Below are 576,716 nucleotides of genomic sequence, written 5' to 3' on the forward strand. Positions count from 1 at the left end.
GATGATCTAGTAACATCAAATCCCAAAACAGAGTTGAACTGTGGGTGCAAATCTGACCATGTGCACCTATAACTTTTCCAGCTTGGGTGGAACTCACATCTTTAGCAGTTGTGCAATTGTAGGCTGGAGTCCATGATGTGTTTTGTTACTAGGAAAAGTCCAGAGTTCAGAAGTGGGACCTGAACCCAACCTTTCCTAAAGTTCACTGTGAGTTCAGCTTTAAGGAGCTGCTTTGGGGTTATTACAGTGTTAGTTTTAACGACAAAGTTCATTCAGATCAGGATCTAAATCTGAAAAACGGCCGATACTGGGAGGGGGAAGGAGTTGGATCAAGAGGGATTCAGGCCCATGTCTCATTGGTACTATGTTACAATCAACAAGAGGTACCTGCCTAAAGCAACTAAAGATGATTCATTCTTCACAACAGGAAACTGGAACCGTCATTTCTCAGAGAACAAACTGTCCAGAGGCAAAGTAATCTTGAGTGACCAAGACAAACCTGAAGGAGGGATGCACAAACTGAAAAAATAAAGTAATAAAAATGCAAACTATATAGGAATTATAAATTCTATCCCCTAAAGTCAAGGTCATAGGTTTCCTGGGCAGAACAGATTATTGTGCCATATGTGGACAAGTAATAGCACTTTTTTCAGGGAGCTTAAGCAAGAAAATGAATATGATTTTGCTTTCCAGGTAAGCTAGCCATGGAACCATGTCCTCTTTGTTTTAACTGATATTTTATGGCATTTTCAATGCTTCCAGAAGGTATAGCAGAGGAACATCCTACAAATCCAGTATTCGGAACACAAGACTAAGGGCATGGCTACACTTGCAAGATGTAGAGCGCTGTGAGTTAAACCCGCCTTCGGAGAGTGCACTAGGGAAAGTGCTGCAGTCTGTCCACACTGACAGCTGCTTGTGCACTGGCGTGGCCATATTTGCAGCACTTGCAGCAGCATTGGGAGCAGTGCATTATGGGCAGCTATCCCAGCATGCAAGTGACTGCAATGTGCTTTTCAAATGGGGGTGGGGTGGAGTGTGACAGGGAGTGTGTTGTGTGTATGTGGAGGGAGAGAGAGTGGGTTTTGGGGGGGCTGAGAGCATGTCAGCATGCTGTCTTGTAAGTTCAGACAGCAGAAGACACCTCCCCACCCCGCCTCTTTCTCTCACACACAGCATTCCATACTAATCTGTCTCGGAGCACACTTATCTGTCTCAGAGCAGATAAGCAGCCAGCTGTCAAACGGCATATCCACATTCCTACAGAGAGTTCAAAACAATGAGAAGAGTGGCCACTTGACTTAAGGGGATTATGGGACGTTTCCGGAGGCTGATCAGAGCACAGTAATGCAAAACCTCATCCACACTGGCGCCGTGGTGCTCCAGCAGGGGCACAGCAAATGTTATTCCTCTCACTGAGGTGGAGTACCAACCGCGCTGTAGCCACGGAGTCAGAGTGCTCTACATGCCTTGCCAGTGTGTTTGGGTAGTGAGCTAATGTAACCAGGGCTCCTTTATTGCGCTATAACTCGCAAGTGTAAGCAAGCTGTAAGAAGAGAGAGACCTTCCAGGCCATGAGAAAAAGACACTGTCTGCCCTGAAAGACCAGACAAACCTGCCAATGTAGAAATGCCACACGAACACCTCTCCCTGAATAATATAAGGTCACAGCACAAACACATATCCAACCCAGAACCTCAAACTCTGTCATGAAATTCAGGCAAAAAAAAGAGACTCTTCCAGAGGAGAAGGGGTGGAGAAAAAGAGAAGCATGCTAAAGAGGAGACGATTCCCTTAGTTTGAGAAATGTCTCCCATAGAATTTGGTTTGTCTCTGCCACATGGAGGTACCCAGAGTAGAGCTGGGTTAATAACTGATTTTTTTTCAGTTGGATGCCAGTTCTGAAAAGTAAAATAATACTAATTTGGAAAAATAAAATAATTTGGTTCAGGTTGAACCGAATCTGCCATTTTTTGGAATATTCAGTGCATTGAAAAAAAATTCTGTTTGGGATCTCTTCCAGAGTGGGGAATTGACCTACTCCCCTACATCCTAGGTGAGTGCCCTCACCACTGGGCTAATAGGTCATGGAGATGCAGCACTGGCACCAGCACCACCTCTACCTCCTCCAGCCATTTTGTGACTGGCCAAAATGTCAAAGTGACAAATAGTTTTGATTCGACTGTAACTGCATTTTCATTGAATAAATGATTCATCCAAAAAAATTTGCTTCGCTCTACTGAAAATTGGTAGGACTAAGCACCAATCCTCCTTGGGGAGCGGGAGTTACTGCCTTGGAACAAATGCTAAATTTAACAGTAAAGTTGAGCAGGGGCCAGCCCTTGGGGATTCTCAGGGATGAGTGAAAGGAAGGGACTCCCATGAGGTGGTGACACATACACCCTTCACAGCAATAATACCCAGTCCTCACAGCTATGAGCAAATGCTCTCTAACCTGACTAAGAGTCAAAGCAGCCCCCAGTGGCTGAGTCCCAGACAAAGGTCTTGTCCTGTCCCAACCCCTCTGCTGCTGGAGTGATGAGTCCTTGTTCCTGCCGTGTGCATGGGCTCTGATCCCTATGGCTGCTGGGCTAACCTGGACATCCCAGCTGTATCCAGGCTGCCCCCTGGGTCAGCATCTCAGCTGTGGACCCCAGCTGTGCTGCCACTCCAGCCACACACCCACAGAGCCAAGCGCTCTGCTTTGCAGCCTTGCCCCTGTGCAGGTCCTTGGCCCATAGCCAACCAGCCAATCCTCTCTCTCTATTCTAGAGTGACATTCTGCCCCACCAATGGAAATCAGGTGGGCAGCCCCCAATCTCTTATTCTGGTTTGAAGAGATTCTCCTCCCAGTATTGGAGGTCAGGTGATCTGCAGCCCATCTGCTGCTGCCATATCCCCCCAATGGCAGATGAGCTAGAGGGAAACCAGGAGGGACCTGCCCCAGTCAATCAGAGTGTTTCTGTGGAGGGGAGGGCTCTGTACAGCATCACACCTCATGGCCCTACCTTGGCTCTTGCATTGAAAGAATTATGCCTGGGGGTATTTGCCCCACACAGGTCATGAAAGGGTTAATATGAGCAAAGCATGAAAGAGGTCAAGTAAGGAGGTGGTAGAGAAGTCTGGCAGGAGGCCAGGAGATGGACCAGACTCCAGGGGTGAGGACTGGAGCCCAGATAGAAAGGTCAAGCCCGAGGAGAGCAGATGTTGATGAAAGTTTATAATTTTGATTTGGGATTTGTGTGAGCCCTGCGTGTCCCAGCCCTGAAAAAAGGGTTAATTTAGGGAGGCTGTGGGAGAGGCCTGCTGACAGGCTATGGTAGGAAGAAGGCCAAGAAAACAGCCGTAAGGATCAGAGCAGCTGGTTATAGGATCCCTGGACTTGGAACTGCAGTAAGAGGGCCTGTGTTCCCCTACTGGCTGCTGGGGGAGGTTGCATGAGAAGGGGATAAGGATGACTGAAAGCCCTGAGCGAAGGTTCTGAAGACCACAGGGTGAAGATGAAGACCTGATGTAAGGACATTAGACTTCAGTCGTGTTGGACTGTCAGTTACCCTGGAAGGAAGGGGTGGAACTAAAATGTGATCTGTCTGGAGGGCCAAGCCACAGGGAGAGGCAAACCACCATGGGATTGGAGCAACCCTCAGTGGGTGCTCTCATGAGGAAAGAGCTGCTATGCCATGTCCAGCCACAAGATGGCACACCAGCCGTGAGTTGACTCATCTACAGAGAACCACATTGGAAACATCAGAATACTACCCTACCCACTAATGGTACTTGCACACCTGAATAAGCTGTACAGTTCTGGTCGCCTCCATCTAAAAAAGGCTATATCAGAATCAAAAGAGGTCCCAAGGAGGGCAATAAAAATGATTTGAGACCTACAAAGAATCCATAAGTAGTAAGATTAAGAAGGTTAAGACTATATAGTTTAGAAAGTTGGTGAATAAGAGGGGAGATGATAGAAGAATATAAAACAGTGAACAGTGCAGTAAATGTCAATCAATTGTTCCTATTAATCTTCTCATAACACAAGAATGAGGGGACACACAATAAAATTGAAAGGCAGCACAATTAAAGCTGAAGAGAGGAAACAGTTTTTCTACACAATGACTAATACACCTGGGGGACTCACTGCCACATGACTGTATTGGGGCAAAGGCTTTAAGGGTTTTTTAAAAAGGATTTGTGTGTGTGTTTGTAACCAGGGAGATTCCTGTGCCCTCGTCACTGTTAAGATACTGAATGAGATAGACCATGTGTCTGACCAGTGCGTCAGTTCCAGCTTTTGAACTCACAATGTGGCCAGTAGTTAAAAGAAACCGATGTTCAGAGAATTGGTTCCAGACTCGAAATGGGTTTGGGATGTGTCTGCACATGCACCCTGCTAATGCTTTAGGTTTGCCAACATGTAAGGATCACTGCACTTGTCTTATGTTGTGTGCCCTCATCATTTTGAGGTAGCAGCCTAGCAGCAAATTAGAGGAGAAACAAGTGGGTATTTTGAAGTGTGTGTGACAGGTTAGCCCCCCGGGGTGCCACTTGGAACTGGGGTACCATTCAGCCCGCCTGACCCATCAGCCTGGGCTCCCTTTACACTGTACTGCTGAGGCAAGCCTGCCAAGCCCTTTCCCAGGTTCCAGACTGCACATTACCAGCACACATATGTACATACACCCAGCTGCAGCTACATACACAAATTGGTTATAAGTAGAAAATTCTCACTCTAAATGTTGTTTTAGGCAGTTTGCAGAGATTCTTGAGGGCAAGCTACACTTGCTTGCAGCTTAAAACTCCAGTTATTCCTTCCGCAGGCTAGAAAACCCTCTAGCCTAGGTTCAGCCTTTCTCCCCTAGTTCAGTCTTTTGTTTCTCAGGTGTTTTCCAGCCATCTTCTTGGGCAGGGAGTTGTGAAGAATGAACCACGCTGATGTCACTCCCCTGCCTTAAATAGCTTTAGCATGTGTTGGGAACCCTTTGTCTCCCAGTTTGAGTCCCACACCTGGTCAGTGGAAAAACACTAGTATTATGATGGAGTCTGGTACTAGATGACTTGGTCACATGTCCCTATAGGACCACCACAGCCAGGCCCCAGAGGCTGTTTGCAGCATCCCCAGGAAGGCTCCCCAGTGGGAGATTAGCATCGTCTAAGACCTACTGTTCTCCCTAATGGCCCTTCCCAGCCGGCCATCTAGACTGATTGCATTCTGTCTCATGATCGTTCCCCAGATGTAAACAAATATGTAATAGCTGCATAGACAATATTCCTAACTTCAGATACTAAAATGATACATGCATACAAGTAGGGTAATCAGTAAATCATAACCTTTCCAATGATATCTCACATACCTTATCTTTCACAAAATACATAATTATGCCATACTCATATAATAATATTACTATGAAAAATATAGGGCAAAATGCCACAGTGTGCATTTCCACTGGCCTCCTGCCCACATTCCCAGTCAATGTCCATGAAGGGACAGATGGCAGGGTACCAAGATGGAGATTTCCATTACTGGGGGGAGAAAGGGGAGATGGGGAGAGTTCCAACTCACATGTGCAAATTGGTAATTCAGAGATGGTTTTATTTCGTTGTTAAGTGCCAGGTATCCTAAATAAATAAGGAAGGGTGCTCCTGAGGAGCGGTAGGAAATTGATTCTGCTCCTTCAACAATGTATGCTCTTTCCCCTTGACTGACGCAAACCTTTGGTTAGTGGTTGTCATGGCAATACCATTTCTGTGCTCGGAAAAACTATTAGATGATGTTGATTTTGCAGCATCCCTCTAAACAGAATAATAATAATAATAATAACCCATGGTATTGTTTTTCTGTTTACAAAGTGTATCCAAAAATGATTGGCGCGCTGCACTTTCAGAATGCCTGCGCTGTGCATTGACTTTAATGTATACACTCTAAAAGACATTTTCGCCAACAAAATCATTTTCTTTCCAGACATGTAGCCTGATATTACTATACTCAGGTAAGTATTGGTCTGGAAGAGTGTCAGTTTCCCCCTAATGTCTATCATTAGATCAATCTGTCATTCTGCCTGGAATAAAACCAGCCACACATACACAGCTGGGAGAGCTTGAAATGCACCATGGGTGGTGGTCTATCTCCCAAGCTAAGCTAAGGTTGGGCCTGGTAAATGGAAGACTCCTAAGGAAGGCTCAGTATGCTACAGGAAGAGGTGCTGGTCATTCTGGAGGGCCATTTGTTCACAGAATTGATGTTGAATCTGGGATCTAGTGAGGTTCTGGAGGGGTTGGGTTTTAGATACATCAGTACACACCAGATAAATCAGGCAGAAAATAAGGCTGAGATGCGAAAAGGGTCAGTGCAAGGAGTCCTTGCTTATATAAGGGTGAGGAGATGGTGGTGGGTCAGCAAACACTCAACAGAGACCCAGTAAAAGAGCCAGGACTGTGTTAATGCCTTTGATAGTTACATACAATTCCCCAGAGCAGCAAAACTTCGGAGTTATTCACTAGAATCTCATAAAGGCCCCTCTTAGCCCTCTTCAGTGCAGAGTGGCTACAGGGCACCAGTGAATCAGTCCCAAAGACACCTCGACACCTTAAGAAACTAATTTGGACATTCAAGTGTTGTTCATTGATTCCTGTTGGTCCTTTTTCAAGTGCTGGACTCTATGTATAGTCACTGTGGGTGTGCATGTGCTCCATGCATTTGGAAAGGGAAGATTTTTCAATAGCAGTGTCCATTGGTCTGTGCCAGCACTCTTCCCCTCCTCGTGTTGTGAACCAAGGGGATAAAGGGTGACATGGACCAGCCACCTCTCCAGGTCCTTTCTACCACTCACGGTCTGGGACAGAACCCTTCTGTGTCTGTAGCCTTTCCAGGGTTCCCGCTCGATCTTCAGCTATGTAAATAATTTGAAAATAGTTATTTTTAGAGAGCTGATTTGGGGTGTTGTCCCCCCCAGGCCTCACACTGTTCAGGGCACCTAGCATGGCCAAAGTTCCAGACTTCGAGACCTGTCTGGCCTGCCCCTGGGTCTTCCCAGTGACTGACCCTCATAAGAGCTGCCTTTGCTCCCTCAGAGAAGTGCACATCCCTTTGTGGTGTGACATCTTCTGCTCCTTTCCCCCACTTACCAGACAGTCTCAGGAGTTCAGACTCTGTCGACACTTAATGGAGCTCTCCAGGAGGCCCCATTTGGGCCCTGGGCCCTCCCACTCCCCATCTACTCGGTCTGAGCCTCCAGGTAGTGCCCCTTCAGCCCCCTCTCCCAGATCACTCTCCCCATCTCTCTTCCAGGACCTTCTCATGAGAGGATTCTCATAAAAGAGTTGGACTCCCTACTCCACCTTGGGGCAATAGAGCATGTAACCCCTCTGTATTTGGGCTTTTACTCCAAATATTTCCTCATCTCCAAGAAGAAGGTGGGCTAGAGAGCTATCCTGGACCTTACACAGCTAAATGTCTTTATATGTCATTCAAGATTCAAGTTGACCACCCCGGTCTCAGTAATCCCCTCCCTGAATGAAAATGACTGGTTCGCACCCCTCAATTTGAAGGTTGCTTATTTCCATATAGTCATTCACCCAGTACACATGAGATTTCTGTACTTCACGGTGGGCCCAGAGCACTTTCAATAGAACATGCTCCCCTTTGGCCTCTCAATGCCCCATCACAAAGGTACAGTACTGTCAGTGGTAGCAGTGTATCTCCACAGGGAGGGGAGCCCCATAGTTCCCTGCCTAGACATCTGGCTGCTCATAGGACAGTCATTTCAGGAAGTACAAGCAGCAGTCACCTCCTTACTTGACCTCTTTCATGCTTTGGGTCTTAGGTAAATTCAGAAGAATCCACTTTAAGAAGTTATAGAATTTATTGGCATGAATCTGAGTTTGATCAAGGCAAGAGCCTACTTACCTCAGGACAGATTCCTTGCCATGACGGACCTTCTCACCCAGCTTCAACTCAGCCCTCAGATGACAGTCCAGTACTGCTTGGTCCTACTTGGTCATAGGGCCGTGTTCACCTACGTAACCCCCTTCACAATGCTTCATCTTTGGTGCCTCCAAGACTGGCTGCGGACAGTCTGTGCCCCTAGCAGGGACTCCCTGGTTAAATGAGTCTTGCTTCCCAGAATGTCCTGACATAGTTCACCTGGTGGGAGACCAGAGAGAAAGTCTGTGGGGGGGTTCCCTTTGTTCCCACCCCACCTACGAAGTCAGTCATTACTGATGTCTCCTTGCTGGGACAGGGAGCGCACCTAGATGACCAGACTGCTCAGGGTTCTTGGTCCCCGCAGAAGTCCAAGCTGCATATCAATCTTCTTGACCTTCAGGTAGTCCACAAAGCATGCAAGATGTTCCTATCCCTTATTTTGTCCATGTATGTCCAGGTCAGATGGGAATATGATTACTGTCTATTACATAAACAAATGGGAGAGTAAGATCCACGCCACTCTTCAGGGAAGCAATCCAGCTCTGGAACCAGTGCACCCAGCATCAGATTACCCTCTTGTCAGTATATATTCCAGGAGTAATGAACTCCCGAGTGGACAGCATGCATTTCCACCCGGATCATGAGTGGGAGCTCCATTCTTCAGTACTGCAGTACATCTCTCATCAATGGGGCTTCCCATCCTGGGACTGCTCCACAACCCAGGGAAACAAGAACTGACCTATTGGTCTTGAGCAACCCAGGGCCTCAACTCCAAGGAACACCGTCCTAGTGCAATGGTCGGACCCGCTGACATACATCTTTCCTCCCATTCCTCTGCTACCTCATATCCTCAGGAAAATCAATCTGCACAGGGTCACAGTGATCCTGATAGCTTCATAGTGGCCAAAACAAATTTGATTCGCCACTATCCCATCCATTCACCCAAAACCGTTTGCGGAAAAATGTCTCAGAACAGGGACAGGATCAACCACCCCAACCCAGCATCCCTACATGTGGTGTGAATTTTTTGGGTGGACAATGAGCTGAGAGAGATCATGCTCAGAGTATGGCCAAACCATCCTGAACAGTAGCAGGAGACCCTCTACAAGGAAGTGGAATTGAATCTCTATGTGGGGTCAGCAGTGCCAGTTACTTCCCATGCAGTCTGCAACCCCTTTTCTCCTGGACTATCTTTTCTCCTTGAAGATATTGCATTCATCCCTCAGTCCTGTATGGGTACATTTGCCAGCTATCAATGCCTTTCATCTCCCCATGGAGAACTGCTCAGTTTTCACTCATTCCACCACTGTGATGTTCTTAAAAGGCATTATCAAGACATTCCCTCTGGTATCTAAACCTGCTCCTACCTGGTATCTGAACCTTGTCCTTTGGACACTTATGAACCCACCATTCAAGCCCTGGGCTTCCTGCTCCCTCTTGACCCTATCTATGAAGGTGGCCTTCCTGACAGCTATCACCTCCACTAGGAGAGTTGGTGAACTCGGACCCTTATGGAGGAGTCACATGGTTTTTCAGTGAGATGCCCAAAGCCTCACTATAACAGAGAGAACAGAAAGCTCCACTCATTGGATATACAAAGGGCTCTAGCCCATTCAATTTGCACAGGACAATACTCTTTTGGAAGTCTCCAAGGTTAGTCATCTCTATCTCTGAAAGGATGAATGAGGAAGCAATCTCTTCCCAAAGACTCTTTAAATGGATTTCCAGCTGCATCCTCCTTTGTTACAGACTATGGAAGCCCCTCCTCCTCAGACGGTCAGGGCTCATTCAACCAGAGCTCAAGCAGCCTCAGTGGCTTCTCTACAAAAAATTCCCCTCTTGGAGATTTGTAGGGCAGCATCTTGGAGTTCCATTCACACTCCCACTGGGCATTATGCCCTAATTCAGGCTTCTGTTGGGTTTGCTTCCTTCAGTTCAGAGATCCTGCTCAGATCACCTCTTGATTTGCAATAGAGCAGGAACTGGAGAGGCGGTTGGTCCACCCCACTCCTTATACCCTGAAGTCAGAGCCTCAGGAGGAGGCAGGTTGGGTCGCAGGCCAACGGGCACAGCTATTGAGAAATCTTCCAGCCCGGACACATGGAGTGACTGCACACCCTCAGTGAATGCCCATAGGGACCACACAGCTCAAAGAACTCCATGGTAAGTAATCTTTGCCAGTGATGTTGTCCAAAAGGGGAAGATTCAGATTCAGACCAGATTCAGATTCAGATTGTAAGGGGAGGCCTGAGCCCCAGACCAGAAGAAGAAGAGAAGCAGACAGCCCTGGTTCTCCAGGCAGCTGCCACTTACCTCCTGCCAATGCCCAGCACCTGGAAACACTAAATACAAGCAGCACAGCTCACACTCTCTCACCTCATTAAGCACAGAATCCAGCTAGAGCAAACATCTAAATGTTTCCCTTGAACATCCAGCTAAGTCTTCTTTGGTGAGCAGCCTGCAAAGCTGTAATTCAAACCCCTGCAGTTTGCAAGAGAAAAGGTAACTCACCAAGCTGAGCCCTTCTACTGGAAGAGGCAACAGCTAGAATAACTGACCAGTAAGGTTAGTAGGGCACTGCACAACCTTTGACTAGCACAGTCAGTCTGTTAACCCCCTAGCTGACAACGCCTCTGTTTGAATGAATCTGTGCCATCACCCATAGCCAGCAGCCTGGTAGAGATTTCAATATGAAGTGTGAGCTGCCTTTGTGCATTGTGGTATGATGTGATTTGACCTTCAAATTTATTGCTGTTCAGTGAGCAGGAATAAAAATACAGTCTCATGTGCTGTGTGGGTGGAGTCCAGAGTCCTCTGCCTGGGCTTAGCACCACAAATTCTAATCAATGTGGACTTTCCTTTAGACAAGCTGCTCTGGATCCTACTTTTCAAAAGGTTAGCAAAGGCTTTGTTTAGCTTGATTTTTCAAGAGACCTCCAGCCCTTAAAATCCACATGTTAGTGTTATTGTGCCCATTTTACTGATGAAGGAACTTAAACAGCGAGGTTGTGAATTCCTCAAAGTCACACAGGAAATCGGTAGAAGAGATGAGAATAGAATGCAGCTCTCCTGATCCCAGGGCCTGTTCTTTAGGCATAAGACCATCCTAGCTCTTCCTAGGTAACCAGTATCTGTGACAGATCCCTTAACAACCCTCCTGGATAAAACAGTCACTAGCTAACACCCTGTGTGCCATACATAATTAAATAATGAAAGCAGGTCCTGTGAAGTTTTAAGTGTCTGCAGTGGTTGTGAGGATTTTACCATGTTCCTTGGGAGATTACTGTTTACTTGAATAAATCTAATTGTTAAGATTTTTCCTTAATACTCCTCTTAAATGTTCATTAACTCCATTTCAGTTATTAATTTTCTCCATACTCAAAATGCAAACATTTTTTCAGTCAGAACAACCGTTATTTTTTACCACAAGGAAAACAGAACAAAAGTAAGGTCTCCAGGAAACAGCATAGTGGGATCTCCCTTCAGTCTGCATCAACTCTGAGTGCAGGATGGCTGCTGAACTTTGGACAAGTCTCTTAGAAATAGACACAGAAAACAAAAGACAATGGTGTGTGATAGCGACATACACCACAGTCCCATTTCCCTGAGTGGCACCCCTTTGTACCATTACCAGAGACAGCGAAGCTCTGTGAACAGCCCAATTCCTGATGTAACTACATTAAATTCTGTGAAGTTACTCCAAGGGTAAATTGGCCCAATGGCTCCAAATTGCTCTCTGTAGAATAGATTTTAAAAATGTATTAAAGTTAATGTTTAAAATTAAATATACACAAGTTAAGAGGGAAGGTACTGTTCATCTGGGGTCCGGCTTGAGTTATGGGGGATTACAGGTATCAGTTACAAGGATCATGCGCTACATACATAGCACATAACCAGCATAGATCGAGATTGGGGTGCGGGGTTTTTTAAAGCATCAGTGGATAAGTGGGCTCAGGTACGCCACCCATGGAACGTATAAAGAGTCCAAGTCAGTATCAGCATCACAAACAAGTACATGGGTTGGGTGCGTCCCTTGGTTCGTCAGGGAAGGAAGTGGGTACGCTTGATCTTAGCCAAAAGGCTGAGAAGTGAATGTTATCTACAGCCATCAGCGTGAGTTGGTTTTTCATGCTTCTGCATGTCAGGCTTTAAGGTCTACAAAGAGAAACCCAAAGACAAGATGGCGTTTGAGAAGTGAATACACCGGACATGGCCCTTGAGAGGGTGTTAGTCCTGCCAGCCTGTCGAGCCTCCATGACTCATAGCAGCAGTGGAAATCTTATTTCATGATTAATAGGACCCTTCATTTTCTTATAAATAAATGTCAAATTTCCCCCCTCCCTTCCTTTTCCCCATGACTGGAGAGGTGCTAATCGGCCACTTCACCTTGAATGGTCCCTTGATATATGTGTTAACTACACCTCTACCTCGATATAACACTGTCCTCGGGAGCCAAAAAATCTTACCGAGTTATAGGTGAAACCACGTTATATTGAACTTGCTTTGAACGAAATGTGCAGCCCACCCACCCCCCAGAGCACTGCTTTACCATGTTATATCCGAATCTGTGTTATATCGGGTCGTGTTATATCGGGATAGAGGTGTATTTATCAGAGGGCTAGCCCTGTTAGTCTGTAACCACAAAAACAATGTGGAGTTCGGTGGCACCCTAAAGACTAACAAATTTATCTGGGCATAAGCTTTCGTGGGTAAAAAACCCACTTCTTCAGATGCGTGGAGTGAAAATTACAGATGCAGGCATAAATATACTGACACACACACCTCCTCATCAATTATTGGGAGTGGACCACATCCACCCTGATTGAATTAGCCCTGTCAACACTGGTTCTCCACTTGTAAGGTAACTCCCTTCTCTTCATGTGTCTCTATATTTATGCCTGAATCTGTAATTTTCACTCCATGCATCTGAAGAAGTGGGTTTTTTACCCACCAAAGCTTATGCCCAAATAAATCTGTTAGTCTTTAAGGTGCCACCGGAGTCCTTGTTGTTAACTATTTCTGTTAAACAAACTGTCCCACCCTGTATTTAGCTGTGACATTCTGAGTATGCTTCCCAGACCTGAAGAAGAGCTCTGAGTGGCACGAAAGCTTGTCTCCCTCACAAATAGAAGTTGGCCCAATAAAAGATATTACCTCACCCACCTTGTCTTTCAGATTTCCAGGAAGTCCTGCAATATGGATTTGCAGAAAAAAAAAGTTACTGTTGAATCAATACAAGAAGTAATTTAGAAACAGATGGTGTATTTTTTTGTGGTCAGAAGGATGTCTGCACAAGGAAAAATATGATTACTGTAATTTGGCTTCCCATTACAGTCTGACTGCCATTACGCTTTAGGTTTTATTTCAGTAAAAGATGGAACCACTCCCAATTCAGAGAAGATTTCCTATTCATCTTTGAGACCACAAACTGTACATGTTCACAGGCACAGGGTAGATGTACATGCACTAGCTGGGTTCAAGCTACCATGCTTCAAATAGCAGCGTGTGCATGGCGGTGTGGCAGTTTGGGCAAGCCACCAAGCACAATCCTGGCCGAGACCCTCAGGCAGCTAGGCCAAGCCATCACCTGTGTCGCCATGGCCACACCGCTAGTTTTAGCTTGAGCAGAACTAGGCATGTGCACTGCTATCTGAGCTGGGAATCACAAGTCCCAGCTGCAGTGTAGACATAGCCTAGGTGGCGGAGGCTTCCTGACATGAACCTACGAAAGTGAATGAAGGCTCAATCAGAGATTCCAGGCCAGGGGAAAGACAGGTCAGTTTTGTGGAGAGCGGATATTTGCTTCTTTGGTATCACATGTAGGATGATTTTATTTTATTTTATTTTATTCTTTTCCCTTTGCATCTTCTCATTTTATTTTAAGGGTGTCTTTTACAAATGTTAGTTTTGACGCTTTGGATACGATTTACAGCCGCCATCCTTGCTCCGACATCCAGTGTTTTATAGGGTGCTCTGTGCAGAAGTGCATCTTGAAAGGGCGCTGTAAATTGGACTGTCACATCGGCCTCTTCTTATTTCTTTAAAACATCAGAGAGTTTCTAGGCCCTTCGTTGTGTTAATTAACTTGCATGGAAATGGAAGCTATGAAGGACGGACATCCACCAGCGCCTGCCCTTTGCAGGCAGCCCCCTTCCCCACATCCAACCCCAACCTTGCACAGGGGAACTGCCCTAGTCCTGCCCCACCAGGAGCAATCTCTGCATTTGCCACTACTTGAATTGCCCAAGGTCTGACAGTAACTCTTTAGCAGAGGCAGCAATAGAATTCAGATCTCCTGACTCCCAGTCCTGTGCCTTAACAATCCATCCCCACACTGGCATGAATGGCCCTGCCCCCTTGGGCTGGCTAACAGCCCGTCTGTGTAAAGTGCTTGGAGCGCTATGGCTCAAAAGCTAAGTGCTTATGATTAGCATTATCGATGTGTTTATACATGTGAGGAACTCCACTGAGGAAGCAATAGGAACTGTAACTATTATTTTAATGGGGTTAAATCACAAACTTCATGTTGAATTAACTCTTTAAGAGACTGGAAACACCAGTGATCTGAGGGTGACTGTCCGTCTTGTACTAAGTCTATGCTGGTATTTCTCTGTAGCAGACGGACAACACACTGATGCTTTATTTAGCACTGCTGGAGCAATGTTCTCATGGTTAATGTGTTAGCTAGCTCCAGGGGTGAAAGTAACTTACAGGACTTACCGGTACTGCCGGAGTCCTGAGAGGGGCGTGGCCTCATCCGGAAGAGGCGTGGTCTCTCAAGATTTAAAGGCCCTGGGGAACCAGCTGTGGCTGGGAGACCCAGAGCCTTTAAATCAACCAAGGGCTCCCAGCTGCAGAGGTGCCTGGGAGCCCCCCGGGGCTCAAGGGCAAATTAAAGGGCCCGGGGCTCTGGCCGCCTGGGGGAACCCCGAGCTTTGGGGGGCTGGGGCAGGGATTTAAAGGGCCCAGAGCTCCTGCCACTGAGAGAAGCCCAGAGCCCTTTAAATCCTGGCCCCAGCCTGGCCGCCAGAGCCGTGGCCGGGATTCAAAGGGCTCTGGGCTGCCCGCAGCTGCGGGGAGCTTTGAGCCCTTTAAATCCCCACCCCAGTCCAGCTGCCGGAGCTGCGGCCGGGATTCAAAGGGCTCAGGGCTGCCCGCAGCCATGGGGAGTTCTGAGCACTTTAAATCTTAGCCGCGGCCAGGATTTAAAGGGCTCAGGGCTGCCCGCAGCCACAGGCAGCCCAGAGCCCTTTCAATCCCCACAGTGGAAGTTGATGCGGTCCAGCACGGCGTACTGGCTCTTGCCGGTACGCCGTACCGTACCGTACCGGCTTACTTTCACCTCTGACTGTATGTATGTGTATGTGTATGAATGTGTCACAAACAATGCAGCTGCAGCCTGCCACCGACCAGCAGCGACCCCAGCAACCGGCCCCTGTGGGCTGCTGCCTGCAGAGAGCCAGCAAGTGCTGCTGGGCTGGGTCTGCCAAGGAGTAAGTAACCAAGGCAAAAACCACAGCCAGCCAGCCAGGAAGGGAGCCGGGGGGGGGCGGGGGGCGGGAGGGGAAGTCAGGGGGGAATGAAGGACAACTGGAATAGCCTTCATGAAATATACAAGATATTTAGAGAAAGTTTTGTCGATTTCAGCCTCTGCACTCTGCAGGCGGGACAAAACAAAAAGAGATCTGAGATTGCACCCGATGTCCTAAGGACAGGTGTTTAAATCAATATATAAAGAGGGTGGATTGGAATGAAAACTACTATTTCTTTCAAAGGAGGCACAATAATTTCCCTGAATATTCAGTTTTCCCCTCCAATCCCTTTGTAGTTTTGTCTATGGAGGCTATTTGCTTTCCCTGTGAATCTTTAGTTGCCTTAGCAAAATTGCTTTGCCCAAAATAAACCCTAATCATCATGACACATCTTTCTACCATGTTCTCCATGGTTTTTGTGTTTTTTTTAAACAGTAACATTTCAAAGAGGATCTCTAAGCAGGTTGGACATCCCAACCATGATCCTCTGCTGGGGGAGGAAATGGGATAGATTTGAACTTGGAAATGGTTCCCGATTTTGATTGTGTTTAGGAGATCCCCTCATCTCGGGGGCAGAAAAGAACTGCCCCTGCCATAGTCACACACACCCAACAACAACTGGGAGTGAAATTAACAAGGATGCCAAAAATGGCTCCTAACTCTGGGCACTGAACTGCACAGGGAACAGCTGAGTTTAAACTGTTCTTTTGCAGGCAGCAGCAGCAGGCATCTCAGCCAGTCTCCCTACTGCAAGCTAGAGCCTAGAGGAAAACCTCTGCTGGGGGTCGGGGGAGGAAATGGCGAGGAATGCAGAGCCTTGTCTGCAGCCTGGCTGGAGGAGGGGGAGGGAGGAGATGAGAAACCAATGTGACAGTGAGTTTTCCCCTTCCACCTGCTTTTATTAGCTCTGGATTTAAGCTGTGCAGCCAAATGCTTGTATTTGTTGTGTATATTAGTATTGGAGAGATCCCCTCATCCCCGGGGGGCAGAAAAGGACTGCCCCTGCCATGGTCAAACACACCCTCCCCTCGACCCCCTCCCGCCAGCTTCTGTGAGTGAAATTAACAAGGATGCCAGAAACCTAGCCCTGGGGGCTGAACCATCAGGGAACAGCTGAGTTTAAACTATTCTTATGCAGGGAGCAGGCTTCTCTCTCCCTCCCTCAGTCAGTCTCCTTTTCTTACTGGTCCTCCGTACTGGCCCGTACCAGCTTACTTTCACCTCTGGCTAGCTCCTGCTTTGGCTACCTGCTGCTGGATTGTGCGCAAACCTTGTGATGACAGTATGCATTGCCTCACGTTAGCCAGGCTGGCACCGTTGGGTGTGCCAGAGCAGGATAGTTTCCTGAGGCCTATTTGTGTGCAAAGATCTGCGGCTGCCCATTCCCTTTATTCTCACCTGCTCAACCAGAATGGGCAGGACTTTAGCACAGAGACTGAACACATGCCCTGGTCTGTTTCCATTGCCTGAGGTTCCCTCAGTTCTCTTCGAGCACCACTCACACTTTACTGGCTGAATTAACCCATTGGGTTTGCTTTCTAAATGAAATAATCCCCCCCGCTCCCTGTAATGCACTGGCTGGTGGAGACACTACCAGCAGAGGGCTCACAGCCAGAACCTGACAGCACCTGTGCCACCCGCTAATTTCTGACTCATCTCCCCACAGGTGGACCCTCAGTCATCACTGCAAGAGCAATGGTAGCATAACACACCACCCGGGCTAGCCCTGGGATGCTGCACAGAGAGATTGGCAGGTTTCTTACGGAAACAAGCAGCAGTAGCAAATTGAATGGACAACGGAGCTTGGAATACAGCAAGTGCAGCCTCTGCTTGACCTTCTCCACCCCTTTGGCTTGAGCTGGCTGGCTTTTCTGAGACTGGGGCAATAATATGAATGGAAAATGGGCAGCAGGTTTAAAACAAATAAAAGGAAGTTCTTCTTCACACAGTGCACAGTCAACCTGTGGAACTCCTTGCCTGAGGAGGTTGTGAAGGCTAGGACTATAACAGGGTTTAAAAGAGAACTAGATAAATTCATGGAGGTTAAGTCCATTAATGGCTACTAGCCAGGATGGGTAAGGAATGGTGTCCCTAGCCTCTGTTTGTGAGAGGGTGAAGACGGATGGCAGGAGAGAGATCACTTGATCATTACCTGTTAGGTTCACTCCCTCTGGGGCACTTGGCATTGGCCACTGTTGGTAGACAGGATACTGGGCTGGATGGACCTTTGGTCTGACCCTGTATGGCCGTTCTTACATTCTTATGTAAAAGAATGAAAAGTACTTTAAAGAAATGATAACATTAGTTGGTAATTCCAACTGTCCTGGGAAATATGGCAGCTTTGCCTGTGATATATCGAGAGCCTGAAATAATGCTAATTTTTAAAAGCAGGCAGATTTATTCTTTTAACCCGTTACATGGGATTTTCTTCCATGTTAGTTCCTCAACAACAGCTGCATGGATTGCTGCCGTTCAATGGCGGGATTTCCTCATGCAGTGGCTATGCCTCTGAGTGAGTCGTAGGGCTTGTCTATACAGTGAGTTCCGCACAGACAGCCAGGGTGTGAATCTACAGCACGCTCTGGCTTGCAGTGCGGTAATTTGCCGTGTCGACAAGCCCTGAGTGCACATAACAGCCCATGCTGTGCTGGCTTTTGGATACAGTCCCTGGATTTGGCTGTTAGGCCTTGTCTGCATGGGTACGTTTTACCAGTTATACCAGTTATACCAGTATAGTTATAAAGGGGTAGCCCCTGCTGTGAGCATTCTTATTCCACCATAAGCATGACTTTTTTCAGGTTAGCTTAAACACCTTCCTAAGTGACATCAGTTAAAAATGCACTTTTCTACTGGAATAAGAGTGCCCATACAGGGGTTTTATACTGGTACGATGATATCAGTTTAAATGCACATCTTAGCTTATCCTAGAAACACTTTCCTGTGCAGACAAGGCCTTAGAATGCAGCTACGTTTGAGAGTTTAACTTTTCTTATTTCCAGGAACCTCACTGAAATTGTTTTTTTTGACCCCAGCCTGAGTTCCATGTTGTAACAAAACCCAATGAGTTCTGTGTGCTGTCGTCCATGTCCATTAGAAAAGTTCCAACCACGTGACAATGGGAACACATCACAGAGTTGGTTTCTTCTAACATTGAACAAGGAACTTCATTGGAAACAAGGGAAACTGTTATTCCTAAAGCAGTTCTGTCTCTGGCCCTGCTTCGTAGCACAGCTTCTTCTGCCTCAAACCTTCCTTTGCCCCTTTCCTGTTCACTTCAGCTACAATTAAAAAACAAAACAAAACAGTGCACATATCCTCATACTCTTCAAAGGGGGTAATTGTTCAATTATTTCTTATCCTACAGAGAGATCACATATGGTCTCAGGTGTAAACTGAGCTCATGGTGATTCTTTCAATATGAAGGTTGTGTTGGGTTAGGACTTTTTCAGGATAGCACTTATCTTTCTGGACAGTATCTTAATCTCAACAACACCCTGTTAATGTATCATTCAAAAATCTTTAGAGCTTCCAGATTTTGTTCCTGTACTGTGGGATTTTCATCAAACATCTTGAAATGTTTCTGGGGCAGCCTAGGCCAGACCTTTCTATCACTAATGCTCTGATCTTTACCTGCAGCTGGAAATCAGCTCTGAGCTTACATAGAATCATAGAATAGAATCATAGAATATCAGGGTTGGAAGGGACCTCAGGAGGTCATCTAGTCCAACCCCCTGCTCAAAGCAGGACCAATCCCCAGCTAAATCATCCCAGCCAGGGCTTTGTCAAGCCAGGCCTTAAAAATCTCTAAGGAAGGAGATTCCACCACCTCCTTAGGGAACCCATTCCAGTGCTTCACCACCCTTCTAGTGAAAAACTTTTTCCTAATATCCACCCTAAACCTCCCCCACTTCAACTTGAGACCATTACTCCTTGTTCTGTCATCTGCTACCTCTGAGAACAGTCTAGCTCCATCCTTGTTGGAACCCCCTTTCAGGTAGTTGAAAGCAGCTAGCAAATCCCCCCTCATTCTTCTCTTCTGCAGACTAAACAATCCCAGTTCCCTCAGCCTCTCCTCATAAGTCATGTGCTCCAGCCCCTTAATCATTTTTGTTACCCTCCGCTGGACTCTTTCCAATTTTTCCACATCCTTCTTGTAGTGTGGGGCCCAAAACTGGACATAGTACTCCAGATGAGGCCTCACCAATGTCAAATAGAGGGGAATGATCACATCCCTCGATCTGCTGGCAATGCCCCTACTTATACAGCCCAAAATGCTGTTACCCTTCTTGGCAACAAGGGTGCACTGTTGACTCATATCCAGCTTCTCGTCCACTGTAACCCCTAGGTCCTTTTCTGCAGCACTGCTGCCTAGCCATTTGATCCCTAGTCTGTAGCAGTGCATGGGATTCTTCCGTCCTAAATGCAGAATTCTGCACTTGTCCTTGTTGAACCTCATCAGGTTTCTTTTGGCCCAATCCTCTAATTTGTCTAGGTCCCTCTGTATGCTATCCCTACCCTCCAGCGTATCTACCACTCCTCCCAGTTTAGTGTCATCTGCAAACTTGCTGAGAGCGCCGTCAACACCATCCTCCAGATCATTAATGAAGGTATCCTCTTCTGCAGATGTCATCAGCTTCCAACAGCTCAAATACTCTCCCTTCTCCTTTCACGTGGGCAGGAATCAGGCGGTGCATCCAGCACAATCCATGGCAGGCTTTCCAGAGAACTACACTCAGCAGTTTTGACAGCTTAGTCCATTTCCTCCTTTCCAAAGAACAGACCCTTTTTAGAGCCTGCAGGTGCCCTGAAATGACATCACATAGTTGGATGCATGAATTGGCCACAGCTGTGTGATGGCACCAGTACAGCGTAACCTCTGGAAATGGTTATAATCCCATTTAGTGACTTCACAGTGCAGCTGTTTGGGAGGCAGGTAGGAATACTTGCTCACTGGGGCCACTTTTATGGCACTAGTCATAATTTTTTTAAAAGCAACTTTAAAATAAATATGACCAACTTGGCTTGTATAACTGCAATAGTGGTAATGGGCTCTGAATCAAAAACAGGTTTCCTAAATCAAGTCCATTCAGTGCAACTGTAATTTTATTTGGCCACAGTGAATAGCAAGCTCAGGTAAAATGGATTTTACAGGCTGTGTGAGGAGGAATGTTAGCAGATGGGAGGGAAAGAGAATAAGGACCAGATCTTGCAATGTATGCAGATCCCCATAGGAACTCAGCAATATCAGGTCCTAGTGGTGACTTAAATGGAGGACCTGCCAAGCTTCCACCCAAATACTTAATAATGACCCAAGTTGTGTGTATACAGAGACTTCTGTACAGGATGGCGAATAGCTCAGACGCAGTACCAGCTACCTGTGCTCTCCCTCCTGCACTGGTAGAACTGGATTGAGGGAAAGTCACCAAAACTCAAACCCTGGGGCTCTGCCCTTGAATTTTGTTTCTCTTCAGATATGTGATTGGAACTGACACACAGAATTGGTGGGTTGAGTGTGAGGAGGCCTAGGTCCTGAGCGGCTGCTAATTGATATCTACTGTGATAAGAATGAGAGCAGGGCAGGGAACCAACTGGTACTAGAGAGGGCCCCAGGCTGCAGAGTCCAGATCTGGGGCTACACTTTGCCAAAGCCCGGAGGTGCTGAGATCCAGAGTGGAGGGATGGACGGATAGCTGCACAGTTAGCATCCAGATGGTGACCACGACTGAGCCAATTCCCCCAAGGTGAAAGTCTCCGAGGAGTGGATCCAGCCTCTCTCACAGACCTTGACTTGGCGCTAAGGATTGTTAAATGCTAGTTGTGTGCTTGGTGCTGGGCGTGACACAGAGAGAAACGTGGTTCCTGCCTCGAGGAGCTTCCAATCTAAACACACCCAAAGGGTGCAGTTCCCATCTGTGTAGAGAGCCAGCACAAACCCATGTGTTGCTGAAGCCCACAGGTTTCTCCTGGGTCTGGCACAGGGTGAATGTTACCCCAAATGCACAGGGAGACCAAAGGAAGATTTGACCTTAAGGCATCTTTCATTATGTCTGTAACCCAGTGACTACTCCCTCAGCTTACCTAGAGCCATGGCCTTGTAGAGGGCCTGGACAGCGTCCCATTGGCTGCCGTGGGCTTTGGCTCAGCCTCCAGTGCTGGCTGCTCACTGACCCTGCTTATAATTGTGCCATCATGGCTGAGAGTGAGTTTATTCATGCGGCTCCTGCCAGACGGAGAAACGGCCTATACCTCTTTGCCTTGTTCACTCTCCAGCTACAGATGAGTGAAAAGCTGCCCTCCCTCTCTCCCTTCCTTCCTCGGCTGTCCTTCCACCATTTCACCAGAGTCATGTCACTGGTTTGAGTGCTGGAGTTATAGCAGTGTTTCTCAAACTGGGGTCACCGCTTGTGTAGGGAAAGCTCCTGGCGGGCCGGGCTGGTGTGTTTACCTGCCCCGTCCGCAGGTCTGGCCGATTGTGGCTCCCACTGGCCGCGGTTTGCCGCTGCAGGCCTATGGGGGCTGCTGGAACTGGCGGCCAGTAAGTCCCTCGGGCCACGCTGCTTCCAGCAGCTCCCATTGGCCCAGAGCAGCGAACTGTGGCCAGTGGGAGCCACGATCGGCCGGACCTGCAGACAGGGCAGGTAAACAAACTGTCCCGGCTCGCCAGGGGCTTTCCCTACACAAGCAGCAATCCCAGTTTGAGAAACAATGAGTTATAGAGAGATGTTTATGAAAGACCGTGATTTGGAGACGGTCCCTCAAAAAGGACTGTGTTGTGAGTGTGGGAATTTGGAGACCTGCCTGGAGGCGAGGTTTGGGAACACCGCATGCCTGTGTGCAACGGTACCCCAGAGACCACTCCTGTTTGTTTTATTAAAGTTTTATTCCCTTCTCATTCCCTGCTTTACATAATGAACCCCAAGATCATTACAAGAGCATGCTTTGGATGACAGACGTTATGCAAAATAAGAGCCCAATCCGCCAAATACTTCCTGCCACTGTTGTGTTTACTCCCATGAATAACCCTATTGACGCCAACAGAAAGCCTTCCAGTATTGAACGCTGTGTTGAGGAGCAAGTGCTCATAGGACTGGGCCCTACAGGTATTAATAATGTTATTTCACATTTATATTGCAGCAGATTGGCCCCCATTTTTCGAGTATAAATTATTAATATCATTATTATTACCACAGCACCTAGGAGCCCTAATCACGCACCAGGGCTTCACTGTGCAAGGCACTGTGCCCACACTGAACAAATGTTCAGTCTTTAGGTATGTTAGCAACAGGAAGAAAGTCAAGGAAAGTGTGGGCCCCTTGCTGAATGAGGGAGGGAACCTAGTGACAGAGGATGTGGAGAAAGCTAGTGTACTCAATGCTTTTTTTGCCTCTGTCTTCACAGACAAGGTCAGCTCCCAGACAGCTGCACTCTGCAGCACGGTATGGGGAGGAGGTGACCAGCTCTCTGTGGAGAAAGAAGTAGTTCGGGGCTATTTAGGAAAGCTGGACGAGCACAAGTCCATGGTGCCGGATGCGCTGCATCCGAGGGTGCTAAAGGAGTTGGCCGATGAGATTGCAGAGCCATTGGCCATTATCTTTGAAAAATCATGGTGATCGGGGGAGGTCCCAGATGACTGGAAAAAAGCTAATGTAGTGCCCATCTTTAAAAAAGGGAAGAAGGAAGATCCAGGGAACTACAGGCCAGTCAGTCTCACCTCAGTCCCTGGAAAAATCATGGAACAGGTCCTCAAGGAATCAATCCTGAACCACTTAAAGGAAGGGAAAGTGATCAGGAACAGTCAGCATGGATTCACCAAGGGCAAGTCATGCCTGACTAACCTAATTGCCTTCTATGATGAGATAACCGGCTCTGTGGATGAGGGGAAAGCAGTGGATGTACTATTTCTGGACTTTAGCAAAGCTTTTGATACAGTCTCCCACAGTATTTTTGCCAGCAAGTTAAAGAAGTATGGGCTGGATGAATGGACAGTAAGGTGGATAGAAAACTGGCTAGATGGTCGGGCTCAACGGGTAGTGATCAATGGTTCCATGTCTAGTTGACAGCCGGTATCAAGTGGAGTGCCCCAAGGGTCGGTGCTGGGGCCGGTTTTATTCAATATCTTCATTAACGATCTGGAGGATGGTGTGGACTGCACCCTTAGCAAGTTTGCAGATGACACTAAACTGGGAGGAGTGGTTGATACGCTGGAGGGTAGGGCTAGGATACAGAGGGACCTAGACAAATTAGAGGATTGGGCCAAAAGAAATATGATGAGGTTCAACAAGGACAAGTGCAGAGTCCTGCACTTAGGACGGAAGAATCCCATGCACTGCTACAGACTAGGGACCGAATGGCTGGGCAGCAGTTCTGCAGAAAAGGACCTAGGGGTTACAGTGGACGAAAAGCTGAATATGAGTCAACAGTGTGCCCTTGTTGCCAAGAAGGCTAATGGCATTTTGGGTTGTATAAGTAGGGGCATTTCCAGCAGATCGAGGGATGTGATCATTCCCCTCTACTCAGCACTGGTGAGGCCTCATTTGGAGTACTGTGTCCAGTTTTGGGCCCCACACTACAAGAAGGATGTGGATAAATTGGAGAGAGTCCAGCGGAGGGCAACAAAAATGATTAGGGGGCTGAAGCACATGACTTATGAGGAGAGGCTGAGGGAACTGGGATTGTTTAGTCTGCAGAAGAGAAGAATGAGGGGGGATTTGATAGCTGCTTTCAACTACCTGAAAGGGGGTTCCAAAGAGGATGGATCTAGACTGTTCTCAGTGGTAGAAGATGACAGAACAAGGAGTAATGGTCTCAAGTTGCAGAGGGGGAGGTTTAGGCTGGATATTAGGAAAAACTTTTTCACTAGTAGGGTGGTGAAGAACTGGAATGGGTTACCTAGGGAGGTAGTGGAATCTCCTTCCTTAGAGGTTTTTAAGGTCAGGCTTGACAAAGCCCTGGCTGGGATGATTTAGTTGGGTTTGGTCCTGCTTTGAGCAGGGGGTTGGACTAGATGACCTCCTGAGGTCCCTTCCAACCCTGAGATTCTATGATTCTATGAAATGGGGTTCCTGCCCCATAGAGCTTACCTTATGGCTGTAATGGCTGCCACCAAGGCTTATGAGTGCATGTTGAGCCTGGGTCCATCGTCACCAGAAGCACAGGCCACTCCCATCTCTTGAGCTAAAGGAGCATCTCTGTTAGCTGGTAGCAGTAGCCAGTGGTGGTGTTAGGCACCTGAAATCTATGCAATTACAGGGGGCCCTGAAGGGGCCCCCGAAAGCCAGATCTGTCCTGAAGGATCTTCTGTTCAGCCCACTGGATGGCATCATCTCTGTCCTACTCCCTGCTGGGGCTCTGCTGCAAGAACGGCCCCACTCCCCATTTCCAGCTTCATCCTGGGCTCCCAGAGGCTTCATCACCTGTGCTCCCCTGCCCAGTGCTGACTGCAGTATTTCCACACTGACCCATGAGCAGCACCTTATTGCCGGCTCAGCAGATGCTGTGTGGCCATGAGGGAAAGGGGGGACGCCTGGCAGTCAGAGAGCACAAGGGCTGGAGCGGCCAGGATCCTGGGGCCAGCTGGAGCCGGGTAGCGGGGCCGCCTTTACAGTGAAGGCCCCAGTTGGGAGCAGGAGGGAACAGCTGATGCTTGGCAGGACAAATGGAAGGATCTCACCAGTAGTCTCGGGCCCATGTGCTCACCTGTCTGGTGGCCTTTTTCCTTCCCCTATAAAGCATCCTCTGAGCCAGCAGGTGCTGGTGCTGGCCCCAGGTGGGGGTGCTCAGAGGCAGGTCAGCACAGGGATGCTGCAGCCCAGGTCTGTGCAGGGGAGCTCAGGGGCCGCAGCTTCTGGGAACCCAGATGGGGATGAAGCCAGGACTGAGTAGTGGGGCTGGACAATGAAGCCCTTACGTGGGAGCAGGAGCCAGGCATGGGCAAGGGGAGGCAGGAACAAGCAGGGGCGGGGGGGGGGACGACAAGTGGGGCAATTTGCCCCAGGCCCTGGGCACCACATGGGCCCCCACGAGAATATAGTGTTCTATAGTATTGCAACTTTTTTTTTATGGAAGGGGCTCCAAAAATTGCTTTGCCCCAGGCCCCCTGAATCCTCTGGGTGGCCCTGGGGACAGGATGGACTCTGGATGGATTCATTCCCTGCTTCACTGGGCCTCTCCCAGCTCCTCCACTGCACCCATCTTCCTCCCAGTCCCAGCTCCGCCCACTCCAGCTGTATACGTAGGGGCCCTGGAACTGAGCTTTGCAGTCCTTGCTCCTCCAGGACAAACAGTGCCACTGGCAATAGCAGGCTCCTATCCTCTGTGTGGTATAGACACTAGCTAGGGACAGCACACTTAGCTAGTGTGTGTCACCACCTCCTACTCTGAAGAGCTGCATCCGTGCAGCTGGCTGCCAGGCCCCAGTGAAGCCAGCCTGTGGCAAACGAAGAGGTGGTTCCCAGAGCTGGTAGTGGGGAGCAGTGGGACTGAGAGGGGCTAATCACTCTCAAGGCCTTATCACTGCTATGACAGCTGGTGCTGCAGCAGCAAAGCCATGTGCTGGGAACCGCCTCTTGCAGTGACTTTGATGAGGTTTTTTGCACATAGCTGTACAGCGTTAAATCCAAACAAAGTGTTTGGGCTGTGGATATCCCAGGTGCAGCTGCAAAGATTCAGGGACCAGCCCCCAGTTCTGGATATTTAGTGGTTTATTTAGTGATCTATCAAGTGTCAGTTTCCAGTTGCAATGTTGCTGTGTTCCACCCCACAAAATTATGACCAGAGAGGGCATAAAAACAGCCATCCCTTCAAAATATGGCGACCCTGCAAATAGCCCCAAATGAACGAACCAGTGAATAAAAGAGGATCAGAAATGAAGAGAGAGAGAGAGAGAGAGACAATGAAAAGACTGATAACATTGTCCCAAGCTGTTTGCTTACTCATTGGCAGAATGGTATTTCCCTAGCAATATCACTTGTACTTTTCATTAGTCATTTGTGACCTTTTACTTCCATAATCAAACAAGACAACCTAACACTTAAATCTGAGCATTTAGGTTTGACATTTACAATTGGTTCTCAAGTTAGAGAGACCAAATGAAAATTTCCTAGCAGACAGCATGCTGCGGGGAAGGGCGAATCAAATAATTCATTTGCTGAATAACACGCGTGTCAGCCCTATTCAGCCATCGGGATCTGACTGAATAATATCAGCTGGTATTTGTACTATAGTGGTTGTCATTAAAAAGTCAATATTCATCTGGAGTTACTACTGCACAGAGGTATCTGAGATCCCAGAGACATTTCCTATTTTGTGTACAGGGAAACTGTATTTGGCATTTGATTAAAGTGAAGCACAGCTGATATTATCAGGGAGATAGCATTGTGTCAGTGACTAGAGAAAAAGTTTTGTTAAACACAAAAGGCTTGATTTAGCAGCAGTGACGTTCTTTCTGATTCAGTATAGAGTGAGTTCGAACCCCAACACATTGATAGCTCAGGTAGCTATATTATTAATATGTAATCATTAACATATTTATCCTCACACTGTATCAGTTTCAGTTGCAAGCCTATGCAAATTACTTGCATTCATCCTGCCAAGTGGGGAGGTGCTATTATCCTTATTTCACAGATGAGAAACTGAGGCACAGGGAGACCGGGGCCAGATTTTAAAGGTATTTCGGTACCTGAAGATGCAGATAGGTGCCTAGTGGGGTTTCATTTAGGCACCTAACAACTCCCATTGATTCCAAGGAGAGTTAGTTCCCTAGATGCTTTTGAAAATCCCACTGGATGCCTAGCTGTATCTTTAGATACCTAAACAGTTTTACAAGCCTGCCCTGTGTGACTTGTCCAAAGTCACACAAGATGGCTATGGCAGAGAAGCACTTGAACCCTGGTTTCCAGAGGCCAGGTACCCAACCCTAACCAGTAGGCTGTTGAGCACAGGACTACTGGAAATGTCAGCCTTTACATAGAGCATATCATAAAATTGCTCCAGTCTGCTCATGGACACTAATGATACCATCAAAGTTTTGAAAAGAATAGGTGTGTTTATGCTGGTTTCTCGGGAGCTGCTCAGATGCATGGTGATGGGCATAACAGAAGGTCATAGTCAGAATAAAATATTGCATAGAAATTCCAAGCCAGTAATCACATTCTGCGTCTACTGATTCCATCAGCATTTCAATTGGATACATGAGTCTGCTTCACTTCCTGTCCTAAAATGTTGCATTGTGTTGCTGTGCATAGTTGAGGTTCAGCCAAAACTCTCTCACCCCAGAGGCGGCTGCATTTCAATAGCAGAAAAAAAGGCACCTGTGTGCTAAACTTGAAATTCCCATGCACAAACTTTGTTAATTTAAAGCTGCAAAGAACAAGTCAAAACAAGTTACCCCTTGCCATTACATATAGCATATTACCACATTGCACACAGTAAAGTTAAAAAAGAAAAAATCAATTGAAAGCTGAGATTACATTCAGTTCTAACAACATCTGTAACACCCATTTCACACAATGAGCTTTTAACAGCAACATTTTCACTGATCACCCTCTGTGTAATCTTTACTCTGCCTACTCAGCCTTCGTAATGTTAAATTTGGAGAAATGAGTACATTTCTATATTTAAAACCTGGGGAATAGAAAATGTGACTTTTGGCAGCAGTTATATCCATATTTGCTCTGTATTACTACTAAGTGTGATGGTCAGTTACAGCACTAACTATTGCTGTTCTAATGTAAGGGACATAATTTTACGATCTTGCATACGCATTAGGATTAGCGTTTGTTCATGCAGCAGTTTTGTGTCTAGCAGCATTCTCCTAAGTAGAGGTACATGGAATTATTTTGCTCAGAGGGATAAAATTGCTGTCTAAATAATATTCCTATAGTCTTGAATTGGTGTGGTTGCATTGCTTTTTAGGATTGTTTATGGCATTACAAAGGGCCAGACTTTATACAAATATTAGTATGAAGAAGACTAAAACATTAAAATGTGTATGTACAGCTATGAAACAGGGTTGTGCCACGGCTTTACAGTTTGCAGTAATGTTCCCACAAAGTTTGAACCTACAAAAGGGGTCGGGGTGCACATGTGGGTACAGCTCTCCCAGCGGAGTGTCTTTAGGTGCAAACAGGTAGTTAAAAGGGCAAGTTTTCATATTTTGCACTCACAGTCCAATTACTGGTATAAATTGCACCCAAAAAAGGGAGAGCTCCCACATGAAACTAGACTTATCATTATAGGAACATCTGCAAACCCAAGCTCACTCTAGAATTGACTACCCCTGCCTGGAATTGTTTGCAACACTAAGGGAAAGCTGCATAAAACAAAATCCAACACAAACTGGGTGCCATTGAAAAACATCCCCACAGCGCAATATATGGAGTATTTCCAATACTGAGAGTACAAAATGCCTCAGTTATTGCAGTGAACTTAGCTACTACAGCCAATTAATTAATTTTTTGATTGTCACTTGCCTACATTTTCCTCCTCCTTCCTCTGTTTATGACAAATATCTGTTTCCTTTCTTTTGCCTTCCCCTTATTGGGCCTGTCTGCTGATGTATTAGACTTCTAGCTTCCATCTCATATGTGTGACATCTCCATGGCAACAGATTGTGATGTGAAATTGCATGGGTAACACAAGAAATGAGTCATGAATAACCCTTTTCTCCCCTCTATATTAAAGGCAAATCAAATTTTTGGTGAAATATGTTTTAATGTGTGACATTGTCAAGGAGATTGTGATGAGACAGTCTAGCACCGTGAAAATAATAGAGACTTCCTGGCAAATCAGCTGCTGGAGGTGCGCCTTTTATTTGGAATGGAAATAAAACCATTTTTCATATTGGAGGGAGTAGGGTCTAGTGGTCAGAGTCGGGGACTGGGAATCAGGATTTCTGGGTTTTACTCCTGGCTCTTTCACTGACTGATTGTGCCTCAGTTTCCTCCTCTGTCCCTGGAGGACGTAGTGTTGGCACGCCTCACAGCGCTGCTGGCTGAGAAGATGAATGAGTTGTTTGTTAAGCACCGTACAGTTCTGTTCCCATTGTGAGTGGAGAATGTCTCCAGACTTTGGTGTGTTATCCCTCTCTCTATAACAAGTTGAACTTAAATCCTGGATCTGAGCAGCCTTGAACTTTAGGGGGAAAGGCAGAGCTGTAGCTAACTCTAATGGTTCAGGCCCATTTCTAATTATGCAGATTCCAGCAAGGTAGTCAGGCCCTTCTCCTGACCCCATCCCTCCAGAAGCCTTCCGCAGTAGAGCAAACCCACCTAGGGAGGTGTGGAGCATGCAGCATTTGTTCCCAAAGGTTTGGATGAATATTCTGAACTTCCCTAATATACTCACAGTTTTTAGGAAAATACTTGAGGCTCACTGTTTTTGGGGAGCCGTATTAGCTCTGCTGAGCCTCCTGGAGCCTCAATCCTGCAAGAAGTGGAGGCATTTATGCCACATGTCTGGCACCCCAGAACCTTCTTCCTTTGGTTCCCAGGGAGACAGAAGGAAGATCCTCTTCCCCTGGCCTCCAGAATGTGGGGTGAGGAGATCACAGCTGATCATCCTCTGGGAAGAGGGTAAGCTCCCCTGCAGTCCCTTCTTTTGGCCTCCACTGGGTGGGGAGGAAGAAGATTTTTGTGTGTCAGCCCCCTACTTCAGACCTCTGGGGAGAAGGTCCCAGTTCTGGTGTCCTGCTCTCTGCACTGTGTAAAGAGGGGGAAGGAAGAGAGAGAGAGCAGCCTCCTGGTGTACAGGGGTGACATGTGGAGTAGTCTGAGTGTTCACACTGCTACTCAAAAGCCTCATCGAGAGGGAGGCTACCCCACTGGTTAGGACGTGAGCCTAGGATTTAGGAGCACCAGGTTTGATTCCTTGCTGTACCACAGACATCCTGTGTGATCATGGGGCCTCAGTTCCCATTCGTAAATGGTAATAATAGCACTGCCCCCTCCTCCGGGGGGCATTATGAGGATAAACACATTCAGGATTGTGCAGCAGTTTGAGATCTGCTGCTTTAAAAGTGCTATGTAAGAGGCAGCTATTATTATTATGGGCTTGAGGCAGCTCCTTCGGGTGACCTATTTCCCATTCATAGTCAAGGAATGGGTGATGCCCTCACACTGTCCAAAGGTTCCCCACAGGTTCCTTGACCCTTGATTTCCCCCCATGGAGCACAAACCTTGAGAAATAGCTTTTACCATCCATCCTGCACTAATTGGGATGTCCTGGAAACCCAGAGGTATATTTATGGCAGCTGGAAGGGCAACAGTGACACTGAATTATGAAAAAAGAACAGGAGTACTTGTGGCACCTTAAAGACTAACACATTTATTTTAGCATGAGCTTTCGTGAGCTGCAGATTATGAAGTGATCTCTTCTGCATATGCAACCCCCTGGTGAGTGTGTGTCACCGGTCCCTTTCAGGGCCTTATCCACAGTGGGTATGAGTCTGTTGCGATGTTAGCTAGGCAGCCTTAGCTTTTCAGCTCAGCTGTAGCTGTTCATGCTTATACCCTTGCAGGTCCCTGGTTTAATGGCCATAGTGGTGGCCATAGGCACCAACTCCATGGGTGCTCCGGGGCCGGCCAAGCTCCCCACCCCACCTCACCTCCTCCTCCGCCTCCTCCCCTGAGTGCGCCACAACCCCACTCCTCTGCCTACCTCCCAGCGCTTGCCGCCAAACAGCTGTAGCAAGTTCCAGGAGGGAGCGGGAATGTGGCATGCTTAGGGGAGGAGGCAGGGAAGAGACAGGGCCATGGCGGGGACTTTGCGGAAGGGAGCAGAATAGGGGCAGGGAGAGGGCGGAGTTGGGGCGGGGACTTTGGGGAAGGGTTGGAATGGGCGTGGGAGGGGGCAGGGCAGGGGTGGAGTCAGGGCAGGGCCAAGGGGAGAGAGGGGTTGAGCACCCACCGGTGCGAGAAGAAGTTGGTGCCTATGGTAGTGGCCGTCACACATACAAGGGCTGGACTTACTGTTCACTGTCTTCTCACCACCCCTGGACACAGGGGTATGAGACTGGTGTCAGTGGGAGCCTGCAGGAAACTCAATGCAGTAGCAGTTGTGAAATTCAGGAGGGTATCTTCCCGGGAAACCAGTGGGGAGGCAATTCAAGGACACTGAGAATGCAATGGTGCATATGTGGAATTTCCTCAGTTGCTCCTGTGGCCAAGCTACCAAGAGCGCCTTCGCAATCCCACACTGCATTGTTCCTCTTCTTTCTGAGAAGCAATGGTCCTAATCTCTGGGAGGGTTAAAGTGCTGAAAGTCTTAAAGGGAGAGACATTATAGTCTGGCATACTGTCTCTGAAAATATAGCACAAACATTTGTCCATTCTGTGTCTTTCAGGTTCCTTAGCCTCACGTGATCATATATGGGTTCCACAGAGATTAAGACCCTGATGCAGCAAAGCTCTTAAACACATGCTTATGTGTAAGGATGTGAATAATCCCATTGAAATCAGTGGGACTACTCAAATGCTTAGATTTATGCATGTGTTCAAGTGGCCTTGCTTCATCAGAGCCTATAACACTTTGGAAAATTACATCCTGCCTTGTAATGCAATATCAGATTTTTACACAAAATACGAGTTTTACATATGTAACGCCAAGTTTGCTTTCTATGTTTTCATAAATTCATAGATTCCAAGGCCAGAAAGTACCACTGTGATCATCTAGTCTGACCTCCTGTAGAACACAGGCCAGAGAACTCCCCCAAAATAATTCCTAGATCTTTTAGAAAAATAGCCAATATTGATTTAAAAATTGCCAGTGCTGGAGAACCCATCATGACCTTTGGTAAATATTTCCAATAGTTAATTACCGAGATTCCAACGTATAGAGTAGCACCATTGGAAAGGAAGGAGTGGGCAAGACCAATTCCAGTGGCATCCTTCTACTCAGCAAATGCCAGAGGATGACCTTGTAATCACAAACACAGTCTTCAGACAAAGCAACAAGTACAAAACAACTTGGCAACACCCCCGTTCAAAACAAAGGCACCTCCTAGACTGTCATTGTAAGAACACAGACTCTAAGAGATGTCCAAATCATCCATGTCATGAGAGGAGCCGACGATTGCTAGACAGATCACCCCGGTGAGGTCGGTCATGTCCATCAGGATTGCAATGAAACATAGAAAGCAATCCAAATCACATAGATGGTAATACAACATGCAAAGACTTCAATCCTCAGTGCACCAAGAGAACTTCCAAGCACTCCTCAGTGAAAAACTGTCCGTATGCACACCTGGAAATGACAATATAAGTGTCGAAGAAGACTGGGAAGCCCTAGAACAGACCATCCATGAGGCTTGTGAGGAAACCATTTGCTTTGCTATCCACTGCCATCAGGACTGGTTTGACATCAACAACACTGAGATTACAGCCCTTTTGGATCAGAAGAGAAAGGCTTTCTGCGACTGGCAAAACCATCTATCATCCAGTCAGAAGCAGAGCTCTTTCCATCAGCTCAAAGATGAGGTTCAAAGGAGGATCCGAGAATTCAAAAACAAATGGTGGGAGGACAAAGCAAAAGAAATCCAAGCATTCACTGACAGACGTGATATGCAGAGCTTTTTATTGTGAGACAAAGACCCTGTACGGACCAAGCTCATGTGGCCTCACACCTAGGGTGACCAGATGTCCCGATTTTATAGGGACAGTCTCGATTTTTGGGTCTTTTTCTTATATAGGCTCCTATTACCCCCCCCCCCCCCGTCCTGATTTTTCACATTTGCTGTCTGGTCACCCTACTCACACCTCTGAGATCCAAACACGGTAGTACCCTTCTTAGAGATAACGAATCCATCAAAGAGCACTGGAAGGAACACAACCAAAAGCTTCTAAATCAAGAATCGACTGTGACTGATGACACCATCGACTCCATCCCTCAGCACCCAATCTGGGAAACTCTTGCCAACCCACCAACACCTGAGGAGGTTCACAAAGCAATTAAACAAATGAAGAACAATAAAGCACCACTTCCTGGTGACATACCAGCCAAAGTATGGAAAGTGGGGGAGAGAAACACTGATTAACAAGCTTCATTTGCTGCTCCTCAAAATCTGGTGCACCAAAGAAATCCCTGCTGACTTACGTAATGCTATTATTGTTACCATTTTCAAAAAAGGAGACAGGGCTGACTGTGGCAACTATCGAGACATTTCCCTCCTTTCCATTGCTGGGAAGATTCTTGCTAGAATCTTACTGAATTGCCTACTCCTTCTTGCAGAGGAAGTACTTCCAGAGTCCCACTGCAGCTTCAGACCATGACATGACACCACTAACATGATTTTTGCAGATCCAGGAAAAATGTCAATAACAACACCAGGAGCTGTATAGGGCCTTTATCAATCTGACCAAAGCCTTTGACTCTGTCAACTGTGAGGCTCTGTGGAAAATCATGTCAAAGTTTGGCTGCCCAAGCAAATTTATCATCAATGTCAGACTCCTCCATGACCAGATGACTGTGTCCATCCTAAGCAGTGGCTCTACCTCTGAGCCCTCTGTCATCCGAACTGGCATAAAACAAGGCTGTGTAATGGCACCCACCCTCTTCTGCATTTTCTTAGCAGCTATGAAAACATTAACCCAAGCCCATCTACCACAGGGCATTGGCATCCAATATTGGACTGATGGCAATATCTTCAACCTTTCTCGTCTCCGTGCCAGATCTAAAGTAATATCAGCAACAATAACCAAACGCTAGTAAGCAGATGACTGCGCTGTAGTTGCACACTGAAAGGAGGATCTACAAACAACTCTTAATTGCTTATCTGAAGCTTACAAAAGTCTACGACTAACTCGGAATATCAGCAAAACAAAAGTTCTCCACCAGCCAGCTCCCGGTCAATCATCAGATCCAGCATGGAAGATCTACACTGACAGAGAAGACCTGGAAAATGTAGAACACTTTGCCTACCTTGGCAGCTATCTCTCACAGAGGGCAGACATAGATGTAGAGATTCAACACAGAATTGGCTGTGCCAGCCTTGCGTTTGGCAGACTATCTCGCCGGGTGTTCAATAATCACGAACATACACTAGACTTTTAGTTTATAAAGCAGTGGTAATCCCAACTCTCCTCTATGGCTGTGAGACTTGGGTGACCTATAGAAAACTCCTGAAAAACCTGGAATGCCAGCACCAGCACTTTCTTCAGAAAATCCTCAACATAAAGTGGGAGGATCATTGCACTAATGTCAGCATCCTCACGGAGGCCAACATTTTCAGTGTTGAGGCCCTGATTATCCAGCACTAGCTGAGGTAGAGCGAGCATTGTGTGCACATGCCTGATGTACGCTTACCAAAACAACTGCTGTATGCTCAACTCACCAAAGGAAAAAGGAAATGGGAAGGCCAAAAGAAACACTTTAAAGACATCCTCAAGAAAAATATCATGATGTGGCATCGACACCACACTCTGGGAGACAGCAGCCCAGGACAGGGATAACTGGTGAAGACTTGTCAGAGAAAGAGGAAAATTGCCTTGCCCTGGTCACAGAAAAATGGCAGAAAAGAAAGGACAGATGACAGTCATGTAGTAATCGTGGCCCAGCCCTGACTTCCAACACCAACTGCAATGTCTGCCAACGAGCCTGCAGCTCAAGGATTGGACTCCTCAGTCACCAAAGTGTTATATCCTTGGGGCAGCCGATGTAGGAAGCAATCACTTGAGGCCAGAGAGCAGGCAGCTAACCAAAACCTCCATTTTATTTACATATCTACAGAGAGCTCCTCAGCCGGTTGAAACCGGTTGAGCTAACCCATAATAATCTAACTCAGTTGCCATAGCAACAAAACCATGACAACCAAATACACAACATATTCCTCCCCCCCAATAAGAATGTCCCCTAAATAAAACACACACTAGACTAGAGAAGGAGGGTAGACTGCCTCCATTCCCGGCTAAACCCTGGGGATTATTTTGCCCCATAACCGTGGGTTCGCCCTAGCTAAAGATCCAGCCGATGAGGAGGCCTTCGGTCTCTAGGTGGATTACGGCGAACTACTGGTGTTATTGCACCCGAAAGCACTAGGGGCTCAGGGTCCGCAGCACGAACAGGTGAGGAGGTGGTATCAGCTCGTGCTGGGCAAAGGGGTATCTCAGCCGCCGGCAGTAATGGAGGAGAACAGTCAGAAACAGGTGACTCGTGATTCGATCCCTCACCAGAAGAGGTGAAGTCAGACCCCTCAACTGCAGATGGGTCCTGAGGACTGGCATGACCTGGCAACAGCTGATCTACATGTCGCCGCCAGGTAAGATTCTCTGCAGTCCGGACTGTGTAGGAAACAGGTCCTGTTTGAGTGATGACTGTGGCCGGAACCCATTTAGCTCTGGAAGTATAATTCCGAGCCAAAACTGGCTTACATTTCGAGGTGGAGGAGCCTCCACAATAGCTTTAACTTTTGCAGGGGCCTTATGAAGACCTGCAGAATCAATGATGTGTCCCAAATATTCAACAGAGGGCTTGAAGAATTCACACTTGTCTTTGCGAACTCGTAGGCCATACTCTTCCAGTCTTTGTAGGGTAGCCTCTAAATTCTTTAAGTGATCCTCTTCATTTCTTCCAGTGACCAGGATATCATCCAGATAGCACTGAACTCCTGACAAGCCACACAAGATCTGGTCCATAGCCCTCTGGAACAGGGCGGGAGCAGATGTTATTCCGAAGGGTAGACGACAGTATCGATAAAGCCCCTTATGAGTCACAATAGTCAACAGCTCTTGGGACTTTTCATCGACGTGCATCTGTAAATATGCTTGACTCAGATCAATCTTACTGAACTTTTGTCCCCCAGCCAGGCCTGCGAAGAGGTCATCGATGCGGGGAAGCGGGTATTGCTCTGCACACAACACTGGGTTGACAGTGACTTTAAAATCACCGCAAATCCGGAGAGAGCCATCTTTCTTCACGATTGGAACGATAGGAGTGGCCCATGAGCTATGGGTAACTGGTATTAGGACTCCATTGGCGACCAGGCGCTCCAGGTCTGCTTCAACTTTTGGCCTGATGGCATATGGCACAGTTCGGGCTTTCAGATATTTTGGTGGACTGCCAGGTTTAATGTTCAATGTCACAGTGATTCCCTTCATACTTCCCAAATCATCTCCAAAAACAGCAGCATGTTTCCTTAGTATAGGGGTTAGACTGGTTTCTTCTTTAGTCATCCGGTGCACTTCTGCCCAGTTCAGTTGAATCTTCCCAAGCCAAGACCTACCCATTAAGGCTGGGTAGTTACCTCTCACCACAAACAGTGGCAATTTAGCCACCTGTCCATTGAGCTCCACCTTAACATCAATAGTGCCCAGCATAGGCACAGCTTCTCCCGTATACGTCTTCAGAACAGTTTTTGTTGCCTTAAGCGGAAGATGCTGTAGCTTTTCTTTATACACAGTCTCGGAGATCAGTGAGACGGCTGCACCGGTGTCCAGTTCCATGCGTATACGTTTGCCATCCAATAACGGGGTTACCCAGTATTCATGTGAGCCCATTGCCAAAGACAAAACATGCAGTGGCACTTCCTCTTGCGATGAGGTGTCACCTTGATCATCCTGGGTCTGCTCTAGGGTATGCAGGGTTCCTCTTTTTGTCGGCCAGACCACAGGCCTCTTTTTCTTTTGTTTACAGGCACACTCAATGTGTCCCTTTTTGCCACAGTGTCGACACACCAGGTCCTTACACCAGCATTCTGATGCCTGGTGACCCGGCTTACCACAGCGGTAACATTCTTGACTCTGCACAGTTTTGTGGGTCGGTTCTTGTGACACTTTTTGCACCCTAGGGGGTGCACCGATGTATTGTGCCTCCCTTGTAGCCAGTTCCATGGAGACAGCAATATCAACAGCCTTCTGTAAGGTAAGCTGAGCCTCTGTCAGTAGGCGCTTCCGTATAGCTTCACTGTACAGGCCACACACTAACCTGTCACGCAGGGCATCATGTAACATTTCTTTAAATTCACAGTGTTCTGCTAGCTTTTTTAAAATGGCTACAAATTGTACAACTGTTTCATCTTCCTTTTGGTCTCTTTTGTGGAACCTATATCTTTCAGCAGTTACCAGTGGTTTTGGGAAGAAATGAGACCCCAGGATTTCCACAATGTCACTGTAAGATTTAGTCTCAGGCTTAACAGGGTGTAGTAAGCTGCGTAGCAGAGAGTAGGTTTTAGCCCCTACAACAGTTAAGAATATTGGCACCTTCTTCGCTTCTGTAATGTCATTTGCAATACCAAAAAGCTCAAAACGCTCAGTATACACATGCCACTGCTCTGTATTCTCATCAAAAGGCTCCAGGGGCCTGGTCAGAGTAGCCATGATTTTTAGTTTCACTTTCACAGTCAGTGCAAACAAGCAGCTTTTTTGTTTGTTTGTTCTTTACCTTAACTTCTACTTCCTTCTGTTACTGGAGCAGCACCGAGTCTCACCCTCGTCGCCAGTGTTATATCCTTGGGGCAGCCGATGTAGGAAGCAATCACTTGAGGCCAGAGAGCAGGCAGCTAACCAAAACCTCCATTTTATTTACATATCTACAGAGAGCTCCTCAGCCGGTTGAAACCGGTTGAGCTAACCCATAATAATCTAACTCAGTTGCCATAGCAACAAAACCATGACAACCAAATACACAACACAAAGGACTCATACAAAATAAAACCCATGAAATAGATTATCCTCGACCTTGAGGGATTGTCGACGACTCTCACTGTTAAAAATGTCCACTTTATTTCCGGTCTGAATTTGTCTAGCTTCAGCATCTAGCCACTGCACTGTGTTAGACCTTTCTCTGCTAGACTGAAGAGCCCATTATTAAATATTTGTTCCCCATGTAGGTGCTTACACAAGTCACCCATTAACCTTCTCTTTGTTAAACTGAATCGAAGTTTAAATTGTCTAACCATGGACTTCTGCTGGAGAGAATGCAGTATAACTGGAGATTTTGGCCCAGATCCCCAGAGGTATTTCAAATTTAGGTGTCTAAATACCTTTGAGGATCTGGGCCTTTGACCATACGTACTGCTTTTGTTCCACAGTGAAAAGGTACAATTCCAATTCAATCTAACGCCAGGATTGGGTTTTCTGAAGTAATGAAAACACTCTTTCCCACCTTTTACAACATGTATTATTTGATACCAGAGTGATTTTAGATCCTGAGTGGAAATCTACCAGCAACATCACTATTAATAAATGGTTTAATAAATCATTGTATCTCCTCTCCACTGACTATCTTAAATGGATACCAGTTTTCATTACATACACAGCTTTTATATAAGCCATTAAATCACTCAATTTTGCACCTCACCAGTATAATTGCATACTGTTCTCTTTTTTCATTTTTTTTCATTGTTGGTCATTTTTTCTTTAATGTGGGTATTGTATATTTGTATCTTCTGTGTTCTTTGGAATATTTTGAGACCGTTCTGTCTTATTCCACTTTGATTTCATACCTGCACCTATTTCCAATTAAAAAACAAGCAAACCAATGGAAGAAATACCCATCTAAAGAATATGGCAAGTAATAAGCCAGACTGTCTGACCCAGACTGGACTCTATGGAAATGAACATAAGAACATAAGAATGGCCATACTGGGTCAGACCAAAGGTCCATTCAGCCCAGTATCCTGTCTACCGACAGTGGCCAATGCCAGGTGCCCCAGAGGGAGTGAACCTAACAGGTAATGATCAAGTGATCTCTCTCCTGCCATCCATCTCTACCCTCTGACAAACAGAGGCTAGGGACACCATTCCTTATCCATCCATGGACTTAACCTCCATGAATTTATCTAGTTGTCTTTTAAACCCTGTTATAGTCCTAGCTTTCACAACCTCCTCAGGCAAGGAGTTCCATGGGTTCACTGTGCGCTGTGTGAAGAAGAACTTCCTGTTATTTGTTTTAAACCTGCTGCACATTAATTTCATTTGGTGGCCCCTAGTTCTTATATTATGGGAACAAGTAAATAACTTTTCCTTATTCACTTTCTCCACACCATTCATGATTTTATATACTTCTATCATATCCCCCCTTAGTCTCCTCTTTTCCAAACTGAAAAGTCCTAGCCTCTTTAATCTCTCCTCATATGGGACCCCTAATCATTTTAGTTGCCCTTCTATGGACCTTTTCTAAAGCCAGTATATATTTTTTGAGATGAGGAGACCACATCTGTACGCAGTATTCAAGATGTGGGCGTACCATGGATTTATATAAGGGAAATAAGATATTCTCCATCTTATTCTCTATCCCTTTCTTAATAATTCCTAACATCCTGTTTGCTTTTTTGACTGCCGCTGCACACTGCGTGGATGTCTTCAGAGAGCTATCCACGATGACTCCGAGATCTCTTTCCTGATTAGTTGTAGCTAAATTAGCTCCCATCATATTGGGGTTATTTTTTCCAATGTGCATTACTTTATATTTATCCACATTGAATTTCATTTGCCATTTTGTTGCCCAATCACTTAGTTTTGTGATCTTTTTTAAATTCTTCACAGTCTGCTTTGGTTTTAACTATCTTGAGCAGTTTAGTATCATCTGCAAACTTTGCCACCTCACTGTTTACCCCTTTCTCTAGATCATTTATGAATAAGTTGAATAGGATTGGTCCTAGGACTGATCTTTGGGAAACACCACTAGTTACCCTTCTCAATTCTGAACATTTACCATTTATTCCTACCCTTTGTTCCCTGTCTTTTAACCAGTTCTCAGTCCATGAAAGGATCTTCCCTCTTATCCCATGACAACTTAAATTATGTAAGAGCTTTTGGTGAGGGACCTTGTCAAAGGCTTTCTGGAAATCTAAGTACACTATGTCCACTGGATCCCCCTTGTCCATATATTTGCTGACCCCTTCAAAGAACTCTAATAGATTAGTAAGACATGATTTCTCTTTACAGAAACCATGTTGACTTTTGCCCAACAATTTATGTTCTTCTATGTGTCTGACAATTTTATTCTTTACTATTGTTTCAACTAATTTGCCCAGTACTGAGGTTAGACTTACCAGGCTGTAATTGCCAGGATCACCTCTAGAGCCCTTTTTAAATATTGGCATTACATTAGCTAACTTCCAGTCATTGGGTACAGAAGCTGATTTAAAGGACAGGTTACAAACCATAGTTAATAGTTCTGCAATTTCCCATTTGAGTTGTTTCAGAACTCTTGGGTGAATGCTATCTGGTCCCGGTGACTTGTTACTGTTAAATTTATCAATTAATTCCAAAACCTCCTCTAGTGACACTTCAATCTGTGACAATTCGTCAGATTTGTCACCTACAAAGGATGGCTCAGGTTTGGGAATCTCCCTAACATCCTCAGCTGTGAAGACTGAAGCAAAGAATTCATTTAGTTTCTCCGCAGTGACTTTATCATCTTTAAGTGCTCCTTTTGTATCTTGATCGTCACTGGTTGTTTAGCAGGCTTCCTGCTTCTGATGTACTTAAAAAACATTTTGTTATTACCTTTTGAGTTTTTGGCTAGCTGTTCTTCAAACTCCATTACCAGAGGATAAAGACTATCCCATCTTACTTGACAGAAAATAAAGAAGCAACTGATATGGACATAACTAAAAATAGCTCTAAGAAAGACTGCAGTTCATTAAAAACCCAGCAATCAGTAAATTCAGACAAAAGCTGGGAGATGTGGCATCTGTGGTGTACTGAGAATGGTGTTAAAATTATAGGCGATCACTTTATCCTTGTAGACTAGGGGGCTCTGTAGAGAAGCACATGATTTGGGTCTCTGGCAATCAGTCTAAAAACAGCCATCTTAGAATGAGGTGGGGTGAGTTGTGTCTCTTTGCCTTAGGGAGCAGCCTGTTTTGTCTCTATCTGCTCTGGGGTTCTCAAGTGTGTTATCATTCTGAATTCTAAGAGATAAAGTAGTGTTACATTGCAACCTCCCAGCAAGAGTATTTTAGATTTTTATCTAACTTCTTGGCATGTATGCCCTGAACATAACTGTATCACTCTTCCAGAAACAAGGTCTTACATATGGGAAAGTCTAAAGAAATTATAGCAGTAAAACTGCATTGTAAAAATGTTCAAAGCATGTCATATGCATGGGTATCCCCTTTCCTTAGTCGAGGGACACAGAAATAATGGCATGCAACTGTGCTACAGTCATACTGGTGGCAGAGGTCATTCCACTGGATTAGGCACTAGCAGAATGGTCAGTGCACATGTTATCAGACAGTCCCTGTTTGTGCTCAGCAGCTGCTGGTATAACAGGGACAGACTCACTGCTGGTAGGACGTATTACATTTCTTCTCACGCTGCACAAGGAAGATGCTGACAGTGGACAAACAGACTCTAGGGTCATCTTAACAAAATTAACCCCACAAAAAAGAGACAGTGGACTAGACCAACATCCTGGTGAATGACACTTTATGCTCAAATCACAAGAAAAGGAATTCAGCTTCTAATGGAGAAATCAGAGTCTGAAGTCTCCAGGTGAGTGGAAGGAAACCTGATCCTTTGCAGATATAATGTTGTCATGAACTAGAGAGCTGTGTCCTTGCTTTTGGTGTCTCAGTTCCCAGGATGCTTTTCTTTGCAGGGAACTCACGTGATCCAAGGAGGTGCTGGGCAAGCTTGGAAAAAAGCTACAGTGGCCCAAATAAAACTCCGGGCCACTGGCCATTACTTCAGTGGGGCCATGGGGTCCTATTATTTCTCTGTAGTAATGCACCTTCCTCCTAAGCACCTGTGGCTGCTCTTCCCATGGAAGCGGCCTTCCAGACAGGACTGCCTCCAAGTGTCCCCTGCAGACTCTGTCATTAACCTCACTTACTGACAGGCCCATTCACATCTCAGGTGCGTTAGCAACTATGAATGCTAGCAATATACAGATGCTGGCCAGCCCCGCACCGTCTTCACGAGCAAGGCCACTTTATCAGTTGCCATGATGAGCTAGCCAGCCAGCAGACGCTGAGAGGAGCAGCATCTCTGGTGGATAAAGTGTCAGGCTGGCAACAAGAGCCTCAGTCATGCCTCTCGACCTGCATGGAAAATCCTCACATGGGTTTCTGGTTCCTAATTGGCAGCTCCCAGGTTCCTCCAGAGGGGCGCAATGCACAGACTCCCCAGCTCCTTGCCCGGGGGGGCACAGGGTGATCCATTGCTTGACTCTCTGCAGCTCCTGCTTGGAATAAGTGGACCCAGAGGCGGAGAGGTCCAACCAGGCCCCATCACTGGAGTGCAGAGAGAAGCCATGTAAAGGCGTCTCCCTCACCAACATTACTGGGGCAAAAATCCACCCAGTATTCAGCATTGCAAAGTTCCCCAACTCCCTGCTAATTCCCCATGCCCCTCCTGCTCTATTTACTGTCTCCTTTGCCTTGGCAGAGATCCAGGCCACCTAGAGGCACCTTTCAGATTAGTGCTCCTCCACAGAACAGGCGCATGTCAGTTCAAACAGAACACACATTCTTTCCCCAGGGCTGTCCTTGATGTTAACCCAAGTCTCCTGTGGTTCAGAATATAGCTGGCCATTCGAGGCACTGTGCAGGTTGTTGTGAGCACATAGCCACTATACTGCACTTTGTTTCTGGGTGCTGGTGTGAAGCTTTAAGCCCTCAAATGAGATGTAACCAGAAAAACACCTCTCGCTCTACACCTGCCATGGCAATGACAAGCAGTTGGGATGTCTGTCACTGTGGTTAAACCCTCTGGCTGAGATTTCTAGGGGATTTGGATGTCCGGATCCCATTCATTTTAGTGGGAAGTGAATGTCTAAAACTCTTAGCTGGCTTGAAAAATCTCAGCCTGCCTGGGCTGCCTCAGTTGTCTGAAGCCCACATTAGGAGTAGGCTCATCATAGGCATCCTCTAGATGCTTAGTCTAGCAAGCTGCTTATCACGATGTAAGTGGTTTTCATTTAATTAAGGCTGTCTGATTTTTATTATGTGTTTGTTGTTATTTCTGGCACTAGGGTGGTGTTTTCTTGTTAAAACCATCCATGGTGCAGTGGATAAAGTGCTAGACAGAGAGTTGAGAAACCTGGCCTCTATGCCAAGTTCTGCCACTCACTAACTGGGTGACCTTGGGCAAGTCCCTTCCTCACTCTGTGCCTCAGTTTCCCCATCTATAAAATGGGCATAATGCTACTGAACTTACTTTACAATGTTCTTTTGGGCTACGAATTCTGGTGCTGCATAAGTGAAACATATTATTATAGCTATTTTAATTTATTATTTTGGATAACTTTCTGTCGTGTATTGTGTATGCGTATGTGTGTTTTACATGTGTAAATTAACACCTTGTTGCTACAGAAGAAGGTGCTGTAGAAATGCTAACATAAATAAATACAATGAAATAAATATATCCATTTAATTTCTCTCTGTGTGGTTTAAAAGAGATTTGGTTTAAAGAGGCTCTGGAACGGAGGACAGCTGAATTGACAACCAGAAGAGAGAGAGGTTTACTCTACAGTAAGAGTATGCAAACCACATAAAATTGGGATTTGTTTTATAACACTCATTGAAAAGTTCTGAAACCCAGAGATGAAATTTGATGTATAATATGGAGAGATACAGATGAGACCCCTTTCACACTTTCTGTGTTTTTGTTAGACTGTATATTACCAGTGCTGCATGGCTGACTTCTTCTAAAAACTCCTTCTAAAAGCAACAGGATATTGCTGTAGTGATGTGTCCGTGTACAATATAATAAATGACTTGTTTCCAATGATGATAACACAAATAAATACCAAATTTAAAAGAAAAACAACCCCACAGATCACGAAAAATAGCAGAATTTAAAACATCCAGAAAGCTCTTGCTCCAGCAAAGGGCACGTAACCATGGCGACAGGTGGCCTCACTGTCACGATAATAAAAAAATATATTATTCGAGGGGAGCTCTTAAAAGGGAAATATACATTTGGCTGAGGTGTTTGATCAAATATAGGCAGCGGGCTAGAGAATGCTAGGGAGGGGGCAGGAAAGCAAGCCCAGCCATCCTTCAAACTGGAACAGGTGCAGAGGGGAAATTTGTTGCTTCAGAGGCTGCTGGGGATATTTAAAATGGAATCAAGCATGGCCACATCAGTGGAGATGATGAGGATGGGCCAGCAGCTAAAACCCAGAGACCAGTCTCGTTTAACCCCTTGTTGTCCCGTACTTGGACCAGACTGTGCTTGGCCCACAAAGAGTGTGAAAGAATGGGGAGAGGGCCGGGCAAATCACTGCCAGGATTGCTCCAGGTAGGCACTGCTGGAGGCAGCAGCAACAACCACCCAACATGGGTGGGGTGGTGAGACCTGACCTCAAGCCCTGCAGCTGAGCTGGATTTGGGGAACACCACATGCTGTAGAAGAGGGACAGGGCTGCCAATGCTGAGTCCTCCTAAGGATCTGAAGGTTGCATATGCCCCCTGCAGTCCCATGTAATTTATCACAGGGCTTGGCATAAAGCCGGACTCTGTCCTTATGCAGCTCCTGCCACTACTGGTAGAAATGGACCATGATGGAGATATGTAAGCCGGGAGCTGAGTGCTTATTGCCATGGCTGTGGAGGAGATAGAAAAGCCTTTTACTTTAGGAAAAATGTCCTTGCAACCAAGCTGACATTTTTAGTGCGAAATCCTGGGAGCAGTGATTCTGAAAAAGGTTTTGGGGTTGTGGTGGAACAAAGGCTCCCTGTGTGATGCTGAGGCCAAAGGGCTGTAATGGGGATAGAGAACAGCTCTGCTTTGCATGATTAATAACTGTTAATCTCTCCTGGCCCTCAAAAATATTATAAAAGTGCTCCACCTCCGTTTATCCCAAAACAGATCCAACTAGGAAGTAAAGACAATAAGAAAAGGGTTTGTATCACATGAGACACATTGTCTAAAGACCAACAGATCACCCAAGGTTAGGAGTTCGTCTCCACAATAGAAATTATAATGACTAAATGAGATTATTGTTAATCACCTAGGCAAGAATCGCTTATAATTTGCATATGTATAAATCCCCTTTCTCTGTCCCAAAATAGCTAAAAAGAGCTCAGAAAAATTACCAAGTAAGGGTAATGCTCTGCTTTCCTAAGCAAAGTGGCCCATTGCACATTGTGAGTGGATCAAGAGACAGGGTGGGGAACCTGCAAGTCTATCAAACTAGAAATAACTTGCTGTGAGACTGAAAATCAATTAGGGTGAACTGCCCATTACCTCAAGAAATCCAAACCACATGTATTCACCCTAACTTAGAAACTATACATTAGCTTGTCTTGAAAAATCAAATATATCATTGATAATCTGTTTTGCCCCCAGCAATATGTCTTCCACCAAAAATTGGAAGCTGCACGATTGCTTGCTTTGTGACTCAAATCTACATCTCTCTATATATGGCTAGTGTCTCTTGTTCTGTTGCAAACCCCAAATAACATGAAATGCCTATGTACAATGAAAGAATATCTGAAGTATGTACATCAAATTTAGAAGATTATAAGAGATTTTGTTGGTTTTCATTGTAAATAATTGTGGCATTCTAAATGTACTAAGAATTGTATAGTACATGGAAGAAAGCATCTTGAAAGATATAAACAAGGATGTAGCTTTGGATTATTAAAATAAATTGCTTAAAAGGGGGAAATTACAATGAATAATTTGGGCTAATATTGAAATACAGTCCTTGAAATGAATCAAACATAAAAAGCCTCCGACAAGAAAAAGGATTGAAAATGTTTGTATCAGAGGGGTAGCCGTGTTAGTCTGGATCTGTAAAAGCAGCAAAGAATCCTGTGGCACCTTATAGACTAACAGACGTATTGCAGCATGAGCTTTCGTGGGTGAATACCCACTTCGTCGGTTTGTATACACCATCGCAACAGATTTCATCTGAAAGGTTGCATTTCCCTGTCTTTCTTTTAACATAAGAGACTGGTTAAGTCTCCACTCACTAGTCATACAGAAAGTAACCATATTTTAGATCTTAACCAAATGAATACATTAATGTATAGGTCCAAGAAAACTGGCCTAAGAGAGATTTAAAATAATAACATTAAGCAATTGCTTTCGACATTGTAAACTTGTCCCTTTTGAACTAATCCATTCCAATGCAGGGATCATCCTCTTAAAAGTGCTTTAAAGACAAGTGCATGCTTGGAAGTGTGATCAGTGTGTTGGGTACTAAAAATTAGTTACATGGTGTCATAATAAATGTAATAAGAAATCTTGGTGATTTGCAATGTTCTTCATATAGCTTGGTGCAGTCTGTGACAACTGCTTGCAAGTCTGTATTGTGTGTTCAGTCATGCCTAGTACTATGTTTGTGTCTTACACTAGATTAAAGTACAGTTGATTGTATACTGATGGGCTTCTGGGTGAATCAATACTTTGTTTATTAGGTAAGACTCACCAAGTGTCCTGATTTGAGAAATACTGCTCAAGTTAACAGTTGACCTGAAAAGAATGTAGCGATAAAATTAGTAAACTAACACACCCTGGATTCAATCAAAAGGGATTATTTTATTAGATTCCATTCTAATATTGGCTAACACTTATCCAATTGGCAAATCTAGTTTGTTATATTTCAGTTTTATAATCTAACTGGGATGTGACCCCCTTTCACCTTTACAGGGCTCATGTTATCCTTGGATGCATAAACAGGGGAATCTTGAGTAGGAGTGGAGAGATTATTTAACCTTCATATTTAGCACTGGTCCAATCCTTGCTCGAAAGCTGTGTCGGGTTCTGGTGTCCACAATTTAAGAATATTAATAAATTGGTGAGAGTTCAGAGACGTGCCATGAGACCAGTTTAGAAAAGATTCTTTATAGTGATAGCCTCAAGATGCTCAATCTATTTATCTTAACAAAAAGGTTGGGGGGGGGGGTGACTTGATCACAGTCTGTAAGTACCTACTTGGGGAACAACTATTTGCTAATGGACTTAAGTCTAGCAGAAAAAGGTATAAAATGCTCCTCTGGCTGGAAGTTGAAGCTAGACTGGAAATACAGACTGGAAACAAGGCAGACATTTTTAACAGTGTGGGTAATTAACCACTGGAACTATGTAGCAAGGGTTGTGGTAGATTCTCCATCATGGACTATTTTAAAATCAAGATTGGATGGTTCTTCTAAAAGATCTGCTCTGGGAATGATTTTGGGGCAGTTCTCTGACTTGTGTAGAAGGTCAGACTAGATGAACACAATAGTCCCTTCTGGGCTTGGAGTCTATGGCTCTATGTAATCTGTGAATACAATAAGAATGTACACTGTGCATTTATTGCCAGTGTCTCTCTCTGCCCGCCTTGTGACCAGCCATTCAACTCCAGTAAAGCCAGGAGCTGGCTGGAGAGTGATAAAGGCAGCATATAATCTGAGAAGTTTAGCAATAGTTTCCCATAAATAAATGTGCAGCTGACATGCCCAATGGCTCTGTTATGCTAGGAGTGCTCACTCTTTCTGGGGATTATGGGACTTTCTGAGGGTGAGGCTATATTTGGTGCATGCAGTAGCTGACCCTCAGCTTGTGGTTGGTTTGCTTTGTTAATGTTCTATTCTGTGTAGGTTTTCATACCACACTCATCACCATTGTATCTGAGCCCTTCCCAGTCATGCACTGAATGACGTGACTAACATCTGTCACGTGTTGTTTGTTCTCTCATCCTCTACTCATGGGGAGAAGCATGCGTAGTGGAGTGTCTACTGTTGTTGGGTTTTTAAAAATATATCCATGCTGTGATGTATTTGTCTTAGAAAATGTAGGTCAATGAAATGTGCTTTGCACTTGGAGTGGAAGCAGGTGAGATTTGTGATGGTCCTTAGTCCTGGGTGGTGGTGTTTCCCCTTCCCACTTTTTCCTAGCAAGAAGTGGTGGTCACCCTGGAGTGCAATTCAAAAGGGTTCAGACTGTGGGGTCAGTGTGTGCCTGCTGTCCCCTGCTCAGTGGAGAACATGTAGCTGAGTATAGGTCAGGGTATTGGCTGTAGTAATATATACTATGCCTCTTGCAGGAGAAAATCTCGAGTGATTTTCCTGGCCCAGAAGCAGTTTGTGATTCACTGGTTCAGGAGGGTTCTGGGTCAAAATTTTGCTCCAGTTTTCTCCTGCCCCTAAAGTTGTTTTTCCCAGTCCCCATCCCCCTCCCCTTCATTTGTCATGTGACCCTGAACTCTGGTCTCTCCCCCTGTGGGTAGGTGGGTTCTGCCAGTAGGATGACCCACCTGGGCCATAAGAGCCCAAGCATGAGGCTCATCTGATGCCAGGTTTATGTGGTTTTTAAATAACCCTGAGCAGCCCTTGAATCTGGTTCTGAAGCACCATATAGATGGGATGGATTATACAGTGTTTGCCACCATGGAGGGTATGGAATCATTCTTGGGTGTTGAGCTGGGTCACCTGAAGGGATCTTGCCCATGCACTGCTGAATCAGAGGACCCTGGTAAGAATACAGGGCCAGAGGATAGAGGGAATGGGGCTGGGACATCATGGGACCAGTAGCAGATAGTATCCATGTCTGAACTGCTGGGATCTGTGTCCCCCCACCTCGCCCTAGCTGCGCTTCTGTTGTTCAAGGGTCAGCCCCTTCAGAGCACCCCTCTGTTGTGACCCCATCACCTGTGATTGGACAGAAGCAAGTCCTGGTCCTCCTTGTGGAGCAGGTGGAGACAGATGCTGGAGCTGGATCTACTCGGGACTGTTCTTAAAAGGTCCAAGATGCTGGAGGCCCCTGAGCTGCCAACTGTGACTGAGGCTGGAGACACACAGGGCTCTGAAGAACAGGATTGTACCATGCCAGACGGTGGCACCATGCTTGGGGCTTCCAGTGGTGCCCTGTTTCCCCCAGGGGTAGTGACACCGAGTCTCAGCCCAAGGCTGCCCTGCCCCTGGCTCCTGAGAGGTCAGTGGGGATCAATGTGCTGGATGCTTGCCCAACGGTCACCCTCAGAAGGAATAGGGATGCTGCAGCAGGAGTTCGATGTTCTCCTGAGCTGGTAGAGTCTGAGCGGGGTGTAGGAGAGGACGACGACCTCTTTGAGAGCGAGCTGGGCAACATATTTCAGGAGAATGGTTTATTTGCTGAAAAGTGTCACTTCAGTTGGCCCCAAAGTATTTGTGAATTTGAGCTGATGAGTTTCAGCCAGCTCCAGAAAACCACATATGGCTGGTCTAGCTCACTGGTCACAACAATCGCCAGAGAGGTGGGAAGACCAACATTTGAAATTCCACTCTAGAGCAGGGACTTGAGCTCAGATTCCACTCTGCTTTCCCAGGTAAGTGTCATAGCCACCCAGCCATCGGCAGGAAAGGGGGGTGCTCTTAATTGCTCCTCTTGAAGCTGTTCCACTTTATGTAAATACTTAACTAGTCATTGGGTCAAAGAGAGGGAAGTAGGAGACATGAAGTCACATCCCTCCTCGGAATCAGGTAGGGAGAAAATTTGACTCCATCTCTCCTACTTTTCAGGTGAATGCCTGAATCACCAAGCTACAGAGGCCTCCTCACACTATCCAGTCTATTTTTGATAACTGGTTTTTAATTCATGTTGGTTTTTACAGCCAGCAAACTTTTAAATCTGGGTGTGGGGTTCATTTAAAGAGAACCAGGAGAAAATCTTTGGTAGGGGTGACTATGCCTATCTGTTTACAATGTTAGAAACTTTTTGGGATTGAGCCAGTGTTTAGTTCCTGGGTGAACTTGGTGATGGAGATGCCTTTCTGATCCAGATATAATGCTTGCTTGGGGTGGGTTTCTCTTTATTTACTCCTTTCTGTAGGAACATTATAAGGAATAATATTTAATTTTGTTTACAATGCTTTGTTGGTGTGTTTTATATGTAATTTATGGTGAATGAAAAGTTATTTTTCACATCACATCTCACTCTCTAGCTCTCTTTCTCCACTTCACTGCTTTTAGCACAACCGATCTTCTAGCAAAAAAACAAGAGATTGGCAAGAAAACAGGAGTTTACCCAAAATTTTAAGCATGTTGAGCTGAATCCTGCCTTCATACATACAAAATTAAAATCAGTGAGGCTCAGGCAGGCGATTTGGACCCTTTTCTGAAATCTTGAGTCCTGATTGATTATGATACCATCATATCTAATTGGGCCCCTGGAATTTAGATTTTCCTCAGAGACACATCCTGGGTTTGCAGTCGCTGTCTCTCTCTTTCGCATTAGTTATTATTATTAAATATTAACATTATTGAATATTTGTATTACAATATGACTAGAAGCCTCCAATCACTGTGCTAGGCACTGGATAAACACATAGTATTTAGGCACCTATGACCAGGGTCCCAGGGGGGCTGTGCTGAGATTGCTCCGCTAGGGCAAACTGCAAAGAATGGGGCAGCCAATCCCCAAAACTGGTGTTTATTCCAATACGTAGATTCACCAAGCCAGCAACAAAACAGCTTCCACAATGCCTTACTGGTTACCCAGAGGCCAAGAACACAGTTCCCTTAAAGCAATCCAGCCTTGGGCTCCCTCCCAGACAGCCAAGTCAAATATGGTGAGGATTACTGAAAATTTTATTCATCATATAAAAAGTTCTACTAATCCCAAAGGATCGGACACATTACCTCCCCGTTCGATGAATATTTCAGATCTTACCCAAATACACACTTATAGCCAATTCTTATTAACTAAACTAAAATTTATTTTAAAAAAAGAGAAAAGAGAGAGAGCATATTGGTTAAAAGAGCATTATACATACAGACATGGATAGAGTTCTTAGGTCAGTTTCATTGCAGAGATGGTGAGCTTTAGAGTTGCAAACAGTCCTTTCAGAATTAGTCCACAGGTTCAGCTAAATGTCCAATATCAGGGTGATCCAGAATGGAGCTGGAGACCTCTATCTTGTGGCTCAAGCTTCCCCCAATGAAGCATGAACAGATTTGAGATGAAAGGATCAGGTCCCAAGAGTTTTTTATAGAGATTACAGGCAGGATATGATAGCTTCTTGACAGCATGCAGTCCTTGGGTCAACAATAGGCAATTATCCTAGCACTGAAGTAAACCTATGTCCTAAGCATCATTGGATAAGTAACTACATGGATTAACATAAGGTATTTGCCTATCTCCCACTATTTGCAGGTGATGTACCACAAACTTCTAAGAGAAGTTAAGACAGTGATATCACTACCTTTGCAGCTCATTTAAATGTTAACATCTTCTTTTGATCTCTGAATTAACAGATAGATGGATACTGCTTAGTTACATTGCCAACCTCTAACAATATATATGTAAACACACAAAAACGACAACTATTATCTACTAATTTGTCTCTAAAGGTTGAATCTGGGTCAGTTAACCTGTTAGTTGTGTAACCTGTTCTGGCCCTGTGTCACAGCACCTAATCCCCATTGATTTCAATAGAAGTTAGGTACCTAAATACTTTTGAGGATCTGGGCCAAAGTAGGAGACAGCCTCTCTCTGCCTCCCACACATTCTCTTCTCTCTCCCTCCCCGCGTTCCACCCATCTCTCTTTTGAATGTGCAGTTTTTAACTGTTACACTCTGAAAGCTAGAATTCAACATTCCCAAAGATGGCACTGGACCCCTCCCACACTGTGTTCACAGAGCTCTTCAGATGTGCTGAGGCCAATCCAGAAACCCCATCAGCACTCCCATCCCACAAAAGGCAGGAGCTAGTTTGCTGGAATGTCAGCACCACAGGCCCCTTTGTGAGCCCTACAACAATCCTGGCCTGCAACATTTAACCCTGTGGGGTTATATGGTGAAATTAGAGGGATCACGCAACAGGGGAACTGGGACGTAGATGCTCCACTTATTCCCTGGAGTGTCCCCATTATTTCCCCAGCCCTCTCATTAACACCACCCCCACAGAACTGCCTTTGAAAATTCTCCACTGTCCCTCAGGAGCAGTGGGTGTCGGGAGGGGCACATTTACTCCCCACACAGCGATAGCGAGTGCTGCTTCAGGAGCACTCTCAGAGCACAGACCCAGAGGGACAGGCCGCTGGAAACTGAACACAGCAGCTCAAACTGCTGCCACCAAGTGCCCCATCCAGAACTCCCCACTGAGGAGCCTGCCTGTGCCCTGGTGTTTGAAAATCACTCGCACTGAAAGACACAAGAAAACAATAGTAGCTTTAGCTTTAAGCTACAGAGCAGCGTGTGGGTAGGAAGTAGGGAGGGGATGGCCTGGTGCTTTAAGACCAGATTTGAAAGCTAGCTTTCCTGCAAACCAGAGTCCAGTCCTAGCAGTGGCAAACTTGTAATTTCTCTAGGCACTTTTAGCATATGGCATCCTCCCCGTGTAGGTATATTGGGCACATGAAGGTTGCGTGGGGAAGGTCTGTCTAAGTGAGGATCCATTCCTGCCACTGAAGATCCTAGGGCGCCTGGTGTGCACTATGCTGCTGGCCTGGTGCAGCAAGGACAGAGCAGCACTCCCTTGTATTACAGGGGTGCTGAAGGGCCCAGCGTGCTGGGCAGACAGAGGTAGACATGTCCCTATCCTGAAGCAATTACAATCTAAGGAGTCCCTGCCTTGTAACTCTGCCCTGCGCACCTGTTTAAGGTTTCAGCAGGATGTTAACTTCCTTCCTTCTTAATGGCGAAGAAGCCAGGCCTATCCCACTTCGTTCTCACCCAAGTATGTTTTTAACTTCCATTGAGCCAACCAGCCACATTAGTGTAATGAATTGACAGAGATAAAATGATATAATAGCAAGTGTGGGGGGGGGGGGAGGGGAGAGGATATACAATGTTGAGGGATCCTTGTGTGCACTGTAGCAGGTATAAAACACTCAGCCCAGTTCCTCAAATGTGTTCCGGCACCTTAATGCGCACTGAAATAAATTTAAATCAATAGGAGTTAGGAACCTAAATACCTGTGAGGGTCTGGGTCTCAGGCCCCATAGTGGATGGACAAACATCCGCATACACACACATATCCATACACATCTACCCATCCCCATGCCCCCCTCCCCACACACAAAGATAGATCTGAAAAGAAACAAAAGGGATGGTTTCTAATATTGAAAGTGATCTGAATAAAAAATTACAACTCTATGAGGAAAACCCTGCACCGCTCCTTGAAGGCGCTTTACTGGAGTTTGATTCAGTAGGCTACCATATAACAATTTAAAGCACACACAAGAAAGCTGGGTTGGTTTTGTAAAACCAGCAGGGCCTCAGGAAGTAACCAGAGCTCCCCTGCAACACTGCAAAATGTTCCAACATGTCACCCCAGCATCTGTTTGCAGTTAGTGCCTGAGCGGGACGAATGCTCCCTGAAGGTTTGGAGATGCCATTAGGACACTGTGCCGTTAGGTACCTCACTTGTGAGGGACAGCAGGGACAGCTTGCAAGTCTATTTTGGATGTGGTGTAGGAGCAAGAGTAGGCTGGGGACCCTCTGGGTGGGTGGGTAGGTACAGTAAGTGCTAGTAGAGTCCACAATATGACTAGAAATAGAAAGACCCAAAAGACCCCTCTGTAGTAAAGGCTACTCACTGATAAGGAAGGCTCTGAGGCTGCTGAAGGCCTGTGACACTGTAGCTGGACACCGGTATGTGCCTGGGGCCTGCTCGCCTGTTGTTTTACCTCTGTGAACTTGTAACCCTCAGGCGCCTTCAGTTTAAATGCCTGATTTTCCACTGTTAAAAAGCTTCTTCTCTGCACTTGCTGGGTATGTCACTGTGTTAGAGTGTTAGTGATAGACTCTAAGGGGAGAGGAATAGCTCAGTGGTTTGAGCATTGGTCTGCTAAACCCAGGCTTGTGAGTTCAATCCTTGAGGGGGCCATTTAGGGAACTTGGGTAAAAATCTGTCTGGGGATTGGTCCTGCTTTGAGCAGGGGGTTGGACTAGATGATCTCCTGAGGTTCCTTCCAACCCTGAGATTCTATGACTCACAGCTCTGTGTCTGTCCCTGGGGAATGTGCTAAGGATGGGGACTCATGTACAGAACTATTGTGTTTGCCAAAGGTGACTGCAGACCCTAATGCACTAAAGGGTTTTCCCCCCCATTGCTCATATAGGCCATGATTCATTGAGAACTTCAGCACCTAACCTGAGAAGAAAGGCTGGTCTAATCGGTAGAGCACTGACTGGGGCTTTAGGAGACCCAAGTTCAATTCCTGACTGAGCCACAGACTTTACAAAAGTCCCATTAACTTGGGTGCATTCGAAAATATTACCCTTAATCTGCTTTGTGCCTCTGTTCCCATCTGTAAAATAGGGATAATACTTCCTGACCTCACAGTGGTGCTGTGAGTATCAATCCATTAACCATTGTGAGCTGGAAGATGTGATGACACCAAGGGGCCATATGTGTACTTAGGTCGGTGACTAAAGTTAGCAAGTCGCTCTCCCTTCCCAAGAGTTTGGTACAACCCCAAACCATGGATGCCATGGTGAGCTGTCCAGCTGAGGGGGAGGGGCTTGCTTGAGAAATTCCTGGAGCAAGTCAGATCTGAAATATCTGGCATGTCTGATCTTAGCTAGAATCAAGGAGGAAAGAAGCAGCAGAAATGAAATAAAATGAAATGGGGAATAAGGTTGATCCCAAACCATTCAGTGAAAAACTGGGAATGTATCTGACCCTTGGATACCTGTTGCTAATGCTGCACCATTGTGGGCACCTGCCACATAGCAGGATTTGCTGCTCCTGTGACATCCTGAAGCCTTGTTGAATAATTCCCTTGTTTGGCGGAGTCTGGAAGAGTAATAAACACAAGGAGACCATGCAGCTAGCACATTGCTGCCCGCTGTTCATTCCCTTTCACAGACAGATTAGAGCCTCAGGATGCTAATGACTGCCGTGGCTTCACACAAATCCTGCTGCTTGAAACGTCTGGTAGGAAAAAGCTCTTTTCACAAGTCAACTTCTCCCACCTACATGTGCTCCAAATGGCCAGAGGGTACGAGGGCAGAGACTGGGGAAGCCACAAGAGTGTCACCAGGTTGACTGGAGGCAGAAAAGCTGGAAAGCTACAATGTTTATCTTATGTTGGTCTGTTCACAACAAGTATATATGTGTATGTGTCTGTGCATGTATGGTTGTATGTGTGTGTGTGTGAGACAGAGATGTCCATTTCCTGTAATTGCCTTCATAAATGGCATTGAATTCAGTTTGTCTCTCTTTGGAGGTCATGGGATTAACTGCAGAGGTGAGCCTGGGAAGTGTTATGAGTTTCAGAGGACTATATTGAACAATGGGCCAGACAGGAATGGACTTTTGGATCAACTGTGTCAAGTGGTTTGCCTGGAGCTCTCTAGCGGGAGGTGAATGGAGATGGGTACTATTGTCTGCTCATTACCTGTTCCTTCAATCTGAAGATCAAAGGCGCGAGCTGCATCCTGAAGAGACTGATCTATGCATGGGGGCATAGTGGGGTCTCAGCTAGAGCTGTTATGAGCTTGTAACCACAGACAGGAGCGACTCCTGCCAGAGCCCCTGCTGGAGTCGGGGATGATCTCCAGTGAGCGCATTGGCATGTGTGTAGGTTCTTTTTTCTTTTTAATACATTTTTCTCTGCATTGCTTTCACCTCAAAAATATATGTGCTTGACTAGAAAGAGCTGTGAGGTACCTTATCACTGGTGCAGGTATGTCGTTTCTAGCCTCTGAAGAGAGAAAGCAAAGCACAGATGCTGGCCTGGTTAGGCCATCTGGCTTGCTGGGAATATCATGGTGTAAACAGGGAACTGTGCAGCCTGGAAAAAAAACCCAGTCATGATGGAGAGAGACGTGGGTCTTTGCCTAAGAGAGGTAGCTGGGTGCCTAGATTGGGTGTCCTTGGTGGAGATCCTTTGCCCCTGCTCTACAGACTGGAATGGCTTGTTGGATGTGAGTAATCTTAGATCCCTGGCTCAGGATCCTTTGGGCCAGGGGTGGCCAACCTGAGCCTGAGAAGGAGCCAGAATGTACCAATGTACATTGCCAAAGAGCCACAGTAATATGTCAGCAGCCCCCCAGCAGCTCCCCCCAGCCCAGCTCCTAGCACCTCCCGCCCACCAGCAACCCCGCTGATCAGCGCCTCCTCCTCCCTCCTGCATCTCCCAATCATGGCAGGCTCAGGGGAAGGGGCGGGAAGGGGTGTGGGGGCAGGGCCTGTGGCAGAGCCAGGGGTTGAGCAGTGAGCACCCCCCAGCACATTGGAAAGTTGGCGCCTGTAGCTCCAGCCCCGGAGTTGGTACCTATACAGGGAGCCGCATAATAACTTCTGAAGAGCCGCATGTGGCTCCGGAGCGATAGGTTGGCCACCCCTGCTTTGGGCGAATCCCCTGGACCACAGTCAGGGATTCTGACTCCTGAGACAAGTTGCAAATTTCGCACACACCCCCTTCAGCTAGTTCCCCTTCCCTTCCGTCACCCTGGTGTTTCCCATCATCTTTCCTGCCCTCCCCCTCCCACCTCGGGGCCAGCTCATTCACTGGCGGTTTGGTTCACTGGCTTTCAGTCCAACTGTACATTACTAGAGTCCGTAACTAGCAGCATCTCCTCAGAGAGCTCCAGGAGAGGTGACAGAGGCAGCAGCTGCCAGGCCATTGACTGGCGCCTCGAGGTCTCTCGTGATAGCTGGCAATGCACTCTCTGGTGAAAATGGTGCCCCCTCCTCTAACCAGCCCCCCCGGTCCCCACATCACTCACTCACCATGCACCCTTCTCTCCCCAGCCTCAGTGACTCGTCCCTCCCTCTCCCAGCCACACACACATTGCCGCTCTCTCCCTCCGGCCTCCCAGTCTCCTGTCCCACAGAAACACCACCCTCGTTCTCTTCCCTTTATCCTGGCATGCTTCCCCCGCTCTGCCTCTTGAACTCCCCCTCACACATTCAGTCTCTGGGCAATCCTCTCCTGCTGGGCTGGCAGCACTGGAAAGCAATGGCCTCTGTACCCTGAATGGGGACAGCAGTGCAAGCATCCCCAGTGTGTCTCAGCTCTGCCCAGGAGGAAGCTGTGACATTGCACCCCATAATTCTTTATGGAAATATGCTTATGAGTGTATATATGACATAACTGGAATATGGTTTATGCTACATATGCCATGTAACATATCTCTGTAAAGGTTCTGATCTACTGAATACATTCATCCGATTTATATGCATGTCATTTTTATATTCGAAGTTATGAATATTGTCTGTGTACTTGTTTGAGTTTAAGTAGCCTTAGTAAAGCATTCTATGATTTGGTCAGCTTCTTGAGAAAGGTATGTGCAAATTAAGTGCCCAACACTTAACTGACAATGGATCTTGGAAGACTCCAATCCACATAAGAAGTCTTCCTGGAGACATTCAAGATAGCCTGTAGGCAATGGCTGCTGCCTGTAAAAACTGAGTCATGCATGGACATGTGACTTGCCCATGTGACTCCAAAACTCCATCTTGGAGCTGGACTTTGCATAGGAGAGAGGATGGGGTCTGCACCCACAAGAGAAAGTCTATTTAAGCCCTTGGGAGACCCCTCCATTTTGTCTTCAGCCGGCTCAAGAGAGAGCCTCTCCACCCCCAAAGATACCTGAAAGAAACTGGAACAAAGGACAGTAACCACGGGGGTGTGAGTGATTGCTGGACCCAGACTAGAAGGAAGAACGTCTCGGAGGGTGAGATTTCATCTGTAATCACTTTCTTACTGTATTAGGTTTAACTTGCATGTTTTATTTTATTTTGCTTGTTAATTCACTTTGTTCTGTCTGTTATTACTTGGAAACACTTAAATCCTACTTTTTGTATTTAATAAAATCACTTTTTACTTATTAATTAACCCAGAATAGGCATTAATACCTGCGGGGGGAGCGGGGGGACTGCTGTGCATATCTCCCTATCAGTATTATAGAGGCTGAACAATTTATGAGTTTACCCTGTATAAGCTTTATACAGGGTAAAATGGATTTATTTAGGGTTTGGACCCCATTGGGAGATGGGTACCTGAGTGTTGGAGACAGGAACACTTCTTAAGCTGTTTTCGGTTAAACTTGCAGCTTTTAGGGGACGTGGTTCAGACCTGGGTCTGGGTTTGCAGCAGGCTAGCGTGTCTGGCTCAAACCAGGCAGGGCACTGAAGTCCCAAGCTGCCAGGGAAAACAGGCTCAGGGATAGTCTCAGCACATCAGTTGGCAGTTCCCAAGGGGTTTTCTGTAACCCATCTCGTCACAGAAGCGTGTTTTGTCTGGGGGTTGTGGGGGTTCAGTCTCCAGGCCCCATCAGATCCTTGGTCTGTCAGCTGAGCCTGCAATAAATTGCACCCGTGTTGGCAAGAGTGACGGTATCTGTGCTGTGCACACCTCGTCATTAGGAAAGAGACTGAGTCTCCCAGTAGAAACACTTAGGTAAGGGTGTGCGTGTGTCTGTGTGACCATGCGTGCGCATGCCCGACATGGGGACCTGGTGGGAAAGGTGCTTTGGCAGCAGTAGAATAAAGATATCTGACTGCCCTGCAGTTTGTATGTATGACCAGCTTGCCCTGTACTGTTCCCATTCAGGCTGATTCAATGGGCAGGGCTGGCTTCCCCGGCTCTTTCCTAAGCTATGCTTTGCTCTACATTGATTGCATCCAAATAAAACTACTCAGCCAGCAATAATGCTCAATACTCTATAATGCAGGAGCACGAGGGATGTGAGTTCTGGGAACTGGCTGAGTCTACTGCTTTCTTATTGCAATAACTTAGCTCTCAGAGCACTTTGCTGGGAGCGGGGGTGATAATGCCCCACACTTGTACTGAAAGGAGCATGAGGCATGTAAAGGCAGGTTTGGTAGTTGTAATTCCCAGCACTGGAGCATCTCAGAGGAGATTCTATGGTATAGGGCACTAAGTTGATCCAGATTCATTCTAGTTAATTGATTTAAGGGCTGCAGTACTGCATTAGTGAGGCTAACCTGACGAGCAAACCCTCAGATCTTGGCTTTCTAGTCTCCTCAGGTTCTTATAGACTAGAGCCATCATCACCATAGTATCGTAGATGCAGCTCATCGAGCTCATTTCATGCCTAATTGTTTTATCACCTCAAGAAGCTTCCACAAATCAATACAAATGGCAGGTTTAACAAATACAACTGCAGCCCTCATGGGCTTCTTAGCCAGCCTGTTCTGAGCCTTCTCCAGGAGACTCACCGAAAGGAGACTCACAAAGGGACATTCTCTGATGCTTGGAGCTACTCACCAAAGACTGAAATATCGATAGGACGCACCGGATCGCACAGGCATGGGAGTGAGGGTGGGTTGAAGGTGCTCAATAACCTGCAAGATCAGGCCCCTTTTAACAAAATTGAGTACAGCCACTAAAGCAAAAGCCCCATTGGTCTGTGAATCCCGCTGACTCCTTTTACCAGGAAGCGAAACACTTGGTGTGATGTTTCTATATTACAGAATTAAGAATCAATTAACAAGCTGCTGGAGTTTCCCAAGCTTAAAGAAAAAAGCATGTGAATATGGATTAAAAAATTAAAGTGGGAAAACATTCCAATAAATCCTTTCTTTCCACCTAAACTATTTGCCCACTTGGCTAGTTAGCCTTAGCTATCTGCTGGTTTCCGTCACAAAAATGTCCACCGGCGTTATCCGTGTTCTCTGTCACTCAGCTCTACAGAGTGTAAAAAGAAAGTGCGAGTGAACAGACTCAAATCGCTCCTGAGATGGAGAAAACCACTGAAATGTTAAAAACCCAGCTAAACAATGAAAAGTGATGGACGTCTATGAATTCTGGAATCCTAAAATCCCCCCGGGCCAGACTTGCAGAAAAGCTCAGCTCATCAGGGACATGCTGGTGCTGACTGAGCTTTTTCAAAAATCAGCCCAGAAGTGTCACAATGGTGGACTGCGGCTGGGATCTGTGCAGGACTGAACATCTGAACCCCAACTGTGGGTGCTGCGCAACTGGCAATCTGGCCCTGAGCTCTTTTGCAGCCCTGTGTATGAATGTCCCATTGACTGCTGTGGGGCATCAGCTGATGAACAGGAGGCTTGCAAGACTCAGTGTTGAATAATCTAAGACGGGGTTCTCAAATTGTGGGTCGGGGCCGCTTAATGGGGTCACCAAGGCTGGTCTTAGTCTTGCTGGGGCCCAGGGCTGAAACTGACGCATGAGCTCCACCGCCCGGGGCCAAAGTGAAGCCCGAGGGCTTCAGCCCTGAGCAGGGGGTTAAGGTTACATGCCCCCCACCCAGTGAAGAAGCCCTAGGGCAGCTTTGCCCCCCCAGGCCCGGGGCAGCGGGGTTTGGGCTTCGGTCCCCCTCCTGGGGTAGTAATTTTTGTTGTCAGAAGGGAGTCACGGTGCAATGAAGTTTGAGAACCGCTGATCTAAGATGATCTTAGTGAAACAAGTTAGAAACTTACAACAAATGGGGCTAAATACAGCTCTCAGTTATGCCCATGTAACCCCACTGACTACAGTGGGGTCACTTGAGAGCAGAATTTAACTTATTCTGGGCCAGCTGCTCGTGCTAAGCTTTTGGTAACAGGTTTTGGTTAGAGAGATTAGTATATTTTGTTTTAAATGTTTCCTTGTATAAAAAAAGGACATTTACATTGGTAATGCAGAAAGATGAGCTGTCTGCAAATACTCTTGCAGAGTCCCTGCGCAGATGTTTACACCTTTCACACACTGATCTAGTAGCGAGAGCCTTATGCTACATACTTATTTGCACAACTTTCTCCACTCTGTCAAGTCATGTAGCACCAGCACCGAGTGTCTTCTAAACAAAGGATTTCCTCTCTCACAGCTGCATTTTTTCTCAAACCGTACTACTTAGATGTGACATAGCTCTAGTCACTCACAGATCCTGCAGCACTATACAAAGGGAGGTATCACTGTCTCCATACAGAGGGAGAAACTGAGGCTGAGAGATGCTAAGTGAGCTGCCTAAGGTTACACGACAAACCAGGGCAGAGCCCCTGAGACACATCCTACATGCTCGGGTTGTGCATTAGCTACATCTCAGGGGTGTTGTCAGGCTGAAGTGCATTGAAATCTTTGGATGCAAGTATCACAGTGAGAGCAAATACTGTTAACTATCCAGGGGAAAAGCCACCAGGACCCATCAGAGTTCATTCACTGTCAGGTCAAACCGGGCACCTCAAATCCTGTCATACCTCAACAAACAAACTCCACCCTAAACAGGAGGTTAGTGCTGAGAGACTAACCATTGGACTAAGCCAGCCATAGTGCAGGCAAATGCCACACAAACATCTCTGCCAATGCACCTCCGTCCCACCCTCAGCCCCTCGCATGGCTCTGCTAATGCACCTCAAACATGCCATGCCCTGGTATTCCATTCCTGAGTGCAGGGCTGGCGCTTCCATTAGGCAACCCTAGGCGGTCGCCTAGGGTGCCAGGATTCAGGAGGCAGCATTTTGTGCGCTCTCCACGGGGTGCATGGGAGCTTCCGGTTCCGCTCCTGTCGCTCTGCCGAAGAAGCACCCTCTGCCGACATGCAGCGGAAAACAGCGGCAGGCAATTGAGCAGCTCAATGACTGCCGCTGTCGCCTGCGGCATTTCGGCGGAGGGTCCTTCTTCGGCAGCGCGATGGGAGTGGAACCGGAAGCTCCCGTGCGCCCCGTGGGGAGTGTACAAAATACCGCCCCCCCCCAAATTCTGCCTAGAGCGCCAGAAACTGGTGCCGCTCCTGCCTGAGTGCAGATGGCCAGTCATCCCAAAGCCGGAGAGGTTTTATGAGGTGCACAAATGGGGACAAAGGACAAGACCCCTTAAGCATGGTGCACTTGGGATCTCAATAAGAAATTGCAGCCAATCTCTAAGAGAGAAAAATCCAGGTCCCGTCACCGAGCAGAATTCCAACCTGCCCTTGAGCTCGGCTCATCATTAGACTTCATCTGTTCAGAACGAGCACAATATTCTGCATTTGCAAATGCATTTCTCTGTCAAAACTATATATCCACCTATGCCCCGCTCCCAACACCCGTCACAGTGCACTCGTCTTCTTTGCCTCTAAGGGCTTCAGGGCAAGGGCTGTTTCCTCATCTACATTTGTACATCAGGCCTCTGGATGTTATTGCAATACAAATAATAATTGATAACAGTCATTGAGAATAACACAGGCACAGCTAGGGATATGCTAAATATTCAGCAACGGCTGAGAACAAAAGCCGATCACCTAGGTGTCAGAAAAGATAGTAGGCCGTAATTATCCCCAGTGTAACTTCACTGACTGCAGAGATTCAGGCAGAATTTTGAGTTTGCTTTAATTACTACTTCTCCCTCCTCTTCCTCCTACTGCCTTTCACTAAATGTGGTGAAACATGAGCCTTCCCTTTCATTTCCACACCCACGTAGAGTTGCTGCAGAGTATTTATACTGGGAAATCTCACCTGGGAAAACACACAGAAACGTTTCTGAATCCCCATCAACAAAGTGAGCAAGAAAACTCCTCTGAGACGGGGTTTCTTGTACTTCGCTCCCCTTTTGCTGAGGAAGCGGAACAAAACAGACTTCTCCATCCCAACAGTGTATCCCCTTTAACTAGCGTTGCCAGGCGCAGGGTCATCCCTAGCCATTTGGGTGCCCTACACAGCACCTGATCCCCCACACCCCGCCAGGGTCTGGGCTGCACTTAAGGCCTGCAGGGCACGGGAGGCAGGAGCTGGGGGGGGCACTTTGGGGGGCCCCACAGGCCCAGAGTGGCCCAGGAGATTAGCAGGGGGTCGGGAGCAGCCTGCTCCACTTCCCTCATCCTGGCCCCAGCCGTGTCGCTCAGGGGAGGGGTTTGCGGAAGGGGGTCCCCCCCCTACTCACCGGCAGCAGCGGGAAGAGGAGCAACCCAGCTCCAGCCCACTCTACTCCACCAGTTCCCAGCTGCGGTGCTCCGCTTCCCGCTGCCAGTGAGTGCGGGGGTTGGTCCTTTCCCCACCCTACCCCCCACCCGAGTGACATGGCTGGGGCCAGGGCAAGGGAAGTGGAGTGGGCTGAGGCCGCATCGCTCCGCTTCCCGCCGCCAGTGAGTGCAGGGTTGCTGGGGGAAGAGGTGGAATGGGGGCAGGCTGCGGGCAGAGCAGGGGGGAAAGGTAAGAGGTAGGGCAGAGGGAATTGTCTGGGGCCCCACACACCCCTAGGGATGGCCCTGCCCCTTGCAGTGGGTGCAGCCTGCGTGGGGGGGGGGCGGCTGAGGGATAGGGCTGGTTGCTGGAGCTGGTGCTGCCGTGTATGCAGCACGCAGCTGCCTAGGGCACCATGAGATTTGGGGCAATTTGGTGCTCCAAATTTCATGGTGCCCTGTGCAGCTGCATATTCTGCATATCCCTAGGGACGGTCCTGGCCAGGCATCTGGTTTTCGACTGGGACACATGGTCTAAAAGTGACCCTGGTGGCTTCGGTCAGCATTGCTGATCAGGCTGCTAAAAGTCCAGTTGGTGGCGCAGTGGGGCTAAGGCAAGTGGGGCTAAGGCTCCTAGGTGCAGGGGTGGCCAGGGGGGCTCCACACATTGTCCCTACCCCGAGCGCCGGCTCTGCAGCTCCCATTGGCCAGGAACCACAGCCAATGGGAGCTGCAGGGGTGGCGCCTGCAGTGGGGGCAGCATGCGGAGCCTCCTGGCCCTCCTCCTAGGAGCCAGATATGATGGCTGCTTCTGGCAGCTGCCTAAAGGTAAGCACCATCCAGCCAGATCCCATACCCCCAGCCCCCTACTGCACCCCCAACCGCCTACTCCAGCCCTGAGCCCCCTCCAGTGCCGAAACTCCCTCCCAGAGCCAGCACCCTGCACTCCAACCCCAGCCCTGAGCCCCCTCCTGCACCCCAACTCCCTCCCAGAGCCCGCACCCCACACACCACCCCCTGCCCCAGTCCAGAGCCCCCTCCCGCACTCTGAATCCCTCAGTCTCAGCCCTGCCCCAAAGCCCAACCCCCCAGCCGGTGCCCGCAACCCCTCCCATGCCCCAGCCCCCTGCCCCAGCCCTGAGCTCCTTCCCGCACTCGAAGCCCCTTGACCCCAGCCAGAGCCCTCACCCCATCCTGCACCCCAAACCCCTGCCCCAGCCCAGTGAAAGTGAGTGAGGGTGGGGAAGAGCACGCGACGGAGGGAGGGGGGATGGAGTGAGCGGGGGGCGGGGCCTCGGAGAAGGGACAGGGCAGGGAGTGGGGTAAAGGTGTTCAATTTTGTAAGAGGAAGTTGCCAACCCTACCTTTAACTGAGTTTTAATAAGCACATCAGCCATGAGACCCAGCGAATCTGTTGACCAGACAAAACTCTCACCTGGTGTCCTTGTACTAAAGAGAAGTCATCTGTATAGAGATCTCTAAGCAAGAGCATGCTCTTGAGAATCCATAAATAAATGCAACAGTAGCAGGATTATAGCATTCTATTTTAGCGCCATGATCCAATAACACTTCATAATCCCAAGGACATTATCTTAACTCAGGAGACTGAAATATGAGTGAATGGTAATTCTAATAACCTTCATGTCTAGCAGGGAAGCAAGAGCAGCAAAGATTCCCTGATAGGCCTGTGGCAGAGCTACTCCATTCGAATCCATCTGAGAACCAGTATAGTATCTCCTGCATTTATCACAGGGGACAGGAAACCCCACAAGGCTGCACTCATGCTGTTGTCTTGCCAGCCTTTGCATATGCTGTCACACACACATATCAGGGGTCCTGGCCCCTCAAACCAACAGACTCAAGATGGTCCTGGGCTACGCCCAGATGTCCTGTGCATCTTCGTTGGGTACTATGTCCAGTTCCCCGATTCCTGGGGCTGCATGGCCATTGAATCTGCAGATCTGTGCAGGGTTGAATGCATTTTCTTCCCAGTGCTTTTGGCTGTGATGTGAGAAATAGTTGAGGTCAAATTTCCAAATGTGAGCTTCGCAGTTTGTTTGTTAAATATGCATGTGCACCCCTGAACCCCACTTGGTGACTTGCAGTAACTCTCCCCCACCCCCGTGCATAAATCCTCACTTGTGTGAGCAGATCTGGGATTTGTATTCTGCTTCTCTAACGCTTTTCCTCTGGAGTTTGCTGTAATGATTCAAAGCTCAGAATAGCTTCTAACAAACAAACTGCCAGCAAACTAGTTCCTCCTTTTCCTCCAGGTGCTGAATGTACCTCCCAAATTACCCTGGGCTGATGGCCAGCATGGGTAATATTCATTCTTGGACCAGGCACGGGTTTAAGGCCTAGTATTCAGTGGCGTTGGAACAATTAGTATAGTGGGGGGTGCTGAGAGCCATTGAACAAAAGTGTAAACCGCATACATGATGGAAACCACTTCAAGGCAGGGGGTGCGGCAGCCAGGGGCAGCTCTAGCCATTTTGCCGCCCCAAGCACGGCAGCACGCCGCGGGGGGCGCTCTGTCGGTTGCCGGTCCCGCGGCTCCGGTGGACCTCCCGCAGGCGTGCCTGCGGATGCTCCACCAAACCCGTGGGACCAGCGGACCCTCCGCAGGGACGCCTGCGGGAGGTCCACCGGAGCCGCCTGCTGCCCTCCCGGTGACCGGCAGAGTGCCCCCCACGGCATGCCGCCCCAAGCACACACTTGGCATGCTGGGGCCTGGAGTCGCCCCCGGCGGCAGCACCCCTAGGACTCCTAGTACCAGCACCCATGCTAGTATTTCAAAACCCGTATGAGGAGAGATTAGAACCCGTCTGAGGAGAGATTAAAAAGACTGGGACTTTTCAGCTTGGAAAAGAGACGACTAAGGGGGGATATGATAGAGGTCTATAAAATCATAAACGGTGGGGAAAAAGTAAATAAGGAAGTGTTATTTACTCCTCATAAAACAAGAACTAGGGATCGCCAAATGAAATTAATAGGCAGCAGGTTTAAAATAGGGCTATCAAGTGGTTAATAAAATTAATCATGATTAATCGTGCAATTAATCGCACTGTTAATAACAGAATATCATTTATTTAAATATTTTTGGCTTTTTCTACATTTTCAAATATATAGATTTCAATTACAACACAGAATACAGTGTACAGTGCTCACTTTATATTTATTTTTATTACAAATATTTGCATTGTAAAAAACAAAAGAAATAGTATTTTTCAATTTGCCTAATACGAGTACTGTAGTGGAATCTCTTTATCATGAAAGTTGAACTTACAAACATAAGATTATGTACCAAAAAAAAAAAGCATTCAAAACCAAAACAGTGTAAAATTTTAGAGCCTACAAGTGCACTCAGTCCTACTTCTTGTTCAGCCAATCGCTCAGACAAACAAGTTTGTTTACATTTGCAGGAGATAATGTTGCCCGCTTCTTATTTACAATGTCACCTGAAAGTGAGAACAGGCGTTCTCATGGCATTGTTGTGGCCAGTGTTGCAAGATATTTACTTGCCAGATGCGCTAACGATTCATATGTCCCTTCATGCTTCAACCACCATTCCAGAGGACATGCGTCCATGCTGATGACGGGTTCTGCTCGATAACAGTCCAAAGCAGTGCGGACTGACACATGTTCATTTTCATCATCTGAGTCAGATGCCACCAGCAGAAGGTTGCTTTTCTTTTTTAGTGGTTCAGATTCTGTAGTTTTGACATCAGAGTGTTACTCTTTTAAGACTTCTGACAGCATGTGCCACACCTCGTCCCTCTCAGATTTAGGAAGGCACTTCAGATTCTTAAACCTTGGGTTGAGTGCTGTCGCTATTTTAGAAATCTCACATTGGTACTGTGACATTCTGTACCTTGGGGGAGCACCCTGTGACCCCCTGTATTCCTCATCTTTATATAATTGTGATATTACGTATAAAGTATACCTTGTAAGGTACCAGGGGAAAGGTTATGATCTGCTGAAAGTCATTTCTCTATTCATATATGTATATCATTAATGCATATGAAGTTATGAGAATTGTGTTGTATGGTTGTCACTAAAACATACTGTAAGTTGGGGAATCAGCCCTCAGAGGCAACAGCAAAGAAAGTAACCAACACCCAGGCGGGGTGTCGATCAACCCATCAACAACCATTGTCCAGCTACAATGCAATGACTCACCTGCATGAGGCCACACCAGGGGAATTGCTCCACCTTGTCTGGAGACTCAGCAATGCCTGGACTTGTGTTTTCCAAACACATGGACTGAGGGTATAAAACCGAACACAGAGGGCCCATGTGGGGCCTTTCTCTGTCACCCACCTATGCTGCAAGCAACAAGGACACTTTGAAGACTCCAACTGAGGGGACTGGCCCAGATTTCAAGAGTGAAATCCGTGTACTATGGATTGCAGTATCCAGTGGGGTGACAAAAACCGCCTAGTCTAGTTGTTGCTCAGTCTAATAGAATCATAGAATCATAGAACTTAAGATCAGAAGGGACCATTATGATCATCTAGTCTGACCTCCCGCAAGATGCAGGCCACAAAAGCTGACCCACCCACTCCTGAAATAATTCTCTCCCTTGACTCAGCTGTTGAAGTCCCCAAATCCTGATTTAAAGACTTCAAGTAGCAGATAATCCTCCAGCAAGCGACCCCTGCCCCATGCTGCGGAGGAAGGCGAAAAACCTCCAGGGCCACTGCCAATCTACCCTGGAGGAAAATTACTTCCCGACCCCAAATATGGCGATCAGCTGAACCCCGAGCATGCGGGCAAGACTCTCCAGCCAGACACTCAGGAAAAAGACTTTCAATATCCCAACATTGACCCTCGGTACTAATTACCAGTGGTCGCACGTTATTGACCTATTGACTAAATCACGTTATCCTATCAAACCATTCCCTCCATAAATTTATCAAGCTTAATCTTAAAGCCAGAGAGGTCCTTCGCCCCCACTGTTTCCCTCGGTAGGCTGTTCCAGAATTTCACTCCCCTGATGGTTAGAAACCTTCGTCTAATTTCAAGCCTAAACTTCCCGACTGCCAATTTATATCCATTTGTTCTCGTGTCCACATTAGTACTGAGCTGAAATAATTCCTCTCCCTCCCTGGTATTTATCCCTCTGATATATTTAAAGAGAGCAATCATATCTCCTCTCAGCCTTCTTTTGGTTAAGGAAAACAAACCGAGCTCCTCAAGTCTCCTTTCATACGACAGGCTTTCCATTCCTCGGATCATTCTAGTGGCCCTTCTTTGTACCCGTTCCAGTTTGAATTCATCCTTCTTAAACATGGGAGACCAAAACTGCACACAGTACTTCAAATGAGGTCTCACCAATGCCTTGTATAACGGGACTAGCACCTCCTTATCTCTACTAGAAATACCTCGCCTAATGCATCCCAAGACCGCATTAGCTTTTTTAACGGCCACATCACATTGTCGACTCATAGTCATCCTGTGATCAACCAGGACTCCGAGGTCCTTCTCCTCTTCCGTTACTTCCAATTGGTGCGTCCCCAGCTTATAACTAAAATTCCTGTTAGTCATCCCTAAATGCATAACCTTACACTTCTCACTATTGAATTTCATCCTATTACTAATACTCCAGTTTACAAGGTCATCCAAATCTCCCTGGAGGATATCCCGATCCTTCTCTGAATTGGCAATACCTCCGAACTTCGTGTCATCTGCAAACTTTATCAGCCCACTCCTACTTTTGGTTCCAAGGTCAGTGATAAATAGATTGAATAAGATCGGACGCAAAACCGAACCTTGAGGAACTCCACTGGTAACCTCCCTCCAACCCGACAGATCACCTTTCAATACGACCTGCTGCAGTCTCCCCTTTAGGAGGGTTTGAGAGTTTAGACTGTGTGCTTATATTTTATTTCTTTTGGTAACTAACTCTGACTTTTTGCCTATCACTTAAAATCTATCTTTTGTAATCAATACATTTGTTTTAACTGTTTATCTTTATCGATGAGTTTGTATGAAGTGTGTGGCAAATCTGCTCAGGTTTTGCAAAGGCTGGTGTATGTCTACTTTCCATTGATGAAGTGGTGAACCAATTTATTAATTTGCACTGCCCATCCTGAGCAATGCAAAATGGTATATTCCTGGGGTACAGTGCTGGGAGATGGGGGGATTTGGCTCTGGTGCCTTTCTCTGTGTGATTCATGAGTGGCTCTGGGAGCATTCATGCAATCTAGGGTATGTGGGGCTCCACATGCTGTTGTGCTGAGTGATCACAGCACCTGGAGGGGCTTGCTGCTTGTTACTAGCAAAGCATTGGAGGGACAGCCCAGGCTGGAGAGAGTTCAGCGGGGCATAGCAGTCCCATAGTCCCAAGATGCACCCCAGGGATCCCATCACAGGTACCTTCTTTGTGTTTTGTCAAATCTAATGTGAAAGTTTCTTAAAATGAACAACATGTGCTGGGTCATCATCCAAGACTGCTAAATATATGGCAGAATGCATGTAAAACAGAACAGGAGACATACAATTCTCCCCTCAAGGAGTTCAGTCACAAATTTAATTAGTGCATCATTTTTTTAATGAGCTTCACTAGCATGAAAGCATGTCCTCTGGAATGGTGGCCAAAGCATGAAGGGCCATACGAATGTTTAGCATATCTGGAGCGTAAATACCTTGCAATGCTGGCTACAAAAGTGCCATGCAAACTCCTGTTCTCACTTTCAGGTGACATTGTAAATAAGAAGCGGACAGCATTATCTCCGGTAAATGTAAACAAACATGTTTCTCTTAGCGATTGGCTGAACAAGAAATAGGACCGAGCGGATTTGTAGGTTCTAAAGTTTTACATTGTTTTGTTTTTGAGTGCAGTTATGTAACAAAAAAAATCTACATTTGTAAGTTGTACTTTCATGTACTTTTATGTTCTTATATATGTTCTCATGATAAAGGGATCACACTACAGTATTTGTATGTGGTGAATTGAAAATACTATTTATTTTGATTATTTTACAGTGCAAATATTTATTAAAAAATAATGAAGTGACCACTGTACACTTTCTATTCTGTGTTGTAATTGAAATCAATATATTTGAAAATGTAAAAAAAATCCAAAAATATTTAATAAATTTCAATTGGTATTCTATTGTTTAATAGTGCAATTAAGACCATGAGTAATCGCGATGATTTTTTTAAAATCACAATTAATATTTTTGAGTTAATCGTGTGAGTTACCTGCGATTAATTGACAGCCCTAGTTTAAAACAAACAAAAGGGAATATTTCTTCACACAACGCACAATCAACCTGTGGAACTCTTTGCCAGAGGATGTTGTGAAGGCCAAGACTATAACAGGGTTCAAAATAGAACTAGATAAGTTCATGGAGGACAGGTCCATCAATGGCTATTAGCCAGGAATAGTATCCCTAGCCTCAGTTTTGACAGAAGCTGGGAATGGGGATCACTTGATGATCACTTGTTCTGCTCATTCCCTTTGGGGCACCTGGCATTGGCCACTGTAGGAAGACAGGATACTGGGCTAAATGGACCTTTGGTCTGACCCAGTATGGCCCTTCTTAGGTTCTTATGTAACCCTAGCGAATTGACGGATATTGGACCTTAAAGTCGGACTATTGTTACTGTATATATAAAAATGCTGGTTTCAGGGGTTCTAAAAATATCTGTTTTTCTTCTTTCCTTCTGACACCTGAAAAATTGGCCTTATGGAAACAAGGGTTTATAGGCAGCGGAAATAACACCAATCCATTTTTTTTAAAGCTTTCTGAAATATTTCTAAAAATATTTTTTTCAATAAAACATGGAGCATGGCAAGAGAACATGGTGCTATGGTGTGGTGTGAGGGTTTTATTGGCATGGGTTGGGCTGACCAGCACACTCCTGCCAATAGAACTCTTTATATTTTCCCAAACCATCCTATCCTACAGACACAATTCCAAGCCAAATGCTCTGAAACCAATGGGAGTTTTGCCTGAGGAAGGAATTGGAGATTTGGCCCAGCTGTATTATGTTTATAAAATACTGGAAGGTTCTGTACAATGTAGAAAAGGTTTTAAAAAAAAAGCTGAAGTTTGGGTCTGAGAGATGGTGAGGGGGATCAGATAGATGGTTAGATAGAATAAGGCCTTGTGTACACACAAATCTGCACTGGCTTAATTAAACTGATTTAACCTGTGCAAACCCCTAGGTGGACACTATTATTTCAGTTAAGAGTGACCTACTTTGGTTTCTCTTAAACCCGCTTCCAAGCAACTTGAACTAAACTGAAGTAAGCCTGGTTTAAAGCAAAAGAAGAGTGATCACACAATATTTTGAATTGGTTCAACTAAACTGGTTTAAACTCACACTTTGAATTACATCAGCACATCTCTGCATGTAGACAAGCCCAAAGTAACTCAAAATGATATTCTGGCCTGCAAGCTGTTCCAACTGAGGATACTGCAGTTCCCTCTTAGGCAGTTTTCCCTCTGTGCTGTAGGGGGAGCTGTTGTGTTTTCAAAACAGTGTCACAAATTATCAGCAAATATTCTGCTAATTTGATTTTTTCAGAGTAGTCTTTGCAAATGATTCAAAGTTTCATATCTTGCAGTTTGCTCCCAAACTAACTTAAAAGAAATTGAAGATGATCATATCTTTCTCCTAATGACTCTCTGCTGCAATTTGGGACAGTTAGTTGATGAAGTAAATTATAAATGACAGCTGACAAAGAACATTTGTTTGTACCTCACAATCATATTCATACACACACACACTTCCCCCCCCCCCCTCCCCAGCCAATGCACTCAAGATGGCTTTGGCTAGGCATTGCACTCTGAAAATACAGCAAGAGAGCGAGCTTAGGCAGCAGGGAGGATCCAAACTCTGGCTCAGCAATCCCTCACTCTGCAGAAGCTTGCACACTCACTGATTATGAAAAGCATGCAGGAGACTTTCACGGTTTCTGTTTGAAGGGTGAAAAATTTTATCTGACACCAGTCAGAAAGAAAGACAGACTTTGGACACATTCTGCTCCCATTGTCACTTGTGTAAACCTGAAACCCTGGCTTTTGACTAAATTGACACCAGTGTCACTGAATGCAGCATTGAGCCCTTTTATCATGTTTTTCTAATGCTCCTGAAATAGTCCGGTCCTAAACCCCCAACATGCGGTTTGTACCCATTACTCACTCCCTCCTCAGGCACAAGGGGAGCCGGCCTGAGCAAAGAGCATTGTAAGTTGAAGAGGGCTTGTGTGAGCAGCTCAGTGATCCTGCCGGCCTTTGGCTCCACGAAGGGGAATCTAATGAGTCATTTTTTTAAAAAGTGGGGGAATTTTCTAGCCCTTGCAGGAAGCCTGGAGAATGTTCAGATGTAAACTGGAGCTAACTGGCTGTTCTAACAGAAAGGAACAGGCCATATCTGCAGCAGAAGGCTGGGAGGTTCTACAGATAAGCACACACACATTTCTCTATGAACACCTGTGTACAACCACAATGTGCCCATAGGCATATGCACACAAACACTCACAGGCACACACATACTCACAAAACTGCACATGCACAATTGACATTGATGGGATTTTTTAAGCAATGGGATTCGCTGCTGTCTCCAAAAGGGCTGTGTTCCTATTTGGGACCCAAGTGCAGGTCCAGAATGAAATGATACACCAGTGACACAAGACTACTTTCATTTGGTTCTGTGTATTACAAACCAGAAACAATCTTTGTCTTTGATTTTATTTTAGTGTTGTGCAAAGACTTACTGAAGCGGCTAAGCCAGAGCTCCTAGCAGAACCCTGCACGCCACCGACTCTGTGTTTGAGGGGTCAGGGTTACATGTCATTTTGTACCAAAATGATTTTCAAGTTTAGACTTCAATATTGCACGGATTGTTCTAACATTTCATCTAGATTTACTGCTGCTAATACATGTGCAGCACCGAATGGAGAAATTCCAGGAAACATACAAATGCGCTGAGAAAGTCACTGCTGTTTGAGAAAATCACTTCTGTGGGTAGATTTCCCACCACTACCTGAAACCACATTTGCTTTGGCTCATGTGTGTGTGTTTTCATTTCTACTGACACATAAATTCATATTTTTCTGTGTAACTTAAGGATGAAAACGCACCACTTACCTAAAGCAGCTAGGAAAAATCAGACTTGACCCTTGTTTTTTTGGAAAGTTTTCATTTTTTGCAACCTTTACTTCCTTTGATGGAACAAGAATATTCCCATGATGGAATTCCAGACTTTGCCCTGGATGACTACAAATAGAGCATAAGTGACAGAATATGTTCATGGGGAATCTCTTTCCGGTCACAGTATCAGTTCAAACACTTATAAAGCCAACAACAGAAAAGCAAGCAAACAACTGAACAAGGAGGTTAAATAGCATTGTAAAGACTAAATTATGCACATTACACTGCTTGCACTAAAGATCAGGTAAAAAGGAATTAAGGAATTATTAGTTAATTATTAGTTAATAAAGAGCCATTTATATTAGTCCTTTATCCCATGTACGTGTCAATTTCACATTTTCAAATATATGTATGAAAATGGCACCCACTTGAGTTAAATGTAAAGGACTAATAAAAAGGACTCTGCAGGACAATTTAACGAGAGAGAGAGAGAGTGTAATAGACTCAGGTCAGTTGGGAATAGCAGAGTAGGAGAAGGGAGATGTACTGGCCACTGGAGAAGTAGGTGTCTGTTCCCTGAGTGACCAGAGCAGGGGCTGCTCCAGGCTAATGAGAACACCTGACTCCAGTTAACCTGCTAAGAGTCAGGTGAGGCTGTTAAGCACCTGACTCTAATTAAGGCCCCTCTGATGCTATAAAAGGGCTCACACCAGTCAGACCAAAGGGAGCCAGAGGAGTGAAAGCATATGTGAGGAACTGGGAACAAGGGGCGTGCAAGAAGCTGAGAGTGAGTAGGCATACTGCTGGAGGACTGAGGAGTACAAGCATTATCAGATATCAGGAGGAAGGTCTGGTGGTGAGGACAAAGAAGGTGTTGGGAGGAGGCCATGGGGCAGTAGCCCAGGGAGTTGTAGCTGTCATGCAACTGTACCAGGAGGCACTATAGACAGCTGCGATCCACAGGGCCCTGGGCTGGAACCCAGAGTAGAAGGTGGGCCCAGGTTCCCCCAGACCTCCCAACTCCTGATCAAACACAGGAGGAATTGACCTGGACTGTGGCTTCTACCAGAGGGGAAGGTCTCTGGGCTGTTTCCTGACCCACAGGGTGAATCTGTGAGGCGAGCAAATCCGCCAATAAGTGCAGGACCCACCAAGGTAGAGGAGGAACTTTGTCACGATAGATAGATAGATGAAAATGTATGTAATTGTTAAAGGAGACAGTGCCAAGATAAAATCATATATGCAAAAAAAACCTTACATAATCAAAACGGATGGATTTTTTTAAAAGGTCCCATTTGTGTCTTACTACAGCTGGTCAGGAAAAGTTTCCTGCCATCTCCACAGAAAATGTTGACTTTGCATCAAAAAACCAAAATACCAGAGATCAAAAGTTTTCCAACAAAAAGTCAAACATTACCATGGAAGGCAAACACTTTCCATGAACATTTCTTGTTTTGTCAAAAACAAAATTTTATACCGAAAAACAGTTTTGATTAATAATTTCTGCCAATCGTTGCCACTGGTGCTCTGATTATTTTATTTATTTATTTTTGACACTTTGCTCATCTCGGGCAGTAAAAACCGACTGTGGCTCTTCCCCTTTGTTTGGAGTCACTTTCTAATCAGTTTCTCTTCCTGTTTCTCAGATACTAGCACAGGAGCCCTGTGTTTTGGCCAGGAAGTGTATAAACCATGCCAGAAACTGGCTTTAGTGAATTTTGGTTTCAGAGAAATTTCTAATCACATGAGGTTTTATAACCTCCTCTCCCCTCCCCCTACTACTTTTGCAGGTGGAAGGAATGGCCATAAAACCACTTGGCAGCTTTCTTTCCATTTGGAAATCTAGATCTAAAATCCCTGGGCGGTTTCTCTGCCTTTGGCTGCCTATGCCATGCTAGCTTTCTTACCCTTGCCCCTAAAGAGAAGATAGCGGCACAGCACCAATTGCAGGTTAATGCTGCTTCTGCTGACAATCCAGATGAAATACTACAACTTAAGATATGCCTATACTATAGTCCCAGGGTGTGATTGCTGCTCGGGTAGACATTCCTGAGCTAGCTTTAATCTAGCGAGCTGGACTGAACAGTGAAGCCCGGGCAGCACAGGCTAGCTCTGCGAGTAATTACCAGGGTTCCTGGTGGCCTTGTTCAGCCGGCGCGGTAGGGTGTGCTGCCACAGCTTCCCTGCTCTGGTAGCCAAGGTGCCTAGATTAAAGGTCTCTTGGGTATATCTACCTGAGTTTCATCACCACCCCCTGAATACAGTGTATAAACGTACCCTAAGGCGCAGACATATGCCATGCAGAATAACTGCTCCATGGCCTAATTAGACACAACTCCTCTGAGCCACAGAATTCTGACCATTTGGGACTGCTGCAGAGGGTCATGTCTTGAGGGACCACTTGCCCGGGCTATAACAATTACAGACCTGGCTCTGGGATGCTGGGCTACCTTCTCTGTGCCGTAGTGAACTACTCTAATTCAGGCTCTCCATCCTTTTCTAAGGCTCCCATCACCATAGTAACAACAACACTCTGTTTATCGATCTCTCAAATGGGTGTAATCAACTCACCTACCCCCAGACGTAGTTTGAGGCAATTAATTCCCCCAAAGTGCTTTGAGGAGCTCAGGTGAAAGGTGCTGTATATATGTAAAAAGTTTGATCACTTTTTGTTCTGTGTTATGCCTCCCATGTGAAACCTTCTCAAATGTACCATTGACATTTGTGTGCATCTATTTCTGTTTGTTTGTCTCCTCTCTTTAGATTTTTAAACTCTTTGGGGCAGGGTCTGTGTTGCACTGTACGTATGCACAGCACCTAGCAAAATAGGTCCCTGATCTGGATCAGGGTCTTTGGGCACTACTGCAATGTAAATATTAAAATATAAATTCCTTATTTTGTGTCAGCACAACTGCCACCATGTCACTGGCTCAGGGATTTCCTGGAGCAGCTTCTTTAATTCACACGCCAGTCGTAATGGGATGATATTTGAAAAAAATACCAAAGGAAAAGCAAAGCCTTGAAGTAGCAATGTTTAGATCCTCTCCGGAGAGGACAGTGGCTTCTCAAATTCAGTTTAATTGCAGTCAGAACATTAGTTGTTTTTCAATTTTGTTTCCTTTCCTACGAGTGACCCCAGCTTTATATTTCCCTTAAGCTGATTGAAATAAAGTATTTGCACAAATGTCACCTGCATTCAGAAATCTCCTGTTTACTCTCTCTTGCTTTCATTCTGTCCATCTTCTGCAGTGCCTGCTCTTAAGGCTTTGAGTGCTGCCTGTCTAAATTAATGCATCTTGTAGCCAGGATACTGTACAAATTCATTAATTTTTGTACATTGGAAATATGCCTTTATTAACCCTCTAGTCTTGTTCCTCCAATTGTTGAACAGTCAAGCTTCTTTGTGAGCCATCAGCAGAGAGCTCAGGACTCCTTGAGATCCATTAGGTGCAGACCTCTGGGAAAACATTATTCATCCAACAAATATTTATATTCATTATAGAAAATAGGCCCACTACCTCCCAGAAAATGCCCCGTGTTCACCAAACTCCATTCCAAACCTCCGGTGAGGCTGATCGCTTTAAAATGTGAATCACTGAGAAACAGGTGGGCAACTTGCCCTGGGTTTCTATCTACCTAATGTCTACAATCTTCAATGTATTTAGCCTCATCACCCCTGTAGGTAGGAGAATACAAGTATCCGCATTTTACAGATGGGGCAGCAGGAGACTAGTGACTTACTCAATGTCAGACAGGAAACCTGTGTCAGATCAGGGAATCAACCCTGCATTTCTGAAGTCCCAGGCTAACATTGTAACAACTGAACTGCCCTTCCTCTCTGTGAGACGTTGATCAGTGCAGTGAGAGAGACCTGCACTTAGATGGACTGATTCTGCTCTCAGCAGAGCGACTCCTGATTGACACCAGTGTGGATGAGATCAGGCCCAGCCCCAAGGAGCAAAACAGCTTGTTTCTTTGAGCAGTTATTAAGCTCAATCGCAAGAACTCTGCTGGCCTTCTCTTTGAGCCACGAAAGGAGTCTACTTATGGGAGACTAGCGCAATGACCCTCTCCCTTCTCAGAGGTGATGGTAGTATTCAGGGGATCTCCATGGAGAGTGTTTCCCATCAAGAGACAGGAGTGAATTTTGTCTCTGTTTCCACCAAAAGGAGAACAAAGGGCTTTTAAAATTTCCAGTGACTGTTTTACTTATCCTGTGCCATAAGCAAAACATGCTGATGCTCAGAATAAAAATTCGGTACTACACCAGCCGTCACATTCACACTTTGAAACAGGGAACTTGTGCTGTTTGCACTGATCTGCTCCTGGAGCCCTGGTCACTTGTAGGGGGGGTGAACTCATTCAAGGAAAATGCAAACCCACCTGAGTTTCATAGATTCATAGGTTTTAAGGCCAGTGGGGCTCATTAGGATCATCTAACCCAGGGGTGGCCAACCTGTGGTTTCGGAGCCACATGCGACTCTTCAGAAGTTAATATGCAGCTCCTTGTATAGGCACTGACTCCGGGGCTGGAGCTACAAGCGCCAACTTTCCAGTGTGCTGGGGGGTGCTCACTGCTCAACCCCTGGCTCTGCCATAGGCCCAGCCCCCACTCCACCTCTTCCCGCCCCCTCCCCTGAGCCTGCTGTGCCCTCACTCTTCCCCCTCCCCGTCCAAGCCTCCTGCATGCCACGAAACAGCTGATTGGGAGGTGGGGAGGAAGAAGGAGGCGCTGATCGGCGGGGCTGTCGGTGGGTGGGAGGCGCTGGGAGCGGGGCGGGGTGGGGGGAGCTGATGTGGGGCTGCTGACATATTACTGTGGCTCTTTGGCAATGTACATTGGTGAATTCTGGCTCCTTCTCAGGCTCAGGTTTGCCACCCCTGATCTAGCCCGATCTCCTGCATAACAGAGGTGAGAGAACTTCCTCTGGGAAGTTCTGCCTCAAGCCCATAATGTCTGCTTGAGCTACAGCATCTCTTTTAAAAAGAGATCCAGTTGTCGTTTGCACAAAGAGTGAAATGAACCAGAATCTATGGTGAGCTTCAAAAATGGTGTGTTCATTTTTTAATGAACTTTTTTTGATATTGGTTTTTAATTTTGCCCTGCCACTGCAGTTCCTAATCCAGCCAGGATGGAAAGCACCACACACAATACTGCAAGAAAGGCTGGCTGCCCCATGGAGCACCTCTGCCCCACACAGCAGGCTGAAGCCCTTCTTGCTTGGTGTGGGAAAGGGCCCCCATCTCTAGGCAAAGACAGCAAGGACAAGGCGACTGTGGTCTCTATCTCCTGCCCCTGATTGGGAATCGTGTGTGTGGAGCTCCACTTGCTGTTTGCATGCATGAGTGAGAGCAGCAGACTTGTCCAGGGCTCCTCCCAGTCTGGTATGCCATGACGGTGGGGGCGTGAAATAGAAATCAATAGTAGTTTCCCCTGCACCTGCTGCCAAGGCTTCTAGCCTCCAAGGGGTGGCTTTTGAAAACCCATCTGGGTTCAGTGATGGCCACTGCCATACTTTATCTACTGCCAAAAAGTTGGCAGATCCAAGAGGAACTTGTTTGGTCTAATTTCAAACCCACTCTAAAATTCTGGGATCTGCAATTTCACACAGACTTGCACATTACTGAGCCGATGTGCTGCTTGGGGGAGACAGGGAAAGAACAGAGAGGGAGAGAGAAAATTACAACTGAGAGAGTAATGAAATCTAGATAGCACAGAGCAGCCACTTGTGCCGGCTGAGCTCCAGGGCGTGGGGGAGTGTGTCACTTGTCCCTAATTCAGAGTGCAGTTTCCCTATAGTTAAGAAAACATGTGGGTCCACATCTCCAACTGTGTTGCCAAGTTTATGCTCATGATTCTACTCCACTGATTCTGGGTTGGCCAGGGCTAAAATGGTTCCCACCATAATTTAGGGAAAACATAAGGGCTGCTCTAAGGTACGCTGCCTGCAGCAGTCCAGAGGGTCTGCTGCTCTGGCCAAGCATCCACCCCAGCATGTCCACTCCCTGACATTCCCCTTCTTTGCATTGTGTAACAAGTCTTGAGAGCAGCTTGGCTAATACTTCTGCCCACCACTGATTGATTTAGTGTTTGTTTACAGCATCAAAGGGAATGTAGGATTATTTTTAAAGTTTCTCCCAGGCATGCTACCAACCGCCTGCTATCTCACAGCCATGTACCACACGAGGAGTCTCTGGCTCAGTGCAAAGCCTCAGCTGCCCCATGAGGGCTGGGAATCTAGCTCCTTGTTTTAAAATTAGCCAAACTTAAACCTGGGGCACCTGACAATACACTCAAAGTTGTTTGCAAACCCTCCAACTCTAGGAGATTCCCATGTGTGTGCAGGCAGGACGGCCTCAGGGTCAGACAGCTTAGACCCCAACCTTTGGAAGTCCACCTTTTTAGTCTTTGTTAACTCAGAAGTGCCTGCTAAACGTACAGCTGCACGTAATATTTCTGCCTGTGGTTTCAGTTTAATAGGTTAGCTCTTGGTATGAGTCAGATGAGTGTGTTTGTTTCATTTGCAGAAGCAAACGCTCCCAGGGAGCGAAGATAAGCACCCAGAGTTCTCCAGCCCTTGCACGGTGCTGAGTGCTCTCGACTCCAGCGGGCTTTAGCAGACATTGAGGGTACCCTGCACCTTGTAGGATTGGCCTGTGACTGAACAGATTAACGGGGAGGCAGCATCTGGAACTCCCTCAGACATAGAATTAGAGGTGTTCAGTCCCTGCCGAAAGCACTTTGGAGCCTGTCCCTGCCATCCGCTGTGCTGGGTCAACATTTCTACAGAGGGCTGGGGTTCCAGAGGCTGTCTCTTCATCAGAGCGGGGGGAAGGCTGCACCTGCTGGAAGCCTTTAGAAATAAATACAAAATCACTACAGGAGCTGGAGGACGGAACTAGCTGATGTGACTCATCCCCTACGGCCAGACACAGGGTGTTACAGGAGCATCAATGTTATAAAGCAATCTCCAGCTCATAGCCCTGGAAAAGCTAACAAAATATTTCTCTGCACTGAATGCCCTGGGTAAATAGAATTTGCCATGGGTGATAAACCAGTGGTGGCATAAGCCCCATGGCTTGGGGCATTTAAAAGTGGACTGGCCAAAGCAGTCAGAAATGGCCTACATCAGTGGCTCCCAAACTTTAACAACCTGTGAACCCCTTTCACTAAAATGTCAAGTCTCACGAGCCCCCTCCTAAAAATGAATATTTCCAGGGATTTTCTCCTTTACCTGAGTATAAATTATAAAAGCAGTGATCTTGGAAATATAAAATTTGTTTTTATGACTTGCTTATTACACACTATTTATTATTAATTATTATTTATCATTACAATATTTTATTACATTATGAAAACGGCAACACTCTTCCAAGATCTCAGTTTCGTAGCCTGTATCACTTTGAATAAGCCTGTCATAAGACAAGGCTCCTATGTTTCATCAAGGAGTATCAGATGTGAAACAGCAGGAAGGTATTTAAGAAGCCAACTCAAAGAGTTCCTCCTACACAAACATTCAGGTCTTGAGCAGTCCAGGCAAACAACGCACATTACAACAAAGCTTAAACTTGTTTTTCTTAATAATTTTAAAAACAAAACTAGCTGCCTATTTAATTTTAAAAACAGCAAAAAATATCCACCTCCCTTTCCGTTTCTTATAAGGAGTCGAAGTTTGATAGATCTGCTTGCTTTGATCTGCTTAGCTCTGGGAAGTCCAGGCGCTCTGGGCTGCTGGCCCCGTGCTGCTCTGTCCGCCATTAGGGAATTTTTTCCTGAGAACCCCCTGTGACATTTCACGAACCCCAGTTTGGGAACCACTGGCTACAGGGAACAATCCTGCACTGGTCTCAGGCTGACAGGGTGCATGGGACCTAGTAGGTCTCCTCCGTTCTAATTTGCGTTATTCAGATTAGGTGGGGATAAGCGCAGTCATCTCTTGAAGAAGCACCGATCCCACCTCAGGCTAAGCTCCTCATGAGAAGCAGCATCAGTTCTCTGAGCCCAGCATATCAGCCATGCGAGCTGCCGGCAAAGCGAGAAGTGAAGTGGTTCCTTTTCAGTGTCTGTGGAACCTGTAGCAGGGAATCCTCCTGTCTGATGGCAGGAAGGGACTTACACAGACAATCCAAGATGCTTCCAAATGACCCAATGAAATTTAAATCTTTGGGGCCAGATCTGGCAGCTGAGGGGGTGGGGGACCCTCTGCTACAGCTCAACTCATTTGGGTTTTGTCCGTGCGGGAAGCAGACCCCATCCTTCTTGCCCTCTCTTCAGACAGGCTTCAAACAGGCCTTCAGAGAAGCAGGCCCCTCCTTCCCAGTCTCGCTCAGTGTAGGCTTCAGAGAGGCCTTTGATACCTGCTGGTGTTTATCAAAGGACCTGTTGGATATTTGTGAGGGCTAGACACAGCTCCCAAGAACAAAACCCCCAAAGAAGGCACAAAAGAGCCCCAGAGCATGATGACTCCATCTCGAACATCCAGAAAGGATCATGGGGCCTCGTGCCCTTTGCAGCAGCATTTTCCTCCCTCTCCCAGAGGTTTGAATAAACCCTGTAGGTGAATGCAGATCCCTGTCCATCACCGCTCTGCAGCAAAGGTATTTTCTGTTCCCGGCCCTATGGCAGGTAGCTCCAATGGAGCTGGTAATTGAGCAAAGACGTCATTAGAATGATGTCAAAGATTAATCATTTCATTTTCTTCCATGGATGAAAGGGAGCACGTTTTGTTCATAATGCAAGAGAACATTCTGTGGATAGAAGGGTCCTTGTGCTTCCAGATCGTTCACGTGCAGCACAGCTCAGGAGGCAGAAACCAGGACTGTACAAACATCAGGTTTACAAAACCAGAGCAGAGACTGGGGTCGGGATGGTTTGATTTCCTTTGTGTGGTGGAAAAGAGGGGGCTTGTTTGTTCCTTTCATCCAGCAAAACTCACAGGGCCACATTCTGCTTTCATTTACCTCCAGTGAAGATGAATGCTGTCAAGACAGGACAGTGCCTTGGGGATAAGGCACTGGATCAGGACTCAGGAAATCCAGGGTCAATTCCTGGCTGTGCTACAGACCTTGGGCAAATCACGTGATCTCTCTGTGCCCTAGCTGTGAAAAGGGGGTAATGATACTCCTCTACCCCACAGAAGTGCTCTGAGGATGAATTCCTCCAAGTTTACGAGGTGCTGAGGTGCTGCAGTGACAGAGGGCATTCCTAGGGAGAAAGAATTTGGCGCACAGTTGCTCAGCAGGGAATTAGACATACCCCTGTTATTTACGGTGACACCATCAAATTCTAACTGGGCAGCACCTTCCTGAGGGCTGGACTTGGAAGACGACCCTGTGGCAGGAATAAGGGAGGGTAGTCACATCACCTGGAATGCAGAGCTGTTGATAAGGTCTGGTTCCCCTGATTCATGGTCTGAGGATGCTCTTCGTGACTCCTCCTCTTTTTATGAAACATTTTTCTGATGAGTGTATCTCTGTGCACAGGGCAACACGAGGAAGTGTTTCTATGAACATGCGGTTGGCAGTCACGTCGCTTGTCTGATGTGATTTCGTTCCCTGCCTCTACTCACTTTCTTCATACATTGTGGGCTGATGATTCTGACTATTGTGCTACCAGCCTGGGTGAAATTCTCCCTGGGGAGATGACCAGAACAAGGTTTAGGTACCATGTAATCCCCAGTGAGACTTCAGTCTTTCCGCACGGATGAATTTTGTCCATGTATCTCAGGGTATGGATTGAAATTAGGATCTAAATTTAGATGTTATTGTCTGCAGCAGATTCCTCTAATAAACAGAAATGGGCTAAGGGGATGGTTAGATCTGGATGAGGTTTGAGGGAGGATGGATTCTCCATTGCTTGAAGTCTTTTAACCATGATTTGAGGACTTCAGTAACTCAGCCAGAGGTTAGGGGCTTATTGCAAGAGGGGGTGAGTGAGGATCAGTGGCCTGCGATGTGCGGAGGTCAGACTAGATCAGGGGTGGAGAACCCTTTTTCTATCAGGGGCCATTGACCCACAGAAAAAATCAATTGCGGGCCACACAGAGTCCCGCGGGGGAGAGGGTGGAGGGTTGGGGCTTCCCCTAGGATCCAGGGTAGGGCCAGAAATGAGGGGTTAAGGGTGCAGGAGGGTGCTTAGGGCAGGGTCACGGGGGTGGAGTGCGAGTGGGGGTCCGGGATCTGGGAGGGAGTTAGGGTGCATTTTCTGGGTCTGCTGCCCGGGAGCAGAGGTGCATTCCCTGTTCCCTGTAAGGCCCCAGAACCAGTGCCACATTCAGTAGTTCTAGGGCTGTGAGCAGGGTCTAAGAGTTGTATTTGTGTTTTTTTTACCAGTTCACATGGGCTTTTCCATTGCTGCTGGAAGGGAAGCAGGCATGTACTCCAGAGCAATGCAATAAAAGCAGTTCAATGCCTGTCTGAGCGTAGTTGTTGCACAGAGAAGGGAATAAATTAAAAAATAATTTTAAAATGACATTTTTGATTGTAATAACTGCCAGTTTGATGATCCCCTGCAAAATCCCTGCTGCTGGTGGAACTGCAGCCAAGAATGTAAATTGGCAACACAAATAAAGTTACAGTCTATAGCCTGGTCTGGATGGAAACAAGTTCCTCCATTAATGCAGGCTTCAGACAGGCCTTATGAGGTCTGATTGTTCAAAGACGTTGTCAACTGTACTAAAGACACAGTCACTCTACGCACTACCATGGACCTTGGAAGCCACTGCTAATAGGCAGAAGATGGTGGGTGCAGTCACTTGGCTCAAGGTAACATTCTGGCACCAGAGTCCAAGCACCAGCACTGGGTGATCACAGAGTTTATTGCCATCATCCCTACTGAACTGTTCAGTTATTATTTCTATTAGGTGGCATTTATACTACAATGGCTCCAGCCAGGATGGCGGTTCCATGGCACATGCACATTTTCCCAAACATCATACAATCAAATTCCAGTTCAGCTGAAGTTTTCCAACTGCTACATTAGGGAGAACTGTTACTTCCACCGGCTCCTCCCATCTAGCCCTCAGGCTCAGCATAGCTCCTCCTATCAAGCTGGTATGACTCGTAGGGGCAAAGAGTGAAAGCTGCTCACTCTTAGGTGATATGAACAGTTAGTTGGTCTTAATGGGTAGGATTTTCAACAACACCTGAGTTAGGAGCACAACTCCCCTTGGATATGTCTGCACTGCAGCTGGGGATGACATTTTGGGCTCGGGTAGATGTAGCTGCACTAGCTGTGATCGAGCTAGCATGCTAAAAATGACAGTGTCACCACAGCTAGCTGCCTGAGTACATACCCAGGTGGTCAGGCAGGGTTGCACTCGGGTGGCTAGCCCAAGCCACTGCCTATTTTTAGCGCAATCAGAGCTAGTATGGGCTTGTCTATCCCAGACAGAAATTCTCCCCCCAGCTGCAGTGTAGACGGATGTAGCCACTGAAAGTCAAGGATCACTGACTGGTGCTCCGAACTCACGCAGGTGGTGTTGAAAAGCCCACCCTATAGTTCTACAGAGTTTCTTTGCATGAAACCGTAGTTGACACTTTGCACCCCCGAAGCTCTGCTGGGGGAATTGTAAGAATAATGAATAAGAGGGAGGTGCTTCAAAAACTGCCTTAGGGTGAACACAAAGGGAAGCAGACTTGACATATCTGAGTGCCTCCTGCTGGACTGTTTTATTAACTGGTATTCAGAACGGAAAGCCATGTAGCAATGGCTAGGAAGGACACCGGACGAGCCACCTATGAAAATGCTCTTATCCAAGGTACGAAGACCAGTCAGGGCTGGTGGCCCCTTCTCCAGTCTAACAACCTTGTTCAGTGCTCCTTCAGATCACACCCGAGCGCATCAGTGGTGCAAACAGCGCTTGGCAGGTCAGATGAGACATGTGGGAAGCCTGGCACAAAGGCCTTCTAGGAGACAGAGCCTGCCGAGGACTGTCCACTAGCAGTTGCTGCCTACAAAAGAAGGTGGCGGGGCAAAGCATTGCCACCAAGAAGAGCAGCTACCAATGAGATCAGAGAGGAGCCAGCAGACACCACTGCTAAGGCAGAGAACAGTGGGACAGCGCAAGGAACTGCCGCCAGGGAGGAGAGCCAGGATCGGCATGAACGAGAGAAAGAGGAGCAGAAGCCAGAGCAGCATGGGAGGTGGAAGGAAGACATAGGGCAGCATGCAATGGGGACCAGGGAAGACAGGATGAGAACAGGAGAAGGTGTAGATGGCTGGAAGGCTGGGAAAGGAAGTGGTCATGGTGGGCTGGCAGGGCAAACACCAGAAGTGTTGTCTCTGTCTCCCTCCAGGCAGCATTTATTTAGCTGAGCGCAAAGATTCTCTCCCAAGAGGTAGGATTCACTCCATCCAATGTGAGCGCTCTCCCTGACCACCCCAGTCTCTCCTTTGCTCCTTCTGCCCCACAGACAACTGGAACCACTCCGCTAAAAGCAGGGATCACACCCCACAGAGTCTCTACTGCGTCATTGCAAAGCTCATTGCTTCTTTTCACCCAACCACAAAACCAGCCATCAGCTTGCTGGGGATCGTTTTCTCAGCAGAGTGAGTCTCTGCAGCAAAAGGGAAACTCCCACTTGATCATTATGAGAAACACCAAGTGCCCAGTTTCTGCTTATTAGTGTGTTTATTTTCAGAACTTGTGGCTGTTTTGAGCTCTGCTGCCTGGCATCAGAGGGCACAGGGACAGCCTCCCTTATCTTCCCAGCACACCTGGGCTCAGCAGTATATTACGCACCATTCAGGCTGATGTTCACTTGTTTTATGGCCCTTTTCAACCAATGAAAAGTTGAGTGACCAGCAGACAAAATAGCCCTGACAGCCTGACTATGGAATTCAAGCTGAGCTCAGGGCAGAGATGGAGATACTGCAATGGGTGAAGTTCCCAAGGGCCAATAGCCAAACGTTTCCCCAGAACTTGGCTGAACTGTTTGAGCCTGCTTTTCCTGTCACTTCCATCAGTTTCATAGTGGTGTAATTCCATGAACTTTAATGCAGTTACTCCTGATTTACACCAGTGTAAGCGAGAGGAGAATCAGGGCCCTTGGAGTCGCAAGTTTTGCTGGGAATCTTACAAGAACAGGCTCTTCCATGAGATTTCTGGCCCTGGTTTTTGCTCAGGCTGGAGATAATCAGCCTTTCATGGGGTATTTCTGGATTTCCACGGATGATGCCAATGGGAATTCTGAAGCAGAAAGGAGAATTACCAACCCCAATCATTCAAAAAGCATGACTCAGCCCCAGCCCCCAAATCATGAGACTGGCTTTAAAATCATGAATTTTTAAAAATAATAAAGCTAGGTTCTTTCTATTAACCTTCTAGTTTTTGAACCTTTAGCATTCACGTTTTCAAGCTTTTCTCTGAAACCAAAAGGGCTACTAGATACTCATGGGATAGTTAATGAAAGTTGGATTCGCATGAAATCACATGACTCCTGGAGCAGGGGCTTTAGGAACAACACCGAATATTGCAAGACTCATGATAGAATCATAAGAGCTGGCAACAGCAAATGTAGCGATTTTAAGATAGCCAAACTTTTTCAAACCTCAAAAGAGCAACACTCCAGGTTCTGTCTGTGTGGTAGGAATAAGTCTGGCTGGGTTCATAGTTCCTTGGAGCCCTTACTGGGGAGGAGTTTCTATGTTGCGAGTAGGACCATGGCCCACATGAAACAGACACATATGGAATGAAAGAAAAACGGGGGAAAGAAAAGCAGGGATGGGTCAAGAGTGCGGCAAACCTGCTGATACCTCATCTCCAGGGCCCTGTAAATACTGGCCACTATCATTTGCTGAAGGATTGCACTGTGTGCTGAGGAGCTCATCCTGTTGCATAGAGGGCTGAGCACTTCCAGATCCTCAAAAGTATATAGTGGCCTAACATGCAAGAGCCTGGGCTCCTTCAACTCCTATGGACTCCAATGGGAGAAGAAGGACCAGTTATTGTGCAAAAACTCAGTGAAAATTAACCCCCCATGTAGACAAAGTCTAACTCCTTTTCAGCACATATTCTGTTCCGCTGGGCACGATGGAATAGAACAGGGAAGGCAACCAGCAGAAGAACATCAAAAGACAGCACCAGTGCATGGAGAACATAAATGCTATCATTCCAATTGTCATTAGGCAGAAGGTCCTCACAGAAGTGGCCCCATTCATTTCAGTGGGATTGCATGTGTGAGGAACAGACCGCCAGTGGGAGAAAGAGAGACACAATCTAGACCCATGAAAATAGAAAGAAAATAGCATCACAGTGTGTTCAGGTACAGAGTCACACTGCCAAGCAACAGGAATAGCCAGATTTCAGAACATTGTTCTCCTTGACTGGAAATGTTCTGTTTCCTAGATTGGCTGGCTCTCTCAGGCCTAGGCAACAATCAGCCATTTTAATGGCTTTAGCCAGTTGCCAGTTGTGTGGAGTGAATTTGTATTTGCTCAGTAAACTCTCCCCCACCCTAGAGGCTAAAGTGGAGTGAGAAGGAAGAATTTCCCTGCGGTGAGAGCACAGCATGGGAAGTTAGGAGGAGCTGTGAGTTCTCTTCATAGTTCTAGCTCGCACAGGCTGACTTGGAGATGCTGCACAAGTCACTTCACCTGTCCATGCCTTAGCTTCCTCAGCTTCCTAATCCAAATGAGGCCACATCACTGGGAAGCTGTGAGGATCAATTAAAGGGGTATTGTCTACTTAAAAATCACACTGACATTTGACATTTCCCCCCTGTTGGTACAAGTGACTCCTGCAAATCCTGCAACTGAAAACTATGATAGGAAACGTTCTCTGTTCTTCCGTAGTCGTTCCTGTGTGCATTCAACAGCACTTTGCATACAGGCAGCTGCATGTATCCCCTGTATAGGGTTCTATTGCAACCATTTTGCTACTGGTTCTGCATTGTGCAAGTCAGACTAGATGATCATAATGGTCCCTTCTGAGTCTGACCTTAAAGTCTATGAGAAACAGAGAAAACACATTTAAAAGCTATGAAAAACATCACTTGAAACCACCTCTTATCTAGCAGACTCAGGGTCATGGGCACAATTTGAAACTACTTTTAACTGTTTTTCCAATTGAGTAGCTTTCATGTTGATACTCAGGGTATGTCTACACTAAAGCCAGAAGGGGTAAATTCCAGCTCGAGGCAACATATTAGCAGTAATTGAGCTAGTGTGATAAACATAGCAATGTGGCCACAGTGCTGGGAGGGGGCAGCTGCCCCGAGTACAGGCCCATCCATGACCTTACCTATACAGGAGAACTTGTGGCACCTTAGAGACTAACAAATTTATTGAGCATAAGCTTTCGTGGGCTACAGCTCACTTCATCAGACGCATAGAATGGAACATATAGTGAGGAGATATAGATAAAAACAGAGAACAAAAATAGTTCACAGACAGACAGACAGGTTGCTGGGCAGGACTTCATTAACTGGGTCACTTTGATCACATGCTGGCCACACATCAACCCACAGAAGTCTTGTTGGTTGGGGTCCCACCCTTGGCACACAGCTCACTGCAATGGCTAGAGAAGGATGTCTTGTATTGGATAGAAATTCTGCTGGCTGCACAGTTCACCTTTGTTTGCAAGGTAACAAAAGCAGAGCTGGACAAACACTGCACTGTGTGTAATATGAATATTCATCTGAATTGTTATATGAATTTGCTTCAACTTTGTTTGCATCCCCATTGTCTACTTTCCAGGAATATTTTCTTGAATGAGCTCCCGGGGAAGGAGTTCCTGGGACAGTCATGAATTTCAAATGGCTCTGGAGAATATTCATTGAAAGTGAATCTGAAGCTAGTACGTGTGAATATTTTCACTGGAAACTTGAGTTTAAGATAGGTTTCAGAGTAGCAGCCATGTTAGTCTGTATCCGCAAAAAGAACAGGAGTACTTGTGGCACCTTAGAAACTAACAAATGTATTTGAGCATAAGCTTTCGTGGGCTAAAACTCACTTCATCGGATGCATGCAGTGGAAAATACAGCAGGAAGATATATATATACACACAGAGAACATGAAACAATGGGTGTTACCATACACACTATAACGAGAGTGATCAGTTAAGATGTTTATAATATGTCTATAATATATAACTAAACTATTGTTGGATGTAAAGTAAATAAAGTTTTTAAAATGTTTAAGAAGCTTCATTTAAAATTAAATTAAAATGCAGAGCCTCCCGGACCGGTGGCCAGGACCTGGGCAGTGTGAGTGCCACTGAAAATCAGCTCATGTGCTGCCTTTACTGTAACCCTTGCCTACTCCTGGTGTAACCCTTCTGCGCGGTGGAGCCGGCAACAACCAGGGACCATGTTCAATATCTAGGGGTTCCTCTTCAACAATACAACACAGAATGCGCTCGAGCCCCCACCCAGAAATCTGGGAAAATTACACACCACCCCGGGAGCCTCTGAGAGGCAAAACTTCCCCACTCACAAGCACAGAGTCTGAGTGTAGAAAAGAAACTTTTAATGAAAGGAGGGAAGTCACCCGACATTAATTAGGGAAAATGCCACAAGCAGGATTCATTATAATAAAACCGTGAGCAGGATGCCCACCCCAGAGTGTGTGGGGCAGTGCCTTCCGCCTCATGTTCTTGAGTTCTACAACCAAGAGGTGCATCTGTGTGAGTTCACCTTTCACCTGGGGAAGAAGGCACCTTGCTTGCTCTGCCCTCTGAGCTCTTGCACTGGCTTGCCATCCCGCCAGCCACAGTTCCTCTCCGCTGGCCAGCCCGCGGGCCATGGTTCCTCTCCGCCGTCGGACCCACCCGCTGTGGTTCCTCACTGTCTCACCAGCTGCTCGTTCACCAACCAACTGTCAGTCACCTTCTGCTGCCACCTGCCTCTCTGCTGTGACCTCTGCACATCAGTCTATTAGTGATTCTCAGCTCTTTGCAGGCTGGGCAGAAACACTATACCACAAGTGATTTCAGCTCTCATTCAAGCACTTTAACATAACAAAAGGCTCCTAATGAAGCCTATTTAGCTCTATCTTTGAACAGTGGAGAGGAACAGGTTAAACCAGACTGGGGACCCTGAGAGAGGGACCACATCTCCTGGCTGGGATACCTGTCCCCACTTACTTTCCCAGGAGTCTGGCATTCGAGCCCCTGGCTTAGCGAGTTCCTATCAGCTGAGGGTGAGCCCTCAATCTGGAAAAGCTCAGCACAGTTCTGCTCCCCTTTAGTCATACAATGAAGATAACATTTCACTACCCCTGCATTCCATTCCAGGGTGATTTGTAACCCAACACCAGCCAAAGCTGATCACTTGGAGCTACACAGCTCCTGTCTGCTAGATACCTACACAGAGTAGGCGTGTTCATGTAAATACAGTTTGCTCCTGAAGTCTCTCCCCAACCCCAGGTAGCTGTCAGGGGAGAGTTCCTTCAGACCCTGCTTACAATGGCATGTGCAAATATTACTGCATGTAATATTAACGTGTCTTACTATGCGACATGTTGGTGTAACAGACCATGAGATGTAGCACTGGACAGGTAAATATTTGACCAGTGCCAGTGGCTACCTTTACATAGACTCACCTTTACATGGGTAAGAGGTAGAGATTCTACTGATCATCCAGTAGGGCCAGATTTTCAAAGGTATTTTGGCATTTAAAAATGCAGATAGGCAAGGAGTAGGATCCAGGTCACTAACGCCCATTGATCTCATCACAGCATAATATGAGTGGCTCCTCTGGAACAGTCTGCACTGAACTGAAAAAGGCAGCCAGTCTGCAAACAGAGATGTAAAGGCCCAGTCCCATTTACATAGCTCTGTACATCACACTCAGCCTTATCCGTGGACCTTCTAGGTTGAGGTTCAGCCATACTGGGCAGTGGTATGAAGGAAGCGTGCGTTACTGCTCTCTCAGCTCTCCTAGTTCTGTGGATAAACAGGAGACTTCAGCCTTTTGAGCTGGCAGTTGCAGTGGGTGTTGTGTGGGGTTCTTCACTTGGTGCGCTCCTCTGGGTCCCTTGTTCTGACCTGGTGACATGTACCCCCAGCTACGGTTTTCATTTTTCTCCCCCACCATCACTGAAACTCAGGTTGGTGGCCCCTCCCTCACCTGAGTGGATGGGCCTTTCACTGGTGGGCTGCCCCCAGAAGCCAGCATCTTTCCGCAGCAGAGCACATTCACTTTACTCTGTGTCTGCCTGTATCCACAGACTCTTGATATTAATGCAGGCTACTAATAGTACCAATAAGTCTAGCACACAAACATTTATGTCTGTGATGAATTCATTCTCTATTGTGCCTTTCTTTATGGAGTTTACACTTGCTCTTTAAGGAGGCGAGCTAATTTAGTTCTGTCCTTTCATAAAAGCCATTGTGTGACGGATGAAATGTCAGCAGTAATTAAGCAAAATCACTGATGTATCCCCCGAAAGAAGAGATGCAGACTGTGCTGGAGAAATGCTGCATGCGATTTGGGTAAGGTCAGCCTGCATCCGTCGCGAGGCTTGTCTGTCTCTCTTCAGCGAGATTGTGACCATGTTTATGCTTATATTCTGGTTTTGGTTTGACTGCAGGTGGGATACCTTTGACAAACCCACACTCAGGTTTTCCAAGGGAAATGGAGGACTATGGGAGCTGCCATAACCAATCAGAGCCCTGGACCCTCTAATCTGCCGCCTCATTGGAAGAGATCAACTCTTTTTTTTTTCTGTGCAGCTCCTTTTGGGGATCTGTGAACCATCCTCACACTGATTTTCTGGGAATGGATTTGTTATTCACCAGCACTCACCGAACAGTTGGGAGGAACAATTGTCATCCTCTGGCTCTTCTGTGAACTGATCACTTCGATTACTGGCTGTTTGCGGTGTGTGATGGGTCACCTAAATCACATGGTACTGTTTCTGCTGATTGATTGGAGAACCTGAACTTTTAAAACAGGTGAACCACTAGTAGCAAATAAAACACCCCCATTTTCAGAATAGAATTTCTGAGGGACCACCATTTCCATGAAATGTTCAGGTTGCAATGAATACTTTTGCCAATGCTCAGCCGTGGATCAGCCCCACTGCATGTCAGGCCCTCCCTGGGTTTTATGAGTGGACAGGAGTTGACCCAGCTAGAGTGCATGAAAAATGCTGATTCCTGAATTTCTCTTTACATTAGTTCTAAACAGGCCAGAGAAAAGGACAGCAGAAAGTGGTCCCTAGAAACGAGTGAATGGCTCATAAAGTGCCCCCCCCACCCCGCCAAATATATTCCCTGCACATATTGAAGCTGATGTAGAGCTGGACAGAGGCATAGGCACTATAGGACCGTTCCTACGGCCCAGGAGGAGTCATATGATTAAATCAGAATCTCAGTTTTCATTAATTAAAAAGTGCAAGTTTCTGACCATCGCAGTTCGCAAGAAAAGCTTGAAAATTAAACCTTAGTTTAGTTGCTTGCCTGAGTCTGCAGACAGCCTGAAACAAGCCCTGGGAGGTGTGATCTGCCCTATTCACCTCAAGGGGGTGCTAGCTACAAGACACACCTTCTTGCTAACACCAGTTCAACAGAGGAATCTGTGGATGTGTCTAGACTGGAGTTCTTGCTTCTGTTGAGCTAAGCGACTGCCCATTAACTTGAGTTAACTAACACCTTTGCAAATGTTAATTGTGTATTGCCTACCCAAATGTTCAAAAATCTTGGGCCAAGCCCCACAAATCATGAGATTGGCTTAAAAAGGAAGATTTTTTTAAACAAATGCATTTTGGGTTCTTTTTATTTGCCTTCTGGGTTTTGAGCCTTTAGGGGGTACTTGGGTTCATGTTTCAAGATTTTTTTTCTGCACCCATGAGGGCTAGAAAATAAATAAATAAAATACAAATAAAAGCGGAGATTCTCACCTAATCACATGCCTCCAGGAGCTGGGACTTCAAGGCAAACAGTAAATAACATGGGGCCCACAATAAACTCCTGAGAGTTAGTGACATTGCTAATCCAGGCACTCAGTAGGTGTTTGTTCCAGGACAAAAGTGTAAGTAGCTTACTCCAGGCTGAGACCCAGGCTGGACCACAAGCCCTAGTCCAGAAGTGCCCTGTGTGGGGCAGAAGGGGCCTGGCCCCACTCAGATACATGTTAGTGGCTAAGGAAACACTGGACAGCTCTTCTGTTATCACCATGGGGATAAGGGACCATTTCTGCTTCTGACGGGAGAGGGTTCCATGCTGCCCTTCCGGGGCTCCATGATGCCCCGGCTCAGCATCTCTGGAAGATGAGGCAGGCCCCCTAGCCTCTCCCACCACAAATGGAGGTCAGGGCCATGGAGCAGAGGCAGGGAGCCATATCCTATGTCATGGTGTGCCTGGATTGCCTTACTCTGGCCCTGGGCCGATGGACACCTCTCCCTTGCCCTTCTGACCTTGGGCAGCATTACAGAGCCTAATGTTTATACACAGAAGTGACTTGCTCATGACCTCTCCCATGAATGGGACACAAATGAGCTTCCCCTCATCATCTGGCCGTGCGAAGATCCCGTCTGCCGCTCTTTGCACAGACACGAGGAAGGAGGAGGAGGAAGAGCCAATGCACTGTGCACTGCCTGGCAGCTGGCTCAGGAGCGGACGGACGGCCCAGGGCTGAGGGTGCTAGCCTACAACTGGGGAACGCTGGGTTTAATTACCTGCCTAGTCATCAACTTCCTCCATGGCCTTGGGCAAGCCCCTTAGCCTCTCTGTGCTGTAGTTTCCCAGCTGTAAAATGGGATGAGACTTTCCTGTCTCACAGGGATGTTGCATTAAAGACTGTGAAGTGCTTTAAGACTGGTGAAAAGTGCCACTAGTCCAGGGAAAATGTGTTAATTAATAATTGTCCATATCTGATGCCCTTGGTAGATCTGGTTAGCATTTCAACAACAACAAAATTGGCTTTTCAACCAAAATGAATATTTTGAACCACAAAAGCAACACTTTTTTAGTTAAAAGTTTGGGGGTTTGGTTTGGTTTTCTGTAAAAATGTTCAGTTGTTGAAACCTGACTTTTTTTTAAAATGAATTTTTTTTACTTTTTAACCTAAAATGTTTTTTCAAAACAAAACCAGGCATATAAACCAAAATCCCTCTAATGTTTCCCATGAAAAACAATTGGGATTTTTGGCGCAGCTCTAATTCTCAGCACTGGCCGCTGCTGCATCCGTCAGTGAGGTCCTGATTATGTGCAGAGAGAATACCATGATGCAGCGTACACGGTCACTGAGCCATGCAAACGCTCCGGAGAGCCCAAAGCTACACAAACATATTGCAGAATACAGCTACAACAGAGGGGCCACAGGGAAAAAAAAAAGCCACGATCCAGATGAATATGTCAGGCATCCCCCAGGGAGTAGAAGGAGAATTGGGGGCTGGGGGGAGGGTGGGGGGCAGGGGTTGGATCCAGGATTTTGTTTTGGTACATTATAAAGATAGGGGCATTTATGTAATGAGGATCCAGACCCAGCTTTGGATCTTAAATACTTTCAAACTTCTTAAATAATATTACTAGGTCACTGCATAGAGCAATTAACACAAAGGGACATTTTATTTAGTGGCAGTTAAAGTTGCGTCAGGACATGCCTCACCCACTCAGCCCTTCAAAGCACAAAGATAAGAGAAAAGTCACTTGCATTCTTTGTCACTTTCACATTGACTACACTGCTGATAACACACTGCAACCCGATCTCCACCCAAGCGACAGGCAAAATTCAAAGGATTGCATGCCTGCTCATTTCTGTGTTTTGTTTATTGTCATTGTCACCATGACACTTCTGTTAAGATGAAAACTTTGGTGCATCTTTAAGCTGGAGATAGCCTTTTTCAGCTGAAGATTTCAATGTTTTTCAAAAAAGTGTTATTATTCCAGGGCAAAGTGAGGAGCAGAGAAGATATGCAATACAGCTAAGGCAACACTGCATGCTTGGGAAAAAGATGGGTCTAGAACCAAGGTCTCCTGGCTGCTAACGTTTTGCTCACTGGACTACCTTGCTTGTAAATAGATGTGCAGAACCATGGTATTGGAATGGAGCCATCTCTGACATCTACCATTGTGTAAATTAACCAGGTAGTATTCATGGAGTCTAGGAGCATTCTACAGGCTGCTCCTAGTATGATCACGAACAGAATATTAAAATAACAGAGAAAATGGAACCTTCTTGGCAATTATTTCAGAACTGAGCTGGCAAGTCTGCTGGTTTTGTTCAAGTTCATTTGAAAGCCTTTGACACATCAGTGCTGTATGTTTCTTTTATGAATATGCAAATCAAAGCAGTGAAATTACAGATAATGATATGTAGTCAAAACTTTTCAGAAGTTAATGCATATTCCTTATTTTGCAGATTTCTATCACATTTGTATTTGCAAAATAGATGAGATAACGCAGCTCAAGAGAACAGTTTTCCTGTCACAGAAACAACGATATACCTTTCAAATCCAGCAATGGAGAAGTGCCAACTTCCTTCACATTGACAGGGGTTCCTTTCAGGGGAGGGGGCAGGGGAGTGAGGTTGTTAAGCCAACTCTCATTCTGACTACATTGGGGGTTACTGAAGAAAAATTGCCCTGAAACCACATAACTGGCTCAAGCAAATAGATAATTGCACACGGAGGCCACAGTTGTGCAGTTACCTGCTTTTTGTGCACCATTTGGATGTCTATTTAGCCAACCTCATGTGGGCTGCTAGTGAACCCAGGTCCTTCAGAGCCAAAAACCTAAACTCAGCCAAAGCATCAAGGTGTGATGTGTGAGCAGTAGCACACACATAAACTTCTTATGCAGACCCGCCACCAGAGCCTCTTCTTAGTGTGGGTTACACACGTACAGTGACTTGTTTTGCTCACAGAGTTACTATCAAGGAAGGATTTGCCCTTCTAAGAGGGTACAGAGATTAACAACGGACACAAGGAAGCTGCAAGATTGAACATGGCTTAGTCTGGATCAGGGGTCGGCAACCTTTCAGAAGTGCTGTGCCGAGTCTTCATTTATTCACTCTGATTTAAGGTTTCGCGTGCCAGTAATACATTTTAATGTTTTTAGACGGTCTCTTTCAATGTCTATAATATATAACTAAACTATTGTTGTATGTAAAGTAAATGAGGTTTTTAAAATGCTTAAGAAGCTTAATTTAAAATTAAATTAAAATGCAGCGCCCCCCAGAGCGGTGGCCAGGACCTGGGCAGTGTGAGTGCCACTGAAAATCAGCTCATGTGCTGCCTTCGGCACGCATGCCATAGGTTGCCTTCCCCTGGTCTGGATGGTTGCTGTTGTATTATGTTTGTGTTCTAACCATTGATGAGCGTGTGGGGCTGCTACCATGTGGCTGGCATCGGGCAGAGTGCCCACATGTCCTATTTAACACCACCAAATTTAACACCATTAGCTTAGGACTAAACAAAGACTGTGAATGGCTTGCCAATTACAGAACCAGTTTCTCCTCCCTTGGTTTTCACACCTCAGCTGCTGGAACCTCATCCTCCCTGATTGATCTAACCTTGTTATCTCTAGCTTGCTTCTTGCTTGCTTATATATACACACCTGCCCCTGGAAATTTCCACTGCTTGCATCCGAAGAAGTGGGTATTCACCCACGAAAGCTCATGCTGCAATACGTCTGTTAGTCTATAAGGTGCCACAGGATTCTTTGCTGCTTCTACAGAACCAGACTAACACGGCTACCCCTCTGATACTTGACACATGTCCTATGTTAACACCCCCACCTGCTACCCACAGCTCTGCCATTTTACTAGTACTGATTCACACCCCTTCCTCTCTGCTACTTTAGCTCTGGGGTTTCAGAGATAGTTACCATAATATGTGCGGTATAAATATGGGGTCGTATCCATCACTGTGTTACTCCACTTTTACTCCTGATTGAGTGCATTTACACTGGCCTATGGCTGGACTGATTTTGTGGTGCATCAGGGTCATTGGTATTTGCAAGTGTGCTAATAATATTAGTGGATAACACAAAGTTGGGAGGTATTGCCAATACAGAGGAGGATCAGAATATCATACAAGAAGATCTGGAGGACCTTGAAAACTGGAATAATGGAAATGGGGTGAAATTTAATAGTGCAAAGTTCAAGGTCATGTACTTAGGGGCTAACAACAAGAATTTTTACTATAAGCTGGGGATGTATCAGTTGGAAGCGACAGAGAGGAGAAAGACCTGGGTGTATTGGCTGGTCATAGGATGCAACCATGAAAAATGTTAATGCATCAGGCGAAGTATTTCCAGGAGAGACAGGGAAGTGTTATTTCCATTATACAAGGCATTGGCGAGACCTCATCTGGAATACTGTGTGCAGTTCTGATCTCCCATGTTTAAGAAAGATGAATTCAAACTGGAACATGTGCAGAGAAAGGCAAATAGGATGATCAGAGAAATGGAAAACCTACCTTCTGAGAGGAGACTCAAAGAGTTTGGCTTGTTTAGCCTAACCAAACAAAGACTGAGTGAATGAATATGATTGCTCTCTATAAATACATTGGGGGATAAATACCAGGGAGGGAGATGAGTTATTTAAATTTAGCACCAACAAAGACACAAGAACATATGGATACAAACTGGTCATCAACTAGTTTAGCCTTGAAATTAGACAAAGGTATCTGACCATCAAAGAAGTGAAGTTCTGGAACAGCCTTCCAAGGGGAGCAGTGGGGAGCAAAAGACTGTTTCAAGACTGAGCTTGATACGTTTATGGATGGGATGGTCTGATGAGACTGCCTACAATGGCATGTAGCCGATCTGCAACAGCTAGCAGCAAATATCCGTAACAGTCAGAGATAGAACACTAGATGGGGAGGGCACTGAGTTACTACAGTTAATTCTTTCTCAGGTGTCCGGCTGGTGGGTCTTGCCCACATGCTGAGGGTTCAACTGATCACCATATTTAGGGTCAGGAAGAAATTTTCCCTCAGGCCAGATTGGCTGAGACCCTGGGGTTTTTTCGCTTCCTCGCATCATGGGACACAGGTTACTTGCTGGCTTAAACTAGTGTAAATGGGGGATTCTTTGTAACTTGAAGTCTTTAAATCATGATGTGAGGACGTCAGTGACTCAGCCAGAGGTCAGGGGTCTCTTACAGGAGTGGGTGGGTGAGGTTCGGTGGCCTACGATGTGCAGGAGGTCAGACTAGATGAGCACAATGGTCCCTTCTGGCCTTAAAGTCTATGAGACTATGAAGAATGCAATTAATATCTCAGTTGTATGAAAAGCTGAAGCGCACATCACACAAAAAATACATCAGCCCGCAACCATTCATTTTACTCCTCTGTGCTCTAATTGAAGTTAAAATTAACAAACTCTGCAAACATTTTATCTGCTCCCAGGTAGTTCTGTGCTTGTTCTATCATTCAGCAAGCAAATCAGAAACCTCGGTGAGGTGTTTTCTCTCAGTATTAACCTCTGAATGCCACATTGCTGACTTGGTGGTTTCTAAAAGACAGACAACATTTAAGAATAAAGAAATGAGGTCTGAAGGCAGAGAGAAATATTGTAGCTCAATGTGATTCATGAAGGTCATTGTCTAGAGAGAATATCTCCTGTGGAGATTCAAGAAAAATCTCATCTCGCTGGTAAGACAAAAATGCCATCTGAAAAGCAAAACCAAATCTGAGAAGCGCATTGATTTGAAAAATCCACTGTGCTTGCACACCATCTGAATGCACATGTCTGGGACTGAGGGAGGGCAGAGGTATCAGACTAGAAGAGTTATGGAAGGAAGGGGCATTTGTCTTTCTCTGAAGCATATGGTCCTGTTCACTGCTTGAGAGACCTTTCCAGACTGGACCAATGGATTGGTTTAGTGTGGAGAATTCCTTGATCTTAGGCATCAAAGTGGGGAACTCAGCTCCCAGCAAGAGAGTGGAGCAGAGAACTTTGCTTCATCTTCTTCTGAGCGGCTGCTACTCCAAACTGACTTGTAATGAGCATCCCCCAAATCAAATCTCTGCTGTGGTTAGAAGCAGTGATGACGGATAAAGAGAAAGCAGAGCCACGAGAGAGAAACATGAGGAACTCTTTGTATTCATTTAAAGGCACACTAATGGAAAAGAGGACTATGCCTTGTGAACTGAAGACAAAGGCTAGCTCTACACTTGGGGCGGTGGGTGGGGGGTGTTGACCTAAGATACGCAACTTCAGCTACACAAATAGCATAGCTGAAGTCGGCGTATCTTAGGTCGATTTACCTGGCCATGAGGATGGCGGCAAGTCGACCGCTGCCGCTCCCCCGTCGACTCCACTTCTGCCTCTTGCCACGGTGGAATTCTGGAGTCGATGGCAGAGCGATCAGGGATCCATTTTATCACGTCTACACTAGACGTGATAAATCAATCCCCGATAGATCAATCGCTATCCACCGGGTAGTGTAGACATACCCTAAGAAACTGCATCCTCTGACAGAACAAGGAGCCGGGTTTATATGGCTCTCCCAAGCAGCTATTCCACCCAACACCCCTTGTGTAGCCATCTCTCACTCTTGTCTTTGTGCCTGTTTCCATGCACCCCCTGAATGTGGCAAAGTATAGGCTGATTTTCAGATCTCTCCTTCACACATTCCTCTCCTGTCAGACTTCACAACAATGACCCATGAGAGAAATGAAGTACGCACTCAGGATATCCCTGGGGTCACCTTGTGATCAGATCTTCATCTGCATCTGATAGAATGTCAGTTCCTTGACCCAGAGGCCCTGTCTCCTGCCATGTTTCCCACTGAGCTGAGCCCTCTGGCAGTGTCCCAGTAAGAAGACTGTGACAATTTAATAGCAGGACACAATAATAATAGAAAAAAATAGTGTGAACTGGCCACAGCTGCTCAATAATGCAGCCATGCTGTAACTAATGAAAGCCTCCTATTCCAGAGGCAGCGGAAGGCTGAGCTGGTCTCTCAGTTTGCATGGGATGTGGAAGCTGGAACTGTGCTGCAGTGACTGCTCTTCTCAGACTCCAGGCTAGTCTGAATGTCATGCTTTGCACAGGAGCTGAGAGCAAATTCCTTCCCGACCCCTGGGAGCACCTTAGGTCCTGAAGCAGGGCGTTTGGTTGCCCTCATGTTACCATGCGTAACCACAATTGTTATTGAACATCTAGTTATCCCTGTAACAGCAACAGGTGCAGCTTGTAACCAGTCCTCTGGCTCTTCCGGTTGAAGACAAGAGCCCTTCCACTGAACAGGAGCTGGATTGGGCTGTATGGGAGAAAATGGTGTTAAGGGCTTAGCTCTGCCCCTTCTCCCTCTCACTGAGCAGTGAGTCCCTCACAAGCATTGCTTTACCCCTCCCAAGCCTCCCTGATGGGAACTTGACCCCTGCTGTGCCATTCACCCCAAGGTTTATTTCATCAGCCTTTGTAACAATGAGTGAATGACTATGTCTACTTCTCACTGTGTCCTTTCACCTTCCTGCATGTGAGAAAACACACAGAGACCTTTTCAGCTGCACAAGGGCCCTCTCCCCCACCTCTTTCTTCTTGCATACACCTACATCCTTCCTGTATTGTTTCAAACCACAAGAGAATAAATTAACTGACAAGTAAGCTTCAGCAGCCCCCCATCAAATGGCAAGTGGAAAGGTCTGTGGCTATGGAGCTGGGTGCGGTTCGAGGTGGACCTTTGCACCTCGCATGCTCCCCCTCCTTGTGCAAATATCACCGGAAACCTGTGGCCTGCTTATTACATAACCACAGCCTGGGTCAACGGAGAAGTTTACAATAACTTGGTGGGGCTCGGGACGTGACTTTAATGAGTTCCGGCCTTTTAAGGTCATTTCTCCCCTCTTCTGCAGCCTGCCCTGGCTGCACGGCAGTTTCGTGCTAGCAGCTGGGGTCTCACCGGCCCTGCGCCCTGGGGCTGGTTTCCTGGGTTCCTCACAGCGTTCTCACTGGCTGCTATTTTAAGCAACAGGTTTGTGAACTCTTCGATAATCCTTCCTTTCCACAACACAGCCTGAAAGGGCTGATTTCTCACTGGCAATAGCAGGCCTTGAGAAGGCAATGACCCCCACCCCCAGGCGTTGCTGAAAGGGTGGGCAGCGGTTCACTGAGTCAGAAATATTCACTGCCTGGATCAGAACCGGGATCCATTTTTACACAGATCACTTCAGTGCCATGCCGCACGCCACTCATCCAGTGAAACTCCCTCCCCTTGGGGCAAGGGAGAGAGATTCTCAGGGGCTGGGTATTTCTTTTAAACCTTTGTAAGGTGCCCATACACTATGGTGCTGGGCCTGGTGTCAGAGGCATATTTCAGTCATCTCCTTTGTCCCAGGCTCCCATCTTAACTGAGGCCTTGTTTAGACCTGGTGAAGGAGTCATAGACCCATAGACTGTAAGGACAGAAGTGACATCTAGTCCAGTGGCTCTCAACCTTTCTAAACCACTGTACCCTGTTCAGGAGTCTGATTTGTCCTGCGTACCCCAAGTTTCACCTCACATAAAAACTACTTGCTTACATAAAAATACAAGTGTCCCAGCACACTGTTACTGAAAAAATGGCTCACTTTCTCATTTATACCATGTAATTATAAAATAAATCAATTGGAATATAAATATTGTACTTCCATTTCAGTGTATAGTATAGAGAGTAGTATAAACAAGTCATTGTATGAAATTTTAGTTTGTACTGACTTGGCTAGTGCTTTTTATGTAGCCTGTTGTAAAACTAGGCAAATATCTAGATGAGTTGATGTACCCCCTGGAAGACCACTGTGTACACCCTGGGGTACACATATCTCTGGTTGAGAACCACTGATCTAGTCTGACCTCGTGCACATCACAGGCAACAAAACCTCACCTACCCACTCCTGTAATAGACCCATAACCTCTGGCTGAGTTACGGAAGTTCTCAAATCATGATTTAAAGACTTTACATTACAGAGAATGCATCATTTACATTAGTTTAAACCTGCAAGTGACCCGTGCCCCATGCAGCAGAAGATGTCGAAACCGCCTGCCCATCCCCACCCCCACCCCTAGGGTCTTTGCCCATCTGACCTAACAGAAGTCCCATGGCCTGGTGAAGGAGCAGCAATTGGAGGAGGAGAACTAGGCACATTGGCATGAGCTGCATTCACCATGCTGTATATTATCCTTTTAATTCTTTACCAAGGTTTTTCATTTTTGTCTCCTGAACACCCTGATGGTTTGATAGTCTGGCTTCCACAGCAAGACTCCTGGGCCCAAAGCTCCCTGTGTGGAAGCCTGTTGGCATCCAGAGAGATACACCAAGAAGGAATTTGGCATCTGCTCCCCATTTTTAAAAATGAGCAGGCAGCAGTCCTGGGACAATCCCCGGTTGCTAGGTTGGGGCTTCACAACCATAAGGCAAACAGACAGCAGGCTGACTCCATGTCACCATTATGGAAAATGGAAACAAACACCAAGATTTCAAGGGGGAGCAATGTCGAGTGAAAAGGCTTTAGAAAGGAGTGGGGTGCAGGCAGGGGAAGGTGGGGACTGAGGCCTGGTGCTCTCCATTCTCACAAAGACAATCCCAGTTGCCACATTCCAGCCGCTTTTCCAGGCTATGCTTGGGTTCTCTCGGAAGTGAGGAGATTTCTTCATGCGGCCTGTAGGTGGCAGCATTGCAAACTGATACTCGGCCGCAGGGCTTGGTACACGGAGGAAGAATAGTTCACCAGCCTTTGCAGAGACCTTGGGCTGTGCTGCTGGCTCTCTGGGGAACATCCACCACGACTTCACTATGAGACTTTATTAGTATTTTTTTGAAGCCCGTAAGTATCTAACATTAATGAGTGGCAGGATCTCAGGCAGGAGCAGGAAAGCACAGAGGACACGGATGATGACAAAGTTCTGTCCACACCTATGCTGGGGTGAATCTGGAGTAAGAACTCCATCATCATTAATTGACTCCAGAACTTGCTCCATCCTCTATACAATGACTGGTCTGTGTGGGAAAGCTCAGAGCACAGGGTCTGTGTGTGTGTCATGGGGGGCAGTGCTGATGAAAGGGCCTTAAAGAAAATAAGGTTGGAGACAGTCACATTGGGTCAAACCCTGAAGTTCTGGCTCAAGCTCTACCTGGCCTGTTCTCAGGCAAAACTCCCTGGGACTTGGCGAGGAATTTTTCAGAGTAAGAACTGATTAAAGGAGCTGTAGCGAGAAATGTGCTTATCAATTAAAACATTTCCAATATACAGAGAAACTGGGGGGCATTGATCCTGGCCGTGTCAGTCTCCACTGACCATAATGGATATTACATTAAATTCCTTCCATCCCCCTCAACTGAAAGTATCCCCAATGTAACATGGATCAGATACTATATTTGGGGTTGTGGAGGCCAGTGGTCAATTAAAGCTAACTGTGGTCCATATACTGTGAAAGAGGGTGGTGTGTCCTGCATGGAAACCTAGTTCGGTCAGACCAGGATCCAGGGAGCGTCACTGAACCTAGCTCTAGTAAATACACAGCAGGATCAGCTGAACAATCCACCTATTTAGTGAGCAAAACAACAGGAGGGTCAGCATTCCGTTTGCCCGCATGCCTCTCTGCTTCCCATCCCTGCTCAAGCAGAGCCCTGCATGATTTCACTAGCATGTCACCGATAGATTATATGGCACTTCAGCTTTAAACCCCAGAGCATATTTCATGACTAAAACATCATAATTAGGAAGACTAGGGAGAGGAGGCACGAACAAAAGGCTCCCATGAATCTCCATAACTCTGCCAGCTGAGCACAGGGAGTTCGGAGAGATAGTATATTATCCTAGCGTGGAGGAGAGCCTTGACTCAGGCTTGCTCGTCACACTCGTCCACCAAGCATCTGTCTCTCAGGAGTCAGGATGCATTCCCAAGGCAAACGCACCTGGCAAATCCAGGCAAATTCCAAGCCAGGCAGCTTTTCATTTTTTTATTTTTGAGCAACTTTGCGACTGTCAAGGGGCAAATCTTTAGGTCCAGATTGTGGCCCATCCAGTGAGCCCAGGCAGGCTCCCTCTTACTGCCCTGCATCAGCTCTCCATGTTGCAGGTGGCAACACAGGACACAGATTGGTATATTGCAAGGTCTGAAGGGGTCATTGTACACATCTAGTCTGCCCTCCTGTATAACACAGGCCAGAGACCTTCCCCAAAATAGCGCCTGTTTGAACGAGAGCAGATCTTTTAGAAAAACAGCCAGACTGGATTTCAGAATTCCCAGTGCTGGAGAACCCACGACCACCCTGGGTAAATTGTTCCAAGAGTTAGAAAGTGTTAATATTCGCACCTTATTTCCAGTCTGGATTTGTCTAGGTTCAGCTCCCGGCCCTTGGATGATGCAGGCTCTGTAGAACTGCTACTCCTCCTCCCATGCAGATGAGCAGAGAGCAGGTGGAGCCTGGAGTTCCACTCCCACAATCAAGACCAGCTCCAGGCACGAGCCAAGCAAGCTTGTGCTTGGGGCGGCAGATTCTAAGGGGCGGCATTCTGCCCAATCCTAGGGTGGCACGGTCACCCTTTTTTTTTTCTGTAGGCGGCGGCGCGGAGGAGGGTCCGTCTGCCCCAGCCAGTGCCAGTTCTGCAGCAAGCCCGGCAGTCCGCGTCCTTCCCTCCCTGCTGACTGGAGCGGCATGGAGACCTCCCGGCAGGCGTCGTGGCGGGAGGGGCCAAGTGGTGAGCGCCCTGGCTGAAGGAAGCCCTGGCTGCCCCCCTTCTCTCTCTCCTCCCCGCTCCCTCCCCCTCCCCCCTGCTAGCCGGGGTGCGCACTCCACTGCCTGGAGGCATGTCTGCAGCGCAGGGAGTCCCGCTAGCTGAAAGTTTGCACCCTGGCTCCAGCCGCCCCACAGGTTTTTTTTTTGTTTTGTTTTTTTTGCTTCGCTGCTCCAGCCGCCCCGTACGTTTTTTGTTTTATTTTGCTTGGGGCGGCAAAAAAGCTAGAGCCGGCCCTGCCCACAATGCATCAGGCAGCAGAGGGAAGTCAGAAAGCAGGTTTTGACTCTAAGTCACAGTCTGCCTCCCAGGCTGCAGCATAACAATGTGCTCCCCCAAAATGGGGCCAGTGGCAAAGCAACAATACAGCCTGTACAAGGGACTCCAATTTCACACCCATAATTAAGTGATTTGCTCTAAATCTGTCACTGCTTATCAGTAGCATGCTGTCTGTGTGCACCAGGCATGCATTGCATGCCCCAGGACCCGCTGTGCCTACGGGATGGTTCCATCCAGCCCAAATGCACATGGAGGATGCCATTTTATAGAACAAGATGGCATCGCCAAATAGTGCACACACCATATGTGTGAGGTCACGCCACATGGAGGATGCTATTTTGCATGCCTGACTAAAGTGTCACGGCACACCACTGCTACTTATGCAAAACAGAATGAAAAACGTTTGAAATTCCAGTTCTGCTTACTCCCCACCTTTTGTATGTCCTGGATCTAGCGTTTTTTGCCATATTTGGCTTACATTGCATACGGGGATGAGTAAATCCTGAGCAGTAAAATGCCTCTCTGTACTGTGTATCTATATAACAAGATTCCAGGAACGTCACTGTGTGTGTCACTCCGAAGCCTGGAATGTCTGAGTCAGTGTGAAGTGATGGAAGCAGCTACCAGCATGGCTGAGAGCAATTTCTGTTCAGAATATCACTGGGTTCTGTCATCGCTGGGTTTCGTGGTCTGTTACTGTCCATGTTTTAAGTTCTCAGCCATATTAACTTTACTAATTATGCCCATGCTGTGTACAGCTACAATAAGGCACGTACCTATGCCATGCTAACAGTTCCAGATGATTGTAATATCCTCGGTAACTCAACCAATCACCACTCTCACTCTCCACTAATTTGCATGCAATAATTTCATTGGTTGTATGATGGAGACTGCAGAACAGGTGTATTACTTGACTCAGCTGCCACACCTGTGCACCCAACTGCTACTTACACAATTCAGTGGATAGCTCCCAGCACAACCCCCACAGATGCAAATCAATACAACCAGCTTCTCAGCAACATGGCCAGCACACACAAGAACCTCAAGCATCATTTGGAATGTCTGTTGAGTCAGGGTGGAGCAATGGAAAGCTGCACGTATGGTTAAGGGCTCTTTTTGTTTAGAATATCACCAGGTTCAGTCATTGCTGGGATTCATGGTCTGTTGCCATTCAGTTTTTAAGTTCAGTCATTTTTGGCTTTTATACACACATGGCTTTCTGAATTACCCCCATCCTACTGCATGGGCCTTCAGCTATTAGTAACACCATAAGCTGGCCGGGCCTCAGCAGCACTTGGAAATCAAATCCCATGACAGCTTTACCATAGATTTTCATAACAAAGTCCACTTTCACTCATTTATAGCTATGCATCCTAAATGCCTCTTGAATCTGTAGGAGTCTGGGTGTGCAAAAAAATCAGCATCAGGACCTAAAAGATGGTCTTTAGTTCTACCACTGCCTGTACCACTTTGCACTTGTGCAATGTTTGTACAACTACAGCTACATTTTTCATGTGTGGTTTTTCTGAAGGGTGTTGTTTAAAACCCAGGGTGATGTGTGAGGCACACCCACCGCAAGAGCTTTTCTTTTCCTTTCCTTTCTTATTTTCTATCTGCAAAATCTCCAGGGAATGGAATGCAAAAACCTATATCAATGCAACGGCATAGCTGCGAGTCTGTACACAAAGGGCGTGCTTTCCAGCCCCATGGGAGCATGGTTTTTGTGTGAGTGCTGTGCCTATAACATTACACACTGTGGACATGCAAAGGAGTTGGATGTCAGCAGTCCCATATGATGGGCCAGAATCAGTCTGGGTGTGAGTAATTTCAACTCCATTGGCTTCAATATGCCAAAAACTACAAGCAAACTCAGCTCAGCTGATTTCAACAGGATTGCACTTGTTTGTGCCAGGGCTGAGTCCTAGGAACTCACTGTTCACTGCAGAATCCAGTGGACTGTTAGGGAGCAGGCGCTCACTGAAACAAAACGAAGCTTTAGTACCTACACAGACACGGAGAAGAGAGAAGAGGAAAAATCAGTGGATTCGAATTGTGAATCTGATACATTGATGAGTTTGCCCCCATAGCAAGATCTGTTCATTGCCTCAGGTAGTCATGCAGGTGGGTTCCTCCGCAACAGCCTCGTGCACTAGCTTAGAACAAGAGCAGCAGTGAAAGACCAACTCTGTGGAAAACAGCTCCGTGCAGACGTCACTATGACGACAGTCAGGCCTCAGGCAGCCATCCTGAATGCTGAGGTCTGATGGCAAGGTGCGCAGTGTTCTCTAAGAAAGATGCTTTATACTTAATTAATTATTATTACTATTACAGTAGCATCTAGGAGCCCCAGGCTGGACCAGGCCCCCACTGTGCCAAGCGCTATACGAACACAGAGCAAAAAGATGACCCCACAGAGCTTACTTCATGTAACATCTGGAGATGGTCTAGAGGGCAGTGGACTGGGAGCCAAAAGAGCTGAGTTCCAATCCCAGCTCTGCCACTGACTTGCTGTGTGAAATTTGGCAAGTTCCTGCACCTCTCTGCCTCAGTTTCCCCTCCCAACCTTTGTCTATCTCATCTGTTTGGAAGGTAATTTCTTCAGGGCATGGGCCGTATCTCTGGATGTGTTTGTACAGCAATCACCACAAAGGGGCCTGGATCTTAGCTGAAGCCTCTAGAGGAGAGTGTAATAAAACAATATTAATAAGGGCCTGATCCAAAGCCCACGGAAATAAGTGGAGAGACTTCTGCTGACTTCAGTGGGCTTTGGACTAGGCTCAGGCTGATGAAGCAGCTTTGGTAGCTGTATTTCTGTGCCTTCACTCATACTGAGTAGTGCTGGTACCACCTGCCTCTGCGAGCAGTTCCACTGATACCTGAGGGACTAACTGTAGAGTAGGAAGGCGCTACGTGGTGTAAGAAAGGGTCACAGAGTCCAGGCCTTTCTGAGCAGCACCTATTACTTCCCCCCACCCGTGCTAAGCCTGCTTAGAGAATTATGGGCCAGATCAGCCCCAAGGGAATACACCATATACACTGGCTAAGCATTTGGCCCATATATAGAGAATCTAATCCATTGTCGATATTTATATGGTCCCAATCACTGGAGTATTGAGCCCCCGTTGTTCCTGCTTGAAGAACCAATATATGTCCTAATAGCACTTGTCTAGATGAATCACCTGCACGGCCCTTTCAGTGCTTGCCAGCTGCACGGCCGGATTTAGGCACATTACTGTTCTCCTGCACTGGGCTCCACAGTCACAGAACAGGCTGTACATACCAGAGAGAAAACTGTCGTTCGACTCCCACTCAGAGCACAGGAAGGTTACTTCCACCCTTCAAAGCTAGTGTTAGACAATTTGCTGCAATGCTGTAATAGCTTCCCCCAGTAATATGTAGGTATAGGCGATCAAATATGGCAGGCAACCAGCTTGGCTTCACAGAGAAATCTTCGATGAGCTTAAACACAAAAAGGAAGCTTACAAGAAGTGGAAACTTGGACAGATTACTAGGAAGGAAGGAGAATGAAAATATTGCTTGAGCATGCAGGAGTATAATCAGGAAAGCCAAAGCACAATTGGAGTTGCAGCTAGCAAGGGATGTGAAGGGTAACAAGAAGGGTTTCTACAGGTATGTTAGCAACAAGAAGAAGATCAGGGGAAGTGTGGAACTCTTACTGAATGGGGGAGGCGACCTAGTGACAGATGATGTGGAAAAAGTTGAAGTACTCAATGCTTTTTTTGCCTTGGTCATCACAGACAAGGTCAGCTCCCAGACTGCTGCACTGGGCAGCACAGTATGAGGAGGAGGTGAACAGCCCTCAGTGGTGAAAGAACAGGTTAAGTTCTATTTAGAAAAGCTGGACATGCACAAGTCCATGGGGCCGGATGCAATGCATCCGAGGGTGCTGAGGGTGTTGGCTGGTGTGATTCCAGAGCCATTGGCCTTTATCTTTGAAAACTTGTAGCAGTCGGGGGAGGTCCCGGATGATTGGAAAAAGGCAAATATGGTGCCCATCTTTTAAAAAGGGAAGAAAGAGAATCTGGGGAACTACAGACCAGTCAGCCTCACCTCAGTCCCTGGAAAAATCATGGAGCAGGTCCTCAAGGAATCCATGTTGAAGCACTTGGAGGAGAGAAAGGTGATCGGGAACAGTCAACATGGATTCACCAAGGGCAAGGCATGCCTGACCAACCTGATTGCCTTCTATGATGAGATAATTGGCTCTGTGGATATGGGGAAAGTGGTGGATATGATATATCTTGAGTTTTGCAAAGCTTTTGGTACAGTCTCCCACAGTATTCTTGCCAGCAAGTTAAAGAAGTATGGATTGGATGAATAGACTATAAGGTGGATAGGAAGCTGGCTAGATCATCGGGCTCAACGGGTAGTGATCAACGGCTCGATGTCTAGTTGGCAGCCAGTGTCAAGTGGAGTGCCCCAAGGGTCGGTCCTGGGGCCGGTTTTGTTCAACATGTTCATTAATGATCTGGATGATGGGATGGATTGCACCCTCAGCAAATTCGCGGATGACACTAAGCTGGGGGAAAGGTAGATACGCTGGAGGGTGGGGATAAGGTTCAGAGTGACCTAGACCTAGACAAATTGGATGATTGGGCCAAAAAAATTCTGATGAGGGTCAACAAGGACAAGTGCAGAGTCCTGCACTTAGGACATAAGAATCCCATTTACTGCTACAGGGACCCCTATAGGGACCGACGGGCTAAGTTCTCCAGAAAAGGACCCAGGGATTACAGTGGACGAGAAGCTGGATATGTGTCAAGAGTGCGCCCTTGTTGCCAAGAAGGCTAAGGGCATATTGGGCTGCATTAATAGGAGCATTGCTAGCAGATCAAGGAAAGTGATTATTCCCCTCTATTCAGCACTGGTGAGGCCACATCTGGAGTATTGCATCCAGTTTTGCATCCACTATAGAAAGGATGTGGACAAATTGGGGATAGTCCAGTGGAGGGCAATGAAAATGCTTAGGGGGCTGGTGACTTATGAGGAGAGGCTGGGGGAACTGGATTTATTTAGTCTGCAGGAGAGAGGAGTGAGGGGGGATTTGATAGCAACCTTCAACTACCTGAAGGGGGGGTTCCAAAGAGGATGGAGCCAGGCTGTTCTCAGTGGTGGCAGATGACAGAACAAGGATAGTCTCAAGTTGCAGTGCGGGAGGTCTAGGTTGGATATTAGGAAAAACTATGTCACTAGGAGGGTGGTGAAGCACTGGAATGGGTTACCTAGGGAGATGGTGGAATCTCCATCCTTAGTTGTTTTTAAGGCCTGGGTTGACAAAGCCCTGGCTGGAATGATTTAGTTGGGGTTGGTCCTGCTTTGTGCAGGGGGCTGGACTAGATGACCTCCTGAGGTCTCTTCCAACCCTAATCTTCTATGATTCTGACAGAGGAAATACACATGTTTAAAAGGGCCCAGCAACAACTGAACCTATTAATTATTATTATGACTATTATTATTTATTTACTTGTGGTGCCATAACATCTAGCAGTCGTAGCCATGGAGTTGGACCTCACTGTGCTGGGTGCTTTCAAAATGCAGAACAAAATATAGCCCATACCCCTAAAATCTAAGTGCTATTTAAGCGCAGTCCTCTCATGACTAGGCTTAGACAGAAGGGACTTTGAGAGTCAAAATGTTCAGAACCAGAGCTAGTCAAAAGTTTTTGAATGAAAAATTTTCCCACTGAGAAATTGGGGTCTGCTTTAATTAAATGGGTCATTGGGCAAATGTAATTGTTATCAGCTATTTTTATATGCAAATTTCTAAATGAAATGAAAGTAAAATTTTTATTTTGAATTTCATTTTTCCATCTTGGTTTTTGGAAACCATTCCCCCCTTCCCAAATTTGGATTTTTCTCCCCTTTCTTTTCTGTTTTCCTTTTTTTGGCACCAAATGAATGTCGGCCAGGGGTGTGAAGGAAGTTATTTTCCTTTTTGTTTCTGTTTTCCTTTTTTCCACTCCGCAACTTTAAACAAGGACGTCAGCTGTGGAAACATGTCAGGCACAACAAGAAAACTGGAATGCTGTAACTCTGCCACAGTTCAAAAGTTGGAGAACATTTGAAAAAAGACCAGAAACAAAGAAAACAAAAAGGAAGACAAAATTGATCTCTGGACACTATCACTTGAATGCACTTTGTGGCAAAAAGCTGGGAAGGAGGAAAATGGAAATTTTGAAACTTTTCAAAAAAAATTCATAAATATTAAAAAATAAACAAAAAAAGTTCCATTTCTAACCCTGCAAAATGGAAACACCTGTGAAATTTTAATGCAAAATTGTTTTTCCATTTTTCAGGCCACTCTATTCAGAATAAAATGCCAACTCATGCTCTTGGTGGTTGATTTCCTTCAGAACCCAAACCCTGAATGAGGTTTTTTTTGAAGGTTCACAAAAATTTTAAGTGGAGCAGTTGTTTTCCAGGCAAACCCCTCCGCGTTTATGGCTCGACCCACGTGAGTTTTGACTCAAAACAAAATGAATCTTTGAGGTTTCAGTTGAATGTTGCTTTTAATTTTGGGACAAACAGTGCAAAATTCAGAAGGTGCGCAGGCCAATAGGATTCAGGCTCTCTCCCCGAAATGTTGTCAAAAGCTATGGGAACTGAAACTGCTTTGTTTCACACTGTTCTAGGAAACAGCCCAGAGCAGACAGCTATGAGTATGTAGGCCTTTTGTTGTGAACTCTGGCTGCCTGAGATCACAGTAAGTGTGAGTTGTATCATATGCAGAGAACAATGCAGCTTCTTCTCACGGGTCTCCTGTCAGTAGAGGAGACAGCAAAGCCGCCTTGCATCTCTGCTCCTTGGAAATCAATGTCCAAGGATGCTCATTCAGCAACCAGAGTGAGCAGGGAACATGGTGCAAGGAGCTCCCCTTGGATGCTCTTTGAGGTTGGAGAAGACTTTAAATATGTTATTCCATCATGTCTCTCCTTTTCTCTCTGATGCTTTTAGCAACAAGAAGTGCCTTGCACAGTGTTATTCTTCAGTACACTCAGTAGAGGCGAGTGAATGTTCATGTCCTTTCTATCATAGTTTTCTGAGACTGATTAACCCAGCAAGTCACAGGGCTGCCCAAACCCCTTAACAGAGTCCTGCCACAGAGGTGAGTAAGGAAACCAGACAAGGATCTGATCTCACCCTTTGCAAAAAGTCTGGTATGCACCTATAGCAATATTTGGTATAAATGCACTGAGAGAAAATTCAGTGTAAACCTTGACCCAGGCCAATAGACGTTACAGTATTCTAAAGTCACCAGAAACAAAGCTTTGGATCAGGCTTGTGTGATCAATAAAAGAAAAGGGTTAATATGTTCTACAACACCTTAACCCTGGCTCCCTCTCCCCAGGCCATTCCCACTCTCTGAGGAATTCCAAACCCCAGTGGCTTCTCCCAGCCCTTCTCCATATTCTAAGAGTTATGATCATCCAATCAGGAAACTGAAATGATATCACATGACAGATCAAAACTATCTGAGACAGGTAAACTTTAGACTATCGAGCATCAGCGCTCCCTAGAGTAGGAAGAAATTAAAAAAAGCTAGTTTGGCCAGCGAATGAGTGAGATCCCCAATTACTCTCAGGCCTTACCCCTCTCACCCACTGCAGGAAGGATCAAGTGAGGCCGCCCGCTCACAGTAAGCAGATTTTGTCTTCTTTCTTTGTGTAATTGCCTATTGTGTCTATATTTTGCTTGTTTTGGGGGCTTTTTTGAGGGTGTGGTTTCTGCTTCATTTTTTGTTTATTTTTTGTTTGGTCTTTTAATTTCCTGCCAGAGAGCATGATTGACTCTCAGTTACTCAATCTGTCTTCTCTGTGCATGAGCACACTGCTAAAAAAAGAAGAAGCTTAAAACGCTGTTTTTGGTGACAACCTGGCTCTGGATGAATATGAACACATGCAGAGGAAATTGCAATTTGTTTCCAGAAATTCCACCAGGAGAAAACAAAAGGAATTGATTTGCTGTAGATTGTTTACTCATCTCAAGTAGTCAGTAAGTGCACGTGTTCCCCAGCCTAGACCTGAGCATGAATCACAGACAGGCATGCATAAAAGCAGAGCTCCATTATGACACAGGTGTGGTGCTCTGCATTGGTGGCCCTCCATTGCTCCCCTACTGAGTATCTCTTGGCTCTAAAGTGACTCCGCTAGCTAAAGGGACAAGAATCCTGAGCAGGGAATTTCCAAGAAGAGCCAAATGTTCTTGTTGTTTTCTGGTTCCTGTAATAGAATGGGGGATGGGACTTGTTTTCCTGGATCCATTTAGAAACTGGCATCCTGTGCATTTTTATCATGATCTGCTGAGGACCTGACAGAAAGAACACAACAGGGAAGCCTTATTATCCCACAGCCATTACATTAAATTGCTTAGAGAAGATGACATTTTATGAAAATTGTCCCAACAAGCACCCTGTCCCGGCCCCCACTGCCGCTGTGCAGCTGCGACGGCAGTAGGGCTGCATGTGTAGGTTGTGCGGGAAAGTGTTGTTACACATTGTGCTGAATGGGGGGAAATAACCCAATAAAAACCCTTGATGGCAGATACTCTGTGCCTTCTGCTCTTGCTATTCATGCCCTTTCCCCCCAAACAAAGCAATCATGAGTTGCTTGAATGAAGTCATTTCCCTCACACAGAGAATGAGCTTTGAGTGGCACCATAAAGAACCACCTAGAGATGAGGATTGCTCTTAGTTATACTCACCAGCCAAACCATTTTGGACAAACTCTGCCACCTTCACTCCTGCTGACTTGTAACATACTCCTTGGGTGCTCCCATTCATTTCACTGAGGGCTCTCGAGCACTAAGGTCCAAATCCTCAAAGGTATTTAGGTCTTTAACTCCCGCTGAAACCAGTGGGAATTAGGCACCTACATACCTTTAAGTATCTGGGCCTAAGATACTCAGAGGGAATAAAGAGGGCAGATTCTGACCCTTTAGTTGTACATAATTCATAGACTCCAAGGCCAGAAGGGACCATAGTAAACATCTACTCTGACCTCCAGTATAACACAGGCCAGAGAACTGCCTCAAAATCATTTCTAGAGCAGATCTTTTAGAAAAACATCCCATCTTGATTCAAAAATTGTCACTGATGGAGAACCCACCACGACCCTTGGTAAGTTCTTCTGATGATTAATTACTCTCACTTTGTACACTTTAGTTAAATTATATACATATATAATTTATATAAATTACACATCTACAGCACTTCTATTAACTATGTTATTTTATTGCTATTAAAAATGTAACCCTTCTGCCAGGCCGAAACGATAGCAGCAAGGGCCGGGTTCAATACATAGGGGTCCCTTCCCCTCAACATAATGCAAAACCAGCTCGAGCCCCCACCCAGTGACCTGGGTAAATCTTACACACACCCCTGGGCGCCTCAAGGAGGCAATACTTCCCCTCTCGCAAGCACAGAGTCTTGGTGTAGCAGAAAAGGTTTAATTACATGATAAACAACAAGCATTAAATTGGGAAAATACCTCAGCTAGAGTTCATAGGTCAAACCGTGAGCAAAGACCCACCCCAGCAAATTGGGCCGTGTCCTTCTCTCTGGGCCCTTGAGTCCAGCAACCCCCAAATCACCCACAGTCCCAAAAGTCCCACAATCCCAAGTCTCTGTCCCCGGGTCAGTGCAGCCCCAGAGTTCAAGAGTCTCTCTGCAGAGGTCCCCCTCCCCAGCCTGGGTAGAAAGGGGCACCTTACGTGGTTTCGGGGCCAACTGCCCTGCCTCTTCGTGGGTTTCTGCTTCCACTAGTCGTCCCCGCAAACAGCTCAGCTCCGCTTGCTCTGTGGGCTGCTCCGCTCTGCCAGCTGCTCTGGTCCACCAGCTGTCCTGTGATCCACTCCAGCCATCCTCGCGAGCTGCTTGGCTCCACTCACCCAGTGGCTGCACCAACTGCTCCACTCCGTATTGCTTCAGGCTCCCCCACTCATTAGCACAGTACTCAGTGCTCTCAGCTCAGCAAGTCCAGCTCTTCAGCGATTTCAGCTCTTAGTGATTCCAGCTCATAGTAGGGGAGCCCCAGTGCCAGTGAGTTCAGCTCAGTAACCTGTCTCTAGATTCTTAAGGGAATCAAAAATTAACTCTGACATTCCACAGTGGAGAGAGGCATAGGTAGAACTGGTGCTTCTGGCTCACACAAGGAGCCTGCACCACCAAGGACAGCTATCTGTCCCCAGCCTCTCTCTCCTGACTGGATTTTGGAACCCATGTCCCTTGTCTAGCAAGTGCTATTTAGTTGATAATGAAACCCTCTATCATAAGACAGTTTAGTAGTTCCTCATTTACTTAATTGGGGTGACATTTTATTGCTCCTGCCCCAATAACAACGAAATTGGGGCTCCCATAGCTGTGAAAATAACCATCCCAGGCTGCTGTGTGGTATGCTAAGTGGGGTGGGAGTGCCAATGCAAATAACTGAAATGCTAATGCGAATACTTGAAACTTCTTTCTGCACTCCCCATAATCTACCACCAGATTTCAGGGTAGAGCTCATCCTTACTCTGCTTACAATAATAATAATGATTAATTAAAGTAGATCCCAAAGGTCCCAGACAGATTGGAGCCCCATTGTGCTGGGAACTGTACAAAGACATAGCAGGAGGCAGTCCCCACCCTGAAGAGCTTATAGTAATAGAATCATAAAACCACAGTGTTAGAAGGTGCCGCAAGGCCATCTAGTCTAACCCTCTGCCAAAATGCAGGATTTGTTGTGTTGTGAGTTCAATCCTTGAGGGGGCCATTTAGGGGTTTAGGGATTGGTCCTGCTTTGAGCAGGGGGTTGGACTAGACAACCTTCTGAGGTCCCTTCCAACCCTGATATTCTATGATTCTAAGACAGATGCTCTCCAGCCTCTTTTGAGACCCTCCAGTGAAGGAGCTTCCACAACCTCCCTAGGCCGTCTGTTCCCTTGTCCTACTGCTCTTACAGGTAGGAAATTTTCCCTAAAATTTTAATCTAAATCTGCTATGCTGTAGTGTGAACCCATTGCCTTTGCCGCAATATTCAAACTACAGCATAGCAAAGAGAACAACTTTTCTCTAGGTAGTATTTGAAGACCACTATCATCTTCCCACTTAATCCCCTCTTTTCCAAATTAAACAGACCTAGTTCCTTCAGCCTTTGCTCATATGGCTTTTCATCAAAATACCTTGAAATGCTTCTGGAAAAGGGAATGAACTGAACCACTCACCCTCCTGAGTTAGAGAAATAGGGTTTGTGATCCTCGTTTCACGGATGGGAAACTGAGACACTATGGGTAAAATTCTCAAAAGCGTTTATGAGCAGGTCTACACTGACAGCAGCAGTGCCTGGAGCGTAGACTCTGTACACGAGCTAGCAGGGGTATAAATAGCAGTGTAGAGACTGCTTAGGTGGGTAGAATAGAGTGCCTTACACACCTGAACCCCAGGGTATGTACCCTACATGACTCTCTGCATGCCCAAGCCAGGCCTCCCCCATCTACACTGCCATTTATAGCAGCATAGTGTCCCACTGCTTCCGTCCTTTCCTGCTGCAGTGAAAAACTCTGGCAAGGGAGAAAGGTGGCAGTTCCCCATTGCTGGAGCCTCTCCCCACTGCCTGTCCCCACCTGAGCCTTTCACTGCCGCATGTGAGTGTGGACACTACCTGCCTTTCACGGCAGTGTGTAGCTGTACATACCCTAGATGCCGCTGCAAGTGTAGACAAGATCTACGTGACTTAGAAGCCTGAAAGTCACCAGGACTTAGGCTCCTAAGTCACTTAGATGCTTTTGAGACTTTTACCCAGAGAGGGTAAATGATTCACCCACGGTCATACTAAGGCAGTAGCAGAGACAGGAGCAGAATGTAGCTGTTCTGACTCTAGGGCTAGGATTTACAAATGGGGGCTCATGTGCTGCTCACCTCTCATGAGCGCCCCCTGGCCAGGTGCGCACGTGCCTCCCTCAGCTTGTGCTGCTTGCGCTGTTGGTTGTTCTGGTCTTCTCAGGCAGCTGCTCTGTGACTCAGCCCTGCAGAGTCACACACGATTCTTCCGGGATACATGTCCAGCAGGGCCTTTCTCAATGTCTTTGTCTGCAGCCCCATCCCTGGGCTCAGGCCTCAATTAGTCCAATAGGGCCCACTGTCGGACTCTCAGTTACTAATGTCTACAGCCCCGTCCTGGGCTTTCAATTGTCTCTCAACCCTGGTATGGGGCCATGCCTCCAGGGCTTCCTCCCTGGAGTCTTTTCGCCCTTGGCAGTCAGTCTCTGATCCCAGCTCTCCAGCTGAGTCCCTCACTGGTCCCCTTCTGGGGGTGTATCAGAGTCCACAAATGCTCACCCTCTTCGGTGTCTTCAGCCCCTTTCTCTGGGCCTGTTAAATTCCCCTATTTGGGGTTAGGCCACTTGGCCTGTGGCCAGGGCCACCCAGAGGATTCAGGGGGCCTGGGGCAAAGCGGGGGAGCTGTGGCGCTTGTACTCTCCCAGCGGCGGTCTGGGTCTTCGGTGGCATTTCGGCGATGGGGGGCCCTTCAGTCGCTCCGCATCTTCGGCAGCACTGAAAGGCCCCCCGCTGCCGAAATGCCGGCCAAAGACCCAGATCGCCGCCGGGCCAGGGCTCGCGGGGCCCCTGCGGGGCCCGGGGCAAATTGCCCCACTTGCCCCCCCCTTTAGGCAGCCCTGCCTGTGGCCAGTGTGGGGCTCCGGGCCCACCTACTACTCCAGGCTCTCTCACTACTCCAGGCCCCAACCCAGAGACCCTATAAATAGCAGTCACCCATTGCGTCCCTCTAAATCTGCTTTGACTGCTACTGCTCCCTGGGCCACTTCCCACATGGCCCCTTCACCTTCACCCTTCGCTCACGGTTCTTCCAGCTTAAGTCCCAGCAGCCAGCCAGGAGCTCCTTCCCGCTTCCCCAGCCCCTGCCAGCAACTAGTCTGTTCCTGGTGCTGCAGCTTCTTCAGGCAGCCAGGAGCACCTTCCTTGGTCCTCTAGCTCCAGGCAGCAACCCTTGCTCAGGCCCTGCAGTTCCTTTTAACTGGGCCTGCACCACTCTGATTTGCCGATCCCTGTAGCCTCTCCCTGATTGGCTGTTTTCCCCCACAGCCTCTCTGTGCAGCCTGAACACTCAACTCTATTGCTCTTTCTGTGGTGGGGTGTGCTAGAACTATGAGGCTTCCAGCAAGGGCCCCAGGGCCCGGTACACTCTTTCACCGGTGCCTAAAAGAATGAGGTGCCCAGATCAATGGGCCTAATTCCCTTAGCACCTCTGAAACCCACAGTCTAGCTCACACTCAGCCCCTGTGACTGAGAACTAAGGAACAGGGCTTTTATTATGAAATCTGGATCTTCTTGTTCTCTGAGCCACTTCTGAGACTCTTCCCTGCACCTTGGGTCTTTTTACTGAGTTCTCAATTTTCCTGAGATCCTTCTGGCACGATGAACAATTCTCCCACCCCCTCAATCCCCATTACAGATCTACAGACAAAAGCTAATCTGTAGCATCAGCATAGTCTGCTAAGGGGCAGGAGACTCTGGGAGGCATTACAAGCCAGTGTGATTTCCACATTGGGGAATATATAATTGCCAATCTAAGCCTTGAAGTGTTCATTGCATAAATGCCTCAGCCTAGCAGATCCACCCATATTTAGGACGTGTGTTTTCTGGAAGTTTTGCTGAGCTTGGAATCTGCAGTGTTCACTTATGCTTCCAAGCTAAACTTTTCGGGTTTACTGCATTTTATAAGCACATTTCTGGGGGCACATAGTATCTGACCATGGCAGGCCCAATTTCGGGGGGCGTTAGACCACTGTGAAGCTTCTAAGATAAGAAGGGGTGTCTACAGTAATCTGAGTCCAATTACTGAAGGTCTCTGAAGGCCAAATTTTCAGAAAGATCTCAACGTTTCACCTGCAATTGCCCATCTATATGCACAAAATTTTTCATGCCCAATATTGTTTGCAAGAGAATGTGCACACATGGCTATATGTATAAACATGGGGGCATGCAAAATCATACGCACACAGAGTTGAGCAATCAGACCAGAATTCAATTTCAGAAGCCACTTTTGGAGATTTGACTCCCAAGGATGCAGAAAAAAACTATTTTCTGAAGCCATAAGACTAGGCTTAGAAGCAGTCTTTAGAAGCAGCTATTCCTCTCCCAGAAATGGTTACAGCCTTCTCTGACCATGACGGCCTTGGGTCACCTCACCATGTCCCTTAACCATTCAGCACCATGGCCAGAGCATGAGAAGAGCAATACAGAAACACTCAAGTACAAAGGTGAAAATAGACAGCAAGAAAAAAGATCTCCACTATGCTACTGATGCCTCTCCCCTCCTCCCCCAGTCATTTCTCTTACCCAGTCCATGTTCCGTGAAAAGAGCAGGTATTTTATTTAAAGGCATTTTGAACATTTTCATTTGTGCTCTTTTCTTTGTGACACCCTCTCAGATGTTCGGTGGTTGCAGCTAAGTAACCAGACTGAAGGTGTCTCTAACAGGTGGGCTGACTGCATGCAAGTTCTCTGGGCTAATTCTGTTGCATGGTCCCAACTTCAGGCTGTTTATTAGCTCATCTGTGTTATTACCCAGTGAGTGGAGTCTCCGCTTTGTATCCAAAGGGCTGCATTGTCCTGCTCCATTCCCTTCCGATGAAGCCAGCATGAGTAATGCTGATTACACGGTAAGTACGGGGGAGGACTCTGTCAGCTTTGTAGAAGAGTGTGACCTATACTCTTTACCCCATCAAAACTAACTGTCATTTTACAGCAATAACTATCTCCCATGACAAAAATTCATCTGGAAAGCAATGAAATGTACATTAATTACACATTGAAAAGCAGTAAAAGTTTTCCTCTCTCCCATCAACTCGCAGTGTAAGAGGCTTCATTCATAATAAAGGTTTAATGTGATTACATTCTGAGGAATTGTATTATAGCAACGGAACTAACTGCAGTAAGTGGCATAAAACGGGGGTGGAGGGGAGAGAGGGCAGAGCTGGCTGCCCTTAAAGTCAAGGCTGTGTGCTGGGACAGGCCTGGAGCACTATCCCTGCAGCTGCTCAGTGGCAACGCCTGGACCAGCTGCAAGTGTTGGGAGACAGAGAGCAGGACAGAGAAGCCAAGTGGTTGTGCTGGCATCCCAAGGGGCAGTGATAGGACACTGACCCCATCCGATGGCCTGCCTGTGGGGCGTGTTCATTTATTAGAAATCCTTCGCTGGATTTCTGTTTGCAGAGTTGCTGCCTGGGTGCTCAGCAGAGCCACAACACAACGGACCTGTTATTAAGTAATTTGACAGGTAGAAATGTTCAGGCCAGTCCCCTGCTCCAAAATGAATCGGGAGCAGTTTGGGGTAGAGGATGGCTTTGTTTTTTGGCTAATGATAAAAGCTAAGTTCTGCTGAAACAACTGTCAATGGGAGCTGTAAGACCTCCGCCCTAGAGCACGGTTGGGGCTTTACAACACTGATATATGTGTTTGCACTAGAGCTAGTTGAAAAATGGTAACCATTTTTCATTAAGAATTTCTAAAACATTTTCATGCTCCCAACTTGGAAGCACAATGAGTTTTTGTTTATTTGTCTTTTTTTTTTTTTTTTGGCAAAAATGTTTTTCAAAAATGTTTATTTGAAAATTTTTTTATTCCTGCCATCCCCCTCCCTTTTTCCTTGTTGCCTTTGGAAAAGGGGGTGAATGCAAAGGAAAAACAAAACTGTAAAAATAAACCCAAAATGTTTTTGTTTTCAGGTTTTGTTGAAAAATCAGAACATTTTAAAAAACTGAAGTTTTTTTCCATGACGCTGTGTTTTTTTTTTAAAAAAAGCCATTTTCCAATTAGAGCTGGTAAAAAAATTTTAACCAACCTTTTTTTTCCCCTAGCAAAAAACTTGCAGATTTGGTGACAAACATTTTGCAAATTTATGTCAATTTCAATTAATTGTTTTGCTTTAAAAGGGGGGTTCTAAAAAAAGCCACCCCACAAACATTTCATTTCAACATTTTTAAAACAAAACATTTTGACTTTTTGATTCAAAATAATTTTTGCTTCAAATTTCCTTTAATTTTATTTTTAAAAAAATGTTAAAAATGTTCAAAAGCTAAATTTTTTTTTTACATTTTGTGTGTCTAACATTTTTGAAAAAAAAATTAGTTCAATCCAAATGTATTTTTTCCACATTTTTTCAGATTTACCAACAAACCACAAAATCCATTATTTCCACAGCTCTACTTTCAGTTAAAGCATATTTCATTTGAAAAATTGTGATGAGCCTCTTGATGTATTTTAAATGTGGTGTATATAGTAGAATGTCCCATCAAAAGGAAAAACTACATTTCCTTGTAGCTTCCAAACATCCCCCGTCACTCCGAGAGCAGAACGTGCTAACTGTTCCAGCATTTTGGGGGGCGTGGAAAGTAACTGCTAATCAAAGAGGGACCCCTTTTGCTAAATGCGAATGAGCAGCATTGTTTTATTTTCGACTGGAAAAATGGTCCAGGTCCTTCACCAATAAATTCATCAAAAGGGCCAACAAAACAGATGGACTTCTCCTAAGATCCATCTGATGGGTGTCAGGAAGGGCACATCAGACCCAGTAGCCTGGAGAAAGGGTCAGTGTTACCCTAAAACTAATGTGATTTAAAAAGAATGTAAAAACTGAAAGTATTTCCTACTGAACTATTTCCCTTGTTGTTATTACACTGTGTTCTATGGAGATGGAGCCAGTTGCTGGGTGGCTTATCCCTAAGCATAGCATTGCATGCTGGGACCTGTAGTCGCCACAGACCACACCTCCCTATTATTAAAGATGAGAGGAGCTGAAAACTGTTCAGTTGCTTTGTCAGCTAGGTTCCTGGCATCTTGCCCCTGCAGCCCTTGACTGGGTGGCCTCTCTTCCTAAAATGTGGTACTTCTGTGTGGACTGCTGAGGAGGCTGATGGAAAAGACAGAGGCTAGCCAGCGTTCACCTTGCTCAGAGGGAGTATTTAAGGGTATTTTTGACAAGCTTGTTTCACTTGAGGGGTGAGTAGCTCAAACTGAAATGCAAATGGATGCCATGGAAACTACTATTACTGCAGTGAAAGTGAGAGCCAAGGCGCAGAATGAACCTTTCTAATCCCTGGTCAGAGGCAATGCTGCAGCAGAATGAAGGACTGGAGTTTTGGCATCTCAACTGTGGGCTACAAATGAGAGGATGCTGGACATTCCTTCTGGTGGGGGATCTCCAGAGCTGCTTCCATTCAGGGATGACCATTTTAATAATGCTGAGCATCATCTAGATTCCATATGGCAATTTCCACCCAGAGAACTCACTGATGGGGGGAAAGTAGCATCATCCCTATTTTACAGAAGGGGAAAACAAGCTGCAGAGGGGTTAAGAAACTTACCCAATGAGCCACTGGCGGAGTCAGGAAGAGAATCCAACTTCTCTTGACTGGTGACCAATCCCTTGACTTGCCTGCCTCCTTTAGAAAGGCTGCAGTGAGGCTCAGTTACCCTTAGAGGGCACTTATGGCTGTTTGTTGAAATTACTAAGGCGATGTCCTGCATTCGCTGAATAGTTTATGCAAATAAAGGTTACCCTATGGGATGCTCCCAAATTGTTCACTTTGATTAGTTGCTAATTGTTATCTATGCTTTTTGATTAGCCCGCTATGTCACATGATATTGTTCCTGTTGTCTTATTGGTTGCCTGAAACTTTTCAAACAGGAGAATAATGCATTTCAACTAAATGCACTTCATAAGAACATAAAAATGGTCATACTGGGTCAGACCAAAGGTCCATCTAGCCCAGGATCCTGTCTTCTGACAGTGGCCAATGCCAGGTGCCCCAGAGGGAGTGAACAGAACAGGCAATCTTCAAGTGATCCATCCCCTGTCGCCCATTCCCAGCTTCTGGCAAACAGAGGCCAGGGACACCATCCTGCCCATCCTGGCTAGTAGCCATTGATGGACCTATCCTCCATGAATTTATCTAGTTCTTTTTTGAACCCTCTTATGCTGGCCTTCACAACATCCTCTGTCAAGGAGTTCCCTGGGTTAACTGCATTGTGTGAAAAAATACTTCCTTTTTGTTTGTTTTAAACCTGCTGCCTACTAATTTCATTAGGTGACCCCCTAGTGTTACGAGAAGGAGTAAATAACACTTTCTTATTTACTTTCTCCAAACCAGTCATGATTTTATAGACCTCAATCATATCCCACCTTAGTCATCTCTTTTCCAAGCTGAAAAGTCCCAGTCTTATTAATCTCTCCTCATAAAGCAACCATTGCATACCCCCTAATCATTTTTGTTGCCCTTTGTAAACCTTTTCTAATTCCAATATATCTTTTTTGAGATGGGGCTACCACATCTGCACACAGTATTCAAGATGTGGGCATACCATGGATTTACAGAGAGGCAATATGATATTTTCTGTCTTTTTATCTATCCCTTTCTTAATTATTCCAATATGAAATTATAGAAACTTTGGGGATTCCTAACAGCTCTCTCAAAGAGGCTTTGGCTAGCTGGCTAGAAGGGTGACCCATTGGTTAGGACACTGGCCTAAAACTTGGACAGGCGGTCAATCCTCTGCTCTGCCACAGACTGTGTGACCTTGGGCAAGTCACTTAGCCTGTTTGAGCCTCAGTGCCCAATGTACAATGGGAATAATAGCCCTGCCTTGCGGGGGTGGGGGGGGGAGGGCTGTGAGGCTAAATATGTTACAGCTTGGGAGGTAATCAGATATTATGGTGGCGGAGGCCAGATAAGTATGATGGATAGTTTGAATACTCATAAGCAACAAATCTCCTGACATTGCAGATAACAGAGAATGGAGCAGGACAGTTATATCTGCAAAAATATTTACCCAACATTTTTTTGCATTCTTTGAGCTGCTTTACCCACAACTAATAATGGTAGAGTAACAAAAATCTCCTCTCTAATGTGCTTGCAGTGTAATAAACTAACCCCACTCGGAATAAAACCTAACGCAATTACTGTGCCAGGTATTATGCTGATTTATCAAATCGCAGTTGAAAGTCAAGAAGAGTTGAGGATACAGTGATAAAACGTCTGATCTAAAATCGGACTTTAAATTACCCTTCTGCCCGGTGTGATATTTCACCCAGAAGAATTGTTATTCTTCTGATCTCTCCTCTTCAAAAATCAGAGTGCAAACTGCTCGTTTTGCATCCTCGCCCATTGGAGTAAGTGCTTTCCATGCACTCAGTGCTTTATAATTAGCTGTTAAAGGGGCACTGGGCATTTTGAAGCACTGGGCCCACATAACACAAACAGCGTTCGGGGGTGGAGGTGGGGATCAAACAGAAAATGGAAGCAAAGCAAATGTGTTTTGGAGCTGCCAGCCCAGGACAAAGAGCCTGTTATAGGACCTTTTTTATATTGAAAGGAAGAGAGAGATTAAAGGCCAGATTCTGTCCGTGGTGCCAGTGAGCAGCTTCCAGTGACATGACTGGCTACACACACATCCAGGGGCAGAAACTGGCTGGATGGGGTTTGAGTCAGTCCATGCTTGTGGGTAGCAATATCACTTCTGAACTAGAAGGGCACCCACCCAACCTGCCTGCCCCTGGGTGAACAGCAGCACTCGATTGGGGTTGCTCTGCTGTTCATGGATCTGTCCTTCAGGTGAAGCGGGGAGAAGGCTCTCTCCTGAGGTGGTCCAGATGAACACAAAACTTCTGATCAGTGGCTAGTCTGTGCTTCTCTCTGCTACCCACGAGCCTAGGATGCCCTTCATAAAAGATTAGTCCAACACCCAGTTTAACATTCATCTTCCACTTTGCAGAGCACCCCTGAAGGATTTGTGATCCCAGGCGAGACCATGTGCACACGATGGAGTGTACTGGGGTTGGTGCCCCTGGAGCAGTTTCTGGAATGCTGTGTAGTGGGGCGGTTGCCCCCCTCCTGGGATAAAAGGAGTGAGAGCAGCTGAGGGAGGCTGGCTGGGGAGCTGTCCCTGAGAAGAGGGCTGGGAGTAAGGAGCAGTGCGAGTCTCACTCCAGCCTTGGGGTGGGAAGGACCTACCTGCCTGGGAGAGACAGGGCACCTTCGACAGAGCAGTGCTGGGGAAGGTGCAGGCAGAGCTGGAGAGCTCAGGCCTGGTGACCTCCCAGGCTGAGGCCCAACAGGAAGGCCTAGACAGGTAGTGGAGCTGCAGGAAGACAGCTGGCCTAGAAAGGCAGCAGGTCCAACCCCCTTGCCAATGATGAGTGGCCATTACAGACTGCAGTTTGCCCCAGAGAAAGGGGGCTAGATGATGACTGGCAGTAGCCACTGAGGAAAGGTGAGCATAGGGGGAGGGGATTCCCCTGGGAGGGGAGACCCAGAGTGTGGGGGCACTGCTGTGGGGCAGTACCCCAGGGTAAGGGGTACTGGGGTTCAGGAGGGACATGGGCCAGAGGTGGTGGAGACGAGGAAGCAGGTACCGGTAGGGAGAAACTAGCCAACAGGAGGCGCTCTGAGGCTGGAAAGAGCTAATTTCCGGATGCCCAGCAGGAGGCACCACAGCGGTGAGTAACCACTGACCTGCTACAGCTGGCACTCTTTGGAGTAGGTCCTACTGAGCTTGGCAGCAGCATGGAGTTTGGGGGTTATCAGTGACTTCTGAAGCAATCACATTCAGCTGTGCCTAGCCAAGCTCCAGTTACCTGGGGCTGGGGCTGGCCCAGGCCCAGGCCCAGAGACTGTATTCTAATGTGCCTGGCTGTGTAGATCTCCTAGGACTGATTCCCTTGGGCCCTTACCACATGCTGTCACTTAAACCTGTGTAAAATGCTCCCAAAGCAGAATGTTAGGTCTGACACCCAATCTCCAAGGTGTGAGAAGCTACCCAAGGTGCAAGGCATGGGTAGTCAGGTCTTCACCGGGGCGGAGCTGTTCTCTCTACTGTGAAAGCGAAATGTGTCAGTGAAATGCGCTTGTTTTCCCATCAGATCTGGTCTGTCCGGTAGCAGTTAGGTGGTTTCTGTTATTCATCATTGCGATGGAAACAGTGGAGGCTGGTGACTTCTGAGAGTGAGCCGGGGGGAAACGAAGCAGAAAGGGGTACTCAGAAACATTTCCCACTGGTGACGACACTGGTGACGACACCTCTGGCTTCAGACAGAACAGAAAACACACACTCTAGGCAGAACTGCTGTCTTCGTAAGCTGCAGATCATGTGATCTTGTCTGCTGGAGGCCCTGGAATTTTTCAGATTAAGTTCTTTGCTTTGATCCTTCTTGCATAACATTTTCAATATTACTTGTCAACACTGTTTTTACTTCCATTCCATCATCTTAATAACAATAACAGAAATGTAACAAAGACAAAGTATCCCTCCGTCAGCTCACAGACGCACCATCGGAGCTCACCCAACTCCACGCTCTCTGCTGGGAGGATTGGTTGCAGGTACCTAATGCGAAAGGACACAAAAGATGGGCATTTCAAGGGGGAAAACACCAGAGGGAGGAGAATGGCTCAGGAAGGTCCAAGGAGGTATAGCCAGGAGCAATGAGGTGAAGTTAAATGGAAGAGTATTCAGGCTAAACTTTCTGTCCCTAGGCTGTTAAGGGGATAGTGGCAACTCAGTCTCTTGAATTATTTAAAACTTTATTGGAACAAGTATTGTAGAGGACAATTTTGCACCAGCATTGGGACAGATAAGAAGATCAAATAGGTCTTTGCTCTCTCTAACTCCCATGATCCTGCTTATCAATAAAGGAGGAGACCTGAGAAGCAAATTGAGATCTTTACATTCCCACATGTCCTGTAGGTAGGGAGGATTTTTTGCAGGAAGTCAGTGCTATTCAGGGGAATTCATCCTGGAGGGCAGGTGCAATTTTAAATCTCCAGGACCGCTGCAAACAGCAAGAGCTGGTAGAGATGCTGTAACAGTACATTATGATTTCCTAAGGAGTCCTGGGGAGACAGCCTGGAGGAAAGCTACACTTTGGCACACAAGGTGGGAGGACAGTAAGGAGACAGGAAAGGAGCAGCCTGGTCAGATTCAGCAGGAAGCAGTTCATGATGTGTCCGTCCATGATCTCTTCCCTGTGGCTGATTTTAAAGGCCAAGGGAGAACCAGCAGTCCAACTCAGGAAAAATACTGACCCAAGAAAGAGAACATGGCACAGAAAAACGTCTGCCTGTGGGAGGCTGAATTGACCAGAAGGAATGTGATAGCCTTAGCCAAGGAAGATGATGGGATACATGCAGGTACCAGGAGTGGGCGAGGGAAGCAGTAAGGGAAAGGAAGAAAGCAGCAGAAGAGACTTGGTGTGGATATAATTCGGTGACTTGGCCCTTAGCTGTACCACTACAGACTGGTCATGGCAGGTCTCCAAAGATGTGCAGGGGCTGGGTTGACCGGTGCTTGGATGGGACAGGAGAGGGTCTGCCACAGAATGGATGGCCATCTCTGTGCACCACAGGATGTAGGGGGCCCAGGGAAAGGGCAAGACGAATGCAGATGTTAATGTTCTTGGCACCAGAGCATGGTGAGCTGGTGGAATCAGAAGTCAGTAGCAATTCCACAAATATGGCGTCTGCCTCCAAAAAGAGAGGCTGGGTGCTACTGAGCATACCCTCTTCCTGCCTCTTCTAGTCCTAGATCTTTGGCATGGCCAGGATCAGCCCGCTCCACCCCAGTGAGAGAGCAGGGGTGTTCACACCCATTTAGGTTCAGGGAGGGGGAAGCCCAACAGCCCAATTCCTCAGGCATTAGAAGGGTTAATAACACGGAAGAATTCAGTGATGAGAGTTGTTAAATTCTCCATGACATTTACCCTAGTTCTACAATATCTTTAATTACCTCTTCATAAAACAAACTCAATTAATGATCTCTATCTGCCTCTGCCTCTTAATTTCTGTCTCTGTTATTAGCCTGATGACTGAAAGCTCTAATTTTCCGCACTTGTTTTCTCTCATTTCATATTGTGTGTTGTACTCTGCCCTGGAAGACTGAAAGCTGTACATTGTTCTGGGAACTGAGCAGGGCCAGCCTGAGGGAAAATGGCCCCCTGGGCGAACTTGTATTTTGGCACCCCTGGACCCCCTGAGCGCCCCCCATCGCCCCTGGACCCCACAGCCCTGCCCCATCACCTCCAGGCCCTCTATCTCCCTCCAGTGCTTAATTTGTATTGAAAGAGGGGCCGGGGCCCCAGCATAAATTAAGCACTGGCAGGCCGGCCTGATACCGGGCGCCTAGCTCTGAAGGCAACGCCACTGCCAGCAGCAGCGCAGAAGAAAGCACGGCATGGCAGATAGTGTATTGCCACCCTTACTTCTGCGCTGCTGTTGTGGCTTGTGGTATCTGGTGCTTGGCTTGCGGCTTAAGGCAGGCTTCGTGCTGTCACACGAGGGCTGCATCTTGTCAGAGCCCATGGTCCTCCCACAGCCCTCTGGCCACTCCTGGCTCACAGGGGCACCATTTCAGACTGGGAGGGTGGGGTGGTGCAACATTAGCCATGATTCCAGGGGCTACTTAGGCACCTGAAAACTATGGGTTTTTTTGGGGTTTTTTTGCAAATAACTTAGACATTAGCTGACAGAAGCACTGTATCAAATTTCTATAGAAAGAGAGGGAATATATATATATATATATATATATACACAAACACCAATTAAAGCCATACTTTAAGTTTATATGTAAGTTTAGAACAATCAGGAGATAGTGTGTTATCTTTAGTAGAGATAAATAAAAATAAAATCTGCTTACTTTCTCTAACAGACACACTCTGTGTAACTGCCATTATCTACTCTATTTTAGTCAATTGTTTTTTCACTCCACTAAAATGTATTTACTTAATTTTAACATATGCAATTAAGGGTTTTTTCCTCTTTTATCAAGAAGAAGGAATTTTAATTATTTTGGCATTTATGTTTACCAATTGCAATCATGTACGTGACTCACTAACATTTGACTCCATTATTACTATTAGTATCAGAATTGGAACCACATTTATTTTTGTCCAAATTTTAAGTTATTTTACAAATCTAACTAAAAATACAATTTGAAAATAAGCAACCTTCATCTGCCCAGTGTCTAAAGTTATATGTTTAGCTAATTTTTTTAAAACTGGCACTGCTACGGTTTCTACAAGCCCAATTTACATTCTAGAAGGATACTATTAGTTGATGGTACCATTTTAAATAATGAATGACAAAGCACAATATGGTAATAAAAATAATAATGAAAATTACTCCAGCCAGGACAGGTTAGGCATTTTAGAACTCACTACTCAAATAATTAAATTTAAGCATAAGAGAGAAATAAAATTATGAAATGCACAGACCAGTCAAAAAACTAAAATAGCAGCACTGTAATCCTTAATGAGCTTTGAAATAATAAAATTACAGATAATATATGTGCACTGTGCATTTTGCAAGAAAATACCAAGAAGTAACAACAACAACAACACGTGTGTGTGTGTGTGTGTGTGTGTGTGTGTGTGTGTGTGAGAGAGAGAGAGAGAGAGTGTGTGTGTTGCGGGAGTGTGAGAGAGTAGGGGTGTGTGTGTTCGGGAGTGTGTGTGTGTTCGGGAGTGTGTGTGTGTGGTGCCTGAGTGAGTGTATGAGCACACTGTCTCTTTAAGAAAGCACTCCGGATCAGGAGCCTGAAGGCTTGTTCAGACAAGGGCAGCTCCCATTCCAGACCCAAAGAGGCAGCAGCACAGACAGGTTCCCCCGGTGCCACCACCCCAGCTCTGTGGAGACCGGGTATGCGGGCTGGAGAGGACACCCCAACATCAGCCTCCCTCTCGGTCTGCACAGCAGACAGGATGCTCCCAGTCTGGAGCAGTGTAGCCAGGGCCAGCTCTGGGGAAGAATGGAGGGGGCGAGGAACAGGAACAGCAGCGGATGCACATGGCAGTGGAGCATGGGGGAGAAAGGTCATCCCTGCTCTGAAGGAATCACTTGGCTGGTCATCCAACTGCCCTGCTGTAGCTCAGGTCCCTCCACCCTCTCCAGATGCTGCTGCTCGCCTGCCTGCCTGTCAGCCCAGGTGGCTTTTGGTGGTCACATGGGACTTAGGTACCAAACTGTGAGCAGGCTGCCCTGGGCTGCCGACGCCCAGCCGCCCACGCCTAATGTTGGCCCTGGAACTAAGGTTCCATCAAAGATGTTGTTATACACTAGTCTCAGTGGAAGGATGGCCCAGAGCCAAGGACACTAGCCTAAGTCTCTGTGACCCTATGCAAACTCTGTGGCTCACTACTTCATCTATAAAATGGGGATAAAGCTGTGCCTCACAGGGGTGTTATGAGGGTAACTAGATTGAAGAGGCCATGGTGCTCAGAGGCTGTGGTGATGAGGGCTATAGAAGTACCTCAGATAGACAGAATGATGCTCTACCATGCAACAATGTGGCCTTCCTATAGGCAAGCATAGGAATTTGAAGCCCCCACAGAAGTGATTCCGAAGTCAGCCATGATGGAACTCCATTGACTGGCCCAAAGTCACACACAAAGTCTGTGGCAGAGCTAGGAACTGAACCAAGATTTTCTGTATTTTACCCATGCCATACCCAACAGTACTATTGCTGCATGTCGTTACCCAGCGTGCTCCCCCACCCTGCGCACACAGGCTGTGCTCGCCTCTTGGGAGTGGTTACAGAAGGGTTATTTGGTGCTGCTTTCCCTTTGCCAGAGGTGCAGCACAGACGTATTTTGACTCTTTTCTTTGTTGGGTATCGTGTGGACGTAAATGTATTCTGAGACACCCTTTGTATGGACAAATGGAAAGTGGTGCTTCCAGCTGGAATGCTGGGGTGACTCCAACTCATGACACTTGGCTAGCAGCTGGAATGCAGGTTAGGCAATGCTGCCTTTGTGAAAATGTAAGAATTATGAAGGATTTAACTGGGCTGGCATGTTGCACAATCTCATCCTAATTCCTTGTTCAAATAATAGCCAACTGACCTGGATCTGCGCACAGGGCTTCGCCACTGTCCTTGTCTGAGTGACGTCACTGTGCCCAAAACCATGCCAGGTGGCTGCAGCAGTGGTCCTGTTGTCATTGTCTAACCGCAGAGAGGAGCAACAGGGAAGGAGCGGGTCGGAACAGCCCAGTCTTGTAATGTGGCTGGATAGTAATTGAAAGATTTAATGTTGTTTTTCACTGGAACCAGTTAATCCGGAGTCTAAATCTGCAGAGGCAAAACACTTACCATCCCCCACCCAGAGATTATTAACCCCTTTTGTTCTCTCCCCACCAACAACCACCTTCCATCCCCTTGCACAGATGTCTAATGCCAACGCTTTCTAGACCGATGCTGGTACCTGGGAGGCTCCTCTAGAATCACACCCCGCCCTGAGCAGGGTGAGGCACAGCAGCTGGGAGGAGATGTGCAAAAGTCCCTTTATTTCCAGTGGGAGAGGGAAGGACAGAGAAGGTGCCGGAGACCCTGGTGCCTGGAACCAGGGCCACCAAGACCGGGTTCGGGCCCTGGTGAAAATTTTTTTTCAGGCCCCCCCAGCAAGGGTGGACCGGCTAAACAGGGCCAACGAAGCTGGGCCCCAGGCCCCCTTCTGGACCACCGGGCCCCGGTAATTTGTACCGGCTTCCCCCCCACTCTTGTCAGCCCTGCCTGGAACCTCTTCAGAAGCGTCCATGGCAATAAAATACCTGTTGTTGGTTTACCCTGAACTGTGTCGGTTGCCTCAGAGGAAGTAGCATCCAGCGACAGTACAGCTGTGGCACACACAGAGCTGCGGGTGGAGATGGGGCAGTGACGTGGCAATAGGATGTAGCTCAGGGTTATGATAGCTTTCCCACCTGTCACATGATGGGTCAATATGCACTGACCCTAGTGGCTGTTGTTACACACATGAAACAGGAATCCAGCTGGGAGGAGTTTTCACTAACCCGCAGGGAAACGGGATGCTTCAGGAACAAGAAGCATTGATACAAAGGAAGCTGCATGGATCCAACTGCTCTGCTGGCCCCCATTTGCAATCTCTCTGTGACCCTCCTTTGGAGAAGCTAAACAATTTGGAGGCATATTTGGCCCTGCTTCTTCACAGGGGGCCAGACTTGATGACCTCCTGAGGTCCCTTGCAGCCCTTTACCCAGTAGTTCTGGGCTTTACTCTCCCAGCCCTCACTGCTCCTTCCCTGGACTGCTTCCTGCCACTCCTGGTTCCCCTCCTTGCTCTGGGTTTATCAGCTCCCAACCCTCTTCCCAGGGAGTGACAGCCCTTTCCCAGCAGTCACCTCTGCTGCCAGCCTCCTGGCCTTTGTAGACACCCCACCTGCCTCTCACAGGTGAGCTTCTCTCTAATAAGCTGCCTCCAGCCTAAAGCTCCCCATCCCTCCCCCTTTGCAGGCTAATTAGCTGATTGGGCCCACCTGGCCTAATTCAGCTCTGGCAGGGCCAGTATGGGAAGCACACCTCATCACATGCACATAGGCAGCTGATTGATAAAGATAGATGTCCTGTAAATCAAAAACGGAGTCAATGTTCTCCTCCTGCCTTTGCTCTTTCCATGTTTGTGCAAAGCGCTGGATGGAGAGGGAAAACCTCTGGCTCTCAACGAAAAGGTTGCAATATGGGCCATAGCCGTGTAAACTCCCCCACAGTGCTCACAACTGTGCATTGCCCTGCGGAGGGAAACCGTCCCCAGGAGGTCATCAGTCTTTGTGCATCTCACCTAGTGCCAGTTTGGGGAGTGGTTTGTTTGATGGAGACATCATGTGGCTATATCTACACTGCTCACCACTTTTGGCAATGTGTAGGGTATGCATAGCTACCCGCTGCAGCGAAAAGCAAGCTGTGTCCACTCTGCAGTTGTAGCTACACGTCTCTACTCAGTCAAAAGCTCTGCAACAATGAGCTTTTTCCCACTGCCTTCCCCATGAGAGCCATTCTCTGTGGCAGGGAATGGCGCCGCAGCAGGACTCTACAAAGCTAAAAATAGCAGTGCAGACGGGAAGCATGGCTTGGGTGAGGAAAGAGCCATGTAGGCGAGGTACTCGGGTACATACCCACACCCTTCAGGTGTGTCTTTACTCGTCTAATTTGTACCTGCCTGTCTACACTGCTTTATACCCATGCTAGGGGGGCTACCCCATATGGACTCTATGCTCTGCCAAAAGAAGCGTGCAGTGTAGATGTAGCCAAAGATTCAGAGCTTCTAAGACCAGACAGGACCATTATGATCATCTAGTCTGACCTCCTGCACAACACAGGGCAGAGAATTTCACCCTGTAATTCCTAGAACATGCCCAATTTGTCTTCTCAGAGCTGAGCTGAGCCCTACCGACACATTTCACACAGGTCCCTGGACACACACTAAATGGGAATGACTTTTTTTTGCTGTAGGCATGGGTGGGCCTCAAACCAGTGACCTGGGGTAAAATCTACCCTTGCTGAAGTCAATTAAAGTCTTGCCATTAGTGGGTTCAGCATTTCTTCTCTGGAGCAGAAGGCTTCATGTCCCATTTCCCATCCCCTGAACTAGTTTGCCTATAGCTACCAAATTAGCAGGCCCACACTTCCCTGTTACATAAAATAATATTAACATTCAAGAAAAGCCCCCTGGAAGAAGTCCTATCTTCTTGCTGTGAGAATTCCAGCTAGGTCTTCAGGTTAGTGTTCTAGTTTCATACTTGCATATTTTGAGGAAATCTCCTCACTTTGATACTGGGAAGTAATTAAACACTTGACACAAGATCCCCGGCCTTGTTGAGATGTCATTATTTTCAGCAATGTTATCACTCTCCCAGGTTCTATTTTAAAATGGATCAAGATCACTAGCCATACAAAGGCTGATGCACAGCAGCGGGGTTACCTGGAACATCAGCATGGAAGAGTTTTACTTTTGTTGTCTTACTCAACAGCTCAATTTCTTATTGTTTAGCCAGACTGCTGCAGTCATAGTGCAAACAGTGTCCCTTAGGCTTGCTGAGGGAACTATGCTGGTTTCACAGGGAGCTGGCAGTCCTTTGCATTTCTCTCCACTGCTCCCTGCTCACAATTATTCTGGAATCAGGAATAAAATACATGGGCCTTGTGTTTCATGGGAACAGGTGTAGGCCCTAACAGCTTCTTACATGGGCCTTTATTTTTCCATGACTGAGGGGGGAAATGGTCTGAAGGGGATCAGGAATGGTTGGTAAATTGGCCAATTAATGTGGGGCTCTCTTCACACAGAGAATAAATGTTTTCTGTGGGGAGGGCTGCCACAGAGTGGCCTAGCAATAATATCTTGCTGATATTTGAAACTGATGAGAACAAGGGTTTTATGTCAGGCTGACAGCAGGATTCATTTATTACCTGAATGCATTTCATAAAACATCCAAGGCTTCCCTAGAGCTGAAGACATGACCCACCACGTCCCATTGGAGACTGTCTATTGGCCTAGGCATCTAGGAATTTATCTTGATGACAGTTGCGGCGTAGAGGGCAGCCGAGGATTGTGATTGCACCAGAGTACACGACTACAGTCAATCACGGATCAAATGGGAGGGTTCAAGAAGGAAGTATCAAAGCTCCCAGCATCCTACCCAGCAGGCCTATCATGCTGCCCAAGATTGTCTCATTGTTTCCTTGTACTCCCCCATCTGTCTGTCCATCTGTCTTATACTTGGATTGTCAGCTCCTTGGGGCAGGACTTTCTTTTTGTTCTGTGTGTGTGGAGCACCTAGCGCAATGCGGTGCTGGTCAAGGACTGTAGCTCCTAGGTACTACAGCAATACTCATAATAAATAATAATAAAGGGCTGCCAAAGTTTCATCAAAATAGACTAATAAGCTGCCCATGGCTCATGCAAAACCACAGATTTATTGATAGTAGTGACCAAAGATAAAGGGTCACGAGCGATCTTCTTCATTTGTCAATGCAATATAGATTGGCTTGTGCTGAAAGGAAGTGAGAAACAAAGTATGAAAGACAAACAAAATTGAGATATACGGTATATTTTCCTCTGTTTTTAAGGGGTCTTATAATTAGGAAATAGAAATTGGTAAATTTCAGGTAAGAATGTGTTCCTGTAATGGGTGCTTATTCTATGGGATACCAGCTGTGTTAGCATTTGTGCCCGGAGAACTGTATGTAGAACCATATAGGTTAAAGGTTTAATTCAAATGAACATTTAAGACCCCCATATGGAAAGGATGGACTCACCTCTGGCACATCCCCTCCTGGCTGGGCATGGCATAGCAGCTCTTCTCATCTAGCGCCCGCTGCCAACAGCCACTCCAGCCCTGCACTGGTTTGCCTTTTCTTGTGACACAGTCCTCTGGCTAGGTCACTTTAAATTCCCTCCCCTTCTGGAATAACAGAAGTTCAATTTAAGGTCCAAAGATGTCCCAACACAAAAGCTCCTTCTGCTACTCTTCAACCCCATGCTGGGCTCAATAGTCCTTTAAGCGATCTGTAAGCCCCTTCCTCGGGCTGGCCAGAGGGCCCAGCCCATACCCTGCTCTGGGTTCTGGCCCAGGGATCCCGTCTGAAGCAGCCAGGTCTGCTCCTTCAGACACACTTCTGTTCCCTAGGCCACTTAGAATCATGGAGCCAGAAGGTTAGAAGGGACCACAAAGGTCATCTAGCCCAATCCCCTGCCAAAATGTAGGATTTGTTGGGTTTATACCACCCACAACAGATGCTCTCCAGCCTCCTGTTGAGAACCTCCAGCGAAAGAGCTTCCATGACCTCCCCAGGCATCTGTTCCATTGTCCTAGTGTTCTTACTGTTATGAAGTTTTCCCTGAGATTTAATCTCAATCTGCTATGCTGTGGTTTGAGCCCATTGCCTCTTGTCCTGCCCTCTGTGGCAAGAGAGAACAACTTTTCTCCATCTTTTTTTATGGCAGCCTTTCAAGTATTTGGAGACTGCTGTCATGTCCCCCCTTAATCTCCTCTTTTCCAAAGTAAACAGAACCAGATCCTTCAGCCTTTGCTCCTATGGCCTGCATTCCATCCCTTTCATCACTTCCCACCTCCGAGCGCCTTGTGCTGCTTCCCTGCAGCCTGCACTTAACACAGCCCCTTCTCTGGTCCCCAGGCCTCTGGCTTCTCCCTAGCGCCTCCATTCTCTGCTGGAATGCAGCTCCCTCAGGACTGCCTCTCTGTGCCCCATTTCCAGGCCCACCTCAGGGGCTAATTCCATCCCAGGGCCCTCTTCCGTCCACCTTCCCCAGGCCCTTCACAGAGAGCTGGACTCCTTACCTCCTCCTCTCTCCTGTAACTTTCTCTCAGGTGCACTCCTGGCTCCTTCACTCCGATGCCCTCAACCACAGGCCCGTCCTGGGGCACTTCCTCCTGAAACTCCTCTTCAGGTGAATGTCTTGCTGGGTTTCTTCCCTGGAGGCCCAGGTCCTGCCCTACTGCTGGGGCTCACCCCTGGAGCACACTCCATCCTGATAGCTTCCCCGTATCTCTCCAGATTCCACTCTGCTACTCAAAGGGCTGACAAGTTCCTTCCATCTCCTGCAACCCCCTTCTACTCGGTGCGTCCCTTTTTATAGAAACCACCCAGCTGTGCTTCATCACCCATGATGCCCAACACCCAGTGGCCTAACTGGACTCAGGCTTCTATTAAGCCATGTTAACCAGTATGGGATTTATACACTCTATCACACTCCAAACAACCTTAACTCTGCTCTGCTGTGATGCCGGGTGAAATATGAAAAAACCTAATCTACCTCTAAAGGTCAGTTAAAATTAATCTGAGACCACAAACACTAAAATGGCTCAAAATCATCTCTGTTAAAAATGGGCTCCTTTAAAAAATGTAGGATATGGTATCAGACCTTGTTCCCCTCCGCCCCCAATGATGTTAATAATGGAATATCAGAATCTTCACATTTTCCATATAGTTAAAACTCTTTAAAATTTACATTTAAAGAAATGAGGCTGTAATTAAGATAAGCTCTTAATGTTCGTAGTATCTAATAGCTATGATTATTATGGAAGTGTTGGTTGTGACTCTAAATTTAAGGTTCTGTTCTAACATGGGCTTAAAATGCTACGTTAATTCCTGTGTGTCTGTACCAGCAGGTGGCCTTTTGGTGTAATACTTAACATTGTGTTAGGTTTTATGCCACTCGAATTTTCTATCCTAGCTGTTTTTTTGTTTCTTTTCATGAATATTTAATAGGAAAGGTTTGAAATTGGTCTCTTGTTGACATTTGTCTATGGCCATCACATTTCTGGTGACTCATATCCTTATAAAAACATCACCTGTCTGAACAAAAGTTGGCAGAGAGAGGAATCAGTAGATCTGGCACAGTGGGTAGTTTTTGAAAAGCAATATTTAGGAGTAGAGGCTGCTTTTTGTAAAGGAAACTTTATCTTTAAGAGAGGCTAGTAAACAAAATCTTCAGAGAAACTGATGAGGAATTGCCCTCTTTCAAAATGGCTCTATCTTCCACCCCCCTCCCTCCTGCCACTGTTCTCAATAGAAATGAAGCCACAGCCTGCCCTTAGTGAAGATGTCACTGCCTCGGCACAATGGAACGCTCAACTCTGAAAGTAAAGTTGGTCTGCGTGGGAGACAGAACTTTCTGGACAGCTGGTCCGAGACCGTGGAATAAACTCCGCCAGGCGCGTTGCTTTGACCTTGCCTTCTTGAATGTAAACACAGAGCAACAGGTTTATTTATATTAAAAAAAAGACACACCCTACCAAAACAAGCCACGCCATTGCACATGCTTCTCCCTCTAGGGAGAGGCTGAGAGAACAAACATGACAGATGTTGGTCACGTTGCTTAATGCTTGACTGGAGGGTGCTCAGATCTACACTGATGAGCGTGGTATGAGAACCTATATAGAATGGAATATCAGCCGTTAATTCACAGCCTCACAGTGACTCCTTCGTACCAGATGCTGCACTTCAAGAAATAATAGTTAGTGAAGTTGTTAAAAAAATTGGAGGAGGCCCAAGTGCAAGCTATTCTGACCTGGGTCAGAGGAGAGGGGCTGTTTCCCGAGTGCATCCCAGGCCAGTTGGCATTTGCAGGACATGCAGAGGTAAAGGCCATTGGAAACGGAATTGCCCAAGCGGGGGGAAGCCACGGCAGGGAAATTAGCACCTGTTGATGCAGTAGGGCCACTATCAGCAACTATTGAATGGCCCATGTGAAATGCTGCCCAGACACACATTACTATATGTCTGGAGACATCAATGGCTGGAAAACCACAATGCTGCTCAACTCAGGAGCTGAAATAAGTCTGATTCAGGGAGGACACACGCTGCTAAAAGGGGGAAAAATTACTGCAGGAGTCAAATTGGTGATTATAGATCATCAGCCACTGCAGGCAACAGAAGAAATCCAGCTCTCACTGAACTTGGGGTCTCTGCATACTAAATGGACTCTGTGGTCATCAGTATTTCTAGTTTCAGAGTAGCAGCCGTGTTAGTCTGTATCCGCAAAAAAAACAGGAGTACTTGTGGCACCTTAAAGACTAACAAATTTATTGTAGCATGAGCTTTCGTGAGCTAAAGCTCACTTCTAGTGCTGTTGTACTGGGACTGGATTGGATCTGAAGGCATCGCGAGAACTTCTGGGGTGTTAATAGAACACACTTGTCCATGAACAGCATTCAGGTCTCCCTGCTGGGTGTGGGTAGGAAGAAACGTGGACCCTGGGGTGCTAGTCCTGGCGCCTTAGAAGAACCTCTACCATGGCTACAGGGTGATGGAGAAGAACTGCTCCCTGGGGTGGCACTGAATAAAGTGGTGGTGGTGCCAGGTCATCCTGCAATAATACCCCTAGGATAAAGGACAGCCGCAGAGAGCCTGTGGGAGTGTTTGGTACTACCAAGATCCAGTCAGGATTGCGGGGTAGCAGAACTCTGTGCAGAGCTGGACCAAACTGGGGAGTTCTGGGTAAGAGTCATTCATGTGACTGGGCATGCAGTGCAGCTAGTGAGACATCAGTGTCACCAGTGTCTCAAAGCCTCTCACAAGAGCAGAAATCAACAGATGTGAAGCAGTCGAGTGGGTAAAAAAAAGCTGGGAGTTGATCTGACAGAAGCATCCCTGGAAGGCAACGGAAGGAAGTGACTAGAAGAGTCACTCTTGCTACTGTTTTTTCCAGGAATAAGGAAGAGTTGGGGGAGATGATCAGGTGCAACGCTGGATTGTGTTTAGGCCAGGGAATGTTTCTCTGAGGCAGCCCCCACATCAGATTCCCTTGGCATATCCGATCTTAGTGAATGAGAAGCTAAATCACAAGCTGAAGGATGGTCTGAAGCAATGGGCATCACCGTGGTCATCCCCAACTGTAATTGTAAAAACGCCTAATGGAGATTTGAGCATATGTGTTGGCTATAGGAGACATAATTCCCAGGAAGTTCAAGATGGCTGCCCACTTCCAAACATAGCATACACCATGGATAAAATATCAAGAGCAAAATATTTTAGTAACTTTGATTTGGTATCTGGAGCCATCAGATTAAAGCGGGACCGAGGACTGAGAAAATAATGCTTTTGTTCAGTTCTGCAGAATGCCTTTTGGACTCATGAATGTACCAGGGATGTTTCAGAGGGGAGTAAGTGATCTCATCCAAGTTTTGACTCTAGAGAACCTCATGCACTTAGATGACTTTGTTTCCATAAAACACAGAGGGAACAAACTGGCAGGACTGGAAAAGATGCTAAAGCTTTCTAAGGGGTCAGGGTTTAAACTTGCAGGAAACAAATAGTTTGTGAGGAGTCACAACCTTCCTATGAGATATAGTCATTGAGGACAGGTTGGAATCCCAACCCCAGAAACCAAACATTTTAAAGACTGGAAGTTTCCTACAAACCTGAAGGAGGTGCAGTGGTTTGTAGGCCTCTGCATATTTTACAGGAAATTTGTACGAAGTTTAACACAGTAGGCAGTGCCATTATATTAGCTAAGAGTGACTGTGTCTACACAGAGGACCACCAAAAAGTGTTTTAGTCACTAAAGGATAGACTTCTAAACCATTTAAATTGAAAATGGTAGACTGCAAAACAGGAGCCTGGGGTGGGGAAAAACGTAGTCCCTGAGGACTACTGTCTCTGTGCTTTAAGGGTTCCCCTGGCAGTGTTGCTTTGGTGAGCAGCGAAGCTGAGGCTGCAGGGCTTCAGGAGCCTCTCTCACGCACTGATTGCTCACTACACAAGGCCTGGGCACCCCACTCCAGAGCTCCGCAAAGCCCCAGAGTATGCTGGTGAGTCTGGCCCTCAGAGTTTAAAAAAAGAAGAAAAATGTTTTGCACGGAAGTAGGGACTCAACCTTTGTTATGGAATGAAGAATTCAGTGTATCCTCCCCAAATCTGCAGTGCTTACTGTGTAGCACAGGATGAATTTTCTGAGAATTTATAAGTCAATCTGTTAAACTGACTTATAAATTTACATTGTGAGGCAAAATTAATTAAAAATTGGTCCTTTAAGCTATTTAGCACCTCGTATCACACTTTTTTTTTGTTTGTTTGAATGATCTTGATGGAATAACACAGACTCTTCAAACTTTCCAGAGAATTAAAACTCACTGAAATCTTGTCCACAGGTTCCATATTAAAAAATTATGTCATAATGAAACAAAGTTATTAACAGTTAGTTTTATACATAGCATTCATTTCTGGATTTCTTAGTTTAATGTTCATATATGACCTGTTAATAATTAAAAAGGCCAAGGAAATTCCCAGACAATAAACCATGTTAAGGTCTAATAAGGTTGAGAGTAGATATCAGAAATTTAAGGGTAAAAAACCATTGCATATATAGGCCCAGATGCTGTGAACACATATGCACATGTTTCTCTTTACACGGGGTGAATAATTCCATCTAAGTCAGGGAGAATGTGTGTAAAATTAAGCATGTGCATAAGTCTTTGCCGGATTGGGGCCACAGTCAATGAGGGGTGGTTCGTTTGTATGCATTACCTCTGGGTGCTGCCCACAAAATAAGAAAAGAGTCTTGTTCATTTCTACTTTTCATATGTTTTATTATAAAGAAAGGTAAGATAAGCATTGTGAACTGAATGTGCTGGGTGCTGAGAAAACAGCACCATCAAAAAAAATTAAAAAACCCCAAAAAATGCACCTTATGATAAATTGTAATTCTGCTTTCTAATTCTTCATAAATAGACAAAAATCATTGTCAGCAATTTTAAATAGATGGACATATGGCTGAAAAAAATATAATAATGCCATACAACATGGATATAAATTGTCCATTTCTTGCTGTACAAATAATAGAAACAAGTTTGGCAGGCTTTTTTTTGTTTTTGTTTTTTTATACACATCTCCCTTCTATGTATAACTAAAAAATGTGCTACAATTAATATAAAATGCTTTTACTATAAAGTAAACTACTAATTTTTTTCCACAAAAAAATCTTAAAGATGTCTTTAGCACAGTTCTAAAACACTTAGTAAACTACTTACAACTATCCAACAAATTATATTTTTTCATGATCTTTTTCACATTTTTTCCTTTCATATTTTGCCAGCTGCTCTTTCCACCCACCCATCTAGGAACAGTTTTTACTTTTTTTTTTCTTGCCAGACATCCAAGGCCTTTGCATGTACAATATTCACACAAACTTCACATTTTCCTGCACAAAGTTTAGTGCTGTTAGCAAGTCAAAGAGTGCATCCTCCTACTGAGCCGGCCTAATGCGGTAGGACACCAGACCTGTGCCTACGCTGCGTCTAAAAGCAGTTCACTAGGAAAACAGTCCATAGCTAAGCTGATGGCAAGCAGATAAACCGTGTTCTTATTTTTTTTGTTTTTTTTTTTTTTTTTTGTTTTTTTCTTTTTTTGTTCTTCATGATTTATGAGGTTTGGGCTTCCACGAAAAGTAGACTTTAGAGTTCAAAATAATAAAAGAAAACTGCTCTTAGAGCCTGGAAATGAAGCCAGCAACGAGACGTGTTAGCTCAGCTCTCTTGTCTGTATGACTTGCGTGATGCCCCTCTGGGTGGTCTGTATTATAGACCCTCTCAAGTGTCCTTCCTTTGAGCCTTATTGGAGAGAGATGGCGGGTTTAGGTGAGGTAGAGTGACTTGTCCCTTGGCAGCATGCTGTAAGGGAAACGAAAGACAGAGAGCGGTGAGACAGGCAGCACAGCAACTGTAAAATCAACAACACTCAGGGAAGGTGCGTTGGAGGGGAGGGCACAGAGATGAGCCGTCCCACAAATCGCGACTGTATCTTTTGAGCTGGTTTATGGTTTTTACGGTGTTACGAGGCAGATTTGAATAGATGTAACTGCACTGGCCTGCCTGGGGGTGCGTGTGAGAGGAGCATCATCAATGCCTGATGTGACAAACAGGCAATTAAAACAGCAACAAATTGGGCACTTTTAAATTCTTAATGAACTTCAATAAACCTAACGAGCCTCCAGCACTACACCAGCTCCTGGCCTGCCCCAACATCTGCATTTTACAGGGAGGCCAAACATTTGCTTTCAGTTTTTATTCTCCTCACACACTTTCCATACTAGGCTCCCCACCAAGCAAATACTTTAATGTGATCAGTTTTTAACAAATATCTGTCATGTCTATTAGGCACTGGCATATATGAGGGAGGGATGGAGAGAGCAAGCGCTCCAGAGGCCCAGTCCTGTCCAGACCTCCTTTCCCCGTCCTCGCCCCGCTGCACAGGAGAGCACCCAGCTGCTTCATCTGTTCATGGAGCACAGCACCCCTCCCGCTGCATGCTGGTGGCAGAGTCACAGTCCTGACTCTTGCTGGCCCTTTTGGGGGTTGGGAGCCCTGGGGGCACACATAAAGAGCAGCCCCATGGGGTACAGGGACTGCTGTTCTGAGAAGCCCTTCTGCCAGGTGTCAGGAGGGCAGGGAGGACAACTTGCCTGCTCCCCCAACCTATCTGCCTGTTTAGGTGCTTACCAGAATCCAGACCTAACAAAGGGACCCGTCTTCAAAATCAATGGAAGTTGGGAGCCTAAATATCTTTGAGGACCTGGGGCTTAGTACCAGTCCTAGTGCTTGGTGTTGTGAGCAATCCCAGGAAAAGCACACCCTACCCCTGGTAGTAAGCGCTTGCAGAACTGGGCTCTGCATGGGCCCTGCTCTGCCAAGACTTAGGGAAATCTTGGTCCCATTTGAAGTGGACGGGATTTTTGCCATTGACTTCCAGGGCCAGGATTAGACCCTAAATAAATGGGGTTAACTTTACACCTGTGATCAGCCTCCAAATCTCCTGTCCAACAGTGGTTGTCTCCTTAGGCCTCAAAACAACAACTTCTGAGTATTTTATGGCCACCTATGCCAGAGAGACTCTGTTATGCAAGAGTCCTTTGCTCTGTACGGGTATGTCTACATTGCACACTAAGCCTGGGTCTGTGGGAGTCAGTGGACTCAGAGGTTTTCACACTACACTGTAAACCTCGGTTTACAATTGCTAGACCTGGTCTTGCAGCCATGCTACACTACGCAGACCCTCTGACTCAGTCTGCAGCTTGAGCTGTGTCCACACTGCAATGTGACAAGGCTTGGACTTGAGTCACAGGAGGACTTGGGCTCTGACCCCCTCTGCCCCTTTGCAAAGTGCTAGGACCTAGGTTCTGAGTACTTGCTGGCCCAAGTCAGACTGATTTGTGTTTGGACGGAAGGGGGACTTGGGCTCAAACCTGAGTCAGAGCCCGGGCTTAGTGTGCAGTGTAGACGTGCACTATGAATCTGGCACTCCCACCAAGATCAGTGGGCTTACCAGATCAGGTTCCTTGTTGCTCTCCCAATGGTAACAATTCCCAAGAGGAATTCACAACATAATACCACGCAGTTTCCCAGCATGGAACCCACAGAACAGCCGCAGCCCAATCGCTTTTCGGCCAAAATGAGCCATCTGCAATTTCTTATGGTAATTGAATTTTTAAGCTGCCATTAGCAGTGGACTGCAGGTGACCCTAGCTGGTCCCATTGGGAACGTATTAGCCACAAGCAATGGAATGGAGCCAGCCAAACAAGAGGCATTCCCAGGTCTAGAGGGTTATGTCATGCAAGTAAAGTACTTAGGGTTGCCAAAAGCGAAGGCATGAACTCTGGAAGGCTCTTTTATGGCTTTTATAATATAAACAAATCTGCTCCAACAAATTTAGCCCCATAAAAAAGTCTGGCTTTAAAAGGTGATGAGAAAAATGATACAACTTTGGGAGATTCTTGTGTGTGTGATTATTAACTAGAGTAATAAAGAAAAAGGAATGTGGGCAATGAAGTACTGAAGGCCTGGTTGATGCAGCTGTTGATAAAACAAGAGCAATGGAACGCAGTCTGGCCCACACTTCACTAATCTGCATGTTTTATAATTTGCACTTAAAATGCACAGTCTTTCCCCACTGCACTAGCAAAGATTTAATACCAACGAGCAGTAGTGAGGTCTTCTAGTACCAAAACTTCATTAATTTTACAATATGCACTACAGAACATTTCCTAGTCTATTACAATGCATTACCATAAATAACTGAATTCAAACTAAGTCTATTTGTGATGTTTTATCTTTGCTTTTTTATGGAGCTTATTCACTCAGTTGCTGATTTGGAAAATTCAGCCATCTGGAATGGCTCTCCCAGTCATTAGTATGAATTAGTGAGCGTCTCCTCGTTTGGACAAACTGAGCATACACAAGTCTGCAGGCCTGGTTGATATGCATCCCAAAGTAAATTATTCAGCTTTGGTAAGGTGCCCAGAGGATGGTGGGGAAATGGGGCCAAAGAACAGCAAATCATAATAAGTAGTTATGAGGGTTATAAGGACTGGACAACTGACCATATCTTTGAGAAACTATGAGCCAGGCAGATACCACATAACTGGAAAAGAACACACATGGTAGCATCTTTACAAGGGAAAGCCCATCCGTGTCGGTAATACCCCTCCGGTAACATCAGTCCCTACTAATATCATGGTGCAAATACTAAAAAGCCTGAGCACCAGTACTCATCATGTGGCTCTAGAGTTTTATACGGAATGTAGGGGTGACACAAGTGACAGGATCTGATCAGAGCCTCTTGCTGTGCATGAGACCAAGCTGAGCTGATTCCAGAAGTGCTTCTCCCACCAGTGAGGCTGTGGGGAGCGTGCAGAGGGCTCCAGAAAGGGAGTGCAAGTGGGGAATCTTTCCCAGGTACAGAGGGATAAAGAGGAGACCATCCCTCACTCTCTCCTTGTAACCAAGGTGGAGTGCGGGGAGGGGAGAAAATTTGCTGAATGGAGTTACAGAGTCACAAAGACAATCAGCCCATGGAGATGAGACGTTGTCTTGCAATGTTTGCACCAGGACATGATGCTGATGAGTCATGGCAGTGCGTTGTCACGACGTGAACATCACAACCACAGAACTGAGATGGTTTTTACATCTCTCTGCAATTCCATTTGATGACCTATTAGTTCTTCAGCTTTTCAAGATCAATCACCGCTGACCTGGAGGACACCAGCTACTACAAGCAATCGCCAGCATGGGTTTATAATGAAAACACCATGCCAGAGCTACTGGGATACGTTTTTTCTTTTTACCAAATCACCTAATTATCAGATGCAGACAACGCAATAGAGGGCCTCAATTTGGATTTTAGTACAGCATTTACTACAGTGCCTTGTGTAATCTTATTGAAAATATTAACTCTTGTAAATGACTGTCAGATTGGAAAAGTGGTTATAGGCCTGGGGAATTATAATGCCTTAAATCGTAAGGAGGTGTTCAGTGAAGTGCTACCTAAAAAGATCTAGATGGGGGAGCTAAACATAAATGAAATCTGCAGATGATGCTACACTGGGAAGAACTGCAACTGCCAATGAGGGCAGAGGAAACATGCAAAGGGACCTGGAGAGATTAGAAAGATTGGCAGGTAATCACAAAATGAGCTTCAAGCTGAAATACTTGAAGGAAAGCGATCCAAACCCCAGGTATTCAGTAGGGACTTGAGAAACAGTGATGGTGAAAGAGGCCAAGGGGTGACAGAGAAGAGACAACTCGAGTCAGTAGCTTGTGATATATCTGGGAAAATGAAAGCCACACAATTTCACGGTTCTAGATTGCAACAAATCAGAGAAATGATAGCCACTCTTTAGGCAGCAATAGAGAGATAATAGCTGTATTATTACTTCCAGTTCTGGACAACTCAGGACCAGAAAGATATTGAAAAATTGGGTGGAGTTTTGTAAAATCAACATGATAATGAAGGGTTAGGAGGGACTGATTGATGAAGAAATATTTAAAACACTAAATATGCATAGCTGGGCTGAGTGATAACTGAAGGAATATGTGACCATGATATATCAGTATTTGAAGGGTATAAATGCAACAGCATAATCATTTAGTGGGATATAATTAGCAGTAATTGGATTAAACCGAGCTAAGCAAAATTTCAGCTGAATTATCAGGAAATATTTCCTAACACCAAGGAGTTAGTAAATGCGGAATAGTCTCCTGAGGGAAGCACAATCTTGTTACTCATTTAAAAGTTGTCTGGACAACAGACTCAGGAGAACAATGCAACATTGGCCAAGAGAATGGCCAAGATGACTACAAATATATAGAAACAAAGCAAATGTATGGATCAGACAAGCAGCATAGAAAATACTAATCTGGAAAGCAAGATGGTATTGCCTGTTGCTTTAGGGAGGTTGGTACAACCCTAGCTAATGGGAACCTGAGACTTTGTGAGTTGCATCACCATGGAAAACATTCAGATTCTCACCAGCCCATTGCTGATTTCTCTCCCCAGATTGTTGCTTTAATTACAGTTCTATTGAGCACAATTTTGAGGTTGAAGTGGGAATTACCCGATCTAGAGATTATCTGATAATACTGAAAACTGCGCCAATCAATCAAACCCAATGAGATATGAATTTCCTTTATGACAGAGCATGCATTGCCTAAACTTTGTTGATACAAAGTCAGTTTATTCATGTGGTCAACAATCCACAGCCAAGAGTAGAAATGATGGGAGAAGAGCAGTCCAGTTTAACATTTAATGTGATCTGCAAATTATCGTGAAGTTTGTTGGAGATGCTATGGAGACATTCAGCTTTCACATACAAGTACTTACATAGACAGATGGAGTTATAGTCTCATTGAGACCCTGCAAACCATGCATCTTGGCAGCAAATACCAAGTTTTAGTAAGTGCAAGAGGTGCAAATTCATTATTGTGGGTACAATCACTGACAAACTGTGCTTACAATGAAATAAGAATTTGACTCTGAAATTCAATAATGCAGCTTTGGAAACTGGGCTTCCAACAGAATGTCTCTCTGTAGTACAGTGGTTCTCAAACTGTGGGTTGGGACTCTAAAGTGGGTCACGACCCCGTTTTAATGGGGTTGCCAGGGCTGGTGTTTAGACTTGCTGGGGCCCGGGGCCGAAGCCGAAGCCTGAGCCGTGCCACACGGGGCCAAAGTCTTCAGCCCTGGGGAGTGTGGCTCGGGCTTTGGCTTCAACCCTGGGCAGCAGGGTTCAGGTTACAGGCCCCCCGCTTGGGGCTGAAGGGCTTGGGCTTTGCCCCCCGTCTGCATGGGGCGGCGGGGCTCTGGCAGGCTCAGGCTTCAGACCCCAGGAAGGGGGACATGTAGTAATTTTTGTCAGAAGGGGGTCGTGGTGCAATGAAGTTTGAGAACCCCTGTTCTAGTTCTAAGAGCCTTAGGAACTGTGTTTCTTCAGTACTGAGCCCTGTCTGTACAAGTGGAAAGAACTCAGTTCAGTTCATTGTTATAATTTGCTATCATTATTTTCTGGCGTTCTCTGCGTAATCAGCGTGGTTTTAATATGATTCTTCCAGGAATCTGAGATAAACCCGTGAAATTTGATATTTTCTCTGTGACAAAGGCATGAAATGCATGAACTTTGATCATGACTCACATGGGGCCCTGTGCATACAATACAGCTTTTTGTCAGGCTATTAAAGAGCTTGTTTTAGCAACACACATCTCACACTGGCCAATTACATTGGTGCTTCATGCGGCTACCGTGGTACCCCAAGCGTTCTGTATAATACACTTTTTATCTAACTACCTCTATCAGGATGCCTGGAGGGGCGCACTATGGGGAACTTCTCTCCCCACCCAATCCCCAGAGAGCTCCCTCCATGGAGTCTGGAGGAAGGGTGTGTGCGACTTATCCCTAGGCCTGAAAATCCAGCACCTTTCACCAGAGATAAATGCATGTAATATTTATAAAACAAACTCACTGATGAAACATTAAGTGCTTGAAAGAGGCTGCTGAGGATAGCCCTGAATGCTGATGTTCACACTGAGTATCACTTATTTTTCTCCCAAGGTATCATAAATAGCATGAGAAGACCACCTCACTTTCCTCTGACTTCCCCAGAGAACAAGGGCTACTCCCTCAGAGCTACCTGCTCCTGAGATGCCCAAAGGACCAGCAGGGAGAGCCAGCTGATCTCAGAATGCTGCCCTGACTGTTCCTGCCGGCAAAGCTGTGGAAACTCTTCCTGCCCTGACCGGAATCACCATCTCAAGCTCTGGAGTGTAAATGTTCATTTGCTGCTGCTGGATCTAAAGAGGGTTTTGTTTTTCCTGATACGTTTGCTATCCAGTGCTGCTCCTTCAGGCCAAAATGTTCAGACGTCTTTTAGGTGCCTAGGGCCACATTTTCAAAACTGGCCACTGATCCTGCGTGTCTTGAATTCTGGTGCCCAAACGGAGATGCTTTGTGCTTTCATAACTGGTGAGGACCTACAATGGCAGCTAGCGCCAAAAGGATTGTCAGGTGCTCAGCACCTCCGGAAAGGATGTCCTCAGGCCACTGTTATTTCGATGGTAAGCTTTCTTGGGCAGGATGGCCTTTCTGGGCTGTGTTTGTACGACGTCTACCGCACACGGGGGCTCTGGGCCAGGATTCCGGCATACCACTGACATACCGATACGTAACAATAAACATTGTCAGAAATAATGAGCGAGTCTGGGTACCTCAATTGTTGAGGCCCAACTTCAGTCACCTCGAAGGGGCCGGCACAAGATGCTCTGAGCATTTGGGCATCTCAAATTTGAGTGCCCCAACTTCAGAGACCTTGGCTAAGATTTTCCAAGATGGCGAATCATTAGTCAGGACTGAGGTGCCCAAAATTTGAAGCCCCTTTTGAAAATGTGGACCTACACGGCTGCAATGGGAGTTGTGGGTGCTCAGCACCTCTAAAAATCAGGACCCTCTTAGATGTACGTGCCTGATTTTAGGCACTCAGGTCTTAACATTTGGCTTTAATACCCAAAAGTACCTTCCCAAGGTCTGGGAGGCAGTTCACTTAGTTCAGACTGTCTATACAGATTGTACGGATTCCCCGCAAAGGTTTCCCTGAAAAGTCTGCAATAATCCATGTAGCTGAACTGTTTCAAGTAGACAGAAGTTCAAAGCATCCTACAACAGGCTCAGCAGATTATTTACTTACCCCAAACAAATACAATGTATGTGCTATCTGGCCTGAATCAAGAGATCATAATTGCACTGCTGGCACAGAGGAGTGTTGTATTTCCAAAATACCTGTAAGCTTGCTATTATCTATAGTGAAAGCACTATGTTCCAGTACAGCACTATACGTCAGGCAAGTCGAACAAGCACTCAGAAAACAATCATGCTTCCCCTTCCATACTTTCAGAATGGGCAGCATCCACATCTCACAGGGTAAACAGAATGACTCCCAACTCCTTATCACTGCACTTTTGTGCCACGAGGAGTGGATACAGCAGAGGCTGGAGTGCTTTTAATACACCAACCCCCCTCTCAACTTCAAGAACTAAGATGCTTCCAGAGTTTTAGTTTATTCTTCCCTTGGAGTTTGAATGTCATTGCACTGAACTTTCCATTGACATCCTTAATATCGTAATTCTCATCCTGGCATAACGGGAAAGAGCTCTCTTCAGCCCTGCAGAATTTACAGGCCTCGTCCTGAGACATGTGGAGGCCTGCTGTAAAATACTTTGTGTGTATTAGGGAGTGAGGCATGCTGTCCTCTAATGCTCAGCCCTACAGAAAAGATAATGGACCTACTACTAGTGTTAGCCAGGTGAGTTCTTTAGCTTAAGTGGTAGAGGCCAATATTTTGGAAGCTGAAAGACAAGTCTATTGTCTGCAGACATAGTACTGCAATACCACAGCTCCCACTGAAGTCAACCATCTTTCAGGATTAGGCCCTGCATTCCCCCCGCATGAAACAGAAGCTGTCCCAGTCAAGAGAACAAATCTCGTTTTCTCAAGTTCGGGGGCAGCAAATCAACCTCTCTCTGGTTACAAGAAGCTGCTCCTCTTGATTAACCAGCACATGCCGGGGGGAGGCCATCCTTGCTAATACTTGAAAAGGTCTTTCACATTTTCAAAACTTAAAAAGTCAACACTAGTCAAGCTGGATTTTTCACTTCAGTGAATGAGAACCATATTGGTCGGAATGAGAAAAGAACTGTCCAATGCACATAACAGCAGTGGGTCAGGCTGGCCTGTTCTGCTCAGCGTAAATGTGCCTTTACTGTGCATTTACTTACACAAGAAAATCGCAAGATTCAGTCATTTTCTTTCCTTTGAATATAAACATATTTTTTTAAAATGTATATGTAATTTTCAAACGGCCTGCTCGTGTAGCATGTTTTAGATTAGCCTGGGCAGAAGGGACAATTGAACAGCTTCATTTACCTTCATTAGCAGAACAATTTGCTGGACATTTTGGGGCAGATCTTCACGTGGTGTAAGCTGGCAGAGCTCTACCAATTTACACAGCTGTGGATGTGTACCACCTCCCCTCCACCCTTTTTTTTTGGGTCAAAAAGTGCTGATTAAAACTTTGCTCAGCGGCATTTTGAAACACTGCAGAAACTGCTTCCACAACTCAGGAATGAAAGTGAGCCGAAGCTAATTGGAGTTTTCACTGAGTTATCCTTTTATCATTTTAGTCCTCAGGTTCAAGCAATTGTTTTGGGGACAGGACAGCTCACTTTCCCAGGAACCCAGGTTACTAAATAAAAGGAACACTGTAACGTTAAAATAATGCATGTTTTTGGAACAGGGCATTTTGATTTCTTTTACATTTTCCTTTCTTGAAGTTATAAACTATCATGTGTCTGATCATAAGAAAACAGTGCAGACAGCTCTCCAAGCATATTAGTAGTATATTGTTTTGTCTACTGGCCTGCAGTGGTTAATTCCACACTCTCTGCTGGAGTAATCATTGTCCCAGTCGGTATTTCCTGGGGGGTTTGATGCACCAGGTGACCGGGGTCCAACACTGTTTTGAAACTCAGATGAAATATGTGAAAAGTCCTGTGTGGGGAGACAATAAAAGAAGGGAAGAAAAAGTTACACCCATACAAACAGGCAGATAAGCAGAAGTTCTAGTTAATGTTTGCCTATGCATGTCCAAATATGCTGCCCAGAAAGCATGGGCAAACCGAGCTAAAACGAGCATTTAAACATGTGCATAATCTCACTGAAATCAAAAGGACTTGAGCATGTGCTTAAGAACTGAATGGGAGAGTGAAACCATTTCACAATGATCCCTGATACAAGGACAACATTTACTTCACCTCACTGTTTCTCTTCCATGTTTTTAAGGGCCTCTCTCCTAGGGAGAGCTTTGGTAAACAGCTGCAGAATATGCAGCGTGATAAAAGCCTTTGTCTGCATCAGCATTCTGGTAATGAAAGCCATTTTCCCATCTCAAGTGCGGTTCTCTTCGCAATAACACATTAGCCTGTCCTAATGTACAGTAACAAGGCAAAGAAAATCCACACAAGCAACATTCTCTCCATCAACTGTCATGGCTGGCAGTTTAACAGGGACGGTGGGAGTTCATATTATCTGAAAACCTATCATGATACTCAAGTATCAGAGGGGTAGCCGTGTTAGTCTGGTTCTGTAAAAGCAGCAAAGAATCCTATGGCACCTTATAGACTAACAGACATTTTGCAGCATGAGCTTTCGTGGGTGAATACCCACTTCTTCGGATGCAAGATACTGTTTGTGCATGGGCGACCTGATTATCAAATGTTAGGGAACAGATATTAACAATGGAACCAAGGCAGCTACTTGACCGAGAACATGGCTTCTCCCGAAACATTCACTTTTGGTATTTAAGTTGCTAACAAAATATGTGGAATTAAGCTTTAAAAAAATCTGTGTCCAACCTTGCCTGACACCCCGCTTTAAACGATCGCCGTATGATTGTCACTTATCTCCACTCTATACAGTGGCCACCTTTGCTTACACGGGACCACACCATGCCAATACTGAAGTTATTGCTCTGTAAAGACATCTGGACTATGCAGGATATTGCGCTCTTGGATATGTCATCTTTTAATAGCCTGAGGGAGAATTTTGTTACCAAGGCCCATTTCATATTATACTTTTCTCCACTACTCTATATGCCAAAGTTATCAAATGATCTTTTCTCAAAGTTGGTCCTGAATAGGATGGGCAGAATCATGGAAAAACCCTGTTCATTAATTATATTATTTGATGAATTTTGTGAAACATATTTAATTAATAAATGATAAAACAAATTATTCAGTTAGGTTCTCTGGCTGGGAGAATAATGGGGTAAAAGATTCATCAGATTAGTTATCTGCCAGCTGTGAAATTCATAGAGTAAGCCCTCCACTCGGAATAGTTCACCCAGCTCTAGTTACATGGGAGAATCAGAGACTCCTAGAAATTAGAGATGGAAAAGATCTCTTAGGTCATCCCGTTCATCCCTAGCCAATGCCAGAGTGTTCCCTTTAGGAGTGTACTTTGCACCATTGCCCATTCATCCAAAAGCTCTCTCTCTTCCTGGTTTATTTTCTTCATATCAGAAACCCATGACTGGCCCCTCTAAATGTGGGCTCACAGGCTGAGTATGGACATTGCAAAGAATGGTTTGTTCATCTTAAGGTAGGCAGCCTGCATATGAGCACACACTACAGGAACTACTTTGCTGCCAGGCAATTCAAGTTAAGCCCGTTTTTTATCCTTCTACTCTTCTATCAAGCAAGTGAATTGGGTAATTTTCCCCACTGCTGAGAAGTCATTGGAAAATCAATCATATTCCATGAAACGTTTGATTTTTCCCTCTGCATTTTTAAGTTATTTTCTCTTCCCACATGCTAACCTCTGAAAAAAAAATCCTACATTCACCTCTGTTGTTATCCCAGGAGCTTTCATCCTTTATTTCAGTGCTGTCACACATGCTTTCTTTGCCTGATTATCCAGGGCACTGTGTCAGGTGAAAAGAAAGCTCGACTCCACCCTCCTAAATTCACCTGAAGCCCAATAGACAACTAGGGGACCGCTTGTCTTACAAGAACTTCTACCTGGTACATTCTTGACTGCTATGGGAGTCTAAAGGCACGTCTACATTGCAGCCGGGGGTGTGAATGGCAGATCATGGAGACATACAATGAAAGTCAACAGGATTTATGCTCCTAAGCCACTTACTCCCTTTTCAAATTCCTACCCTAAAATATCAGACAAACAACAGAGCTGGGAGGTAACAGATCCAGCGGCCATCTTCAGGAGAGTCTCAGGGCTAGGGAAGTTGACAATACTCTCTTAGAGTGATATCTTTGTCCAAAGTGCCACATTAGTACTGTCATGACCTGGAAAATCATTGTTAGTAATAGGCTCCACCGATAACACGAGAAACTTAAGCTGAGAGTACAGTCTCTGATGCACAGCAGATCTTGCATTAAAAATGTGTTCCCTTTTAGACTGGTATTCAGGATCCAGGCCACTCACCTGCTGCCCTGGAGGTGAAGCGTTCATTGGGGGCTGTACCTGTAGTGCCATGGAAGGAGACAAGATGGATTGCTGTGGGACCTGCTGCATGCTGAGTGACTGGTTGAGGAGGGAGCTCTGTGGGTGATGCAAAGACAGCTGCTGATGGAGAGGAGGGCTGATTTGAAAAGAAGGAGGTGGCGAGGCACTGATGCTGGGCAACATGGGTTTGGAACTGAGGGTTCGGGAGAGGCTGGGGTGAGGGTGTCCCCGGTAACTCTGCAGATCTGATGGGGACAGGAATGAGCCTAAGCCAGGATAAGGCGAAGAGGCCTGTGGTGGCATCGTATACATGGGCTGTTTTGGTGGTATCATTTTGGAAGGTTGGTTGGGTTGGGCGCTTTTTGTCTCACCCTGATCAACAGAGCTCTGCAAGAAAACAGAACAGGGGTCAAGTGAAAAAGGAGTTCTTTAAATGAAGAAAATATCATCATCCACCTTTGCCTGTTCCCTCACAGGCACTCTGCCTCCATCACTCCCACACTGAGGATAGTGCTCATGATTGTTCTGTATTTGTACAGCGCCTGGCGCAATGGGTCCAGGTTCATGACTAGGGTGCCTAGCTGCCACAGTAGTACAAATAATTCATAATAAGGTAATAACAACAAGCTCAGACACAGTTTTAAACACTATATAAACACACAGTTACCACGTGGCTCACACTGACTCCATTGTGCTCCCCACAGTTTTGTTCACTAACATCGTGCAGCAAAAGTCATTTTAGTTTCCCTGATTCTCTTCCCCACCTTATACCCCCAGCCCTCTCAGACTGGCACCATCACCCACTGCTCTCAGTCACTGAATCCTTCCTGTTAAAATCCCTCCATGCTGATTCTTGTCTCCTCTGCAGGCTCCACAATACAAAGGTGCACAGGTAACACCTTCCTTTCCTTTTGTTTCTTCTCCCATCCACCCAATTCAAGCCAGCAGGCCTGTAAAACCAGACTGGCAGCAATATCCATAGCCAGCAAAATCAAGCCCAGTACTCAGCAGTGGACTCCAAAGCGACTGGAGCACAAGGAAGGCAAACTCCTCAGAACTGGTGCCTGCCTGCAGTTCACTTTTAGACCCAAAGAGATGGGTGATAGAATCACTTTCTTTTCCAGTTAAAAAAACTGTAACATGCTGACTTCTTAATCGTGTGAATTCCTGCAATCCTGACAGGGCTTCATAAAGTACAATGCAGGAATGGCCTAATTTTGGAACAAAAAGGAATTAATGGGATATTTTTTGGCTTGGGCAAGCAGGGTTTTTCATGAGGGCTTTATAATGTAACTAACAGTTTCTTCCTGCCAGAGAAAGAGGGAGCACTGCCTAATCTGACTTTCACTCAACACAGGGTTGCCCTTCTGCAGACAGGTGACCTTTGGATTAATTGAAATTAAGAAAATCTCGCCTCCCCCCATTAACTGCCCACACCCATCTCTCTGTAAACAGCAGCATATTATAGCAATAACTTCAGTACATTTTGTTCCTTGGGAAAGACTGTTATTCTGTCCCAGCAAATGTGGGTTCTCACCACTTCTCAGGACTGAGCCCAACAGCTGCTGCTGCTGCTGCAGTAACACAAACAGCACTAACATCTCACACCTCAGGCACACTCCCAGTACTTCTGCCATAACCTCAAGCCTCTCCCACCCCACCCCACCCCAACCCCACCCCCACCCACTGCTGCACATAAACGGTTCACAAGCCCTGCTAGTGCTCCACTGCCCTCAGTTGCTAAGTTCACTGCCTTATGTCACTGCATGTTGTCGGCTCAGGGAAAGATCCTGTGAGTTGCTCTAGGCAGACTTAGCGAGAGGCTGTTAGGCCAGGCAGAACTTGAAATCTATTAGAGTCAAAACTGCCCCTCACAGTCACTTTTCAGCTGCTCTGAGCCTGACAGTTCCGAATGCTGCAGTGTGTGTGTTTGTACAATGGCTTTGTTCTCTTGCTGCCCATTGCATCCTCTTCTTTGATCCTGCAGATCAATCAGGATGCTGGATTTGGGACATCACATTATCTTCCATGGTAACTGACTGTGATGCAATCAACTAAGGCTTAATGCTTCCGTGCAGGACCAAGGAGGAGAAACTGGGCTGGGAGGGAAAAGGCCCTAATATTCTCACAGACACACAGAGACACAGGCATAGGATCCTGCACCGCTGACTGGAGTTTTGTAATTGACTTCAAATGGTGAAGGATCAAACCCATAAACACACACAAAAGTTGGACATGTCCACACCCTCAGTAACTGCAGAAGTCCAGTTGTGGTTCTTAAAGGCATGGGAATCTTACATAAGATAAACAATCTCGTCTCAGTATCTGCTTGTAACAGGACTGCACTGGCTAGGGCCCTGTATGGTAGTGCTAGAGCCTTGCATAAAGAGTTAGATGCATTACTGCCATCTCCCACTGTCAGATGGATCTTGTTAGCTCCAATCAGGATAGAAATGGGGTTGGAGGGGATCTATGGGGCAGAGGGAACTAGGCTAGGAAAGATGAGTTCCTGCAGGGAAACTCTAGCAGCAGCTGTGCTCAAAGAGAAAGCTAGGCTGAAATCTACATTTTCTTAATAATATAGTAACACTAGCATCAGCTCTTAGCCAGCACTTTTCATCAGTAGATCTTACAGCACTTTACAAAGGAGGGCAGTATTATTATCCCCATTTTACAGATGGGGAAACAGATGCACAGGGAGGTGAAATGATTTGCCCAAGGTCACCCAGCAAGCCAGTGGCAGAGCAAGGACTAGAACCCAAGTCTCCTGAGCACAGTCCAGAGCTCTATTCACTAGGCAACACTGCCTTGTGATTTGACTTACCGATAAAACTAAGCCCTAGCAGGAAGGTCAGCTGGGACAATGCAGCGTGTGTAGACGCTATCTGGAGCAGGATTGGGCCCCACCTGCAATAGCCCCTTGTACCTCCCTATGCTTACTTGCATACAGCAAATACTAAGTTTATCTAACTGCAAATACTTATTTACTTCTCTGAAGCAACAGGCAAGTTTCTAAGGCACATACAGACACAGGAAATATTTTTGCCTCTAAATGATCTCATCTCCACATTTATTTAAATATGAAACTCACCCTTTAAAACTCCTGCTCTCTCTAACCCCTCCCCCACACAACAGTGATTATTGCTTTCTTGCTGTATGCCCCGAGATGCAGCTCCACTGTATTAAAGGCAGCACAAACAGAATTCCAATATCAAAATAGCCAGGCAAGGCTGGTATTAAAAACATTCAGAGCGGTTATGAATCTTTTTAAACACTTAAACCAATGAAAGGGACTTAGATTATTTCCTTTTTGACCTTTTTGCCACAGCTCTTAACCTTCAAGTGTGGCTCAGTTAACTCTGAGGCAAGGTGCCTCAGCGCTCGCTGCACAGCATGACATGTGTAGTTACTCCGCTTGTAATTAAATTCCAGTTTAAGCCATGTGGGTTTATTTTTAATATTAAGTATAATTGTGCACAATATTAACGACAGGCTGACATCACTAAGCTCTCAGTCTGACACATTTTCACTCCGGGGGCTGTCGGCCCATGCAACTTTAACAGTTTTCCACGCCAGGCACCCCCAATTCTTAAAGGAAAACGTATATTTGGTCCCCTCCCACCACCCCTTCAGCAGGGGCAGAAGCTTAGGCCTGGTCTACACTGGGGGGGGAGGGTCGAACTAAGGTACGCAAGTTCAGCTACACGAATAGCGTAGCTGAACTCGAAGTACCTTAGTTCGAAGTACTTACCCGTCCTCACGGCGCGGGATCGAAGTCCGCGGCTCCCCCGTTGACTCCGCCACCGCCATTTGCGGTGGTGGAGTTCCGGAGTCGACGGGAGCGCGTTCGGAGTTCAATATATCGCGTCTAGACGAGATGCGATATATCGAACTCCGAGAAGTCGATCGCTACCCGCCGACCCGGGCGGGTAGTATGGACGTACCGTTAGTTTGGTCCTTCACTGAGATGGCGCCCTCTGCAGGAAAGGGCCAACAGCTACACCTAGTTCCAATGCCATACAGTGGATATTCACATACTACTGCAACTGGGAGAGAGGAGGAGAGAAGTCAGTCTGATGTCCTATATTTAAGATTCTCCCTCTGTGGTTTCACAAGTGGGTTGGCCCTCTCCCTGGCTGACTGTCGCTTGTCAAGGAAAGACATTTATTGGTGATTTGTCTCTACGCCTCCCATTTTCTACAGGAGGTTGATGAGGATGTTCTGTTTCCATGGACCTTGTCGGCTGAAGCCATGTGCAGCATTTGAGTCCCACATTGATGGGCCACATAGCTGAGCCGTGGCTCCTTCAGAATTCTGGCTGGCTGAGCTGAGCGATGTGCGTGTGTGATGTCAGCCTGCGTGGGCCATGGACAGCACAGAAATCTGCCTCTGCTTCTTCTAGAGTGCTAGCCAAAGTAGAGATGCACTACCATGGTCCAGGAGGAGAGACAGCACTGATAACAGCCACTGAGGGCAGGCAGTCCCCTGCCAGCAAGGAACTAGCAATGGAAGACACTTAAAAGGCAGCATTCAGAGTATGGGATTTGGATGTTTAGCCAAACCACTGAGATCTTTCCCATCAATCCATCCCCATTTCTTGTTTCTCCCACCCAGGTCTCCTCCCCTTCCCATGTCAACCTGATTCCTGTCCTGCTACTATCCTTCTTCAGCGTGGGGACACTTGCCTCTAGCTAGTCTCAGCCTCCCTAACCCTTGGTTAGGCCCTGCTCATTGGGTCCCTCTTGTCCCTCACACGCCCAGTGGCTACTTTCCCCCAGTTCTGTCCTTCCCCACACCCTTTGCTAACGTTCCCCAAACACCACGAGTCTCCGCAGTCTGTCTCCCTGAGTCCAGGCTGTGCACAGCGTCGCTCAATCTGATACCCTCCTTCTGACCTGGGACACCTCAGAGCCCATGTGACTCAATGACAGCCGACCTGAGACCCAACCCCGCAGAGATGGCCAGAGCTGCTGAGAACCCACACTGGCTTCGTGTCAGAAAGTGCACGGGGATGTAAAGGGGTACAGCGAAGAGAATGAAATTTACCATATAAAACCATGAAGGTAAAAAGGAGGCATGAGGAACACCCAAGCAGCAGCAGGAGATGAGCCAAGATCTCAGGAGTGTGATACTAATGTCCTGGGGCCAGTGCTTAATTTATAACAAAAATGAGTCCTGGGCTCAAGCAATTTTTTTACTTTCATAACTGAAGCAGCAAGGCCAAAGGGGCCGGGTCTCTGAACTGCCAAGCCCAGAAGTGCCAGGTCTCTGAACTGCCAAGCCGAGAGGTGCCAGGGCTCAGCCCCTGGCATAAATTAAGCACCGCCTGGGACCTCACTGTGAGTGACATTCATACACTTCCAGAATTGAAAGTGGTGGATCCATTCTCTCTCCATCCTTTTTCCTCTGAACTGGATTAATCCTCTATAGCAGAGGAGGTTGTTTTTATTTTTTACTATTGCTGTTGCCATGTGTTATTTACCCAGCTCACAGCTGTTATGGCACTAATTAGCTATTTATTTCTTCACTGGTTGGGATGGTACACTTTCCCGTTTTCTAGGAATTCATTCACATTTGCTTTTAACCTTTCTCCTAACCTGGCATGGGGAAACAGCACCCTTCTCCCCTTCTTAAATGCACTGCAGACTTCTGTTTCCATTTAGAAGGTCTGTCTGAACTGCAGACCTATCCATTAGATTACACCAAAGTAAACTCTCCCTACCACTGTGCTGTGTACAAACTCAAATGGTAGAGAAGAGTAAGCACAGAGGAGCGGGAAGGAGAGATTAGCACAATTCCAATGACAAAGTACAGGCACTTTCCCCTGTATTGATGGTCTAAAGAATCTGCTGCCTGCATATAACTCCCTTCCTCCCAGATCCAGCCCTGTTCAATGGGGCAAGATGAGCTGCAGGACAAAGAGAATCTATGTTGTTTCTATGGAACCTACCGCTGTGGTATCTGAGCTCCTATCATGTCCCATATTGTGCACTGACCTGTTAAGTCACAACCCAGAAGTAACGCTACCTGGCAGGAGGGTGGATCCTCTGCCCCCGCCCTGCACTTCCACTGATGTTGCCTCTAACGCCACTCAACTAGCATCTGGAACTGCACCCCGAGTCTACTACAGTACCCAGGCCACATCAAGAGAGAGGAGGGGAGGCACTGGGTGCTTCCGGGCATCAAGGCCAACAGGTGCTACTTGAGGCCTAAGCTGGATAGACCAAGGGGCACCGTGAGGGGAGTTCTGGTGCAGGAAAAAGCCAACTGCTCTCCACACTGTGGGAGACCACCCAAGATCAGGAGCTGTAGAGGGAGCGAGATGGGCAGAAGGCAACCTCCCCACCCGAGTGATGCAGAGAGAGAAATGGGGAAGACAGGCTGGGAGGAAAGGAAAGAAAGACAGGGCTGGCTGAGGTGGGGAAGAGAAATGGGAATTAAGGGGGACCTGGAGGGTGGTCTGGAGAGGACAGACTCAGGGGAGGGGAAACTAAAACCTTCTCTGCCCAGGGAGCCAATATAAACAACCACCTCAGAACCCTGTAACACTATCACACTGGAGGCTCTGCTCTGCTGTGCTGCTCCTTCAGGGCTCTCCCCACGACAGTGTGAACCTGTGCCCTCCAGAAGGAGCTGCTCTTTACACTGCACAGGGCACTCGACTTGCAGCCGGAGCCACCAGCAGGGCTGAACCCACAGCTCAGTGATTATGGCTCCTGTCTGGCTACTGAGCCCAGCCCCAGAACAGCTATGGGTTTGCCTTACCACCCCAGCCCTTTCCAGATGTCATGAGCATCATTCTCTGCAGTGCTCGCGGCCCCTCTTTATTCAGGGGGCAGGAGAAGGAGTCTGGGATATAAGAAGGCAGCCACTGGGAGGCAGACAAAGTCAACAGACATGTTCCCTCCTCTCCATGGGCAGAGATGCCCATTGACTGCCGTGGCACCTGCCGATAAGGACACAGATGGTAAACAGCAAGCAGATCAGTGATGAGCCAAGAGTGGAAACTGGGGAATACACACACATCCGCAGGTCGTGTCTAGGAACCTTACGGATCAGTTCCTTTCTCCTCTCAGGAATTAAATCCAGCAGAAGGTTCTTCCTTCCTCTTACTTTGGAAGGCAAACAGTGTCCTGACCAATGGACACGGGCGCTCAGACAGATGTGCCGAGGAGGGTGTACGGCTCACACTACCATTCCAGGAGACACTGGCAAGTGAAGGGGGCACTGGGCTTGGGCGTTACTTCTTTTCTGCACACTCCCATGTAAGGCCATAAATTAATGTACTGAGAGTCCCCTAAGCTGACTTTCCTGAAATGGGTAAGAAAGTCTCCTGTTGTGGGCATGGAAGGGACAAAACTTCCAAAGAGTTATAAAACCACTGGAGCAGATCCTCAGCTGGTGTAAATTCATGGACATCGCTGCCCCAATTTATACCAGCTGAGGATCTGGCCCATTGTCTTTAGTGCCTTTTGCAAAATGCCTGTATATTGCAAATCCTTTTGCTCGTCAGCCTATCACCTGGATGCCAATTCCAAGAGTGGTGTAAAGAGTCCAAGCACCATGCTTTGGAATGGTGTAAGTGAGCAACAGAACCGGGTAATGGAATTCAAATAACATCTCACCTCTGAGTGATGGTAACATAGTGCAGACAATTCAGCCCCCCTCTGATGGGGGCGAGGGGGGGGGGGAAACAAGACAAAACGGAAACCTATCTAAAGCTGCAAATCAGTTATTACTCAGTGTGGTTACAAAGCAATCCAACTGCAGTGAGGGATCATGGAAGCTCTGCCTTCAAACACTGCAATGTGCCATAATAAATGAGATCTTATTTTGGTGTGTTAAGGAAAAAAAATTGGCACCCACACTGCATTGTGTACGCTCAAGTCGTGCTGCAGAGCATTTCATTTAGCTCTTCCAGAAGGTATTTAACACTGATATTAGTTTTGATAGCACGGTTACAGTGTATTTCTTCTAAACTTGCTCCTCCCCAGAGATTTCCATGAGTTCCAGCTAATTCATCATTGCCACATCCATAGAGACTCATGTATGAAACACATTGTCTGTTACCTTGGAAACCAAGCTGGCCCTGTAGGCTGCCAGAGCCTTTAGATACTCCTTCTTCGCGGCTTCTGTTTTCCTCTTATATGCCTGAAAGAACCAAACAATGAATAATAATTAATAAAGCAAAACAGGGTGCTGTCTGGCATTGCTACATCTCACCCTCTGCAGATCGCCCATGTCTCCACTGAGCTGTGTTGCTTTGTTACAAGGAACGGGGACGGGGCCTTAAAATACAGTGTGCAGGAAAAGCAGGTTTCTCACTGAGGTGCTGCTGCCAAGGAGGGGGTGGGGGAGGAGAGAAATTTGCCCCAAACAAACCCGTAGATCTGAACACCCTCAAATGTTGGGGAAGTTGGGGGGGGGGAGGAGAAGGGGGATGGATCTGAACCTTGCTAGATATTTGTACGTGCTCATTGCCACGGTGTCTGAGAGAGTGGGTTAGGGGTAGTAAAGATAGCCTCTCTCTCATGGTTCAGAGAGGTCTGTGTTCCTGGTGCATGCCAAAGCAGGACAGCCCTATCAATGGAGCAAATCTACTACAAAAAACAGAATCCCAACAGGGTTCTATGCTGTCCATCTGCCCTAGCCAGAGACCTGTTTCAGAGAGGTGCCTTTTCAATCACCCTTTGATTCACGGCCATCAGGGCTGTCAAGCTGTGGCAATCTGAATGAGTGAGATTTTATCTATTTCATTGAAATACATGGGGAAAGTCTTCATGGTAAGAGTGAATGTCTTGGAGTCAGGGGGAGGTCGTCTGCTCTGGATGACACTAGTGTGAAATCAATGGAGTCATTCCAAACTGTTACACCGTGTGTGAATGAAAACAGAATCTGGTCCAGGTACTTGAAAAATTAATTCAATATAAGGAAGCCTCCCAACACTGCAAATTCCAAATGTTAAAAAGTCATGAGTCAGCCCCCCCAAAATCATGAGATTGGTTTAAAAATCACAATTTCAGAAATCCTACATTTTGGGTTCTTTTTCTTTGCCTTCTACTTTTGAGTCTTTAAGGCTCATGTTTTCAAGCTTTTCTCTGCAACCTTGAGGGCTAGAAACTTAATTTTCCTTTTCAAATGAATGCTGAGATTCTCCATGAATTGGGGCTTTGAGAAAAAACACTATGTATTGTGAGACTCAGCATCACTAAATGGAGCTTGGCAGACTTTAACAACTGTAGATAATTAGTCTCTCTCTACCATGAGAATAATTGTTTTACTCTAGCTGTATTGTGCTGGGCTAATTTTCAGCTCAGAATGACACTCATGAAACCTTAGTACAGTGGTTCTCAAACGTTTGTACTGGTGACCCCTTTTGCATGGCAAGTCTCAGAGTGTGACCCCCCTTATAAATTAAAAATACTTTTAATATATTTAACACCATTATAAATTCTAGAGGCAAAGCGGGGTTTGGGGTGGAGGCTGACAGCTCGTGACCCCCCCATGTAGTAACCTTGAGACCCCCTGAGGGGTCCTGACCCCCTGTCTTAGTATGAAGTCAATAGGTTGCAAGGAGCATAAGTGAGTAGAATCTGGTGTGCTGTTTGTAGAACTGACACAGAAATACAGCCCTATCTCATGCAGGCCAATTCCCCAGTTGCCCCCAAGGACCAAACTGAAACCAGTTAAAATTATCAAGTGAGAAAAATATTTTCAAATGAAAGAAAAATTTGGGCAAGGGAGGAAAGTACTGAAATAAAATATCTACTAACCTCCTGCGTGAAACCCAAATCCCGCATCAAACAAGTCAAAGTTAATTTCAGTTAGAACAGATTTGAATGCATTTAACTCTGCTTTCAAAACAATAACTTTACAACAGTAAATAATCTGATGTCCAGAGGGGATTTTCAGTTGTTTTTCGCCATGTGTTTCCATTGTGGCATCATGTATTATAGTCAAGTAATGTAAATGACCAAGGACTCACTTGTGAGCCCAGCCGCATGCCTGCCAGGGGGCAAGGAGCCCCCTTTCTTCCCTTTGTGGGCTATGTGCACCCGAAGATCTGTGCAAAGGGATGAGCAGCCCCTGCTGGGCTGCTGTGCCCTTCCCGGCTCAGAAGGACAGGGATTCGGCAGAGCTCCACCCCCATGCTCCCAATAAGTTGGCCAGTGCAGCTGGGTCAGCCTGGAAGGGAAATGAAGCTGTTCACGCTCCAGTCACAAGCTGGTTCCTGCACTGCCCCTTACTCCGGCTGGATTGGAAGATAACCATCCAGTTACAAATGAGTATTTTATTACAGTCAAATGCAAAAGAGTAAATAACGTTTTTACCATTGAGTTCATACACATTTCTGCACACCCTGAAGGCAGCTGCCTGGCATGTCCCATTGTGTCATGTCTGTCCACTCCCTGATCTTTTTTATCTTACTATGTCTGGTCTCTCAGCCTTGATAGCTGTTGCAGTCCCTCAGTATTACCACACTGGGCAGTGAGAGCTCAAATAACTGTACCCCCAGTAGTACCAGAAAGGCAAAAAAGAGGTTTTGTATCATGCTTTTTCTTGCCTTGGGATTGTAATTTACAAACCATGCTTGCTCTAGGTTGAATGCACAGTCAAAGAATGGGATCATTTCTCTTTACACTTCTGAAAAGGATCAGTCTGGGACACATTGGGCCTGGTCCTGAAGTCCTTGCACACGCAAAACTTCCAGCAAAGTGAATAGAATTGAGAAAGTGTTCCAGCCCACAGACATTCATGTACACTGAGCATATTCAGCAGGCCCACAGATCTAAAGACCACATAGGAGTCAATATGGTTTCCCAGGATGAAATTTCTGGCTTTTCACTTAAAAATATGAAATATGATATAAAAATTATGCTAAAAGACCATTCAAATGGCAAAGTCAAGCCCTCTAAAGTGAGAAATGGAGAATCAAGGTTGCCCGTGCAATCCTAATTTCCCCCTTGTAAGGATGTATTATGATACAATCTTTAGTTACACGATCACATTTGTTCTACATGGTCCCTGCCTCATTCAGTTCATTGAGTGGATGGTGCAAGAACAGAATTAGAAAGGATGCTTTTTTGTGGTTAAGGCACTGATGGAACCCAGGAGAGCTGGGGACTCTTCACAGACTTCCTGTGTGATGTCTGGCATACATCTATAGGAACCCAATTAAGAATACAGAGGCATAGTTAATTCTGACATTTCCTAATTTCTGAGTGCTAGAGTTTGCAGTCTTTATTTGCTTTTGTTGTGTAATATACATCATATACACTGCCTTTATGCTATATAGTATCAGGCAACCTTAATAGTAGGTGGTGCTACCAGCCCCACCTATATATGCATGTACATATGTACATTGTACACATACTGATGTGTGTATGTTTGGGTGTGCACGCATGTGTCTAAAACTGTCAAGAAAGACGGTCCAAGTTGGAACACATTTTTTATTCATGCTGCAGTCACATATTGCTTCAACTCAGATTCACTAACAAAGGATCTGAGTGCAAGATTGGAAGGCAGACATTTTAAAGATCATCTCGCGTGTAAAAGCTGAAAATTGGATGAAAGCTAATCAGAAGTGATTTCCGTGCTGAAATTGTTTCGTCCAAAATGTGCAGAAAAACGTTCATCTGGTCCCAGTGCATGAAGGATGCCCTCCTCTTCATAGGGGCTTTTCAATCCCATGTCCTCTTCATTGGTTTGTATAAAGAAATATGTAATACTGAGGAATTTGCTTTTAACGGATGCTCTCAAATGCAATATCAGATGCCGGTATAACAATGAAATATCCATTACCATCTCTCAAGTCAGTACATAACAGCGACCATATCTGATGATGATTAATCAAAAACATATTTATTTTCTTCTTATGCTGCTGTAAAATACCTAGGACGGGATTTTCTTGTTTTTGGTAGCACATAAACTAAAAGTGCTCGACTCAAACGCTGCATGGAAGCGCATTCAATGACAGCGGATACTATTGTCATGGTACACACGGAGAAGCAGCAATTCAGTGCTTAGGGGAGTGGGGAAGGGAGGGGAATTTAGAGTTTTTAACTTAGCAAACAAAAAGAAATAAATCACTAATAAGCCACGTGCTTATCACCCCAGTCACTTTGCTTGTGTGTTATAGCCCTTTCCCACCCCCTTCATCTGCCTTTGTCTTTTTAGATTGTAAGCAATTTGAGACAGGAACTGCGTCTTCGCTTGTATTTGGAAAGTGCTAGTAACTTGTGGTTGCTACAGCAATCTATTACATGATAATTGAACAAAGAGACCTCATATTAAGAAGCAGTAATAACAGAAGGGAACTTTGTCACAGGATAATGGTCTCCTGCTGCTGAACTAGATTTACGACCCTACTCTACGCTGATGTTGCAATGTAATACTGGGGCATGTAGTATGTGGTGCACTATTTAAGCGTCTGTCAACAAGGTTGTGGTTCCTAAATGGAAAAACTACTTTATGGTTAAGCGTGGAACCAACCCGACATCAAACTATTCCTCCTCAGTCCTGCAGAAGCCCCTCAAGAGATTTTTTTTGTTTTAAAAATAAACGGGCAATTTCTCCTTTTGACACATTTACCGTGCTGATACTTGAAATGGTCATTTCCAGGGAGAAGTTGCACTTCTGAGCTACTCATCCTCTTCCTGAAGGTGGCACGTTAGAGGGGAGCCCCACCGACATTTTGTCTCCTTAATCGATGCTGAAGTGCGCTGAACTCTTAAGGAAACACGAGGCATCCGGAAGCTCAGCGCTGCGAGATTGCAGCAAGTCGCAGATTAATATATTCTGAGAGCCTTCCCGGGGTCTGCGCTCTTTCTGAAGCATCCTCCTCCAAGTCCTTCTCACACAGCAGCCATGTGGCTTGCCCTTCACATAGGGGAGGTGGGGAGACTTCTTGGCATGTGCTACTTGGGAAGTTGTTGCCAAGGCCTGGAATCTGAGATCTGTTAGATCCACTAGGGGTGAGTAACACTAGGGGAAGGTGACTCTGGAAACACTCAGCAGGAAACTATCTGAAGTAGCTTTCAAAGGCCTGTATGTATGTGTATGTGTGTGTGGGTTTAGCCACGTGATCCTCAAAACAAAATGTCACCAGGTCCGAACACGCTGACCAACAATTGCCTTGACACACTCAGCTGCTCTACACTGACCGTTGAACCATATTCAGCATGACGTTAACACAACTGGTGGCAACATTGTTTAGGTCACAGCCAGACCTGGCTTTCTGTGGTGAAATCCTGGCTTCACTGAAGTCAATGGCAAAACTCCCATTCAGTGGGGCCGGGAATTTACCCATTGAGCCATGGGAGTCTTGTGGCTAAAAACACTGCATGACACTTTGAAAATGTAGGCCTTAAGTGTAAACAGCAGATCCCAGTGGAGCTGTTTAAAACCCCTCTGTGTTAAAGGAGCTTTAAAGCAGTGTTTATGACCTTTTAAAGTTTTCATTTAAATATTGACAGAAGCATGCTACTTTCTAATTAAATCACATTTTCTCCCAGGGATTTTAATTTCAAAGTCATTTATCAGATTTAAAGATGCTCCAAATATTTTACATGTGTTCCTTGATAATCTGCCATGCCTGCTGATTTATTTTGCTTATTCGTAAGCAGAATTCATTAGTCATTAAGGGAGGGGGTGGAGGATGGCGGGGGGGGGGGAGCAAATACAGTTAGTGATTATGAAAAAAAATATCAGAGCTGTAAGAAGCATATGTTGGAGTCATAATCCTGACACCTCTGTGTCTCAGCAAAGCAGCTAGTAATTGTACCATAATGAAATGTTCTTGTTTGATAACCAGTTAATTAGAGAAGACAATTATTCCAAACCCTGCTGACGCCCGTGGAACTGCTCTGTGTTGCACACGCACAGAATGACAGGAGTAGCAGTATCAATAAGCTTTCCATTCCAGCCCTGTTGTTTGAAAAAAAACCTGTTTTGTAAAATGGGGTGGGCGGTGAAAAGGAACCCAGAACTACCACAGAAACATTCTCCTCATCCATCCAGGAGCTGGGACTGATTTTACAATGACAATTACCACCCAACTGACTGATTCTTTGCCCAGAAAGTCTAGTTTTTTGATGAAATCTGGAGGGTTTTTCTTTGTTTTAAATACCAAATATGTATCAGTTACTTTCCAACAAGGTGCAGTTTGGCATTACTATTATTTCTGACTGCAAATTTGGTGCACTTCATAATGAAGAGGATCAAACTGCTTTCCCTTTGCACCCCCACCACATAACTCTATATGACCCATCCTGCCCCAGGCCATATGACCCAATAATGACCAGCCTTCCCCCATCACCTCCCCACTCTGAATGTGACTGTATCGCTATATAAAGCCATAGAGACCATTACCAGCATTGCCACCAACCCAGACTGACCATGGTCCTCATTGGGAAGTATAACTCCATATGAACTATCCTACCACACTATAACCATATACAGCCTGCAGCTGTGCATCCTGCCTGGGCAATATCCTCCATATGGCCCTACCATCCTCACTGCCCAGTGGCAGTTCCATATTACACCTGCACTGGTCCTCTCTGCCCTGTACTCCTGATGGCTCTCTCCCCACTCATGTCTTCGCCACCGTCAACCCCAAGGTCTCCCAAGTGGACAACTCCTCCGACTTCCTGGGCAACGTCCCCCACAGCCCTAGGAGCAATGTATTCTAATAATAATGCCATGAGTAGTAGATAAGGAGTACATGCCATACAAAGTAGAAGCAGCCTTAAGTGACATGGAGCAAGAAAACTTGCTGTTTTGTATCAACACAGAAAAGCACTGCAGCCCATACGGTGCGGAAGAAATTTGTTTTTTCTCCCCAGATACTGTTGCAAGACAATGCCAGGTCTGGAAGCCCCAGCCTTGTTCTGTTGTTTGCCTCTGGGGGGCACTTACATGTGCAGGTGTAATATCTTGCAGACAGAACTGCTGGCCTGAGGGTTCACTGTGGGAGAGCAGCCTCCAAATTACATAGTACGATAGAGATACTGCAGTGTTAATAAAATAAAAAGTGCCCATGCTGGTGATAACAAGTACTGTGGGGTGGCTGAAGATGGCACTCCTGGTATGAACCCAGGGAATGTTATTTTCATTGGCCTGTGCTCTGTTTCATGCCTAAATCTCTGGTGGTGACAAATCAAAAGATTTTTATATTTTGGAGCAGTTTATCACGATGTAATTAAAATAAACGCCAAGGTGAAATCACAGCTAGGAGGCTTTAAAGACAGAGCAAGCTTATAATGTGGGTCTGGCGCTGTCCTCCATAGGAGGTGAGCGTGCAGCCCCTGCCTCGTTCTTTGAGCCTAGTGTTAATGGTGGTTCAAACGATTAGAACTACTGTGGACTTGGGAATACGTTGCTGAGTAGAGACCTTAAAAGCAGAAAGCACGGGAAAATGGGGATATGATGCCAATGAAATGTAAGCTAATGGAGGAAAGACAAAGAACAGTGGTGCAACGTAAGCCTGGCTTGACATGAATAATTGGACATGGATGATGTAGACACTGTGTGTGCGACTGCAGTCATTCACTGGGAAAATACCCACTCCATGGCCTGGAGGAATGGCGTATCCCAGTGCAGTGAGGATGGGTCCACAGGCTAGGGAGGCTGGTGACCAGAACACATGGTGCCAGCTAAGGAACTTGCACACAGGGTGGAGCGGGAAAAACGGTTCTCATGGGCCTGTCCTCTCTTTCCCCTCCTCCCTCAGCTGAGGAGGAAGCAGCTGTTTTGAGTAAGGAGTGGGAGGAAGACAGCACCCAACCTAAGGTATCCTGGGAGAATAACAAGGATGTAACAAACACCCACTAGATTTCTGTCTTGGCTCTCTGAGGAGAAGAGCTCAGACTCTTGGGGCTATGCTAAAGGAAGCTCAAGCCTTCCTTCTTTCACCATACAGCACTGCTAGATCACTTGACCTCTCCAGGGAACTTCACTCATTCTGTTCTCAGGGAGAAACATTCAGCTTCCCCCAGCCCGTATTCCCCTTAGGACATGAAGGACTGTGCAAAAGCCTTGGATGGCACTCACAAGGCCTTGCTGTCTGCTGCCAGTTAGTGGTACCAGTCTGGCATCACCCCATCGCTAGCAATAGCCAGTTCATTTCACTGTCGCCTATTACCTCCCCACTGAATTACCACGGTTCATCATTGCCAGCTCTCTGTATAAACACTATTACTGGTCACTATTATGCCAGGTTGCCTGACAACACCATGCTGTATATTGTCCCCAACAAGTCTAGGCTTCACTGTGGCTGAAATGTAATATAACTTTACAACAGGCCTCAGACTCTCTTATATCTTGTAGGTGATATATGCAGTACCCTGTCAGTAAGTGATGTATCTGGTCCAATGAGCAGATGTCTCTGATTAGATGGGTGATCTATTATTTTCTGCTGAGCAAGTAATTTTTTCCTTGGGTGATTTATCCATTTAGTATAAACTCTGTTCCACTCCTCATGCAGTATATTTATATGGGAATGTCGCACATGAATTTTGCCATGGGTACTGTATATCGTTTCAAGCTCTCAGATGGACCTCCAAGAGAAGACTGATAGAGTAGGTATAGCAGCAAGGTGCGTGGGACTTAATATCCACGCCGGTAAGAGCAAAACAATGAAAATAAAAACAGCCAGCTCGACGACGATAGTAGTATGTGACATAGAATTGGAGGAGGTGAACGATTTTAAATATCTTGGTAGTTACATATCGGCTGATGGTAATATTCAGAAGGAGATATCTACCAGAATCGGTCTTGCAGCAACTGCATTCTATAGACTTCAGAACATTTGGAGGTCGGCCATCTTGCAAATGAAAACCAAGGTAGAGATCTACAGGTCGAACGTCCGCTCTGTGTTGCTTTATGCGGCGGAAACATGGCGGACCAACAAGAAGATAGAAAGTCGGCTTCGGGGTTTTGAAGGAAGGTGTCTTAGGCGAATTCTCAACATACACTGGCCGCAGCGTATCACCAATGTTGAAGTGAGCCGATTAACGGGCATTAACAACATAGTGGATGAAGCCAAACAACGAAGATGGAGATGGTTGGGGCATGTGTTGAGAATGGGTGCTGATAGACACCCTCATATTGCCCTACGATGGACACCACAAGGAAGAAGGAGGAGAGGTAGACCATTGGGGACGTGGCGAAGGACCATTGAAGAGGAAACGAAAGGCATGGGAATGAAGTGGGATGAAATTTGCTGCCTCGCTCAAGAACGAAATGAATGGAGGAGAATGGTTGACGCCTTATGCTCCACTGGGAGTAAATAAGAGGAAGAAGAAGAAGAAGAAGACGACGACGACTGTATATCGTTACTTAGCATACTGCATGTGTCCATTTCTGAGTGTAATGTAGCCACAACAAGCTATATTCTGCTCTCAGATTCATTTAATCCCACTGAATCCCAAGCCTCAAAAATGCAGTCAAAACTGCTGGTGAGTTTAACCTGATTTTGATGAAATCTCTGTGAAATGGTGAATTTCACCTGTTTTATGATGTAAAGCCCATGGTCACTTGAAAGCATTGTTCATGACTCTTGTGCCGATCCTGGTCTGAGTTTCAAGTTTTTAATGAAACCCCAAACCAGCAACTTTCATATGTTCAATGGTTTCATAATGCAACTTTCATAAGCCTCCAGTATTTATCCACATGAAAATGTAACTGTGATGCTTGCAGACCAAGTGCCAGCTCTTGCCAAGCCTCCTGGGCCTCACTGAATACTGACAAATGCATAGCTGGAAACCAGTCTGGATCACCTGTGTGTTCATATTGTTAAAATAGATATTAGAGTTACAAGAATGCGTTTAGACTTTATGTAATGATTGTAGGATGCTGCATGCATTAATCTTACTTATAATATCTGTATCCCATCTTATAAGGTAATGTTTCAAAGTGTTTGCTCTGTATCTATTCACGTTTGCTAAGACTGTAAATCCCCACAGTTGGGAAGAAGCATTACCAAGTGTGAAATGCTAGTTTACCACAAGAGATATTATCTCCTCCCCAACAAAAGGCCTGGACAGACCAGACAAGCCATTGTGAAACACCAATGGATAAAATACTTTGTTGGCTGCTTCTGCCTGTCTGCAGAGGGGTGGGGGGGGGGGAAGAGGAGAAGAGAGGGTCCATATAATTATGTTGCTCAGGGGTGTGGAGTGTAGACCTTGCCAAAGACTCCTATTGACTTCAATGGGAATTAGATCAAGCACCTTGAGAAATTACTCTAAAAACCTATAGCAGAGATATAATTTTCTATTAGATTCTATAGGATGACGCAAAACGCCTATGGAAAAGTGACTGTGACCTTTAAAAGTTTTAACTTGAGTAAAATATTACTCTTTTTTAACTTAGGTCCATTTTACTCTATGTAAAACTGAGAAAAGCTAACCAAAGGGAAAGATGATTGCTTCTACATTAAGATAAATACAGGTTTCAGATTAGCAGCCGTGTTAGTCTGTATCTGCAAAAAGAACAGGAGTACTTGTGGCACCTTAGAGACTAACACATTTATTTCAGCATAAGCTTTCGTGGGCTACAGCTCACTTCTTCGGATGCATAGTTCCATTCTATGCATCCGAAGAAGTGAGCTGTAGCCCACGAAAGCTTATGCTGAAATAAATGTGTTAGTCTCCAAGGTGCCACAAGATATATACAGTATTTTTATATTAAGACAATGTTTATGTAACTCTAAAACCAGGGAGACATGATTCATAGTTACATGAAAGTGCTTGGTTCTGTTTATTCAAGAATTTGTTTTATGCTAATGCTCCTTTTTAAGTGGTAGCTGATATACACGGCAAATAATTAATTGAAAATTAAAAAAAATAAAGGTGATTAAATAATGAATGTAAACTGTATTTGTGATGTCAAGTACCCTGTAATTTAACTACCACTAACAATCGGTAAATCCAGAAGTTAGACCTAGATATATTATTAAGCCCCTTGTCTTTTCAAATACAGAAGTCAAACTACGCCCTCATCCCATCACAGTTTGAACACTGGGGGGAAGGGAACAAAAATCCCTGTTAAGGAGAAATTGTATCCCTATTCTGCCTGAACTCTGAGGGGTGAAGTTTTGAAGCATAAGCAAGGGGTCCCCAGCTGTTTAGCATGGGTTAGCCCTAAAAGACATATAAAGCTGGCATGTTATAGCAGCTACTCTCATCTTTTGGAATTTAAGACTAACTCGTGTGTGTTTACCTGCTTTAACCTTGTAAATAACTCTTTCATTTCTTTTTCTTAGTTAATAAACCTTTGTTTATTATAGGATTGCTTACAAGTGTTCACTTTGGTGAGAGATCTAGGATGCACTTAACCTGGAGTAAGTGACTGGTTCTTAGGGACTGGGAGTAACCTGAATATTGTTGTGATTTTTGGTGTAAGGGACCATCTATCACCAAGGCAAGCCTGCCTGGGTAGCAAGATAGACCGAAGTGCCCAAGGGGACTGTCTGTGGCTCCATGCTGAGGCTGTTGTGGTGCTTGATTTGTTCACACTTGTATACTTGGATTTCATCAACCAAGTATCAACACACAACCAGTTTGGGGTTTGTGCCCTGTTTCTTGAGGTGGGCATTCAGAGCCATGGGCCACTCCAGAGACCTTGATAGCAACGACCAAGGAAATCTGTGGTTTTCTGTTCTATGCAGGTGTCTAGGCGCTCCCATCAACATGTTAGCTAAGAGCCTTTTGGGTCTTTCCCCTGAGGTAGGATAGGGCTTTGGGGAGTGAGACACGGGGAATATGAACAGGGAATTGAGGATGGGAGGCAAGGGAACGGGGGCGGGGGGAAGAGGAGGCCACATCATTCATGTATCTTTTCAATATGCAGCAGAACCTCTTCTGGACATCTCAGCCGAACAAAATCTCCCAGCCCTTGGCGATTCAGCCACTGTCACCCGGAGTCAGGCATGGGCTGCTTATGTACAAGTGACAAGCAGGAGGTAATGATGATACCCTGGGGTCTTCGCCCTGGTTCCTCCTGCTGGAGATGAATAGAGTAGCACTGAACTAAGGCTAACTCCTGTCTTGATTTATACCTGTGCTATCCACTGACTTCAGGGAGGTTGCACTGGTCAGGGCAGAGTTTACCAACAGTGCTGAACATGAAATTTTTCTAATGGGGAAAACCTGGTCTCTGTTTCAGGTTAATGTAGTTCTCTCTCACTGTCGGGGCAATGACAGGGGTCTCTGGCTTGGAAAACCAAAGGCAGCACATAGGGAATGAGGTAGGGTCCTGGGGCGCTCATGGTAAAGAGATGGAACAGGGCAAGAACCACTGAAACCAGGAAGAGATTAAACCAGGCGACAAGCTCAGAGAGGCCGAGCGCACGGAAGAGGAGAAAAATTATATAAGCAGGATGGTTCAGTCAATCAATACAGCTAACTACAGCTGAGCTGTCAGAGGAAGGGCGCGAGGGCAGGGCATGCATGTCACTAATAGAAGGAATTAAAAGGAACCAAAACATCAAACATGCATCACATTGAATATAAAGGCTGGGTAGGGCCCCGGAGCAGAGGCAGTGCCAGCTAAGTCTCTGCATTTCACTCAGTGGGGTGGCTGGCAAGGTGATGGCAGTGCCCACCTTGCACCAAGCAAATGAAACTGAGGCAAACCAGCTCCTTCCCTTGATACTGTGATAGCGATGGGTGCTCTTGGAGGGCTGGCTGGCAGGCAGACAGAGATGGCTCAGGGCCAGTGTCTGCTCTCTTGCTCTGTGGAAGTGAGGAGCTCAGTTGCATGACATGAGCGAGATGCATGGACAGCAGGGAGAAAGGAGTCACAATGATCAGAGCCTCCAACCCCCATTTTCCCTATCTGTACATCCTCCCCCTCAATCTCCTGGCTGAGGAAAGAAGGACAGGATCCCTTTAGAACCTACTTGTTGCCCTATCTATGAGGAAAGATTGAAAAAACTGGCTTAGTTTAGTTGGAGAAGAGAAGAGTGGGGGGGGATGGGACAGGATAACAGTGTTCAAGTATGTAAAAGGTTATTATAAAGAGGAGGGTGATAAATTGTTCTCCTTATCCACTGAGGATGAGACAAGAAGCAATGGGCTTACATTGTAGCAAGGGAGATTCAGGTTAAGCATTAGGAAACACTTCCTAACTGCAGGGTGGTTAAGAAATTACCTAGGGAGGTTGTGGAATCTCATAATGGGAGGTTGGACAAGGGATGGTCTTGTTTACTTGGTCCTGCCTGAATGCCAGAGCTTGGATTAGGTGACCTATCAAGGTCCCATCCAGTCCTACACTTCTATGATTCTCCTTAATCAGCCATTGGGGTCACCATTCTGCATCTTTCCCCCTCAACTCCCTCAAGGGGTGAGCAACTGCCCCTGCTGGCCTTAGGCACAATCCTGTGAGGTGCTGAGCATTCCCCATTCCCATTAGTGCCAACTGGAAGGAGCTGAGTTCTCTCTCTGCCTCAGAGGATCAGGGCCCTATCCAGCAGGAGATACGGAACCGAAGATAGCTCTCTTTCTTGATGCGCTGCCGGTCTAACCTATGAAGACAGGAGGGTACTCTTGGATCCCCGATTATTCCCAAATGATTCAGCAAGCCTCTGGGACTCATCTCAGCAACACGCTTCCTCTAGCACAGGCCCAAAATGGCTTGCAGGAGGGAAAGAGAGACCCTTTTTGGGGGTTCCGTCTGTTCAAAAAACTGTGCCAGAATGCGAACGCGCTGACTGAGAGGGACAGCACAGGATGGCGTCTGGGGTCCTCTGTGCACAAACACTGAGAGGCCAGGGAACCTGTGTTTCCCCCTAATTTGCCTATTGACCTGGTTCAGACTTATAGCATAGGCTGGATCTGGGTATGAAACAGGGTTATCTGCACCACAGATTTGAGCTACATTTGTAGCCAGGCTAGGGGACAACCAAATTGTTCGGATCCCTGACACAGCTGTATGAGTATCATGGACAGGGCCTTTTGTTGCGACACCTACAGAGGCAGATGGGCCCGGTCACAGAGCTCCTCAGCGAGGGCTTTCATCATCAAGAACTCACCCCCTGTAATGACAGCAGTCCCGTAGGACCCGTGCTATTAGCGCCAATTCCAGTGCTAGGACCGTGCCTCCCTCAAACGGGAGCAAGGGTCCACTCCCCTCTCCTGCCTCCCATTTTTTAAGGGACAGAGGAGTAAAGGCTTTGACTGCCTTCTTCATTCTAGCACGACCTTTTTGCCCACATGTTTAAATACATGCCACACCCTCCAGGTGCAACAACTAGCCCTACTGGAGACCAGTGCACTTTGCACCTCATCCCTGGGAACCCCATGCAACAGCCTCCGGCCGACTTACGTTCAGGCTCTTCCCAAATCCAAGCCCTTGCTCCTGCAGAGCGTGCAGCCTGCCACAGCATGGCCAGCTCGACTGAGGGCAGCATTTGCCATTCATTCAATATAATGGGACAGCATGGCATTTAAAGAAGCAGTTTGAAACTAAAACCGAGTCAGTCCAGTGAGGTAGTGTCTGAATGGTACCTATCTGGATAACCTAAGCTCTTCTACATGGTGCTAACGTTAAATAGATTCCAGCATCTTGACTGAATTTCGACAGGTTGCCTAAACTCCATGCTTATTCCAGGACAGAATCTTCACTGCAGAATTAGAAGAGTTCCTTTCAATCCAATCCTCAAAATCCGCTAGTTAGTGTCAAATCAGCCTGCTCCTTTAAACCTCTCTCTAATATTGTGATTGTAGCTGTTTAATGAAAAAAAAAATAACATTGTGGCAAGGAATTATACAGGGAGCTGGGAGTTGAAGGAGGATTACTAGAGACAGGTACCCCATCTGATGATAATAGCTGAATTAGCATTTCACTTTTGAGTAAAGTATAAGCTATCTCTACAGGAACAGCTGCTAAACTATTTGCAAAGTTCAAAGAATGTGTATTATTATTATTTTTTTTGGTGTCACATTCTTTAGATTCTGGCGTAAGCCTCTTAGGAAAGGCCATGCCAGCTGTTGAAGAATGAAGATTATAATGTACTGCAAAAGTAGTGGTTAAGGTATTTAAAATTATTATTATTTATTATATTTATTATTATTTGCACATGGCAAGTTCAATGCCCGAAAGGGTTAAGGAGGGGAAGGAAATGGTGCAAGTTGCTGAACAGGTGTCCTTGAGCAGTACCCAAGGACAGGGAGATTGCTAATCCTGTATTCCACAGCATGATCAAATCACCAGGCAACAGATATAAATAAAAAAAAAGGCAGGAAATGAGGAATTTAGATACAAGTGTGTCAGAGGGAAAATGAAGATTCATTGTGAAGAGGCTGGGAAGAGAAGAAGAAGGAACAATATGACAAAAGGCACAAGTGATAAACCAGAAGAAAAAAAAAGGCTAAGAAATACACGTCCGTGACAGCAGCCTTCTAATCAAAGATGTTCCTAGATTATAGGTTTTCTTGCATAATATGCATTCTGTTTCCCAGTCTGTGTTTGTCTTTCAGTTAGTGGAGGAGAAAGAAAAAACATATTTGAAATGGGACGGAAGCAACCTTTATTTTGCTTATTTCATCAGGAGAAAAAAGCAAATTTGCTTTGTGGGAGCAGCAGCACCTGTTCAATAGCAAATAAAAGGCTACAGCTTTGCTATTGCAGTGCATATAATCATTAGCAACCCAAAGGAGAGAGAGAATTAACCCTCTGCTTGCTGTCAGAGGTATGTGGCAAACAGTAGTGTCTCGCTTCAATTTGTAGAGAAGCCATACGCAGTGTCGCTCAAATTAACACACACTGCCAATCAGCCAGCTGTGGTAGGGTATTGGATTCTGCCTGCCAGGAGGACTGGCACTGGGCCACCCTCTCTAACTGGAGGGATTGGATACACTGTGTAGCAGGGGTGGGCAAACTTTTCGGCCTGAGGGCTACATCTGGGAATAGAAATTGTATGGCAGGCCATGAATGCTCACAAAATTGGGGTGGGGGTGAGTGTTCTGGTTGGAAGTGCGGGCTCCGGGGTGGGGCCAGAAATGAGGAGCTCAGGGTGCAGGAGGGGGGCTCTGGGCTGGGGTGCGGGCTGCGGCTGGGGGTGTGGGCTCTTGGGTGGGGCTGGGGATGAGGAGTTTGGGGTGTAGGAGGGTGCTCCGGGCTGCAATCGAGGGGTTTGGTGGGTGGGAGGGGGCTCAGGGCTGGGACAGGGGGTTGGGGCATAGGGAGAGGCTCAGGGGTGTAGGCTCTGCGTGGTGCTTACCTCAAGTGGCTCCTGGAAGCAGCGGCATGTCCCTTCTCCGGCTCCTGTGCAGAGGCACGGTCAGGCGGCTCTGCACGCTGCCCCGGGTGGGAACAACATGCAGAGTGGAGCCCCACGGCTGCCTCTATGTGTAGGAGCCAGAGGGGGGCCATGCCGCTGCTTCCCGGAGCCGTGTGGAGCAGCCCCTGACCCTACTCCCTGGCTGGAGCTCATGGGCCAGATCCAGCCCACGAGCTGTAGTTTGCCCACCCCTGCTCTGTAGTGATCCTGGCCAAGGTACTGCCACAGGCAAGGAATTTATGGACTATCCTTCACCAGCACAGAGATGGTGGCTGGGTTCACTCAATGCCATATAACTTTTAAATGTAGCATAATGGGACATACAGCTCAATGTATTTGTGATACTTAATGGGCATGTGCTGTGAAATGGTCAGCATGTATCAGAAAGGTGTGACTCGATAATGCAATGGCTCCGGTCAGCTATGAATAGATTCATCAGACAACCAAATTCAAACCCCTGCCCTTGGTCCTCCCCTCTTGCCTCATCCTGGACATTCTCTTGAAGAGCTGGCACCAAAACTCACCTGCAGGGAGAGCTTTGAGACCATCTGAAAACAAGAAATGATAAGGTTTGCAATCTTTGTCCAAGCAAAATAGAGCCCTCAAGTCCAAGAGGCTCTGGGAGGAGTTCACGTCCAGTTATCCTCTTATAAAAAGTGGAAAGCTCAATGAGGCAAATGATGCATACAAATATTGTCTGAATATGACTAATGTGCTGGGAGCACTTTTGCCTCCTTTAAAATCATAGAATCAGACAAATGTAGGACTGGAAGGAACCTTGAGAGGCCACCAAGTCGAGTCCCCTGTGCTGAGACAGGACCAAGTAAACCTAAGCCATCCCTGACACATTTGTTCAACCTTTCTTCTGAAAAACCTCCAATGATGGTGACTCCACAACCTCCCTTGGAAGACTGTTCCTGAGTTTAACTACTTTTAGAGTTGGAAAGTTTTTCCTAATATCTAACCTACATCTCCCTTGCTGCAGATTAAGCCCATTACTTCTTGTTCTACCCTCCCGAGTACACGAGAGCAACTGATCACAGTACTATTTATAATATCCCTTTACATATTTGAAGACTGTTACCAGGTCCCCATCTCAGTATTCTTTTCTCGGGACTAAACATGCCCCATTTTATAACTTTTCCTCACAGGTTTTCTCTACCTTTTGTCCTTTTTGCATGTCTCCTCTGGACTCTCTTTAATTTGTCCACATCTTGTCTCAGAACTGGACACAGAACTCCACCTGAGGCCTCACCAGTGCTAAGCAGAATGGGACAATTACCGGCAGTGTCTTACATATGACACTCCTGTTAATACATCCCAGAATGATATTAGCCTTTTTCAAAACTGCATCACATTGTTGAGTCATTAAATGTGCAATTCACTATAACTGTAACTCCCAGATCCTTTCCAGCAGTACTACCACCCAGCCAATTATTACTCATTTTGTAGTTGTACACTTGATTTTTCCTTCCTAAGTGAAGTACTTTGCACTTGTCTTTATTGAATCTCATCTTGTTGAATTCAGATCAATTCTCCAATTTGTTAAGGTCATTTTTAATCCCAATCCTGTGCTCCAAACCCTTCCCACCTTGGGGTCTGTGATGTTATTGATATAATCTGGGACCATATAGAACATGGTTGCAACCAAGGTCCTGTAGTGGCACCAAATCTTATGTAAAGGGGGTCATATAAGGTGTCTAAGACCAGGTTATGGGTTGCTGGTTATGATTATGCTGTCTGCATGCATGTGTCGTTTTGTAGTTGAAGTTCTGAATACTGGCTCTATACTGTCTGTACTTCAAACTTATGCTGTGCTTCTGGGAAACATCCCAGACAAGTTGGTGTTAGCCCTGCCTAGCCTGCTTGATGGCCCATTAAGGACCATCAGCTATACAACTGACCCATTAAGAGAAGGCAGATACGCCTTGTAACTCAGCAAAGTATGCAGGAACTTGCCCATGTGATTCCGGACTCCATTTTGCTGTAATTTTCCACAGTAAGGACAAAGAGGTTCTTACACCTGGAAAAGACTATAAAAGGCTGATGCCTCATCGTCATCTTGTCTTCAATCCTGCTTCTTACCTCTGGAGGGACTTGGATACAAACTGAAGCTCTGAACAAAGGACTGAATGACCCATCTCAGCTGTGGATGTACTCCAGAGACTTGATTTGAACCTGCAGTTTATTCTATCGCTGCTACAAGCCTGAACTAAAAACTTTGCCATTACTGTATGTAACTGATTCCATTTAACCAATTCTAGCTCTCATCTCTATCTTTTTCCTTTTATGAATAAACCTTTAGATTTTAGATTCTAAAGGATTGGCAACAGCGTGATTTGTGGGTAAGATCTGATGTGTATATTGACCTGGGTCTGGGGCTTGATTCTTTGGGATTGGAAGAACCTTTTTCTTTTATTGGGGTGTTGGTTTTCATAACCATTCATCTCCAGGATGAGTGGCACTGGTGGTGATACTGGGAAACTGGAGTGTCTAAGGGAATTGCTTGTGTGACTTGTGGTTAGCCAGTGAGGTGAGACCAAAGTCCTCTTTGTCTGGCTGATTTGGTTTGCCTTAGAGGTGGAAAAACCCCAGCCTAGGGCTGTAACTGCCCTGTTTAAGCAATTTATCCTGAATTGGCACTCTCAGTTGAGTCCCACCAGAACAGCATCGTCACAGGGTCATTTGCAAATTTTAGAAGCATATGCTCCACTACATTATCCAAGTCATTAATGAAAATACTGAAGAGCAGTGGACCGAGGGTGACCATTGTGAGACCCTACTAGATAAATCCTCCCAGTCTGACAGAGATCCATTCACAACTACACTTTGAGTATGGTCTTTCAACCACCTTCTAGTCATTTCATCTACACTACATTTCCCTAGTTTGCTTTTGAGAACATCAGCTATCTACAGTCTTGATTCGCCATACCTTGCAGATCCCAAACTTCTGATGACATCAATGGGAGTTGTGTGTGTGCAAGGAATGCAAGGTTGGGTTCTCTATGTTATACCAGCTACACCATAACATTTTGGGGACATATCCCTAAATCCACAGTTTTTATGCAGGAAAACCCTTGGTGAAGTCAATGGGAGTTTTGTCTGAGCAAGAACTCAGTAAAAATTGAGTAAGACCTTCAGGATTTGGCTCATCGTTTGTCTGGTTTTAATTGTTGTAAGGAATCCTTTATTATGGGGCTAACGGTATATCTTTCTGAACACTGGGTTGTGTGGCAGACTGCAATTCATACTTTGCATGGACCTTACTGAGAGATTATCTCCATGTGCAAAACAATGTAAATTAAATTTCTTTCAGATACTTTATAAACATTTAAAAAAACATCCGTGTCTCTAGAGCTAGGCATGTACTAGAACCAGTAATGAACTCTGAAGAGTCTTTTCAGAGGATCTAGTGAATTGTAGCCTAGTAAAGAGAGTGCTGAGAGTCAGGATTGCTGGTTTTTATTTCTATTTCGGCCAAGGATTCAACAAAGTGACTATTCTAGCCACTCACCTTCTCCCCCCCTCACTTTGCCCATCTGTTAAATAGGGATAATGATGCTTACCTACCTATTTACAAAGGAATGTTTGAGTTAATATATTAATTGTAGAAATGTAAGCCTGGAAGGGACTTTGATAGTCAAGCCCCTTGCACTGAGGCAGGACTAGGTGTTATCTAGACCATCCCTGACAGGTGTTTGTCTAACCTGCTCTTAAAAATCTCCAATGACAGAGATTCCACAACTTCCCTAAATAATTTGTTCCAGTGCTTAGCTACCTTTACAGTTAGGAGGATTGTATCATGCTTTGAGACGCTTAGAAGAAACGCCCGATATACTGTATGTTCTGAGCACCAGTCAGTGTTTTCATATATCAAAGAAATTGTGTTCATTTAACCTGTCTTTTTTTCCTTAGCATTTGCTTAGGAATGTAAATGAAGGAGACTGGAAATACTGGCAGCTTGGCCAAGAGAAAGCAAATAGGGACTAAACAAACCATAATCCAGCCAAACTGTTCAAGAGCAAACGTGCCCCATCTCACAAACCACCAGTGCAGCCCCAGAGTCAAAGATAAATAGTGTCCTCTCTGCCAGGGCCTCAGGCGGATGGGGTAATTGTAGCAAGAGAAATGTATACAGATGGAGACAAAACCAGGAAGTTAATATTTAAGCATTCAGACAAGGAACAAATGACTTAATTAAATCAATTAGAAAGTGAGAGAAATCGAGCCACTTATAAAGCATGTGTAAAGAAATGGAGAGTGCCATTGCTCTCTTGTAAAAGAAAATAAGAGAGAATTAGCAGGCAAGAAAAATGGGCTGGTTTAATTCCTTCTGTTAATTAGAGCTGAGTGTTCGCACCTTGCTCAGTCAGGGGTCGCACCAGTGTTTCCATTATGTAAACCCAATTTTCAGCTGGGCTGGGCTGAAATTGGGTCTCCCATCCACAGAGACATCTTTAACATATTAAGAAAGGAAGATGCAGTTAGGGCTGAAATTAAGTGGCAGGAATAAAGGCAGAGAAAGCTGCTGTCTCAGAAGCCTCGGCTGGGTTTCTTCTGTGCATCTATAACTCAGATATGCCATGGCTCTGTACATAGGAGGGGACAGAAACCTAGGGGCAAATCCAACCCCTGCTCTGCGGAGGGTCTCTTGGCAGCAGAACTGATGCAGCTCAGCTGTGTAAGGGGGAGGTGGAAGGACTACAGGACATGGACTCTGGTATGGCAGCTCACAAGGGTGTGAGGGGGGCATGCATGGGCTGCATGAATCCTCCTGTCCTCCTCTTCCACCGGATGCTGCAGAAGGGAGGGCCCTTGGGGTCTACTCCAGCTGTTGAGCCAGAAGGGCCTTTGTGCAGCTGCTCCATAGTCTGGGAGGCAGAGTCCTCTCCCGTGGCTCTCTGGAGTTAATGGGGTTATATCAGGGGTAAATTTAGCCCATTACATTCCTGGAGGGTCCTAATTCATATGGTGTCATAGGACGATTTACTGTGAGAGTCAACCATAAGCTACAGGGGAAGGTAGGTTTTAAGCAGAGTATTAACGACTAGAAGTGAAAGTGGCTCCATGGCATAGAGATGGGGGCAGGGGGGAAGGAAGGGCCGATTTCCAGATGAAGGGTGCAGCCCATGCAAAAGGCACCAACAGCTGTGGACAGCATGGAAGAGGGGACAGAAAGACGTCCCAGAATGGAGAAGTGGAGTCCGTGGGCTTGTTTTTTGTCTTGGTTACATTGACCAGGATTACTTCTGCACTACACCAATGCAACTGAGATCAGAGCAGAAGCCAGGGAGCAGATGGGTATGAGGTCAGAGATGTGGAGGTGGAATAAGGCCCTGGAGAGATCTGAAATGTAGGAGCGTCATTCTGAATTGGTTGAACAGCTATATAAGGGGGAGCTAGAGTGAAGGTGACAGTGAGGATAAGACTGGTATGATTCCCAGACCTGGAAAGAAAGAACATTCATAGGGACCATGGGAATTGCCAGACCAGACCAGACCAGACTCGGGGTCCATCTAGTTCAGTATCCTGTCCCTAACAGTGACCAGTGAAAGATACGTCAGAAGCAGGTGCAGGAAGCCCTGCAACAGACAGTTCCGGGATAGCCTGCTGCCAAGCGATATTTCTTTCTGACCCCATTAGTGGTTGTTGTCTTATGCCCTGAAGCAGAAGGGTTTATATCCCTCCTAGAACAACTCTGTTTATTTAAAAAAAACCTTAATATCATATCTCTAGGTATTCTCATTTTCCATATAAATGTTCAACTATTACTGGAATTCTGCTAAGTTCCTGGCCTCAATGACATCATGTGGCAATGAGTTCCACAGGCCAACCTTCTGGATGTGCTGAAGTACAGAGAGTAATTATTTAGGAAGACTAGTAGATAAGGATTTCAGGATTAAGAATTTCAATAGAGGCCTGGTCAAAGCCAGGATGAATCCCAGCAAGAGGATGGTGCTGGACACCTTCCAGAGAGAAGAGGACAGAGAAGGTGTGAGGCCAAGAGGAATTCCAGGAGGTCTGGCTGTAGGAGCAAAGCAGAGGTGAGTTTGTTAAGTGAGAGCAGGGTCAGAGAAAGGGAACAGAGTACTTTTTATCTAGGGGGAGAACTTTGGGGCTATTTAGTAATAAGAAGTTATGGTGTATTCAGGAGACAAGACACAGCAGCAGAGAGATGGGAGAGGATTGGATCAGCAAACAATCAAAAGGGTCATTGCCATAGAAAGGGATGTCCAAGACTTTACACACCATGCCCTAGCTGTTAAAGTCCATTGGGTGAATAATAACCAGAATATGGGCTCGATTGTGCAACCACTGATCACAGTGCTAGTAATCTCATTGAAGTCAGTGGGACTCTGCCTGAATAAACACTCATTGATGTGAGTGACTAGTGACTGAGGGTTGCAGCACTGCATCGTGTGAAAAAGGTCTATGCACATTCTGACAGCACCCACCAGAACTAGTCTGACCATCTGGTTTATCATGTAAAGGACAGGAAGCATGAAAAATCCTTTTTAGTCACAATTTAGAAGTCATCTGAATATTCATTTTCTCAACTGATTCTGGGTTTCGGATGCAGGGGTGGTGGAAGCTTTCTAACAGTGGGGGAGCCACCAGTGCCCGAACCGTGGCCCCGCCCCATCTCTGAGACCCCTCCCCACTCCTCCCTCCGTGGCACCACTCTCACACTACCCCTTCCCCGAGGCCCCAACCCTGTGCTGCCCCTTTCCCCTGAGGCCCCACCCCTGTGCTGCTCCTTCCCCCGAGGCCTCTCTCCTGCTTCCCATCTCTCGGCTTTATGGCAGATAAAAAGGGGGGGGGCATGGCCCCCAGACCTCCCTGTTCTGATGTCATTTGCAGTCTCTCAGGGTGAATGATGTACTTCTCTCAATTGGCATTTTTATATTTATACAGGTTAGAGATTTCTTTAGAACGTAAGAAAATAACATACATCAAGGAATAACCAATACGAATGGTATTGAAGACAGTACGGAGGCCTCATGCAGCCTGGCAAACAACACTAGTGTGGAGAGTCATGAATCTTTGCAGTGAAATAAAATGCCTTTTACCCCACTGGAGTGAAAAACATCTATGTTGTTTGTGTTTGAACCAAAGCAACAGGGGCTATTTTCCCAGCATAGACAGAACCAATTGAAACGAAAGCTATCTGCTGCTCCTGTCTTAAGGGTAGCCACCTGGAATCCTGGCAGTGGGAGCACTGGGAACTCAGAGACAGAGGGCACAGGTCCCAAGTTGTCAGCAAGTCTTTAAAGTGAGGGCTCTGTGCTTTAGGAGAGAATGGTGAATTTCCGAACGGTTGGATTCAGAGACCAGTTGCAGAAAATGTCAGATCTCTCCCCCTCTGATAAAAAGACACACTTGCTACCAAAAAAGGGTGCCCTGGGGTCTTTGCAATAGGCAATTACAGGGCTTTTGTAACTGACTCAACATCAACAAGAATAGCTAAACTGAGCCTAGAAATCTCTGCGTGAAACAGACTGTGGGCTGTGTGATGGCTACAGAGCAGGGATGTTCCCTGTGTGATGTTACACTGAAGATCTGCTTCCTGGGCTTTTTTGAAGTCTTAACACTGGAGTTGAGGCTGCCAATGTGGCGAGAAGCTATTGTAGTTTATAGGCAAGCCCCAAATCAGTGAATCAGCACATACAAAACTGTCTCCTGTCTAGGCATATTTTACATGACTAGCTGTAATAACAAGCCCTGAGAATTTCCCAGCTTTTGCATGCATACGAGGGATTTCTATTGTCTTAAATAATGTTTATTATTATTCAAATGAAATTACTTCCCAAAGGAAAGTCCCTCCTCTCCTTCCCAATGGCATGAAAGGTCTCTTTGCAAAGGACAAAGAACATAAGAACGGTCATACTGGGTCAGACCAAAGGTCCATCTAACCCAGGATCCTGTCTTCCGACAGTGGCCAATGCCAAGTGCCCCAGAGGGAATGAACAGAACAGGTAATCATCAAGTGATCCATCCCCTGTCACCCATTCGCAGCTTCTGGCAAACAGATGCTAGGGACACCATCCTGCCCATCCTGGCTAATAGCCATTGATGGACCTATCCTCCATGAATTTATCTAGTTCTTTTTTGAACCCTCTTATGTTGGCCTTCACAACATCCTCTGTCAAGGAGTTCCACAGGTTAACTGTACACTGGGTGAAAAAAATACTTCCTTTTGTTTTAAACCTTCTGCCTATTAATTTCATTTGATGGCCCCTAGTTCTTGTGTTATGAGAAGGAGTAAATAACACGTCCTTATTTACTTTCTCCACACCAGTCATTATTTTATAGACTCTATCATATTCCCCCCTTAGGGCAGGTCCATAATCACCGCGCGGGTCGACGCGGTGAGTTTGACTTCTCGGAGTTCGAACTATCGCGTCTGATCTAGACGCGATAATTCGAACTCCGGAAGCGCCGCGGTCGACTCCGGTACTCCACCACTGCAAACGGCGGTGGTGGAGTCGACGGGGGAGCCGCGGAGTTCGACCCCGCCGCGTCTGGACGGGTGAGTGGTTCGAATTAGGGTACTTCGAATTCAGCTACGCTATTCCCGTACCCTAATTCGAACCCCCTTTTTAGTGTGGACCAGGCCTTAGTCATCTCTTTTCCAAGCTGAAAAGTCTCAGTCTTATTAATCTCTCCTAATATGGCAACCGTTCCATACCCCTAATCATTTTTGTTGCCCTTTTCTGAATCTTTTCTAATTCCAATATATCTTTTTTGAGATGGGGCAACCACATCTGCATGGAGTATTCCAGATGTGGGTGTACCATGGATTTATATAGAGGCAATATGATATTTTGTCTTATTATCTATCCCTTTCTTAATGATTCCCAACATTCTGTTTGCTTTTTTGACTGCCGCTGCACACTGAGTGGATGATTTCAGAGAACTATCCACCATGACTCCAAGAACTTTCTTGAGTGGTAACAGCTAATTTAGACCCCCATCATTTTATATGTATAGTTGGGATTATGTTTTCCAATGTGCAAAGCAGAATGCACATTGCATAAGCAGCTCAGCGCTAAAGCTCAAGTTATCTTCCCTTAGACACTACAATGGTATGTATCTGATCATATCCCCTGACCTGCACAGGTGGGAGACATTGTGTGTGGTTCTATCCTTTCCCAGTGGTAGGAGCCTGAGCTACCTCCATGAACGTGTCTACCTCTCCGCAGTCTGCAGGGAGTGCCCAGGAGCCAGGGGATCCATGCAGGGAGAGAGGGAGGCTGGGGCACATCACCCCCCCCCCAGCTCTATGGAGGTCAGAGCAATAATACAGCCTTAGACCTAATCTGACCTGACACCATCATTCTAACTCACCCCAGTAGAGTAACTGCCATTAAAATCCACAGAGTTCTACTCCGTGCCCTAGTTAATATTACTGCAGCAATCAGTGTGTTCCCTACGTACTCATTTAGGGACTATCACAAATACTGTCAGCAAGGCTAATTACTTGTGAACTGCAACAGTAAAGATGTGACTAGCGGATGCACTGTGTTAACAGCTGATCACCTAACGGGTCTCCAACATGTCAAGGAAGCTGCAATTCCGACATGCAGTGTGGTGGGATGGGAGTTGTAATGTTAGCTTTGATAGGTCAGGCTCTGAATACAAAACTTTAAAAAAATCTGTTGCATGCAGGAACTCCATCTGTGTGTATGCTCACTGGAGGATGCGATAAGGACAGCAGCACTCAGAACATATTCACTAGTGGCTTCCGAATCACAGCTCTATCAAATGGCATGCAGCAGGTTGTGAGCATTCCAGGCCAAGTCCATAAAAAACTATCTTTGATTCATTGTAGCTGCACTGCGTTATGATATAGCTGCTCTTGAGATTTGTGTGTGGAGAGAACTTACCTCCACTGGAATTATCCAGGGGCCAGGTCACAAATTACTATACAGAATTAGGAGCTCGAAATGGTGCATGCAAACCCTAAAGCCTTGCTTTTAGTGTCAAAGGGCACTTCAACAATATTCCTGAAAATAGCCTCTTTTTTGTGCATACACCTTTGGTTGCCTAAGCTCCAAACTGTGCTTCTAACATGCTGGGCCAGATTCTAACTCACTAGATGTAGCAAAACAAAACCAATTTAACAGCTGTAACAAACCAGATCAGAAACTCACCTGCTTTTGTTCTTCTCCCAAACTATCCCACATTGATGCAACAATTTTTGAAACATCTCCGAATGTAGCATTTGGGTTTTGCCCTTTGATAGCTGCTTGCGTGTCTCTGAAAAACAGGGCATAAGCTGACACAGGCTTCTGGGGCTCATTGGGGTCCTTCTTTTTCTTCTTCTTTTGGCTTTTGGGTTTCTTGCCCAGGTCTGTTGATGGTCTCTTCTCTCCAGAAACCTGTAAAACCAAAAGGGACCCAGTAATGACCAACTCTCTCTGGTTGGAGTTGAAGATTCTGGTGGTATTGGGAAAATGATGAGACAGGAAGCCAATGAAGGAAGAGCACTCATGACAGGCACAGGATGGCACCTGGCACCAGAACCTGACTCTCTCCCCAATATCATGCCTTTCACTTGTACAAATAACTTGTGAACTTTAGTGTTCAACCAAGTGAGGAACTAATAACCCTGGCTAGGGGCAGTCCTAATGCAGGCAGCTGCTGGGTTTTCCACAGCTACTCCGCCCTGCCCTCCAACACAGGTATCTCATTACTGCCATCCTGAACCACTTGAGCACTTTGCTGGTTATTCCCGCCTCGAGGTTCCTGATGTACTTGCTGTGTATCGTATGAACAAGATGGGGCCAGCACACTCTGTTTTTCAACTCCCTCCCACCTGATCTCTCACCAGTACCACTCTCTGATCTCGGTGACCAGCCAGCTCCTTACGCCCCTGAGGATTTCACCACTGATACTACATTGTTAATCTAGTGTAGATCAGTTTTTTAAGCAGCAGTGTATTGAAGGCCTTCGCAAATTCCGATTAATGCGTCTATTTCACCCCATGCTGCTCCTATTGTCACTTCCCCAAAGACATCAGTCAGGTTAGTTAAGCAGGCCCTCCCTTGGTGTAGCCTGTGGAATAACTCCACGGAAGTTCCACCTGGCCTCCGACTGCCTGCTTGAACAGTCATTCAGGAATCTTTCCCAGTCCGTATGTTAGATGCATTGGGCTCAGTTTGCCACAGCTCTTCCACTGATCCCTTTTTAATATGGGGGAGGGGGGTCATTTTAGCTTCTCTCTCATTTTGCACTCTGCTCCCCTCCAGCTGTGCCCAGGCATTCGTATTTTCTATTCACCGCCTCTTTCTGCATTGTGGGGTGCTGGGTGTACAGCTCTGGAACTGTCACTGCAATTCTCTCTCTGACTTGTGCTTGCGTCATGTCGTTTCATGAGCTTCTCACTCCTTGTCCCCCAGTACATTCCTCTCTGTGCGGCATGTTTCCCTCCTTCTCTTTTGTGAGCACCAAGACTAAAATGACAGCCTGATGTACCCCCACATTCCTTATGCTCTCTCCTAGGGACACAACCTCCCGCAAGGCTTCCACTAAACAGCTCCCCAGATACTTTCACTTGCTCTTGCTTATTTCCCCTAACCACCCCCTGGAGGCTCATATACTCCCTCCCTGTGCCCTGCCCATTTCCTCTGCCCGTGACCTCCCCATTCATTTTGCTTTCCAGATGGTTTCATTCAGCAGCGCACACATTTTTCCAAAATCCACTTTCATGTTTTTGCTTTCCCCTTTCTCAGACTCGTCCCTGTCCTGATTTCACCCGAGTGAAGTCATGGCCCATCTTTACTAGCCATTCCCCAACTTTCCTCATTCTGACTGTGTATGCTGTGTTCCTTTGCACCAGGTCCGCCTTGCCCCCGGGGCAGTCCTGGGCAGGGGCCACAAGCACTACCGGCACTACAGAAACAACACCAACACTGGAGCACTGTGCCCTTTCGGGGACATCTATACTTTGAAAGGCAGCTTGCTTCCCCCACTACTAGTGCAGAGCCCGTATGCATGCATGCACAGACACACACACACATGCACACTCCACAACAACAGGGCAAGTAGCACCTCTGGGGGAATTCACAAGTAAACTGTAGTATATTGTTATGAAAACACTTGATACACAGCGCTTGTCCTTAGAGACCTGCCAGTTTTGTGTTAAACAAGTAGACTCCTTTATCTGAATGCATTCAGCATTTCATGAACTTTGAGAGCACTGAGAAGACTGAGGTAACGTTGATTATTTAGTTATCTGCAGCATCTGGCAAGGTGTTAAGGGAGAACAGGCCCTCTCCTGAATTCCTTGCTTACCTAAACATTGACCAAAGCCAAGGGGAGTTTTAAGTGCAGAAGGCTACGGGATCAGGGCTACATTTTGTTACCTGTGATTACCATGTCTCATCAGATCACTGTGCTGGGCAGGCCATTTAGTCCACTCCCTGTACCCTAACAGAACTGAATTCATTCTCCCTGAGTTCTTCTTGAAGAGAATCTAAGACTCAGCCTCCAGTGAGGCAGAATCCACAGCTTCCCTTTTTAGTTAGTGTCACCGCCAAACTTCTGCTTCTTATAGGGTATGATCTTTGGCCTTGGGCACTTCCTTTTGCACTGCTCCATAGGCCACACTGCTGAAACTTAACCACTTTCTTTGCAGGCTGCTGTTCCAGGCTGGCATGCCCAGGTATTCCAGGGTGCTAATATAGCACATGTGACAGCTGGTAACCAGAACACACAGTCACAGGGCTAAGAAATAACATACGGAACTTGAAAACAGAAAGTAAATTTCCAGGTGGAGGGCATTAGCTAAAGAAGATGGTAAGATGCAGTATGGGTAAGTATATCAGGCATAGGCAAAAGAAAATCCATGAATATTGAAGCGTACGTGTTCATCTTCAGAGGAAAGAGATACTTTTAAACCACTTTGAACTCATAAACTGAGGACCTCTACGTTCGTGAGTTAAGCCACACAACACCCCTGTGAGGCAGGGAAGTATTATTAAACACATTTTAGAGGAGGGAAATCTAAGACACAAAGAGGTTTGTTGACATGTCCCATGTCAACAGCAGAGCCAGGAACAGAACCCAGAACCAAAGGCTGCCAGTCCTGTATTCTAACCACTAGAAACACTTCCTCAAAGGCAGAAAGTCAACTAGCATCTCTGCTTATCAAATGCTGACAGTGTCGAGACACTTCTCAGACTGCTCAGCAGTTACATTAGTTAAAGAGTTACCCACTTTATCAGGAAGATGATTTTAAAAGAGGAAGTTACTTTCATAATTGGAAGTTATTTGAGATGTGTTGCCCTATCTGTATTCCCCTGTGGGTATGCATGTGCTCCAGGCCCCTGAAGCCAGAGAATTTTGAAAACAGTGTCTGTTGGTCTGTGCCTGCATCTTCACTCTCCTTAGGACTCCAACTGAGGAGATAAAGGGCCGGGCGGACTGACCATGTCTGCAACTCCTGCTCTACTGTGAATCAAAAGATGATCCAAAACAGAGGGGAAGGAGGGCGAGTAGTGAAATACAGACTGGGACCATACATCTTGAAGAACCTCCAGTAAGTAACTTCCTCTTCTTTGAGTGCTGGTCCTTGGGTGGATTCCACTGTGGGTGACTGACAAGCAGTACTCGGGTAAGAGGAGGGTGTGAGGATGCAGATGACAGAGCCGACTGAAGGGCCACCATTCCAAAGGATGCACTAGTGGGGGCGTCCTATACTGAAGCATAATGCCTGGCAGTGTGACTGAAACTCCATGTAGTTGCTTTGTAAATATCAAGTAGAGGTATTTCTAGAAGTGATGCCACAGATGTCATTTGTGCTCTCATAGAATGAGCCCTCACCCCATGAGGGGGATGGAGATTAGACAGCAGATAGCAGAGCAAAATATAGACATATATTTTACAGATAAATGGATAAAGACAACAAAGCTCTGGACTCTGGCGGTTCCGACCTGGTAGTGAGAAGGAACTGGGGAGGCGGCTGGTCTGACTCACCTTTTATTTCCTTGGTTGGAGGCATGGGAAGAGCGAGGGTGCATATGCAGATCAATGGATTCTGCTTTCAAAATTGTCTAGCTCCAGGCGCGTGGAGCACATGCATACCTACACATAGGGACCAGCACTTGAAGAAAAACATCATTTTATGATAGAAACTAGGCTGAATACCAAGCCCTTAAGCATAAAATGTAACTAGACATGGCTGTCTGTCTAAAGAAGGCCTCTGTCATAATGGCTTTGCTGATTTGATTGCAAGCACCAGAAGTGCTCGGAAACCACAGAGTTTAAGAGGACTCATTTTAGCTGGCACAGTTCTAATGTTCTCTGTTCATCAGCTCTTGACCGGCCATTAAGCTCGGTCTCAGTGCAGTGGCATTTGTCAAATGGACAGTTGCCCATTAGCGAATAAGCAAAAAACAAACAAACCCAGAATGAGACAGAAAAAAGCATTTAATGTAAAACTGCCAATTGGGTTGGAATGGGATTCCTGGGGGTGAAAGGCCACCTTATTAGGAGGAAAAAATTCATAACAAGGTTTCACTCTGTGGGTGAGTTGGATGGCATTTTATCTCATTTTAATCTCAGTTCATCTACTTTTGTATGGATGGGAAAGAAAACAAACCCTCCAGCAGTTACTGGCCAAGGTGCAGCATTCAGTGGAGGAGCCAAGAACAAGAACCAGCAACTCTCAGTAACTATTAGGACTTCATGATCATTCTTATTTATACAGAGTCCTAAGTGTGCGTGGCACTCTACAGACACATGACAGACCATGTCCTGGCCCCACAGAGGATTTAGGCTCCTAACTTCTGTTGAAATGCCTTTGTGGATTTGGCTCTTACAGTCTTTAGCAGTGCGGATTGTGCAGCTTTCATGCCCCCTGTGCTAAGCAGTGAGCAGAGCTACACCACTGTTTAGAGTTCATTTTCTGCCGGAGTATGAATCTGGTACAGCGTAGTATGACATAGTCCTGGCTAGAGGGAGGGGTCTTGCAGGCGGGTATTATGTAGGTGTAAACAACTTGATCATTATTACTGGCACCCTAAACCAAACCTGAACCAAGGCCCAGGTCACAGAATCACATTGTGTGGAGATGGAAAGATCTGTGAGATTATGTAAAGCCCCCACCCCCATCATGCCAACCAATGTACAGAGGGATTATTCTCTACAGTGGGATAAATTGTTCTGGGCCATTATGTCTCTTCCACCCTCCCGTCTCCTCCACCTTCACACTTTGCGTAAGTGCCAGAGACAATCATGGAAGCACAAGGCCTCCTCCCTGCAAGCACCGTAGGAGTGCACCCCACCCCATAGAGGGGCACAGTCATGACCTCACCCCTTTGCCTGTGGAGCTGGCTGGGTATGCTGCTGGGGGAACAGGCTGCAACCTTTAAAGAGTTGGTGCACTGAGCATGCCCCCCGCCCCCCACCCCCCGGCACAGGGAGCTCGGGGAGGGATTGTATGTTCTGAGGTCCTCTGGGCCAGGATGGCTCTACACAGCGCCCAAAGGGAGTCAGTGTCTTCCTAGCACAATCTGGCTCTCGGTCTCCTCCCAGGGGTTCAGGAGCCTAGTGCCCACAGCAATGGGAACTGCCCCAAGGACTGAATGCCTTTTGCCACGGGTCACCAATAATGCAAGGGGCTGCTCAGAATGGCCTGGGTTTGCTGTTGTGAATGTTATTTTAACATGTGACAGCGCTGTGATGTGTATCCAGCTATAAATGCCCCGAGAGAACACACTTTACTCCATTGGAGAGGCCGGTGTGCAGAACACTAGCTGTAACACAAAGAGTAAGCTGGGATGATTCACAGGTTAGGGTATCACATTATAAACAAGCTGCTTTAGTGTCATCTAGACTATTCTCAAAGAGGCAGGGGCTTCATTGGTCACATCTGGACTTTATAAAACCCGCAGGGAGCTTTCTAAAGCAAGGGTAATTGGGACTATACCCACTCCCCCGGCTGGGCGAGTAGGAGTTGGATGCTCAACCCTGGGAACAACTAAGCCCGGAAAGACACTAAACCCTTAGGCTGTGGTATTCAAAGGGAGTTTAGCCCCCAAATGCCATTGAAATTTCCATTGGTCTTTCCTTTGAAAACCCCAGTCTTACTGATTTAATGGATGTGAATTCAAATGACTAGTCTGTGCAGACAGAGCAGGGACACAAGAACGTTTAGCTTTCCAGACATCTCTAGTGAAAACAAAACAGCCTAGTTTCTGCCTTAGTGCAATGACAAAAACCACTTTTCAGCCATGAAGCGCCGGAAGTGAAGTCACTTAGCGCAAAATGTTAGTGTGCTCCTTTGCCCTATATCTAAATTATCTACCGGTATATTGCTTGGGTTCCCCCCACTGACCTCTCAAGGCCTTGAAAATTCTCCAGTGAAGGGATCTTTCATGATACCTCTTGCAGTGGGACACTACTCTTCCAATAAGAGTTACAATTTAGTTCAGCATTTGGTCTCTATCCAGTTTTCACAAATTACTGGCTTTTGTGGGAGTAGAAAAACCACCTCCTGGCATCAGGACCATTTCTTATGTGTTAATATGATTTTCTTGGTAGATATTTTAATTCCTGTTCGTTAGAAACTCTTTTTATGACCTGTTGTACAAAGGTCGTTAATGGTCATAAAATAAATGATGGATTGATCCCTTTAAATATTTCCAACAGCTGTGTATATAGAGAAAGCAAACAAAAACGCAAAAGCCACCCTGACTCCAGTGCTCTCTTTACACTGTGGTTTCTCTTCTCTAGGAAACATACCACTTGATTATTGCTTCGCCTAACTTGCTATGTGTATACAGGATAGGCAAAGTATATATTTATGGCCAGAAAAAAAATACAGGGCTTTGTAAATTGCCTTAGCTATCTTGCTCCAAGAATCGGACATATCCCCAAATTCTGTCTCCCTCGCATTCAGTACCGACTCGCTGGACCTATAAGAAATGAATCAGCAAAAAATCAGTGACCTAACAGGTAACTCCAGTGTTATCATATTGTCAGGCTGAAACCTTGAAGGTGATTGGTAAAGGTACAATGAAAAAAGCTGCTGCTGCTGCTGAGTGTAGCTAGTCTAAAACTCACACTGCACTCACACTGCAAGAAAGGTTTTAGCTGCAAAGCAAATGCCATTTGCTGTCTGTGACCCGCGAGTTGTCGGTGATGCAGTCTCTTCTAGCCAGCAGATCACCGAATTCCTCTAGCTGCATAGGGCTGTGCCAAATACACACAACCAAATTCTAAAACTGCAAAATCTGAGGATTTCATAAAAATACTTCTATTTTCAAGCAAAAATGTATTTTTATTTTTGCAAGTTAGTTCTAATGAAGATCAGATTTGCATTTACACACGCTTTTTGAAATGTCATGTTTTGAGATGAACATTTCCATTTTATGAAAAGTGAAATGAAAACTAAGAATAATTTTTCCTGAAGTTTCATGAGAAAGCATTTGCTAGTTTGCTCAGCCCTAGTACTAGAGCTAAGCACTTGTTACTGCGGGTAACATACACACAGCTTGTAACAATTGGATCTTCAGGAGGTTTTTCTTCTGGGAATGAGGATACATTGCCAGCAAGCCAGTGATTCTGGTAATACAGCGTCTTCCTTAGAAGTACATCTTTCAGAAACAGTCCTTCCATGAAGGCTTAACAAATGGGTCAGCATCATCCCAGAAAGTTACAAGTCTAAACATCAAAGTACCCAATGATCGGTGAATGCCCATGTATCAAGTACACAAGTCATTATGGCTGTACAATAATCATCTCTGCAATCTGCCCACATGTAAGGAGAGTCAAGGAAGACATGTGGACAACAGTGCAAAGAGTTTGCTCTGCTAGTGCATTCTCTGAGACTGACGCAGGATGCCTATGGTGACTTAGAAATCTTAGCCCAAGCTGTCCTTCAACGCTTCCGCCACACCAGTCCTAACGAGGCAGGTGATTTTTATTTTATAATCTTCCCTACATTTTACCTCTTTGTTTCTCAGTTCTCTTCATCCACTCAAGACAACTGGCATCCTAAAGGCTTCTGACCACTAGCCAGCCAAGAATGGCAAGCAACTTTCACTATATCCTGTGTCACCATCACTTTATTTAACTGTCCTAGGTAATAATTGGCTGCTAAAAAATGAATTAAAAGACGGAGGATGCTTTCTTTGTTATTTGACACGGGTGCTGATGTAGTTAACTAATACATACCACTTCTTAAGGACTCTGCTAAATCACACGCTGGATTTTTGCTTCTCTCTTCCAACACAAAAAGTCTAGTTTTACAGATACAGTCTTTGAAACTGGAAAAAAATTGAGCACTGAAGCATGTATTTATTGTCAAAATCCTAATTTGAAAGAACAATGTAGCATGATGTATCTGGCAACTGCAGCAGGAAAGAAAAGACTTAGGGGAGGAAACTTCTCTCAGAATTAGAGACTTTCATTCCTTTAGTTGTTATATGCACCAATATAGCACAGCAATGTTTGATAAGATTTGCAAATCTGCCATGCTTTCGCGCGTCCTAGCCCAGAAACATTCTCTGTAAACAATCGCCTGTTACAGAGAAAGTCTCTCTCTATCTCTATGCAAAGGAAAAACAAAAGGCCTGTTCTCTTATTAGAGAGAATTATTTCTATCACTGTAAATACTGTCTGTCATTCTCTTACTGTATGTCTGTCAAAACAGGCATGGCTGCACGTACCTTATAATGTGATTCTGTCTCCTCTTCCTGAGTAGAACTGGAGGGAGATGGTGTAGCAGATTTACTTCCTGGGGGTGATGGGGAACCATGGGTAACACCGCTCCTCATACCCATCTGAGAAATCAGCTGTGACTGGCTGAGGGCACTCATGTGACCGGCTAACATCCCTGGTCGATTGATCAGGGGGACTTGACGGTTGGAATCATAGGAAGTGGCGTCTGAGTGGACCATCTCCTGGATCTGAGTTAGGAGAATATTACTTTTTAATTAAAAATGTATTTTATTTATTGTCTTATAAAATTACTTTATGATGAACTATTATTGACTGATTTAGAAATTATATTACAGAACTGGTAGAGAAAAATCATCTTCCCTGCCCCTTTCCAAAACAAAAGAGAGCGAGTTGGGCAACGTGTGCTTGGGATTTCTCCTTTCCATAATTTCCCTGTGGGAAAACAAGGGTTACGTCTACACTGCAGCTAGGAGGTATAAGTACCAGCTCAGGTAGCTGCAGGCACGCTATGTCTGCTTGAGCTAGCATGCTAAAAATAGCATAGCAGTATGATTGTGGCGGCACGGCTAGCTGCCTGTGTACATCCTTAGGATCTCAGGTGGGGTTGTGCCTGGGCAGATAGCCCAAACTGCTGCCTTGGCTGCTGGGACCACCCCGTGATGCTATTTTTAGTGCATTAGCTCAAGCAGAGCTAGCATGTGTATGTTGACCTGAGCTGGAAATTACATCTCCCAGCTGCAGTGTAGACATACCCTAAGGGATTACAACATAAGGGCTTAAATTGTGCCAGTAAAATGTGTGTGAGCATGTACCAGCAGAGAAATGCTTCAGGCTGTATTAGTGGGAAGAAACTTCCCCCAGGGGCAGGCTACAGCCAAATTGTCCAAAGTGTCTGAAGCACCTGGTCCTGGCCACGGGATGTCAAACTAGCTAGGCCAACCAACTGAACACACACATGTTGTGCGGACACATCGTAGGCCCTTGTGTTTGAAAGTTCAGCCCTGCTCTGCTCAGGGATGTAGCTGCAGAGAGTTGCGATTCCTCATGTGCTGCACATGACCAAATACAATGTGTTATTGCTTAGAAAACTGAGAGGCTCAAAAAATTAACTTCTTCACATTTAACAAGTTACCACAACTTCTCGGTTCCCCTGCTCTCTGGCTTAAACAGAAAAGTACAAGTAGTAATAAATAAATACATCATATACTCTGGAGCAGAACAAGCAGAAGTCCCCGCCTTTCCCAGACAGGCCTGGGTTTGGCTTTAGGTCAGATAGCAGAACGTAAGTAGGTTTTGTTGCACAAGTTTGTTATTTGACCGCACTGTGAAAACACAAATTCCAACGTAACCAGCTGAGGATCTGGCCCCATGCTGAGCTGTCATTAGGGAAGTGACTTCAGCACAGTAAAACCAAGAAGATTCCAAGACTCAGAAGCGACTGTGTCCTAGAAACGGGGGTGGGGTGTGTGTGGTCATCTCACACTCAGTTTGCTCCCATGTGCTGTACAGACTGGCCCAGGCACACAATGGGGCGTGTTAAGAATGATGCCTGAGCCTTACTGCCAAGAGCCTTACCTGACACTGCTCTGACTGCAGCATCCCTTTCACAGAGGTTCTACCTTTTAATTTTTTCAATAACAGTAAAACAATAGGTGCAAACCCTCCCTTTGTCATAAAGCTCCGTGTTTACAAAGAGGGGTGCCATTCTGGCAAGTCTGAGCCCCTGGACTGGCAGAGAAGTCAAGAACTTTCTGTATTTATATACTTAAAACATGCCACCCAATGCTCCAGACACTGGAACTAATGGCACGAAACAACAAACACTCGGACCAATATCCTGCTCCCCACACACCAAATACTGCCACAGATACCGCCCCCCCCCAAAGATCTGACCCTGCTCAATCATACATCCTGTCCCCCAGAAACATGGGCCTTGTCCCATCTCCTGAAGGCCAGCAGATTCGGGTTCTGGCAGACTGAGGCAACAAGCAAATTCCATAGCCAAGAGGGCCAAGGATTTCAGAAGTGACTATTGATTTTGGGTGCCTGACTTGGGATACCTTAAAGGCCCCAAATTTACAGAGCGCAGAGACTCAGCACTTTTCAATGGAGGCAGCCAAAACCATGAGTCACTTTGGACAACCTTACCCTAGAACCCCTCACTGGGACTGTTCTGCTTCCAGCCCCCGGCAAACAAACAGGATGTGTTCAGAGGCACCCAGCACTGTGCGTGACCAGACTCACGCCACCCCAGCAGGATGCCCAGATCTTGTTGGCAGTGTGGCATGTAAATGTGGTTCTGTGGGCTAAGTGTCCCCCTGAGCTCCCTCAGGATCCCCTCTTAATGTGACCACACTTGAAAATCGGATCTTCATCCCATTAGACTGCAACCACCACGGTCAGACTGGATCCATGAACACAGAAAACAAACCACACACGACAGACAGAGCAAGACAGATCCAGCGTGACCCTCTAACTCCCCAACAGAATGGTGACAGCCTACTCTTGCCAAAGGACAGCTTACAATGTAAACCTCCGTACTGTGAGCAAACTCCACTTCAGTCCATGGCTGCAAGGGAGCAGCATCACACTCACACATTCAGGGCCACGTTCTCCTCCTACTGAACTCAATGGCAAAGCTCACATTTGTTTCTATGGGAGCAGGATTATGAGGAACAGGCAGCAGGATCGAACCCATAACAAGGGAACAGGCTTGTTTTGCACACTTCAGGAGCTCAGCCCTTTCCCAGATTCAGAAGATCGCACGTGCTGGGGCCTTAACCAACGCTGCAAGCACATCAGACACAACCTGCAAAAATTCACCTTTGCACCTGTCTGGAAAGTAATGTAAAACAACAGACAGAGCCTGCTGGAAGGGCTGAAATTATAATTGCTTGAGGGCCAACTGCGTGAAAAGGTGAAAAAAATGAATACTATTATTCAGAGAATACATACAGAGAATCTGTATGTCTGGTTCATATGGCAGATTGTACAGACGTCAGGTTTAAACTGCAAACACCACCGATGAAAGGTGCTACACAGATAATTAAAACGCAGAAGGAAAAGGAGTAAAATGCCAACAGATGCTTAAATACTCCCAAGCTATGCTAGGGAGAGAAGCTACGGTGAGGAGCGTTACTGCACAAAGAGCTAAAACGCCTTGTTCACCAACAAAAGAAATGTTCATTGTCTAGCCATTTCCAGCCTTACCATTCTGCCATCCACCTCTGAACAAGCCTCAGAATATACAACCAGCCCAGTCTCAAACTGAAGGCCCTTTGGACATGGATGATCTTCCAGGCTGCTGTTCATATTGTGGGGTACCATGGTGCCAGGCAGAGTGTGGGAACCTATATACTGAAGGGAGACAAGATAGATAAAATAGAGATATAAGGCCAGATGCTCAGCTGGTGTAAATCATTGTAGCTCAACCAAAGTCAATGGAGCTAGGTTGATTTACACCATCTGAGAACCTGGCTCATAATCTGTCTATCAAAGGTACTTCTAGACCACCCCATCACCCAGTAACGAGCACTGACTTACGGTAATCAGCCTCAGGAATATAGTGCGTTCATGAAGAAGAAATCCTGGAGAGGACTGCTGCATCTGCTCAGATCATGCCCATGATAACAAGCCCTTCCCACTGAGAATGAGCTGTACTGTGAGAAACATCTAGCAAACTTCAAACATGATGTAAGCGGCTGCAGCTCCACTGAAGTCAAATGGGTTGCATCTGCTTACATCTGGGCTGAATTTTGTCCAACGTTTCTAATTCCAATTGGCTTTTCACATCTTCCTTCAGGCTCTGGGAATTGCAGTAAAGAAATGGCTGTAATCTACAACCATAAGGAACCCAATGTAAGAGAGTGCAAACCAGTTCCCAACTTGCTTTATCGCTCTCTTAAAAGTTCCTTTTTGTGGACTTTAATGTTTGAAGTTATATATTTTGGATCAAACTTCCGAAGGGCAGAGGACCATATATATACAGACACCAAAAATACACAACCTTATTTATGCGTGCAAATTCTAGGGTTGTGTGCATAAATTTGGCAATGCATTGACCCAATTTGCACCTGCAGTAGCATGCACAAATAGAGGACAGAGTTGCCTTTCTATAAATGCAGCATTATTTAGTGGATGAAGCACAGTTCTCTAAATGAGGACCTCCTGCATTCTACCCCTGACTTTTTGCATGCCCTTGTACTTTTCATAGAGATGACTTTCCTGGTATCTGATTATCCAATATACACAGATAAATCTGAGACACGTAGTAATCACACAAACAGACCAGTGAGGGGTTACTGAAGTTCCAGACTCGATGTAATAACAGAATAACAACATTACTATGACGTGCTACTTGTTTGGATACAAGGTTGTAGAAAATTAGAGCCTTCTTCAGGGCATTGACCAAAGACACTGAACACTTTATGACATGCATCATTTGTCTGATCTAGCAGGGAAATTCCCATGCTCCTCTCCTCCATCACAAAACCTACCCTCCTGTGTCTATGGGAGGACTGTGTGTAGTCCTCACTGTACTGCCTGTTACTCAGTGAAGCTGGCAAATCTGGAAAAAAAGAAAACTACTTTGTATACCTCTCGCTCAATTAATCCACTATCTCCCCCACATTCTCATCTGGGCATGCTAGGGCCCTGATCTTGGAAGGACTTAGGCACACACTGAACATTACAGACATGAGTAGTTTTCATATTCAATGCAATTATTCGTATTTGTAAAGTTAAGACGTCTCTAAATTTTTGCAGAATCGGGACCTAAGCCCTGATATCACTGCAGGCCCAATCCTACAAATACTTACTCATACAAGGGATCCTTACACATACAAACAGTCCCAATTAATCCAATATGACTATTCACATGAATGAAGACTACTCGTGTCAGGAATGCTTATCAGATCAGAACCTAGAACAGAATTTACTCTTGGGGACTAGTCAAATAACAGTAGCCTCAGAAGTCCTCGGAAAAGACTACACAACCGAAATCTGTGCTGCCTTTCCCAGAGAAAACCCTACCAGGATTCACATTAGGCTATTTATCACCTCCCCCTCCCACATACAGATCAAACAATTACCCCCCACCCTATAAACGAGGTCTATCAACATGTCAATGTCATCAGCAGTGTGACAGAGTTCTCTTATTAATTTCAGAGACAGGGCTAAGCCAGCTACTTACGTACAATCTGATTCAGCCACAGAAGAAGTCAGCAGGAGGGAAATCAAACACAGTCTTAAATATCTTCCAGAATTTTTACTTTTTATATTAATCTGATTAATGTTAACATGAGTTTAAAGACCCAGGGCTTTATTTATTAACAATCTTCGTTTCCGATAAGCCCACTGAGGTGCAATCTCTCATTAACAGGGGAGTCCTGCCAACCCCATGAGCAGCACATAAAGTAAGAAATGGAGGGAAGAGCTGCTAGGGCTCAGCAGGCTTCAGTGGAAATAAATCCAAACGCAGAAGCGGATTTACTGCTGCAGGTCAGGAATTGAGAGCTCTTCCACAACACCAGACAGCACACTCTGCTATGCATTCAGATCATACACGTGGGGGGAGAACAGATTTTGACAAGAGCAACCCCTTTCTGTGTTAATTACTTAGTGCTGGGATTTAACTTTCAAACAGCAAATATGTCCCGCATAGAAATAACACCAAGAATTTGACTTAGGCTGACTACGTTTCCTGCCCTTTAGGGTCAGGCTGCATCACTGTCCTCAGCTCACATCACTGTGAAAAGATACAAATAAATATATGAAGAACCCACAGAAATGTGAGTTAATGACAGCAGTGGCCTGTGCTATAAATCGGCAAGAAATTTCCAATGTGGGGGAGAGAACGGGGACTGTCCAGCTAAGACATTCCCAAACTATGGGGCTTGCTGGACAGCTGACTGGTCACAGGGCACTGGCCCCACCTCCTCATTTCCAAATGCTAAATTGCACTGAGACAACTACAACCACCTCAAATACTTGCCTCCTAAAACTTTTCCATCTAAGCAATTGTTGTAGTGGCGGCAGGGATGGCGAATGATCATGAATGGGAAAGGAGGGGCCAATGAGACAGTTTCTGTATGAAAGATGTGGTCCAGGTTATGAAAATGTTTGTGCACAGCAGGTTTTGCATGTTGCTTCCGGGAGTCCTATGCTCAACAGCTATCTCAGGATACAAGCACAAAAAAGATGGGTGGGACTGATTCAAGCCCCTACCTGTGTATTTAGTAAAATGAAATACTGTACGACAGCCACTCTCTGTTCACCAGAGGCCTAAGACTAGGGCCTTGACTCAGCAAGGGATTTAAGCACGTGCCTAACTGTAACCCCTGGAGTTTAGTCCCACTGACTTTAGGGGGACCACTCGTGCTTACAATTAGGCACACATTTAAGCACCCTGTAGAACTGGGGCCCAAGTCATGGGGCTTTTGGAAACGGCGTCTGCCTGTCTACAATATTTCATTCTACAGTTGTCTTTTTAACAGTGAGGGTGATTAACCATTGGAACAAACTACTAAAGGAAGTGGTGGATTCTCCATCTTTTGAAGTCTTCAAATGAAGACTTGATGCCTTTCTAGAAGATGCTTTAGCCAAAACAAGTTATTGGGCACAATACAGGAGTAACCGACGAAATTCCATGGCCTCCGTTTTACAGGGGGTTAGACTAGATGATCTAATGGTCCCTTCAGGTATGAAGATATATTAATCTTTTAATCTAAATGAGGAGGGTTCTGCAGGTGCATTGATTGAGAGGGCTAGTCATCCCAGAAATGGCACAGTAAGGAAATTGAGTGTATTTGCACTAGGCAGAATATTCTTGGGGGCCAGGAGAGAACTGTAATATCAAGGGGGTGAGACAAGCAGGACTGAGGTGAGGGGCAGAGCTGGGTGTGGGGAAGCTAGTATGGAACCTGTCTGGCTCACACACAGTGAGTTCAATTGCAAATTTCAAAGGAGAAAATGGTAAATTTGTCTTGGATTTTGTCAATTTAATCCAGACCTTTCATGTTCAAGATGATCTGCCAGCTCCCAAGGAAAAGCATAATTTATTGTCCTTATTTTAAATTTAAATGAAGAAAAGTTTATAAAATGTGTGTTTTATAAATGGGGAAGGCTTTAAAATGTGGTTTAAAAAATCCTAAAAGCTAAAATAGCTCATTCTCATTTGCAACCATTCCAGTCTCTTGGGTAAATACTGTATTAAGACAATTTTAAAAACTCTTATTATGTGGGCAATAGACCACAACAGCTCCATTTATCCATTAAATATGTAATCATACATTTTTTCTTTAAAGTGCATATTATTTATGCAGCAGAGCAGAACAAGTCCAGGAGTGTAATTATGGATAATGGACATGTGCTACAAATTCTTATGAAAAATTGTGGGAATGAGTTAGGGCCTGAGCCAATGCCCATTGAAGACAATGGAAACACTCCTACTGACCATAATGGTCTTTGGACAGGTCCCCAGAAAGTTTATCCAGCAGGAAGGATAGAAATTTCAGCAGCTCTGCTTTTTGTTGTCTTTCAAAGACCCGCATATGATTTTCTTCACCAAGCCCCATGGGACTCTGGGAGAAACTGGGACTCCAGAAATACCAAAAAATTGCAAACCTCCATAACAAAGGGTTGGCAAAATCCCTTCACAACAGGAACTGGCACATTCCCTGCCACACTCTCAGAATGCTCCTTAATAGGTCAGGATCGGCTCTGCCTTGTTTAGATTCAATTTCAGTCAAGCTCACTCCCATCCGGTTCCCGGCCTCAGCCAAGCACTGAAAAACTGAGACCCTGCACCACCTGCATTCAAAGAAAAGGGGACAGTGCTGTGTATCACCAGCCTACTAGTAGCACTGCCGCACAAACCACAGCACAACTGCCACCTGCAGCCTCAGATACACATTGAACAGATGGGCTGACAACACTGATTGCCACGGAACCACCAAGGTCTCAAAGTGCTTTGCAGACACTGATCACCTCTCACAACTTCCTAGAGACAGTATCCTCATTCTTGTTTTAAGGATGTGAAAACTGAGGCAGGGAAGTGACTGACCCAAGGCCACCCAGTGAGTCAATGGCAGAGATGGTAACAGCTCCACAATGTTCTAATCCATAGACATTTATTCTAACCTCTGCATGTGCCTCCTCCTTAAAACAAGGGAGACCAGTATTATTGGTTAGTAGTGACGGAAGACCAGCAAATTAAGCAAGGCATCCTCACTCAGAGCTATTGCCTGCAGACCACTCACGGGGTCACATTTGGAAGGCTACCTGAGCAACCTGAAAAATATATTTTGAAATAATCCTGATGCACGATATGGGGGAGCAGGTTCCAAAGGTGGGAAGGAAGGGCAGGTGGGCTTCCAACTGGGTCTGCCTTGCTACTGAACTCAGAAAGCTGAGCTCCAGTCATCATTAGCTGATACACCTGGGCAGCCTCTTATTTAAGTGTCTCTCAGCCCTTGCAGAATATAAAGATTGTCACTAGCACCTGGAGCCAGACAGGCAGCCAGAGAAACACCTGGAGGACAGGGACATGTTCGAAGAGAAGCATTTCAGCAATCCAAGTGTGACAGAGGCACCAGGAACTGGGTGGATGGCAGAATGGTCTCTTCTCATCATTGAGATCATCACATCTTAGTCCACAGATCTCCTCCAAGGAAGGGTATCTGCATCTTCTCTCTCCCGAGACGTCCCTGTTTCCACTTACCCTTTTTCCTCTTTGCTGCTTATTCTTGGTTTCTCTCTCCTCTCCTTCATGCAATCCTACAACTCAGCCTTCAAGCACCCACTCAAGTAACTCTCCGAATCATGATAATGAACGCAGAGAGTCAATGACACGGTCCGCGCTCCGTAATCTCCTTGCTTACTGCATTAATAGCTGTTATTTTTAATTCATGACCAGGGCATTTTTACTCAGTGAATGATGGGAGTCTGCACTCAATTGCCCCAACCATGCCAACCCTTCCTCAGAGCAGTCCGACTGAGGCCAGTGAGCTACTGACGTCGGCAGCAGCTGGCCCAGCCTTTGTCACTCACTAAGCTCATATTCTTTTTCTGAAGCGCATTTTTCAAACAGACAAGGCTGCAGCCATCCCCTGCACGCCCACTCCCTTCATTCTGCATGGCTTATTTTTATACCCCTTTACCACAATCACTGATTTTTTAACATAGGCTGTAATGGGCAGTATTCAGTGTGAAGACCCAGGAGATATAGTCCTCTGTATTCCAGCCTCTCCTTTTTGGAGACCTACATTCAAATTCTGCTCATTTCAGAAATACTAGTAATTTTGATGATCTCCACTCAGCTTCTAACCAATCACTGTGAATAGTTTTGGAAAAGAAGGAGCCTTTATTCAGAAAAGGTCAGGGAGAAAAATTCCAAGTCTCCATTTCTTCCGTCTCTCCCAAAATGGCCCACCTGCTGGCACCAGCCTAATTAGCTAAATAAACAAAGCAACAACAACTGTCCCTAACCAGAACAAGGGCACTAGTATGATGTGTTCCCCTTACAAAAGCAAGCCCCCCTTCACCTTCCCAGGCATAAGCACCCCATCCCCGATGTCATCTATCTCTGCTTCCAGTCATGCTGAATATAATCTATGATGTAGGCTCACTGGCGCAGGCTCTGTGTATTTGTTCTCCATAAAGCTCCATATGCCCTGATGGAGCCATATGCAAATACATTCATAATTAAATCATCATCATGAGCATACCGTTAAAAAGGCAAAGAAGAGAGGACGGCCTAGTGAATACAGCACAGGTGTGGGTCATAAGGAACCCAGATTCCATTCCCGGATCTTCCACAAACACCCTGGGCAAGTCATTTCCTTTCCCTGTGCCTCAATTCCCCCAACTGTGAAGTGGAAACAATGATCTGAATTCTGCTCTCCTATGTGTGTCTGCGGCTCCCACAGAAAGAGAAGCTGCATGTGAGTATCTGAGGGGGAATGTGGTCCTGTTTATTAAGTGCACTGGCATCCTCGCTACATGGCACTACGGAAATGCAAACTTTGAGTCTCCAAAGGACACGTTTGCTGCCTCGGTTTATAAGATGTTATGCATCTCAGAGGAACATGAATAAAATGTGATGTAGTAGTTACTAAAGTAATTAAATGCATCTTACTTAAAATATTCCCAAAGGCTGCTCTAATTCAAAGCCAGACTCTTTTTTTTTAACAATATTTTAGGTTTTTTTTAAATGAATATGCATATCAGGCATATAAACACTCCAGCTAATCCTCCAAAAAGGAAAGAAAAATAGGTTGACAAACTGCACATGCTCTGAGCTCCTTGTTTATGAGGAAAACAGTAATCTACACTTTTGCAGCATGAGTAACAAAACATCATTAAAAACAGGCTAAAGATTCTGATTTGGGAATTGGACACTCTGGCAGCAAAGATAATGTTTTAAAATATATCAAGTGCAGTTTTATGTTAACTCCCAGAAAATTCATGGGCAAAAGGCAGCTCTTTCCAGCAGTAAGTAGCACAGCATTAGCCAATTTATTTGAGCAGACAATATGCTGTCATTCCAAGCAGCATCGCGCTTTGGACAATGTAGTCATGAATGAATTGTTTCAAGATAGGAAGTAGAACACAGGTATTGACTACTTTTGGCCATTCAAAAGTCTGTGGTCCCTTTTTGCAAGGTGAGATTTTAATCCCAGTGCCCCGGCTGAATTCCATCCTAGATAATTCTGCCTATCTAAAATTCCCTGTTTCTTTCATTCTGTAAGGTATTCTTCCTCTCTTCCACCTCCTACCCCTACACTGTTGTGCATATGGCTGCTAATACTTTTGCTGTCATGTTGCACCTCGGATGTAGTTGTGTTTGGCAGTAGAAGACTAGATCCTTATATATAGCATATAGATGGTAAAATTCTGCTCTGAAACCATTATCTCTCCTTGCTGATCTCCACTGCATATTTTGCCCTTGTTCTATATGTGGAACTGCTACTCATGTTGATGAAAGCTCCTCATGCAAAATAGGCTACAGTGAAAACAGAAGAGAAGTTTGCCCACAGTTTCTATTTCTACAAAGCACTGCGGGTTTGTCTAGACTAGGAAAGGTGACTGAGGTGAGCTTGGGGACAGCTAACACATTGTAGGAGGAAACTCAGGAAGGACCTACAGTAGCTACATCCATGTAGAACAGTGGTCTCCAACCTTTTTACATACAAGATCACTTTTTGAATTTAAGTACAATCCAGAAGTTACCCCACCCCTTCCCCGAAGCCCCGCCCTGCTCACTCCATCCCCCTCCCTCAATCACTCGCTCTCCCCCACCTTCACTCGCTTTCACCAGGGTGGAGCAGGCAGTTGGGATACAGAAAGGGATGCAGCCTCTGGACTGGGGCTGAGGGGTTTGGAGTGTGGGAGAGGGCTCCAGGCTGAGCCTGGGGCAGGAGGTTGGGGTGCAGGACGGGATGCAGGGTGCAGTTTTGGGAGTTTGGGTGCAGGAGGAGGCTCTGGGCTGGGGCAGAGTATTGGGCTGCAGGAGGAGATACAGGGTGCTGGCTCCAGGGTGAAGCAGGGGGTTTGGGGTGAAGGAGGGGGCTCAGGGCTGGGGTTTGGGAGGGCTGCGGGCTCCCACAGGGTGGCACTTACCTTGGGCGGCTCCCGGGCAGCAGGGCAGCGGGGCTAAGGCAGATTCCCTGCCTGTCCCGCTCCCGGAAGCGACCATCACACCCCTGCGGCCCCTGCGGGGGCGGCACATGGCTCAGCGCACTGCCCCTCTCTGCAGGCACCGCCCCTGCAGCTCCCATTGGCCGCAGTTACCCATTCTCGGCCAATGGGAGCTGCGGGGGCGATGCTTGCAGGCAGGAGCAGTGCGCAGAGACCCCTGTGCTCCCTCCCCCTACCCCCTGGGGCCTCAGGGGTGTGCTGTCTGCTTCTGGGAGTGGCGCAGGGCCAGAGCAGGCAGGGAGCCTGCCTTAGCCCCACTGCACTGCTGTACTTTTAGCGGCTGGAGATCATGATCGACTGGTAGAGGCTCCACAATGGACCAGTCAATTGCGATCAACAGGCTGGTGACCACTGATGTAGAAGGTGTTTTCCCTTGGGAAAAAAGAGGTTAGGCCAGGGCTTGCTAAAACATGTTCGCTAACCCTGACCTGACCACTTTTTCTAGTCTAAACAAGTCCTATGAGCCTGGTAAAAAAGGTTCAGTAGTTCAGGACAATGGACAATGACATTGGCCATGCATATCAAAACCAGACTACAAGATCACATCCCAACTCCACACACAATAAGGCCCGGGGAGGCTCCATTTACCAAAGATCTTCAGGGCTACCAAACACTCTTGAGTGACTTTGGTCCATCTCCCAGGATTAGCTCCTACAGCATGTCTCAGACAAGAGCTACTTGTCCTTTCAAACTTCATCTATCATATTATATTCCTGAATCTTTGGCAAATCAAAACCTACAACCTGCTGATATCACCCCAATAGAGGAGCACCTATTTCAATGGCAGATTATTTGGGGGATCCTCTGGCAACCTCTATCTCTGACATAGATTATCTCTCCTTAGGATTGTTCCTAAAGAACAAGCCATTACAATTATAATCAACCTGGGAGGGAAATTATCTGCTGAACAGCTTTGAAGCTAAGTTTTCCCAGTAGGCTTTTTCTGTACTGAAGTTTAAATGTAAACGCATCACCATAGTTGAAACGTGCAAAGATGATTTACTTTAAAGAGAGAGAGAGAGAGAGGCTGATAAGAAAATATATCCCCAATTACCAACCCTCCTCTTCTCGATTTGTAACTGCTCCTAATAAACTTTCATGGTCTATAGAAAATGCTCTAGCGCAGTGACAAATTTCTGCTGGAATTTGAGATGTCTTGTTCAGAGTAATAGCTATCTCACACAGGTGCCCAGCTGCTATTGTAAAATCAGTAAGCATTTAATTGAAACAAATGACTATAATAATAGTACATTATCCCTGCAGGCTCATAGCCATAACAGTTTTAATTATTGAGTTAAGAGTCAAACTAATTTATCCTTTAAAGTAACAGCCACATCTTTGGTTCCACCGATCATCCTATTATGAATATGAGGGGAACAGTAGGGAAGGATTTAAAAAGGAAGTGATTTATTTTGGTAGGGGCTGCATTTATCATGTGGTAGAGGCCTTCTAGTGCAGTGGTTCCCAACTACTGGTCCGTATGCCAGTTTTGCTACCTCACAGAACAAGCTTCCTCTCCCTGTCATAGGGACCAATTCTGCCAGGTGCTGAGTGTCTCTGGTGAGTGGTTGAGTGCCCTCAATCCTTGTTGATTTCAGGGGAAGCTGAGGGCGCTCTGCACCTAACAGAACCAGGCTCTGAGAAATTGGCCTTGTTGAGGGGCCACAGGGAACTGCCACTACGATCTCTCAATCACTGGTACATGTTCTATACCTTAATAGAGTTTGTGCTGCTCCAAAGCTTAGTCTGGTACATACAAGTCCAGGGCTTGACAGTGGACAGGTTCCTTGGCAGCTTAGAACATGGAAAGCAATGGACAACAGCTTGTGCAGCAGTATCTGATTGGTTAAAGTCTTCCCCTGCTACACTGCTATCAGCATTGCCAGTGATATTTGGTGTTTCAAAGTCCCAGCACCTGCAGGCATGTGATTGAACACATCTCAGCCTTCCTTAAAAAAGAAAACATTTCTTGCCCTCATGGTTCAGGAGAAAAGGCTGGAAACCAGAAGGCAAAGAAAAAGATCGCCATATTTGGGGGCAGGAAGGAATTTTCTTCCAGGGAAGATTGGCAGAGGCCCTGGAGGTTTTTCACCTTCCTTTGCAGCATGGGGCATGGGTCACTTGCCGGAGGATTCTCTTCACCTTGAGATCTTTAAACCACGATTTGAGGACTTCAATAACTCAGACATAGGTTAGAGGTTTGTTACAGGCGTGGGTGGGTGAGATTCTGTGGCCTGCATTGTGCAGGAGGTCAGACTAGATGACCATCATGGTCCCTTCTGACCTTAAGTCTATGAATCTATAAGAACCCAACATTCACTATTTCAAAAAAAATCTTGATTTTAAAACCAAACTCGTGTTTTGGCAGCTTGACTGGTGACATAAAGGCTGAGACCCACTGTCCTGATATAATTAGAGTACGATGCAGGCAGATGGAAGCAACAGGACATCGCAGACATTTTACCACCAACTTTGGGAACTAGGAGGGCAGCAGGCAGTGATGGAGGCTGTAGGAGCAGTGCCCACTGCCAAAACAAAAAACAAAACAAAAACAAACAAACAAAAAACCCCACACATAGTCAAGCAGATTTTAGCACTGACATGAGGTTTGAAAAAAATCTGGGTTTAGACCAAGATCATGAAAGATAGATTAGATAGATAATGTTTGATAAGGGGAGGTTTTTAAAGTTTGCCTTAAAGGTCAGTTACCTTAAACCCTGCTCATTTTAATTAACTCAGGTTTTGCAAACACAATGTTTCATTTTCTTGGCCACAGAACTGACCCGGGACATTATCAGCTGAAATCTCTCAGAGATTCTTCGAGCTAAGATGCATTTATTTCTGCATCTTCACCTGTAATGTTTCTGTTCTGCTTGTTTTTTTACCTTGGGAATATCAAGAATCTCTACTCTGGCCTCCCTTGGCTTAGCTCCAGGACTCGGTAGGGGTTCTAAGAGGATGTTTATTGTCATTCTCATGCCTTAATTGAAGATGTGACAATTGGAGGTTTTAATGGAAGTTTCCTTTCTCTAAAATATTAATTAGTCATTGCCGTTAATAGGTGTTAAGAAAACAAGAGTTTTTTGCTTGGCTCTCTCTCTCTTAGCATTTAGGGTGCCATCATTTCACTAGTTTCCCAACTGTCATACAGCCTTTCAGGACAGGTAGGACCTGATTTTCTAATGTAAAAAGAACAAGAAGAAAAACAAAGAAATCAGACTTGAAACAAAGAACCTTGAAGTCTTTTAAGTATTATGTATCCATTGCAAAGAAGCAAAAGAGGTACAAGCACATTTTTCTCCCTTTTGTAGGTCACCTTTAAAACATGATATGGAAAAGCATAACATCCTGTAAGCAATATTTTGCAACAGTACCCTTATAACAGACCTCAGGGCTTGATTCTGCAAAACACTTAAACAGAAGCCTGAGTTTACTCATACAAATAGCCCTACTGTCTGGAGAGGGATAACTCACATGCATAAGCGTTTGCAGGAGTTAGCCCTTAATTCACTTATGATAGGAATAAATAAACTGAGACATGTTCTGGTCTCATGTACACTGGTGAAAGGAGAGTAACTTCATTAGCTTCCATGGAGTTACCTCGCTTTACAGTAGAATATTTCAGCTCAGAACAGAATGCTGCTGAGTAAGACAGGATGGTAAGAGGGTTAGCAGGGACAAGGAGGCATATATAAAACGTGTGTATTTCTGCTAGAGAGACAAGGTGGGTGAGGTAATATCTTTTATTGGACCAATATCTGCTGGGGAGAGAGTCACCAGAACTCTTATTCAGGTACCTTTCCCACACCCAAAGGAGAGCTGAGTGTGGCTCGAAAGCTTGTCCCACATCAGTAGAAGTTGGTCAAATAAAAAATATTACCTCATCCACTTTGTCTCTAATATCCTGGGACTGACACAGCTACAACTACAGTGCATAAATGTATATCTGATAAAAAGAATCACAACATTTAAAACAAATATGAAAAGTACCCAAAAAATCTTTCCAACATGCAAAGTTCTCCCTAGAGTCTATAGGCTTTGTGCAATTATGGAGCTGGGAATAGGAATTACATTTAAAAAATCTAAAGACGTACATGAGAGATTAAATAATCATTTCTGTATTAAATCTTTATACCATCAGCCAGCACATTTTAATGGTCTTCATTAGAAACCTCAGCGGGAGTTTTGTTAGAGTAAGGACTGGAAAATTGGGCCCTAGATAGCACAGGTGTCATCAGCATCTCAAATGGTTGCTAAGTTAATAATTAAGGTAAATGGGTAACTGTACATTTTTGATCAAAACAGATGTTATCACCAGTTTCCTCATCCATTGTCATGTCACAGATAAAGGGAACCCGGTATTGTTTTTGGAACATACCTGCACGACAATCTGAATTCAGCATTTTGACAGGGTTCTGATCTAATGTTATGATATCCTATTATTAGTAGGAAAAGAATAATCCAAACACAATTAACACTTCATTATGAAGATAAATCACTCTGACTTCTGTGCAAGGAAAGCGGCAGAAAACAGGATGGAGACAGCATTTAACAAATGAGGGATGTCTCTTGTTAATATTCCTAGCTCTCTCTCACTGTAAGAGCATGACCAAAAGGGATATCCCAGGGTTCTGGAGTGGTTCCTAAACCTTGTTATTTTCCTATTATAAAAACATGCCATCATGCACATTTCCAATGATGAATGTAACTGTGGGACTAATGTAGCAGAATATCCACAGTGAACCCAAATCCAATAACTCTCAAAACCCAGGAAGGTGTTAGTCTCTTTTTAACAGAGAGATTCCTTGTCTCTGGGACAGCAGAATGATTACACCGATTGTAACATTTTATCTTTGTTTAAAAATCCTGCTAGCTCTTCACAAGAAATAAAAATGGCTAGTGCAAAGCAACGGATTCAGCTGTGACATTGCCTGCTGGTTAACAAACCACGGATGGAGCTTTATCCAGCAAAAAAGTAGCATTTTTTTTGTTTGTTTACTTTCTGTTGAACAAACAATTTTGAAACCTTTTATTAAGGCAAAGTTACAATAAAATGTTAACATGCAGCCCTGTACATGACTTGTCACTTATGGAGGATCAGGCTAAAGATTCCGGCTTGCTGGCTGGGGAGCCCTCCTCCTCCGAATACGCTAAACAAGGTCACCAAATTTCTAAATATCTGTCTCCTTTTTGGCACTTGTGTACATACTTGGTGGGAACATTTTTCCATTGCAAAAACACTCAATATTTTACTATACTACAATTCACAGGAGGAGAAGTCACATATTTCCAATAATGTGGTATTACAAGATCCTGAACCAAATGGTATCATCAGTAACACCCATAATTTCCCCCACTGACTTTAATTTCCCCTAACACTGAGGCAGTCTGATATAGTATACTGGACACTGACTGGGAATCAGCAGACCAGGCGTCTGTTCCCACTGACCTGCTGTGTCACTTCACCTCTCCAGGCGTGTTCACCCTCCCACCCCTTTGTCTGTCTTGTCTATTTAGACTGTGAGAACATAGGAACATAAGAATGGCCAGACTGGGTCAGACCAAAGGTCCATTCAGCCCAGTATCCTGTCTACCGACAGAGACCAATGCCAGGTGCTCTAGAGGGAATGTACCTAACAGATAATGATCAAGTGATCTCTCTCCTGCCATCCATCTCCACCCTCTGACAAACAGAGGCTAAGGACACCATTCCTTACCCATCCTGGCTAATAGTCATTAATGGACTTAACCTCCATGAATTTATCTAGTTCTCTTTTAAACTCTGTATAGTCCTAGCCTTCACAACCTCCTCAGGCAAGGAGTTCCACAGGTTGACTGTGCGCTGTGTGAAGAACTTCCTTTTATTTGTTTTAAACCTGATGCCCATTAATTTCATTTGATGGCCTCTAGTTCTTATGTTATGGGATGAGTAAATAACACTTCCTTATTCACTTTCTCCACATCACTCATGATTTTATATACCGCTATCATATCCTCTCTTAGTTTCTTCTTCCCATGCTGAAAAGTCCTAGCCTCTTTAATCTCTCCTCATATGGGACCCGTTCCAAACCCCTAATCATTTTAGTTGCCCTTCTCGGAACCTGAGATTACTATTGAAAAGTGAAGTGTTTGCAGCTGACACTGAGGGTTTGGGTATACGAAGGAGCCTGGGGTCTCCTGTGCTCACTAATCATTTCAAATACATTCAGCTGAATAAAATAAAATAAAATTAGAACAATGCTTAGGATCACATTCAACTCTCAATGGAACCTGGCACGCGTGTGCTCCAGAATTTGGAACTTATGTTTTCCTGGACGTCTTGATCCAGGAAACTTGAGATCTCTGACAGGTTCTAGTGAATGTGTTACCCCATCGCAGCATGGGCTGGAGCCTTGGAGAGCCAGCCTGCTTCCTTCCCCAAGCTCATTCGTTCACATGGGGAAGGGTGGGTTTCTATAGACATACATTTATGTACTTAAATCTCATTAAAGGTCCAGGAATTTACTATACAGTATATTGCACAAGACTGTCTGGGCACAGAAAGTGTTGTGAGATTTATTAGGAGCCCTGCTGAGAGTGGGTTTTAAATAAAACATCTGGAATGTCGTGAAGAAAGGAAAGCTGATAGCACTGGACAGAGCTGGGGACTAGAGAGAGATTTTGAATGCTGGTTTGAGTCAGAGGCTCAGGTAAGAGAGGAATGCACAGCATCCCCTCCTCTGCTAAAAAACCCCCGCAGACCCCCGCCTCCTCTTCCTGACTTGGGATAGCTTCATTCCACTTTAATCATTGGCTTGACTCTCTTGTCTACGTTCACTTGGGAAAGGTCAAGTGACTGAACTGCCTAGTTCTGAATGATCATTCTGTAGTTTGGTCACTGAACCTGCCTTGCCCCAAATTTGATTCATGTTGCAAGTGGGGTGTCTTGAGCTAAACTCAGAACAGCTGGCATCTTTTCCATGCACCAACCTGCGTTAGGAATGTATTAGGAGATGTGAGTGAGTGCCTAGGGGCTAGGAGAAGGGAATAGAGCTAGGACAGCAAGGGTCTGATTTCTCTCCCAGCCTGCACCTTGCAACGCCACACCTGAGCAAAGTACAAGTCAGTATGGCCATATTTTATCCTTAGTCGGTCCAGCTGTAAAGGACTCCACAGGTTGCAAGGGAGGGCAGAACCATGCTGCTAGAGGCTACTGTTCTGTTCTCTACTCTGCCTCCAACTTACGGTAAGACCATGAGAAGGATATTCAACCTCTGAGTGTTTCATTTGATCCAGCTTTATAACAGGCACAAGCAGCACAGACAGACTTAAGGCATGTCTACACTGCCCTGCAATATGGACTAAGGGGGTGTGAATAACTGTGTGCCCCAAAGTGCTGTGCTGTAATTCCCCTGTGTGGGCACTGCAGGTGTGAACATAAAGGTACCGAGTTTGCACTGAGTGCACCTATGTACATGACTAAATCACCCCTGCACGTTCACCAATATTGGCAGATAAGGCAAAACTCTGCTGGTAAAGTAAAAGAATCAGCCGTGGTCTCCCTCAGTTCACCCTTCATGGAATTACTGGGCAAACTGATAAACCTTGATACTTGCACAGAAGGTCACTGAGTTTAGTCCTGTGGGGCAGAAAGTGGGGGAGTGAATTTCAGAGTCAAAGACCCTCTGTGAGGAAGGCCCTGCCCTCAGTCGGCTGACATGAAAATCAAGGCACTGTCAGCGCATATGTCCAGGCTAATCTCAGATGTCAGCGTATGGTAAGAAGAAGGAGCTGGTAGCCAAGATGCCAAAGATTCCGTCATAAAGGGCTTTGGTAGAGAAAAACCTTTAACTGACCCGGACATGACTGGAAGACAGTGCTCTCCCTGGAGCACAGGTGTAAAACATGCTCCTGCTGAGGAAGCCCATGAAAGCAGACAGGCTACTGCATTCTACAGCAGCTGAAGGCCAAGTGTTGTTGCAAGTGTTGCCCAGAGCAGAGAGGACTGCGGTAATCATGTCTGGATTGACAAAGTTAATCCTGATCATTCAGGGTTGCCCCATTTTCAAGAAAGAGGAATGCAAACTACAACTGGTGCAGACAAGAGCCTCTAGGATGATCAGGGCAATTGAGGGCCTATCTTACGAGAGGAGACTGGAAGAGTGTGGCTTGTTTAGTCTAGCACAAAGAAGGCTGAGAGGGGATATGATTGCTCTCTATACACACATCGGGGAGATAAACACCAGGGAGGGTGAAGAACTATTTAAGCAACAGGACAATGTTGGCACAAAACCATATAGGTATAAACTGGCTATAAACAAATTCAGTCTGGAAACTAGAAGAAGGTTTCTAGCCATCGGAGGGGTGAGGTTCTGGAACAACCTCCCAACAGGAGTTGTGGGGGCAAACAACTAATTTGTTTTTAGAGAGCTGGAGAAATTTGAGTGCAGTTGTATGACAGGGTTGCTTGTGATGAATTGGGCATGGCTCAGAACCTCATGCTTCAGGTGTCAGGAAGGGATTTTTTCTCCCCAATGTATTCTGGGTTGGTTTTGTTTTTTGTCTCATTCCTCTGAACCATCAGTGATGGCCACAGCTGGAGATGGAGCACTGTAGGGCCAGGGCTCTAAAGTGGTACCAACCATTCTCTCTCTCTCAGGTGCGTGGCTGGCTGGTCTTGCTCACACGGTCAGTGTCTAATAAATCACCACATGTAGGGTCGGGAAGGAATTTCCCCCAAGTCAGATTGAACGTGGGTTTTTTTCACCTTCTTCTGCAGTGTGCGGGTCACTTGCAGGGATTATCTGGGTATATCCTGACACAGCAGGAGTCTCAGGCACTGGTACACCTTAATCCCTCCTATTCTAGTCCACTATGGGCTGTGATACTTTGGTTTAATGTCAATTGTTGGTTTAGTCTGTAGTGCTGGTGGCCTGTCTTAGGGCTTGTCTTCACTACGGGGGTAGGTTGACCTAAGTTATACTACTCCAGCTATATGAATACCAGCTATGTGAATAACGTAACTGAAATCAATGTACTTAGGCTGATTTACCACGGTGTCTTCACAGCACTGAGTCAACGGGAGATGCTCTCCAGTCGACTTCCCTTTCTCTTCTTGGAGAGCTGGAATACCATGGTCGACCTGTAAACACTCTGCCATCGATTTAATGGGTCTTCACTAGACCTGCTAAATCGATCCCTGATGCATGGATCTCCCGATAGTGGAGACTAGCCCTTATACAGGAGGTCAGTCTAGATGGTCTGGTTGTCCTTTCTGGCCTTAAACTTTATGACTTTGTGACCACTGAAGCCAGAGGGAGTTTTGCCATTGACTTCAACAGAAGCAGGATCAAGACCCAAAGCAAGTCAATGTGTATACTGTGACAATCATTTCTGGTTACAACCATAAGTGAGCTAGAGTTCCATCTAGCTGCAGAAACTGTGATCATGTTTCTCTCTTCAAACTTAGATTCCAAAGAGTAGATGGTGATCTTAGTGGTGCAGGAAAAAATAAAGTACTGTATTGTTCCTCTCGCTGGAGGTGAATCAGTTTTCATGTTGCACACTGCAAGTAATCAAGATGTATGTGCCAACCAGTGTGCATAGCTCTAGATCCCAGCCGGAGAAAGTCAAATAATATTCTTCAACTAATATATTCAGTGAGCTTTATGATATTAAAAAAATATATTCATATTAGTTCGTTAATTGCTATCCAGCGACAAAACGAGGCTGATAATTCAATGAACATATTTTCAAATAATCTATTAAATTAAGTCTCATGACATTTTGTGCATAAATTATTTGACAATCTTTTTAAAATAGCTGGAGAATGAACACAATAGAAACTCAACCAGCCATCGCATCATTGTTTCCCACCAATTGTGAGACAGGATTTTTCTTATGGGCATGTAACAGGAATTACCTCCTGCTACTGTAAAGGATGGTTGGGAGGTTAATTAATTAGGGCCAAATCCTGAGCCTGTTGCTTGGGCACAGAAAGACCTAAAAACAGCAAAATGGTCAGTTTCCCTGTGTGTGCATTAGGAGGGGTGGAAAGGGAGGTTCTTGGTTGCAGGGGTGGGGTTCAGGGGATATTTGCAGGATATAAATGGCAGTAAGTTTTCCTCAAACATGTACACCTCTACCCTGATATAACGTGGGGGGGGGTGGGGGGGACCTGCACACTCCAGCGGATCAAAGCAAGTTCAATATAACGCGGTTTCACCTATAACACGGTAAGATTTTTTGGTTCCCGAGGACAGCGTTATATCGAGGTAGAGGTGTATATAAAGAATTATCTCTACTCACTGGAGAAGTGCATTCAGTTTAGGATTCACTCATTCAAAAAGAAATGGGAAAGAAGAGATTTAAGAGGAGAAGAACAAACACGATCAAAGCTTTGCAAATAAGATCTATGAGAGAAGCTTGTGCAAATCAGGCATATATGTTGCAGAGAAAAGTTTACGAAGAGACATGTCTGCAGATATGTACAGAAACAAGGTAAAGAGGGCGGGGATCATCATTTAGACTGCAACAGGAAATACTGCACTTAAATATTGGGAGAAATGCAAAGAAGAATGTAATAAACTGCTCAGGGAGGAGGTATCATCTCAGTCACTGAGTCAGGAGGCCAGACGCCATGCCTTAATGATAACAGACTCCATCCTGACACAAATGCAGGAAAGAGAAATTATTAATCAGACGGCCCAGCAGAGACACCACATCCAAACCAACTCTCCCTATGTGTTCTGGACACAGACGAGGTGAGGCCAGATGCCTCCAAAGAAGCTGTTGAAATGTATCTATAGAGGACAGAGTCAAACTTCCACTGACCTTCTGATAATAAATAATAATATTTTAAAATCTCAAGTGCCTTTCATCACAGGGTCTCAAAGAGCTGTACCGGCCAGACTTTCACTGCACTACTGTGAGTGGGGAAAGTAAACTTAGGGCCACTGAGTCTTCTTTGCACAGCCCAAGTGATGCAAAGTGGATGTCAACTGGGAAGAAATGACCAGCAGAGTTCTTCTGCACAGGGGACGTTATATCTGCTGGCAGAAGCAGTGGAGTTGACTCTTGTGCTAGCCAGCACCACAAACTCCCTGGCACACCCAATCCTCCACTGACAGAGGTTATCTGAAGGACTATATGCCAGTGGCATAAGCTAGAGCCCCTCCTCTAACCACTGAGGATCACTCCAGCCACCAAAAAAGTGCTTCTCCTCTGACATGGAAGGCAGCAATTGCTTAAATGAGCACAACAGCACGCTGCAACCATTACATTCACCAAGGCTCAGAAAGTGGTGCTTATGCATCATGCTGGCTCTTTGCACAGAGGCGATTTTCACCCAAAATGAACATGACTATACATGTCCATCTGAAACGTCAGGGAGGATTTAGGGAGGCAGAATATAATTAACCATCTTTAATTACCACCAGAAACAGAAACAGATTCCTGATGAACAAAGAGCTTGTTTTCATGCATATAACTAAAAGAATAAAAAACAAAAGCAGAAAAATACGAGACAGAGAACGTCTTCCATTCAGTATCTCCAGCTGTAGGAGACTCTCTTGGAGGAGGTTGCTTTGTTTGGTGGGTTTGCCAATCCTTGACATTATTATAATGTGTTTTATAGCTTGAATTATGGTTCACTCTTCTCTTTGCAAAGTTTTGCACTATTAAAATGGATCAAAGTCCCTTTTTCTTCCCCTAGGGCTTGCTCCTGCAAACAATTATGCACACACTTAACTTGAAGTATGTACCCACCTCCGTTAACGTCAATGAGACTACTCAGGCACATGTGTAAGTGTTGGCAGCTTCAAGGTTGTAGTGATAGCTGAACTCCATGTGGAGATAGTAAGAGAATTTTGGGAACACAGGGCCTGAGTGCTTGACTTTTCAACCTTAACATTGTTTTAATGTAGGATTTTTCGTATTAATTATATAGATAAAGAAGGGACTAAGACCCAAATCCTGAAAAGACTTACGCACATGCTTAACTTCATGCACTGTAAGTAGTTCCACTAATGTCAATGTGATTACTCACTGTGCATAAAGCTAAGCACATGCCTAAGTCTTTGCTGAATCAGGACCTAGGTTATGTTATTTTCAAGTGCCACACATACCTTATACTTACATGATGCAGAATTACGTTGCTGAAGAACAAACCAAAAACAAGCTGAATCCATCATATACCTTGCATGGAAATAACAGGGGACAATGTGCTGGCTACTGTCATAGGCATGAGAATACTGGACTATATGGACCACTGGTAATTCCTGTACACCTATGAAAACCTTTCTAATGACTCTCTGAATTGGACCAATTTCTTCCATGGAAAAGCTCACAGGAGGGAGAAACGCATGCGGAACATGCCAAAGGCTGATGGAGGGGGTAAGAGTTCTGAACCTGGGATAGTGGCAGAGATCTCCATCTGCCCTCCAACACTAGAGATCTCGCTGAGCTCAGGGAGCCTGTCCAGCGTGCTGTCCTCTCTGTGGAGCTGCATAAGGAGAAGGCTTCAGCGCAAGGCTGCATAAGGCTTCAGCACATGGCAGGATCAGGACAGCAGATGCTAACACTGACGGCGTCAGCTATAATTCCCATGGGAATTTCCAAAGGAAATTATATAGGTCATCTGGAAGAAGACTCTATGGAGCGCCCCTGTCCATGCACAGCCACAGAGTCATATACTGTCCTAGCCCACGGTACGCCGCTGGCATGGAAGTATGTGGTTGTGGGGCCAGGAAATGATGCTAAGTTGGCTCCCGTCTGCTCCCTCCATGTTTATGGGGCCCTTGTTACAAGACTTTTGCTACTTCCATCCCTTCCACACTGTACAGAAGAGAGGGTGACGTGACAGCAACTATGATGTTTATTTAGCACTAATACCCCTCAGTGTGAACATTTGCCTTTTATTGAACCCTTTCTGCACAGTACCATCCACCTTGTTTTATGTCTCTCCTGGCCTTCTCAGACATTTTAGATATTGCATTCCCATAAAGCAAGAGGCTGAAAAGTAATGACAGGCCTCTAAGTTTTATTGCAAGGAGTAAAAAAAAAGAAAAAAAAAAGAAAAAGAAAAACGGTGTGATTTCAGAACAGGAAAAATGGGAGGACTATGGAAAAAATCACCCCCTTGGGATTGTGCTCCGTGAATTCATTTTAAAAGCATGCTTTTTCATTGCAAAGTTTAACAGCTCACTTTTCAAATATCATTAAAAACCCATTCAGTTATATAACAATGAAGTCTAAATATGTACCCCAACATTTACACTGTACCTTCAAAGAGACAGCTAACAAGAGCGGGCACCCTAACATACACTGGGAAAAACTCTGTCCCCAGTTATTTCCCAGACTACTTCAACAAACTCAATGGAATTTCACAGGGTATCAATCATGACAGAATTTAGCCCTCTATGTTTTGATCTGATCTAGCTGGAAATGCTGTAAGTTGCATTTGAATTAGGGAGATTTGCATTTCAGTGAAGACTGTCGGGGGTTGTTGGTTTGCAGCATGTTTTTATGACACTGTGAGAGTTCCCAGAAACACCAGGATACAGGGACAGACGATGGTTTTAAGGCTAAGGCACTGGCCCAGGACCTGAGAGACATGGCTGTAAATCCCCGCTCCAACAGAGGTCACAACCTCTGTACCTCAATTCCCCATCTGTGAAATGGAGATAATGATATGTGCCTACCTCATATGGTAAATGAATTAATACCTCTGAGGTGCTCAAATACTACTCTGAGTGGGGTCATATATGTAGATAGCAGAATAGATCAATAATTCCTCTAATCTAGTACCTTGTCTCTGGCAATGGCCAATGCTGGATACCTCTAACACAGGTGTAAAACTCCCACAATGCACCTGTATATACCATACTTACCCCAGGAGTGGAGGGAAAAGGGATGCATGAGAACTACCTTCTTACCCCAGCTGCTGACCACTTCAGTTTCTGCTCTGAATTATGAGAACTGATAAACATTTTTAATTTTTATCCGAGCTAGGGTAACTGCAGACACAAATGATGGTAAATGCAAAAAGCTACATTAACGTAACATTAAGGTTTCACAGTTAAAGTCATAAAACATCAAGAAATGTCATATTTAAAGGTCCAACTGCCTTGTTAACAGGGCCCATTGTGCCTCCTGTATATGTTACAGTATATATTTCATGACATTAACAGTAATAGTAATATATTAAAGGTGACCTGCAAAGGATTGTTAAAAAAACTGGGCTTGTGCCCCTCTTGCTTCTTTATGATGGATAAAGAACACCTGAACTTCCTTCTTTCTTTCCCTTATAAAATCAAGAAAGCCAGAGTCTGCTTTTCATGGGATTTGAAATGCACTGGATCTAAGGATGCCTAGCTCTGTCCTAGACCTTCGTTACAAAAACAAAAACTGTGCTTTAAGCAGATCTTTAACCACAGTGACCATATGGGACTCACGTAATCAAAAACACTTGCTCCCAAATCATACTCCTCCAAATATTTAATCCCAATGGGAAAACTAAGACCAACACGTGACCTATTACAGGTTTGATTTTCCCAGTTGGGATTAAATTTTTGGAAGGAGGATCTTGATCGATAAGTGTCAGCTACAATGTATTGCATTATGGTTACATTATAGTTTTATCATGTTAAATAATCCCAAGCATCCAAAACAGAGGTGTACTAAGCCACTAGTTAAAGCCTCAGTCATTCCAATAACAGTGAAGTCTCTCTATTTAAGTATTTATAATGTGCCAAAATACATCAGTATCTGGGGTAGTGCACAGTTAATATTTTGGAACCAGAGTGGCCAAACTCATCAGGAATTACTATAAGCATGAAAGGACAGAATAACTATTTTTCAGTGCACCAGGGAGAGGAGAACAATAGGAAATTTTCCATCTTGGTATCATCCACATTAGACATGTCAGAGGGCCATGTTAATAGATATGGTAAAACTCAAAGGTGGTAAACATTTCAGTTAGGGTCTTTCGAAAAGTTACCCCCGTTTGTCTGCACATTGTGTCACCAAAATATTTCAGAAAGATTGGCACACAACACCACACCTGCATTTCCATCCAATCAGATATTAAGGACACATGCCAAATCTATGTTTACATTCAGATCAAATCATACATCACATAGATCTTAAAAACCTGGAATTAAACAATAGCACCTGGAAGGTAAGCGCTTTCATTCACTATAAACCAAAAGGCACATGCATGTCATGTCATGTCAGGCCCTGTATATGTTTTGCCTTATGTTGGCCTAAGGATCTTGATTCTCTGGAATATCTCCCAGTCCACAGAACTTCAATTTGTGCTTTCAAAATGGATACAGCCCTAAGAAGATACAACAGTCTCCATATATATAAACAGTAGGGCTTTATGACTGGAAAGAGCATAACCAGAAAGAATGAGGTAATATGGGTGGGTGGCGGGGAGGAACAGCAGTAGTATCAGCCTATTTGATTGTGGGAGCATGTCTGCCATTAGTTTTGGGGGTTTGCAATGCTGGGGTGATTTGAGACCCCTAGTTTCCAAACATATTACCGTAGTAGCCCAGTCAGCTTTTTACCATCTGTCCGTGAGTAGGAGGTTTTGCCCTTCCCTTTTGAATGCAGACATTGCCGGTGTTGTCCACGTTTCTTACCTCAAGATCAGACTACTGCAATGTGCTCTGCGTGGGGCTGCACCTTAAAACTTTTCTGAGACTGAAGCCAGTGCAGAACCACCAGCTCACTTACTGAGTGGGGCATCTCTCTGGGAGCGTGACACCACTGCTCCAGATCTGCACTGATTGCCCATTGGTCTCTGGGTGGAGTTTAAGGTGTTGATCATGACATACTAAGCCCTAAATGGCCTGGGATCAGCCCACCTTAGAGACCGCCTCTCTTCCTGGGCCATACTGCCACAGCTGCCGTCGGCAGGGGTGCCTGAGCTGGATCCCCCTCATTACAGAAGAGAAGGGCGGTTGGCAGGGCATGCTCTGTGATGGCTCAGAGTCTCTGGAACTTGCTCCTCACACCCTGGTCCAAACTAGCCCAAATGTGGTGATTTTCTGAGCAGGCTGCAAGAAACACCACCTGTTTGAAAGGTCTTTTGTAGAGGGCTGAGGGTGAGCTCCCCATAACAATGAGGCGCTGGGAAGGAGCTTCTGTGGATGTCTGTTTGAGTTCTTGTGAAATTATCACTGGAATGCTGCTGGAATTTCGCTGCATTAATGATGTGCTAGGGCACTCAGGGCCTTGGACATGCATCTTTTCATTATATAAAATCTTAATAAATCAAATTAAATACATGCCTCCAATTTAACCAAATAATAACAAAACAAGTACACTCCCTATACTGCCAAGCAGTGTAAGACAGTGTACACTTGCCTGCTGTCTCACCCACTCCCTCTGTTTCTATCCTGATTGACAGGAGCAGCTCATGCTTGGGTAATCCACAGAGAGCCCTGGAGGCTGACACTTTTTACATCTCTTCCCTTTGATCTCTGTATTTGTATACTGAATTTGATCATGACATCTGTGCCTTCCCACTGCCGTCCTCTGCCTGGATGAAGAAAACGGGGATTCTGGGAACTTGCAAAACTTCTTGACTTTTTTAGTAAATTCAGTTAAAGGGAATTCTCACATACAGCGTTGGGTTCTCTTCCTCTACTAGAACAGTCACAACATCCTGAACAGTAAAGGCCCACTCCTGGGCATTGCTCAGTGCCCTCAACTGCCATCACTGTCACAGTTAGCAGAAAGCGCTTAGTACTGCCCAGGAAAAACTGAGCACCTTGCTGAATGCAACCCTCTGATGAAAACTTAATCCCAATAGAAGAAGGGAGGAATAATTCCAAGGCCCAGCATGTTGGGCATATAACTTTGCTACAGGCTTTAAACCCCCTCTCCTAAGATGTCCGCCCTCCAGTAAGGCCAATTCTCACATGGACTGAGCTTTGAGGTGAGCAGCATCCATGACAGTGTTAATGGAACATCTTAATGAGTCAAAACAGCAAGGCAGTCCCTTCTGTGATACTGGCAAATATCCCACAATAAACACTTCATTAACATGCCACAACAGCGATAAACCACCCACCACAGGGCCAGGTTTCACAACTCCATTGTGCCAAGCCTCAAGTTCTCTTCTTCTATGGCCTGCAGCTCAACAAGCCAACTGCATGCAAAGAGCGGAGCAGCAGGCGTGAGTCCTTTCAGAAAGTAGATAGGCCCTCCTCAAACCAAGACTTGAAAATGACAGGCGGGAGGAGAGGAGGAAAAGAAAATCTACTAAACAAATCTCAAACCAATCTCTATTTCAGATATCACAACAACAGATGGATAGTTACATTGAATCTAGAGCCGCTGACAATTTTTCTTTCCATTATTTAAAATTACTGTATTATTAAAATGACTTTTTTTGGTCTGTTTTCAAATACATTTCAGGTTTTCTTCAAAAAACCAATAAGAGAATTATGTTTCAGTTTTCAGCACCAAAAAACTGAACAATTTTGGCAGAAAAAAATTGGTTTGGGGGTTTTGTTTTTTTGGCAACTGAAATTTTTCGCAGGATAATAAAATATTTCTCAATCAGCAATAATTGTACCAAAGAACCAGCATAGCCAAGTGGATATAACGCGGGCCTGGGAATGGATAAAGCAGGGCTTCTGGTATCTATTTACATCTCTCCTACTGACTGGCGGTAAAACCTTAGGCAAGTGACTTAATCTCAAACTGTTACTCAGTTTCCCCAAGCGGTAAAAAGAAATAATTATGCTTACTCCTCTTCTTTGAGAAGGCTGGAGGAGAAGCACTGTGTAAGTGCCAGTTATTATGTTTGTAAAAGACCTGCAATTACTGCAGCCATTCTGCAGATGGAACTTGTTGAATTTGAGAAGCAGATTGTCCAAAATTATTAGGAAATTAAAGGAGAGAAAAATATTACCTGGGAGAAATGGGTTACTTTTCAGTCAAAAATTAATGCACTGCATTCCAAATTAACATGTGGGATAATTAAAACCATCTTTCCAATGAATTTATTATAGGATATACAAAGCTAATTATAAATTCTCTGTTGCTAATCCCTTGCAGTTTGCTAATGCAGCGTTGAAATCTCTTTGGCCACACTTGTTTAAATTATTCATTAGACACAGCAACAGTTGTGAACTGTAATTTAAATTGGCATCTCATGAATATTCAATTAAAACAATAAATATTGGAATGTTTTACTGCACACTGCTCAATATTTTGTGCTCTATCCTATGTTTACACATTTTTATTAACTCTTTATAAAGGTGTTACCTATTTATGTCACTGATTACAATGAGAATAAAAAGTCAAACTCATAAATATTTGTGTCGTTGCCTTAAGAGAGGCAAGGTAATTAGGCAAAGCTTCAAAAGTCATAATTAACATTGTGCAGATATTACTCTCCTGTTTTGCTTTGAACATGTGGACTGGCACCATTTCAAACACTGTCACATTTACATACAATGCAGCTCCAGCGCTGCAGCTTTCCCAAGCAGCCAGGGCCATATCTACTAATCCCCATACCCTCACTGCAGAAGGACCTCAATGGAGCACAGCTATATAGGGAGGTCACTATCAGGAGCTCCATACCCCCTCCATGCTGTGGAGGATGCTCTGTGCCAGCTCCCTAGGCCACTGTGCAGAGAAGACCTAGCACGTGCATGCATGGGTGGCAGGCATGTCCTGTGTGTCCACAGCCCCAAATCCAACACAGTAGCTGTGGGCAGTAGTAATGGCTGCAGAGTGTCTGAGCTGGAGCTCTGCTCCTTGGGCAAAGGTTCTATCTATCACCACATGCCCAGTAGCGATCCCCCGCCCAAAGCATCTTTACTTGGGCTTTGTGCCTGTGCCTGGCATTTGGCTCTGAATGGACCCAGAAATCTAGTGCATTGGTTTAGGATTCGATCCTGCATGGTACAGAGCACTGCAGTCCCGATCCAACATAGCATATAAGTACATAAATAGGCCCACTGACTTCACTCGGACTTGTTATGTGTTTAGCAAGTAAGCACCTTGCTGGATCACGTCCTTAGTGCTCAGTGTCTTGCAGGATCCAGTGCATAATGATTGGGACCATAAGATTTGATGCAACAGGACTTGCTGGTTGGGCAGCCTGCATCTGTGTACACACGCAAATGGTGAATTTCTGGGACCTGATTTTCTGAAGTGCTGAGCACGTGCAGCTCCTTCTGTCCTTAACTGAAGCTGTGGGTGCTCAGCACTTCTGAACAGACTCTTGCCAGGAACTGATTTTCCTGGTAGGAAGGAGTCATTTGTTCTGGTAGGCAGCATACAAGGGCAATAGGTGTTGTTTGCCTTTCACCACAGAGTGCCAGCCACCATGAAGATAACAAGGAAGGTCTTGCCTTCAGTTGAGAAGAATCCCAAAGATCCTGGCAAACTGACTGGCAAGGCACTGGCATACCCAGGAACCGGCAGTTCCTAGTCGCTCGCTTTGGTGGGGGGTGACACTGCAAGTGAGTAGCTCAGACATCAGCAGTAGCGATTTCACTGTACATATTTACTCTCCACTCTGTAAACCTGGACCAGTCAGAATAAGTAAATAAAATCAGCTGGAAATAAAATCCGGATGTGTAGGAGCACAGCAGCATTCTGCAGCCTTTCAGAGGGCATTTTTAGCAGCAGCACTAAAAAATAATGATCAAGTACTGTATAACTCTGGGTGCTTTTATTTTTTTAATTTAGACTATTTGTATTTAACATTTGGTTCTACTGTGAAAAGTGACTAAAAATGACATCATGGGGCTCCATGTTTATTGCTTCTCAGCGGCACCATATAACAGTTGCTCAGTTTATAAATCAAATGATGTTTTCACCCTAACTGCAACCCCTGTAAACTTGGCATGGGAACTGAGAATCAAACAGGATTCTTTCAGACCCAGTTATCCTCACCGGTGGAATAGGCTCTGCAATCAGTACTAAGGACATGATTCAGCAAAGCAATTCAGCACACAATTAAGATCCACTCCTGTTCGGCAAAGCAATGAGATGTAAGCACGTGCTTAGCATTTGGCTGAATCAGGGCCTTAGCTAACAATTCTGTTGATGCTGCACTGCACATCCCAATTCACTCTCCTTTAGGTCTATGGCCTCTGAAGGGCAAATGGGAGAAAAAAGTCACTGAAAGTTACTTTGGCAACAAAGAAGGCAGCTGAATATACACAGGATGAAACGTAGCCCTCTGCAAAGGGCCAGCACAAAGCCTGCATACCACTGAGATCTCACTCAAGCTGTCCGGTGCTGGTCATCTAGGTCCCGCCATAGGCCTTGTGCTGTTCTTTGTAGAGAGATGAATGATTCTCAGAGGGGGCAGAACTGCTGAGTAAGAAAATGCTGTTTTTACATAGTCATTTTCAGACCATAGTTTCACTTCAAACGGTTCATTCCCAGAGAAATAAGGAGATTTTACAGCAAACTCTCCATCTGTGCATTCCCAAGTATATTAGACAACTGATTTGTTTGTTTAAGTGGTCATATTGTTGACCCTCTGTTTTATGGGGTAATCTGATTAGCAAGTGGATAAATCAGGAGATCAAAGGCCAAGCAGTTTATCATAACAATGGAATATGTTGATTGCGGAGGGAAACAGAGAAGCTATGATATTCCTGCCATTTAAGGTGAGTGTAAGAAACACAACAAAACATCTAGACTGGAATCTACCACCACTTGACCCTGGGCAAAAATCAGGTACATATCTGCACCTCATTCCCCCATCTGTAAAGTAGCCATAATAATTACTTTCCTCTCTCATGGGGCTTCTGTGAGGAAAAGCTACTGAATATTTGTGAGGCACTTAGATGTTATGGCGATGGGCCATATACTTAGACAGTTACCACACCTTCCCTTTTTAAAGATGTTTGCCAAATTCCTTGACTCAACAAAATAAAATACAGTGATTAAAACAAAAAAGTAATAACATTAATGATATTCATCAACAGGTTTCAATTAATCTTTTTGGCCACTTTAACAGTCTTCTGGAACTACTGTAAAGCAAAGCAACTTTTAGGCATTTTCATGCCTTTAACGGTCTATTCAGTCTCTTTCACATAGTCCTGAATAGTGTTCCCAAGTACCATTAGCCTACATTTACAATTCCTTTGTAAAATGTTTCCACTTTCGGTTATTAATAAATATGAGGTACTATTATTTTACTCCATAAATTGGTCTGGCGAGCAATTATCTTGCCAAAATCTAACAGAATCTTTGTTTTTTAACTGTGGTAAAAGTCCCTGTGTTATATTTTTGTATCTCTCTGGAGTTGTCTAATCTCTTTGCCTAGACCACATTTGTCTCCTCTCTTCTATCTTGTAATCAAGCAAATATACGTCTGTTACACTGAAGTTGTGATGGTGATTTTTCGTACTGAAGCAATGTTCCTTTGTAGAGTGTTGCTAAATGTAGATTTTTTTCCCCCTCACCATCACTTGCTTTTCTGAGCAAGTTCTTCACCGTAGGACTCCATATTCTGCTGTGCTGTTTACTTGTGGGCATCTAGGACTAGATGTCTCATGATGAAATTCTTAAGTTTTAGCAATGCCCAGAAATGATCTGATTTCAAACTATGATCCATTATCTGTCATTACAGTCCTTGGAATTCTATGACATACAAAGATGGAATTAACAAATTGGATTATAAGTGGACCTTTGTGATCTTCATGTGTCACTATTAGTGATAACAGTCTGCTATGATAAGATGGTCAAGTAGTGAACAAATCAATTCCCACTCTGTCCCACTGGACTGAAGGCTTTTCAAACTGTATCACAGGTTCTTACTGCTCTCACTCTTTGTACCACAGGCAGGTTCTAAACTTCCTCACCATTTCCTCAATATCACTGCTCATTTCTGACCAGAATACAGCATCTGCAGCTCTTCTGTTTGACTAGGTCATTCCTAGGTGTCTTTCATTTACTCTTTTCAATATTTTTTTTTCTGGCCACTGTAGGAATTACTGTATTTTCCATGAGTACTTCCATGAGAAATTAATAAAGATTAATTTTTATATTGGGAATAAGTCAGTGGGAAACACTGATGCTTCTATTAATTACTGTGTTTATTCTCTGGCTCTCTGCAGTTCAACCCTTATTTCTAGTGATACAGCACATGATGATTTTATCATGCTTTTATGTACTGACACTACTTGTTCCAGATCATCTGGTTGTGGGTCAGCGGTGGAGCATATATTCTTGATAGCACTGCTGCAATTAAGAGGTGATGTCCTGGCTTGAACTGTAGTGATCTCCCAAAAATAATCACTGTATCCTTGCTGGTGCTTCTTCAAGCCCTTTCTTATGCACTGCAATCAGTGACTTATGGCCAGTTTCAGTTTTGCAGCTTCAACCATAGAGAAAATTACAGAGTTTTGTACTGACATGTGCAGCTCATTTTTGATCTGTGCATAATTTTGTCTACCATTGTCATAGTTCTCCTAACTTATAGCCATCTGGTCCCATATCTCTGTACTAATATAGCTCTAACAATGAGTCAAAGAATTGAAGCACTGGTGGTGGTGTCAGTACATGCTTCAAATACTTTAACTCTTTTTCATGCTCTGGCATCCATGCCCATTCTGTGTCTCAGAGAGACCTGCATAGCTGGATATGAACTTATTGTATAATTCAGCATGGCCTGTGGTCTTTGAATTCCCATTTTATCTTTTGATCTCTATGTGCTCAGTAAAACTCACACCTTAGACTAGAGTCTTCAGGCATTATTCCCTTTGTGGTCACTTTCTTTGCTAAGCAGGTGATTTCAGTCATTTGAAATTGACACACTGGCCTTATTCAACTTAAGGTTTCCTCTTCCTGCATTTTCAAGTACTCTCTTTGGTTGTGGCTGGTGTCCAACAGCTGTGTTGCCCCAGACTGTTGTCAGCAGTGTACCCTTTTGCTCCTGCAAGACCTTCTATCATCAGCAATATTATGCGACAAAACACTTCCGATGCCTACTATATTCCAAAGGCAATCTGCAGAAGCAGTGTCTGACAAATTACATATTGAAAGTAATGTTGACAGATGTTGACACTGCCCAAACCTTGCCAATGTATTTTAATTTACAAAAGAATTTGGCTCCTGCCATCACAGCAAACATTTTGTACCTAGTGGTATGTACAAATGCTCCTTTTCAAAGTTCTTATTTCCTCCACATTTACTCAGGCCATTTCTACAATTACCGGCTGCAATCAATGCAGCGGTATCGATTTAGCGGGTCTAGCGAAGACTCACTAAATCGATCTCAGAGCACTTTCTGTTCGACTCCGGTACTCCAGCTCCCTGGGAAGTCAGCATGAGAGCGTCTCCCAGTGACACAGCACAGTGTAGATGCCGCAGGAAGTCAACCTAAGCTACCTCGACTTCAGTTATGTTATTCACATGACTGGAGTAGCGTAACATAGGTCGACTTACCGCGGGAGTATAGACAAGGCCGAAGGAGAGAACCCAAGTCTACTAAGGAGTGGCTCTTATACCAGTGATGACATCTGCTGTGATGTTTTGCAACTCCTCCTCAAGGTTCTTTTACAAAGCTTGTGGGACCTGGTAGCTGCTGTGTATAATGGGTTCAGCATTCTCCCGTAACCAGATCTCACATGTCACCTGAAGACAGCCTTTTCCTTTGAATGTATCTTCCAAACATATGATTAGCTCAATAATGCCTGAGCTGCATTTCTTACTAGAGTTATGGCATACACCTTGCTAACTAGGCCAAGCACTTCATATGTGTATAAGCCCAAGAGTGGTCACTTTCCTTGATGTACAACCACAAGCTCTTGTTCTAAGGCTTTGCCTTTATACTACAGCAACAGTTCTCACACATCCAGGTCTAGAATTTGTTGCTCTCTCTAGACGCTCACCTTTGACTTTTCCAACTTTATTCTCTCTTTGAGCCACTCTAGGTCAGTTTGTTACATTCATGTGGACTCTTGTGTTTATTCTGTATGTTACATACGGAGCAGTTGTGCATCATTTTATTGACTATTTTTAAAAAAACATGCAGCTTCTTTGATCACTGTGTTTATGAAGAGTTCGTCCCATTCCACAGAGGAATCCTTGCATTACTGACCTGGGCACTCCCCTGCTGTAGTACAATTTTACAAAGTGGTTGAGCTTGGTGCAGTTTGCCCAAATGCTGGCATCTCTCTACTCATGCCTGACATTTCCCTTTACTTGGCCATTTGATTCTTGGTCTTATCTGAGAAATCTATCCTTCATAAATAAAATGTTGTCCTAGGGACTCAGTGATCCTCGCATCTTTTCTTGCCTTCTTCACAGCTTTTTCCCTTCCTCCTCGGCCTCCCCAGTATGGAAGGTATTGTATATATTTAGCACTAGTGATATACGTGTGTGTGTGTGTGTGTGCGCGTGCTTTTTTGCTAATTGTCCATTTTTCTAGTCACTATGGCTTTCATATACTATTCAAATTGCTGTCTGTATCACTACCAGGTCTCCTTAGCATTCCCTATGGCATGTGTGTAGCAGGCGGGGAGGAGGGGAGGGAAGGGGGGAGAAGGGAAGAGATTTACATGTTGCAGTAGCACAAGCTTTGCCATAGTCATATTTAGTTTACTAGTATCAGAGTGGTAGCCGTGTTAGTCTGGTTCTGTAGAAGTAGCAAAGAATCCTGTGGCACCTTATAGACTAACAGACGTTTTGCAGCATGAGCTTTCGTGGGTGAATACCCACTTCTTCGGATGCAAGCCTTGCATCCGAAGAAGTGGGTATTCACCCACGAAAGCTCATGCTGCAAAACGTCTGTTAGTCTATAAGGTGCCACAGGATTCTTTGCTACTTCATTTAGTTTACTGTTATCCTTGCAGAAATTAGAATTGCTGTCCACAGACATGAGAAATGTAGTTGATCTTTTCCTAGATTCACTGGCACTTTGGGCCTTCGTCTCCTAGTGCCATGTGGTATTTCTTTAGAGGCTGAGGCAGTGTTTTCGGTAATTCATTTGCTTAGCTAACAACAAGGAATAATTTGTATACTAAACAGTACTGATGCTGCTGTAATCTAGCCTGGCCACATCCTCTGTCTCCAGCTGCAACTGGTTCTCTGTGTGAGTGAGTCCATGAGACTCGAGGAATCCTGGCACTGAACAGGGTCCTGCAGGATCAATTTTACACTTCCTGCTGAAACACGGCCCTGTAAAAGCACACTCACTCAGAGCTCCCCATGCATATGAAGAGCTTGGGTGGATACGGTTTGCTACACGTAATTGGACAGAGAGTTCTAAGAGCAAAAGACACTCACAGCACATGGCTGTACAGATCACAACACAATGGTGAGAGGCCAGAAAGCACATCTCATCTTAACACCAACTTGGGAGTGCTTCCTGTAAATATGGTAACACAGTACGCTCAGTTAATGATCTCTGAGTCCAAAAGCCTGAGTTTACTAACAGAATGCAGTTGAAACCTCATAAACAGGAAACGCACGAGTTACCATCTAAGTAATTTCGTCACTGACCATCATTATTTTTACCTTGAATTGTGACTGGCTGAGCAGCCTAATATACATGTGTTATATAATTAAATACACAACAATTGATAAATATAGGGAATAAATGTGTTAGGCAAACGCTTTCAAGTTAAACAGTAGACCTGATTCTCACTTACATAATGCCATTTTCCGTCACTCTAGCTGTGTAAAGAGGCCTTAAAATGAGATTAAATGATAGTTATACTCATACTACCCTTTAGATTGCCAGAGCAGTGTAAAGCAGCTAGCATAAAGAAGAATCAGGCCCAGATACGTACTTATTTTAATGATCCACTATTTTTACATTTCAATAGGTTATATATTACAAAGGAACCTGCTTGCTCTGACATAATTGTACTCACCTAATTTTTCCCTGATGATCCATAGTATCTAAGTATAGTCAAAGTTCAGTTATTAATATTAATTATTTTCATACTCCTAAAGCGTGCCAGGTAAATGAGTGTAATGTCATTACTGCGTGAACACCTTTTCTACAACAGATCAAACACTCTATTTCTTCTAACCATATTGCAATATTCCCATGCAATATGATCCATTAGAAAAGGTAAAGATGCCATGAAATTATTAAAAATGAAATGCAAAAATTCTGCTCTTGGATCTGCTCAGTGGATCTCAGGCTGGATATTCTGCTCTGCTTACATATACAAATCTCCAAGACAGAGCTGAACATCGGAGTCCAGCTTCACCTTGAGGATGTGAGAGCAGAAATCTTGCTGTAATAACTAAAACCTTTTGACCATTCATGGGCAACAGGCAAAGATCAACATGAAAACCAGATGGGCACTACCACTTCCATGTATTTCTCCTCTCCAAATGGTTTGAAATCATAAACTTTAAGGTCAGCATGGCTGGGTTGTTGGCTGACTGAACTAAATTCATTCTACTGTATATGACATTCCTACTTCAGTGAGAAAGCAAAACAAAATGAATGAGGAAAACTATCACTCAAAAAAAAATCCAGTTTCAATCAACCATAATAGATCTTGAGATCCAAATTTTTCAGAGAGGCCTCAACACGGTCTCTGATTTTGAAAGCATATGATCCAAAGCATGAAATCACCTGTTTGTGCAAAGGACAGGATTTACATGGACAAATATTTTGCCTGTGCAAATTCTATAATTTGCACACAGAAGTTGCATTGTGTGTGCAATCATTCCTTAGAGCCTATGTTTTCAAAATGTGGCTCTGTGTCACCAAGCTGGATTCCTTCCTACTTTCATAGAAATTAAAGATAGAAAAGATCTGTTAGAGCTCATCTAGTCAATTCTCTGAAAGCCCCAGGGGCCAATACAGAAGTACTCTTGGTTATCCATGTTTTTTGCCCTGCTTAGTTTTAAATATCCCAATTGCTGGAGCTTCCATCACTTTCTATGAGAGACCGTTCAACAGGTTGTCTAACAATAAATATCATCACTTCTAAACAAATATTCACTAGACTGACTAGTAAAGGAAATGTTTACAGGGCACCTGTACAGCTCAGTGATACGCGCATACATATCATATGTAACACAAAAGCAGTAACAGCAGTCATGTGATCTTCTCACTTGGTATTAATGCAGTTCCCTAGGACATATTGCTTGGTATTCGGCTTTGGATTTCACCCACTCAGGAACTGGATCACTTCTTCATAAAGCAGTGTGCCAGAACCATAACTGCCTAATTAAAAGACAAGTGGATGTTGAATACGCTCGAAAGCAGCAATGTCCTGCATAGGAGAGGAACCTGTGGAAAACTGCATTTGCACACTTCCTGCAACTCCATACATAGTCTCTTGACGCAGGTAAGGCACCAAAAGCATAGTATTTGCTTCAAGGGAGGGTCTAAAAGTCCTTCAAAAGTCCATTTTCTCCCTGCCCAGACCTCCACCATTCTGATTTTGTTTCTAGGGCAAACCTGAGTCCCATCTCTGCAGCTGCATACTGCCCACTGGCCATGGGACTGCTGGGAGTCTGCTGTGCAAAGGGGAAACAGGACCTGTGGAAGCCATGAGGAGTGATGAATCCATGAAAAACACAAGGCCGAGCTCTGCACATTCTCCTTGTACTGCAGTGCATGAGGGGAAGAGAAGGTAGGGGAGAAGGGGGTTGGGGGCAGCTGAGCAGATCTTCCCATCCTTCACCCTGTGGCATGGGTAGACACAGGGTGCAAAGTGTTGCTTCTGCCAACTAGCTAAGAAACCCCAACAGAATGGCTCCAAAGCCACTTTTCTGCCCATAGGGAGGATGCTCTGCTCTATCTGCTCAGTGTCCATGCAGAGCTGCTCAGACAAGGCCCGTTGCTGAAGCTTTGGATCATAATGTTCTGAACGCTTAGACTGCTGGGTTCCTTGGCAAGGTCAGTTACTGCTCTCAGTTTTTGTTGTTCTAAAAATAAATGCAAATGTTATGATAATGATACAGAGGTAACCATGCCAGGGAAGAGGAGAGCTTCAAACAGAAAGCACCTTGTATGCCACCGTCAGGGCAATCAGGAGTGGCAGGGGATTTCGTTACTCCAAGTCCAGTGAAAGTGGGGAATCTTGGAAAGTAACAGAGTTCCCAAAAGTGAAGGCTCAGCATTTGTGTTAAGTAGATAGTGCCAGCCACACCCTAGAGACCGAGCTGTGACCCTTCCCAGCTATGCTCGCTATGGGAAGTCCCAAGCTTTTTCCTTCTCACGCATTTGCTCAAGGAGCAGAATCACAGAAATTGGGTAGGGCTCACACCTGATTCTCAGCCACCTTGTAACACCCCCTGAATTGTGCTGGGTTGCGCTGATTATATAGGGGCAGAGTTTGTTCTGGTAAGTCACCTTTCGCCTATTCCCACTTCCATCCAATACCGTTCTCTAGCCCTTTGCTCAGCCTAACCTGTACTCAACTCAGTTCAACATTACTGCAAACACAACCAAGACTCTTCTTGAAAAGGAAAGCCGGTTTAAAATTGGCAGGTCATCAGCATCCTACCCTAAATTAATGCTCACTGGACGGCCAAGGGTCTGTAGACTGTAGTTACTGACTACTAAGTAAGCCCAGCAAATCTGCAGATATCCATTTTATATCTGCAGATATCTGCATCCGTAGATGCAGTTGTATTGTTTATCATCTTTGTGGATTGGACAGGGATCCACATATTTGTATTTGCGCAGGGCTCTAACAGTGAGATAGGGTGCTGGGGCAGGTGCATATAAAAGGTCGAGTGTGGATCCGATACAAGTTAATTATCGTGGATGCACATCGGATGCAGAGCCAAATGTTTGTATCCACACGGGGCCCTACAACTAAAACATACACGGCTAAAGTGATCAGAGAAAGACTCAAGGCCAGCCACAGAAAACCAAGACAGGGTTGGAGAAATGCCATGGAAACTCAGATAGATAATACCTAAGAGCTGCAAACAGGACAGTTTCCAACTCTGAGCAGAAGCATTCTGCAATTAAGCAGGTGGGCTGGCAAAGGTAAATGTGGTTGTTCTCCACGAACAGAAAATGAAACCTGCATCGGATTAGCAATACAAGCTCAGCTCTTCAGGAGACCAGCTTTGTGCAACAGGAAAGAAGAATCAAAGGAGCTAGGACTTGGATGGAAGGGAAAAATTACAGAGACAACTTTGGTTAGTGTAACTATGTAGAAAATTACAGCATAGCCAGTACTGATGCAGTCACCTTGCCTAACAAGGATCTAGGGCAAATTAATAGGATCAAAGCATTATCTAATGGCCTAAATGAGATATGGATTGATACAGACCATGTAGAGTGGCTTTATGTATACTATCCTTTGTTTTGCTAAAAGTCATTATTAAGTACAAACATGGGAATTGCCAGATTGAATCAGTCTTGCACACAGTGTACCACAGATTTATAATATCAAATACAATATAACATTTCTGTATTATTCATCGTCCTATTCCTTATGTATCCTAACATCCTGTTTGCTTTTCTGACTGCTGCTGCACACTGAGCAGAGGTCTCCACTGAGCTGGCCACAGCTGTGTCATGGTCTCTTTCTAGAGCTGCTACAATTAATTTAGAACCGTGTAAGGTGTATGTGTAGGTTACAATTTTCCATCTAATGTGCACTACTATGTATTTATCAGCACTGAACACCATTTGCCTTTGTGTTGCCCATTCACCTAACTTTGCTTCGTCTCTCTGAAGTTCTTCACAGTCCTCTCTGTTCCTGAGTAATTTAAATAACTCTGTGTCACTTGCAGTGTCCTCACTACTCCCTAAAATTCACAGGACCTAGTATAGAACCTTGAGGCACCTGCTGTTAACCTTCTGGCATGATGAAAACTCACCACTTAATTCTACTATTTGTGTTCTGTGTCCTGACCCTTTTTTTGATTCGAGACAATACTTTGCCTCTCATCCTATGACGACTTCATTTCTTCAGTGACTTCTTGAGTGTGACCTTGTTGAAGACTTTTGGATGTCTAAATAAATCATGCCAACTTCTTCTCCTTTAGCTCACTGCTTTATCGACACATTAGAAGAATTCTAAGAGATCAGAGAGACATGATTTCCCTCTGCTCCCCGCCCTCCATGCTGGGCTTGGTGGCCCTCTCAGTCTCTGAATTTCAAAGGGGAGGGGCAGTAGCTCTTGTCACTTCCCCAGAATCCTGGGGGCAGGAGAGTGATCAGGCAAGGGTTGCTGCCTCTCCTGAATATGTGGGGAAATGAAGTGCTCAAACACAGAGGAGAGCAGGAGCCAGGAAACAGGAGGGCCCAGGTCCTGCTGCCAGTGGAAGGCAGGCCTCCATTTACCTGCAAAGCTAGTTAGCCAGGATACCTCCTGGGGTTGCAAAGCAGCTGCACACCATGAGAGTCTCCACAGCCTCGAGAGTACATTCAGGATTATGCTAGGTGGGAGTTGGGAAGCTCATGTTCTGCAGAACCCAAGTCTCCTTGACAACCACCAGAGTGTGACCTAATGTCCAATCCCTGTGAAAGAAACTTGGTTTGTGGAGCCTTGCAGGGTTCACATAAGCAGAGGTGAGGCTCACAAGAAGGGTGGGGAGGGGAGAACTGGTCCATACTGCGCCTGCTCTAAGAGAAGACTTCACTTGCCAGAGCTTTCAGTAAAAATAAAGCTTTTATTAATATTCATATACTACAGTGACTATTGCATTTCAGTCTGTGTTGTGGTGTCAACCTGCGTTTTTGTGTGGGAAAGAGAAGACAAATTGCCGGGAATCCAAAGATGCACCCCTCCTGACCATGCCTTGCTGCTACAGAAAGCCATTCTAACTTGAGTCTGAGTCTCCAGATCTCTTGCTTATGGGTATGGCTGCAACATACTTCTTGAAGGCAAGTGCTTTCCTTTAGGCCCCATCACCAATGACACTGCATGGGTTGGCTGGCAGGAGATGCTGTGAAGGGCAGCCCTCCTGCCTTCTAAACCCCAACTATGCGGCATCTACAATTGGCTTCAGCAACACCTGAAGGCTGAGGGACAGGGATTCAACAATACTACTTCCTCTTTGTCCCCATCCGGAGTTTGGGCGTTGCATCACTGGCTGCAATGGAGGACCGGAAGAGAAGATTGTGACTCTCCTGCAAAGGTGTTTAAGAGCTGACTAGTGCATCTCACTTTATAATGAGAAATGCCCACAGCAGCGAGAGATCAGTGAGAAGTACGACACTGGGAATTTTTATGGATGTTGAAGAACTGCAGCAATACAATCCCACATTCTCCACAAGCCAGTTCTGAGAAACCAAACAATTTCCATGGTATAAACGGAAGGATAGTAATGGGATTCTGTAGAGCTGAGACACAAATATAATAGCCAGATACAGCATTATGGTACGCTTTATAACCCACAGAGTCAGAGTGAAACATTCGGATTCGTAACATTACCAGCTGGCTTCCTGCCACGTATCAGATGGTATGGAAACATATCTCTCTCTGGATGACGAGCTGTTATCTGTAGCAATCATCGTAATTTCTCTTGACACTGCATGCCACTTTTTTTTTTTTTTTTTTTTTTTTTTTTTAAACAGTGACAGGACTCAAACAGGATTCTTTATTTAAAAGGTAGCTTTGATTTTTCTGATCCACATAGATTTAAACCATTTTGATCTGTGCCACTGATGCACGAAGTAGGATATTCAGGAACTGTGTACTCTGGGAAGGTTGAGTGCTGGCCTCCCATTTGGGGCCTGAACATTTTCCATCTGCAGATAGATGGTTGTCTACAGCTGAAAATACTCAGTTTTGCACGCACAATTTAACTGTAGATGCAAAATGCAGGCACAGCTTTGAGGGACTCATACTGCTTCCACAAAAGGAGAAATCTGACTTTAGATTAATATTTTCCAAGGGCCAGATCCTGAAGTTCTTATTTGCTTTTTACTCTTTACACCGTGAGAATAAGCCCCCACTGAGGCCATGGACAGGGTAAAAATGGAGTAAGGAGGTTAGGATTTAGCCCTTTATATTTACCAGCTAAGAAAAGTCTTACCTACAAATTAGAACCTATTTCTCAGTTCACCAAGAGCATTTGCAGAGTGGTTGATGTAGCTCTCTGATATACTCATTGCATAACAAAGCATTTTACAGCCTATTATTTTTATTGTAAGCACTTTCTGTTATTTGCCTCTAAAAATGGTTCACATTTAAATAAAAAAAGATGTATTCAATGTGCATACACCTACATCACTGTACAGTCATCCTAACCCCTATGTCTGACACAAAAGCCATGGAATTTTCCATTCCTTTGTGTTCTTTAGCCTACAGTATATCTTAGCAGCCATTCAACTGTAGGGATGGCATGCAGGCTGTGATTCCATATTCTGTATAAACAAACTACTGCAAGAACATTTGTTCATTACCGATGAAACCTGCATAAAGAAGGTTGGAAGAAAACAATTTAACACAACGTATATTTTGATTGGAAACAAGTCTAAAAGTAGTTTTTAGCCTTGCTTTTTGGCATGTAAACTTAGATCATCTTCAGGAATGATGAGTAAATATTGTGAACAGTCCAACTTGATAAGATGCTAAGAGGAGGCAATTGTGAGCAAAGAGATAAATAATTTTCAGATGAAATAATTAAAGATCAACTGTAACACATTTGCAGAGCAGATTTTCAAGAGTATTACGGGTGTCATCAAAGACTACCCCCAGTTACACTGTGTGGTTATTTACAAAAACACAGCTCTTCCTGGGTCTGTGAGATCATGCTGTTTGAAGTTAACAATTATTTTACTCCAACTGCCCACTGCAGTTAAAATAGATTTTATGTTGAGTTACAATAGTGTGCACAAATACATATGGGGAGATAAAGAACTATCTTTATCCCATATATGAGGTCATGACACAAATTAAAACCATTACTTATATTGACTTTATATGATATTTGTGCTTGCCACAGAGCTCCACCCATAAAATAACATAATTTCCATGGTATCTAATGTACGTCAAAGGGGAGAGAGTGGCATAAAAGTTAAATGACAACAAACAAACAAAATATGTGGCACAGACTGTGGGTTGGCGTGGCAGCGCCACGCATTCGGGAAAGCCAGCTGCCCCAGACATGTGGCAATAGCAACTTTATTCCACACTGCACAATTGTACCAATACCCTTCACCTCTCTACACAAATGGCATACAGTCAGTGGAAGTAGGGTACAGTATAATGCTCAGACTCGCAGCTTGTGGGGTTATCATCATCTAGAAATTACTAGTGAAGCCAAAGGGATCCCCCATTAGAAACAAACAAAATACCCCGTCTATAGATATTAAACATCTTTTGGCCTCATATATACTGAAGCTTGCAGTTAACTTCTGATGAGACTCCCCTTTTAGTCCCTGCCTTTGAAAAACTGCAAATTGCTGCCACCGTTATTTATTGTTCTCAAAAAGGTTATAGTCAAAGTATAGAGTATGCAAATTCCAGAACCTGAAACTCTTAGACATCAGTATGACACTGTCATCTTTGACGGAGGAAATTATGATACAGTCTTTAATTACAAATGGTATGTGTTCATGTAATTAAAGACTGAATGCACTATGATGCATATGCACAAGGGGGCTGAATTAAGATTACATGGATACCTTAAAAGATGGCAATTTCTAACTTTTGAGTACTTGACTTTGCAACCTTATCATTCTTTTAATGTAGGTTTTTTGGATGTAATTTCCTAGGTTTGAAAAAAAAATAGAAATTCCATGTGGAACTGTATTGACCCCCATATGGTTTCTCAGCAGGGTTAGGGCACTTAGATCCACAGCACACACCTCTGCTACTTCTGTTACCAGAGTAACTGGTGGCAGTAGTAGGTTGTCATCCTACCTGTGGGCCAGCCATTAGAGGGAACAGAGCCACAGATTTTGCCAGCGCGTCTCACAGGTATTTGCTGATGGCAGAGGAATGATGAGACTCAGGGATCCTTAGTTCTACTCCAGGTTCTGAAGGGAGTGTACTTAGTGGTCAGAGTCCCCCCCCACATACGATACCTTCTGCCTTTGGCCCCTCCAGTCTGTCCTCATGCCAGTCTCAGTTCCCTAACTCCACTCAGCCCCTTGTCTTAGCCCACCCTCACTATCTTACAGCTCTGTGTCCCAGTCACACCCCTCGCCACCCCAGCTCCTCACTCCTCAGTACTCCAGTCAGACTGATTCCTCCTTCTCTTCCTTGCTACCTATGCTCCAGCAGGGGGACACTGAGAGCACAGGAGAGACAATCTCCCTGCTTTCAGCTCCAGTGCCTGGTACCTCCACAACCCTTGGCAGCTGGGTGGAACAACTGCAGGAAAAGTCCTGCTCAGCCTATGCAGCTCCTGCTGGATGGAGCATGCTCAGCTGGTGTGTGGCGATGGCATGGTGCGTGCGCAGCCCAGTCGGAACATAGGAGCTGTGAGGGGATGGAGCATGCTCAGTAGAAGCAGACTCTTCAGAGAATTTAGCTACCAAACTCCACAGATTCTCTTCTAAGCAGGTGTGAACTGCGATTTCCAGAAGCTCATAAATTGAGATGGCAAAAGGCCTGTCCCTGATGCCAGGGCAACTCCCCTTCTGAATTTCAAGCCCCTGTTTCAAAGCATGGAGGCATTAAAGCTATTCAACGAAAAATAGAAAATTTCAGCCTAAAATGTTTACGTTTAGCAAAGTTATAAGCATTAATATATGTAAGTATATACATGCATACTCATATATATCATATACATGGATTTTAAATTCATTAGTGGACTAGAAATGGCACCCATACACCCTAAACGTATTTACTGTGCATATTCCCAGCCACTTTATATTGTTCCTGAAAATCTCCTTCCTGCTGTATTATCTTCTCTGCTACAGTAATTCACAGATTTTATTTTCCACAACATTTTTAATTTATATCATGTTTTATTTATGCTACCGTCTTTTGTGAAATCCCAAATTTCAAGCCAGACACAAACAGCACACACATAAAGTAGACTTCTCATTATCAACCTGACATAGGAAACACAATTGACTGAAATAAATCTTGGGTTTTATGTCAGTGAGGCGTTTACAGAGTACGTGACATTTCGCAGCAATACAAATTGTACATTAAAAGATAATTTTCCAAACATGATACCAAATATGCACTTGGAGTGTTGAACCTTTTTGTAGAGTAATACTGAAACTGTGCTTTAACAAACGCTGTTGTTATTTTGGACTAGTTCAGTTTCAAGATTGCATCAGGCCTTGTGAGTAGGTTTAGGAGTGATTAAGTTTACTGTGCACAAAAGCCAGCTATTTGGCAAACTGTCAACACAGCGTAATTGATATTTTAATTACACTACTAATACATACATGCTGCTGCTCACAATGAGCCTCCTCATTGGTGTTAGACAAACAGCTTATTTACGGCTCTGATTATTGTTCCAAAGAAGTTTGCATTTAAATTGGTAATATTCTAAATTGCTATAAAAATGAACCGAATTGTTTTTGCAAATTCCTAATGGCAAGAAATGCACAGAACAATGCAAACAGAAATGATCATCCCGCTTGGCATATGTTCTGTGGGATGCAACGGGGCATAGGAAATTTACAGCTGAATGTCCAGGAAAATCTCGTAAGGGTGACACCTACAATTAGGTGGTGGAATAGTCTCTCTCAAGTCGTAGAAGCTCATCCATTGAGACATAATGGGTGGCAGAGAACTGCAGAATATATAAATACATATATAACTGTGGACAAGAATTCTGCATTGGCTAATGGAAGAACTGGAAGAATTCAAAGACCTAAAAGGTCTTTTCTACCTCTAGCCTCTACGATCCTGGGAAAACACCATGTATTGCCCATGTAACATGGACTTCTGGGCCTCCCTTTACACATGCTTATTGAAAGGGAAATCAGAGCTGCCATCCGTTGGCCAGACCCTGCAGCCTAGTACTTCGGAGGTTGTGGTTAAACCCCTTCTCTTAGATCTGAGCGGACAGGATGATACTGTATGAAGGGGGAGATTTTTAAAGGCACTAATAGGAGCCATGTCTCCAAAGGCAATTGTGCACCTAGTTGACCTCTGCTTTTGAAAATCTCCCATGCAGTGTGTTTAAAATTGCTAGGGGCATCTGGGACCTCCTCTCTTCTCTTCTCACATCTTCCCTCCCATTTCTGCCATGCCAGCCACACCAGCCTTGACATCCCATTTAGATCCTACTCCCACTTCTCTCTCCTTGCTATTTCCTGCAGTTCCCAAGGCATGGAATGACCTCCCAGTCCCAGCGCTTCAGGCCCCTTGCCTCTCATCATTGCAGACCCTCCTCAAAACCCTCTTTTCTGTGAGGCCAGTAGGGAGTGAACTAATTACTGATTAGGGATGGAGGACAAGGAAAAACCTGAATTGTTCCCCTCTCTGGGTCCCACAGATAGAGATCTATCTTTCAGATGAACTCTACAGAGGAGTGGCTCTCTATTTTGATGTATTAAGCGTACTGAGTGCATTGTTGGCACTGAACAATAAGGTTGGGATTTTCAAAGGGATTTTGAAAGATCAATAGGAGTTGTGCTCTTAACTCCCTCCCTCCAGCAAATATGAAAATCCCAGCATGAACAATTATTCATCCATCCACATCCTGTGCTCTTCACTGGAGGATCTGAGCATCTGTAATAACAATAATGCCACAGCAGTGTCTCCTATGGAGCTGAGGTACAATATGATACAGATATCTGTACAAACAGGCTAGGGACAAGTAACCCAGTGTGCAGATGCAATTGCTGAATTTCACATATTAGCATCTCGACCATTTAATTAGCATGGTTGAAGTGGGAAGCCCTGGAAAGGTCCACACCAGGAGTTGATCTATACTCATGCACATTCAACGCTCCCATGGACATAGGGCCTGGTTATGGGAACTGGTGAGCATCTGCAATTGCTAATGAAGTCAATGGACGTGGTCCTACTCCCACTAAAGCCAAGAGGAGCTTTGCCCCTGATTCTCACGAGAGCCCAAAGGAAGTTGTCACCTCTCTGCATCTCCCAGAACCGGATGGAGAGGGCTGAACTTTCAGAAGACAGCACGTGCTATAGGAGTGTGACAGCAGGGGATTTTGAAATGCACTGCTGGGTAGGGTCATGGCATGACCTTGGAATAGGCATACTCAGCCTCTTTCAGAGCTGCTCAGGGGCCACCTAGGGCAACGCAGCACAGGCAAACGAGACACAGTGCAGGCCAGTGCAAGCCAAGAGGTGCAGCAGTTAAGGGAAGCTGCAAATAAGACTCAGAAAGAGGATTTTAAGCAAATGGAAACAGCAGGTCAATTTACTGCAAAGTAAAAGCTATGCCTCAGGCACCATTACTCCCCGGTGGGCCTGGCCTGTTGGCAACAGCAACTGGGGTGGGACCAGGACATCTAGCACACAGACTCATAGACTTTAAGGCCAGAAGGGACTATTGTGATCATCTAAAAGCTTATCTTGGATTGCATCTTCCTCCTGAAGCCACCAGGACAGTGAATTGCTCTGCAAGCCACTCCTCCAGCTCAGGGATAGGGTCCCAAAACAACCTCTGTCACACTGCCGCTGACTCAGCCTCTCCACAGACCCAGGATCTCAGTGGGCAGCATGATCGTGAAATGATCCAGCCGCAAGTCTCTGGGCACCCAGGGCTCAGTGTGCTGCAGAGCAGGTGGAGGAGTGCACATTCAGCACCACGAGGACTAATGCCAACTGCCTGCTCACACCACGTGTTTCCTGGTTTGTCTGGAATGAGACATAACCTAGGGAGGTAAGGGTCCTGCCTTGTCCTCATCCCTATCCTTAGTATCTGCAGCAAAGCTTACTACAACGGCCAGATAACATATTTACCACATTTCCACAAGCTCTCCCAAGCCATGGCCACACTATGGTGTTGTCTAGTTGAGAAATTAGGTCTCATCCACTGGTACCCCTATGGATTCATGGAATAAAGATATTGTAAAGACAGTGGCCTAGACAGCCGTGCTCCTGCACAGTCCAGAACCTGCAATATTTGTCCATTGCCTGAGGATCCACTCAGTGAAGACCTGATATTGATGTTGCTTCCACTTGTGCCTGGCTGGTGAGCTGCCAAGACCATACCAATGTGCCCTACAGCAGCTACTGGCCAAGATGGTGAGGTGTAACTCTGAGCTCCAGCTGCCCCTGTGGAGCAGCTGTTGGGGGGAGAATTGCTGGATGGCACTGGGAAGGCTCTTTACACAATTCCAGTGCTGAATCCATGTCCATGCCCAGACCTTGACTGCACAGTTCTGCCTGCCTGGGCATATCAGTCTTTGAATATAGACACCATCCCATGTACCTATAAACCCCACTGCACACAAGCTGCCTTGAAAGTGTGACCACTAACCACAGCACTGCTGCTCAACCACCCCAAAAGGCACAGAAACTCCCAAACCTGAGTGCAAAGCAAAGAATTCAGACAGCAACTTTTTACAAACGCCCGTTCCTGTGATCTAGAAAGAGCAACATGGTTTTGGTTTATTATTTTTTTAAATACATATAAAAGTAATTTCCTCCTAGACTTGTCTTCTAGGTTCCAACCTGGAGTGACATTTTATAACCTAGTGATAAACCCCGGAAAAAAAGGGGGGACTTTCAAATGAAAATGCCAACAGAATCTTAACAGGAGCATGCGTGGGTGCTGCTAAACTAAGCTCTCAAGGAGGTGGGGCAAATGCCTTAAAAGAGTTAGTGAAGGCAAAATAATGTTCATTAAAAATAGAAAAACAACTGAAAAAATATCCTTTGTATTCAACTTCGCACTCGTACATCATAATGTTCCAGTAAAAGCCCATTTTCCCTTGAGATAATAAAAGAATTGAATTTTTCCTTATCGGTCATCTATTTTTCTAGCTAAAGCTATTACTCCCTCTCTGCGGTTGCTAGGCAACAAGAAATATTAATAGCAGCTTTTATTAGCTTAGCTTTAGCAGCAGAGTACCAGAATGAGAAAATGGAAAACATAAATGTGTTACATAAATCTTTCAACCTTTCAGGGTTTGTGTTAGTCTCTGTTTTCATAATGATTTATTGAAGTGATGGTTCATTTATGAGAAAAAGGAGTGTGAAATAAGAAAACGGAACATTACCCTGAAGGACTGTTTGAAAATAAATAATTATAGGAGGTGAAGAAAAGCTGTTTAAAACCATTTTTCTGAGTTTTATAAAATTTAAAAAGACATATTTCTTTCATTTATTGCCTCTGAGAAAAACACTAGCAGGAGATTGCAAACAGGGCTCCGTTTAATACAAAGAAACCTTCACATATGATTGTATTATTATTTTCCACCCAGGCCTTATCTTAGGCAGTTTAGTTTTTAAACGGTGAACCACTAATGAGCAGAATTACAAATTAGTTAAAACCCAAGATGTAAAGAATTAGTACAACTCTAGAGAGGCACAAACCATCTTGGGTCAAAATCCGTAAGGTTTCACTCTTTGGACACCGTCAGTCCCTGTGTTGACAAAGCCTGTCCCTACATTAAACTGCACCAATATTACTGCTGTTCATTGTGTTGTAAAGCCTGCTAATTTGGAATTTAATTTGGTTTGCAGCTTGATTTGTGTGGCGTCATGCTCTGTTTTATTGCAGCTGTCCTAAGCAATAGGTCTGGTAACTGGAGCACTGTATTTAAGTTTATTTATTTCTGATTGCGCATCACAGGTGTTTCTAAATACTGTAACTCAGGAAAGTAGGTCCTCTCAGCTACCACGTGGAAAAGTAAGACATACGGTCCTGGTACCTTATCATTCCATCTCTCCTGCAAAGGATTTTTGCCTACCTGGGTGAGTTCCATTGAGTTCTTGTTTTAAAAAAAATAAATACATTAGGCAAAATCCTGGCTCCATGGACTTATGGCTAAACAGGTGGAATTTTAAGGCACGGGGAGGATATCTCCTCAAAATGAACTCTCCGGTTATGAAAGCAACCCCTCTCCCCCCAACCCCCAGAACTAAATCACAATAATATAGCCCCTGGTCACACAGACATTTACAATGCTGGTAGGAGTGCAGACATAACTTTCCTCTGAGTGTTGCCTTCCCATGTCCCGCCTGCACACCTCAGCCCACGAGGGCCTTCCACAGCATCCAGCACAGAGAGTATGCCATGCCACAGAGGCTATGACCTCCCTTCTTCCACGTCTGGAAAGACAGAGATCATGTCTTGGGCCGGGGTCCACCAGCTACAATCTGACCCATAATTCTGAGGGGAAGGAGGAGGAGTGGGACAGAATCACAGCCCGATTATGAACAATGCAGCCAATCATTCTACAGGATTTTCTTCATTTTAAGGCCATGATAAGAGCAAATTTGCTGCCAGATTTAAGATCCCCCCCAATCCTAAAACACATGGAAATGTTGTTTTAAATGATAAAGAAACAAAATTCCAATGGGAACAGGTTTTCTAAAAATCAGTAAAATAAGCATCCCCTCCCCCATGCAGGAAAACAGGAAAGTGAAACTGACTAAGGTGCAATTCCATGATATTTAAACATTGTGGGATCAGGGCCTAACTTACATATAGAAGCAAAGCTGACTTCCAGCCTGTTCTCGTGCTGAAGTAAAACAAAAAAAAGGAGATGAATACCAGAGCTAGAGGGAACGCAATTCAATTTCCTTTTTAATTGTTCAGCTCTAATAATCTAAGCCATTGGGTTTGATTCAGTGCTAGGCCAAGGGATGCTATGGTGATATATGCAGTATGAACGTGGGGGATGGGATTTGGACGTACAAAACACTATGCATTAATTTCATATTTGAAATAAGTCTCACTGAAATAATTTTTTTGTTTGTTTCCCCCTCTGTTCGGTGACTACCTGGACCATTTAGACTGTGAGCTCTTTTGGGCCGGGGCTGTCTCTCACTGTGTGTTTGTAAAGCACTTAACACAATGGAACCCTGGTCTCAGCAGAGACCTCTGGATTCTACCATAACAATAGCAATATCCTGTTCATGACACTGTTCCTTTAAATCCTCTTATAAAGGAATAGTGCTAGATTACAAAGAATACTTTTAATACATTTTTATTTAAAATATTTAACTTTTATTTACAATAGGTAGGAATTTGAGATATATTTATTTATTTAAATAGTTACGTATTTAAATATTTATAAACAATAAAGAAATTATACCATCTGCCAAGCTAAAAACCACATTTAACAATTTCCATACCTCGGAGAAACAGCAAATGGCTAACACTTGTTTTTCTAGTAAATTTCTAATTGGTTTCCTTTGGGGGCTGTTTCCTGTGTTAGAAAATGATCCACAGGGGCGGCTCCAGGCCCCAGCACGCCAAGCGCGTGCTTGGGGCGGCAAGCCGCGGGGGGCGCTCTGCCGGCGCCGCGAGAGCGGCAGGCAGGCTGCCTTCTGTGGCTTGCCTGCGGAGGGTCCGCTGGTCCCGCGGCTTCGGCGGACCTCCTGCAGGCGCCGAAGCCACGGGACCAGCAGCAGGCAAACCGCTAGAGGCAGCCTGCCTGCCCGTGCCCTAGAGCCGCCCCTGATGATCCAAAACTAATTGTAATCAATTATTATCTTTAGAGTGTAAGCTCCTTAGGGCAGAGACCCTCTTTTTGCTCTGTATCTGTACGGTGCCTCGGTCCATGCCTGGGGCTCTGAGGCAGTATCACAATACAAATAACTAACAATAAATTATTAAGACTTGCACTGACTTCAGTGAGATTTGGATCTGGCCCTAAGGGAGCACACAGTTATGTAAGGGCTCATCAGCACAGCAGGTCTGACTCAGGAGAAAGAGTGGATTCAAGTATGTGAGCAGTCTGAGGAAAGAGAACAGAGATGACCAAGGGTTTGATCCCGGGAAAAGTTACGCCTGCTAGGTCCCGCTGACAATGTGCAGGAATAACGATACTAGGGGGGCACAGCTGTTTGCAGGATTGGACGCCGAGAGAGAAATTGCTGGGGTGGGGGAAGCTGTTGGAAATGTCATGAAGAGAGAACTAAGGGGGTGGGAACTGGGGCACTTGGGGAAAAGGAATAAGGCCTGAGAAATGTGGAGAAGCAACAACAAGAGAGAGATGGAGGGAGACACATGGAGCAAAGACACATTCAGCGACAGAAGAAAAGGTAGTGAATCAGAAGAGAAAATGCAGCAACACAAGGATGGTTCCATTTGACATTTCAAATGTCTGATTTAATATTGCTGTTTATTATTTATTATTCAGATTGTGTTCGGGGCCCGCACTGCGTGAAGCATTTTCTAAACACAAAGGACCCTACCCTGAACAGTTCACAATCTATAGTCTTCGAACATTTGCATGTTTAATGACTCTAGGCTTTGATCAGGGAGAGGGGAGGCTTCATCTCCCCCATTACGCAGACATACCTACACATCCCAGCTCCAGCCAAAGGAAGTGGCTATTTTTAGTTTCCATTTCTCATTGAGAGATAGGCAGATTGTTTACAGGTGGATTTTAAATAAATATTTGGCTTCTATTTATATTTCATTCAAAACTGCCACAAAGTTAAAAGTAAGTTATTTAGGTTGCAAAATCAAGCAGTCGGTTGTTAGGAAGTTCCAGATTTACAGACGCCCTTGCAATCTTAACTCTGCTTCGTGTATGTATCCTGTGCATTAAATAAGACAGGGGTTACGTGGAAAAAACAGCATATGCTATAATTAAAGACTGTATCATGATGCATATATACCAGGGGCTGAATTAAGGTTACATTGGCAACTGTAAAACTGGCATAGTCTAACTTCTGAGTTCTTGCAACCTTAATTTTCTTTTAACTCAGAGCTTATCTATCTGTATAGCACTGCAGCTGCGCTACTGTAGCACTTAGCGAAGACACTACCTATGTTGACGGGAGAGCTTCTCCCGTCGGCATAGGTCAGGGTTTCTCAAACAGTGGTCGCCGCTTGTGTAGGGAAAGCCTCTGGCGGGCCGGGCCGGTGTGTTTACCTGCCCCATCTGCAGATCCCAGCTGATCGCGGCTCCCACTGGTCGCGGAGCTGCTGGAAGGGACTTACTGGCCGCCACTCCCAGGAGCTCCCATTGGCCCGGAGCAGCGGTGAACTGGAGAAACCCTGGCATAGCTACTCCACCTTCCCAAGAGGCAGTCAGAGAAGCCCTCCCATCAATATAGTGCTACCTACACTGGGAGTTAGGGCAGTATAACCATGTTACTCAGCGGGGTGAATTTTCCACACCCAAGCAATGCAATTATACTGACATAAGCCTGTAGTATAGGCCAAGCCTTAATGTGTGTGTGGACAGAATATACAATTTTCAATTTTTTTGTAATTGTAACAACTCCCCCCATGCACTGGATTTGAACCTTGAACTTCTAGCCCTGGTGCTCAAACTGCTACAGCTTGACCTACAGGACTAACTACACTAGCTAGTAGGAGGAGAAATCTGTTATCCCACCTGAGTCCAGTTATGGGGAGCCCAGGCTGGCTCTCTTTCCCACAGTGATCTAGGAGAACTTCTGCCCCACATGGTGCCCCTAGAAGTAAATATGGGACACTGGAGGTTGTAGTCTGGTGTGGGGGAGCTCAGCCTGGCCCAACTCTTCCTAATCCTCCAATATAGCTGCTCTGGCAGCTCCCAGGCACTCTCAGCACAGTGATTGCTGCTGCTGCTAATTTGGTGGCAGTGTAGGCCCAACCTTAGAATGTTCATGTTCAGTTATTACTTCGGTGGGCTGCCAACATTTTCCTAAGACATAGCAGAGACAGAAGTGAAATAAAAGTTGACTTTCAACAGTTTACAGCTCAGAAAAACTCAATGGAATTTTGTTGAACAAAGAAAAGGCACTCATACATTTCAAAGGCCTATTGCTAACCATGGACGTTTTTGAACTTCTCAAATACAGTCACAAGAATGTTTTATGATGGAAAGTGTTAGGCAGATTAGATACAGGGGTTGCTACCAGTTTCCCCTATAATACAGTGATCACCGCTAAAAGGTCAGCACTTGCTAATAATTACCATTGCATGGTATCTAAGACACTGAAGCTTCCACACACACAACAGTGTATGAAACAATAATGTCCTAGGTTCTGCCCCTATCTTGGTGGAACCTGTAGGAGAGGAGCACGGGGACAGAACTCTCGGCAATGATACCTTCAGCATCTCAAACCCCCTCCCTGAACCAGTCACACACAATGCCCAAGCCCAAGGGAGGAATGCCCCAATCATTTTGCATTTCCAGTGCTCTAATATCCTTTCATTGCCATTGTGCCAGGCTAGGACCATGGAAAAACAAAGCTATGTTTCTGGAGTTGGTGTTTGTTCACGTGGAGTTTTGTGATACTCATCTCCTAGGAGCAGGTTTGAAACAACGTGACCCCAAGTGACCCCAAGTGTTTGAGTCAATGGTAAGTTACAATGGCAGGCGCAGTTCCAAACTGGGCCAGTGTTAGAGCTGTCAATGGGCTCCCATCTGGCCGACCAGCAGCGCTGCTATTAGGTGTAGAGGCTGGGCCCTCAATAGACTCAGGGGACTTCTCCCCTTTACGGGATGAACCCCTGCACAGCCAGGGAAGCCCAGTCCAAAATGGTTGAGGGCAGAGCTGTGTGCAGAGAGGGTAGCCTGGCCCAGGGCAGCACAGGAGGGCCCAGCAGGAGTCACTGCGAGTGCCGTTTCCTGTCACAGTGCAGTAAAGTTCCATCTCTGGGCCAGGATACTCCCCCAACTCCTCCTCCTCTGCTTGGAGTGTGGCACAGGAGCCACCCCCCGGTAGGGGAGCTTTCAGAGCTGACAGGCTCCATTCAGGAGTCTCACACGATGAGGGACGCAGACATTCTGAGACCCCTATCTAATATTTATGGAAATATGTTTGCACTGCATTGGAAATTCTTCAGCTCTGACCTTGATCACCCTTTGTTTCTGTCAAACATGTTCTTCCAAATCCCTTCTGAAAACTCATTTATTCACAACAGCTTTTTAACCCAACATGCTCCCATTCTCCCTGCTACCACTGCCAATTTAACCTCAGCTTTTTCAAAGGCTGGGGCTGGGCTGCCTCCGGTCACTTTCATCCAAGCTGCTCTGGCTGCACCACTCTCTTCAATGTTCTGTCCTCAGTAATCACCCCAACTCAGACGGCACCCTCGCCCACAGTGCCAAGGCCCAGGACATGCTCTGCTGCCCGCCCCATCACCACAGACACTCCTGATGGACACAGACAGGTAGCAACAACTGCTGGCTCCAGGCAAAAATCCTTGTGTTCACTGAAGCTGGTCAAAATTTTTCTTTCAAAACTCTCTTTTTCTGACAGAAAACACCATTTTTCTATATTATTGGTTTTTGGAAGGGGGAGGGAAATTTTCATTTTGTTCGAAAACATTTTCTGTTTTTCTTTCCCCCCCACTCACTCACTGTCCCTTTTTTCTCTCCCTCTCCACTCCCGTTTTTATTTCCCTCTTATTTTTTGGAGGCAAAAAACAGAGAGAAAGTGGGGAAAAAACCTGACAATTTGGGGGGGTTGGGTTTTGTCAAAAAATTTCCCATCAAAAAGCAACCTTTTCTGACCAGCCCCCACACTTTTCCCTGCCTCCGACTATCCTTGTGTTCCTCCCATCTCTCCACCCCTTGCCTATCCCCAGCCCAGGACACCTTCCTTCTCTCCTCCATCCTTTCTAGCTCTCCCATTCTCTTGTCCTCTGCCATCTCGCTCCCTGCCCCTCATATTTCCCACCACCTTCTTTCCTCTCATCACCTTCACCTATTTCCCCAACCTGTGAAAAGTCACCATTTGTATTAACAGTGACACAGGCAAGAGAAGAAAACCTCGCCACTACATTACAGAACCATCTACATTACCAAGATGAGCACATAATGTAAGAGAGTGAACACAAGGGGTCAAATCCTAATCTCACTTAAACTTATGGCAAAACTCCCAAAGACTTCAATGCCCTTCTCCACCAGCCCTTCTTTCCTATTGTTTATTTAATTCACTCATGCATCTTGTAGGTCATAGGCTCATTGGAGCAGGGATCGTGTCCTGTATGTTTGCACAGCACTCAACACAACAGGCCGCTGATTCTGACTGAGGTATTAGGTGTGGTTAACTAATAGTATCTGTAATTATGCACCTGAGTCCAAGGTGGCACAAAAACCATCTCCATTTATTCTCACTGTGTTTGTAATGATATTCCTTAAAATTCAGGCCTGAGGAAGATACCTACGGTTGCATCTCAGCTTTTTGCTTTGCTATTTCACGTTATGATTTTTATTTGTGCAGGAAATTTTGCACAATAAATGCTTCCTTACTAGTGACACAGCAGCATGCTTTCCGCGTATCAATGGAGAGAATATCAGCTAGCTTTCTGCATGATTCAGGTGCTGAGGAAAAGGACCGAGGGCCAGAGAGGAGAACAGAACAAAACCATCCACAGGGCTACCCACCCTCAGCCAGAGGAGCAGGCACAGGATAGAACAGAGATCCTGAGAACACAGCAGAGTGGCTCAACATTGTTCAGTTGAAAAACTTCTCCATCAAAAAATGCAGCCTCATTGAAATAAAAATGTTTCACAAAAGCACTGCTATTTCAAGGAGATTTTTCCACAAAAACATTTGAAATGAAACAAAAATGTTAATTCTGTTTTGTTTCAAATCACAATTTTCATTTTGTTTGTGATTTTGGACTTTAGATTCCCCCTGTCTTTTCCCCCCTTTTTTACATTCCCTCCTCCTTTGCCCCCGTTTTGTCCCCACTGGGAAAGGATGGGAAAAACAGATTTGGAGGATTCCCTTTCCTGCCCACCCTCATTTATCAGTAGGGCCCTACCAAATTCATGGTCCATTTTGGTCAATTTCACAGTCATAGGATTTTTTAAATGGTAAATTTCATGATTTCAGCTATTTAAATCTGAAATTTCACGGTGTTGTAATTGTAGGGGTCCTGACCCAAAAAGGAGTTGTGTAGGAGTCACAAGGTTGGGGGGAGGAGTGGAATTGCAGTACTGCTACTCTTACTTCTGTGCTGCTGCTGGCAACGGCACTGCCTTCAGAGCTAAGCAGCTGGCGAGTGGCGGCTGCTGGCCGGGAGCCCAGCTCTGAAGGCAGAGCCACTGCCAGCAGCAGCGCAGAAGTAAGGGTAGCATGGTATAGTATGCTGCCCAGCTCTGAAGGCAGTGCAGAAGTAAGGGTGGCAATACTGTGACCCCCTAAAATAACCTTGTGATCCCCCTGCAACTCCCTTTTGGGTCAGGACCCACAATTTGAGAAACGCTGGTCTCCCCGCCCCCGTGAAATCTGTATAGTATAGGGTAAAATCACACAAAAGACCAGATTTCACAGGGGGAGACCAGATTTCATGGTCCATGATGCGTTTTTCATGGCCATGAATTTGGTAGGGCCCTATTTATGAGTTAAAAAAAAGGAGGGGAGTAAAAAAGGAAGAGGGTAAGGGACAATAACCCAAAATGTGAAATCTTTTTGATTTATGAAAACTGAAACAATACAAAAAATTGTGATTCAAAATGTAGTGCAAAAATGTCATTTTGTTTACAATTTCATATAGAAAGATCTGAGATTTTCTTCAGAACATTTTGAACAAAACATTTTGATTTGAAATTTTTCAGGGGGGAAACACTTGAATTTTTGGCCCGTGTCTGGTACATTTAATTTGTTTATTAATGACAAGAAATATCCATCTATGTAGTTTTCTCTCCCCAACCTCCCCATGTTGAGGTTTCTCTCTCATAAGAGCGCACACACACATACACACACACATTCAGTGACCCCTCTCTCTCTCACTGTCCATCCTGCAGCGCTGGAATCCCAGTGGTATCTATTCAATTATTATTATTTATATTATCATATCGCCTCTGAGCCACAGTCATGGACCAGGACCCCATGGTCCAAGGTGCTGCACAAACATAGAACAAAAAGACAGTCCCTCACCCCAAAGAGCTGGCAATCTAAGTATAAGACAAGTGACCACAAAGGGACAGACAGATGAGGGTACAAGGAAACTACATCAGTCAACATGGGAAGCTATGATCACAGCACACCAGCAGCCTAACCACTGTCAAGTTTTCTGTAGGCCTCTTTCTTCTCCTTCAAAGTTCTGCTCTTCCACAGAGGCAGCCTGTACAGGAAGTTTGGAATGTCCCGTGTGCCACACAAATGTGCTGAACCTCACATCTTCAACAAAGGAAGAGGTTTGAAGATGAACACCCAATTCAAGCCAGCCAGGACATATCAAACACTCAGATAGAAAGAAGAGGAATAAAATCAGCAGCTTTTTGATCCCCTTGCAAATCAATCCAGAACAAGGGACGTTGCTAGGGAATCTGGGATGGTTGGCAATGCTATCTAATTGTGTCCCAAGGAAACATGAGTCTGCAAGAGGGAGACCTGACACTAGATCTCATGGAGCAGTCTGAAATGCCCGAGGAGCAACTAGCGCAGAGGAGGTGCCGAGGAAGGGAGACTGTTGATAGCAAATATGAAGGTGACCTTAATTTTGCAAAACCTCCTTGGTCAGGTTACTGTTCTGGAGATGTAATACAAGGTCCCATTTTATCAATACCCTACATTCCAGGAGCAGGGAATGCTATACAGGAGCTCAGATTAGATGATCACAGTGGTCCCTTCTGGGCTTACAAAATCTGAATCAGATAAAAGATTCCCGTTTTGGCCCATTTTTGAAACATGACCACACAGCCCAGGGAGCCAGGACACTGGGGTTCTATTGTTAGCTCTTTAATGACTCAATGTGGGACTTTTAACAAACTATTTCACCTTGCAGTGCTACTTTCTGTACAATGGGGATAGCAATTTCCTACCTCCTTGGGGTATTGTGAAGCTTCATGAAATGGTTGGAAAGTGTTAGTTATCAGATTCTTGGATAGGAGACACTACAGGATTGCAAAGCATCCCTTATTCCCAATTGCTTTTTGAGCAGTAGAGTAAATGTCATTTCCCATTGCTCTCAATAATGCCTAGATCACGTCATTTTAATAGTCCTAGACTTTTCATTAGCGCACATGAAAAAATCCTAGCTACTGGACATAAATTCTTAACAACATTTAAAATTTGTATCCCAAACTTCTTGCAATTATAATTTTTCCCCTTCATTAAAAATATTTTTACTCCAGAAATAAAATAAATAGCAGCAAAGGTAGGAAACATCTGTGTATGCAAAAAAATGTACAAACCATTGCAAGCCAAAGCACATAGGAGGCGTGTTAATACCCTTAACATTTGCATTAGTCATTTAGGTCTTGAAACAAAGACCAAATCTCATCAGGCTTCCTGCTGAACTCTCAAACAAGAGTCACCTTCCTAACTGGCTGATGCCCCCATTACTACACACAGTGAAACAATTACTGCTTTGTTATTGTCAAGTCAGTAAACATGTTCCTCCTCAGAATGAATTTTTCCTGTTGCAAATATCTACCTTAAATATGGGTAACTTTCAGGGAGGACCACAGCACTTCAGACGCCCTGCAATGTCACCCAAGAAATGCCTGAAGCACAGTCTACTTCATTAGACCATTACCAAGTGGGTTATGACTTGATGGGCATGCGGGCAGAAGGTATTAATGATACAAATTTAAAAATCTGCTCCATCTCTGGGATTTTATTGTTCCCTCATGTGCGTGCACAGCTCCCATTAATGCTAATCAGTCTTACACATGCACATTGGGACAAACGCTGTACTGCCATGTGCACACACTGGAGTCAATGGGATCCCTGTCCGTGCATCCAAAGGCAGAATTTGGCCAATTTGTAAGGGAAAAGGGGGGTCAGCCTGTAACAAAAAGTTGATAGAGGAAAAGTGTTTGACAGGCGGGTAAGAAAGGATTTCATTTGGGCCTAAAATTACTACACAATTCATTGACTGATCTGCCTCGTTACCGCTGGGACCTATGGAGATATCTTTCCCAATGGCTTTGCTTTAAAACCAAACACTTCCAATTCACTATCAGCTGGAAAATGCAGGGTTCCCTGGATTTTTAATTTTAATGGTAAGGGGGAAACAACTCAATCTCTCTATTCTGTTTTCAGCATACTAAGCCCCCTTCTTATCTTCCCTAGCTCAGTCCTGATTTATTGTCAAGATGCTGCATTTGTAAAACAGAACCATAAAATAAGAAAGAGAACATTTCCCAAGGACTACTCTAAAATAAATTATTTCAGACATTCAGAAGCTGCTTAATAAATCCCACTATTCTTGTTTCTTTGGGTATTTTAGAAACTGATTTATCAATGCAATATCACCTCGCAAAAATGAGACAATCAACACAGGGTAAAAATATTGTGGTATGAAAATAGGGGTCAGAAGTAGGGGCTGTGCTTTAAATTAAACTAGGGAAAACATCTTTCATACAAAATTGACTCTTTTTGTCTCAGAAATGAATAATTTAATGAACTAAGAACCTAAAAGCTAAAGAGGAGCCCAATGTAATATTTAATTTCACAGAAAGAGATCTGTTTTCAATATCACGCTCAATCGTTTTTAAACACACAAACTTTATCAAGGCGGAAAAAAAGTGCAGACACACCAAGGATTTTGGGAGCTTTGGTGCATTCCTAGAGAAAGTGATAATAGCTCCTGTGAACACTACTACCTTCCAGACCCTTATCTACTGAGGCAAGGAAAAGCAAATACTCTTTAGCTAGGATGGTTGTGGAGATGCAGGCATGTTAATTAAACAAAATTAGCTCTGTTTGATATTGATGCATTCCAGTGACACCCATGGAAATCAATGATCTTAGAAGCAACTAATATAGAAAACCTACCATGTAGTTAAATCTGCTAAAAGGGAAAATATTATTAAATGACTTCATCATAAATTCAATACAGCTGATGAAATCAAGACAAAAGCTTACACAACATGGCTGGTTCTGTGCTGAACTGATCTCTATACTGGGTTAAATAAGCTTTTTTTTCCCCTCAGACCTCCATTTTTAATTCAGTATCCCTATGCTAGTCCTTTCTGCAATAGGTTAACATGAAACTTCTGAAGATATCGCCTTGTTCCAAAGTAACCCAAAAGGCATTTTAGGACTGCCATCTCTAACCTATGCAGGACGGGGGACTGATCATGCTCCCCTCAAAGTCATGAACAAAGCTCCCACTGACTTTGAGAGGACATGGGGTAGGCTCAGTTCTTTCACTAAATGGGCTTTTAAGCCATAGAATGAGGTAGTCCATGCCACACCTTAACCTTTTTACTAGGCCAGTGAGCAGACTACTCCCATTTTACAGTACTTGTAACGAACGTAGTGGTATATTTATTATTCAAAAGATCATCAATATTGAAGTGCCCTGGGATCTTTTTTGGATGCTTTGTTTTAACGTAAGAACATAAGAATGGCCACACTGGGTCAGACCAAAGGTCCATCCACCCCAGTATCCTGTCTACTGACAGTGACCAATGCCAGGTGTCCCAGAGGGAGCGAACCTAACAGGTAATGATCAAGTGATCTCTCTCCTGCCATCCATTTCTACCCTCTGACAAACAGAGGCTAAGGACACCATTCCTTACCTATCCTGGCTAGTAGCCATTAATGGACTTAACCTCCATGAATTTATCTAGTTCTCTTTTAAACCTAGTTATAGTCCTAGCCTTCACAACCTCCTCAGGCAAGGAGTTCCACAGGTTGACTGTGCGCTGTGTGAAGAACTTCCTTTTATTTGTTTTAAACCTGATGCCCATTAATTTCATTTGGTGGCCCCTAGTTCTTGTATTATGGGAACAAGTAAATAACTTTTCCTTATTCACTTTCTCCACACCACTCATGATTTTATATACCTCTAACATATTCCCCCCTTTAGTCTCCTCTTTTCCAAGCTGAAAAGTCCTAGCCTCTTTAATATCTCCTCATAAGGGACCCGTTCCAAACACCTAATCATTTTTGTTGCCCTTCTCTGAACGTTTTCTAATGCCACTATATCTTTTTTGAGACGAGGAGACCACATCTGTACACAGTATTCAAGATGTGGGCGTACCATGGATTTATATAACAGCAATAAGATATTCTCCATCTTATTCTCTATCCCTTTTTTTAATGATTCCTAACATCCTGTTTGCTTTTTTGACTGCTGCTGCACACTGCGTGGACGTCTTCAGAGAACTATCCACGATGACTCCAAGATCTCTTTCCTGATTAGTTGTAGCTAAATTAGCCCCCATCATACTGTATGTATAGTTGGGGTTATTTTTTCCAATGTGTTTTGGATGACCCAACCAAAGTATGCAGGAAAAATAAAGCATGCATACTTCACTCCCTAAAGGCAAGAATCAATGTGTATGACATTATGTACCAAGAGCGAAATACAAAACCACTCCTTGAATACAATTAGGTTATTAACAGGGTCCAAAAAGGCACAGAATTTAAAATACAAAATTACGATGAAAAGCACCATGACCATGGCCATGCAAATGACTTCTACAGAAACAATCAAACCAGCCCCATCTTTGAGATATGCTCCCTGTCCAACTGAAGGCAGCTCGGTGCTCATTGCCTTTATTCAATCCTTAGTTGGAAATGTTTTTTCCAGAAATATCCTTCTAAATTCAAACGACTCATAATGACACAAAGTGGATTGTATCAGGTCAAACAGAACATGATAAAACAGAAAACTTTACTCACCGTAGGTAGTTGGCTGGAGAGAAGATGCCCATCCTGACTCAACATATTAGACACCATGATGGCTGGAAGGTCCATGTTCTGATAGGAATATGCTGGTATCAGGCTATTTGGAGGGAGGCCGTGACACAGTGAATGATACCCGGTTTCATGATCCACCAAGTGAAGAAGCGAGGGCTCCGGGAGGTTAGGAGGAGTTATAGGAGGGATTTCATAGTCTTCATTATTCTCATTCTGACCATTATACGTCTGAAATAATAAAAGGACATTTTTACAATGTGTCACTTCCTTGTTGCTTCAGCAAAAGAAATGTTTTGTGATGCAAAAATAAATAAATAAATAAAGATTAACCACAACCAGATAACAAAATAATTCCTAAATGACAATTCCCAGTCATGTTCATAAGCAGGTCCCAAAGCAACATCAGACTGTCACAGCATGCTGTAGTTAATATCAAGATCATCCCAAATCAAACAGAAGGGCATGTCTCATGGCCTGAGCTTCAATTTCTATCACTCAGGTACCATGTCCTGCCTCCATCTGCTTTTTAGAACTGTCATCCACCTCAGCAGAAAATTCCGTGCATGGATCAATGTCAAGATATGACCAAAAGAACTAAATTTTCAAAAAGGGCTCTAAGCTTGCTTCTTGAAAGGGTATTTGCATGCATAAATCTGGTAGTAATACATACAACAGCTGCATTTGAGAGTACAAATGCTTCTATGGACACACAAATGAGTGTAATATTTATGACTGGGATTTTCAAAGGGGCTTAAGGGAAGTAAGCACTCCACTCCCATGGAAAGTCAGTGGTACTTGAGCACCAAATTCCTTTAGGCTCCTTGGAAAAACCCAGTATTTATCTATCAGTTGAGAGACCTATTCAGAAATGGGGCTGTAGCATCTTTTTAAAAAAAAAAAAAAAAAGAGTCTCATTTGACTGTTCCAGGCATGGAAACCTGCCCATACTTACTTTATTGTGCAAAGATATTTAAGAATAAAAATACCTTTAACTAGCTCTTTTCCTGATGACACTACCTTGAAGAAGAACACAAATGTGCAGATAGTTTTATCATGATCATTTCCAGTTCGGTGGGATTTATTAAAACATTTCCCTGACCTGTGTTAAAAATTAATCTGAAATTGCGCTCATGTAATTCTCCTGAGACAAAATATATTAGATCTACAGTAAATTTAAAATAAATGTGAATCTTACAATAAGATTGTTAATTGTAGTATGGAAGAACATAATAATAGGTTATATTTTAAAGAGAAAGCTTGTTTTAAAGATATCCTACATCATATATGACTATACTATATGAAATTCTGATTATCCCTAGTGTTATACACATGGATTTTAAGATCAGTTTCCAAGATCACCTAGTTTCATGACTGGATTTTGATTTTAATACTTGACTTAAGACCAGAAAAATGTGTGTAAAAATGGTTAAACACTGTAGACTATTAAGCCATTGCCCCAAAACTCTCACACAAATCCTCACCTTCCATCACTCCAGATTAAAATAATAATAAAATAAAAGATTTATGTAACTTGAATTAAAAAGTCTTCAAGAAACGCAGCAGAGAGCAAGTGAAGAAAAGGCTGTCTGGAATCTCGTTATGAAGCACCAGTCGGAGAGTGCATGAGCTTGAGTGTTCTGGCACTTTCTTTGGAGAGAAACATTGACTGCAATGGCACCATCCCTTCGTCACTCTTCACAAAGGTGCAGAGTTTAACATTTTCATTATCCTTAGCTAAGGTGATTCCCCGCCCTTTTTTGTCTCCCCTATGTTATTCACATGATACCATTGCAATAAAGATAGTAATCGGAGAACTGATTGTGGGGCCAATCCTGTGATTTATATGCCCTCAAAATTCCCATTGACTTCACGCTGTGTACACAAGAAATGGGGGTTCAAGGTCTATACTACTATACATTAGCATCAACACACAGTTATCAAGTGGAGATTCCAGTTCAGTTATTCTTCCAGCCAGCTTGTCTGGCTCAGATATTACATTGGAAAGGGCGGGGATGACAGGCTGCACATAAAAGAGTATAGGGCCGATGGATTCCATTTAATAAGTCTGGTAGTTAGTTTTCATTTGGGTTACACAGTTTGAAGTGCACTGATTCTTTCCCAGATATTGAAGAGGATTTTGTTCCACGGTATACAGAGAGGGATTTGAATAAATCATTGCACAGCAAACTTCTTCCAACTGGTTTATTTTGGTATCAGGTATACAGGCAAGTGGCTTTGCTGTACTTAGTTAAATTATGTAAAATCCATTCCAAGTTTCCTAAAGCGCTCTTCAAAAATACAAGTTTCTTGTGTTTCTGCTGAGCAGCTTGCTAAAAGGCTTTGAGGAGGTTTTGTTAGGAGTATGGAAAACCTGTCATCCCTGCTCACACCCCCTGCGCATTTCTGTCTCCTCACTCTATTCAGCTCAGAAAACAAGAACTGTCTAAATCACAAAGCTTTCCGAGTCACTACAGTATTATGCAGTCATATCAAAATAAGGATCAAAGCAGTACACAATCAGAATCAGATTAGACAATATCCAATCAACATAATCAGACTTCACGCCTGCAACCATTCACACCATATCAGCTAAGAACAATTTTCCAAGCCTATATTTACTCTATACGTGTTTTAAAAAGACAGCTAGAAAGATAAGGCAGATATTCAGTAGATAGATACTGTATATAGGTGGAATCCATGATGATAATGTATTGTAATAGACGCTGTTTATTTTCACATTTGGGATGACTGAATCCATACTCACAAGTGGTGGTTTAAAGTTACCACTGAAGAAATGCTGCCCTCTAAAACCCTTGTCTCAGTAACAACCAACTACCATTTCCTCATCAAGTGTGTTACACAACATATTTTGCATTTTAATGTTATTTTAGATTAAATTATGAAGTAGATTATGCATTATAATATACACTACAGATTAAATTATAGATTATGTTAAATTTTAATTATTTACTAACACAAACTCCCCCCCCCCCCCATTTATGTTCAAACCCATTCATCCCACCAGGGACTGAAAGATGTCACCACAGTGACGCTCAACTTCCTTAAAAGACGGTTTCCTCTATTATACTACAAATGCGGAAGAGGTAGGATTTTCCACTTTCAAATATACTGAGCTCAGCTGAAATGAGGAGCCTGAATCTGCACAACTCCCATCGACTTCTAGGGGGGAGGGAAGAGTTGGGTGCAAAGTCACAGCTTTATTCTGCGGTAATAGGCACATGTTAAAATTAAGGTTGCCACCCATCCAGTTTCTACCCGGACAGTCCAGTTTCTGGCTTCTGTGCCAGATTTTCAGGATCCTGGCAACCCTAAATGGCACCTGAACCAAAGGCCCAATTACTGTGGGGCAGAGGGAGGCACCAGGGCATTAACACCTGCTCAGCTGGGGCCACCTCCTACCTGCAGGCAGGCTCCTTGAGATTCTCAGTTAGCGACAGGGGGTGGTGGAGTAGAGTGAGCAGTGGGGACGGGGCCTCGGGGGAAGAGGTGGAGCAGGGCCGGGGCCTCAAGGGAAGAGGCAGGATGGGGCAGGACCTTGGGGGCGGGGTCTAATGACCAGGAATTAGAAAGGTGGCAACCCTAGTTAAAATGGAGTGATGATGCCAAGGATCTATGTATCTTTCCACCTTTGCAATATCTCTGCCCAGGGGCAGCTCCAGACCCCAGCACGCCAAGCGCGTGCTTGGAGCGGCATGCCGTGGGGGGTGCTCTGCCGGTCACCGGGAGGGCGGCAGGCGGCTCCGGTGGACCTCCCGCAGGCACGTCTGCGGAGGGTCCGCTGGTCCTGCGGCTTTGGTGGAGCATCCGCAGACGTGCCTGCGGGAGGTCCAGCGGAGCCGCGGGACCAGTGGACCCTCTGCAGGCACGTCTGCAGGAGGTCCACCGGAGCCGCGGGACCAGCGACCGGCAGAGCGCCCCCCCGCGGCGTGCCGCTGTGCTTGGGGCGGCGAAATTGCTAGAGCCGCCCCTGTCTCTGCCATATGGCAAAAATGGCTGCATCCCCCTTCTCCCCCAGCTTCTTTCTTCATTGTATTCAGACCTTTTCATGTCTTTATGTGATGCTGATAATGGAGCTAGAGTTCAAGGACCATGTCCAGCTCTTATCATAGAATCATAGAATCTCAGGGTTGGAAGGGACTTCAGGAGGTCATCTAGTCCAATCCCCTGCTCAAAGCAGGACCAAACCCAACTAAATCATCCCAGCCAGGGCTTTGTCAAGCCTGACCTTAAAAACCTCTAAGGAAGGAGATTCCAGTACCTCCCTAGGTAACCCATTCCAGTTCTTCACCACCCTATTAGTGAAAAAGTTTTTCCTAATATCCAGCCTAAACCTCCCCCTCTGCAACTTGAGACCATTACTCCTTGTTCTGTCATCAGGTACCACTGAGAAAAGTCTAGATCCATCCTCTTTGGAACCCCCTTTCAGGTAGTTGAAAGCAGCTATCAAATCCCCCCTCATTCTTCTCTTCTGCAGACTAAACAATCCCAGTTCCCTCAGCCTCTCCTGGAACTAGCTAATCCTTGTGTAGATTGTATCTCTGCAGAGACTCATTTCTATGGTCTTTGTGGGAGGGGACCCACGAGGGGGTACTGTGGGAGATGCAAATAAATATTTTTACATCTTTTTTTAATTGCAATTAAATATAAACTTGTTTCAAAGTTAAAATGTGAATGTATTACTCCGAATCTCGAAGACTCAGCTTACCGCAGAGCCTGGCTAGTTTGTGATTTTAAAGCTAGAGTCCATCAGGATGCAGAGGGGCTATGATACAAGGGTAGCTATTGAAAGGATTCTGGCTGACTCAGACAGAATTCAAGCTGCAGCAGCCTCTCTGCCACCCTTTCAGCAGGTACCACATGCCTTCCCCTCCACAGGACACCAGGGCAGCCATGATTCCACCCCCAATTTATCATGTCCATTCCACTTTTGCATAGGTAACTCTGCATGTGCCTCTGATCCCTAGTGACATCACACCCCTCTCCCATAGAGCATAGAAATGTCAGGCTGGAAGGGACCTCGAGGCATCAAGTCCAACTCTTGGGCTGAGGCAGGGCCAAGTAAACCTAGACCATCCTGGACAGGTGTTTGTCCCACCTGCTCTTAAAAACCTCCAACGATGGGGATTCTACAACCTCTCTTAGAAGCTTGTTCCAGAGCTTAACTACCCTCAGAGTTAGAAAGTTTTTTCTAATATCTCACCTCAATCACCCTTGCTGCAGATTAAGCCCATTACTTCTTGCCCTACTGTCAGTGGACCTGGAGAACAATTGATCACTGTCCTCATTATAACAGCCCTTAACATGCTGGAAGACAATCAGCCCCCTCTGTCTCCGAGTCTTCTTTTCTCAACACTAAACATGTCCAGTGTTTTTTTAATCTTTCCGCCGAGCTCAGGTATTCAAAATGTTTGATCAGTTCTGTTGCTCTCCTCTGGACTCTCCAACGTGTCGACATCTTTCCTAAAATCTAGTATCCAGAACTGGACACAGTACTCCAGCTGAGGCCTCACCAGTTCCAAGTACAGTGGGACAAATACTTGCTGTGACGTACATACAAAACTCCTGTTAATACACCCAAGAATGATATTCACCTTTTTTCCAACTGTATCACATTGCTGACTCGTATTCAATTGTGATCCATTATAATCCCCAGATGCCTTTCAGCAGTACTACCACCCAGCCAGTTATTTCTCCATGGTGAGTAATGGGAGCAGAATCTGTTCCACATCCTGTACAACACTACAGCCTATTCTATTGAACAGTATAAATAAAAGCGCACGATAAAATGGGCAGTGGTAATGTCTGAATCCTACATCTGTCACCTTAATTTTGGCAGCCTGAACAGACACTGACAAGTCAGTGGATCTACCAGCCGTGTTAGAAGAGGATTTTCTCCTGCAGCCTGATTGTTGCTGGCTGATCAAGGAGCCTACTTCCTGTTTCCTTTGCACCCAAGCACAGTATCAGTAAAGCCTGGGGCAGTTCCAGCCCGTGTAGTATCTTTCATGCAAACTACAACCCCAAACACTTTATTGAGTGGGTTCACTAACAGCTGAGGGAGACACAAATGAAGAGGAAGGAGATTTTCAAAGGCACAAATAGCAACTAGGCACTTAATTCCCAGTCACTTTCATGGGGAAAAAGAGATGCATGAAGCTGAGCGTGGTAAGGAGAGCTGAGGAGGTGCAGAGATGCAGGGGGCTGCGCCTGACCGCACACACCAATGGCCTGACTGGGGATGAGCAGAGTGGAGGCCAGAGCTGGAAGAGGGTGGGGAGCAAGGAGGGCAGTCATCTGGAGCAAGTGCACAAAGTCCGTCGGGAGAGGGAAAGGGAGAAGAGAGACCCAATGCAGGCTCTGTTAGGATGGCTACAGAAAGTCCACGGAAGGTTGTTTATAAACAGAGGGAGATTGTGAATTGCACAGAGGGCAAGTGGGGTTGTTTCAGGATGGTGGCTGAGAATTCATGTTTCTTTCATGTATATTCAAGCAGCAACATTACATGCAGTACATGCTACAGCCTGGGAAACAGGGACATAGGGAAGTCTTAGGGCAGGGAACTGCAATTGCCAAGATAAAGGAAGATAAACTCTTCTTCTAAGCTTTCAACAGGGGGAGCGGCGTGCCCAGGTGGTGCTACAGAGTCAGTGATAAGCATATTTTGCAGATGGAAGAGAAGAAGGGTTCATGGTCAAGGATGACACGAAAGCTGAAGACAGTGAGGGTTACTGGAGAGAGGTCTGAATTGCAAGGAGCAACAGAGAACGGGGAGTTGTCCTCAACTCCCAATCGCCTTTGTAAATGAGAATTAATTGGTCCCATAGAAAAACGGCTCCCTGTAAAATGTCAGAGGAAGCGATTGCTGACAAAATCAGGTTCATCTCAGGATTCAGGTGGCTAGAGAGCAACTTCTACCAGCTCATTGGTTCAAAGGGGGTAGGCAATACACAGAAGAGCCCAGAGTGCCTTCACTGACTGAGGGGGAGGCATCATTCAGAGGGCCAAAAGGGGAGGCTGGGGAGGTGGAGGAACTTATTCTGGAGATGGGGGAAATGCTGAGGACAAGAGAGATCCTGAGGAGCTCAGTGAATAATGAGGATGTCCTCAGTACCCCAGGAGTTAAGAGCCTGAGTTTCTTCTAAGGCTTAACCACTTTCCCTTTTTGTGCTCACCATTTAGGTCACTTAGACATCAAAGCGCCTGAAGTGTCAGTACACTCACGTGTTTGGACATTACTACAGATACCTTAAACCGCATCTGCAAATTACTGGGGGAGCAAGGGCAGAAGCCAGGATTTTCCTTTAAGATAAATTGGGCCCAAAGACTAGTGAGTTTGCAGCAGCACTGAGCCTTTTCAATGCAAACATCTAACACTGTTGTAACACAACGTAAGCGTATGTGACAAAGGAACATGCTGCTTCTGCTGCTTCCATGCTGGAGAGAAACAATTGCAGTTCTCAAAGTAGCAGCCGTGTTAGTCTGTATCCGCAAAAAGAACAGGAGTATTTGTGGCACCTTAGAGACTAACAACTTTATTTGAGCCTCAGGCTTTCGTGGGCTACAGCTCACTTCTTCGGATGCATGTTTGCAGTTCTGTTCTGCTCTTACCAGTGCGCTGCACAAGGCAGCTTTGCGGAGAGGTTAGGTAGGCGAGATGCTGGAATCAGATCTCCCCTTCAGCAGTGAGACTGGACATTCAGCTGCTGCAAAATCATTGCACGTGGGAATGTTGTGGGTACGGACTGCAAGAAAAGTGGGAGGAACTTGTGCCAATAAGCAACTGCCCAGTCTTGTCTCCTGCAAGCACAGAACTTGCTGGGCCACATAGCTCTAGAGTGTCAGGCAAGTTTTCCACATGTGTTAACCCCGGATCTGCCTGTTTCTGCCTTCTTGCCAATTACAGGCATCATCACACATATGGCTTACAGAGCATGTTGTTGGACAGGTCCCAGGAAAAGGGAAGTCCCCACCTCCCTCTTAATAAATTAACCTGAAGCACCATGCCATCCATTCTACTTCTCTTCCCTGGGTGGGTACAAGGAGCCAGCAGACATCTGCCCTGAGGTATGGAAAGACCATTTCTGTGGAATTACTCTCCTCTTTCATGACACTATAGAAGCCCCCACCAGCAAGGGCCCTGTGTGATGCATGATCTAGGTTTGAGGTGTGAATGGCCTCTGGGGAATGTTTTTGTTAGTGACATAGCTGCCTGCATCCCCAGCTACACAGGAATGGGGTGGGTATGTGAAAGATGGCTCAGGTACTTTTCTCCTCCATGCTGTGGCACCTACTGCCCTTTCTGGGAGGGGCTCCAGGTCCAGCAACCTGTGGGGAAGTCCATCTTACCATCATAAAAAGAGATGGGCTGCTAAGAGGCTGGTGTGGCCACTGTGGATTGCCTGAGATGTACATGGTTCTTCAAGGATCTGCTCTGTTGGGGGCCTGAACCCCCAGCTGCTTCCTCCGTCCATGTGCCAGAGCGAGGGAAGCAAAGCTCTCTCCTGACAGATAGGAATGGGTAGGAAGCACGGAGAAGAGAACCTTGGAGTTTCCCATCCACTGTCCATTAGCAGACCACATGGGGACAGTCTGGGCCACAATGACCAGATATAGAAAACCGCAGCATGAATGCATTATAGATTATATTTAATTGCTCCAAAGTCAGTTGTTCTTTAGTGGAGCTGGTTAGAATATGGGGGAAAAAAATTGGTCAAAAAATTTCTAAGAAAACTAGAAGTTTTTTGTTTGTTTGTTTGTTTGTTTGTTTTTTGGGGTTTTTTGGGGGGGGGGGGAATGGTTGAAAATTTTTCGTTGTATTTTTTGAACTTGGGTTTCTCTCACCCTCCAGCTTCCCACCAGTGCAGAATAGAATGTGTGTTCCTGTGAGCTGATCATAGGCTTGAGAGACAGGAGCCCTGGGCTTCGTTCCCAGCGCCACCCATTTCTTTCATGCTGCTGCAGTCTAACAAGGTTGCCATGTGTGACAAGCACCCAAAACAAGAAAAAATTATTCACACAAGAAACTCAGAATGCCGTGGGAGTCCTTCCTTCAGCACAAATGGCTCTAACACACTGCTTCTCAAACTTTTGTGCTGGTGACTCCTTTCACATAGCAAGCCTCTGAGTGCAGCCCACATCATAAATTAAAAAACACGTTTTTGTATATTTAACACCATTAAAAATGCTGGATGCAAAACAGGGCTTGGGGTGGAGGCTGACAGCTTGCGACCCCCCATATAATAACCATGCGACCCCCTGAGGGGGCCCGACCCCCAGTTTGAGAACCCCTGCCTTAACATCTCAGCTGCATGATTCTTAACTGCTGCCGTAAACCATTTTCAGCAATAAACCCGTGAAAGGTATGGAGCTTTGAGAGTAAAATGAGTTTCATTCCTTGACATGACAGAGAGCTGAGGGGTATGGTTCCATTGCTAACTCACGGCATGACCTGTGGGACAGTTCTGGGGCTGTCTGTCGGCATTCAGTTTCTGTGAATCCATGTTGCAGTTCAGCCTCCATTTTGGCGGTGTCCTTGCCTGTACACTGTAACCCTCAGCTGGATTGTATCATCGCTCTGTGGTTAACAGGCCTAGTGCCTAGATATCTGACTCTGCATGACAGCCAACAAGGGGGCACCAACTTCGAACAACCCTCCACAATGGAAACAATGGATTTGCCAAAAAGGAAACCAGGCTAAAGGAAGTTGGTTCTCCCAGTTTGTCTCCAGGGAGGCTGGGACTTTAAGCACCTGACCAGGGCTTTGAAGCTGGTCAGTGACAGAGTAGTCTGAAACTTTGTTTAATGGCAGAATGTGACCTCTTTCCCCAGCAGAACATTGCCAGGAAGCAGGAAGTCGAAGGCAGGAGGGGACTACCTACCTCACATATGGACCAGTCCCAGGGACTCACAGAAGGAGTGAGCATAGACACAAGGTGGAGCATGTAGGTGTTAATTTTGCATAGATCTGCATAGTTCCAGTACTGCTAAGAGTAAAGTGAGTGTGTGTGTGTAAAAAATTCCTGTGCAAAGCCCGTGAGTTCCTTGCTTTATCTGCTATGTGTCCCCAAAGAGTTAAGTGACACACCCAACTGCCAATGAGGATGGAGCTCTGGGAGATTGTAACTTTCAGCACTGGTCTCTGGCATGCCTAGTGGGCTGGGAATAACGGGGATCCACAGGTTGGATCCAATACAGCAGACCTGAGACTGTCCACAAGGGGGATCTCAGCAAGGGCTGTAACAGCTGGATTTTCAGAGATGCTAAGTTCTCACAGCTTACATGGACCTTATGGGAGTTGTGGGTGCTTAGAACCTCTGAAAATTAGACCCTTAAACCTTCCTGTGCCTCAATTTCTCCCCATATGGAAAATGGGGACAGTAATGCCCTTCTTTAAAAAGCATTTTAAGATCTACAGCTAGCCAGACTCATCTCAGCATGTTATTGGTCACAGAAAAGATGACCTGACCGTGAACCTGGGAATCAATTCTCCTTTGAAACACGCCGAATATCCAGTGACCTCAATTCTCCACTGAGTCATGTTCTCTGTGATTATCTGCTAGGATCCAGAAGTTTCAGCCAATCTCAGAGAATATTATTCACAGTTAGAAGGGGAGATTTTCAGCATTATTGCAGGTAAATATTTGCCCTGTGAAATAATGTTCACAGGCAAACTTGAGTCCGAGCGAGAAAACGGCAGAGAATTTATTTTCAGTGAACTGCAAGGAACCATGGAGAATGGTGTGATCCACCTCACCCTAACAGCAGAGACAATGCAAAATGTGATAGACTGTGTGTTCAGAAAACCATAGAATCGTAGGACAGGAAGGGACCTCGAGAGGTCTTCTAGTCTAGTCCCCTGCACTGAGGCAGGACTAAGTATTATCTAGACCATCCCTGACAGGTGTTTGTCTAACCTGCTCTTAAAAATCTCCTTTTATTTCCTAACAGGGGCTGCTTTTAAGTTACAAGAAAGCAGCCCCAACACACACTCCTCTATACAACTCTTTACTAGCACAATCTCTCTACTCATTTCCCATGTGATGTGTTCTTCCCTTGATTTTAAAAACTAATCAGGTGGAGTCAAGGCAGCAGATCCTCAGGTCCACTCCAACTGCACTTAGAGCACGACCTAACAAATGGGGGAAAAGAGTCTCAAAGTATCCTATTCCTCACCCCCCGATCCTGGAGCCAGGTCAGCCCCCACCATAATTTAGAGCAGCCTGTGGCCTTCTCTTAATTACAAGGCTGTAACAGCCCCCTGGGACCATTCCACTGCTCCCAGATTGTGGGAGCGCAGGGTTGTTCTGCCTGCAGCCCCTCCTGCCTCCAGCCCACCTGCAACATGATCCTTATGCCGGGGGAGCTGGGAACAGGCAGCAGAGAGCTGACTCCCCATGGCGACAAGGCATAGACCCAGAGGGCTCCCTCTGAGCCAAAGGGCAGGTTCTCTTTCACCAGGAACATCTAACTTTGGGAGTGGACTGGAGAAGTGATTTCAGGAGAACAATCAGGAAAGCGGTGGGTCTGAAGTTTCCTTTCTTCTCTTCCTTCCCTATATTTCATCCTCAGAGGTCAGAAGGCTTGCTGACTGAAGTGCAGAGACAGTCCAAAAGAGGAGAAGCCAGAGAACCACACAGCTAGCTAACGCATGGGAATTACACTTTCTTTCTTTCCAACAACAAATCTAACAACAAATATATAACGTCACTACAATATTGCCTTAGTAGCTATGGGAGAATAAATATCTAAGACCATCTATACAATGAACTATTTACTGCTGGGGTATAGGTGAAGTTTACCATAAACTGTTTGTGGCAGCTATTCCAAAAAATCATACCATGAAACTTCAAATCCACATACAATCCTCAGCACGTACTAAATAGTCAGCAGATGGGTGTGGGTGTGTCTGGGGGTGGGGAGAGGTGTTGGCAGGGACTTGGTTAAGAGAGAGGCTTGGCAAACATGGGCCAAATGCGGAGAAAAGGGGGTTGAACCATCATGATCAAGTGAAAGGCCCAAATTCACGACTGAATGACATCTTTTCCCATCCTCCTAAAGTCTGATTTCCATGTCCATCTTTGATTTATCCAGAGTCTAAGGCAATGAGATTTCACTAACCCTGGCAGATTTACAAGGGTAGCATTTTGGCAACAGTGCATTGTTCCTAAACAGTGACGCTAACATAGTAAACACAAACTTTCAATATCAGACAGATAGTGTCTAATGTGTGTCTTATTCAAATATGTTTACTGTAAGCAATGCCTAGGAAATTCTATGCATCACCTTGTCATTTATAATGGAAACTCCCTTGTCTATATCTTGTTTATGGGACTGCACAGTAAACTGTCATGCAAAGAAAACTGTGAGATGAGAGTGAGCATCTACTTCCCTGCTTCTTCACCTCCCTCCAGCCCCAGCTGACCTCACCACTTTCCATTAACCTTGTCCTCTGCAGCTCTTTCCTTCCCTTTTCAGAGGTACCCTTGAATTCAATGCACAGCTAGATGAAGCACTGCAGTGCTTGGAGTGATATGGTGCTGTGGACCAAGTACACCAGACAGAGAGAAATACTGGTAATAATGGTGGCAGGTGGACGTTATAGAGTGAAGAGAAATGAGAGGAGTAAAAGAAGGCAGTGTAATCGCTATGAATGTCAGGGGAAGGACACACTGCTGGTAGAGGAGCAGTGGGCAGGGGCACATGCCCTTTCATGTCCCTTTGGCATGATGTCTCTGGATAGTACTGATGGTGAAGGGGATCTTCTTTAACATCTGGGATTTCAAAACCTCAGTGCCAAAGAACTGCAGTAACACTGATTTTCTGCATCAGCAGTTCTGTGCGTTGGGAATGGAAATTGATTTGCTTCATCTTAGCGTGTGGAGATCTAGCATGTTCTCCATTGATGTATATGGAACAAGAAAATAGGATACCTTCTGCTATATTTAGAATACACTCTGAAATATGCATAGATCCACGACCCTTCCTATCGTCACATATGTGAATTGCAGGGTTTACAAAATACATTGAGTAAAGTTGGCCAAATACTCTAAAGAGGTATTTGTGAATAGTCACTCATATACAAAATGCTAATTGTCTTTGACAGTATTCACTGCTCCTTTCCCTCAGTGGCTGTAAATGTTCATGTGCACAAATTTTTGTTCAAGAGAATGCTGGTGGAAGAGGAAAAGGACACAAATACTTGTGAAGAAGTACATTTCCACTGGAAGTGTTTGCACAGTTCCAAACTATGACCCTCTTTCTGAGGGTTTTAAAGGGAAGGCTAATATCAAGCTTATAATGGAAGGCAAGGATCAACCTTAACTATGGCTCCTCTGAATAATACCAACTGTCAATGGGACCTAAAAGCCCAATGACTGGGTATAAATAATATGTGGTTTGTAACCATGCACGAGTTATTTATGGGTTTTTTAAAGGATAAATTCAAATAGAATAAAAGCCAGAAAATGTGTTGTCAAAACTGTCTCCAATCTGAACGTCCATATCTGTACTTCATTTACACTGATGTGAATAAGGAGGAAGAGAGATGATGATGACGAATTATCTGTATTACAGACACACTCAGAGACTTGATCAGGGCCTCCTTGTGCTAGGTGCTGTACAGACATGATACAGAAGGAAGTCCCAGCCCCAAAATATTACAGGCTAAGACCCTGATCCTGCAAAGACTTATGCTGACTTCTGGACTACTCAATGTGCAAAGAGTTTGGCACATGAAAATCTCTGGAGAATCAGAACCTACCTAAAACCTTACAATATAAATAAGCACTTACACTGAACGTTGACTTTGATTTCCAAGCTCCAGCTGACTTTCATCACAACCTCAAATGGAAAGTTTAAAAAAAATTTTTTGCTATGTACAATTTGTAGCAAAATAAACCAATCCTATTATAGGCTTAAACAGTCTCTCTACCCCTTCCCTTTTTTTAAACAGTATCTTATCCAGAACTGAAATCCTGTCAGATAGAGTGGATAGCAGAGAACTATAACTTCTTATTATGTGTATAGTGATTTTATGAATTCAGTGGGGAATGAAATGCAATTTTGTCAGACTTGTCTGTGTTCATAATGACCAAGTCAAATTAATCATCGTGGATAATACTCTTGTGTCAGCCATTCAAGAGATTTTTTAATAGAATTTTTCTGATTCATGTCTTGCAGTACATCAGATCTGTAGTACTGCAGCACTTCTAAAAATCAGTGCAATTATGGCTTCTTGTTGGCCTGTCATTTTCCTGGAATAAAAATGTCTCTGCAAAAGTCACATACTGTATATAAACCAAAATGAAAAACAAAAATATAGTTACAATTAGACCTGATTTTTTTTTCTTTTTAAGATGTAATGTCTTTTGGAGGCCATTACTTACAGGCAATATATAAAGGTACAGTGTGTGATGCTGAAGATGGGCTGTTTTATCACAACACATCCAATTTTGTGCTGGTTGCCATTCTTCCTTTTATTGCTCTATGAATTAGTGTTTTTGTGGGCATGAAAATGATTATCCCATAGAATAAACATAGAATAGGTAATGGGTTTACAGTCAAATTATTGTGTTTATTAAAAATGTATCCAGGAAAGTCTATACAGGTCCCAGAGGGCTCTTGTTCAGGAAAGTCTCTGGTTCAAGAAAAGGTTACAGTTACCATAAACGCAGATAATACATGCATGAAAGCAGCAATGCAGCATGCAATGGTATATAAAGGATTAGTAATGCTACTTTTATCCTCTTGTGTGAGGATAGAGACCTAGAATTCCCCAGTGACAAAGCCAGAAATGAGTTTTGGAAGTAGTTACCCTCAGGAATAAAGAGGAAAAAATTGTAATCCATCACAGTTCCCAACCTTTCCTGCTTTTATTATTAGGCTTTTTGAAGTACAGCAATTGCTTTGTAAAGGAGTACCCAGGAGGAGTCCAGAAGCGCTGCAGAATGTTCCCAATTACAAATCTACACAAAGATTTGGGGACAACTTCTCCCTCCAGATACATGCTCTCAAGCTCCATTGACTTCATCTAGGAGGAGAACGAACCCTTTGATAGAAACAGCATTTAAAAAAAATAGAGGAAAGAATGGAAACTACACACATTTATTACAGGAACAACTGGCATACTGGATCAGACCAACAGGCCATCAAGACAAGTATCCTGCCTCTGAATGTGACCAGACTAGATGCTTCTGAGAAAGGTACAATAAATCCATAATGAACCGTTACAGAATAATCTGCTCCTATGGCAAATTTCTTCTTACTAGAACTTGTCAGCTAGCAGTTGGCTTATGCCCAGCAGCATGAGGGTTTAGCCTTCCCATATTATATATAATTTAACTATAGATGTTCTCATCATCCATAGAAATGTCTAATTCTTTCAAAATTTCTATTAAGCTCTTGGCCTCAATATTTAGTGACAGTGAGTTCCACAGAATAATTATACAGTGTGTAAAAAGTATTTCCTTTGGCAAGTTTTAAGTTTGTTGTCCTTGGCTTTTCACTGAAATATCTACTTAGAAGATAGGGTAAACATGAGTGCCTGCAATATTTTGGTTCATTAGCAAGTCCTAGAGTTTTAATATTCCCATGTCCTGCAGGGTGAATTCTGTTGAGTAACCTCGAGTTCCTGTGAGAAAGACTCTTCTCCCACTGAGCAGACCAGAAAAGGGCCATGGGGCTGTTGGTGAGATTTTTGAACGTGCTCATTTTGTTGGCTTATACAAAGTTAGGGCAACATTGAGCATGTCTGAGAAATCCCACTCTCTGTCTTCGTAGTCAGATTTGGAGAGGTCTCATCAGATTCATGTTAGATCCTTGGCTGCTCTTGAATTGTTAGGTAGCATCTGTGACCAAGAATGCTTTTCTCCACTTGTGCTTGATGAGAAGGGAGTGACCATTTCTTTCAGATAAGTAAAATTGTTGCTTTTCTTGGCTATTCATGCGATCGTCTTAAGAGCATTTGCTTACATCATGCAACTGACGGGTTCTGTCTACAGCTTACTTTGAACTCCACTGGCTGACATCACTAGGTGCACAATGCTCACTGTTACTTAGGCATGACTTTTGTTACATGCTGTATATTTTGTTGAGCTCAGTGGGATTATCAGCCATCTTAATATTACTGTTATTGCTTGCATGATCTTAAAAAATATTAGGGATGAATTACACAGCCAGTGCCAGCATCTTAGGTGGTGTCAATTGGTGGAGCTCCATTCCACCAATCTACACTAGCAAAGGGTCCATCGAATACTGGTGTCTGCAAACAGTGATGAGGCCAGACTCTCTCACTTAGTTTCCTAGTATCTTGGGCTGTGCTGGACAAAAGAAATATTAAAATATAATATTCAAGAATATCATGCACCCATGCATTTGACAAGCACAGATTTTATATTTTTTTTCATTCATAATATACTGCATAGTATTGCATAGAGATGCATTGTTGGATCATACCAATTTCGTATTTTGTGTTAAGCAAATGCTGCAGTACATAATTATATATAATACAGTACATGCAGGTCAAAAGATAAGGCTCCTTGAAAACATTAATGGAATTCATGCAGGAAAGAATAAGTAACAAGCACTCTAAGAAATTAATGCAACCTGGCTCCAGTGGAGCAGGAAAATAAAGTACCCAAAGCAGGAACAATACTACGCTGCACTATGCATATTCTCTTTCCCTTTCCATCTTACATAATATTTCCCTAGTGTACAGAATTTAAATGGTTCTAAAGAAGTTGTGCCAGTTTTAATGGATACTTTGGAGTAGGTTTTCAGCAGGCTTACATCCAAGCACATGCTGCCTATATTCCACTGTGCAGGGCCAATATGCACTGCACAGGGCTGTAGTACTGTGTTACAAACGGATTTCAGTAAACATTACTTTATTTAAGGCTCCGTGGAATTAAAATGATCAAATATTGCTACAATGAGAGGGCTACATACTAACTCGATTCACCCATGGTTTCTGCTGAAACGTCTCATGTTTCTTCTTAATTTGTCAATGAAGATTCAAGACATAAGGGGCCAAGTGTTCAAAAGGAGGCATGACTATTCACCCCCAAATCCTGCGCGCACACTCACCAGCCACAAAACCTGACATCTGTATGCACAAAAATGGGTTTATGTGCATAAACTACTGTGTGACTAAGGGGCCATTCACAGGACCATGTGACTTTTTGAAGGCGTATAAGAGATGCCCTCCTCAGAAAATAAGATACAGTGTTTCCAACATCAGATCCTTAGTGAATATCTTGGACGTTCCCACTAAATGACCCACTAGTATATAACTGGTGTGCCTTGGTGTGTGTGTGTGTGTGTGTGTGTGTCTCACACACACACACACACACCACTCTCATGTACAGACTGATATGCTGAACTCCTTGATGTATTTTTATTATAGATGCAAAATCTCATGGAGTTTAGAATATCAAAATGAAGATTTAGAATGGCCATATTACGCACAATACCAAGACAACTCTGGGGGGATGGAACATGGCAGCTGTTTAACAGCCTACAGCAACAGTTCTTGAGATTTTTATGTAGGGAGTGAAGAATAATGCAGCCAACTGAAATCAAAGGGAGAGTTTTAGGTGGAAATTTGAGCCACAAAGCTGGAATTAACCACATTACACTTGCAGAAAGTACCAATAGATATTTAATAACCATACATAGTCAGGCCTTCGATTTTTACCTCCCATCCAAGATATGCATATGTGTTACATGTTCTCATTTAAACAAGGCCTAGACCAATGAAACAGCTGCTGAATACCATGACAAGATGAACGGTGCAGCATGTTTTGGCAGTTGCCATTTATTTCTGTAAAAACACTGAAGTAACCTTTGCTATTCCTCAGGCATTAACCATAAAATAGATGGAACCCACGAGTGTAGACAAACCACTCTCCATATGGCCTGTCAGCTTATAAGCATCAATTCGGTGAAGTTCTGAGGGCTAAGGAATACAGGGCCAAGCCTGGTCCTACTTAAGTGATTGCCAGATCTCCCACTGGCTTCGTTGTGGCCAGGGTTTGGCTTATACTGAGAAAGATGCTGAAATAAATCTGAAACATAATCAAAATGTGATGAGCTAAACTCCGTATTAGCATAAACAGGAGCAGCTCCATGGATGTCGGTGTTCTAAAGTAGGCACTAGCAGCGGCTGTAGGACAGCAATGCTGTTACTCTGGATATCTCAACACAGCAATAAAAGACCTGTGGCTGGCCCAGGCCAGCTGACTTGGTTAGGATCGTAGAGCCCGGGCTCCAGCCTGAGCCCAAATGTTTCTACACTGCAATTTTATAGCCCCACAGCCTGACCCTGAGTTAGTTGACTAGGCTCTAAGACTTGGTGCTGCAGGTTTTTGATTGCAGTGTAGACCAACCCTCTACATCTGAGGAGAGGGATTCCTTCCCCCTGCCCCATAACCCAGCTGAACTCCTCAGCACACAGCTCATGTGCTGGGGCTGTGCAAACAGAACGGAGTTAGCCCTGGTACTATTCCAAGCACCCCCCAAGAGGGGCTAAATAACTGAATGCAATTTAGGCAAGCATTTGCCAAGGGTTCTAAAGGAGTTAGGTTCCCACCTCCCACTGACCATCACTGGCAGCAGAGTGTCCATTGTTATTATTTATTGTCTGTATTACCATAATGGACCAAGACCCCATTGTGCTAAGTCCCGTACAAATACAGAGCAAAATGATGGGCTCTGCCTAACTCTGGAAAGTCCCTTTGCAGCCCTCAGCCTAAATCACTATGGAATATGATTGGGCCTAACCCACTTACTTCAAAAGTTAGCTTTGGGCCCTACAAAGTGAGCTGACAGTGTTTCAAATGGAAGGGGCGAGGGGAGAGAAAAGAGCATGGAAAGAAGAACCCAACAAAATACAATAGAAGCAATGCCCTCCTCCTCCATCCCCAGATTTGACGTGTCTGATTAGCACAAGTAACACAGACAATCTCGGGGAAAGCTTGCATAATGTGGTGCAATCTAGCACCTCCCCCAGGGTGCCCAGCTGCTGCAGAAGCAATTTCACAGCTCATCATCCATTATGAGATTAAAATATTTTTTTTCCTCCCGTGAAGTATTAATAAATTGTGCAGGCAGCCCAGAGTCGGTGCCGTTTACACAAATGGTAGTGAATCACCTACCTAGTTATTTCTTAATGGATGGAGTCTCTGCAGTTCTCCTTATCCTGTCATTTGAGAAACCGAACACACGAACCTGTATACGTTGCTGTTTGTTTGCATCATCATACCCTGTATGCCACGAGGCTCATGCTGTAGCGATAGGATGATGAGAACCGGGAGGCTGGGAGGGGGGGAGATGTTCTAGTGGATTCCCATGGTAAGTGTATAAATCCACAGTACTTACTACAGAACGACACCAAAGCATCCATGTCGATCAATACAAAGAGGAAATGCACTTAAAAAAAAAAAAGTCCAAGTCCGTGTTCAAATCCCTTCTAGAATTCACTTACATTCCCCTGTGGGGGCAAAGTCACTGAAGCAGCACTGATACAAAACAGGCTCCCTGGAACATACAGTGAAAATGTAAAGCTGTAGTCAGAGCACCACTAATGGGTCTTTGAATACCTCTGCTTTATTACAGCATCAGACAAAGCAGGCATGTTTAATGTTTAAACTCCCACCAACTAATGCCTTCAGCAAATATGTATTTTATCCAGTGCTTTTTGAAGCACCTGTCGCCTGGGCAGCTAGATGCTGCTTTTACACACACATACACACAAAATTAAAAACAAATAATACATATACTGTCCCCCTGAGCACCTCCAATCAACAGTAGCCTAAAAGTCCTTGCCAATCCATCCGTTTTCAGATTGTCCAGAAGTTGTTAGGAGGGGAAAACGAAATTAACCACATCACTAACACAATAAATCCACCTTAAATGCTGCCCTGAAGACCATCAAATTCAGGATCTGGCACCACAGAAACAAGAAGGGGTGCTGAAGACCTGGCCCCTTTCTGCCAGTCTGGGACAGCTGAATTGTAGGAACTGACAGCTGGAACATCCTCTCTGTCTTAACTGCAGTGAGCAGGTTTGGATGAGAGGCATTCTGCAGTAATGGGCGATCTGGGTTTCATTTTAATCAAGCACACACTCTCCTGTTGAAGCTGTTCTACTGTGGATATATAATTAAAAGATTCACTGGAGAATGGACCCTGGATCTCACACCTCTTAGGTGGCTGCCCTAACCACTGGACAACAGACTCATTTTCTGTCTCTGTTGTCCAATGACTGTTCCACTGTGGATAAATAATTGAATACACAGTATTCATTGGTCCAGAGTGAGACAGAATGTGTGAGAATAAGTCTGCAGTCCAGTGGTTGGGGCACTGACATGGGAGACCTCAGGTCCATTCCTCTGCTCCAATCACTCCTCCATTATTTATCCACAGTGGAACAGCTTCAAAAGGAGAGACTGAGGGAGACTCACACCAAAATATCCCACAGCCCAGTAGTTAGAGCACTCACCTGAGAGGACTTGATCGGGGTCTCCCACCACGCTCACCCTCTGGCACAGGGGAGGAATCGAATCTGGGTCTCCCATATCCCAGGTGAGTACTTTAACCACTGGGATAAAAGTTATAAGGTGAGCACCACCATTGCTGCCACCTCCTCATGGGTGGCAGATATAATAGGCCAGGAAAGGGCACAATAGGCCAGGGTATAATAGGCTTTGCCTTCCCTGGCACTGCCGCTGACCCGCCACCAGACAACTGAGCCGTGGTGTCCCCCCACTTCCCCGAGACCCCCACCGCCTCCTCCACCCCACACCCGACTCCCAGAACGTCCCCGCTGCTCAGGCTGGCGGCTCAGTGGGGGGAGGGGCAGGGGCCTTCAGAGGTGGGAGGAGCTGGCGCTCATGGAGGCTGCCTGCTTGGCCCCGTGCTTGCAGGAGGGGGGCTTGGCCTGGCCCAACTCTGGCGGCGCTGGGGCCGTCCCAGTGTTGAGGGGGGCTGGTGGCTGGAGCCAACCCAGCGCCCGGGGCGGGGGGGTGGGGGCAAGTGATGGGTCAGGAAGGCCAGGGCTCCTTCGGTGGGGGGAGGCCCTTAGGGCTTTTCTTTTTAGGGGGGAGATTCGGGGCTCTGGTGTGTGGGGGGAGCGCAGGGGGCTAGCCTCCCCAAAGCGAGGGTTCACCCGCTGCCCATGCACCTCCTCCTCCAGCCAGCCTCTTGCAAAATAGCAAAGGTACCTCCCTGCAGTCCAGACTTAGGTACCTATCTCTGAGAGAGGGGCAGGGCTTAGCACACACCCCTCGTCAGCATCTCCCACTGGTTAGCTTAGGCAGGGAGCCACATAACGTGCTGGCTTTTGTGAACTGCTTCCCTCTCTCCATTCATTGCATAGGGAGTCTAGACACCTAACAGGCTTTTGGGATCATAGCATGTTCCTGTGATTTTTCTAAGCTCCTAAAAGTTAGGTGCTGTGTCACAATGCCTAACTTTTTATGGCATTCCACCCTAAGTGGCCTGGAACTGTATAAGCATATAGTGCAGATGTCATCATTTCAAAAAGAGAAAGGTAGAAATGAAGGAAACCAAAAAAACCCCATCCAATTAATGAGAAAAGGTAGGCAGAAAGTACTAGACATGGTCGAGAACAGGAACCAAGAAACTGAAGAGCGTTTGGTTCCAATGTACCATGTATGCCATGGGAAAAAAATACATTTTCCAAAGATATAGTGCATAGTTAAAGCCAGGGATCTCAAACTCAAATCACCATGAGAGCTACATGAGGACTAGTACATTGGCCTGAGGGCTGCATCACTGACACCTTTTCATACAAAGATAAAAAAGCCCCCCCGCTCTTTCCCCAACCCCGCCCCCACTCCACCTCTTCCATGAGGCCCTGCCCCGCCTCTTTCCATCCCTTCCTCGCCCCCATTCCAACCCTTTCCCCAAAATCCCTGCCCCTATTCCAACTCCTTCCCCAAATCCCTGCCCCGGCCCCAGGGCCGCCCAGAGGATTATGGGGACCTGGGGCAAAGCAATTTCGGGGGCCCCTTCCATAAAAAAAAGTTGCAAAACTATAGAATATCATATTCTCGTGGGGGCCCCTGCAGGGCCCGGGGCAAATTGCCCCATTTGCCCCCCCTCTGGGTGGCCCTGCCCGGCCCCACCTCTTCTCCGCCTCCTCCCCTGAATGTGCCGCGTCTCTGCCCCTCTCCCCTCCCTCCTGAAAAGTCCTAAGCACAGCGGGAAGCGCTGGGAGGTAGGTGGAGGAGCGGGGACGCAGCACACTCAGGGAAGGGAGGGGGGCAGAGAGCTATGGCAGGCCGCAGGAAATAACTCCGCAGGCCACATGCGGCCCACAGTCCACATGTTTGAGACCCCTGGTGAAAGCCAAGAGCATCTGTGTGTTTGGAGATTAGCAAGGCCATGAACAGCAAATGGCTTCAGACAGGCAAATGCTAATGGCAGAGTATTCTTCAAGTTACAGACTGGAACACAATGCAATGTTATTCCCACCGAAATGTGCAGCAATGTAGCTATGGAAAAGGTATATAAAACTAAAGCAAAGTTTGGTTCAGAGTTAGGAAATATAATACCATAGAATCATAGAATCTCAGGGTTGGAAGGGACTTCAGGAGGTCATCTAGTCCAACCCCCTGCTCAAAGCAGGATCAAACCCAACTAAATCATCCCAGCCAGGGCTTTGTCAAGCCTGACCTTAAAAACCTCTAAGGAAGGAGGTTCCACCACCTCCCTAGGTAACCCATTACAGTGCTTCACCACCCTACTAGTGAAAAAGTTTTTCCTAATGTCCAACCTAAACCTCCCCCTCTGCAACTTGAGACCATTACTCCTTGTTCTGTCATCTTCTACCACTGAGAACAGTCTAGATCCATCCTCTTTGGAACCCCCTTTCAGGTAGTTGAAAGCAGCTATCAAATCCCCCTTCATTCTTCTCTTCTGCAGGCTAAACAATCTTAGTTCTCTCAGCCTCTCCTCATAAGTCATGTGCTCCAGCCCCCTAATCATTTTTGTTGCCCTCCGCTGGACTCTCTCCAATTTATCCACATCCTTCTTGTAGTGTGGGGCCCAAAACTGGACACAGTACTCCAAATGAGGCCTCACCAGTGCTGAATAGAGGGGAATGATCACATCCCTCGATCTGCTGGAAATGCCCCTACTTATACAACCAGTACCAAGGCAATTAACTGCTACAAACTTCTTTTTAAAAATCAGTATTATTTACTGTGAGAGGAACAGAGGAACTTCTGACAAGTCATTTTGAAGTGTTTTTTAGGCAGCTTTTGTATTTATCATGACGTAAAATACATCACATGAATCTGAAGCTGCAAAGATAAGGAGCTAACGCCTCCGTGGGACTCTATGGGAGGGTGAAGAGTCTTCTAAACCACATTTCTACTCTATCCTGGAACCCGTAAAGTCAAAATGGCGTCCCCATAACTGAAAGCAGCCTAGGAGCCACTCTCTGTTATGCCAATCTGAGCAATGTCTTAAGAACTGCTCTTCCAGCTGAGGATTGGCCAGATGATTGGGTACTGAGACCCTACCCCAATATGCCCCAAACATGCCCCTATGCAGAGAGGGTGGGAACAGGTAGCATAGAAGAATGAGAAGACTGACAAGGACGTTACTTCCCATGAGAGTTCAGGGGCTCAAACATTTACAAATACCAGATTTCTAAACTGGATTGGAAGAAAGGTAATGGCAGCCTGGCAACCTGTGAACCTGGGAACAGATAACAGCAGCTAGTAGCCTGCCACAGTTATTAGCTACGATCACATATTGTGGAAATGGACAGTCACAGGTACTATGACAGCCAAGATTTACTTACGATTCCTGAGATATTCCAGATACTCGTGGATACAGGGGGAAAGGTCAAAGCTCAATTCCTCAGGGAACAGACGAGAGTACGAGAGGATTTAAATCAAACCAGTATTGCCTGAGTCACCAAGTACAAGCAGAACCTGGCTGAAGCCATGAGCTAATCATCCTGGAGTGAGATGTGTTAGCAACTGGATCCTAAGAAAACCTGCCAGACATTTAGGGGCTGAAACCTTATAAAAATGACTCACTCATTAAGTGACTTGGGAGGCTTTTCAAATGTCTTCACTGGTAATAAAGAATGTTACTGTAAAGTTAAACTGGTATCCTTAGAGAACATAAAGCAGCCAAAGAGGGGGAAGGGGATTGTAAGGGGAGGCAGCAAGTTACAAGTAAAAGAGGGACTAAAGAAAGTGGGAGGATACAGTTAGTCATGAAGTCAAAATGCTAATCCCCGTGTTAAGCCCCTGGATTTGCCCAATGCACGCTAGAGTTTTAGCTGACACTTCTTCAAAATGTTAGGCTATTCAAGGCCTAGATGTTTCCATAAGCCTGAGCAGACGCAGTCGGAGCTGAGTGCTCATGCTGTTCATAAAACCACTCCAACCAAACTGGCCTCCTGGGATACTTACTAAACTTTACCAAAAGCAGATTTATTTCACTCCTCAGGCCCAGCCCCAAATCTGTTCGGAGTGGGACAGAGTTCTTTCCAAGTGTCAATTTCTTTGATAATTGCATTTGAGCCAAATTATTGTGTCTTTCACCCAGTTCTCCCCAACACAAAACCTTTTCCTCTTTTCTTCCATGATAGCCAAAGCAATAAAGGAAGAATATTGGTAATCAGTGTCACTAGGGAAAAAAACTGGTGGAAAAGAGAAGAAGGTGTTGCTTTTTCTTTTAACTTGTACATTTCTCCATATCCTTGACACTGAAATTCTAAATAAAAGGGCAAAAAGAAGTATTATGCAGTATATTGAAATCCCACTCTTTGGCATTCAGAAATTAAACACCATAGCATGATCTGCTTGAAGAACTCTGGAGAGCTTTCTGCATGTTACATAGCTGCTTTCTTTTTTTGATCCACGGCATCTCTATTCATTCCCTATGTTGCACTCAAATGCATGATAATTTTTTTCCTTTATATACAGTTTCTCATTTGACATTTTATAGGCCAGTTTTCCCAGAGAAACTTATCGAATTGCACTTGCAGTGGTTTGCCTACTGCTTGTCATTAGTATATGCCAAAAAATGCATTTACTTTGAAAGCCCATGCAGATTGGCCATTTTTGCACATGGACAGATTAAACATCCCTCTTGCACATGGAACTCCTGTTAACTGCACATACAAAATAGGCATGCAAAATATGCTGCTTTAGGGCTCAACTTGCTAACACTCAGGCACTGAATACACAAGCACTCTACTGATTTTGTAATATCAGCCTTCTCTGACTTTGCTGCTGAATTAGAGAAGGAGAATTTGGCTTTCCTTGTTAATATCAATTGAGGTTTTTTTTAATTTCCTCAGGTGTGGCAAATCTGGAGCAAAATCCTGCACTCGGATGCATGGGTGGGTTAGCAGGTAAGAGAAAACAGTGGACATCTTCCTTCCCTTCCAGCAGCAGGGCAGGATTTCAAATGCAGAGCACACAGGGAGTAAGAGCCATCAGGTTGGGAGCATAGTCAGTCCCCTGGCTCTCACCTGCTTGCTGCAGTCAGCCTCACACATTAAAAGGGATGCACACTACTGCTTTTCAGAGCAGGAGAATGATGTGCTCCAGCGGGCCATGCCCTGCCCTGGCAATATGGCTCTAGATCCATCACATTTGTGGCTCTTCTCTGCTGCCCACTTCGCATGTCCATGAACAGCTAGGGCAAGGTTTTGCCCATAGTGTACATGAAAGAGAGTGGCCAGTGACCCAGGCAGTCTACCAGTTTCTTTAGCATAGCTCTGCCGAAGCACCAGAAGCAGCCCTGAGCTCCTTTTGAACAGAGACAGGAGACCGAGTCCAAGTATGCTAGATGGCATAGTGGATGGAGACAAATGTCCACTAAGGACTAGAAGAAGTGGCTCCCAACATCTCTCTCACTTGCTACCTTCAGAGCCCAAAGGTGAACAGCTAGTGCCCTACAGCAGGAGCAGCCCATGGCCTGTAAGGTACACTACAAACTAAGCCTCGGAATACAATAAGAAGTGGTAGCTCTAGGCAAAAACAGTTATGTTGGAGTTTGTAACGTCCCTTGGCTGTACAAATCCCCAGAGTCTCTGCTGGCTGCCAGGATGTTCTGTGGCATGTATGTGCCCCCCTGAAATCCTACTGCAGTTGCTTTGGAGCCCCCTACTGAACTGTTCATGCAGCACCAGGGACACAGCTGCCCCATACAGACCTGTCAAGTGGAAGAGCCTTCTTATTAAATTAACTGCTGTGAATGAATGGTGGAGAGAATTGGGATGAAGGGAAATTTGTTCTACTGTGATTTCATTTTCTTATTTTTCTGAGTGATACTGCATCCTCATTGCTGAGCCACTTCCATCTGGGAGAGAACAATGAACGATACTGCTTTCTTTTCTAGAAGAGATGTGGGTTATCAGCATTATAGCTGCGAAAGTAAATGTAAATCTGCTTTGCTCCCAATGGCAAGCCAAGAGCTTTACATTATGTGAAAGGAAACACCTCACCCTACATTCAATGAGCATTTACAAAATCAAGATCAACACAGCAGAGTGTTCTTATACTTTGTATTACACAAATAACAGATGGAGAAAAGCGCCTTGTAATGAGGTCGACAGCCTGGAAGAACATACAGCACCCCATTGCCATACTTCCCAAGCAGAGCTCCGGGGTAAAATGTTCGAACTTTAGCAGCCACATTTGGATCTGTTTTGTTTATAAGTCATCTGGAGTTCTTTAAATAAATTTGCTAAATTGTCTTCCAGAGATGAATGGCTTCTCCCCCCCACCGCTTAATAAACTTTCAGGGATATCTTTATTGTTATGTCTAATTTTAGAGAAAACTAACATTTCCTGAGATTCAATTTCTCTCATAATTGTTGGAAGGAAACTAAATTGTCTGCTGTAAACATTCACTGTATTGTGTCAAAAGAATCTTTATTACAGTCCACTGAGAATACTAATAAAATTCCCAATCCAAGCCCTTGCTTGCCTTCTTTTCAGTTAGCTCTTTTCTCTTATGTGTTCATTAATGTCAGTTCAAACAGTCTGCAGCCTAGATATGAGAACTTAAAATATATTATTTAACAATCAAAGATAGAATAAAGACTTGCGCACAGTAAGATCCTTTTTTGCTTTTTCCTTTGCTGCCTTCTATTACAGAAAGTGAGAATGGCTATTCCATTTGTCTGTGTGCGTGCTTAGAGTTGATGAAAAAAATCTCATTAGTTTAGTCTGACATATACTCAATACAGTCTATGTACATATTTTTTTTCATTTTATTCTACAGCTGCAAAATGATACTAAATTTCATCAGATTGGAACGAAAACTATGGTCTTGGAACATTTCCCTTTAAGGGTCTTATATTTATTCAGAATTCATGAATCATTTTCCAGTAATACAACTATAATTATTCTTAAAGTGTTATGTTTGAAGGTTTAATATATGAAATACTTGCAAAAAGCTCTTTTTCACTTTGATAGTTTATAATCTTCATGGTAATCAGATCAGTTAGCTCCTTCACACAGCAGCCAGGAAAATACTTTTTAATATGAATCTCATACTCTTCACTCATGTTTTAATTAAAGTAATAAAAGCCAAGTCATATTTTGCCCTTTACAATGTACACAGACATACAGACCTAGCGTCAGTCAGACATTTTTGATTACTGCTGACGGATTTCTTTGTTTATGATTAATCCAACAGAGAATTTTTCAAAGAATCCCAATCATGAAAAAAGGTGCTACTGATTAACAAGGCCATACACTTAATTGGGGATAGCTCAAGTGCACCTCCTGGCCACACTGGATATTTAGGCAATACAGCAATGCATCCTGCAGTGACAATGGGCCAAATTCAGACCTGATGTGAGTGGGCTCCACTGCCATTTACTTCAAATGGAGTAGCATCCACTTACACCAAAGCTGGATGTGGTTCTACACATCCCAGCTCTTCATCTCGATTCCAAAGGCCAACCTGCATCTGAATATGGAAGATTAGGGCAGCTCAACTTACTGCCAAGTTTTGCTCCCATCTTCTTTAACATTAATAAATAATATAATGCCATACCATAGGTGGACCTGGTGATTGCATAGCGAGCGAAGAGACCGCACCATACGGCTCCATTTGCCACCAACACTCACTACCCAGCACAGGGATTGCTACCATGAGTAATCCTATTGACTTCAGCAGGATTACTCAGGAGAGTAAACAGCATGCTTAGCAGCAAGTATTTGCAGGATTGGGGCCTTAACGGAGTGTGAGGAAGACAGAAAGTAGCGGAAAGGCAGGGGTGGAAAGAGTGCATACACAGGATGTTGGGATTGCCAAGGTGACTTGGTCTGTATCATGTCAGGTCTGAGAGCATCTTCAAGAATTGAAGGCTAAGGGGACCTGTTAGATAACTACTAGAGTAGAGCTTTAAATGCTAATGCAGCTAAGAATGATGTACGTAGGTTCCAATCAACATCAAAGTGGCATATTCCATGTTAGTTCTGGTTTTTATTTAGGTTTTATGCATTACTTAAGGCTGCAGGAAAATGCATCTCTTGGCTGGGCAAAGTCTGGGTATACCAAGACGATACATTACACAGATGAAAGACTGAACAAAGGAAAGAAAGTGACCCTAGTTTAAGACCTAATGGCCATGCTCAGGAAGAAAGGTCGTAAGTCTATTAATGAGATGAGCACTGCAGAATAAATGAAAGGTAGACTGGACACACTCTTCATGCAGCTTCTAGTAGAAGTTACAGAAGTCAGGTCTCATCAATGCTCAACCAATCACCACAAGGGAACACAGTGATACCTGTGCAACTGCACTGAAGCTGCTATCTGCCATAACACATGCAATAGTAAATCTTCAATCAGCTTCTCTAATGGTGAGGGATCCATCATCCCTGGCAGAGAAACAACAAGCGCTCTCACTGAAGGCCAGGGCATGAGAACACTCCTGTTATTCCCTTTCTGCTCAACCTAGCCCTTTTAGAGGTCAACCCTGATCTCACTGAGTTAAATGGAAGCAGGCCCAGGCCCTTTGCAGTAATCAGAAAGAAGATTTTCAGGCTTAGGCAGTTAATAGGGCTTCTACATGCTGGGAAAATAATGAAGAACCCATAGCAATGGGTGAGCTGGGGCCTGAGCCAAAGCCTAGTAAGTGAAGAAGATTATTTCTACAGATTTGAATGGGCTTTGGATCAGGCCCTTTGGTGAGCTGGAGTGGAGTCTGAATCCTCACATGAAGTAGAAAGTTGTCATGGAACATAAATGTTGAAGGCAGGTTTGGATTGTGGAGTCTCCTTCCTGTTTGCACAGGCCTCCATCCAAATACTGAAGTGGAAAATAATGCCTTCCTGCTTGAAGTAACTGGTTCCCAAGTAACCTTCTGACAGTTAATCACCCTGTTATGACGGAAGGCCCAAACACAAGACTGGTCCTGGTGCTCAGATATGAGAAGTAATCAATCAGTTTGAAAGGAAACGTCACTCAGCTGCTCAGTCATTTTTGGATTCTCACACTGCCTATGATGCAAAAAATAAATAAATAAATAAATAATCACCCTCCCCTGTGTAAGGATACACATACACACAGACACACACACACCTCACAATAGGCCAAAGTAGAAAATCTTACTTATCACAAATAATCACAGTTATCAGTGCTCGGAATCAATCATTAATATGTAAAGTCCTGACTTCTAACCAAACTTTATCACAGTGGGTAGTTGTGGAGACAAGCAGTGAAGAATTAACACAGTGGAAGGATTAGGAAAATCTGAAGACAGAAACAGCTCATGCACAAAAGTTTGAATTGTTTTTGTCTGAAGTGACAGTTACTGTTAAAGAAAAATACAGCATGGTCCGGGAAGCAGCAATAGCTGACTGTAGAGGTGCAGTGAGTGGGCTTAAAAGCAGAGAATAGTCTTTTACGTATTATAAATATTACACCTATGTTTCTAAGGTGATCTGCTTCCTTGGAGGGCGCATTTTCCCAAGGCTTGCGGAACTTTTCCTGCTTTCAGTCCAGCACATCCCCTGTAGCCTATTGACCACCAAATATTTCGGCTGTGCTGGAGGGGCATGCAGAGGTTTCAAAGTTTTCAGAACTACTAGAGATGCTGTATGTTATGGGATACCATTGGTGAGTTGATCTTCACTTATTCAGCTTTACTGTATGTTATCTTCATCAGTCTTTAGAGTTTCTAGATCATCAGCACTGCAGGACAGACACACATTCTAGCTCTGATCCATGCTAGGAGTTCTTCAACACCAAAAGATCCCTAATTATGGCATTTACTCTTGTATGTTCAGCCAAATCCCAGTTGCATTTCCTAGCACTCTAAAACAGTGTATTATTGCCCCTCGTTCTCTTTCTAACTTGCACAGTGAATGTACAATTTTGGAACCTTATAAGCTTTTCTTATCTAAGTGTTAGATCTGCAAACATCTGTATATTTTCAGGCTGAGAAAGGTTTGGTTATTGTAGCATATTATATACCTTGCAACTGAGTCTTTTCCTTTTGGGTTCCAATTCTTCCATAATAAATTCCTTGGATTTAAGGTCCAGCCAGTGAAGCTGTATTAAGCAGGATTTCTCTCAGCTTTTGCTAGTTGTACATCTTTGGAGCATTTATCTCAACTTTCTCATGGCTCCTGCCTTTTGTTTACATTTACTAATCATTCATCTCTGTATCTTTTCAGAACATGGGGGCAGATTCTCCGCTGGTGTAAATCAGTGCAGCTCCACTGAAGTCAATGGATCAGATCCCCAGCTGGCATAAAACAGTGTACCTCCACCACTGCAGTCAAAGGAACAATGCCAATTCACAGCAACAGAAGACCAGGGCTTTTGTCTTAAATCCACTCTCTCCCCCTGTCCCTGCTGATCAACAGTCATTTCCTGGAGTTGCAAAATATTGATTGAAGCCTGTATGCCCATTCTCAGCCATATTTGAATCAGACCTCTACTCCAGAGTTTGCCTTACAGGTTGTCCTTACTCTTGCATCCGTACTAATGTTCTCAGTCTATTTTCCATCTCTGATCTTATTGGGCCAAAATCACCACTGTTTTATGAGACTGCAATTCCAGTCAAGCCAAAGAAAATGCACTCATTCACACCGGTGGTGAATTTGTCACACTGTTTCTAGGAATGTCTAAACATTCTTCCTTTCCCAATTTTCCTCTTACGTATACTGGTTTTACACTGGTGCAACTTCATGAACTACATGGGAGCTACTCTTGATTTACACAGCTGTGTTAAGAGAAACAAGTTCCCAGTTTTCTCTAATGCCCCTACCTATTGGAGCTTACTCTCAGAGAAAGTCTTTTACCTCTCTGCCATTAAGACGACTTTTGTTTTTCAGTTTTGTTGGCTCTTTCCGAGTCACCTCTTCCCAAAGTTTTACCTGATAGTTGGGGATCTCCACAAACCATAGATTCTCTTGACACCTGACACACTTAATCACTGTGAAGACTCCAGTTATTGTTTCCTGATGGTTCTTCAAGAATAAACAGTATGAAGAATTGTGACCTCATGTCAAGAGCAATCACATTTCTTTAATTTTAAACATCCTCACATGATTTGATTCTATCCCCCAACCCAGTGGAATTACACAAGATCAACAGTTTGGAGTTATTTCACAAGATTCATGGAAATTATGCACTGCTTGGTATGTTTTCCTCCCTGCAGATTTGGTAATCTTTGTCCGTCCCTCTGTCATGTTGCAAAGAATTCTGAATTTCTTGTGTGGATAGTAGGTAAACTACTTTTCTAATGGTTTGAAATCGGTGTCCAACTCCTTCAGCACCTGAACCCACCATCTCCAATCCCAGAATGCATCTTCATAACAGGTCATTCTTCATTCTTCGGAGGAAGATTTGCTTCAATTCTGGCTTTATCTCTTGAACTCGCTTCATTCTATTTAGTCCCCGAGATATTTTTGATGCACAACTTTATTACACTAATAGCCCACACCTCCCACAGAATTCACTGATGAGCATATACAACCTTGTTTTTGGCTCTGTCACATGGTACTCATGCTACTTAGATTTGGGTCAAAAAATTCAAATTAGAGATTTTTGGCAAGTTCTTGGGGGGAAAAACCTATTCTTTTGAGCAAGGGAGTTTCTTGGGTATATATATAGACAGATACTGCTGTGGTCTTGGTCAGGTCTCAAATTCAAGGCCATTAACAGTTTGTGGCGGTTATTTACTTTCAGGTCCCCAGAGTTTCACTCTTCCCGTTGTAGTTGTTCCTGATCCAGCTGGTGTCACATGGGAACCTAGGTTGATTGGTGAAATGTATGTGTCCACCTGTCCACAGATGAAATTCAGCCACAGTATATTGCTCTTCATAGCCTTCTGTCCCTACAAGGCACTCTTTGTACCATCTGACGACTTCTCAGATATCTACAATTGTATTTGATGCTATTTTTCCACAGAGTAACTGCAGTAGAAACAGAGACTATTCCTTTTGGCTCCAGGAGCTGTTCAGTTACATTATCTTTTCATCCTGTGAGGCGTTTTGGCTGTTCTTTCAAACACAGCCCTATTGTTAACAATGCAGGAGTTCTTGGAGACCTAGGAGTTGAAGATGATGTTTATTCTACTGTAATACCAAGGTAATTTTTTCCCCATTTAAACAATATAGCCAATCTTACACCCAGATATGGATGCTTCTACTTCCAAAACTTTCAGGCTAACCTACTGTAATTCCTTCCTGGCTGTACCCTCAAAAACATTTAATTAGCAGATAGAAGCTCATACAAAATTCAGGAACTTAGATCTTCATTTGTTCTTGCATACAACTCAATATTACTCTAGTTTGGAAGGATCTACATTATCTGCTTATTCCACTAACCTCAATATAACATTATGTTGCTAATTTTTAAAATACAGTACATAATATTGTTGCTGCATAATCTGCTGAGGAGGGCATTTCATATATACTGGTGGGTCCCCTGTAGTCCGCTGATAAAGCTCCTCTGTTTTTGATCCTCCAACACGGCATATAAAATTATACAGTAGTATTTGAAAAATAGCATATGAACCGTGAAGAGTGTACCTTTAATGCACGCACACAAGTGGGCAGAGGTAAGGCTCCCTGTTCAAACTTTACTTTTGCATTTGTTGACTTCTGCTTGATATTGTATTTATTAACCATGTAACTAACTTTGTGTTAACATTTTGTTAGTCATGGAATTCTAAATGTATTCCGCCCCCCCACCCAATCTAAATGAAATTAAATTTTCACTCTTTCAATTAGGAACTTTGCATATTAGTTCTTTTTATTATAACAATAATGGTTGACAATTTTATTGTCATGACTTTTATTTGTAAGATGCATTATAGACGAATTGTTCACCATGAACCTCATATATACAAAACTTGTGAAGGGTAAAAGCAAAGGAGAACAGGTCGCTCATCTCATTCATGCATTTCAATGAAGCAAGACAGTCAAGCCAAGGAAGCTCACAGAATATTGGCTTACATTTAGAATCACCAAGAAATCAACAAGCCAGTAGGACAAAATGCCTACTCTTCAAAGCCTACTATGATAACATCAGTGGGTTTTTTTACCAATCTGGTTGATGTTCCTCTGACACATGTCTTCCTTAAGTAGCCAAGATCAATGGATTACAAAGAGTATGAAAGACTGCCTCTTTCCCCGGAAGTTTAAACAAACCCAGGTCTCTGAGACTCATTAAATGTCACGGGAGGCTGAAAATTCACCAGGAGCCTTGAATGGAAATCATGCCAAGAAGCATGGACCATTTTGCTTTTCCTGTGTTTATCTACTGTTCACTCTTTAATATAGCAAGATTCAAAATAAGGGTCACCTCTAGCTGTCACCCATACATGGAGAGTGTCTCTTGGTTTCTTACAACAATGCTATCAAATGAGCAGTGTCATCTGTAGACAGCCTAACACTGAAAGAACTGGAGGAAACTCCTGCTCTGAATCAGCACTGAAGTCTTAGCAAGGATACCGAATTCACCTTACTTGCACCTAGTAATACCTACGAATCAGCAGTAAATGGACTGTTGGTATTTATTGAGTGCAGTGGAGTTCTAGCTGTGTCAGTCATGGTCTAAGAAAAGGTATTACCTCACTCACCTTGTCTCTCTGGTATTTATTGGGGACATACATGTGTCCTGGCATGCATATAAGGATTTGAATTTGTATGTGTGTGTCTGGCCCTGAGATTTAGTCATGTTTGGAAACAGAAGGATATTTAAAATAGCCCAAGGATCTGTGACAATAAGGAAGGAGGGTAAGAGCGCAGCATATAAAATTATACACGGGAGTTGGGAAGTCTCTGCTGCTTGCAGGTGACCTGGACTGGCATAGCCATTCCCATCTCATTGTCTAGCTGTGGCATTGCTGTGTATATCTGGCTGCTCAGCAGACCTGTTCCCACACGGAACAAAACCCGTATATTGATACTCCATTGTCACAGAAAGAGAGAAACTGTCAGAGAAATATTTGACCGTGGATTGCTTTTGGGGTGGAGCAGTCCTACGCTCATTAGAGGGAAGTCATTAGAGTGTCATCTGTAGACAGCCTAACACTGAAAGAACTGGAGGAAACTCCTGCTCTAATGAGCGTAGGACTGCACCACCCCAAAAGCAATCCACGGTCAAATATTTCTCTGACAGTTTCTCTCTTTCTGTGACAATGGAGTATCCCGAACCCTAGCCCACTGGACTAAACATTGCTACAGCTCTGCTCCTCCTTCAGCACATGTTGGCTCAGAATTTCTTTCCCTCCCCTTCCCAGAAGCTACCCATGTAGTAATGCTCACAGCATCCAAAGCTGATGTCATGTTAACGGGAGTGAAAGCCAATGCCCTCTCCCCTTCTACCCTCTCCCCCACCATTACCCTCTAGTCCAGGGGTTGGCAACCATTCAGAAGTGGTGTGCCGAGTCTTCATTTATTCACTTTAATTTAAGGTTTCACAGGCCAGTAATACATTTTAACGTTTTTAGAAGGTCTCTTTCTATAAGTCTATAATATATAACTAAACTATTGTTGTATGTAAAGTAAATAAGGTTTTTAAAATGTTTAAGAAGCTTCATTTAAAATTAAATTAAAATGCAGAGCCCCCCGGACCGGTGGCCAAGACCCAGGCAGTGTGAGTGCCACTGAAAATCAGCTCGCATGCCATAGGTTGTCTACCCCTGCTCTAGTCTCTGCATACATGACTCTCTCCTCCCACACACTCAGAGTTGAAGTAACAGCTAATCCATGCCCTGCCTCTGATTGCCTATCTGCAGTCGCTATACCAGTCCTATCCATGACAGGGGAGTCTGTTTAACTAACTAATCAGCCCATTTCCAATGTTCTTAGGCTAAGGAACAATGTTCACGCAAATGCTTCTCAAATGCCCGTGACTTTCAGGTTCTGAAAGGGAGCAGTGATAAACACACTACCCCTGGTGCTGGCTATTCGTACAGATCCCTAACTTTGACACACACCATGCACCCCAAGCACTGGAAGCAACACTGAACAACTAATCAGTGCAGGTAAGAGAGGCCGGGCAGCACTTATGGCCAAAGAAACTGCCTGGGTGACAGCTGCCAGATGGGGAGGCCAAACAATCACACTGCGGAAGAACTGCCTTGCCAGAGGAGCGGCTGCGTAACGGCAGGTCTTTGGCAAACCATGGCGATGGGGAACAACTCTGATCCCAAAGGGAAGCATTCTGCAGACCCGGTGACATGCTGGCTGTGGCTGGCCTGGGCAGTAGGGCAGCAAGCTACAGGTGCATAAATCTGGGCCCAGCTTCTGCTATGTACAGGAAGGAAAAGAGAAAGAGGGCAAAGAGCAGGGAAGACATGGAGGAAGAAACACTGGTCTGTGGAGATGAAGGAGAGATCTGTAAAGGGAGAGCAGGCTCAGAGTTTAACTCTTCCTCTTGTTCTCACTTTTCTCCCCCCTCCTCATATTACTTTCCTCTTCTTTCTCACCCTCCATCATTTCTCATGGTAGTGAACGGAGACTCCTCCCCATTCTTCATTTGGCATGAGTCAGTCACAGGTGCAGTTCATCAATTAAGCTCTCCTGACTGAAACGCCTCTGCTCCTTTGTGCTGCCTAGACCCTTGTTTGACAAGCTTCCTTTTTTTGGGGGGGGGGGGAGGGAGGAGGAAAGAAGAGTATGTGTGTGTGGGTAACTATATTCCTTCCTCTTTATTAGGAACATGCATGTGGAATCACTCCTGGGTTTCCTCCTGTTGTGCTCCTTTACCTTTTCTCTCACAGTGTTACTGCCATGCTATGATGCTGGGGGCAGTTCTGAATGCATTCAGGGTCTGTGTTGTTGGCTGACTCATGCTGCCGACACCATGCTGCAGTGCGGACTATTGCGGGGAGAATTGTCGCGCACACTGAAGTGTTGCACTGGAACTGCCTCGCGTAGACCCTGCTAGCCTGACCTAACGGGTACTTAGTTTGCAATAGCAGGGTCTATACAGGGCAGTTACAGCACAACACGTTAGAGTGTGCTGCAACGCTCATCCTCATAGTCCGCACTGTGGGACCCTGTAAACAAGCCCTAAGTCTCTCGTGTGGGGTGGACTCACTGTATATATCTGCCCACAGTCCAGTTTTACTTTATATACGACTCTTCTGTTGACATTCTGTTACACTTCAGTTGAGACTGGATCTTTAGGGGGAGCGAGCATAGTGCATCACTATTATCACAAAGTTTTACAGCACATTTTATAGCCTCGGGTTGCCAAAGCTATCTTCATCTAGTCTGTAATACCAGCAATATATGAGGAAGTTCCTGGTATCCTCACTAGTCTCTAATTATGCTATTATTTACTTTTACATTATTGCTTGTTTACCAAACTCAGTTTTACTGTAATGGCCAATTCTTCATAACTAGCAAAATTATTGTTATGTTAAAATGAGTGTTCCAAATGTTATTTATTATTTGACAAAAGCTGCGTAACCCTGAATGAGGACATTAAATGGCAAGAACACTGCTTCAAATTCCCATTTTAAATAAGTCACCACGACAGCTGTGCCTTTATAAAACACATTACAGCGGCACTCAGACCCGTATGGCTCAGGGATATATACAAATTATACAGTTTCTGTCATTCAATCAAATAAGAGGGACGTTTTGACCCCAGAAATGAGTCAAATACAAGCTGTAATTCAACACCCAACAGAGGCCATGATGGTAATGCATCTTGACATCTAATCAAACAACCCTGACCATTTGCCCCTCCAAGATCAGTGAGATGCTGCATCTGTTATGACTAATACAGACCAAAGTTTAAAGATTATGAAAATAGATACAGTAGAGAGAAGCTGATTTATACGCACACACATATACACACCCCAATTTTATTTATATGCATGTGCGTGCGTGCGTACACACACACACGCGCGCACACACACACACACACACACAAAATATCTATCTATCTATATCATATGCTTGATTCTATTCTCACCTATGCCAGGTCTCCATTAGTGTAACTCCACTGACTGTATTTACTCCCGATTTACACTAAGTGAGATGAAATTCTGGCCTTTATTTTATATACAATCTTACCATCTCCAGTAGGATGCTTGAAGAGCCCCTTTCCATTGATCTACATTGTAACACAGTGTATCTCACTACAAATTAGACTGTGCTGCTCTGACTAACACGAATAAGGTGGGAGAAATTGCATAAGTAGGTAGGCCAAGGTCTGATTCGATTCACAGTTCTGCCACTGCTTCACTACAGGTGATCTCTGGCAAGTTACTCTCTGTGCTGTTTACTCATCTATTATACGGAGGCAATAACACCTACTTAAAGGGTACTGTGAGCTTTAGTTAGCTAACATCTGTAAAGCGCTTTTAAATTTTCACTATAAGTGGAAAAGACCATTAATACCAAACAAACCAACCTTATACACATATCAAATTGCATTCCAAATTTCTCAACCTTTGCCAGGCTAGTCTCTCCATTCATTTTTTAAGCATAGTCCCACTTCTGTCTTATTTTGCACAGTACACTGGATGGTTGGTAACCTGTACATTCCTCAGGATTTTACATTATTTAGCTACTCCTCTTTTTTTTTTAAACAAAGGAAACTGACAAGGGTGAAGAATGACACCCTGCCAACTTTATCAGACACAATAGATACTTCACTCATCTCAGGGGTCAAATGTCCATGGTCGTTTGATCAGATGTCAAGTGGCATTAATACCCTGGCCCCTGTTGGGGGTTGAATTACATTTCGCATTTGACTCATTTCTGGGGTCATATGTCCCTCTTGTTTGATTGAACGACAGGAATTATTCTCATGGAGAAGTTTCTGCCACTGTAGCTAAGGGTCTGTCAGCATTTCCATTATGCTATAGGCCTGCATGTTCATGGGTTTAGTTCTCCACTGAGACAGCCTCTTTCTGGCATGAAAACATGACATATAATGAATAGCCTGGGAGCAAATCTTTCAAACATAAGATTCAGGGAAACAGTGGATCGGTTAGCTTTAAGATGTACATTGCTGTTGTGTATATAAAATAGCAGCTCTGGAACATGCTACTGCTCACAAGGAAAGAAGTGTACACACAGTTAGAATAGGGAATTGGGTTCTGAGCCTCACTTTACCGCTATGAGACCTTAGAAAAGTACTCAAGACACAATTCTGCAAGGTGCTGAGTCACGTGAGCTGAAGATGTGCAACCCCTTACAGGCGCTGCTTATCACAGGATCAGGCTCCTTAATCTCTCTGTGTCAGTGTCCCTATTTGTCTCAATACCCCCAGCTGTATCTACCTGATGGGAAAGGAAGAGGTTGAGAGGCTTAATTAATTGTTGGCAAAGCACTTTGAAATTCCTGGATAGAAAGTGCTAAAAGAGAGCAAAGTTTTATCATCATCAAATTGCAGTTATAAATACTACACATGGAGGCCATTTAAATCCAAAAGGCTAAAAGCCATTACGTTCAATAGAAAAATGATCAAATCGTAAATCTAATCCCCAGTTGGTATTTTGGAACAAAAGTGCAGGAAAGCACAACACTGCATTTTAAAAATAAGCTGCAGCATGTAAGCAAAAAAGAGAGTTAGTTCTTAACTACTATAGATGTATAGGGCCAGATTCTCCACTGCATCACACTAGCCTAATCTTGGACTGGAGTAACCCCATTGATTTCAATGGGTTTCACAAAGTGACCCCAGCATGAAACTGGTGTAACACTTCAAAAATCTAGCCCATATTTTAAAGCAAAGTCTTCCTGCCCAAAATTAGCTCTTATATAAAATGGATAATCCATTAACTTTAACTTAGAATTTCTCAGATGTCACTGATGAATTTGGTCCGAACAATATACTCTGACCATCACTGACGTGCAGTCACCTCTGGGGTGGAACGGAGCATCTACTGTAAGAACATAAGAGCTTCCATGTGGGTCAGATTGTGGTCCATCTTGCCCAGCAGAATGTCTCAGACAGTGGCTCATACCAGAACTTCAGGGGGAGTGTACAGAACAGGGCAATTATGGAATGATCTACCCACCTTCTACTCCTGGCATCCAGTAGTCAGAGGTCTGGCATCGCATCCCTGAGCATCTTGGCTAATAGCCATTGGTGGACATATCCTTCATTAACTTATCCAGGTCTTTTTTGAACCCAGTTATACTTTTGGCCATCACAAATTCCCATAGCAATGAGTTCCACAGGTTAGTTGTATATGTGAAAAGATATAATTTTTTATTTATATTAAACCTGCTGCCTAGTAACTTCATTGGGTGATCCCTGGTTCTTGTGTTTTGGGAAGGGGTAAATAACACTTCCTTATTCACTTTCTCCACACCAGTCATGATTTTATAGACGTCTATCGTATCCCCCGGTAGTTGTCTCTTTTCTAAGCTGAACAGACCTGATCTTTTTAGTCTCTCCTCATATGGAAGCCGTACCTAACAGTACACAGTGGCACTACGTAAAAGTTCAGGACAGGAAATGAAGAAAAAGCCAGATCCATTGGTTATAATGTAATGGATGCTACAATTAGTAACGATGGTTTCTATTTATCCCCAAGGAACGTGTGTTCTGAATGGTGTTCCAATGCATGCTATAAAGCTGTACCTGTGGTGGTTACTTACCTGGCTCTCAAATGAGATTCTGGAGCTGTGCTCCTGAACGTAATGTGCTTGGCAAACACTAAATAACATCTGGAGTGCTCCCTGTAACAAAACCCTTGTGTTGTTAGTAATGAAGTCATGACCAGGGTAATAAAACGCTCTTAGGTAAACAAGCAATCATGAGAAAATAAACAATGGCAGGGCTAACGACTAATGAGGGTGGAAGCTGGGAATACCGAATGACTGCTGCCATTAGACAGCAAGTAAAGCTCCTTTTGGCAATGCTGGAATGTGCTATGAAACCTCATGGTAACATTGGGATGCTTTCAGGGCCTGGGCCAAATTTCTTCTCCTTCCGTCCTGCTTCTATCCCTGATCCCTGCTCTCTTCCCCCTGCCGCCACCTGGCAAAGGTTAGTAATGGGCTCAGGAACAGGGCAGTGAGGAGAGACTCAGCGCTTTGACTGCATGAGCACCCACACCACTGGGCATGCTTGGAGGCTTAACACCAGCATTGGCAGGATAATGTCCGTACCAGTAACCTGATACTTTGCCTTGTGCTCTTCGCTCCTTCCTTCTTCCAGGTCCACTACTCTTCCCTGTCAATCAGTCCAAAGGCATGGTGCTAGAAGGTGTCAGCTAACATGCCCCAGAAGTCTGGTGTAGAGGAGACACCCCCTACCTTTCATATGTGTTAAGCAGCCAAGTTGAAACCTTGTAAGGCAAGTAGGGCCTTGTCTAGACTAGGATTTAAAGGCATGTCACCAGATGAAGTTACCTAGCTTCATCTATCAATGCACTTTAAAGGCCAATCAAGACAAACCTTTTGCCTCCTCTCAACTTTGCTCACATTGCCTCCCCCCCAGCTCCAAACATCCTTCCTCCCACTTCCCATATTGCAAATGCCCCCACTCTCCTCCCAAAGCCTTGCCTTCTCTTGGGAATCGTAGAATGTCAGGGTTGGAAGGGACCTCAGGAGGTCATCTAGTCCAACCCCCTGCTCAAAGCAGGACTAATCCCCAGACAAATTTTTGCCCCAGATCCCTAAATGGCCCCCTCAAGGATTGAACTCACAACCCTGGGTTTAGCAGGCCAATACTCAAGCCACTGAGCTATCCCTCCCCCCATCCATCAAGTGTGAGGTCAGTCTAATGAGACAATTCACTTAACAGCAGGATACGTTGGCCAAACCGGACAGTCTCTATGCAAAAGAATAAATGGATACAAATCTGACATCAGGAATCATAACATTCAAAAACCAGTAGGAGAACACTTCAATCTCTCTGGTCACTCAATAACAGACCTAAAAGTGGCAATTCTTCAACAACAAAAACTTCAGAAATAGACTCCAAAGTGAAACTGCTGAACTGGAATTAATTTGCAAACCGGACATCATCAGATTAGGCCTGAATAAAGACTGGGAGTGGCTGAGTCATTACAAAACCTAAACTTATTTTCCCCAATACTAATTTCCCCCTACTGTTACTCACACCTTCTTGTCAACTGTCTGAAATGGACCCTCTCAATATTACTTCAGAAGTTATCTTTCCTCCCTTAGTATCCTGCTGTTAAGTGAATTGTCTCGTTAGACTGACCTCACACTTGGTAGGGCAACTCCCATCCTTTCATGTATTTATACCTGCTCCTCTATTTTCCACTTCATGCATCTGATGAAGTGGGTTCTAGCCCACAAAAGCTTATGCCAAATAAATTTGTTAGTCTCTAAGGTGCCACAAGGACTCCTCATTGTTTTTGCTGATACAGACTAACACGGCTACCACTCTGAAACCTGCTACCAGTGCATGTCCACTTCACAAACTGCTTGTGAAGTCTTCACATCTTGCTGTCTGTCTGAAAGTGCCTCCCCACCTCCTATGACGCCTCTCTTGGTTTTCCCACTGGCCCCCTTTGCCTCTTGGCTTCCTCCTTTCCCCTCTTGTCTCTCTCACTCCTTTCTCCTGTTGCCTCTTCCCATACTTGCCCTCCTCTGTTACCCCACCTATGTCCCGCACAGCCCTCTCTAGTCCTTATGCCACAGTGCAAGGGAACCGAGCAGCCCAGGAGGAACAAGCATGGTGCCACAGAGCAAGGGTGGGCTTTGCAGGCAGGGGGAATGTGCTTCTCTCTAGAGGCATCAGAATGGGAGCCCAAAATCATTCTGCAGATTAATTCAGGGAAGACACTAAATGTGCTCTCCTCCTTCCCATGCAGATTGACTGGGAAAACATCAATGTATAGGGCTACAATAAAAAAGAGCAAAGAGAAGAGGCAATAACTGGAAAGCAAATAAGAGCCACAAAGCTGTCCCAGCAGGTGTGCCAGGGAGGGCAGCTGACAGGGGTCCTGCTAGCAAAGACAGGAGCAAAGGACACCACTACCCCTGAGCTTTCTTACAGCTCAGCTAACAAGCTGGAGGGCCCCAGAGAGAAAAAATTCTCCCTAGCAGGAAAGAAAAGGTGGAAAAGGCAGCTGAGCTATCATGCAAGTCAGGCTACGAGGCCCCAGACTGGATTGACAGAATGCCATACAGAACGCTAACAGACACATACAGCGCTGCACACAGGAACTGTTCAGTACCCCTCTGCCTCCTTAACCGTGCTGCCACTGACCTCCCTTCCCGGATGGCAGCATGTCCCTTCATGCTGGTCTCTCCAAACCAAACCCCATCATGCTGGCTCCGCCGATGTCCTCCCTCATATCTAGCATGTGCCTCTCCTCAGCATTGAAAGGGCTTGGAAAGATACCCCACCCGTCACAAACTGCCTTTCGTGTAGCCAGCCAGTAGGCTGAGTGGTGTTACTCTTAGCTGATCCTATGCCCAGCCACAGTTAATTCCTCCCTTCTTAATTTTTTTAAATTTATTTTGTGTTTTAAAACATGGCTTGAATTTCCATTTGAATTAACTATTTACTAGATTTAAGGGTTTAATTTTTTTTTCTAACCTTCTCCTATTTTAAATCTGCACACTTATTCCCAAGTGCATGACAATGTGTCTTTCCTTATTAGAAAGTCATCTCCTCTGCCTAGGAGGAGGAATTTACTCATCTTCTCTTAACAGAGCTTCTTATTCTGGTTTCCCTCAAGTTACCCACATAATAAGGAAGCAAGATATCACAAGGTCTGAGAGATAAATGTTATCACTTTACAATAGGAAATACAAATGGTTCCTTTTGGCTGCAGTTCAAGTCCCAGTACAGTCCACTCTCCCACACTATATTACTGATTTCATATTCAAAATGGCCAGGTGAGTCATGCTGCACATTGGACTGGGAACTTCTGACCTTTCTTGATGAGTATGTAAAGTTATTGCTCCTTGAGTTTTTTCTAGCACAAGGACTCCCAGCCCTTCTTATGAGTCATACTCCGTTAATACACTTTGGTCTCCATCCTGAAAGATGCTAAACACCTGCAATCCCAGTGGCTTCAGTTCAGACATTTGAGAATCATTTGTTCTTTTGCATCTGATCCTGATAAGCAACAGACAATTCCCTTGCTGTTTCAGCCCCACTGTTCAAGCGTGGTGGGTGCATAGCGCTTTGCTGGGGCCCTTTTACAATTCCTGGACAAGTCAAATGAGAACAAGCACTGATTATCAAAAGGGGCATCTCCTTCCTGTCCTGCCATGCACAAGCTGCACGGTACTCTCAGAAATATGTCACCTATCAAGAACTGACACTGGGCTCCCAGCCTGCAAGGCACTGTGTGCTCTGGCTCTGAGGTCAGTAGGACTATGCACATGCTTAAAATTAAACACGCCTTAAATGCTTTGCTGCATTGGGGCCAGAATGCTCAGAGCCTCGTGGGATCAAGCTCTTTGAGATCAGACAACACAGGAAAATCCGAGCTCGTCAGCAGCACTATCCAGTTCCCAATGAAAGAAGGGTTAACTCAAGCTCAGCTTCCCCCTTTTCTTGCCCAGGTGCTCAGGAAGTAGGTGCTTGGAAATCTGAGGTGGAAGACTGTCTTTGGGGAGGTCAGACTGCACACCCAGGGCTTAGCAGACAGGGTGAACCATAGACTGCAGGTTTTGGTCGCTTGTTAGGTTTCTCTGGCATATTTATTTTATTGTATCCTTGTTCTCAAAACACAAGGCACTGTTCTTGCTATGTATTTGTTTCCACGAGTCATTTTAACACCAGATGATTGCAACATACAAGCCTTTTCCACCCTCAGAAATGTCTTGAGCAAGAGCAGCCCCTCTCCTTTGGAGCTGGTGCAACAGAACCACTCCATGCCATCTCTGAAAGCCTATGGCAGAGTGTCTGTCTCTCTCTGCATGGATCTGAGAAGCTCATGTATGCTACTTCTCAAGAAGGCAAACAATTTTTCTTCTTGTCTTCAGTTTAACATTTGTTTTACATCGTTTTCAATATCTGATGTAGATGTGAACAAATGATTCACTAGCCTCAAAATGTATAGCCTTGACGAGGTACGTGAGAAGCCTGAACAACAGGAATATACTGTAACCTTGTCCCAGACAGCAGATAATCAGCTTCCAGGGAACTAGGAAGCTGGTAATATTTTGTGCCTGGATAGAAATCCTCACACGGACTTATTACGAAATCTGTGATGCAATAACTTAACACAACTTTACTTGGCATAGTTTACAATCGACACTGCTATGGGAGCTAAGCCTAGAAATAGATATACTTTAACCTGGAACCCATTTTAAAGCCCTTACCTTACATTTCAGAAATTCTCATGACAGACTTGTATTTTTGTTCAACAGGTAGCAAGACCTGATGAGATACGCCAACATAGCATCAGGCACCTCTCCAACTGGGAGGCACTGCCGCGTTTTCCCATTACACCATATCATTAAGGTCTGACTCCCAGGTCGAGTAGATGTACATGTGCTAGCTCTCATTGAGCATGCATGCTAAAAATAGCCATGTGGCCATGGTAGCACAGGCAGTGGTTCAGGCTAGATGCCGAAGGACAATCCTGTCTGATATCCTAGGTATGTATCCAGGCAGCTGGCCTGGCCAATATGGCCACATTGCTGTTTTTAGTGCACTAGCTTTTTTGTTACACTCATGACCGCTCATTGGCACTGGCAGTGTGGCATGGATGGAAATGAAAGCAGAATTTGTCTCTCTAGGTTGAACTTTTCAAAGCAGTCACATGACTTAGGAGAACAAGTCCACAAAGTCAACAGAACTTCTGCTCCTGCATCACTCAGGCACTTTGAAAATGCCACCCTCTGTGTCTTCCCAGCCCACATAAGCAAAGTGATCCTTACCTGATTCGCTGATAGGAACTCCTGATTATTGTCATTCATTCCCATATACATGTTCTCCCCGTCAAACTGGAAAGACAAAAGGAAGTGACAGTTAGTGAAATGCAGAACATGTTACCTCCCTCTGTCCTCGATGGGCTTTTTGGATCCCATGCATTTTCCACCCCCTCAACATGGAGAGTTAAGATCTGAGGAACAAAATAGTTAGTTGTTTTAAATAACTGTTTACTCAACTTCTTGCCTAGGGTTTTTGGGCCCAGGTTATAACCTCAGCCACGTGAGAGTCTGAAACAGACCCACAGTACACACTCAAAGAGGAACTATCCAAACAGACCTAAAATACTGAAAGGCACTAAAGCCTACTGAGAATAACTGACTTTCCAAATCCTCCCATCTCTCAGACACCTTGCTCAGTTACCCCCAGCCCTCTCACAAACAAAGCCCCTCCACGGAAGGCCCTTCGGGAAAATGCTAGGCAGATGGTTTGGTTTTGTCAGAGGGAAAGTAGGGAGATAAAAATTTTACTTGCAGCATGATGAAAAGCTAGCTATACTCTTAGCGTGGTGCTGCAGCACAGCTCTGGATCATATATACATATAATAAAGGAAGACGTGAACATTGAATAGAATGCCAAAGCATTGCTGTGTTAATATTTAGAAAAATCATGAATTAACCATTTTAATCATAACCATACAAATCAAAACCATAGACATAGTTGGGGCAAAGGTTAATCAGCCTAAGAACTTACTAAAAATCACACTAAACTTTCAAATCTTTTATTCCTTATTTCTTTTCCCGCCACTGCTAATGACCAAGATGTATAAGTAACAGCTATACTTTTTCCCATTCAGCCTTCTACAAAGTCCTGTGCCAGCAAAACTGCAACAATATATGATACAAAGATCATGCATTGAATGTGCAAGATTATCTTTAGCTAGGCATGATTCCTACATGCTCCTGGAATAACTGATCCTAGGTTTATGAGGCCACACACAGAGACCCCATCAAAATCAGGATTTGCAGCACCAAAATTACAAGCCTCTGCCACTTGAGCTAAAAGTACACTGCTCTAGCTATGTGTAAGTAGTAGGCTGTTAAAGTGGCCAGGGCCAGCTACCCAGGAGAGACAGGGTCTCACACACTAAACCACTGTTACATGTGCATTATGCATGTATGAGACTGGCACTTTTTGATCTGCTTGAGTCAGTCAATGACATCATTACTCCTGATACCACACTTGCCTCCCTGGTTGCAAACCAGGATATCGCGAGCACTGAGGCCTGGTCTACACTAGGACTTTAATTCGAATTTAGCAGCGTTAATTCGAATTAACCGTGCACCCGTCCACACCAGGAAGCCATTTAGTTCGACCTAGAAGGCTCTTTAGTTCGAATTCGGTACTCCACCCCGACGAGGGGAGTAGCGCTAAATTCGACATGGCTATGTCGAATTAGGCTAGGTGTGGATGCAAATCGAACTTACTAGCTCCGGGAGCTATCCCACAGTGCACCACTCTGTTGACGCTCTGGACAGCAGTCCAAGCTTGGATTCTCTGACCAGCCACACAGGAAACGACCCGGGAAAATTTGAATTCCTTTTCCTGTCTGGGCACTTTGAATCTCATGTCCTGGTTGGACATCGGGGCGAGCTCAGCAGCACCTGCAACGATGCAGAGCTCTCCAGCAGAGGAGTCCATGCAATCCCAGAATAGAAAGAGGTCCCCAGCATGGACAGACCGTGAAGTCCTGGATCTGATCGCTGTGTGGGGCGATGAGTCTGTGCTTTCGGAGCTGCGCTCCAACAAACGGAATGCAAAGACCTACGAGAAGGTCTCCAAAGCCATGGCACTCAGAGGATACAGCCGGGATACAACGCAGTGCCGCGTGAAAATCAAGGACCTGAGACAAGGCTACCAAAAAGTCAGAGCGGCAAACGGACGCTCCGGAGCACAGCCCCAGACCTGCCGCTTCTACGAGGCACTGCATGCCATTATAGGTGGGTCTGCCACCACTGCCCCACCAGTGACCGTGGACTCTGAGTATGGGATAGTGTCGAGGGGCAGTTCCTCGGCGATGTTTGCCGATGGGGAAGATGAGGAAGGGTTTGTGGAGGACAACGCAGGCGACAGCGCTTACAATACCGCTTTCCCCGACAGCCAGGATCTCTTCATCACCCTCACAGAGATCCCCTACCAACCCTCCCCGGCCGTTAACCCGGACTGCGAATCAGGGGAAGGATCAGTCCGTAAGTGCTATAAACATGGAAACATTTATTTTTTAAAAAACAGGAATAAAAAATATGTAAAAACTATATAAAACCTTTTGCTTAAAAAACTATATAAAGAGAAGGTCCACACAGATAGGGATGGAACAGAAATCCTCCTGGGACAGTTCCACGAAGCTCTCGGAGAGCAGCTCGAAAAGTCTCCGCAGGAGGTTCCTGGGGAGAGGTGCCTTATTTGGTGCTCCGTGGAAGCACACTCTTCCGCGCCAGGCCATCCTAATGTACAGCGGAATCATTGCCTCCACCAGCATTGCAGCGTACGGTCCTGGTCTGTGCAGGGATTCGAGCAGCATCCGCTCTCTCTCTCTCCGAGTGACCCGCCTCAGGCTAATCTCATTCGGCGACTGCTGCATCTAATTAGGGCAATTAGTGTACTGTTACTATTGTGAATGCTTGACTTTTACTTTGCATAGCAATGACCTTCGCTTAACAGCCACGTGTTGGAGGCCACAGAGGAAAAGCATACAGTGATCTTTCCCGGGCACAGCCGCGAGGGGCTGGAACAGGGTCAGACTTTATGCTTTACAGATTGCCTTCAGCGGGAGGGCACAGCTATCCATTAACTGTTAAGCAGCCTATAGTGTAGTGCTTACCAGGCCTGGCTGCTACACAGATTCAGCTGTACCGCCTCGCTTGTCCGATCTCCTGTGCAAGACCGCAGCCAATGAAACCGTATTCCGAAATCTCGAACTTGTCCTGAGAGCTCGTGAGACTAGGTGCCCTGTATGGTCTTGTTCACAGAAACTGACTAGACTGTGTTCAGTGTTCGCAAACATGTATCTTTTCAAGGAAATCACTTCCTTTTTTCCATCACACAGCTGCGGCTCTTTCACGAACTGCCCCGGCATCCCCCTCACAGAGGCTGGCGCAGATTAGGCGGCGAAAGAAAAAGACTAGGGACGACATGTTCTCAGAACTGATGGCTTGCTCCAGAGCCGAGGCGGCCGAGCAGAGACAGTGGAGGGAGACCCCATGTCAGCACCAGCGCTCACACAGCGAACGGGAGGACAGGTGGCGGCAGGAAGACCAGCAGGCGACTCAAACGCTGCTTGGGCTAATGAGGGAGCAAACGGACACGCTCCGGCGCCTTGTAGATGTTCTGCAGGACCGCAGGCAGGAGCAGAGAGCCCCCCTGAACTATATCTGCAACCGCCTTCCCCCGCCACAAAGTCCTGTCCCCCCCTCACCCAAAATCACAAGAAGGAGGGGCGCTAGGGGCCGTGAAAACTGTCACTCCACCCCAGCAGAGCGCTCATGTACCAAACAGCTCTCATTCCCTAAAGTGTGAGAAGTGCTTCCCTTCCTGGATCACCCAGTCCCAAATCTAAGTTTCATCCCCCCACTGTGTAGTTGAGTATTAAAAGTAGTTTGTTGTTATTCACTGTTTCCGTCACGTTTTCCTTGTCAGAAGACTTTGTGTGAAGGGGGGGAGGGGTTTTTTAATTGCATAGGACAGCCTCCATTACCAGGGTACAGACTTGGGGGCAGGATCAACAGCAGGACACACACAGACTGCAGTCACTAGGCACTAGGGTCATTCTGGGAGGTGAATGCTGCCCCGGGTCAGTCTGTGAGGTATATGCTGCCCCAGGGTCCTAGCGCCTGACATCCACAAATGGCAAGGCAGGCTGCCCTTACCATGCCCTTCCCCCCTAGCCACGAGCCTCTCCGATGCCCTGAGCCCCAGCAAGAGCCCTCATCCACGGACACATACTCACCCTTCCCACACACACCTCACCCCTTCCTACACCCCAACCCCCAGTCCAGAGCCTGCATCCAAACTCCGTCCCAAAGACAGCACCCCTCACCCCTTCCTGCAAACCCACTCCTTCCTGCACACCCACCTGCAACCGTCCTCCCCCCAGAGACCGCTGTAGGAGCAGGAGCCTGTCATTCCTCTAGTATAGAAGTGGTCTGAACATCAGTGCACACCGTACCCACCACAGTCCGCGTCCATGTTTCAACCCTTGAACAGGAATTCATAATTAAAGAAAACTTTATTAATAATCAGTGTTCCATTAAAGTTATTTTAAAACGTGTGTTGGAAGGGGGGAAACCTGGAGAACGGGGTATGTAACCGCAGATCGAAGTCAACAGTCACTGAAACAGGCTCAGGTTCAGCTTCTCTGTAAATCAACTGGAGAGTCATAGATTACCCTGCTCTCCGAGGAACCTATCTTTCAAAGCCTCCCGGATGCACAGCGCTTCCCGCTGGGATCTTCTATCGGCACGGCTGTCTGGCTGAGCGTAATCAGCAGCCAGGCGATTGGCCTCAACCTCCCATCCAGCCATAAAGGTCTCGCCCTTGCTCTCACAGAGATTGTGGAGCACACAGCAAGCAGCAATAACAACGGGGGTATTTTTTTCGCTGAGGTCTGAGCGAGTCAGTAAGCTCCGCCATCTCCCCTTGAGACGTCCGAAAGCACACTCCACCACCATTCTGCACTTGCTCAGCCGGTAGTTGAAGAGTTCCTTCTCACTGTCCAAGGCGCCTGTATAGGGCTTCATGAGCCATGGCATTAGCGGGTAGGCTGGGTCCCCGAGGATCACTGTAGGCATCTGCACATCCCCAACCGTTATTTTGTGGTCCGGGAAGAAACTACCTGCCTGGAGGCGTTTAAACAGACCAGAGTTCCTGAACACACGCGCGTCATGAACCTTGCCTGGCCACCTGACGTAGATGTTGGTAAAACGTCCCCTATGGTCCAGCAGTGCTTGCAGCACCATAGAAAAGTAGCCCTTTCGGTTAATGTACTCGCTGGCCTGGTGGGCCGGTCCCAGGATAGGGATGTGAGTCCCATCTATAGCCCCACCGCAGTTTGGGAATCCCATCATGCCGAAGCCATCTATGACGACCTGGACGTTTCCCAGGGTCACTACCTTTGAGAACAGTTGCTCAACGATTGTGTGGGCTACTTTAATCACAGCAAGCCCTATGGTAGATTTGCCCACGCCAAAGTGGTTCGCTACTGACCGGTAGCTGTCTGGCGTTGCAAGTTTCCAGAGGGCTATGGCCACTCGCTTCTGCATAGTCAGGGCTGCTCGCATCCGGGTGTCCTGGCGCTTCAGGGCAGGGGACAGCAAGTCACATAGTTCAAGGAAAGTGCCCTTACGCATCCTGAAGTTCCGCAGCCACTGTGATTCATCCCAGACCTGCAGCACTATGCGGTCCCACCAGTCCGTGCTTGTTTCCCGGGCCCAGAATTGCCGTTCCACACCATAAACTTGACCCATTGCCACCATGATCTCCACTGCGCGGCGTACCCTGCTTTGTGAGAGGTCTGCGCCACTCTGTGACTTCCTGTCCTCACCGCGCTGACGGAGCCTCCTCGCCCGATTTCTCAGCAGTTCTGCTCCAGAGTAAGACTGTGGGAAATCAGACCCCATGCCTGCAGGGAACTTTCTTTCTCTATACCAGCTGGAAACTCGGCAAGAAGCCATTCCCTGTTCACTCCGGCCTCTGACTGCAGCAGGTCTCCTCCCTGTGGCTGGTCAAAGATGAGTCCATTCCAGAGGCAGACTGAGAATGACCTGGCTAGGCTTGTATGATCAGCTCAATCAGAACTTACACGCTCCCCTGGCATTCAGCACCAGACAACTAATCCAGTTACTAGACTCTAGAACCTTGGAGCTGCAAAACTCTTGCTGTTAATCAGCTAGAACAGCTCTCTCAGAATCAGAACCAAAAAAGCCCTCCAGAACGGTCTCTGGCTCAAGGCATTGCTGAGACAATTCCTGAGGCTCAGTTCACAAATGAATTATGGCAATACAATGGGATATGCCTTAAATCATTTCTGAGTTAGAGTCGGTGGTATTGGCTCTAAATCACACAATAGTCTTAGCAAGAGGGAGAGAGTCCTGTTGCCCTTACAAGCCAGAGGATGAAATGGAGATGCTTGGACACACTGTGCTTCTTTGGCTCCTGGCTATAAAACAGATACCAGCTGTGCATTAACTGACTGGTAAATGAATCATAGAATACCAGGGTTGGAAGGGACCTCAGGAAGTCATCTAGTCCAACCCCCTGATCAAAGCAGGACCAATCCCCAGACAGATTTTTGCCCTAGGTCCCTAAATGGCCCCCTCAAGGATTGAACACACCACCCTGAGTTTAGCAGGCCAATGCTCAAACCACTGAGCTATCCCTCCCCCCAAATTGCTAGTGAATACCTAATGAATTGCTCACATAATAACAATAAAAGAACATAAACACAGACAGATGAAGATTATCAGTCTCACTATAGACTATTAATTATACTTCAATTTCTCAGAGTTGCAAGAGTCCATGGAGTTTAGAAAGCCCATGAGAGCAGCACAGCTATATCGCCACACAGCTGTGTGTCGGGGGAGACACACCTTCTCATGGCCAGATTATCCTCTGGAATCAGAGAACAACCAAATTAAAAGACACCACATTACACAAGATGATGTGACAACCATTAACTAGTACTGATGGTGTAGCACTGCAGCAGCTTCATCAGGGTTAAAAGGTGAGCCCATTCAAATGTGGGACAGCTTCCCTTACAGCTAATGGTGGAGAGGAAATTTCATGAGATCAGTCATAAGAGATGATGAGCAGCTCCAGATCCTGGTGACTTCCCTAGGAGTTCTGGGCTGATCTCTCAGAAGCTGACCTTGTGTTATTACATATAAAAATACTAATTAAAAGTATTTGTAAAATATCCATCTCCATAGCTGGATACTTTTAATCCAGTTCATATGTAAAGCCATTATGTTTCTCCAAGTGTTGTTTCCCAAGCAGCCATGTCGCCCAAATACTCGACTGTCTCCTTGCCTCACCATGCCTTTAAAGGCAGAGCATGCAGAGGCTGCAGGATGGCTGGCACAGAATGCGAGACAGCCTGGTGGAGACTGTTCAGACACTGGAAAGGAGTGGTGGGGCTGTTTGAGAGGGAGAAGCTTATAGGACTGGCCATTATCGATATTTATGAGAAACTAACAGTATAGAGTAGGTAGGAAGGGCACTGGACTGGGAGTCAGGAGGCCTGGGTTCTATTCCCACCGCTGCCACTGGCCAGCTGGGAACCTTGAGTAAGTCACTTCCTCTCTCTGCACCCCACTTTCCTTGTTTATAAAATGGGGATGATGATAATTATCCACCTTTCATAAAGCAAGATCTGCAGACAAAAAGCATGAGATAGTTGCTAAGTATTCATCACTGGGGTATGCTGCAGTATGCTCTCATCTACATCGTATTTGTACCAGTGTTTTGTCTGGTTTACACCAGTGTAAGATCAGAAGCAGGGCCACAGGCTGCTGACTGCCTCTGGTCCTGTGCAGGGGACCAGGGAATAGGCAACACTGGAGATTAAATCTCATTTTGTGGATTTAAGTGGAGCACAGTCTTGTGCTGACCTTTGTCGAAGGGTGAATTTCACCCTTTCTAGCCAGTTTATAAACTCCTGGAAGTCACTAAATCCAAGTAATTCCAGTGTACCAGGCCTGCAATAATTTTCTAAACTAGCATGGGCACATGCTCCCTAAGGGGGAACAAATGGTGTGTGGGAGGGTATGGCCAGGCATTTTAATTGTTCTCCAGATTCTTGACTTTAATTTAAAATATAAATTTAGTCTCTAGCCATTATAGTCGCTAAGAAAACCTTGAAAATATGACCTAAATGGAACATATGCAGATTCTATCTGAGTTTGCAGAGAGCCTGAAACAATAGCTTAGAGATGTGAACTGTACCATTTGTCTCCATGGTTGCTAACTTGGATGCCACTGATGACACTTTAAATGTTAGCCTTGTTAATTATTTCAGTCCTCAAATCATGTAAGAAAGAAGAAGGAAGATCAACATGATCTTTGCTGAGTGCCTTGCTCATTCTGATAGGCCTTTAACACCACATGGTGGGACAGTAGCAGGAGTACAATCAGTTTTCAACAGACTGGGAAACACTGCTATAGAGCATGGTGCTGCTTTCATTGCTATTCCCAGTATAACCATGGTCTGGAGAGAGCTTGCTGAAGTGAATAAAAATAGGTCTTTGTTCATATAAGGTATGATGGGGTGTTCGTCCCACACCAGAAAGGAAGGTGTTAAAAGCAGCCCAGAGAGGCTGCACAGTGAGTAACTTATTGGAGGGAGGCTGCACAGAACAGCCAATCAGGCCCAGTGGGCTCACATAAAAGGAGCTGCAGGGCCAGAATGAATCTGTTGCTGTAGGGAGCCCAAGAAGAGAGGATTGTGTTTCTAGCGGGTTGCAGGAAAGTAGTACCTTGGACAGAGCAGTTGCTGGCAGGGACCAGAGGGAGCAAAAAAGAGCTCCTGGCTGGCTGCTGGGACATGCTGGCTGGAGGCTCTCAGAAGAGGGTGAAGAAGGTGCTGGAGTCACAGGGAAGTGGCCCAGGGAATTGAAGCAGCACTGCCAGAAAAGTTAGAGAGTTGCAGCAAGAGGCTGCTATCCACATGGTATCTGGGCTGGGACCCAGGTTTCCCCCACTCACCACTGGGGAAGTGTCTGGTCTATAGAACTGGGAGATACTCCTCTTTCCCAGATGGTGACACGGCCGTAGGTTCCAAGTCATGAAGAGGACGCTGCGATTCCTAACTTAGGTGGGTCTGCAGGCAGAGAAGATGGTGGGAGAGACACCATCTGGAGTGGGTGCGCCAGCCGAGAGACCTAATCCCCGAGACGGCCAGCAGGGGGTGCTCTGGTGAGTGAACTCCATCACATGGGGAAAATAAAGCATAGTGGAAAGGCGAAGGATTTCTCTAGATTTTACCTACTGGAGATATTGTCACCACTAGGTCATCATTTCCTCTGCACTCTACACACACTGGCAAAGCCACACTGCTAACAGCCTGTAGAGTGGACTGAGTACAAGTGCTAAGACCACATCCTGAATTTAGACCTGATGCAAGCAACTTAAGTAAAACGCAACGGCGCAGACTCCAACCTCCATCCCATCAGTGTAAATATGGAGGCGTTCCACTGGTTTACACTAATGTAACTGAGATCAGGATCTCGGTCTGGTGGAGCTGAACTCTGACAGCAGGGCCTTCAGAATGCAGAAGATGAAGTCTGCTCTTGTTTACACCAGTGCAGAGTGGGTATAAAATGCTACCACATCAGAATAGTACCTGTTTCACACCCACTTTGTGCAGGTGTTAATGACTACACAGGGACTCAGCCCCATAGAGACATACTGCCTTCTAGAAGACATACTGCCTTCTTGTTCAACCTGTTTGGCATTCGCAGAATTCAGAGACCAAGGGCCTGGTTCTGAGCTGATTTAGGACCAATTCCAGCAATGGGATCAGCTAGCTCAGACCCTTATATCTGCACAGAAACCCATTGACACAATGGTGGGCCAAAAAGGCCCTCTCTAGCTGATTCCATTGCAGGATCGAAGCCTTGCACTGGTGTAAATCAACAGCACACATATTTTTGACAACACTCCAGACATTTGAAAGCTGGTGTGCATATTCGGATGCTGAAGGCGAATCACATGACAAAGCACTTTGACAAGCAGCTCCATGTATATATATAATTTTTTTCTGCTGGGGAAATAATTGTTTCTACCACTGAAACAAATCAGTTATTTGCACTGTAGAAATTCTCAGCAGTAGAAAAACTAAAACTCTTTCTAAAGTGACAGTATCCCTACCGTCCTATAAACTGTACAGATCCATCTGCAGTATCTTTTCTCACACACGCTCGCTTTTCCACCCCTTTAAGGCCAAATGTTTTGCAGACTCAGGAAAAGAGCTATTTGCAGCACCTCTTTATAGGAAACCTATAGAAAATAGACCTCATTTGGAAGTTGATATTATATACAAGTCTTTCTCTGGAGCAAATTCAAAATAGGAAAAGCTCTCTCTACATCATTCTATTTGGCAGAACAAATTTGTTTTATTGCTTTATACCATTTCCTCCCATCCCCCAGTCCTTCATAATAACTATAATGAATCCTGTCCCAAAAATTACTGTGCCACTGCTTGCCAACCTGAGCAGTGAGGCTGAAAATCAAGACTCAAAATGCAGTGGAAACTTCAGAACTTCCCCATTGCTGATTAGATTTTTTTTCCCCTCCAGGCTATAAGGGTGCAAACAAATTTATTAGAAATTCTCAAGTCAGGATATTTTTTCAATTAGATGTTTGCCACTTATGCACTAGCCAGGTAGAGCAGATGAATAACGTGCTCTCTTGCTCGCTCGCATCATCATCATCTTGCCACAAAATGCATTTGAAAATAAGCAGTCCCATCATTCCACACTGATTTACTGCAGAAAACAAACATTTTAATATTTGCCTTTTGTTGCCGTTGTTTCCTCCCATTTCACTTTGGAGTAACTCCTCATGCATGTCAGTGTTCGAATCCATTTCCAGATCTGAGCGCATACATCCATCATACTCCATCTCTGATAAAAATTGATCTGGTTCATTTTTGAACAATTTAGGCATGCTGAGAGCTGAATATAAAACTTTCTACTAGTCCTTAATTTGAAAGAAATGTAGTCTTGTGCTATTGTCTTAACCATTCTTCTGCTCTTTTGTAATTATTTAATAATGGCCACAATTTGGTAAAAACTATATTAAATAAATCAATGGGTGGGGCTAATTCTCACCTTCGTTAGTTATTTACACCCATGTAAAGTGAATGCAAAGTAGATGCAAATTGTGATCATAATGATTTGATAGCATTGTACACCCAAGATGATAATGATAATGTCAGGCAGTGAATGCAGTCCTGTGTATCTAAACTTGGAAAAGAGGGGTTTCTTTTTATGTACCCTGGATCTGATTCTTATCTCACTTACACTGGTGCAAATTAATAGTAACTCAATTAAAGTCAATGGAGTGATTCTGGTGTAAGTGAGATCAGAACCAAGGCCCCTATTTTTAAGAGAACCCATTTCTACACAAGCCCAACTGAGGGTACGTCTACACTACGGGACTATTCCGAATTTGCATAAACCGGTTTTGTAAAACAGATTTTATAAAATCGAGTGCGCGCGGCCACACTAAACACATTAAATCGGTGGTGTGCATCCACGGTTCGAGGCTAGTGTCGATTTCTGGAGCGTTGCACTGTGGGTAGCTATTCCGTAGCTATCCCATAGTTCCCGCAGCCTCCCCCGCCCCTTGGAACTTCCGGGTTGAGATCCCAGTGCCTGATGGGGCAAAAATCATTGTCGCGGGTGGTTCTGGGTAAATGTTGTCAGTCACTCCTTCCTCTGGGAAAGCAACGGCAGACAAGCATTTCGCGGCTTTTTTCCCTGGATTGCCCTGGCAGATGCCATATCATGGCAATCATTGAGCCTGTTTTGCCTTTTGTGACTGTCACCGTATGTGTAATAGATGCCGCTCACAGAGGCGATTCAGCAGCGCTACACAGAAGCATGCTTTTGCTTTTGTATGATAGCAGAGATGGTTACTAGCCATACTGCACCATCTACCATACCATAAATTGGTAATAAGATGGTCATGGTTACCAGTCCTTTTGCACTGTGCCATTTGCCTGGCCGATCAGCCAGGGGCACAAAAGCCAAAATTGGGAATGACTCCCTGAGTCAATTCCTCCTTTTTGGTATCTAAAAATAGAATCAGTCCTGCCTAGAATATGGGCAAGTGTACTAGAGAACCACTGTATCATAGAGCCAGAGAGCACAGCTGCTCTGTGTCAGATCCCACAGAAATTATGAGCTGTATGCTATTCACAGGGGGTGCTCCTGCAACAACCCCACCTGTTGATTCCGTTCTTCCCCCAGCCTTCCTGGGCTACCATAGCATTGCACCCCCACTTGTGTGATGAATTAATAAAGAATGCACGAATAAGACACAGTGACTTGTTAGTGAGAAATGAGTGGAAGGCAGCTTCCAGCTGCTATGATAGTCCAGACAGGACAGTAAGGAGTGTGGAGAAGAGGAGCCCAGCATCCCTCTGCTAGTCCAGGGGCAATTGAATCTTTTCTTTACACATGAAGGTTGGGGGCTGATGGAGCTCAGCCCCCTGTTGCTATTATGAGGATGGTTACCAGCCATACTGCACCATCTACAAGGAAAAATTAGGGCCAGGCGCCCTTGATTGACCTCACTGATGCTAGTCGGCATGGTTACCAGCCCTTTTGCACTGCCCCATGTGCCAATAGACTGATGACGAGGACAGGTATCAGTCGTATTGCACCATCAGCCACCCATGGCGGGCGGGGGGGGAGTGAGGATGTTAGCGTTGACGGCTGCAGCATCGCATCTATCTGCAGCATTCAGTAAAGATAGGGTGACATGTAAAAGAGTCAAGAGAGGATTCCCTTTCACTTCTGGGGGTGGGTGGGGGGTGCGTAAATTGCTGAGCTATGCCCTGACCCACCGCGGACACAGTGTTTGACCCTAGAAGCATTTGGAGCTCAGCCAAGAATGCAAATGCTTTTCGGAGACTGCAGGAACTGTGGGATAGCTTGAGTCCTCCAGTCCATGAGCGTCCATTTGATTCTTTGGCTTTCCGTTACGCTTGTCACGCAGCAGTGCGCTGAGCCCCTGCTATGGCGTCTGTCTGGAGATTTTAAAAAAATGATTTTGAATTTCGTCTTCTGTAACGGAGCGCTGATAGAACAGATTTGCCTGCCCTTACAGCGATCACGTCCGCATGGTCCATGCGGGAGCTCTTTCTTTATTTTGATTTTTAACTGCATCGCCACATGTGCTGATCAGAGCTCCATGCTGGGCAAACAGGAAATATTCAAAAGTTCGCGGGGCTTTTCCTGTCTACCTGGCCACTGCATCCGAGTTCAGATTGCTGTCCAGAGCGGTCAGTGGTGCACTGTGGGATACCGCCCGGAGGCCAATACCGTCGATCAGCGGCCACACTAACCCTAATCCGATATGGTAATACCGATACTAGCGCTACTCCTCTCGTTAGGGAGGAGTACAGAAACCGGTTTAAAGAGCCATTAAAATCGATATAAGGTGCCTCCCAGTGTGGACGGTTGTGGCGTTACATCGGTTTTACGCTCCTAAAACCGATTTAAACGCCTAGTGTAGACCAGGCTTGAGATTTGCCTTACAAAATCAACACGAGATGTAAACAGCTAGATTTATCCATCCCAAAAATTTAAGAAGAGAAAAAGCCAAAATACCCTGGAACTCTGACGTGTAAAACATATAAACAAAGAACATCTAATAGATGTTTCAGCTGTACTGGCCACACTTACTCCCACTGTTTTGCTTTTGGAGTCAATGTATATTAAAAGCAGCAAAGAATCCTGTGGCACTAACATACGTTTTGCAGCATGAGCTTTCGTGGGTGAATACCCACTTCTTCGGATGCAAGTGTATATTAAATATGAGGCACACCCACCGCACAGAAGAGGTTATAATCCTACTGACTTGTTGAAGACTTCCAGAATTGAACTCACGGGGCCTGATTTTCTATGGCTTTGCAACATGTGTGGCCATTTCCACCTTTGCAGCATGGCTGTAAAATGCTACCACCAGTGGGACTGAGTAGAGAATTCTGATTTATTAGCACAAAGGGTGCAAATGATGACAAGATGTAAAGCAGTGGAGAATTGGGACCACTATCAAAATGGGACAGTGGGCTTGATTCTGCAAGCCTTACTCAAATGAGCAGCCCCACTGAAATCAGCTGGGCTATTAGCACAAGGGCTATATGCCCGGGTAAGTGTGGAAGCATCACAAATGTTGTCAAATACGTTAGGTCCATAACTCAACCTATATGAAGACTGTTCTAGTCTATTAGGAAATGTTCTCCAAATGCTAGGTAGCTTGCCTTTTTTTTTTTTTTCCTTTTTAGTCCAGTTTGTCATGGAGAATGTACAAAAATGTCCATTCTCTTAATTTAGCTCTTGCCAAGGAAAAAATTTGCACAGCAGCAGCAACAGCTGAGGGAGCACCCTATACCGGGAACAGAATTGGCATTTGTAAAGGGGCTTTTTTAATTCTACTTTGGGCTGGCTTTTGTCTAGTTGTTGTTTTTGCAGAATGATGGGTGTTTTAACTTATAAATGTGCCCACAAGTCACTATGGGTGCATGTTAGTAGGATGAAAATGAATAAAAATAATAAAAAATGAAGATGAAGCAGAAACTAAACCAAAGCAGTTCTGGGTAAACAAGTATAAATGTTTGCCATTCGGAATGGACAAAATGGTAAGACATATTACTTACTTCTAAACTTCTGAGAGGAGTTACCAACTCTCACAGATCACATGATATTTGGTGATTTTCTTAAAGCTTCCGCTTCTGGAGTCATGGGTTGACATGAGACTCTCAGCTTTCAATTAAAAAAAAAAAAAAGAAATTTCCAGTTCTCAAGTTTGCAGAGAAAAAACTTGAAAATGTGAACCCTAAAGACTCAAAAGCCAAAAGGCATACATCTGGGTTTTTTTTTAATCTTATGATTTTTAGGCCAGTCTTATGGAGCCTGATTTATGATGGTTCAATGCTTGGAATTTGCCACACTGTGACAATTTAAAAATAACTAACTACAGATACAGAGTCTTTAACAAGCGAATCATGACCAGGACAGCCCAGGATAGCAGTGCCCAGAAGTCATCATCATCAGGTAGCTGTTGCATGCCCCGTGAGGAATGAACTGGATATCTCAGTTGGTTTCTAGCATCCAGGTATCCACATCACAAGAACCTTCATCAGTTTGCCTCGGCAGAGAAGCCAGGGAACAGTTGAGTCTGCAGAATGAACTCCCCTCACCTTTCTAGAGGCCATCTGATACTTGGTTGCTGGCAGAACCTTGCACTCTAGACAACCTGTGCCTGTGTTTCAGTCTCCAAGAAGGTCAATCTAGTATCTCTGGCAGCCATAAAATCATTGAGGTTAATGGATAAAAATAATACTGTCCAGTGAATTCCTTTAAACTGCTAGTACTAAGCAAAGAGATCCAAAATCCCAAATACAGAATAGTCCACGTTATATTTTTTTTAAAAAGTTACTTATAAAAATTTCATCAGATCATATCGGCATAAACGTTATTGAGATTTAAGGGGACGCATCTGATCAGGTCACGCCCAGTATGCTGGCAAATGTAACTTGTCTTTGCCAAAGGATTACAAATGTTTTTTCCATCATGAATTATTAGCAAACAAGAACTATTTCAAAACCAAAACTTTTTATGAAGTGCAAAATTTATCCCTCCTCAAATGCATTTCTGCCATAATATTTATAGGCCCATGTCTGCGGAACGCCTCATATTGCAGGGTGTTGGAGTGAAACCAAGATGCCAGCTGAACAGGCTAAGCTTTATGGATGTGCTGGAATGTTAACACTAGAAGAAACATCTCCAAACACTGTCAAGAGTCTATTTTGTCAACACACATTTCTGTCAAGTCATAAGGATGTGAAATATTTGCTTCTGCCCTGCCCCCATCATACTCTGCTACCCGCAGGGCCGCAAGTGTGATTTCCTATAGGAGTAATTTAACATCAAACTCCTTCAAGGAATACACAACTGAGGTTAGTCTAATCTCTTTAACTGCAGTTTCCCCATTAAGGTCTCTAGACAACCTCTGGCCCAAAGTGATCTATTTAACATTATTTATTTGTCCACTGAAATGCTTGGATTTCCCCTCACTTGGTCCTGTCAGATGGGGTCAAAAGTTCAAAAATAGATTTACTTAAACCTCCAGAATGCTACTGCAAGGACAGCACTGACATTTCTATTTCTATCTAGAGCACATCCATCCGGGCTTATCGCTTACTATAGTTTGCCTTTCAGAGGAATACGTTGAAACGGCTCTATAACAGCCCAGCATGCATTAATAGTACTATGTGCCTCGCACGGCTATGCAAGCCTTGGTGCTACAAAAGTAATCTGGCTTTTATTTATGAAGGATTTTACACACGGTTGTTAAATATTATTATGTACGAAGTTAGAGCAATCGTTGAACTCTATAGACCATAAGCAAGCAAATTACTGAGCATCCTTATAAAAGATCAAAACTCTAAAGACAGTTTAAAAAGCGCTTATCAGACATATGGACTTATTGTGGGTCTATCATGGTCCAATTGTCAAACTAGCCTCTTGCCTTTAAACCAAGATTTAAGGTTGGTTGTTTTTCATATCAGAAAAAACAAATAGTAGTGGGTGATAAAAACAGAGGAGCATTTAATTTTCAAAACAAAATAAAGTCATAACATAGTATTTTAAAACACAGTAATAGTAATTACCTTGAGAAATTATGAGAAATCAATGTCCATTAGTTTTTAAATATTTTAAATTATTTTATATTTAACAAATAATTTAAAATCATTTAAATCAGGGTTTCTCAAACAGAGGACGCCGCTTGTGTAGGGAAAGCCTCTCACGGGCCGGGCCAGTGTGTTTACCTGCCCCGTCCGCAGGTCCTGCCGATCACGGCTCCCACTAGCCACGGTTCACTGCTCCGGGCCAATGGGAGCTGCTGGAAGTGGCGGCCAGTAAGTCTCTCGGCCCGCGCCGCATCCAGCAGCTCCCATTGGCCCGGAGCCGCGATCAGCCAGACCTGTGGACAGAGCAGGTAAACACACTGTCCCGCCCCGTCAGGGGTTTTCCCTACACAAGCGGCAACCCCTGTTTGAGAAACCCTGATTTAAACCCTTTGTCACTGGCCAGATTTTATGAGCCCAGCTCAGCATGGTGACTAACTTTAAGTATATGAGTAGTTACACTGAAATAAGTCACATGCTTAAATTTAGGCACATGCCTAAGTACCCTGCTGAATCTGGGTGTCACAGCATGGCCACGGATCAGGTGATAGCTTGAAGATCATCTGGGTCTCGTAAAAGCCTGCAAGAGCTCAGCCGCAGGGAGTAGGAAGGCTCCAGGAGGAGCCCGCATGCACATCAGAGAAGAAAACCCAGTTTATATGCGACTCAGACAAATGGTCTGCAAAGTGTAATCCTGCAGGGAGCAGGCTAGGAAGGAAAAAGGAGCAAAGAGGTTAATCTTGACTCCTTGGTGGATGGCTTATGGAGTGTAAACCTGTATGGAGTAGACAGGCTTCCATAGAAGACCCCAGATCAGGGAGGCAGGAAGATGACTGATATGATGAACTTGTGTTTTTAAAAGGAAAAAGGGACTGAAATCTTATGGCTAGAGAGAGTTATTTGGTGCACAGGCCACCGAGTTAGCCCTCTGGCTTACACTGAACTGTAGAGATAAATCTATATACTTTCATGGAGGAGTCTTACTCAGCAGCAGTTGGTGGGACTGCAAAGAGCACAGTTTGTTTTGTTTTGTTTTGTATTAAATTGGGAGGAACACCACCCTAAATCATGGTTTTTATCATTGATGCTCTGGCTTTAGTGACCATACTGCCTTGCCTAGAGCATCTGGTATTTATATCCATTATGGCATCTACTGCTTAAGAGTAGCAGATCAAGATCAGGCCAAATCCTGGTAAAAAAAGTTACATTGGTATAAGTCTGGAGCAGTCTCATTGCTATTCCAGATGAACTCCCCTGAAAGCACTGGGTAACTGAGAGCAAAATCTGGCCCTGGGTTCTATTCATGGCTCTACTACTGTCCCATCACTGTATGATCTTCATTTAGCTATGCAATTTGTGCAGAGCCCTGGAGAGAATGCAGTAAGGACTGCGCCATCCCAGGAGGTGCATTGGGCGAGAACATGCCTCTTGGGGCTGCTCGGTGGTACAGGTGGGGTGCCCATGTGCAGCTACAAGAGTGTGTGTGTGTGGGGGGGTACATAGTCCCGTCTCCGCCCTGGTCCTTGCTGGGTGACTGGTTCCCCATGAGGGAGGAGGGCTGTTCAGTCTCTGCTCACAGACACTGCCACTGGGATAGAAATGATGCTGATGGTGGAGCCATGAAGCAGCCATTTTGAGAGGTTGGGTGAGAGGTTACTACAGGGGCAGGGTGAGATCCAAACAGTGAGCAATGCTAGAAGAACAGGGGTTTGTGCCCAGAGACACTTGTCATTTCAGCGACACCTGCTGGTGACATTTCTGCAGGGCTAGGGTGACCAAATGTCCCGATTTTATAGGGACAGTCCCGATTTTTGGGTCTTTTTTTTTTTTTAATATAGGCTCCTATTACCCTTCACCCCCGTCCCGATTTTTCACATTTGCTGTTTGGTCACCCTATGCAGGGCTATAGCAAAAATCAAAGCTGCCTCCATCTTAGCAGATCTCCAGCACCCCAGCCTGTCAGAGCCCTATGCACAGTACCGCCCTCACCTTTAAACTTCCCAATTTTATCTTAGATAAATGGATCCAGGGCCAGATTCGATGCCAGTGGAGTTACACCATCAGAGAAGTGGGCCCAGTGTCCACAATCCTCCCTCATAATTTTCTACACTCCCTGTAGAAAAGATCTTGAGTGCTGCAAGTACTCACGTAATGTTATCTAATTATCTAAGGGAACATGCAAGTTTTTGATGGCAATTGCAGTACACCAAGTGCCAAATATTATTGTTGTTATTTTGTTATTTGGCAGGAGTAAGGACCTAAAATAATTTAAGTAGATCTTTCAGATCCTGCAAAAGAGTGAAAATTCTTCACAAATAAAAACCCATCCACTCAAAGCTACGGGCATCAGGAGAATTTAGTCTTAAGACTGACATGGAAATAGATTAATTTTTTCCCCATTTCATATTCTAATTACAATCCTTTTATTCCCCCCCCTACCATTTTCTGTTCTCATTACAGTCTTAAAATTGCTCTGAGAAATTCTGTACCTTATTCTGCTCTTCCTGCAATCTTTGTCATGGAAATGAGAAACAGAATGTATAAGCATGAAAATACTGGAGAGATCAAAATTCTGGGCTAACCCTTTCACGCCTGACTGCAAGGAGAAGAGAAAACAGCATAAACAGAGCGCTGAATCAAACCTCACTCCATCTTGACTGGCCCAATGCTCAGTCTGCATTTCCTACTCACAGACCAAATGAGAAATGGAAGGACTCCACAGAAATGCAACCCTAAATAGGCCACGTACTGCTCTCAGTTACAACTGGGCTACATCTTGTTTTTTGGAGTTGGAGGGCTGCCACTGAGGCCAAAATGTGGCCTAATATATTCAAATATCATTCAAATCAAGTTTGTCTGCTATTTTTCAGCCCACCTGGCACTCCAGTGTCTTGTATAAAACTGTCCAATATAAACTCTTACAAATCATACTTCACTTTGCAAAGCATGGGCTTGATGCTGCTCTTTCTTAAGCTGGTATAAATGAGTAGGAGTTTTACTGAAGTCAAACTGGGGTGAGCAAGATCAGAATCAGGCCCCATGGCTCTTTGCTCACCCCAGACTCTGGCTGATTTTCCTAGGAGTTTGGGAATGGGCAAAGAAAACCATACAGGACCCCAGACCTGTCCAGGAAACACTTCACCCACCAGTGCAATGCAACCTCCTCTATGGCAGTGGCTGGGTGACAACACAGCTTTAGCACCTCAGAATGACTGTTCAGGAAAGGAAGTGAAGGAAGATTATTTATCAAACTGAAACTACAGACAAATGTCAAGGGGCAGAATATAATTAACCAACTAGAATTTGACTAAGACACTAAGGTTTTAACTCTCCAACCATTAAATGTCGTGCCAGGGGATCCTAGAACATATGAACGGCCATACTGGGTCAGACCTATGGTCCATCTAGCCTAGTATACTGTCTTCTGACAGTGGCCAATGCCAGGTGCTTCAGAGGGAATGAACAGAACAGGGCAATTATCGAGCGTCCCATACCTTGCCATCCACTGCCAGGTTCTGGCAGTTAGAGGCTTAGGACATCCAGAGCATGGCATTGCATTGCTGATCATGTTGGCTACTAGCAATCGATGAACTGATCTAATTATTTTTTAAACCCAGTTATGGTTTTGGCCTCCACAACATTTCCTGGCAACGAGTTCCACATGTTACGTTGTGTGAAGTAGTACTTCCTTTTGTTTATTTTAATCTGTTGCCTATTAGTTTCATTTCGTGACCCCGGTTCTTGTGTTTTGTGAAGTGGTAAATAACACTTCCTTACTCACTTTCTCCACAGCAGTCATGATTTCATAAACTTCTATCGTATCCCCCCTTTAGTTATCTTTTTTTCCAAGCTGAAATGTCCCAGTCTTTTAATCTCTCCTCATATGGAAGCTGTTCCATCCCCCTAATCATTTTTGTTGCCCTTGTACTTTTTCCAATTCTAATGCATATTTTTTTAGATAGGGTGACCAGAACTGCACACAGTATTCAAGGTTTGGGTATATCATGGATTTATTTATTGGCATTATGATATTTTCTGTATCATCTATTCCTTTCCTAATGGTTCCTAACATTCTGTTAGGTTTTATGACGGCCCACTGAGCGGATGTTTTCAGGGAACTATCCACTATGACCCCAAGCTCTCTTTCTTGAGTGGTAACAGCTAATTTTGACTCCATTTTTTATGTATAGTTGGGATTATGGTTTCCAAGGTGCATTACTTTGCATTTATCAACATGAAATTTCATCTGTCATGTTGTTGCCCAGTCATCCACTTTTGTAAGATCCCATTGTAACTCTTCACAGACTTAACTATCTTGAATAATTTTGTATTGTCTGCATATTTGGCCACCTCACTCTTTACCCCTTTCTCAAGATCATGATGAATATGCTGAACAGCATTGGTCCCGGAACAGACCGTTGGGGGACCCCACTATTTACTTCTCTCTATTATGAAAACTGACCATTTATTCTTACCCATTTTTTCCTGTCTTTTAACCAGTTACTGATCCATGAGAAGGCTTTCCCTCTTATCCCATGACAGCTTACTTGCTTAAAAGCCTTTTGGTGTGGGACCTTGACAAAGGCTTTCCGAAATTCCAAGTATACAATATACATTGGATCACCCTTGTTCACGTTTGTTGACCCCCTCAAAAAATTCTAATAGCTTGGTGAGGCATGATTTCCCCTTACAAAAGCCATGCTGACTCTTCCCCAACCAATCATTTCCTCTAGGTGTCCAATAAGTCTGTTCTTTACTAGTTCTTCAAAGTCCACAAGGGAGCCAAATGTCTGTTTTACATCTCCTCTGAAAGTCAGCGCTTTAAGTGGCACAGTGCAAATAAAACCCATGCTGAGTTATTGGCTCAGCACTGACTTAGAGGGGAAGAATGTCTCTATTGAAAATACCCACATGCCTTCCAAAGATATCCTGGGTTTTCTTTGGGGACCTCCAATCCAATCATTGACCATGCCCAAAGCTGTTTCGTTTGCAAGATACGATCACTGGCCAAACTGACATGACTGTAAGTCTTACGTGCACTGCTTCCTTCTCGATACTGAGCAACCACCACATCCTGCATTGCTTATCACACTCAAATAGGTGCTACAGGAGTTTATCTGCAAAAAGCGGGCACCTAGTATATTGCTCCTTCTCCCACCAGGGGTTGCAGATGGAAGCCAAATAATCATGAGGTTAATAGACCAGAGCTTGCATGGAAAATATCTCATGCCACATGCCTTGTTTAGGGAAGAAAGAGGGTAAATTAATGCAGCATGTTTACTGGCACTAGGTTAGCACATACACAATCTGAAACAAATGGAGTAAGTGACAATGAGACTGTGTATTCTACTCAGCCAGTAACACTTTTTGTATTTCACAGGAAACTCAGAGAGGCAGCAAATGTACAAAGTTCTAAAAGAACCCACAGAGCATGTAAGAAAGGAAGTATATGAGAGTCAAAGGCATCTAAAAACATTGTTTTTTGAAAGATAAAACCTGGAGTCTGAAATAAAAATAGAGACTGTATCTACCTGATTCTGAACCTGATACAAGTGTGGTTTTACTGTGGAAGTCTTTCAAGGAGATGCTGGTTTTGATACAAAAACAACAGCTCTCACTGCAATCAAAGGTAACATACAATAAATGCCATATGAAAGCCAGAACACTGAGACTGAGCATCAGTGCGACAGGAAAAAAAGGTACCCTTGAGTCTCAGAGGTTCTCTTGCCTTATTATTTGGGGGAAGTTCTTAGATTTCATAGATTCCAAGGCCAGAAGGGATCATTGTGATCACCTAGCCTGATCTCCTGTATAACACAGACCAGGGAATTTCCCTCAAATAATTCCTAGAGCAGATCTTTTGGAAAAACATCAAATCTTGATTTAAAAATTGCCAGCGATGGAGAATCCACCGCCACCCTTGGTAAATTGTTCCAATGGCTAATTATTCTCACCATTAAAAATGTACACCTTATTTCCAGTCTGAATTTGCCTTAATTCAATGGCTGGAATTTGAAGCATGTTATACTTTTCTATGCAAGATTGAAAAGCCCATTATTTACTCCTGGGGGGATTCTGTGTTACTGTGCGTGTGCATAATTAATGAGCCATGCATATTTTTATTTTTTTGCGCAGAAAAAAACTTCTGCCTCAATGTTCCTGCAGTTCCGACTTTTGCCCAGCAGAGGGAGCTGTGGCAACAGAACATAGCAGCATCTCCCAGCCAGGGAGGGAAGAGAAAGAGGCCTGCCTTCTTTGCAGCAGGCCAGATCAGGAAACAGGGGCTATGAGGAGACAGACAGTGTGGGGTTGCTGGGGGGTTAGACAGGGGCTCATAAGGGCTAGTTGAGGAAGACAGAGTGGGGCATGGGCTGAATGGGAGTGGAGGAACAGGGTCACAGGGGAGAGGGAGATGCATGGCCACATGGTGATGGGGGTGGGGTGAAGAGCTACATAGGGACCGGGGAGTGGGTGGGTGGGGGCACAGAAACGTGGGGATGGGGAGGGGTACAGGGAGACACAGGGACAGGGTAGTGTCTGGGTGCTGGCACAGAGACACATGGGGACGATGGAGGGGTGCAGGACCACACGAGGATAGGGGGAGTAGGTGTCTGAGTGGGGGTGGAGGGACACATGGTGGTGCAGGAACACATGGGGACAGGGGCAGATGTGTCTGACTGAATGGGAGAGGGTAGAGAACAGCCAGAGTCTGCATGGGGGAAGTTCCCGAACAATCCCTCTCCGCCTCCCCCCCAACCTGTTCCATACTTTTCCCACCCATACCCAACAACCCTCCAAGTTCACACTCAGACTCCTTTCCAGCAATTTAGTTCCCTCTCCCTCAGCTCCTCTTTCAACCCTGCCTCCCCCAAGCCTTTGCACTGCTTCTGAGGGGTGCAGGAAATATGGTTCTGTATTGTAATTTAAATGAATTATTACTCAGAGTTCTGTATTAATATGCCTCGTAAGGAATCTATTTGTCAAAAAACATTTCCTGAATCTTTTTTGTTGTCTGTATTGTTACAGACATACTTGCTGACAGGTATTTTGAAATAATGATTAAAAGAATTGAAACTGATGTGATTATATTGTGTTATTTTGACAAATACAATATGTAGAATTTTGCAGAATTTTAAAATAGTGTGCAGAATTTTCATTTTTTGTTGCAGAGTTCCCCCATGAGTAATTATTAAATATCTGTTCCTCATGTAGATACTCATAGTAATCAAATCACCCCCTTAACCTTTTCTTTGTTAAGCTAAATAGATTGAGCTCTTTGAGTCTATCACTATAAAACACATTTTCTAATCCTTTAATCAGTCTCATGGCTCTTCTCTGAACCCTCTCCAATCTATCAACATCCTTTCCGAACTGTGGCCACCAGAACTGGATACAGTATTCCAGGAGAGTTCGGGCACGTGCCAAATATAGAAGTCAAATAACCTCTCTACTTCTATTCGAGATTCCTCTGTTTATGTATCCCAGGATCACATTAGCTCTTTTGGCCACAGCATCACATTGGGAGCTCATGTTAAGCTGATTCTCCACCACAAATCCCAAATCTTTTTCAAAGTCCCTGTTTTCCATGATAGAATCCCCCATCCTGTAAGTACGGCCTACATTTTTTGTTCTAGATGCATACATTTACGTTTAGCTACGTTAAAATGCACCTTGTTTGCATCCACCCACTTTTCCAAGAGATCCAGATCGCTCTAAATCAGTCACTTATTCTCTTCATTATTTACCACTCCCCTGATATTTGCCATTTGCAAACTTCATCAGTGATGATTTTATACTTTCTTCCACTGATAAAAACATTAAATAGCATTGGGCCCAGAACCGATCCTTACAGGACACTCCCTGAAAACACACCCGCTCAATGACAATTCCCTATTTACAATTACATTTTGAGACCAATTAGTTAGCCACTTTTTAATCCATTTAATGTTACATCATGTTACATCCATGTTAATTTTACATCAATCTTGTTTTTTAATCAAGATGTTATGCAGTGCCAAGACAAATGCCTTACAGAAGTCTGGTCTATTACATCAACACCATTACCTTTATTAACCAAACTTGTAATCTCAACCAAAAAAGATATCAAGTTAGTTAGACAGGATCTGTTTCCCATAAACCCATGTTGACTTGCGTCAGTCACATGACCCTCCTTTAATTCTTTACTAATTGAGTCCCGTATCAGCTGCTCCATTACCTTGCCCAGGATCAATGTCAGGCTGACAGGCCTATAATTATCCAGGTCATCCCATTTACTCTTTTTAAATATTGGCACTTCTTCCAGTGTTCAAGAACTTCCCCAGTTCTCGAAGACTTAATGTTGATTTTCAATAACGGTCCACCAAGCTCCTCAGCCAGCTCTTTTAAAATTCTCGGTTGCAAGTTATCTAGACCAGTTGATTTTAAAATGTCTAACTTTAGTAGTTTCTGTTTAACATCCTCCAGAGAGACTACAGGAATGGAATGAGTGTTATCACCATATGATGAGACTTCATAATCTGTTTTCTCCCCAAACACAGAATAGAAATATTCATTGAACACTTTTGCTTTTTCTGCATTATTATCGATAATTCTTCCATTTCCATCTAGTAACTGACCAATACCATTGTCAGGATTCTTTTTGTTCCTAATATATTTTTAAAACTTCTTGTTGTTGTCTTAACTCTGTTTGCCATAGATTTTGTCTTGTGTTCCTTGGCTTCCCTTACCAATTTTCTACAGTTCTTGATTTATATTAATTACTGTCAACTTCCCCTTTCTTCCATTTGTTTTATACTTTACACCTATCTCCACTTCCCCACTAAATCACGTTGGTTTTTAACCAATACATCCTTCTTCCTTGACTGTGGCTTTTGGGGCATCTAGTAAGATGTTTTTAAATGATTCCCAATTATCTCTCACATTTTTCTGATTAAATTCTTCCTCCAAGCTGATTAGACTCATAATTGTTTTCAGCTTTATGAAATTAGCCATACTAAATCACCAAGTACATGCATTACTGGTCTGGACTTTATTTTGCTTGCACATTATAAATGTGATCAAGTCATGATCATGTCCGTGTCCACTGAAGGTAGGAAAAGAAGTAATTGTCTTAATCTGCAGCATGGGAGATTTAGGTAGATATTAGGAAAAACTATTAGGATAGTTAAGTATTGGAACAGGTCACCAAGGGAAGTTGTGGAATCCCTGTCATTGGAGGTTGTTAACAACAGGTTAGACAAACACTTGTCAGGGATGGGCTAGGAATACTTGGTACTGCCTCAGGGCAGGAGGCTGGACTAGATGACCTCTTGAGAGATGACCTCTTCCCGCCCTAAATTTCTATGATTCTATGAACTGCAGGGGCAAAAAAATCTCAGAAGTTTACAAAGAGACAACCATTCATTTTACAGACTGAAGTTTCAGTGAGGTCTCAGAACAGTAGCCTCTATTTCACAGATGAACAAGTTTGCACACACAAATCAATTGAATGCACATTTTTTGTATATGCACACAGAAATGGTTGAATGCACAAATGAAAAATATACCTGCTCTTGATTTGCACTCAATTTTGCATGCAAATGAGTTTTGCAGAGGTACATACTATGATTTTCAAAAATGCACTTATGCAACTACTAGCTATTTTGAAACTTTTACCCTAAAAGTTTTGAAGCATAGATTTACAAAAGGTGACATTTTGGGGGGTGAGGGGAGGGAAAAAGAAAAAGTGGAAGATTATTTCACCATGTGATGGGAAAATGCTATTTTATTTAAAAGTAAAAAATCAAGGGCTACGATAGGATTATTTCCTAACTGCTACCCGTGATCTGGAAATCTGGGTGTGTCCCCATCTCCACTTTGGTCTCAAACAGCAAACCAAAAAGGAGCAATGTGTTCATTAAGGAAGTTCACCTCTCTCACTTCTCCCTATTTACACTGTAAGCAAATGGGGCAGGGACGGTCTCTTACTAGGTATTTGCATTGTGCCCAGCAAAATGGTGCCCTTATCTTGGTTGGAGTTTTTTTTATGCTACATATAAATTAATAATGGAGATTACTGAAATGTATCTTCACACACACACCCCCGCAAGAATCTGATTGTATTTCATCAGCACTTAGGCTCCATTGGTCAGGGATGAGTTGCTTGATTCTCTCTAAACACCAGCAACGCTCAACTCAATGACAAGGTGAAGACTGTCCACAGTGCCAATGTATGTTTTAAAATAAAAATGACACCAGTGATAAATTCTGGGTTTGTGTTTCAAAACACACGATAACTTTCCCCAGGAGAAGAGGGACACGGGAGCTGGGAACAACACACCCTGTCAGAAAGCAGAGGTGAAGTTATAATATTGCCCTTGCTCTTTCTGAGGAAGTTCTCTCATAGAACTCATCATCCAAGGAAATATCCAGAACTCGGTTTATAATTACAGATCCCAGGGTGTTCCATTCACAAAGCCTCACCATGGTTCTGTGTCTGTGGCTTCTTCTTTTACAGAAGATGATGTTTACCACCTCAGGCAGAAAGGACAACAAACTAGCACCTCCTCCATCCTGAGCTCTTTATAGAGGTTCCTACACAATTTTTGTCTGTGTGTAGAATGAACAGCTGCCCAAGCTTGATTTAAAACCTCTAAGCACTGCCTCCCTCTATGCCCACAGCATCTATCTAGCTATCAAAGCTGAGCAACCAGAAAGGAGGTACTCACATTTAGAGCCACTTTTGAAAAAGGGTCTCACCTTAGGTCATACAGCAAAAACTGTGGCAAAGTCAGAAACGAGATTTCCTAGCTTCTTCTACATAACATCCTGGTGCCTCCCTAGCAGTAAGAGCTGCTCTGCACAGCTTGAGGGGGTGAGGTGCAAAGTTGCCCTTTATGTCATCTTGATCCTCAGCTGACTCAATGCAGGGCTGGCCCCGCGCACAGACTAGAGCAGCCTCTGAACTGCACCTTAAGTCGACAACCCTAAGAGCCCATTTCAGCTGCTGCTGTTCACTGGGCCACAGGAAACCCCCACCAAGCCAATCTTCACCAGCAATGTCTCCTGCACCAGGAGTAGTGGGTGAGAACCAGGGTGCAATAGGAGTTACTATAGCAGCTCTTCACCTATGCAGAGGAGTCCTCCAGAGGCCAGACAGGCTGGCTGTAGAGTAGCATCATGCCGTTGGAGTAGCACAGTTAAGGATATGGCTGTAGCTGTGTTAAGAAACAGCAATTACACGTAAATCCTTAGAAATTTCTCTGGGAATATATAGTCATAGTGATCATCATATATTTATTGTGATCATCTAGTCTGACCTCCTGTACAACACAGGCCAGATAACTTCCCCTCAAATAATTCCTAAAGCACGTACTTTAGAAAAACATCCCAGCTTGATTTAAAAATTGCCAGTGATGGAGAATCCACCATGACCCTGGGTAAATTGTCCCAATGGCTAACTACTCTGACTGTTAAAAATGTATGCCTTATTTCCAGCAAGCTGGTGCTTGGGGCAGCCCATGGAAGGGGGCGGCACGTCCGGCTCTTCGGAGGCAGGTCCCTTGGTCCCTCTCGGAGGGAAGGACCGGCAACCAAATTGCCGCCAAAGAATGAAGCAGCGCGGTAGAGCTGCCATCGAAGTGCCACCAATCAAGTCCCCCCCGTCCCCGTTTACCGCTTGGGGCAGCAAAAAAGCTGGAGCCAGCCCTGCTTATTTCCAATTTGATTTGTCTAGCTTCAACTTCCAGCCATGTTATATTTTTCTGTGATAGCCTGAAGAAACCATTATTAAATATTTGTTCCTCATGTAGATGTTCAGACTGTAATCAAATCACCCCTTAACCTTCTCTTCATTAAGCTAAATTAATCAAGTTCCTTGAGTCCATCGCTATAAGGTATTTTTTCTAATCCTTTAATGAGTCTCATGACTCTTCTTTGAACCCCCTTCAATTTATCAACATCTTTTCTGAACTATAGCCACCAGAACTGGACACCGTATTCCAGCAATGGTTGCACAAGTGCCAAATACAGAGGTAAAATAACCTCTCTAGTCCTACTTGAGATTCCGTTTATGCATCACAAGATCACATTAGCAGCACATGTTCAGCTGATCATCCACCACAAACCCCCAAATCTTTTCCAGAACCACTGCTTCCAGGATACTGTCCCCATCCTGCAAGTATAGCCTACAATCTTTGTTCCTGGATGTACACATTTACATTAAGCCATATTAAAATGCATATTGTTTGTTTGCACTGAGCTCATATATATCTTCTTTGAAGTTCGTTTGAAAGCTACATAGAATCATAGAATATCAGGGTTGGAAGGAACCTCAGCAGGTCATCTAGTCCAACCCCCTGCTCAAAGCAGGACCAATTCCCAACTAAATCATCCCAGCCAGGGCTTTGTCAAGCCTGACCTTAAAAACCTCTAAGGAAGGAGATTCCACCACCTCCCTAGGTAACCCATTCCAGTGCTTCACCACTCTCTGAGTGAAAAAGTTTTTCCTAATATCCAACCTAAACCTCCCACACTGCAACTTGAGACCATTACTCCTTGTTCTGTCATCTGCTACCACTGAGAACAGTCTAGATCCATCCTCTTTGGAACCCCCTTTCAGGTAGTTGAAAGCAGCTATCAGATCCCCCCTCATTCTTCTCTTCTGCAGACTAAACAATCCCAGTTCCCTCAGCCTCTCCTCATAAGTCATGTGCTCCAGCCCCCTAATCATTTTTGTTGCCCTCCGCTGGACTCTTTCCAATTTTTCCACATCCTTCTTGTAGTGTGGGGCCCAAAACTGGACACAGTACTCCAGATGAGGCCTCACCAATGTCGAATAGAGGGGAATGATCACATCCCTCGATCTGCTGGAAATGCCCCTACTTATACAGCCCAAAATGCTGTTAGCCTTCTTGGCAACAAGAGCACACTGTTGACTCATATCCAGCTTCTCGTCCACCGTAACCCCTAGGTCCTTTTCTGCAGAACTGCTGCCTAGCCACTCGGTCCCTAGTCTGTAACAGTGAATGGGATTCTTCCGTCCTAAGTGCAGGACTCTGCACTTGTCCTTGTTGAACCTCATCAGGTTTCTTTTGGCCCAGTCCTCTAATTTGTCTAGGTCTCTCTGTATCCTATCCCTACCCTCCAGCGTATCTACCACTCCTCCCAGTTTAGTGTCATCTGCAAACTTGCTGAGAGTGCAGTTCACGCCATCCTCCAGATCATTAATGAAGATATTGAACAAAACCGGCCCCAGGACCGACCCTTGGGGCACTCCACTTGAAACCGGCTGCCAACTAGACATGGAGCCATTGACCACTACCCGCTGAGCCCGACAATCTAGCCAGCTTTCTATCCATCTTATAGTCCAATCATCCAGGCCATACTTCTTTAACTTCCTGGCAAGAATACTGTGGGAGACCGTATTCCCCTCATCCACAGACCCAGTTATCTCCTCATAGAAGGCAATTAGGTTAGTCAGGCATGACTTGCCCTTGGTGAATCCTACATGCTGAAGGATACGGTATCCCTCCACAATGCAACTGGAACTGACTGAACGGGACACACAGGAAGAGGAGGTTTGGTGTCGATAACACATAACTATGACAGAGGGTGCATTTTAGAGTGAGTCAGCAGTGGTGTAGTATACACGACTTTCCACAAACTGCTCAAATTGGCCCGAGTCTAGCAACTGTCACTACTAGAAAACCAAAAGCAGATAAATAGTTTTACCTGCAGGGGAAATATTCCTTAAGGACAAAATCCACCCCAAGCAGAGAGCCAGCACAAGACCTAGGCACTGCTTTGAGTATCAATCACTGGAGCCATTTATGCCTTAACCTTCACACCAACCTTATTGCAGCTCCACTGCAGACGCTAGCCCAGTGTGTTTATTTAAATGAGGGATCCCACATACATGAGAACACTGAAACCATGTTAATCCCACACTGCACTTTTGTTTCAATATGCAGCCACTCACTGACTCTTGTGTGTATATTTACAGCACATGAAAACAAGGAGCCAAATTCTGCTCACTATGGAGCTGCATGGGGGCATATTACAGCAAAACTTTGCAGATGACATTAAATGCAAAAAGTAGTTAATACAGCATCAAGGTTGAGATGTCAAATGCACAAGATTCAGAAAATGCAACGGTATGGTTCCTACAGACTTTAACTTAGCCACATTTCACATATAACTTACAATCTGATTTTACTGTGTGTCCATATGCAGTAATACAAAATTTTACAGATGAGCCTGCACTAAGAGGCTGGGTTAAATTTGCTAATCAAAACCACCATTCTACATTTCCAGATTTTTGGGCTGTAAAATCTCAACCATAACATTTAATTAAATTAGATTTGTGCAGTCATTATCCAGCACATTTTACCCAAGTAGGGTGCAGTTTTACTCCTTAACCTCAGCACATTTTAGCAAAACATTTTTCCCTTGGATCACTTCTAAACTGAGTAATTTCTTTTGGATACGTAATTGTGTGTTCATCTTCCTTCAAGTCACTGTTAATCTTCCTGATGGATTTTGCTGCTACTTAACTTTATCTCTGTGGCAAAAATATAGAATATTCTAACTCCTTTGATCAGGAAAATTCAAAACAAAACTTAAATCTTTTTTTATTTAAAAAATGTACATCAACATTAAAGAGATCCTAAATTAGCAGAAAGGTAGCTGAAAGAGGAAAGTTAACAAAAGAAACAAATTTAATCAGAAATACTGACCCTGATATTCCAATTCATCATTAGAAATAAGTACTGTACTTTCTACATAATGTGGCTTTGCAGTGTAGTATTATGGAATTGACCAACCTCCATCAGTAGCACTGGAAAGTTTACAGGAAATTTTGAGTATCTTAAGGTGAGATTTTCAAATGAGCCTATTGGTGTTAGGTACCCAAATCCCATTGAGTTTAATGAGAGTTGGAAGCCTAATGACTTTAGACTCTGAAAATCTCAGCCTAGTCAATCTGGGCTTTGATCTACATGTGAAATGTGACGCATAAAGAATAAGAAAAGAGGTTAATGATGTGACTTGAACCATGGCACGCAGCATCAATTGCTAACCCATAAAATCTTAAATACCCTCAACCTAGAACCTGTTCTGCTTCTCATTTCTTAACTTTACTGTAAAAGCCTCGTTTGATATAATGACAGCAGATATATTATTATTATTACTACCTCCACCAAGAAACTTAAAGCATGTTAATGAGACAGTGGAAAACCAACTTTGTCCAGCAAATTAATGTCTTAAAGAGGAAAAAAAACCGAATCCTCACTGATTTCAGAGAAGACCTGCCTTTTTCTAAATAGTTAGAAGTTGAACGGACAGCTTTAAAGATAGGCATGTGGACAGATAAGATAAACGTGCAGAGTACAAAGTAGTCCAGTTACAGTCTCTCTGCACCACTTCCAGTCCATTAAATTACAGTATTACTATAGATTTACAGCAAAATTATCTTTTATCTCAGCTTCTTTTAAAGCTATTTGACATTTGCTAGTATTTTCTATTATAAATCTAATTGCAGATTCCAAACAGACAAGGGCTCATTAAGCCTTAATTATGCACATGTTGTTTTCAACAAACATTTTCATTTGGACTGCTGTGAGCTGTAATTGTTCAGAAGGCACCACCACTTCAGATTACATACTTTGCTGGGATGGCAGAAGCTTTGAAGTAGGTCATGGTTCGGATGAATAAACAATTTGGAACCTGTGGAGTTTTGGTTAAGCCATTTCTCCAGTGATCCAGGCAAGCTAATGTCACCTTGCCAGGAAGAGCTGGCAAAGGCAAATTGCTCTTAAGTGGAGGCACAGGGGCAGGGGAGGGGTGCTAGGAGCAAGTGCAGGGAGTGATCCCGCCATACCCCCCTGCGGGCTCAGGGTGCCTGAAAAGCGGCAGAGAGGAGATAGGGTTATGGTTCCACTCCTTGGAGCCAGCCCACAGAGCAGAGCCAGCCCAGCAGGAGGTACAAACTTCACTCTGTACAGGCAGGAGTAGTGCACATGTTCCCACTATGCGCCAGGGTACAAAGGGAAAAAATTGGTCTCTGGGAGGCAGAATTCCTTCCCCATCTTCCCCAACGGTGGGGTGCCCCCAACAAGGGCTTGTGCCTAACCTGAGACCGCCGCTCATGGTGCAACACACCCTACACCAAGGTCCAGTTGTGATCAAACAGTTGGTAGGGTGACCAGATAGCAAGTGTGGAAAATCAGGATGGGGGGAGGAGGAAGAGGGGAAAAATAGGCATCTATGTAAGACAAAGTCCCAAATATTGGGACTGTCCCTATAAAATCGGGACATCTGGCCACCCTAAGCTCAGGTCGTGTAGCCATGACCATCGCCTAGGGTGACCAGATGTCCTGATTTTATAGGGACAGTCCCGATTTTTGGGTCTTTTTCTTATATAGGCTCCTATTACCCCCCACCCCCGTCCCAATTTTTCACACTTGCTGTCTGGTCACCCTACCATCACCTGACAGCTGTTTGGTGGCCCCAGCCCATTTCCTTGAGTTCATATTACAGCGGCCCCTCCTGCACTGGCACAACCTGGCAACAGGAATGGGTCAATTCCTTTGCCTATTTTCAGACCACCGTAGGTTTGGAAGTTCAGTGCTACATTGAAGAGGACTGTGTTTGTGTTCTACAAAGGAGCAGAGAGGGGTATACAGAAAAATACTAATGAAAAATAGACACAGTGTCTACAGCCATCACGAACTATCCACTGGAGACAGCCAAGCTTTTAACCCCAGCATAGAGTACTTGCTTCCCTTTATAGCTGGAAAATCACATATGGATAACTTGCATCAGCGCTAGCAGAACAGGTTTAAACTGCATGAGGACACGGTCTGTGTCCTGTTTGGGGAACCCAGAAGCAACATACAAAGTTTGCAAACTCCTGGGCCTAAATCTGACTTACCCTCAGGATTTGCACCCACTTGAAGGCAGAGGCCTTAGCATACATTAGATTAAAGCCCTCCAACTTCATCGGCCACAGCCATTGCTATCTGGCTGCCTTGATGGGCCGGGGTGAATGGGACATGGACCTGGCCGATGCCCTCACTTCTGGAGATGATCCTTCCAAGGCACAGATGAGGAATAGTGATGGTGTAGTTGTAGAGGGACTTACAGGGCTACTGTCCATGCTGTATCAAAGCTCTCAAATCTGGCCCTGACTTTAGCTATGGGAGTAGGGCCAGCGAAGTCAATGGATCTACTTAAACCACATACTTGAGTGCTTGCTCAATTATGAGGATGTATTTACTGAAAGGCATTTCTACGGAATTCCTCAGTGCTGAGTATTTGAGGCCCTTCATGTTAAGGAATTTCGGTTTCCAGGGCTGTGTACTTGGCACTTTTCACTCGCACTGTATTTATTTTAAAATGTCAACTGTGATCTCCACTCAGCGAAGGGCAGGAGGCCCGTGACTGATTTTTAAAGCGACATTGTTCTTTAAGTCTTCCTGCCAAGCAGGATAGATAACACTGTAACCAACTCCCTCCATGGTCTTAGCCTGGCCTACTGAAAAGTCTGCAGGAGCTGGCCACTCCAGCTAGGTTGGGTTGGCAGGTTGTCATGAGGAGAGTCAGCAGCCCAGAGAAGAGGGGGTGATTTGTTTCTTGTAACAGAGGTAATGGATATCAGTGTTCTACTGAACACAGTTGAGTTATGAACTGTGCATGTAAAGCTCATCTAGCCTTTTCTGGACCTTCCTTGGCATTGAGTTTTTACTGGAGATAACTAATGTAAGGCTAGGTTTTCAAAAGCAGCAGCCTGAAGTTTAAGCTCCTAAATCCACATTTAGGCACATGCCTGATTTTCAAAAGTGATGCACCTCCAACAGCTCCCACGTCAGCAGGGTCTATTCAGTGGTCAACACTCTTGGAAATCAGGCCTATATGTGAACTTGGCTTTCAAAATCTTGGCCTAAGAGTCTAATGTATAGTACACCTAATAAATGCAGGGAGCAGCACAGCACAGGACAGTTACATTAAGAAATGAATATCTCCTGTTCTTCACATTTGTTTTCCTCCAAGTGTATGATACAAGAAGTTCTCAGTAAAGACCTATACTGCACTATTGGAAGAAAATGCATCAGAGGAAGCATGAAACTGTATGGCCGTGCATTGCGGGTGGGGGCTTTTAAAGCTATAGTTTGACCTAGAAAGTTTTTCTAGGTCATTTGCACTTGGCATCTATGCGCCTGACCTACTAAATCTAACACAATAAAATTATAGAGTTCATTTCTGCCGGTCAGTGTCAGATCATTCATAAATTCAGATGCAATATTTACAAAACCACTATTCATATATTCATAAAAAAGGTCTTATTAGGGTCCTTCTGGAGGGGAGTTATTTGCCCTGTTCTGCACTGATTCATGCTGACAAAGAGAAGTTTAAAAGCTGCTTTGTCAAGTTAAAGTCCAACCTTTAAATTTTCTCACAGATTCCTTATTCCCAAATCACACAGAATTTATGATTGTGCTACCACTGAAAACTGCATTGTCAACATTCTCCATAATAGTCCTTTTGCCAAATACAAAGGGGAAATGGGAAACACATCTAGGACTAGCTCCTCTTGCTGACATCAGTGCAATCTACTGAAGTCAATGTGGTTATACTGGTGAAGTGAGAGAGAAGGTGATCTGTAGTTGACTGTATAAACTAGGCCGGCATAAACATTTCTATTGCAAAAATACACACACAAAAATCTTATAATTTCCCATATGTTTTATTCTTTAAGTGCCACCACAGCCCATCTACGGGATTCAGACGTGGACTTGCTTAGAGGAAGGAAATCTAAGGCCTTATCTACATTAAAGGGGAAAGTCGATCTAAGCTACGGAATTTGAGTTATGTGAATAGTGTAACTCAAATTGACGTAGTTTAGATCTATTTACCATGGGATCCACACTATGCAACGTCGACGGGCGACCGCTCTCCCGTCGACTCCCCTTACTCTTTTCGATCAGGTGGAGGACAGGAGTCGCCAGGAGAGTGATCGACAGTCAATTTAGCAGGACTTCACTAGTCCCACTAAATCGATCGCTGATGCATCGATCGCTGCAGTGTCGATCCTCCTGTAAGCGTAGACAAGCCCTGAAAAGAGGCATTGACTCAGAGAACATACATGTTGCCCCTATCATTCAGTTTGTTCCCACACCATTGACGTGTCCAGTGGAAAAGACAACAAATGTAACTTGACCACTCTGTTACAGAACACTGCAGTGGTGAGATCTAATACTGACAGGGAGGGAGGCTGCATTTTCTGACTGTAGGTCTGACTTCAGGCTTGGAAAGATTAGATTTTTACTGGTAAATGTCACTATGTGTCAGTTTCACCATACACACACAAACCCATGAAAAAATATTTCCACTGACAACAGAAATTTACAGACAGAACGTCAGAAAAAATGCTGCTTTGGAACTTATAGAGTTTGATTTAAGAAAATTTACTTTGTATATTTTGACATGTGCTGTTGACAATTTGTCTTTAGCTTTTTGATTCTCACTGTCTACAGTCATTAAATAATTATCATCTGACACCCTCTCATAATTACCCACAACTCTAAAAATTTAAAATACATAAAAATTGGATAAAATGTTTAAAAATAAACATTGATATTATTTGTCACAATTACAAAATAAAAATGGAATTTCTGCCAAGTCTATTCATGTTTTATGCATCTGCCTGTTCTATCAGGACGTTCCAATTCCTGACACCAAAGAGTTTTCTTAAATCAAAATCAATATTTATTAAGTTTATCTACCCTTGTTTATTAAAGGAATGCTCATGAAAGGTGTTATTTGGCATATCTATCTAGGTATTCATATGGCCTGCATCACCATAGTTGCTGAGCTTCTTACACTCACTAATGGCTTTTATCTTCACAGCACCCCTGAGAAGTATTATCCCAATTTTACAGATGGGGAAGTGCAGTATAAAGATTACGTGACCTACCCGTGGTCACGCAGGAAGCACATGGTTGAGCTGGTAATTAAACCCAAATCTCCTGAATCCTGGTTCAGTGTGTTACCACTAAAGCATCCTTCCTCTGCAGCCTAGAGTTGGCTGTAAATATCATTCAACAGATGGGTGTGCTGACCCACAACCATCTTCAACAAGGCTACATCAAGTACACATTTTCAAGTGACTTAAAGGCTGAAGTGCCTAAATCCCATTGACTTTCAGTGAGGCTTAAGCTCTGAAGTGTCTAAGTCCCTTTTGAAATGGGATTTAGGCACTTTGGAATATTTTATGCTACATGATTTGCTCGATGTCACACACAAGTCAGTGACAGAGTTGGGAGGAGAATCCAGGAGTACCGATGCCCCATCCACTCTCCTTCCACAGGTTAATTTATTGGAGCTGGTTGAAAAACAGAGAGCATGTTTTGTGAAAAGTTTTCAATTTTTTCATAATTTTTTTTGTAGACACTTAGAATTAAAAAAAAATGATCAGCTCTATAGTTGCATACAAAATTGAGGCTTTAAAAAGAAAAAAATAAACCGCAAGAGAAACCAAAAAATTAACCAAGTTCCCCCCAAAATGTTAAAGCCCAAAAATAAATAAATTTAGAAAATTCCCAATACAGGACATCAACATATCCAGGGGAAAAAATGCAAAATTTTCTACAGCTTTAAAATGCATCAACATTCACCCATGAACCTTCTCATATTTCCATCCTTCTACTCACTACTTTTGCTAATTAACTATCGTTCTTAATTATGCTGGTGGATCTCGTCCAGCCAACCCTCTGCTTCAACTTGATGTCCTATGGGGAGGGAGGAGAGGGGGGGAAAAATGAGCGGGGCAAATTGATAGCAGCCTCGTTAGCTCCAGAGCAATGAACTGGGAGGCCACCGGCAGGTGTTTTGCTTTCACTAAGGCCCAAGGAGGCGTATCAGGGTCATGAGACAGACAGTAGAGGAAGTGTGTATTCATCCACAGAGATTACCCTCAATTAGCAGCACAGGAACTAGGAAAAGTCACTGTGGTGGGGGGAAGCAGCTATGCAAAAGGTCCCCCTACCTTTGCACTAATCCCAAGCTCTCTTTTCCTTTCCCCTCCCAGGAGCTGCAGCGCACACAGCAAGGTAACAATTCAACTCCAAGGACTTGCTTGCCAGGGAGCGAATCCAGCCCCTCCTCCAGAGCTATGGAGGGTGCACAATGGGGAGCTGGAGGTAGGGTGGTGCACAGAGGGCTTGCATCCTGTTTGTGGTACAGAGTCCTCATCTGTGCAGCAGCAGACAAGGCACAGCCAGGAGGGGCCAGGCCACAAGTGTAGCCTATGTGTGGATCCTTCCATTTCCGCCTCCAGTGGAGGGAACAAGCATGCACCTCCTCTGAACAGGTAGAGAGGATTGCTCCTTCCCTGCTATCCTGCACATCTCCCCCAGCACCTGACCCAGCCACTCAAGACAGGCACCAAGGGCAGGACTTGAACCCATGTACATGAACCATTCGGTGGACAGAGATAGGAAAGGCATAGAGCCAATGTATTGGTGCCATAGCACAGGGGCCCGGGAGATGTGCGAGGGAGGGAAGGGGGAAAATGGACAGGATTCCTTCCCCCTCCCAGCCGGTAACCACACTTGACTGCAATTGCACGTGTATAACAGTGTAACTAGGAATCGCACCAGTAGGAGAACACTGGCAAAGCTATAGCAAGTCCTGCTGCTCACTCGCCACATTCCTTGCAGTCCCTCCAGAAGTGCGATGCCTGGCCAGGGCACAATGCCGCTCCCTACTATCACTCAGGGGCTGAGCTTATTACTCCTGCACCCCACAAATGCAGCTCCCATGCCAAAGAAGTTTAACTGAGCTACTATATTGGGCCATCACAAAACAGGCAAACCGCATGTTGCAGTTGAAGGCTCTATGGCTAAAATGGATGCAGAAATCAAACTTTGGAAATCAGGAATTGCGCAGACAGCACTCTTTGAGCTCAGCTTTAGTGTGGGAATAAATAGGGTATTTCCCAATCCATCACAGCAATTTCAAATCCTAGAGTGGCACCTTATCCTGTATGCTACCACAGCAGGACAGCAAGGTCCCCTGGACCAGAGAGCATTCTAGAGGCAGGGTCTATTTGTTAGGCTCCTCAGGAAGTCTAAATCAAACTCCTTAACAATCAGATTTACCAGTAAATAAGATTATTCCCCCTCTTGGGTCCTAAAGTGTTCCTGGGCAAAAGTGATTTCCACTGAATTCTACTCATCCTAGCTTTGGGATTCACTCTAGGCTCCCAGCCCTTCTAGCCTGCATGTTTTACTTAGATTTCAATTATGCCTATTCAAAAAGCTTTTTCTCTTCCAAATTTGTTCATAAGTGTTGAAGATGGAGAATCCTCCTCAGTCTGAATCTACAGAGAGCAGCAGAAATTATTCTGGCTGTGTGTGCTGGATGGTACAACAGGCTTAGACTCTGTTTCAGCTGAACTCCAGTACACAGATGAAGGATTTGCTGATTTGAATTTGTATTATAAAGATCCAAGTGTCCTAGAGAAGTAATGCTGCTTAATTTTTATTGCTTGACTGCTCTCTCTTGTTCTGAACAGAGTACTCTACCTGTTTCCCTTGACAAATGTCCCCATGCAATCCTCTAAAGCTATGCAGACAGCACCCTCCCTCCACTGCTAATTACAGGCTTCATTGTGCTAGATAATTCAGCACAAGTGAGGCTGAAGGGGCAGTAATGTATTGCCAGACCGTGTTTCGCTGTTGCCTACAATACAGAGAAATTAATCATCATCTTTGTTTCTCTGCATGGGGATGGACACTTCAGTGTTCATGTGAAAGCAAAGCAGATTTGGAGCCTCAAAATGAAACACAATGAAGCTCAGAAGCAACAGAAACCTTGCAGCACCTGTTTATGTATATATAGTCCTTGTGAACTGTACTGCGGGAAGGGCAGCCAGCACATCCCTCGGCCCATGCCGCTTCCCGCAGGCCTCATTGGCCTGGAGCAGCGAACCACGGCCAGTGGGAGCCGCAATCGGCCGAACATGCAGACGCGGCAGGTAAACAAACCGGTTTGGATCGCCAGGGGCTTTTCCTGAACAAGCGGCGGCCCGACTTTGAGAAGCACTGCTTTAGAGCGCTGAAGCTTTGTCTATATTCAGAGTTGTCCCTGGTTAACTAATGTGAGATTCTTAAATTCATTTAGTTAAATTGTTGCAAACCAGAGCGTGAATCCTCTTAATCCAATTTAAACTTTTATAATGATATAGTTTAAATTTGTTAATGAATACATTTAAGCTTAATCAACATAAACCTGGTTTAAACAGAATTATGATTTTCCATACTGTGTTTTGCACTGGCTTAACTAAATCAGTTTTTGAAACAATTTAAAGTTAGAACAGTGCCTTGAATATAGACAAGCCTAAAGCAGTCACGGGGAAAGACGTAAAGTTTACTAATTAGAAACTGACCAAGAGACAGAACACAGTGTAGGAACAAATAGTCAATTGGCAAGATGGAGGGAGCTTAACTGTGGGGTGCCCTCAGGCACTCTACTAAATCCAGTGTTGTTACTGCATTTAGAAACAGGGGTAAGCAGTGCGGTGGCAAATTTGCAGAGGATACAACAACATTATTTAGGTTAGTCAAGTCCAAAGAAGAATCAGAAACTTCAGAAAGCTCTGACCAAGCTGATGAGTGGGAAACACAATGGCAAAGGAAATTCAATGTTGACAAACCACCTTGCATCTTTTTTGATGAGATTACAGGATTGGTTGATCAAGAGAACAGTGTTGATGTAATATACTTAGACTTCCATAAGGCACTTGACTTGGTGCGGCATGACATTTTGATTAAAAAACTAGAATGATATAAAATTAACTTGCACCCATTAAATAGATTAGAAGTTGGCTGGCTGGTCTGAAAAAGTAATTGTAAACAGGGAATTGTCATCAAACAAGTGTGTTCCTAATGAGGTGCCATGAGGGGCCCTGTGCAATTTAACATTTTTATGAATGACCTGGAAGAAAACATAAAATCATCACTGGTAAGGTTTGCAGATGACATAAAAATTGGGGGAATGATAAACAATGAAGGGGACAGATCACTGACACAGAGAGACCAAGATTGCTTGGTAAGCTGGGCATAGGCAAACAATATGCATTTTAATACAGCTAAATGTAAATGTATACATCGAGGAACAAAAAATATAGGCCTTACTTACACAATGGGGGACTCTATCCTGTGGCCCTGAAAAATATTTGGATGTTCAGCTTTACATGAGCTCCCAGTGAGATACTGTGGCCAAAAGTGCCAATGCGATCCTTGGCTGCATAAACAGGGGAATCTCAAATTAGGAGTAGAAAGATTATTTTACCTCTATATTCAGCACTCGTGCAACTGCTGCTGGAATACTATGTCCAGTTCTGTGCCCACAATTCAAGAAGAACATTGACAAACTAGAGAGGGTTCAGAGAATTGCCACAAGAATAATTAAAGGATTACAAATACCTGCCTTATACTGATTGAGCTCCTTGAGTCCATCTATTTAGCTTAACAAAGAGAAGGTTAAGAGGTGACTCGATTAAAGTCTTAAGTATCTACATGGGGAACAAATACTTGATAATGGGTTCTTCAATCTGACAAAGAAAGGTATAACACCATCTAATGGCTGGATGTTGAAACTAGAGAAATTCAGACTGGAAATATGGTGCACATTTTTAACAGTAAGAGTAACTGATCATTGTGACAATTTACGAAGCGTCGCGGCAGATTCTCTGTCGCTGACAATTTTTAAACCATGATTGGATGTTTTCCTAAAAGATCTGATCTAGGAATGATTTTGGGGCAATTCTGTGGCCTGCATTTTATAGGAGGTCAGACTAGATAATCGCAATGGTCCCTTCTGGCCTCTGAGTTTATGAAATCTATGAAAACTAATGCACTTTGGAAGAAATCATTTGAACTACTTATACTCCTTACTAAATTAACTGTCAACACTGAAAGAAAAGACCAGTGTGTCACTGTCAACCACTCCATGAAAACCTCCACTCAGAGTATACCAACAGCCAAAAACGAACAAAATCTATAAAGAATGGAATAGGAAATAATACTAGAAATATTATAATGCCATTATCCAAATCAATGGCACACCCTCACCTGGAACACTATGTTCAGTTCTGGTAACCCTGTCTGAAAAAAAGAAACAACAGAAATGTGCATGGGGTGAGATTCCGAGAACTGAAAGGACTGGGGCTGCTTAGTTAAGAAAGGAGATGAGTAAGAACGGCCATCATAGAGGTATATAAACTAATGTATGGTATAAGAGAAAGTGAATTTAATGTTCTTAGTCACCATCCCATCACAATTTCAGAAGTGGAGAACATCTAATAAAATTAAAAGGGAACCAATCTAAAAGTGATAAAAAGGAAAAACACAGTATAATTAGCATATGGAACTCACCACCACAAGTCATCACTGAGACTAAGATCTTAGTAAGATTCAAACAATCATTAGAAATTTACATGGATATGAGAATATTTATTGTTATATTAAAGAGGATAAAAAACCACAAGGGATACAACTTCTCATGCTTCATGGCACTAACCACCCACGAACATATGGGGATTCAGAAGGACTTGCCCTAATGTCTCATCCTTCACCTTAGTCCTAAAGCATCCATTACTGGCTGCTGCTGAACAAAGACTCCTTCCAATGTTTAATAAGATGTAAATCGCCATTTCCATGCAGATTTGCATCTCTGCCTCCCTTGAATCCAAAGAATGTTTCCCTTGGCTCCTATGTGTCACAGCCACACACGCAGACATTTGGCTAGAACCCCACCTAAATATTGGGATGCACCCAGCTGTTTTAGCCCAGAGTGATAACGAACACAACGCAGACTATGAGTCCAGCATTTGGATGGGAAACTATTCTGTGGCATTCAAAATCTGAGCTCTATTACCACATATACTATGGAATCCCTGTGTGCCCCAGAAAAGTCACTTCTTTTCCTCGGTGTCTGTTTCCCCCAGCTGTAAAAGGGAGACAATACATACCTACCTGTATTAAAGATTTTGAGATTCTCTGGTGAGGCTATGAGGTTTTACTTACAATCTGCAAACAAAATTGTAACCTATGAAGTCCTACAATTTCTATTTCACACCTCCAAAAAATCGGTTTTGTAATATTGATGCATTTCTCACACAGGGCTGGGTCAGAACTGCCCTGAGTCATAGTGAAACAAATCAGGGCTCAGATTACAGAAAGCAGAATTACACACCATGATAAAAACCAGTAGGAAAATAAAGGAGGGTAAATTCATCCCTGGCATACCTGACTTTAATGCAGTTACACCAGGGATGAATTTGGCTCATAATAGTCTTCCCAAAGGAAGGCAGTGTCTTCAGGAAGGCACATTACAGTGAATTGAAAGGACAAGGAACCAAGACATGGAGAAGTGCAAACTAGTGTCAGTGAGGCCCTATTCAGCTCCAGTTCATGGGGCCTATATGGTACTGTGGCTTCTCTACCCCTGAAGTTTGGGGAAATGGAGAGCCTCCTTTGTAGCATGCAAAGCTTGGGGAAATGGAGAGCCTCCTTTGTAGCATGCGGTATGTAGGCCTCAAAAAACAAAATGTGCCGCGTCTGACAGCTTTTCATTGGCCTGTGTAAAATGCATTTGTGAATCTGGATAGAGCTGTGCTCACATCACAAAACCACCCTAGCACTTTAGTGGTAACTGGCCCATTAGTTTGCAGCCCCAGCCGAGGTACTAAGGACTGAACGGATCATGGAATCTGAGATCCGCAGTCCTGCAAAGCCAGGACTGGGGCGCACTGGTGGGCTTGGTACGGAAGATGTTCACCCTCCTGTTATGTCAAGCTGTTCCTGTTCGGTGGTGACACAGAGGAATCCAGTCTCAGGCACTTTATATTTTCAGTTTATTTCTCTGTTTTTACACAAAGCAATGTGAGAGGGCAGTGGGAGGTGGTTGGCGGGAGAGGGGAGAAAGCGGGAATCTGTGTCCCCAAAGCGGGTAAAGACAACAAGGGAAAGCAGTAGCCTGCCCCAACTGGACAAGTACAAAGTATAAAATGTATCCCACACTCCTAAATATCCTCAAAAAATGGGCTGCATAAGAGAGGAACTCCAGTCACCTCTAACTCACATGGCCAGAGCTTAGCAGCGGGTTATCAGAGGTCTCCAAGAGTTGAGCTTTGGGGCTCAGATTTTGTAGTTTGAGCTATCTTTTAAAAACATTCCCCGATATTTTATGCAGCAAGAGGCTCTTCTCCGTTATCAAGAAGGCAGGTCATATCTTTCACCAGCAAACAAACGGAACGGCTATGAAAGCAATTACACTTCCATTTCTTACAGCATCATAGGATATGGTGACACTTCAAGAAAACGTGTGTTAACGTGGGTTAGCTAACCCGCATGAGCTAACTTGGGTTCAAATAGCAGCGAAGACATGGCAGCTTATTTTAACTCGTGATAGCAGCTCAAGTTCAAGCCTATAGGGCAGCCTGAGGTCAAACTCATGCTGCTAAACCAGGTTAAAATAAATTCCTGTGTCCTGGCTGCTATTTTAACCTGAGCTGGCTAATGCAGGTTAGCTAAACCGAGTTACACACAGCGTTTTTTTTTTGCCCTGTAGACACTTACTCAGAGAGGTGGGTGGCCTGTAATCATGTCTTAGAGAGACGTTCCCTTTAAATGTCTGTCCTGATAATGCAGCTGGGAAGGTTCCCAGATTTTATTGCACTTCCTCACTGTGTAGGTTTGCTTGTTTGTTTCTTCCATCCAACTTGCTGTGTATTATTATTTGTATTTCAGTGGCAACTCTAGAGGCCCCAGCTGAGATCAGGAACTCACTGTGCTAGGGACTATGCAAACAAACAGCCCAAGATGTTCCCTACTGCAAAGAGTTTACAATCCAATCCCCCGGGGGGGGGGGGGGGGGGGGGAAAAAGGACACACAACACACAAGCAGAAAGAGCACATTTCAGTTCCTATATTTTCTAGGGAAATTAATTCAGAACAGGAGTGATAATGAGGTGAGAGTTCCAGAGGATAAGGGCCCAGCATGCTTTACACTCAAAAAAGCAGCTCCAACCCCACTGATCTCAAGTGCTTGGGCTGGAAGGAAGGGAAGCAGGGCAGCAAGCAATTTCTCAGTATCAGAGAGTGGCCTAATATTATTAAGGCCTTATAGACATTTTAAGGTGCAAGCACTGGACAACATGCAGCTGGTGTAGACTTTATGTAAGATCCTGAGTATCGCATGATTTTGTGGCTTTGGTCACAAGCGTGATCCACCGCCGGTGCAGAACTGTGATGCACAATATCAGTTTCATTTTGAAATGTATGTCGCTGGCCATTATGGCTGCAAAGGGTAACCTTCAAAATACAAATTAAATGTAAACTGCAATGCTATGTGAGCCTGCAGTTAGCCTGGAGTAAGAGCGCATAGAAGGGCGAACTGTTTTCACTCAAAGCAATGGGGTATTAACACAGAGTCTAATGACAACTGGAGTGGCCACATTGTTAACCCTTCTGCTGCTGGTAACTTTCCAGGCCCATTCAGCTCCTGTGCTTTATCAACGTTGCTGGATGCATCAAAGAACATTGGAGTGGGAGAGGCAGTGGGGCAGCCAATCATTAGCTGGGGTAAGGAGCAAAGACTTTCTAGCCCTATCGCCAAGCAAAACATCTAGTTACCTTGCTTAACGGGTAAGGGGAAAAAGAGAAGCATCTACACCCTACTGACAAAAGGCAAAACCTCCTGAGAGACAAAACCCCAACCGCTCCCCATCTTCCTGGGTACCAACACCCCAACTGGCCCCTCTGTGGCTACCGCAATCTCGAGCTTCCATTTCAGCACTTCATACAACGCAATGATGAGCTTTAATTACAAAAGTCTTAACACTCTAGAAAAATGAAAATTGGGGAGCAACAGGAAATTAATTGAAGTGGATATCAGAATCAATACCAAGAGATGCCTTAGTGATGGTGTTACTAACGGCCATATCAAATCCAGGAAAAGCCTCCAGTTTTGAATACACTGAGACCTGCTGCAGAATTCCCAGCCTGCCACCAAATATAGCTCCAGCTTTCTGTAAAGGCCTTAATTTAAGCAGTTTCTTGAGTTTTTGAATAGGTAGTTCCATTTGAATCTGAATGTTAAAAAAAAAAAATTGTTTTGAATGAAAAGCCCCAAGTTAAGACCCCATCCAACCCTGCAGCAGGTGAAAACAAAGCCCCGCCAAGCACCTTTCCAAAGAGACTGCCACTCATATGTTATTTAAGAGTGACTGAAAATACCAACTGATAAACTCCCCTGCAGGATTCAAAGAACAATATATTCCATACCGCAGTGCTGTGGCCAAGAATATATTTGCAGTGCAGGAACACTGCAGCAGCAGCAGCAACAGAAACCCTTGCAAGACTAAATGAGGTTATTTTGGCAGCAGAGCGGATGTAGCAAACAAGCCACTTTAACTGAATATGGTAAACAGAGATGGAGTGATTATAGCAAGAGTGAATGTAATACGGTTCTGAGTTACTTTGTATTGCCTCAACTGACCACAATATCTGATAAAACCAATGGAAAAAGTTCTGGTTTCCTCTCACATATAATTGATTATCTTAATGCAATCTACAGTTTTCACACACACAAAAAAACCTGAAGTTCAGTTAGTGGGTGATGCTGACAGAAATAACACACAGCAATGGCGTTTATTTTTGTTTTGGTTCGTGGGCTCACAACTGAGGGATGGACAGCTATCACCTGAAATAACCAACTTGGAAGGTATGTGGGTTTTTTGGTGTTTTGTTTTTTATTTTAAAACATGTATTGGTGATGATCCATACATGACCAGCACAGATCATGGCTTTTTAAAAGACATCGAGGGTGTTTTCCCCTGGGCGAACACCGTATGTTGCTCTCCATTCATCAGATCTACCTCCAGGCTGTGTTCCTTGACAAAGAAAGCCTGTCTGATTTGCAAAGATGATGTTAATATGCCAGCGGAATGTGACCAGCCTGCCAGACCTGGGAGACAAAATTATGCCCCTTTCATGCCCCTGCCCCGAAGGTAATGGATCCACCACTGTCCCGCTGTGCAGGGAGTTGGGCAAAACATGGAGGGCACACCTCACCCTCACCACCAGAGTAGGGCTTTTGGGAACAGAATGGGCCCAAAGAGAACAGAGCCACAGATCCAGGACCCTGCCTATCCTACATTCAACTCCCCCTATAGGGGCACATGTGGCTGCCACAGAGCGACCCCCTTGTGCTCCCCAGCCTAAGAGGGGATTTCAAAGCACTGACTACCGCAGAAACCCACTGCATTAAGTTTGTACTTAGATTTTCAGAAAGCCTTTGACAAGGTCCCTCACCAAAGGCTCTTAAGCAAAATCAGCTGTCATGGGATAAGAGGGAAGGTCCTCTCATGGGTTAGTATCTGGCTAAAAGATACAAAACAAAGGATAGGAATAAATGGTCAGTTTTCAGAATGGAGAGAGGTAAATAGTAGTGTCCCCCAGGGGTCTGTACTGGGCCCAGTCCTAGTCAACATATTCATAAATGATCTGGAAAAAGGGATAAACAATGAGGTGGCAAAATTTGCAGAGGATACAAAACTACTCAAGATAGTTAAGTACCAAGCAGATTGCAAAGAGCTACAAAAGGATCTCACAAAACTGGGTGACTGGGCAACAAAATGACAGATGAAATTCAATGTTGATAAATGCAAAGTTATGCACCTTGGAAAACATAATCTCAAGTATACATATAAAATGATGGGGTCTAAATTAGCTGTTACCACTCAAGAAAGATCTTGGAGTCATTGTGGATAGTTCTCTGAAATCATCCACTCAATGTGGAACGGCAGTAAAAAAAAGTGAACATAATGTTGGGAATCATTATGAAAGGGATAGGTAATAAGACAGAAAATATCATATTGGCTCTATATAAATCCATGGTAGGCTATAACAGGGTTAAAAAAATAATTAAATATGTTGAGGATAGGTCCATGAATGGCTATTAGTGAGGATGGGCAGGGATGGCATCCATAGCCTCTGTTTGCCAGAATCTGGGAATGGCCGACAGGGAATGGATCACTTGATGATTACCTGTTCTGTTCATTCCCCCATTGGCCACTGTTGGAAGACAGGATACTGGGTTAGATGGACCTTTGGTCTGACCCAGTATGACCGTTCTTATGTTTGCACAGAAGAGATAATCTGGCCCTGAAATGAAATCCACCCGTGGTTGCAAACATACAGGCTGTCATTGGGGAGAGCTATTGACCTTTGGTATCAAAAGCACAAGCCCCCAAAGCCTGGGATAGAGAAAAACAGTAAGTAGTAGGCTCTCATTCTCTCTGCGGAGCAGCTGCCAGAGGAAAACATAATCATGCTCACTCGGCCAGCATATTAGACATGAACACATGATTCTAGATGGGCTTGCCTCACGTTTCTAACATATATGCACAAACATTCTGACATGACCTGCACTTGAGAGAGCTAGAATGAAATATTACAGGTGTCTCCTGTCTCCACAGCACCCAGCTTGGTTTTCAGGAGTTTGTTAAGAAACAGCACGCACACACACCTCTCTCAGGATACGGAGCAGCACACACACACACCTCTCTCAGGATACTGCATTTCCGGATGGACCTTTCAAACTCAAGCTGAAATTCAGAGACTCATTTGCTGGCTCAATTCATAACCCAGGGAAATGGGAGAAAGTGGATTTCATGACTAGAAATTAATGAACAAAATTACAGTGGTTCACGCCATCAGAAAGAGAAACCAACAAGAAGAATAGTCTGCACTTGAAATGTCTGAGTAATTACTCTGAATATAAATGCATGGACTGTGAATTGGACACACTCCACCTGCGCTGGTAGGCAGATGAGCGTCAGCAAGGCTCTGTTCTCACTGGCATTGTTCATCCAATGTGCCTTCTAGAATAGAACAAGGATAGCAGGAGTGCAGGAGAGAAGCTGGGTGCCCAGATACTGGCCAAGGAATGTAGTCTACACGTTTAAACCCAGACATGCAGCCACTGGGATCCTATGCACAGACCCCACCCCAATCCCACAAACTATTCCTGTTCTCAGGAGGACCAATTTGGTTGAAGGGATTGTTCACAAGACTAGTATCAGCCATGTTGTGGGCACACCTTTACACCGACTGGGCAGGTTACTGGAGCTCCCATTTGTCATAACGGGGCACTGTGTCTATTCCCAGGTCCCTGCCACAGCATGGCCCAAATGCTCTCCATTTTTGGACCCATGATTTCTGCTTGTAGCCTCTACTTATGCACCCAAAATAATATGCAGTGGGCCAGCTTGTGGACTGACGCCCAGGCCATAAAATCCGCTGATTTCATCACAGTGCAGAATTTACCACCCTGTCTATGAATCTCATTATACCATATCGGGGTATAATCTTCCCTCAGTTCAAACACATGCTCCACCCCTGACATCTCTCCCTCCTTACTAGGCATTATGGTCTTGTATTCACAGAAGAATTTTGCACAGACAAGAGTGAAAGAAGAAAACTGATCCACTGATCTAAGTGCTGGGATACAATAACTCTAATCCCAACTCTAACACTGGCTTCTCCTCTGAACTTGGTCAATTCATTTAGCCGCTCTGCCTCAGAGTGCCCACTGAGAAAACAGGAGACAATAATCCTCCCCTCCCTCACAGCATGGGTTACATGGGCAACTGGTCACAGTTAGCGTTCTCCGTGATGGAGAGTGCTACATGACAGCAAGTATCAGCCTGTAGCAGTAGGTGAGTCTGAGCAACTGTGGCTGATGGAGAATCAGGAAGCACCACTCATATCACACTGTGTTCCATTGCCAAATAATTCTCAGCTGCACATCCATAACCACCAACATCTGAGTCAATAGAGAACTCTTCAGACTGCACAGAATGGGTATGCTCCTGGATACAGAAGACTCCACAATGCCTTGGCCTACCTGGGACGTATAAAGGAGAAATGGGGCTGGAAGAGGAAAGGAAAGCTAGGAGTGTGAAGAAAGAGCAGGATGGCAGTAGAAAAGGAGACAAAGGTGCCCCAGAGAGGATATGGGAACCCCAGTACATTCACTAATGTCCCACACCTGGAACCAGCTCTGGAGGACTGTCACTGTGCTGATAGGGTAAGTGGAGCTGTAGTGTACGCGTGTCACCTCTCCAAGGAAGGAACCTGCAAATGAAGAGTTTAGCTTCTGTATCTGGAGTCACACACACTGCTCACTACAGACAGAAGGAACTGCACTGTAACCAAAATAAACCGGGGCCAAATGCACTGTGTGGGTGTTAAATTGCACCAAAGATGGGTTTGGCTCAGGGATGCCAGAAAAATCTTTGTGATGTAAGACTGGAACTATAAAACAACAACAGAGATTCTTGTTTGAAATTCATTTACTTACAGACAGCACATAGCAGAACCTGTGATTAATATTTTCCTCCTGGTGCACACAACATGACAAAACAATAATTAATGAAATATTAAACTGAATCAGAATTACCACAAGTGTAAAAATATTGTTTCCTTCCGCCCCTGTTCCCATTATTCCTCAGAGAGGTGAGAGGTGGGTAACAATGTGTTTGAAGACTGTTGAATTTCCCTTAACTAGCTGCCTTCAACACTCTTCATAATTGCATTAATTAATCGATATGAACATGTGTCAGGATTCTAGCTCAAGCTTCTGTTTTACCAGGCACATTTCTGAAACAGGGAAACAAATGGCAGGTACAGGAATGGGATGATACTAGAAGGAAACAACACTTTCACAGCTGTGTGAATGACCTTGACAACACGGCAAACTCTGATTTGCATGAACTAAACATTATATTGGAAAAGATTTATAATGGCTGGCAGTGCTGCCTGAAACCTACACCCTACTGGCACACATGAAGTGGTTCCTGCTGACTCCCTGGTGTATGTGGGTTGTCACTCAACACAGGCATATGGGAGGTGAAAGGCTTTCTAGAAAGAGGGGTTCTAGAGCAGGGTTTGTCAAACTGGGGTCGCTGCTTGTGTAGGGAAAGCCCTTGGCGGGCCAGGCCTTCGTGTTTACCTTCCCCGTCTGCAGGTCCAGTCAATCGCGGCTCCCACTGGCCGTAGATCGCTGCTCCGGGTCAATGGGAGCTGCTGGAAACGGTGCGGGCCGAGGGACATACTGAGTGCCACTTCCAGCAGCTCCCATTGGCCCGGAGCAGCGATCCGCGGCCAGTGGGAGCCGCGATCAGCCGGACCTGCGGATGGAGCAGGTAAACAAACCAGCCCAGCCCACCAGGGGCTTTCCCTACACAAGCGGCGACCCCAGTTTGAGAAACCCTGATCCAGAGTGTAGGCTGAGCACGCTGGACAGAGGAGGTGAAGTGCAGCTAAGCCTGAGGAGAAGACTTAAGCTGAACTTTATGTTGTTTTTTACTGCTGTTTCCTGTGTTAATAAGCCAAAGGTCCAAAGTGGGTGAGTCTGAACTCTACTCCCATCTTCTCCTATTTCAGAAAGGGCCACACTTCCTAATGTCATATCCTCTAATGCTCTGCACTTCAGTGTAATTTTCCTTCTTTCCCTCCCTCCAATGCTTTGGGAGAAAACCAACTGTCCATTTTTCACTTTACTTCTCACACCAAAGGCACAAATAATTAGTCAAAGGACCCTGTTTTAAGTAATCACTCAAAGGGGCAGCAAAAGCCAGCCAACTAACAGAAGCAGTTCTTTAAATAATGGCTAGGAAAAATTACTTAGAGATACATCAGTTAAGACAGGGAGCTGACTCTTGAGGGTGGGGTCCTTAGTGCAGGTTTCACTGCACACAGTAGCAGAGACACACACAAATAATTCCCAAGGTCCAACAGTAAAATCCCTGCAGTGTGCTGAGGGCCAGCCAGTCATCTGTCTAACGAGGATCATGGGGCAGGCATGTCAGCCACCCCTCCCCAACAAACACATCTGTCCAAACTGAAGATACACCCACTGAGTTTATTAGTAACTCCTCTGCACCTAGCATTTTACGTGCAGGAGCTGGCTTCAATAGGAAATGCATTAAAATTAGTCAGTTTCCTTTTGCAGTTAGCCTCCACTGCTGGGGCTGTGCGGTGGCCAAGGATTTAGGCAGCTATACAGCTCTCCAAAGGCCCCATGAAATGAACAGGAGACATTCCACTGAACTGACAAAGGATTGGCCCTCGGTGAGAGAAGCGCTTCGCGGAATGGAACATGCTAGGCCTGCGAGCCACCTGTGCATGGCTTCTGTAAAGTGTGTATTAAACTATAGCAGCCCGCAAGATGTTTCCAAATTATACATCAGAGTAGCAACTGTTGCTTGTGCTCAGAAGGAGATGTCACTGAACAAGAAAAAGATGAAATAACGTTGCTTTGACCTAGAAATAAGGCTCTTTTTAAAAACAAAAACATACAATTTAGGTTTTACAAAGAAAAGTTTAACAGAAACTAATATTCTGTGTTTGAATGATATTTCTTACATTTCATTTTTCTCTGTAGCTCTCCAGCACAACCACATCGCGCTAGCGCAATGAAACCAGAAAGTGAAACTGTCCCCACACACACATAAACTCAATCGTGTCAGATTCCAAGACACTTTAGAGTCCTATTCCCTTCTCTTTATGAACACACAGCTTCCACTGAAGTTAAATGGAATCCCATAGACATAGAGACAGACCCTGCAATTGAGTCATCTGCACAGGCAGAGCCCTGCACCGAGGCAGAGTCCACTGAAGTCAATGAGGCTTGGTGCAGGCAAAGGCATCCATCTGCTTGGATCCAGTAGCAGGATTTGGCCAAGAAGTGAGAACAGACACTCCCCATGTCAGAAGCAACCTATGGAAACTAGGCCGAGGTCAGTGGCTGAAGTTTCAGAAATGTGCCAAAAAAAGTAACAGAAATTACCCTTTGAGGAACGTCAGCACCTTGAGATTCAAATGGTGATATGATAAGTAAGAATACCTGTGATGGATTTCAGGACTGAATTGCCAGGGTATCTTCACTGTATAACACAATCAGATGTGCAACAGACTTGATCCATTAATATAAATGGTGCCATGTGACAGTACAGCAGCTACTGCACCTGCCCAGCTGTACACTAAATTCACTTAATTTATTTAGATTTATACACACAGAGAGAGAGAGTGAGAGAGAGAAATGTGTATCTATCCATATGCTCTAGGCACCTTTGGTATACCTAAAAATACAACAAAATTATATCTAAAGTACACCAGTACAATTCACTACCAAGACCACCAGCAAAGAGACCACTCAAAAACTCCCCACTGCCTCTCTCTTTGACACCAATCATAGCATGTTGCTACCCAGTATCCTATGTCAATTTAAGGTTTGTCCACTAGAACACTAAAAATGTTTATTTCCTGTAAGTGTATTTTCCAGCTCCTCACTTTAAGTCCATAATAAATATAAGGAGGGGGGAAGCTTAACTCGGTCCTCTGCACCCCATGTAAATAGAAATAGCTCCTGAATAATACTCTGATCAGTGCATTTCAGTGTAACAGTTTGTATTTTTGCTAATGGCTGAAAAATTAATAGTATGATAGATCAAGAACAAAACTGTCTAATTTGTAGATGTGAAAATTAAGTAAACATTCCCAACAACATTCACGGTCCAATAAGTGCATAACTTTGATTCCAGTCCTACGCCAAGTTAATCAAATATGCCACCACACTCTACATTCCATGACCCCTTTAAAATCCAGCTCTGGTCCGAGATGCCTCACAAGGTGTGTTTTTACTTATTAAGCAAGTAAAGTTTCTGGTATATTTCCTCTGCTGGAAGAGTGCTTTGCTTCCACTGATTAGCGGCCAACTGCTCAGAGAGTATCCAATACAAGAACAAAGGAAAATTGGAGGAAGAGAAAGGATTTTATAAAAACATATTAATTAAGACTACAAAAATGCATCAGCGTTCTAGTAGCTGAAGGACTAACCTACTAGCCAGAAATGGATACAAAAGATGAGATGACAACAGAACAAGAAACAAAGCCCCAGCGAAAAGACCACCATTCCTACACGCCTGTCCTTAAAGGATTTCAAGCAGGGTGTTGTGCTTTGATCAGAGGCTCCAGCTCTCTTAGCAACCCTACCTATTCAGTGTCTATTGAACATGAAACCCCTTCTAGATGCTAGAAGGTAAGAAGGAACTTTCACCCTTTCCCCACACCACTCCAGAGTCTCCTGACTGTCAGGGTATTGATCTCTGCTACACTCCTCCACTATCCTCCTGGCAGGTACCAAGGTCGGGGAGTATGAATAGCTATTACTCCGTACCTCTCCAACCTTCTAGGGTTTTCTTGGGTCTTGTTGCTCAGTGAATAGCTCCAATATCTGACTCTGCTGTTTCTCAGAGCTTTGGCTAGAAGCAGAAGAATGAAATTAACCTGAATCTTGTAGCTCTGCTCTGGGCAAAGAGCTCTGAAATTAACCAGGGCACTGGAATCCTCTGTGTGAAGACTCAGGAAGAGAACACGCTCAGCACTTTAGAAGGTAGCTTTCACATCTCTCGATTTTTCAAGCCCAGCAATTAAAACACTTAGAAGACAGTTTCCTCTATCTTCAGAGCCTCAAGATTTACTGTATCTGTTACTTGAATTCAATGTATGACTTGTCCTACCAGACATTATGTAATGAGGTTTTTGTGGTCCACAGCACTATTCTTTACTGATCCTCTTGTTGATACAGTCATCAGCAAGGATCAAGATGCAAATGTGTTTAGAAGAGTTTTGGATAATTTTCTTCATGTACTATGAAAACTGACAAGCTACTAAAAATCCCTACATTAGTATGCAAGAATAATAATGATCTTACATCCTTAAGGACCCTACATTCTATGAATTGTGCTGTAGGAACTGATACACCCACCAGTGAAGTACAGTACCTTTAAGAGGGTGTGCAGTGACTGTTTAAAACCACACAATGGCACTACTCAACGGGGTAGGAGGCAGAAGGAGAGAAACAAGGGATCAGTTTAGAGAGAAACAGACTGCATTTCCCCAAAGGGAATCTGGGCAAGACACCAAGGCTAACCCTCCTACAAATGTACCATGGCATCTTTAATCACCACAAGGGGCCAGGACTTCTGTTTTACATACAAACTGAAAGACACCACTTCCAGCTGCACAGTGCCCCATAATGCATGAGCATGTTTTCAGTACCAACTCAAAGGAAAGAGTAGTAAATCACCGCTTTTGAGCAGCAGCTGGGTTTTCCCTGAAGGCATCCCACCTCTGTCTCAAACCCACTCTTCCTTCTGAGCTGATCACAAATCAAGGTCATATGGCTACAGAAAAACACAGGGCAACGTTTTCAAAATGTGGGTGCCCAAATAGGCACCTAAAGCTATACTAAAGCACTGAACTAAATTTGATCAGATTTTCACAAGTGCTAAAAACATGCAACTGCCATCACCTTGCAGGTGGAGCTTAGCACCTTTGGAAACCAGATCAAACTTACATAGATGCCTGAACATTGAGTTAGATGCCTAAAAGCCAACGTTTTTAATTTGAATGCTAGTTTGAAATTCACTAGCAGCTTTACTGTCTGAATGACCACAGATCTACAAGGGCCAAATTTTACTTAAATTACAATATTCTACCCATGTAAGGCTGGGCATTCTGGCCAGTTGCAAATGATATGGGGCCTGATTTTCAGAAGAACTGAACATCCAAAACTCCAACTGAAGTCAATAGAAGCTGTCAGGGCTAAATATCTCTGGGAATCAGGCCGAAGTTGAACAGTAGCTGATGGGGACTTTTAGGACCTAGCTTAGTGATTGGTTTCCACCACCCTTTTTTGCGCCTGTAAATTTTTGAAGTTAATTTTGTGCCTGCAATGGTTTCCAGGCCTGATTAATATAATTTAGTCATGCTAGAAACTGACTGTCAGTGCAAATCCACTGATATTCATTGTGGCCATAAATAACCAGGGGTACAAAACTGTGGGTCAGTTTTTAAAAATGTTGCCTTCAGTATTACATAATGCACAATGTTGTAATAAAATCTTGCACTGGTATACAGTAATACCTTTCTGTTGATAATTCCAAAGCACTTTATAAACATAAAAATTAATTAAGCCACTCAGCTTCACTATTGAGTAGGTAACTGATCTTTGTGTTGAGTTAATTATTATTGGACCCATTTTACAGGGAACTGAGGCACTGATGGTTGAAGCAAATGGGCCCAGGGTGCCCAGCTGGTCAGAGGCAGAGCTGAAAAGAGTGCAGAAGTCTTAGCCCCCAGTCCCAGTCACTAGCCCAGACTCGTTCCCCTTAAGATGGGAAGAATAACAATCATAGTTATTTTCCACTCTTTGAAAACAAAATCATGCTAATACTTTTTAGCTGCAGGAAGTAACTGAGCCAATAGTTATTTGATTAAAACAAGAAACACAACAACATACTCTGCAATCCTTGGACATGATTGCTCGAACCAATGTGGTTAGTGTCAGGTGATAAATCATATGCCCTTTAACTTGTGTATCACAGCTGCATGCACTGCACTACTGAAGGTAATAGCTATAACCAAGATTTCTACTGACAGATGATAAATCAGGTGCCCTTTAACTTGTGTGTATCAATTGCAAATTTAGTTAATTAGAAATTCATGCTCACTTCTTTTTATGTATTATTTCCCAGTTGATTTACATGAGCTGTCATATTTGACTACTTCCCACAATTAAGGTTCTCAGAAGCTGAACAAGCATATACGTATGATGCACAGAACTTCACTGGAGAGCTCGGAGTCCTCTGGTGTTTTACAAGCTAGGGAAGTCATCAGCTCTGCAGAGAAAGGATCAGTAGTTATCTTGCAGTCAGACAATAGTGACTAAAATGTTCCATACAACAGGGGAAGTTGCTCTCCTGTAAGCGAGCCATGAATGCCAGAGAATAATACAGCTATGGAGCATAGGCACTAGCCTCAGTGTTACCAGTAGAAACTGAAGTTTCTTTAAAATCAATGCGCTTACTGATGCCTGGAGGAACACAGAATGGATAACACCAGGAGCTTGGCCCCTGAAATTTCCACTGCTTGCATCCGAAGAAGTGGGTATTCACCCACGAAAGCTCATGCTGCAAAACGTCTGTTAGTCTATAAGGTGCCACAGGATTCTTTGCTGCTTCTACAGAACCAGACTAACACGGCTACCCCTCTGATACTTGACACCAGGAGCTTGATGCTCCAGAGGAAAGTAACAAAAATAAATGATAATGTACCTCATCAATTTTGCAATGCTGAACAAAGAGGCAGTGATCAATTTGCACCCTATAGTATGAATGTGGACCACGCGCTTTTTAGTATGTGTCATACCCAACAATTATTGTACATAAAAAAGTTACACCGATCTTTCAAAGACACAGCCACAACATTTAAGTCAATGACCCTACTGCAGCAGGGAGTTCTACAGGCTGCATAAATGCTATGGGTGAAAGTCACACCTCCAGCACTAAACCTGAAATGGAATTCACTTATTCAACCCACAGGCTGGGGTCATGGGGTTGTCACGACTTCCCTGAGGCCACTACCCCAAGCAGAGGCTGGAATAGCAGCCATACCACTCCATACCTCTTCACAGGGCGATAGGGCTGCTGGATCTGGTAACTGTGTAACAAGTTAACTGCTCCCAGCCTGTCCCTGAACCTATGCATGCCTGCTGCCTGCAGCCAGGTCAGAGGCCCCCTGAGAAGTTGTCCTACCCACAAACCACACCCCCCCCCCAAAAAAAACCAACCTCACCATAGACCTATTCCCCTTTCTTTCAGGTGAATTTCCCCCAGGGTAAGAGCACATTTCTGGTTAACAGTTCTAATTTTACCAGCCTATGAATCAAATTCAGCCCTGAAACAGCAGACAGAGATTAAAGCATTGCCTATTTGGGCCAATGAAACCAACAGGTGACTCACAGAGTAAGATACTACATAAATTGAGCAAGTGTGGCAAACTCCAATCCTTTGTGAATATATCCGTACCTGCCTGCTGGCATCCCAGACAGAGCACTGTGCACCACAATTCAGAAGCAAACCACATGCTTGACACAAACTCAGAAGTTCTTAGTCCTCCAGGCTAAGACATGAGGGTTTACTTTTTTCTGTGTTTGGACTGAAGACAAAACTTGGTAACTATTTCAACTGGTCTCTCAAAAACATACACAGCAGAGACAATGCCATGGAACAAAGACTGCCATGGCATTCTGCATGCTCAGCAAAACCCTCCCCTCCTGGCCACACACAGCCTGATCCAGTTGAGCTCTCGCATTCCCCAACCACCTACGGTCATTTCCACAACCACCACCTCCAAAAGAATTTCTCTTTGTAACTAACTGACTTGCCCAGTAATTTTTCCATGTGGTGGAATGTCACACTGCATCATATTAGCACCTAGAGGCTCCAGCTGAGATCAGAGCCCTGCTGTGCCACACCCTTCAGTCCTCTTTCCTTCTCTGCCATGGGAGATTTGCTTCTGTAGAAACTGCAGGATTTGGCTTGTTGGGCCTGACCCAAAAGCCCAGTGAAATTAATAGAAAGCAGTCATTGACTTCAATGAGCTTTGGATCTACTGTGAACAATGGGATCTGACTTCTAACGAGTACAGGGTAAGACCAGTACCTGCTCTCACGCTGTACTACAGTAGAGCCAGAAGCATCATGCTTTATTTACCTTATGACAAGGGGCACTGTGTAGTTACTGATCCAATCACAGAAATTCAAGGAATTTAAAAAAACAAAACAAAACAGGACATTCTTTTTAAAGGATCTTTTAACGAAAACTGGGATTTTTCATACTATACTATAGCTGTACACCTCATGGGTACAATCTGTTAAATCAAAATGGCCGAGAACTTAAAATCTGGGCAGTAAGAAACTGAGGAACCCAATGATGATTCATCCTGGTCATATTCTGAACAAAAAGAGCCTCCACCCATGCTAACTTCCATGGCTCAGTTTCCCCATCAGCGAAGAGGAATCGCACTATTTATCTACCACATGGGAAGGTTACAAGGATCAGTTAATGGTTATCAACACATTGTGACAGTAAGTGATATACAGGCCTGATTCAAAGACCACTGGAGTCAACTGGACTTTTTCCATCATAATGTAAAAAAATGAAAGTATTCACTGATGAATAGAACAGACATGTTTAAAAGTAGAAAACTTTGCATGAAGGCAAGAGAAATGTAGAAAGTACAGAAGGGGAAAATGCTCAATCTCTTGTCCTGATGTAGGGAATTCATGGACATACATGACAGGTAGATGGAAGAGAATGATCCATGAGCTACCTATTTCACAATGCAATGCCAAAAGGGTTTCCAGTGAAATGTCTCAGGTGTCTATGTTTTTATTCCTACTTTTAAAAAGAAGTAATAAGCCTTCCATTTTCAGCATGGCTAAAGGTCAACAGAAAGGTGCTGCAAAGTTCCCTACTAGAACTGGTGCTGTTTAATTTATTTATTGAGGAGGGAAGCAGTGAGGTGGAAATATTTACAGATGACACAATTATTTAGATTAGTCAGCACTAGAAATGACTAGAAAGGACCAGAGGGCCCTAAAAAAAGTGAACTGAATGAGCAACACTTTAGCAGATGAAATTTAGTGGTGACAGATGCAAAGTAATGCACACTGAAAGAGATACTTTGCATTATACTCACACTTGATGGGTTTAAAATTAACTGTAAATACTGAGGAAAAAGAGCCGGGCATCACTGTGGACAGCTCAGTGAAAACCTCTGCTCAGTGTGCAGCAGCAAACAGAATCTTAATATGCATAAAAACAGAATAGATAATAATACTGTAATGCCATTTATCTAACTTAGCGGGAGCACTGTGTTGCATTCTGGTCATCCTACCTTAAGGATATACTAGGAATCTTTATTTTCAGGAGTTGACAGATAATATTGATTTTCCTTTCTAAGTATTTTTGCAGTATTTTTCCAATTTACATTTTTGCACTACCAAGATTATTTTTTACCTCTAATACTAATGGATATTTGTTTTAAAATGTCATGACTGCAGGAAATTCATAACAAATTCACAAATGCACTATAATCATAATAATTTCATAGTGCTCGTCTGCCAGACAGAATTATCAGCAAAAGCGGGCACCAGTTATCTGCTAGAAAGGCATATGATATGTTCTTCATTTTCTCTCTCTGTAAACTATAGTTATTAATGATGGTTCCCCTCCCCACTCCATCCCATCTTTCTTCCCCCTCCCTCTGCTTGGAGAGAGAAATCAGCAATTACCACCATTTGCTGATTTAAATCTAATCCTCCAAGTCTACATGTAAACAAGCCTTTGCAGGACTATATGCATTGATATAGCCGAGAAAGGTTATGCTCTATAACTTAATCTGATGCCAAACCATGATGTGTGTCTCTAAAAAATCTGTGCTGTAAATCTCAGTGCTATAAATATGTCACCAGAATTAACTGAAACCACTAATAGGTCATTCAATGAGCTTCAGAGTGCATGGAGGGCATAAGTAGGCTGCTATCCAGGCGCTCATGATTGATGACACCAAAAATTAGCAAATACATGGGATTATGAGGCAGGCTGGCAAGCAGAGATTCTCTGAAACACTTCTTTTCTCTGAGCAGGGAGATTCCTGCTCTAGCCCATGTGGGATCTGGAATATTTAACACATTTTATAATTTGAAAGAGAGAGAATCATACTACTACTGTAAAACAATTTTGACCTCTTCCTGCTGGACACAGGGGTGACAAGTTTCATCCCAAATCAGCTGATTAAGAACTGAGTAAAGACTTCAGGAAGTTGAACAGATCAGTAACATCTAGTGCAGGATTGTTCTGTACATAGTCTTCTCTGGTGTTTTCTTCAGTTCAATTTCAAATGACCCAGGCATTGGGGATAAAGTTATGCAATTAAGACATTATTCTTAATTACATCCCCTCCCTTTTGACCAAATTCCTCTTTCTCCTCCGTTTATACACCGTTTAAGTCCTTGTACACGGTTATCGAATCCCTTCACCTCAGCCAAGCAACACACGTTTGTGTCTTCTTATAAGTCAGCTCCTTCAGCCGCTTAATCATTTGTGTTGCTCCTTTCTGAGTTCGCTCCATCCCATCTATCACTAGAGCTGTCCAGGGTATCCTAGGGGCAATCACAGAAGGGAGCTGCAGTACAGTCCTGCACAGTTGCAGCACTCTCTCCTCCTAAGCCTGGGCATGGGCACGGGCACAGTTTAGTTGCTCAGATTGCATCTCAGTCTGCTAGTTGACATGTTTTGATGGAACGTGAGTGCCTCCACAGAGTAGGAAACGGCTTATGTAACATGAGTAGCAGCTGCACAGAAGCAGAGCATGGCTAGTTTCTATTTAACTTTTTCCTGGTCATTCACCGAGCTGAAGAAGAAAATGCCCCAAGTATGCAGAAAACCCTCAGAAGAGCTGCAGCCACCCACCCGCTCATTAGGAATAACTGGCCTATGCTCTTCATTTAATCTCCGTTTGTCAAGGACCCTCAGCCTGACCCCTTGAAACAACATCTGTCTTCCAACATCTAGGAAATAGCTGTGAACATGCATGGCTTCCTGAAGCACACAAGCACATGTCTGAATTTGTTTCCACTTTGGTGACATTCAATCAGACAATGTTCCTTTTGATACATGGCAGAAGCATACGCCTTGATCTGGTTTTGATTGAGTAAACTCCAACCTCTCCTGCAGCAGTGAAAACAAAAACCTCCAGGGAGGCCATTTGAAACAATGTAAATTCTCTCCTCACTTTTCAGGCTGAAGAACAACAAGAATAGGAATGTCCCAGTTACCTTCAGGGCAAACCTGCCCTGCCTCTTGCAGAGTTTGCCGATGGCAATGCAGCCCAAGTAAGTGTCCAGAAGCTGACGTCAGAAATCTCTGGCAAACGTAAAATTTGTGATAGTGCTGCACGAGTGAATTCTCCTTGTGTGCAGGCTCCCAATGAAATGCTATTTTCCTTGAACAGACTCACAATAAAGCAAAGGAAGAGCATCCCACTTCAATTTTGAATAAAATCCATCCTGTACAAGCAGATTAGGCTGTAATCTTTTCCATGCCCAGTAACAGCCATACAGCATCTTCTGCCTGAAGGCACAATTTTCATATCTGCCTAAGAGGAAATCAAGACAAATCCTCATCCTTCCATAAGCCAAAGTAGCAGCATCAGCACTTAGGGCAGCTGCAAGATTTGACCCAGATAACAGAAATAAGATGCATGCAGAAATGCCGCACCCTGATATGCAAGAACAGGGATGCACTCAGACTATGTAGAACACAGACCAGGAAATTCTGTGGAGCCCTTGCTTCTGCCTTTCACCGAACTCTTCAATGTACAAGTTTGTCTTCAGAGCCATAGTTTAACTACAATCACATGGACATTGCAGCAGAGGCCTTCCCCACACCCCAACTTTCCAGAAAGGGTTAAATACCTTAGTCTGCTTTAGGAAGAGCAATACACTCAGAGCTGCCTCTGAGTCAAAGTTTGGTTTGTGGATGCACTAGTTAATCTTCTAGAGTCTCATGGAGCTAGGGAAGGTTCTCTCACACATACTCAGCATCTGTACTGTCCTCTACAGCAGCCCTCACCACATTTCACTCCAAAATCCACGGCTGCTCTTTTCTGAGACTTATTTAAAACTACTCTTGTTCTGGAGATGGCTTTTTATCTGCTTCCAAGTGATGGCAGACTCCTGTGTCCTGCAAGTAGGCATTTAAATCCATCTCTGATATCTCCCCTATGACTGGAGCCACCCAAAATGTCCCATGCAAATTCCAGGATAATACACTCCAAACACAAATCTGGCTCTTCCAGCTCTTCTCAATTAACCGGATTCTTCCCTCGTCTTATTTGTATGATTATTTATTATTTGTGTCAGGTGCTGTATAAAACACAGGTATCAAGCCCCGAAGGGGATGGAATCTAAAAGATTTACAGAAAGGCACTACATGCTCCTTTATCAAATCAGCAAGCAGGAATCCTACTACAAAGTCCTGATTCAAAAAACACTTGAAACCCAAAATTTACTCAAATGTAAAAACCCAGGGCAACCCCACCAAGGTAATTGGGTTCGAATGAAATGCAAACCAGAGCAAAGTTTGATTTTCAGTTCACCGAACCTAGCCCCTCAAATAGCACTCAAACATAAAATAATCTCTCTTTAATCCATCATCCTTAAAGTCAAAAATGTGGGTTATCCTCAGAGCAGCCATTATAACATGCTGTAATTACTGTGGTTGGGAGGCAGGTGTATAATAATCTCAGACCATGGAGAATAGTATAACTCTTAGCACTGTAATAAGAGCAAGTGATTTTGAGAGGTAGGCTAGATTAACAGGCTCACCTTAAACAGAGAAGCAGGCAGCATTTTCAAGAAGAAACAGGATTTCTCCTGTTTCTTTACCTATAGAACGTGCTGTGTGGTATTTCCAAAAATCTACAGCTGCCTTTTTGTCAACTTCCAGCACGTTAAGGATTATGTTTCTTTTAAAGATCCCATTTCCCCAATTCCAGGGTGTCGTGGTTAATTTTGTTTTGTGGGCTTCTTTTACCCATATTTTCCTGTGGCTTTTCTCTAGGCCATTATAATTATTGTCTATTGTAACTTGTATAGCACTCAGTTGCACTGTGATCGGGGCTATCTAAGTAAGTAAGCGAATGCCCTTTACATTCTTTGGTTGCTAGGTCTGGGCTCTGCTCATGGAACCCTAATTATTACTGGGCATTGTCTACACACCCATCCAGCCAATGACTGAGTGCAGGCTTTTGAGCCCTAGTAAGGGACAACTCCCAGCAACAACTATGCCAGATGCCACAATGTGAGGCACCTTACGGCTTATCTGCACCGTTTTTGCATCACTTTAGAAACTGATATACTACTTTAACAATAACCCTGAGCGTTGACACAGTTATAATGGAATAATGTTGCTTATAACGGTATAGCCAAGTCCCCACTCAAGGGACTATTTATTTAACTACATTGATATAAAAATCACAACTGAAACTGAAATAGTTAAATCAGCATAAAAACTATGTGTAGGACATGTCTTCCATCAGATATCTGACTGAGAGCCACCCAAGTGGAGCAAAACCCCATCTCCCATAAAAGGAGGAAATTCCAAATCCACATACCCCATATGGCAGCGTGGGTGCGCTATCTTCACAATAAAAGGGCAGCTCAGAATGGAAATGCACAGCCCTTTATTGCCAGATTTTGAGTTTTTCTTATAGTGCCCAGTGGAACTAATCTGTGGGGACATCCATCAGCAATGGAAGAAGGAGCTGTGACAGTCATGGAATTGCTATGTAATGTAAGAATACTGAGATGTAATAATTCTATAAACATTGTGTGTGACCTGGCTAGGTGAGGTGAAGTGAAATTATTATATGTTGGGTTATAAGTGTACATTCGCGTATGAACGTATTGTTCTAGCTTAGTGGGGACCTGTGGGAAGAACAAACAAGAAGGCAATTACAGGACAATGACATACTTCCAGGCCCCTAGCTGAAGTCACACAACTGAGACCTAACAGATCAAAAGGCTATAAACCAGTTAAAAAATGACTGGGTCTCAGGGGAAAGGGTGGGAGGAGAGAGACACACAAAGGGACTAAGCAGCTTTTAAAGGACTCTCCCCTTTAGGCTGGGAAATAGTTTGAGAGTTAAGGGGACAGACTATGCCCTCCAGACCTTAGAGGTCTCAGGGGGTCTACAGGAAGCTGAGACCAATCAGGATCGCCATGTGGAAGATGGCTAGCCACCTGGTAAGATAGACATACGTACCGTGTGTTTTATTGTTTTAAGAGGTGTTTTCCTCTGAAATGCTTTAGCTCTAATAAATAATATTTTGCTTAAAAAGCCGAGAAAACTGCAAATACTGCACATGTCAGACACAGTTGATACACAGGGGCCTGCAACCCATGGCCCTGCCTGAGAGTGGGAGAATGGTGTGATTTCATCCCAAGAAAGGTGATGGCCTGAGGTGGGGGGGGGGTGCTCAAAGCGACCAGGAGGGGTCAGAGGTGAGGTGAGACCAGTAACTGTGAGGGGCATACATCTTAAGAGACTGTCAAAGAAGGGCTTTAATGAGTTACTGGCTCTTTCCCTCATTCCTGGAAGTGATTTAATTTTTTACCTAACCTAGTGGGGTCTAGTGCTGGTTGAGTGCAACAGAACAGGGTTCGTGAATATTCACTCAAGCTCTCTTCATGCCCCTTATCATTTGCAAATGTTCAGGCGAACAGTCACTCAATTATACATCTGAGCATCAATCACACTGCAAATAGCAAATAACTAAAGTGAACAGTGTGCAAACAGACAAATTCATTCACATAATAAACTGCTCCTCAAACAATTACCCAAAGCGCACAGATTCAGTAAAAATATCAATGTTTGTAAGCAATTCATGAACAGAAAAAAGGACTAAATTCAAAAGAGAATATCATGCACAATGGACAACGTGACCAGCCCTATTACAAGTGTATAATTAATCCATCAACTCCGCACAACTGTTTGTGTCCTCTGATTTATATTGGCTGTAGGCCTGACTCAAAATAACTTTTGGTTTTGCTTTAAGTGAGAAGGGCAGTTGGAAATCTGCAAGAATGAGGCACTTTCACAGGGGTCTCAGAACTGGAGAGAATCTCATGTGAGGATGTTACGTTTATACTCTTAGAAAACGTCTATTTGTCTGATAACATGAAGATAATTTTCTTTGAAGCTAGATGCCATTTATAGCTCAACCGCCATTCTCTTCCGAATGGAAATGAACTGAGCGAGCAAAGGCTCAGAGTTACATAACTATCTGGCTTTCACACTGTTAGCAGGATTGAAAGGTGACACGTAGACACAGAATACTTTAACTGCACAGTTGGAATAACTTGGCCATGCTGTCCTCTGACACAAATACATGATAATGAAAAGGCAGAAAGGATTATGTCCAGTACATACGACAAATCACTAGGGGCTTCATTCTGGTCATAGTCCAATGTAAATCAGGAGTCAACTGAAGTAAATGGACCTTCACCGGTGTAAAACCAATTTGAGATCAAAATCAGGCCATAGGTCGGCATTTAGATGGGTTAAATTAGGATTCTGTTTTCCATTGGTGGGGGCAATGCTGGAAGCAGCGGGGCAGACAGGACTCAGCCATCGTACTGATGTTTCATTAGAATTGTAACATTTTATACCCTCTTTGCCCAGGTTTAAATGACTACACCGGTGCAGGGCAGCAGAGAATCAGGTCTTCTCTTTAGAGAGGTACTCCCACCTGAGGTCATGAGCCACCTGCCTTCATGAGTCAGCAGAACCTATTTAAAATTTCCCCAGCAAGTTCAACACTTGCTGACGAGGTGCTGTGGTTCAGGTAAACACTGCCAGCCCCGGTACACCATTTTGATAGTGGAATGTAAATGTGGGCAAACATATTACAGATTGTCTTTTTCTCATGTGCTAAAGACGCTTGTTCTTCAGCTTCATCTCCTGATACACCCTAGGGATGTATATGCTGTTTACTTGTGCCTATGTTTGTCATGTAGTCAAGTAATTCTAGTTTCAGGTAATCTTGAACACAGTATTTGTCAGATCAGACCAATTAGCCCAGTATCCTCCCACTGGAAATGGCCAATATCTGATGCCTCACTGAAAAGTGAACACAAACCTATAAGCATGCATAAGCCAAAATGTCTGAGTTTTGCATGGACTATTCATGTGTGCTACTGGAACTGTAAGCTGCCAAACAACGTCAGATGATCAGCCCTGACAATGCCAATTGCTGTATACTATTGACCCTTAGCAGCACAAAACACAAACAATTGTGAAAGTGACCCAAAAACGCAATGGTAAATGGAAAAGCAAAAACAGTATGTAGCAAAATGCATTATGTAGCTCAAACAGTAACCATGGAAAGTCAGGACTCTAGTTTCCCCTTGAGTTTTATACATGCATCTCTCCCACTGCTATCAGTGATGGTTGCTAAGATGGCTCAAAAGGACCATATTATTGAACCCTCAGTGGATATGGTGCCTCCATCCATCAATCTCAAAGCATTTTTCACACACTAAGCTGCACAGCACCCTGGGAGGCAGATACATATTGTTGCCTTTGTACATATGGGTAAACTGAAGCCCTAAGAGATTAAGGCTGAGATTTTCAAAGGTGCCTAATGGACTTAGGTACCCAACTTCCACTTAACTCAAGGGAGACTGGGCACCTAACTCCTTTAAGCACCTCTTGAAATCTCAGCCCAAGTGATTTGGCAAGGTCACACTGTGAGTTCAGCTATGTATAGAAACCAAGAATCCTGACAGCTGGTCTCCTGCTCTCTCCATCACTCAACATTTCCCAACTCCCTGCAATAAAACATTGACATTTTCGTATGCATTAAAATAAGAAGCCTTTTAACAATTCAGCATTTACACTCCAGGTCAAATTCAGACCTGGCATATGTGGATTCAGGTTCCAGTGAATTCAGTGGAGCTGCGCTTACTTACACAAAGTCTAAGTGTGGCTACTAATGTCATTAGCTGGTGAACAGTATAATTTTAGAATGTGCAGAAATGGTTCCTTTTAAAAACTCATGTGAATCTGTATTGTGCAACTGACTGCATGCCTACCAATCACGGCATGTCCACTATGAAATGGAAAGTCAGCTTCAGTTTTACTGCTGCTCCCCAGATCATGGCTGGGCATTCAGACATCCCAGCCTGAGGACAGGGAAGGAATCCTGCTTGCCAGGACAGCCACAGTTCTGATGAAAGCCTGGCTGGCACCGCATGGGCATACAGTAGGTTCCTCAGGGTGCAAATTCTCCAAGTGGCCCAGCTGGAGTCATTTAGTACACATGTGGGAGGCGGATTCAAGCCGTTCTCATTGCCACATTGTAAGCAGAGAGCAGCATGTCAACAATCTCATTTATTCACTCATGGGCACTGTCATGGGCAGAGCCCCGCTTTGCAGCACCCACTATCAGTTACTAGTAGCTCTGCGGCATCTCTCCTGGGACACGTCAACACACCAGGGAGGCCAGGGTGAGGCAACAAAACCCCATTCTCAGGGCTGGTGTATTCACACACCACAAATCAAAGCACAAATCCCACCTCCCAGGGGCACCAAGCTCAGTCTCCCCCAGTCTCTCCAGCTGGACAAAGGTGGTTCTTCTCCCCTGAGGTCTTTTTAGGTTGTTCAACACTGAACATAAACTCCAGTCTCCTCAGCTATTTCCTCAGCCCTCTCCTCTCTAGAGGGGCGAGGGAATCTCAGAATCCTTCTTCTGGACGACAGTCTCACACAGCTCCAGGTTTCCCCTTTAGGGCTTGCCAGCCTGCTCCTTCCTAGAGCTCAGCCAGATTTTAAACTCACTGAACATAAACTCCAGCCTCCTTGGCTACTTCGTTGTCCTCTTCACTTCAGGGCAGCAGGAGCTTCCCAGGACCCTTCTCCTGGGCTATAGTCCTGCGCGATTCCAGGCCGACCCGCAGAGTCCTTGTTCCGGAGCTCAGGCTCTGTCCTGTTGGCCCTTCACTGACGCTGACTGCATCGGTCAGCAGCACCTTTATCCTTCCACCCTGCTTGTAAGTCCTTAGCTCCCCTTATTTCTCTTCCTGCTTCCTTCCTCACAGCTAGGGTTAATTACTACAAATCAAGCCCCTTTCTAGGAGGCTCTCAAGCTTTTATGAAAGTCAGGTGCCCTTCTTTTAAAGTTAATGAGGTGGCCCAAACTGGGGGTGCGCTGATGCAGCACAGAAGCACTGGCCCTAACTCACTCTTAAGGGCCGGTCACCCTGCGACCAGCATAATGGAAAGAACACAGCCAGACAGGAGGCCCAGCAGCTAAAGATCAGCAAGCAGCCATGGACACAAGAAAGAATATTCCAAATGTGCATGCATGTGTCAGAATCGCTTTTTGTTTTTTCTTAACGTTCGATAACACTAATAAGGCAAAGTGATAGTGAAAGTTTAGGATATTACAAGGCACATCAGCATTTACCTTGTAGCACAGCAACAGATACAAATAACATGTCAGTCTGTGGATGCAGAGACAGACCCTGCATGTTAAAGCAACACCATCTGGGCCCCTGGATACACACACCACAGGCCCTACTCTGCTGCCAAGTAATCAAATGGAAAGGGGAGGGTGTAAAATACAGAATAATCCAGGGATCAATGGAGCTATGCTGATTTACACCAGCAGAGAATCTGGACGCAAAGGCTCCATGTCTGTGAAATATTCCATTTGAAATCCAGGGATTTCATTTTATGGAGTTTTTAAAAAATCCCTCTGTTCCCTTAGAAAAATGAGCTTTGTTGTTCACATGCAATGCTTAAGTACACAAAGGAGCTGTTTAGGGTGGCAAGGGGGAAAACTAGCAGTAATGAGATGAAACTGAGCAAAAGTCAATTTTAAGAAATTATCAGGAAGTATTTCCTCATGATGAGAGCTATTAGACTGCAGAATTGTCTCCCAAATGAAGGTCCCTTGCCTGGAACATTTACAGCCAGACAGAACTCTGAAAACTCTCTAAAGAAATATAGCCAGAGCCCAGCATTGGGAATGGTGAGGAGCTGCACCACTCCAAAGAGAACTCCAGGGGGCATCAGGACAAACTCCTCTGCTGTAGCTACATTACTTTTAATGCAGGAACTAAGTCAACTCCCTGTAACCCCAGACACACAGGATCAAGGAAATGCATTATGGTTGGGGAACATATCCAGAAAAACAGCTTGAAGCTGCAGTCAGACCCCCCGACTGCAGTGTAGACAGATCCTAACACATGCAGTTTTACCAGAGGATCCTGCTATTTAGTGCATCCTTCCCTGGTTTCTCCCTCCACACTTAATACAGCTTTTAGGCCCTACAGACCTGACTCTGACCCACTGACACAGTCAGACATTAGAACCCAGATGGTGCCTCCCCCGGCACCATGTGGGTTTGGGATTACCCTGCAGAGAGGAGTCAGCCACAGACTCTACCCAGTAGGAGCAGAAGTAACCAAGGCAGGGGCCTTGGGCCTTTGTAGAACTTCCTGTGGTTCTGACTTGGCTTTCTCTGCCCTGTGCTGATTGACTGTTTGCTCCGATCCTCTTGCACCCCCTTCCTCACAGTCTCTTCATCTCAACTTCACTCCACACCTCTCCCTCTTACCTTCCTCTCACTTGCCCTTCCCCACTCATGCTTCCTTTTCTTTCCAGTCAGCTATACCCCTCCTACCAAAACGCATGCCCTCCCAAAAGAATAATTCTGGTGCTAACATGCCGTTTGCTGCCATCACACCATTCACAGTGCATAGAACCGTACCAAATCCATGGCTGTGAAAAATGCATCACAGACAGTGAAATCTGGTCTTTTGTGGACTTTTACTGTATAGTATACTATAGGATAAAGGTATATACAAAAGTACACAGCATTTCTCAAACTGGGGGTCCCAAACCAAAAGGGGAATTGCAAGCCTAGTGTGGGGGGGAGGGGTCACAGTATTGCCACCCTTACTTCTGCGCTGCCTTCAGACCTGGGCAGTTGGAGAGCGGCGGCTGCTGGCCAGGTGCCCAGCTTTGAAGGCAGCGCCGCCGCCAGCAGCAGCACAGCAGTAAGGGTGGCATGATATGCGGGGGAGTTGTCATTACCTGGGGGGTTTGTCACAACTTGAAATATTTTCAAAGGGGGTCCCAGCAAAAAAAGTTTGAGAATCCCCGATTTAGCAGACTCCATTATCCAGGGTGACTTTTAAATGAACAATACAGTACTTATTGTATATATACACTGTATGAACACATCCACGAAATTTGCTATTTATGCCATGACCAACCCATGAAAAATGTGTGATTTCTCTGCAATTTAAGTAGACCCCTAACTATGCAGGCATTACTCTTCCCCTTCCCTCACCCTGGTCTGTCTTGGGTATTTACGCTGTAAGCATGGTCTCTCTGCCACTCTGTGTTTGTGCAGTGCCTGATACAATGGGGCCCCCCCCTTGGCTGACCCGTAAGCACCACCATAGAATCATAAAAATGTGGAGCTGGAAGGGTCCTCGAAAGGTCATCTAATGTGCACCCACCTGTGCTGAAGCAGGGCCAAGCATACCCAAACCATCCCTGAAAAGGTCTTTGCCTAACCCATACATAGTGAATGCCATTAACACAATTAAAAATAGTGTAACTGCAGTGATTTCAGTGAGTTATCCAGTGCTCCAATGCACACCAATAATTTCTCAAAATTTTGTTATGCCACTAATGCTTGGAAAAATTCAGATTCTCTACATTCTCCTAAACCCACATCTTGACCTTGGTAAATGCTGAATCAAACTGTGGTTTCTGCCAAACTAAAAATGACTAAAGAAAAACAAATCTTTTGGATTGCAAAGAGAAAAGAAAAAGGAAAATGGCTTTTCCTCCTCCCCTTCAATATTTTATCATATGCTTAGCAAACACCTGCCATGCAAACAGCCCAGGGAGAAACAGAAGGTGCAGGGACTCACTCGACAGCAACTCAGACACGACAGGAAACAAAACAACAACTGGTAAGAACATCAGAATGATACTCTGCAATAAACCACACAGAGCAAACCTCATGCACCTTAATGGCAAGACACAAAGACAAATTCTGCTTCTAGTTACACCAGTGTGAAGCTGCAGTATCCTCACTAATGTTAATGATTCGGTCTCAGTATACACTATAACCAGAGTGAGAAACCCAGCCAATGGTGCCAAATCCATGCCAGCTAACCTGAGCTGCTGGGCTTTTTGTATAAATGCACATTTAGAACCCTTTTCATTGCAATAAACCAGTCGCTAGGCTTCTGAGTTTGCCACTTGTAACTGTCCTAAAAAAAAAACCCACAAGTAATTCATGGCGCTACTGCTGAGGAGGAGGGAAATCACAGAAAAGTAAATAATGAAAATACTAGGCAATTTCCACTGGAGGACTTGAATTCACTTTACAAGAATTAATTAATTCTCACTAACCCCAGGCAGGGAAGTATTCTCCTCTCCTTTTCACAGTTGGGTGAACGGAGGCAGAGAGATGGTAACAGACATGCACAAGGTCATACAGAGTGGGGAACAGAACCTCGGTCTCCTGCTTCCCAGCCCTGTATTTAAATCACAAGATAAATCTCTGCTGGCTCAAGAGCTCCCCGTAGCTCAGTTAATTTTGTTATGAGGCTACCTCAAATGACACAAATGAAGTGTCTGTTTTATGATAAACACACAGGGATCAGAAATATTGTGGGATTTATTTATTTATTTATTAAGTTATCTGATTTCAGACTGTGCCAAACCTGTTTAAGTCTGGAATAGCTCCCCAGACCAAAAATTTACATCAGCTGTGACTGAGAGCAGAATTTGGCAGGTAAGGATAATCATATTATCCACATGTTGTTTTATTATAAGGTCAAATACAGTAATGACTTATTTCAACATTAAAACCAGAGGTCTGGAAGCCTGAGGAACTGAAAGTATTGACTTTGGCAAGGGCTGCCCCCTCTTACACCAGTGAGAGATTTGGTCCCATAGATCTATTACTCAAACTATCAACTGCTAAAGAAAAATGTACATTACTTACGTCCTAAAACCAAAATAAAATAAAATAAAGTCCCTAAGCACCTCTTGGGGGCTCATTTTTCATCTACGTTACTGGGTAATAAACATGAAGTTCTGTTGTTGTTCAAAGTTTAATTTATCTGGGTTGTTGGCACAATAACAATACACAGTGCTGCCTCTTGGGATGGCCTCACTGGAGAGTAGAGCAGAAATCTCAACCCTCCACCAGGCTTGCTACAGAGACGATGCGTTATGGGAAGGATGCCAGATGTCTCACTTTTTCAGCATCCCCACTGGCTGATCAACAGAGCAATGCTGGTGTCACTTCTAGGAACTGGGAACCATCATGAAACCTAATGCAAAGGGAGATGCCTGAGTGACAGGGAAGAGAAGTGGCTTCCATTCCAGAGGCAATTTGTCCTCACATCACCAAGTGCAAATCAGACTCCTGCAATGCTGAAAAATTAACCATGAAAGACAGAGTGCGCTATTCCAGAGCTATAAATCATGACAGCATCAACTACACAAAAACGACTCCATTGGACAAAATGTCCAAAAAGGCATTTGGACCAATCATTTCACATTATGCTCTGTAGATATTTTTTCCTGTCACATAATATAAATTGTATAAGTCCAGTCACAGGTGGGACTCTCTGTAGTGCCTTATTTACAGACATATTGATAGATGTTTTCTTCACCAAAGTAACATTTGAGAGATCTAATCTCAACAATTTTGCTTTCTGAAAATTTGGCTAACCATGTGAAAAGGTTGTGCACAAAACTCTGCATGTGTACATGCAAAGTGAGACTTTTGGATCTAGTTCCTTACCTGGTGTGTAGGGTGCATAAAAGCCCATTAGAACCTCAAAATATGGACTTTTGTGCATGCAAATAACACATGGGTTTGCAGAATAAGGAGTGCAAAGTCCTCTGGTGTTATTTGGCTCAGTAACTGCCATCCCTGCGTTTTCTGAGTACTTCAATTTTAAATCTCACAGGACACTTATGTGCTGCGACTAGCAGCCATTTTGTTTTCAGTTCAGTGGACACTGTTACCAAGGATTCCCATACACCATGAACTCTCCGATGGAGACTTTACTCATGTTCTTTCTTGGGTTTACTCTTGATATACAGTAAAGCTCATTCTTACTGCAAGTATGTTTGTTCTTCGTGTATGCAGAAACATAACATGACTTTTAAAGTTTTGGTTGTCAATATTGCTTCACACATCCTCAGTACACATTTCAATCATAGCCTATGAAGTCTACCCCTTCACTTTATGCAACTGACCCTTTGGGCTGTGCGATTGTTTTTCCCCAGGGTGTGGCTAGAGCTAAATAATACAACAGAGATAATATTGAGAAATCTAGTCTTCTTAACAAAGAGGCCCTTCCCAAACATGAAAACCACATACTGATGATTGATGCAATGGCCACATTTTCAAACTGTTAAATTACTCAGACTGCCCTGCAAGCCAAAACAGAGCCTCTAAATGAGCACGTACAGCTGTCTACAGAGAAAAGGGTTAACAATCTTATCTTAGGCCACCAGAAGAAATTCCAAGTAAAACCCACAGCACACAGGTTTCCTGCTTTCTAACCCAATGCCCTATTTATACACCTCTTTCTTCACAATGCCAGTGACAGCTTTTTCCTCGTTACAGGCATGTTTCCTGCTTTTTGAGTTACTTTTCATTTGTAGCTCATTTCCACAAACTCAACAATATATTTTCAATATATCATGTTAAATGTATTGATAAGCTGTTTTGCAACCTTATTTAATGCTACTGGGAGTGTGGGAGCAATTTAATCAGTAATAGAAAATCATATATTTCAAGCCTTTTAACAGAATGCAGCAAAGTTTATCTCTGACTGATAAGGTAATGCCTTGTTACTACTGTGGCAAATAAAGCACATTTTCAAAACACAAAGTTCCTAATATAACAACAACAAACTTGTCTGTTCACAGTGACCTTCAAAGTCTTGAACCTTAATCAAACAATACAACAACTAACATTTTGTAATCAAGTCTGGGCAGCTATCAAGTATGACACCAAAACAGCCCTGATTTCCAATTCTCCGTGTTAATTTTTCAATCCTTTAATCTGATTAGCCTGCACTCTGAAGAGATTAACAATGCACTTTTCTGTCTGTAACTTGCACACAAACCAGTAAAGGAGTCTGGTTCTGCCATTGCTCCATGAGCACACCTCAGATTTTATTTCCCTATAGTAAAATGTATAGAGACAGGAAAAAACCTGATGGGCTAGATGAGACCTATCTCCTGGCTGGTGCGGGAATGGTCCCTGCAGAATATCAAATGAGAGTGCTGTGTTAAAAAATAGCAGGCAAGGGTGACTGATTTATAAGGAAAGACTAAGGGTATGTCTACACTGCAATTAGACACCCGCAGCTGTCTCATGTTCACTGACTCGGGCTAGGGGGTTGCTTAACTGCAGTGTAGACCTTCCCGGACAGATCTCTGGGATCTTCCCACCTCACAGGATCCTAGAGTCCAGGCTACAGCCTGAGCCCGATCACCTACACTGCAATTAAACAGCCCCTGAGCCCGAGCCCTGCGAGTCTGAGTCAGCCACAGGTTTTTAATTGCAGTGTAGACATACACTAAAGGACTCATTCAGCGCTGATTTATGCTTTGTGCTATTTCACTGACTTCAGTGGGGTTGCAAATGATTCAAGTCAAACAGAATGTGGCTGTTAAAGAGCTACGGGTACGTATAGCAGGTCAAAATGACAGGTAAAGGGAGAGAGGAGGATGACGAGAAAGATACTGAGAATCTCAGTGTGTTTATTTTAGAATTGACAAGGTGCTCAGATACCATAGTCATGAGTGCAGTATAAATGGGGCAGGAGAAAGAGAGATATTAACTACTTTTTACAAACATTTGAATGGTGTAAATACCTTGGATAGAGAGGAATTATGTATGTACCAGGGCCCAGCTGGAAGTAATAGGATGAAATTAAGTACAGGAAAATGTAAACTAAATAGCAGGAAAAACATCTGGATAGTAAACTATCAGAACATGTAATAGCCTCTCAGGGAAAGTGATAGAAACCCCATTGATTGAGAGACATTTAAAACTAATAAATTCTAGAAAACGTCTTTTAAGGCCTGCATTGGCCCCAAAGGGAGGGACTGAAAGATCTAACAGGGCATTTTCATCTCCTACTCCTACAACTCCATGTTAGACCCTACCCATCTGAAATTACTCGGAGGCAACCGAATATTGGCAACAAAACCTACCCCCATCTCAAGGGCTTTGAACAGTGTCCATGCAAAGTGCAGGACTGGCAGCACCTCCTACAGAGAAAGGCAGGAAGCCCACAAAGAGGGGTTCGAACTGCTGCAGTGAGAAAGCAGCACACTCATTCCCTTCTTCAAAAGCTGACTGAGGTTACCAACAAACACACATTTGTTAAAGCTTCATATGTCACTGTTACAGGTCCCGATTCCTCTTGGCCCCTCATCAGACTGCAGTGAGGGAACCCAGCCACTGGGTCCCCAGGCGTTTTAAGGCTTTTGTCCTAAACAGAGTCCAGCCACTGCCCCAGTCTTGGGGTTCCTAGACACATTCTCGGGGTGCAAACCCTGTGTCTAGCATTCCTTTCTGAGAGCTGGAACCCACCATCCACGTGCCTAACCGCCCTTCAGACTCCCTCACAGTTTAACCACAACCTCTCCCAGACCTCCACCCAAAAGTGTGAGACTTCTTGGTTACCGTTTAACCCTCTGAGGAGTCTTGTGGCAGTTGTGAAGCAAATAATGATCCTTCTTTGAATCCTGTTAGACTCCTTGACTTCCATATTATCCTGTGGCACCAAGTTCCATGGGTTAATCAGATATGGGAGAAAAAGAGTATTTAAGCAGCCATGCTGGCTGGTAATTTCTATGATGTGCTCAGAGCCATCATTTCACTTCCCATAATGATTTAAAACATTTTCCCTGCTGTTTTCTTTTTTCTACCTCTGGCATGAAAAGCCTCGCCAACTACTTAAAGGGCAATGCACGTCCAAAAAAAAAAAAAAAAAGCAAAGAAAAAATAAAATTCAGTCACAGCTCTTTACTCTGAAAATAGTAAAGCCTTGGGAGCACAAGAAATGGTGCTTTCTAAGGGATGCTAAGCATTCTAAAGATTAGAGTGCAGTGTGCAATTAAATGTGTTCATAAACCTTTTTCAGAACACCTAAAATCTTACTTCCGTATGAACTTAAGGTCCTCCCACTGGGAGCTTACTAAGTGGTTTACTTTAAACCTGTATTTCAAATATTCCATACCTTTCACTTTTATAATACTTCAACATATGTTAACAGTAGCAGAGTTAATAGTAACTGACTAATTTTAAACCTATGATTACTGGGGCTGATTTATATAGTAGCTTCACTTCACAATACTGTGAATCATGCATGTGGTAATTGCCAAGTTCAATTTTAGCTCTGTCATACTGAAGCATTAGTTTTTATGCCTCAGCTGTTGCCTCCTCCATGCTAGAGAGGTAAGTTGATAATGCAGTAGTTTTCACTGTTAAATATCATAATATTATGATACCCTATGTCAGATCCTTACAAGCTTTGTGAGCTGTACGTCATCTATTAACTAAATACTTTATAAAGATAAATGATTGAAAAGGATTTTATTATTCTAACTTGCTCAGCCTGTACCCTGCACACTGAAACATTTAATTTAACCATTTAATTCATCATCAAAACTGATGTGCTCCAACAGCAGCATATGCCACTTACATTCATCATGATATTGTGACAAAAGTGGCAAAGGGATCAAATCAACAGTTTCATTAGAACAAATATCTGAGGTGAGATTTCCTGCAGCAGAGTTAAGCATAAGCAAATCCAGAAAGCACAGACAATTCAGGACCAGATCCTCCAGTGACTTCAATGGAGCTGCACTAGTTGAAGATACAGCCCTAGGAGTTTACGGCACTTGAATACAGAGAATTGTTACTGTATTATCTCACACATTATTAAAAAAAAAAAATGCAACAATGCCTTTCAAGTACAATAGGTTCAAATGTCTCTTCTTGGTCAGGCCAGGTAACCCCCCAGATGACCCCGGGCCCCCTTTCCCTCCCTCCCCACAGGGGGCCCACCATGACCATGGGCCCCTTCCCCCGCAGAGAGCTCACACTGTGACCACTGGCAGCAGAGATGAACCAGAGCTTGCAAAAGTGGGAAGTGTTACGAAAAAGGTCTAAAATATCCCAGGCCAGAGAGACTTGGCCTTGGGACCCTCCCACCTTGCAGGGTTGTGGAGCCCAGGCTCCAGCCCAAGCCCGGAAGTCTACATAGCAATGAAACAGCCCTGCAGCCCAAGCCCTGCAAGCCCGAGTTGGCTGGCATGGGCCAGCTGCAGGTGCTAGTTGCTGCATAAACAGACTCTAAGAGGGATGAGAGGGTGGCACAGGATGCAGAAATACCAGTTCTGTGCATGCTGTGGGCTCCGCCACTGAAGGGGAATTCTCAGATGGCCAGATCTGGTGGCTTTCCAGACCCTTTGCAACGACAGAGTGGAATCTCCGAGAGAATCCGACATTCTGTCTCTTTCAGTGACCCTCAGGCATTTTGTGTACCAAAGAAGTGTGTTCAGAAAATTGCATCAGTCATGAATATCGCAGTCATGTGCTGGCATTTTGTCATCTCCATTGACCGTTGCAGAGATTGGCACAGGCCTTCCACTCAGAACTGAGCTTTCTGAGTATTCTGTTCTCTCCTTCTGCTCTAGTCATTAGAAAGATAACAGTGGGGAGGATCATTACAAAGACAGTGCATGTAATTAACTTACAGTATTTGCTCCAGGACAGTTAACTTTATCACCTTTTTTCATTGTATTTGGTGGTGACGAAAGGTGTCAGACCAGCCACACTAGCAAATGAAGTCTTCTCTTAACCCACAGAACACAAACAGCACAGGCAGAAGCACTGCAAGGTTTCCCCACTGCCTACTCCACCACAGATCCAGATTTAAATCACACCCGTAAAAGTTGTATTGTTCTCTAATGATTTCTTTAACATTGTGCAAACTCTCCATTCAAGAGGAGGAGGAGTTCCTGCACAGCAGCTCTCACTCTAATAGGAGGATAGTCTTTCCACAGCAATTAACAACAGCTCATGTCAAACACCAGCATCACTGAGTGCATAGGGAATGCAGGATCATGCTACATTCTTAGAGAATCCTAAAGGCTCTCTTATCTGTAAAGTGCCTTGCACAATGGTTCCCAATGGGGCCTCTAGGCACTACTGGATTACAAATAATGAATAAATTGTAATAATATTCCTAGGCCTCGATCCTGCAACAGCATGCATACTGGTAGAGCCTTGCACTCATAAAACTCCAGTGAAGTCAATGGGGCTTCACCCACACATATGCTGTTGCAGAACTGGGACTCTAGTGTATGAGACACACACAACTGCATGCAGGGAAATCAACTGGGGAATTTGCATACTAAAAATAGATATCTACCATAATAACAATGCTAAGCACTTATACAGTATTTTTCCTCTTCAGAACACTTCACAGTCATATTTTAATGGCTCCACACAACACCACCATAAGGCATGGAAGTATGATCTCCATTTTACAGATGGAAAAAGTAAGGCAGACGGTGAGCTGCCACAGTACACAAAGATAGTCTGTGTCATTTATAGGACTCCAATCCAGGAGCTCCAAATGCCCAGTCCTGTGCTCAGACTACCTCACTAGACCAACCTGACTTTTACATAAACTATATACTAATGAGTACACAGAAATCCTTATGGAAAGTAGCTGCTATCCATGATCAGGAGCTAATTTTCTCATGGAAATATCTTGGTCATTCCTATACATTTTAAGAATATCAAAGGCTATTAACTAACGTCAACATTAAACTTAAAATAAAATCTAGGTGCCTCTTTTCAAAAAGAGCACTTGAAATTTCTTTTCTTGTTAATGTTTTTAAAACTGTTTTAAATCCTGCCTATTGCTAGCCAAAAACAAAGTTTTTCTTGACCATAATCATTTTTGGTAAAAGAAAAAAAGAGAGGTAGGTGAATAAGGTTGGGTGAGTCTCATATCACATTGTTATGTTATTAACCTGAAGATTTATACAGGTCTGAAAACCTGCTTGCAATGGAAGTGTAGACAGTGCTACAAGATGTTGTTTCCCTAATATTTGTTACATTATATCATGTGTTGCTTTAAAATAGCCTCTGCCAAATTTTCAGGAGGGCCGCAGCTCACCCTCTATTTGTGCATCTGGACTTTTGGTGCATTGTCATTTGGACACCATTGGAACTGTATGCAAAAACCTTTTGAACTCCATTTTGTGCATACAAATGGGTTTTTGTACACGTAACATTGCTTGCATAACTGAGTGCTCAAAGTTTTCTGGGCAATCACTTGCACATACAACATAAAAATAGCCCACATTTTGAATGTTTGTATTGTACCACTTATTTTTATATTAAGATATAGTTAAGGAAAAACCCAAATTGCAGGAGTAAACTCTCTCTAGATCAGAAATAATTAATACTTCACCAAAGGTATCATAGAGATATACTGAAATATGGAAAGGTTACATCTTAAAAAGCAGCAGTAACTTGGTTTCTTCCTCAGGAACTTGGCTCCTTCCTCTTCCAATGAATGTTGCTTACACAAATGGTCAACAAACAAGTCATGCAACACTACAGGCTTCCTCGCAACAATGCCCAGTTAATTCCAGTTTTGAATGCAAGTGTTTTAACCAATTTCATCACTAAAGCGAAAGGGGAGGACGGAAAGAAAGAATTACATCAAGGACCGCATTCTCCACCCTGCCCCCAGAGATCTGTCTGTGATGTACATCCCAACGTCAAACTGTCAGCTCCCAGCATTCAGTCTCGTGGGGGTTTATTTGCTCCAGAGAATGAATTCACTATGCACTCAACTAATGTAACTCATGAGCTGTAAAATAATATTCCCTGATAGACAGATCGCCACATCCACAATTTTTCCTGTTTGGGATTAATATTAAAAAGATAAGTATAATGGTTACTCTTTTAAAACAAACAAACAAAAATGGATATTGACTATCTGCCCCCAAGTGATTTCAGTTTTTCTTCCCTCTTTCATTGAAATATCACATGTATCACAGTTTTGCCAAATGCATTCTATATAAGATGCTGTACATTAAAAATATGATGGTATAAAGTCCTTTGTCTTCACGACACATGGAAAGACTTCTTTTAAGACACATGCTTCATTCCAAGCTCTCCTTTCCCTTATTTTCTGGAAAAGCAGAATTCTAATAGCCTTCTAAAAATAGCATCCTTTCTAAATTATACAACATGATGTACTTGACAGTGTATTTGTACTTGGCATTGAATTACTGCTAGACGTTCATTTCTCTCACCCATCCCATCATAGTCTAAAATTATCCGGACCAGATTCTTTTCAGTTATACCAGTATAAATGCAGAGTAACTCAATGGAAGTGAACAGAGTTACTCCAATTGTACACTGGTGTAACAGATTGGTAACTGGCCCTTTAAGTGAGTCCTCTGTCATCCTAGAAGTTGAAGCAAACAGAGAGTTAAGTCCTATTTTACAGCTCTTGTAATTTCACATTACATTCAGGATAACTGCACCTGGCTCTAGCTAGCACTAACAGCTCTCTCTTTCATGAGCAATAGAAATCATCAAATTATAGAAAGCAAGACGCACAGCAGCACTAGCCAACTTTTGCTGGATCCCTTAGCAGCTGCACTATAACCAGCTTTGAAGTGAATCGACACATCAGACACCCACAAGCTGTCTCATGCACCTACAGAGTTATTGTGAAATTTATTGAGAGAGTTGCTATGAGTTTTCATGTTCAGTCCATTTTGTTCCATAGTATTTAATGGTTACAGGACAGCTTTTGCCTAAGTTCATGGTAGCCTTGTCTTTACCTTGGATCTTTTTTGTCTTTGGTCCAAAAGATCTCTCTTTTCATAATCAACTGGGCAGGAAAGGGTCACATGTGAGTGATTTTTTAAGTGTTAGTTTTACTAACAGGTAGGGAAATATCTGCTGCTTTGAAATACACCTTCACCACATAGCTCACCATGTACACTACAATAGTGACTATTTCCTTCTTGAGAAGCTCAAGTAGTTGGGCTGGGCATGGAAGAGATGGCTCTGCAGACACTCTATGGACATTACTGCAGCCCTCCACTTCTCTTGTGCACCCCAGCCATAACAGAGGTGAATATGGTGAATTCCATAGCTCCACCATCACCCTCCTGTGACGCACACGGATTGCCCAGAGAGAAGGACTCAACATTGTGCAGGGAGTGAGCTCGTGCTATACAGAGCTCCCCTAAAGCCTGATCTGCCCAATTTCCACTGGGAAGGAATGTGCAGGGCAGGAGGGTAGGGTTCCCCCACAGTGCATTCGCAATATCTACTGTAGAACATGTACCACATATTCCTCCCACCACTACACCCTGTTCCCATTGCCTGAGGACTAAGGGCACCTCTCTGCTTGAAAGTGTTCCTCCTCCTCCTTTTTTCTATTTGATTTACACCACTATATACAGTAGCAAGGCAGACTACTCCACACACTGCAACTGCATCTCCTTAGTGCTACAGCCGGGAGCTGGAGGGACCAGCTCTGCAGTTAACACTTATTCAAGCCTTGACCTCTCTGCTGAGACCAATATCAAGAGACTCAATTAAATGCCTCCCAAACTGGCACTACCTCCCTACATTACACCGGTGCCGGGCACTACATTAGGGAGTTGGCTGAAGTATCACAAGTTACACCACTGAGAATCCCTAGTCTATACAAGCATTTAGCAGGTTAATGCATTCCTTGGATATTCCCCCCCTAGTAAATCTTTTGTTCCTCAAGAACTTAATTTGATTATAGACAGTACAGAGAAGGAAAAATAAAGAAGATGAGAACTCAGCAGAAAAAATTAGTTCTGTAACTAAATCCAATGCTGAGCATTATGTTAGAACAAAAAAGGATATGATTAATTCACTTCTGCTGCACTGTATGTGGGACACAGCATTATTTTTATGAGTCACACCAGCAGTTCTCAAAATGAGGTGCTCACACCACTGGTGGTACATGGCTTGGTTAAATGTATAGCATGTGAGTAGAATCCATGATAGCTACAGTGAACCGAATTACAAAAATTAGATGTGGCACGCTAGGCCTTAAAGACTGAACTACAGAGCTATCAAGTAACTACCATCTCGCATGTACACAACTCTTCTATCAAAGCAGTGGGCCATATCCTCACCTAGTGTAAAAGAGCAGCTCTACGTAGAGTCAATGGAGCTATGCTGATTTTTACCAGCTGAGGAGCTGTCCCATTATTTCTTTTACTTTGTGGCACTGTGGATTGACTGGAAACCAAGATGGGAATTATCAACCTGCTAAAGACTAATGCAATAGCCTCTCCGCTCCCGAGACAAATTCTGCCTTCACTAACACCCATACAGCTCCATTGATTTTTGTGAAGTTTCATGAGTGTAACTGAGCATTTCCAATGGGTTCACATCTTGTCTTAAGTCAGAAAAGAAATGGTTTTATCCTAGTCCCTTACAGAAGTTCAACAGCACCACCAGGCCAGTTCAATAGGGTTCATTTCTCTCTAACCCAGTGGTATCTAAACTGTGGTGCATGGAGCACAGAGAAGTGGCTGGTTACTCAGCACTGCTGGCTTTCCTACTTTTTTCCCCTTCTAGCAGCCAAATCCCATTAAGAGACATTTACATTACAAATTCTACTAATACCACTTTTCGTGTAAGCAATTGCTGTAGTTTGCCACAGAGATGTTATTCAAGCACGACTGGGAGGGGAGAAGACCTATCCAATCATGCATGGCAGAGGTGGTGCCCAGCAAACAATTTATTTATTAAAATGTGGTGCCTGACATGAAAATAGCTGAGAGCCCCTGCACCAGTCTAATGGAGAGGCCCACATGGAAAGGTCATGGTAAGTCTCAGTTCAGAGTTGTGGTAACTCACAGTCAGAGCTGTGTTTTTTGCTTCAGTCTAAACTGCATGGTCCTTCGTGAGAGTCAGCTAAAGAACTTGTACCAGTATTGTGGCATGAACTCCCCCAGATCTCAAGCAGGAGACACGGAGCATCTTGTTCTAATGCCAAAAATTAGTTTTAATGTGCAATGACTGTGTTCTAGAAGCAATTTAAATTCCAGCCTACAGTCACTTATGGTGCTCGTTCATAGCTCAAGCTGAAGCTACCTGAGATAATAGAACTACTTATTCAGATTCCTCTGAATGACATTACTGATATCTGTTTCCTCCCATTAGCTGCTGACTCAAATTCACCCACGGTGCAATTCTACTGAAATCAGTGGAGTTAGTGCAGGGGTGAATTTGACCCAGTGTGCTTAGCAGTGTCTGCTGTGAAAGTGTTAGGTTGTGATTCGAGGCTTACATAACACCATCAAATGCTTAAGTGGTGCTAGCAAGGAGGAACCAAACATCGGAACTGGCAGACACAGCAAGTAGACACGTGCCACACCAGCCCCAAAGCAGGAAATATGTGTATAAGACGCAATGCTCAGATAAAAGAGGGAAAAAAGGAAAACTGGACAAAAGAGAGAAAAATGGTACGTCTTTAGCAAGTCATCTCCCTGCTCAGTCAGTTCTCTGAACTCAGTGGTCTCTATTAACCAAGGCCTGGTCATTGTCAAACTGTGCTCTGAAATGTAACAAAGCAGAATTTTCTTCTCACCTAGGGCTCGATGCTGCACTGAGTAAGTTGTGAGAGATGATAAGCAGGTTCAGCAACCAGAGAAGTCAATCGGAATGGAGGGTGCTCACCAGAGTCATGTGACTCATACAGGTCCACCAGTAACTTTGTCTAACACTGCACTAAAAGGTTACACCATTTAGTTTCATTGCCATAATTATCAGAGATCCATGAGGCTTAGATAAGCTTACTAGGGGGAAAAATAACAGCAGTGTTAACAGTGTTAAATGTTTAATTACACAAGCTCACCTTCACTTTATTGTTTTTAAGCAAATTTAGTGTGGGTGCGAGGTACTGGACTGATAGAACTGGAGACCCTGTTTATCCACAGAGCAAACACAACAAAAGCAGAAGCAGCACAAGCTTCCCCACATTGCCTCAGCACTGTGCCCCAGCTCTGACCCACAAGGGCCACCATAGGGATAAGGGCAGCTGACTCCCAATGGTCTATTTAATCCTTGTCCTTTCTACTGAAACTGATCACGGAATGGCCCATTAATACCACAGTGCATGGAACTTATCTGTGGTGCGGATACCTCTTCACACAGAATTACATTGAGATGCACCAGCGCTGTTTCACATAGCTGCCTGACCAGCTTCCAATGATGATAATATTTGGTTACTGCTAACCTGAGCCCAGTTTGAACCAAGAACCTAGTGCTGGAAGGCTCTGTAGTGGTTCTTAAATCGCCAGAGCCATCCAGCTTTCACTATAATGTTGACATTTAGTGAGAAGCTCTCAGAATCACCCCTTTCTAAAACAGAACATGCTTTCCAAGCTGACACATGGCACTATGACATTTTACATCTAGTTGAGGATCTGACCCCATGACCCGAAGAGAAGGATGTTGAACTCCAAGCTGTCACATGTAACTAAGGCAACTTGGAGCACTGCTTTGCAGCTAATGGGCACCAGTTCTCTCATTTTAAATAATGTTATACAAGAGGTTTCTAACACTAAAGGAATCTAAATGAATCAGAACACTTCAGGTTAACCCAAAAGACAGACATGGAAGTTTCCCTGAAAAACTGGATTTGTCCCTCCTGAGATTTCCTGTTGGCAGCACCAACTAGCTCAGCTGCCTGCTTGCACCCTTCATATACTTTCAGAAAATCAAGATTCACAACTTGCTTAAGAACCTTGCATTACTGAAAATATAACCTAACATTCTTCAATTTGAACATAGTACAGAAGAAGTGTGTACCCTGGATTTTGGGAACATAAGAATGGCTATACTGGGTCAGACCAAAGGTCCATCTAGCCCAGGATCCTGTCTTCCAACAGTGGCCAATGCCAGGTGCCCCAGTGGGAATGAACAGAACAGGTAATCGTCAAGTGATCCATCCCGTTGCCCATTCCCAGCTTCTGGCAAACAGAGGCCAGGGACACCATCCCTGCCCATCCTGGCTAATAGCCATTGATGGACCTATCCTCCATGAACATATTTAATTCTTTTTTGAACCCTGTTATAGCCTACCATGGATTCCAAGAGCAGCAATACAATATTTTCTTATTATCTATCCCTTTCTTAATGATTCCCAACATTCTGTTCACCTTTTTGACTGCCACAGCCTATTGAGTGGATGTTTTCAGAGAACTATCCACAATGACACCAAGATCTCTTTCTTGAGTGGTAACAGCTAATTTAGACTCCATCATTTTATATGTATAGTAGGGATTATGTTTTCCAAGGTGCATTACTTTGCATTTATCAACATTGAATTTCATCTGTCATTTTGTTGCCCAGTCACCCAGTTTTGTGAGATCCTTTTGTAGCTCTTCGCAATCTGCCTGAGACTTAACTATCTTGAGTAGTTTTGTATCATCAACAAATTTTGCCACCTCACTGTTTACCCCTTTTTCCAGATCATTTATGAATATGTTGACTAGGACTGGACCCAATACAGACCCCTGGGGGACACCACTATTTACCTCTCTCCATTCTGAAAACTGACCATTTATTCCTACCCTTTGTTTCCTATCTTTTAGCTAGTTACCAATCCATGAGAGGACCTTCCCTCTTATCCCATGACAGCTTACTTTGCTTAAGAGCCTTTGGTGAGGGACCTTGTCAAAGGCTTTCTGAAAATCTAAGTACACTATATCCACTGGATCCCCTTTGTCCACATGCCTGTTGACCCCCTCAAAGAATTCTAGTAGATTGGTGAGGCATGATTTCCCTTTACAAAAACCATGTTGACTCTTCCTCAACAAATTATGTTCATCTATGTGTCTGACAATTTTGTTCTTTACTACAGTTTCAACCAGTTTGCCCGGTAGTGAAGTCGGGCTTACTGGCCTCTAACTGCCGGGATCACCTCTGGAGCCCTTTTTAAAAATTGGTGTTACATTAGCTATTCTCCAGTCATTTGGTACAGAAGCTGATTTAAATGATAGATTACAGAGTACAGTTAGTAATTCTGCAATTTCATCTTTGAGTTCCTTTAGAACTCCTGGGTGAATACCATCTGGTCCTAGTGACTTATTACTGTTTATCAATTTGTTCCATAACCTCCTCTAATGACACCTCAATCTGGGACATTTCTTCAGATGTCACCTAAAAAGAATGGCTCAGGTTGGGAATCTCTCTCACATCCTCAGCCATGAAGATAGATACAAAGAATTCATTTAGTTTCTCCGCAATGGCCTTATCGTCCTTGAGTGTTCCTTTAGCATCTCGATCGTCCAGTAGCCCCACTGGTTGTTTAGCAGGCTTCCTGCTTCTTATTTACTTTAAAAAAAAATGTTGCTATTACTTTCTGATAGCTGTTCCTCAAATTCTTTTTTGGTCTTCCTAATTATATTTGTACATTTTATTTACCAGAGTTTATGCTCCCTTCTGTTTTCTTCACTAGGATTTAACTTCCACTTTTTAAAGGAGGCCTTTTTGCCTCTCACTTTTTCTTTTACTTTGTTGTTTAGCCGCGGTGGCACTTTTGTGGTTCTCTTACTATGTTTTTTAATTTGGACTATATATTTAGGTTGAGCCTCTATTATGGTGTTTTAAAAAAGATTCCATGCAGCTTTCAGGGATTTCACTTTTTGCACTGTACTTTTTAATTTCTGTTTAATTAACCTCCTCATTTTTGTGTAGTCTCCCTTTCTGAAATTAAATGCTACAGTGTTGGGCTGCTGTGGTGTTTTCCCCGCCACAGGGATGTTAAATTTAATTATATTATGGTCACTATTACCAAGCGTTCCAGCTATAGTCACCTCTTGGACCAGATCCTGTGCTCCACTTAGGACTAAATCAAGAATTGCGTCTCCTCTTGTGGGTTCCAGGACTAGTTGCTCCAAGAAGCAGTCATGGGAGTTCATGGGAACTCATGGAAGTTCATTTTTACTCTCCACTGGTGAAAATACAGGACTCAGGCATTCAACTAATCCTAACATATATGCATAATTTTAAAGGCAAATTGGTACGTCTCCAGTTTGGACTAGTTTAACAGGAAAGTCATGCGAGTGATATTCTGCTGCCTTGGAAAAGGCAGGAGGGCTGCAAGGCTTGGAGAAACTGATCATTTTTTTCTAAAATTAAATTGGAAATAAAGCAATTTTTTAACAATGAGGGTAATTAACCATTGGAACAACCTATCAGGGGAAACAGCTGATATTCTCTCTCTCAATGTCTTCAAATCAAGACTGGATGTCTTTCTGGAAGATGTTCCAGCCAAACACAAGTTATTGGGCTCAAAACGGGTAACAGAGTCACACTAAATCATCTAACAGCCCCTTCTGGCTTTAAAATCTAGGGCCCTCATTTTCACTTCTGTACTCACTTCCTCTCAGACTATCTATGCCCATGACCTTTGCAAAGAAACAAAACTATAACATGGAAAGTCAAATACGGTGGGAGCGCGCCCCTCCTGTGCCAGATCAGGAGCTTGCAATATGCAAGTATTTGTACAGGAAAAAGCTATTCAAATCTGAATCAATTCTGGCACGTTTTCCAAGGAATTAGATGTTTCGCCTTTTATTAGTATGGACTAATGCCCTTTTTATTATTAAGTTCCTATTTACCATCTGATTGAAGCCATCACCACCAACACTTGTAGTGTATAGAATTACAAATCCAACACACACACACACACACAGTTTAATGACATTTTCCTTCCTGCATCTCATACCTAGGAAGTGCCAACAGACCCATTTTAAAGCAATCTTTGGTGTATCCAGACCAAGCTGCAATAAGACTACCTCTCATGTGTAAGGCCCAGCTCCTGCATCTGGCTCCAAAGGCAGACCCTGCGCCCACCAGAAAGCCCACTGAAGTCAATGGTGAGGAGGCATCTGTCCATGCTGGGCCAGTTGCAGGACTGGGGCCTAAGTCTGTCGATAAACTGCATAAGAGATTTCAGTTCCATCAGATGTAGGACTGGCCAATATAGCCCAGTGAAGACTGAGTTCAAATGAGCAGAACATCTATTTAGTTTGCACCCACATGCACACAAGTTAACTATTTGTTACTGTACTTTCACAAATAATTAAAATTTAAGAGAAAACTCCAGCTGTGTTATTCATGTTAGACTTATAGCAGGCTACTCTGCCAGGGAAGAGAAGGCCAAGTTACAGCCATTCTAACAAAGAGTCTAGGATGTGGTAGGCTTAAGCAGCTATAAAGATTATAAATTTTTCACTCTTCAAAACCCATTACTAAAGTGAAACGGTGACTGAAAATAATTTTCAAAGGCCAATGTTTCAATCTGATTTAAATCAAATCCCAAAAAGCCTCTATGCGCTCTCTGGCCAGGTAGTGGCTGAACTGCCCAATTTTAGTCAAATGGCCTCCCACAATTAATTTGCTACCTTGAAGTAAAACCAGAGGTTGTCAATTAGTTAATAAATAACAAATGTGCTGTTAGTCTTCAGCTTACTTTATGACCACACTGTCTTTTCTTCGGTGCAGGCTCTTTATCTTAAAATTTTTTTACCACTTAATAATGAAAACATTGCTTTGGTTTTCTTGGCATACGGTAAATGTTTCCTTGGTTTTAAGATTTGTCAGGTTCAAAAACAACATGTCACCACTGTCCGTCTGGCTTAGAGGAGACCAGACCATAATTCCAGTGCAGGTTCCTAAATATACACAGACTGAAGCTTGGGTGACCTCACTGTCTGGCTACAGGGTTCACTCCATGGCTCTTGTTGGAAGGGTTTTCTTTTGCTGTTTGATCTTCAATCAACAATGCTTATCACTGGTAAGGTCTGCCAGCCATTTTTGAAAGCTTGATATTTTTAACACTACATTCTTCTTCATTTAATGTCCACTATTTACAGACAAGATAATACACCGGGGGGTGGAGGGGAGCGGAGGAAGAATTACCTTCCTGATTTTAACATGAAACCACTGGCAAGCAGAGATCAGAAGTAATGGAAGTGACTATTAGTTCCTAGTGGTGATGACAAGCCACATTTTTCTGTGGTCAAAGTGCCCATTTTTCAATTTTTAAAGTATTTCTACTTCCCCCCCCTCCAATTACATCCAAATGCTTTCCCCACCCACCCCAAGTGTAGAGACGAGCCAAGATAATTCAATTAAACTCTATTCCAGCTCTTGACAAAGAGCTTTCTTAAAAGTTTTCATAAAATTATAATCACTTCCACATTGACGAAGTCTCTTTCCTGCCGATTAAAGAATCTTGGGTACCCTGCCCCCTTTAGACAATAGGGTTACAAATCCAGCTCCCCATGGGATCCTCTAGAAAACTTCTATTATGAGATCACTCTTTTACTCCAGACTAGTGCGGTTAAAATGGCTCACCTTATAAAAATGCAATGTTAAGATAAACCTCTGTAGAAGATTAGAACCATTTCATATTCTCCATTGTTTTGTGTTTCTTTGACAGAGAAAATGTTTATCTGTAAATTAGGGAGCAGTGATGGCATGTAAAGGAAAAAATGAAGTCAATTAATACAGTGCTGGCAACTAGTGCCAGATAGACATCCCTTGAGCCTGAGCACATGTCTCCAGAGAACAGATGCAGATGCACAGGCACTGGCAGTGCAAGCCCCACACACACTATTCCTTACCATTGCACCTCATCCCTCATTTATTTATGCTGATGTAGTGCCTAGAGGCCCAGTCAAAGACCATGACCCAGAGAGCTCACAATCTAGGATTAGTCAAGACCCAAGAGGCGGGGGGGGGGGCGGCTAGGGGGGTCCAAAGCAAAATAAAGAGGAGTAAATCCCTATGCTAGAGAAACCATCTTTAGGGGTGAGAGGGTAGTCCAGTCTATGTGACCCATTCAGTCACTAGCCTTTCTATTGAGACTGCCAACATAACAGCAAATGTAATAGTGTAGACACCTGTCTACGACCTGGACAAAGGCCCACTAACTCTTTTCACACAGCCCAGGGAGCAGCTATTCAATGGGAACAGATTTCAATCAGTACCAACCTGAACTGGCTTTGAACTGAGGACCTGGAAGCAAAAGGTTCCAGAACATACTTTCAATCCTGTTACTCACCCACCCATTTCCCTTATTTAAATTGATTCTGAAATCAAAAAATATTTAAATGGCTTAGAATCTTCTTAAAAGTATTATACATAGCCTAGGCAGTACCGCCACCTCTCTCTGGATTAGTGCTAATGGGAATGAAAATTATTTGTGCGGTCAATGTTGGTGTTGCTGTCAAGTTGGTACTGAAGCCAGGAAGTGGTAGGTGAGTTCTGCAGAAAGAGAGAAGGCAGAAGAGAGAAGCATAGAGGAGACAGGGGTCGGAGACTTTGAAGCAAAGAGCCAGGAGACCGAATTTTAGAAGATGAGTGAAGGATGAGTAAGAGTGAGACGGTCAAAAAGAGAAAGAATGGAAATCAAGTTGATATAGAGGGGAATCCCGAACAGATGGAAAAATGAGGCACTAAAGTCGACATAGTAATAACATTTGCTGTTTTCTAGAAGCTCTTAAGGGCTTTCCAAACACTAAGCTTCAACACTACTGTGACAAAGGGAAAAATTATTCTCTTCATTTTATACATAGAAAAGCAGAGGCTCAAAACACCTAAATTTTTCAGAAGTGACCAATGATTTGGGAGGCCTCCATTTCTGGATGCTCAACTTGAACCACCTTCAAAAGCTCCAGTTTGCTGAGAGCAGATGCTTAGCACTTTCTGATAATCAGGCCCCTCTACGGTATCTCAGACAGGGCACCACAAAAAATGGAGCTGAAAATCACTAGTTACTTCTGAAAATGAAGGCCTAAGAGACATGCTCAGATCAAACAGCAAGTCAGTGACACGGCCAGGAATAAAATCCATATCTCCCAACTCTGACACCATGGGGACCAGAAGCCAAAAGGAGAAAGAGAAAGATCATGACTTCCTCTAGAGGGGAGAGAAAGAGAAGAATGGAGCTATGTGAGTAAAGCAAGAGACAGGCCAGGAGAGAAAAAAGACAAAGCCTGCCCAAGGAATCCAAACAGGAATGGAAACTGTGAGTCAGACATTTTTTGGTATATCATGTGGGAAGAAAAACTATGTTAATGTAATCTGTTTAATCCAATAAAAAAGTGCTTATCACCTTCTAAAAGAGCTCCCATAAAAACAATGAATGCTATTCTGCCATCAGACACTGGCATGGGTCAAATCCAGAGTGAGTGGTGGAATGACATTAGAGCAGGGCTGACTTTGACCCAGTGGGAGCCGTGCATGCATAGCCAAGGCAACAAGTGTTCCCAATATTGTTTTCATTTTGGAACAGAGTATCTCTGTTTCCATAAAAACTCTGACGTACCGGGGCTATATACTTTGCAACATCCAGTGCCATGGTCCTTTGTGTCAGGGTAATGTCTAGCAGAGTGGAAGTGATACAAGTACATTAGCCAGTCTTAAGGATCTTTTATAGAAGTTGATGGGACTGTATCTGCACCAGCAGTAAGTCAGCATTGCTCCATTGGCTTAGAGGAATTACTCACACTGAGGATCAGGCCAGATATTTCCACTTTAATTTCCTTGCTCTTGTGAGGTTAGCCGACCCTTATGAACACAGAATAATCATATCACAAAGAGTGAGAGGGTGAGTTTTTAAGGCAATACAGAAAATCTACATTTTACATTAAGCACTCATGCAATCCAGCCTTCTTGTGACCATGCTATAATTAGAGGTCAAGAAATTGCCTCAGACTAAAAGTCACCTGATTTCCTCAGACAAGGCTTCTCAGAAATAGCTCACACTACCCAGTAGAAACTGATTTTCAAATAATCGTACCACAATAACAATTACTGATATAGGGCCCTAATTTAACACTTACCTAACAGATACATACAGCACGGAGCTGAAATGAAACCATACAGTAGCCAGGAAGAGATTTAATTATATCTACAGAGGTCAACCAATCTATGCAAAAGATTATAATGGAGGATGGATATTCTGTGGCATAATGCAAAGATTCAGCCTGCAGGCTACGCAGCAGACAGTTCCATTTTTCAAAGAAGAAATGGCATCCATCAGAACAAAACACCAGAAAGGAACAATAAAAGAAGGGAGGATGCACATGACTAAAATATTTAAACCTACTTATATAAGTGAGTCAGACAGATGATTTAACACCATTCTCAACCACATCTTTATAACAGTTTTGATTATTGCTCATTTCAGAGTACGTTGCATTGTAGGTTACTCCCTCCCTACAGAAAATGAATCCCAAAATATAAGCCTTAATTATAAAAAAGGTGTATGGAAAAATCACAGAAGTGGAACATTAAAACTCAAATCTCCCATTAGGAGTTAATGGTAGCAAAACTGGAATCATGGCACCACTTCACCCGTACTTTAGCAATGCAAAATAAAACAGAAAGAAGCCAGAGAAGATGATGTACGCAACAGCTAAAAACAGAAGCCTGATAGTGACTAGATAGAAAATTGTCTAGGAAAACACATTAGCAGCATAATAACTTATTTTTAATGTAGAGCTGTTAGGAAAACACAATTATATGCTTCATTTATACTGAAAGATATAATCTAACTTATGGTAAAAGCATTTAGAGCGCTATTCATAAAAAGGATGAACACAAAGGTAACTGGAAAAAAATTCATTCCACATCTAGGGGGATGACACATTCCCCCCTCTCCTCCACCCGCCTCCCTGATTCACAACAAAATGCTGCTGGCTTGAATAATCTGCATATGGATACAGAGGGGTCCATGCCTCTTCTGCAGATTAATATAGACACACAAGGAAAGCAATGGTGGAACATACAGAAATACCCTAAAACGAAAACAATCCTACTTTACCTGTAGTGAATAAAAACAAATAGCAAAGTAGGACACTAAAAGAACAGGGATAAAGAGCATAGCGTGGGTCACAGGTGTCCTCTATATTAACAATCATCCCTGAAGCTAGCAGGAATAATGTGTGGGGTACACTTTCATAAACCACTATAGAACTGCTCCTTTTTATGAATACAAAGTGAACTACAGTTTGTCACCAGTAATGCTTTTTAGACTGTTCATGCACGGAGAAAGATTCTGATCTCTGTTAAACCACTGTCAGTACGCAGTAACTCTACTGACATCAATACTTAGTCCAGATTTATGGCTGCATAACACAAATCAGACTCTGGCCCAGTGATTTTAAGGAAAATGTTCACAGTCAATTTGAAGAATCATGAATAAGTAAAAGAAACTAAGATTTTGATCCATGATCTTCAGTGTGCCAACTCCCTCCTCACCACATGTGCATAAAACTTTTGTGGATCAGGCCTTTAAGGGATTTAATCAGAACTGACCTTTACAACCATATTGTTATATAAACCAGAGTAGTCTTCAAGATATCTCTATTATTCCAAAAGCAACTAGAATAAAGCCTTCTCTCTGCACATATAGCTAGAACAACAATTTCTATGAATGGATGGGCATTCATTATTTAGCTCTGAATTTCTGATTTAATAAAGCCCACGGCAAAATAGAGCTTCAAACACTTTCTACTATGCAGATAGAATGCATAAACCATCAAAGAATATGCTGTAGGAAGCTGGGATGGCCCACTGAGTGACTCATAATTCACAAGATTTTAGGTCCTTGCCCATCTTCAGGGAATTATTCAACATTTGCTATCAAGAGGAGTTCCCTGCACAAAGTGAGAATAAAATGGACCCCAAATTAAAAATTTACTGGACATTTTATTCCCTATCCAATATTCCCTCTTGAAAGAAAAAAAGATTTATGTTTCTTCAAAACAGAACTGGCTTAGAAAGTAAAAAGGAACAGAAAATATTTTAATCTTCCAGCATGGCAAAGTAATAAAACATTGAAAAAGGCCAGTGTTTATCACTGCAATTTACAGTGTACAGTAAAAGTCAAAACAAAACAGAATGTTCCATAAAAATATATTCATTAGATTGACCCTGTTTTATACCAGTAGGGCAGATTCAATTTCTAATGAGTGTTTGTTTGTTTTTTAAGAAGAAAATGTTGGTACAAATTAATACTTATCTCATGGCTTGAGGGTTTTAATTATCTATAATTTATGACAGTATATTAACAAAATAGTTTTTTTATCAATTTAAGAACTGAGAAGGCAAAATACAGGGAAGTTATGGTATATCTGAAGCAGCAAAGTAACTAATAGTTTTATTAGAAAGGCTTAGGTCAGTGGTTCTCAACCAGCGGTCCAGGGCCCCCAAGCAGGTTTCAGGGGGGCCTTCAAGCAAGGCCAGCATTAGACTCGCTAGGGACCAGGGCAGAAAGCTGAAGCCCCACCACATGGGGCTGAAGCCCTGGTCCCTAAGACCCACCACCTGTGGCCCCAGGCAATTACCCTGCTTGCTAACCCCTAATGCCGGCCCTGGCTTTTATATGCAGAAAACCAGTTATTGTGGCACAGGTGGGCCGTGGAGTTTTTATAGCATGTTGGGGAGGGGGGGCTCTAAAAGAAAAAGGCTGAGAACCTCTGTCTTAGGGCACAGGTTTTGATTATGCTATTGACTTCTAAAGATGTTAGACATGTTAAGGCATCTACAGCTTTCCACTGATGTGCATGCATAACTCCCATTAATAATAATGGGAGGTACACTGAGCAGAGCATGTATTCCTAGTGTTAAGAAGAGCTATGCTCTCTACACCAGGGACTGAAATATACCATGAATTAGACAACATAAACTATGTTCAGTAATTATGATTATCAGGTTGTTTGCAAATTTAATATCAAGAACTTTTTAATATGCACAGTTATAATTAAGAGGGATCTATATTTAAATTTCTTTATGTAGGAAAATATACAGAAACATACTCATTCACTGTCAAAAGTTCCTTCTAAAGATAAGAGACCAGGGCATTGTCAGCCCAATAACACATCCAGTACATTACAACATAACACTGCATCCTACAGCCCATAAGACAAAGAACAGTCCTGATCCTGCATTCCTCACGCAGGCAAGATCCCCACTATCTTACTCTTCTTCAGTAGCAGTTTCACCTGAATAAGGATTGCAAAACTGGGCCTCTGAATATTACTTATTTTAATTAATGTACCTGAATTATTCATTACATACATATCAACAATTCAGCTAATACAATGTAGATGCTCACTAAGGGCTCTGGGAGCAGGATGGGGCCCTAGGACAATAAAACTGCAATTTACCATGAACCCTTTATACATAATTTACTTACCATGAATTTCAAACACTGTTTCAAAGCAAAGGGCCCATATAAATATTTATTTGAACCAAAGTGGGCACGAACCCAAGATTTTCATGGAGCAGGCAGCGGTGTGTAAAAACCATCACATGACGGAGTGTCAATCATCTTACATGCCATAGATGTGTGCTGCCTTGGTCATGTACATAATATATTCACAATAAAAAAATAACACACCTTGAAAAATAAGCGGCTTCTTAGAGTCTGAGGAAAATGCATGATAATACACCTAAGCACGTAAAAAACGTTAGCCTGCTGGGGAGATCTGCCCCTCTCCCCAGTAGGCGGCAGCACTAAATGTAAAAGAACTGGGGTGCATGCAGGCAGGGGAGTTGCCAATTCCAGGCACCCATGCCCCAGAACGGAAGGTTGGAATGGGACTGGAGTAGGTGGGCACTCAGAGGCTACAGTAATGAGTGTAAACAGGAGTGCCTGGGCTGGAGGACAGGTGTGGATCCACTAACCATTCCCCTTCCCCAGAGGGAAGGGGGGGGAAGAAGAGCCACATAGTGAGGCCAGAATTTGCCCTACATGAGCCACCAGTCAGCATCACACACAGCTAACGCAGGGCCCCACTCCCATGAAGCCCATTGGGAGAGCTTTAGATGCACAGGCAGTCCCTTGCATGTGGTGCTGAACGTATCCCCCATTTCATTTTATCTTTAAAAGCTCCTGTCTTTTTTAAAATGGAAATCCTGATGCATAATAGGCACCTCAATAGTTGTAAAAAGGAATTGTGGCTCACTGCAGCACACAGATGAGATCGGAAATCTCATGATAACAATATCATGTTCAGTAAGTGCACAAAACAATTACATTAACATTTCAGGATGCTTTGGGCTAAAGAGTGTTTCCTCAGTGAGCTTGCTGGTTGTACTGAAAGTGCCTATTGGCTCAGCCATAGCACCGGCAGAGCTATTGTTATGCTCTCAGCTAGAGCTATTTATACACTGAGACACTGCGCACTCCTTTCAATCTTCGTCTTTCTCCACCTACTCAGGGGAGAGGGGGGGGAGAAAGGGCCCACCTAAAACTAAAAGCCCCTTAGTCCGAGAGCTTGAAACTTACTTCTAAGCTCCTCCTTATTCACATTATATATTTGCTGAGGTTCTCGATGCAGATGGAGACTTCGAGCACAAGAACCAGCCCATGGAAAAGGAAGTACAAGCCAGGCCCAAGAGTCCTTCCCACCTCAATCTGCTTCAGCCCAGACTCTCATCTAATAATAGAGAAGAGGGATCATGCTGAGGAGCTGCCGCTCACCCACAGGTCTGAATTAAGGGTTAGAGGAGCAGCAGGTGGAATTACTGCCCTCTCCTTATTCACAGCGAGCCCAAAAACTCATTCCATTTGTAATGGCCATGAGTAATGATAAACTCTTTTAAGATGTGTATTCTTTACACCACATCTGCCTTCTCTGTGTCGGTATCTGTGTGTGTTGTTCAATGATGAGCACACTGTCAGCACTAAACACACAGTGCATATCATGGATGGGTGGAGGGGAATCTGTATATGAAGACCAAGAGTCTCATGAAAAGGAAAGATCTCACAGGCGGAAACAACCTTCTGTTTCAGAGGAAATGAGCACACACAAAGAGTATCTCTCTGTGGAATGCCTGGGAAGGTGGATCTACAAAGAAGAGTGGACCACCAGTAACTACACAACAACTTGAGCCTGCAGTGTGCAGAACAGGATAGGAATTCAGACACACAGTAGCCCAGTCTGTCCCCACAAACATACCCTGGAGTAGAACCAGATGATGCACACCACCTCCTGTTCATCTTGCTCAATTTTTAATATTAAAATTAGTCACACTTGCATCTCTCTGCATTTGGTCCATAAAACAAAGTGGGCCAAATTCAACCCAGTGGGCTCTCACCTAAGGTAAAGTTGGCCCACTGTGCATAAGCAAATGGCATTTGATAGCTCAGAAAAAAAAATTCTAAACATCAGGGAAAGGGTTAGTATTTTCCCTTCTTCCTCTGCCTGTCTTAAGATCTTCAGTAGTAGTGACAACAGCAGCACCTGGTGGCATGGTCAGTACCCTGTATGTTCCTCTGCAACATCCCGTTCAGCTTGTCAGCGCAAAGGCTAGAAATTTACTTACTTATTTTACTCTATTAGAGAAAAGTAGCTCCATCTGTGCTCTCAGAGCATTGCACTCACAGCAATTCTATCACTGGATGTATTAACAAATAGCTCCAAACTGATCACGACAGTCTAACCTGCCAATTCCACTGTTGATTCCATAAAAATGGGCCCCACAGAATTTTCTCCATCACTCAAGTCAAAGTTTTTGGAAGCACATATTAACTTTTACATTGTGACTTTCCACTACAAGGCACTCTGTTCTCAAACTGCCACAGGGAGAGCATGCCACAGGGAGAGCATGGACAAATGAGCACTGCCCCAATTAGAGCTTTGGATGAATAACCCATGCAGCATCTTCTACAAAAAAAAAAACTGGAGAACAAGCTAATTTCTACAATCTTTTTAATAATAATAATAATAATACAGCATTATTATTAATAATATTATTAAAACAAGCAGTGTTTTAGAGTTGTAGCTCTCAGAGTCTTCTGCTTATATACTCCTGGACACCCAAGCTCTCATGTGCTTTTGCAATTGATATTTCTGTACTAATGAAAATGTATCTTCCTTCCCGTATAGCTGTTTGCCCAATTTTTAGTATTTTCAGAGGAATCCTGTTGTTTAAAAAACAAGCACAACTAGCAAAAATTGGGTAGAAGGAATAATTTCCTATTAAAATTGTTCAGCTTTGGGGGAAATTTCTGGGCATTTTTAAGAAATGATAGTATGTTAGTAAGTCTAATTCAAGTTAAACAAGATATTTAAATGATCCAAACAGCAGAGAATGTTTAATACATACAGTTTACAAATGAAAATTCATTTACTAAGTCTTTAGAAACCATATTGCTTTTTTCTTCACTTCGATTCTAAGTGTTACTGTTGAAAAACTAATGGGCATTCTAACTGCACCTCTGAAACCTCTGAAACATTACAACTTTCGCTACTTTCATTAACTTTTTTAATATGAGCACCAGAATTTGACAATATGAAACCCAGACCCAGCTACGCATTCAAGTTTATCCATATAAATAATCCTCCAAAGGTTTTACTCCAAACTGTTTTGTTACTAAAATGTTCAATTGTTTTCCTCAAACCCGTGGAGCAGGGTGGCACTTGCAGAGAACTATTTGTCCCTTGAGTGCTGAATCCATCTATCACTGCTTTATCCTCTTGCTGCTCTTGGATGAAGGATTATTTCCTAAAATACCTCTGGCACTCTCCAATACTCCACACCAAATTCCTAGCTAGTTACAAAAAAGGGTGTTTTTCCGTGCAGCAGCAAGTGGAAAAATCTAGGTTAGAAAGATTGCTATGCTGCACTATAACTCTTATGAAATACACATAACTCAGGTCTGTCTGCTGTGTTTAACAGAAGTAGCTGTGCTGGGCGGATGAGAAGACGAGCGAGATACTGACAAGTGAGGGGGCAAGAACCCGGAGTGCAAAGCCAGAGTTCCGAAAAATGCAAACAAATGTCCCAAGAGCCGCGGCCCAGCAGCTATCCACGCCGGGGAAGCCAGGTTTGCAAAATACAGGGGAAACCTGCCGAGATCCCTTTGGGCAAAGCATCCCCGTGGAGAAGTGGGGAATAAATACACCCAGCAGCACACCACGCTCCCACACTCACCCGAAAGCGCTTCTCTCCTAGCCCGTACATGCTCCAGCCCGAACCATCACCCAGCGCACCAGAGCCACACTTCCAAAGCGAGCCGCCGCCGCCGCCGCCCGGCCGCACGCAACTCCCCTGCCCGTCCCCACTCACACACACACACACACCCCAGCGTGCGCGCTGCTGTCGGTGTCTTTGCTTTGTTTTCCCCTCCAGCCGCAGGGGTGCTCGCAGGCAGCAGCCCCGCGGGCGCCAGGGGGGCAGAGGCGGCCCCGCCGCTGCCTGCCCCCGGCCCCCAGGGGTTCGCTCCCGGCGCGGGCGCTGCTCTCGGAACTAGTTTTGAAATTCCCTCCCGCCGGGCGCTGGGGCTCGGCCGCCAGCGGCACTGGGCTCCCCGCCGGGGGAGTTCGGCCCGTCCGGGGCGGCGAGCACCCGGGCTTGGCCCGCGCCCGCCCGCGGTGACAGGTCCCGCCCGGCAAGTTTGCCGGCCGGGCTGGGCGCACGGCCCAGAGCCCCCCGCCCGCGGTACCTTGTTGCAGTGGTAATAGTCCAGGGGGCCCAGGCAGCCGGGCTCGGCCCCGGGCAGCGAGGCCACCGCGCTGGGCGCCGAGGGGTAGAAGCGAACGTCCATGGCGGGGCGAGCGGGGGCGGCGGCGGCACGAGGAGGCTCCAGCGGGCATGGAACCGGCTCCTCCGGCGGCGGCGGCTCTGCCTCTGGCTGGGCGTGCGGCAGGCAGGGGCGGGGCGGGGAGCGGGGGGCAGAGCCGGCTCCTCTCCTCGCTCGCTCGCTATTGTTCCAGGCGCCGAGCCGCGGAGCGGGGCTGGGACGGCCCCCTGCCCGCCAGGGAGAGGGGCTGCACCCCCATCTCCCCACAACTGAAGAGGGACTGGGACCCCCACCCAAACTCCCCCACGGGAGAGGGGCTGGGACCACCCCAGCTCCCCACGGGAGAGGGGCTGCCCCCGAAGCTCCCCCCACAGGAGAGGGGCTGGGACCCCCGACCCAAACTCTCCCCCCCACACACAGGAGAGGGGCTGGCAGCCCCTACCTCAACTCCCCTCATGGGAGATGGACTTGGACCCCCACAGTTCCCCCCACAGGACAGGGGCTGGGACCTCCCAAAAGGAGAGGGGTTGAGACCCCTCCAACCTCCACCAACCCCCCCCCCCAACTCCACCACACAAAGGAGCTGTGACTCACCCCCCAAATCTCCCTCCCACAGGAGAGGGACTGGGCTCCCCCACCCAAACTCCTACAGACAGGAGAAGGACTGGGATCCCCCCCCCCCAGTGGCTGGGACTCTTCCTTACCCTCCCTAACTCACCCCTCCCAAAGCAGCAGAGAAACTGGCCGTTCCCCCTCCCACCCCAGCCCCCCAACAAGAGAGGGAATGCAACCTCCTCCTCAGCACCCTCCAGCAAGGGGCTAAGATTTGTACACACACACACAAAAAAGTAAATGTTTTGGGACTCCTCCTCCTTCCCCCCCAGGAAAGGAGTTGGGACCTATGATCCCCACCCCTAGTGGTGCTGGCACTCCTGCCTCTCTCTCTCCCCTGAGAAGGTCCAGTTTTATGCTCTACACTCCAGTCCTCCAAAATCCTTAGGTATCCACCTACCCCCAATCTCTAGAGAGGGTCCGAGTCTCTTCTGCCCTCTCCCTACAAAGGTCTGAGCTGCTGTTTGCACCTGCACTCCTGAAAGGGGCATATTTTCTTTCTGCCGTATCATAAAGAGGTTGAGCCTCCTTATCTCCTCCTCCCTCCAGGAAAAGGAGCAGGCCCTTCCTCCCTGCCCATCCCCCAGGAACATGCCTCAAGTCCAAAACTTCTGAAGTGGCTTCTCATTCTGGGTGCCCCAAGTTAGGCTCTACCACTGACATTTTCAAACACCAGGGCCTAAAATCAAGCACTTTCAGTCACAATTAGTGACCCACTACGTGGCCTGATTTCTAGAGATGCTGAGCACCCACAGCATTCAGTGACTTCAGTGGGAGCTGTGTGTGCTCACTTCTGAAAATCAGGGCCCCACAGGCGTCTAAAGTTAGCACCCAACATTTAGAGGCTACTTTTGAAAGGGGGGAAAGGTCCAAAACTCTCCTTCCTCTCTGTGCATCCCAAGGACAGGTGCTGATCTTGATCCATTTCATCTGAGTCACCTGCCCCACTCACCAAGGAATGGGAGTGACTGTCCCACCTCCTGCCTGCTCCACCACAAACACATACATTGGCTCCTGAACATTCCTGTCTCTGTAACTGACTCTGCCTTTCACAAGGGTAAAGCTACCATGCAGTTTCCTTCTAAGTACCACATGCTCACCTATAGTTCCCCTGAGCAGCATGTGCAGAAGGAATGTCCATCTCTCCCTTAGTATACCAGAGGGATGAACCATTCATGAGAAGGAGCTGGGCAATGTATTAAGGGGCAAGACCCAGCAGGTATAGGCCATATAGATCAGATGCTAGACCATGTACAGTAGAACCTCGGAGTTATGAACACATTGTGAATGGAGGTTGTTCATAACTCTGAATAAAACATGGTTGTTTTTTCAAAAGTTTACAACCGAACATTGACTTAATTCAGCTTTGAAACTTCACTATGCACAAGAAAAATGCTACTTTGAACCATCTTAATTTAAATGAAACAAGCACAGACCGTTTCCTTACCTTGTCAAATCTGTTTTTTAAAACTTTCCCTTTATTTTTTCCGTAGTTTATGTTTAACACAGTATTGTGCTGTACAGTATTTCCTTTTGTGTGTGTGTCTGTGGCCTGATTGCATACTTTTGGTTCCAAAGGAGGTGTGTGGTTGCCTGGTCAGTTTGTAACTCTGGTGTTCATAACTCTGAGGTTCTGCTGTATATGGCGAGGGTTTGGACTGTGCATAATAGGCTAGTCCCTCTGAGGACAGGTTGGGCATGGCCATGGGCTGAGGTAGTTTTGTTGGATTGTCACATGGGCACCCTCTCGCTGTCACCTCACGTTAGGTTCTGGCACCTCTCTCCATTTTGCGGTCCATTTTCTCTCTTTTCACCTTTTCCATTCCTTTTCTTATTTGCCTTGTTGGGTTTTTTTATTTTTCTTTGTAGATTTTCTTGTTCTCTTATTTTTTAACTCTGTTCTTCCCTGTTTAATTCCTCCCTGAATGGGCTGAATCCCACCCCTATACTCCCCCACTCAATGGAAAGCTATGTACTGGAGAGGGCATCTATTAGTGTCATCCACGGCTGGCTGGGCTGAGCACCAGGGGTGCAAGGAGAGTAGCTTGGGCCTGGCAAGCTTTTGCCTTAGGCCTGATCTAAATTAGGTGAACATAGCTACAGCGCACAGGGGTGTGAAAAATTCACACCCCTGAGCACTGCAGCAATTCCAACCTAACCCTTGGAAATTCTTTCGTCAACCTAATTACTGCTGCTTGAAGTACAGCAATGGCAAAACCCCTTCTGTTTCTGTAGCAAGCGTCTATGCTACAGTGTTGCAGCACCGTAGCTGTGTTGTTGTAGCACCTGTAATGTAGACATGGCCTGAGCCTGCAGACAGGCATAAGGGAGCTGCTCCTGCAGCTAGTTCCATAATAGGAGCTGCAGGATAGGCCTGGCAAGTACTCAACAATACATATAGGATCATATGCTGCTCTCATTTACACCACTGCAAATCCATGGATTTCTGTGGAATTACTCTGGATTGACATTAGCATAAATGAGCAGAATTTGGCTCAGGGAGAGGCTAAGGTATGCACCAGGGGCACACCCTGTGGGAATGCGCCAAACACAAGGGGAAAGTGGGTGAGAGGTTGGATCCAGACATATGCCATGAACACCTGGCATACAACTTTTTAATGTCCTGGGATCAGTGTTTCTGGTGATGATTGGTAGGTTTTGATGTTCCTCACCAGAAAAGGGGTATAGGCCTTACAGTATCTTGGAAGGTGAGGAGGACTACACAGCACTCTTGTTGGTACAAGGGGATGGGGGGACTGTAACAAGCAGCTGAGGGAAAGAGGAAAAGAGGGTGGTCATCAGAAGAGGCTGAGCTGAGCAAAAGCTCATAGGGCTGCTACATGGGGGAGATGAGCACTGGAAAATGTAGGGTGCTACTGTGGGGGGGGGGCGTTGAGCCATGGGTCTGAGAAAAAAGGAAGATGAGTTCTGCCTTAGGTAAGGGCTGGGATGTACGAGAACCAAGAGGTTTGTTGCAGGAGGAAGAGTTACTGGGCAGGTCAGAGAAAGGCCTGGCTGGCGGAAACAGAGATTTGGCTGTGGGGAGGAAGCAGAGGGAGCTGCTATGGGAAGATGCTCAGCTTGGCCAGGGGCTAGCTGAAGCAAGCTGTCGGCAAGGAGGACTCATCATTCCATCATGTGCCAGTTCTCAGTTATTAATTACTTATTAAAAACAAAAGCTTAGTTTTGGGTGACTCCTGTGGAGAAGGCAAAGGGAGTGCCTCAGGCCACAATGGTTGTGGGAAAGTTAACATTAGAACCCAGTGGAGATTTGGGGAATCTTTGATAACCTGTTTTAACTCTAAATTGGGTTCTAATCTGTTCCAGTAACCCAGACTGATGAGGAGAAGGGGTGGGGGGGTTGTTCAAAATTTCCATGATTACTTGGGTCCATGTCAACTATTAGGTCTTCGCCACGAATTACAATTAATATTGATATTTAATACTTGGCACCAACAACCTTATAAAGGAAATGAGGTGGGATGAAAATCAGAGACAGTGAGTTCACAGCTCCCTACCCTCCACAGGATTATATGAGCACTATCTGCTGTCCTAATCTTAGGTACTTGGTCTAAATCATTAGATCAAAATATGCCTCTGTTCTGCGCAAACCTGCTGTTATTTTAAAATTTTTAATGCCAATTATTGACAATAGAAGTGACAATTCCCTAAGCTGGCCTCTGAGAATTGTTCTGTATGGTAGCATGTGACATAGAGCATTTGGAAAGAGCCAGTAAACAGAACTGGGGCCTGGAGAACTACAGCTTGCACCAGGCAAGGTGGAGAAATAGCAATTCCATAGTTAAGGAAGGCATGAAATGGATCTTCCATTTTAACCCCTTATTTTCAGTCACTTTGAACTTTTTAATTAACTTTTCTTTTGCAGCTGAAATTTCTCCTGCCTTGTAATTATTAAAGAAATAACAATAAGAAACTCTCTCTTTGTCATCTGGTAGGAGTAAGCTTGTGTAGTCCATAGAATTTTTCAGCGCATGTGTGTGTGTGTGTGTGTGTGTAAAGAAATTATTAAGGGAAAGGCAGGTCCAAGTAATTAATCTTGTATTTAGTTCTGAAGGCAGCCATGGAGCAAGTTCCATAGCATCAGGCCACCTCTTGTGAAGGACTGGTCTTCCACATTCATGAGCCTCCCCTGACTGATCAATAATTTCATTGTTCTGGTGGAACATGGCTGTCATGGGCGCTGAAGGAAGAGGCAATATCTCAGGTGGCTAAAATAGCCGGGGAACAGAGCACTGGGTTGATACGTTTGCAGTGCACTGTGTTGCTAAGCAGGTGGATTCCTGCATTTTGTACCAGCTGGAGTATTTGCAGGATGTGTGGTTCCATTCCTAGATATGAATGGCAGTAATCAAGCTTTGAGACCACCATTGTGTGGATCATCATGACCAGGTCTGCGTCTATGTTGTCTGGCAAGTAACTGATAGAAATGGCCTATTTATTTATTTATTTAGCTGCACAGCTATTTGCACATCCAGTTGCAATGAGGAGGCCTAGAGGATCTCAGTGCTGCAAAACCATCTGTGGATGGAGGTCTCTAATTTATGGGGAGTTCTTCCTACCAGCTGTGACAGTGTTGCAAACTCTCACAATATTTGGTGTTTTTCTTCAAATCCTAACTCCTGGAGTCAAGTGATTACAAGAGAATCTCAGCTTTCACTGATATTAAAATTAAGTTTCTAGCCCTCATGACTGTGGCAAAAAGCTTGAAAATGTGACTTGAGTGCAGTCTAAAGGCTTAAAAGCCAGAAGGGAAATAAACTCTAATGATTTGGGGTGGGGAGGGTTGATCTATGATTTTTGAATGCTCAGGGTTAGCAATATTCTGTTTAATAACCACCTCTACTTTGCTTTCAGACATTCTCTATTGTTTTTGTAAAGTGCTTTGAGATCCCTCGATGGAAGGCACTATGGAAGTGTATAATATTTTACAGTACAAATTCCCTGAACTGCAGTTTGCTAATCTGCACATTTAGTAAGTCACACACACCCAAAAATGGTGCTGTCTCCCCACTTCTCAGCAGATGCTGTAGTGAAGTGTCATATTACAAAGGCTTCATTATTTTTGTAAAATCTACCCCAGTACATAGACTTGTACATTATGAAGTATAAATAATTAAACCTAAACGAGAGTTGTAAAAATAACTGAACAAAGTGCATTTTCTGATGCATTATTTTGGCTTGTTTAGTCACAAAATTCAGTAATTAGTGAGGAGCCTCTCAGACGTTAGTGTGAATTAGCAAGGTTTTACTGTGTTATTATCTTTATTAATTATTATCATTATTATATTTCATATATCATGGAGACATTGCTTGCAGCTCCACAGTTAAGGCTGCGTTGACTTTTCCACTTCAAGGAAAATCCCTGTATTGCCCATGAAAATGAACACATTTCATCACCAAACACACAGCATTTCCTCAGCAGATACAAACTGATTTTTTAAACAATTATTATATTAAATTAGTCCCATTCTAAACATGTTAAAATCACTCTCTTTGAAAATATAGCAATGTTTTCCTAATGTCTTCTCCAATCCCTAGAGCATAAGTCTCACAACACTCAGAGATGTCAAATGTTGTCCATTCATCTCTCTTCACTAGACGTCCTACACAGACTGACTTGAAAAATCAGTCATCACAAAAGAAAAGGGCTATTCCTACCCATATCCCTAACTGTTTTCACATACACCAGGGGAAGCTGGCAGAAAAAGACCTCTTCATCAAAGAAATGGCCTCGTAGCTCATGTCCATTAAATCATTCAGTGCTTTTGCTGGCAGAACTTTCAGAAAGGATCATCTCCCAGCTCTTGTCTCCTGGACCTCCTAGGCCACAGGAAGTTCACAGTGGGGTGATGCTCTCCTTTGGACTTCCAAAGATCCACAGAAGAACTCCCTGCTTATGCACTTTCTAAAGTGTGCAGGATGGAAGCACCTGTCCTGGGCCTCTGCACCCCTTGTGAAACCTCCTCGGCCACTACCCCTGTGTACAGTGCCCACTCTGGTCCAACTCCCCAAATCCCCACTGCACCACCCTTCACGGCTTTGTCCAGTTTGTTCTTGTAAAGGCCCTAATCCTGCAAACACCTACTCATGAGTTTAATGTATTGCAGCCAATGGGATTACTGGCAAGGGGAAATTTAAGCATATGCATTTTTCCAGCACTGGTACCTAAGTGCTTAGTTTCTACACATATACAGATATACTTATAAAATGTCTCTATATAAAAACTAAGTGCTTATAGTTTCTAAGAAGATATGTAGGGGTGTGGATAAGAGAGTAGTGGACAGGGAACAGAAAATGCCTGTTTAGAACTTAAACAGGGACGGAGACTAATTGAGCATCTGGAGAGCAGAGCTAGAGAAGCTGGGGAACAGAGCTAGAGAAGCTGGGAAGGCACTTAAACAGTTATCTGCTCTGCTTAAAACTTTATGGGAGATATTCAAAGGTGCATTTGGGAATTACTATCCATTATGCCTTTGAAAATCTGCCCTGTACACACCTGGCAAAGAAAGCTTTACGTTTTTAATACTTGGAACCTAAAATTAGTTTCCTAGGTCTATATTTAGGCACCTGCTCAACGATGAGTATCTACTACTTCCTACTGCCTTCAGTGGTAGCTGTTGGGTGCTCAGTACTTTTGAAATTTGGGCAGGTGCCTAAATATGGACTTAGCAGCCTAACTTTAGGTGGTTAGTTTTGAAAAACTTGGCCCATAATTCCTGTGTCTCTGCCCTGTACCATAACCACTAGACCGTGACTCTTACAATTGCACGCTAGTACTACAATTGGGAAAACAAACATTTTCCCCAGTGCAATTCTGTGTATGCCACATGCTAGAGAATAAAGTGCTAAGCTGTGTGTGTGGCAAGAAGTAAACCAGTCTCAGTACATCTGAAACAGAGTCAGAATATTAGGGAGTTTTTGAAAATTATAGCTCATTATTGGTTAGTTACAGTCGGAAAAGTGGCCATAAAAATGTGAAGTTCCATGTTTGTTTTCTCTCAGTGATGCCCAGATCAAAGTGACCTCACCAGCTAGCCCTGAAAACTCAGCTCACCTCACCTCACACATCACCAGGAATAAGGAGTCTGCAACCAGAATGTAGTGGGAAATGTTGCTGATGATGCACAAAGCAAAGGGAAAATCAGCTTCCCCCTCCTTTTGCCATTTTAGCCTGTAGAACTAACAAGAATAAACACAGTCAGCTCTTAAGGTCCTTACTCAAGACCAAGTTACTGCATGGAAGTTGTGTGAGGGGAAAGGGGAAAGTTTCCAAGATTCTCCCAATTTTCCCCAAATTGTTCTGCCATGGGGGTAGGGGTGTTTCCCCCATCCCCCAATCCACTCCCACCAGTGGAACAGGCTGCTGGGCTGGCTCATGAACTCCAGAAGACCAGGGAAAGGCCAGGGCTATCTGCATGGAGGTTCTTACACCCTAGCAGTACACCTAAACTCTCTGACAGTGTGGCTCCAATGAAGCTGGTGAGTGCCCCAGGGTTTCCTGAAGACGGGGATCCCTGTCACAGTGAGACAGGGAATTAGTACAGCCTGGACTCTATTAACATTACTGGGGAGTCTCTATGGGCCTGCTGAGAAGAGAAGGCACATCTCCTCACCTTACCCTGGCTAGTCTATGCCTACCCTTGGCCTGCTTACTCCTTGCCCCCTACTTGCTTGCAGATTCACCAGACCTACAGAGGGCCCTCTGCAGGGCCTGTGGCAAAAGGTGGGGATGTTGCCATGTATGTGACTGACAATCCTTTTCACCTGGTAGCGGGGTGTTCCTCATTCAGAAGGGAGGTTTGATCAGCCCCTCGGTTTTCACTCAGCCATTACTTAAACAAAACTCCCATTGAAATCCTTGAATACAGATTCAGCAAAAACAGAGCAAAGACCTCAGGAGTTGGCCAAATATCAAAACAGTAAATGAACACATCTCAAATACACAAAAAGCCAAATTCAGCTCAGCACAAGTAAGCACAATTCCAGGGAGATCAATGGGGTTGCATTATTTACACCAGGACAGAATTTAGCCCCAGAGAGCAGACACACCAAGTCAGAAGGTGCAATTTTTTCCATGGTCATTTTTAGATCTGAGTGAATCCTGCAAAAAATAGAATGTTTTCATTCTCCTTAGCCATGCTCATGCCTGGAAAGGAAATTGCAGGGCTGCATGCACAAGTATTCACAAAGACTGAATTTTAAATGTACACATTCAAGCATTCAATCAAAGAACAAAATACCATGCGACTTTTCTGTCCAATCATATTTAGGTAACACAGCTAGAATTTCAATTATCGAATACTTGCAGAGAACAATCTGTGATCAAACTAAAGTTAATTTTTTTAAAATAATAGAATAAATCTGAATAACAAATAATTTCGAGAGAATCCTGATGGCAGGTGGATATTTTAGGAGCAGAAAAATAGGCTAAATTTGTCAGATAAATTATTTATTTTGAAATATTCACCCAGCTCCAACTGCACTTTAACTTTAAAAATGTATATTATTTTTCAGCATATCCTTTAAAATGCCTGTTTAGATTGATTTTAAACATAATTTAATACTGTACAGTTTGTTTTAAAATATGGATATTAATTTAGAGCTATATTACACAGCTCTGTCTTTGACATTTGAGTCTTATCTCCAGTTTGTATCTGAGAACTTCTAATCACACTATTTAATTCAGAGCTACACTTCTCATTTCTGCAAGGAAGTATATAGATATCTAAATATTCAGTAGTTTCATCAGTGTTAAGTTGTCCTGGGTTATTAAAAAAATGCTGAACAAATGAATAAAACCAACTGTCAATAACTACAATGCAAATGAATACATTACAACTGCAATGAAACTGGATTAACTAAATCCACATTGCATCTGGATTTACATGTAACACAAAATTAAATGCAGCTGAAAGACTTCCTATTACATGGGCCTGATTCAAAGCTCTCTGAAGTCAATAGAAAGACTTGTTTAATGCAATGGGCTTTGGATTAAGAGCTGTGTGAGTAAATAAAAGCATTCATATAAACTGGATTTGATCCATAAAGCAAGGTTACCCATTTGACATTTTACATCACTTAAAATCTAAAGTAAAATTGCATATCTCTGCTTCCAAAACAGATGGCATTAGCCTTCTTTTTGGCTTAAGATTTTTGGTACCTGTCCAAAAAAAAGGAAAAATCTTCTTGACATCCTTATAAATGCAGCTATTTAACCACCTGTCAGTTTGCTTTGGATCCCCATTGAATTTCTGACAGGAAAAACATTATTTTGTCTACATGTTATTTCATGACACAAGAAATGCAGCACATACACAAAGTTTACACATTGTGTGAAAAGCTATTTTAAAAAGAGAGGAGAGTTGTTCCATAGTACCAAGGCAATTACTGTGTAATTAATGTCACTGATAGGACACAACATTACAAAAACCCAAACAAAACAAAGCACAAAACATTCCCAACAGTCTAGGAAAGGACCAAGGATACTCACACAATAATTTACATCATCCTTACTTTGAACAAGCACAAGAATCTAAGATACAGCCACATGTGGGATAGCTCATGGTTCATGGGCCCAATCCTGCAGACCTTCCTCACACAAAAATCCCATAATCAACAATAGATCAAAGCAGAAAGGCCCAGATCTAGCAAGCCACGGGTTAATAGGATTATTCATGTGCTTGAAGTTACACACATGCTTAAGTGCCTTGCTAGATCAGGGCCAAATGCTTTACTCAGTCCCTATTAAGGCCTTTTGGATTTGGTCCAATATGAGTTTTATGGAAGCAAAGTCTATAGATTCTTACAACTTGCATTTTTTATTTAACGGAAATTTTAAAAGATACTTTTTAGAGTGCCTGGAGGACTGGATTTTGCAAAGCATAACATCAATGGTTCACATGTTCTTATGTAAAATTATCACATGCAAGAACCTATTAACTTAAAATTAAGGTTGCACAAGTGGAATTCCTCACAACAGTGCAAACAACTAAAGGGAACGGAAAGGAAATGTAAAGGCAACATTCACACCCATATAATAATAATATCCAAACATTAGCCTACCACCATCACAGTATTCAAACACCCCAACATACTAATAACATCTCTATTATGCTAACCTTCTGTTCAACGTTAATATCCCCCTCTATACACACATTAAAGAGCTCAACACTACACTGCAGTGCATAAATTAACTGCAATCTATTACATAGCTATTTTGTTATATAACATACTCTGATTATACATATGGAATATCTGGATAATATATGGATAATCTGGATAATATTTGTGCATGATTTTGTCTGGTACTGTGTACAGCACAGCTGATTACACAGTGGAGTGAGGAAGGATCAAAAGATATCTATGACCCTTAAGCAGAGCCCACACCACCCAATACAAACACCTGCCTATATCCTCTCTCAACTCCACTGGCACCCATGTCCCTTGCCTAGCGAGTGCAGTTTAGTTGAGGGTGAGTCCCTCAATCAGGGTATGCCAAGCACAGTTCTGCTGCCCTTGATTCACACAACAAGGATAACAACCCTTTATTACCCCTGCCCCCAATAACAAAGTGACTTGTGATCCAACACCAGCCAAAAGTGATTATTTGGGCAAAGCAGCCGCATCATGCTGCACACCTAGGCAGAGTGGGCGTGTCTATGCAAACAAGGTTGGTTCATGAAGTCTTCTCCCCCAGCTCATGCAGACCCTGCCTTCATCGGTGACAATGGAAATACACAGTAGATATTTGAGTTTTTAATAAGTTCTGAGCATGCAGTTAGTTTAGTAATCTTCCACTGTTTGGTGTAAGGTATCTGGAAAAGCTACTTTTTCATTTGAAGATTATAATTCTCATTAATTATTAAATAATTGCAAACTATTGGTGAGTTTTATCATGTTTCATGAAAGTAAACATTACATGGTTTACAGTGCCAATTATCAAGCCATTGCACTGGAAGAAACCTCAGAAGAGGAGATCAACTCTTCTTGATGGGTAGATATTATCCACACCAAAAGCAGTAGTAGACAGGGGCTGCTTTCTCTGAATATTTATTCACAGAAAAGCTGTATTTTGGGACAATCCCAGCACACGGGCTTCAAAATGTCAACTGCTAAATTACAGGACCAGTATTAATTGTCTCTATTTAAAGTTCCACCAGGTGATGGATAAGGTCTAAGCTGCATTTGATATTGCACATTAAGCTGGTTAACACAAAAAGACAGTTTATAGTTTTGTTACCAGATCTTTTACTAGAAGTTTTTTTTGAGTGAAACCCTGACCCTACTGAAGTTTTGCAATTTCTAAAGTTAGACTCCTCGATCCATATTTAGGCAACTGCCTGGTTTTCAAAAGTGATAAGCACCCAATAACTCCCATTGAGGTCCATACAATCTAGTGGGTATTCCCTCATCACTTTTGAAAATCAGGCAGGCTCCTAAATATGGACTTAGGAGTCTAGCCTGACAATGGGTACTATTACATGATCCATCCTGTGCTTTGAGTGTGATCATGGGCAAATCACGCAACCATTTTGTGCCTCAGTTTCCTCATCTTACAGACAGGGATACTGATTCTTCCTTGATGCCCAGTGGCATTAGGATTCATATGTTCATGTCTGTACAGTGCTTTGGAAAAATCAATGGATCTGAGTACAGGGTTTAAATTGTGAAAGTATGCAGTATAATCAGACAGGACCCAGCCATGTTGCTCTCAGTTTCTCTAGGTTTTTATATAAAAGCAATTACAATGCAATCCAAGATGTGGGGTTTATACAAATAATTCCAGGTTAAGCACCCCTTAACCAGTGGCTGACAATTGCTTTTGGGTTTTTTTCTATTTTTGAGTGCCCAACTTGAGACAGTTTAAAGGGAACTGATTTTCAGAGGCCAGGTTGCTTAACTGATTCAAGTTCCTTTAAGTAGTTTTTAAGTTGGGCACCAAAAATTTGCGGGACACAAAACCAACAACTCACTTTTGAATATCTTGGCCACAGACTTTGTGTGAACTTTGGAGATGCTGTGCCTGCAGTTCTTGGTTCTGTATGTTAGCTTTTCTGAATTGGCATTATTAATACCAGTATGTCAAGTCAAGGTTTATAATTCCTCCAGAACGTGTAAGCTTTCCCCAGGCAACTGTAAGCAAAGGAACGGACCATGTCCTACAGTGTAAATATAGGCCCTTTTCTGTACAGAATGAATATGAAGAATAAACCCTGAAGAAAAAGAAAAAAAGTCAGGAAAGAATAATCAGAGAAGTATATCTGCCATACCCCTCTGTATAGAGAAGAATATGTGGTTTCGTGTTAGAGGACTAGGGGACTGGAGGCCCTGGGTTGTATTCCTAGCTCTGGCACAGATTCACTGCATGGTATTGGATAAGTCACTTAACCTCATTCTGCCTGTCTGTAAAATGGGTACAGTAATATTCACTGTATCAAATGCTGATCTCTGTTACATGAGAGTAAGTCAACAGTTGGGTGTAACTTGAAATCAGAATATGACACATGTATTATGGTCCCCAGTCTACTGGCAGGCAAATGAAAGCACAACGGGCTTAAGTAGGCGACTTGCCCAAAGACAGGTTCTGAATTAATTGCAGGGGGCGGGGGGAACAGAACCCATGGTACTGCCTCACTGGCAACCATCCACCTCAGAAGACGATGGTATGGGCCAAAGCTATTCAGTTACTATCGGTCGTGCTACAGCATCACGAGTGGCTAAAAAGTCCAATTCTCGAGTGACAGTCCTTGCCACAGATAACACCACTGTGTAACGTGCAGGGCCAGAAAATGAAACTGGTGCACTGCTAGCACTTGAGGCCTACTTTGCTTTCCTCTTCACTCTCTTTGCTTTCCTCTCTCTCAACCATCTGTCTTCAGCCTCTTTGGCTCCCTGGTCCTCTAGTATGGCTTGTTGCTAGCTGCATCTTCCAAGTCTGTGGTATCACTTTTGAAAATCTTTGGGTCCCACTTGCAAACGTCCTTGAACCTGAGCCTCAGTGGCCTTGGAACATCGGCAAGTTCTCCATACAGAAGATCCTTTGGGATATACCCATTGTCCATCCAGTGCAGATGACCAAACCAATGGAGAGGTCTGTATTTGAGAATAGTGATTAGACTCGATAATTTTGCTTTCTCAAGTACTCTGGTGTCAGGAACTTCGGTTTGCCACCTGATATTTAAAATACAGTGAAGACAGTGGATGTGGAAGCTGTTTAGCCTTCTCTCATGCTGGCTTTATGTGGTCCAAGTCTTGCCGCCATGCAGCACTGTACTCAGAACACACGTCTGGTAGACCCATACCTTGGTGTGCAATGTCAGTTTCCTGTTTCCTCACACCAGTGCTTAACTTGTTGAGAAAGAGGGGCTGGGAGCTCAAGCAGAGTTTGCCAAAAGGAGGATGCCCTTTTGCAGCACACACTGCTCCATGCCAGCCTGCGTGTCCTTGCACAGATGGTGCCCAGAGGATGCCATAACAGAAGAGGAGTTGAGGTGCAATCCCAGCATGAAAAGAGGAGATGGGGCTAAGCCCTGGCAAGCCTTGGCACAAATTAAGTGGTAGCTGCCTTTCTGATGCAAGAATTGAGCTTGCCAGCTAGAGATAAGCTGTCAGATACAACTGATTGTAGATAGCAGAGCTTGTGCATAACTTTTAGTGCGGTGTCCGCTATTACAACTTCTGGTGCAGCCTACACACCTCATGTCTTAACCATTGTCTTCTTTAGATAGGGTCCTGCCTGTTGATCCTCTAATAGGCTGGGTGACTTCCCCTCTACTGCGGGCTTGTCTACACTACAGCTCCGCTGCTGTAGGGCTTCAGTGAAGATGTTACTTACGCCAATGGGAGGGGTTCTCTTGTCAGGATAGTAATCCATCTCCCTGAGAGGCGGAAGCTAGGTCGACCGGAGAATTCTCCCGTCGACCTAGCACTGTCTCCACCAAGGCTTAAGTTAGGCCTGGTCTACACTAGGGGGTACGGGGGTGTGTGTCGATCTAAGATACGCAACTTCAGCTAGGTGAATAATGTAGCTGAAGTCGGCGTACTTAGATCTACTCACCGCAGTGTCTTCACTGCTGTGAGTCGACTGCTGCTTCTCCCCGTCAACTCCACTGGCGCCTCTCGGGGCAGTGGAGTACAGGAGTCGATGGGAGAGCGCTCAGGGGTTGTTTTATAGCGTCTAGCCCCCAATCCGGCGGGTAGTATATACATACCCTCAGTCTAACTGTGTCACTCAGGGAGGTGAATTTTTCACCCCTCTGAACAAAGCAGTTATACCAATCTGATTTCCTAGTGTACACCAGGCCCCGACAGGCACACCACTCTCTAAGTACTGTCCTGACTCAGAAAGGAGTTTATGGAAATATTTTTCTTCACAGTAAAATTTGCAAATTCCGCAGCCTTCTGAGGAATTCCTTTGCATTTACACTGATGTGAACGAGATCAGAATTGTGTGTGCCTGCAGAGATGTTGTGGGCCTTCAGTAATGCAGTGTTTGCAAAGTCCTTTGAGATCCACAGCTGCCAGTCACACCATTTTTGAAGTGCAGAGTATTATACTGAACGATTTTAAAGGTTTCTATAACTAAACCTTTCAAAAACACCCGGAACCACTTCTCAGTCTTCCAATCCAGTTGCACAGCAGGGCCAATTTATCCCTGGTGTCACGTCCCTGATGTCAGTTCGATTACACCGGGGGGTAAATTTGGACTCCTGCCTTTGCTTTTACTTTGCAGTAGCCCAGCAGAACTATTGCTTCTGATTTCAGGGATGTCACACACTGTGACCAACTTTAACAGTTTCTTCAGTATTCTTCCTCCTAAAGTGAAGGAGTCATTTCTTATAACTACCCTTCTGAATGAATGTCTCGGAGGCTCAGACTCTGAAAGTGATACAATTGAATCATCTCGCTAGTTCATTTTGAGGGGTGAAGCCTACGCTGTCTTCCTCTAACCAGAAAATTAATCTTTCTCCAAGCATCTCTCAGATTCTTCAATGCATCACAGTGGTTTTTGTTCTATAAATGATCTTTGGGGCTAGGAATTCTTTACACTTCAGTGTGTTGGTAGTATTAGAGCTCTCTTGTTTGTACCCTCATCCTAGTGGCAAGACTGGCTGCTGATCTTGGGTAACTAATGCCTTTTAATTCTTTTTTACCAGTTTTGTGTGGCTTCATTTTGCAGCGGAGACAAGAAAAATGATCTATTGTGAGTTTTGCTGATTGACTTAGGATTAAATGTCAAAAATCATTTTATTTCAGTTTCATTGTCACAAATTTACCGAATGTTTCAGAGCCTGGGTTCTTGCTTTCACCCGACGCATCGCTGTCAGACATTTTGTGTTAGTGCTGGAATTTCCCCTGTGTCCTTTGAGTTACGTACACAAAGAGTATTTGAAAAGTATTTTTGCATATAGATATGTGTGTGCATATACACACACGTGAGAGACAGAGAGTCAGAGAGAGATTCACAGACAGAGTTTCACAATGAAAAATCTTTGTCAAGAAAGAGTTAAGATTGAAAGCATGTTTTAGTGGAGTCCAGCTAACAATCAACTAATATAACATTGTCTTTACAAAAAAACTTACCTCTTTAACAAAACAAAGATGTTAAAATGCCTGGATATAAAATCCAGCTAGTTCCCCAGTTCCACCTAATCCTTTATCACCCCCCTATTACCTAAGCTGGTTTAGTTGTGGATGATGCAGAGAAAATGGAATGAGAGATAGGGGATTCTTTTACACATACTGAAACATTAAACACTTACAGTTTTATATTTAGAAATGTTTGAGCATCTAAGGCTTTTTAACATGAATATAAGCTTCCTATCCCCCTACCCCACTCCCATTCAGCTCCCTATCCCCCATCCCATCCCCCCACTCATCTCCCCAACTATGGGGAAACTGAGGCACAGAGCCCTTACCCAAGGTCAGTCAGGAAGTCCATTTGCAGAGCTGGGACTAGAGCCAGATCTCCTGAGTTTTAGGCCAGTGCTTTAGCCCAGCAGTTCTCAACCAGGGGTCCCGGGCCACGAGCAGGTTTCAGGGGGTCCCCAAGCAGGGCCAGCATTAGACTCACTGGAGCCCAGAGCAGAAACCTGAAGCCCCACCACATGGGGCTGAAGCTTGGGACCTCAAGCCTTGCCACTCAACAGAAGCCTGAGCAATTTAGCTTTGTGGAGCCCCTGGTGGCATGGGGCCCTGGCCAATGGCCCTGCTTGTTACCCCTTAATGCCGGCCCTGACTTTTATATGCGGAAAAACAGTTGTTGTGGAACAAGTGGGTCCTGGAGTTTTTATAGCATGTTGGGGGGGGGGGCGGGGGCTCAGAAAGAAAAAGGTTGAGAACCTCTGCTCTAGCCACACTGCTCTTCTAATGGTGCTATTATTTTTTCCTCAGAATCTCTATGTTGTCAGAGATGGGGTGACAATAGGCCTGCCTCCTCTGGGCCTGCCTCCTGCCTGGCTACTCCTCTCCCTACAACAGGCAGGACAACGGAGTCCTCTGGGGCATTGGGGGATGAAGATAATGATGATAGTGACTGCACAGGAAGGAGAGAACTGGCCCTGGAAGGTCCTTGCCATGCATTTTCGGTGGGAAGGCCCCCCTCCCCATCCCACACACAGTTTAAAAACCCAACAGATATTTTTAGCCTGTGCTACAAACAGCTCCATTAATGATTAATGCCCAAAAACATTTAAATGATTTTCACTGTTTTGGTTTTTCAATGGGCTTCACTGGCATGCACTGACGAGTCCGTTCTGCTCTGGTTTCCAGTTAGTGTCACTGTCCTGGGGTTATGCTCTGGCACAGTGCTGACCTATTCAGTTGCAAACATTACAAGCATTTAAATCCAGATGTAAAAATCAAACCAATCCACATACCTGTTTTTCCTGGAATTAATCAGCAATTTAAAACCAAACACATTTCTGTTGCTCATAGACTGAATGGGGGCCTGAAACCAACTGACAGCTTCCCTTTAAATAATGTTACAAAACGCTTCCTGAGTCTCCTTCCCCAAGGGGCAAGTTAGAGATCACAATCTGATCAGCTGATGAGCATCCCGTGATATGTCAGCACAGCCATTCAATGCATTGGAGAAATGGCACAAGAGGCCATGAGAATGATGGGAAATGTTTGCAAACTATTTCCCTGGTATTTTCATTTTCAACAGCCTTTTTGCTTTTAACCTTTCCATCAGAAGAGACATGTTCTCGGATGGGCAAACCCAACCCCTGCTGAAGTCTGTGAGAGTTGCATGTATGCATCTAAGGGTAGAATTTAGTCAAATACATACAGAACACTTCATGCCCTTAATATCATGGGACCAATGGGAGTTTTGTTTACGTGTGGCCTCATCCAAAGCCCACTGAAGTCAATGGGAATCTTTCCCTTGACTTCAGTAGGCTACGGGTCAGGTCTGCAGGGAGAGCAGAAGATGAGAGATAAAGCTTGGTGAATACTACAGAAATGATTAATAATTTATTTGCTGAGTTTTGTTATTATTTGTCTAATAATATATTTTAGAATTAGTATTCAGCTGGCAACAGAGCCAGGCCAATAATGCAAAAAGCTATTGGTTGCACAATTTATTCATTAAATAGCAGCAAAATCCAGTGAATAGGTTGTTCATTAAGTAGTAGTCCGGAGAGCACCCACACACTTATCAAATGATGCCTTAAATGTTTGTGTTGAGCATTTTGAAAAAGTTCTGGCTCAAGTTGTAATATTGATTCTGGGCTGTCTGGAATTTACCATTCTTCCTAATTCCAATGCAGTGTTTTGAATGATTTCTATGTATATTGACAGAGAAATATGCTGGCTCCTTGGGTAAAATGAGATCTTAGAAAGCTGAAGTGCTTACAATTTATGACTAGAAAACTGTCATAGGCAAGAGTTTCCAATGGAGGATTTAATAACAACAATAATAATAATTAATAGTAACATCTATATTATACCTCTGATGTCAATCCAGGGGCTGGGTAGATTGTGTTCTTTGGAGTCATAGAATAAACCGTGAGCAAACCAGTGTCTATATGAACCTCACTGGTTTTGTATTCGCAGGAGAACTGTGGATCTGAGAAGCCACTTAAGCTGGGAATGTGAAGGGATGCAGAAATCTTTAGATTTGCATATACAATATTGAGATCATGAGAATGTGAAATTTAAATGCAAAACTCACGTGTCTCATAAATAAATCATGAATGATAGCAAGACTGATTTATTCTTCTTTTTCTTCCAATTGTCATCCCTCTCTCCCCCACCCCCCACCCCTTCTCCTCTCTTCAGGCCCTCAATGAATAGGCCCTAATCTGCAAAACAGACAATTTCTTCTTTCCTTCTGCAGGAAATGCATTGATAAATGTGACTGCATAGGAAGCTGTGGGCTCCTCCAGTGTTAAAACATGTATATGTGCTGTTTATACTTGGTTAGGAAGTAAAGAAGCACCATTTCCTTTCTCTCTCTCTCTCTCTCTCTCTCTCTCTCTCTCTCTCTCAAGAGATACCTCAATACCATGGCAACAGCCTTCAACCCTTTCCTTGTTTGACACAACCAGATTTGGAAAAGGTTAGCTGTGTGTTGTAATCAAATCCAGGCAGGTCAATCATGTAAGGAGATGACTTTCCATGAACTGTAGAATAATGAATGAATAGATCACACAGGACTTTTTTTTTTTTGCCATTGTAAGTGCCTGGAAATGACTGTTCGACTTTGCCTCTGGTGAACGAGATGGCTGTGAACATTTCCACAGATTACTGGAAAATAAACATGGTGTTACAGGCATGTTGGAAGGAGGGGATGTCACTTGAAACCGGACCTTGTTTGTAGCTTTAATGAGTGGAATAAAAAGGTTTTGTGTTCAAAAGGCAACCCAACAGTACTGAACTCCTTGTGAAATAAATCATCTCTGGCTGCCTACACCTGCCCTTGCTCCCTCTTGCTGTTCCTGTATCATTTACAGCCTTAAGATAGTCTTCCCATACTCCTGCTTTGAAAACTAGGATTCAGGTCCCGAGCAGGCAGCTCTCACTACTTAGCAGCACTGGGTGCATAGTATTCATCACAGCAATGTTTCATCAAATGTAGGGCTTTGTTTAGCTCCAAAGTCTTTCACCAACTGTTCCTGATTTCTGCACATTTATTTGTGAGGGTTTGCCAAGTAATTTGGGTAAATCGTTTTCTATTTGTGTGCTGTTCACTGTGACTATTTGCTGGTCACTGGTGTTTGATTGGTCGCATAGTATATTTTCTGCTTACTGATTGGCTGACTAAAACTTTTTGCTAATGATAACAAATGACAAATAGTGAATAGTGCACTTCCAGACTATATAATAAAACATTCACCAGTCACAACATCTTCATCAATATCAGTGATGATAAGAACATTCATGGATAACTATTATTATGACTATGAACAGTGGTGAATTAAATGGATGTTGCTTATTCCTGAATATAGTCACAACTGTATTTTTTTATTATTCACTTCCTGTTCTAAACTATTGTGTAGATTTACAATGTGCTGTTAAAGAACTGCTATGTTTCACCCCAGACATGGCTGCATTTTGGTGATGGACCAAGACAGCCACAGCATATTGTGATAGACCCAGGCCAGTTGGGAAGAGCAGAGTAGGAGAAGAGAGATAAACTGACCACTGGATAAGCAGTTTTCTGTTCCCTGAGTGACCAGAGCAGGGGCTGCTCCAGGCTAATGAGAACACCTGACTCTAATTAACCTGCTAAGAGTCAGGTGAGACTGTTAAGCACCTGTCTCTAATTAATGCCCCTCTGATGCTATAAAAGGGCTCACTCCAGTCAGGCCAAAGGGAGCCAGAAGAGTGGAAGTGTGTGTGGGGAACTGGGAACAAGGGGCATGCAAGAAGCTGAGAGTGAGTAGGCATTCTGCTGGAGGACTGAGGAGTACAAGCATTATCAGACATCAGGAGGAAGGTCTGGTGGTGAGGACAAAGAAGGTGTTTGGAGGAGGCCATGGGGAAGTAGCCCAGGGAGTTGTAGCTGTTGTGCAACTGTACCAGGAGGCACTCTAGACAGCTGCGATCCACAGGGCCCTGGGCTGGAACCCGGAGTAGAGGGTGGGCCTGAGTTCCCCCCAAACCTCCTAACTCCTGATCAAACACAGGAGGAATTGACCTGGTCTGTGGCTTCTACCAGAGGGGAAGGTCTCTGGGCTGTTTCCCAACCCACAGGGTGAATCTGTGAGGCGAGCAAATCCGCCAATAAGTGCAGGACCCACCAAGGTAGAGGAGGAACTTTGTCACAACACACTACTGATAATACACCTCCTCCATCAAATTGACCAGCAAATGCAAATCTCTTTACTACACCTGTGGTAGTGTAGTATTGGTATCATTTGTATTTTGGGATCTCTTTTTCTGTGATTGTAATTTATAACAACTGTTGGTTAAATTGTGTTTATAGGCATAGTTCCAGTGACCATCTGAGGATCCAGCCTTATGTGTGTGAATGGCACTGGAGCCTTGGATAAGCATGTTTATTATTTAAAATCTAGATAAATAAATAAAGAATGTAAAGACTACATTAAAAGAATGTTAATGTTGCAAAGTCAAGTACTCAAAAGTTGCCCAGGCAACCATAATTTGGCCTTCCTGTGCTTATGCCCGAGGCAGACACTCAACATGGAACATTTCAGCCCTAATGGTTAAAAGTTTGGCAAAGTTATAAGCAACTGAAGATGGGGTGTTATAATGGGAAGTATCTGGCAACCTTAACTTAGATGGTACTGCTGGCTCTGCCTGTAATCTCTGACTTGATACTCAGACGTGTTGTGCGGTTTAACTAATGTCTAATATTTTTAATAAAGATATTCTAGCACTAGAAAAGGTTCAGAAAAGGGCAACCATGATGATTAGGGTTTTGGAGAGGGTCCCACACGAGGAAAGATTAAAGAGGCTAGGACTCTTCAGCTTGGAAAAGAGGAGACTAAGGGGGGATATGACAGAGGTATATAAAATCTTGAGTGATGTTGAGAAAGTGGATAAGGAAAATTAATTTACTTATTCCCATAATACAAGAACTAGGGGTCACCAAATGAAATTAATAGGCAGCAGGTTTAAAACAAATAAAAGGAAGTTCTTCTTCATGCAGCACACAGTCAACTTGTGGAACTCCTTACCTGAGGAGGCTGTGAAGGCTAGGACTATAACAATGTTTAAAAGGGAACTGGATAAATTCATGGTGGCTAAGTCCATAAATGGCTATTAGCCGGGATGGGTAAAGAATGGTGTCCCTAGCCTCTGTTCGGCAGAGGATGGAGATGGATGGCAGGAGAGAGATCACTTGATCATTGCGTGTTAGGTTCACTCCCTCTGGGGCACCTGGCATTGGCCACTGTCGGTAGACAGATACTGGGCTAGATGGACCTTTGGTCTGACCCGGTACGGCCATTCTTATGTTCTGTAAAATGCTTTGTGATTCTTAGAGCAAAGGCAGTAGACAAACACCAGGTCTAATGGTGGGTTCTGAAATGTTTCAAATGATGAAGCAATATTCCAAAGTTCTGAGAGACACTAGTACAGTTTTCAGGATTCAACATGCTGTGTTCCACTTCTGGTTGACAAAGTGTATATGAAAAAATGGCACTGTGAAACAATGCTACCATTTCATGCTTGTAAGTGTTACATGTTAACACCCTTTGAAGTTTGCCTTTTTATTTCAAAAGTAGCTGTGCCGGTTCCAAGTTGTGTGTGTATATATATATAAATCAATTTACTTCAGAAAAGGATAAGTATGCAGAGTATAAAATGGATTAGAATGACACCAGATTCCCAAGCTTGATAAAACAGATTTTTTAAAGACTGACTTTGAAGTGAAAATTAAGTAAATCTTTGAAATTTTTGAGTCAGAAATGGTGTATTTATAAAAGCCACTGAATGTAAACAAGTGGCCTGACTTTATGCTGTGTTGAATGATGGAACTATATGAATAATCTGGAGGTGAAAGACACTTTTCTTTGTTAATATCTTGGGATGAATTTAGGCAAAGTTTAATGTTCAGAAAGGGGAGAGGCAGAGATCACTGACTGGGCACTTTCAGGTAGGAAAAATAAAAGACAAAATATATTATTTTGTGCTCTCTGTTTAGTTGAAACTGGACTCAAAGATTATTTGTTTAGCACGAATAATGTGCTAGGTTCTTCAAGCAAGAATAAAGCTTTTAGTTAGGGGATGACTATGCACATTAGATGATGTAGTGTTAATAAATAATACTAATAATACCAAGCTCTTATATAGTGTCCATCTTTAGGTGCCTAAGTATCTTAATAATATGGCCCTATGTCCTGGAAAAAACAGTTAGATACATGTGGGCAGAAATCAACTGTAACTGACTAATAATCATGTAACTTTAAAAAGTGTTCCAGAAGTAATCGACTAGTTATAGGGTTTTTTTAATTGCTGAAAAAGGATGGATGTGAGGATAGGTATCAAGTTACTAGAAGGGGCATGGCTATGTAAATTGTATGATGTGATATTAGTAGGAGAGAGTCTATGCTAATGATTTCTGTTAAGCCTCCAAGTATATCCATTGTGAACAGGGCTGGCTCCAGCTTTTTTGCCGCCCCAAGCGGTGTGTGTGGGGGGAACCAAACCCGATTGAGCTGCCGCTGAAGTGCCGCCGAAGAGGAAGATAGGGAGTGAAGGACACACTGCCGAATTGCCGTGGAATACTGAAGCGGACCGATTGAGCTGCTGATGAAATGCCGCCGCTGCTGACCCGGACGTGCTGCCCCAACAATGCATGGACTGCAGCCCCTTTCTATTGGCCGTCCCAGGCACCTGCTTCCTTTGCTGGTGCCTGGAGCTGGCCCTGACTGTGAATTAGGGTTCAGGTCCTCAAAGTTATTCAGATGCCTAAATTGCCTTGAGGGTCTGGGCCTATATATTTCCAGAAGCCTTACCAAACTCAGAGTGAGCTGTTAATAAAAGTGCTGTGATTCTCTCCTAACTAAACCTTGCACTCTACAGACCAGTAAAAAGAAAATGGGCCAGAACTTAATCTCATTTACAATAGTTTAAATCCAGAGTCAGTTCATGAATGTAAACAAGGTGACTCTGGATTTAAACTGGTGTAACTGAGATCAGAATTGGTCTACATGTCCCTGTCCCAAGGGGCATACAGTCTAGGTAATAGACAACGTGCAGTTGAAGGATGAAGAATGGGATTGAATAAAGCAGATTATTGAGCAATTGGGGTATGTATTTCTGGTTCTTTAAGGTTATGTATGTTTCAGCTCATTTATTTTAAAAGAGCACAGAAAAGTAATGGAGAATGGACACTGTGTCTTAACAGAAAGTAGTCCCATTTTCAGGGACGCTAATCCGTCGGTGTGCATGCTCCATGTACAATGGAGTTTACCATTTGAACTTCCTGGGGCAACATGTCTTCTGGTCTGTATATAGGTCTTTTATTCGGTTACTCTACAGCTCCCTGAACCAGCTGTGGAAGGGATCATGCTGGCTGCAGTGATAAATCTGCCATGGGAGATAAAGGGTTAAATTTTGCACCAGGCCTCCACGCAGATTCTGCCAGCAGCCCCCTGCATAACTTACAACAGCTTTCTGATGGCTGCATGAGAAAACGGCCGTTTTGAAAATCTGTCCATAGCTGTCTCGTGACATGACTGCTAGGGGAGCCATACATTCAACATGACTAACCCTGTGGTCCTTAGTCACCTGCAATTCCAATTGATTTCTCTTACATCTTCCATGGACAACCCATCTCAACCAATCAGCTCCCTGAAGTTTTAATAATCAGTGAATTGTCCCTGTGCTTAAGTTGCCAAAGAAAATGTTTGTAATCAAACATCCACAGTTTTCAGGTGGGGGTGAAGGGCTCCCCAGCTTGATGCTGACAGGTAATAGGATGTGGACCCTTATGTCTTTAGGGCACCTGTTCAAACTTGGTCATAAGCAGGTTGGTAATAGGCTTCAGCTGGGCTTGATCAAAAGCCAAATTTACTAATGGGCTTTGGATCAGGCCTCAGAACAGTTACCATGTGAAGGCTGTGTGGTGGGGGTCAATGAAATGAGCTGCTGGTGTCAGTCCAATACCCAGGAAAGAGGTTCCCCACAGCCCCACCCTTCAAAATACTGCGATCACAACTGGCAGTCCTGGCAGCAGGCTCAGGCATGAGGACAAGGATTATTGTTATTTTATTAATAAACATTTGTGCTTGCCAGCCCTGTGCATTCACACAATGCATTTCAAACATAAATCAGGGATGTTCCCTGCAAGGGAGAGCGAACAGGCTTAATAAGACAAGTTGCAACATTTAGGAGAGGGTAGATAATGTTGTTGGGCTCTCTCTACTCTAATGAGTATAGGATGGATAGAGAGACTGAGGGGACAAGTGTGTGGCTGAGTAGTTTTTATTGAGCCTTCTGGCTGATCACCTAAATCACATGGTATTAATTCGGTTCCCTAAACTTTACAACCAGGAGTCACTTTTTTTTTCTGATTCCAAATTATCTGTGAATGTTTCTAATTGTCCGACATGAATCTATCCTATGAATTATAACAGTAATAGAGCTTTTTGCCCCGGCCGGGGAAGCCCTTCTTGTACAGATACTCTTTTAAATAAATAGTCACATGGTTGTCCAGGAGGCTTTTGCCTTCTGCAAATGGTGCCCTGAATGAAATCTCCCCTCATCTACATTTTGGCAATTTTAAAATCTCACTTGCTACGTAGACAATTGGGCTTGATTCCCCGCTGCCCTGCACTTTGTGTCATTTACATCTATGCAAAGTGCATGTAAAACCCCACCAGATCAGCAATCACCACTTACACCAGTGTCCATGTTTTGCACCCACTCTGCACCTGTGAAAAGGGCCACATGCCAGGCAAGGCAGTGGAGAATCAGTCCCCATGGCACCACTTTTTCCTCCCCTATATCTCTCTGGAAGTGAAGAGGATAAAAGTGATGGATCTCTTTCCAAACTCCATTGTCTGGTTCTCATATTACAACCCTCCACAGTCAATTTGCAGCATCTCTTAAAAATCATGTTCAGGACACTGCCCGAGGCAGTTGTGTGTGGTTGCCAAGTAGCTACCATAAACTGATATGTTCCTCTGCTGCGAGGGGCCCCAGTCGCAGTGGATGATGGTGTATGATGTATGATGGTGTACGAGACAATTTAAAATGCTATCGAACAAACAAACAACAATCACAACTTGCTGTTTGCTTTCCATGTGGTAATTGTCTCCTGCCTTTTTTCTTCAGTCTGTTACCTTTAGAAAATGCTTTATTGGATGACAGTGATTAGCATTTTGTAGTTAATTGAAAGGACACTGTCAATTACTCTTTGTAGCTGTTAATTTTTCTTCCACACCATATTGGATTCATGGCATTCAGGTGCACACTTCCTGATTCAGGAAAGTACTTAAGCATGGGACTTTAGCATGTGTTAAGATGACATCTTAAACAGGGATGCTTTCCCGAATTGGGGTTCTGATGATTATCTCGGGGGACAAGTTAGTCCTTATTTTCTAGCTACCCTATAGGAATTAATATTAGATACCAGACATTTACATTGTTTGAGTAGCATCAGGATCTCCTAGAATCAACTCTTGGGGCATAAAGTGTGGAGCCATTCATCCCCCAGATAGTTCTTCTGCTCAACCCCAGTGTCAGGGCAGAGTTTGGTCCCGTGTAGATCTCAATCTCATTTTTATTTATTTTCCTGACTTTTAAAATATTTCATCCCTATTCAGTTTTAGCAGTAATTATTATGTCAAAGCAGAAGGCATTCTGAGACCCACTAACAGATGCTCTGCTGGTATTTCATGCTTCCCTACAGCACTGTATCTTCACAGGCATTCATGAGTTCTTTTCTCTGAAGGGGACTTTTAAGCAGCCACAGGGGAAGGAAACAATTTTCTGGGTTTAATCTCTCAATAAGTGCAAAAACACATCCCTGATTTCTGCTCCTCCCTTTGGGATTGCTTCATTCAGCTCTCATTTCCGAAAGACTTCTACTTCAAAGAGTTGATAAAGACCTACAGTAGGAGAGCCTGGATCAATTTTATCTCTGGGGCAAAGGAGAAAAACTCCCAATGAAGTAAACAGGAGCTGTACCCACTTATGCCAGGGATGACTGGTTCCTTGGTTTTTGTAAAGAGTTGGCTTGATTCTTTCTGTATCCATTGTAGCATGGTGGGTAGGGGTATTCCAGCTACTGTTCTTTCCGGCTTTCTTCCAGTGCTTTGACTTGATTAGCCCATTCCTTTTCACTCACACTCCACTTTACCACCAGTATGACTTGTCTATGCCAGACAGTTGCACTGGCTCAGTTTAAATCCATTTTTTTTAAATCCAATCTCATTTAACTGGTGCAGATGGTTTAATTCAGTTGAAGAGCAGTTTATTTTGGTTTCGCTTAAACCAGATTCTAAACGACTTAAACTAAACCAAAATAAGCCCGGTTTAAGGGGGAACAAAGGTGTCCATGCAGAGGTTTGCACCAGTTTAACTAAATTGGTTTAAATTCTCATGTTAACTTTAACCAGTACACCTGTCTCGTGTAGATGCTCCCCCCCTGTAGAGAAGCTAGCGAGCATGAGGCAGCCTGATCTCTTCTCATTCCCCAGTGGCAGTCTCTTCAGGTCAAGACTCAGACACAATGGTAGGGCAGCATGAAGGACTTACCATACTACCATGTGGTACCTGTTTTGGGCATGAGCAGGACTGGTGCCTTTCATTAACGCTTAGAGCTATACACTATACATTAACTTGGACCAAGATGCGCTGGAAGTCACACCTTTGGGTTACTTTGGAACCAGGGCCGGCTGCAGAGCCCAGCGGGGCAAGCACCCGCCTGGGGCGGCCCTTTCCCGGGGGGGCGGCAGGTTGGGCCGGCGGACCTGCCGCAGTCATGCCTGCGGGAGGTCCACCGGAGCCCCGGGAGCAGCGGACCTGCCGCAGGCATGACTGCGGAGGGGACGCTCGGCCGGCGGCTCCTGTGGACCTCCCGCAGGCATGACTGCGGCAGCTCAACCGGAGCTGCCGGACCAGCGAACCGCCCGCAGCTGCGGGAGGTCCAGCCGAGCCGCGCGACCAGCGGACCCTCCGCAGTCATGCTCGCGGGAGGTCCGCTGCTCCCGCGGCTCGGGGGCGCCTCCCGGGCATGACTGCTTGGGGCGGCCAAATTTGTAGAGCCGCCCCTGTTTGGAACAGGTCTGGTGCAGACACTTATTCTGAAGTGAGCTCCCTAGCTTGAGATAATAAGTTGCCTTTTTTTACTGAATTAAATTATGTTCACACCCAGACTTGCACTGAAATAGCGAAAGTCATGAAATTACAACCCAATTAGTTATTTCCCTTCGAGTTACATTGGAGATGAGACTAAATTCATTTCTCTTTAATTTGTAAAACAGGTACAATTCTTTTTCTTCTTGAATTCTTTAGGAATAATTTTCCAAACTCCCTAAAATTGCTGACTCTGGGGGATTCAAATGCTCACTGTGGTAATTTCTCTGAATAGTTCACATAGGGATTCTTATTGATCACAGACTCTCTTCACCTCACTCAGCATGTTTATTTCCTTATTTTCCAAGAAGGTCACAACTTGATCTCATTATTTTGCTTAGTTTGCACCCTTCATATTTATCTTCGAAGTTATTAACGAGTTTATGATTATAGGGGGCTGTGCTTTACTTTGCCTCCATCAGCAAGTTAGGAGGTTTGTACAGTTTGGCCTAAATATTTTGGGAAGGATTGTAAAGGTATTTAGGCACTGAACTCCCATTGATTTCAATGGGAATTCAGTCCCTAAATACCTTTAAAAATCTGGCCTTTTATGACAATTGGTAGATTTTTTTTTGCATGTGGCAGGGGAGTAGGGCACTTCCTTATTTGCTCATGTGTTTTTTGATTGCTCTCAAAGAATCCACTGACTGTTACAGTCCCACACATGACATGGTCCCTGCACTTTTCTGCTTCAGCCTCGGATTGAAAAGTTTTTTTTCTGCCCATTACAGAGACATGTGCTGAAATTCACACCTGGAATAAGCAGGCTCAACTCTATTGACTGCAGCTGCGGATTTGGCTGATAAAATTCAGGTGCAGGGTTTAGCTATGATGTCTTGGTGCGGGACCATCTCCACAAATGAGTATGGAGAAGGAGAGAGATTTCATACAGAACTTGAATGGTTTAACTTAAATCTATTAAAAAACAATTCAGTTAAGCTGGTGCAAACCCCTGTGTGGACTCTCTTCTATCAGTTTAAAACTGCCTGTGCCAGTTTAATCTGCACTGGTCAAAGTCCCAAAGCAATCTACACCAAGAGAAGCCAAGTAAAAGTGGGTTTCAGAGTGTCAAAAAGCTGCACTGATTAAGTCGGTTTCAAATCACACATCTAGTTGATTGATGCCATTTTGTGTGTACACCAGACTCACTGACATGTTTACCAACAGATCCATGATCTGCTTCACCCTTTTGATGTCTTAGCCAGGGCCGACAAGGGGGAGGAAGCCGGTACAAATTACCGGGGCCTGGCGGTTCGGAAGGGGGCCCGGCTTCCCCAGCTTCGTCAGCCCTGTTTAACCGGTCGGTGCGCCCTTGCTGGGGGGGGATCGAAAATTTTTTTTCACAGGGGCCCGAACCCGCTCTCGGCGGCCCTGTGTCTTACCATGACACAGAAGCATTCGTGAACGTGAAGATGGTTGGCAGATCATGAGGAAGACTATGGAAAGCTTTTTGGACTACCTATCCCTGGGGAAAATCTCATTGTTATGTCCTAGGGGCAGCCGGTGTAGGAAGCAATCACTTGAGGCCAGAGAGCAGACAGCTAACCAAAACCTCCATTTTATTTACAGAAACAGAGAGCTCACTCAGCCGGTTGAAACCGGCTGAGCTATCCCTTAATAGTCTAACTCAGTTGCCATAGTAACAAAACCCATGACAACCAAATACACAACATATTCCTCCCCCCCAATAAGAACATCCCTTAAATAAAACACACACTAAACTAGAGGAGGGTAGACTGCCTCCATTCCCGGCTAAACCCTGGGGATTATTTTGCCCCATAACCGTGGGTTCGCCCTAACTAAAGATCCAGCCGATGAGGAGGCCTTCTGTCTCTAGGTGGATTACGGCGAACTTCTGGTGTTGTTGCACCCGAAAGTACTAGGGGCTCAGGGTCCGCAGCACGAATAGGTGAGGAGATGGTATCAGCTCGTGCTGGGCAAAGGGGTATCTCAGCTGCCGGCAGTAATGGAGGAGAACAGTCAGGAACAGGTGACTCATGATTCGGTGTCTCACCAGGAGGGGTGAAGTCAGACCCCTCAACTGCAGATGGGTCCTGAAGACTGGCATGATCTGGCAACAGCTGATCTACATGTCGCCGCCAGGTAAGAGTCTCTGCAGTCCGGACTGTATAGGAAACAGGTCCTGTTTGAGTGATGACTGTGGCCGGGACCCATTTAGCTCTGGAAGTATAATTCCGAGCCAAAACTGGCTGCCCTGGGCTAAAGGTTCGGTCTTTTGCTCTGGGTGCCCGTCTGATTACTTGATATTGCTGCTGATGTTGCACAGTTTGTCTGGGTTCAGAAGGTTTCAGCAGATCAAAGCAAGTGCGCAGCTGTCGTCCCATCATTAGAAAGGCTGGGGAAGCCTGGGTCGTAGCATGAGGTGTGTTTCTATAGGAAAGTAAGAAGGTATCCAGACGCTTTTGAATGGAGTGTTGTCCCTTTGCTGATTTCAAAGCGTTTTTCATTGTCTGCACAAATGTTTCAGCTAATCCGTTGGTGGACGGATGATATGGTGCTGACGTGATGTGGTGTATCCCATTTGCCTTCATAAAATTTTGAAACTCCTGAGAGACGAACTGCGGTCCGTTGTCGCTCACAAGTTGTTCTGGCAGACCAAAACGACTAAAGAGTCCTCGTAGTTTTTGGATAGTACTCTCTGCAGTAGTGGACTGCATTATAGAGACTTCTGGCCATTTAGAATGGGCATCTACTGCCACCAAGAACATGCTTCCTTCAAGGGGGCCAGCAAAGTCAACGTGAATACGTTGCCACGGGTTTTCAGGCCAGTCCCATGGGTGTAAGGGTGCCCACTGGGGTGCATTTCTTACACTCTGACATGACATACAAGCTTTTGCCTTCTCTTCAATAGCACTGTCCAATCTAGGCCACCAAAAATAGCTTCGTGCAATTTCCTTCATGCGCACTATTCCACAGTGACCGGAATGTAGCTGTTCTAACATCTGTGATCTCAGGGGTGGTGGAATAATGACACGCCTCCCCCACAACAAACAACCAGATTGGACCGATAACTCCGTCCGCCTGGACATGTAGGGAACAAGGTCGGGTGAGACCGGAGAGGTTTGTCGAGATTTTCCATGCATCACCAGGTCCATAACTTGGGATAATACTGGGTCAACGCGGGTTGCCTTCTTTATCTGAGTAGCAGTGATGGGAGTATTCTCTACCTGTTCAAAGTAGAAGATTTCCTTTTGGGCACTATCTTGATGTTTGACCGGTAAAGGCAACCTTGAGAGGCCATCTGCATTGCCGTGCAGAGTGGATTTCCGATATTTGATTTCATATGTGTGTGCAGAAAGTATCAATGCCCAACGTTGCATACGACTAGCAGCTAATGGGGGAATGCCTGTGTAGGGTCCAAAAATTGATGTCAGAGGTCGATGGTCTGTAAGAAGAGTAAACTTTCGCCCAAACAGGTACTGATGAAACTTCCTAATTCCAAAAACAATTCCTAATGCCTCACGTTCGATTTGGGCGTAGTTAGTTTCTGCTTTGCTTAGAGTGCGTGAAGCAAAAGCAATAGGTCTTTCTTCTCCCGAAGGCATAATGTGTGACACGACCGCTCCCACTCCATAAGGGGAAGCATCGCAGGCCAATTGCAGGGGTAAGGATGGATCAAAGTGCGTTAGAACTTCAGAATTTAACAATGCATCCTTAGCTTTGTTAAATGCAACATCACAGGCTTCAGTCCACTTCCAGGCCTTGTTCTGCCCAAGTAGCTCATGAAGTGGTTTTAGCAGTGTGGCTAACTGTGAGATGAACTTTCCATAATAGTTCAGTAGTCCTAGAAATGAGCGTAGCTGGCTTACATTTCGAGGTGGGGGAGCCTCCACAATAGCTTTAACTTTTGCAGGGGCCTTATGAAGACCTGCAGAATCGATGATGTGTCCCAAATATTCAACAGAGGGCTTGAAGAATTCACACTTGTCTTTGCGAACTCGTAGGCCATACTCTTCCAGTCTTTGTAGGGTAGCCTCTAAATTCTTTAAGTGATCCTCTTCATTTCTTCCAGTGACCAGGATATCATCCAGATAGCACTGAACTCCTGACAAGCCACACAAGATCTGGTCCATAGCCATCTGGAACAGGGCGGGAGCCGATGTGATTCCGAAGGGTAGGCGACAGTATCGATAAAGCCCCTTATGAGTCACAATAGTCAACAGCTCTTGGGACTTTTCATCGACGTGCATCTGTAAATATGCTTGACTCAGATCAATCTTACTGAACTTTTGTCCCCCAGCCAGGCCTGCGAAGAGGTCATCGATGCGGGGAAGCGGGTATTGCTCTGCACACAACACTGGGTTGACAGTGACTTTAAAATCACCGCAAATCCGGAGAGAGCCATCTTTCTTCACTATTGGAACAATAGGAGTGGCCCATGAGCTATGGGTAACTGGTATTAGGACTCCATTGGTGACCAGGCGCTCCAGGTCTGCTTCAACTTTTGGCCTGATGGCATATGGCACAGTTCGGGTTTTCAGATATTTTGGTGGACTGCCAGGTTTAATGTTCAATGTCACAGTGATTCCCTTCATACTTCCCAAATCATCTCCAAAAACAGCAGCATGTTTCCTTAGTATAGGGGTTAGACTGGTTTCTTCTTTAGTCATCTGGTGCACTTCTGCCCAGTTCAGCTGAATCTTCCCAAGCCAAGACCTACCCATTAAGGCTGGGTAGTCACCTCTCACCACAAACAGTGGCAATTTAGCCGCCTGTCCATTGAGCTCCACCTTAACATCAATAGTGCCCAACATGGGCACAGCTTCACCTGTATACGTCTTCAGAACAGTTTTTGTTGCCTTAAGCGGAAGATGCTGTAGCTTTTCCTTATACACAGTCTCAGGAACCAGCGAGACAGCTGCACCGGTGTCTAGTTCCATGCGTATAGGTTTGCCCTCCAATAAGGGGGTTACCCAGTATTCATGTGAGCCCGCTGCCAAAGACAAAACATGCAGTGGCACTTCCTCTTGTGAGGAGGTGTCACCTTGATCATTCTGGGTCTGCTCTAGGGTATGCAAGGTTCCTCTTTTTGTCGGCCAGACCACAGGCCTCTTTTTCTTTTGTTTACAGGCATAGTCAATGTGTCCCTTTTTGCCACAGTGTCGACACACCAGGTCCTTACACCAGCATTCTGATGCCTGGTGACCCAGCTTACCATAGCGGTAACATTCTTGACTCTGCACCGTTTTGTGGGTCAGTTCTTGTGACACTTTTTGCACCCTAGGGGATGCACCGATGTATTGTGCCTCCCTTGTAGCCAGTTCCATGGAGACAGCAATATCAACAGCCTTCTGTAATGTAAGCTGAGCCTCTGTCAGTAGGCGCTTCCGTATAGCTTCACTGCAGAGGCCACACACTAACCTGTCACGCAGGGCATCATTTAACATCTCTTTAAATTCACAGTGTTCTGCTAGCTTTTTTAAAATGGCTACAAATTGTACAACTGTTTCATCTTCCTTTTGGTCTCTTTTGTGGAACCTATATCTTTCAACAATTACCAGTGGTTTTGGGGAGAAATGAGACCCCAGGATTTCCACAATGTCACTGTAAGATTTAGTCTCAGGCTTAACAGGGTGTAGTAAGCTGCGTAGCAGAGAGTAGGTTTTAGCCCCTACAACAGTTAAGAATATTGGCACCTTCTTCGCTTCTGTAATGTCATTTGCAATACCAAAAAGCTCAAAACGCTCAGTATACACATGCCACTGCTCTGTATTCTCATCAAAAGGCTCCAGGGGCCTGGTCAGAGTAGCCATGATTTTTAGTTTCACTTTCACAGTCAGTGCAAACAAGCAGCTTTTTTTCTTTGTTTGGTCTTTACCTTGACTTCTCCTTCCTTCTGTTACTGGAGCAGCACCAGGATCCCACCCTCGTCGCCAGTGTTATGTCCTAGGGGCAGCCGGTGTAGGAAGCAATCACTTGAGGCCAGAGAGCAGACAGCTAACCAAAACCTCCATTTTATTTACAGAAACAGAGAGCTCACTCAGCCGGTTGAAACCGGCTGAGCTATCCCTTAATAGTCTAACTCAGTTGCCATAGTAACAAAACCCATGACAACCAAATACACAACACTCATCCTGCTCTAAGGAGGCTTTAAAATAGTCTCAGATATGAGTCTGAAAGAACGGAATCACTTTTCTTCTTATATTCTCCTTAATATCCAGGCTCGGTCACTTCCTGAACCTGAGCAGTCTAAGAAGCTTTGTCAGACATTTCAATTTTACTTAGTTGATAAGGTAAATGACTTTAGGCTGCATTTTTCTTCCAGTCTGAGAATCTGTCTGGATCTGCCTCCTTCCTGTGTATCTATTAGCCCACAGAAATCAGGCAATTGTGATTGCTCTCATTTGAATGTGCTCTCTATTGAGGATTTAAATAAGATTGTCCTAAAGCTTTGGCCAACCACTTCTAGTCTTGAGCCTTGGCCTTCCTCATTTATGAAAGGCTGTTTTTAGTTGCTTGCCCCAATTTTAACTCACACAGACAATCTTGCTTTCGCATTTGGCAAGTTGCCAAAGATCTAAAGTCTGCTATGGAATTTAGTCCCAGTGCTAAAGAAACCAACTATGCCAAGGAAAAGTATTGCTAATTAACAACCTATTTTCAACATATTTCCTTAGCTCTGATCGCTGGAAGAATTCACTAGTGTCTATTCAGCTTCTCCATCACCCAGGCTGTCAGATTTATACTGAATTTCATTAGGATTTCAATCTTCCTAAATACAGAGGTGACTGTCCTCAAACCTTGCATTGGCAAACTCTTCCTTTACCTTTAGATTGACCTGGAAGCTGAGAGATGGTTTAATTTTATTTAGCTCTGCCTGTAACTGGGTTTGGATGAGTATTTTCCCAAACTAGGTACCTAAAATTAGGACACCAAGATTTTCAAAAGGGACACATGGGTTTTGGGATCCCAACTTGAGATGCCTTATAGGGAACTAACTTTCAGAGAGAAAGTCTCAGCACTTTCTGAGAATCAGTCCTCTTTATGCTGTCTCACTTTGGGTATCCAAAAATGGATGGATTCAAAATGCGAATCACTTTTTAACATCTGTGTAAAGCTACTGAGTAAGTTCAGATGACTCTCTGTGGTAGGTGCAAGATAAGAGAATTGGGTGTGACCCTTTGGTCAGAGGGAAGTCAGAGAAGAGATAGGGAAGTCCTGCAGGAAACCTTAGGAACAGCTTGGGGGAAAAGCTAAGGCTGATATTGCTGTTCTGTTGTCATTGTTATGCCAGGTTTTGCCAGGTGGGGCTGTTACACATAATCTGTCAAGTCCTTTTTATTGGCGTGCGAGTAAGTGTTCAGTCTTGGGAAGACATGCTCTTTGCTGTTAGTTTTGGATATGTTTAATTTGGTTCCTTGTGGAGGTGGTGATCCTTGGAGAGGGAACTGTGAAAGTAGCCTGAAGGTTTTCTTTCTGCTGTAGTCTCTGGTTAGAGCATTACAGGATATTCCCTGGGAACAGGGCATTGGTGTGGGGCTATGAATCCTGGAAGAAAGGATTACCCTGCATGCTGTTTGACCATCTCATTTCAGGACTGGCATATATATGTGTGTATACAACAAGTTACACTTTAAATATTCCCAGACTCCATGATACTGATTTCTACTGCACTGAAAGACTGACCTGCAAGGCCCAGACATCTGCTACTGTTCTGCAGAGAGGTGGCACAGCATTATCATCTGAGTTACCAATAAAGCCAGATGTCAGGAAGGGACTAGGAACCATTTGCAACATGTGCAGACTTTGAGCCTGGATCTCTATTCTTTTACAAGCATCATTCCCCTGAAGCCACAAGTTATACTGGTGTACAATTGGGTGTAACAGAGTGGTGAGTTAGGCCCAAACGGGCACGGTGGGAATGCAGCCTCTTCACAGGGTCACAAACTCCTTTGGCAAAGTGTGTAAAGCTACCAATCCTCTGGGCCCCTCAGTACCGGTGGTGGGTGGGCTAGGGAGCATGTGTGTGTGTGTGTGTGGGGGGGGGAATGGGCGTGTGTAACATTTCAAGTTACAAAGTCCTTTTTATCATGTATCTGTTTCTTAGAGCATTTAAATAACAATCTAATGCAGGATATAGAGGAGACAGGAATGGAGGCAGCTGGATGGGAAGGGATCAGGATGGGGGCTAGAGAGATGTATAGGATGAGGGATATTTTCCTTATATCTTTGCAGTGGGAGTTTTGTATTATTTGTAACAAAAATAAGAAGGAAGGTCACAGACCCAAGACTGTAACTACACTGGAGCAGATTCTGCTTGTGATTAGATTGGTGTGATCGCTCCACTGGAGTCACTGCAGATTTACACTGGTGTAAATGGTCCCCAGCTTCAGGATGAGCTGGTACCATCACAAAGTACTTGAGCTTAATTCCAGTATTGTGTAATGTTATTTGATCCCTTTGAATGCTCTGCAATTCAGTTACCTAATGCATTAGCAGGAGTATGTGGTATGGCTAGATAGGCCTGGGCAGAACCCAAGGTCCAGAATTGGAACCAGTCTGTTCAGTTGATCCCTGTCCCTCTGATGGGCTGAACCAAAGCCATTGTTTTAGACACCCATAGCTTTAAAAGTCAGCAAGCTCAGTCTTCAGCTGTGCCAAGCTCATGCCCAGTGCACCTAAGGGGGGTGGAGCCAAAGGCTGCTCTAAGCTGTCTTTCCACTTGCCCCAATCCTGGGGGCTAACCCACACCCTGGTGCAAGATAGAGCAGCCTAAAGGCTGTTCTAGCTAGCACTACCTTGAAATGGTCCCCAGTGGTTGTTAAAACTGAAAGGGCAGGCTAGAGTACTCCAGCCCTGGCCCTTTGCCACTCCTATCATGCCCCTAGTATGCTTAAATGCCCCAGGTTAACTTAAATAAGGTATTTTACCCACACCGCCATCTAGTGGCATAGCAGTATAATACAGTTCAGCATTCCACTTCATCTCCCCCTTTCAGTTCTACATTCCTACCATTTACAATATTTAGACTATCACACGGTCTCTGAAGTTCAGTCTGAATCACATTGGTTTTCTAATTACACGATCCAAATGCATAACAACTTGATCATCTGGCTGTTCATTAGTTGTGACATTTGTCACTGGTTGGTTTAGAATCCTTGGGTCTTCTACTTCTTGTTCTGTCTCTGCTATTCGTATAGTTTGCGCTGTTGACCGTTCTTTCTGCAGGTATTGATGGTTTCTGTTGAATTCTCCATTGTTGGTCTCAATCACATATGATCTGGGTGCTGCATTCTTTTTATTAATGACAGCTGGAGTTGACAATTGTTTTTCTACATCCAGTTTGACATGATCATGGTCCCCAGGTTCTAGATCAGGCATCTCTCTGAGTGTAGTCAGTTGTAAAAGTGTTCATAAGCTCTATTTGCTTTTAAAAAACAAAACAAACAAACAACAACAAAAAATGATTTGGCTACTCTCTTCATTGCTGGCCACTTTGGAGACAGATTCTTTTTCAAAGTTGGCAAAGGGTTCTGTGGCACTTTATAGATTAACAGACGTATTGGAGCATGAGCTTTCGTGGGTGAATACAAAAAGGTGCCACAGGACTCTTTGCCACTTTTCCAGATCCAGACTAACACAGCTACCCCTCTGATACTTTTTCAAAGTTGGAACAGTAGTTCTGAGTTGTCTTCCCAGCAGGACTTGTGCTGGATTTTATTCAGTAGCTGCTATTGGTGTTGATCTGTAACTCAGAAGAGTGGGGCATAGATCTTCCTGCTGTAGGATTTTCTTGGCAATCAATACAGCTCTCTCAGCCTCTCCATTTGCTTGCGAGCAACATGGGCTGCTAGTAATATGATCATCATATTTCATTTGGAAATACTTCAATTCTGCTGCAGCAAATTGTTGTCCATTGCCTATCACTAATTTTTCTGTAATACAGAAATAGCAAAAGTGCACTTCAGTTTCTTGATAACACTGTGACATGCTATGTCTTTCAGGTACATTATTTTTCTATACCTGGAAAAATAGTCCATGATGACCAGGTAATAACGTCTTCTGATTTCGCATAAATCTGCAGCTAGTCTCTTCCAAGGTCTGTTTGGAAGAGGTGTTGTTGTTAAAGGCTTTTTGTGATACGTTGGTCTGTTCCGCAATGTTCACATACAGATAATTTATTCTTTATGTCCTTGCTGATGCCCAGCCACCATTCTGACTGGTTGGCCTGCTCATGGCATTTAGTTAATCCTTGATGTCTGTCATGGATGAGGTTTAGGATTTCTCCTCTCATTTCATTTGGAATTACAATTGTCTTTACATTTTACATTCCAATTACAATTGGAATTTCCAATTGTCTTTAATCATGAGCCCATTTGACTTCCTTCATTGTCCACACACAGTAAAGTAGTCTCGTCCCTTTCTTAATGTCCTTTAGATACTTGGACCAGCTGCCCCAATGTAATTTAGAACTTCCCGAAGTTGCTTGTCTGTCAAGATTGATTTTTTGCAGCTGGTTTAGTCTCTTTTCTAACACTTGTCTGTATGTGTTCACACCACCACTTATGCCTTTGTTATCTTCAAGCTCACAGGTAATGGAGTGTGATGCTGGGCTCCATGACAGAGTGTCTGCTACTCACAGATTATTCCCAGGAACATATTTAGCTGTTGGGTTAAATCACATTAACCATAGCAATAGATGTTGGGTTCTCAGCAGTGCTTGATGCAGGTCTTTTTAGTTGGTGTATTCAAGTCTCTCATTGGTTTTACTTTCTTAGGGCTGGGACAGATTTCATCTTTGTTTGTTCTCGGTCTCAAAAACTCAATTTGGGGTAGGTGGAAAACACCTGTTTAGCTTCAGTCTGGACTGACAGATTAGGATTAGGATTGTTGTGTTCTTCCACTGAAGACCCGTATATCACAATATCATCCATGAAACTACAACTCCATTTGTGTTTGTTAACAGTGCTGCCATCTTTCTTTGAAAAACTTCAAGTGAATTGGTAATCCCAAAAGGTAATGTTTCAGAGAAAAATCTCCCAAAGGGTGTGACAAATGTAGTCAGTTGTGAACTTTCTTTGGCTAAAGGAACTTGCCAGAATCTGCTGGAGGCATCCAGCTTGGAGGATACCATAACTCATCCAGTGTTGGGAGGATATATTTTCCTCTCACAACTGCTTCATTAAGTCTTTGAAGATCAATACAGATTTGCATTTTTCCATTTTTTTTTAATGGTACCATTGGGGCACACCAAGATGTTGGCTCAGAGATTTTCTCGATTATGCCAATTTGCTCCTTTCTTTTTAATTCAGTTTCCACTTGATGAAGTAATGGGACAGGATTTCTGAAAGGTGTATCACACTATATGATTCAGCATTGTTTTGTCAGGTTAATTGTACTGGATCTCCTTTCACAAGTCCAATATCACCAAATATTCCATCGAATTCTTCCACCTTTCTTTCTAGGTCCATCATGGCCGCCACACTATGTCTGAGAAGGCTGTGGCTCTGTGATCCTTTGATCACACCCACTGTGAATGCACAGTTTTTGTCTTTGTAAGTTGTTTCTGTGGTGAACAAGTCCATGCAGTTCAGAATCTCTCCAGGGCTAGTCAAAGCTGGGTCTGGTAACTTCAGGTCTGGGAGGTTGTGATGGGGTGTGTACCTCACACAGGCCCTGAAGGGGTTATTATGGGCCTGAAGGACCAGTTAGGGTACCTGGCTGCACATGAAGGGAAAGCCAGGCTTAACTGAACAGGAGGTTGAACTGGGCTGTAGCAGGCTATAAAGCCAGGAAGTTTCCAGCAGAAAAAGGCTGCAGGGAGAGAGTCTGCAGTCACTGTCTGGGAGCAGAGAGAGGGAAAGTGAAAACCCAGGAGGGAGAATAAGTGTCGGGGTTCTAGCCCAAGAAGAAGCATCTACTCCAGAGGAGTTGTGTGGAAAGGAAGCTTGAGAGCGCTGGATAGGAAGAAGCCCAGGGTAACAGCAGCAACAGCCTGTGCATACCTTGGCTGCTTGTTATAGGGACCCTGGGCTGGAACCCAGTGTAGAGGGTGGGTCTGGGTTCCCCTGCCAGCCACTGGAAAGTGGCACAGGAGCATTGGAGATGCCAATGAGACAACTGTTCCGGAGAGATTTTGTTACCCTGGGAGTACTACAGGGACCTGCCTGGAGGGCTGAGTCACAAAGAGGGAGCACCCTGAGTCATGGAGAGAGAGGGGCCACAGTACAAGGAAGGGAGCACCAGACCTGAGTGGAGCTAATCCCCAGATGTGTCTACAAGGAGGCGCCCCTAGTGGTAAGTGAACTCCTTCATAGAGAGATTGAAGACGATTGTAAATCCCTTCTGAGATGACTGTGATGTCTGCTCCTGAGTCAGTTTTAAAGTCAATAGTCTTGCCATGAATATTCAGTTTCACTCTCTAGGCATGCTCTGTATCATTGCAAGTGATAGATCCCAGAAACAATGGCTCTTGACTGTAGGTAATATGAGTGAACTCCCTGACTGTTTTGTGTGGCAAATAGCTGGAAAATGTCCATATTGCATGTATTTATTACACTGTGCACCTCTGGCTGGACATGCATCATCTCTTGGGATATGACTTCCAGCCTACATGCACAATGTATAGAAAAAGTCATATCCCAAGAGATGAGGCATTTGCCACACAAAACAGTCAGGGAGTTTACTCATATTACTCATATTGCCAACAATGCACAGTGTCTCTCTTACCTGGGAGTTCTCTCTCCTTGCCTCAGGGGTTTTATATTAATGATGTTTTGCGCCCAGGTGTATGTTTATAGCTTCTAAGCTAGCTTCAGGTTTTTCAAATTGCTTCTGCCTTTTGTTCTGTTGTTTGACTAGTTCAGACTGCTTTGCTTTCTGTACAGCTGTGACTATGGTAAAGTCCGTCTTCAGCTGTAGCTGCTGTGAAACATTTTTATCTGTTAACCCAATAACCAGCCTGTCTCTGATATTTTCATATTTTGCAGTCCCCAAAATCAGTTTTCAGCCTATTTATGCAGAACTTTTATAAAACATTCAACATTTCCCCATGGTTCTTGGATTCTCTGGTGAAATCGTGCTCTTTCATAAATCACATTGCTCTGAGGAAGAACGTATGCATCAAACATAGCCAGAACTCTTTCCTAGCAATTTTTGTGACTGCCTTCAGGAAAGTCAAAGGATTTAAAGATATGCTCTGCCTGCTTCTCCATAGCCTAAATTAAAGAAGATACCTGTATATCTCCAGTTTCCTTGTGGAGCTTGTTTCCAATGCAAAATCTTCCATAATACTGCTTCCAGTCTGTCCACTGTGATGTTTTGTGAAAACTGAAGTTCTCGGGGTCAGTGAAGAGTGGCGTGTTGATGAGATCCTGCAATCTTAGTTCCTTTTGTTTTCAACCTTTCTTGCTATTTTCCTTCTGTTTTCATTCTCCTCGGGCACTAGTTTACTTCTGACACCATGTCATTTTCCTGCACCAGATATGGACTGGATACAGTGCTTTCTTATACACAGCAGCTGTGTTCATCCTAAGATCACTTTATGCACAGCCAGGTATGGCTGAGGTTAGCTTAAATATATAAGTATAATTCAGTTTAGCATTCCATTGCAGAAGCAAGAGGAGAATTTATAGGCTGTTCTGGGATGGGGCTCTGCATCTCTCCGGTTGAAGCTGTTTCACTTTGTATAAAATATTTGACTTGGCATTGGGCCAGAGAAAGAAGACAGTCTATTGCCTTGTGGTTTGACACTCGCCTAGAAGGAGGGAGCCCCAAGGCCCTGCTCCACTGAATATTTATTTATATAAAGTGCTAGCTTCAACAAGAGAGACTGAGAAGACCTGCCAACAGAATAACCTCTGTGCTAATTGTCAGGATGCTTACCTGGGAAAGGAGACACCGGAGCTCAAATTCCTGCTCTTGTATTTGAACATGGGTCTCCTGCATCCCAGGCAAGTGTCCTAACTACTGAGCTAGAAGTTATAAGGTGTGGAGCAGCTAAAAGTTATGTGTCGCTGCTGCTATTTTGTGACTCTAGTAATATAATAATAAATTCTTGTACAGTGATTTTCATTAGTAGATCTCAAACTGCTTAACAAAGGAGACCAACAACATACATTATAGCCCCCCTGCTCCTCAAATTTCTGACCAAAATTATTTGGTGAATTCATGTCAAATTCACAAATAGTTCGGGGTCAGCCAATACTACACTTTTTTTAGTGGATAATACATTCTGGGATGTCCTACTGCACAGAGAACTAGGAAGAAGAGGAACTGGACAAACTAGTTACACAGAAAGAATTAGAGTGCTGTTCACATGGCAAAACATCTATATAGCACTGGTTCCAGGAAGACAGCTATGCACCAGATTGGGCCTCTGGCAGGCATGACACAGCTGCTATGTTTTAGCTAAGTTGTTTATGGACACTAAGCATGCTCAGAGCTCTGGTAAATAAAAAGTTTTACAAACTTGGTTAAAAGCTGCAGTGGAACCAAGGCCTTTGGTTTTGGAACCCAGCTGCAAATCTCATGAGCAAATCATAGGAGAACAGGCTTCTCAAGATTTCAGCACTGTCTGGTTCCAGGCAGGCCACAAACCCCACAAGAACTGCCCTTTGGTGCCACTGCTTAATTTCAAAACCACTGCAAGGGTAAGCATGGGGAAATGAAAACAAAATCTTAAATGCATCAGCACTCAGGATGCTAGCAAAAAGCTCTAGGTTCAGGATGGGTTCTGGATGACGGTCCAGGGTAGTACCTCATTTAGTATAACCAGAACTGGCTTCCTCAGTATCACCCAACCCGAAGCTTTCAAAAATCATGAGTCAGCCCCCCGGACCATGTGATTGGCTGAAAGAACACCAGATTTTTAAAAAATATATAAATGTAGGGTTGCCTTTATTTGCCTTCTCATTTTTAAACCTTTGGGGGGCATATTTTCATTTTTCCTTCACACCCAGGAAGGCTAGAAACTTAATTCCTCTTTATAGAATCATAAAAATGTAGGGTGGGAAGAGACCTTGAGAGGTCATGTAGTCCAGCCCCATCTGCTGAGGCAGGACTAAGTAAACCTAGACCATCCCTCACACGTGTTTGTCCAATCTGTTCTTAAAAACCTCCAATGACAGGGATTCCAAAGTCACCCTTGGTAACCTATTCCAGAGCTTACCTATCTTTATAGGCAGGAAGTTTTACTGATCTCTAACCTAGTTCTCTCTTGCTGCAGATTAAGCCCATTATTTCTTGCCCTACCTTCAATGGATCTGGGTCATGCCTGTCCCTCGTCTCTAGCACCACCTTTGCCCATGGTCACTCTGGCATAGTGGCAGTCTCCTTTCTAGTAGATAGTAAGTCAACCCTCTGCAGAGCCGTAACAAGGAATTTTTGCGCCCGAGGCAAGGGCCGGCTCCAGGCTCTTCAGCGGCAATTCGACGGCGGGTCCTTCTCTCTGAGAGGGACTCAGGAACCCGCCGCCGAATTGCCGCCAAAGAATGAATGAAGCGGTGGCGCAATTCGGCGGCAGGTCCTTCCCTCCGACAGGGACTCAGGGACCTGCTGCCGAATTGCCGTTGAATAAGTGGCGGCGGTAGAACTGCTGCTGAAGCGCCGCCGATCGCGGTAGAGCTGTGCTCCTCCACTTTTCGCACCCAAGGCAAGTGCCTCACTCGCTTCTCCCTTGTTACAGCACTGTCCCTCTGGCTGAGTCACCTGTCTAGTGTGATCCTCTGTGGTAACAGAGTCCAACAAAATATATAAATCCAACATCTGCAAAGGATATATCCAGTGGTGAGCTGGAGCAGGTTCCCACAGGTTCTCAAGAACCGGTTGCTAAAATTAGACCTCCGTGGAGAACCGGTTGTTAAAGGGCTAGGGGGTGGGCAAAGAACTCTGGTCCATGGGCCGGACCATCCTGTTGCTCCCAGGATTCCCAGCTGGGGAGGCTGAGGCTCCCCCGGCCCTTCCCCTGCTTCCCCCCAGCTGCAGCATGGCCAGCCACCGGCACCAGCTGGGCAGCTCAGCTGAGCTCCGGAGTCGTCCTGCTGCCGCTTTTTGAGTGGCCCAGCAAGGTGGTGGTGGCGGGGGGCTGCTGCAAGCTCCAGGGTTGGCCAGAGGAGAGGGGAGGGGGCAAGTGGGGCAATTGGCCCAGGCCCTGCAGGGGCCTCCGGCCCCACGATGATCTCTCCCTGGCCCCTCCCCCGCTCCCCCCGCTTAAATCAGAACTTTTTATAGGGAACCAGTTGTTAAGATTTTGGCAGCTCATCACTGGATATATCTCTGTGGGCTGTGTACCCTGGCCTCAGGACTTAAAATGTCTCTGTCACCCCTCTCACCCTTATCTCCAGGGAGCGAAGGGGTTTGTGCCCCTTTCATGGGAAGGTGGTAGTTGGGGGAGATCAGGCCTTCTCTCTCCACCAGGCTCCAACCCAGGACCCCGTACAAGGCAGCGATAGCAAATACCCAGCAGTGCTCTGGGGCTGCCTCCCTGAGCCACTTCCTACCACTGACCACACAGTCCAGGGCATGGTCAGAAAGCCTCGCAAATGCTCCATCAGATGGCGGAGTGAAGAGTTCTTTAGGGCTATGGAAAATCTGGTCCCTCCTGTAGAGCTTAGGGTAGCTGTTGCTTGCATTTCTTTCCTTGCAGACCTGAGGCCTTTGCTCAGGAGCTCCCAGGATAGGTCTGTCCTACCCTGTCTGCCGTCTTCTGAGCTATCTGAGTCTCTTTTATATTCCTCCCCCATCTGGAGCAGTCTCTGCAGGTGCTGGCCGATGGGGGGAGGGGCACCAGGGCCCAGAACTGCTCCTAAACCCCTTCTAGCTCAGTGTAGGGTTTATATACGTCATCACACTAACCTAAATCTCCTTAGCTGCAGCTGAAGAAGATTACTTCTTGTCCTATCTTCAGTGGACATGGAGAACAATTGATTACTATTGTCTTTATAACAGCCCTTCTACAATAAAAGCTGAGATTGCTGCAGGAAACTGGGGCTTTCAGAAGAACACCAAATATTGAGAGATTCAGTAAAATTCATGAGATAGCAACACTGAATACAAACCATTACAAACCAAAGAGAGTTTGATTCTATTCGAGTTAGTGTCTCCAAACCCAGAGGTTGGTTCATTTCTTAAGCCGTTTGAACAGCTTGACTGTCTATGAAAAGCTTTGCCTTGGAGAATTCCATTTGAATTCCTTGTTTCTCTGCTAAGCACTTTGTCCTTTGTACTAAGGAAATATTTCTTGGAGACACATTCAGTGGGCCCACTCCTGTTCACACTAAAGCAAAAGGGAATTTGGCCACTGACTTCAGTCAGGCCCAGTAAAAGGCAAATATGGGAATGCAATTGCTTACGCAAACCACCTCCACTTGAATACCAAATTCTGCAGACTTAGTGAACCTAACCCCTTGAACAGAAACATTAGAATTTTTGCTAGCTAAATGTAACATTAGCAAGTAGCGTGTCAACTTTCTCATATTTTCTGTCATCTTAAAACTGGCATGTGCCTGATCCTACTACTCTCATGAAATCAAAATTCCTACTGCCATCACGGGGAGGTTTTGCCAGGATTAGACCCAAAAAGAATATTCTCTGTCACAGTGTTTTATCGCGTCATGCAAGTCTCAAGAGAATTTGTGCAACAGAGGTGAACAAGTCATTCAGCTTTGCCCATTTGCCTCCTGCCTCTTTAGGTATGGCTAACTCTGCTGCCCCAATTGCTACTTTCTAGTCATTAGTGGTATGAGATGTTTATCTGGAAACATAAAGCTATCGTACAAGTATGTTACAGTAGGAGAGGGTTAATATCCTTCTGAGTGCAAAATGCCCTCATGGGAATGGAATGTGTACTGTTTGTAAGTGGTTGTGCCCCAGAATCCTCTGAGAGACTCCTAACTACTGAATGTTAACGATCGGTATTATTAAAGAACAATTGATGGCCTGTAACCAAACAACAGAAACTAATTACTGGAAAACTTTTATTGTCCTTTAATTACTGGGCCTCTTTGTCAATTAGCAAAAGGGAGAGAGAGAGAGAGAGAAAGAGACTCATTTTATAGCAACAATAAATTTTCTAGAACTACAGTCACCAGCAGCTGAAGAAGTGAGTCTATTAATGCACAATATTAAGGCACAATGTTCGCTCTAGCTACTAAGTGAAAGTGTTTTTCATTTTAAAGAGTAAGGAGTTCTGTGAACGTTGATTGTAGTTTTCCTCATAAATTGCACTGCTGCTGCACACGATGGCTTTAACTGTCAAAGTAATTTTAATTCTTGACCAACAGATTCTGTCTTTGAGATTCTACTGTTAACTTGGCATCATGCCCACTGTAACATTTGAGCAGCACAAAGTGGCTAGAACAGGAGGAGAGAAACTGGTCCAGAGGCTTTAATGGGCAGGTAGACATTGCTGTAGCAAGGGTCTTTGATCACGGAAAAAGTAGCTCACTTGTCATCATTATAAAATGCTCTGCTGAAGGAACCTGACTCCAGAGTCACCTTAGACACAATACAGCTTTTAAGGCAGTTCCTCTGTGTACTGGCAACTAGGTACATTAATCTGTTCTGGCTGGGAAGGACCACAAACTGATCCTTAAACTTGATGACATCTAATACTAGAGCAGGCTCAACAATATTTACAAATCGCTTATTCATCTATTTTTTCCCTGTCAATTGTCCCATAAATGGTGTGTGGAGACATTTTTTCCCAGCATTGAAGATGGTCAAGCAATAGGCAGCCAATAAATTAGCCAGGAATTTTTTTATGTCATTCAGCAAATAATTTATTCATAAATAGTATTTTCTTCTATTTGGCTAGCTCTGGTTAGTGCTTGCAGTCTGAGACGGGGGGAAAAAGGGTTAATGAATCAGAGGGTCAGTTCATGCCTTTGTAACACCACTGACTGATGGAATAAACCAGGGAATAATTTGGTGCTCTGTTGGTAAAGCACTTCAGAGATATAAAGGGCTACATAAGCCATTATTTATGAATATATTAGTAGTAGTATTTAAATTCACTGGAAGGCAGTTACTAATAGACCCAACTGCTGATATTATTAGGATCAGAATAATTATTAATTGATTTCACACCTTTTGGTCTCAGCTAGATGCTCTGGTAGCTGAACTTTGAAAGCATAAGGGGGCATCAGATGTAAGCTGATTTTGTCAGGGATGGGACACCCCTTACTGAGGAAAAACTGACAGCCCATCAAGCACCCTGAGCGTAGCAATGTTGGACGGATCTCCTTACTGGAGCATGGAGAAAACGATGCCATGGAAGAGAATGATTCTGCAAATCACATGCTTACTCAGCTCTAAACAAGGGATTATTTCCGTGGCCCACACAAGCAGGATCAGATCCCGAGGAATTATTCATAGGAATAAAGTTAAGAGTTTATAGGAGCAGCCCCCAAGACAGTAAAAGAGCAGGGAAAGCACCAACTGTTAGAAGGGAGGTATCATTTAGATTTGTAACAGATGTTGGATACTGTGGCGGGGTGTTCACCCTACACCAGTCCCAAAGGGGTTAAGGTAGGGTAGACGGGCCAATTAACAGCATAGGCTGCACCTGGAAGAGGGCCAGGGATCACTAATGCTTAATTAAGGACGACGCTCACCTGGGCAGGAACATGCAGGGCTTCTAAAAACTAGGAAGCTGAGAATGTAAGGGGGCAATAGTCTGCAGTTACTCCCTGACAGGAGGGAGGTGTGTTGAGGGTTACAGGTCTGGCAAGAAGCCAAAAGGGAAAGTAGCCACAGGGAGTGGAGCAAGCTTGGATCGGTGGTAAACCCAGACGTGTCAGAAGAGAGAAGGAGGAAGTAGATCAGAGCTCAGGGAAGTTTCAACCAGGTCTTGGAGTAATTAGACATAGCTGGGGAGCATAGGGTTGCTGGGCTGGAACCTAGAGTAGAGGGAGGGTTCCCCTACCAGCCGCTGGACACATGGCAGAGCCTTGGCTGTAGAATGGAGAACTGCCTGGAACAGCAGAGGGACAGTTTGTCCAGAGAGATGTTGACAGACCCTGGAAGGGGAGAACTAAAGTAGCCTGGCTGGAGGGCCGAGTCACATGGAAGAAGACTGCCCTGAGACCCGGAGGGTGAGATTGAGACAATGGGCTGAGCAACTGCAGGAAGGGGCATCAGACCAGTGGCGAGTTTCTCCCCAGATGAGCCACGCCAGCGGTGAGTAGAGAACCCTGTTATAGATACAGTGGATTGTTCTCAATGGGGTTGGCCAACCCAATGCCCTGCCTTTGTCAGGTTCTCTTCTGTATGTTCAGCATACTCCAATGACTTGAATTTGGGTTGCATTGGGAAAAGCACATTGGAAATAGCTTATAGTTTTTTGTCAGCCTGTCATACTTTAGGCTACTTGAATAGAACACGTTTTGAGCTACTTGGAGAATCTAGACCAGCTCCTGCAAGTGGCCTAAACAGAGACAGTAACCTACAGTCTTTTGACACTTCATCACATATGTGATGATGCAGAGGAATAGTTAATCCCATAAAGAGCAAGCCAAGCTAAACGGGATTTCTGGAGTGTACCCTTGGGGCACTTTTGTACAGAGATTGGGGTGATTTAGCATTGCTCCCAAATTCCCTTCTCTGCCTTCTTCTCTTCAAGAGGATTTGAGGCAAGATTAGTTGAAAAGGTGGGAAAACTCTGCACAATAATGTGCGGTATGCACAGTCTCTAACAGGTGGTAGGAGAGTGAGGCTTATCCTGAACAATCCACACTTCAGACCTGAGCTATGTTAGAATGAATTATGAAGTTTAAAGGCCTGACAGCAGGATTTCTTGGCAAAGGGCCTGTGTGCTGCATATGTATGAACCCGGATAGGATGTGGGTTTATGTAACACCTGGCTGGGAAACCTCAGTGAGCGCAAGGACTCAGATACAATCATTAAACTTAAATCACCTTCAAATTTTGGTTGCTTGTTTCTTCTTTCCCTGTTTTGTTCATTTCTTCACTTTCTCTCTTGTCTCACACTTCCATTCTCTGCATCCTTCAACATTTTCTTTCTTTTCCATCTAGTATTTTTTTCCTTTTTTATTTATTCTCTTTCCCCCACCACTCCCCTTTTCTCTCCACGGGTCTCACCTTTTCTCCTTTTCTGAAAAAATAAATTAAAACTGTCCCCACTTGTCTTAACGGTGTCTCCTGGTATAAATACATGGACAAATTTGACATATTCTGTCTCTGAGGGCTTGTCTACACATAAAAGTTGTACCCTATACTTAGTAGTACAACCCCCGTAGTGCGGACAAGATTATAGTATAAAAGTGCTTATACAGGCACAGCTTATTCCTGTGTAGGGAGGGGAGCAAGCTATACTAGTATAAGGTGCCTTTATACTGGTATAATTGTGTCCAAACTAGGGTTTTTAATGGTATAACTATTTCAGTAAAAACGGTCACACTCCTATTGACATTGTTATATTGGTGCAACTGTCAAGTTTGGACCAGGCCTATGAGTGGCCCAATGTACCTGCTCAGTTGTGCAATTTCTATGTAGCCTGCTGATGAAATGTCTTCCTGACCCCTACCTGAGCATCTGGTTCTGCCCTGAAGCATGAAGATTCAGAGTCTTCGTAGCTTGTATTTAAATTTTACCTAGTGTGAACTCATTTGGGATCTGGCCTGGTCTACACTACAAAGGCTCACTGGCATAGCTGCCACAAGTACTCCTGGTTTTTTTTTTTTTGTTTTTTTATTTTGCGGATACAGACTAACATGGCTGCTACTCTGAAACCTGGCATAGCTGTGTCAGCTAGGACTGGGGAAAAAAATCATCCCTGTTACCTGACATAGCTATGCTGACAAACCTTTGTAGTGTAGATGCAACTATACTGACAGAACACTGCATTGTTGGGATAGCTAATGTTCAGGAAGGTGATGTAGCTATGCCAGCACAGCTAGACTGGCCAAGGAGCTGTAGTATAGACAAGTCCTCTGATTTAGCAAACAAAGCATGTAAGCATGCACTGTCCTTTCAGCAGAGCACTTACAGATATGCCTAACTTCAATCATGTGCTTAAGCATGGGAAGTCAATGGTGGGACTTAAATGTTTGCTGAATTGGGGACTCTATTCTTAGTTGTAGACGAGCTTGATTCTCCATTGCACTGGAGCTTGGGCACAATGGAGAAAATAGGCTATCAAGGAGCTGGTCACAGCTCCCTGATTCTCAGCCCCCTGGCCCTAGTTAAAGCTGCGAGGGGATGTTCTTTGACTTAAAGACATATGCCCATGGAAAATCAGGCATAGTGCAGGCTTGCTGTGTAATGGTCCTTCCCTGTCCTTAACGTTCTCCCTCCTTCTCCTGGCAGCAAGGTGGTTCCTGCATTCCCATGGCCACCTTTAGATGCTTTGTGTTCACTTTGTGCCTCTTTAGGTTGCCATTTTCATTACAACAGTATAATGACTCCTTCCTCTAATCATCATCAGATCTCAATGTGCAGAACAGAGCAGTTCAGTATCTTTATCCATATTTTATGGGGGAAACTGAGGCACAAGGAGGGGAAGTGACTTGCCTAAGGTCACCCAGCAGGCCAGTGGTAGAGCTGGGAATTGAACCCACATCTGCTGAACCCCTGTCCACTGCTCTTATTGTTGCAAGCAGTGTTGGGTTTACAATGGCGCCAGTGGTGCCATGGAGCCAGGCCCATGCTCAGAAGGGGCCCCGGCCTGCTTTGCTTGCACTGTGCCCTGAGACCCCGCCAGCCCACTGGCTCCCCCCGCCCACCACTTGCTCCTCTCGGCCTGCCCACCAGCCAGCTGAGGACTCCTCTCCGCCCTCTGGCCCCACCCACCGGCTTCTCTCTGCCTCCTAGCCGGACCCCAGTGCACCTCCGGCTCCAAGCAGTCTCTGATTCCCATCACAGGTGGGGCCCTGCCTGTCTCCCCAGAGCTGAACTGCCTGGGACTGATGCAGACGCCTGGCCAGTCTCGGCCAGTTTGGGGGGGGCAATGTGGGGGGCTTGTCTGGGCCCCTCCAGGCAAGTGGGTCCTGAGGGAGTACAGGTGGGGCAGACCCTGGCCTGACTGATCTTACCACTCCTGAAGGGTGTGACATTACTGACATGAACTGTGACCATATAGATCATTGTTGCAACCAAGGTCCTATAGTGGCACCAAATCTTGTACAAAGGAGGTCAAGTAAGGTGTCTATGAAAAGGTTTTGATTTGCTGGTTATGATTATGCTATCTGTATGCATGTATCATTTTTGTATTTAAAGTTATAAGTATTGGCTCTATACTGTCTGTATTTCAAACATGTGCTATGCTTCTGGATGACACCCCAGACAGTTTGGCATCAGCACTGCCTAGCCTGCTTGATGGCCCATTAAGGACCATCAGCTATACAACTGACCCATTGAGAGAAGGCAGATATACCTTACGACTCAGCAAGGTACAGACAATCCAGGAAGTTTCTGGAAAGTGTAGGGGACAATTTCTTGGTGCAAGTGCTGGAGGAACCAACTAGGGGAAAAGCTCTTCTTGACCTGCTGCTCACAAACAGGGAAGAAATAGTAGAGGAAGCAATAGTGGATGGGAACCTGGGAGGTAGTGACCATGAGATGGTCAAGTTCAGGATCCTGATACAAGGAAGAAAGGAGAGCAGTAGAACAGAGACCCTGGACTTCAGAAAAGCAGACTTTGACTCCCTCAGGGAACTGATGGGCAAGGTCCCCTGGGAGAATAACATGACGGGGAAAGGAGTCGAGGAAAGCTGGCTGTATTTTAAAGAATCCTTATTGAGGTTGCAGGAACAAACCATCCCGATGTGTAGGAAGAAAAGTAAATATGGCAGGCGACCAGCTTGGCTTAACAGTGAAATCCTTGCTCGTATTAATCACAAAAAAACAGCTTACAAGAAGTGGAAGATTGGACAAATAACCAGGGAGGAGTATAAAAGTATTGCTCAGGCATGCAGGAGTGAAATTAGGAAGGCCAAATCACACTTGGAGTTGCAGCTAGCCAGAGATGTTAGGAGTAACAAGAAGGGTTTCTTCAGGTATGTTAGCAATAAGAAGAAAGTCAAGGAAAGTGTGGGCCCCTTGCTGAATGAGGGAGGGAACCTAGTGACAGAGGATGTGGAGAAAGCTAGTGTACTCAATGCTTTTTTTGCCTCTGTCTTCACAGACAAGGTCAGCTCCCAGACAGCTGCACTCTGCAGCACGGTATGGGGAGGAGGTGACCAGCTCTCAGTGGAGAAAGAAGTAGTTCGGGACTATTTAGAAAAGCTGGACGAGCACAAGTCCATGGGGCCGGATGCGCTGCATCCGAGGGTGCTAAAGGAGTTGGCCGATGAGATTGCAGAGCCATTGGCCATTATCTTTGAAAAATCATGGCGATCGGGGGAGGTCCCGGATGACTGGAAAAAAGCTAATGTAGTGCCCATCTTTAAAAAAGGGAAGAAGGAAGATCCAGGGAACTACAGGCCAGTCAGTCTCACCTCAGTCCCTGGAAAAATCATGGAACAAGTCCTCAAGGAATCAATTCTGAACCACTTAAAGGAGGGGAAAGTGATCAGAAACAGTCAGCATGGATTCACCAAGGGCAAGTCATGCCTGACTAACCTAATTGCCTTCTATGATGAGATAACCGGTTCTGTGGATGAGGGGAAAGCAGTGGATGTACTATTTCTGGACTTTAGCAAAGCTTTTGATTTGGGCATTTGTGGGGAGGGATAGCTCAGTGGTTTGAGCGTTGGCCTGCTAAACCCAGGGTTGTGAGTTCAATCCTTGAGGGGGCCACTTAGGGATCTGGGGCAAAAATTGGTCCTGCTAGTGAAGGCAGTAGGCTGGACTCGATGACCTTTCAAGGTCCCTTCCAGTTCTAGAAGGTTGATATATCTCCAATTATTACCTTACCTAGTCTCCCACAGTATTCTTGCCAGCAAGTTAAAGAAGTATGGGCTGGATGAATGGACAGTAAGGTGGATAGAAAACTGGCTAGATGGTTGGGCTCAACGGGTAGTGATCAATGGTTCCATGTCTAGTTGGCAGCCGGTATCAAGTGGAGTGCCCCAAGGCTCGGTGCTGGGGCTGGTTTTGTTCAATATCTTCATTAACGATCTGGAGGATGGTGTGGACTGCACCCGTAGCAAGTTTGCAGATGACACTAAATTGGGAGGAGTGGTTGATACGCTGGAGGGTAGGGATATGATATAGAGGGACCTAGACAAATTAGAGGATTGGGCCAAAAGAAATATGATGAGGTTCAACAAGGACAAGTGCAGAGACCTGCACTTAGGACGGAAGAATCCCATGCACTGCTACAGACTAGGGACCGAATGGCTGGGTGGAGGGGGGGAGCTGCTACGGGGGGTGTGCCTCAAGGCGGGGGGAGGGGTTGGAGAGCTGCCACAGGGCTCGGGGAGTGGGGGAAGGGTACAAGGTGGAAGTTTTGCCTAGGTCACAAAACATTTTCACACGCACTGGCTCCACATCAGAGTTTGGCCTCAAGTCTGTTTCTAAAAGGTCTCTTTATAGAGGCAAATCTGCCAAATGTAGGCAGCAAGGAGCAAGTTCTGCAGAAAAGGATCTAGGGGTTACGGTGGACGAAAAGCTGAATATGAGTCAACAGTGTGCCCTTGTTGCCAAGAAGGCTAATGGCATTTTGGGTTGTATAAGTAGGGGCATTTCCAGCAGATCAAAGGATGTGATCATTCCCCTCTACTCAGCACTGGTGAGGCCTCATTTGGAGGACTGTGTCCAGTTTTGGGCCCCACACTAAAAGAAGGATGTGGATAAATTGGAGAGAGTCCAGCGGAGGGCAACAAAAATGATTAGGGGGCAGGAGCACATGACTTATGAGGAGAGGCTGAGGGAACTGGGATTGTTTAGCCTGCAGAAAAGAAGAATGAGGGGGGATTTGATAGCTGCTTTCCACTACCTGAAAGGGGGTTCCAAAGAGGATGGATCTAGACTGTTCTCAGTGGTAGAAGATGACAGAACAAGGAGTAATGGTCTCAAGTTGCAGAGGGGGAGGTTTAGGTTGGACATTAGGAAAAACTTTTTCACTAGTAGGGTGGTGAAGAACTGGAATGGGTTACCTAGGGAGGTGGTGGAATCTCCTTCCTTAGAGGATTTTAAGGTCAGGCTTGACAAAGCCCTGGCTGGGATGATTTAGTTGGGTTTGGTCCTTTGGCTTTGAGCAGGGGGTTGGACTAGATGACCTCCTGGGGTCCCTTCCAACCCAGAGGTTCTATGATTCTATGATTCTAAGGCATGCAGGGACATGCCTATGGAGAGCACTCTAAGGCTTTCAAGCCATGGTCCGGGCAGCTTTTGTTTGAAACAAAGGAAGCACAGGCCACATGGCAAGAGGCCATTTTATCTTCAATCCTGCTTCTTACCTCTGGAGGAACTTTGCTACATTGAAGCTCTGAACAAAGGACTGAATGACCCATCCAAGCTGTGAATATACTCCAGAAATTTCATCTGAGCCTGCAGTTTACTCCATCACGGCTACAAGCCTGAACCAAGAACTTTGCCATTGCTGTGTGTAATTGATTGATTACTTTGACCAATTCTAACTCTCATCTATATTTCTTTCTTTTTATGAATAAACCTTTAGATTTTAGAGTCTAAAGGATTGGCAACAGCATGATTTGTGGGTAAAATCTGACTTGTATATTGACCTGGGTCAGGGGCTTGGTCCTTTGGGATCAGGAGAACCTTTTTTCTTTTACTGGGGTATTGGTTTTCATAACCATTCATTCCCATAAGGAGTTGTGCTGGTGGTGATACTGGGATACTGGAGTGTCTGAGGGAATTGCTTATATGACTTCTGGTTAGCCAGTGGGGTAAAACCGAAGTCCTTTCTGTTTGGCTGGTTTGGCGTGTGTTAGTAATAAAGGAACCCCAGCCTTGTGCTGTGACTGCCCTGTTCCAAGCAATTTGTTCTGAATTGATACTTTCAGTAACGTCCCGCCACAGGCTGCTTCGTTACAAGGGGCTAGAGTGATTCCCTGCCCAGGGACCAGCCCTGGCTGCACTGCCAGTTCAGCCCAGCAGACACGGTTGCCTCCCAGCAGGGCCAGTGAGTGGGGCCGGGAGGCAGGGTGTAGGGGAGTGGGGCTCTGAAGGGCCTGGGGTGGTGGTGCTGGGTGTGGGGAAGATCTCTGTGTTGGGGCACTAGGGAGTGGGGGTTCTGTGTGGGATGCTGAGCAGTTGTGGTGTTGTGCAGGGCGCTGTGCATTTGTGGCAGGGTCTGGGGGGGGACACTGGGCATAGTGGGGCTGGCTGGGGGGGCTCTGGCCAGAGGGAATCGGGGGGGTGTTCTGGTGTTGGGAAGGGAGGCTGTGTGGCATGGCATGGGCCCACCCCGAGGGGAAGGGGCATGCTGGCAACACAGAGCCGGGTGGGCCATTGTTCATCTGGCAACTGCCAGTTTATAAATAGTGCCTTTGCACTGGGCTGGGTGGAGCAGGGCTGCCCCTGCCACGCCGTGCCCCAATGCTCCTGGCTGGCCCCTCGCTCTGGGGACTGACCCCCCCATGCCATGCTCCATTGCCCCCATGGGAGGCCCACAAATATGTTTGGCACCGGGCCCACAAAAGATTAATCTGGCCCTGGATGGCACATTGGCCAGTGTATGCAAGGTCTTCTACACCTCTCTGACATGGCAACAATTACTTGCATTCTTGCAAGACCCTGTTCCAAACTCAGAGCTCCATCAAGACTGCATTCCCTTAGCAGTGTAGTGGTGGGTGAAGGAAAGCTGGGCTCACATTTATATCATGCGCTAAGAGCTCTGAGTTCTAGTCACACTTCTGCCACAGACTTCCGGTGTGACAGTAATTCACTCCATTTCTCTGTGCCCCAGTTTCATCTTGTGAAAACCAGGCCTAATGATGATATAGGCCTCACCTATCTCACAGGGCTGCTGAGTGGCTCATTAAATCAATTAGTAACGTGCTTTGAGATCCCCAGATGGCAGTGCTATGGAAATACTGAGTGTATTAGCTCCAGTTGAGATGAGGGTTCCATTGTGCCAGCTGTTGTACATACACAAACCTGTAACCCTTAGAGCTGGTCAAAAATTTTCCATCTTTTTTTGATGAAATATGGGGTTTTGACTTAATTAACATTTTCACAGGAAGTGTCTGCTTTCCCTGAAAATTTTTGATTTTTTTTCAACAGCAAACCAAAAACCCCAAGCCCCCAAAATTAGCCCAAACCCCAAAACTTTTTAGTTGTCAAAAACCCCAGGTTGTTTTTTTTTGTGACAAAAGTCTACATTTTCCATGGGGGAAAAAACCCCTATTTTCCAATAATCCCTATTAAACTAACAACGAGGCAGAGCTCTCAACTTGAGGATCTTTCTGCAGAATCTACTGTTTTTTGCAGAATCTTTCTGTTTTGAACATCACCACCCAGTTGTTCTCTGTGCAGAGTCTAGTTAGTGTATATACAGCATGGGTTACATCTGCCTAATTTCCATAGTGCTGCAGTGAATGCCTGCACTCCATCTAAAGAGCAGTAGCAAAGGTGACAGCTCCACCCTCCCTTTCGCACATTCACCACAATGAGGTGTTAACATCACAACTTAGTCCAACCGCTGTTAACACAGTCAAATATTTTAAAGGGTGGTAATTTCCGCCCACAAAATGCATCTGTATTTTAGCTGAAGTGCAGTGCAAATCTGAGTACTTAATCCTCAAAATGCCAGGTAGAAGGTATATATCAGGGAGTTTGAGGAGTAAAGTAGGCACATCCGATCATGCAATTCATTTTGCTGGTGCAAAACATATGGATTCAATTTTCAACTGACAACAGAGAGACCTGGCTTCAGCCCTTCTGAAAATGCATCCCTCCCCCAAGTGCTGCTGACTCTCAGGAGTTGATTGTGAGTCTCCCCATATTTGACACAGCTTAACACCCCACATCCTTCAGCCACATGGTTAGGTGAGAACCTCCACTTTCATTTTTTGGTAAGGGCTTGTCTGCGCTGGGACTTTACAGCGCTGCAACTTTCTCGCTCAGGGGTGTGAAAAAACATCCCCCTGAGCGCTGCAAGTTTCAGCGCTGTAAAGTGCCAGTGTAGACAGTGCACCTGAGAGGTATTCCCCTCGTGGAGGTGGTTTATTTTTCTTAGACCACTGAGAGAGCTCTCTCCCAGTGCTATGCTGGGACTACACAAGCCACATTAAAGTGCTTTAACATTGCTAGTGAAGACATGCCCTTAGGGCTTGGCTACACTTACAAATTTGCAGCGCTGCAGCAGGGTGTGAAAACACACCCTCTCCAGCGCTGCAAATTGCGGTGCTGCAAAGCGCCAGTGTGGTCAAAGCCCCAGCGCTGGGAGCGCGGCTCCCAGCGCTGTACGTTATTCCCCACAGGGAGGTGGAGTACGGACAGCGCTGGGAGAGCTTTCTCCTAGCGCTGGCGCTTTGACTACACTTAGCGCTTCAAAGCGCTGCCGTGGCAGCGCTGCCGTGGCAGCGCTTTGAAGTGTAAGTGTAGCCAAAGCCTAAGTAATTTTCTAGCCTTTGTGGTTTTTGGAGAGAAGCTTGAAAATGTGACCTGAGCACCCTCTATAGGCTCAAAGAACACAAGGCCAATCCCCTCTCCCCAACCCCAAATTTATTATTTTTGAAAATCTCATGGTTGTTTGGAGTCTGAGTCATCATTTTTGAACATTTGGAGTTGGCAATACTGTAATAAATTACAGGTGATAGCTTGCGTCTCTGTGGCACCTCTCATCTCCATAGATTCCAGGATGCTTCACAAGCAATACCCAGAAATCCCTTCACTCGGCACCACAATCCATCAGTTTTGTCCACATGGAACAACAAGGTTGCTAGAACATAGCTAGCCCATATGGAATTTGGCCAGGATGTCAGAGCTACTTTCTGCTCTTGGGAAAGTGTGATGGGATCATTAATGAGCCCAGGTGATCAGGACCATGCTTCTATATGTGATTCAAAAGATGGATAATGGAGCACACTATGTATCAGAGACAGACACTCAACTGGGCCTAGGAGATTTTTTCAGATTATGGTTTTAGTGCCCACCAGGCCTCTTTTTTTCCCCTCATATGGGCTCCTTGCTTGAGTCTTCCAAAGTAGAAAGTCACAGTCATTCCCATAGGCTGGTTTGTGTGTGCAAATCAGGGGGCTGCATGGGTGAATGGGTAAGTATGATAATTTATGCATGCAATTGTGGTAACTGCACACACAAACTACAAATGCAGTGATGCATGTATTTTAGCTGGCCTAATCTGTATAAAAACCCGACCCTTCATACCTAATTGGGCTGTAAGTTAGTCAGTTTCATGGAATTCCACAAACCTAAACATCTCTCCTGTCTTTCCAGAAATGTGGAAAATTCTTTATTTCACGGTAAAAAACGTGTCCAACAGCAGCCAGCTTGCCCACCTGCAGTATTAGCGCTTGATGTCAGTCACAGAAAACCCATTTTAGAGATAAGGACTTGCTACCAGAGACAGGGCAACTGAGGCTGAGAATCTCTGCAGATCCTCACTCTCCCTTTGCCAGGAGGCTGGAAAACCCTGGTTTTGCTGAGCCCAAATACTTAGCTCCACACAGGGCCGGTGCAACCCATTAGGTGACCTAGGCAGTTGTCTAGGGTGCTAGCATTTGGGGAGTGGCATTTTGGGTCCTTCGGTGGCGACTGCGGTGGCTGGATCTTCAGCTGCCCCAGTCGTCGTTGTCATTTAGGCGGAGGGAGCTGGGGCAGGAGGGTGTGGGGAGGGCTGCCTGCAGCAAGTAAGGGTGGGGGCGGCATGCAGAGGAACCACTCCCCGCCCCGCCCCGCCTCCTCTCCTGAGCACACCGCCCTGCTCTGCTTCTCTCCCTCCCAGGCTTGCGGCACCAAACAGCTGATTGGCGCCGCAAGCCTGGGAGGCGGGAGAAGTGGAGCGGTGACGGCGTGCCCGGGGAGGAGGCGGAGCAGAGGTGAACTGTGGCGGGGAGCTGCTGCACGGCTCCCCTAGCTGGGGAGAGCTGCTGCGGGGGGAGGCTCAGGGTGGAGGGGGGGAGCTGCTACGGGGGGTGTGCCTCAAGGCGGGGGGGGGCGGTGGAGAGCTGCCACAGGGCTCGGGGAGTGGGGGAAGGGCACAAGGTGGAAGTTTTGCCTAGGTCACAAAACATTTTCACCCGCCCTGGCTCCACATCAGAGTTTGGCCTCAAGTCTGTTTCTAAAAGGTCTCTTTATAGAGGCAAATCTGCCAAATGTAGGCAGCAAGGAGCAATACCCAGTGCGGGAGCTTGCCATCCTACACTGGGGACCCCACCCCTGGGATCCATACAGCTTCAATGAAATGATACAGACTTGGCCATTGGGGTGGCTCATCCCTTTGTCAGAGCTGGCATGCTCCCACCTCTTATGAAGGTTAGAGTAGCTATTAGAGAAGGAATCTCATGCATTTTTCCAAACTACAATAGACCTGCTGTGTTTAATTATGATGCTGTATCTGCTTTCACATCCTGGGTATTTTTAGACCTGTCAATTTAAAATCTGGGATTTAGTGCACAGGATCTAATGGATTGTTCTCTCTTTCACTGGCTCCCTGCTGTAGTGTAGCCATAGCCATAGAGGTACAAGGGCCCGGCATGGCATGGTGGTAGCTCTTTATGCTATCCTTGACTGCTCAGGAGATGGAACAAGGAAACTTTTCACTACTCCGTCACTACTTCCAATCCAGCCCAAGCTGGCAGTGGCCACCTGATGGCTGACTGGGAGGGTCAGTGGGTCTCAGTCCAGTTGTCTAGTTCGGGGTTCTCAACCAGAGAGGCCAAGGACTGAATGGGCCATGGAGACTGGACTGTCCTCTCATGCATAGAGTGAGATGCTCCAGGGCAGAAAAGAGGGATCATAGGGGGCTTGCATTACTGATGCCTTTCCATCTATTCTGTGGATAAGCAGAGGGCTTCAGTCACCAGTGCGGAAATCCTCAGGGAACATTCAGAGAAAGAAAAAGTTGTTGCCTTACCAGGCACAAGGGGGCCAAATTAAGGTGCCTGGGCAGCCACAGAACTGGCATTTCCTAACTCTTGAATCTTGACTTTGCACCCTAAAGAACATTATTTTAACATAGCCTTTTGTGACTCAGATAGAATATATTGCAAATTCAGTGACTCTGTTATAAAGCAGTTAAAAACCACTCTGTTCCTTTGCATCCCCTTCCCTTTAGGAGTTCCCTCAGTGTTTGACCAGGTACCCAAGAGAGTTCCTAGGTTCAGCAAATCTCAATAGTCCAAATGTCTGAATTAAACATAACTACGTGAAGACCACCACATTAGCTCCTTTTACACTAAAGACCTTCTGTTGTAACTGGCCTGGTATATGCTGACACAGAGCTCATTCTCCTGAGATGTACACAGCTTTTATGCTGTGCTTTCCCTACATGCCTAGCTGTCCCATTGGCCGGGTGAGCAAAGCATCCAGAATACTAACTTGTAGATGGCAACCTGCAGAATAGAATTTGATCCTTCATGTTTTTACCTTCTTTTTACGTTGTTTTTTCCCCCTTCAGTTTAAACTCAAGTAGGAAGCAGCACAACCTTTTCTTTTTCTTTTTTCTTTACTCTCAAGCAAAGATCAAAAGTAAAGAAGGGGTGATAATGGAATGGCATCTGTAATGTCCGGCATAGGGACAGCTAAGATGAACTCCACTTCCTTTGGACTCTGACGGTGCTCTGGGAGATTATAAAGTGGGAATAATTGAGATGAACACAAAATCCTGCCCTGAAATATGTGCTTATTTTAGCTGTCACTACAGTACAAGAGCTGTCTGCCTGGCACTGAGTAATTCATGGGACCAGACTTTCACAGTCGGGCTTTGTGAGGCCAAGTTAAGACCGTTTTCTTGTTTTCATAGTTAACACCCATCCCTCTCAGAAGCAGAAAAGAAACATTCCTTTCCAGTACATGGCATTTACTATACAGCGGTTCCTGACCCTCATTTTAAAGTGACTCCCTTGGGCCCAGAAACTGACTCTTGTTTTATGAATGTCTCTGTTAATCTCACTGGCAGAACAAGTCATCTGGCCAGCAGAGGGAACACAAATCATCACACCTGGAAGGAGCAAACAAGAAAGTAGCAAGTGGACAAAAGTCTGTGTTGAAAGCATTGGGAGAGGCAACCAAAGAATGGAGATAAAAACGGGCAGAAAATAAATGACTAGGGGCCAGATCGGGCCCAACCCTGCCTGGGCACTCAGAGGTGAAGGGAGGGGCCTCCTCCATCACCTTGTGCCACAATCAGGTCTGGGCATAGTCTGCCCTTGGTTCAGGGCTCAGAAGGACTATGTAAGTCTAGCCGAATCCCCAAAGCAGGGACCAAGGGAAGCGCTAGGGCTCCACCAGCAGTGCTGGCCCCAGCTGAGTGAGTGCACACGGCCTCCTTTCCAAGGGAGTTCTGTGTAGCTCCAAAGTTTGTCTCTCTCCCCAACAGAAGCTGGTCCTTGACCCACCTCATCTCTCAGCACTGGATTGACATTACTCCGATGACATTGCAAATTGTGGAGCTAATATTAAGGATGGGATGGAATCAGGTGCCCCTGAACTGGATCTGAGCTTGCACCTTGCTGCTTAGGCCCATGATAGGCTAATGTTTGAGTTACAAACAATTCAGAGAGGTACCGCCAGATGTACCGTGTTATTCACCATGCCAAGTGCATTCTTGTGGGGAGATAACAATGCCAGTTGGTCTATTTTTAATTGAGTTCCTTGACAGAACATTTAGCTCTTCCTCTTAGAGAAGAGTTTTGTAATGGGATCCTATCATGTCAATTTGGAAAGAGTTCCAGACTCCCACTACTGAGAAGTATAAAACTATTGGCAACATATGGCATCCCCATGGAGCTATTTAATTGCACAAAGGGCTGCCAAGAGATAAAAAGGGACTAAGAAAAATAAAATAAAAATACTACGGTGCTATTCTTCCCCTTTCAGCATTTAACAGCAAAACAGTTTGTTACATTTCTATATTCCGCCGAAGAGAAGGCTGGGTGGCTCAGACGGTTGTTAATAATCTACCGAGACTTTTGCCTGACAAGGTCACCATTTTGAATCCAGCCCAAACTGGTAATGATAGAATGCGGCTACCGTCTGACAGCTGGCTAGTAACCTGTGTGCAGGGCCTTGGATATTCTGGGATTCTGCAGCCCTGGAATTTACTGCAGAATTCAGCCTTTTGAGGATCCAGCAGAAACCTTCCAAAGAGTGGCTGTTTCTAGGGAACTTTTGGTATCTTGTTACTTAACTCCAAAGATTAGTGACATTCAGTCTGGTTGCATGTAACAACAGGACAGGTTTCAGAGAAGCATTGATTGCCTCCTGAAACAGCTAGATCTAGACCATGGAAAAGGAGAGGCTATTCCCAGCTAGACCTAAGTAACATGTAGGTGTTGGTTCAAAAAGTAACTATAGTTGTGCAACTAAGTAATAGTGACCAAAATATAATTAAGTTCAGCATAGTCAGGGGAAGGATCATCCATTCCACAAACTAGCCTGGTGCCATGGCATTTTAGAAAGGGATATATGTATATTAGAGCTGTCAAACAATGAAAAAGATTAATCGTGATTAATCGCATGATTAAAAATATTTTTGAATGTTTACTAAATTTTCAAATATATTAATTTCAATTACAACACAGAATACAAAGTGTACAGTGCTCAGTTTATATTTATTTTTTATTACAAATATTTGCACTGTAAAAAAACAAAAAAATGTATTTTTCAATTCACCTCATACAGGTACTGTAGTGCAATCTCTTTATTATGAAAGGTGAACATACAAATGTAGAATTATGTAAAAAAAAAACTGCACTCAAAACCAAAAAAATGTAAAACTTTTGAGCCTACAAGTCCACTCAGTCCTACTTCTTGGTCAACCAATATCTTAGACAAACAAGTTTGGTTACAATTTGCAGGATATAATGCTGCCTGCTTCTTGTTTACAATGTCACCTGAAAGTGAGAACAGGCATTCTCATGGCACTGTTGTAGCAGGCATTTCAAGATATTTATGTGCCAGATGCGCTAAAGATTCATATGTCCCTTCAAGCTTCAACCACCATTCCAGAGGACATGCACCCATGCTGATGATGGATTCTGCTTGATAACGATCCAAAGCAGAGCAGACTGACACATGTTCATTTTCATCATCTGAGTCAGATGCCACCAGCAGAAGGTTGATTTTCTTTTTTGGTGGTTTGGATTCTGTAGTTTCTGCATCAGAGTGTTGCTCTTTTAAGACTTCTAACAGCATGTTCCACACCTCATCCCTCTCAGATTTTGGATGGCACTTCAGATTCTTAAACCTTGGGTTGAGTGCTGTAGCTATTTTTAGAAATCTCACATTGGTACTTTCTTTGTGTTTTGTCAAATCTGCTGTGAAAGTGTTCTTAACACGAACATGTGCATCATCCAAGACTATAACATGAAATATATGGCAGAATGTGGGTAAAACAGAACAGGAGACATACAATTCTGCCCCCAAGGAGTACAGTCACAAATTTAATTGACACATTATTTTTATAATGAGTATCATCAGCATGGAAGCATGTCCTCTGGAATGGTGGCCGAAGCATGAAGGGGCATATGAATGTTTAGCATATCTGGCGTGTAAATACCTTGCAATGCCAGTTTCAAAAGTGCCATGCAAATGCCTGTTCTAACTTTCAGGTGACCCTGTAAATAAGAAGCAGGCAGAAGTATCTTCCATCAATGTAAATAAACTTGTTTGTCTTAGCGATTGGCAGAATAAGAAGTAGGACTGACTGGACTGGTAGGTGCTAAAGTTTTGCCCTGTTTTGTTTTTGAGTACAGTTATGTAACCAAAAAAAATCTGCATTTGTAAGTTACACTTTTGTGATAAAGAGATTGCACTTTAGTACTTGTATGAGGTGAATTGAAAAATACTATTTCTTTTATCATTTTTACAGTGCATATACTGTATTTGTAATAAAAATAATAATATAAAGTGAGCACTGTGCACTTTGTATTCTGTGTTGTATTGAAATCAATTTTGAAAATATAGAAAAACATCCAAAAATATTTAATAAATTTCAGTTTGTATTCTATTGTTATAAGTGCAATTAATCACAATTAATTTTTTTGAGTTAATTGCATGAGTTAACTGAGATTAATTGACAGCCCTAATATAAATATTAGGTGAAAAAGGCTTTAAAGTTAAAAAGTAAAAATAATTAAACTCAATCATCCCCTAGCAGAGTTGCTGAGGGCATGCACTCCTCCCAAACAAGTAGGGACACAAGACAGGCAAGGAAGATGGGTATGGCTCGATGGCTGTGTTTGTGGGGTTATTTGAACCAAACAGGCATCCTTTAAAAAATGGAAATGGAATTAAACCAGTAAATAAGAGCATAAACTATGTCAAGTAATATGAAGATGGAAATCAGGAGGGCTGGGAGGGAATTTGGAAAGGAAACAGATGAAGATTAATAGAAACCAATACCAAGAAATTCTTTAAGTACCTCAGAAGTAGGAACCCACTGAAAATTGATTAATCTGTTGGACCATCAGGGGTAAAGGGACCAAGTAAAGAAGGTAAGGTCATTGCAAAGAAGCTGCATTATTTCTTTGCATCAATCTTCATCACAGAGAATGTTAGGGAGATACCTATTTATGGAACCCTAACTCCAGATCTATTCTGTTCAGATGAGACCCTGTCAGGGATTGAGGTGTCAGAAGAGGAGGCATTGGAACAAATTAAAGAGTAACAAGTCACTGGGACTGGACTGGATTGCCCTAGAGACCTGAAGGAATTTAAGAATTACGCAGATGAGCTGCAAACAAAAATATCCAATCTCCCACTAAAATAAGCTTCTGAACTGGAAAAGTAAAGGGTAGCAGATATTGCACCTACCTTTAAAAGATGCTTCAGGGTTGACCATGGGAATTACAGACCAATTGTACTTACTTCTGTATCAGGTAAATTAATAGAAACAATTATTAAAATTGGATTATTAAGTACGTGGATGACCATGATCTGATAGTGACACCAGCAGGGCTTCTGGCTGAGATAATTGATTTGGACTTTCAAAAGTCTTTGGCCAAGTCCATGACAAGGAAATTAAACACTCCTGCTGCAACGCAAAGATAACTGACAGGAAGGGGGTCAGAGAAAACGCACCTATGGTCAGGCTACCCCATAGCTTCAATTCTGAGATTTCTTGCACAATCCTCTGAAGCAGCTGACACTGGGCACAGCCAGAGACAGGATTCTGGTCTAGTTGCACCTGTGGTCTAGGGAATTGCCAGATCAGACCAGAAGTATAAACCTAGGAAGTGTGAAACTATACCTGGTACCATACTTGGCTGACCAGAGCTAACTCCTCATTGGCAGCAAATGGCCTCTTATCCTACAGTTTTACAGATGCAAATCTAGGGCAGATAGTTCCCCCGTCTGGGTCTACACATGGAAAGCACCCTCAGCCCATGGAGTTCCTGCTGTCTGCACCAAAGGAAGAGTTACTTGTTTCCATGGCACCATCCCATGGACCACAGAGAGGCAGGGTGGGTGTGACCATCTGTACCCCTATGTTCACCCCTTTTACAAGATTATGATAAATTTTTTACAAAGTATGCCTTGTGAGATCATTTAAAAACTCATAATGTGCTGATCATTATTATTCTGGTAAAATACGTGTGGCAACATTGTGTAAAGTTATAAGATTCCACTGTATGATATTATTAAGATATGTTCCAAGTCTGGAGAGCAGTCACAAACCAGTTACCCAGAGACAAAAGGCTAGCTGGTGCCTCAGCCAGGTGTCAACAAAAGCAAATGGATTATCACCTGGTTAAGTGGCCAATCTTCAGCAGGAAAGAGGATGTGGGAAAAAATCTACATCTTGACAAAGAAACAGCTGGGGGTTCCCATCCACACAGACTTTCCATCTCCTAAACCTGAGCTGGAGATGATTCTCAAAGAAGAGAAAGAACTATAAGAAAGGAGAACAGATACCCCAAATTATCTCTCCCTTTCTCTCTAACCACGGCATCAACGACACTTGAAGAACAAAGGAAGCAGGATTGACCTGGGTGAGGGATCCTGACTGAAAGAAATTCAGCCAATAAGGCTGCTGAAACATGTGGTGAGAAAGACTTTGATTTCACTTAACTTGTTAAGTTATGCATTTTACTTTTATTTTCTTGTAACCAATTCTGACTTTTATGCCTCATTAGTGGTAATCACTTAAAATCTAAACTGGTGTGTTTGGATTGAAATGTATGGGAAATTCCATTTGGGATAACAGGATTTGTGCATATCATTTTCTAATAATAAAATGACGGACTTTACATGAGCTTGTATCGTCCTGGAGGGTGCTGGCCAGTACAAGACTTACATTTCTGGGAAACGCCTGGAACTGGGAATTTGCCCATGTTGCCTGCAGTGTATCATAGAATCATAGAATATCAGGGCTGGAAGGGACCTCAGGAGGTCATCTAGTCCAACCCCCTGCTCAAAGCAGGACCAATTCCCAACTAAATCATCCCAGCCAGGGCTTTGTCAAGCCTGACCTTAAAAACCTCTAAGGAAGGAGATTCCACCACCTCCCTAGGTAACCCATTCCAGTGCTTCACCACTCTCTGAGTGAAAAAGTTTTCCTAATATCCAACCTAAACCTCCCCCACTGCAACTTGAGACCATTACTCCTTGTTCTGTCATCTGCTACCACTGAGAACAGTCTAGATCCATCCTCTTTGGAACCCGCTTTCAGGTAGTTGAAAGCAGCTATCAAATCCCCCCTCATTCTTCTCTTCTGCAGACTAAACAATCCCAATTCCCTCAGCCTCTCCTCATAAGTCATGTGCTCCAGCCCCCTAATCATTTTTGTTGCCCTCCGCTGGACTCTTTCCAATATTTCCACATCCTTCTTGTAGTGTGGGGTCCAAAACTGGACACAGTACTCCAGATGAGGCCTCACCAATGTCGAATAGAGGGGAATGATCACATCCCTTGATCTGCTGGCAATGCCCCTACTTATACAGCCCAAAATACCATTAGCCTTCTTGGCAACAAGGGCACACTGTTGACTCATATCCAGCTTCTTGTCCACTGTAACCCCTAGGTCCTTTTCTGCAGAACTGCTTCCTAGCCATTTGGTCCCTAGTCTGTAACAGTGAATGGGATTCTTCCATCCTAAGTGCAGGATTCTGCACTTGTCCTTGTTGAACCTCATCAGGTTTCTTTTGGCCCAATCCTCTAATTTGTCTAGGTCTCTCTGTATCCTATCCCTACCCTCCAGCGTATCTACCACTCCTCCCAGTTTAGTGTCATCTGCAAACTTGCTGAGAGTGCAGTTCACGCCATCCTCCAGATCATTAATGAAGATATTGAACAAAACCGGCCCCAGGACCAACCCTTGGGGCACTCTACTTGAAACCGACTGCCAACTAGACATGGAGCCGTTGATCACTACCTGTTGAGCCCGATGATCTAGCCAGCTTTCTATCCACCTTATAGTCCAATCATCCAGCCCATACTTCTTTAACTTGCTGGCAAGAATACTGTGAGAGACCGTATCAAAAGCTTTGCTAAAGTCAAGGAATAACACATCCACTGCTTTCCCCTCATCCACAGACCCAGTTATCTCCTCATAGAAGGCAATTAGGTTAGTTAGGCATGACTTGCCCTTGGTGAATCCATGCTGACTGTTCCTGATCACTTTCCTCTCCTCTAAGCGCTTCAGAATTGATTCCTTGAGGACCTGCTTCATGATTTTTCCAGGGACTGAGGTGAGGCTGACTGGCCTGTAGTTCCCCGGATCCTCCTTCTTCCCTTTTTTAAAGATGGGCACTACATTAGCCTTTTCCCAGTCATCCAGGACCTCCCCCGTTCGCCATGAGTTTTCAAAGATAATGGCCAATGGCTCTACAATCACATCTGCCAACTCCTTTAACACCTTCGGATGCCAGTGCATCCGGCCCCATGAACTTGTGCTCGTCCAGTTTTTCTAAATAGTCCTGAACCACTTCTTTCTCCACAGAGGGCTGGTCACCTTCTCCCCATACTGTGCTGCCCAGTGCAGCAGTCTGGGAGCTGACCTTGTTTGTGAAGACAGAGGCAAAAAAATCATTGAGTACATTAGCTTTTTCCACATCCTCTGTCACTAGGTTGCCTCCCTCATTCAGTGAGGAGCCCATGCTTTCCTTGACTTTCTTTTTGTTGCTAACATACCTGAAGAAACCCTTCTTGTTTCTCTTAACATCTCTTGCTAGCTGCAACTCCAAGTGTGATTTGGCCTTCCTGATTTCACTCCTGTATTCCTGAGAAATATTTTTATACTCCTCCGTGGTCATTTGTCCAATCTTCCACTTCTTGTAAGCTGTTTTTTTGTGATTAATACGAGCAAGGATTTCACTGTTAAGCCAAGCTGGTCGCCTGCCATATTTACTATTCTTCTTACACATCGGGATGTTTTTTTCCAGCAACCTCAATAAGGATTCTTTAAAATACAGCCAGCTCTCCTGGACTCCTTTCCCTCTCATGTTATTTTCCCAGGGGATCCTGCCCATCAGCTCCCTGAGGGAGTCAAAGTCTGCTTTTCTGAAGTCCAGGGTCTGTATTCTGCTGCTCTCCTTTCTTCCTTGTGTCAGGATCCTGAACTCGACTATCTCATGGTCACTGCCTCCCAGGTTCCCATCTACTTTTGCTTCCCCTACTAACTCTTCTCTGTTTGTGAGCAGCAGGTCAAGAAGAGCTCTGCCCCTAGTTGGTTCCTCCAGCACTTGCACCAGGAAATTGTCCCCTACACTTTCCAAAAACTTCCTGGATTGTCTGTGCAGTGCTGTAATGCATGAGTGGCTGGCTGTAGCGCTCTGACAATATAACTGAGAGTAACTTACCAGGAGTGGTGGCTTTCACAGCCAAGCAGTGTAGAAGGCACCCCAAATTGGAGAACTGAGGGTGCACAGCTGTTCTTTGGTCCAGATTGTACCCTGGGTAATGTCACAGTGGGGTATCAGCAATGTTGCATGCACTATCCCCCACTGAAGCAACCAGGGGTGAATCCACTGAATGATAATGCAGCCTAAGGTGGCACTAACCTTCCATTACCCCTTCTGCACCATAGGGACCCTATGGGGATTTGAGGGGGATTTAGAGGCCCAGCAGTGAGGCCCCCTTAGGGCTAGGCTGCCACAGAGCCAGGCTGGGGAGCAGAGAGCTCCAAAGCCCACAAAAACCACTGGGAGTTAGACACCTAACTAGCTTAGAGGATCTAGGCCAGAGCCTTTGGTAGATCCCTGAGATCAACACAGATCCCTGGGGATCTGGCTATTCTGGGGACAGACACCCTTCCTCCCCCTACTCATTGGAATGATGTTGGAAAACTCTGCCAGGGAATCCAAGTTGGTGGGATTTTCTGCAAGAGGAGGCAAATATGGGCCTTATTTTTAAGTCAGGCTTTTCAATACCAGTCAACAAGGTGATTCCCCAGTTTTCCTGGTGGCTGAGGGTAAAACTACCTAATTCCCATGGATTTTTCCAGTGACATTTCAGCTTCTATGTTACTGAGGCACTTCTGAAAATGCGTCCTTGAGCTTCTACCTCAACATGGGCCTTGATGTCTGGGGGAGGAGCAAAGCTAAGTGCATTATCTTACTAAGGGACCTCGTATCTCCCCCGTGTCATGTATTATTGAGACCAAGATTTCAATAGCAGCAAATTAGTATCTCATGAGTCCGTTTTCCCTCTTGTGGTGGACCAATCTCCCTAACGCAGTCTACAGAGAAATCCTACTGCGCAGAGCCAACTCTGCAGTCACGATTAATGAGCTTGAACCAAAACTTCCTTATGCTTTTTAAACAAGTGACCCTTTGTGGCTGTGTAAGTGACGAGGCACAAACGGGGCATATTCTCTAGGGTTTTCCTCTTCCAGGTTGGCTTTTCCTTAGAATAGACTGGATTTTACTAGGGAAAAAATGTTTTGGAGGTGAAATAATAAGGTAGATTGGTGAGATCCAGCTGATGAGACTGAAAAATCATTTATAAAACCCCCTTGTGTTTGCTTCTGTTCATCTGAGCAGCAACAAAGAGGCTTCTGTTGGACATTCTTTTTTTTTTTTTAGTTAAGTTGGGCTGAATCTCATTAATAAAGGAATGATTTTACTCTGAAGAGCCTGGAGAATTAGAAAATAAACAAGAACACTGTAGTCTGAACAAGTGAATTAAAAGAGCGAGACAGAAAACCAAGTGTATTTCACCTACTCCCATTCTGCATTAGAGCTGACTTGTCATTTCTAAGACAAAGACTTATGTTGTTATTCTAAAAGCATTTTGAAGTCTACTTAATGGGCCAAATTCTGATCTTGGTATAAATGGATTTGAATGGCACTCCTCTGGATTTATGCCAGTGTAAATGGACTTGAATGGGTCCCCCCACCCCCAGATTTGCACCACTATTACTGAGATCAGAGACAGGACCAATATGCAGAACAGCTCACAGCCAAGGTTCCCTCTGGGTGTGAAACAAATGGTTGTAAAACCTCTGAGCACAGCCTCTCCCATTCCAGCTCCTCCCCTTCTTACTGTGCCACTGCCCTCAGTCCATCTGTCCCTCCATTCCTTCTCTCTCCATGGACTCCCTCTCATTTACTGGCACACACTCTCCTTTTCACTTTCCTCTGCCCTCTCCAGCTTAGGGTGACCAGATGTCCCGATTTTATAGGGACAGTCCTGATTTTTGGGTTATTTTCTTATATTGTGCCCCACCCCCATCCCAATTTTTCACACTTGCTGTATGGTCACTACTCCTGCCCCTCCTCTCCCATCCAGCACCCTCCCCTTCAATGGCTGCCTGCTAAAACGGGAGGGAGGGAGAGGGGCAGGCAGATGTGGGAGCCTCAACCCCCAGAATGGTGATACCTGAAGTGGCCAGGGGGAGGAGGAGCTGTGGAATCCCTTTGCCCCATCCCAGAGAAGTGGCACTTGGAGCCCAGTGGAGACTCTGCTGGGTGGTGGGCACCAGTCTGTGCATGGGGCCAGCACGGAGGCACCATGGCTGCACAAGCATCTGGCCTAGAAGTCACCCTACTCAAGACAAGTCCCCGGCATGGTTTTACAGCTACCAGCGAGAATCTGCTCAGTAGCAGTAGCAAGTGACGATCCCCTTCTCTTCTAGCAGCAGCATTTCTCTGAAATAATTATCCACACTGCCCCAATGCAAACACCATGTTTCCACTGTGCTGAGGAGGCCCTTCCTGCAGCAGGCAAGGATGTCTAGTGCAGATTGCCCATTTTGCAGCAGAATTTCTCAGAGCAAGAAATACTGTGAAAGGGCCTCTCCAATGTCACTGGATGCATTGCACCTTCAGATTGGTTTTTTGCCTATTTGAAAGCCGAGAGCGGAGGTTGCACCTGCGTCTCCATATGAGAAATGGGTACAGGGAGGAACTGCAGAAAGCTTAGCTTTAGAGGACAGTCTTGGTTTTAAAAAAAAATCAGATCTCAATTGCAATCTCAGTAATGCAAGCTCATTTAAATGTTAATCAGGCCGCAGCTGCTGAGTTTGCACAGGAATTGTAGCTAACGTATTTGAAAAGTGTGTGTGGGGGGGGTTGTTTGTTTTTCTTCAGAATGTTGCGGTAAAAGTTTGCTCTGGGCTGAAATGTGGCCCATGAAGGCACAGCTGAAGAATGAGGCTGCTCCATTTTTTACAAAATGAGAACAAGAAAAAATGAAGTTTGGCTGCGTTTTGTTGAATTATAAGGTGGCGTCACAGCAGTGTGAGTGGGAGGGAGGGGCAGTGTGGGAGGAAACAAGATGACTGAGAGTGGTCTGGCCAGTGGGAGCTGGCACAAAGCAGCTGAAAGGATATCCCTCAAGAGAACATCAGTGCTGTTATGCCAATGAAGGAGTTCTACATAGAGATACACCTGAGTGGCAGATCTCTACCCTCTCTCCCTGGTAAGGTTAGATGCTTCTGGTTCAGGCCCATCTGGGTCAGTCTCATTGTTGCTGGAAAATTATCATATGATGAAAACCAGGGGTGAGGAAAGGAGATTTTTCTCTGTTCAACCCTAATGTGAAGATTCTCCTACTGCTCCCAAGGCTGGTGGTTCCAGCCAGCCCCCCACCTGCCCCAGCCTACTGAGTAGTCCAAGGGCTTGTAGGGACTGGCTTATCCTCTGGCTGGTGTTCCAGCTTCTCAGCCCCATGGCTGGCTTTTTGCTAGTGATTAAAGTAGTGCAGTGCTAGGAGGTTGGGGTCCCCCAGAGGAAGGGACAGAAAGCTGGGGCAGCCTCCAGCAGCCCTGGTGGAAGTCAGATACAATAGTTGGGGAAACGTTCCCCAGTGCTCAGGCAGGAGGGAATGATGGAACCTATGCCAGCTTCCCAAAGGGAAACGGGGAGTGGCAGGGAGTAGCTGGGATGAGGGACAAGTGTTGGTGTGATTCTGTGAGGGAGAAATGGTGGTGGGGAACTGGAAAAAAGAGAAGTGAGGGGGGAATGGGCAGAGTGAAGGACAAGGGAAGAGAAGGACAGTCAAGGACACCAGGGGAGCTTGGGAAAAGAAGAGGGTAGGAGAAAAGGTGAGGGCGCCTCACACAGGGAGACAGAGCATGGGGGGGTATCAGATAGGAGAGACAGAACTGGGGGGTGTCACTAGGGTTGCCAATCCTCCAGGATTGGACTGGAGTCTCCAGGATTTAAAGATTAATCTTTAATTAAAGATTGTGATGTGATGAAATCTCCAGGAATACATCCAACCAAAATTGGCAATCCTAGATGTCATACCGGAGAGACAGAGATGGTGTGTGTGGGTGTGTGTGTGTGTGACACAAGGAAGCTGGGGCTGGAGGGTGTCACACTGGAGAGACAGAGCTGGGGTGTGTGTGTGTGTCACACAGATGAGCTGGGGCTGGAGTGGGTCACACAGGAGAGACAGAACCCGGGGGGGGCTGTTGAACCGGGGCCGGGCTGAGGGGTGTCACACAGGCAAGCTGGGGCTAGAGGGGGGTCACACAAGAGAGACAGAACCGGGGAGGTGTCGAACCGGGCTGGGCTGAGGGGTGTCACACAGGTGAGCTGGGGCTGGAGGGGGTCACACAGGAGAGACAGAATGGGGGTGGGGGGGCTGTCGAACCGGGGCCGAGGGGTGTCACACAGGCGAGCTGGGCCTAGGCTGGGAGGTGGTCCTGCAAACCTCCTACAAGCCCCTCACTTCCCCTCCCTGTCCCATTCTGAGCCAGCTGAAATGTCAGTGCCTGAACAGGGCTCTGCTGCTGAAACCCAGCTGGGGCTGAGGTAGAAATAGCTGCCACCATCCCCTTCACCTCCCGTATGTCTGACACTGGCTCTGCCCACCTCTCCAGGTGCCACATGTCCTGCTGGCTGGGTTGCAGCCACATCAGCCAGGCCTCTCTCCAGGCACTACGCCTTAGATCCCCAGCCTGTCTCTGCCTTCCCTCTCTCCACCACATGCCTTTCCAGCCACCCTGGCACCAGTCCGTCCTCCTGCCTGCCTCTCCAATTGCTCCAGCTCAGCCCACCCCCTGACCACACCTGGTGCCTGAGCATTGGACCCCCAGGTTCATTTGCCCAGTGAGCCTTTTCCCTTATCGCCCCTTCCCCACCAGATTGCAAGCTACTGTAATGTACATGCTGAGGGGGCAGGAAAAACTTGGAGCTTAGAGCCCCTCTGTACAGGGCTGCAGCTACTACATGATAGAAAAAGTTCCCCTTGTCCCAATCTGAATTTGGAGGGAGGAAAAGTGCCAGATGAGTGGACCAATGGGGTTATAGTGAAGATACGAAATAAACGAACTCTCAGTGATTGTAATAACTGGCATGGTATCACACTTTTATCTGTGCCAAGCAAAGTATTATGTAAGATCATAGTCCAGTGTATATCAGAGACAGTTGATAGCGTTCTCAGAAAAGAGCAAGTTGGTTTTCGGAAAGGGTGTGGATGCACAGACCAGATCTTCACTCTACGAAACATAATAGAACAGTGCTTAGAATGGCAATGGCAACTCTACATAAATTTTGTAGACTTTGAGAATGCTTTTGATAGCATTCACAAGACCAGCCTATGGCGCATTCTGCGGGCATATGGAATTCCTTGCTGTATAATCAATGTCATCAAAAGCTTCTATTTCAACTTCACATGCAGTGTTGATCACAGTGAGCTCAGTGTTGAAGTCAAAACATGAATACATCAGGGGTGTGCCATGTCTGCAATCCTCAACCTCGCCATTGATTGGGTAATGTGATGTACAACAGAAGACATGCCAAGAGGCATTAAATGGACACTCTTCTCATCCCTTGAAAACCTGGACTTTGCAGATGATGTTACTCTCCTATCACATAGAATATGAGGGTTGGAAGGGACCTCAGGAGATCATCTAGTCTGACCTCCTGCTCAAAGCAGGACCAATCCCCAGACAGATTTGTGCCCTAGATTTGCCTTAAGGATTAAACTCACAATCCTGGGTTTAGCAGGCCAATGCTCAAACCACTGAGCTATCCCTCCCCCGAACATCACACACCCAACACCACATAAAAGAAAAAACAACTCAACTCAATGCATTCAGCCAGCAAATTGGACTGAATATCAACTGCAATAAGACAGATATTATGACCTTTAATATTGCCTCACCATCACCAGTACGGGTAGAGGATTATGTTCTCACCAATGTAGAAACATTGACATACAGCAGCACCATCAGCCAGGACTGTGGAACAAGCCAGGACATCTGGAACAAAATCAGTAAAACCAGGAACACCTTCAAGAGCTTAAATACAGTCTGGAAATCATCAAAATATAACACCAAAACCAAACTTAAGATTTAGCAGAGCTGAGTACTTTCAACACTACTTTATAGTTCAGAATACTGGGGAATGAGAAAGTATGACATGTCCAAACAGTCTTCATTCCATACAATCTGCCTCAGAAAAATCGTCCATATCTCTTGGCCCAGAACAATCTCAAACCAAGATCTATTGATACAGTGCTGCCAAGAGGATCTGAGCACCATCATTGCCAGGAGGCGTTGGAGATGGATTGGCCCTGTGCTTTGGATGGAAACTGATTCCATCACCAGAGTAGCAATAAGATGGACACCTGAAGGCAAGTGAAAACAAGGCCGCCCAAAAACAACATGGCGAAGAGCTGTGGAAGCTGAGCTGAAAAACCTGGGGCACAACTGGGAACCATTGAAAGACTTGCCAGAAACAGACAGGAGTGGAGGAGCTTTGTCACTGCCCTAAACGCCAGAGACATAATAGGAACATGATGATGATGAAAAGTGTAGGACAGGGAGGAGAGGCAGAGGGGTCTGCTGTGCTCTGAGGTGATGCTGGCCAGATGCTGTCTCTGTACAGTGATGACAAGTATACAGGTTTGATCCTTGGGGCTGGTGTTGCTGCCATTCCCTATGGAGACACCTGGGGAGGAAGCAGAGGTGCCAGTCATGGCTTTGGCACTGAAGAAGGTGACTTTCTAGCAACTCTTAGGACTGCTTTTATCCCTGTGCCTCCATGGGAGGTAGCTTCCACCCCGCTGTATGGGGCAGTGCCTGAGCATGACTTTGCCAATGATGCATACTCAGGGGCGACAGGGAAATTACACTATGCTGTCCGGATCCTCAGGCCTGGCCATAGGAGAGAGAGGTTGGTGCTGCATTTCAGAGGAGGTGTGGGCCTTTGGAACTGGAGTTTCCTCAACCTTTCTTCACATACACAGTCAGTGTCTGCAAGATTTTGCTGTTCCATGCAAAGCCAGTGTGTTACACTCAACTGAGGAAAATCAAGGAACAGTAATAGGATTGGCATGTAGTGCATCCACAAAAGAATTAATTCAGGGAAGGCCTATGGCCTCGGTTATGCAGGAGGTCAGACTAGATGATCACTGAGGTCCCTTTTCACTTTAGAATTCATGGATTTCTGCTCTTTCTTACTGCTTTAGAGATTCCATTTCAAAGTGGCTGGGAATAAAAGCATCACTCTACCTGCACCTGCAAATTCAGGTTTCTCCCAATGCATGGATCAGAACACTGTCACTTGGCTCCTTATTGTAATAACCATTCCTCCAGGGGGTTCTGAAACCCATGCAACGTAGAGCTGCAGCACCACAGCCCTGCCAGAAGTTCCTGCACAAACCTCCCATGGAGGAGCCAGGTGCATGCAGAGCAGTGGGGACTGCGTGTCACGGTGCTGGCAGCATTACCAACACAGAACTGCTGGGCGCACACACTGTGAGGGAGCAGCACCCAGTCAGCGGAGGTTATGGAAGGACACTCTGAGCACCATTCAGGTCAAGAAATTCTGATCATGAGCACCCCTCTAGGCAACTACCTGAAATACACTGTCCATTCTCCAGTCAGTTCAGTTTGAGAGAACTTGCTTTAATTATACAGCAACTTCCCCAAGCTGATGTACACTTCAGAGTTTTGGCACTGCTTGAGGGGACAGATAGCTCAGTGGTTTGAGCATTACCCTGCTAAGCTCAGGGGTTGTGAGCTCAATCCTTGAGGGAGGAACTGGGGTAAAAATTTGGGAATTGGTCCTGCTTTGAGCAGTGGGTTAGATTAGATGATCTCCTGAGGTCCCTTCCAGCCCTAATATTCTATGATTAGCCTTACTATTCACCTGTAGCTTGTGACCCCATAACTAGCATCACAGCTCTGTAGACTGAATGATTACAAATTACAGCCTGGGGTTCTGTATTTATTGCCTTTCACTGACTCCATGTCAGATTTGCTCAGTTTACAAGTCAAAAGATATTTTGTCTGACTTCAGGGGGCCTGGGAATCAAGCTGGGTACTTTCCCCCTATTCTACTATCCCCTGTAATTGAGGGACTGATTCTGCACTCGCTTACCCTGAATTTACTCTATCAACATCAATGGCATTATTCCTGATTCACAACAATGTGAGTGAGAGGAGAGCCTGGCTCAGACACTAGGCAGTCAGAATTTAGCTGACACTGTTCCTGATGAAGCATGAGGCAAAACTGAATCCAGCTCAATCTCCAGCCTGTGGCCATCTCAGCAATGAGGCACTAATGGGGGTAAAGATGCGTTGTGGTCATGTACCACAAGTAGACACTTGGGGCGAAATCCTGGTCCTATTGAAGTCAATGGCAAAACTCCCATTAACTTCAGGATTTCTCCCATGGGGAGAAGTTTGTGGATTAAGAAGATGCTATTCTCCATAGCCACTAGATCCACTATTTAAATTCATTTGCATCAGAGAGTAATTTCCCCCTGCTGTTGAAGGTTTCGTTTGTAGTGCCTCTCCATGTCTCTTGATTAGATTTCCTTTACCTTTTTTCCTTCTGTTTTTAATAGGCTTCCAGATTTGTAAGAGCTTTAGAGAATTCTTTTCTCCTTCATGTCTATGTTGTTGATTTGTGATATTTGCTTTTGGATCTCTTCTTTCTTTGATACCACGTTTGTCTGGGTCGTCTTTGCACTTATCCTTAAAACATATTCTGAGCTGATTTGGTTTACGTTATTGAGTACTTTCTGAAAGCTTTCCCTTTGCATTTGCACTCAGCTCTGTTATCTGAATACATCTTAGGTAATTAATCAGCCTCCCATTGATCTGAACTCAAATTTCCAGCTTTCTTAGACAGTCATTATGTGTTCTGAATAGATGTGAAAATGGGTGGATGATAGAAATCATACCTGACAAACAGCCCATCCAATCTTGACCCATTCTGTCTACTCTTTCCCTCTTCCTCCCAAATGAGCAGCGAAGGAACATTCAGTAGGCAGCTGTGAGGCAGAAGTATTCAGTCTATCAAGGGCTCTTCTTCAGATCAAAGTTCTGTGTACACAGCCTTTGCTGAATCGAATAAGATCATGGGTAGAAGGTTATTCAGAAGTAGCGACTGCTACAATTTTTGCTTTATTATTAAGCACAATGAATACTAATACCTTACATTTGTGTAATGCATGGCCTCACAAAGGATCCCAAAGCACCGCAAGGTGGATAGCAGAGATCAATCCTGCATTGACACAGATGGATAATTTGATAAATCCTTTCCATCTCTAGCTTCTATAATTCCATACAAATACGACACCGCATGCAACAGTCACTTTCTCTCACCCCTGAAGCTCAGCCAGCTCTGAAATAAAATCCCAGACGTGTAACTGTGTCCAGAGATACTGCACAGCAGCTTTGGGCAGGGAGTGAAGAATACTCGATCCAATTTAAACTAGAGAAGGAATTGAGGCAGGCAGAATGTTGGCTCTCGTCTTGTCCACCTGAGCCAGACTATGTGTACCACAGTGGATTGGGGGAGTAGGGAAGATTTGGGAGGGACTCTCTCTTCCTGGCATACTCCTTCCTCAAATTCCCCCCAGGGTGGTGCACCTCCTGTCTGGCACAGTCAAACCCTGAGTAAGGTGGGCACCCAGGAGGAAGGAGCCTGGCATCACAGAGGGCCACCTTGCAGACTGTGCAGTGAATGAAGCAGATCTCCACGGGAGTCCCGTTCTGATTCAGTGCTCTCCAAGGATGGCGTGGCCAGTGGTGTCAAGCCAAACAGAGCCAGATTTTGATTTTTTTCATCTTTAACACAACAAAACAAAAAACAGGGCAGGGGTTGTCACTTCTCAGCCTTTCCCAGACCACGGACCCCATTACAACATGTTTTGGGACCCACCTCCCATCCAGCCATAAAGAAAAGGAGGGTGACACCCTGATGCCTGGTCTTGGCCCCTACGGAAGGGTCACGACTAAGGCTGGTCAAAATTTTTCTTTCAAAATGTTTTTCAATGGGTTTTCAGCCACAACAACAACAAAAATCATAGAAAGTGAAATTTCCTCAAAAACTCTTGATTTGATGTCAGACAACCAAACCCCAAACATTTTCAGCCAAAAACTTAAAGATTTTTTGGTTTTTACCAGTTTCTGGCCAAAAAAACTGAAAACTTTTTACTTTGCAAGTTTTTGGTTTTTTAAAGGAAAAGTTGCAATTTTCCACTGAAAATTTTGATGAAAATATTTTGTTTTCACCAACATTTTCCATGCACCGCTCCCTCCACATTTCCTAACCACCCCCCAGGTTGAGAACCCAGGGCCTAGGAAATTCCATAAAAATAGCCATGTTAAGAAAGTGTCAAGGTCATACTTCCAAGCACGTAAAAGCCAGGAAATGGTTAAGTCATGGCTATATATGCAACCTTCTTTTGTCGTCCTTGTGCATATGCCTTAGAACCCAGTCTTTCATTGCATGGTCATACACTACTTCTCAAAAAATAAAGTAACAGACTATTTTCTAAGAGTTTGTTAAGTGAATAAGATCCTTTGCCTCAGTTACTGCGTATTTCCTCTTTCAGTGATTTTCATGGACTCTGCCTAGCAGCAGCAGTCAAACACACCAACAGAAGATGCTTTGCATGAGTACCTAAAACTGATATGTATGTATTGCGTGAGAAGTATTATGCAATCACGTAACAAAGATTGTATTGTAGAGTATTAGCATAAGGAGGAAGAATTCTGAATGCCTATCAGTGCAACCTCTGAGTTCCCTTCATGTTGTTTTTTGATGAAGTTATAACTTGTTGACTAAATGGACAGCAACACATTATCTCTTCTTTCCACTTTCTCCAGCACCACTGCAGCTTCAGGCATTTCCTGCCAACTGGATTTAAAAGCAACTCCAGTTTTCTTGAATGCTGGCTCATTACCAGCACCTTTGGCCTCAGCATTATTACCCAAACCCAGTTATGTGGGTCCTAGTCATTCCAACGAAGACATTTTGGTGTCATCAGCATATTTCAGAGAGCAGCTTTGATGCAACAGATGCTATTCGGGAGGAAAACGTTTCTTGTATTTGCAAAATATTTTAGGTCCTGTACTCCTGTACCTCATTTCTCTTCATTGCTGTAAATGCTGTTAATGAGTTTTCAATGGCAAATCACCTCTGAATTATGCATTGCATCACTTTTTACACAACATAGTGCACTCCTATGATAATTAGCACTTTTGGCTAACAATGGAGATAGCATACAACACCATGACAAAGAATTGTTGAATGGAGTGGATCTTAATGGCACATATTGAGTGGACAGAGATTGCGCCTAGAACGGGCATGAATTGCACGAACCATAGAGTGAAAATGAATTGCATATAACATTACATCCTCATCCTCCTGATGAAGCAAGGTTGGTGGTGTTTCCAAGTCAAAGGGTTGGGTTCTGATAACTTTATTCATGCTGAGTCGTATCTCACTCCACAATAGTTTCTACAGAGCCATTCCTAGAGTAACAAACTATCCAGTGTGAACCAGGGTCCCAGGCACTGGCCGTGAATGAAGTCGAATAAAGAAATCTATATTACAAGAATTCAATTTAGGAACACAGGGAATATTGTATCAGATCCTGTATCCTATCTCTGGCAATAGCCCATACCAGAGGTTTCAGAAGAATATGCAAACCCCCTCAAATTTAGTTTACTGATGGGTAAATCTCAATCAATCTCTCTCTCTCTCTCTCTCTCTCTCTCCATATATTCTCGCAGATAGCATAGCACCATGGTGGCAGAAATTGTTAGAGTTATGGTTGAAAACCCATTTCCAACAGTATTTAGCCCCCCCCCCCTTTTTTCAAACATTCAGCTGGTTGAATAATATTTGTGAATAGTTTATTCAACTAATTTCCTCCTCACTAATTGCTGAATTTGCATGAAGACACTTTTCCTGCTATTCAGCCAGTTCAGTGGTTGGCTGAAAAATAATCATCAGTAACATTTGTCATGTTTTTCTCCCATCCATTGTCAAACAATGCATTTGTGGACTCATTCTTCCATTATTCCACCCACTCTACTCACTCCTTTCCAAAACAGTCCCCTGAAATGTTCCATGCTCGGTCTCTACCCAGAAGTGACGTTAACCTTTTTTGGGGAGAGTGCAGGGAGAAATTTTCCCCAAATCCCATCATCCATTTTTGAGATGGGCGATTTGGAGAAGACCTTTTCCTGTGTCAAAGCAGAGCTGAAGTTTGAATAGTGTAACGTGGCCTGAGCACAGTCTCCTGAGAACCTCAGAACCCAAGACTCTGGAGCCATTCTGGGGAAGAGCCATTTCTCATTGCTCTGTAAGGGTTTGATCCTGTAAAGTGCTGAGCACTCTGGCTCTGACCATTAAAGCACACAAGCAGGTGCTGAAATTTAAACACAAGGCAGTCCACTAAAGTCAATGGGATTATTCATATGCATAAAGTTAAGCAGGAGTTTACGTGCTTTGCTGCACTGGGGACAGAGTATTCAGCACCTTGCAGGATCAAGCCTTTGCTGTACATTTAGAGACAAAGCCTCCCACATAGGCAAGGGCCAGGCACAGGGCAGATTTTATACCCCCATGCTCTTTCCAGCTCCACCCTTCCCATGACCCTGCCTTCAGCATGCTTTGCATCATGCAAAGTATTGGTTCTTCTTGCCTATCCCCCCCCCGCAAGAATCCAGCTCCCCCCACAGCTCAGCAAACATATACTGGTTTGGCTGTCTGGTCTCCATGCCCTTGAACAAGCCTAGCAAAAAAATCTCAACTGCATATGCTCAGATTGCAATTTTCAAGCACTCATAACGTGGTCAAATCAAACCCAATTTCCTGCAATACAAAGCCCTGAGCTGCTCCCCAATGACGGTTATTTCCCTGCCAAATTGCATCTTTTCAAACCACAGCCAATTGGGCTGTAGAGCTGCCAAAGAAAAAGGTCACAGGGATTTTTTAAACAAGTGTATTCTCCTCTTTCCTCTTATTCAAAAATGGCTCAGCCAGCTTTGCTTCAACTTTCAAAACAAAACAAAAGTCACCTTTGGGCAGATGTGGAACATGGGCCATTTCAGCCCAAAAGGTAATGCTTTGTAAAGTTATTATGAATATCTAAAAATAGGAATTTCTAATGGAAACTTTTCCAACAATAGCCCTCGCTGCTCCCAGTATAAATCAGGAGCTGCTTTACTGAAGTCAATGGAGTTATACGAATGTATGTGAAAGGAGAATCAGGCCTCCTACCTATAGCAGTAACTGCTGCTTCCTGTATAATATATTACATGCATCAGTTTTATTTTAAAGACTGTATAGTTGTGTCTGCTTATTAGTTCACTTTATGAGATATATATGCTGTGCCTGGGAAAGGCATCTCTTCTTTTCTGTATGAGGGAGAAAGACTGGACTGCAAGAGTACTTGAGCAAACAAGAAATATGTAGAAATGGCAGAGTGGCAGTAATGGAAAATTTTGAGTACCCAGGCCCAGAATGGAAGGCATTAGGGAAAGAATGCTAGGCTGGAAGCTTGTTTATGGAACTGGCATATGATTGCTTTTTAACTCACGATGTGTATCTGTTGAGAGCTATGTGACTTGTATTAAGTGTTGTGGTGTATAGGGTATGGGAAGGGGATCTGGCAAATTCCCGTGCCCTTGGTGTTAGCTTTAGGAGAAGGGGAAAAAGCAGCAGGGTTAGATTTAGGGGCAGATGACCCAGGTGACCGCCTGCGGTGCCGGGCTTGGGGGATGCCAGGCTCGGGATGCTGTTTTTGTTGTTAGTGACAAAAGGGAAAATAGAATGTTTGAAGTAAAATCAGCAAAGAATCCTGTGGCACCTTATAGACTAACAGACGTTTTGCAGCATGAGCTTTCGTGGGTGAATACCCACTTCTTCAGATGCAAGTAAAATGTTTCAGATAATCAGTAAGTGGATTCATTTTTCACTAATCTCCTAGAATGTTCTGGACCTTTGTAGAAGTTTGTGGAACCTTCCAGACTTTCTGAGAACTATATTTCCCTGGAACCTCCTAGAATGTTATCAGTCATGCCCTCGCAGGTATATAAGGGGCAGGGTGTTGCCAGTCAGTCAGTGAAATATCAGAATGAAGTGAAGTGAAGTGAGAGCCCAGCTGTGATATTGTGAACCTTGTTTTATTGTGTAATTGTGAAAGTGTACTTGTGTTTTAAGACGAGAAGAGTGTAAGTAGCGACTAATAAAGGACATATTAAATCAGACACCAGAGATATCTATCAAACTCCTGTCTACGCAACAATATAAAAGAAATCTCTTGTCATGCTTAACATGTAATGTGTGATGACAGTTGTGAGTGGTGAGCGCAGCTTTTTGAAGCTCAGGCTCATTAAAACATACCTTTGATCGACCATGGCCAACGAGAGACTGACATCACTTGCTATTTTATCGCTTGAAAATGCCATTGGCCGGTCTTTGAATGTCTCTGACGCTGTGTTTCAGTTCGTGAGGGCAAAGGTGAGAAAAGCGACCTTTTGAACTACAGGACTAGGGGTTAACATTCTAAGGCTGTCACCTTCTGTAACACAATTTAATACTGGTCCACCCAATGTTGGTGCACAGTTCAATTTCTTGACGTTAGTACATTTCAGTTATTCTTAAAATTAAAAAGTTTTTATAAGCTTAGAGGAAATGAATTTTATTATTTGCTTATGCATGGCATGAATAAATACAGATGTACACAGCCTAGCTTGCAAATTTATTGTCTTTGAAGAAAAATTTGTAAGGGGGTAAAACTGCCTCTAAAGCTGAGCTAGATATATAGAGGTGAGTCTGGACTTAAGTATCTGGGGAAATTTAGCCCGATGTGTTTCTAAATTGTGAACAAGAACAAGAGGGGGTAAGGCAGCAAGTTTTATGTCTCTCTTAGACTAGGGGAAAAGAATTTGTGAACTTTTGTCTCCATAATTTTTTTCTCCCTCCCCCACAATCTGTTTTCTGCAGAACATGAGGCCAACAGCATTTGAGTGACTCTTTCACATTCCTCCTGTCCAAATACAGAAGTTGTCATTCAAAAGTCAACACAGAGGACATTCTTTGGCACTCATCACCAACACCTACCAAGAGACACCACGTTATAGGCTGTTTCTTAGAACATTGTCTCTTGTGGTTATTGATCACAACTTGGGCAGAGGGGCTTAGCTAGCACATCAGTGAGTCTAACCTCAGTATGTGAAGGACTAGAGAGGTCTCCATCACTTACGGTAGTTTGTTCATAGGTTGGGATTTCAAGTGCTGGTTGGTAGGGAATTTACTGACTATCAATAGACCATAATTTCCTAAACTGTCAGTAACAGAAAGGTTAACTTGGGAGCGTCTCCTGTTCATTTGGATTGTTGGTGTCTGAAATCACGAAGGGGAAGAGACAAATGGAAAGCTAGTCTTAATTAACCAGAGGGTAAACATCTGTCTTGAGGACCCTAGTATTGTAAGTAAGGACATGTCTACACTAAAAAGTTATACCGATAGCATTTTTGCCACCATATAGTTGCCCACATCACACTGTCACTATGGCTCATGCACATTTGCCTGCCTTTGCCAGTGCCACGCATCCACAGTACGAGAGTCTGTCCCGGCAAAGGATGCACTGCATTGTGGGTTGGCATCCCAGTTAGGGTTGCCAACTTTCTAATCTCACAAAACCAAACATCCTTGCCCTGCTCCCTGCCCTGCCCCTTCCCTGATGCCCCTTCCCTTCCCTGAGCTCTCCCACTCACTGCAGCCCCCCGCCTCTGTCATTAGTTCTCCCCCACCCTCACTTACTCATTTTCACCAGGCTGGGGCAGGGGTGTGGGGTGTGGGAGGGGGAGAGGGCTTGGTCTGGGGATGTAGGCTCTGGGGTGGGGCCAGGGATGAGGGGATTGGAGTGCAGGAGGGGGTTCCAGGCTCGGGGGTGGACCCGAGGGGTTTGAAGTGTGGGAGGGGGCTCCAGCATGAGGCAAGGGGTTGGTGTGTGGGAGGGGGTGAAGGCTCTGGGGTGGGATGGGGATGAGGGGTTTGGGGGTACAGGAGGGGGCTCCAGGCTTGGGCCGAGGGGTTCGGAGTGTGGAAGGGGGTTCTGAGCTGGGGCAGGGGGTTGGGGTGCTGGAGGGGGTGCGGGGTGTGGGCTTCAGGAGGGAGTTTGGGTGTGGGAGGGGGCTCAGGGCTGGGGCATAGATGGTCTGTTTTAGAGGCAGGGCACCTGATTCTATTGTAATTGTGGAACTTCAACAATTACCACAAAGGCCAGCTGTGCAGTAGTGAACAGGAGAGGAGTGCTTGCTGCGGGGAGTGAATGAAAGTTGTCAGGTGCCGCAGGCTCTTACTGAGCTGCTGTACTTGGAGGAGTGGTGTTTCTAGGCCCCTGACATGAGCACCGTGTGGTGGGGTTGGGTCATGATGCCAATCAACAGTGGCTGCAGAACTTTCAGATGCGGAAGGCCACATTCCTGGCATTGTGAGCTGAGACACCAGAGCTGCTTGGACACAGGAGAAAGGGGTGGGCATCAGCCAGGTGTGCCAGGCCATTTAGTACATCCTGCTGCATGGGACTGTGGCTCTGGACAACATGCAGGAAATTGCTGAGGGATTCAATGCAATGGTCTTCTCAAACTGTGGTGGGGTGATAGCCAGGATGCATACCCCTATTATAACCCAGCCCCATGTTGCTTCTTAGTGCACAAGCAGGGGTACTTCCCCATGGTTATGCATGTGGTGGTGGATCACTGAGAACATCTCGATGACATTAACATTGGCTGGTCAAGAAAGGTGTGTGATGCATGCATGTTTAGGACTACAGCACTTTTCTGAAAAGATGCAAGCAGGGATTTTGTTTGTTTGTTTTGCAGACCAGCCCATTCACATTGGTAAAGTTGCAATGCCAATCATGATTTTCAGGGACCTAACCTACCCATTCCTTCCCTGGCTCAAGAAGTCATTCACAGGCCCCAGGACAGAAGCAAGGAAAGATTTGAGTACTGGTAGGGCAGGTGCAGGATGGCTGCTGAATACACTGCTCTACAGGCAAAATGCTTCTGAAATAAATGTAGTCAAACTTTACTAATTGTGGGTCACTGAGAACGAAAATGATGCTTAAAATTGTTGATTGGCTCTAGTTTTCAAGTTATGCTATTGGGAATAGCGGAGGATAAGTGAGTTATAAAGGGAAGGGATCTCAATTTAAACCAGAAATGACTAAAATACATCTTTGACTGGATCTATGAATAAATCTATGACTGGGTTTGGACAGTACTTGCTTTTTAGGCAAAACAATGAATGATGCAATCTGAAGCTGGTATTGTGTCATACATGATATGAATTGCATCATGTTATTCCTAGAAGTCATGGACGATGCAATCATAACGAAGCTTACATCACTCTGCTGAACAAATTGCCTTATATCAGCTCTAGAAATCATACAGTGTCATGCTCTCTTATTTGTCAGTGTTTGATTTTGCAAAGGGACACATTTCTGTTTAGCCAAAGTGATCAGAGATGCCTCGTACTTGTGTGAACAGTGCAGATAACTTCTGCTATGTTTGTGGTGAAGTGACTTTTGCATCACAATAGCGCAGTATAACCACTATGGTTAAGAAAGCCTATCACCTTTATTTTGGCTGCAAAACTGGAGATTAGGACAAGAGGTGGGCCCCACACATATGCTGCAACACTTGTGCAACAAATCTTCGCGAGTGGTTGAACAGGAAAAAGAAATCTATGCCTTTTGCAGTGCCAATGATTTGGAGAGAGCCAACAGATCATACCAGCAATTGTTACTTCTGCATGGTGCCTCCAGTTGGGAAAGGTGTGTCAAAGAAGAAGAAGTGGACTGTGCATTATCCAAACATTCCATCAGCTATACGCCCAGTACCCCACGGAGAAGGACTGCCGGTTCCTGATGCACCAGAATCATTCTCACTTGAGTCAGACGAGGAAGAGGAAGAGGATGAAACTTCTGGTCCTGAACCATCAATGTCACAGGACCCACATTTTCTCCCATCCTCCTCCTCTGAACCACACCTCATAACACAAGGTGAACTGAATGACCTTGTCAGGGATTTGGAACTACCCAAGAGTAAGGCAGAGCGGTTGGGCTCCAGACTACAGCAGTGGAATCTCCTGGCAGGTGATGTTAGGGTTTCCATGTTCCGTGACCGTCAAAAGGATCTTGTCCCATTCTTCTTCATGGAAGGTGATCTTGTAGCCTGCAACAACATCGATGGTGTGATGGCAGCCCTCAACATCATTCACGATCCAGATGAGTGGAGACTGTTCACTGATTCATCGAAGACGAGTCTTAAAGCTGTTTTACTGCATAATGGCAATGTTTTGCCATCAATTCCAGTTGGTCATGCAGTCCATATGAAGGAAACCTATGACAACATGAAACAACTTTTGAGGTGCATAAATTATGACCAACATCAGTGGCAGCTTTGTGGCGATTTGAAGGTTGTTGCTCTCTTGCTTGGTCTGCAGACTGGATACACAAAGTACTGCTGTTTTCTCTGCGAATGGGATAGTCGTGCAAGAGATTCCCACTACATCAAGAAAGATTGGCCACTCTGACAGTCATTGGAGCCTGTGAGGAAAAGTGTTCAGCATCCACTACTTGTTGAATCAAGGAAGATTTTGTTACCACCCTTACACATCAAGCTGGGTCTGATGAAGAACTTTGTCAAGGCCATTGACAAAACACAAGCAGCTTTCAAGTACCTCCATGGAAAATTTCCAAGGTTAAGTGAAGTTAAGATAAAGGAAGGTGTCTTTGTTGGTCCTCAGATTCGTGAACTTCTTCGAGATGATACATTTGACTATGCACTGCGTGGCAAGGAAAAGACGGCATGGAAAGCCTTCCAGTTAGTGGCAATAAATTTTCTCGGAAACAACAAGGCAGACAACTACAGGTTGTTGGTGGAAAACCTCCTCAAGGCATACAAAAGCCTTGGTTGCAACATGTCACTAAAGATACATTTTTTGCACTCTCATCTAGATTTTTTTCCACCGAACTGCGGAGCAGTGAGCGATGAGCACGGCGAGCGATTTCACCAGGACATTGCAACAATGGAGAAACGCTATCAGGGCAAATGGAGCCCATCAATGCTTGCAGACTATTGCTGGACAGTGACAAGAGATGCTCCTTTTAATGAATACAAGAGACAAGCCAAGAAGCACCGAGTAGACACTGAATAGGACTAAACTATGTACATAATAGTTTTTTGCCTTTTGTTTCATAATAAATTTTAGTTATATAACCCTTTTGCTGATTTTTAAAGTGTTACATAAACAGGACAGGTGAAATATTATCATGTAAAGCAACCATAAACACATGAAAAGACCTAGGTTTACAATTTATGATTAAAACTCTACTATCTACACAATATACATAGACATAAAATGTAAAAACTTAAATAACTTAGAAACAGTAGCCAATCAGTTGTTTTAATTGTCATATTTGAATTCAGCACATCAAAATACATAATAAATAGCACATTTTATCTCTGAAGCAGATGACTTCTCAAAAATTGTAGACCAGTGATATTGAAAGGAGGCTGCTGGTGCTTCATGATGAGGCTGGATCTCAGAGAGCCCAATATTCCTTGTTGTGTTTTACATAATATTTGTGAAGTAAAGGGAGATATGTTGCTGGCAGGGTGGAGTGGGTGGGAAGTAGAAAGACTGTCTGTTCATTTGTGTAGATTCATAGATTCCAAGGCCCAAAGGGACCCTGTGATCATCCAGTCTGATCTCCTGTACAGCAAATGGCAGAGAACTTCCCCACAATAATGCCTAGAGCAGATCTTGTAGGAAAGCATCCAATCTTGATTTAAAATTTGCCAGTGGTGGAGAATTGTCCACAACCCTTGGTAAGTTGTTTGTGAAGGCCAAAACTATAACTGGTTTAAAAAAGAACGAGCTCAGTTCATGGAGAACAGGTCCATCAATGGCTGTTAGCAAAGACAATCAGTGATGCAACCCCATGCTCTGGGTGTCCTAAAACTTTATCTGCCAGAAGCTGGGAGTGGACAATGGGGGATGGATCACTTGGTGACTTCCATGTTCTGTTCATTCCCTCTGAAGCATCTGGCAATGGCCACTGTCGGAAGACAGGATATTGGGCTAGGTGGACCATTGGTCTCACCCAGTCTGGCTGTTCTTATGTTCCAATGGTTAATTCCCTCACTGTTAAATTTTTACACCTTATTTCCAATCTGAATGCGTCTAGCTTCAACTTCCAGCCTTTGGATTGTGTCAGTCCTTTCTCTGCTAGACTGCAGAGCCCATTATTAAATATTTGTTCTCCATGTAGGTACTGAGAGACTGTAATCAAATAATCCCTTAACCCTCCCTTTGTTAAGATAAATTGATTGAGCTTCTCAAGTCTCTCACTATAAGGCATGCTTCCTAATCCTTTAAACCATTCTCGTGGCTCTTCTCGGCACCCTCTTCAATTTATCAACATCCTTTTTCAACAGCCACACATCAGGGCACTAACCAGAGCATACTGAAGATTTGTGTGGCTGAGGGAGGTCATGAGCACACATTCTGGCACTGTGTCATTGAAGGAAATGTGCTGCTGGATGCTCTTTTGTGTTACTTGATGGGAAAAAAAACTTTAGCTGGCTTCCATATGAATTGTATGTGCCCTGTTAAAACTGTAAAACCCGTAAAGATGGGAGAGATGATGATTTGGGGAGATCACATGGTGGCTTTGTAAGACAAAGTAAATAAATCTTGATTTTCACAAAACCCAACATTATTGAACAGTGCAGTCAATGAAAACCATTTAAAACAATTGATAAGCACAGTGCAGTGTGTGGCGTTCTCCTGCATGAGTCAGAGGTCAGCATGCCTGTACTCACAGCAGCTGGGATCGAGTGGAAGGGATACTGCGTCAGGCCACACAGGCACCTTGCAGGGACGGACCCGGCCCATGACACCATGCATTGCGATGGTGACTGAGGTGTAAGTCTTTTGGAATTTTGCTCCATAATATTTTGTGTTTGTTGTCTGAGGAGCTGCAATACATCCTGGTGCACTTCTAAATGCATCACTCGTTCCTTCTCCCTTTCCTTGAGCATGTGGTACCTCCAATCCCCTGTGTCTTGTGAGCCAGCCTCAGAGCTCCTGAGAAGAATGTAGATCATGTCCTCCCTTGTCATAGAATCATAGAATCTCAGGGCTGGAAGGGACCTCAGGAGGTCGTCTAGTCCAACCCCCTGCTCAAAGCAGGACCAAATCCAACTAAATCATCCCAGCCAGGGCTTTGTCAAGCCTGACCTTAAAATCCTCTAAGGAAGGAGATTCCACCTCCTCCCTAGGTAACCCATTCCAGTTCTTCACCACCCTACTAGTGAAAAAGTTTTTCCTAATGTCCAACCTAAACCTCCCCCTCTGCAACTTGAGACCATTACTCCTTGTTCTGTCATCTTCTACCACTGAGAACAGTCTAGATCCATCCTCTTTGGAACCCCCTTTCAGGTAGTTGAAAGCAGCTATCAAATCCCCCCTCATTCTTCTCTTCTGCAGGCTAAACAATCCCAGTTCCCTCAGCCTCTCCTCATAAGTCATGTGCTCCAGCCCCCTAATCATTTTTGTTGCCCTCCGCTGTACTTTCTCCAATTTATCCACATCCTTCTTTTAGTGTGGGGCCCAAAACTGGACACGGTACTCCAAATGAGGCCTCACCAGTGCTGAATAGAGGAGAATGATCACATCCCTCGATCTGCTGGAAATGCCCCTACTTATACAACCCAAAATGCCATTAGCCTTCTTGGCAAGAAGGGCACACTGTTGACTCATATTCAGCTTTTCGTCCACCGTAACCCCTAGGTCCTTTTCTGCAGAACTGCTGCCCAGCCATTCGGTCCCTAGTCTGTAGCAGTGCATGGTATTCTTCTGTCCTAAGTGCAGGACTCTGCACTTGTCCTTGTTGAACCTCATCATATTTCTTTTGGCCCAATCCTCTAATTTGTCTAGGTCCCTCTGTATCCTATCCCTACCCTCCAGCGTATCAACCACTCCTCCCAGTTTAGTGTCATCTGCAAACTTGCTAAGGGTGCAGTCCACATCATCCTCCAGATTGTTAATGAAGATATTGAACAAAACCGGCCCCAGCACCGACCCTTGGGGCACTCCACTTGATACCGGCTGCCAACTAGACATTGAACCATTGATCACTACCCGCTGAGCCCGACCATCTAGCCAGTTTTCTATCCACCTTACCGTCCATTCATCCAGCCCATACTTCTTTAACTTCCTGGCAAGAATACTGTGGGAGACTGTATCAAAAGCTTTGCTAAAGTCCAGAAATAGCACATCCACTGCTTTCCCCTCATCCACAGAGCCGGTTATCTCATCATAGAAAGCAATTAGGTTAGTCAGGCATGACTTGCCCTTGGTGAATCCATGCTGACTATTCCTGATCACTTTCCCCTCCTTTAAGTGGTTCAGAATTGATTCCTTGAGGACCTGTTCCATGATTTTTCCAGGGACTGAGGTGAGACTGACTGGCCTGTAGTTCCCTGGATCTTCCTTCTTCCCTTTTTTTTTCCCATTTCTTCTGTCAAGGTCTGTCTTTCAGCAGGTGTGCAGCAATGATACCCCAGGTGACACATGAACAAGGTGACAGTAGGACTTTGGCTATGTCTACACTTGGAGCTGGGGGTGTGATTCCCAGCTTGTGTAGACATACTCACACTAGCTCTCCTTGAGCTAGTGTGCAAAAAATAATAGTGCAGCTGTGGTAGCGTGGGCATCAGTAGCACAGGCTAGCTGCTCCAAGTACAAACCAGCATGAACCGTATGGGTACATCCTTGGGGCAGCTAGCCTGTGTCGTCCATGCTACCGCATCTACAGTGCTATTTATAGCACACCCTCTCAATAAGAGCTAGTGTGGGCATGTCTGCTTCAGCTGGGAATCACATCCCAAATGTAGACATCGCCAGTGTTAGACTGAAAGGTTCACCAGACAAGGAGAGATAAGTCAAAAACTCCCTGAAATGTTCCCATAAAGAGATTAATAAAAGTAGGAACTGGGTCAGACTTGTTTCATGGCTGCTAGCTTCAGGGCATTACAGATGCTTCCTCTATGGTGAGTCTATGGGGCACTGTTCAAAGCTGGTAGCTGTGTGGGATGTGGGGTGAGCTGCGGGTGTCCCAGGTAATAACTGTAGGGCTAGTGTAATAAATGTTGCTAAACTGGTTACAGGCAGCGGTGATCCTGGCCAGCAAGGACCTGTACCTGCTGATAGTGGGGGAGCAGAGTGAGGGCATTAGCTTCAGCAGATGTTACTGAGCGTGCGCAGTAGAAACCAAGCAGCAAATGGGGTGAGATGACCTAGTGCCTGGTTAGGTGACTCAAGATTGCCCTGGCATGTTATGCTGCCAGCTCTTCCCAGCCATGGTGCCCCAGAAGTAGGGTTGCCAAGTCTCCAGGATTGCTCTGGAGATTGCCCAGTAATTAAAGGTTCATCTTTAATGAAAGATTGTGTCCTGTGATGAAACCTCCAGGACTATGTTCAACCAAAATTGTCAACTCTACCCAGAAGCTCAGTGCAGAGTGCCGTGGAAAGGTCCAGCCCCAAGGGCAAAACAAGGCTGCCCTTCCCAGAAATGTCTGGGCACAGATTAAGGGGTGCCTGCTTCCAAAGTTTACTGAGATTGTGGACAAAAGGGAGGTACATAAGAAAATAAACTTAAAACTCTGCAAGCTTAAGGGGGTTGGTACTGCTGCTTCACACCAGCAAGCAACACAAAACCCTATAAAGCCTCTACCTCGTTCTGCCCAGAATCCAAGCACAGCATGCGAGTGATTTGTTATGGAAACAGGCTCTTAGGGTACATCTCCACTGGAATAAAAAACCCATGGCTGGCTCGGGTCAGCTGACTTGGGCTCGGGGGGCTCCATCTGAGGATCTAAAAGTTGCTGTGTAGACTTTCAATCTCAGTCTGGAGCTTGAGCACTGAGACTCTGTGAGGGTGGAAGGTCCCAGAGCTCAGGCTCCTGCCTCAGATTGAACATCTATCCTGAAAGTTTTAGCCCCTCAGGTCCAGCCCTGTGAGCCCAAGTCAGCTGACCCGAGCCAGCCGCAGCCATTCTTTGGGAGTTTTATCCTCATGTAGACATATCTTTAGACTGGAAAACCAAAGCTCTGTTTCTTGTAGTGTTTTCATTACATGTTTAGCTTTCAGGTTTATTCATAACAATCCTGTCATCACAGGATGCTGGCAAGGATTTTTGTAATTTTGCTCTGTCCTGTATTTGAATGCTCACATATCGGTTTCCATATATTTCTTTCCATGTTTGCAATGGATTGATTTATGCTGCTAGGAATTCTATCTGGCTGCCCTGCCAAAAGCATGCATATAGAAATGCTTTTACGCTCATAGTCTTTAAATGTTTATAGTCTTCTCTAATTTAACTGCCAGGGCACATTGTAAACTGAACTGGCTATTTGAAAAGGCAATTCCTTTTTTCTCTCTCTGTAAGCACTTGGCCACCATTTTTGAAGGGGGAGGAAGTGGGAAGGTGGGAGGCAAGGGCATGTGAAGAAGGAAAGGAAAGTGGAGCCATACTTTAATACACCTCCCTGAGCTCCCTTCCCTTTCCTCACTGGGCTCTGTGTCCTGGCTCATCTGGGTGGGTTTCTTCTGGGTGTCAGAGAGATCCTCACTCTCTGCAGGGCCAGCAGCCTCCTTGTTCCTTTACTTCTTGAGCTCTTTGTCGTTGGCCACTGCTCAGGTTCCTTCCCCCGGGTCTGGTGTTCACTGTCACCCATGGGAGGTAGTGGGGTACACACCAACTATAGCATCCAGCACTGCATTGAAGCAGTAGGTTTCTAGGGGTGGGGGCAGGTTTCTGGTTGGCTTCCCTTGTCTTTTGCAGCAGTTCCTTCCCCTTTGCCTGACATTTTTGCTCACCCCAGTGTGACATTCCCTAGGGTGCAATCTGGACTGAGCTGTGTCCCCTTAATTCTCTAGCCTGGGGTGCCTTTGCTTTGCTGCCAAAACATCCATCCGTGGCCTGTTCACATAGTCTTCAGCATGCAAAGTCACTCCCAGCTATGTTACAAAAATGCTCTGACAAGTCACTCATGAATTACATACAGGGCAACACCCGAAAATTCCTAGTCCCAGCTTTGTCCCCAGAAATGTGCGTCTTGTACTGCTCAGGACCCTTCTGAACAATACAAGCTCATAAAAAGTCCATCATTTCATCACAGGAAAATGATATGTGCACCAGCCTTGTTATCCCAAATAGAGTTTCCCACACACTTTAACCAAATGCATTGGTTAAGATAAAACAATAAGATAAGTTTATTAACTACAGAAAGATAGATTTTAAGTGATTACAAATAATGATGCATAAAAGTTAATATTAGTTACAAAAGAAATAGATAAAAAGCAAGCTATTGGCTAACTTAAACTAAGAGAGACCAAAGCAAAGGTTTTCCTCACCCTACGCTGCAGTAAATGTAATATGCTGGGTCTCCTTTCAGCCTGGGATGCCTCCCATTTAGTTTAGTGTCCTTCAGATATTCACTGATGTCATGAGCAGAGAGACCGGAGGAGGAGTGAAGTCAAGGGTTTTCCTCTCCTCCTTATAATTCAGTTTCTTGTGCTAGGAACATCCTTGCTAAGTCATGGCGACACGCAGTCTGTTGTGGACGTGAGGTTTGAACCATCCTTGCGATGAAATGTAAATTTCTTGTTCAGACCTTCCTGTTGCTGGAGAATGGCTGTTTAAGCAGGTGATAGCCCTTTAGTGTCATATCCAGTGATGGATCACTGGATAATGAGATCAGCACACGAATATCCAAAGCAAGCCAGGCACTTGGCTGTCTGCGTGTCAAAGTTTTAAACCACCACAACATCCGGATGTCAACAAAACTGCTTGTGTACAGAGCTGTTGTTCTTTCATCTCTTTTGTATGGGTGCGAAACATGGACACCATATAGGCGTCACATCAAGCAGCTCGAAGCATTCCACATGCATTGCCTCCGCAACATCATGAAGATCTGCTGGCAAGACAAATTGCCCAATCTTGAGGTCCTCGAGAGAGCCCAGATGACAAGCATCGAAATGATGATCATGAAGTCACAGCTACGTTGGACCGGTCATGTCAGCCACATGGATGCCAAAAGAATCCCCCGCCAACTTCTCTATGATGAGCTCTCCCAGAGCATCCGGCATATAGGTCGTCCACGGAAACGTTACAAGGACACCATCACAGAGCACCAGCAGCGCACACCCCACTGACTGCGAACTTCCCATGCACCATCTGCAGCCAAATGTGCACCTCTAGAATTGGCTTGTACAGTCATCAGAGGGCACACCATGAAACCAACAATAGATGATTTGCTCAGATTTGTCATCATCGGATCAATGGACTACCAAGAATCCCTTTAACACTGGCTGGAGGGACAGTGTGTCTTTGTCTCTGAAAAACTGGTTTGGGCCTGCTTTTCTTAACCTTGGAGCATATTATAACAATGTTATGCAGTAGAATCTTGTAACTTTGCATTCAATGTTGATACACATATTTTACCAGGACAATAATATTCAGCAGAGTATGGCTTTTCCAATGATGCCTCACAAGGCATACCTTGTACAAAACTTATAATCTTGTAGACAGCTCTGGCTGCTGCTGCTACTACTCCTGTACTCTTCCCTATAAGCAAAGGGGGAAGCTGGCGACTCACTGTAAATATAAAATACCATAAAACATGGGGGTGGGAAGGAGACCTGGCGTTGTTGTGGTCTGTGGTTAAGGCCTGAAGGGACTCACTGGGGACCACCCTGGGACTGTTGGAAATTGGATTAGAACTGGTCATGCAAAACCTGGCTTTAGCCAGTGCTAAAAGCCCTTCCCTTTCACGGTACCAAATGCAACTAGATCATTTTAAAATAAACACTAGAAGCAAAAGAGAGAGTGCATAGGAGCTGACTTATTTGTTTAAAGAATTCCATTTTCATCCTTGAGGAAGGTGTATGCGTAGCTTTGCTTTTATGTAACAAACCACATTTAAAAGCAATTGCTTTTGCAAATACACTATCAAACTTGGAAATTACTGAGATAATGCAGCTTTCGTCTCTGGATGCTCCAGTCTGCGAGGAAGCACAACAGCAGCTCTTGATGAGGACATGAATTTGTTATGACAGTCTAATTTTACAAACCCATGGCTGCCTTATGGCAGAATTATACAGATAGATATTTAAAAAAAAAGCCTAAGGAATCAAAAAATGTATCATGTCACTGGTGAGAAAACAGTCTTGTGGAGTCAACTCCCACAGGTCAGTTCAAGGTACCTTCGACAGCTCAGCAAACAGCATGCTGGGATGAGTGCTGGACACATTCTGCATGTTTAGACTGATTGGCAGCGTCAGGTCTTTGCTGCATGTGTGCTGTGATATGAGCTGCTCCACACTAATGAGAAGTGACGGATCTTTGGGGGGAGAGCAAAGAAACAAAAATCATCCTACCCATTCTACCGCTGCCCGCCCCTCCCCCCATTTTAAACAATAGAAATCATGACTAGAACTTTCATGCAGTATTGTTATGCCTGAATGAAACTGACTTTCCAGGTCATCATAAGAACCGTGTGGGTCTCCGAGAAATAATCTCATCATTGTTTCTATTGCTAATCCTCTATTGGGAATGGGCACAAAGACAGCAATATATGTCTAGATAGGTTTTGGGGTAGACGCCCACTGTGGATCCTGCAGCTGAAACAGAGACAAGGGAAAATGAAACACGATAGGGAGATGAAGCAGCAAAGTTGGCTCCCAGGAGTGGTGTGGAATAGGAAACTGAAGTGAGCAATCTGTATGGTTAGGATGGAGGAATGCAGAGTAGGAGGGGCAATCTAATTGCACAGACAGGGCTGTGGGTAAGTCAGAGTGATGGAGTGAAGGATGTGGTATGGGAACTGGCAGAAGGAACAAGGATAATGGAAGGGCTGACAACACACAGGAGAAAATCAAATGAGTCTTAGTTCTATGAACTGGTCATGCCAAACAGTGCATCAGTCCCCTCACTGAACTGTTTGCTCAAAAGGCCAATGAATCATTTGGGGTTAAGGAATTCTGTTGTAGACACAAACCAAGATACCCCAAACTCATGGGCATGTGCAGTATATGATGAAGCCCAATTTGTTGCTTCTGTCAAATGATCTAAGGATTACATGTCCTGCTCATGACTGAGAGGGATATTGCCACATCACTACCACTCACTATCTGTGTAAATCTCTCTAACGTGTCATTGATATAATGGTCTGTGTGACAGGTGTCACCCATAAATCCGATCTAAGTACATCCATTACCGCTTGGGATATCACTCACAATCACGCACAAAATGTCTGTTTGCAGCCGAGAATCAGGGAGGGAAGGTTTAGATCCATTTCACTACTAGTATCCGATTATGCAAATAAGCAAGAATAGGTCGGCGTGGGCGTAACCCTATTTAGGTTGTTTCCTTGCAGCCTTAAGTACACGTGGGTATAGCTCCCTAGGCTGAGACTTTCTAGCCATCTATGGGATTTAGATGCAAATTAATGGAATTGTGCATCTAAATCCCCTAGGTGGTTTTTCAAACCTCTGTCTTAAGTTTTATATTTGAAGGCCTGATTGTGCCCTGCTTTGCACTTCTGTCATTATTTACACGTGAGTAAAGCCTTCTTGATTTGGCAGCATTTTACACTCACTGGCCCTCAGTGTGTGTGTCTACACGTGGCGCTGGCTGGGAATTTTTTTTGATAAATTGTTTTTTTCAATGAAAAATACCTATCTGTCAAAACTGAAACTGTTCACAAACCAGGGTCCTGTTCAGCAAATTCCTGACTCAAAAAGGTGTAGAAAAATGTTTTGTTTTGACATTTTTCAATGAAAAATTCTGCTTTTCCATTTTGGAATGAATTTTTATTCTCAAATTTTAGCTAATTAAATGGAAATAGATTTTACAAAAGAAAAGTGGTTAAAATCTAAGCAAAACATTTTGAAATGATCAAAACAAAATATTTCAATTGACACAGAATGAAATTTTTGTGTTTTTCAGTTTGCAAATATTGGCGCTTTCAAATTTTCACCTCATTTGAGATCAAAATTTTTTCCTAATTCTTGAAAATATTTGCAGGATTGGAAAAACATTCCCTCCTCAGCTCTAGACACAAGGTGTAAGACAGTGGGGTAAACCAGGCCCTATGTCTTCTCAACACATGAACATGTTTTCTCCTCCAAAATAGTACAGTTTCTGGCCTGAGTGTCTTACAGAAAACTCACCAGTAATGGTGAGTAATGGTATTTCTGGAGTCTGCTAACCTTTAATTACAGTAAAGATGTTTGTGGATGCATCTAAGCAACATATGAAAGGATGATTTTTTTTAAAAAAATTATTTATTTTGTGGGGAGGAGTCACTGATAGCTGTTCTATGGAGTCTGTGGCAGGAAGAAACCATAGAGACTGAAAGACTGACGGAGGAGTTCATGACAAAGAAATTAACATATTTCTCAGAATAACAGCAGTAAAAGAAGGGTCTCTCCTGTGTTCTGTCTCTGACAATGGCCAATTCCAGCTACCTCAGGGAAGGGATAGTAAATGCTGCAGTGGGCAGCTAGGGAATAATCTGCCCAGAGAGCACGTTTCTTCCTGACCATCATTGGTTAGTTTAGGCCCTGCATCATGAGGGTTTATCTCTCTTCCTAAATGCATTTCAAAAATAGTGAGGAAGTCTGGTCCAGTGGTTAGGACACTCACCTAGGATTTGAACCACGGTCTGTCAATTCCCTTCTCTACCACAAACTTCCTGTATGACCTTGGGCAAGTCACTTAGGCTCTCTGTCTCAGTTCCCCATTTATAAAAAACGGAGATAACAGCATTTCCTACCTCAGTGATGTGCTGTGAGCATAAATATATTCAAGCTTGTGAAACCTTTTGCTATTCCCACCTGAACAGAGGTAAGAATTATTGGTTTTAATTATTCTTATGCCTCTGGATATTCTCTTTATTCACAGAAATGTCCAGTCCTTTTCTGAAGCCTGCTAAGCTAGCGGTCTCAATAATAGCTCTTGGTAACGTACAGTGTTCACATACCAAAAGCAAATGGGCCTGACTTGGCATATCAGATTCAAACAACTCCAAACTTTGTAGAAGTTTGAATTTAAGTTCTGTGGCTCGTGTTCCGTCTCTAGTTTGAAGTCGTGTACAAATCGGACAAGAGGACATGCAGTCAGAGAAATCAGCTCTGCTTTGTAAGCATCTGTGTGTATGTGATGCTCATAATGAGCTGCTGGAAGGAGATCAGATCACTCATTCATAAGGAAGAGGAGATGAGAGGAAATGTGGAGTGAGCGTATGAGAAGTGAGTGTGGGGGAACTTAGCAAGAAAAGTATTGTGGTTTTTAATGAGGATGATGATGTGCAAGCAGCTGTTTACTGATCAGAGACTGAGGGCTTAGTTGATCAGGGATAATTATGTCTCTCTCTCTGGAATGTGGAGATTTCCTACTTTCTGGCTGGGAAGGTTGTTCTGGGCTCCAGAGCCCAGCATCCAGAGCTACAACCTCAGCTCCAAAGAGGAGGGCATGTTAACAAGGCCAGCAGTAGATCTTTGTCCCCCCCAGACTGGGGAGAAAGCTCTTTTGTTAAATCTTCCCAGAAGCAGCTGCCTCATTATGCCATGTTGTCCACAGTTCCTCCAGTGTAACACAGAAACTTTCAGGCTTGCATACAGCCATTGCTTACTTGGCTATGGGATTCTGCATTGCTTGGTCTGCTATTTGGCTCAGTAAAACACTCTGGAGATTGTATCCCAGCATCATTCATCTTTTACAGAATGAATGATGCTGGGATACATCAAGGGCTCAACTTGCACCTCCCTTTTGTGGTGCAAGTTGAGCCCTTGTTGTTACTGTTGTGTATTTGGTTGTAATGGTTTTTGTTCCTATGGCAACTGAGTTAGATTATTAGGGGATAGCCCAGCCAGCTTCGGCCGGTTGGGTGAGCTTTGTGTCTGTAAATAAAATGGTAGTTTTGTTAGCTGTCTGCTGTCTAGCCTCAAGTGATTTCTTCCTAAACCGGCTGCCCCCAAGGATATAACAGTTACAGCCATTCATCTGAGCACTTGAGCCTCCAACAACATCAGCACAGGTGTAGGCAGTGAGTTCACAGTACAAGTGCTCAGACTGGCACCTCATTTTGTGGGCAGAAACCCTGCAGATGCTTGCGAGAGGAGAAGATGGGCATCACGCTTTTTTTCAATTGTACCTTGGAGCGTCAAAATATTACTTATTCATCTTGTTTGCTCTATTCAGCTGGCCTGATGGGAAAATACATGACTGCTACACCTGCTTAACAGAAAAACTCCTCTTAGTGCCAAATTATTTTTTACCTGAAAGAAATGTTGTGAAAGTACAGTATTTGGTTGCAAAAGTTTTTTCTTCGGGGAAATAGAGTTCTCCTTTGTTCCACAGCAATGCAAACTGAGACAGCAATTAGTGCATGTTGAGACTATTTGAACTAGTTTTTATTAGAATCCTAAACCAGACTCTATAGGTGGAATAGAGTCATCCCCACTTAAAAGCTGTAAACATGCATGGTTCCCTCTATTCTGTACATCCATAAAGCTGAATGGAAAGGGGTTTCTAAATCTGCTTCCAAAGGGAGTTGTCAGTGACAGATGTGCCTTTCTTTGCTTTAATTAAAGGAGGTTAACTTGATTTGTAAGGAACACTGGGCTGGTTAGCAATCTGCTTCCAGCGGTGAACTGGATGCAATCCATAAAGTGAAAGGGGTATTAGCATTGGCTAAGAATGTAGCCTAGCTCCATCATCTTTCTACCTGTCTAGAGCTCTGTTGTCCTCTTGGGGAGCACATGTAACTGCTGTAAACAGCCAGGAGGATGACCTTGTGCATCGAGGGGAACTCAGACTGGGTCACGCAGTCTATCACCCTTTTAGAAAAGTCCTCTCGAATTTGTTAGAGATGAAATCAATGGGATTCCATCAAAATGTAATAGAGTTTTATAAAAATGACTCTCATAAGCTGTACAATTTAACAGAGAATGAAACCATTTCTATCAGGGTTTGTTTTTTTTAACCTGTACTAGAGTTTATTATAATGGGGGTAGAATTCTCTAGAGGATGGTTAACAAAGCGTACAGCAAGGAATTCTCTATTGCATTTTCTATGACTGTTCCATAAGGGCTTTGGGGTGGAGCTGTACCAGTGTTCTGCTGTCATTTGCATTAATCCTGCAAGGCCCCTGTGGTGAGGCAATGACTCACCTCTGCGGCACCTCCTGCTGGTTGTCCAGTGCATTAGCACGCCAGCCTCCAGAGTGCCCTCTGCAGGCCAGCTGATGTCTTGCCGGCCGCTGGCCCCCATGTCCCTCCCAAACCCCCGTGCCCTTTCTCTCAGGGTTCTCTGCAGTTTCTAAGTCTCCCCACCCAGGGGAACCCCCAACCCTCTATCCCCACCTTGCCTCAGTGGCTACTGCCAGTCACCATCTAGCCCCTGCTCCCTGCGGCGGACTGCAGTCTATAAACCACTCATCATTGGCAAGGGGGGCTGGACCAGCTCTCTCTGCCTATCTCTGGGCTGCCTCTCTGCAGCCCCAGTACCCCTTTGTGGGCCCTTAACTAGGCCTGCAGCCTGGGGTTTTGCTAGGCTGGAGCTCCCCAGCTCCCTCTGCCCTTCCCCAGCACTGCTCCACCTCAGGTACCCTGCTCAGCTTCCAGGCAGCCAGGTCCTTCTCTCTCTGAAGCGAGAGAGATTGTATGTGTTTTCAGTCTCTGGCCCTCATCCCTCTTAAGGTGGGCAGCAAGCTGCAGAAATAAAGAAGCAAGGAGAAGCCACCACTGCTTCTATGCATGAAGGCAAGTCCTAGTAGCAGCCAGTGATGCTGGAGGTTGGGCGACCTGCTTCTGTCAGCTAGCACAGAGCAGGGCTGTGTCGATGCAAGAAGAGGTGCTCAGACATGGACCCTGAGGAGATGGCACTAGAGAGAGGATCAGTGCTGGTGTGTATGTGTGTGTAAGAAGGTTAGAGTTCTAAGCAGTCATAGTGGGAGCTAGGCTGTAATTCCTCATCTTTCCCACCCTCCCCGTGCCAGCACTAGTTGTAGCCCAGTGGGTGACCATATCAGTCTAACCAAGTGATTACACAGTAGGTAAAAAAAACGGATTCCTGAGATATTGGTCAGACATTAATGTTCTGAAAAATTAACAGGCTTTTCCTGTAGCAAACGGGATAAACATAAATTCTCCCCAGATCAGGACTGTTCCTCGCAGCACTGTGCCTCTTCGTGACAGTCTGTTCCTGAGCTCATGAGGAATTACAAGTTCCATATGCAGCCGTTCATGCGCCTGCTGCTAGCCGACTCTTCTGCATGCTCACCCGTGCGCTTGTGCTCCTGTAAGAGATGCCAGGCTTGGCACGTGCAAGCTACTTCCATTTTAAAGACATAGGGCCAGCCAGGGTCCGCTCTCAGTGACACTGTATCGAATACAATGGAGGCAGCAGAGTTACAGGGTGTATCTGAAATCAGACTCTGGCTTATTGTGTGCCAGTGGCGCGTGTCCAAAATATGGAACAAGCATGCACGTGTGAGTGCAGGTGAGCGTGCACAGAGCCAGAGGCAGAAGATACAGCCCTACAAGGTGCTCTGAAGCTGGCCAAAGTTGCCCATTTCCAAACGTTGTGTAGTGGTGTACTGATATGTGCTGCAGCTGTGGTGTTGTTACTGAGCCATTAGCTGCCTCTGTGCACTGTACAGCGTTCCAGGCAGAGTGGGATCCCTGATAAAAAAAAGGAAACAAAGCTGGAATTTGAATGGGGTGGAATCCTAGTTGCTTGGGTCTCTACCATATAGTTCTTTGTACACCACACGCCTACCTGAGCAGGATTTTGTTTGATTGAGGATTTGGTTCCCTATCACAACAGACATCCAGGGTGTATTCCTGCCCTGCTTTGCACCATCATTTCTGGCTGTGCAAGGTGGGTGTGAAACGCTAAAATGGGTGGAAGTGAGTGGAGCGCTCTGAGTGAGTAGCACTTCAGCCCCACTTTGCGTAAGTGCAGGTGACGGCAGAAGGTGCCAGGCGGCCCACTGTGCTGTTCTGGTGACGCACAGCCAGCTATTGCAGCTGGGTATGACATGTACTGAGCTTGGGTCAGCTGCTGTCACCTGCAGGAGCTGCAGATTCTACTCAGATCACTGACACAGGGCACTTCAAAACCAAAGAAATCATAAACAAACAAAAACCAAGTCAAACTATCCTGATGCTTGTTCCATTCCTGGTAGGGGTGTGTGGCAGGGCTCTGTGAGTTCAGACTTATGGGGTCCCCAGACTTCTTTGTGGGTGTGTGAGAGTTACTGCCTAACCCTACAGGGAATGGCTGGAGACCCCCACTCCTGAAAACCTCCTGGACCTTGGGGATCTGGGAAGGTACAAGGCCATCAGAGCAAAGGCCCTATATATCCACACCACGCCCTGACTCCCTCAGAGCAGCCCTTAGTGAACATACCCCTTCTAGAGGTTTCCAAAGAGTAGAAGTCAGAATTAAGCTTAGAAATCCAAAACTCTGTGACTGCTGGGCATTCGGAGGAGGGGATGAAGCCTGGAACAATTCCTCTGTATTCCATCTCAGGATGCTTGTTCAGCTGGGATGCTCTTCCCACCTGGAGAGGGTCATTCCATCCACACCTGCTGGTGAATGTATGCATTAACATGTACAGGAATAAAAGTGCTGAGTCCATGTCATTGTGATGTGTAGGGGCAGGGCGTGGTGAGGTGAGCCTTGGGCTGCCTTAATCCAGCCCTGTGAAGGAGGTTCCTGGGCACGCAGACCAAGGGGAGTGGTTATTCCTATGGGAAGGACCCAGGTCTGGAATTAATTCCGAGAGGGAGTCTGGTGTCTGTTCGTCCCACTGGCGAGGGAAACAGAACCCGTAACTGCAGCAGCAGCTGAGCTGTCTCCAAGAAACAGACCAGTGGACCTGTGTGTCTGTGGTGGCTGGGTGGTGGGAAGCCAGGCCCAGTAGTTGGAGCTAGAGTCCTCAGTCACAAGTTGGGAACTAGAGTCAGGCCGGGTCAGGATACCAGGGGGCCAGAGGCAGGAACCAAACTGGAGGCCAGGAACCACAAGTCAGATGCCAGATGTCAAGCCAGGTTGGATGCCAGGAAATTAAGTGCAGAAGCAGGGAGCCCAAGGCACACAGTCCAGAGCAAGGGGGAGCCCAGTTGCTCAGACGGCTTTCTGTCCCTGCTGCTGGCTTAAATAGGGCCAGCCGGCCAATCAGCCACTCTGGGACTCTGTCGTTCGGACCTCAGGGGCTGAGCCTCACCTTGGGGCTGGGCTTCATGGGTTCCAGGTAAGCTACGGTCAACAGGCTGCCAGGGGGAGCATTGGAGTGTGGCTGCTCCTGTGGGCCTGGGTCTGAGACCCAGGGGTCATGACACTGTTGCTGTCATTGCTCGGGGGGTAAGTCTGCTTGTGCCAGGCTGCCGTTAGGCAGACTGCCAAGCCATGTGTCTCAGGTGCCCAGCTGCACAGCCACATTAGGAACACTGAACAGACAAAGCCAACAGCTTATGAATGTCCCACCATCTGAAAATGATTCCTCTAGTGCTGGGCATGTAATGACTCCATGGGCAGAAAATTAGAGTTGGCTGGTAAATGATTCACTATGCAAACCATGGGCTAAATTCCTCATGAAAGTTGTTTGTGGCCCCTACGTTGATTGGTTTTAGCAGTCTCCATATCCCCGGGCGGGGAGGGGGGTGAAGGAGGCAGGAATGGGGTGAAAATATAAGAATATCTACCGTTGATAGGAAAAAGTGGGGAAAATGCTGCCCTTTCCCAAAGTATCACATTTATAATGTTGGATTTTTGAGAGACTCGGCATGGCTCATGCATTTACGATCATCACATCCTTCTGCAACTTGATGTTCTAGCGATTTAATTTTTCTCAAGCACAAACAAATCAGAAATGAAGCCTGGTCTGAAATTGCTGTTTCGATGTTATGTGACATTTTCAGACATGCAAGATAACATTGTGTACAGGGCACCAAGCAAGGAGCTTGCTTTCTGTGCTCGAATTCCCAATTGAGACATGCACTTTCAAAGCAAAAGGACCTTGCTTGGATGGAAAAGTACAGAGCACAGTAATCTAACAAAGAGCTGCCTAGTCACTGTTCTGCTGGGCAGGGAGCAGGACACAGCCCCTGTAATGAACTGCTAGCATTCAAAGTTATTAAAAGCCCCTCAAGGATGCTGGATATTGCCATCTAATTGGGCCACAGATGGGATGGATTCTAGCAGAGAAGGGTGTTTCTACCTATTGAATGTGTGAGTAGGCTGCTGTGCTTTAAGCCCATGCATGCACTTTGCAGTCACTTGCTACTTTGCAGTTCTGGACCACTTGGGACATCCAGCAGCAAGCGCTGGAGTGACATGTTGCTTTGTGTCTTGGTCTGCCGCAGAGCTCCAGCATTGGCTCCTACATGGGGCAGCCATGGGAAAATAATGGCAGCACACTGCTGGCCTTTCCATTGGCAATGCTCTTCGCTGCAAGGGATAAAAACCAAGCTGCACCTCATGGCTGCAGGTGAGCTGGCAGTGGGTTTCACCACTGGGAATGAATGGTGCCCATAGCATCTGAACGGAAGAGATTGCACATTGGTGATGTTACACTGTCTATTGGATCGCATTGCAAGGCTCCACAGGCCCCTGAGCTTCTTGTTACATCAGAGACTCAGAAATGTCGGGCTGGAAGGGTCCTCAAGAAGTCATCTAGTCCAATCCCCTGTGCTGAGGCAGGACCAAGTAAAACCCAGACCATCCCTGGCAGGTGTTTGTCCAACCTGTTCTTAAAGACCCCCAGTGTGGGCATTCCACAGCCTCCCTTGGAAGCCTGTTCCAGAGCTTAGCTACCCTGAGAGTTAGAAAGTTTTTCCTAATATCTCACCTGAATCTCCTTGTTGCAGATTATGCCCGTTACTTCCTGTCCTGCTGTCAGTGCGCTAAGACACAGGGTAGGACTGAAGTGCCCATGTAGGTGAGTAGCATCCCAACACCTGGCTGGTGAGCACCAACAGTGTTTAACTCAAGACTGCATACAGTCCACAGGCTGCCCCCCAAACGTGGCCATTTTCATTCTGGGCCAAACAGGTTGTTCCACCCAGCTCCTAGGTTAGACTGGCATGTTTAAACAAAACACACACTCACCTCATTTCATGCCTGCAAGAACAAGCTGCTGTTCACACAATTTACAGATCTGTTCACATGGGCAGTGTAACAGGCCTGGTTGCCTCCTGAGCGCCCCTTCATGGCCAGAGGACTCTCTCCAGCACCCTACTACCAATTTCTCTCTGCTTCAGTGCCCCTTAATAACTCACATGCTTCAGGTAAATACAGCATTCTCCTCCTGGGGCCCCATTTATTGACAGGTCCCAACCTCTCTTCCTTGAGGTAGGAAATTCCCAGCACGTCTTCCCAGAGCTAGGTCCCAGTTCAAAGTCTCTCAGTCTCTTACATGGCTGGAATTCAGCCTTTGTCAGCCCTCTGGCTTGCAGGCCCCAAGCCCTTCTCTCAGGCAGGGTCTCTAGCAAGAGCCTCCTGCTCACAGCAGCACCTGTCTGTCACAGCTTCCTTGGTCTCAGGGACTTCCCTGCAGGAGCCTTTCACATCCGCTGCATTGTCTCTACCATTTCTTGACACACACCCCTTGCAGCTTCCTGCTGCTCTTCACAGGACACTCACCCTGATCTCTCCCAGGTGTGGCTCATTTTGTAATCAGGATTAACTAGCCCCAGCCCTTTTGGGAAAAGCCACCCTGGGTCTGTCCACACAGCAAAGAAAAACCTGTGGCTCAGGCTAGCGGGGTTGTTTCACTGCTGTGTAGACTTCTGGGCTCCAGTTGGAGCCCAAACTCTGGGATCCTCCCATCCAGCAGGGTCCTACAGCTTGGGCTCCAGCCCAAGCCCAGAGGTCTACACAGCCAATGAAACAGCCCTCACAGCTGGAGGCCCACGAGCCCAGGTCGGCTGGCATGGGTCAACCATGGGTGTCTAGTTGCTGTGTAGATATAACCCCTGATACAGGAAACATCCCCAGTGAATCACTAGAACATGAAAATGAACCCCTGGAATGTCAGGGCCCAAGTGGAGATGTTCAGCTGTTTTCTCCTTTGACTGAATAGATAAGATCCTTGATGATCCAAAAACATGGAGAGAGGCTGGGCCATTGCTACCAATTAGGAAAGGTGGTTTGTTGTTTAAATATACTACTCCTATTTGAAAATATTTTGAGAGGAAAAAATTAGCATACAATTGCACTTATGACATTATCTACTTTTAATGCAGGGGGTTGGAGGGAGGGTTTACATTTGTGAGACAGCCAGGGGAAAAAATGTACTTTGCAAATTCCCTCTTATTCAGTTCAATTAAATAAGCTCTTAGCCTCTTAGGCACATCTGACAAGAAATGTTTTGTCAGAAAACCCTGGATCTAATTTTCACTTGCACGCACACACACACACACACACGTAAAGAAGCAGCACGAGTACCATCTTTTCTGTCTGTTTTGTGATTTAGAGATGAACTAATAAATTGTCTTGTTTCTGCGTGTGTAGCTAGCAGCACAAATAACAAGTCAAAGAATTCAGACTTTGTGCCCAATATACTGAGACGGCACCAACCTCTGGCAAGGATGACCTAAATTACTATTAATTATAGTGGTAGGACTAAATATCTGTGTGCCGTGTGTTTACAACTGTAGCAATAAACAATTTGTTCTCAAGATAATTATGAGCCGTTTATATTTGGTCTACAAAAGGACTGTTTGTTCCCTAAAAACCTGCATCAGGAATTGAATTGTGAAAGGAAAATAAAATGCCTGCATGAGCAAAACAGAGCTTGGAGCTTCTCCATTACAGGATGCTAAGTCTCACTCCTTCACTCCAGAGCTAACTGGAATAGGTAGCATGAGTTTCCAGCAGTTGATTGTAGTCGAAACGTCTTCACAGAACTACCAGCATCAAAGGAGTCAGGAGCAAGTCCTTATTCACCCTGGAGTGTAACTCCAAAGCCATTTGACTCTGAGGACGTTACAGTTTCCAATATTTCCATCTGCAAACTACAAAAGGATCATTTATCTATCAGAAGCCATCCAGGTGCTACTGTCCAATCCTCCTGCATTGCTCACTATCTGCTGGCATCTAAACAACATTGTGTAGGAAGAGAGTCTATCTACTCTGCAGGACACTTCTGATTTTGATAGGGAAGGCCCAGCTCAGCTAGACAATACTGACATGTTGCAAGGTTTCAGAGGGCAGGAGATCTCACAATATCAGATCATCTCCAACCGCCTCCATTTTGAAAATCTCACAGAATCAGCTCACGACATTTTGGTGCTGCAGAATCCAAATTCTAACCCTAGCTCTGACTGAACCTGAAACTCAAACACTAAACTCTAGCTTGTCTGGAGCTGAACACAACCCCACCTTCCGGGTACTCATAGCACTACTTCACTAGGTTTGAAGCTGGACGCGGGCCCAGAGGCCTGTGCGACGCATACGCTTGTGAAAGCTACAGCTACATCCAAGCCTCAGCTTCTCAGAGTTCACTCATTTCCAATGGGCCACAGTGCGCAAATACATCCACTCATGTCCATGGGCCACTCACCTGTGGAAGGCGATTACGATTTGGTCCAAAATGTGGATGGAACAAAGTTTCATTATGAAATGGCAGGGGAAAAGGAGTCTGGGATGTCGCTGGTCAGGAGAAAACCAGCTTTGAAAGGTGGCAGTTCTCTTAATCAGAGATATCATTCCCCTTAGGAATTCATGGCTTTGGTGAAAACCCACAACAGTTCTGCATGCTTAGGGCCAGATTCTCAGCCTCGCTTCCATCTACTGGGGGCAGAAATTCAACACCTGCATTTTTATGTTTGCAATTCACTGAAGGAGTAAAAATGCATCTGTAGTTATTAGATGATACAAAATCACACCCACCTAAATGGAGAAAAGCACTGAAAATCTGCCCTTCAGCAACATGGCTTGAGTTCTACATTACGTTTTGTGTGTGTGCAGATATTTTGAACAGATCATACTGTCTTGGAGTGGCCATGAAAGGCCTGGTCCTGATCATAACAGCAGGAGTTTGCTTTGGTGTCCCTGGCCAAAAATACCCATTCCCTTTTTGCTCATGAGCAGTGTTCTGTGTGCTTGCTTGTTACCCTTCTTCCCCAGAGACAGCTGCATTTCAGAGATGCCACATGTGTATAGTGAATCCTTAGGAATTAAAGATGCAAGGCTCTAGATGCACCTACCTTATATTCAAAATACTGTTGCATTAAAGAATGTAAAGAAAAAGATGATTCCTTACCTGTGCACCCTTAGAAATGAAGGTCACTGCAGCTAGGTATAATCTGTGCTCGAGTTCAAGCATGTTTAACTTTGGGTGTTCAGGCCCACTGCTGGGAAATCATCCCCTCCAAGGAGCAGCAGTTTTCCACTGTTACCCAAAAGCTCTAGCCTCCCATTTCTTGCATGTGAGTCCATGGTAGTGCAGTCGAGTTGCTGTGCTGACTGGAATTAGGTTTGTCTTGAGTGGGTATGGGAGCCTAGTTTAGGTCAGGCTTAGCTGGCCAATCCTAACTAACCCCACCTAAACTTGACTGCAAAATGCTGAGCATTCGATGTTCCTCTCTATGTACATTAGGCTAATCAGACAATTAAGAGAGTGGCTCCTCTTATCTGAGAAGGACCTTGAATTAGAAAATGATTCTGAGGGTATCCAGGGGCTGGGGCTGCTCTCCCTGCTGCTGGGGGAGGAGGAGGCAGTGCACATAAAAACCAGCAGCAGGGTATGAGCTGCCTGTGCAGTCTCTTCAGTGATATGCAGAACCGTCTCTTTTATTTAATGAATGTCATTATTCCAGGGCTGGCTTCTGCTAGCCCACCAATACGCAGACCACGAAGCTTCAGGAGACTTTCCGCTCTGAACACTGCAGAGAGAGGTTACCAGCTGACTGTGTCACAGCTGGCGGCCCACCAATACCTCTGAAATGCCCTCAAATGCCTTGACTGTCAGCAAGACCGGAATGAGGCTGTATAGAGGGAAGTTAGCTAACAATTCTGGTGGTGATGCATGAGGCAGAATAGACTACAGCTCAGTCTCCCACAACTGGGCTGTCTCTGTAGGGCTAACAAGATTAAAAAGTAATAACAAAAGTCAACAGCTGGGGGTAAAGAGGGAGAAGATCTGTTGGGTAAAATGTTCTGGTTTCACATAGTCACTTTTCTAAGTTTAACAGCAGTGTAAGTGTGAAGAATGTGTAAGTGACAGAAGCAAAGGACACTAATTGTGTTCCTCTCTATGTACATTAGGCTAATCAGACAATTAAGAACAATCAGTGATGCCACTCATTGCCCATCAACTGTCCATTTGGCAGTGATATTACTTTCCATTAATACTGCACTCTGTAAAGTGTGTGTGGGGGGGGGGGAAGGGGGGGTAATGGATGACAGATTCCTAACAAGATGAATTCAGCTGTGATATCAAGTTCAAGAACAAGATAAAATGATTATCCAAAGAGTGACTGGTCAGAAGAACTGCAGTTACTTTTCAGTCTCAGAAATGCTCGGAGTAGCTTGTGGGAAGCACATTTCAGACTGACACAGCGTGAGGAACTGAAGATAACTGTCAGGGGGTAGCCGTGTTAGTCTGTATCCACAAAAACAGTGAGGAGTCCACTGGCACCTTAAAGACTAACAGATTTATTTGGGCATAAGCTTTCATGGGTAAAAAACCCACTTCTTCAAATGCATTCTTCATATGAAAATAACTAGGGATGGGCCAGCTGTCATGGACTTGGAGGTACCGAGAAATATTTTTCTTGAGTCCACAGTATTCATTGGAGTTTGTGAAAAGAGCAGGGTGAAATTTCTCAGATGAACAGTTTGTTTGCTGAAAAAATGTCATTTCGGCCAACCCAAAACTATTCTCGAGTTGGACCCGATTAGTTGCCACTGGGAAAAAGTTTTTCAGGGCCAGCTTCAGAAAAGTAAGTCAAAGAGAAAGTGGGTGTCCCACCTTCTATCCCTGGCCTAGCAGCCAGGGGCCTTTCCTGGGGTGCGAGATACCCTCGTTTAAATCCTTCCCTTGGACCAGGAACTTGACTTCAGCTCTCCCTCCTCCCCTGGGAGCACCCTAACCCCCAGGCTATAGGCTGTTCTGGGGTGGGCTGCTCTCAGTCCCTCCAGTGGAAGCTGTTCCACTTTGTATAAATACTCAGAAATTCATTGGAGCAATGACTTGAACTCAGATTTCCCCCTGTCAGGGATGTGTCCTAATCACCAGGCGATGCTGCTCTGAATTGCTCCTTCTGAAGCTCTCCCATTTTGAATAGCTATTCATGTATTGCAGCCTCTTTCATTCAGTGAATTAATGCATACATTTATTTCGATGTGTTCAGATGTGCCCACTCAGCACCACGGTGCTGTCCCCATTCTGTTCTCTCTGGTGCCTTACACTGCACCTATCCCCAAGGTGTCCTAGCCCCTTCCCAGAGAGATAAAACAACAACTCCCTCCTCTTCCCTTGTCCCTCCATGATCAATACTCCCGCATCACCACAGCCCATTTTCTCCTGTTTCTCCACACAAGAAAGGCCTGACACTTTTCGGCATTGGTACCTCTGGGCATTGTACCTAGGGGGTGGGCATTTAGTGCCTGAATTTCAAAGGTGCTGACTCCCTGTAGTTCCCATTGTCTTCTAGGGAAATTCTGGGTGCTCTGAAAATTCAAACCCTTAATGTGTATAATTTATTTTTGTTAAGATGCCTAGATATTGGGTGACAAATGGTTTGGGGCCAGGTTAACTGAGAAGCCCACTGTCTCCCCATTCAGTTGGGGAAGGCGCACAAGCGAGGGTTTAAATGGGAGGAGGCTGTTGGCAAGGTATATATAGATTCATAGATTCCAAGGCCATTGTGATCATCTAGTCTGTGGTTCTCAACCTGACGGCTGCTTGCAGCCCAATCAGCACACAACTACAGCCCATGTGACATCCTCAGGGTCATACAGGTAGTATATATATTGTGTGGATGTGGTCCACATAACACACAGAGAACTGCATATGAGGCCCACAATGGTAAATAAGTTGAGAACCACGGCTCTAATCTGACCTCCTGCATAACACAGGCCAGAGAACTTCCTCAAAATAATTCCTAGAACAGCTCTTTTGGAAAAACATTGAATCTTGATTTAAAAATTGAAATGTAGGCCCCTTGACTCCAGAATTCACGCCACCATTTTGTCCTGCAGAGCCCAGATCCATTAACCTTCCTGATATCCTTGATGAATAAGAATAGTTGTCTAGCTATGAAAGGAACAAAGCATGGAAGATCTGAGGCTGACATCACTACAAGGGCAGAGTTAAGGTTGTTTGCGTGCTGTGGTTCTGTCATGACAGCACTTGGTGGTGTGACCAACGTTTGTGCATTCTAGATAAATTGGTTGTTGTGTTGTGTATGTGATCAACAAGCTGGAGTTGTTTGTTGATTTCTTAGGTTCAAATACACCGTATAAAAAAATAAGACCAGAGTATTGAACTTTCCTAGCTGTGTCCAGGGAATTGGATGGGCAGTTTCATTATAAAATACTCCCTGGGCCAAGACATCCATAAATGAAAGGTTAATGGTAATAATGAATAATGGTAACAGTGAACAGTGAGGTTCCCAGTGGCAAAAGAGTCTTGTCATTTAATACGTTTGCATAAATACAAAATGAAGGAAATCAGTTATATGGCCCAAGTCTGTTTTCCTTCCTTATGCAAGGGGTGGTTCTGCCTGAGTAAAGGTTTCAGGCAGGGTTGAGCCTGAAATTTCCAGATAAACATCAAAATGGAAAGTTGAGATTTTTGCAGTGAAGCACAAAATACCAACTCTCTTGCACTACATGCTATCCTGGTGTCTTCGGTTTGGAATTTTCAGTCACTGCTGCATTCTCAAGGTCTCTCTGGACAAGCCAGGTATAAAAACAGAAAACACACAACTGGGCAGGTCACATTGTTTACAATTTCTGACTCATAAGGAACATTCAGCACAAGCCTCGCTCCCATCAATAAGCTGCTGGTTGTTGCATTGTATTATTATTTATTATTATAGGAGCCACAGTCATGAACCAGGACCCACTGTACAGATACTGAACAAAAAGTCCCTTACAATCGAAATAGTCAACAGAGTCCTATGCCTGTGAGAGAGGCGAAATGAAAAGTGTTGCATCGTTGCCAGAGGACAAGTAGGAGCTGGATGCATTTGGCAGGGATACTATTGCTTCCACAGCTGGCCTTCTAGGAAATCCAGCTGTTTCCCAGTCAGGGCAGTGAAAGCATTTAAGTGTTGCTGAGATGCTCTGGGATTTATGTTTGGAAGATTCCTATGCACCATATTGAAGCCTCTCTTCTTGAAGAGACATCTCATGCCACTCATCACTATTAGTGTCAGGAGTTCTATCGGCATCTGTAGCAGTGAACAGCATCTGCTCAGTACAAAGTCTCCATGTTTACTCTTAAAGATGTCCGTCACTCTGGCATTCTTGGTGTTCAGACTGGCTGGTGGTTAGCAACACTCCCAGCTGTGCTGAAAATGTGTTCTGAATTAACATTGGAAGGAGAACAGCTTAAATATTTGACAGCAGTTAGAGCCGAGGAGTCTTTTTGCTTTAGAAAGCAGGGCCCAAGGGATTTCCTCACGTTGGCAGTAATTTAGTGTCATTCAAATAGGCTTCTGCCACTGATGAAGCTGGCAGTGCTACAGGAGTGGACGTTTCTTGCTGCTGGTTGCTTGTGCCAGCAGCACCTCGGCTGTGCTTCTCAGCCCAAAGACATCCTTTAGAAGAGAAGATGCCGGGGATCAGAAGACATGTAGATGCTGGGGGAAGCTGGTCAGTTCTAGCAGGTCTGTCTTTCAGTAGTGCTTGCTGCTTGGCATCAGAGTATTGACGTCTCCCCGGTAGCATCTTCAGATATGTCTCTAACTTGGTTCTGCCAGGCAGTGAGGCTACAAGTGAACCCCCCTCAGACATCCCTGACATTGTAGTGGTTGTGCTAGTAGCAAAGGAGGTTATGGTGGGGTCACGGGGTTCTCTACTCACCTCTGGGATGGCGCCTGCTCCTGGCTGCTCTGGGAATTAGATCTGTCCAGGTCTGATGCTCCCTCCCAATGGTTACTCACACCATATCTTCCCTGCTTTCTGTTTGGGACTTGGGTGCTCTGTCTTCATGGCTCAGCCCTCCAGCCAGGTGACTCTATAGTCCTCTCTTTCCAGGGGGTCAAAGTCACACTGGATCAGCTGTTCTCATGCTGCTCCAGACAATTTTCCCGTCCAAGACCAAGTCCTGTGTCTCTTTCCCAGCAACTGGCAGGGGAATCTGGGCCTGCCAACCCTCTATTCCAGGTTCCAGTCCAAAGACCTGATGTCTAGCAACTATGGTCTGCTTGCTCCTAGACCCTGTTGCTATTTCCTTGAACCTTTTCCTACCTCTCTGCTCTATTTTCTCACCCCTTCCTTTGCTTCTGAGTTTAGCAGCACAAACTGCCTCCTTCCAGGGAGTAACTGCAGGTACTTCCCCTGCAGCCCTTTTCTGCTGCCAACTTCCTGACTTTCTATCAGTGCTGCCTGTTCCTTCTCAGCTGGGATCTCTCAACAATCAGCCTTTCAATCCCAGGCTCTCCCCCAGGTCAGTGCAACCTATCAGGTTAATTGTCCTAATTTAACCTGCTCTGCCCAGTGCAGAATGGACAACCTATCACAGGGGACAACTATTAGCAATACCATAGTTAGGGTTGCATTTCAGTGGGCATAAAATGGGCAAAAATTATTGTTTTTTCTGTGCAAGTAGGGGGTCCATCAGCTGAAATTTCAGACAGGGTTCGTTCTTATGTCCTTCGAAATTTCTATGTGATTTTATTTGGTTTCTCTTCATATATTTTAAATAAGAAATATTTGAAATTAGGTCCTGGCTGAAATTTTCCTGGGGCAGTGTAATCGTCCATTGCCGACTGAGGTCCTTTAAAAAAAAAAGCCTGCTGTAACTCTACAGAATTTGGTACACAGGTGTTTCCCGGGTAGATTTGGGAAATGTGTTCACACAGGGGGTGGCTGGGGGCACTGCAGAGCCCATGCATGCTGGAAGATGGATGTGTGCAATTGGCTGAGATACTCTGGCATGGCCACAGAGAGAGGTTCATACTCCCTATTTTCAGAAGTGCCTGAGGCCATATGAGGCCTGTGAGAAGTAAGCAGTGTTTTTATCAGGCGGAAACCTGGAGGTGGGTGCTAGTGGAGAAAGTCTCCATTCAGTGCTTTGCTGACTGGGGGGGTAGCCTTTCCAGGGGAGGCAGGGAACAAACCCATGTGCAGGGGTATGACTTTGATTAGTAGAAACGGGCACCACATGGAAACCTATACAACAATGAAGAGCACACAAGCAACCAGGAATAAACTAGTTGCTGCTGATATATGAATACCATTAAGAGGCAGAACTAGCTCCTGACATTTGCCTATCGCCTACACAAGGGAAAATGCTGCAGCAGGTCACTGGAGTTAGCTGGGTGAATTTTCTCTCATACTGGGGAAGGCAGGGGATTGTTAACTTGTGTTGCATCCCAATTCCAGCCACAGCATGATGGTTCTCTGTGGATAGTGCAAGAGTATCTATTCAAGGTTTCATACGAGTCATGGCCACTTTTGCCTGTCCCATGTGTGATTCTTGCTTGTCCCATGTGTGATCCTTGCCTCTTGCATGCGTGACCCTTGCAATTTTAATGCCCAGGCTCAGCCCTGCTTAGCTTGTGAGTTCTGAGAAGACAACAGCCCAAGACTGATTCTCGGCCAGACGGCCTCAATAAAACTTGCTAACAGAGGAAACTGTTCCTATGTGGCTGCAACATTTTTTGCTATGGCTAGTTCAGTCAAAGTCATGACACTACTGCTGCCTTTTTATTGGGTGAACATTCCCACATGCTACAGCCTGCTACTGCAAAAAGGACACCGTATTTTATAGTATCTGGAGTATCTCTATGAATGAAGCAAAATCTTTATTGCCTTTAAATCCAACAGTTCTTCAGTGCAGCCAGAGCCGTTCCACAGCCATGTCTATATCTTCTTCCAGCCCCAGACAGCAGCACCCAAGATAAGACCACTGTCATTTTCCGTTCCCACAGCCTCTTTCAAACCACACCCACCAGCTGCCCAGCTCCTGGGGAGAGGAGACCCATCACAGTGTTATTCAGAATACAGGAAGATTGTATTTTTCACACGTTTCTTAAGTAGTAATACACGATCACCGCTGGGACTCAGAAGCGCGGGGCTGTCTCCAGGCTCTGACTTGAGGTCAGGCATTTCACGTTTCTGTCCCTTAGTTTCCACATCTGTATCATCAAGCTGATGAGTCTTACTTGCTTTGTTCTTTAATATCAAGGGGTGACAAGAGTTGACTATTCTCAGTTAGAGCTGGGGAAAATGGGGCACACAGGGACTTCCCCACGGCCACACAGGAAGCTGAGGTAGAGCTGGGATTAGAATGCAGGTTTCCTTGCTGCCAGGCCTCTGCCTGAATCACAAACCAAACCTTCTCCTGCCTTGAAGAACTCTGCAGGCCTTCATGGAGTGGCTCAGCTGATTGCTGCTCTCTGAGCCTCTGCCTGCATGCCTGCAAGGTGGATGCCTATTGGGTTCAGACAGTGTGCAGCAGAACAGCCTGTGTGTGAACTGGCCATCTCAGACTCCTCTTACGTCACTGTTTCTTTTGGCAGTTCAGCTAACACCAGGGGAAAGACCTTGGGAGGCAAGCCACCAATTTATTTGGTCTTGAAACTGTGAAAGGCCATTGGCTGCTGTGTGATCTTTGATAAACCCAGGGAGCAGCTGGGTTGCAAAAGTCACTTCCAGTGGCTGAGACAGATGCTTTCTGGCACGACACCAGTGAGCTCTAGCACTCCTTTCATCACATGTTTATCCACATGTCCTGCACATACTGATAGCCACAGAGATGGCCTCTGGTTTTGTGCCCACAAATAATTGCATCTGCATTGTTCTGCCTGCAAAACCTGTGGGCACAAGTATCAGTAGTGAGGGCATACATTGTCGAAAGTTGCCTATTATTTTGGGTGTCCACTTTTGATCACCTTGGGTCTGATTTTCAGAGGTTTTGAACACCTGCAGCTGTTGTTGACTTCCAAGGCATGTCCTCAGTATTTATTAACTGCCCCAAACATTTGTTAATGCAGAGTTAAGGGCACCCAGTGTTGCCTCATGCCCTTCCAGAATGTGAAGAGTAGGTGAATCTTAAATTGCTGGAAACCAGGAAATGCAGAGTTAAGGTTCATACCAGCCCTACCATGCTGAGATCAATCCCAATTGCATGATAGCAGTTTGGGGAGGATCAGAGCCATAGTTTGAGCCTCAAGTGTTATAAAGAACACAAAATGTTATAAAGAACAGTACAATTTTGATACCACGTGCTATTTGTGGTGTATTGAAAACTGGGTTAATACTGTGTTCTATCACTTTAAATTCTCAGGGGATTTCCAGGTCTTGCTTGCAGACATGGGGCTCAGTAGGGGAGCTAGGATCAGAGTCAACACTCTGCTGTGGAACAATATGACATGAGTTGTGCCTCTCTGCCTTTGGGAGCAGCCTGCTCTGTCTCTCTCGGGTTTGGGGTTCTTATGCGTTATTATTCTGAATTCTAAGAAAAAACATAGTGTTACATTGCAGCCTTCCAGCAAGCGTAGTTCTGTTTTTATCTAGCTTCTCTGTATGTGTACTGTGAACATAACAATATTGTGAGAGGGCTGTATCTCGAGAACCCCTTATTGAAACGTCCCCAAATCTGGACCATTCACTATATCCCAAACCCTGATGCGGCACAGCAAATGTCAAGACAATTCAAGTATGCTTGTGGATTTTAGAGTGCTTGGAAAAACTGACTGGTAAACAATAATTGTACAACAGTACAATCTCAGTCCTAACGATAGTGATGCTAGTATAGTTTGCATCCACTTTCCCCATTTGCACCTACAGATCTGGTAGTTACACATCTAATTATGAATATTTGTACCCATAGTTCACTGCAAACACCTGGGTATGTTATTAAATATGTGCATGGGCCCTGAAATGTGTAACAGTGCATTTTAGAAATAAAAAAATTATATATTATTAATAATAACATCCTTAAACCTAAGATTTCACTCGCAGGAACCACTTTTCCCTTTGACTCAATCATTTAGTGAAGTTCTGATCTGGACACATACTGCACCAATACTGAGATGAATTTACTGAGGGTAATAACCAAAATCTTGCATTATGCCAACTTCAGTCATTTCCCTCTTATTCCATCCAGACAGGAAAGTTGATTTTAATACCAAAGAGCAGTTCATTCTTTTATAATCTCTTGAATTAATTATACGTTGCTGTATCTGGGACAGCATATTTCCAGCATTAGGCCTGTACTGTGTTTTTCTAACCAGGAGCCACTAGATTTCCTTTACAATTCCTTCGCTGCCACTAGTAAGCATGTTCTGCGAGGATCCAGTCAAGGTGTCATTTTCTTACCAGGGAGATGCCTGGGAGTGATTCCTTAGTTAGGGCTGTGTTCTAAAATGGGTCTGAAAAGGGGCAAACATATCAGTGTACAGTGTTAGTTGTTATGCTCTTTGAATTTTCTGTGCCATTTTTGGTAAGTTTCTCTCCATATATTTTTATTATAAATCATTTAAATTTGGGCTCTGGTTGGAACATTTCCTGTCCATTGTTGACTGATAGGTATTTCCAAACACTGTCTATCTACACAAACCTGGGCAGAGAGGTGGATCCTGAGAAGGGGATTTTTTTTAATATTGCATTTGAGGTAATTTTTGGTTGTTGTTCATGTTAGAACTGAAACTTTACGGGCTGTGCACACAAGCCTGATTGATGGGATGGAGGTGAGGGATCACAAATCTGATTGATTGGGGTGGATACACACAAGTCTGATAGGTTGATTGGAGCTGGGCTCACACGGGTCTGATTGGTGAGGATGGGGGCCCACAAACCTAACTGATCGGGACTGGGCGCATATGGAAAATTCTCATTGAGGAGCTAGGCTTTTCTGTCCGATTTTATCTTAGAACAGAGAACAGTTAAGGTGGCTGGCAGATAAAATATTCTGTCAGGAGCTGTGCATCTACTCCTTACAGGTTCACCCCCACGATTAAGCTTTAAGAAAACCCAGGAAATTAATACACAAAGAACTTTGTTGTGAAGTGGTCAGAGTTGCTGCACACACCACATGCCTGACACAACCCCGCAAAAGGAAGGAAAAGCCACCTATAAGCCCAAAGTCTCTACAGCTTTACTCACAGACCTACACTGTACCGTCACTGACCACATACCACAACCTTAACTCTGCCCTTCTAGGGACGGCAGCTCTCCATCATCCCTTGTAATCACCCTTCTGCACACAACCTTTTACCAAACTGCCTCTTCCACCACAACTGCTAGTGTTGGGAAAGAAACATGCAGGTAAAAGGGCAAGTGTGGAAGGCCAATAGGGGGAAGAGTTAAGGTTGCAGGGTAGGGTGCATGTATGGTAGCTGTGATAATCATATGGTGTGTGCCCCTGAGAGGAAGAGCAGAAAGTATGTACTGCTATGGGGCTTAACTATTCATTTCCCTGCTTTTGTGGGTTTGTGTCAGGCATGTTGTGTACAGCTGCTCCGAGTGCCTCATGACAGCATTTTTTGTGTATCAATATACTTAGGTGCCGCCTCTGGCTCATAGGGTGCAGCACATGCTCCGTCTCCTCTGTGTAGTTAATGAGCAAACTTATCATGCGAGTCACCTGAGGGAGCAGGTTCGCTTGTCCTGTCTTGTCCCCTTTTATTATCACACTGTGATGAGAGCAAAACCTGTCCAAGCCAGAATGGCTGATCCAAAGCTCTCAGAAGTCACAGGGAGTCTTTCCAGTGATTCCAGCAAGCGCGGGCTCAGGCTGTCGTTTCTGGGCCTGCTGCTGAGGGCCTGGTTTCTCGCTCCATTTGAATTCGACCGCATCTCTCACCCTGCCCCGCCTCTGTTGCGAGGCCTTGGCATTCTCACTGAGTCACAGCTCTCTTGGGCCCCATATCAATCACAAGGCCAGCTTCTGTTTCCACCTCCTCTGAATTACTGCTGTCTGAGCTTCTCTGACATGGGGACATTGATTCATGCACTGATATTTCCAGCCTTACAGTCATTCTCACTTCTTCCATTCTTTTCTGCGGGGCCCAGCTACAGGCTCACCTTGAATGTGCTAGGCCTCTATCCCCCAGCTCGTGCTCCCTTCGCTGGCTCCTTATGCAGTCCTGCGCTGAATTTAGAAGCACTTAGTCCAGACTTTATTTGAACCTGTGGTTCATCCTTCTCTCTCTGGAGTCTGATTTGGTAGAATCTTTTGCCCTCACAGATCATCTGACCAGGGCCTTTTTGTGACCTCACTGCCCGAACATAAACCATGTTAGGCCTTTAGTCTCTGGATGTGGGGTTTTTTTTTCCCAACTTGCTTCCACACACCACAAAAAGCCCACCAAATCACTAGCAAACTTCAGATTAGAACTGACAGCCAAGCTTTTTAGATGTGCCTATTCCAGTGTATGTAATTAACATGTCTTGTTTTCATCATTTATATTTTATTTATATGCTTTTATGTATTGTGCACATCTCCGAGAGTGTTTTTGTTTTATGAATTATGCTTTATAAAACAACAGCATAGATGCTGATGAAATAGTTATTACTGGCTATAGACTATCTCCTGTACTGTGCCTACCACTGCAGCTGGAAGTCTGTCATTCTTTAGTATGAACCAGCTACCTGTGACAGACAGACCGACTCATTGGAAGGAATCTGCAAGCCAGGAGAGGAAGCGGAGAGTGATGATGATGTTGCTGATAAAGAGAGAGAAGGATCTCTTTGCCACAAATCACAGAAACAGAGGCTTCAGGGAGAAAAATAACAAACCTAAAAAGCTGCTGCCCAAAGGGGCTTTCACTGATTTTGGGCATTTTGTTGTTCAGTTCAGTTCACTCCAGTGCGCAGCTCTACCAGGTTGTTAGGACAGAAGCAATAACTGTGCGAGTGTATTTTGGTTTGTTTGTTTGATTGGTTTTAATTTAGTTACCCAAACAATCTTTTTGTTCATTTCAAGCTTGGCTTAAAAAGGGTTAACAGAAAATGGATCATTGAAAAATTACCTCTCGCCCTCTTGGGCTGATTAACTCTCTGCCAAGCTACAGTCCCAAAGGAAGTTTTATCATGTACCCCTGAAAAATATGGGTTTGCAGTGGAAGTGCTGAGACAGCAGCCTCTTCTCTAGGGCTGGAAATGGAGACCGTAAACACAAAAGCTCTTTGAAGCAGCCTGACCGAGGAAAATCACTCCCCAATTTGGAGGTATTCTTCCTAGTAAATACTTTGATTCAATGGGCTAACCGTTCTCCTTCGTAAAAGGAATGACTCAAACAATTACAACTAGGCCTGGAAAGTGAGGCAGCTGCAAAAGAAATTAAATCCACACAGCATCACGTCTAGATTATTTAGAAAACGTATTACAACCCACGCAATGTGAATCCCACAGAGGCTGCTGTTAAGCAGAAAGGGTGGAGGCGCACAAGGTTGCAGAATAGAGTTCTGATCCAGGGCAGAGCTGTACCGGGGAACGTGAGCATGAACAGAGCCTGTGTGTGGATGTGAGTGCAAAGGAGACAAGAACTTGTTTTTAATACCCAAGGGCCCAATCCAGCATTCCTTTCATGCCCAAACTCCCATTAATGATCATGTAATAGCCCAGTCAAAAATAACTTGATTGTTAATATTGAAATTAACAGGAGAGGTTGGTGGCCCATTCCTGCCCCAGCTTGCATTAATGGCAGAATTCCCACTGAGTCCAGTGCAAGTGGAAATGGGCTATAAAACACCATCTTCCAGTTCTGCATGCTGGATGAGAGAACAGGAGAAGTGCTTCTCCTACTTATCCATGGGGCTCCGTCCAGTACTGCTCATGGTGGAGGTCAGACAAAGGGTATGTCTGCACTGGAGCAGGAGGTATAATTTCCAGCTCGAGTAGACGTACCCATGCGAGCTCCGGTTGAGTTAATGTGCTGAAATTAGCAGTGTAACCATGGGTGGTGGGATGGACTAGTCCCCCAAGGGGATTTACAGATGGGATTGTACTCAGGGCAGCTGAGAGGAATGGCAACACTGCAGGAAATTACACCCTCCGCTCCAGTGTAGACATACCCTAAGCGGTGGTACTCCTCTCCTCCTGGATGCTCATGCAGTGTGCCATTTAGTGGATGCCTTCCCTTGTGCCTTCCCATTAGGCAGCTCTCAAAGCTGTTCAGCTCATGGGACTAGGTCCCGTCAAGCCCCCGCACATGGAGATGGCTGGCCAGCACAATGTTCTAAATATCAGTCCTCCCACAGGAAACCCAGCCATTTTGATATGGTCGGTTCCATCCTGATGACTCATGTTGACATTTACATGACAAAGAGATGACTTGCAATGGCAATTGGGGAGAAGTTCAATCTCACATGAGTCAAACCAACAGAGACACATGTGGGAAATTCCCCGAGAGGCTGCCAAAGAGCCTGCAGTGTGTAACAAGCCCCCGTGAGCTAGACCCTCTTCTGATACACAGCTGGGATTCTGCACTCACATAAGAACATAACATAAGAACGGCTGTACCGGGTCAGACCAAAGGTCCATCTAGCCCAGTATCTGTCTACCGACAGTGGCCAATGCCAGGTGCCCCTGAGGGAGTGAACCTAACAGGCAATGATCAAGTGATCTCTCTCTTGCCATCCATCTCCATCCTCTGACGAACAGAGGCTAGGGACACCATTCTTACCCATCCTGGCTAATAGCCATTTATGGACTTAGCCACCATGAATTTATCCAGTCCCCTTTTAAACATTGTTATAGTCCTAGCCTTCACAACCTCCTCAGGAAAGGAGTTCCACAAGTTGACTGTGCGCTGCGTGAAGAAGAACTTCCTTTTATTTGTTTTAAACCTGCTGCCTATTAATTTCATTTGGTGACCCCTAGTTCTTGTATTATGGAAATAAGTAAATAACTTTTCCTTATCCACTTTCTCAACATCACTCATGATTTTATATACCTCTATCATGTCCCCCCTTAGTCTTCTCTTTTCCAAACTGAAGAGTCCTAGCCTCTTTAATCTTTCCTCATATGGGACCCTCTCTAAACCCCTAATCATTTTAGTTGCTCTTTTCTGAACCTTTTCTAGTGCTAGAATATCTTTTTTGAGGTGAGGAGACCACATCTGTACACAGTATTCGAGATGTGGGCGTACCATGGATTTATATAAGGGCAATAATATGTTCTCAGTCTTATTTTCTATCCCCTTTTTAATGATTCCTAACATCCTGTTTGCTTTTTTGACCGCCTCTGCACACTGCGTGGACATCTTCAGAGAACTATCCACGATAACTCCAAGATCTTTTTCCTGACTCGTTGTAGCTAAATTAGCCCCCATCATGTTGTATGTATAGTTGGGGTTATTTTTTCCAATGTGCATTACTTTACATTTATCCACATTAAATTTCATTTGCCATTTTGTTGCCCAATCACTTAGTTTTGTGAGATCTTTTTGAAGTTCTTCACAATCTGCTTTGGTCTTAACTATCTTGAGCAGTTTAGTAGCATCTGCAAACTTTGCCACCTCACTGTTTACCCCTTTCTCCAGATCATTTATGAATAAATTGAATAGGATTGGTCCTAGGACTGACCCTTGGGGAACACCACTAGTTACCTCTCTCCATTCTGAGAATTTACCATTAATTCCTACCCTTTGTTCCCTGTCCTTTAACCAGTTCTCAGTCCATGAAAGGATCTTCCCTTTTATCCCATGACATCTTAATTTACGTAAGAGCCTTTGGTGAGGGACCTTGTCAAAGGCTTTCTGGAAATCTAAGTACACTGTGTCCACCGGATCTCCCTTGTCCACATGTTTGTTGACCCCTTCAAAGAACTCTAATAGATTAGTAAGACACAATTTCCCTTTACAGAAACCATGTTGACTATTGCTCAACAGTTTATGTTTTTCTATGTGTCTGACAATTTTATTCTTAACTATTGTTTCGACTAATTTGCCCGGTACCGACGTTAGACTTACCGGTCTGTAATTGCCGGGATCACCTCTAGAGCCCTTTTTAAATATTGGCATTACATTAGCTAACTTCCAGTCAATGGGTACCAAAGCTGATTTAAAGGACAGGTTACAAACCTTAGTTAATAGTTCTGCAACTTCACATTTGAGTTCTTTCAGAACTCTTGGGTGAATGCCATCTGGTCCCGGTGACTTGTTAATGTTGAGTTTATCAATTAATTCCAAAACCTCCTCTAGTGACACTTCAATCTGTGACAGTTCCTCAGATTTGTCACCTACAAAAGCCAGCTCAGGTTTGGGAATCTCCCTAACATCCTCAGCCTTGAAGACTGAAGCAAAGAATCCATTTAGTTTCTCCGCAATGACTTTATCTTCTTTAAGCGCTCCTTTTGTATCTCGATCATCCAGGGACCCCACTGGTTGTTTAGCAGGCTTCCTGCTTTTGATGTACTTAAAAAAAACATTTTGTTATTACCTTTGGAGTTTTTGGCTAGCCGTTCTTCAAACTCCTCTTTGGCTTTTCTTATTACACTCTTGCACTTAAGTTGGCAGTGTTTGTGCTCCTTTCTATTTGCCTCACTAGGATTTAACTTCCACTTTTTAAAGGAAGTCTTTTTATCTCTCACTGCTTCTTTTACGTGGTTGTTAAGCCACGGTGGCTCTTTTTTAGTTCTTTTACTGTTTTTCTTAATTTGGGGTATACATTGAAGTTGGCCCTCTATTATGGTGTCTTTAAAAAGGGCCCATGCAACTTGCAGGGATTTCACTTTAGTCACTGTACCTTTTAACTTTTGTCTAACTAACCCCCTCATTTTTGTATAGTTCCCCCTTTTGAAATTAAATGCCACAGTGTTGGGCAGTTGAGGTGTTCTTCCCACCACAGGGATGTTGAATGCTATTGTATTATGGTCACTATTTCCAAGCGGTCCTGCTATAGTTACCTCTTGGACCAGCTCCTGCGCTCCACTCAGGATTAAATCTAGAGTTGCCTCTCCCCTTGTGGGTTCCCGTACCAGCTGCTCCATGAAGCAGTCATTTAAAGTATCGAGAAATTTTATCTCTGCATTTCGTCCTGAAGTGAAATGTTCCCAGTCAATATGGGGATAATTGAAATCCCCCACTATTATTGGTTTCTTAATTTTGATAGCCTCTCTAATTTCCCTTAGCATTTCATCATCACTATTACTGTCCTGGTCAGGTGGTCGATAATAGATCCCTAATGTTATATTTTTACTAGAGCATGAAATTTCTATCCATAGAGATTCTATGGAACATGTGAATTCGCTTAAGATTTTTACTTCATTTGAATCTACACTTTCTTTCACATATAGTGCCACTCCTCCCCCTCACTGTGGACTCCTTGTCACCAGAAATATACCAAATAATGGGAGTGAGCTTAGAGACGAGCAAATGATCAGGGGGCTGGCAGGGCTGGTTTACAAGGCAGGATGAAATGAATTTAATGCAAATAGCTTGAGTAAGTGACCACATTATTATTATTCATTATTTGTACTGTGGTAGCACCTAGCAGCCCCAGTCAGGGACCAGGACCTGCCCCAAGGAGCTTGTGCCCTAAGTAAAGCCACAAGCCATAACTGTCTGCAGGTATCTGAGGAGTATAAACACCAAGGGATGGAGAGGAATTAATTAGAGCAGTACAAGGAAGTCTAGCAAGCAGAAAAGGGGCATGATCAATCCTTTGTCTTTCTAGGATGTCTTTGCTAGAAGGTTCTGGAAGCATTGACTCACAAAGGCATGTAATACCCCAGCCTGGAAGAGCTCTCAGCTCTGTAGGAGATCTAAGGAGTTAAACCTAGTACTTGCTGACGTTTGGGGAGAGCTTGACATGTTGTTGGATCCGTCAGTACGTAGCTCAGTCTTTATCATCCTTATTATTGAATTGTTGGTTGTTTTTTTTCTTTTTTTTTTAGAAAAATTATTAGTACCACAACAGGCTGGACCTGGTTTTGTCTTCACCCACACAACTCCATTGATGCTCATGGAATGAAAGGCAAAATATAGTCCTCCATTAGGAAGGTGATATAAGTAATTACACCCACTTTACAGATGAGGAGATCGAGACACAAAGAAATTAAGAGATGTGTCCAAGTTCATATTCTTGATTCCAAATGAATTCCTTTTTCAAATGTTATCATTGCTCCCAGCATAACTATGGAGGAAGTCACCAGGGGGGCAGACATTTTGGACTTAATTCTGACTAACAGGGAGGAATTGGTTGCAAATATGAAGGTGGAAGGCAATTTGGGTGAAAGTGATCATGAAATGATAGATTGCATGATTCTAAGGAAAGGAAGGAGTGAGAGCAGCAGAATGCAGGCAATGGACTTTAAAGGAACAGACTTTAACAAACTCAGAGAACTGGTAGGTAGGGTCCCATGGGAAAAAATCTAAGTGAAAAAGGAGTCCAGGAGAGCTGGCAATTTCTCAAAGAGACAATATTAAAGGCACAACAGTAAATTATCCCGATGTGAAGAAAAGACAGGAAGAATAGTAACATGTCAATATGGCTCCATCAGGAGCATTTTCATGATCTGAAAATCAAAAAGAAATCCTACAAAAAGTGGAAACATGGACAAATTGCTAAGGATGAATGCAAAAGAACAGCACAAGCCTGTAGGGTACAAAATAAAAAATGCTAAGGCACAAAATTATATCTAGCAGGGGACATACAAACAATAAGAAGAGCTTCTGTAGATTCAGCAAGAGAAAGATGAAGGAAGTAGGTCTACTCTTTAGCAGGAAGGAGAGCTCATAGCTGGTGATATACAAAAGGCTGAAGAGATTAATGCCTATTTTGCTTCAGTCTTCACTAATATGGTTAATTGTGACCAGATGCTTAACACCATCAATATAAACAAGTGGGAAGGAACACAATCCAGAATAGGGAATGAACAGGTTAAAGACTATTTAGTTAAATTAGATGTATTCTAGTCAACAGGGCTTGATGAAATTCACCTCAGACTACTGAAGGAACTAATCAAATTAATCTCAGAGCCATCAGCGATTATCTTCAAGAACTCATAGAGGACAGGTGAGGTCCGAGAGGACTGGAGAAGGGCAAACATAGTACCTATCTTTAAAAAGGGGGAAATAGATGACCCGGGGAATTATGGACCAGTCGGTGTAACTTCGATACCTGGACAAATGCTGGAGCAAATTATTAAACAATCAATTTGAACATAAGAACATAACATAAAAATGGCCATACTGGGTCAGACCAAAGGTTCATCTAGCCCAGTATCCTGTCTTCTGACAGTGGCCAGTGCCAGATGCTACAGAGGGGTTGAACAGAACAGGTAATAATCAAGTGATCCACCCCCTGTCGCCCATTCCCAGCTTCTGGCAAATAGAGGCTAGTGACACCATCCCTGCCCTGCCCATTCTGGCTATTAGCCATTGATGGGCCTATCCTCCATGAATTTATCTAGTTCTTTTTTGAACCCTGTTATAGTCTTGGCCTTCACAACATCCTCTGGCAAAGAGTTCCACAGGTTGACTGTGCATTGTGTGAAAAAATACTTCCTTTTGTTTGTTTTAAACCTGCAGCCTATTAATTTCATTTGGTGACCTCTAGTTCTTGTGTTATGAGAAGCAGTAAATAACACTTCCTTATTTACTTTCTCCACACCATCATGATTTTATAGACCTCAATCATATTTCCCCTTAGTCATCTCTTTTCCAGGCTGAACAGTCTTTTAATCCCAGTCTTTTAATCTCTCCTCATATGGAATCTGTCCCCTAATCATTTTTGTTGCCCTTTTCTGAACCTTTTCCAATTCCACTATATCTTTTTTGAGATGGGGCAATCACATCTGCATGCAGTATTCAAGATGTGGGTGTACCATGGATTTATATAGAGGCAATATGACATTTTCTGTCTTATTATCTATCCCTTTCTTAAGGATTCCCAACATTCTGATAGTTTTTTTGACTGCCACTGTACATTGAGTGGATGTTTTCAGAGAACTATCCACAATGACTCCAAGACCTTTCTTGAGTAGTAACAGCTAATTTAGACTCCATCATTTTATATGTATAGTTAGGATTATGTTTTCTAATGTGCATTACTTTGCATTTATCAACATTAAATTTCATCTGCCATTTTATTGCCCAGTCACCCAGTTTTGTGAGATCGCTTTGTAATTCTTCACAGTCTGCTTTGGACTTAACTATCTTGAGTAGTTTTGTATCATCTGCAAATTTTGCCACCTCACTGTTTACCCCTTTTCCCAGATCATTTATGAATATGTTGAATAGGACTGGCCCCGGTACAGACACCTGGGGGACACCACTATTTACCTCTCTCCATTCTGAGAGACTGTAAGCATCTAAGGGATAATAGCGGTATAAGAAATAGTCAACATGGATTTATCAAGAACGAATCACACCAAACCAACCAAATTTCCTTCTTTGACAAGGTTACTGGCCTACTAGGTAGGCGGAAGCAGTTGAAATTGAATATATCTTTTATATCTTATATATTTCCTTACCTTACCTTATCTCTCCCTGTGGGCAAGCCTCACCCTAGGTGACAGCCCGTCCTCCTTCCCAGACCGTCTCTGGCAATCAGAGGAGCTGCTGTGGTTTCAGAAGCTCGCTGGTGAGGGCCTGGCATGCAGTGTGCTGCACACAGTGGCCGTTCTAGCTATAGTGGTGCTATGACCCTGTGTGCCAGGTCGCAATGCCACTCATTCAAATTTGGACTGGCTGCCCCTTGGTTATGACTGGGGGATGGCCAGGCAAAACCTGAGCGATGCTGCGACCCTGTCATGTATCATGACAGAAGGATGACCAGGGCAAATTTGAGCAACACCTCAAGCCCATGTGCCAGGCCACACCACCACTCACTTACATTTGGCTCGGCCACCCTCTGGTCATATTATTCCATGGATTTTGGGGGGTCCTGAGGCCTCCTCCCCTCTCCCGGACAGCCTTGTACTTGGATCCAGTGCTAGTCAACACTTTCATTAATCACTTGGCTAATGGAGTGGAGAGTACGCTTATAAAATGTGCGGATTATACCCCACTAGGTGGGGTTGCAAGCACTTTGGAGGACAGGATTAGAATTCAAAATGACCTTGACAAATTGGAGAATTGGTCTGAAATCAACAAGATGTAATTCAATAAAGACAAGTGCAAAGATGGGGAATAACTGGCTAAACGGTAGTACTGCTGAAAAGGATCTGGTGGTGATAGTAGATCACAAACTGAATATGAGTCAACAAGGTGAAGCAGCTGGGAAAAAGGCCACTCTAATTCTGGAGTGTATGAATAGGAGTGTTGTATGTAGGCTTGCCAACTTTCTGCGTGCACAAAACCAAACATCCTTGCCCTGCCCCTTGCCCCAGCCCTCCTCAGAGGCCCTGCCCTTTCTCTGAGGTCCTGCCCCCCACCCACTCCATCCTCCCCTCCCTCTGTCACTCACTCTCTCCACCCTAAATCACTCACTCATTTTCACCGAGATGGGGCAGGGGGTTGGGGTGCAGGAGGGGGTGAGGGGTCTGGCTGAGTGTGTGGGGTCCAGGGTGGGGCCAGAAATGATGAGTTCAGGTGCAGGAGGGGGCTCCAGGCTGAGGTAGTAGGCTGGCATGCGGGAGGGGGTGAGGGCTCTGGCTGGGGGTATGGGCTCTGGGGTGGAGCCAGGGATGAAGGATTTGGGGTGCAGGAGGGGTCTCCAGGCTAGGGGGTGGAGCGAAGGGGTTCAGAGTATGGGTGGGGGCTCTGGGCTGAGACAGGGGTTTGGGGCGAGAGAGGGGATACGGGCTCTGGGCTGGGGGTGCGGATTCTGGGGTGGGGCCAGAAATGAGGGGCTCAGGGTCTGGGATGGGGCTCTGGGTTAGCACAGGGGTTTGGGGTCTGGGGGGGTGAGAACTCTGGCTGGGGGTGCAGGCTCTGGTGTGGGGCCAGGGATGAGGGATTTGGGGTGCAGGAGGTGGCTGGGGTAGGGGCTGAGGGGTTCGGAGGGTGGGAGGGGGATCAGGGCTGGGGCAGGGGATTGGGGTATGGGGGAGGTGAGAGCTCTGACTGGGGGTGAAGGCTCTGGGGTGGGGCTGGGGATGAGGGGTTTGGGGTGCAGGAGGGTGGTCCGGGCTGGAATCAAGGGGTTTGGAGGGCAGGAGGGGGATCAGGGCTGGGCAGGAGGTTGGGGCATAGGAGGGGGTCAGGGGTGCAGGCTCTGGGCGGCACTTACCTCAGGCAGCTCCCAGGAGCAGCAGCATGTCCCCCCTCCAGCTCCTACATGCAGATGCAGCCAGGTGACTCTGCGGGGGAGCCCCATCTGCAGGTGCCACCCCCGCAGCTCCCATTGGCTGTGCTTCCCAGCTAATGGGAGCTGCAGAACTGACACTTGGGGAGGGAGTAGCATGTGGAGACCCCTGGTTGTCCCTATGCATAGGAGCTGGAGGGGAGACATGCTGCTGCTTCCAGGAGTTGCACGGAGTCACAGCAGGCAGGGAGCCTGCCTTAGTCCTGCTGCACCAGCGACCGGACTTTTAACGTCCCAGTCAGTGGTGCTGACCGGAGCCACCAGGGTCTCTTTTTGACGGGGTGTTCTATTCGAAAACCAGACACCTGGCAACCCTAGTTGTATGTAAGCCATGGGAGGTAATTGTCCCACCCCATTCGGCACTGGTGAGGCCCCCGCTGGAGTACTGTGTCCAGTTGTGGGCCCCACACTTTAGGAAAAATGTGGACACATTGGAAAGAGTCCAGAGGAGAGCAACAAAAATGAGCAAAGGTTTAGAAAACCTGCCCTAGGAGGAAAGTTTCAAAAAACTGGGCATGTTTAGTCTTGAGAAAAGAAGACTGAGGGGGGACCTGATAACAGTCTTCAGGGTATGTTAAGGGCTGTTATAAAGAGGACTGTGAGCAATTGTTCTCTAGGTCCACTGAAGATCGGAGAAGACATAATGGGCTTTGTGACAGGGTGCTGAGTGAGAAACACTGAATCAGCCCCTGCCACTTCAGCCCCAATCAAGGGAAATGGATTGGAGCTGGTTGGAGAGTCCTGTGCCTGCCTGGTAACTGGCAGTACCTGCCAGCCTTATTAACCAGGGGCTATAAAGGCTCGGAGGAAGCCAGAGAGGGCAGGGCAGGGCAGGCTGTGAAACCTGTACATGGGTGAAAAGGGGGGGAAAGCTGTAAATAATGAACACTGGTGTTGCATCAAGCTGAGGTGTTCCTGGCTCATTGGAGAGGGCAACAGGGGCCAAAACAGAGGGGCCCAGCATGTGCTTCACTATAGCTTAATCTGCAGCAAGGGAGATTTAGGTTAGATATTAGGAAAAACTTTCTTATTATAAGGGGGTAAAGCTCTGGAATAAGCTTCTAAGGGAGGTTGTGGAATCCTCATTATTGGTGGTTTTTAAGAAGAGGTAGGACAAACACCTGCCAGGGATGGTCTAGGTTTACTTGGTCCTGCCTCAGCACAGGGGGCAGGAGTAGATGACCCTGCCAGCTGACATTTCTATGATTCTAAGATTAATTTTTAAGATGTTCACTGGTGGCACTTAGCAAGCAGGGTGCTGGTTCCATAAAGCTTTTGCTACTGTCTTGCATGATCTTCTCACAAACAAACTAAAGAAATGCAATCTAGAGGGAGCTACTATAAGGTGGATGCATAACTGGTTGGAAAACCATTCCCAGAGAGTAGTTATCAGTGGTTCACAGTCATGCTGGCAGGGCATAACGAGTGGAGTCCTGCAGGGATCAGTTCTGGATCTGGTTCTATTCAATATCTTCATCAATGATTTAGATAATGACATGGAGAGTACACTTGTAAAGTTGGTGGATGATACCAAGCTCAGAGGGGTTGCAAGTGCTTTGGAGGATAGTATTATAATTCAAAATAATCTGGACAAACTGGAGAAATGGTCTGAAGTAAATAGGATGAAATTCTAAGGACAAATGCAAAGTACTCCATGTAGGAAGGAACAATCAGTTGCACACATACAAAATGGGAAATGACTGCCTAGGAAGGAATACTGAGGAAAGGGATCTGGGGGTCATAGTGGACCACAAGCTAAATATGAGTCAACAGTGTAACACTGTTGCAAAAAAAGCAAACATCATTCTGGGATGTATTAGCAGGAGTGTTGTAAACAAGACACACAAAATAATTCTTCTGCTCTGTTCTGTGCTGATTAGGCCGCAGTTCTGGGCGCCACATTTCAGGAAAGATGTGCCCAAATTGGAGAAAGTCCAGAGAAGAGCAACAAAAATGATTAAAGGATTAATGATTAAATGAATTTAAATGCGTCAAATTCAGGCCAATCCCCAGTTGTGGCTCCCACAGCAAACAGTACTCAGCTCACCTACACTTGTAGCATTTTTGCATTTTTACACATGTTCCATGTGCAGTTTGAAGTAAGGCCTCGCCACAGTTCCCATGGGGTTGAAGGCCTCTGTAACTGGGCCACCCACAGACTGAGGGGCCCAAGCTGGTTTTTGATGTTTCCAGGAAGAGTATTGAAGGTGTTGGACTAATCTACTGATGGCCTTGGGGTACATTCTAATAATCCACTGCCCATGACCATTAATACAATAGCTTCTAATATCCCCTCTTCCTGCACTTGGTGACTACCTGTTCTGTTCATTCCCTCTGAAGCACCTGGCACTGGCCACTGGCAGAAGACAGGATACTGGGCTAGATGGACCTTTGGCCATTCTTATGTTCTTATCTTCCTCAGAGATCCTCTTTTCTACAGGGAGAGCCTGCCACCTCCTCATTCTGTCTGATGAGCTCTTGCTAACATCTCCTAGCTGGGAAATATGTTCTCTCTCTGTGCTGGCTCAGCTCTGAGCCGGTAGCTGGCTCAGCTGGAGTCCGGGTGCTGGAGAACTATCAGTCTCATCATCTCAAATGAGGAATGGGCCCAGATGAGATCTAAACTTCCTCAGTGTGCAGTTGTGTTTGGATCTGAGGGTCAGTCCCATCTGCAGTCTGAACATGCTTTAGTGAGTGTGACAGTCGAGGAGTGTGCTAGGGCTCGCACAGAGACCTCACAAAGAGTGAAAGGCAAGAACACGCAGGACGTCTCAGTGGTGACGTGCCCTAGAAGTTGCCACCTGCCGAGAAAAACACTCCACACTGGCAAATTCAGCTTTGTTTCTAGCTCAGAGCCAGGCGGAAAAGTGATTCAGCAAAGCCAAAGTATGTAACCCCACAGCTGTCCCTGTGAGCCACATATCAGCACAGGTGGCAGGAATCAAACCAGGATGCTTGGGGCCTGATTTCCCAAGCCCAGGGCTTTGTGTACATATCCAGTTTGCAAGCACAGTCATGGTATGTGTGCACGTAAATAGGTGTATGATTCCACATGCATTTTTGTGCATCACCCTTGGCTTCTGCCCTTTGAAGATCAGGAGCTTGAGTCCCGAGCAAAAATAAAGGGACACCACATGCAGTCCCCCTAACCCAAACCAGCAAGAGCTGTGCTGAGCTTCCCTTAGCTGGTGGTCATTACCATACATTAAACATACAGTCTTCACTTCCAGGCCTATTTATAGCACATTGAGCAATCACAGTCGTATGAATTCCTTTGCCATCTGCATCAATTGTGAAAAAATAAGCCAGTCAGGTGGCAGAAAGGTCATCCTGTAGGCAGAGGGTACTTTTAGCACATTACGAGTTTTACTTTTTTTTAAATTTTTTTGTTGTTTGTTCTTTTGCTCCAAAAGGAGAAGCCCAAGCCACAAAAAGCATTTGATCAAGAACCAGAGCAGCAGACCCAGCAATTGTATTTGTCAATATCAGGAGAGTGGCTGAAAGTGATGTATTTGCAACATCTATGGTCCATTGCCTGATTAACTCAGAATGAAAACCACTGAAGCTTTGCGCTGAAATCAGTTAGCAATACGATATCTCCAAAGATTGTGCAATTACTTTTATTTTTTTCTGAATGGTTGCCAATAAGTGCAACTTTCACAGAAGATAAAGATCTTTTCTGCTTCATTACTTTTGAGATGGCACATTAGGATCAAATGTACCATCCTATTAAATAAAACTCCAGGAACACTATATATAGCACCATACCAAATGTGGCCTGGAGAGCAGCATTGATCAGATTAGCCCAGCTTGTTGTTTACATGTTGAGCAGTTAAAATATTCTTACCATAAAATGTATACTCTTTTTGTAAACTTGTGTGTTCATTGTATACCCTAAACACACTCACATGCGTACACACACACGCACACAATTTCCACCCCTCCTTTCCTATTAATTTGTCTGTGGGTTTTAACCCAAACAAGCTGGCCTCATTCCAAGTGGGCCAATTACATTCTACCTCATTTAATCTACTGCATTTACAGTGTCAGGTGCTATCATACCTAGACGTCTTACTTACCTGGATTCCTTCTGCAGGCTCAACGGGATAAGCAAACTCCCGAGTAGGGTGAAAACTGTTCCTCTTTGTATTTCAGCAGCAGCACCCAGAGAGATCAGGGCCATGTTGTGCAAGGTGCTGTACAAACAGAATGAGACAACTCCTGCCCCAAAGAGGTAACAGCTGGAAGAGACAAGAAAGCCTTATAACCCTCATTTTACAGACAGGGACACTCAGCTACGGTCACACAGAGCAGTAGCAGGGCTCAACCCCAGGTCTTCTGAGAGCCATGGCCCCAGTTACACGTATTGCCCCTCACCACCCAAACTTAGCTATTGTGGAAAAACAGCCACTGTCCAGCCCCAGGCATTTGGCCAGTCACAGATGCTGGGCTAGTGCTATCGCCAGGGCATCCTGGAACACACCGATGACACCCACTGAGTGGGTGCTGAGTGATTGATGGGCACAGCTGGCAGGTGTGGGGGCAGTGGTCATAGGCACCCAGGGATCCAAAATGCTGAGTCCCAAGAGGGGAACAGAGCCCTTCTCTGGGACAGGCTAGGGAAAGATGAAGGAGGGTGAGCTGTCCCTGCCCTCTGCCCAGTGCCTTGCAGAGGGTCAGGAGGGGATGTGTTTGCTCAGCAACTGCAGAGCTGCTGAAGGAGATGGGAAGTTCATGCAAAGGAGCCTGCCCCTCTCTGTGCCCCACGTGAGCCCTGCAAAGGTCTGCCTTAAGGAGGAGGGGAGAGGGCATCGGCCATAGCGGGCCGTGGCGCAGATGGGAGATGGCTGTGTGGGGGCTGCCCTTCTGCCCCTGCTAACTGCAGTGGCACAGGAGGGGGCCCACCCTGACTGACAGCTCAAGATTAATCCTGAGAGAACACCCCGGCAGCAGCCCCCACTGCATAGACCCCTGCTCCCTGTAGGGATGGGGCAGAGCTGTGACAGAGGCGTGGCTAATTCCCCAGGAATACATGGACAGCAGCTCGCAGTAAGTGTGCAAGCCAGCAGAGCCCCCTACTCTGCCACACACGTGGGAATGGCACAGCGCAGTCCCCACTACATGGAATTCAGCTTCCTGATCACCTTACTGACCCCACCCTCAGGAAGGCCAATGGAAGAGACCAGCCCTGCCTGATAACAGTCCGTCTCCTATTGTTTTACATCACTCCCCAGGAGGGACAGAGCTATACAGATCTGTACTCTATGTAGAGCTATATATTCCCATGGTCTCTGAATGCTGGGCACCCCTTTATTGCAGCTACTTCAGGTGAGCAGCCCCTCTAGTTCCTCCTGCAGTAGAAAAGAGATCAGACATCAGCCTCATGAATACATAGGATATTCTTTATTGAGGCTGCTGGACTCAGACAGACCCTGTGGTTCTCACTGGCTCTTCAGCTGCCAGACTGACTCTCGCAGGGGTGGATCTCACCAGATTCAGGCCTAGCAGTCCAGGAATGAACTGTTGACTCCACATCCCTCATCCTGTTGTGCTAGTGACACCCTGTGCTTTGTTTATAGCTAACCACAACTTTTCACCTTCCTCCTTGCGGTGTGGCTCTCAGGACAGGAGACATGACCTTCCCCTCCCCACTGAGTTTGCTCTGAAGGTTTTGCCATTACGGATTTTGCAAACAGCCAGGGAACATGAGGACGGGACACGATGCATGTGTAGCTTCTTTTAGCAGCTGAAAGCAAGGAGGCAGAGCCAGCGCCATGCAAGCAGCCAGCTCTCCTTGACCACTGTGGTCATGTAGCTGATCAGGAATGGAAGGGAAGGCAGGGTTGGGCTGGGTGATAGGGTATGGGAGGGGAGCTGGGGGCCAGGCTATGGTGAATGAGCAGGGTAATGAGTTCATATGAAGTGGGTCTGCACAGTGGCATCCAAGTGACTGGGAACTGTAAGGGTCTGCAAGATGTGCCCGAGGGAATCTGTCTAAGAAAACATGGTCCACATTATGGAAAAGTTTGCTCTGAAGGGCCACATTTTGAAAAAGCAGAGGTAAAGGGATATCTATTTGCATATAAATTGACCTGATTTGCATACACAATTGCACTAACTGCACACTCTCACAGATGTGCTATTGCACAAGCATTGTTTGCACTTATTTAAATGTGTGTGCTTTTGGGGCTCCTCCTGGTCCCATCTGTCCACAACTGAGGGAGAGAGGGCTGGGAAGACCAATCTGGGGCACTCTCCCCCCACGTCCACATGCACATTATGCATCTGATCTTACAACGCTTCCTTTCCCATTTCACTCACAAAGGATTGTCTTGTCTCTGTGAAGCATTTTGTGGTGCTAGGTACAGAGGACACAAAGTAATAAACATATTGGCTTGTTTTTATACTGGAACCTGTTCAAATAGTAAAATGAATCTTGGATCAAGAAAAGTTTAAAAGATAGTAAGTAGGAGTTAATGTACCTCAATAACATTTTTTGTAGACTCATTACCTCTCTATTTACCCTTCAAGAATTTGCTTCTGGTTTATAGCACAATATGCATTGAGGAGAGACATAAACTGGGCAGAGAAATGCCAATGAAATAAGAAAATAGAAAGTTAATGGTGAAACTAGAGTAGACTAAATTAATTTACTGATTATATGACCATATCCCATCAGTAAGACATGAATTATTTTGTTTACAATCTTCAGGTTGTTGCCTGGCTCTGCTACCCTTCACTGTTTTCAATTTAAACTGCAGTGATTGTAAAGAGAAGAGAAAATAAACCAAATGTTCCCATTCCACTTATAAATTTTATGTTTATAATCTTGTAGCCATCCATGGAAACCACGACTGTTATTCAAGTGCTTCGCCTCCCTAAGCTGAGCATAATTATTACTGATACATCTGGATGTTTAACTACCTACTACAGCCTCTTGAATTCCTTCCAGATTTAAAATATCCATTAACACCGGAGCAGAGCCACATGGAATCCTAGAGGAGGGAGAGAGGGGAGGTCTCCTGTCTATTACTTAAATAGTTTGAGGATTTATGACTTGCTTACCACCTCCGGAGGTAACACACTGTTACCTAAACTGGTATCATTCAATTAGAAGGTTGCAACAGGTTTCTTTCCTCCTCCTTTTACATTGAGTTGTCTGTGAAGAGCTGGACAGCTCTCAGTTGGATTGGCATATGGGAGAAAAGCAACACATTTGTCCTCTCGAGCTGCACGTGGCTGAGCCCTGGATGTCAATGAGAATTCCACACATGCATAGGTGCTGATTAGACGTTAGAACCTGATTCACAGCACCTGGACTTTCACCTGGAGGTGGTGATGTCCTAGCAGACAGAACACGCTGTAAAACCCTGCCTTGATAGGTCGCACAATTCTGAGATGAGCTTTCCTTTCTCTGCTGGTTATTTCTGATTAAAGTCATTCCACAGTGACAAGGTCACCCACCTGCTTCAGGCGTCAGGGTTAGCAAAGGAAGATGTTGTAAACAGGCGCTTGTGCTGTGCACATAAGGGGTACTCCTGTATGGCTAAAGTGACCTGCAGTGGTTTGTCCGCCCCACTCCCTGGACCTGTCTAGCCCTAGGAAATAGCACTGAAACCTATGCCTGAGATGTTTGTAAGTTTGGTGCTGGACATCAGCAGGAGAGCAGCACAGACACCAAATGAAAACCAGTCCTAAACGTGGGTTAGAAAAACTGCTTGGGAATGGAGGCGGGTTCAGTCATAGACTTTAATTTTTCTCCATGTTGGTTATATTTGATTTGTGGTTTATTTCTCTTCATGTCAGAATGAGCCTTGGCCAAAATGTTCCAACTTGGTTACCAGAAGTTGGGGATGTGGGGCTTGATCCAGCTCCCAGAGATGTCAACAGAAGTCCCTACATTGACTTGAATGGGAGATGAAATTCATAGCTAGACATCCGGCCTTTTCTTCAGAGGGGAGTGTTCCATGCAGCCTGCACTGGAGTCAGTTTTTGCTCCCGTGTTTGAAAATGTCACTCCATGTTTTGGTGAAAAGAACTATGATACTGAAGATTTCCTTAAAATAACAACTCCACTAGCACCCAGTTATTCTGTATTACATGCTTACTGACCACTTTTTAACCTGCGCCCAAATAAATTCATGCAGGCCACTGACACAGACATGGGAACAATTATTTTTAACCAGTGCCCCATCAGTTCCCATTTTAAAGAGCACAATAGTCCTTCTTTTGTTATTGCCTCATTAACTGCAGCATATTCCAGTCCCAGGTGCACTGTGCTGGCGTAGGTCCAGTGCAGTACTTTACTGATCCATCATAAAAAACGAGGGCTGACTCTTCCCTACGTCTAAGGCTTGGAACATGCTTTAGGAATTCTCGGTTTGTAAGACAAACACTTAGGCACTGAGTGTTTGATGTCTTTCTGTGAAACCGTTATTTGCCTCCAAATAGAAGGGGACACAACATCTCTTTGAGCAGAGTAGTTACTTTAAAGTGACAGAGTGGAGGGGTAAGTGAGATAAATTAAACGGTGAGAGAGAGCCTTCCAACCAGCAGTTCGCTACATTCAGTCAGGCAGGTAAGTTCAAGGCTTTCGGCCCCCTAATCAAGGCACAGTAGCTGAACCAAGAGATTCAAATGTAGTACATTAGCTCAAACATCAGCTGCCATTCTAGAGTCAGTTACCAAATTCAAGATTTCAGAGTAGCAGCCGTGTTAGTCTGTATCCGCAAAAAGAACAGAAGTACTTGTGGCACCTTAGAGACTAACAAATTTATTTGAGCATAAGCTTTTGTGGGCTACAGCCCACTTCTTCGGATGCATGGAATGGAAAATATATTGAGGAGATCTAGATACACATACAGAGAGCATGGAAAGGTGGGAGTTGCCCTACCAACTCTAAGAGGCCAATTAAGTAAGGAAAAAAATCAACAACTTTTGAAGTGATAATCAAGATAGGCCAGTACAGACAGTTTGATAAGAATGCAAGATGTCTTCCAATGCCCCTTCATTGTTTTCCTTGCCATCACCACATGCTACAGTGAACAGAAGCCTATAAGTCACTAGCACTGCTGCTTCCGTCAATGGGTCAGACAATTATCAGACCTCAGGCAAAAAAAAAAAAGAGAGAGAGAGAAATCTCATTCTCAGATTGCCTCCATCTCTCAGAGCCCCATAAAATCTGCACATGCCAACCCTGAGCAATGATGCCCCAGCATTTCAAAGGGAAGGGGTTTCTACACCCGTTTCTACACCCGTTTCCTTCAATCTTCGGTATCATCACGAATGGAACTTCTGAAATGTCTCCTGCAGAAATGCAATTTGTGTCTGTGAAAACTTCTGATTGCACAGGGTTACCAGATGGAATTTTGCTTTCTACATTTTAAGCCACCTGGATGAGCACAGGGAAGCTATGCAGGCCAGGCCTTGTGCTCAAGTATCAGTGGGTTCATGTCTCACAAAGGCAGTGGACTGGACTGGAAAATCCCATCTGTTGCGAAAATATTTGTAAAAATTGGATGTTTTGATTGGTTTTTTCAAGACTAGAAATATCTTTTGTCCCTCTAGCTGCCCATTGTAGGCCACAGCTGGGGAGGGGCAGGACAGTATGCTGCACAGGGCATGAAGTTCAAGTGCCTGCAGCTGTCCTAAAGCAATGAGAAGGACAACCCGTTGAACCTGCTCGTCTACACCAGAAACATGACTTGTAAACATGGAGTTTATGCTCCCCTTGCTTCAGCTCTTGGGGCTCGCCCACCCTTCTGGGACACGTGGTCAGGGCTGAACTCCACAACTAGGCCTTGGTGTCATATGCATGCACTGGGGATGCAACTGGCAGCCCCCTCAGTCCCTCTGTGGCTCCTGTCCAAACAGAGGTTAAAAGCTGTGAGGCTTTTAGCAAAAAGCAGGGGTACGGTGTCTAATACTCAGAGCAGAGGACTGGAAGCCAGTATTCCTGGGTTCCATTCCCACCTCTGGGAGGAGAATGTGATCTGGGCTTAGACGAGCATGGGATGGGGAGCCAGGCCTCGTAGGGTGGAAAGTGCTTTCAGATCCTCTGGTGAAAGGTGTCATCTGGGTGCAAAGTATTATTCCCTCTCCTCAGGTAAAAAGGCTTAAATGCCCAAGAGCTGTGTGGGAGGGGCTGCTGAACATACAATGAGTGCTACAAATGGCCTCTCATGCTAGGGGAAGCAGCTCATGTGGGCTCAAGCCACAGCTATGCCCCGGCAGAGCTCAGTGTTACTATCTCACCAGAGATTCTGGGAGGAATTGAAATGACCACTTCCGAGGAGAGAGGGTGGTGCTGGCTTAGCCCAAGTGCTGTAAAGTGGCCAGAAATTGCCAGTGGTGAGTGAACTCCCCCTATGCACACTACAGGCAGGTCTGGCTTCTACACCTACTGGCCCCCACTGCCCACAGCATAGGGGGAGGGGATGTAATGAGCTCTCCCAGGGCAGGCTGGGAATGGGCAGAGCAGAGCTCCAGGATGTCTGAGCCTCCATTGGTGTAGAGTCTGTGATGTGGTGTTTACCACACATACATGGTGAAAGGGTTAACATGGGGTGAGTGGCAATTAACCCACCTGGTTGCACCTGAAGGGTGGGTCAGGCCCAGCTGAAGGGGAAGTTCTGTTGGGGAGGAGCTGGATGGTGCACATAGAGGGAGGAGACCCAGAGGAGAGGTAACTGGGGGTTTCTGCTCTTGGGCTAAAGGCTGAAAGAAGCCTGAAGTTTGGAACAGGAGCGAGAGGGCCATGAGCCAGGATGAAGCCAGGGAGGCTGTAATGCTCTGGGCAGAGGAAGCTGGAGGCAATATTGCCCATGAGGCAGTGATGGTGAAGCCTAAGGGGGTTTGGCCTGGCCTTTGGGGGTGCAGAGAAAGGGGAGGCACTCTGCAGTCCTTCTCCTGGCAGTAGGGAGTGAAGACACCTGCAGGGAATAGGAAGGCTCTTGCAGGGAGAGGAGAAAGCCCAGGGAAAGGCTTGGTAGGGAGAAGTCCAGGGTGATGGCCACAACGGTTTTGGTGGAGTGAACCCAGACTGCCTGCCCTAAGGTCCCTGGACTGGAACCCAGTGCAGAGGGTGAGCTCCCTTACCAGCCGCTGGGAAGGTGCCATGAAGCAGGGAATGTGGGTAACTGGAAGCCCTGAGAAAAGGGCATATGGACCAAGACCCAGAATTGAGGGTAGCAGCCTGGATGGAAGCATCAGACTTTTGTATTTATTCGGCTTTCTGTGACCGTGAAAGGAGAGAGACTTTCAAGTGACCTGGCCGGACGGCTGAGTCGTGAAGAGATGCAGGGCCAGAGTGACCACTGGCAGGGGGTGCTAGACAAGAGAGAGCTGCTAGGCCCTGGCCAGTCGGAAGGGGGCATGCCAGTGGTGAATCCGCCCTTCTACAGAGTCACTGAGGGACCTTACTGCAGCGCCACACAGCAGACATGCTCCTCAGCACCTCAAACTCACACCAGGCACGCTGGTGCGGAGCCAGCTCCCCAGGGCCACCGTGTCTGAGTGGTACTTGGGCGGGGCGGGGGACCCAGCTCATTAGATCCAGTGGCAGAGGCAACTCAACTCTGATGCCCCAGGCAAACCTTCAGTGTTCAGCCCCCTGTGACAGAGGTTCTCAACCATGGTGCGCCCCCTGGAGGTATGTGTCAGACATTCAGGCATGGGGGTGACGTGCCTTCTGAGGGTGTGGTGGTAATGGTAGAAGTGTGGGGGCCAAGGACCAGGTCACAGCGCCACTTGCTCTGGTTTGGCCTGGTTGCCCCTTTCTCATGACCAGGGAGGCCTGGCCAAATTTTAGTGACCTGTTTGACAGGGTCAGAATGCCACCTAGGTTTGTCCTGGCCACCCCTGCCACCCTAGGCAGAATCAAGAGCAGCCCCTGTCCAGCGGCCTCTGTATGCTAAGTGCTGAGGAAGATACATTGGCTGCTGACCAGATCCTCTGCTGGAACCTGCAGCTGGAAAGCAATTCTGTCAGGTACAAATTTCAATCCACCAGTGCAGGTGGAAAAGCTTTTCCAGTAGCTCCACCTACCTAATCCTATGTCTGCTGAGAAATTAATTAAGTGCACTTCTTATTCCCAAATCAATTATTAGGCTAAATTTACCGTTTCTTTCTCTGATAGAAATAGAAAGGTAGATCTTAGCTGTGAATAAAGAAGCTATGGAGGTTTCCAAGACAGGTAGAGGAACTGAATAAACTCCGCTGGACTGTGCTGGGCCTTGTTTAATGATTGTGCACTCTGGGAGAGATGGTTCTGGTGTGTGAGGCCACAGATTAAAGCCATTGCAGTGTATTGCAGGGCAGGTTGAGGAGGAGGAAGAGATAGCTCAGTGGCTTGAGCATTGGCCTGCTAAACCCAGGGTTGTGAGTTCAATCCTTGAGGGGGCCATTTAGGGATCTGGGGCAAAAATCAATCTAGGTATTGGCCCTGCTTTGGGCAGGGGGTTGGACTAGATGATCTCCTGAGGTCCCTTCCAACCCTGTGATTCTGTGTGTTTCTCTACACTGTCAAATGGCTGAGAGGAGTGAAATCATGGGTGGTGGGTGAAACTTCCCTTTAGGCCTTGTCTACACTACAGGACTATTTCGAATCTACTTAATTCGAATTTGTGGATTCGACCTTATGAAGTCGAATTTGTGTATCCATACTAAATACACTAATTCGAACTTCTGAGTCCACATTAACAGGGCCGGCGTCGACTTTCGAAGCGGTGCACTGTGGGAAGCTATCCCACAGTTCCTGCAGTCCCCGCTGCCCATTGGAATGCTGGGTAGAGCCCCCAATGCCTGCTGGGGGAAAAAATGTGTCGAGGGTGGTTTTGGGTAACTGTCGTCATTGAACCGTCAATCACGCCCTCACTCCCTCCCTCCCTGAAAGCGCCTGCGGGCAATCTGTTCGTGCACTTTTCTGGTCAGTGACAGCGTGGACGCCACAGCACTGCAAGCATGGAGCCCGCTGCGATCCTCGCCGTTTTCTCCTCCTCGCACTTTATCGTCCACCTCTTCCACATTCAGCTGCTGAGAAATTGGGCTACTTTTCAATGGTTCTGCAAGCACTGGGGGACCATAGGGGACGTTTTACCAACATGAACGTCGTATGGCCGGGCAAGGTTCCTGATGCGTGTGTTCTCAGGAACTGTGGGCTGCTCAGACGCCTGCTGGAAGGTAGTTTCTTCCCGTACCACGAAATAACTGTTGTGGATGTGCATTTGCCTATAGTGATCCTCGGTGACCCAGCCTGCCCGCTAATGCACTTGCTCATGAAGCCCTATACAGGCGCCTGGGACAGCGACAAGGAACTCTTTAAATACCAGCGAGCAGCGTGACCTGTGACTGTTCAGTTTCTTTACAGAGAAGCTGAACCTGCCCCTGTTTCTTTACCCAGTTACTGTTGACTCTCCTCTTCGGTTAAATACCCCGTTCTCCCCGTTTCCTCCACTTCCAAGACACGTGTAAAAATAAAATACATGTCACACTGTTACTGAGGAGAGGTTTCTTTATTCATGACTTTTCGTTAAAGGGTCGAAACTGGAACGCAGACTGCGGTGGGTAGGGTGTGCGCTGATGTAAAGACCGCCTCTAAACTCAAGGAATGACAGGCTCCTGCTCCTACAGCGGTCCGCATTGCCGGACTGCTTGTTTCAACGGAGCCTGCCATCCCTCCTTTTTGGGATTCTGTGTGCGGGGGGCTATGTGGCCTTGTGGCGGAGGAGGACGGATACAGATTCCTCTGCTGCGTGACTCAGCGGTCCACGACAAGGACCGCTGTATAAGATCTGTACCTGCCCTCCCCCGCTAAAAAGTCACATCCCCACCGCCCACACAGAACCTGGAAACCACCTCCCATACCGACCACGGTGCCTGCTGACTGCACTGTGTGTGTTACCCGCTGCTGATCCGGCCCCCGTGTCTGTACCCTGCGAAAGGTGCCTGTCCTATGCAATTAGCAACGCACTTCCCCACGCACCCCATTCAAACACAGTCTTCAGTGAAGAAACATGACGGAAACAGTACTTAACAGCAAAGTATTTTTATTACTTAAGTACACAGTTATGGGATGGGACTGGGATTGGGACTTGTTTGAGTCCGGAAGGGAAGGACTTATGCAAATGTAGGGTAGGAGAGCTTTTGGTTACTTGAGCACTCTGCTGGGGTGCAGTGACAGTATTCACGGCCCAGGGCGGGCATCCTCCTGGTTATTTGAGGTGAGGGGGGAATGTGACTTTGTGGCGGGGGAGGGCAGTTGCAGAGATACTGCCGGGGGCTCTGTCCTGCAGCGGTCCTGCAGAACATACACAAGTCGCCGGAGCGTGTCCGTTTGCTCCCTCAGTAGTACAAGCATTGCTTGAGTCGCCTGCTTGTGTTCCTCACGCCACCTCTCCTCCCATTCGCTGTGTGAGCGCTGGTACAGAGAGACTTTCTCCCTCCACTGCCTCTGCTGGTCCGCCTCGGCTAGGTAGCAGCCCACACATTCATCGAAAATCGTGTCCCTTGTCTTTTTCTTTCGCCGCCTAATCTTCGCCAGCCTCTGCGAGGTGGATGCTGTGGCAGGTCTGGAGACAGTGGAAGCTGTGAGATGGGAAACAGTTAGTTAATTCCTTGCAATGATACTTTTTTGCGAACAATTAACTGAGTCTAGGCTGTCTCTGTGAATTTTTTGTTGAGACCCCTGTGCCTGCTGTTGCACAAATCATTTGCGCGGTGGATTCTGGGTACATGTCGCCAGTCATTCCTTCCTCCGGGAAAGCAATGGCAGACAATCATTTCGAGCACGTTTTCCATGAAATGCCCTGGCACACGCCATAGCGTGGCAACAATGGACCCTATTTTGCCTTTTGTATATGTCACCGTATGTGTACTGGATGCCGCTGACAGAGGCGGACCAGCAGCGCTACACAGCAGCATGCTTATGCTTTTGCATGACAGCAGCGATGGTTACCAGGCATACTGCACCGTCTACCATACCATGAACTGGTAAGAAGACGGTAATAAGATGGTCATGGTTACCTGTCCTTTTGCACTGCGCCATTTGGTGCTGTCATAAGTGCCCCTGGTCGATCAGCCAGGGGCGCAAAAGCAAAATTTGGGAATGACTCCCCGAGTCAATCCCTCCTTTTTGGGTATCTAAAAATAGAATCAGTCCTGCCTAGATTATGGGCAAGTGTACTAGAGAACCACTGTATCATACAACCAGAGACCACAGCTGCTCTCTGTCCAATCCTGCATAAATTTTGAGCTGAACGCTATTCACAGGGTGTGCTCCTGAAACAACCCCAGCTGTTCATTCCGTTCTTCCCCCAGCCTTCCTGGGTTCCAATACCATTGTCCCCCCACTTGTGTGATGAAGTAATATAGAATGCATGAATAAGACACAGGTAGTCGTTTGTGAGAAATGAGTGGAAGGAAGCCTCCAGCTGCAATGATAGTCCAGAGATGACATTAAGGGGTGTGGAGGAGGGAGCCACTCATCCCTCTGCTAGTCCAGGGGCAATTGAATCTTTTCTTTACAATGAAGGGTGGGGGCTGATGGAGCTCAGCCCCCTGTTGCAATGATGAGGACGGTTACCAGCCATACTGCACCATCTACCATGAAAAATTAGCAACAGGCGGCCTTGACCGACCGGTACCAAGCAAGTTGGTACGGTTGTCATGGTTACCAGCCCTTTTGCACTGCCCCATGTGCCAATAGGCTGATGGTACAAAAAGATGGAAATGCATCCTCATCATCAGCCATCCATAGCGTGGGGGGAGCAAGGATGTTGGTGTTGAGTGCTGCACCATCGCGTCTATCTGCAGCATTCAGTACAGATACGGTGACATGTAAAAGAGTCAACAGAGGATTGTTTTCCCTTTAACTTCTGGGGGTCGGGGGGCTGCGTAAATTGCCGAGCTATGCCCCGACCCACCGCGGACACTGTGTTTGACCCTAGAAGCATTTGGAGATCAGCCAAGAATGCAAATGCTTTTCGGAGACAGCAGGAACTGTGGGATACCTTGCGTCCTCGTTCCCCCCTCCCTCCATGAGCGTCCATTTGATTCTTTGGCTTTCCGTTACGCTCGTCACGCAGCTGCGTGCTGAGTCTGTGCTATGCCGTCTGTCCGTTTATTTATTAAAAATACTTTGGACCAGGCGTAACGTAACATTTCTTCCCCTACTTAGATGCAGGAGTCTCCGAGCGAGATCACCGTGAGGACGGGCACTGAAGGAGATAGAGAGCGCATGCTGCATGAAATCTAGCACGAACCACGGACCTATGCAGCCGTGCTCTGGGAGGCAGTGCTCCCTGAATACCGCGTGAAAGCCTCGCGCGGAAAAGTGTGCTACCACGGAGCACCCAATAAGGCAGCTCTCCCCAGGAACCTCCTGCTGATGCTTATCGATTAACGGCAGGAGAGCTTCGTGGCATTCTCCCAGGAGGATTTCTGTTCTATCACCATATATACAGAGACCTCCTTTTCACACACTTCAGATTCCTGTTATATTAAGAATAAAAGTTAACATGGTTAAAGCACTTACCGACAGATCCTACCCCTGATTCAGGATCCGGGTTCCTGGCCGGGGAGGGTTGGTAGGGGATCTCCGTGACGGTGATGAATAGATCCTGGCTGTCGGGGAAACCAGCGTTGTAAGCGCTATCGCCTGCCTCGTCCTCCACAAACCCTTCCTCATCTTCCCCGTCCGTGAACATCGTCGAGGAACTGTCCGTCGACACTGTCCCATCATCAGAGTCCATGGTCACTGGTGGGGCAGTGGTGGCAGGCTCCGTAGCGTCCGTTGGCCGCTTTGATTTTTTGGTAGGCTTGTCTGGGGTCCTTGATTTTCACGCGGCGCTGCGTTGCATGACGGCTGTATCCTCTGTCTGGATCATGGCTTTGGAGACCTTCTCGTAGGTCTTTGCATTCCGTTCGTTGGAGCGCAGCTCCGAAAGCACAGACTCCTCGCCCCACACACCGATCAGATCGAAGAGTTCCCGGTCAGTCTATGCCGGGTCCCTCTTTCTATTCAGAGATTACATGAACTCCTCTGCTGGAGAGCTCTGCATTGCTGCCGGTGCTGCGGAGCTCGCCCCGATGTGCAACCAGAACGTCAGATTCAAACCGCCCAGACAGGAAAATGAATTCAAATTTTCGCGGGTCATTTCCTGTGTGGCTGGGCAGAGAATCCAAGCTCGGGCTGCTGTCCAGAGCGTCAACAGAGTGGTGCAGTGTGGGATAGCTCCCGGAGCTACTAAGTTCGATTTGCATCCACACCTAGCCTAATTCGAACTAGCCATGTCGAATTTAGCGTTACTCCACCTGCCGGGGTGGAGTACCAAATTCGAACTAAAGAGCCCTCTAGTTCGAATTAAATGGCTTCCTGGTGTGGACGGTTGAGCGGTTAGTTCGAATTAACGCTGCTAAATTCGAATTAAAGTCCTAGTGTAGACCAGGCCTTAGAGGAGGATAGCTCCTCTTCTGCCATGACTCCACCCCAGGCCATGCACCACTCACCTCTTCGTTGCTGTGCTGCTCAATCCTCACCCTGCACTGACTCTTTCATCTTAAAGCACTAATAACATTCCCCAAGGGAAGTGAACAACTATAGATCAATTGCCAGATGGATTCTCCTCTGTGTGATTAGAGTTCAGTGTATTCTGTATATAGAGATGTGGCTTTTTAGGCTACTTGCGCCAAACTGATGCCTAATCTCTCCTTTTTCAAGTGTTTGTTGATGACAGCCTGCATTAAGGCAGTAGTTTAATCACCTTTCTTACACTGAGTTCCCTGCCAGGCTCGTTTACTTAAACAGGGTTTGAATAAAACGACTAGATCGACAAATAAACTCACTGGCTCTGTCAGCTCCTCCTTGAGCCAGGTTAGTCAAAAATACGTCTGCTGGGTAAAGAGCATGGGAATTACTGACGGGTCATTTGGAAACTGTTTTTAACCCCAATAACACATTCTCCTACAATATAAAAGCCAGCTGAATGTGGCCAAAGGGTTCCTGGGCAAATGCCTGTTAAATGGCTTCATTACCACTTCAATGGCCCCTTTAACCATTTCAATGATCTGCTACTAGGTGTCTGGAAGGCTTTTTCACTTGTGTAAAGTTACTCAGGGATCTCCTCCACCTCCTCATTCCCCTGCCTGCCTGCTGGCTTGCCGCTGCCTCCTCCCCTGGGAAAGGGGGGTGAAGCGGAGGGAAGAGGCCAGCTGCGAGGACCTCCCAAGGGAGGAGGGGTGGAGTGGAGGAGAGGAGAAGAGAAGAGAGGAGGAAGACTCACCAGACAGCAGCAGCAGGCTGTGGGAGCCTCGGAGAAGGGTCAGACCAGGGCGCGGGGGTGGGCCACCATGGCCCCGGTGTCGGGGGGCAGGAGTGGCTGCGCTAGGGGAGGCACAGCCTCCCCTTGCCTATTATACCCACCAGCCATGAGTGAAATACTGTCTGCATGATTTGACAATGGGAAAATGTCTATGCCTATTGATGTTGCCATCCAATAGCTGGGAGAGATAACTGGACCATGGAGCAATGAACCAAACTAGCACAATGTTTTGGATAAAAATGTAATTTTCCAGCTCTTTAAATTGCCATTTCTCCCCTTCTTCTCCTTGACTTCCAACTCTGCCTGTTCCATTTTCTTGTCTTTGACTCTGGCTGACCCATGTAACCCTCCCTCTCTGTGATTGTAGGCTTGGCCTTTTCCTTCTTCTCCTTGACTTTTGACTGTCCCTTTTCCTTCTTTTTGACTTTATTTTGGGTGTCTGTCTTTCCCCCATTTTTCACACCCTCTAGCTCAGGACTCCAGTAAGGAGCTGAGCCCCAAGGTAGGGTTTCTTGTTCAAGATGACCAGTCGGGACCAGTGCTGCCAACCCAAGCATTCAAAAGTCATGAGTCGTGCTCCAAAAAATCAGGAGATTTTAAAAAATAACAAATTTTTATTTGCCCTCTGGTGTTGGAACATTGAGGTAACATTTTCCAGCTTTTCTGTTCAGTCATGAGGGCCAGACACTTTTTTTTTTTTAAATGAAGACCAAATTTCTCAGGAAATAACCTGATTCCAGCAGCTAAGGCTCTAACAAAAACACCAGATATCACAAGACTCATGAGAGTCAGCGACATTGCAGACGCTCTGCCTCATCAGGCACACCATATGATTTGTCAACAGCATCTTGTTATAGTCTCAGTCTTGTTCCTGAATCTGGGGAAAGGGAGCTCAGTCTCCTGCCCTTAGCAGTAGCTTTCATTTGCCGGGAGTTCTGTGCTCGTTGAAGCTTTAGATCAGGGGTCAGCGAACTTTCAGAAGTGGTGTGCCGAGTCTTCGTTTATTCACTCTAATTTAAGGTTGTGCGTGCCAGTAATACATTTTAACATGTTTAGAAGGTCTCTTTCTATAAGTCTATAATATATAACTAAACTATTGTTATATGTAAAGTAAATAAGGGTTTTAAAATGTTTAAGAAGCTTCATTTAAAATTAAATTAAGGCCTGGTCTACACTAGGACTTTAATTCGAATTTAGCAGCGTTAATTCGAACTAACCGCTCAACCGTCCACACCAGGAAGCCATTTAATTCGAACTAGAGGGCTCTTTAGTTCGAATTTGGTACTCCACCCCGGCAGGTGGAGTAACGCTAAATTCGACATGGCTAGTTCGAATTAGGCTAGGTGTGGATGCAAATCGAACTTAGTAGCTCCGGGAGCTATCCCACACTGCACCACTCTGTTGACGCTCTGGACAGCAGCCCGAGCTTGGATTCTCTGCCCAGCCACACAGGAAATGACCCGCGAAAATTTGAATTCATTTTCCTGTCTGGGCGGTTTGAATCTGACGTTCTGGTTGCACATCGGGGCGAGCTCCGCAGCACCGGCAGCAATGCAGAGCTCTCCAGCAGAGGAGTTCATGTAATCTCTGAATAGAAAGAGGGACCCGGCATAGACTGACCGGGAACTCTTCGATCTGATCGGTGTGTGGGGCGAGGAGTCTGTGCTTTCGGAGCTGCGCTCCAACGAACGGAATGCAAAGACCTACGAGAAGGTCTCCAAAGCCATGATCCAGACAGAGGATACAGCCGTCATGCAACGCAGCGCCGCGTGAAAATCAAGGACCCCAGACAAGCCTACCAAAAAATCAAAGCGGCCAACGGACGCTACGGAGCCTGCCACCACTGCCCCACCAGTGACCATGGACTCTGATGATGGGACAGTGTCGACGGACAGTTCCTCGACGATGTTCACGGACGGGGAAGATGAGGAAGGGTTTGTGGAGGACGAGGCAGGCGATAGCGCTTACAACGCTGGTTTCCCCGACAGCCAGGATCTATTCATCACCGTCACGGAGATCCCCTACCAACCCTCCCCGGCCAGGAACCCGGATCCTGAATCAGGGGTAGGATCTGTCGGTAAGTGCTTTAACCATGTTAACTTTTATTCTTAATATAACAGGAATCTGAAGTGTGTGAAAAGGAGGTCTCTGTATATATGGTGATAGAACAGAAATCCTCCTGGGAGAATGCCACGAAGCTCTCCTGCCGTTAATCGATAAGCATCAGCAGGAGGTTCCTGGGGAGAGCTGCCTTATTGGGTGCTCCGTGGTAGCACACTTTTCCGCGCGAGGCTTTCACGCGGTATTCAGGGAGCACTGCCTCCCAGAGCACGGCTGCATAGGTCCGTGGTTCGTGCTAGATTTCACGCAGCATGCGCTCTCTATCTCCTTCAGTGCCCGTCCTCACGGTGATCTCGCTCGGAGACTCCTGCATCTAAGTAGGGGAAGAAATGTTACGTTACGCCTGGTCCAAAGTATTTTTAATAAATAAACGGACAGACGGCATAGCACAGACTCAGCACGCAGCTGCGTGACGAGCGTAACGGAAAGCCAAAGAATCAAATGGACGCTCATGGAGGGAGGGGGGAACGAGGACGCAAGGTATCCCACAGTTCCTGCTGTCTCTGAAAAGCATTTGCATTCTTGGCTGATCTCCAAATGCTTCTAGGGTCAAACACAGTGTCCGCGGTGGGTCGGGGCATAGCTCGGCAATTTACGCAGCCCCCCGACCCCCAGAAGTTAAAGGGAAAACAATCCTCTGTTGACTCTTTTACATGTCACCGTATCTGTACTAAATGCTGCAGATAGACGCGATGGTGCAGCACTCAACACCAACATCCTTGCTCCCCCCACGCTATGGATGGCTGATGATGAGGATGCATTTCCATCTTTTTGTACCATCAGCCTATTGGCACATGGGGCAGTGCAAAAGGGCTGGTAACCATGACAACCGTACCAACTTGCTTGGTACCGGTCGGTCAAGGCCGCCTGTTGCTAATTTTTCATGGTAGATGGTGCAGTATGGCTGGTAACCGTCCTCATCATTGCAACAGGGGGCTGAGCTCCATCAGCCCCCACCCTTCATTGTAAAGAAAAGATTCAATTGCCCCTGGACTAGCAGAGGGATGAGTGGCTCCCTCCTCCACACCCCTTAATGTCATCTCTGGACTATCATTGCAGCTGGAGGCTTCCTTCCACTCATTTCTCACAAACGACTACCTGTGTCTTATTCATGCATTCTATATTACTTCATCACACAAGTGGGGGGACAATGGTATTGGAACCCAGGAAGGCTGGGGAAGAACGGAATGAACAGCTGGGGTTGTTTCAGGAGCACACCCTGTGAATAGCGTTCAGCTCAAAATTTATGCAGGATTGGACAGAGAGCAGCTGTGGTCTCTGGTTGTATGATACAGTGGTTCTCTAGTACACTTGCCCATAATCTAGGCAGGACTGATTCTATTTTTAGATACCCAAAAAGGAGGGATTGACTCGGGGAGTCATTCCCAAATTTTGCTTTTGCGCCCCTGGCTGATCGACCAGGGGCACTTATGACAGCACCAAATGGCGCAGTGCAAAAGGACAGGTAACCATGACCATCTTATTACCGTCTTCTTACCAGTTCATGGTATGGTAGACGGTGCAGTATGCCTGGTAACCATCGCTGCTGTCATGCAAAAGCATAAGCATGCTGCTGTGTAGCGCTGCTGGTCCGCCTCTGTCAGCGGCATCCAGTACACATACGGTGACATATACAAAAGGCAAAATAGGGTCCATTGTTGCCACGCTATGGCGTGTGCCAGGGCATTTCATGGAAAACGTGCTCGAAATGATTGTCTGCCATTGCTTTCCCGGAGGAAGGAATGACTGGCGACATGTACCCAGAATCCACCGCGCAAATGATTTGTGCAACAGCAGGCACAGGGGTCTCAACAAAAAATTCACAGAGACAGCCTAGACTCAGTTAATTGTTCGCAAAAAAGTATCATTGCAAGGAATTAACTAACTGTTTCCCATCTCACAGCTTCCACTGTCTCCAGACCTGCCACAGCATCCACCTCGCAGAGGCTGGCGAAGATTAGGCGGCGAAAGAAAAAGACAAGGGACACGATTTTCGATGAATGTGTGGGCTGCTACCTAGCCGAGGCGGACCAGCAGAGGCAGTGGAGGGAGAAAGTCTCTCTGTACCAGCGCTCACACAGCGAATGGGAGGAGAGGTGGCGTGAGGAACACAAGCAGGCGACTCAAGCAATGCTTGTACTACTGAGGGAGCAAACGGACACGCTCCGGCGACTTGTGTATGTTCTGCAGGACCGCTGCAGGACAGAGCCCCCGGCAGTATCTCTGCAACTGCCCTCCCCCGCCACAAAGTCACATTCCCCCCTCACCTCAAATAACCAGGAGGATGCCCGCCCTGGGCCGTGAATACTGTCACTGCACCCCAGCAGAGTGCTCAAGTAACCAAAAGCTCTCCTACCCTACATTTGCATAAGTCCTTCCCTTCCGGACTCAAACAAGTCCCAATCCCAGTCCCATCCCATAACTGTGTACTTAAGTAATAAAAATACTTTGCTGTTAAGTACTGTTTCCGTCATGTTTCTTCACTGAAGACTGTGTTTGAATGGGGTGCGTGGGGAAGTGCGTTGCTAATTGCATAGGACAGGCACCTTTCGCAGGGTACAGACACGGGGGCCGGATCAGCAGCGGGTAACACACACAGTGCAGTCAGCAGGCACCGTGGTCGGTATGGGAGGTGGTTTCCAGGTTCTGTGTGGGCGGTGGGGATGTGACTTTTTAGCGGGGGAGGGCAGGTACAGATCTTATACAGCGGTCCTTGTCGTGGACCGCTGAGTCACGCAGCAGAGGAATCTGTATCCGTCCTCCTCCGCCACAAGGCCACATAGCCCCCCGCACACAGAATCCCAAAAAGGAGGGATGGCAGGCTCCGTTGAAACAAGCAGTCCGGCAATGCGGACCGCTGTAGGAGCAGGAGCCTGTCATTCCTTGAGTTTAGAGGCGGTCTTTACATCAGCGCACACCCTACCCACCGCAGTCTGCGTTCCAGTTTCGACCCTTTAACGAAAAGTCATGAATAAAGAAACCTCTCCTCAGTAACAGTGTGACATGTATTTTATTTTTACACGTGTCTTGGAAGTGGAGGAAACGGGGAGAACGGGGTATTTAACCGAAGAGGAGAGTCAACAGTAACTGGGTAAAGAAACAGGGGCAGGTTCAGCTTCTCTGTAAAGAAACTGAACAGTCACAGGTCACGCTGCTCGCTGGTATTTAAAGAGTTCCTTGTCGCTGTCCCAGGCGCCTGTATAGGGCTTCATGAGCAAGTGCATTAGCGGGCAGGCTGGGTCACCGAGGATCACTATAGGCAAATGCACATCCACAACAGTTATTTCGTGGTACGGGAAGAAACTACCTTCCAGCAGGCGTCTGAGCAGCCCACAGTTCCTGAGAACACACGCATCAGGAACCTTGCCCGGCCATACGACGTTCATGTTGGTAAAACGTCCCCTATGGTCCCCCAGTGCTTGCAGAACCATTGAAAAGTAGCCCAATTTCTCAGCAGCTGAATGTGGAAGAGGTGGACGATAAAGTGCGAGGAGGAGAAAACGGCGAGGATCGCAGCGGGCTCCATGCTTGCAGTGCTGTGGCGTCCACGCTGTCACTGACCAGAAAAGTGCACGAACAGATTGCCCGCAGGCGCTTTCAGGGAGGGAGGGAGTGAGGGCGTGATTGACGGTTCAATGACGACAGTTACCCAAAACCACCCTCGACACATTTTTTCCCCCAGCAGGCATTGGGGGCTCTACCCAGCATTCCAATGGGCAGCGGGGACTGCGGGAACTGTGGGATAGCTTCCCACAGTGCACCGCTTCGAAAGTCGACGCCGGCCCCGTTAATGTGGACTCAGAAGTTCGAATTAGTGTATTTAGTATGGATACACAAATTCGACTTCATAAGGTCGAATCCACAAATTCGAATTAAGTAGATTCGAAATAGTCCTGTAGTGTAGACAAGGCCTAAAATGCAGAACCTTCCGGACCAGTGGCCAGGACCCAGGCAGTGTGAGTGCCATTGAATATCAGCGTGTGTGCCGCCTTCGGCACATGTGCCATAGGTTGCCTACCCCTGCTTTAGATCAATTGTTCCAAGCTGTTTGGCTGGTGTCACATTTCCAAAAATCTTTCTGCTAATTGTCATACGATGAGTGGGACTGGAGAAAGAAGGTCCATTTCCAGAAGGCCCAAGAATACATGTAGTGCAAAATGGCTCAAGAATGCTGGGAATGCAAAGCCACCTTCTCCCTCCTTTCCCCAGTCAAACCTGGCATCATGTAGGGCAGCAGTATAGGCAGCAGCTTGGAGCAGAGTGGTCTGCATGACCCTATCTCATGTTGTGGGGCAGGCTGACAAACCTGGTGCTCTCCATCAAGGACATAATGGAATTGCTGCAGCAACAAGGGAGTAGTAACCAATGGCCACTTTTTCTTGAACCCTCATGTGAAATAAGCGTGATTCCCTTGACGGCTGGAGGTGCGACTCAAAATTGCTACTTAGCCCCTTCAGATTTCATTTGGCTGTCAAAGTTGCAGTGTGCCATCTGGGTGAGCATCGGGGGGTAACAATCGGAAATTTCCTCTCCCCAGCTATCTGCCCGGCTGGGTCACTATCTCCGTGTATGCACTTTAGAAAGAAGCCCCAGTGCTGGGTTTGATCATTAAGTACTTTGTGACTTTCTAAAAATGCACGAGAACAACTGTGTTTAGAAATGTCTGCACTGTGGCTCACAGTCACATCTGTAGCCTTCTGAGCGGTGAAGTTTCCTCTGGCTAAGGAAAGTCTTGTGCGTGAAAATTTCTGTTTTCTTACAGCTCCACTTATTCTTCATTAGAACACTCACCTCAAACTGATACTAAGAGATGCAATTAAATAGTGATTCGTGAGCATGAGTTCTGGGCTGGTGTTATCCAATGTGTCACTTAACAGTTTCTAGTTAAAGTGAAAATTGGTGTGTGGGAAGTGAGCATTTATTATCAAATGACCTGTATTGAATTTATACCCACTATGTTGGCTTCAGCTAAGGAGTCATGTGTTGAAGTCTGTCTTTCTTCTGCATGGAACAGAACACCAGGGATGTGTCTGTGGCTAGTGGTTTGGCTGATTCACTCAATCAGATCCAGACAGGGCCTATCACTTCTAATGCCACACATGCCTTTTGTTATGAACTATGCACCAATAATAATTAGTAACCCGACTGGGAGTCTTCTGACAAAGTCACCCCAGAGTCATCCCGGCTCTGAGCACTGCAGCCCCCAGACAACCTGCAGGAAACCACCCCTCTGCCAAGGAAGTTGACTTGAGCTCAAGTTAGTGACAGAGCTAGCTCATTGAGGACCAGATTGCAAGAAGGAGTAGACAGGTTATTTTACCTCTCTATTTGGCACTGGTGCAACCACTTCTGGTGTCCACATGATGTTGATACATTGGAGAGGTTTCAGAGAAGAGCCACAAGCATGATTAAAGGATTGGAAAGCACCCCTTATGCCTAGTCTACACTGGCAATGCTAAAGCGCTGCTGCGGCAGCACTTTAACGTGGCTTGTGTGGTCGCGGCAGAGCGCTGGGAGAAAGCTTTCCCAGTGCTCTAAAAAAACCACCTCCACAAGGGGCGTAGCTACCAGCGCTGGTGCACAGTCTACACTAGTGCTTTACAGCGCTGAAACTTGCTGCGCTCAGGAGGGTGTTTTTTCACACCCCTGAGCGAGAAAGTTGCAGTGCTGTAAATTGCCAGTGTAGACAAGCACTTAGAGTGATAGACTCAAGAAACTCAATCTATTTAGCTTAACAAAGAGAGGTTAAGGGGTGACTTGATTAGAGTCTACAAGTACTTACATTGGGAACAAATATTTGATGATGGGTGTGACAGGATGTACCCTGGGGTGAAGCCTGGAAGCTGTTGAAACCGCTGAGCACCCTAACTATTCAGCTGGGTTAGCCTCTTCCCCTCCTCAGCTGGTGACACACAGCCAGCCCCTCCGGGCCCTGTTATCACTCAACACGACAGCAGGTGGTGCCACACCCAACTGAGTTACCTGAGTGCTTTACCTAAGCCACTCATGGGCCAACAATGGAGGCACCAGCCTCCCAGCTCCCCAGTGCTTTACATCTTTAGTGTCCTATGAGCAGATAGTAACAACTTTGGTCATCAACTGCATCTTTGTTTGCCTCTGCATAGTGCCTAGCAGAACAGGGCCTCAGTCCTGGGCTGCTGGCACTGCAGCGATAGCAATTGTCAGGAATACCAGTGTGAGTCACAAGCCCCTCTGGGAGAGAGGCAAATGTTACCCGTTTAGGGGAAGCTGAGACAGAGCGGTCATGGCCCATCTTTTCAAAAGTGCCCTCTCATTTAGGGTTTCTCCATTTCTGGTTCTCCAATTTGGGACATTTTGAGGCCTGATTCTTCTCCCATTCACACCAGTTTTCTACTTGAGCAACACCACTGGCTTCAGTGGAATTAGTCCTGATTCACTCTGCTTTTAGGGGGAGAAGAATCAAGGTTCTAAGTGTCCAATCTATTGCTTCCCAGCAGCTCCTGAACAGTGGCTGTGTCCGCACAATGTGACAGCAATGCAGTGATACAACCCCCAAGAAAATAGCATGGAATTAGGGAGCTTTTAGTTTCCAGTATGTGCAAAGCTCACCAGGACATCTGTGATCTGCTGGCAGAGGAACTAGAGTGGCCATCCTTGGGGAGCCAGGGTCTCCCTATCTCACTCTACATGTGTTCTCCACTGGGTTCTCAAAGGATGAAGGGAAACACCACTGAAATAAGACAGTCCATTGCCTCTGTGAAACTAGATGGCTTCCTAAATGGTGTGATCCACACACTCACAGCCCAATGGAGCTGCTTCCTTGTGAACTGGCAGCCCCAAACCTGCACTCAGCAGGCATTCCATCCCTGGTCCAGCCCCTGTGGGCTGTAGGCAGGGATGGTTCCTCTCCCCTCCCTCACCCCCCACAGCTGGCTGGGGGCATGTCTGTAACTATGGGAATGGTTTCTGGGTCTGTGTAGTTGGGTACCCTCTTGCCCCCTAATTTCCTGTGCCATCACCTGCCCCTGCCCTGAAGCCTGTGGGTTTGCCAATCTCCACTGATGCCTGCTTTAACACTGCTCCCCATTCTGCTTTCAGGCAAAATTGGCAACTGTATATCAATCATTTACACATGCTAACGTGCACTTAGCAGACATGTCCACTCAGCTCTGAGCAACCAGGAAATCTTAATGAGCACTTTAGAAAATCCCTGCGCACGGGGCACTCGGCCACTCTGGGCACAGCCAAGCCCCAGCTTCGGACGTTTCTGGGTACCTCACTCCCACTCGAGCCCTTAGATGCTGCCCGGATGGCTGTCCATGCCACCTGCCCACATCTTAGGAGCTTTGGGCTTTATTGTTAGCCTTGGCAACACTGAAACCAAAGATTTGCAGGGGCCATTCCAGAGGCACCCACTGAAAAGTGGGGCCGACCCTGGTGGAGCTCCTGGGTTGCTTCCAGGTAGGAATGCAGGGTTGGCTTATACAGTGCACAGAGTGGCACGTGAGATGATGAAAAAGCAGGTACAGAACCGAAAGGGCTCTCTTCCTCGTGCCTTGTTGCAGTGTTTTAGAACCGAACAGCTCCCTCGCCTTCACCGGCTCTTCCACCCGGCCGGCTGAAACACAATCAAAACCTGCCAGATGTGACAAGGGTTCTAGACAACATGCACGTCACTGTTCTCCTAGGATCGAAGCATTCAATGGGACCTGGTCCTGCATTTGCAGAGAGGTGGACCAGTGACCCTGACAGAGTCCCATTTACGGCAGAGACAGGAAATCACCTATGTTTATCACAGCCGCAGCGGCATTGTCTGGAATGCTGATTTTCTGGCTTCTGGTCACATGACTCCACAGCTGGCAGCTGATGTAGATGGAACTTTTTGAGTCTGTGTGGGCTACTGCCCTGTGCTGCTATTTTCCACTGCCCTACTCACGCACACAGGAGTACAGTCTGTACCCTTTCATGTGCCTGAGAATAGAATCCCACGCAAACGTAACCATATCAGACCCATGCAAAAAAAACCCCAAAACTGCCATTTTAAGGTACAAAGATACTCTTTTTCCTCCCCTCCCTAATTCTGGCCCAGAAATTTACTCCCAGCCTGAGAACAAAAGTATAGAGAGAAAAGATTGTGATAATAGAAGCTAATAACATACGTGGTCTCTCGATCTCACCCCAAGCATCACTGGGGCTGTGGTGGAATATTCTATCTTTCTCATTCATTACAGATTGCCAGAGATCATAGGCTGTGAAATTACAAACGGGATCTTTGCGCAATCAGCGGACACGGGCCTGCAGGCATCTTACTCTGAATTTAGACCATTTTGGCTGCTCACAGTAGCTTTTGGTTCTGGCTTCATGGTCTTTCTAATAAACCCTGATTGGCAAGGAAAACCTTTAGAACCCCAACATGGATGTGACTGTGCCACCCTGCTCCTTAATTAACTCTTTTTGCTGCTGATGTTTCTTCTGAGCTCCTTATCCATTTCCCTGCAAAGCTCCATACACATCTCCCTCCCTCATGGTCTTCTGCTCAGCCTTCTAGAATTGTCAGGGCTGGAAGGGGTCCAGAGCAGGTCCTATTTTCCTTCCTCCAGGACCTTAGTGTTTCAACAGCATCTTCAGCATGGACTTATTTCAGAACGTATTATTATCTGATTATACTTTATACTGAGATTCCGCTTGTAAATGGTTTATAAAAGGATCGCAGAGGAGGTCAAAAAAGCAAACAGGATGTTAGGAATCATTAAAAAGGGGATAGAGAATAAGACTGAGAATATATTATTGCCCTTATATAAATCCATGGTACGCCCACATCTCGAATACTGTGTACAGATGTGGTCTCCTCACCTCAAAAAAGATATTCTAACACTAGAAAAGGTTCAGAAAAGAGCAACTAAAATGATTAGGGATTTAGAGAGGGTCCCATATGAGGAAAGATTAAAGAGGCTAGGACTCTTCAGTTTGGAAAAGAGAAGACTAAGGGGGGACATGATAGAGGTATATAAAATCATGAGTGATGTTGAGAAAGTGGATAAGGAAAAGTTATTTACTTATTCCCATAATACAAGAACTAGGGGTCACCAAATGAAATTAATAGGCAACAGGTTTAAAACAAATAAAAGGAAGTTCTTCTTCACGCAGCGCACAGTCAACTTGTGGAACTCCTTACCTGAGGAGGTTGTGAAGGCTAGGACTATAACAATGTTTAAAAGGGGACTGGATAAATTCATGGTGGCTAAGTCCATAAATGGCTATTAGCCAGGATGGGTAAGAATGGTGTCCCTAGCCTCTGTTCGTCAGAGGATGGAGATGGATGGCAGGAGAGAGATCACTTGATCATTGCCTGTTAGGTTCACTCCCTCAGGGGCACCTGGCATTGGCCACTGTCGGTAGACAGATACTGGGCTAGATGGACCTTTGGTCTGACCCGGTACGGCCTTTCTTATGTTCTTATTAATAGATGTTACAAGCAAGTTACAGACAGGAGCAGTATGCTTATAGATGGTTAAAGGCACATCAGTAGAAGGTGGTCTAGGCAATTATAAGCAGCCTATTGGCCTGTTGAACTCTTCAATAAATCTATAACAATTGATTAACCATTTATTTAAACATCTATTAATCATTTATTAATTCTTTTTAAACAGGAGGAGGGAGGGATAGCTCCAGTGGTTTGAGCATTGGCTTGCTAAACCCAGGGTGGTGAGTTCAATCCTTGAGGGGGCCATTTGGGGACTGGTCCTGCTTTGAGCAGGGGGTTGGATTAGATGATCTCTTGAGGTCCCTTCCAACCCTAATAATCAAAGTTATTAATAGAAAGTGTGACCATGATTGGTGTTACAGTAGCACCAAGGGGAGCTTGGCAGGAAATGACTTTCCCTTACTGTGGATTTTTGTTATTTCAAAATTTAATCCCAGGATGAAAGGTCAAAATCTCAAAAATTTTCATTGATTGATAATCCAAACATCAACAAAAAAATCATCTTGGGTCAAGTCCAATGTTTTTGTTGCAATAATCTAGGAACTTTTCATTTCAATTTTGACCTTTTTAATTTTGGTTTAACTTTTTAAAATATAAATTAACAAAAAATTCCACCCAAAGTGTTGTTTGAAATAAAAAAAATAAATTTTTTGTTTCGGAAATAATTTTTAAAAATGCATGCCTTGGGAGATTTGTTGGAACTGCTCCTTTCCTGCGACCAGATCCATTTGGCCAAATCAGCATCTTCATACTACAAAATGTTTTGTCAGAAAATCCCCAACTGGCGCTAGTGCCCAAAGGCCCCCACTGAAATCGGGGACCCATTGCACTTTCAGCCTAAATAGGTCCCACTAAGGGTGGGGTGGGAAAGACACGTCAGGGAGCTGAAGTTATTTGCCTTAAGTCTCTGGCAAAGCAGGGACTGGAAGCCAGGCCTAACAAGCCTTAGTATAATGCTTGAGTCACTAGATCACAGTGACTTCTACATTTCAGCTCTTCTGAAATTTCCTTTCATCTTACTTCTCTACCCAACTTCCTCACTCGTTTTTTCTTTGTCAGCGAAATCGTATTAGTTCAGACTCAACTGCTTACCAAAAATATTTCAGATGGAGAAATAACTAGGGAGTCTTTCTGCTTGCCATGTAGTAAGGGACATTCCTAATACGATAAATTTCCTTCACAGAACAAGAGTAGAAATGTCCCTGAAGTCCCCATTCTCCAGCCCCCTCTGATTATTAGTCTGGGAACTTCTCCCACTAGCATATTGCCCTTGGGCATCCTGGCACACACTCATAATGGAGTAAAGACTTTCCCCAGCTTCCTTCACCATTTTGTACATAGCTGATGCCAAGTCAGCAGCAATTTGCAGATGCTACTCTCTCGCCCCGCCCCAGATCAGCAGAATATCCCATGCTTTAAAAAGATACTAGATTGTCAAGACACAGGAATGCAAACAGTGGCACATCTGATGAGCAGTGATCCATAGATAATGCTACTTTGCCCTCTGAATCCAACCCAAATAGGTATGGCATAATTAACTGGTTAAATATTACAAATATTACATACACTCTCCCACCTGCTGTCTCTTCCCTGTCCCCTTATTTATGTCTCCCACTGTGTCCCCCAGATCCTCAGAAATTATGCCTGTCGGCCGATGGGTCCCCAAGGGACCTGCAGTTGAGACCTACCCCTTTGGATTGTCAGAGAACGGCATTGCTTCTGCAGCTCCTGCTGCCATGTCATTCTATGATTTAAATGATAGGTCTCGGTTCAGATGGGCCATGTTCTGCTTCCACCCAACATGGATAGTCTCCCAGTTCTAATGGTTATGAGCCCAAAAGATCAGATGCTTTATCTGAAGCTCCTCTTTGTACTGACAGGCAGGCTGGAAATCTTGCACTAGCATTCTCACAGGATGGGAGGTCTCATTCCAGCCAGGTATATCAGGGACACAGCCTTTGGGGGGATTTCTGTTCCCGGATCTTGGCAGAGCCATGTGACTATTTGAAAAGGAAGAAAAAGTGAAATTAACTTTCTTCCATCTCCCCCCAAATGTTGGCATTCTGGGCAGATCCCACACGAGCTGATCTGGTCTGGCCACGTGTACCTGATGTTTCTCTGTGATGAATCAGGTACAGACGGCCAGCAGTTTAAGATTGGAGTTTGGTATTTAGCATGAATATCAATTTTAAAAACTTCCAGTGGGTGAGCTCTGCTAGCATGTGGAGTAAACTTCCAGGCTGGAGACTGTTCTGTAGGAAACCATTCTTTGTTGGCAGGAGATGACTGGAGTATTTCCTGTTGCTGATCTCTAGGATTGTCATTGTTCTGCACTTCTCTGATCTCTTGGGGCTAGTCTGTGCCACAAGGCCACAGGCCACAGTGAGGAGTGACATGATGATGCGCATCTCCGGGGACAAGCCTATCCCTCCCTGCTCTCCACTTGCAATGGGAGGGTAAAACTGTACCACTGGCTGAAAGCAGCAGCAAAGGACACTGCTCCTCTGCAGAACCTTGGAGGCACGGACTCAAGACTCCCGTCCCCACTCCTCTCTCCAACTGCTCCCCCACCTGCTCAGCAGCTGCCCCGAGTGCACTCAGGCACAATGTCTGGATTGCCGGTGCATGGGTGTGAAGGTGGAGGAGGGGCTTACCACCTCGCTCGCTATCTGCAGATCACTTGTTTGCAGTCTGCAGGTTCTCCTACTGCAAGCAGAGCTGGAGGCCTTATTCAAGGACAGAAAGGCAGCTTGGCGTTCAGGAGCACAGCAAAATGTATGGGAAAGGACTGAAAAAAAGTGATTTTCTCCTCCAGGTCGTGACCTGCATTGAAAACCTCTCTCTGTGTTTTACACTCAATAGTTAATTTCACACTCTTTGTTTCAGGCAATGCTGCTTGATAGGAGCTGACATGCTGCTGCCTTCAACTGCTAGAGGCTGCTAGTCTCCCCTCCCTGCACGAATTCTGAGCTATCGACTGGCTTTAGAAAGATTTCTATTAATAACTGGAGAGTAAACCCCAAACTCCCTCTTCTGTAGAAAGTGGGGGTAGCAGAGCTGCAGCCATCAGCCAACGTAGCAGCTCCCAATGTCTGCACATGAGCCATGCCACTGAAGAAAAGTATATATTAAATGGCTGATTGACAGATCTCAAAGAGTAGTTGTCAATGAGGAATGGGGATGTTTCTAGTGGGGTTCTGCAGGGATCGGTTCTAGGCCTGATAGTGTTTAACGTTTTCATCAGTGATCTGGCAGTCAATATAAAAGCACTGCTGATAAAATTTGTGGATGATACAAAGACTGGTGCCGTGGTAAGTAATGATGAGCACAGGGCAGCCCCACGAAGCAATCTGGATCACCTGGTAAACTGGGCCATCCAAACAAAATGTATAACTTTTCAATTAGCTGCATGAAAACACACCTAGGAACAAGGGTTGTGGCTGTACCCTACAGAATGGGGGACTGTACCCTGGAGAGAATCATAGAATATTAGGGTTGGAAGGGACCTCAAGAGATCACCTAGTCCAACCCCCTGCTCAAAGCAGGACCAATCCCCAAATGGCCCCCTCAAGGATTGAACTCACAACCATGGATTTAGCAGGCCAATGCTCAAACCACTGAGCTATCCCTCCCCCCTAGCTCCTTTCATAGAGGACAAGCAACTCTGCCCCCTAGCTCCTTTCATAGAGGACAAGCAACTCAACATGGGCTGACAGTGTGATGCTGTGGCACAAGGGACCAATGTGATCCTTGGATGGATAAACAGGGGTGTAGGGAGTAGAAGAAGGAAGGTGGTTTTCTACCTCTGTCTACAGCTCTGCTGAGACTGATCCTGGAACCCTGTGTACAGAGCTGGTGCTTTTCTTGAAATAAGGATGTTCAGTAACTGGGCAGGGTGCAGAAAGGAGCCATACAAATTATTTGAGGGCTGGAGGAAATGCTTTGCAGTGAGACGGAAAGAGCTCAATCTGTTTAGCTCATCAAAAAGACTGGGAGGTGTCTTATCACCATGCATAAATGCTTCCCTAGGCTGCAAACACCATGTAGGAAAGGGCTCTTTCATCTTGTGGAGAAGGGCAGAAGAGGACCCAATGAGTGGAAGCTGAAGCCAGCCGAATTCAAATGAGAAATAAGGCACCAATGTGTGTTACCATTGGAACAAACTAGTTAGGGAAGGGGGGCACTGGAACAATTTGTACAGTGTTGGGATGGGGGGACTGAGAGCCATTGAACCAAACTGTAAATCCTAGATATGATGGAAACCACTGTAAACCAGGGAACCCCTAGTTCCAGTGCCTGTGAAGGGAATTGGTGGAGTCTCCATCTCTTGATCCAGGCTGGAGGCCTTTTGGGAAGATGCTTTAGCCAATCGCAAGTCATTGGGCTCACTACAGGAGTGATGGGGTGAAAGTCTCTGGCCTGGGTTCTACAGCAGGTCAGACTAGATGGTCTAATGGTCCCGTCTGCCCTTATCCGCCATGCCTGGGTATAGCGCCAAACCAGGGCTGCTTGGAGGACATAGACCAGGCCGAGGATAGCCATGGGAGCTCTGCAGCTGCTCACATAGTGACTCACTCTGCGAGGGGCAGGCCCCGGGGTGCCAGACAGGGGGAGGTTTCAGCACGGGTGTGAAGAACCGCAACCCTCCCCATGCACACAATGCCAACCTGCTGCTCTACAGGCAGAGGCAGCTGGCTCCTTGAAAGCCCCCCACCACCTCCCCATCTCCTGTTTCAGGAGCAGCTCCCAGGGCTGAAGGCTCAGGCACTGGCTCACCAGCCCATGGGTCTCCCCTCTCTGCCATGGCACTCCGCTCAGCCTTGCATGGCACTGGGGGGAGGGAGGCCTTGGGAGGGAGGTCAGGGCGCCTGGAGAAAGAACACAAGGGAGGGAAAAACCAGCAAAAAAACATGTAAGAGAGCAAAGGAGGTAGAGGAAGGAATAAAAATACAGATGGATGAAGAGGAGAAGGGACTGCAAAGAAGAGAGGAGAGAAAATGGAGGGCAACAAGGAGAGATGGTGTCAGGGCTCAGTGTGAGGGGACATGCTGGGGGTGCCCAGGCAACAGTCACCCACAGAGGACCCAGCAGAGCCAGGCTGGGCAGCACTGGCCAGGGTGGGACCCAGCAGAGCCAGGCTGGGCATTGCTGGCATGAGATGGGACCCAGCAGAGCCAGACTGGGCACCGCTGGCACGAGATGGCATTTCTGCGCATGCAGTCCCAGTTCAGGTGTCCCAGCAGAGCTGTGTGAGTTATTTCCCAGGTGCTCTGGGGCAAGAGCAGCGGCAGGATCCCCCCCTTGCTCCTTGGCACAGCTGGCTCTGTCTGTATGTGAAGCACTCAGTGCACATGTCAGTGGAGTCCTGGTGGGAGGCTGCCATGAGCCATGCTGGAGGCAGCCATGGGAGGTGGGGAAAGTGTCGGGTGTGAGTCAGCTCTTCACACGCTAGGTGCGAAGGAGGAAGGGGCCATGTGAGGGGGCTGCCGAGACTTGGAAACGCTCTTTCTGGTTTTCATTTCCTCGGCAGACAGGAGCTGCCCTGCTCAGAAACGAAACTTACAGAGAGTCAGCCCATTGTGTGAGCCTCTGTAGCCGCCCCAGGGTCAGGCCCTGCACCCGTGCCGGGCACTGCAGGGTGTGAGCTGCCAGGAGGTCCAGGCTGTGCTGTGCACACCATGCCCTGTGCTGAGGGTGCATGCTTGCCCGGGGTGCAGGTGTCGCTGGGCTGCTCATGGACATGGGGATCGCAGCCCAGAAGGAGATGGGGAAGCCAAGGAGCCTCTGTGACATTAAGCCAGGGAGACAAAGAGGGGAGCTGGGAATGTAAGAGTGTGCGCTGCAGACCGGATCCACCATCTCTTCCCAGCTTCATGTTTTATGTCCTTAGACCTTCTCTCCTCTCGTTGCAGCCACAGGCTTCCTTGGCAATCAGCACAGTGACGTTTGAGCTGGGTTGTTTGCTTTACCCCAAGAGAATTGCACTGGGATTCAGTCCCTGTTGGAAAATATATCTCAGGGCTCGGCTCCCAGAAGCCCAGCCCCTCCTGCTTACTGAACGCTTCCTCCCAGGGGTGGGTGACTCCCAAAGGGCAGAGTGATGTTTTTGGGGGGAGGGGGTCACTCTCGGCGACCCAGGTGAGCCTCAGCCAAGCTTGCTAGAAACTGATTCCTTCAGGGAACTCTTACCTACAGCTGCAGGGCCTCCATGATGAGACTAACTGTGACCCACAAAGGGATAAAGCAGAGTTCTGCCCTTTGTTCCTATCCATGGGTGATAAAGAGTTCCTGGAAGGGGGGATAAATAGCTGGGTCAGGTTTGGTCTTCCCTGGTGTTGCCAGATGGCTCACTGGAGATCTCAGAAAGGTGGATTGAGAGCTTTCCCTGCCTCTCTCCTGAAGGGGGAATATTGGATCTTTAACAAGGGAGTTTCTTGGTGAGAACAATTTTCTCCCTAGTGTGTCTCAGGCATTTGAGTTATTTAGGGTATTTGCACTGTAAGCTCTTTGGGGCATTTGTTATATGTTTGTACAATGCCTGGCACAGTGGGGCCTTAGCATCTAGGCACTATACAAATAATAAATACTAATAGCAATAAACTGAAAATCAAAAGGATTTCCGCGGTTTCAGTAGAACTCTTGCTCTGCAAGGCGTTCCCGCTGTTTTTCTTGTGCCAGCTCTTCTGTTGTTCTTAAAGCCTTCCACGAAAAGCAGGGAGCCAAGACCCAGATTTCAATTGTGAAAAATAACCAGAGTTACCTCCCTGACACAAATAATAAACAGATAACTGCACAGCCTTCTTCATCCATCATTAAAAAACAAAAAGAGGCCCCAAGCCCATGCTGTTGGTGGTGGTTACCTTTGCACGTCATTCGTAAAGGCCACCTTCATCCAGCATGGAACCACACTGAAAGCCAGTAGGTGACGAAAGCTAAAATATTTCTTTGAATGCCTCCATGGGTCATTTACCAGATTAAACAAGTCTACTGTTCAAGAATAAGCATTTTAATTGTTCAGCCATAGTGCAGGCAGGGGTATGGCGCTGAGTGACTTCATAAATCTAGCTAATTTGTACAGTTAGCTTAAAAGAAAAACTATAATTAAAAGCAAAGGAACGTCCTGCTTTAGACTAAATTATTTGATTAAATATTATGCTATATCTGATTATTAACATGTGTGATAACTATTTAGCAGCGTGATATTTATTCAGCAGGTATTAGTAATAGCACCCAGAGCAATATTTCCAGTAATGATGGGCCCTGAGAAGAACTGAACTCTTTTCCTCTTGTGGTTTAGCTCTGCCTGGTAATTTCCACAGATTTTCTGCCTCTCTTAGCTTTCGGGTTTAGTCAAAGGCCATGCGAAATCGGCATTATTCGGCCGTGACGCATATGGGTTTTTTGGCGCGGGGGAAAAGAGGCGTCCCATCCCTGTGACCGCAGAGCAAAGGTACTGGCTGGTTGTATTTTCCCTTTGTCAGTCGAATGGTGCCCTCCTTCCAACGCGATGTTTTCTAGCAAAACCACTTCGGAATAAATGTGATCACCCCACCCCACGCTTCTCCACCCACCCAGGCCAAACCGAGGTCACTGGCCTTTACAATGCAGGAACAAAACCTGTGTTGAGGGACACCACAAAAAAACAACAGTCCACAAAGAAAACAATGAGAAGAGGAGGGGGCCATTGGGCATTGAACTGCTGCTGCTAGGTTCAGTTTCTGTAACCTCAGAGTCAGCATTTCGGATGTCAATAATTTCCAACAATCAGCACTGAGCTTTGCCACTGAGGGACAAACATCAATTTGGGTCTCGAGCTCAGTAAATGGAAAAGGCCTGTTAGGTCACATGTAGGCCAACTTTCCCACCCCAAACACTACAAGAGTTGCCTTCCCTATATTCTCCGGGGTTTGTGCAGCTTAATTTTCAATGGTTGGGTGAAAGGGCTTCTTCCAGTTCCCAGGTAAGACTAGCCACAACTGGACAGATCTTGCTGCGAGGCTTATCTTCCCCCTTAAATCCCCTTGGTTTAATAGTATCCCATTACTCTCTGGGAACAGAGGATTCCGTGAATATGGAGTGAAAGTAACCACAATATGCTGTTGTCCCCCAATGTCTCTTCTTGGGGCCCAGTGAGAGCCCCTTCAGATGCACGGCATGAAGAGTGGGTTTTTTTTTACCTACGAAAGCTAATGCCCAAATAAATCTGTTAATCTTTAAGGTGCCACCAGACTCCTTGTTATTTTTGTGGATACAGACTAACATGGCTACCCCCGATACTATCTTCCAATGGTTTGCTTTAGTATATTTTGTAAATGTATTTCATATTTCTAAATGTTCAGACATGAGGAAACCAATACAGGCGTCATCTTCTAGGAAACAATTTTAGCCAAACTCCACTGGAGTATAAAGAGGTATACATGTGGGAGATATAGATAAACCCAACTATCACAATCTTAAACTCAGTGTAATCCAAATATTTTACCAGGCGCAAAATACAATAAAAGAAAAAGAAAATGAAATAACTAACTATTTTCCCCATCATGCTCCATATAACAAACTAATAATTTTCACAATCAACACTCCTTGGTATTCCACACCTTGGCACAAATAGTAATAATATTTTGCACTTTTACAAGACCTTTCCTCTCACCAGGGTGTGTGTGTTACCAGTGTTAATAAAGCTTTACCCGACCCCTCTGAGATATACGGAGCTCTGCACCTATCACTGAAGTGCCCACCTTTGGGATGGTCCGGAGCAGCTGTCTAACTGTGCACAGCAACATTGTACAGTTAGGAGAGGCAGGGAAGGAAAATGCTGTATCTAGTTGAAACTGCAGGGGAATATAGAGAGGCAGAACACATTTGCATGTGCTGGGATTTGGCTGGGACCCTGATGTTCGCTGTTTAGATACAACTGATTGTTCCAGGATTGAAATGTATATGGCAACAACCCCTACCGTGGCTGAGAGTGTTTGAGTCCCAGGCGTCATGAAATGGCCCAGTTTCCTTTACTGCTGTTTTATAACAGGGTTTGGTGTTTTTTGTGAGTGGTCTTGTGGTTAAGGCACTGCGTGAAAACACAGGAGAACTGGGTTCAGTTCCAGCCCTGTGGGCCTGATTTCCGGAAGCGCTGAGAACCCACAATTCTGACTGCAGTCAATGGGATCTGCACATGGGCAGCCCTGCAGAAAATCAGGGCTTAGTTCTTTGAAGTTGACCCTCCCCAAAAATCAGAGGCCACTTCTTCAAAATATAGGTCACCACCTCTCTCTGCACCTCAGTTCCCCCATGTATGAAAAGAGGAATAATAAGACATCCCCACATTGGAATTTATGGATGGAAGGTGCCATGTAAGTGCTAAGAATTTTTATTATTGCACCCGGGTAATGCAGGAGTCCTGCTGACTGCAAAAAGGGATGGGAGCTTCTCAGAAGAGCAGGACTATCTCTCCTGAACAATGTAGGTTAACTGGTTTCGTTCCTCCAGAGAAGTAGGAGCCACAGGATTGAAGATTCAGAAATATTCAGCAGACGCTTTCCATGAGGCTCCCCACTTACTCGGCCTGCGATGCGGACATAGAAGTTAATGTTCCTGAAACAGTTGCCAAGAACCCAGCATTCTCTTCACATAACCAGGAGCCACACACTGCTGGCTGGAGCTTTATGGATTGGCAATTCCTCGGAATGTGCACGGCGGTTGAATGAATGTTTGTGAGCTCATGGCAAGTGCAGCATCCCAGAGAATGCTAGCAAGAGGAGAACAGCAGCGGGGTGGGGAGTACAATTCCACAGTGGGCACCGGTGAATTACACACTCTTGGAGGCTGTGCTATCATCTCACCTGGACCCCTGGCCCTCTAACGCCTGCTCAGACCGCTCTGGATTCCAGCAAGGCAACACGTGCTCATAGACTTTAAGGTCAGAAGGGACCATTATGATCATCTAGTCTGACCTCCTGCACAATGCAGGCCACAGAATCTCACCCACCCACTCCTGTAACAAACCCCTAACCTATGTCTGAGTTATTGAAGTTCTCAAATCGTGGTTTAAAGATCTCAAGGTGCAGAGAATCCTCCAGCAAGTGACCCGTGCCCCACGCTGCAGAGGAAGGTGAAAAGCCTCCAGGGCCTCTCCCAATCTGCCCTGGAGGAAAATTCCTTCTGAACCCCAATATGGCAATCAGATAAACCCTGAGCATGTGGGCAAGACTCACCAGCCAGCACCCAGGAAAGAATTCTCTGTAGTAACTCAGATCCCACCCCATCTAACATCCCATCACAGACCATTGGGCATATTTACTGCTAATAGTCAAAGATGAATTAACTGCCAAAATTAGGCGATCCCATCATACCATCCCCTCCATAAACTTATCAAGCTTAGTCTTAAAGCCAGATATGTCTTTTGCCCCCACTGCTCCCCTCGGAAGGCTGTTCCAGAACTTCACTCCTCTAATGGTTAGAAACCTTCGTCTAATTTCAAGTCTAAACTTCCTAGTGTCCAGTTTCTATCCATTTGTTCCAGGATGGAATAATCATCCGGAATGTAGGCCACTGCTTTGCTCAATGTGCACAACACAAGGCTGCCTTTCAAGAACCAGATTTTCCCCAAGGCTGTTGGCTCCCATTCTTATTGCCCTTGCTTCTCTGCATTACTTTCGTCAATCGCTTTTTCCAAAGACTTTTATAACATTGTTTGCAATGGCGGTATGTGTATGTCTAACTCCACC

General features: G+C 45.1%; 1 protein-coding gene across 6 annotated transcripts; it reads right to left on the reverse strand.

Moving 5' to 3' along the window:
• Positions 1–140,969: 140,969 nt before the first annotated feature.
• TOX2 (TOX high mobility group box family member 2) lies at positions 140,970–407,075 on the reverse strand. Of its 6 annotated transcripts, none has more exons than XM_044986564.1 (10): positions 407,003–407,075; positions 306,280–306,345; positions 260,925–261,170; positions 199,924–200,070; positions 196,701–196,940; positions 188,178–188,405; positions 161,811–161,891; positions 153,720–154,127; positions 151,138–151,268; positions 140,970–142,070 (listed from the first exon to the last, which is right to left on the reverse strand). In XM_044986564.1, the coding sequence occupies exons 2-10, from the start codon at positions 306,328–306,330 to the stop codon at positions 142,034–142,036; spliced, it is 1,569 nt and encodes a 522-aa protein (XP_044842499.1). In that variant the 5' UTR covers positions 306,331–306,345; positions 407,003–407,075; the 3' UTR covers positions 140,970–142,033. The 6 variants fall into 6 exon arrangements, with proteins under 6 accessions (XP_044842499.1, XP_044842497.1, XP_044842500.1 ...); XM_044986562.1 differs by lacking the exon at positions 407,003–407,075 and adding an exon at positions 405,913–406,099; XM_044986565.1 differs by lacking the exon at positions 407,003–407,075 and adding an exon at positions 405,551–405,587.
• Between the last annotated feature and the right edge of the window lie 169,641 nt (positions 407,076–576,716).

This window comes from Mauremys mutica, chromosome 13 (assembly GCF_020497125.1).
Source record: "Mauremys mutica isolate MM-2020 ecotype Southern chromosome 13, ASM2049712v1, whole genome shotgun sequence".
NCBI lineage: Eukaryota > Metazoa > Chordata > Testudines > Geoemydidae > Mauremys > Mauremys mutica.

Coding starts and splice junctions, on each gene's coding strand:
- TOX2 (XM_044986562.1), bottom strand. CDS start 406,014: ATGGACGTTCGCTTCTACCCCTCGGCGCCCAGCGCGGTGGCCTCGCTG. Junction 151,269..153,719: donor CTTCACCTCCAGGGCAGCAG/GTGAGTGGCCTG, acceptor CTCCCCACACAG/GACTTTTCACATATTTCATC. Junction 142,071..151,137: donor TGTGGAATTAACCACTGCAG/GCCAGTAGACAA, acceptor TTTCCCTTACAG/CATGCTGCCAAGGGACAAGT.